At 35.2% G+C, this 576,716-nt stretch overlaps 16 protein-coding genes and 1 non-coding gene across 33 annotated transcripts in view; 7 read left to right on the top strand and 10 right to left on the bottom strand.

Annotated features, from left to right (window-relative positions):
* Positions 1-5,378, bottom strand: part of LOC106665191 (serine protease easter-like) — a 5,817-nt gene extending 439 nt beyond the window's left edge. The window contains exons 1-7 of the mRNA XM_014391448.2: positions 5,106-5,378; positions 907-1,066; positions 655-848; positions 490-598; positions 257-438; positions 86-187; positions 1-22 (exon numbers count right to left, since the gene is read on the bottom strand). The exon at positions 1-22 is cut by the window's left edge and continues 175 nt beyond it. Coding sequence (XP_014246934.1) covers positions 1-22; positions 86-187; positions 257-438; positions 490-598; positions 655-848; positions 907-1,066; positions 5,106-5,193 — 857 coding nt within the window. The 5' untranslated portion in view covers positions 5,194-5,378. The remainder of the gene's footprint in view (positions 23-85; positions 188-256; positions 439-489; positions 599-654; positions 849-906; positions 1,067-5,105) is intronic.
* A 4,016-nt stretch (positions 5,379-9,394) lies between these two features.
* Positions 9,395-36,797, top strand: LOC106665255. 3 transcript variants are annotated; one of them, XM_024226752.1, is made up of 5 exons: positions 9,395-9,904; positions 18,561-18,639; positions 18,721-19,398; positions 19,757-19,817; positions 32,049-36,797. In XM_024226752.1, the coding sequence occupies exons 1-5, from the start codon at positions 9,705-9,707 to the stop codon at positions 35,861-35,863; spliced, it is 4,833 nt and encodes a 1,610-aa protein (XP_024082520.1). In that variant the 5' UTR covers positions 9,395-9,704; the 3' UTR covers positions 35,864-36,797. The 3 variants fall into 3 exon arrangements, with proteins under 3 accessions (XP_024082520.1, XP_014247041.1, XP_024082521.1); XM_014391555.2 differs by lacking the exon at positions 32,049-36,797 and adding an exon at positions 20,161-22,734; XM_024226753.1 differs by lacking the exons at positions 18,561-18,639; positions 18,721-19,398.
* A 1,459-nt stretch (positions 36,798-38,256) lies between these two features.
* Positions 38,257-44,972, bottom strand: LOC106665298 (cilia- and flagella-associated protein 61-like). The gene is made up of 14 exons (XM_014391625.1): positions 44,788-44,972; positions 44,515-44,731; positions 44,207-44,457; positions 43,946-44,140; positions 41,141-41,281; positions 40,958-41,073; positions 40,750-40,898; positions 40,483-40,684; positions 40,255-40,424; positions 39,354-39,542; positions 39,184-39,294; positions 38,935-39,126; positions 38,680-38,748; positions 38,257-38,617 (listed from the first exon to the last, which is right to left on the bottom strand). Exons 1-14 carry the CDS (start codon positions 44,904-44,906, stop codon positions 38,327-38,329), a joined length of 2,412 nt encoding a protein of 803 aa, XP_014247111.1. The 5' UTR covers positions 44,907-44,972; the 3' UTR covers positions 38,257-38,326.
* On the bottom strand, positions 44,938-50,200 carry LOC106665153 (cilia- and flagella-associated protein 61-like). Its single transcript, XM_024226764.1, has 13 exons — positions 49,994-50,200; positions 49,875-49,931; positions 49,659-49,807; positions 46,603-46,737; positions 46,389-46,549; positions 46,180-46,309; positions 45,994-46,123; positions 45,754-45,938; positions 45,622-45,698; positions 45,439-45,567; positions 45,250-45,379; positions 45,081-45,192; positions 44,938-44,970 (listed from the first exon to the last, which is right to left on the bottom strand). Exons 1-13 carry the CDS (start codon positions 50,084-50,086, stop codon positions 44,938-44,940), a joined length of 1,521 nt encoding a protein of 506 aa, XP_024082532.1. The 5' UTR covers positions 50,087-50,200.
* A 2,739-nt stretch (positions 50,201-52,939) lies between these two features.
* LOC112126866 lies at positions 52,940-58,511 on the top strand. Of its 2 annotated transcripts, none has more exons than XM_024226759.1 (2): positions 52,940-53,159; positions 56,196-58,511. In XM_024226759.1, exons 1-2 carry the CDS (start codon positions 53,012-53,014, stop codon positions 56,672-56,674), a joined length of 627 nt encoding a protein of 208 aa, XP_024082527.1. In that variant the 5' UTR covers positions 52,940-53,011; the 3' UTR covers positions 56,675-58,511. The 2 variants fall into 2 exon arrangements, 1 of the variants encoding a protein (XP_024082527.1); XR_002910269.1 differs by having other exon boundaries at positions 53,069-53,272; positions 56,196-56,281.
* Positions 58,512-61,899: 3,388 nt separating this feature from the next.
* On the top strand, positions 61,900-69,423 carry LOC106665278. Its single transcript, XM_014391599.2, has 5 exons — positions 61,900-62,128; positions 64,085-64,182; positions 66,588-66,680; positions 66,742-66,865; positions 66,944-69,423. The coding sequence occupies exons 1-5, from the start codon at positions 62,035-62,037 to the stop codon at positions 68,491-68,493; spliced, it is 1,959 nt and encodes a 652-aa protein (XP_014247085.1). The 5' UTR covers positions 61,900-62,034; the 3' UTR covers positions 68,494-69,423.
* Positions 69,424-75,817: 6,394 nt separating this feature from the next.
* Positions 75,818-78,794, top strand: LOC106665211. The gene is made up of 2 exons (XM_014391472.1): positions 75,818-75,868; positions 78,490-78,794. Exons 1-2 carry the CDS (start codon positions 75,857-75,859, stop codon positions 78,754-78,756), a joined length of 279 nt encoding a protein of 92 aa, XP_014246958.1. The 5' UTR covers positions 75,818-75,856; the 3' UTR covers positions 78,757-78,794.
* A 29,967-nt stretch (positions 78,795-108,761) lies between these two features.
* LOC106665315 lies at positions 108,762-123,391 on the top strand. Its single transcript, XM_014391649.2, has 5 exons — positions 108,762-108,860; positions 108,936-109,081; positions 109,195-109,537; positions 122,625-122,887; positions 122,955-123,391. The coding sequence occupies exons 1-5, from the start codon at positions 108,849-108,851 to the stop codon at positions 123,298-123,300; spliced, it is 1,110 nt and encodes a 369-aa protein (XP_014247135.2). The 5' UTR covers positions 108,762-108,848; the 3' UTR covers positions 123,301-123,391.
* An 8,285-nt stretch (positions 123,392-131,676) lies between these two features.
* On the bottom strand, positions 131,677-314,588 carry LOC106665264. 3 transcript variants are annotated; one of them, XM_024226760.1, is made up of 12 exons: positions 314,430-314,588; positions 284,042-284,098; positions 255,552-255,598; positions 223,275-223,319; positions 200,556-200,586; positions 177,124-177,284; positions 155,968-156,163; positions 145,179-145,396; positions 139,602-139,797; positions 135,790-135,963; positions 135,558-135,721; positions 131,677-133,558 (listed from the first exon to the last, which is right to left on the bottom strand). In XM_024226760.1, the coding sequence occupies exons 6-12, from the start codon at positions 177,274-177,276 to the stop codon at positions 132,326-132,328; spliced, it is 2,334 nt and encodes a 777-aa protein (XP_024082528.1). In that variant the 5' UTR covers positions 177,277-177,284; positions 200,556-200,586; positions 223,275-223,319; positions 255,552-255,598; positions 284,042-284,098; positions 314,430-314,588; the 3' UTR covers positions 131,677-132,325. The 3 variants fall into 3 exon arrangements, with proteins under 3 accessions (XP_024082528.1, XP_024082530.1, XP_024082529.1); XM_024226762.1 differs by lacking the exon at positions 200,556-200,586; XM_024226761.1 differs by lacking the exon at positions 284,042-284,098.
* A 7,835-nt stretch (positions 314,589-322,423) lies between these two features.
* Positions 322,424-545,554, top strand: LOC106665220. 3 transcript variants are annotated; one of them, XM_024226756.1, is made up of 6 exons: positions 322,424-322,496; positions 427,858-427,925; positions 483,943-484,074; positions 544,776-545,073; positions 545,138-545,304; positions 545,375-545,554. In XM_024226756.1, the coding sequence occupies exons 4-6, from the start codon at positions 544,860-544,862 to the stop codon at positions 545,516-545,518; spliced, it is 525 nt and encodes a 174-aa protein (XP_024082524.1). In that variant the 5' UTR covers positions 322,424-322,496; positions 427,858-427,925; positions 483,943-484,074; positions 544,776-544,859; the 3' UTR covers positions 545,519-545,554. The 3 variants fall into 3 exon arrangements, with proteins under 3 accessions (XP_024082524.1, XP_024082525.1, XP_014246970.1); XM_024226757.1 differs by lacking the exons at positions 322,424-322,496; positions 427,858-427,925 and adding an exon at positions 433,273-433,454; XM_014391484.2 differs by lacking the exons at positions 322,424-322,496; positions 427,858-427,925; positions 483,943-484,074 and adding an exon at positions 544,116-544,709.
* LOC106665216 (DNA N6-methyl adenine demethylase) lies at positions 325,315-455,622 on the bottom strand. 4 transcript variants are annotated; one of them, XM_024226754.1, is made up of 20 exons: positions 455,428-455,622; positions 446,327-447,479; positions 353,169-353,243; positions 336,613-336,720; positions 336,088-336,150; positions 334,685-334,925; positions 334,394-334,596; positions 334,144-334,334; positions 333,269-334,076; positions 332,552-333,209; positions 332,313-332,487; positions 331,855-332,256; positions 331,600-331,786; positions 331,306-331,533; positions 331,078-331,232; positions 330,849-331,014; positions 330,571-330,688; positions 329,115-330,511; positions 328,319-328,447; positions 325,315-328,233 (listed from the first exon to the last, which is right to left on the bottom strand). In XM_024226754.1, exons 2-20 carry the CDS (start codon positions 447,431-447,433, stop codon positions 327,844-327,846), a joined length of 6,801 nt encoding a protein of 2,266 aa, XP_024082522.1. In that variant the 5' UTR covers positions 447,434-447,479; positions 455,428-455,622; the 3' UTR covers positions 325,315-327,843. The 4 variants fall into 4 exon arrangements, with proteins under 4 accessions (XP_024082522.1, XP_014246962.1, XP_014246961.1 ...); XM_014391476.2 differs by having other exon boundaries at positions 330,852-331,014; XM_014391475.2 differs by lacking the exon at positions 455,428-455,622 and adding an exon at positions 450,159-450,272.
* LOC106665217 (protein spaetzle 5) lies at positions 498,687-526,134 on the bottom strand. Its single transcript, XM_014391479.2, has 7 exons — positions 525,893-526,134; positions 510,128-510,333; positions 502,546-502,632; positions 502,016-502,118; positions 501,783-501,934; positions 501,550-501,726; positions 498,687-499,152 (listed from the first exon to the last, which is right to left on the bottom strand). Exons 1-7 carry the CDS (start codon positions 525,902-525,904, stop codon positions 498,978-498,980), a joined length of 912 nt encoding a protein of 303 aa, XP_014246965.1. The 5' UTR covers positions 525,905-526,134; the 3' UTR covers positions 498,687-498,977.
* Positions 521,162-521,234, bottom strand: Trnad-guc. Its single transcript has one exon. It is a non-coding gene; the product is annotated as a tRNA-Asp (tRNA).
* On the top strand, positions 531,284-539,502 carry LOC106665218. Of its 4 annotated transcripts, none has more exons than XM_014391481.2 (4): positions 531,284-531,375; positions 538,289-538,446; positions 538,521-538,803; positions 538,863-539,502. In XM_014391481.2, exons 1-4 carry the CDS (start codon positions 531,367-531,369, stop codon positions 539,082-539,084), a joined length of 672 nt encoding a protein of 223 aa, XP_014246967.1. In that variant the 5' UTR covers positions 531,284-531,366; the 3' UTR covers positions 539,085-539,502. The 4 variants fall into 4 exon arrangements, with proteins under 4 accessions (XP_014246967.1, XP_014246966.1, XP_014246969.1 ...); XM_014391480.2 differs by lacking the exon at positions 531,284-531,375 and adding an exon at positions 531,411-531,477; XM_014391483.2 differs by lacking the exon at positions 531,284-531,375 and adding an exon at positions 531,534-531,745.
* A 3,823-nt stretch (positions 545,555-549,377) lies between the features above and the next one.
* On the bottom strand, positions 549,378-558,581 carry LOC106665310 (blood vessel epicardial substance-like). 3 transcript variants are annotated; one of them, XM_024226758.1, is made up of 9 exons: positions 558,398-558,581; positions 558,235-558,319; positions 558,027-558,134; positions 556,072-556,328; positions 555,691-556,017; positions 555,472-555,580; positions 555,295-555,406; positions 551,537-551,761; positions 549,378-549,823 (listed from the first exon to the last, which is right to left on the bottom strand). In XM_024226758.1, the coding sequence occupies exons 4-9, from the start codon at positions 556,275-556,277 to the stop codon at positions 549,633-549,635; spliced, it is 1,170 nt and encodes a 389-aa protein (XP_024082526.1). In that variant the 5' UTR covers positions 556,278-556,328; positions 558,027-558,134; positions 558,235-558,319; positions 558,398-558,581; the 3' UTR covers positions 549,378-549,632. The 3 variants fall into 3 exon arrangements, with proteins under 3 accessions (XP_024082526.1, XP_014247127.1, XP_014247128.1); XM_014391641.2 differs by having other exon boundaries at positions 558,235-558,581; XM_014391642.2 differs by lacking the exon at positions 551,537-551,761 and having other exon boundaries at positions 558,235-558,581.
* Positions 558,582-558,759: 178 nt separating this feature from the next.
* On the bottom strand, positions 558,760-564,482 carry LOC106665189 (popeye domain-containing protein 3-like). Of its 2 annotated transcripts, none has more exons than XM_014391443.2 (8): positions 564,274-564,482; positions 564,013-564,122; positions 561,824-561,961; positions 561,570-561,751; positions 561,277-561,513; positions 560,813-560,965; positions 560,603-560,753; positions 558,760-558,981 (listed from the first exon to the last, which is right to left on the bottom strand). In XM_014391443.2, the coding sequence occupies exons 2-8, from the start codon at positions 564,119-564,121 to the stop codon at positions 558,797-558,799; spliced, it is 1,155 nt and encodes a 384-aa protein (XP_014246929.1). In that variant the 5' UTR covers position 564,122; positions 564,274-564,482; the 3' UTR covers positions 558,760-558,796. The 2 variants fall into 2 exon arrangements, with proteins under 2 accessions (XP_014246929.1, XP_014246930.1); XM_014391444.2 differs by lacking the exon at positions 558,760-558,981 and adding an exon at positions 560,472-560,531.
* A 111-nt stretch (positions 564,483-564,593) lies between these two features.
* LOC106665209 (cuticle protein CP14.6-like) lies at positions 564,594-574,199 on the bottom strand. Its single transcript, XM_014391469.2, has 3 exons — positions 574,131-574,199; positions 564,872-565,014; positions 564,594-564,816 (listed from the first exon to the last, which is right to left on the bottom strand). The coding sequence occupies exons 1-3, from the start codon at positions 574,137-574,139 to the stop codon at positions 564,648-564,650; spliced, it is 321 nt and encodes a 106-aa protein (XP_014246955.1). The 5' UTR covers positions 574,140-574,199; the 3' UTR covers positions 564,594-564,647.
* Positions 574,200-576,716: the final 2,517 nt, after the last annotated feature.

Genomic DNA, 576,716 nt, shown 5'->3' with positions numbered 1-576,716 from the left:
TGTTGCTGCTTTGTCCTTGTTTCTATTTAAAAGAAATAATTTTAATTTTTAATTTTTTTTTTATACACTCGAGGTCATTTCAAACCCTTTTGTCCAGCAAGCTTTCCCCATCCGACAAGTAAAGCTCTATGGCCAGCATAAATATAATTTGTTGATTTTGGATATAAACATATCGGCTGTACTCCTACTGAAAACATGGAATTAATATCATTTATAATCGTGTTAGTGGGTCAAAAAAATTTAAATTTATATTCACAAGAGTAATTCAGTGGTTGCTTCAAAACGAGCAGAGCTATGTTGTGGCGGAAAACTTTTGCATCATAGCCGGGATGAACGATGATATGATTAAGCGGGACATCGACTGATCGTGGTGCACAGAGTCCGTTATTACAATCAGGATCATGTTCAGAATCAAACTCGCCGACTTTAACAACTGCTCTGCAAAAAATATATATTTATACAACGAAATGTTAAAGATTTGACACTTACATTTTATGAGTTGAAGTTTTTGCAAGTGCACAGTGAGCAGCAGTCAATATGACATGTTTACTTATTATTGACCCACAGCATAGATAATCAATACGATTGGCTAACACATCTAGAATGCAATATATCGTAAATTTATTGTTGAAAAAAAAAAGTTTCCATCTTTACTTTTAAATCCAACTCGAACTGCCCAAGGCTGGGATCCGACTCCTTGGTACTTATAAGACCACCAATTATTAAATTGTGGCAGCCCACACTTCTCTTGATACAAATTTTTATCGGTATCTTTCTCGTTTGAACATGAATCAGGACAGCATACAAGAGGTTCTGCTCCTTTGTATCCACATGTTAAACCCCTCATCCTGCAAATTAAACCAAATATAATTATGAAGATTCAATGTAAATCTTCCTGGATCCTACTTGTTCATCTGAAGACATGATTGCCGAAGAAGTTGAGTCATTATAGTACATTCACTGAGTGGAACACAAGATGATCCGTAGGAGCAGAGCAGCTCTTGCTTTGAGGTCATATCAATCATCCGAGGTGTCTTGTCACCTTCTTCTTCAATAACAAGTGCACCTTTAATTTAAAAAAAACCTTTTCTTTTTCAAAATCTTTAAAAATAATGGAAATATTCAGTTATTTAGTTTGTTGATCTATTTAAAATTTAATATCTCACAGACATAATTAATATTTTAATTGTCATTCATTAACGATAAAAATTGGGATTTTACAATTATATTAACTCTGTAGAATTAATAAAGTTTCAGCTTATGATATCCTTATTATTAGTGACTAGTTAATTTACTTAAAATCCTACAGAGCACATGTTCACTAAGATAACAAAAAAAAAAAATCCTTGTCTTCAGTATACGGTACTTCACATGCTCTATGTTGGTTGAAATGTTAAGATCAGTAACTTAATATGACATAGAGTATGTAGAGTGGCGCAAGAACTTAATCTGCATAATGGCAGTGTTGAACATTGCAACACAGTTGATGAAAGTCAAGTTTCAGAATGGACAAGCATACAGGAGCATAAACATTACCTATGTTTACCTTTATCTCCAAATTCTATTTGCATGGATATGTTTTTGGTGTGATAGACAAATTGTTGCATAACCATTTTTGGGTCATCAATTTTGAATTATCAGGGAGTGCGTATGGATTGATTAGGTTAAGTTGGGTAGGGTTAGGTTAGGTTAGAAATGGTTAAGGTAATAGGTTAAGGTTTAGGGCAACTAAGTGATTTTGGAATTGTAAGTACGTCAGAATAGGGGAGGGAGGATTTGAATACTTATTTTAACAATGTCTTAGTTTTATTTACAGGTATTGAAGAAGATACTGCACAGCTCCTTTATTGCTTGAAATATGTTAGAAACGTTAGTGTAACATATTGCTTTAAGGCGCTTGAGCTTGTGTAATAGAATTTAAGTGGGTTTGAAAAGACAATAAAATCGATATCTTTAGAATTTAACTTATTGGCCATACAGAAGTATACATTAATAATTATTCAGAAATCATGAGATGCAGTCTGGTGTGATGTAGGTTTCAGAAAAACTTTTCTTTATCATGCCAACGTTTCGATCTTGGGCACTCTCAACACGACTCTCAAGAATGGCCCAATCACACAGAAGACAAACACTTTGAGCCCTGAAGATGATCTCAATAAAGATCGAAACGTTGGCACGATAAAGAAAATGTTTTTCTGAACCCTACATCACACCAGACCGCATCTCACAATTTCTGAATAATTATCGATTAACGGTCACTAATCACCACACATTTCTATACGTTAATAGTTTTATTAACAAAATTCTTTTTAAATAATAATTCTTCAAAATAAAATTATTATTGGTTTGAGCAAGCATTAAATAGAATTGAACTGTTTAAAAATGAATCCTATTTTTACTGCTAGGTTTAAAAAACAGGACTTTTTCTGAAATCAAACATCTTTGATATGCAAGATGAATTTATTAATATTGTAAATATTTGAAAAATAAGAATACATATTCAAAAGTAAGTAGGAATGGACGACATGTCAAATGCCAATCTTTTATATGAAAAATCTAAATTGTAAATAAAAATATGACAATATTCACATAATTACATGCTGATATTTGTACGAAAATACATCAATATTTTGTATAAGTGTCACAGAACATATTTTTATGATGAACAAATATTCACTTTATCAAATATATTGTTCATATGATTTTTTTTTATTTATCTAGCCTAACCTATCTCTGAACCTAATCCTACCTAGCCTAACCTGTTGATAAACCTAACTCTACTTAACCTAAACCATCCCTAACCCTGCCTAGCTTAACCCATTTGTAACTCTACCTAGCCTAACCCATCCATTACCACAACCCTACCTAACCTAACCCAATCTTAACCTTACCTAACCTAGCACATCCTAAACCATACCTAGCCTAACCCTGTCCCAAAAACCTAACTCTGCCTAATCTAATCCGTCCCTAACCAAACCTATTCTAACTTCTGAAATCCTAACCCTACCTAACCTAACTCACCAGTAATCCTAACCCTAACCAAGACTTCCATACAAACCCAACGTCCTTAGAATTGTGTGGTGTTTAGTGACCATTACTTAATGATTATTTGGAGATCATGAGATGCGGTCTGGTGTGATGTGGGTTTAGAAAAACATTTTCTTTATCGTGCCAACGTTTTGATCTTTAGTCCTTAAAAATGTTTTTTTTTTTTTTTTTTTTTTCAAAAAACACCAGAATCCTGGGGTTAAGATGCCCTCATAGTTAAAATACTCCCCAAATAGTTGCTGCACACTCCTTCAGAGCGATAACATGAAAAAAATTGTTTTTCAAAGATATTATGAATGAAAACAGATAGACGTTATGGATATGCAAGACGAATTATGAACCTTTTTTTATATTTATTTTAAAATAGTGATATGTATCGATTCTAATCAATAAAAATCATAAATATTTTGTAAAAGTAACATTGAGATTTAGTTAACATACGTTTGCTCAAACATCAATGCTTTATATGAAAACCAATATAGTTTTATAACTATAGTTATTGTGAACGATTTTGTGAATTTTCTATGTAAGTGATATTTGTAAAAACCCATGTTGGTTGTGATATATTATCGGATATATTATCTTTAATGAACTATGATATTTTGTGCGAAAATGTATCGATATTTATTCTGTATGATTTCAATGATATTTTGAATACATAACGGTAGATACTTTAAAATGAAAACATTTGTGTTAACATTAATATATTTTGCACAGGGAAAATATGATTTTAAATTAAACTATAATATGGATTATATAGTAAATAGATTTTTGTGAAATTGTTATTGATGTTAAAAACAAAATTTGGGTTCCAATTTAAATTATAGATACTGTTCTCTTTGCAACTTAATACAGGAAAGGCCATTCATTTCAAATTAACCTATACTTTTTCATGCTGAAATATCAAAAATAGATTAGTTTGGTAGTCTCCAGATTTATTTATGTATCAAGTCTCAAAATTGGGAGGAAGTGAGTATGTGGTTAATTATAAGAGGTGGTTGGGAAGAGGGAGAGAGAGAGAGAGAGAGTGAGAGAGAAAAAGAGAGAAAGAGAGCTTAATTCTGTAATTATTGGTTATCATTTAACTTCTTTTATATCGATAGAAGCATAATAAATCTCCGCGGAAGCTTCTTTTTTTTAAGAAATAAACTTAATATTATTATTTATTTGCTCTAAGTGGCAAGAGTGCACCGTCAGTTTTTGTTAATGACGCGATTCGACGTCCTTTTGTCCCAAAATTTGTCAAATATCGATACGATTGAAAACGAGGTAGACAAAACACCGGATGCAATGTAGAATAGAGGGAGAGAAAATGAGGATAAACGAGGCCGAAGGACGCTAAACGAGGGCATGACGAAAATATGTTTTTATGAAATTTGTTTTATTACAGAAAAACCATCCTCTGAACAAATTTGCAATGGCAAAGTTTCACAGTTGATCCTTAAATTGTTAATTTAAAGATTGACATTCTTTAGGCATGAATAAAGTATCATTTTTCATTTCATACTTTAAATTATTATTTAATGAACTTTTATTGAACTGAATTTTCGTTGTAGGGGGCCGCGGTCGTGGGTTCAATTCCCGCCGTCGCCTCTGGCCTTTTTTTCACGATACCCTTCCCCCCAAATCGAATACGCATAAAACTAAACAAGCAAAATTACTAAACAAGCATAGAACACACAAAAAAACAGACACACATAAACCACATTTGCAAGATAATTTAGTAAAAAAACTTTCAAAATATTGTTTTATTAATATAGTAAGTAAATTGATTAAACTGTATTAGATACGACTTGTAACATATTGATACATCAGAAACACATGAAATTTTAGAAAAAAATAAAATAAAATAGAACCTTGGCAATTTTTATCTTTTCAGAATGGCATAGGTAGAGTTAATGTTTCTTAAGTAACAATAAATTTGGCTGTATTGAAAAGTAATTATATTTATCCCTTCGAACCTTACGAAATAATTTTACGATAAGAAATCGCCGCAAAAAACATAGATGTTGCAGGACTTCTTTTTAAAAATGAACTTTAGAATTTTTTAAGCTCACCGTGTTTCGTCGTGTTTTGAAAGCAGACAACAACACGGGCAGTGAAGACGAACACGACCGTGAACAAAATTTTGCAGAACAGCAACATTCTGAATTGTCCGCATAAATCACGACTGATCGTAGGACACGCGAAAATGAAAGCTGCTGATAAACGATCTTTGAAAAAGAGGGGGATGACATTGGCAAAGCGTGGGTTTAACGTGTCCGATGTGTGGAAAAAATGAAAGGAAATTGGTCAAATTCTGAACTGTCTATAGTAAAATCACACGGAATGATGGATGAAAAAAATACATTCGATAATACATTGTCCAAATATGGATATCTCAGACTGACTAAAAGGCTTGAAAATCTTAAGAATCTTAGGTAAACAAAAAAAAAATGATACATCGTACAAAACTCCCAGTAGCTTCACAGTACAAAATGTTGGTTCAACAGTTCCATAGAGGGCGTCGGTGGCCGCATCGGCTTAGGTGTTGACACGGCGCTCATCACTGTAAGGTAAAGGTCCCGGGTTCGAATCCAGCGGCCCTGCATTCGAATCCGACATACTAACAAATGGGCTTTTTTTCAAAATCACCGGCACCCCGAGGGTTGGTATAACCTCTTCTGTTGCGAACCCCCGTAAAATAAAAATAAAAACAGTTCTATATTTATGGCTACTTTGGTATAACTAGGAGACAAACAATGGTTGGCGACTCCCTTCAAGACATGATATATAGTGTATAAATGTAAATATGCAAATAACCTTAAATTACGAGATGTATATTTTATTAATACAGGTAGTAATAAATTTAAAAAAAAACACCTTGGCATAAAAAGAAGAAGATAAAAGAAGAAAATACATTTTATTCTTGGACTTTGGGCCCTCTTGAATAAGAAAAAACTAAAAATTTGGCACAATTTTTGTCAAAGTGAATATATAAATAAAGATTTAAATGTAATAGCACAAAAATAAATGAAACGTACTTAATTAAATAAGAGTAAGAAAATGACCAGAAATTGAACTATCGAAATAACAGAAAATAAACCACCTTTGGTGTTGATAATTGACTTAAAATTTTTAATCTTTATTTATTTCCAACTTAAAATTTATATTAGGGTGTAAAAAATTAATTAATTAGAGGAATTATTTTAAATCGTCTAGTGTTCCCGATCGTATACATAAAATATTGCATTTCAAAAAGGGCAGATTTAATAAATAGTTACTTTATTTGAAATTAATTTTTCCATTGGTAACTAACTCTTTCACTTCATAAAATATATAGTTAAATTTACAATAATCTGATAATAGGCATATATTTAAGAGGTCTATTATATAATTTTTTTTAACGATTTAAGATTTTGCTTTATTAGTTTAACAGGGATATTTGTAAATAAACTAGTAATATCAAAAGACACTAAAATGCTGTTTTATCTATATTAAACTCTAAAGAATTATTATTAATTATTATACCGAATGTAGGTTTGAAATTGGTGTGGATTCTAATTGTTTTATCTATGTTTATTGCGAGTATGAATGGGGCATGGAGAAAAAAAATTCGATTTTTATGAGGCACAGAGGACATAAAAACGTGCCAATCGAGAGAAAACTCTACACAACGTTTTTCGGCCCAACGCAATACTTACTCCTCTTTCAAAGGGAAAAACTGAAAAAATAACATGAAATTTCAAAACTTCAATTTCAAAAAAGAACATATTTTTCATATACTTTCAAATTGTTTTTCTGTCAAAGTTTGCTATGTAAATGTCGTCACCGATATTATATTAAGGAAAGGGAGGGGCGTCGGTGGCCGCAACGATTTGGCGTTGACACGGCGGTCATCACTGTAAGGTAAAGGTCCCGGGTTCGAATCCAGCGGCCCTGCATTTAAAAAAACCCTAACCATCCCTAAACATTAACGAACATAAAAAATTAATCTCCAACTTAGAGGTTATTACAACGAGACATCCAATAAGAAAATTAGTGGCAGAGATCAGAAGGGCACCAGAAGGACATGTCTAATCACGAAAAAATCATGGTCTGTAATGTAATTTTTTTAGCATAAATCATATACGAAAAAAACCTCAGGTAGTAAGGACTGAGAAGAAGATTTTTTCTTTTGCGGAATCAATCCAGCGGTGCTAAAAATTTGCTGCTTTAAAAATTATAGAATAATTTGAAAACCATGGGTATATATTATTATTTATTTTATACAAAACGTAACATCGTGAACATATTGCGATAGGATAAAAAATTAATCAATTGTTTTTGTTTTTTTATTAACAGCTGGCGATAAATTAAATTAGATTCAGGCCATTTTTTCCTAGACCACTGAAAGTAATGAAATTAAAATAATGGTTTTTTAGTTAACTACCTAATTTGAATTTTTATTTAAGCAATTTAATTAATTATTTTCTTGCGTTACTTCACTACTACTTTTTAGTACTAATGGGAGCTTTACGGAAAAAGACGTGTGATGGCCATATTTATTAATAATAAACAGAATTTTAAGGACTTTATCTTTATACCTCCATTTCTCTGTTAATTTAAAAGAAATCTTGGCATATTTGTAGTAAAAATTAAGAAACGCCTATGGTTTCGTTTTATTATAAAAAATAATTTAATTTAATTTTTTATAAGAAAGAAATTAGGTTTAAAGTAACGTATTTGAGAAAAAAATCCTGATTAAAAATAGGATTTTTTCAAATTACGTTTTAAAATACAGCTTGGATTTGAGCCAAACCGAGCTTAAAAGTCGCAGGAAGAATCCAGGTTCAAATCGGTGCCAAAAATGTGAAAATCCAATAATGAGGAGCGTAGCTAGGAGGGAGTGAAGTTAAACGAATCGAGCTAGTTGTTGTACGGGAGAAAACGCAAAATTGGCAAAAATTTGATTGAATTTTTTACTTTTATCGCCTATAACTGCGACCTCCAGTCGATTTGGCCGAAACCCTGCCAAATTTCATTGCAATGCGATCAAAAAGGCGACCACTACAGCTAAATTTTTGAAAGAAATCTACTTAAAACTAAACATCAACTTACAGGTGTCTTGACATCAAATCGAGTGATAGAAGTATCGAACCGGGGAAAAACAACGCCAAAGCGTGACCAGTTAAAAAAAAATTATTTAATTTAGGGAAGGTTTAACTCTGATATGAGTAACATTTGATAATTTTATAATTCTGAAATATAAGCCTCTTCCCTTCATTAAGGATAAAATAAGACATATTACATAAAACACATAACATCTTCACTTGGCTCATGGAAGGGTAATTCCCCTTTTACACCCCCCTTGGATCCGCCACTGATTTGATTTCTTGCGAAACCGAGCAGTTCTGCGACTTGTAAGAAGTTTTGGACCAGTAGCAGGCCTTGCACTAATGAAAGTCTTCGCCTTTCAATGCGTAAACTGACCTTAACATTTCTAACTTGTTGAAATCGATGATTGATCTCAACAACGGTAGAATCTAGTACGGAATGCGTTCCAAACAATGAAACTCATTTCAACACATTCTTCCTCCATTTCTTGGGTAGATTTTGTCGGGTCAGCATCCTTATCCAGCAAAGCCTTTAACTGGTCGTTGCCATCAGCAGAAGAACGGCCACAACCTTCTTTACTCGTTAGGTCATCATCTCCATTACGGAATTTTTGAACCACAGGTGCACTGTGGATTCATTTATGGTTACTTGCACCCAAATCATTAATGTTTCGAGTGGTTTGCGCTGCACTTCACCCAAGTTTAAATTTATAAAAATAAATTTGCAGAAAATCGCTCTTAGACATCTTAGACATTTGTTTCGAGGCACTGAACAGACTGAATTAAATGTTTTTACTAAAAGGATTGTAAGAGAAAGAAAGCGAGATAAATAGGCTTTAAAATGATGTGTATCCCTTAGCATAATAGATAAGTTTTGTTTACACAATTGGTATTAAAAGTGAAGTGAAGAGGAAAACCTCCATTTATTTTGCATCAACCAAATATTGGTGTTTTATTTACCTCTGATCCTTTAAAACGAAACAAATATTGTTTAAAGAGAATCAATGGAGGATTGTCTAAGGGATAGTTAAAAATATTTAAGCTGGCCACTTTTCGCCACTCAGTGTAATTACTAATTTCAAAGAAAAACATTTTCTTTATTGAGATCATCTTCAGGGCTCAAAGTGTGTTTTCTTTCTGTGTAAATGTGTCATTGTTGTGTGTCGTGTTGAGAGTATTAACCAATTTGTTAGTTCAATTAGAATGGACTCCAAAAATGACGTAGGCAGCTGTTAGAGCACTGACGTTGATTTAACATGGCCAGTCTCCAGATATGTATAGAGATAATGATTTGTTAATCTGTGAGTTAGAAACTGATACGATTAGAATTTAAAAGACGAGTGTTTATTGTTTATTTATTCAGACAAAAAACAACAAGTAAATTGTTGCAAATACAAAAAATTAAAAACAAATGTTAACGTAAACGGGTTCAATAGAATTGGACGATTTTTACAATTAGTTTATTTAACCCGTGTGTCCAGTGGCCATTATGAAATGACTGGAATTAATTTAAAAGAAGACGATTTTGACTACGGTCGATCTTTTTTCCGACGTTAAATCGTAATCGGTGGAATCCAGGAGATGAACCGAAATTTCTACGACCCGGGTCCTCGCAAGTGGGCCGGTGAAGATCCCGGGCCCAACCGGACCGAGAAGCCTCTCATCCCGACGAAAAGCGAACTTCAGGAGTTTGTGGAGAATCTGAAAGGGCGCCAGGTCGAAGGTGAACGGAGCCGGCACAAGAACCACATGCGATGGGCAGAATCGTCACCGTCCCGAAGGTAACATTTACATAATAACAATTTTAACCGACTTTGGTAGAAAAAACTGCGAAAGTTCACAGTCTGTTGCCTTTTAGGACAACTAGGCAAAAACAAATCAGCGTTACATTAATCAATTATTGATTTGCTAAATGCAGTTCAGTACTATAGTCATAGTCTGATGGTATGGTCTGATGCAGACGTCTCAGAATTGCCTGGTACCTCAGTCAATCAAAAAACATTGGGCATGATCTTGCTCAATAAGCAATTCAAGTGTCTTCTATCACTAGTGTTGAACTGCTTTTTTGCTCGGTTAGGTAGTATCAGTTTCTGCCACTACAGTAGAACATGAAAATCTCATCTATGATGGTGTCCTATGACCTATGGTGTCCTTCAATGATGATACCATCATGTATAGTATAGCTTCCAACAAAGAGAATAGACTATCCAATATTCCACAGACACCTTTAGCATTTGACAAAATAATTGGCATCAAGCGACAATTGTGCAAAACATTAAATGTTCACAAAATATATATCGATTTAATTAGAAAACTTTGAACAATAAGTATATAATCACAAGTATGAAGTAACACCAGATAGAATGGCAAGCTGCTTCAACCACCTTAAGCCAGAGCATTGTCTTCTGTCGTTAGTGTTGAACCACTTTTCTTATCTGCTATGTTGCATTGGTTTCTGTAGATAGGGTAGAAGACAAACATTTCATGGCACAAGCCTATGTTAAAATCCTTAAAAACCTAATTGTTTTATTAGTATAAGACAGTCTTCTAGGACACATAAAACATCTATAAAAATAAATAAACATAATAGTGCCTTAATTGATCAAAACACAGTTGGACATGTCTGTCGTGCACAACACAATTAAGGTGTCTTCTGTTGCTAGTGTTGAACAATCGTTTTTGCTTTGTTTGATTGCATCAGTTTCTGTCGCTAGTGAAGAACATGAACATCCCATGGGACAAATTAAATTATCTAAAAGCCACAATTGACCTATGATGTTCTTCAATGGTGGTACCATCATCGTATAGCTTCCAACAAAGAGAATAGAACAAGAGAATCTTCAATGGTGATGGTGTAGTACACCATCCAATATTCCCTAGATACCTTTAAATATTACATTTTACAAAATAATTGGCGTCAAGCGACAGTTGTGGAAAAATATGTTCACAAAATATATATCGATATACTTAGAAAACTTTGAACAATTAGTATATAATCACAAGTATGAAGTGAGACCAGATAGAATGGCAAGCTGCTTCAACCACCTTAAGCCAGAGCATTGTCTTCTGTCGCTAGTGTTGAACCACTTTTCTTATCTATTATGTTGCATTGGTTTCTGTCGATAGTATAGAACACGAACATCTCATGGCACAAGCCTATGTTAAAGTCCTTAAAAACCTAATTGTTTTATCAGTATAAGACAGTCTTCTAGGACAAATAAAACATCTACAAAAAAATAAATAAACATAATAGTGCCTTAATTGATCAAAACACACATGGACATGTCTGTTATGCACAACACAATTAAGGTGTCTTCTGTTGCTAGTGTTGAACAATTGTTTTTACTTTGTTTGATTGCATCAGTTTCTGTCGCTAGTGAAGAACACCCATGAGACAAATTAAATTATCTAAAAGCCACAATTGACCTATGATGCTGTCCTATGACCTATGACGTTCTTCAATGGTGATACCATCATGTATAGTATAGCTTCCAACAAAGAGAATAGGGATATCTTCAGTGGTGATAGTGTAGTACATCATCCAATTTTCCACAGACACCTTTACATATTACATTTGACAAAATACTTGGCATCAAATGACAATTGTGCAAAACTCTATTGGTATATATAGAAAACTTTGTACAATTAGTATATTATCACAATTATGAAGTAACACCAGATAGGTCCTTTAACCAACTTAGGCTATGGCACTTTCTCAAATTCCTTAAAAACCTAATTGTGCTACCAGTAGAAGACATTCTTCTAAAACATGTATAAAAAACAACATATTAAACACAATAGTGCCTTATTCAATCAAAACACAGTTGGATATGACTGTCGTGCGCAATATGCGACTCAAGTGCCTTTTGTTTGAATCTCTTTTTTGATCTGTTAAGTTGTATTGATTTCTGTCGCTTGTGTAGAACATGAAAATCTTATGGGCAAATTAAATTATCTAAAAGTCGCAATTGACCTATGATGCTGACCTATGACTTACGATGTTCTTCAATGATGATACCATCATGTATAGTATAGCTTCCAACAAAGAGAATAGAACAAGAGAATCTTCAATGGTGATTGTGCAGTACACCATCCAATATTCCATAGACACCTTTACCTATTACATTTGACAAAATACTTGGCATCAAATGACAATTGTGCAAACCAAAAAACATATACATAGAAGACTTGGAATAATTAGTATATACAGTGGGACATGACTGTGATGCTCAATATGCGACTCAAGTGCCGTTTGTCACTAGTGTTGAATCTCTTTTCTTATCTGTTATGATCTATATGTTTCTGTCAATAGTGTAGATCTAGATACACTATATGTATATACATACATCTACACAGAAAACAAACACTTTGAGTGAGTACAAATACTTTGATTGAAACTAAAATTTTTAGCATTGTATAAACTCATTTTTTCACATCCTACATGTATTTATATAATTTGAACAATGTTTATAAATCCCAGGCCCTAAAAATGATCTTAATAAGGATAGAAATAGTAGATGATGAGGTTTGGTCTGCGAGTTGGCAAACTCATATTGAACCGGCACACGGGCACTACTGGGTCTGTCTTCACTCACGGGATTTTTTTTGTTTGAGTTATTCAAACAAAAAAAATCCCGCGACTGAAGACAGACCCATAGTGCCCGTGTGCCGGTTCAACATAAGGATAGAAATGTTGGCATGATAAAGAAAATGTTTTTCTAAACCTACATCACACAAAACTGCATCTCACGATCTCCAAATAATCTGTTGCTAGTGTTGAATCACCGTTTTAGCTTTGTTTGATTACATCAATTTTTGTCACTAGTGAAGAACATGAACATCCCATGGGACAAATTAAATTATCTAAAAACCACAATTGACCTTTGATCTATGATGTTCTTCAACGGTAATACCATCAATGTATAGTATACCTTCCAACAAACCCACAATTTAAATAATCTGCACATTTTCCCAAGTTTTTAAAGCCATAGTTGAAATAAAAGTATTTACAATTCTCGACATCCAAATGACCTATGAGAATAGGGGTATATTCAACGGTGATGTACACCATCCAACATTCCACAGACACATTTACCTATTACAAATTGTGCATTGATATTCAATTGTACAAAGTACAAAACATCAGCACAATAATACTTAACATAATTAGCATATTACATATAATTGAAGTAACTCGAGGTAGACTGGCAAGCCGCTTTCATCACTTTTACAGAAATACCTCAGGCTCTGACACTTTGTCAAAATCCTAAAAACCTAATTGTTCTATTAGTATAGGAGTCTTCTAGAACAAATGAAATATCTATGAAAATAAATAAATAAACATAATAGAACCATAATAAATAAAAACACGGTTGGAATGACTGTCGTACTCAACCTGCAACTTAAGTGTCTTCTGTTGCTAGTGTTGAACCGCCTTTTTGCTCTGTTAGGTCATCGGTTTCTGCTGCTAGTGTAGAATATTGTGAACTTCCTACGACACAAATTAAATTATATAAAAATCAAAATTAACCTAAGATGGTATGGAATTCTTCTTTGATGATACTGTCAATGTAGTGTACCATCTAACATTATTTAAATTATCTGCACATTTTCATAGGTTCCTAAAGCCACAGTTGGAATGAACTAGATAGGTCACAGTTACATCCATATTATCTAGGAGAATAGAGAAATATTCAATTGTGACAATGCAGTACACTATCCAACTTGGGGCTGAACAGCAAGCTGTTATTGTTATCATTTGACTTGATTGGGCACAACAAATAGGGATATACTGAAAATTTTAAATGATTAGTATATTGTACACAATGTTGAAGTAATTCAAGGAAGAAGAACAAAATACTTTAACCTCTTTCAGAGAAATGCCTTTGGCTCTGCCTGTCAGGTTCTGCCTTTTTATTTTGGCTCTTGTTTGACTTTCCTCGAGTTCTTCATTCATTGGTGATAATGTACCACACCAACATTACATAAATACCTTTTAAATCATTTATGCCAGGGATTCCCAAACTGTGGTCCCCAGCCCCCTGGGGGTATGCCTACCCTAACCTAGAGGGTCTGTGAGAACTTAAAAAAATTAATAATTACAAAGATAAAGTAGAATGAATAAATACAATTAAAAAACAATAACAATGAGTACTGAAAATGAATGTTTTTATTTTTAAATTCACTAATTTCGTGGTCCGCTTGACCAATTAATATATTACAATCAATTAAGGTTTTTTAGTTGAGATAAAAAAGTCAATGGCACGAGCGGGATTTGAACCCACGATCTTCGACTAGATACGCCGCTGCTCTACCACTTGAGCTATCGATCCACTCGGACACCAACTTCTCATCTCAACCCCACCTTTTGAATTTTCCCCCCTTTTTGCCATTTTTCAATTATTCGCTCATGCCATTGACTTTTTTATCTCAATAAAAAACCTCAATTAATTGTAATATATTGGTCAAGCGGACCACGAAACTAGTGAATTTAATGACTTAAAATGAAGTATACTTCACTAAAGCTCTTCGTGGCCATTTCATTTGTTGTTGAGAATCCAATCCGATTACACGACGTTTGAAAAATGGCAAAAAGGAGGGAAAATTCAAAAGGTGAGATGAGAAGTTGGTGTCCGAGTGGATCGAGGTCACGATAGCTCAAGTCGTTGAGCAGCGGTGTATCTAGCCAAAGATCGTGGGTTCAAATCGCGCTTGTGCCATTGTCTTTTTTATCTCAACTAAAAAACCTTAATTAATTGTTTTTTATTTTTATTTATTCACTCTATGTTTATTTTTGTACACCACAACAAAATAGGTAAGGTAAATGAGACCTATGGGACTTGATTGGATGGTCCATCAGTTTCCTGAAATTTCATTGTTGATACTGGAATCTTTCATTACCAGGAACTGCTGCTTCTGGAAAACCACAGAATTTTTGGAAAAAGCCATTGTTTCTCGATAATGTGATTGCTCAAACATCTCTCGTGAATGTACTACCTATTTGTGTCATTTTCATTGACCAGTTATTTACTCCAATATGGATCAGTTGCTGAAGTCAGGATTTTTGAGAAAGCATATATTTTCTCCATCACCTATACAGCCAGGAAAGCACTGAATTTGAACTCATGACAACCTTCTAATGAGGATTTTACTGACGACAAGCCAGATGAAGAACAGCCTTTAGATAAAGCACCAGATCCAGCATGCTCAAACTTTACATGTCTCTGAATAGGTGCAGATCAAATAGCCAGTGGAAGTGGGACATCTAAAAAGTGTTAGTATCACAACAGCTACTTAGATTTGTGATTTATAGAGGCTGATGAGGATAAAGCTCATTGCGTGATTTGCACGAAAGTCCTTCCAAACAGATCAATGGTTCCAGTTAAACTGCATCGCCATTTTGAGGGAGGGCCCACACTCAGAACTCTGGGAGAAATAGACTGATGTTTTCATGAGGAAGCTTCTCTTACCTTCATTAAAACTTATGCAAAAACTCATACCACCACTGAAACCCTCATAAAATCATGTGTAAATCTGTATCTTGCATGCATGACAAAAACTTATATGTTTGATGCCATTATCAAACAATCAAACTGTCAAAAGACATATATTTGATTTATCAAATCACGTGACAGAATCGCTGGTTTCTTTTCACTCAATTCATTTTTCCTCCAAACGTCGCAGAGTTGGCTTCAAGGAGGTTATCTGTTTGTTGGATGATTTTACAATTAATGAAATTCCATGGTCTAATTGCATTCATGTGTGAACAGTGCAAAAGCAACAGAAATGATGAATGATGGAGCGAGTGCGGTGTTCAATCCTTTTTAAAAAGATAGTTCTTACATTTAAGTTGTTTTGCAGAACTCCTTCAACCTGATGATGAGCTAAAAGCTTGAAATCCGGATTGTTGCAAAACAACTTACTGGGAGTAGGAACAATCTTTTTAAAAAGGTGCAAAAGCAATGTCTGACCAAATGATCAGATGATTAAAATAAAATCCATTATATTGTCTATTGACCAAATTACTTCTTTCAATTAATTAATCTTTTTATGTAAGGTTTTGGTTGAAATGAAAAAGCTTACATAAAAATATTAATTAAAATTAAATTTAAATCGAAGTGTCGCAGCAGCAGTCTTTGTGTTTTCCACAGACATAGCTATGAAACAAATGCAAGCCTCTTTTAAGAAAATTTTGGATGAGTCTATTCAAATTATTAATTGTATTAAGTCAGAGCCATTGAAGTCTTGACTTTTCACAATACTATGACGATTGATGATGATGGTATGGGAAGCTTTCATCATTCCCTGCTTCTCCATAAAGAAGTGAGGAGGTGGCTGGGAAAGCACTTGTTGATTGTTGGATGTTCTGAAATCTTATCTCTGTTATGGATAATAATGTCAAATTGGCCAACGTTTTCAATGATGATAAATGACAATGTATACTGTCCTTCATGAAAATTAATGAAGTTTTTGGATGCATTCATGTGTTCAAAACTTTCAAATACCGCGCCTTCAAAAGAAAAATCCAGTTTTGGGATGAATCTGTTGAGCATGAAAAGGTGGAGTGTTTTCCTGTTTTAAAGGATTTTCTAAAAGAAAACAAAGTAGAACTTGTGACTGTTGATTGATGGAATATGTGAACATGTTCAAAGTTTGGAGATGACCTTCAAAGGTATCCAATTCCTGAGAATAGGTCGTACTATTCTCAATTAAAAAGACGGGTTTTTATTTTTAATTTTCATTCATAAATTTTTGATGATTAAAATTGCAAGGGTTATGTTGGGATTCAAACCCAGAACCGCTAGCATGGCAAATACAAGTAGCACCCCCTAATCACTTCTCCTCCACAGTCCCTTAATTCTGAAAGTAACACCATGTACATAACATTTTTTTAACACATTGCATGCATGTTAAAAAAAACACCCTAGCCAAATAAATAAAATACTTTTTTTTTGGGGGAACAATTTTTTTTAAATTTAACTCTTTATTTTGAAAATAGTTTGTAAGGTTTGACCATATCCACTATTCAGTGGTGAATAAATTAAAAAAAATTAAATTACATAGGAAGTAATTTGTAGACTTGTTTTTTTAAACTTTCAGTACAAGAGAAAAGCATATCAAAACCAAAAAGAACAAGCAAAATCAGTAAATATAAATTAACCTACAAAGTCTTGTTGATCACCAGTATTTTCTTAAATGTAGAGAAACAATTTTCCTCTTTTATCATTTAATTATAAACAAAACATATTGTGAATTACTTGAACATATAATTAAACAAGAATAGAATTTATCTTGACTCATTGATAATTCCTAAGTTTATGATAATTATCATCAAACATATGCCAATTTTTCTGGCTTGTGACTTTTCATACTTAATTTTTATGTATAATACCACCATTTATAATACCACCATTAAACCAAGTCCGCTACCTTGGGCTTTACTTAGATAGTAGACTTACTTGGAACCCACATACACGATTAAAACGGCAAGAACTTAACAAAAGATATGGACTACTCAGACACCTTCTTGGACCAAAATCAAAACTAAGCATACATAACAAACTAACCACTTACAAAACACTAATCAGACCTATTTGGACCTACGGAGTCGAGCTGTGGGGCTCGGCCAAATCATCCAATATCCAACGAATTCAGTCTTTTCAATCTAAAGTTCTCCGACGTATCCTCAATGCTCCCTTCTACGTCACAAATCAAACGATCCATAATGATCTTAAAATCCCTTTCGTGAAAGATCTTATCCATACACGCTTCTTCACTTTTCACTCTAAACTTTCCCTCCATCCTAACTCACTAGCCCTAACTCTTTCCTCAAAATCTCACCCTTACAATCCTCCACGCCATTTAAAACGACGATGGCCTCATGACCTTCTATCTAACCCACCAAATTAACTTTTACTCCCCCCCCAATTTAAAAAAAAAATTTATGTACCTAAAACGCAAATAAAAATGTCCGGTAAATAAAATTTAAAGCATTTTCTGCACAAACAAATTTGCTAATATGTCATCAATGAATTGGTTGATATATCTTTTAATTTGATTAAAGAATTTGTCGTGAAACACACAAAAATCATGGTTGATATGATTTTGATCGTTTGTTGTGAGGAATTTTACATAAATAAGCTACAAAATGTTACATAAATATCATCTATTTATCTAAGTGCACAGTGAAAAACATATACATCTTTCAGTAAAATATTTTTAGAATTTTAATTCGTGTTTTTATGATATTTCAATATACCCTAGTTTACTATGTAAGCTATTGATTTTTAATGAGAATAGTACAACGTTCGACTTTGTTTAATGCGTTGAATAATTGTTTGTTTGGGGTGCTGACTATCTAAAGTGGATTAGTTTGTAAATCATATTTTATTATTTTACATGTAACAACTGTTTGACAATGTTAGTAATAAATTCTAGGGATGAAAGAAAAAGGCCTTCAGAAATGAATGATCAAGAACCAGCTGAGAAATATTCTAGATCCGTTAATCTGAATGAAGTATGTATTGTGGAATTCACTGTCATTATGTCTAATAGAAGGTTAAAAAAAACTTCTAATGAAACATTTTAAATGTTTCAGAAGATGGGTGCAAGTGAAATAAATTCAGCAATGCGTTATTCAAATATGAGGTATGACCCCGAACACATGAGGGAGAGGAATACTAGAATGGCCAACGCAGAAATGACAAGGAACGTCGATGCTTATTCAAGACAATCGATGGATGAAGGAAGACAAGTCATGGCGTTAGACTCACCTCAGAGAATGGCCACAAATATGCAGCAAATGTCTCAAACATTTCAGAGATCATTCGAACATTTGTCGAGTGCTCAGCAAAGGACGATGCCTCAATCGATGTCTTTGATGGGCGAGGCAGAATACCAATTTAGAGATAGAGCACCGATGGACTTGCCGCTTTTATCACAAAGGCAAACGCTGTACAGAAAAAAATCCGATGATAGACTTAGACTAGAACAGCACGATCTGGCTGTCATTACATCAGAAATTCAGAATAATATCGAAAGGCAATGGCCTGGTCCGACTGATGATAAGCCAAATAATTATTTTGTGAAAGAGAAATCACCTCCGGTGATTGACAGGAGCGAATGGAAGAAATGTACAAGAATTCCAACCCCCCCACCGCCTCCATCTCTTTCAGATTATAAGAAAAAAGAAGATAAATCTTCTTTTAAAGAGAAGCCTCCAAATGAAACAAGACAAAACAAAATAGAAGATAAAGAAAGTGACTTTATTTCTTCTGTAAGTATTAAAATTTACTTTATCCTTTTCCTCAATTGATAAAATACATTAGAATAGATCCGAAAGGTTCTATTCATGACACAAATAACAAACCATTACCATAGCATTTATATTTTTTGTAGTGCATAATTAAAATATGACAATTTTTATTATTTTGTTTATTATATATTATAATAAATATTTTGTTATGTAAATATACGATAGTTTGTCAAGAACCAGTTTGGTTAAAAGAATAAAAGATTTTTCCGTTATATAACTTTCCCCAATATTTTTATTTCCATTTTAAAACGATGTATTTGCTTGAAAATATGCCTTTTCTTTATTAAATAACTTTTAATTTTGAAAACATTTATTACAGCTATTACACAACAAAGATGTTAGTTTGAGCAGTCTTCTAGAAGCCGCAATGGAAAGTACAGGTAAGCTTCATATTGAATATTTTTAAATTAAATATTTTTCCCCGGCTTTTGGAACAATAAAATGTGTGATTGGAAGGCACAATGCTGACAAATATTTTTCATTTGTATCGCAACACATTTCACAGGTATAGGACAGATAAACTAAAATAAATTTTTTCATTATGAAAATGTTTTTGTTGGTGGTAGTTATATTTCTTATTCTAATGACATTTTGGATTTTTCTAAAATTTCTTCTCAGCTTTTTGGTTAGTACAACACAGGTTATTTACACAGTATATTAAGTGTGTATATGTATAATTAATCACTTGTCAGAATTGAAACTAAGTTTTCTTGATTATAACAGGTAGCAAAAGGCACACCGAAGATCCTGTGTTAAAAACAAAGATCGTGACCGAATGTGAAAGGAAAATATCTCAGCTTTATAAGCAGAGGTTGCATGGAGAGGGGGCTTTTATTCCAGACCCTATTCCCCAGAGTTGGAGCACGAGAAGCCAAATGCTCAATCACCACCCGTATTTAGAATTTGCATTTGAAACGGAGGAGAAAATCTGGTGTTGTTCGAGTGTCGAACTGCCCAAGCCAAAAGAACCTGTCGCTGTGGAAATGGATAAACGAATTGAAAGCCTAGGAAAATTAAGCAAAGAGATGATCGATTGGGATAAGTTTGGAAAGAGTTTATCCGAACTGGCAACTACTGAAGATAGGAGCAATGCACAGTTACAAAGCGATAACGTGACAATGAACCAGTCTAAAACTGAATATTGGGGAATATATCCAAAACACATTAACGAAACGTCGAATGCGAGAGTTCCTATCGAGTATCGGCCTTTTCCGAACAAACACGATGAAAATTCTAAGGAAAGCGATTCAAATTCACCAGATGATAGTCATAAAAGCAAAAAGGCGAAAAAGGACAAAAGACATAGAGACCGTAAATCAAAAAAGAAATCGAGTCGCAAAAAGAGCAAGGAGAGAAATCATTCAAAGTCGCATGATTCTCCTTTGAAAATGCCCCATTCTGCCATTACTCCTGTCCATCCTCAGATTGTAGCACCTGCTTCCCAAGGTAATTTAAATTACCCAGTTGTTAACATGCTATCAAATGTACCTCAAAATCTGTATCAAGGCGCTTACATTCCACAACCGAATCCTGAATATTTCAATCAAAATTGGAATCAGCCCTTGATGCCAAACCCAAATATGGGTTGGATGAACCCAAATTTTTCAAATCCAACATGGAACATCCAACCCAATTTGCCGAATCCTGTCATGCCACCTGTTAACTTAAATCAAAACTGTACCAATTTGATTCCTGTCTCAGCAAATGCAAAGCAGATTACACCAGATGCCAATTTTGGTAAAATTGTACAACCTACTAATACTGCTAATATCGAAATAAATTTAAACCAAACCCTTGCTCCTTTGCCCATTCAAAACCCAGTTACCAATATCCAAAATCCAAGCATTCCTGGTGTTTCACAACCTTTCATCAATCCTTTTACACAGTCGACTCCTTATCATGTTAATACGATCTCTGAAGATGAAAAACTGGAGGAGGAGTTGAAACCTCTGAGGAAAAAATTTTTCAAATATTTCACTCCCATTCAAGGAGCCACTGAAGAACTTAAAAAATTTCAACTGAACGAGAACACTTGCGCTAGTATAAAGTATAGAATAATGAGTGGAAATAATGCTTTAAGAAGTATGTACACTATAGTGAATGACATGCTTTGTAGGATTGAAAACGATGGAAAAAATTCCAAGTGCATTCAAGTGATTGTTCCAAAGACTTGTATTTACAAATGTTTAGTAGCAGCACACAATGCAAACCATAAGTTACGTTTGACGGAGCTTGAAAATATTGTAGAAAAGTGTTTTTTTGCCATAAGGGATGTTAGAAACGACATTAGCATTGTGTTGCGGAACTGTAAAGAGTGCAGGAGACCGAGGACAAGAAGTCATTCTAGTGAAAGAAGGAAAAACGAATTGCTCTCCCAAAGACCTGGTGCTCTTGTTTTGCCTAAAATAAAAGTCAATTTAAAATCAAGACAGTCAAAAGATAAAGAAGAAGATCTCGAATTAGAGAAAAGCGATATATCCGGTAAACATAAACAGTTGGATGAAAGAAAAAATAGTCATGAGCATGACGATCAGCAAGACGCCAATTTAAGTGATTCTAAGAAAAAAGAAACATCTGATAGGAGAAGATCTGGTGATAGTTTCTATATCTATCGCCAACAAGCTAAAAAACAGTTCAACCAAAAATTATATGATGACAATGAGGAAACAATTGACTTAACTGAAGTACAAATTGTCGAAGAGACAGAAAAACATAGTGATTCCTCGAAAGAAGTTCCCTCAGTGATTATCGAAGATGATAAAGATTCTGAAAAGAAAGCGGAAACAATTACTGAAGAGAAGACCAACTCTACAAATGAAGAAACCACAAATGATACGATCCAACCAGTAGAACAAGATGACGCAAGTGAAAAAAAGCCTTTAGATTTCAAAGCAAGAGTGAGGCACACACAAATGCTCAGTGATGAGCTGAAGGAGCTCATAAACAAATTGGAGAGCGGTGATCAAACAGTCAATCCTTGTTATCTGATCAAAGGGATGATGCTTTGCCAGAAGGTGAACATCAACGGCAATTCGGAAATTCGCATTGTCGCTGATATGGACCATATCAAGTCTTTCTGTTACATTGTACATACGATGGCTACTGTGCATGCTCCATATCAAAAATCGATTGCCATGTTCAAAAAACACTTCATTCCAATAGACGGAGTGGAAGAGATTCTCAGTAAAGTTGTAAATAGTTGTCAGAATTGTAGAGTAAATTGAATTACCTGTTCAAAAATATTTTATTGATGTATATTTTTTAATTATAGATAATTGAGAATTATAAATGACAAAAAATTGTATTAGTATTTTTCTGTTATTTTATTTTAATTTACCTTTTTCTTTTTTGTTGGATATCTGGATTTTTTTATATCAACGTAGATGTTTTTCTTTTACATTTCAATTAACAAAATTGATTAATTTTTTATAATGAAATGTTTTTCTTGTATTAATACATTTCTGTAAACCAAAAAATGAGAGTTATTTTGTTTCACCATAGATAGTTTTCTACTTTTTCAACTCTTTTAAGCACATAAAAGATAGACTTAAGTTGAACTGCGCGTTGACGTTATTCATTATAATTTTAATTTGCCATTGCAATTATAATCGGATTAACAAGAACATAAGTCCAACTACGACACAATCAAGAACTTGTTAAATCAATGGCATATTTTGCAGATTTCTACACAGGCAATGTCCAAAATGCAAAGAAAACAAACTAAGCTTGTCAAATAAGTTTGTAGCATTTTTTTCAATAATTTTATTTTTTCCTTCTTGTGTTTTCAAGCAGTATTATTTAGTGACCATAAAATTTTTCTTAAAAAAATTATAAGTATTTTTATTCAATTTCGTTCAAGATGTCGCATTTTTAGTGTTTTGTCAAGTTGAAATGGAGGAAAAAATAAGTGGATTTTTATCTTTTAACATGTTCAGTGCAACCTGATAATTGAATTTTTCCTCTCCTTCCTCCAAAAATTTTCCACTCCTAAAAACGATATGTACCATGACTTGCGTACAGTTCACCATCACTGAACGTGTTAATTAGGTTTTATTTTGGAAAAACCGCAGATCAAACTACTAGGAAAATTTGCGTTGAATCTTTTAGAAGAAAGCACCAAAGTAATTGGTTTGCTTTGTTCAAAAGCAGAAATTTTGAATTGGAGGACACAATGTGCATAGGTCATCCTTAACTCTTGATTATGGCCAAATTCAAGTTTTGTCTTGAATAACTCACGCTAAATGAAAAAAAAAAAAAAAGATAGAGATATTTAACATATTTCATACAAGTGTATCTGAAAGTAGCTGGATATGTTTCTCCAATCAACATACAATGCTGATTTAGAAGAATTATTGGGCCATGTTTCAATCTGCGATTCCTTCATATATTGGATGTAAACGGCCAATTTTTAAAAATATGGATAACTGAGAATGAAAATGGGTCCTTTACAGCAATGTTCAGGAAGGAAAATCCTGAGGAAAACACAACCCCAAAATCGAGATTATATCCAAAGAAAGTAACGTGCATGTGGTGAGATTGGAAATGGGTGCTTTTTATGAGCTTTTTTCGCCTAACCAAACCGTTAATTTTAGTGTATACTGCACAAGATTGGAGTGATTAAAATCAGCAATTGACCAAAGATGAACAGCATTGGCTAATCCCAAGGGGATGTTTTCCACCAGGTTAACCTGCCAGAAATTGTTAGATCTTGGCTATAAGCTACCCCATCCACCGTATTCGCTTGACATTGCATTTACAGATTTTCATTTATTCTGAGCTCTTCAATACTCTATTAATTAGAAAAAATTTACTTCCCTTGAAGATGGTAGAAAACTTATAGAGAAGGGAATTACAAAATTGGTGAACGATGGCAACAGGTAGTGGAACAAAATGGTTCTTATATTTTTTATTAAATTTATTTACAAGTACCTGAAATTTTCATTGGATTTACCTTAAAAAAAAAAAAAAAAAAACTATGGACTTACTTTACGTATCCAAACTTTATTAAACAGATACACTTTAAAAAAATAATAGTAGATATTGTGGAGGCCAGTGCGGGGTGACCTCTTCTGCCTATTCTTACCGTCTTCATAGCTGCTGACTAAGATGGCCAAATGCTGAAACAAATCAGACAAAGAAAACAATTGAGAATAAGCTGACCTCAGAGGATGATCAAGCTACAATGCGAAAAATATGCATGTGTTCATAAACTTTTTGGTCTCCCTACCTCACTGTTTTGTACTGTTAGACACGTTTTAGCTTTTCACCATCTTTAGTGGTGACTTTGTTAGAAGTCCCATCACTCATTGTCAGGGAGAGCATGTCGAATTGTATTACAAACCACATGTTAACAAAAAAAAAGTACATATTTTCAACTTCTATGAATTGTTCGTGACGGCGTATACAGACAACCCGGCGAGGTTAGGCACACCAAAATGATCGGTAATGACAAAATTACATATCGTAAATCAGGATGGTTCTTGCAAATTTTTTTTACACTTAAACACACAAGGTCTCAGAAATGAAGTGGTCACAGTTAAGCTGTTGATACTGCAACCCTCCATTGTAAAGTAAAAAGGTCCTGGGTTCAAATTCAGGGCCACCAGATACAATTTTTTTTCTAGACGACTATACATTCGGGTTACTGTTAAATTTAGTTGAAAGACCACATCCCACTAAACCGGCCAAATAAAATGAAACAGGCACTCCAAGAAGCGGAAATTTTCATCTGTGATGAAGTGTCGATGATTCCCTAAACTGTATAGGCCACTAGCGATAATACATTTAGAGATGTTTTTAACGATGATCGTGCATTTGCCAGGTGGTGACTTTCGATAGGTTTTAACAGGTGTAAAAAAAAGAACCATGAGGACAAATTTATGAAGCATGCTCAAAAAATAGTATTTATGGAAAAACGTTCAGCCATTCAAATTGTACAAGATTATGCATGCGGATGGAGTTCAGTCAAATTCTCAGATTGGTTGTTAGATAGATTATATAGCATTTTTCAATCAAATGAAACCTTTTTCCAAGCAAATAAAACCTTTTTTCAACCAAATGAAACTTTTTCAATCAAATGAAACCTTTTTCCAAGTAAATGAAACCTTTTTTCAAGCAAATGAAACCTTTTTTCAACCAAATGACACTATTTTTCCAAGCAAATGAAACCTTTTTTCAAGCAAATGAAACCTAAAACCTAATGATAATAATTATGTAGAGGAATAAATAAATGACATTATAGTACTAACAATAATTTTTATGATGATTGAATATTAATATTACAATAATTGAATCGTAAGGCTTAGGTACAAGAACGTTTCTTGTGAAGATCCGTATTCATCAAACTTTTCTACATCCACCCCGTCGAAATTTAATTAAGTAGGATAGAAAAGTGTTTTTGAGCTAGCAACAACTTTCTGTGATAGAAATTATAAATGATGGAGTGGGGTGGAGTTCAATCCTTTTCAAAAAGATGGTTCCTACTCACAGTAAGTTGTTTCACAACAGTCCGGATTTCGAGCTCTTTAGCTCATCATCAGGGTATCAGCGGGTTCACTTTTGCAATTCATGTCGAGAGATGCGTTTGTAGAAACCCTTCAACCTGATGATGAGCTAAAATACAAATTCTGATTAACAGAACCAGCTAGTAATTGCACAGCTGAACTCCTAGCAGTAGAAAAATCCCTACAGTTTTCCAACATTAAAAATAATCTTGTCAATCTGTTCTGATTCCTTATCATCTTTAATCCCAATTCAAAACTTTTTTCCCTAAATCCCAGCATTCAAAATGTGATCGTCACAAGAAACGTTCTTGTACCTAAGCCTTATGATTCAATTATTGTAACATTAATATTCAATCATCATAAAAATTATTGTTAGTACTATAATATCTTTTATTTATTACTCTACATAATTATTATCATTAGGTATTAGGTTTCATTTGCTTGAAAAAAGGTTTCATTTGATTGAAAAAAGGTTTCATTTGATTGAAAAAAAGTTTCATTTGATTGAAAAAAGTTTCATTTGGTTGAAAAAAAGTTTCATTTGACTGAAAAATGCTATAATGTAAAAACCTTGAAATGTTATGTGATAATTTAATTGAAGGGTTTTATCCATTAGATTTATCTGAGAAAGAAATAATTATTAATAGGAGCTAAATTAGCAGCTAGAAATAATGAGGTGAAAAAAACCAATCATCTTATTATGAACCATTACCAGGGAAAATTGTTAAATGCGTTTCCATAGATTATGCTGAGTCAATAGATAGTGACAAAGCTGGTAATGAAAGTGCACCAAGTGATATTTCCCATTGAATATTTACAATCAATGGCACATTTTCCTCTTGCCGAACTGCACTTAAAAACAGGATTAAGAAATGTATGCATAGGAGACAGTTTGTGTAACGGCTCATTTGATTGTAAGAAAAATTGATAGGATGATATAGTGAAATATTAACAGGAAATAAAAATGGAGATATTGAGCGAATCCCTCGAATATATTTAGACACACGAGAAGATACTGAATTTTGTTTTGAAATGGTTGCAATTTCCAGTCCGTCTAGTATTTGCTTATTGATCATAAATAAGTCACGAGGACAAAGTTTTGAGAAAATAGGTTTGATTATAAATTAAAAGAAAAAAAAACAGTATTTGCCCATGGACAATTACATGTCAAAGTGTACGTCAAAGAAGGACATTAAAATAGAATGCAAATTAAAAGAAAAATGTATATAAAATCTTGTTTTCGACAAAGAGTTGGAGTAGTTTACAAGTTATTTTTTCTAGCCAGCTGGTCAAAAATCGAGATGTGCTGATGTTTTTGAGCTTATTTATTTAGAGTTGCATTTTTTACTTATTTACAAAAATAAGCTAATATAAAACTAGCGTGTGGAACCCAACCCCTGGGATCTTTTTTGCGTGGCATTAGTGGGCAATTAAAAAAAGAAAAAAAAACTAGTTTTAAAAAATAGCCTTCAGTTAAAAATATTGTGAAGTATACTAAACCCGCATGACCTGTCAGTGTTGCGTAACTGTTGGTTTTGCGCGCCGTTTTTACAGTTTGTATTTTAAATTAAATTCGAAGTTTTTATGTTCTCTTTAAAGTTATAAATTGATTTTTAAACCTTCTGAAGTATTGGTAAATAAATAGAAAAATGAAGATAATTACAAAAAGCAATATAATACGGGGAAGTTTAACAAAATAGCCTGTAGTTGACAAAATTTTAAAGTAAACTAAGCCCACGTGATCTATCAGTTTTGTTTTAATGTTTTTTGCTTATATTACAATTCCAATAACTTTTTTAGCTAATTTTTTAAAATTAAAAGTTAATTTTTAAACCTTATGAACTATTGTTAAATCAATCTAAAAATGAAGATGATTTCATAAAGCATTTCAATACAGGCGGTGGCTTTCTTTGGATACCAAGTGCGATGGGTAATTTTTTCGCCTTAAATCTTAAATTAATATATTTGATACATGGAATATTTTATTTTTTTTACCACGTCTCAACTTTTTTAATTTTCCACAATTATATTTGTCCAAAAATAAGTTTGTTTAAATATTTTTCGTCTTATCCTTTAGTTCTAAAGGACAATTTTTTTGTGGTAAATGAAGCTACATTAAAGCATAGCTAGTTATGTGAAGTATACTAAACCCGCACGACCTACCAGTATTGCGAAAGTGTTGGTTTTACGCGCCGTTTGACAGTTTTTACTTTTAATGAATGTCATACATAATTAATATTCTTTTACATTACAAATCGAATAATTTTTTGGCTAACTTTAAAGTTATAAGTTAATTTTCAAACCTTCTGAACTATTTTTAAATCAATCTAAAAATGAAGATAATTTCAAAAGGCAATATAATACAAGGAAGTTTAACAAAATAGCCTGAAGTTGACAAAATTGTAAAGTTCACTAAGCCCGCGTGATCTATCAGTTGTTTTTTAATGTTTTTTAATGTTGTTTTAATGTTTTTTGTTTATATTACAATTCCAATAATTTTTTAGCTAATTATTTAAAATTAAAAGTTAATTTTTAAACCTTCTGAACTATTGTTAAATCAATCTAAACATGAAGATGATTTCAAAAAGCATTACAATACAGGGGGTGGCTTTCTTTGGATACCAAATGCCATGGGTAATTTTTTTGCCTTAAATCTTAAAATAATATAGTTGCTACATGGAATTTTTTTTTTTTACCACGTCTCAACTTTTTTAATTCTCCGCAATTATATTTGTTTAAAAATAAGTTTGCTTAAATATTTTTCGGCTTATCCTTCAAATTCTAAAGGACAATTTTTTGTGTTAAATGAAGGTACACTACAGCTGTAAACATGATGATTTGAAAAAGCATTACAATACAGGGATGGGGTGGCTTTCTTTGGATACCAAATGCGATGGGTAATTTTTTCGCCTTAAATCTTAAATTAATATATTTGCTACATGGAATATTTTATTTTTTTACGTCTCAATTTTTTTAATTCTCCACAATTATATTTGTCTAAAAATAAGTTTGCTTAAATATTTTTCGGCTTATTCTTCAATTCTAAAGGACAATTTTTTTGTGTTAAATGAAGCTACACTAAAGCATAGCTAGTTATGTGAAGTATACTAAACCCGCACGACCTACCAGTGTTGCGAAAGTGTTGGTTTTACGCGCCGTTTTTACAGTTTTTATTTTTAATGAATGCCATACATAATTAAATAATTTTTTAGCTAACTCTACAGTTATAAGTTAATTTTTAAATCAATCTAAAAATGAAGATGATTTCAAAAAGCATTTAGTATATGGATGGGGTGGTCTTTCTTTGGATACCAAATGCCATGAGTAATTTTTTCGCCTTAAATCTTAAATTAGTACATTTGATACATGGAATATTTTATTTTTTTACCACGTCTCAACTTTTTCAATTCTCCACAATTATGTTTATCCAAAAATAAGTTGTCTTAAATGTTTTTCGGCTCATCCTTCAATTCTAAAGGCCAAAATATTTTTTTCATGTTAAAATTAGTTTAGTAATTATTAGTATTATTTAAAATTGTTTAATGCCAAAAATTATAACATTCCAGTAATCCTTAGTTATCCGCTCTCTCTAAACCAGCAATTTTGTAAGTATGATCCAGTATATGCATACATACAGATAATATGTAAGTTATCATATTTATATGTCCATATAGTTTTAATAAAAAATTGGAAGGAAAGGGTATAGAACAATGAAATATTAAATTAATTGACAAGGTATTTTACAACATTGAACTAATAAAATATTTAAAAGTTGTGCAAACATAAAATAATTTAATAATAAATACAGATAGCTTGCAGGGATTGAAGCAAGGTCAGGATGTGATCCTCAGGGCTTTCTCTTGAAAAGAGGAGGACTCTTTTTTGCAAAACAAAAATGGTTTTGAAAGAAATTTTACGGTAATGTAAAGATTACAATAATAAATAAGTATTGTGGTAGTAAAATTGTGAAAAAAAGAGGAGTTTGATGCTTGTGATAGACGTCCTAGAAGATAGTTATGCAGCCGAAGAATACTGGAACAGCAACCTGCAAGATCCAAAGCATTTTTGTCCATTTGGAAGTAGCAGAGAAAAGCAGTTTTTAGTACCAACAGAGACCGAAATCCGCCGTGCTGTGCCATGCCATCTTGGTATTCCTCTTCAACCTTAGACCTTTACACTTTGGGCGTGCCATGAACAAATTGTTATAAGATATACACTAGTACAATATATAAAACTCAAGATAAAAAGGTGGGTGATACAATGCCTAGTGGAGATTTTAAGAAATTTAAAAATTTTTGATCAATGCATCTTTATTCAAAAATACCTTGAACATTTCCAATAAACATTTACTATTTTGCTTAGTATGACTATGATAGGAAAAGTTAAGCTAGGAAAAGGATAAAAATGGGAAAGGAACTAAGACAGGAAAAGTTTATAGATTTGCCGACATTTGACGAGCCAACATAAATAAATTATGATGTCGAGGAAATGGAAAATCAAAGCAATGAACTTTTTCAAAGTTATAAAATTGAAAAAGCCACACATGCATACACTACAACAGCTTCACCAATGAAAAGACTGTGTAAATTTGAGGAAAACTTCACCAAGGCACCACAGATTATCCTAGTGTTAAAACATTCATGATCCGTTTTTATAAACTTACAGTTAAATGACTTGACAACAGCCAATTAATTTTGCTAGTTCTTTTGTTTGGACCGATCCAGTCGAGTGTAAAAAAGATGTGGAAAAAAATTATTTAAATTCATTAGTAAGTACTCAAAGTAAGTTATCATCCAGTAAAAATAGCATATGAGTGGGGCCAACCTTGTTGTGGAAAAAATTGCTGTTATAATACTTTATAATTTATTTTTCCAAGTCAAATGGTTACATCACTTGAATGGGAGTTCTCTAATTGTAAGGGGTAGTTGAATTTGTGAAAATGATCTAAATTGACAAAATTTTGGTTAGATAATTAAGACTGTATGTATTATTTGTTATCAAATGTGTTGTGGTTGAAAAATAGCTCAAGTAGAAAACATGAATCTTCTTTGTCTTTGTTGCACTTGAATTGTATAACAAGCACTGAATTTTTAGTTGTAATATTTAATACGTAATACATAATATGTAATATTGTAATAATATTATAATAATGTATGTACATATGACTTCCCAATAAACTGTTTATAGTATTTTTGTTCTTTTTTATTTTTTTTTACTGGTTGACCTTTAAGTCCTTCTGAAGATTCTTTTATAATATTGTTACATTCCTTCATTATTTCAATGAATTTTAAGCTTCAAACACATATGTGAACAGATTTTAAATGTGAGCAAATTCAACGTTAATTTTTTGATTCAGCGTTGTTTAGAAATAATTAGTCAAACAGAAAAAAAAAAAAAATCTGGCAACGTCATGAATTCAAGGGCCACCAATATAATGTGATAAATTAATTTTCCATATATTAGAAGACAATTCAAATGGTATTCACTATTTGAAAGTTATTAAAAGTAGAACCAATTAAATGTTTAACAAATTGATTTCAAAGTATTTAAACACATTAGATCTATTGTTTTGTATCGAGTAACACAAAATAATTGCAGGAAATTTTTTACTTACTTGCTTTTCCATACTTTATTATCCAACTTTATTAAATAAATTACAATTAATTAAGGTTTTTAGTTGAGATAAAAAGTCTATGGCACGAGCGGTCACGAGGTCACGATAGCTAAAGTGGTAGAGCAGTGGCGTATCTAGCTGAAGTTCGTGGGTTCGAATCCCGCTCGTGCCATTAACTTTTTTATCTCAACCAAAAACCTTAATTAATTGTAATATATTAATTGGTCAAGCAGACCACGAAATTAGTGAATTATTAAATAAATTTAAAATTTTATAATTGATTGAACAAGCTAGTCATAAACCACCATCTTTACATTTTAGCTGGCTCTGTAATGTCCATTTAATTAACATTACTTGTTTCTTTCATAGTAGTCAATTTGATATTAATTTAAGGTTTTACAATTGAACTTGTAATTTATGTTTGCAAGTAACTGCATCGTTTCATTGAAAAGTTGTAACTCAAATGCCAATTTTTGTTTTATTAATTGTAACAGGTAGCAAAACGTACGTAAATGGACCTCAGCACAAACAGAAGGAGGTTGTCAGGCTTTGTGAACAACTCGTTTCAAGGATACGACGCCAGGGAACATCTGGAGAAGGGGCATTTCTTCCATTCCCAGTGGAAAAAATTTTCTACCGGAAAAATTGCTGGTTTCCTGCAGGCCACCCATCTCTGGAGTACACGACGGGCTTATCCAACAGTATAAAGGGAGCACGTGTCTGGCCTTCTGTTAGAATGTTTGAACCTCCAAATAATAAAAAAGCTTCAAAACTCCTTACCGAAGGAATTCAATTGAACAAAAATCTACCAGTTATGTTGACTAATGTTGAAAACAGGCCAATAACAGTATGTGAAGAAAAACTAATAGAGAGTGCCCAAAAAAAACTTCAGAACAAGAGTGTGCAGAATAAATTTCAGCCGGAGAGTACACAGAGCAAAGTTCAGGTTGAGAGCTCCGAGAAAGAAATGCAGCCAGAGAACGTGCAATGTACAATTCAACAAGAGAATACACAGAAAAATCTGCAACCAGGGAGCATGCAGAGTAAAGCTCAGCAAGACAGTGCACTGAGGAAAATTAAGCTAGATACTGTGCTGAGGGATATTCTGGCAAAGCTTGCCTTGCTCAAGGAATTACAGTCAGAAAACGAGCAGAGTCAGCAACAGCTAGAGAGCATGCAGAATAAATCTCAGCCAGAAAGCGCGCCAAACAACTGTCAGCCTGAGAGCATGCCTAGAGAATCTGAGCCAGAGACCTTACAGAAAAAAAGGCAAGATTTTCAGTCAGAGATACTGCAGACAAAAGAGCAGCCAGAGAGTATGCTGGGAGAATTTCGAACAGAAAGTGATCAGAGAAAATTTCAGTTTAAGAACTTAAAGGCAAATGATCAGACTGAGAGCTTGCTGAGGGAATTTGAGCCAGAGACTTCACACAAAAAAAGGAAATCAGAGCGTGTGCATCAAGATTTTCAGACAGAGAGATTGCAGACAAAAGAGCAACCAGAGAATGTGCTGAAAGAATTTCAAACAGAAATTGGGGGGAGAAAGTTTCAATTTAAGGACGATCAGTCTGAGAGTATGCAGAGAGAATTTGAGCCAGAGTCCTTCCACAAAAAAAGGCAATCAGAGCATGTGCATCAAGATTTTAAGTCAGAGAGATTGCAGAAAAAAGCGCAGCCAGAGAGTGTGCTGAAAGAATTTAAACCAGAAAGTGATCAGAGAAAATTTCAGTCTAAGAACTTAAAGACAAATGATCAGACTGAGAGCTTGCTGAGGGAATTTGAGCCAAAGACCTTCCACAAAAAAAAGAAATTGGAGCATGTGCATCAAGATTTTCAATCAGAGAGATTGCAGACAAAAGAGCAACCAAAGAATGTGCTGAAAGAATTTCAAACAGAAATTGGGGGGAGAAAGTTTCAATTTAAGGAAGATCAGTCTGAGAGTATGCAAAGGGAATTTCAGCCAGAGACCTTACACAAAAAAAGGAAATCAGAGCGTGTACATCAAGATTTTAAGTCAGAGAGATTGCAGAAAAAAGAGCAGCCAGAGAGTGTGCTGAGAGAATTTCAAACAGAAAGTGGGGGGAGAAAATTTCACTTTAAGAACGATCAGTCTGAGAGTATGCAGAGGGAATTTGAGCCAGAGACTTTACAGAAAAAAACGCAATCGGACCATGTGCAGCAAGATTTTCAGTCAGAGAACTTGCAGACAAAACAACTGCCAGAGAGAGTCAAGGGAGACATGCCACTTGAGAACAATTTTAAATCAGAAAGCTTACAGATAACTGATAAATCAAAGAGCGTGCAGAGGGAATCTCAGTCAGAGTGCACTCAGAAAGAAATCCAAACAGACCAAGTGCAGCAGAGGGAATTTCAGCCACAAAATATATGTATCAATGAGATAACACCTGATATTACTTATTACTCGCAATCAGTATATTTTTTTCCAACTAGTTTCTATCCAGGATATATGCCATGGCACTCAGGAGCTACAAATTTGCATCCACCAGACACAGTTGAATCTAATTCGTCCAATTCAAAACTTGTACCAACCTCTCAATCCATGCAAGAAATGTATTTTTGGCCTTATTATAATGTCAACAAAACAGAGTTTCCTCAATTTGAACATTTAGGGGAAGGAACAAGTGGTTTGTGCAATGATTTTTCATCAAAAGAAAAACATTTTTCTAAATTGCTATCTTCTCTCCAATGTACTACAAGGTTAATTATGCAAGCTCAAGGAAATGTCTATTCAAAAGAAATAATTGAAGACATGAATTCCAACAAGCCAGAATGCGTATACTTATTAATTAATGATATTCTCTGTTTAAAAGATGTTAGGGAAAAATTGCGTGCTGCTCTCCCCGAGTCAATTGAATGTTTAGACTTGTTACAAGCTCTCCATTCAGACAAACATGACTTGTCTCAATTCAAACTTTTCAATTTTCTGAAAAACAATTTCACACCAAGTGCGAAATACTGTAACTTTCTATTGGCCGATCGTTTATTTGAATCTTGTGAAGAGTGCCATCCGAAAAATAAACTAAATTCTGATGATATAGGAAATTCATTAGACACCGAGCCTTCAGAGAGTCAAAATTCTCAAGTAATTAATAGCAATAATGCTGAAGCAAATGATTGGGCTATATTTGCAAAAGACAGCGACAACAAATTTAGAACCTATAATGCTGTAAAAAATAGAACTAGAGAAAAAACTAGTCTACATGAAAGAAAAATTGCAAGTAATGAACAACCCAATCTGCTTTGTAGCACAGAAACATCAAGCAGTTCAAGAATAGAAAATAAGAAACATCATGATGAAAGTGGTTATAATTACGAGAATGATAGAGAACAGGAGAATAGGGACAAACATGATGCATATACGAGCCAATGGGATCCACTTAGAGAAAAAATAAACCGAGAAAAAAATTTACTGTATAAACGTAGGCCTTCTAATTCTACAAAAAAATTATCAACAGAAATTGATCTTAGCAAATACGACAAAAACAATAAAATGTTAAAACACATTAGCAAACCAAATTCTTCAGAAAGTAAACAAGAAGATCTTGAAACTTTAAACAAAGACAATTTTGATTCAATTCAGCAAGTTCCTAGAAAAAATGAAAAAGTATCGAATCATAAGGATAGAAAGGATTTTCCAGCCAGTACAAGTTGGGGTGAGCCATTAAAAACGGATTTTGGTAAAAGCTTTGATACAGTTCCAACTGAAAAATATGTTTCAAGAAAAGAAGGAGAAAATGATTTAAAAGTCAGGGACGAGAGAACAAAAAACCATCAAGTTAATGATAAACTTGTTACAAAAATTCAGTTTACAAACAAAAAAGCTGCTTCTGAGACCTCAAATGAGAGTAGGGCACAAGATGAAATTAAATTAAAAGATGCAACAAATTCTAAAGACAAGGATACTAAAGTGGCCACTGGAATTCATTCAAGTCGATACAAAGACCCTTCAGATTTTAAAAGCCGAATCAGAGCGGAGCAAATAAAAATTAAAGAATTGAACGATATTATTAAAAGGCTTGAGACAAATGATAAAACTGTCGATTCAAAATACCTATTGAAAGGGGCCATGCTTTGTGAAAAAAATACTGAAACCGCCGGTGAAGTTCGAATAGTTGTACGACAAGAGAGTATCGGAGAATTTTGTCATATAATTCATACGACAGGAGCTAGCCACATACCGTATGAACAATCTATTGCACTTTTCAAAAAGCATTTCACTTCATTTGATCGGGCAAAAGAAGTAATGAAGAAAGTTATACATAATTGTAGTGTGTGTTTTAAAAACTGAATTTTGTTTCTTCAGCATTAAGTAAATAATTTACATTTCTTGTGATTTCACATAGTAAGATATTAATTTATCTGTTCAATTTGTTTTAATTTAAAATTATTAGTTGAAATGCATACTAGACAAAAGTACAGTTACCTGAATTAATACGCTTGCAAGATTTACTCATTTGTTTTTCTATGTATAGTTACTTCTTGTGATCTCACAAAGTTTTATTTATTTGTATTCCATTTAAAATACTTTTTGTTTATACTAGTCAATTTACAATACATTTACTAAATTGTTTAAAATAGAGTTTTTATTTTGTGTGTTATGTATTATGCTTAATTTTGCTTGATAAAAGGCAGACAGTGCTGTACTACAAGCCAATTTTGGTTAGTTTCTACAAAACCATCACTTTTCAATTGCAGCATCCACAACATAAAATTATTCTTTGTATACCCACTTGTTCACATTGTCTGTCTTGTCTGTCAACAATTTTCAAGCGAAAATATTTTTTTTAAAGTTTTTATTACAATGTTTTTATAGACAATGTTTTAGAGACATTTATGACTTTTACAATTGTAACGGCTCTAGTCAAGATGTTCTATGAAAATAGAAGTGATATATTTTATGTATCGATTGAATCTTTAAAAAAATTGTGCGCTATGTTTATAAGTGTGTAATTTCTTATTATAGATCGAATCTCAAGAGTTCGATTTAATACTTGAAGAAAAATGAAAAAATGGTGTTCAAATATTCGAACTTGTTTACAAACATTTTGATCAAATTGTATAAATGTGTCTATCAAATAACATTAATTTGTGATCATCTAAGAACTTCAAATCAAAGAAACATTGATTTTCAACTAGTTTTAATGACACAGTAATTGAATCATGTAATATGTTATGTACACTCAAATTAATATTTATTTAATGTAATAAAAATTTATGCTTTATTTTGTACAATTATTTATTTGACTGAGACACACAGCAAGATAGAGAGAAAAGTGAAAGGAGTGAGAGTAAGTAGTTTATAAAAATAAGAGAAAAAAAGAGAATAGAGATACAGAAAAAAGGTATAAAATTGGGAAAGAGCGAATAGAAAAAGAAAGAGAGTGAGAGAAAAAAGTGAAAAGAGTAAGGGTAGGTAATTGATAAAAATACAAAAAGTAAAAAAAAGGAGAGAGTAGAGATATACAAAAAGAAAGGAAAAGTTAGTTACAAAATGATGAAGAGAGAGAGAGAAAAGTGAATGGGTGAGAGTAGATGATTGATAGAAAGCTATAAAGATAAAAAAGAACAAGAGAAAAAAGTGAAAAAAGTAAGGGTAGGTAATTGATAAAAATTCAGAAAGTGAAAAAAGGAGAGAGTAGAGATATAGAAAAAGAAAGGAAAAGTTAGTTACAAAATGATGAAGAGAAAGAGAGAGAGAGGGTGATAGAAAAGTGAGTGGGTGAGAGTAGGTGACTGATAGAAAGCTGTAAAAATAAAAAAGAACGAGAAAAAAGTGAATTAGAAAAAGAAATGGAAAGTGTGTATGTTTGTGTGCATGGGAGAGAGAAAGAGAGAGAGAGAGAGAGAGAGAGAGAGAGAGAGAGAGAGAGAGAAAGGAGTGGGAGTTGATGATTGACAAAAATACAGAAAGCAAAAAAAAAAAAAAAAGGAGTGTAGATAGAAAAAGAAAGGGAAACTGTAGAGAAAGATGAGAGATATATTGTTACGGCCAGTGCCATGGAAAGAAAGAAAAAAATTATAATAAAAAAAAATGTTAAGAAATGTTAATAAAATAAATTTAAGAAAAATTCTAAATTAAAATAAATGACGGGAGAGCTTTATTAGGGACTTACCACCTTCCTTCAGATGACGGCTGCAAGAAGCGTAGGGAGCTTGCCCAATTTCCCTGACCTCGCCGCAGAATATAAGATGATTTCAGGTGGAAGAGATCGATGTAGAAGTGCAGAGGGTTTTCAGAGATTTTGGATCTTTTTTAAATTAATAAAGGAGAGAAACATATGAGATTAAGGCGTAAGGACACTTTCTTTCGTAGGAGTAGAGTACGACTGGGGCTGTAAGGAGCGTGGGAGTTGGATTCTAATCCAAAACAAAGCATATTTCTAAAATAAGATGGCTGGCGTCAACACTATTATTATACTATTCTTTTCCAAACATTTTATAACTTTTATTGTTTAAAAAATGTTGCATCATTCACGGTTGATTAACCTGAAGTTGAATTAGTTTCCATTTTTTGTTTTAATCTATCAATAAAACAAAAATGAGCTTTCACTAATTATTTAGGGCAAAAATTATTTAAAAATCAAAACATATTGTTTTTTGGTCGATATTTGATAGTTAACAGATGAAAGTATCTCGAAAATTCAGTGTGTTAAAACAGTTCCTTACAAATAAAAAGTCCAATTTAATCCGAATTAACTGCGCATTTTATTATTTTATGAGTAAAACGAAAACTTCCTCGGGATTTTTATTCTCAGTTAATTTTTTCATAATACATTGTTTCATATTGCACATGGGCTGGTTCTGCGACTTCGATTCTCGGCTGTACGAATGGTTTAACGCCTCTGAGCACATTCTGGAAGTCGAAAATTATGTCGGATTGTGTCGATGCGAACAGAGCTTGGAGATAGCTGTCGGTCACAAACATCGGCAGCTGGTCAGAGTTATCCTCTAAAAACTTGAGAAAAATTGCCTTTATCCTTTCTTTAAGAATGGGCACATAGTTGAAAATGTCTTCTAGTAGCAGACCTGACTTTTCGGGAATCTAAAAAGCACCAGATTACAATAAGCACTCTTATTTGTACCAACAGGGGGAGAAAGTATCACCTTTTTCCATTTGTTCAACTTAACAGCATAAGCAACTAATTCAACAAATGTCCATTTGCTGTGAGGTAGCTAAAGGCAAAGAGGCAAAAGTTTAAAGATGATTGGAGAATATTGTAGTTTTTATCCTATCTGTAAGTCTTTTAATCGTAAAAGCAAAAATCTGCATATTTATCCAAATTAATATAATAATAATTAAAAAATGGAAATGGGGACAACATACATACAGATTAAATTGATTATATCAGTGTAGTTTACCTTTTTCAAGTATTGTTTGCTAATGTCATCTAGTAATTGTGGGAATCTGTCATGGTATAAGACATAGGCCCAAGGTTGCTTGAAGTATTCATAAAAATCTTGGATAAGTTGGCTGTAATATCTTGCCACAATGTTGTTTAACATCATATCATGCATGCCGTAAACGTTGATCAGATTACGAGCATCAATTGGCTGTAATAAAAAAAAACTCAATGCAAAATTGCTCGATTAAAAAATAAAAATACTCACAATGGAAGAAACGCAGACCATATCTCTGACACAATTAAAACTGTCCATAATAATTCTAAAATAACCGATTTGCTCGGGGTTTTCAATTTGACCTGTTAGCAATATTTTACTCTGCGGAAATTGTTAAAATTAGACGTGAGGATTTTATGAAAAGTGAAATTTACACTGACAAAGTTCTTTTGGGTGCTCAACAGAGTCTGTATCGGCATAAGAGGACCAGGACTCCTTACGAGCAGGCAATATCTCGTGCCAGGGAGCATGCAGTGTGTCACATTGGGCATCTTGAACCTGATCAGGCCCGATGGTGAAAGTCTTGCATATCCTGGCATTTTAATTATCTCTGGTACTCTTGAAGCAAGCTTAAAAAAATGAAATAAAATAAAATACAACAGTAGGGATATCAGTCAGGCTTCTTCAAAGAAATTATCGATTAAAAAAAAAAATGTATGCTGATTTCTGTGAAAGTGAGTATCTAGGGGTTTTATAACACTAAAATCTGACAATTAGGTCATGTTTTGAATGTTTTTCAATTGGAGATTCCGATATCAAATTCTAAAATAGGAAAAATTTTAAAGATAAAAAATCGATAAATAAATTCAAACAAAAATGTATATTTAGGGGTAAAATCATGACCTAGTTTACTTGAAAAATATTTGGGTTTTAGAAATATTTTGATTATTGTTAAACTTTGATAGCTTTTAGTATATTTTTATTGCAATCTACATAAAAAAAAGCCGTAAAATGATATATTCACATTGTTAATTCGAGAAAGTAGAAAGGTGAAATAAAAATATTAAAATATGGAAAATTTTGACTTAAAAAAAAAAATTATGGAACCAAGGCCTAATCATAAGAAGTGCCAGATAAGTGTCCAATGTTCACGAATCTAACAAATTATTTAAAAAAAAAAAAAAAAAAAAAAAAAACGACCCTCCAACCTGAGCGTCCTCTTGTTAGATTGTAATTCTTTATTTAAAATTCAATTTTTTTTTTTAATTAAGTAGTATTTTTATTTTATGCCTGAGTATCACAGTTTTCGGCATAGGAATTATAAATGATGGATTGCATTACCTCAGCACCAACTTCTGTTGAATTGTACCATTCATGATTGAAGCATGGAGCATAGTAAGATCTTGAATATTTTGTCATTGGCCCTGCAGCAAAAATGTACGGATCGTTTGTGTTGAAGTTCTCATCGATGACCAGTTTCCCATCATATACTAAGTGCGCTTTAATTAAAGCTGGAAAATAATTTAATGGTTATTGCAAAAATCAGTAGGGTAATTTTTAACCGGTTACCTAAAACTGTTTTTATATTGACTTGCTTGTCTGAAAAACTGAACATAACAAGGCACTCTAAACTGCTTATGTTGTTTTGTGATTCAAAATAGACTTTTTCTATTTTCCCTGTATCTTTGTTTAGGTCAAAAGAGGAGAAGGTGTACTTTTTATAAACGGTTATTCTAAGGATCTTTAATATCATGCTGATTTCTTTGTAGACCTAGGTAAATACAATTTTCAGTTTGAGCAGTCAGATTGAGGAAATAATCCATTTTTCATAGTTACTGTTGGATCGTTGAACTGGTCAATTGCATGTGGACGAAGAGACTTGGTTTCAACATACACAATCCTGTTTCCTGGGACGCCAAAGGTCAAAAGACCCTCAATACAGCTTAATGCTCCAATATGGCTTCCATATACAATAATTTTACCAACTAAAAATAAAAAATAAAAAATTTTATATTAAATTTTGTATTATATAATAAAAACTAACCAGGAGTGGGATCAAGCGATTTTATATATTCCAAAGATAAGAATGCATCATGAGGGGAGTTCAGTGTGAATAAATTTTCAGGATTTTCACGATCCAATGTTCTCAAAGTTAACTTCCTGGTTGAGAAAATATTTGCAAAATTACACATTTAAAAAAAATAATAATAAAAAAATAAAAAATTACATATCATAAGGTACAGTGCACCGCCTCTCGAAATCTTGAACTTTCTCTAGTTCTGGATTTCCAAATTGTGTGCCACAAAAAAGGAAGAGAAAATCGTACATCAAGAAATAATTATTGTCAATCACCAACTGCTTCATGTCTCTGGATAACAACAAAATAGAATTTGCATAATTTTAATTACAACTTGGGGGAAAAATGAGAGAGGATTAGAAAACATGCTTGATTGTCTTCGTGATGGAGGGAGAAACAGTGTTAACAAAAAACACCTAAATAAAATTAAGTATAAACAGTATTAAATTATATTTACAGTGTCATTATGTTTTTTTCTTTTTATATGAATGTGTTTGCTACAGATAGTGATAGTGTACAAACCTGGTCACCAAGGTGAGCCAGACCTTTAGCACCCCCTTACAATAAAAAAGGACAAAGAAAACACAACTAAGGATTAAGAACATTGGATAGCATGGCAGCAAGGTAGAAAACAAGAAAGGCAAGTCTGTAAATTTAAACCAATAAAAGGCTATTTTATTTTATACATTTTTTTTTGTATGTTTAAAAACAAATAAAATGCACAAAAAATAAATTGTGAACAAATCTTTTTTTTGTACGAAGAGTACTCAAAAGCTCTAATTAAAAATAACCTCTAAAAATAAAGCTCTAAGAACAAGAATATGGCTACTGTACAATTGTCATCCTATGGAAACACCACATAATCACCAGAATATTTGAAGGAGGGAAAAAATTTTCCAGGAAGGTGGGGTTCCATCGGTTCCCAGCAAGTTGGAAAGTTTTTGAATTCCAAATATCTGGAGAGGAACTATCCTTAGTCTGAACTAGTTGTTAAACTTTTTTACGTCACTTGAAGAAAATGGTGTACAAAACCCAAATTCCCAAATATTGAACTAAAATTAAGTATATCAATTGAATGCCAATTAATCACACCTGACCAAAATATAAAATAAAAGTTACAATTAATTAAGGTTTTTAGTTGATGAAAAAAAGTTAATGGCACGAGTGGGATTTGAACCCACGATCTTTGGCTAGATACACCGCTGCTCCACCACTTGAGCTATCGTGACCTCGATCCACTCGAACACTAACTTCCTATCTCAACCCCACCTGATGAGTTTTCCTTTTTTTCATCTCAACTAAAAACCTTAATTAATTGTAAAATATTAATTGGTCAAGCGGACCACGAAATTAGTGAATTTAATAAAATAAAAGGTAGGAATTTCAAGACCTAATTGACATTTGGCACATGCAGAATGGGCTGCAGTTTAAGTATCTTCAAAAAAAGTCAAAGGTAATAATTTTTCTTATTATTAAGTATATAATTAATTAATTATATGTTTTAAATTAACAAGATATTTTTTTAGGGGAAGAATTTAAGTTATTATTTTTCCTGTTTTTAATAAATATATTTTAATTTGATCAGTGTTGTCAGTTTTTAATCCCAAAACACTAAAATTTAAACACAGCAATGACAACAGCAAGAAAGTAATCGAATATCTGAAGCAAATAAATGCATATGGTCGCCTTTAATGTTTCTCCACACGTGGTTTCATTTTCCCTTCCTAAAGTGAGTGTATTTATTGGCGAGAATGTGTGTGTATGGGTGGGTAGTGGTCGGAATATCGAGTACACCACAGACCCACCAAACTAGGATAGATATCTCTTTGCGTGTTTTGGGTAGAATGAATGTATTTATTGTGGCAAAAGTGAGTGTGTATGGGTGGGTTGTGCAGGAGTATCGAGTACTTAACAGACCCACTGATTCAGTTAGTATTAGGCTATATCTTTTAGAGTGAATGGGCGGAGGCACTGTTGTAATATTAAATGCGCCAGTGGCTCCACATTTTTTTTATTTGTAAATATAGAATGATTGATTACTGTTTGAGTGAATGTATTTATTAGTGTGATAGTAGTGTATGCTTGGGTGAGTCTATGGTGGAATATCAAGTACCCCATAAACCCACCAACCTAGGTTAATATTTTAGATTAATTATAATTTTAATTGTACATAATGTATGGATGTATTTATTAGCATGAACGAGGGTGGGTCAGAGAATGAAATAGTTTCAGAGCCTTTTCACCTTGTGTAGGAGGGATAAAAATGTAGAAATAACATCCCAGAACACAACCAGAAAGATTGCCAGACTTCCTACAGAAAAGCTAACTTCAAAAAAATAAAATAAATAAATAAAATATATAAATAAATAAATTTTTAAAACATGAGGTGGAAGAAATGTGAGGCGCCGGCAATAACCCAGGCAGCTAACCAGCCGGAAAAAAAAAATTACTAAGTTTATATAGCACATATACAACAAATAAAAATCTAATTACATCTTGGTTTATTATTCTAAGTTCTTTGAAGTTTATAAGTATCAAATTAATTTTTTTAGTAATTCACTAATTTCGTGGTCCGCTTGACCAATTAATATTTTACAATCAATTAAGGTTTTTAGTCGAGATAAAAAAAGTCAATGGCACGAGTGGGATTCGAACCCACGATCTTCGGCTTGATACGCTGAAAAAATGCAAAAAGGAGGGAAAATTCAAAAGGTGTGGTTGAGATGGGAAGTTGGTGTCTGAGTGGATCAAGGTCACGATAGCTCAAGTGGTAGAGCAGCGGCTTATTTAGCCGAAGATCGTGGGTTCGAATCCCACTCGTGCCATTGACTTTTTTATCTCAACTAAAAACCTTAATTAATTGGTCAAGCGGACCATGAAATTAGTGAAATTGATATCTCGCTATCTCGGCTAAAAACCTTTTTTTAGTAATGTTAAAACAATTTGAAAGATTACCTGTCCACTGCAGTCACCGTCCCATCCACAATCCTTATCAAGTTTTCCAGGCCAAGCTTACTTATGTATTTCAAATTGTATTTCCCATTTTTAGGCATCATTGTTTCAATTATTTGTTGATATTTATACTTGCGAGGGAATCTATGCATTGTCACTAATGTTATATTCACAGCCGCTACATACGGTGTGTTTTGCCTTAAAAAGTTTTGATGATAATAACAAATTTATTGTTTTATAAAGTTACAAATGTTTTTTTTTTACTGAAATATAAGATTTTCAATAAAAGATAATCCAGTTTCACTTGCACCAACAACAACTATATGAGAATCGTTAAAACTCCTGTTCAGGCTAGAAAGTCTATAATTTGTATAATAAAGTGCAAAGGGCGGATAATCATTTGCCATTAAAAATGCAGGCTGGTTCTGCCGAAGGCTCGGACTGTATATCGGTACCAGCCTTGGCCGGACTGGCATCCAAAATTTGATACCGCTTAATGGTGTAAAATCTTCAAACTGTAAAAATTCAGGTTCAATACATTTTCTACCAGTTTTTGAACCAGGTTTACTCACCTTGGATGCGATGTGTGTGGGGTACACAGTGTGATAGAGAGAAGTGAAACCGCTCATATGCATGATCCCCCTTAAAAAAAATCGAGTGTACCTTTGGAAGAGTTTGCTGACCATGAAATGTTTAACATATCCATGGTTTGGAATGCAGTGCAATTTGAATTTCATGTATTTCTCCAAATCGAAATGAAATTTTAAATAGTCTGGATTTTTTTCTGGGCTGAAAGTAACGGTAAGATTTAATTTTGTCATTCGCCCATTACTCGATCGACTCACCAAACTATTGCAAATCCAATAATTATTCCGTACACGAGCAAAACGTAACATTTCAACTCATCTTGGTTTTCAATCAAAGCTCTTAAAATCTCTCTTTGGTACACTAAATTATTTACCATTGCTGTTACAATAGCTAATAAATCTTCATAGTCAGCTACTACGGCTGGTCTTACAGAATATCTCCTATATAATTAATTATTATTATTAATTTAATTAATTATATNCAATATTCTTAAATAAACACTATATGTATATATATATAAAAGATTATTAGCAACAAACAAAAATCCTACAAGCATGTGATGTGCAAAATCCGGTTTTTCTTGACCCCGCTTAATTGCGATCAATGCATAATCATACTTTTCCAAATCTTTAAATATATCTTGTAGCAAGTTCAAAGATTCCCTTTAAAAACAAAAACGAATTAATTTTAAAGCATAATTATTACTGAGTACCACTTACGATGGACTCATGTTTCCAGTCATAAGGAAATCAATAAGGAAAGCATTCACAGCGCCAAAGTAAAATTCAGACTTGGGAGGAGGTTGTGCGTTTTCCAAAGTGTTCAGAATAACAGAAGAGGGCATTGCCACTGAAAATCACATTTATAAATATCTCTGTTTAACGTTTTGTACGTATGGTTCATCGTACTGCACAAGTTTCTATAGCTGGTAAGCTCCATCATTGTATAGTCGTCAAACGGCACTTTCATTTCTGACCCTTCAGACTCCTCCTCGTCCAAATCAGCATCATGCATCAAAAGAGTCGACCAGACGATACCTACAATTGGATTTAAATTATTATATATTTTAAACGGATGTAAAAAAATCTAACCATCCATGACTGCTGCATCTTGAGAAGCAGTGACTTTCAGTTTTGCAGTCTGTTCATCCGATTCACTCCTCGCAGGGCTGGAAAAAAGACACGGATAAACTCATTCCTTTTAAAACCAATTTGCCCACATACACAGCTAATGAAAATTCGGATCCTGATTTAGTGTAGTATCTTTTTCCTGATTTCTTTTTCCAAATAGCATCGGCATTGGTCATCTTTTGAAACCCGCTGTAAGCACTCGTGTGAAACATTTTTTGTAGAACTTCTGTATTCACATTGGTGTTGACACAAGCGACAGCTAGAAGGCCAGCACCTTCCTAAAGGCACAATTAGTCATTATACCAGTTTTGAGTACTTCAATATGATATTAACCTTAGCAACATACATCCTCCTATCGGTATCAAAACCTATTATATCCTGTGCTAACTTTTTTCCATAAAATTTTATCAACTCGGGTTCTTCGTGTTCAATAGTTTCTACTATCCGATCATTATCTTCATTTCTAAATTTGAATAGTGTTTTATTAGAATGATTTATAATCAGTGTAGAATGTTTTACCTGGCTTGGCGAAATCTATGCATTGCCAGGCATGATCTTCTTGGCACCCAGTAGATAAATGAAGGCAGGGAGGTGTTGTCTAACGCATGAACCAAAGGTATGGTTTCAAAATAAATGTCCCAGTTAGGATCTAAAATGGTTTTGTCTTCATTGATTCTTTGCTAATAATTTTATCATTCAAGTAGTACGACAATTTGAAATTTACAAACCCAATTGGACATGTGGTAAAGTCATTAAAACCAGTTTTTTAATTCGGGGATGAAGATAAAATATCGAAGTGAAAAGACATCCAAATATTATATTTATGTACTTTTCCTTGTACAATATGAGGTGGACAAAGAGTGAATTCGACGTGTTGAATTTTGTTAATCTGAAAAATTCCAGGATAAAACGTCAATTGAACTTTTTTAGTATAGTCGTTACCTGAATTTTGTGAACATCCATTCCTCCCATTCTGTCTTGCTTATTGAGCTAAACTGAGGATAATCATTAACACAAATAGCTCCCAAGATTTCTTTCCGATAGTTCACTATGCAAAGGAAAAGGTAGGAATGCTCTCTGTGAAAGCAACAAATAGAAAAATCTGTACATTTAATGTGTGGTGATTAGTGACCGTTAATCGATATTTATTTAGAAATTGTGAGATGCGGTTTGGTGTAATATGGTCCAAAATGTAACTGTAATATGTAAACAATGTTTGTAAATTCCAGGTCCTGAAGATGATCTCTCAATAAAGATCGAAACGTTGGCACGATAAAGAAAATGTTTTTCTGAAAGCTACATCACACCAGACCGCATCTCACGATTTCTAAATAAATGTACATTAATAATTTGTATGTCTTCTTAAATATTGTCCCCTCATTACTTTATTTTTAACTAATTACAAACTTTTTTGCATATTATTCTGTTTGCCAAAAAATTACATGTTACAATAGATTTACTGGAATATAAACGATAAAATGAGAAATTTGAAATTTAAAAAAAATGTAAAATTAAACAAGGAAATATATGCATAAATAATATATTTCGATTTTCCCCATATTATAAACATGTACCTACATAGTATTCAACTTACAAATTAATTACTAATTTAAAATTAATTTTCTTACAGTATGTATTAGGATATTTAGTTGTGTTCTAATTCACATTAACAAAAAAAAAAAAAAAAAAAAAAAAAAAAAAAAAAAAAAAAAAAAAAAAAAAAAAGAGTGGGTAAAGAATCATCAATCTTTTAAAGAAATATATTTACTGCTTAAGTTTTTCAAGTTTCATTAAGAAGATTTAACTCCTGGTTTCCCATTTTCAATCAGTATACAGAAAAAGGCTTTTATATATTTTTTTTTCCTTGAACTAGTGTACATCTAGCCAGCGACATTCATTGCTTTCATTGCTTGATGCCACCGGTCCCCTGAGACCAGCCAGGAAGGACACCTGGGCTCTCCATTTGTAAAGGGGAAATTCTCAACATTAACAGACTGTTTCCGAGGAGGTGGATAAAAACCTTACATGGTAAAGCTACCATTGGAAAAGTCCAACACCATCACACAGTCCAGAGCATAACGTGCCCTGAGAGTGCAGAGATGTCCCCCAACGGTCCCTAGCCGAACCGTCCCCCCCCCAGCCTCCACCATGCCTCAAGGATGGTTATATATCTTAAATATCTATGTCGTTATCGGTGATGAATTTGTATATGGTATCTAGTTTCAATGCGGTTTGTGTAGTTTAGTATTATGTTTAATGAGTTGGGGAGAGGGATTTTATATTTCTTGAGCGCTTTACAAATATATTCTCTTCTGGTAGTCTTCAGCAGGCATCCCAGTATGATGTGGTTTGCGACTGCCGTTGAGGTATCATCGCATGAGCATTTGCTTGTTTGTACTAATTCCTATCTCATGCAGGTGCGATGGGAGTCTATTGTGGTTGAACCTCAGTCTACATATAGTGGTAAAGAATTTTCTATTTCTTTTGACGTTTGAAAACCACAGTTTAGACTGGATGTTTGGTTGGTAGGCAGAGTACCAGATGCCTTTGCTTTTGGATGATTGTTCATACTCGCTTTGCCATTTCTTGCGTACTAAGACTCTATTATGTGATACAATGTCCCAGGCTGAGATCTCTTTGATGTCGTTTCCTGATAGAGCAGCATCCTTTGCCAATGTATCAACCCGCTGGTTAAACCAGTTGCTGTTATGGCCTTTGACCCAAAGAAGATGAATAGCTATACCACTTCTGCAGGTTAACAAAATGGTTTTGATCTCTAGGATAATGGGATCTTCAGGAGCATCTGTTTTCTTCAAAGCTGTCAGAACATTTAGGCTGTCTGGACAAATTATGGTCTTGGCTGGTTTTGTTTGTTTAATGTATTTTATAGCTTCCCTTATGGCTATAGCTTCAGTGGAGAAGATCATGGGAGTTTAAACTGCCTGGAATAGTCATTATTTGTATTAAGTATTGCGGCCCCCACCCCATATTGGGATTTTGAGCCATCTGTATAAACTACCATAGCCAGCGGGCTTCTACCAGTCTCAAAACAGACCTTAATGAGTCGTGTTCACCTTTCAATTCCTGTAGGCACGTTATAACCTTAAGTGCAAAGAGTGGAATAAGCCAGTGGAGTTTTGTGTTTGACGAGCGGATGATTTTTCCCAGAGAGATGCTTTTCATTTTAATATGAGTTTCAAGTAGAGGGGGCGAGTTTCAAGGTGGTTTGTAGGGTTCACTAAGGGCTGTGACAGCCAAAGCATTCAGTCCCATAATATAAATTATGACAATTAATTAAGGTTTTTAGTTGAGATGAAAAAAAGTTAATGGCACAAGAGGGATTCGAACCCACGACCTTTGGCTAGATACGCCGAATTTTTCAAAAAATGGCAAAAGGAGGGAAAACTCATAAGGTGGGGTTGATATGGGGAGTTGTTGTCTGAGTGGATCGAGGTCACAATAGCTCAAGTGGTAGAGCAGCGGCGTATCTAGCCGAAGGTCGTGGGTTTGAATCCCTCTCGTGCCATTAACTTTTTTTTATCTCAACTAAAAACCTTAATTAATTGACATGTATTAATTGGTCAAGCGGACCACGAAAGTAGTGAATTAATATAAATTATTTTGCATAACACAAATACACAATCATATGAAAACTCTGTGAAAAAAAGTAAAATGTGTCATTTTCACCCATTATTTCTAAAAGTAAGGCAACAATAAATTTTATCTTTTGTTGTGTGTATGAGTCTTAATTATTTTTATGCACTATTGGATTTTTAAACATGTTATTCATGCTTACATTATTTAATATTAAAAATATTATGAAACAATTTTTGACACATTTTAATTTTACATCTGTGCAAAATGTTTCATATGATTTATTTTCACTTATAGATTTTTTAGCTGATCGCCAAATATTTTTAGATGTAAAAATTCAATGTTAAAAAATCCCAATATTTCGTACAGACAAAAGACTTAAAATAGCAAAATTAAATATGCACATCATTGCAGGTAAATCTATTGGTCCAAAGATCTCTTCTGTCGATTTGGTCATGAGCTTCTGAAGCTGGCACAGGTCATTATGCTCAACACGTCGCCATTGGTTCAGAAAGTTTTCCAAAACGTTTTCATCACGCCAATCAACTGCGGTCTGTAAGCATCGATCCAATTTTAAACATTTTTTTATACTTTTAATGAAAGTTTCATGTGCGTTTTACCTGTATCTCTGTCTGTGTCCCATTTTCAGCCATTGTTTTCTGCTCGACTGGCAAGACCTGTAAAAAGAGAAAATCGTACATCGAAAATCTGCGAAGTCGCGAGTGCGACAATTCTTTACCTTCACTTCCTTCGATCTGAATTGTTCGCACAGACATCGTTTCTCGCATATGCACCAACGTCCTTTGCACATCTCTTTCAGATTTTTTTTCATTTTGATAAATTAACAAAATTCGCTTGAAACTAAATTGACTACAGTGACAAAATTAACAACAGGTTAAGAAAACAACAAACACCAACACATGATTCATATACATATTTTTGTGCAAGTGGTATGTTAATTTTATATTATATTCAGATTTAAACATTTATTAATAATTATGTTTCTTGTTCTATAGGACACTCAGCAAGAGGAGAATGAAAAATTGTTGAAATCTTGATTTTTTTTAAACTTGATTAAGTGAATAAAATGCAAATAAAAGATAAAAATTCAAATATGGATGGAATGGGATTTTTCACCAATTATGGAAATATTTAATTGAAAAAGAAAAAGTAGCAAAACTATTCAATCTGTCTAAATGATGTGCACTTACATTTTCTGACAATAAAAATTATTTACCAAATTGTTCTAATTGTTTCTATTATTTTCTTAACATGTTCTATTGCACTAAAAATTATAGCCATTCTTAAAAAGATTGGTTTATTCTGACTAAATAATTGTTGTAAATAAACGTACATTTTTATTTATAATAAAAGTCTAAAGTGTCATAAAATTAAGAAGATACGGTGATACAGATCGTACAAGTAGACTGCGGATTTTTATGCACTACAAACTTGATTTATGCCATATAATATGCTGTTAAAGCATCCAAAATATTATAATTGATAACAAGTCTGATATTTTTTTTGACCATCTCCTTTTTTGACAAGAAGCAGAGTGTTTGTAAAATGTGACAATGAGTACAATTGAATCTTTCAGAAGATGGTAGCCCCTAGATTTAAAATCTGCTACTGCTCAGGCCCTGAGCAATAATCTGATTTGGGAGAGTAAGACAAAGCCTCATGGCCTATTATAGTTAAAATATTTGTGAATAGTAAAATGTAAATCTTATTATATAAATAGGTTTATAAGAGTGGGAATGTTTATTTATTCTATGCATATTATTGTAAAACTAATGATTGATCTAATTGGACCAGTTTTAATAAATAAAGTAAAACAAAAATTAAAAAGAAAAATCTGGGTTATTTTGGGTTGAAATGATTATTGTCGTGTCCGAGTAAATTGCTTTTCAAGAGGATTATTAACATACTTATTCAAAAATCGTGAGATACGGTCTGGTATGATGTAGGTTTCAGAAAAACATTTTCTTTATCGTGCCAACGTTTCAATCTTTATTGAGATCACCTTCAGGGCCTGGGATTTACAAACATTGTTTACATTTAGCAAATACATACAGGATGAGGAAAAAAGTGAATTTATACAATGCAAAAAATATTTTTTATATTCAATCAAAGTATTTCTACTCATTTTGATTGGATATAAAAAAATATATTTTTTCATTGTATAAAACAAAATAGTTGAGCTAATGACCATTATCAAATAATTACTTATCTATTTCTTTCCACTATTTGTGAGCTCACTTTCTTGGATTGAAAATTTATATCTAATTTTATTTTATGATTTTCACCCACAGCCATTCTCTTTACAAGGGGTTGTGCACATTATTTTGCTTAAAAATAATAAATTGTATTAATATTTTTTAATAAATATTGTCGAAATGAGCCTTATTTTAAATTGTGCATTCTGATGGACATCATTAATTATATACGTTTTTCTTTAAAAATTGACAGTTAAAAATCATTAAAATGAAACTAAATGACAAAAATACAGTTAGTTGCATTAGTGGGTTTTCCAGTTTCTAAATTTTTATGATTTTCCTTTTAGTAGAATGATAATCATGTTTTGCTTGATATAGCTAATTTTATTTTATGATTTTCAATAAATTTCAAAAGAATAAATTGTAGTAATATTTTTAGTAAATATTGTCCAGTTGAGCCTTTTTTTAATTGTGCATTCTGATGGACATCATGAATTACATACGTTTTTCTTTAAAAATTGACAGTTAAAAATCATTAAAATGAAATTAAATGACAAAAATACCGTTAGTTGCATTAGTGGGTTTTTCAGTTTCTAAATTGTTGTGATTTTTCTTTTAGTAGATGATAATCATGTTTTGCTTGATATAGCTAATTTTATTTTATGATTTTCACCCACAATCATTTTCATAGAAGGGGTTGTGCACATTGTTTTGCTTAAAAATAACAAACTGTATTGATATTTCTCCAGATAAGCCTTTTTTTAAATTGTGCATTAGAATGTAACAATGATTAATAATATATGTCTATCTTCAAAACCAACAGTTAAAAATCATTAAAATGAAACTAAATGACAAAAATAAATAAAAAATTCAAAGCTTTAGTAAATAAATATTGTACAAATGGGCTTTTTTTTTTATTGTGCATTCTGATGCTCAATGATTAATAATATATGTTTATCTCAAAAACTAGCAGTTAAAAATCATTAAAATGAAAATATAAAAATAAAATGAGTGGGTTTTTCGGTTTCTAAATTTTTGTGATTTTTGCTTCAGTGGAATAATGATCATGTTTTGCTTGATATAGATAATTTTATTTTATGATTTTCACCATAACCATTCTCTTTACAAGAGAATGGCTGTGGACATTATTTTGCTTAAAAATAAATACATTGTATTAATATTNTTTAGTAAATATTGTACAAATGAGCCTTTTTTTTAAATTGTGCATTCTTATGGACATCATTAATTAAATATGTTTTTTTTTTTAAATTGACAGTTAAAAATCATTAAAATGAAATTAAATGATAAAAAAAATTAGTTGCTTTAGCGGGTTTTCCAGTTTCTTAATTTTTGTGATTTTTCTTTTAGTAGAACGATAGTCGTGTTTTGCTAATTTTATTTTATAATTTTCACCCACAACCATTCTCTTTATAAGGGAATGGGCAAAATGATTTTTATTCCAACGCCGAGAGGGTGCACAGTTCGCCCGCTCGATACCCGAGTAACAAGGGTGGAAAAGGGGTGCAATTTTCCGGGGGGAAATGAAAGAGGACCTCGAGTACAACGTGCGCTTTGTCAAATCCGTCGAAAGGCAGAGATGCATTTACGATTTCACGCTCGCCGATTATTCGAACAAAGAGAAGCAAGAGGAGGCGTGGATGAACATCTCAAAGGAAATGGGCTCACCCGGTATGACGATCAATAAAATTCAGACCAAAACACTTCCCGACACCCTCTCCACAACCCACGGGCTATTTTAAACTTCATCCGCGGATCATTCGAAAAAGAAAGACGGACAAAAGGTATTTATAACTGTTATGAGTTGAAAAAGTGAGGCCAGTTTTACTTTTATGGTAGGTTTATTATTAATTTTCACACCCTCATAGTTCCATCAACTCACCCTTAAAACTACACTCTATAAATTTTCCTAGCATTATAAAATGTTAAAATTCTAATTCTTAGGAAAGTAAGGAATTTTAACGCCCAAAATGTCGAAAATCAACATTCTCCTGTCTTCATAGTATAACGAGTTTTTAATTTTAAATTAACTCTTAAAAGTTAAACGTGTATCCAATATTAAACTTGCAAACATAAAATATTATAATTATTATTTGAACTGCCGGAAATGCAAGGTTCTTCTTTTTCCCACCGACTTTTATTTCTTGAATGAAGCGTCCGACGAGAAATAAACAATCGTCGTTTATTTATCCTTTATTTCCTATTACATAAACTCTGGACGGTTTTTAGTTCATTATTGGACTATTGATTCTAAAGTTAAAACAGTTTTTTAATACGAAAATTTTACCCGAAACTACCGCCATAAAACTAATTCAAATATCGTTAAGCGTTGACTAAAGGAACCATTTGTAGAAGGAAAATAAAAGTTTAAATTTTAAAAAGACCGAGTTATTTAGATGTCAATACTACAACATAGCCACAGAATGAAAGAAAGTGAGAGAAAGAGAGAGAGAGAGAGAGAGAGAGAGAGAGAGAGAGTGAGAGAGACCTGTAGAGATATGCACAAAATAATTATGATTGGTTGACCTAAACCAGCGTGGAACTTTAATTTCTTAGCTTTTCACACTATCTGGTGCACCTTATGATTCTGGTCCCATAAGTGAGAAGGATGCCTTATTTTTCGGCTGTTTGGTCAGCCTTTTCATTTCCTTTTATACCCTCGTCCCAGAACCCACCTTAAGATAAACTTATTTTTCTTAGGGCCATCAGGCAGCTTAAGTTCTCCTAAGCTAGTTTGAAGCTAAAAATATTATCCAAAAGTAAATCCGTGCACTTTTCATTTTCTTTTATACCCTCATGTCCCAGAACCCACCTTAAGATAAACTTTTTCTAGGGCCTTTTTTTTCTAGGGCCTCATGTACTCCAAAGCTAGTTTGAAGCTAAAAGCATATGTATTATCTAAAAGTAAATCCGTGCACCTTTCATTTTCTTCTTTATTGTGTTCATTTTATTGTTATTTATCTTTATTATCTCAGCTTGGAAGATAGTTGGAATGCAGGGTGTATTTGGACCGTTTACGTATTCCTTATTCCTTCTTTGACCCATCAGTGTACCATACTAAAGCCCCTTCCTAAAAGTTGCTTTTTTCCAAAGAACTTCATTTTTGATGACCATTTGGAATGATCTGTCATAGTTGAATTTTCCTCTCATTTAAACACTAAAAGTTAGTCAATTAAATCTTATTTTTATTTATTCATTTTATGTGAGTATATTTTGGCTGGAAATAAATGTTTAGGGACATTTTCATTGCAGGAAATTCTGCACTAATCTAAACTGGGGGCCACAGTGGCCGAGTGGTTAAGGCGTCAGACTCTCGGCTAGTAGATCCCGTGGTCATGGGTTCGATCCCTACCGTTGCCTCTGGACTTTTTCTGACGCCTAAGGGTCCCTGTGGCCGCAATTGAAAGAAATTGACATGGCACTCATCAATGGAAGTAGTGAGATCAGATCTCAGCGACCCTGAATTTGGTCCCAACCCCCTTCAAAAATGAGTTTCTTTGATGTAAGAACACCGGCACACCGGGGGCTCAAATTCACACTTGTGTTGCAAGCCCCCAAAGTACAATAAGCTGTACAGCTGCAGTGCTCAGGAGGGAACTCCTGGTATAAAAGAGTATTTAAAGTACTTGCTCAGGTCAGGATAGTCAGTCAGGTATTGTTCTACTAAAAATTTTCTAACGGCTTTTCGTTTTATATGGTTTTATTTTCTAAGGTTCTCGATGATGCGATAGAATAGGGCGATTGTTAATGGTACACAGAAAAATGGGAGGTAAGGAATGGAGGAGGGAACTGGATCCAAACAGTTAAGCCCATTTCTACATGCAGTTTTCTGACTATCTATTAAAAAATAAAATGGGTATAAACCATATTAAATTGAAATCATTAATGCCAGACATTAAATGTTAACCTGATCATATGTCCAGCAGATTTAAAAAGAATGTTTACCAATGCAATAAAAAATGATTGGAAAATGTACTGGACCAGAAGAAATACATCAAATTTAAAAAATATATGTCTCTGGGCTGCAGAAAAAAAGGACTTACTTACCAGGTTGTGCATAAGTCATACCAAGGTTACACACTGATGGGGCTGTTAGGAGAAATTATCTCAGTAGATTCACTAATTTCGTGGTCCGCTTGACCAATTAATATATTACAATTAATTAAGGTTTTTAGTTGAGATAAAAAAGTCAATGGCACGAGCGGGANTGATGGATGCATGTTCTTGGGGGATAGCAGCAGGCACAGATTGCTGATCCGATGTCTCTGGTCCATAACTGTTTTTAACTTTGCTGTGTATAGATCTTTGTTCCTTTATGCTTAGGGTTATTTATTGGAATGAATGTATTTATTTGTGTCAATGGAAAATACTCAATCTCGGCATAACCCATGTCTTTTTCATAGATCATAATATGAAAAAAAAACAGTATTGTAAAATCGTCTGATTCCTCGTCCACGACACCCAATGACTAATTGGACATAGGCCCTCCTGTATGACAGGAATTATTTTGTCTTAATATAAAAAATATTATAAGTAATTAACAAATATATATTCTTCATAAATAAAATTATCATTATTAAATTTTGCGTTTATTTATTTGAATGAATCCATGGAATTGTACAGGGGTTTTCAGAATTACAATATTCATTAAAATAATTTTTTTCGATATATTGTTAATAATAATAATAGAAAACATTTTTTTCCCAGTTGGTGATTGCAAAGAGCGTTGGAGAAATTTAAGAGGGGGCTTGACAAGGCACTTGAAACTTGAATCTAAGAAAAATATCAGAAGAAGAAAACCTTACTATTTGACCGAGTATATGCAGTTTATTGTTCCGTTCACTAAGACACGCTCCCGAGCCGTTCTTCCACTAATACAAAACAACCTGGATCCAGACGACGTTTTTGTTAGTGACAAAGTCGAAGAAGAGGAAGAGGAGGAGGACGAAGGTTTGGAACTGATGCAGCCCCCGGCCATTGTACCAGCAGGGAAAAGATCCGGTTCACCTGATGGTGAGTCGTCTGAGTCTTTTTTCAAGTTCAAGAGGCCCAGGGAAGATTCTGACAGCGACCCGGATATGAATTTCTTCATCAGCCTCCTCCCTGATGTACGCTGCATGGATTCGTCGCAGAAGCGGCAGATGAAAATGGGCGTTCTCAAGCTGATAGATGACATCCTTACGTAGCCTTCAGCTCCTGTCGGCGACCTAAATGACTGGAACATCGCTGACACCAACTCCCTTGGTTCTGATATTCTTTGGTGATTTTTAAAATTTTAATATGACATTTATTAATCTTTTATTAGTCTTGGTGGTGACTTTTTCCTTTTTGTAAAAGGTAAATTCTTATATTTGACTCTTTTTTGTGTATATTCAGTAGTATATGTGAATTTGGACATTTCTGGCATAAATTGGAATTTAAAAAGTGTAGCCCCCTGTCGTTCTTTGTTTTCTCAAATATTGTTTTAGCAATTAAATATATATTAAAATAATAAATGTCAGTGCCTAGCACTTTAAAAAGTAAGCAACAATAAAAAATTGAATGAAAGCAAAAAACTTTGTTATAAGCGCTACAGATACCTGAAGTTCGGGTTTTTTGTCTTTTCATTTAAAACATTTCTACCTGATTTTTAAAGTCATGTAATTAGCAGGTATTTCAATGTTACCACCTGGTTAGAGTAGAGAAACATCAAAGACTTTCATCCTGAAATCAATGATGGACAAGAAATATATTATTTTGAATTATTTATAAAAACCCTTGAATTTGTTTATATATTTAAATGTGTATTCTTCTTTTTTAATATTAAAAACCGGATATATGTCGTTTTCATCTAGCCGCTGGGAATATAACATTTACCAATTGTTCCAAATTCAACAGCAATTTAAAATTATTCTTCAGCTTTTTAGAAAAATAAGTAAAGGGGTGTGGTCTTCAATATATACAAGACGTTTTTGAAGGATTTGTAATTTTATTGTGATAAAAAGCAGAAGAAAAAGCCAAATATTCTAATATCCCTATTTGTGCTAAATCTAAGGGGAAAAGGGTGCAGGGTTTTAGGTATGGTATTGATACGAAGTGATTTTATAAAGTAATCTTTTAAATTGTAAATAAATTGCTATATTTATTGTTTTTGTGTGTTATTTGTAAAATGTAAAAATATTTTATCTGTGTTATTAAAAGTATTTTCACATATTTGTTCATCTTCGAACGTTTTGGAACCAAAGAGAAAGCATTTAATTAAATGAATGAATTAAAAAGGACGATATTTTGTTGGACTTTATAACACCGTCCAGTACCAATGGATAGTATTGAATTTGATGATACGCGTTCTACTAAAAACTGTGATTGTTTGTGATTTATTAAGAGTGAAGAAGAAAAAATAGAATGAGAATACGTTTCATTTTTCATTTATTATATAAATTAATGAATTATTGAGGGAGAATAAAATAAAAATGCAGCAGGATTAATTGGTTTATAACTAAGCAGTATTAAGCATTAAATAAAAGCTCAGTTTTGATAGAAAGTTATTTATAAGCTAATTTACTTTGCTAATTAGACATTTAGCATGATTGATGATTTTTCAAAAACAACATTCTTACTTAAAACAAATTTATTTTATTTAGATCCTGCGCATAATTTTACAGAAATTCTGATTTAATTAATGTACATATATTTTATCATTTATCTTTCAAAATGTAAGTTGTAAATATTGTAAAGAAGTTGTTTAGGTTCTGTGTCAGCATTTAAAGAATACTTTTCATTTAGTATTACCAGAAATTGATGTTTTTCCTAATCACTTTTTACCAGATACTATAGAGTAAGTTTAAACGCTGGAATAGCCAACAAGTCAAAGCTAAATGTAATAAAAACAATGTAGTTAAATAATAATTATAATGTTAAAAGCATAATTTTATTTTATTTTACATTTTTAAAGTTAGACTATTCTAGTATTTGGGATTTACACATTGTGGCCTATAATATTTTATTTACTTATTATTTTGTGCAGAACTTAAATAATTTACATCGAATATTTTTTATAATGTACATAGTATGTTTTTTTTTATTTAATTTAATTTTTTTTTAAAAGATGAGTGTATCATAAGAATATTGTGTAAAATACTTATGATATATATTATCATACATCTGAGTATGGCATCTTAATTGGTATTGTTATTTTTGCATTAAATAAAATTTATTGTTGTTTAATAACTTCTAATTCCCTTTTTTTTTATCACTAATATCTAGTTCTTTACCTGAGTGGTTCCAGACTTTTTGAGTTTTTACGATGCCCAATCATATTATTTTTAATGTTTATTTTACAATGCTTTGAAAAAAAAAAAAAAAAAGTATGACCCCCCCCCAGCACAACACCGATGGGACAAAATTAACGCACCATCCTTAAATTTTAAGATGGCCCTCCCAGAACCTAAACCAGAGATTAGGGATTGTTTTCACCTGAAATTTTCTCTCCTGATTAAGGTGTGCCAATGTGGTTGACATTTGAGCCCCTGCTTTTGGGCCGAAGCCTGCGCAGGTGCCCCTTATGCAGAGAAGGTTGCTGAAAGTGTCTCACATAATCGAGACATATCATGTCCTGGCTCCATACAGAGAGTGTTCCTCGAATACAACAGTTGATTTCTGGGTCCCCTGTTCCACTTTTTAGAGGACAAGAGGGTATTTTACTGTATATAATTATATTCTATGTGTTTTGTTTGAATGTGTGTATTTATTAGTGTGAGTGGTGGGGTGAAATATAGCATCAACCCTATTTTAGGTTAGATTGTTAATACTGTGTGTAGGGTGATGGAGGAATACCCATTGCTCCACCAACTAATCAGAATGAGTGCAATGCATGAATGTATTTATTTGTGCGATTGACTTATTTAATTTGTATTAGGCTTGATTATGGCTTGCATGCGTTTGGGGCTGAAAGGAACAAGCTGTCAATAGCTCCTGTCGGTGCCTAACCTATTGGTAGGTGTGGCGATTAGTAACCGTTAGTCGATGATTATTCAGAAATCGTGAGATGCGGTCTGGTGAGATGTAGGTTCAAATGAAACTTTTTCAACCAAATAAAACTTTTTTCAATGAATTAAACCTTTTTTCAATCGAATGAAACTTTTTTCAATCGAATGAAACTTTTTTCAATCGAATGAAACTTTTTTCAATCGAATGAAACTTTTTTCAATCGAATGAAACTTTTTTTTCAATCAAATGAAACCATTTTTCAAGCAAATGAAACTTTTTTCAATCAAATGAAACCTTTTTTCAATCGAATGAAACTTTTTCAATCAAATGAAACCTTTTTTAATCAAATGAAAACATTTTCCAAGCAAATGATACCTAAAACCTAACGATAATAATTATGTAGAGGAATAAATAAATGACATTATAGTGCTAACAATAATTTTTATGATGATTCAATATTAATATTACAATAATTGAATTGTAAGGCTTAGTTACAAGAACGTTTCCTGTGAAGATTCATATTCATCAAACTTTTCTACATCCACCCCATCGAAGTTAAACTAAATGGGATAGAAAAGTGTTTTTGAGTGAGCAACAACTTTCTGTAATAGAAATTAGGAATGATTGAGTGGGTGTGGAGTTCAATCCTTTTTAAAAAGATGGTTCCTACTCACAGTAAGTTGTTTCGCAACCATCCGGATTTCGAGCCCTTTAGCTCATCATCAGGTTGAAGGGCGTTTTTGCGTTGGCGGGGTTATCAGCGGGTTCACTTTTGCAATTCATGTTGAGAGACATGTTTGTACAAACCCTTGGAAAATGGTTTCATTTGATTGAAAAAGTTTCATTTGATTGAAAAAAGTTTCATTTGCTTGAAAAATGGTTTGATTTGATTGAAAAAAAAAGTTTCATTCGAGTGAAAAAAGTTTCATTTGATTGAAAAAAGTTTCATTTTGTTGAAAAATTGTTTCATTTGATTGAAAAAAAGTCATGATTGCTCAAGTGGTAGAGCAGCGGCAAATCAAGCCGAAGATTGTGGGTTCGAATCCCGCTCGTGCTATTGACTTTTTATTTCAACTAAAAACTTTCATTTATTGTAATATATTAATTGGTCAAGCAGACCACGAAATTAGTGAATTTATTGAAAAAAAGGTTTCATTTGATTGAAAAAAGTTTCATTTGCTTGAAAAATGGTTTCATTTGATTGAAAAAAAGTCACGATAGCTAAAGTGGTAGAGCAGCGGCGTATCTAGCCGAAGATCGTGGGTCCGAATCCCGCTCATGCCATTGACTTTTTATCTCAACTAAAAACCTTAATTAATTGTAATATATTACTTGGTCAAGCGGACCACGAAATTAGTGAATTTATTGAAAAAAAGGTTTCATTTGATTGAAAAAAGTTTCAATTGTTTGAAAAAGTTTCATTCGATTAAAAAAAGTTTCATTCGATTGAAATAAAGTTTCGTTTGCTTGAAAATTGGTTTCATTTGATTGAGGAAAAAAAAGTTTCATTCGATTGAAAAAAGTTTCATTTGATTGAAAAAAGTTTCATTTGTTTGAAAGAGTTTCATTTGGTTAAAAAAATTTCATTCAATTGAAATAAAGTTTCGTTTGCTTGAAAAATGGTTTCATTCGATTGAAAAAGGTTTCATTTGATTGAAAAAGGTTTCATTTAATTGAAAAAAGTTTCATTTGCTTGAAAAAAAGTTTCATTTGATTGAAAAAAGTTTCATTTGATTGAAAAAAGTTTCATTCGATTGAAATAAAGTTTCGTTTGCATGAAAATTGGTTTCATTTGATTGAGAAAAAAAAGTTTCATTCGATTGAAAAAAGTTTCATTTGTTTGAAAACGTTTCATTTGATTAAAAAAAATTTCATTCAATTGAAATAATGTTTCGTTTGCTTGAAAAATGGTTTCATTCGATTGAAAAAGGTTTAATTTGATTGAAAAAAGTTTCATTTGCTTGAAAAAAGTTTCATTTGATTGAAAAAAGTTTCATTTGTTTGAAAAAGTTTCATTTGATTAAAAAAAATTTCATTCAATTGAAATAAAGTTTCGTTTGCTTGAAAAATGGTTTCATTCGATTGAAGAAGGTTTCATTTGATTGAAAAAAAGTTTCATTCGATTGAAAAGTTTCATTTGATTGAAAAAAGTTTCATTTGTTTGAAAAAGTTTCATTTGATTAAAAAAATTTTCATTCGATTGAAATAAAGTTTCGTTTGCTTGAAAAATGGTTTCATTCGATTGAAAAAAAGTTTCATTTGGTCGAAAAAAGTTTCATTTGCCTGAAAAATGCTACATATACCAAAATATTTGAGTTCCTTTACTAGTCCTAATTTTTCAACGTTCAAATGGATCAATTCAAATCAATGTGACTGTCGCCAGTTCTAGGTTCACCAGAATCTCGATTCTTTTGAATTCTGGCGGTTCCCAGTTCTCTTATAACCTTTGTTCTCGATCACTCTCCTTGACGTGTGGAATATACAGATGTTTTGTTTAGCAACACATTCTTGACTTACAAGTGTTTTTTTCCCTTTATAATCGGGAAACTGTTTTTTGTTTTCGTTTTTCCAGGCCAGGATGTACCAGATGCAATTCGAGCCTCGTCAACTTATGCAGGTTGAAAAAATACACCACGTTCCAAAGATGCTCCATCCACCGGTCATTCTGCCAGGTATGTGGGGCCTCCTTCCTGGCTATTTGACATCCCCTTCGTCGGTATATTTCGACAATCGACGACCCTTGAAAGTGCGATTAAAATAAATAGGGATTAACGAATAATCTCGGTCAAATCAAAGAGTATTTGTGATTGCGAAATAAATAAAAACAAACCCTGAGGTGACAAGGCCAGAACAAAAATAACAATCTTTATGTTCTAGAAGCAACTAGTATAAAAAAAGCTTTTCCTTTACAAACTAAACCTTTATGTATTTATATTAATAGAGAATTTTGTTATGGATACTCTCTGCGTTAAATCCTTCTTATCGTTTATAGTCCAACTATTCATATTTGACATGTTGGTCAGTTGTATCATGCAATTTCACCCCTTTCTTAGGTTTGTTTTACATTATTAATTATGATTATTCAGAAATCGTGAGATGCGGTCTGGTGTGATGTAGGTTTCAGAAAAACATTTTCTTTATCGTACCAACGTTTTGATCTTTATTGAGATCATCTTCAGGCCTGGGATTTACAAACATTGTTTACATTTAGCAAATACATGTAGGATGTGGAAAAAAGTGAATTTATACAATGCAAAATATATTTTTTATATTTCAAAATCCAACATATATAAACACAAAACAGCAATATCTCACTGGCACTCTCAACACGACACACAAGAATGGCGCAATTACACAGAAGACGAGCACTTTGAGTGAGTAGAAATACTTTGATTGAATATAAAAAATATAAATTCACTAATTTCGTGGTCCGCTTGACCAATTAATATATTATAATTAATTAAAGTTTTTAGTTGAGATAAAAAAGTTAATGGCACAAGCGGGATTCGAACCCACGATCTTCAGCTTGATACACCGCTGCTCTACCACTTGAGCTATCGTGACATTTGAAAAATGGCAAAAAGGAGGGAAAATTCAAAAGGTGGGGTTGAGATGGGAAGTTGGTGTCCGAGGGGATCGAGGTCAAGATAGCTCAAGTGGTAGAGCAGCGGCGTATCAAGCCGAAGATCGTGGGTTCGAATCCTGCTCGTGCCATTGACTTTTTGATCTCAACTAAAAACCTTAATTAATTATAATAAAAAATATATTTTGCATTGTATAAATTCTCTTTTTTCCACATCCTACATGTATTTGTTGAATTTAAACAATGTTTGTAAATCCCAGGATCTGATGATGATCTAAATAAAGATCAAAACGTTGGCACGATAAAGAAAATGTTTTTCTGAAATTCACTAGTTTTCGTGGTCCGCTTGACCAATTGATATTTTTAAATTAATTAAGGTTTTTAGTTGAGGTAAAAAAGTAAGTGTCACGAGCGGGATTTGAACCCACGACCTTTGGCCCATTTGTCATTCATTTGAAACTGAGACCTTTGCCTTACAGTGATCATCGTATCACTGCCTAAATCATTGCAGCCACCGATCCCCCTGGTTTTCCATCCCTAAAATCAATTATAAAAAGTGACTATCTAAAAGCCTTTGCATTTTTCTGTACTGTATCTGTTGAAGAAGTTCCCTTACTTCATAATTTTTGTCTACTTTTGAACAAAATTTCTTCAGTATATATTGTTTCATAATTATTCTTTTTATGTAAGGTCTTGGTTGAGTAGAAAAAATTAGTGTCAGGAGTGGGATTCGAAACCACGATGAACGGATTAATCTATATTATATGTACATTCAATGTAAATTATGTCTTAGAAACAGAAGAATATTTTATACATATAAAACTGATCTTATCTCTCTTACATATTTATATTATGAGTTTCTATAACAAAAACTACCCAACTTGGCATAACGAAGATCTTATTACAAGTTTTCTCATTTTCTAACAATTAAGAATGGAACAGTATTAAATAATAAAAACCAAATGTGTGTTTTGATCACAATCACTGCAATTTAGGTCTTGATATGATACCCGATTAACTGATTTCTTTTTTTTTTTAATTTTAGGAGTAAATGCTGGCGTACCTGTCGAAAACAAGCAGCCTCCCAAACAAAGGCGAAAAAAAACTAAGGGAAACAGAGAACAAGAAGTGGCTCTGCCAATGGTGTATATGTCTAATATATATTTTTGGTTAATATTTACAACCAATTGACAAAATTGTAGACACATTAAAAAAACACAATTTCAACAGTCAAAAATGATTTCTTTTGCCATTAGAATATTGTTCATGATATTAAAAGAAAATTAACTCTGGAAATGGCCCGATCTGATAATCTTATACAAAAGTACATCTCAATAAACAGTATTGTTTTGATTTAGCTGCGACAGAATTATAGACACATATTTTGTTTACAGTTATTTTAAAACTCCAAAGGTTTATTCAGTATTAACTGTACCGTGCCTTAGTAAAGTGATTACTGTGAGTTCATTTGGAGCAATTGAAAGTTATTTTAAAATGCCCAAAGGAAGAAGATTTTCTGATGAGGAGCGCCGGTTGATTCACTTTCTCAATGAAGATGGAATGAGCTGCTGAGATATTGCCCGACGCATAAAACGAAGTTTTTCATCGGTATCAAAGATAATACGACTAGGTAAAGACTACGGAAAAGGGCATAGCTCTGGAAGACCTCCTTTCTTGACCAGAAGAAACAAATCGCACATCCTGCACGTTGCTTCAAACGGCTTTTCGACTGCAAAAGCCATCGCAGAGAAGGCAGGTGTTGATGTTTCTGTTCGAACTGTTCAGAGATTCCTAAAAAAACTGAAAACTAGTCCAAAGAAAACTGAAACGCAAACCAGCTCTGAAACCCCACCACAAACTAGCCCGTGTCAAATTTTTTGAAAACCACATTTTGAAAAATGAAGATTATTGACGAAAAGTTATTTTTTCTAACAAAAAAAATTCAATTTGGACAGCCTGGACGGATATGCATACTACTTTCATGATCTAACTAGAGAAGAAAAAAAAAGTCTTTTGTTTTGGTGGTCAATCTGTTTTCTTTCAAAAAAAGTCAATTCGGAATATTACAAGAAATTACTGGATAAAGAAAAAACTAGTTTCAGCGGACTCCAATATTCCAGCAGGACAACGCACCCATACACAATGCAAAAATTGTTAAAGAATGGTTTTCACTGAACAGCATTGACAACTTGAATGGCCTGCACTCTTACCAGACTTGAATATTAAAATGTATAGGGAAAATTATCGAGGATGGATGGTATATCAAGACAACAGTACAACTCTGTCGACAAACTTAAAACAGCTGTCACCACTGCCTGGAATAATTTGCCTCTACATTTTATTCAAAATTTGTACAAAACCATTCCAGAAAGATTACTGGAAATAATAAAACTGAGTGGTAATGCCACAAAATATTATAAGCTGGTTTTAAATTGATTTTATCCCATGTGTCTATAACTTTGTCGCAGACAAAATCGTTTAATTTTAGTATTTTAATAATTTTTTCTCTTATTTACTGATAAATTAATATATTACAATTAATTAAGGTTTTTAGTTGAGATAAAAAAGTGAATGGCACAAGCGGGATTCGAACCCACGATCTTCGGCTTGATATGCCGCTGCTCTACAACTTGAGCTATCGTGACCTCGATCCACTCTGACACCAACTTCCCATCTCAACTGCACCTTTTGAATTTTCCCTCCTTTTTGCCATTTTTCAAATGTCGTGTAATCGGGTTGGATTCTCGACGACAAATGAAATTGCCACGGAGAGCATTAGTGAAGTATACTTAATTTTTAATCATTAAATTCACTAATTTCATGGTCCGCTTGACCAATTAAGATATTACAATTAATTAGGGTTTTTAGTTGAGATAAAAAAGTCAATGGCACGAGCGGGATTTGAACACACGAGTTCAAAAATTTTTGAAAAATGGCAAAAAGGGGGGAAAATTCAAACGGTGCTGCGGTTGTGATGGGAAGTTGGTGTCAGAGTGGATCGAGGTCACGATAGCTCAAGTGGTAGAGCAGCGGCGTATCAAGCTGAAGATCGTGGGTTCGAATCCTGCTCGTGCCATTCACTTTTTTATCTCAACTAAAAACCCTAATTAATTGTAATATATTAATTGGTCAAGCGGACCATGAAATTAGTGAATGAAAAATTAAAGTTTAATGAAAAAAAATATTTATTTCATGTGTTTTGAATAAATATTTATAGTACAAACCCATTACATTAAAAAATCATAACAATTAGGGGTGTATCTATAATTTTGTCACTCGGTTGTAGAAGTGTGATGTTATCAGATACAAAGTTTATTAAAATTGATCATCTGAAATAATGTAGTTGTAGATGTGTAATTGGGGAGGTCTATTAATAACAACAAAGTTCTTTCTTTCTTACCTAATTTTTTTTATAGTATTAAAAGGTTTAGTTGTTATTAGGAACAGAGAATAAGAAGTGGTTCTGTCAATGGTGTATATGTCTAATATATATTTTTGGTTAATATTTAGAAGTATAGAAGAAAATTAATACTTTTTTCATTGTTTAGATAACATTTCATAAGGAAAACTTTGATGATCAATCCGTTGAATTTTGCGAACAAGTCAAGATGGATGCAGTCAAATATGCAATGATAGATACTGTAATATAAAGTAATAATACAAATGTTTGTAAAAATTAGTAATTAAAATAGGAATTTTTAGGTATTGAACGATGTTGCCGCTGTATATAGGAAACTTTTGCCTGGTTTGGTGCCTCAATTGTATGGTTCTTCATATACTGGGATTGCATTCAAGAACAGTGACATTGATGTTCATTTACATTGTCGTAAGATTTAAAAAAAAAGTGTTTATTTAACAATAGCAAAGGACAGCATTCTGAGCTTCTTATTGTTAAATTTTCCAGATGGTGATGATATTCCAGACGATCTTTTTATAAAAACTAGTGGTGGTATATTGAGAAGGAGCCCCAAATTCAGGTATACGATTAAAGTCGCTAATGCAAAGGTGCCTGTCATGAAAACAATTCACCAATCCGGAATTGAATTAGACATCAGTGCCACGTCTCAGAATTCTGTACATAACAGCATTTTGATTAAACACATAATGGATTCAGATGTGAGAATTAAGCGTTTGACTATGTTGATTTCATACTGGGCCAAAAGGAATTTAATTTCGGGTAGGAATTTATTTACAAGCTATTCAATTGTTTTGTTGGTTATTTTCTATTTACAAAAAATTGAACCACCAATGTTACCACCTTTGAGACAGATTTTATACCGTCGAGAATCCATCGGTTGGCCGTATGCAGTGCGGAATGATGCTAAATTAGTACCTTACATAAACAAATCCACTTTAAGTGATCTTTACAAGGGATTTTTTTATTTTTATTACAACAAGGATTTCTCAAAAGTTGTAATATCTCTTTATGCTGGGACAGAAATATCTCTAGAAGATCTATCAAATTACCAGACGTTGTCAAGCGATTTCAATTCGTACAAAAGACAAATAGCACTAGGAAAATCTCCTTTTGTGTACACTCACTGCATTCACGTTCAAGATCCGATTGAACTCTATGTAAATACGACCAGGCGTGTTATTCCGAGTCTTTTGCGAAAATTTCAAGAAACGCTTAAAAGATTCGTTACGAATACGAGTTTGCTGCCGAACTCTCAATGGCTTCCCATAATGACAACCGAGAAACCAATAGAACTTCAAAAACCCATTAAAATGTATATCTCCTATCCGAAAGATGAAATAACTAAAGTCGGAAATTTTAACCAAGATTTCAATACAGCTTGTAAATTGCTCTTATTCAATGTAGAAGTGCTGAATCAGAATAAATTTCAAAAACTAGAAGACGGTAATAAACGCAGGCCAATGCTTGAGTACTCGCTAAGCACTGACAAATACCTATTTACAAAAGATTTCAGAGTCCTTTTCAACAATCTAACTAACGGCCTCATATCTTGCGAACAGTTCAAACATAAATTACAGGAATCAACCGCCAAAAACCAAATAGTTACCAAATTTAAGCTTCAAGCCATGGTGAATATTGATATGGAAAGTCTGAGCTCTTCAAAGAAAAAAGTATCAGCCGAAGGTGAAAATAACATAGGCGTAGCTGCCGAATTTGTAAATGGAAACCAATGTGAAGATGTGATCTTTGCAGAAATTGTTCATTGGACGAAACAGTACATCAATCCATTGATAAATATTGTAAGAAAAATTCGAAAGGGCGAGGTTATACCTAAAATTACAGAAGCCAAACCAAAATTAAATAAAGATAATACAAATAAAGATAATAAAGATAAAGATAATAAAGCTAAAGATAATAAAAATAAAGTGAATAAAAATAAAGTGAATAAAAATGAAGATAATAAAAATAAAGTGAAAAAAATTGAAGATAATAAAACTAAAGATAATAAAAATGAAGAAGAAATGGTTATTGATTAGCCCTCTCCTAAAAAGAGTAATCCTTTTCTTCTGTATATATGTTGATGAATATGATCTTGACTGAGCTTTTTTTCTTGTGCTTTTTGTACTTTCACAGAGCTTCTATTAATAAAAATAACTAAAATAACAAGTTTATTTTGTAAATAACAAAACATACTTTGATCTCACAGAAATTTTTAATACTAGATGACACATATTTATAATGTACAGGTTTTAATTTAATATTTCAAATGATATTTTTCAGGCATTATTAATACATTAGTTGAAGTAAATATTCTACCAATTAATTTATTAATTAATTTAAATATTCTATATTTTATAAATGGGTTATAATTAATTCTACTAGTTTTCGTGGTCCGCTTGACCAATTTTATCTTGACTAAAAACATTAATTAATTGAAAGTTATAATTAATGTTAATTCTTTTATCAGGCATGTAATCGTAACTAATATGCTCAAGCAAATCTTATATACTGTTATTTAATCGTAAATATTGAATTTGTATTATATGTTAATGAAACTGTACTTTCTTGTGTGATTTTGAAAAGTTACTTATTTGTTATAAGTATATGTATTATGAAAATGTATTTATTGTATATATAAATTTTTGTCCACTCCTTTTAGCATTTGTTTTCTTTTTGTTTGATTTTAAAGCCTATCATTAGAAAGTTAAGCATTTTCTAACATGCCTATGTTATAAATTGACACTTACTTTTTCATTTTTAATTTTAATTTTTGTCAATCATCTTGAATCATGATGACAATTTTTTATTGTCATCACACCTTGTTTTTATGTGTACGACAGCATCTTCGTAACCACATATCGAAATATTTCTGTAAATATGTTTTATGTTACTTTTATAATGGGTTTAAGATTACAGTTGTGTATAATGCCAATAAAAAGTATTGTATTCATTGTATTTAATTTAAACCGAATGTTCTTTCTTCTCCAATTTATTCTTGGATTCAATCACAATCAAGAAAATTCACTATTCTTTATCCAATCTTCATTTTAATAGTTGATAAAGATTTTCTGTTTAGTTTGTTATAACGTTTTATCATTTATATTCTAGAAGTGTCTTTGAGGAACAAACAAGTTCTTACAATCTAATATTCAAAAAAGATTTTATAATTTATTAATTAATTTAATGTGACAATATATTGCAAAAAGTGATGTTTTATATAAAAACAAATTATTGACCCAGTCCCATTTTTTGTGTTATTTTAGTGTCTAATGGCAAAGTTTGCACTAAAGTTCTAATGGCATAAAACAAAATGGCAAAGTTTGCACCGATGAGGATGTTTTTTCTTTTTAACCTGAACTTGGCTAGTTTTGGATTGACAGATTGAAATAATTGGAAAATGTTGGCCTTGATCAAGGTTGAATTCATAATTCTCGTACTCAACAGCGACCCATTCGGGTTTTTTTAACATTAAAATGCTATTTAAAAAAAATATCTTCAATATCTCTTAGAAACTGGATGGATCAAATTTTCGCTCAACCTTAAGAAAATGGCAGAGTAGAAAATATCCATGGCTTTTTTGAAAACTCAAATTTATTGTTGACTTTTGTTATAAGACATATCAAAGCTCGCTAGATTCGAAAAAAAACAACAACAAAAGATGCTAAAATACCGGCAGATTGTAATAAAAGCAACTTGGTCAACAAAAGTGGTCTAATCAAATTACACAATAAAACATGGACATGGTTTTGGGCTAGTTTTTTTGTGACAGTTTTCATGCTGCTGGGTAATTGTGTAAGGATAGGTTAAAATTTTGGCTTAGGTTAGATTAAATTTTGGTTCAGTTAGAGACAGGTTAGCTTAAAATATGGGTTTATGTTAAGGACGGGTTAGGATAAACCTTTGTTTAGGAAGGCTGGAGACAGGTTGAATAAAAGTTTGGGTTAGGGAGGGATTGCATTAAAGCTGTGGTTAGGAAGTTTTGGGTAGGATGAATAAAAGTTTTGGTTAGGGAGGGATTAGATTAAAGCTGTGGTTAGGAAGTTTTGGGTAGGATGAATAAAAGTTTCGGTTAGGTTAAGTTTTGGTTCGGTTAGATACTGGTTAGCTTAAAATTTAGGTTTGAGTTAGGTGTAGTAAAATTTAGGTTAGTGTACATATCCACGATTAAACGGTTTTCTGTGAAGAAAATGTCCTAGTGCGTTTCCTTAATATTTTTTTTATTTTCTTGTCCATCTTTTCTCTTTTTATAGTTGAAAATTTGGTTTTGTTAGGCGCTATTATTTGTCATTAAAAAAATAAATAAAATTCATGATTTTGCGACGTTTCGGCTAGCCTGGGCCTTTGAAGACTTTAAATATGATTATATAAATACATATATTAAAAATCTTTTATGAGTAGAACCATCATTTTGAATTGATTTGATGTACTCACTCCATCATTCCCAATTTTTATTAGCGAAGCAATAATTCTCATCTTTACAGTTAAAGTTCCTGCCCTTTTATTCCTTATCCTATGAGACGGATAGGAAGAGGCAACTACAAATTGAATTACAAAAAGGGGCAATTACAAATTAAAACAATCGTTTTAACCTTATTTTCATACATTTGGGAATGTGAATACAAATGATTACATCTAGATTGGCATGGAGTCTACATCCCCCAGGTCACAGGGCTAACATGCCTGTATCCTCCTTCTGTCCGACGCGAACCATCCCTCAACAACATCCAGGTCCCAAGGAGCCAACTCGTCCCCACATGCAAGGTGGCTTAGATATCCACTTTACACTCTGTGAAAAATCTGAACATGATACGCCGACAAACTGCCTGAAGCCACAATTGTGTTAAAACTAAATGGTTTTACTATCTCTAATGTGGTGTTGTTAGGTATGGAAAAAGTATTTGACTCCATGTAGCATGATGGCATGATTCACACTTATAAAATATAAATTTCCAAATTATACTGTGAAAATTATTCACGCTTACCTAAAAAATAGAACCTCTGAATCCATCAACATCTCTGTGCCAGACCTTTCAACGTTTTGGATGGTATATCAAACACAAAATATTTAAACATTTAATAAATACCCAACACAACCATCTGTGATAAGCACTCTAATGTGATTAACATTCCTACTCCATTATAAAATATTAAACTATATACTGTGATTGTGATAAATACAAATCTAATTATTTAATTAATATTATATTTTTAGTTTATTATTATTTTATTAATGATTTATATAAGCTCAAATCTGCACACGCATATACCTACATACACATGTGTACAGAGTGGAGATTATCATTTCTCACAGTTCACTGGCAATTCCAACTTTTGTCATTTACAAAAATTTTCTGCCAGGTCTCGAGGATCACTGGTGTTCGGGTCCGAACAGCTGCCTAGGTCGGGCTCCAGAGGCTATCAACAGCTAGGTCATTTCAGCCATAAATGCAGTTAGTTCCTAAATTCATTCACGCTCTCACTCTCCCTTAAAAATTCATTTTTTCTTATTCACATGCCATTAACTCAGTTGGGGTACTCGATATTGTTCTTTACACATATTGTACCACTAATCTAATTGAGGGTCGATGGGGTGCTCGATATTCCACTAAAGAAATTCTTACATCAAACATTCACGCTAATAAATGCATTCCCTCTCAATACATGCTAGAGGCACAAAACTATAGAATTATATACAATACTAGATGTAAGAATTTATTTGCCCTTGATCTACCAACGAGGTAGCAAATTTAGTTTGTTTTATAAATTTTAAATTTAGCAGTTTTTGAAAGATTTAGTGTTTGTTCTTTAATCAAAAATTAAATTGAAAGTTTTACAACGGCGCCTTCTCAAAGGGAATTTTACACTCTTTTCAATGCTTTTTTTTGCATTCCCCAAAAACGAATAGTTCAAGAGCTACGAGAAGACCTGACGAAATTTATTGTACGAGTAGTGAATCATATTGTACAACAATATTTTTTTATCTCAACCAAAACCTTAATTAATTGAAAAGAATTTATTTGGTCAAGCGGACCACGAAACCTAATAAAATGTAATAACCAAAATGAAGTATACTTCACTAAAGCACTCCGTGGCCATTTCATTTGTCTCCAAGAATCAAAAATATTACACGACATTTGCAAAATGGCAAAAAGGAGGGAAAATTCAAAAGGTGGGGTTGAGATGGGAAGTTAGTGTACGAATAGCTCAAGTGGTAGAGTAGCGGCGTATCTAGCCGGAGATCATGGGTTCGAATCCCGCTCGTGACACTGACTTTTTTATGTCAACCAAAACCGTAATTAATTGAAAAGAATTTATTTGGTCAAGCGGGCCACGAAACCTAATAAAAAAAATCCCGCATAACCTTGAAATACATGCCAACAAAGACTGAAAACCATATTTAAAAAGTAAATTATTTAAAATAGTTTATATTCTCGGCTCCTAGGACCATTTGGCAAGAATGATCCCACATACGTAGATCGTCACCTTGTTAGAAAAAAAAACGAAAAAAAAAAACAAACATCGACATGAAAAACATTCGTTCTTTCTCCATCGAAGTAGCAAAGAGATGTTTAAAAACAAGCACCAAGCATGCACAAGTGTGGCAAGTTCACTAATATCTTCATCATACCGTTTTTTAATCTGGATTTAATAAATCAATATAAACTGCTGAAAAATGAATAGAGATATATGTAATTTATTCTTATTGTAATAATTTTAATTAAATTAACCGATATTTATGTTTAATTAAGAATTATAAACATGAAGATTACTCGTTTTGTAAACGAACACCTTTTCTCCATTTTAATCCAGATGTATTCTCTTTAACCATGGAAAGACACCATATTGAACCAGACGTTCGCAATATTATTGTGAGAATAAGTCATTGAGGTCACCAGCAGGTGGATATCCAGAGCAGTTGGCGTTTCTCAGAGCGTGGTCTCCCGGGCTTTAGCGTGGTCTTCCAAAAGACTGGAAGTGCCTGTAGGATGCCTGGTAGTTGATCTCAGCGCACTACAACGCCGAGGGAGGACAGAAATATTGCATTGCTGCAAGACGGAACCGTGCCCGCCAGATCCTAAATGACGTACAAGATGTTTTGGCAAAGCTTTTATCAAAACAAAGGATTCGTAATAATTTGTGGGATGTTGGCCGTTGAGACGACCTGCAACTCTGGAGAATATGGTGCAGCGAACGCCTAGAAGAGAACAATTGGTTACTGATGAGTCGCGTTTCTGTCTGTATAGTGAGAGCAGGCGCCGAAGTGTCTTCCGAGAACGGAAGATGCATACAATGCCTCAGTTCTTGTTACTTTCAGTGCAGTTTGGAAGAGGCGGTGTAACTGTCTGGGCTGGGATTTACTCTCGAGGATGAACTGGGCTCTGTATTGTTGAAGGTAATCTACCGCAGTCCGTTGTGTCCAAGAAATTATCGAGGAATGCATCCCTCAAACCAGGTCTCTCATTGACAGCGATTTTTCGATTTCTGGATGACAATGCCATGCCTCATAGAGGCAGAGTTGTTCATCAATGTTTAGAAAAAGCACCTTCCCCTTCTCGCAATGTCTTCCGACCTGAATACCATTGAGTACATGTGGGATGCATTGCAGAAAAGGATTTTCGATCCGTAGCTAGTGACCTGCAACAACTGAGTGCAGCGTTGCAACATCTATGGAGTGAAATTCCTTACGAAATTAGTGACAACCATAATTAACAGTGTGCCTGACAGGTGCACTGAGGTTTTAGCTAACAGAAGACATTATACAGGGTATTAATTGTTTAAAAAAATTGTGTACAATAAACAAAATTATGTAATTAAAATCTTTTATTTTGGTATTTTTCCAAATACCTTAATTCAATTTCCCTTCATTAAAAAAACATATGTAATACATTTTAATGCAATTTATAATAAAAATAAAATAAAAATGCTAGGGGAAAAATTGGCAATATCCCTATTCATATTTGAGCAGATTAATAAAAGAAGTTTAAGACAAAATCATATATTTTATAAAACAATGTTGTTAAACGAATGAAAAAATAATACATAATGTGTGGTGTTTAGTGACCGTTAGTTAACGATTATTCGGAGATCGTGAGATGCGGTCTGGTGTGACATTGGCTTTAGAAAAAGATTTTCTTTATCGTGCCAACGTTTCGATCTTTATTGAGATCATCTTCAGTGAATTTATACAATGCAATAACACCCTAGACCACGACTAGAGTTACCTCAAGATTAAGCAATTAAAAGGCGTTACAGGAAAATCGTTGATATCGACCATCCAACCTTATTTATAAAATGTTTTGTCAAGCAAGTCAAAAAAAGAGTGTTCCATTCATATAACAAATCATTTTTAAAATGAAATTGAACTTAAATTGTACTTGGGATGGTTTCATTAGTCTGTCATTTGGTCATTGCACCATCGTTACTGGTGAGTTTAGGTGTTATTTGTTATAAATTAAATACAATAATTGATCTGAAGATGGCGGGAAGCTGACAATCGTAAACCAGTGAGCACAGAAGGGAGCTGTTGGGTGATCACTGTTGAGCAGTTCAACTTGTTAAACGACAAATACCACCAACTAAGAAGACCATCATAACTTATAAAAAGGACAGTCGCAATAAAAAATGCACATACAACCAGTGAAGAAAGGCGTGATAATGTGAAACAAGTACATTTCATGACACACAGCAGCAGAACAGCGTTATTTTTCAATTCAATTATTTTCTTACAATCTTCATTGGCTAGTATAAAATTTTATTCGTTGAAAAGCTACTAGTGAATGTAAAACCAGCGTGAATGGACATACACTGTAATGTGATCAATGTTGATCAGTTCAACTATCATAATAATATTCGGAGATCGTGAGATGCGCTCTGGTGTGACGAGGTTTTAGAAAAACATTTTCTTTATTGTGCCAACGTTTCGATCTTTATTGAGATCATCTTCAGGGCATGGGATTTATAAACATTGTTTAATTACGAATACACTTTGAATGTGAAAAAAGAAAATGGCACGATAAAGAAAATGTTTTTCTAAAACCTACGTCACACCGGACCGCATCTCACGATCTCCGAATAATCACAATAATAAATATTAAATGTATGTAATTAATAAATATTATCAAAATGTATTAAATTTTTCTCAACTGAGTATTGTTAGCTGATTGCAAGCCGGACGTTTTTTTTTTCACGTAGACCAAGCCCTCTTTTGGGCTTATGAAAAAGACACGTTTTCGTCCAATTGTGAATTAAGAAAAGGGTGTGGTGAACCTTTTTTACAACGGTACAAGGAAGTTCGCGAAGGTCGTTATTACGAGTGGGGGCTGTCAGCTATATATATATGCCTACTATTTACCTATTTAATCCAGGACCTTCAATCCGAAGTTAATCCAACTTACCAAAATGAAATTTTTCGTAAGTATATTTTTTTTATTGTAATAAATTTTTTTATTCAATCACATTGAATACATTTTTACTATAAATATATGAAAATATTTTTCTTGTGCAATGTGCTTGGAAAACAGTTTGTCTTGAATTATTTTTGGTCGTTCGAAATTGTCGCAATTCTTGATTTTTTCCCCTAAACAAATATGATAATTTTGTCCTTTTGTAGAACTAAAATAATTCTAACATGTTAATAAATACATATGATCGATAATTTAAAAGGATTAAACGAAATTTATTAAACATGCATTTTAGGTCTGTACAATTAAATGCATGAAGGTTCAAAAATAAAATTCTCTTAGCGATTCTGCAATTTCCGACTTCATCTACAAAATCATATAAATTAATCGACTTTTTTTGTAAACATTATTTTGAAAATTGATTTCTTCCATAAAAGTATACTTATTTTAGGTTACCGGAGAAACAGTTGATAAACAAAATTAATATTCTTTCATTAAATATATATTATTTTTTTTTTTACGAGGGTTCGCAACAGCAGAAATCATATAAGCCCCTTGGGTGCCGGTGTTTTTGAAAAAAGTCCATTTGTAAGTATGTCGGGTTCGAATGCAGGGCCGCTGGATTCGAACCCGGGACCTTTACCTTACAGTGATGAGCGCCGTGTTAACGCCTAAACCGCTGCGGCCACCGACGCCCTCCAAAACATATACTTTTTATATAACTTGTTAATATTCTATAATTGCCTGTCTGAAAGTTTAAAGGAATAACCTAAGGATGGACATCGAACCTAAAATGTACTAAAACTATATCAAACATTAACAAGCAGAGGTCCTACCCAAGAAGAACATAAATGAAAACTAAAATACAATTTTTTCCACGATATGTTTAAAATAAATATGTGTATTGTTTTGATGTTATTTGTTGAAATTTTGGCTACCGTGTAGGCGTATTTACTTAGATCAAAATATGACTTTTCGATACGGTGAGCATTTTTGGCTCTATTAAATTAATTATATTACATTTTATTTTTGGCAACGTACTCTTTCAGAAACAAAGAAGCATCACGACCTCATAAAAAGGACTGGACTTCACAGAATTCACACATACAAATTGAAAATTGCGAAATAGCAAAACTCGTCAGGATAGCCCAGAGAGAACAAGATCAAAATGATCAGAAACAAACCAAATTTCAAAAATAAAATACATGGACTTTTTAAATCAAATTATGGAAATTCCAGAAGAAGCTTCCTATTCTTGTTTATTACCCCCCCCCCATAAAGTAAATGCGCCTTTTTAAACATATACATTTTTTTCACAGTGATAACAAAATATCCGGTTTTTAATTAAAATATCGATAGTTTATGATCGACAGCTGAAGAATCTTTTTGTAATAGATAACTTTTGTAATTTGTGATGTACTGATAATATATTTTCTTTACGTAGGCTTAGAGTATACTGTATGGAGACCAAATACATATAGGGTTTTTATTTAACATATCAATATATTGAATATATCGAATATCGATACCCATCTATGGAGGAATTTACTTGTCGTTATTTATTACCCGTAAGAAATACAGCTTTTTTTCTTTATCCACTATACTTTTATTGTTATTGTATAAAAGTCCGTTTTTATAGGTTAATATGTATAAAACGAAAAAATGGCGTTTTTCGTTAATATATCGATATTTTGTATGTGTGGAATATCGATACTCATCCATGAAAAAAGAAACACTTTGTTTCTTTCTGTAACACAATTCATTTTTGTTTGTAACAAAATTTGTTTTTAATGAAAGTTAAACTAGCCAGAAATATACATACTGAAAACAAATATCAAAGTTTTTAGTTAAAATATCGATATGAAATATCGATAAAAATACACAAAGGAACCTACTTCATTGTTTCTTTCTCTAACACACTTTCTTTGTTGTAACAAAGTCTTTTTTATTTAGTAGTTAATAAATAGTTCGAGAAGAATAAACGTTATAATTTTAAGGAAATAGTGTGATATATTTTTTTATCTGCCCAATAAAATAAAATAGAAGATAAAAAAATAATTAGGCGCTTTCAAAGTTTTTAGTTAAAATATCGATATAATACACAAAGTAACCTACGTCATTGTTTCTTTCTCTAACACACTTTCTTTGTTGTAACAAAATCTTTTTTTATTTAGTAATACATAGTTCGAGAAGAATAAAAGTTATAATTTTAATGAAATAGTTTGAAATATTTTTTTATCTGCCCAATAAAATAAATAGAAGATAAAAAATAATTAGGCGCTTTCAAAGTTTTTAGTTAACATATCGATATGAAATATCGATAATAATACACAAAGGAACCTACGTCATTGTTTCTTTCTCTAACACACTTTCTTTGTTGTAACAAAGTCTTTTTTTATTTTGTACTTAATACATAGTTCGAGAAGAATAAAAGTTATAATTTTGAGGAAATAGTTTGAAATATTTTTTTATTTGCCCAATAAAATAAAATAGAAGATAAAAAAATAATTAGGCTCTTTGAAAAAGATTGTCGGAAATCTTGTAAACGTAATCATGTATATTTTTTGTTAAATGTTCCGCATTTTGTCTTGCTTGTAAAACCTGTTCTGACGATAATTTATTTTTATATAGGCCGTTCTCCTCGCCGTTGTAGGCGCTGCTTCAGCTGGACTCGCTCCGGTCCTCCTTCCCAAAGTCAACGTCGCCCCGACCCAGGTCAACGTTGTCAGACAGCCCGTCACCGTGACGCAGCCAGAGCTCGTCTACAGGAACGTTCCCGTGCCAGTTAAGGCCGTTGCATACACCAACCCCGTCGTTTCCACCCCAGTAGTCGCCGCCCCCGTAGTCGCTGCTTACGCCGCTCCCTACGCCCACGCTCCTTTGACCACCTTTTGGTGATTTTTTCAATCCTAAATAAATACAATTTAAAAAACGGTTCTCTTTTGTTTCTTTTATTATTAATATTAATTAACGCTACAAAGATCAACTATCCTTCAAACCTATTCAGTCTCCCCTTGCAATGCAGGAGAATCGAACGAAACAGCTAGTTGCTGTCTACTCACCAAATTAGTGTACTGGCTGATAAGGTACCGATTCCCAGCATACCTCGTCAAACTAGTGCACTCATACCTTAGCAATCGGTTTTTCCGAGTCACCCTCAACGAAGCGATTTCTCCCCCTTTTAGCATAGCAGCAGGCGTGCCACAGGGATCAATCTTGGGACCATATCTACAATACAATTAAATTCTGTCAAGCAACACTGTTCGCAGATGATATAGCGCTTCAATCTTCCTCCTAGAGACAATGCGGCATTACGAACAGGCTGAACAACAAAATAAAAAAAATAAGTCGCTTCTGTCTAAGGTGGAAGCTACAGATTAACGTTCCAAAATGTGAGGCGATCCTATTCACAAAGAGGCGCCCCTCAATAAGATCAACAGTTAACATTAATGGAACTCTCATCTCATGGTCAGAAAAGGTAAGCTACCTATGCTTAATTTTAGATAGAAAATATCACTTTGACCCTAATATAAAAAATAGGATCGCAAAAGCCAAACTAGCCATCAGAATTCCCACAATTGGCTAATGAATCAGGGTTGTCAATGCAGTAATAATCGCCTTATTTATAAGGCGGTTTTCGAACCCATGCTGCATTACGCATGTCCTGTATGGAGTTTTACATGCAAAACATATCTGCTAAAAATAAAAAGGATGCAGAACAAATTCTTAAGCCTAGTCACATCATCTCGCAGACGAACCAGAATAGACCAACTCCACAACGAATCTGACATATCTTGGATTTACGACGCGGTGAATGCGCAAGTGGCGTCATTCCTTAGGGAGACTCTAAACACAAAAGAGGGAAAGGAAGAAAATAGTCACCGATCATTTCGGTCTGCCTATCTTAGCTGGGTTTGCCTATCAGACGCGCTTCGGCATTTCGCCATCTTCAGTGTGTCTCCTCAGACAAAGCGACCCCGCAAGCCTTGGATATTAAAAATATACACTGGGCCACCAACCTAGCTCGCAGTGAGGTTGATTACTTAAACAAGAAACTCTCTAGGCTGTATAGTTAATTTTTTTCTAGATTGGCCTGGTCTGCGAGATGATTAACTGAAATTTGGTCGTTACCGATAATTGTGGATTTTCTATCCTCGCTGGGTGGTCTGACAGTTTGAGTTGACTGAACCCAAACTCTAACACTGAAGATGGTGGAATGCCGAACCAAGATAGCAAAAGGACATATTTTAAAATTAAAAACATATTAGTTCATACTAATCCAGCATAAACCCTAAACGGATTTAGAAATAGCTTCATTGCTTTTATGAATATAGTCTGAAAAACATTAAATTTATTTAACGACTGTAAATTACAGGTCTATATTTACATACGTGCTAATTTAAATACAAACCAAATTGGAAAAGGGTCCTTGTAACTAAACAATCTGAAATGGGTAAACCAGGATGGTAAATTTGCATCGGCTTGCCAGGAGAAGAAGTGGACATTGAAAGTAAAAGCGGCCTCGGAATGTGTCGTGAGAGAAGCCTGACCTAAGATCTTCCTCTTCCACTTAAACCGACAGCCTAATTGACTTATATAGCCGTTTCTGAAAAGATTTCCAGTTGATTTCTTGTTTGATTAGTTATTACTAGCAAATATGTGTGCAGGTGGAATGAGGAAGACATACACCATGTAGACCTTTTAACCTATTTATTTAAAACTATCTTAATGGCCTCGTTATAAGATCGTAGTTTTAAATACAACGGTTTCATATTATATTTAAAATACTTACGATTTTTGCAAGAAAACCATGAAGTGAATCCACTATTTACTCCAGTAACATAGGATATGTCCCGATGTCTCTGCTGTTTCATGAAAGAATTGGCGAGTTTCTGTTTAAGTTATTCCCATTTTAAAAGGTGGTAAATAAATGAGCAATGACCAGAATAAAGACCTATTATTTTCTTTAATTTTTGCTTTCTATGGGTAGATTTTAAAAATTATGGTTGAGATGTTGAGAAACGTGTGGTGGTTAGTGACCGTTAATCGATAATTATTCAGAAATCGTGAGATGCGGTCTGGTGTGATGCAGGTTTCAGAAAAACATTTTCTTTATCGTGTCAACGTTTCGATCTTTATTGAGATCATCTTCAGGACTCAAAGTGTTTGTCTTCTGTGTAATTGTGCCATTCTTGCTGTGCTGAATGATTATGTTGAGAAACATTGTTTTGAATTTTTCACGTGGTTAAATCATCTCATGTACGGTAATTTCTTTCTACGCCCAATTGTTCAGTACCCCTTCTAAAATCCCTTTGGACGTTCCAAGTTGCAGTTCTGGTCAAAAAGGTGTGAGACTGCTCCCGTTTTTCTAGTCTGTCAGCCTAACCGTTCCCTCAATAGCCTCATGCGCTGGCACTAAATCATAGTACCTAGAGGTAGCTTTTAGTTGAAGCTTGATCGTTCGGTCTTGACTGTTCAGCGTGAACCGTCAGTGGAACAAATGGATTGACTTCCATAACTGATGTTTAAAAGTAAAATGAATTGAAAGGGAACCGAACTCATTCAAAGACGCCAAACCTTCAGTGATTTGGATTACGAATGAATGAATAATATGGTTTATTGTACAATAAATAATTTTTTTTAAAAGATATATTTTTCAAAGCATGAATGATAATGGCAGAGGCGTCTGTCGAGTTGCCGCTAAATTACTAAATCAGTTTATATATTTAATTAATTTTTTTACACTTTTTTTATTATTGAAATTTGCAAACATATATCTTCTATATTCCAAAGCTCGTGCGAGAAATTTTATTGTATAAACCCAAACAATTCCGCCATTGTATATTTACTACCTCGATTGTATCTAATTGTGCTTTCCTATGTATATCTTCCTGAACTCGCCTAGCACTGGACATTTAACCAAAAAGTGCACAGTGTCCTCTGGAACACTGAGATTGCACATTGAGCAAGTAAAATTCAAATCGCTCCTCCAAGGCTGGCAGTTCAGTTGCAAGAGTTCTCCCTTCGCTTTAAACCGTAATGACTTGTTATAAATATTAATATTTTTGTTTATATATTGGTTATCTTGGTCTAAGCCTAAACTTGCATATAATCTATGGTAAACATTATCCCTAGCAATTAATTAAGGTTTTGGTTGAGATAGAAAAGTGAGGGTCACAAGCGGGATTCGAACCCACGGCCTTCGGCTAAATAGATTACACGGCATTTGAAAAATGGCAAAAAGGAGGGAAAATTCGAAAGGTGGGTTGAGATGGGAAGTTGGTGTCCGAGTGGATTGAGGTCACGATAGCTCAAGTGGTAGAGCAGCGGCGTATTTAGCCGAAGGTCGTGGGTTCGAATTCCGCTTGTGACACTGACTTTTTTAACTCAACCAAAACCTTAATTAATTGTAATATATTAATTGGTCAAGCGGACCACGAAACCTAATAAAAATTCATCCCTAGCCCTAGTCACTATATCATTCCTTAGTTTCGACTCTAGATTGTTTAGCAAACTGCCTTCCTATTTCCGAAAGATATTTAAACCATGATATTTGTTTTGTTATTATCTCATTGGCTAGGAAATGTGATAATCTACTTGGGGGGGGGGGATTTGCACATCTTGCTAATGTGCTGTAAATGCAGGTTCATTGTATGAATATAAAGCGGAGTGATTTAAGTTTCAATATAAATCAACACAGTAAATCTCAATCTCAATAAACAAATAACACAATCTGGAGTGTTAGCTGGAAGGTAAAACAAATTTTTGATAAAATAATTCTGAATCATATCAAATATCTCCTGACTTGGCTGAATTGGTGATCCAATTATTATATTGGTCTGGCAAATCGAACAGCGAGAACAGGAAGGCCAAGGTAATTGGAAATAACAAATCTACCGGTTCATCATCCCATAGACCTACCTCACATCTCACAATAATTGCTGAGTACAAGAGTCAGAATCACGAGCGGGATTCGAACCCTTCGACTAGATACGCCGCTGCTCTACCACACTGAGCTATCGTGACCTAGATCCACTCGGACACTAACTTCCCATCTCAACCTCACCTCTCGAATTTTCCCTCCTTTTTTTGCCATTTTTTAAAAGTCATGTAATCTATTCGATTCTCGGCGACAAATGAAATGGCCACGGAGAGCTTTCGTGAAGATTTTTCAAGAAATAGTGATAGTTCAAGTGATTGAAATTACGATAGCTCAAGTGGTAGAGCAGCGGCGTATCTAGCCGAAGGTCGTGGGTTCGAATCTCGCTCGTATCACTGACTCTTTTATCTCAACTAAAAACCTTAATTCATTGCAAGATATTAATTTGGGCAAGTTGTCCAAGAGGGTAAAAAGTCACCCAGTGAAGCCAGAGAATTTGCAGGGATTAAGAATGGCGCTGTATTCTATGGAATATTTCACAGCACTACTCATTTTAACTTATAAAATTCACTAGTTTTCGTGGTCCGCTTGACCAATTAATATATTTCAATTAATTAAAATTTTTAGTAGAGATAAACAAAGTCAGTGTCACGAGCGGGTTTCGAACCCACGATCTTCGGCTAGATACGCCGCTGCTCTACCACTTGAGCTATCGTGACTTCGATCCACTCGGATACTAACTTCCCATCTCAACCCCACCTCTCGAATTTTCCCACCTTTTTTTTTGCCATTTTTTAAAAGTCATAAAATCTATTCGATTCTGGGCGACAAATGAAATGGCCACGGAGAGCTTTCGTGAAGATATACTTCAGTAATTATTAAATCCATTACAGTTCGTGGTCCGATCGAAGTCACGATAGCTCAAGTGGTCGAGCGATGTATTTAGCCGAAGGTCGTGTGTTCGAATTCCACCCGTGACGCTGACTTTTTTTTCTCAAACAATGCCTTTCATAAATATTAATTAATTGAAAAACCTTAATTGGTCAATCGTACCACGAACTGTAATGGGTCGAGTACAAGAATTTATATTCTTCAAGAAATCATACTTGCCATACAATCCGTTAAAAAAACAATAATGTCAAATCTATCATAGATGAATTTAATATCAGTATAACAATTCCACTTCTTTTGAGGTCTGTTTAGACAAATTTTAGGTGAATCTTCCAGTACTTAACGATCATTCGCTTTTGGCTGATCAGGGTGGGTCGTCAGGGGGATTTGTCCTGGGACTTGTCAGTTCCGTAACTTATGTTCAAAAGTAAAATAAATTGAAAGTGAATTGAACCCATATACAGATGCCTGGTTCCTATTCTCATGAAAAAAGCTTGTTTTTCTTTCCTGCTGATTAAATTTGTACTGCTGTGTAGATTTCCTTTAGTTCCTTAGGTTTAAAGAACAATTCTGAGGTTAGTTGGTCATTTCTAATAATTTCGGTCTGTTAATCATTTTGTGCCAGACGTAAACCGCGAGGACTTTGTAAACTACCAGCCAAATAATCGGTAGTTCAATAAATTAATATAATTTCCTAGTTTAGAAGAAGGTTTGTATACTTTAAACAAAATTTATCATGTGCACACCCCATTTTGGCATCTTTTCCTTCTTTAAATGTCATACTCGAAGGCCTGAAAATCTTATCCGAAAGTGGTCACGATGTCCCCGAGGAATTTCGAATTTGAACGAGCAATTGGTGCTTTTACCTCTTACGCAACTCGCCTTCGATACGGGTGCTTATCATCACGATGGTCAACATACGAATCCCGTCGACCTTTGTGTTTCCGGTGATCCGGTCCGCCGACGGAAACAACAAAAATTTCAAGTTTGGGCCCGTAGCTCATAAGAGAAGCCACCCCGTCACTTTCTCCGCTCCTGACCTTTCAAGGGTGGGTTCGGCTCGTTTCGCCGACTGTTTGTCATATGTGATCGCGTTACTGTCAGTCTGGCAATGCCGCTAAAATCGGCTGGTCAAGAAATTAACGACGCTTTGCAAACATAGGAGTAATTAGCTTTTTATTTTATGCTCTGATTATGGTTTACGAAAACTTCATTATTTATTTATTTATTATAACTCCAACAGAAAGAATCTACAAGAGGAGTAGTCAAAAAAGGGCACATAATCACAAAAAGAACAAATGAACAATTAAGCAATAACAAAAACACAAGGCTTAATGATTCAAGGCAAGTAAATATTTTAATTTAACTTTAAATGAATTCAATTCAGTTTCTTCTCATTTCATTCTCATTATCCTCGGTAGGGGTGAATCTAGTCCATATTCTGTTTTGTAGTGTGGAACAAAGAACAAATTATGGTTCCTAAGTGGTCGCTGAGGCACTCATGGCGATAAATGTAAGTTTAGGATATCAATGGCCCCATTCCACAATTTCCAACCCCAAATGAGATCGGCAAAAAAACGGCGGGAGCTAAGCGACTCAAGACCAAGCCAGTTCAGTCTTTCCGAGTAATTCAGATGTGCAAGACCAAATCTGAGGGCCTTTATCCTGGTTGCTTTCTTTTGTACTTTTTCCAAGTCGCTAATCTCACGAACGTAGTAAGGGGACGACACGACACTTGCATATTCCAGATGGCAACGAACGAGGGATTGATATAATATTTTAACTGCCAAGATGTTTTTAAAATTTCTAGAAAACCTAGAAATAAAGCCAATATTGCGTAGAACCTTATCTCGAATCTGTTTGATATGGTCACTGAAATCACCCTTTCTGCTGAAAACGACACCGAGGTCGGAGATAGTGTCAACCTCTTCCAATCTCTGCCCATCAACGAAATAGTCAAAACAATCAAAGTCACGAGGTCGGATATTTTTAGAAAATTTAATTACCTTGCATTTGTTAATATTCAAAGGAAGACGATTCTGCTCACACCAATTATTGAAGCAGTCCAGTTCCCTCTGTAAACCAACAAAGTTGTGAGTAGAAGACACTGAATTAAAAATTTTTAAATCATCCACCACAATGTATGGTGATTATTGACCGTTAATCGATATTTATTTAGGAATCGTGAGATGCGGTCTGGTGTGATGTAGGTTCCAGAAAAACATTTTCTTTATCGTGCCAACGTTTCGATCTTTATTGAGATCATCTTCAGGGCTCAAAGTGTTTGTCTTCTGTGCAATTGTGCCATTCTTGCGTGTCGTGTCGAGAGTGCAGCCCTGAAGATGATCTCAATAAAGATCGAAACGTTGACACGATAAAGAAAATGTTTTTCTGAAACCTACATCACACCAGACCGCATCTCATCTCACGATTCCTAAATAAAGAACTTACAATCCTTGAATATACTACAGACATCATTGATATAAACAAGAAATAATATGGGCCCGGAGTGAGAACCCTGAGGTACGCCAGAAAATGTAGAAATCCTATCCGATACAGAGTTATTAATGAGAACAGAAAAAGAGCGACCAGATATAAACGATTCGACGAAGGATAACAAAGGATCACCAACTCCAAGAAGAATATATGTCAACTTTATCGAAGACCTTAGATAAATCTGTATAAACAGCGTGAACACTACTCCCATTCTCATGGGAATTAACAATAAAATCATAATAATGAAATAAATTTGTACTGGTGGATCTACCCCTTAAGAAACCATGCTGATTGATGTTAACATATGATCGAAAAGCCATGCTAAGGGCCTCAGCAAAAATGGATCTAACATCTTGGCGAAAACAGAAGATTTGCAAACCAATTAACAATCAAGTGGGAATTATCTTTCTTATAAATAGGAATCCACGTAAGAATATTTCCATTGAACTGGAAAGATGCCTTCCCTAATACATCTTTGAAAAAGCATTTGTAAGTTTTATAGCGGAAGTTAGCTCAAAGTTCCGTTCAAAGTGGGGTATTTTCTGTCGAAACATGAAGATCACAATATCAAAGAGATTTGAGTGTAAACGTTATCCCATACAACCGTTGAAAATTTCATTTAAATGGATGTGGCTCACTGAAAAGTTCGTACCAGTGGTTCCTCATCAACTCATTGAAAGAAATTTGACACAACACCTTATGGTTATATTTTCGGCCATTATAAAACTTTTGAAAATTTAACAGTTTTGGAACCTTTCCAAAATATCGAAATCTTTGGAAAAATGTCAAAAATCCAATCAAAACCACTTGTGAGGAATATAAATATGAACAAAATGGAAATAAAGTTATATTATTGAAAACTCATTTATAATTTTAAATTTTATTAGAGTTTACCAATAGTGGTGTTGATCCATTTTCATCATAATTGTTCTTATCCAAGTCTTCATGTCCCCCGAAGAAAATCAAAATTAACGTTAATTACGCAGAAAACAAACACTTGGAATGAGTAGAAATATTAAAAAAAATTTATTTGCATTGTATAAATTCACTTTTTTCCACATCCTACATGTATTTTTTAAATATAAACAATATTTGTAAATCCCAGGCCCTGAAGATGATCTCAATAAAGTTCGAAACTTCGCCACGATAAAGAAAATGTTTTTCTGAAACCTACATCACACCAGACCTCATCTCACGATTTCTGAATAATCATCAAAATCAACGTTTTTTCCTTATATTTTAATTTATTTTTATTGAAAACCAACGCAGTCCGGAAATACATATTATACATACAATTCTACCCACTTGTTTGAAACCAAGGGAGTAAAATAAACTAGTACCTCAGGGAAAAGTTCAACAGTTACATCTTCAGACTTTATGGCTCTCTACAGATCTGGTCTGTAAGAAATGAGGAAGCTTTTAAAGTTTTACTGCTTAAAAAAAAATCCACGAAAGCGGGCAAGAAATAAAGTTCAATTCAAAGAAGAATTAACGGAACTAAATTACTTCAGATTCACAATTAAAATGGTAAACATACGTTTTGTATGTTTAATAGAAAAACAAAAAGTTAAATTAATTTTAAATACTTAGCTAATAAACATATTTGTTGCATAACTATAAAAGCAGGTAAGGGACGCAATAATGCTTTTTTCTCAATAGTTTTTGAGATATTAAACATTTTAGTTATTTTAATTTTAGTTTTTTTTTGCCGTTGCCCTTCTTTCTTTCTTTTTTTTATAGGTTTTTACGGTTATTTAATTAATTTATTCATATTATTCATTAATAAAGGTTTTTAGTTGAGATAAAAAAGTCAGTGTCACGAGCGGGATTCGAACCCACGACCTTCGGCTAGATACGCCGCTGCTCTACCACTTGAGTTATCGTGACTTCGATCCACTCGGACACCAACTTCACATCTCAACCCCACCTTTGAATTTTTTTTAAATTTTTATTTTTTTATCTCAATTAAAAACCTTAGTTAATTGTAATATATTAATTGGTCAAGCGGACCACGAAAACTAGTGAATTTAATAAGTTAAAATGAAATACACTTCACTAAAGCTTTCCATTTCATTTGTCGCCGAGAATCAAACAGATTACACGTCATTTGAAAAATTGCAAAAAAGAGGGAAAATTCAAAAGGTGGTGTTGAGATGGGAAGTTAGTGATAGCTCAAGTGGTAGAGTAGCGGCGTATCTAGCAGAAGGTCGTGGGTAAGATATTAATTGGTCAAGCAGACCACGAAAACTAGTGAATGGAATTTTTCATTAAGTTATTTCATTGATTTTTGTAAATCTTCCAGAAAATAGCTTAAAAATAACATTTTTGTTGTTTAGTCAGAATACATAGAATCCCACTCAGACCCAACACTGAAGCTGGCGAGAAGGCGAGACGCGTCTGACGAACCAAACCGTGAGGATATGATTACTAAAGAATACGTCCATCACCCAGAAATACCCAAGAGGCAATTAAGAGGCAATAACAAAAATTAAGAAGTTTAAAACATCATTAATTATTCAGAAATCGTGAGATGCGGTCTGGTGTGATGTACGTTTCAGAAAAATATTTTCTTTATCGTGCCAACGTTTCTACCTTTATTGAGATCATCTTCAGGGGATTTACAAACATTGTTTAAATTTAACAAAAACATGTAGGATGTGGAAAAAAGTGAATTTATACAATACAAAATATATTTTTTATATTCAATCAAAATATTTCTACTCACTCAAAGTGTTTGTTTTTTGTGTAATTGTGCCAGTCTAGCGTGTCGTGTTCAGAGTGCTAGTGCTCAGTCGACACGCAATAATGGCATAATTACACAGACAACAAACACTTTGAGTGAGTAGAAATACTTTGTTTGAATTTATTTGCATTGTATAAATTCACTTTTTTCCACATCCTACATGTTTTTGTTAAATTTAAACAATGTTTGTATATCCCAGGCCCTGACGATGATCTCAATAAAGATCGAAACGTTGGCACGATAAAGAAAATGTTTTTCTGAAACCTACATCACACCAGACCGCATATCACGATTTCTGAATAATCATCGACTAACGGTCACTAATCACCACACATCATCATTAATCCATTACAGTTCGTGGTCCTATTGACCAATTAATATCTTTCAATTAATTAAGGTTTTTAGTTGAGATAAAAAAGTCAGTGTCATGAGCGGGATTCGAACCCACGACCTTCGACTAAATACGCCGCTACTCTTCAACTTGAGCTATCGTGACTTCGATCCGATCGGACACTTCCCATTTTTTACCATTTATCAAATGTTGTGTAATATATTTGATTCTCGGCGAAAAATGAAATGGCCACGGAGTGCTTTAGTGAAGTATACTTCATTTTGCTTATTAAATCCATTACAGTTGGTGGTCCGATTGACCAATTAACATTTTTCAATTAATTAATATTTATGAAAGGTATTGGAGGGTATCCTGCTCGTGACACTGACTTTTTAACTCGACCAATACTTTTCATTGAAAACTCATCATTAATGTTGCATGCTTTAACAGAGCAAATATGTGGCATGCTGTATTTTAAAATCTTTTTGTTAAAGTTTTGAACTTTAAAGCCTAATGAACTATTATTAATTTCGTCAACTAGATACGGTTGTGAGATGAGTTCCTCTTGCATCACTGTTGGCCCATATACGAAAAATTAAATAATTGTTGGAGAAATGTCATTCTTTTTCTTCTGGTCCATTTGGGCGATCTCTGCCTCTGTTTTAATACAAAGTGTTATGTAATACAATTTCTATGAGGTTTGCCGGTGACCTTTTCGAGAGAGGAAGTGTAGCACATATCGCGACTGCCCTCTGGTGAAAGCATTCACCTCCGTAACCCAAAACGCGATAAACAATATGAAATCAGTTATGAATAGTTCGACGTCTGTCATTTTCTATAGGAAGGAAACTTTAGTCGTGCAGTTTCAAAACTGCCGCTGAGAATATTGAAAAACACAAAAACATGACTTCAAATTTGTTAAGACCGGTTGGCATCCTAAGATTAGAAACGATGATCTTCTACAAATGTCAAAGAAAACACAACAAAGACCTTTTTTTTAAAACAAAAATGAAGATTGTTGAATTGATCGTATCAATCTTGTTTGATCTATCAGAGACGTTACGGCATATACTCAACTTTTCTCAACTGTGTGGTACATGGCAAACCAGCGAGTGTAAGCGCACCAGGTTGATCCGAAACTACTGAAACGTAGACAAAACATCTCACAATAAGACTAGCGAATTTGCGCACTTAACAAACGAATAAACAAAGAACATACGAACAACAAAAGGACACATCAGTAACATTAATTAATATAACCACATATGCACAATTGACATACGAAGAAAAGAGCACATTTGCAAAAACAAAACGACACGCCAGAAACATCGATTAAGATAGCAACATAAACACAGTTAAAAACACATATAAACAAAGGGCATTTAGAATAGCAAAACGACACATTTGGAACATAGGTGATAACAATAAAAGCTCAATGGCAAATGAAGAAAACGTGAACATACGAAAGACCAAAACGACATGTGAGAAAGGTAGGTGCTCGTGACAACCATAACCTTAATAAAACTTCCTATAATCTAAGTCGTTTCTAATCACAAACTTAACCTGACCTAACTTAACCCTACCGAAAGACATATCGGCAGTATTAATTAAAGTACCAACATAGACACAATTGACAAATATAGAAACAGAGGACATACGTTAATATAAAGCAGCATATTAGAAACAGATTAAGATAATAGGCACAGTTAAAACTCAAATAACTATGGGGCATTTAGAAAAGAAATCGATACATCAGGAACATATGTACATAAGAATAAAGCACAATTGACAAACAATGAAAAAAGTGGACATATGAAAACAAAAATCCACACTTGAGAAACAGATTTAGATAACAGCAAAAACCTTAACCTGGCATATTCTAATCTTTCTTGTCCCTAACCACAACCCTAGCCTAACCTAGACTAACCCTATTTAAGAACATAACATACGAAAAAACAAAATCGAAACAGCAGAAATACAGATTAAGTTAACATGTCCTTGATAAAATTTTCAAGAAATGGGATAACTGGTAATGTGGAGTCTTTTGAGCATACATTTCTGTGAGAAATGAGAAACTTAATTCGGTACTTCGTTCAATGATGGGTCTGACCTGGGTACAGATAACAAACATATGCACAATTGACAAACACACAAACCGAGGGCGTAGTAGAAAATAAAAGGACACATCAGAAATAGGGAATAATATAAAAACACGGGCAAAATTAAAAACCGAAACAAACAGAAGACAAAGAAAAGAATAAAATCAAACATCACAAACCCAGGTTATGATAATAAGGGAAATAGGCACAATATCCTAACCATACCTAGGTTCAAAAAAGAAAACAAAGCTCAGAAACTGTTTAAGATAAAAACATAACCCTTTAATCCACCAAAGGCACTGACAAAACATTTAACAAACATGCACTCTTTTAAAATTTCACAGGCATAATCAATGTGACCTAGTTTTCAAAAAGATAACACTTTCACCAATGAAGATGGTGATGTGATGAAACGTATCGGACAGACCATACTTGCAAAAATTGGTACATGAAAGTACAGCAGAGTGTTTCATGGTATTGGAACTTAGGCCAGTACTTTTAGTATACCAAACCAGGAACGTGGTCGATTCTTCCGATAAAAGGCAACAGCCGGAAGTCGGTTTGCGTAATCAAGCTCGATCCACTACATTTGTTATGAAGTTCGATAAGTTGTAAGGCGAAGCCGGTCGGGTTTATATGGCATTGTTAGCGCGGAAGAGGCCGAGCACAGTTCACCGATGGAACCGGTTTTCCGCTGCTCCACTGACACATTACCGGCAAAACGTCCGGGTAACTGCATCGTTATTAAATAACTTTAGCGACTGTGTTAATTTGCAGGCTCGGTTGCATAATTGGCAATTTAAACAGATATTCGTGGATATTCTTTTAAAAATGAACTGTCCAGCGGATTAGACACACTTCATTTAACTTTTCCCAGGTTCGTTATATCATTGTGTCAAGGAGACAGTTGTTTAAGACTTTTTTATATTTGTATGGATGTAATAAAAGCCAATTAAAAGCTCAGGCAAAAGTAAAAAAGATAACATAAAATTAGAAGTTACCAAAGTTGATTGAATGTATAAAGAAAAGAGTAAAGAATTAAGAAAAACAAAAATAACACACGTGAAAAATTAAAAAAAAGTTGATGTGTAAAAACAACAGAAACGATGCCAAAACAAAGGCCAAGGCTAAAGAATGAAGTTGAATATAAAAATAAAACAGATAGCACAAATGAAAATTTAAAGGCTAAAAGGAACACATAAAAAAATTAATGAGAAAATCGAAAATAAATAAAAATACATCGTAATAATAAAATTAAGCATGTGTAAGGCAAAAACAAAGGTCGAGGCAAATGTCGAAACGGTATGAAATGTAAAATATGAACAAAAGAAGCAAAGAGGTTCAATGTAAAAGTAAAATCGAAAATAAAACAAGATGCAATAACGTTAAGTAAAGCCAAGAATGATTATGAACGGAATAACAAAACTAATAGCACAAAAAAAGAAAACAAATGTTTTAAAGAGAATCGTAAAGAAAGATGAAATTATGAATGCAAAAATCGTATAGACAGAAAAACGTCACAAAATAAATGGTAAAGGCAAACAAGAAACAAACCAGCAAAATCACATGAGAAATGCAAAATAACAAAAGGAACAAAACAATACAAAAGCTAAAAGTAAAACAGAACGAATATTATAAAAAAAGGAAAATGTACAGAAGAATGCATAAGTGGAAGAAACAAAAAAAATTGAATGTAAAATCAACTTAAAAGTATAACGCGAGAAAGGAAGAAAAAATAAGTCAAGGAAACATCAAAAATAAAAGAAATAAAAAGGTCATAATAATAAGTAATAATAATAATGTAATATGTTTAAGGCAAAAGGGAAGGTCAAGCCGATATCAAATGTAAAATATGAACACAAGAAAGAAAAACAAAAATAAAGAAAGAGGTGCAAAAGTAATAAATAAAGGCAAGAATGAAAAACCAAACAAATAGCGAAAAAAGGGAAAAATTAAAATAAAGGATAAAAGAAGGTAAAGGTGTGAAATTAAAAATCATATCGAAAGAAAAACGCAAAATAGTAGGGAAATGCAAATAATACAAGAATCAAAGCAATACCAAAGCTAAAAGTAAAACACAAATAATACAAAAATAAAGAAGAAAGTAAAAAAGGTAAAGGAGATGAAAATATAAGTAAAGGGAAAAGCAAAATTAAGGAAATGACAACGTTTATAATAACGATTAAACAATAACAATAATAATAATAATAATAAATAAGTACAAAAACAAATTCTGTAAAGCGAATTAAAGAAAACGTACAATTTTAATACAAAGATTAATAATAAATACAATAATTAAAGAAAAAAGTAAGAAGATAAATAAATGAAATTGTGAAGGTAGCAATGAAAAATGGGGACAAATAAGCGTGACAAAAATGAAAAATTAACGGCAAATCAATAACAATAAAGTAATGTGGTACAAAACGATAAAAATGTAAAATGAAAAGAATGCTCAAAGAAGTGGGAAAAACTGGAATCAAAACAGAAGGAAGAGCAGAAGAAAAGGTAAAGAGGAAAGGAGAGCAAACTTATTAGTCTAAGATAGAAACATAAAAACGAAAATAGAATTAATTTTGGTAATAAAAGTAAACGTTGAAAAATTAAAAGGAAAAGCCAAACAACCAACACGAACGCAAACAAAGATTAAAGGCTGAAGATCTAATAAATATCAAAATAAATAATATAAAAATAAATCTAACAGTGAAGGCAGAAAAGCTAAAGTTAAGAAAAGATAAAGACAAAGATTAATAAAATCAAAATGAAATTAAAACATAGGACAAGGTAACATTGGAATTTTACACATCGGTCAACTTTTTCCGTTTATTTCGACCAAGGACTGAACTTTGCTTATTCTTTTCTATTCGTTTCAACAAGTATTGATTTTCCGCATATTGTTGACGACTGTCTTTGGCAACGTTAAGACTGAATCGGTCTTCAAGGAAATTGGAAACCGACTGTAAAAACTTAAACATGTCTATTTGTAGACATATTTAAGATTATTTTGTCCTGATGGTGACCTTAAAAAAGGTCACCTCAAATTGCTTGTTTCTTCATACCTTGATAGAGAGAGTTTATTTATCTCGATTGTTATTATGACTAATTTTGCCTTTATGTTCAATTTTTTAGATTATTAGTGTTTTTTTTAAATTAAAATATTTTTTTTTATTAATTAACGTTTTGGGTTAGATAAAAAAGTTAGTGTCACAAGCGGGATTTGAACCCACGACCTTCGGCTAGATACGCCGCTGCTCTACCACTTGAGTTATAGTGACTACGATTCACTCGGACACTAACTTCCCATCTCAACCCCACCTTTTAAATTTGAAAAATGGCAAAAAGGAGGGAAAATTCAAATTCTCTAGCCGAAGGTCGTGGGCTCGAATCCCGCTCGTGACACTGACTTGTTTATCTCAACTAAAAACCTTAATTAATTGAAAGAATTTAATTGGTCAAGCGGACCACGAAAACCAGTTAATTTATTTTGAATGTTCATTGCCCTTCAAGAGAGATTAATTTGTGTACTAGTTTAAAATACTTCTAAATTTCTTGAATTGTTCAGTGTTATGGAGTACTTTTCGTGCATACTCTGACAGTTATTTTCGATTGTTAGGTAAGAATGAAACGTACGGGAGCTAGGTAATTCCATTATTCAGCATTTTAGAATAATACCAGCCCACTACAGTTTCGCAGGGTCCGTGCATAATTAAAACGTTCCTTCTTGGTTTGTGTTGTAGCCACCGCCCGGAGTTCAACGAAAAGGTCAAGAGAAAACGTTCCTTTTTCGGCCCCAGCGACTTTCCTGGAAGAATTTCCGGTCGCTCCTGAAGACCCTTGTCCACATTGTGTAACAACGAGGGAAGATCAAGTGGATTGGCAACATTTTTAGTTTAATGGGCAAGAACTGACCGGCCCCCTCGGGCGATCCTCTGTTTAATAACAATAAATAACCGTTCTAGAAAACTTTCTTCCGTGACCAATTGAATTCGACGCACATACGACCAAAAGAAAATTGAAATTTTAATAACTGACCGATTAGAAGGTATAACAGATTAATAATTAAAATGATAAAGTGATTGGACATACTTTTAAGTCGGGGTAAAGAATCCAGTATATCCCATTTCTGTAATGAAATTCAAGACTTTTTGAGGAGATTTTGTGTTTGAGGTCTGATGTCATATTGTTTAAGTCTTCTTGATAATAGGAATTATATTTTAATATAGAAAATTAGTCATTTTAAAGTTCCTAAAAAATGGGTTAAATCTAAGTATCTAAGTGCGATCGATCGCGCGTTAATAGGCGCTTGCAGCGTACATGTTGTGACGCTTGAACTCACGTTTTTGGTCGAAGAAGTAGTTTGTTTATGGTATCTCTACCGTCGTTATAAATTAAGAAGACAAAGACAAAGGCAGTATTGGATTCATCCTATTTTGAGAGATAAATTCACCCACAGTATGTTCGCAACCCTCTATCCAAAGTTGCGTGAATATGAGCCAAAATTCCTCAATTACAATTAATCAAGGTTTTTAGTTGAGATAAAAAAATCAATGGCACGAGCGGGTTTCGAACCCACGATCTTCGGCTGGATACGCCGCTGCTCTACCACTTGAGCTATCGTGACCTCGATCCACTCGGACATCAACTTCCCATCTCAACCGCACCTTTTGAATTTTCCCTCCTTTTTGCCATTTTTCAAATGCCGTGTAATCGGATTGGATTCTCGACGACAAATGTTTTCAAAATGTGTTCAAAATTTCATTTGGCATCATGCTCCGATGCGGCACTGCTGGACGGTGAAACAACCTCTGAACTACTCACATGTGAACTATACTACATGATCCCGGAAACAATCTTCACAACTTCCTATAAAGTCTCAACGGACTATAAAGTAGACGAAGAACACAGGAGAGCATCAGATACAATGATATGCTACACAGATGGCTCCAAAACAAACGAAGGAACCGGATCAGGCGTTTTCTGTACAAGCCCAAAACATGAGCAATCAAACTCATTAGGGAAGTACACTTCGGTCTTTCAAGCGGAAATCATTGCTTGTGCCCTGGAAAATCTTAAAAGAGGTTACACTGACAAAAAAATCCTCATAAGATCAGATAGCCAAGCAGCCATTAAAGCATTAGCATGTAAAAGAATCACATCAAAACTAGTCAGTGAATGCATCCAAAATCTCCAAAACCTGGGGAAACACAACCTGATGATATCTTGGGTGCCAGGGCACAGGGGAATTCTGGGTAACGAGAAAGCAGACAGACTGGCCAGAGGAGGATCTGCAAGAACATACATAGGCCCCGAACCTAAACAAATATAGAATCCTCCATCGCAAAATGGATCCAAGCAAAACAAAAAGAGAAGTGGATAAACTCTAGCGGTGCTAGACATAGTTAACTTATGATGAAACAACCCTCACCGAGATTGGCAAAAACACTGCTGCAATTGGAGAGGGCCAAACTCAGAGGAGTGGTAGGACTACTAACCGGTCACTGGTATCTGAGAAAACATCTACACAACATGTGTATATACAACGATGATCCCATTTGCAGATTATGTAATGAGGAGGAGGAAACACCCACTCATATCATGTTCGAATGCGAAGCAACAGCCCAATGGAGGTTTATCCTAACGTACGGAAAAGACTTAGGGAATCAAATTGCAGCAGCAACAGTCAATGACCTGATACTTCTAAGAAGAACGATTGAGTCTCTTGACTGAACTAAGGAACTAGGAAGGTACAATAAGCCAGAAGGCAACAGTGTCTGGGGAATAAAAACCCGCTTCCTAGGATCCTTTTCCACCATACCATACCATACTCGCAAGTGAAAAACGTGTAGGTTCATGATGAGCTGGCATCACCAGTGATGGTTGTAACTGGTATGCTGGAGTGCCATGTATATATATATATATATATATATATAATGCAGGGTGGGCGACCAAGACCCGAGGGGTTAAATGCCTGGGTAGGCTCGTACCCCATCCCTAAAAGGTCCGGGACTTGGTCGGCTCACGTGTCCTGCATACACCTCTTGGACTTGTTCACAAACCCCAAGATTTTGGACCATATTATTTCGGGGAGTGATTTGGTGATGTCCTCTCCTTCAAAGATTTCAAATATAGACCTAGCATACCTATCACACTCTGCGAGGTAGTGCCTTGCCGTTTCTTCTTTTATTTCGCAGAAGCGGCAAAAGGGATCTGGTAGGATACCCATTACGAAGAGGTGTCTTCTCAGTGGGCAGTGGCCCGTCAGAATACCTATCAGCTTCCCTTCCTTGAGATAGAGAATAGCCATATCGATTCTGCTGGTTTGATCGCCTTAACAAACTCTTTCGATTGCCTGTGTCCGGGGGATAAATTCCACTCCCTAAGGAATTGTTTCATGTCCCAGTTATTGATATTCTCTTTCGCTGTGCTCATAGAGTGAGGTAATACCAGTTGTGGCCCGGCAAACGCAGTATTAGAACCTTCTTTGGCTAGGCCTTCCGCCTTTTCATTGCCATGGTGTCCTTTATGTGCTGGTATCCAAATAAGGGTCACCTTATTCTCAAACCTGAAAGAGATCCTATTGATAAGATCTATAGTTTCCTCCACCAGTCGTGTGGTGCCATGTAAACTGAATTCGGCCGATTATTTGCTGAACGAAGGGAAATTACCGAATGGTATGAATGTAATCAACCTAAAATCCTACCACCTAAATACTTGAATATATGTATAACCAATTACTCAACGAATAAACTACATAATATATAAGATATTTTTTGTTGTTATTTGCTTACAAATTGTATAAATAATATACTAATATATAATTGAATTTAGTACTTACCCATCATTTTTTCTTTTCTGTCGGGTCATCTGCATTTCCGAACAACAAGCTCCTCCCAAGAAGACCTCTTCACGCTTCTATTTTTGAAATCGAAACACTCTACATTCCATATAGCCGGTCTTTTTTCTATTTCGTCGATCAGGAGGTCGATATCAAAAATATCCTTTTCCGCCATCGCTTGGAAATGGCGCGTTCAACTGAACAGTTGTACTAGGATGTAGGTACCTCGAGATGTTGGTCAATCGCGCGTTAGTTGGGAAACTTCGAATCGCGCGTTGGAGCGCCTGTTGAGCAAAAGCGCGCGTTACTATGTGTCCGCTTCTGTTACCTCCTTGGTATTTCGCTAACGCGCGTTAGCCCGATCGCGCGATTCAACGCCTTGTGTCTACTAGGCCTAAGAACGAAGAAAATAAAAAAGAAAAACATCTAAATAAAAAGGAAAGAGGAAAACGTGAGAAAATATTTCTTCCGCTCATCTGTCGAATTAAAAAAATCTGCGTCTCCCGCCTATTATTTATTTATGGAAAATATCCAAAACGTAAATAAATAAAAAAACGAACACGAAAATTACACAACTGGGCAAATACTGAATACATCGCCATTATGTAATTTGCGTGGGGTTCCGGCATGTTCCGGTGTATTTATATGCTAATAAATTTCATTGTTTTCTATAGAAAAAATCTTTCTTCATGGGCGTTTCCAGTGGCAGTTCGGCCGGCCTGGATGCGGGGAAAATGGCAGACGAGGGAAAAGTTGGCATTTGGAAGAACTGGTCCGATTAAGAATGCCGTTTGGCAAAATAAACAAACACCTGTTGGGATTGTACATTATAAAGTCATAAAGTTCAAGTTGATAACTACAGGACTTTCCTCTTTCTTTCTAACAGCCTAAGACATCAGCGGAATATAGTGTGGATGGGTCATCTTGATGACAGGTATTTCCGTTTTAAACAGGAAGAAACCGATTAAAAACTCGTCCGAGCTGGAGTGCCAAGGCAGTACATTAGGGCCTATGCTCTTCATTTTCACTAAAGATACAGTGGTTGAAGAAATTCATGAAATTCATCATCAAAAATCTGTAAACTTATATCCAGAATCTATAAATCTAAGGCAAATTGAAGAATAAACTTAAATGAAAATGGAAAAATGTACTTGTGGACTTAACTCACCAGAACATTAAAAAACCGGACCAACGTTTTTGAAATCCAATGAGGGTAATACGTCGGTACGATATTAAATGTGTGCTAAACATCAAATTCCGGAAAATGTTCAAGTGGGCAAACTTTCCATTTTCTACTGAAAATAAGCTTTTCCTTAGATAGATCCTCAAGCCCGTTTGGAATTTTGCAATCTAACTTTGTGGCTGTTCTACCAAGATCAACCTTCAAATAACACAACCGATTTAGAATAATGCATTGCGATAGATAGATAGATAGATGTAATAATTCAGGGTATGGTATACTGCGCCCTTTAAGAGCTATTGTATCCCCTGTGCTCTGCTTAAAGCACATCGGTGAGTCCTATTTCATCAAGAAACTTGATTAATAGGCCCGGTTTCAGTGGTTGTAGTTCTTTTATGGTCACATTGTACATCCCAAAACACTTCCTCCTGCGGGCTAGTGTAGCTCCGCAGTTTGTTAGTAAGTGTGTTGGTGTCTCTTCTGCTTCTTTGCAGAATCTACATGTGCCATCTTGGATTATTCCAATTTTCTTTAAATGTCCATTTAATCTACAGTGTCCTGTCAGGAATCCTGTTAGGATTCGCAGTCTGTTCCTGCTTCCTTTGACACATTCTGTGATTTCTTTCTTGCCAAAGTTGGTTAGAAAATTCTTGGATTGTCTGTGTCCAATAAGTGAGTTCCAAAGTTCGCTCATTCTCTTTTTATCCTTCTGTCTGAGGTATTCGTTGATAGTGTGTGTTCCTATTCCACAGAAGGGTTCAGGTCCTATTAGCGGTGTGGCAGCCCCTTTTCTTGCCAGGGTGTCCGCTTCCTCATTACCTTCTACTCCCATGTGTCCTGGGACCCAGCAGAGGCTGACTTTATTCTGCGAGCCTAATGTATTTAATTTAGTTTTGCAGTTCAGCACCATCTTTGAACTAATGGTATTTGAGCTTAGTGCTTTGATGGCTGCTTGGCTATCTGACATGATAGCTATATTCTTGTTTTTGTATCCTTTATTTAGGTTGAATTGGATACATCTTTCAATTGCATGAATTTCTGCTTGGAAGATACTGGTGTGCTTTCCCATGGGTTCTGAGTATTTGGTTCCGGGTCCGAACACTCCTGCCCCCGTACCTTCCTGTGTTTTAGATCCATCTGTGTACCAAAGGATGGTGCCATTTTTGAGGGAGTTATTTCCCTCTTTTTCCCATTCCTTTTTGGTGCCCAGATGTATTCGGAATTTATGGTTAAATTCAAACCTCCTGTTCATGTCGTCTCTTGGAGCCATGAGTGAAGGATGGTTTTTCCACAGTTTGTTTCTGTCTCTCCATTTCAGTTTTATTCCTGTTGGAGGTTTCTCTCTAGTGATGTTAATTATAGTTTTCTGTGCTGTCCTTTCTATCATGTGGTATAGGGGGATTAGTCCCAATATCTTTTCCATGCTAATTGTAGGACATGTTCTCATTGCTCCCGTTATGCAGATGCATGCAAGTCTCTGTATTTTTGAGAGTTCTTTCCTTTTGGTTGTTTGTTCCGCTTTATCAGCCCATGCTATAGCTCCGTATGTAAGTAGAGGTCTTACTATCATGGTGTACATCCATAACAGGGTTTCTGGTCTACATCCCCAGTCTGCACACCATCAGAGCTCGTGTCGCCTTTGTAATGATAGAGCTGATATGTTTCTTAAACGTTAGTGTTTTATCTAGTGTGATGCCCAGATATATGCATTGCGATGCACAGTCAATGCACCCTGCGTCAGAACTGAAGACCTCGACCTTGGCCTTAAAAAGGAAACGGTAGAGAAAGCTACTTTGAAGCCGCGATGGCCCATCTTCAAAGGCCGAAATGTAGGACAATTCACCAGTAGACGTCGAACACCTAACAGGACGATGATTTATTGCTGGTGTTCTACATATATATTTTTTAAATGAAATATTATTTATTTGATATTGATAAGGATCAATTGTAATATTAATAAAGTCCCCACATTTGAGGATTAGGAAAGAAAGATTATATCAACTGGTCATCATAGAAATATACACTGGCATGCAAAAAATTCCACCCACCTGTAATATTGCTTGATTTGTATATATTTGTATATATTAATCAATGTTTCACGTTTTTTAACGTTTAATAATTGAGTCTGATATATTGAGTCTAATAATTTTAATAATTGAGTCTGTCTAAAAAATTAAAAAATAAAATAATTAAAAAAAAAAGACCGACAGATAAAATTTATTTTAATTTTGTTTTAGGGTTTTAATTATCATTTCAATATCGCGTATTTCCTCGGCCTACTTTCTACCAGTCTGGAAATGTGGAGGTTGGAATTTGCTGGAGGTTAGACCATTCCTCACGAAGAGTTTTTTCAAGATCGTGGAGTGTATCAGGAAGTGATGGGCGTGCTGTTATTCGTCTTTTGAGGTTATCCCATAAATGTTCGATGGGGTTTCTGGAGAACGGGCTTGCCAGGCTAAGACCCTGATGTTATGCTGTTGAAGGTACGTTTGTACTATGCGACATGTGGACATGGCATTATTGTGCATTAGAATAGGATTGTCGGTGATTTCATCGAGGATAGGCAACGCATGATGTTCCAAAATTTCAACCACATAGCGAGTGGCCGCCAAGACCTTGCACGAACAATAACCAACTCTGTGCGACCCTCCATTGAAATCCTGCCTCACCATCACTGAGCTACGTTGAAAAAGTTGGCTCTGGGAAAAATTACAGACTTCGTACCTTTCATTTCGCCTTCACACTCTTTCACGCCCATTTGGAGATCGTGGAGCAAATCTACGCTCATCTGTAAAATGTACAGCAGATCAATCGTCCAAAGACCAATGGCTGCGTTCTCGAGGAAATGCGAGCCGTGCAACTCTGTTTATGGTCAGTTCAGGTCCTCTTACGGGTCGAAAAGCCATCAGTCCATACTGATTTAATCTTCTTCGAGCAGTATGTTCAGAAATTTGGACACCTCGAACTTCCTGGAGCTGATAATCGCTTGAACAACAAAAAGTTGCCGGTATCGCAAAATTCTCAAAGTCAAAAAACGGTTATCCTGTGGGATGTTAACCAGAGCGTTCAGAACCAGCCCTTCTATGGTAGAACCCAGTTGCTAGAAGATGTCTAATGACGTCACTCAGAGTTTCGTAGGGAACTCCGATGACAATAGCCTCATACCTGATGTAACATCCATCATCAATAAGTGACACACCTTTTGCACAACATCCTCAGTACTAAGTGGCATTTTTAAGTTTAAAAATTGAAATTAAGAATACAAAGATAAAAACTAAACAGTTTATCGCTTCAGAATTCAAATGAGACTGAATAAACATTTAAGTTTCTTAAAAACTTTATCCTTGTTTTAGATTAAGGATTATGTCTAGTTACCTCTAATTGATATTCCCAAATTAAAACATAGAATAATAAAACAAATATTTATTGATAACTACAACGAGACAAATTAAGGGTAGAATTTTCTTTTATGAGAAAATGAAAAAATCAATTGGGCGCAATTTTTTGCCTGTCAGTTTATTTTGTGTACCTTACGCCAACTGAGTGGTTTTGTAATTGAGGCTGGATTAAGTTTTCAATAGAATTTTCAAAAAAATTTGGGAACAAGTTGAATTTATCCTTCTCTTTTTCCCTCCTTCCCTCCCCGTCAGAGAGAGAGAGAGAGAGAGAGAGAGAGAGAGAGAGAGAGAGAGAGAGTAAGAGAGAAAGAAAGACAGAGAGTGAGAGAGAGAGAGAGTGAGTGAGAGAGTAAGAGAGAAAGAAAGACAGAGAGAGAGAGAGAGAGTGAGAGAGTAAGAGAGAAAGAGAGAGAGAGAAGAGAGAAAGAAAGACAGAGAGTGAGAGAGAGAGAGAGTGAGTGAGAGAGTAAGAGAGAAAGAAAGACAGAGAGAGAGAGAGAGAGTGAGAGAGTAAGAGAGAAAGAGAGAGAGAGAAAGAGAAAGAGAGAGAGAGTAAGAGAGAAAGAGAGAGAGTAAGAGAGAAAGAGGGAGAGAGAGAGGGGGAGAGACAGAGGAGAGAGAGAGAGAGAGAGAGAGAGAGAGAGAGAGAGAGAGAGAGAGAGAGAGATTCGCACATATATCGATTATTTTCTATTAAATTTTTTCAAACTTACAACTCCTTCGGTAATAATTCAACCACTTTCTCTAAATACTTCAGGACAAATTTATGAGAAACCAAAAAACTTCTGTGTTCAGTGTGCTGGTCTCAGCACGTTGTACGTGCTCGAAATGGTGAAGGAAACCAAACCAGTCAGAATTCGCTGAACGAAACACGCTACATAAAATGTCGAAAAACAAAGAATAAACCGTGAACGAGACCTTAGACCTAACAGGTGTCTGACAGATTTAAATTTCAATTGGGCGGTTGACCTATGCAAACTGGTCCTATGCTATTCCTTGTGCGCGTCCGACTGGGTGAAAGTGGTCATCGAATGACCTCTCGCTCATCTTCCGCCTCTCTAAGTTGTCATCATAGTCCATTGAGACCAGATAATCAACACATGACAGAATTTCACCGGTCTTCCGAATCTTAATCCTTTCTGGAACTATATCCGAAATAAACGAGTTTTGTAAATATCAGAGAAGAAATCTAAACATATTCAAGAGTATGAAATCTCCATTATATTTCTAGTTACATCATCATATTTAACATTTATTCATGTATAAAAAATTGATCATAGAATTAAATCCCTTTTTTAACTGTTGAGTAACTGAGAGTACAACTAAGTTATCAGAGCGAATGGAGTGGGTTCAAACCCAGCCCCGAGGAATATCGAGTACTCTGGGGGAGTGAATGTGACCAGACTTCTATGTTTGTGGCGATAAATATGTTATGCATTGTATGTTGTATATCTATTCTTAAATTGACAACCTGAAGTACTAACAAGAGGCCAGCTTTTTAAAATAACGACGTAATATACAAGTAAAAGCAGATGCTTTTATGATACCAGATCGAGATGCTCAAATGGCTGCAGTTCAATACAAAATACGCGAGAAAGGCAGGAAAGAGAAGGAATACACGCGTAGGGCAGGCGAAATGTAGTATTTTAAGATATCTCGTTGATACTACTAGTTATACATTTGAATAATTCTGTGTTAGTAAATTTTAGCAGTGAACAGTATAGTTACCTCCTCCAAGTTCATACACTGATTTGCCATCCTTCCATGTTCGTCCTGTGCAGTGACCCAATCAATAGGCCATCCGCAAATGCGAAGACCTGGTATTCCTGAACATGGATCTGTTAAAAAAATCTCTATATGTGACTATGACTATTTAGTCGATAAAATGTTGATTTTAGCGTTAGTAGTTTTTAGAACTCATGTGTTGTCTACGCACAACAATTTAGTATTTTAATAACTGATATAATCTTCATTACGTTTATATTAAAATTTTCAATTATTAAACTTCATTCCTATTTCTTGTATATTTATCGAAAACATCAAAATAAATCGACAAATTCCGTCCTTTATGAGGCCTGTAAACAACATTAATTATGCGGTGCGACCTACCTTCCGATATCTCAAAAATAACAGCGACCATAAAGATCGACTTATGACATATTTAAAATCAATAAACGCTTTCAGCCGCATATAACCCCCACATGTGGTTTATCCACCATTGTATTGTACGAACGTATTTATTAGCGTGAGTGGTTTAGCATGCATGGGTGCGGCTGTGACTGAATATCGAGTAACTTACACGCTCACCGATTTAGTGATAATATTGTACATTTGTAGTATGATTGGGGGAAGGGTCGACAGGGTTGTTGTAATAGTAACGAGATGCTGCGTCCTTTCTAGTATGATCGTATTTATTAGCGTGAGAGGTTATGTGTGAATGGACGTGGCTGTCGAGGAATATCGAGCACTCCACAGGCCCGTCAAAAAAACCTTAGGATTAGTTTTATGGATGATTGGAATTTGTAAATACCGTTTGAATGTATTTATTCGCGAGAATGGAAGGAGGTCGGCAGGATTAGAACCATCATACCGACCTCCACTTTAGTTGTAATATTACGAAACTCGGTTTATTAGTATAAATGTGCATTATGAATGTGTGTGTATGTAAATGGTCAAATACTTCAATTTACCACATGTGGAGGGATACAAAGAGAAATGCGACAAAAACCGTAAGGTCCGATGAGTAGCAAAAAAACACTAATTATGCTGCTCCCTTAGGCAAAGTCAGTTTCTTTATTATAATCATTGGAGAATTTATCAAGAATTTTAAATTAATTAATTATTCGGATATCGAGAGATGCGGTCTGGTGTGATGTAGGTGTCAGAAAAACATTTTCTTTGTCGTGCCAACGTTTCGATCTTTATTGAGATCATCTTCAGGGCCTGGGATTTACAAACATTGTTTACATATAACAATTACATTTTGGATGTGGAAAAGTGACACCTTTTTCTGACACCTACATCACACCAGACCGCATCTCACGATATCCGAATAATTATCGATTAACGGTCACTAATCTCTACATATTTTGCATTGTATAAATTCACTTTTCCACATCCAAAATGTAATTGTTAATGTAAACAATGTTTGTAAATCCCAGGCCCTGAAGATGATCTCAATAAAGATCGAAACGTTGGCACGATAAAGAAAATGTTTTTCTGACACCTACATCACACCAGACCGCATCTCATGATATCCGAATAATTATCGATTAACGGTCACTAATCTCTACATATTTCAATTAATTTAATTAAAACATACAAACATAATAATAAATTCACTAGTTTCGTGGTCCGCTTGACCAATTAATATATTACAATTAATTAAGGTTTTCAGTTGAGATAAAAAAATGGCAAAAAGGAGAGAGAATTCAAAAGGTGTGGTTGAGATGGGAAGTTGATGTCCGAGTGGATCGAGGTCACGATAGGTCAAGTGGTAGAGCAGCGGCGTATCAAGCCAAAGATCGTCGGTTCGAATCCCGCTCGTGCCATTGACTTTTTTATCTCAACTGAAAACCTTAATTAATTGTATTAACTGAAAATTTTGCGTAGATATGAACAATTTTCACATGCGATTTACATTGAGTAGGATTGAACGAATTTAGACAGATCTTCATGATTATGTTTTATGAAAAACTTATTATTTTTAAATCATAAAAATTCAAAGTTTCTTACTTTTTTTTATAGTTCTTATTTATTTAGTGTTAAGGGGAGAGATAAAAAGAGTAAGAGAAATACGTAAAGAGAGTAGAGAGGTGGGCAGTAACAAAGGGAGAGGTTTCATATATACATATAGAGCCCAATGATCAATAATGACAGATTTAAATTTAACTAGTTCAAAGAGTTTTTTTATTTAATACCTATCAAAACTAATTTTATAATCAATTCATCTAACATTCTCACGGTTTGGAGAGCAACGGTTTCTTTTTGGACCTCTTCAGACTAAGTGTCAAGTAGAAAGCTTCCCCGGTATTTGTTTTGTTACTACTTTACACCCCATTAGGGCTGCTTTTGTTCTCTTCGCGGTAATTATGTTTCGGCTTGATAACATATTACATAATCCATACTTGCCGTTCGCCAATAAATTATCCTTATTAAAAAGGTGAGAGTGATGTATCGATTTTGATTGTCTAAGGTACCCGTCTAATAATCAATTTTCAACAATGGCTCTCTTAAAGTAAATAAAAAAATTCTATGTGATAAAATTGTTATCAAATAACAAACTAGACCGAATGATATATTACTATTGTTTTATTTAACTGATTAAGGTTTTTGGTTGAGATAAAAAAATCAATGTTACAGCGGGATTCGAACCCACGACTTTCGGTTAGTAGCCGCTGCTCTACACCTGAGCTATAGTAACTTCGATCCACTCAGACAATAACTTCCCATCTCAACCCCACCTTTTGAATTTTCCCTCCTTTTTGCTATATTTCAAATGTCGTGTAATCTATTTGATTCTCGGTGACAATCGAAATGGCCACGGAGAGCTTTAGAGAAGATATACTTCATTCTAATTTATTCAATTCACTAGTTTTCGTAGTCCGCTTGACCAATTAATCTCTTTCAATTAATTAAGGTTTTTAGTTGAGATAAAGTCAATGTCACGAGCGGAATTCGAACCCACGACCTTCGGCTTGATACGCCGCTTCTCTACACCGGCTCCACTCGGACAAATGAATTGTATCTTCACTAAAGTTCTCCGTGGCCCTTTCAACTGTCGCCGAGAATCAAGTAGATTACACGACATTTGAAAAATGGCCAAAAGGAGGGAAAATTCAAAAGGTTGGGTTGAGATGAGAAGTTAGTGTCCGAGTGGATCGAGGTCACGATAGCTCAAGTGGTAGAGCAGCGGCGTATCAAGCCGAAGATCGTGGGTTCGAATCCTGCTCGTGCCATTGACTTTTTATCTCAACTAAAAACCTTAATTAATTATCTTGTATAACCTTGAAATACATGCACAACAAAGATTGAAAAACATATTTAAAAACTAAATTATTTAAAATAGTTTATTTTCTCGGCTCCTAGGACCATTTGGCAAGAATGATCCCACATACGTAGATCCTGTCCTTGTTAGAAAAAAAGAAAAATAAAATACATCGACATGAAAAACATTCGTTCTTTTCCCATCGAAGTGGCAAAGAGATGTTTAAAAACAAGCACCAAGCACGCACAAGTGTGGCAAGTTCACTAATATCGTCATCATACCGTTTTTTAATCTGGATTTAATAAATCAATATAAACTGCTGAAAAATGAATAGAGATATGTGTCATTTATTCCTATTTTAGTAATAATTAACCGATATTTATGTTTAATTAAGAATTAGAATAAAGAATAAAAAATTCTTAATTTAATTAAGAAATTAAGAATAGAAAGATAAAAAATAAACATTTCATTGCTTCAGAATTCAAATGAGACTGAATAAACATTTTAAATTTCTTAAAAACTAAACATTGAAAAATCTTTATCCTTGATTTAGATTAAGGATTAAGTTTAGTTACCTCTAATTGATATTCCCAAATTAAAACAGAATAATAAAACAAATATTTATTGATTCTCGTTAAGTGGATTAAGTTTTCAATAGTATTTTCAAAAAAATTTGGGAACAAGTTGAATTTATCCTTCTCTTTTTCCCTCCTTCCCTCCCCGTCAGAGAGAGAGAGAGAGAGAGAGAGAGAGAGAGAGAGAGAGAGAGAGAGAAAGACAGACAGACAGACAGACAGAGGCAGAGTGTGAGTGATAGAAAGTAAAAGAGGGAGAGAGAAAGAAAGGAGTGAAACAAACGAGGAGCAAAACAGAGAGGGTGTTCGTTTATTATGATTATTTTTCTAGTGCTTGTGCCCACTTTTTTACGAATGAATAATAGTAATAATCTCAAACACATTTAACCCAAATTGTATTTCTTCTGTTTTGGAATGGAACAAGAAATGTGCGTGTTTTGCCCCTGTGCCGTGTTTACAAACTGAGGGGATGCCCCGATCTTGCATAACCAGTCGTGTGTGAAAGTGGTGGCGAACTATATAAATCCGCCGCGGCCTTCTCCAGCATCAGAACAAGCCTTCCAAAGCCGAAGAGCAAGATGAAAACCATTGTAAGCGAAGCAATGTCTCATCTTGGTGGATAAACTAGAAATACAACAATCTTAAGCGGTTTTTTTTTCTTACAGCTTCTCACCCTCGCTCTCGCATCATGCGCATTCGGCGACTTTCAAGAAGGCAAGGTCCAGGAAAAAAGGCACGTGGATCCACATGGAGGATACGGTGAAGGGGACGAAGGCGGATATGTCTCAGGAGGATTAAACGTAGTGCCAGCGTGAGTATTGAGTCGCAACCAATTAAAATAATAAGTTTTATTAGCTTTATTAGTCAAAAAAATAATAATTCATTTTCTCATGGGTTTATTTAATGATTATTTGTACGTTTTAGACCTCAACTTGTTGCCCAGCACGTCGAAGTGGAGAGAGTAGTACCTGTCGTCCACTACCACCAGGTACCATTCAGCGTACCTCATCCAGTCGCCGTACCCGTACACGTACCGGTCCACGTACCCCAGCCTTTGCCCGTTCACGTTCCGGTCCCCGTGCCCGTCTACAAGACCGTCGAGGTCCCCGTCGAAAAGCCAGTCCCGTACCCGGTTGAGAAGCCGGTCCCTGTCCACGTTTACAAAAAGGTCCCTGTACCATTCCCCAAGCCGTACCCGGTACCCGTTCCAGTCTACAAGACCAAACACGTCTACCACGAAGTCTTCCACGGCAAGAGCCACGGATGGTGATCATAATTAAATTATTTATAAACAATTTCTAGTTCAATCCTGTACCTCAAAGCCTGTAAATATTTTTTTATACTTTTTTATACGAAATAAATACTTTTTTTAAGAAAATAAATATGTTTTAGTTTTTGCAAAACCTTCACTCCAACACCTTTACAATTAAGCTTACAATACTTTACTATAAATATCTATAATTGTGAAAGATTGATTGTTGAATTAAAAAATGCCCAAAAAGTAAAAAAGCGTATATACTGCATACCTTGTAAAGCAGCCATCATAGTTCATCAACTAAGTTCAAACATCATTAGCTCAAATATGATGCTGAATTACTAAACCAAGCAAATTATGTAGGCAAAATAAAATTACTGTCTGCTGGATCCCATGACATGCACGGTTAGAGGGAAACGAGATAGTGGACGCCCATGCAACGAAGAAATGCATTAAAGAAAGCAGGAAAAAGCTTCGAATCTTAACAGGACACTGCAAACTAAATTGGTCTTTGTACTTGAAGGAAATAGAAAAGAATCAGAAATACTTCATCAAGAAACTGCTCTGCCTGCCAATTAGCACCCGAGACTACATCTTATATATTGAATGCTCGGTCACACAACTCTACAGTGACACTTTGAGCCTGCATTTGAAATATATAAGGAAAGTACTGAATCACACACCTGACAGACTGACGCAGTTTTTGGCCGACGTACTAATAAATAAAGGCATATTATGGCACAAGCAGCTGTCAGAGTTAGGTAGGCTGTGCGGTGTAGGAGTAAGTAGGGAAGAACTGAAGTCCTCTAATACCACGGACCTGATAAAAAATGGGAGGAGAGCAAAAGGAAAGACCTGGTAACCCGTGCGAGAAACAGCTTACATGACAACTTGTACGCAAGACTGGATTTTAACTTAGGGCGAAACTACATGGATTGCTCTAATATGACAGCCTGTGAGGTGTCTCGGTCTTGTGGGCGAGGGGTGAATTGCTTCAGCTGAACTGCTAACCGTGGAGACAGGACCGCGCCATCATTTACTCCTTATGTAACCTCAACGTCCCAGAGGACACTCTCCCCTTCATAGCAGTGTGCCCCGTTCTGAGAGAGTTCCGCCAAAGGTACTTTGGGAAACTGAAGCTGGATGTAGAAGAAGTCATTGCGATCCTTAACGGAAGGGATAACTGGAGGAAGCTTGTGGTCCTCACTCACGCCCTGCGGTACCGAAAATACCTTGACCACTTAAATTTTTAAAATCAAAGGTCGTTCTAAAGATACAAAAATAGGGATTCATTCAAGATTCAAAAATTCATAAAGCAACTCGACAAACGGCAAAGGCCATTGTCAATTTAGCTTTTTTTTGGAAATGTAAAGCTAATGTAAATACTTTGTGTAAATAAAGCCTTTATTAATTCATTCAAATTAGTCTTTGAAGAAGATCGGTATAATTTGACACAAGAATTCTGCAAGGAAGCGTATGGGACATAAACACACCTACTAACAAACAGTTAACCCACTAAAACAAATTGCTACATTTGTCAGCAGGAAGAAATGTTTTAAGATATATAACGCAACCGTAGAAGACATTGTACCACAGAAACCTATTAATTACATTGAACTAAGACACCGGCGTGCTATAGATATAGAACTAGGTACAATAGCTCTCAAAAACCGCATTACATATGCCTCAACAGTTATTCAGATATCGAGAGATGCGATCGGGTGTGATGTAGGTTTCAGAAAAACATTTTCTTTATCATGCCAACGTTTCGATCTTTTATTGAGATCATCTTCAGGGCTCAAAGTGTTTGTCTTCTGTGTAATTGTGCCATCCTTGCGTGTCGTGTGAGAGTGCCTTGAAGATGATCTCAATAAAAGATCGAAACGTTGGCACGATAAAGAAAATGTTTTTCTGAAACCTACATCACACCAGACCGCATCTCACGATATCTGAATAACTATCGATTAACGGTCACTAATCTCTACACATATACCTCAACCTTTCATTTTAACTGTTGAAGAATCATGTACATTGGAGTATCGATTTGAAAGAAATTATTTTTGAGAAAGTTTTTTTGTTCAAACAGTTAAAGCTACCTAGAACAAGTCGATATGTTGATGAAAATTAGAATGGCCCATATCGATAAACAGATTGTAAAAACAAAGACTTGCTTAAAAGGGTAGAGAAAAGGAGAATCGAACGATAAATGGGTGTTGATTCGTTCTGGACCAAAACCGCTTCTACCACACATCAAAAATATTTTTAATAAGGTTTTTTATTAAACAATCGAACATTGTGATCATCGGATTTTGTTTTTGAGAATTGTTTTTAAAATATATTTGTTTTGATTAACGCATATTAAAACGGGGTAATAAGTAAGTTATGGCAAAATAACAATAAAATATAAGCAAAAGTTTTAAAGAGTGGAGACAGACTAATACTTTGATTGTACGATTTTTTCTAAGTCACTCCCACTGTCATTATAACTAGTTAGAAGATCTCTAGGTCATAGACTCTTCAGTCTGTAGGCTTGGATGGATGGATGAAAGTTTTTCAAGAAATATACTGATAGGAAGATTTTCGTTGAATTTACGGTAACGGGATAGGATTACTTCTTGGTCAAAGGTAAAATTTAAATTTTTGAGTCAAGTTTGATTAAAGTTTTGTCGGGCGATGATAAGTTGGATCTTTTGTCAAGTAGTGAAAAGAATTTGTGTCGTTATATTAGTTTTTTTTAATATTAATTAGTTTATATTAGTTTTAAGCGTGGATTTAACATCAGTCATTTGTCATCTTATGTCCTTAGGTATCGCACTTCGTCCGCAGTAGGAAGAGGGAAGGTTACTGAAGTATAATGGAGGACTCATTTTGATACGAAGGGTAAAGGAACAGGTGTTATTGAAGGTTTCGAGAGAAATCCACAAAATTCGAGTGAGTTGAGGATCGCTCTATCGTCTACCGTCTAAGGTCAAGGAGATAGGAAGGCGTGCATAAGATATAATTGTATATAAGTAATATAAAAAATAATAAACAAGTCTTACAGAGAAAGAGAAAAAGAGAAACCACCACCAACCACATACCGACACCAAACTATATAGAAGTCTACTGCGATGGTAAAGGGTACAACTTTACCACCGGACGTTGAATGGCACCACTACTGAGTTTCACTCGAGTCACCCTTATGACCCCGTCCTATCCGGGAAAAACCTCCATGATCCGTCCTAATGGCCAACTCAATGGGGGAGTCGATCCGGCCCGGAGGACCCAAATGTCTGATCAAGTGGACTGTGGATGGATGTTTAATGGATTTAAAATTAAACTAAAATAAAATAAATTATAAAATTAACAAAACACTCACCTCCGGTGACGATAGTCCAGCTACCTCAACTGAGGTAAAGGGGGATGCAAAGAGGATAATAGTCGGAAAAGACAGGAAAAGTCGGGACGGGGACTTCACCACGTAGATGTCTCAGGAACTTCACCAATCGGAACGATGACGACGATAAATTCATAAAATTAAGACAATAAACAAAATAAAATAAACTTCAAACTGGATCACGACTTGTATAAAATTACAAATTGCCAAAGACGACGACACAACGAATAATAATCTATATAATTATATAATATATTATATAATATAATATATTATATTATATTATTACTATATTATCTATATAATTATAATCTATATATAGTACTCACAGATTCGTTCACAGCTGAATGTACATTGGGTTATATCATTATTTACTTTACAAAACAATTGTAGGACATCAAATAAACGTAGTAATTTTATTTATCTTAACACAAAAAACACCCAAAAAATTAAATTGTTCCTTTATCATGATTATTAAAATAATAGAAAAGAAATTACCGTGTTCGAACGATAATATGATTGTGTCATAGAAAGTCCTTTAATATTTTGTATGTCCTCCTTTGGCTTTCAAAACTGCATCCGTCCTTCTGGGCATACTTCTCACGAGATTTCTGTACTGTTCTGGATCAATTAGGTCCTATTCGACGTGTGTTTTTTCCCAAGTTGATCGAAGTTTGAAGCGTCTTGCACAATCGGCTGAAGATATTTTTAGTGTTCCCCACAAGTGCTCAATTGGATTAAGGTTAGGTGACTGTGGGGGCCATTCCATGACATTAAAACCACGATCAGCAAGCCACTCTTTGGTCAGCAATGGTTTCCTCACTTCCCGTCGCTCTTAATCCGGCCTCAGCAAACATCACCGTTTGTTACAGCACTGACATCCATATTATCATTATCATGCGGCCTACTCTGAATTTGGACAGCGTTATCAACCTGTCCTGATCGAACGGAGCGCGTAGATACAACGCCTTTTGGCCTCGGAAAATTTTGTTTTATGACCACTCCTCTTCTTTTTAAAACAACTGTCGTAAATCCCGGAAGATCTTTCAGGTTTTATTATTACCCCAATAATAACAATTTATATTTTGTTGAAATTTCACCATAAGGAAGTCCTACTTGTAGAGATTTTATTATTTTATCTTTCAAAAATGTTGAAAATGGCTTCATACTGTAATTAAACGGAATAGATCATAACCATTAAGGAAAGGAAATATTTTCAATATGTAAGAAAAATAACTAAATTGATGATACCTGATAACAAATTTGAGACGAATTATTGAATGGTTTTTGCGAAATTTGCAATGAAGTAACCCGAGTTACAAAACTGTTCACATGAAGACTCGTAATATACTGGCTCAATTCAAAGGTATAAACATAAATAAAGATTATTATATATATATATATATATATATATATAAAGAGGGAGAAGAAGAAGAAAGAGTCGGAGAGTCGAGAGTGGGGAGAAAGTAGTAAAAGAAATGAAGGAAAAGACAGAGGGAAAGGGAGAGGGAGAGAAAGTGAGATAGTAAGTTAAAGTGGGGTGGAGAAAGAAAAGAGTGTAAAAAATAGAGAATGAGTGTGTGCGAGAAAGAGGGAGAGAGATAGATTAATAATAGATAAAATGAGAAAAAAGTGAGACTGAGAGTATAATAAATAATGTTGAGATAATACATATGGGAGAGAAACAGAGGGAGGGAGAGAGCGAGAGAGAAAGTGAGGGGGTTGAGAAAGAAAAGAGAGTAAAATAAATAGAAATGAGTGTGTGCGAGAAAAAGGGAGGGAGATACATAGAGTGAGAAAGAATGTGAGAGTGTAATAAATAACATAGTTAATAATAGAGAGGGGGGAGGAGAGGAAAGAGAGTAAGAACTAGCATGTGTAAGCGAGATACAATATCTTAAGGTGTTTTAGGTGTTTAATACAACATGGAATCATACCTCGGTCAAAGGGCGAGACAGAGCGGACCAGCATACGGTCGTCCCACCATCCCGAAAGTCGCATCAGTCATGCACTTCCTGCTTGATTAATCTAATTCGTTCTGACAGTAGGTCTGGATCCACGCCTTGGCCCGTTCATATTATTGGAGTAAAAGCTCTTTCGAAATCCTCCCGTATTTCAATTCTGACATAAGCCTTTGAAAGCTAGATGAAAAATGGTTTATACTTAACTGAATGTTAAAAATAAATAAGAAAGCTAAATTGGCCCAGTTGGTATAGTTATAATTTTTAAGAAGACATTTAGTTTAGGTTGTTTATATATGTATATTAACAGTTTTGTTGATTATCATAATTGATTTGGGTCGGCTGTGTTTATAAATAACTTGCGTTATACTGGCAATCCCAAATTTTGTTTTTGTTTCTCCACCCAGAAAAAAGCCTTTGTTATTTCCTGGAGGTCGACCGGCCAAACGAGAACAAAGCCTAACACCCTACAATCTCCCGGCTAACATGAAAAGTGTAACAGGTGTTACGTTAAACAAGGATTTAGTTAAAATGACCCGCAGAAATGTAAACCGTGTACAGCTCCTTCCGCATTTCCCCTCCCGGTCGAGTTTCATAATTGAAGCCGTGAATCAAGTCTCCTCCTTTTTTTTCTCTCCATCTCTCTTCTCCGCCCTATGACCTAAAATGAAACTCTGCGTCAAAATTGGGCGGAAATTATCGGCATTCCCATCAGGGTGACCGACATCCTCATGTAACTTACATTAGTTGCATAACCGACAGGTCTTTCATCCGATATTTTTATTTTTATTTTGAATCAGCAAGTGATTTCTGACGTTGTGTCTGCTATAGAAAAATTTAATTGTAACCTATTGTGTCCTTATAAAATCATTGTTATTTCCCTATGGTCGTCACATTAAAAATTCTTTTTGCTATTCTCAAACTGATTTTTTTTAACGTATAACATTATGTGCATGTAAACTCAGGAAAGAACACACAAAAAAAAATCAAAATTATTATTTCCTTCCTCTTCCTCTCCAGCCTTCAATATGTGGTTTTTATGTACCACACTGGATTTTTACTCATAACACTTTAGATATATCGATTATTAACAAAAAATTGAACAGGCAAGAAACAGAACAAAATAAATTTATATTTAGGTGTAATAAGATTAAGTTCAGGCCACCAGTTAAAGTAAAGTAATGTAATTCTTGTCATGCAGTAGGGCTTAAAGTTCAACTACTAGTTTTCAGTGTCGCGGACAAAGGGTCAAACCACTTTACAATACATTTTTCGAACTATTATCAATTCAAAAGCCATGAGTGGGATTCGAACCCAGAACCTCTAGGGTGGCAAGTACGAGTCAAACAAACCTCACGGCCACTGTGGTCCCCCACTCTACGTTTACACGTTTTCTTATCTACTCTCGTTTGCTTAATTTTTTTATACTATAAATAATTACAATACACAAATAGAACATTTTTTAATTCATGGAGATTATGCGGAGAATAGGAAGACGAACGGAACGGTGGTAATAAAAGACAAATTGATAGAAAGGATCTCGGCCTATGGTGAATGGAAAAAATCGCGGTTTTCTTATGATGAATACCTCAATCCAATTTTTGGGCGAGTTTTGCAATGGTTCAAGAGACCATCGTAGTTATATGATGCATCGTGTTATGCGATTTGATTGATGTTAGTGGATAATGCTTTCACTGATTTTACAATCACCACGGCGGCGTTTTATAGAAAATGAAATGCAAAACCACAAAAATCACGAAGCGAAAAAAAAGATCTTAACAAGTAATGCCTAAGCAAACTGGGATTAATATGTTTAAATCGTGCTATATTTGTCATGTGTGGTTCGCCTGATCAAATCAAAGATGGTTAATGTTATAGCAATATTTTACCCAAAGTTACAATAATTTACCTTTACCCTTTAATATCTTTTAAGTTTTCTGTTATCCCTTATTATTCTTTAGTCTTTAATAGGTACTTTCACGAGCGAATCGGAACATTATTCTCCCACCTATGCAGAAGGGGTGTTCCGCAAGGCACCATTCTCGGGCAAATTCGGTGTACACTTCATTCCTTTTCATTTCCGACATGTAATCACATAGGCAGATGATGCTGCCATCATTCCAGCAAACCCATATCAGAAACCTCCACGACCATCCCTTCTGTTTGGAAGAATGTTCAAAAAATGAAGGAGATTTTTACGAAACCAAATCTCAGCAAATAAACTACCCTCCTCGTCGTATCACCTCTCTTTCAATTTACTACAATTCTGTTCCTTGCCCAGCAACCACTGAAGTTTGCTCTTTGGCATTTTACATCGATAAAAGACTTGGAACCATCTCACTCGTTTCAGAAGAATAAGTTGAAACTCACATTGCAAAATAAACGTCTCATACATATCATCACTGCAACTGATCTGGACGAACGAAATGGAACTGTGGGGTGCAACCAAAGAATCCAGTCACTGAAGTCCAAAATCCTTTAAACCATTGCCTGCTCTCTACTTCATAAGTATCTAACCTTACTATCCACACGTTCAAACCCTGTTAGTCCTCGAAATTGGATGATATGTACACCTCTAAAATCCTAGTTCCTATCCCGAACCCTTTATGTCAAACCTGTAAGACACCTAAAGCGTCAATGGACTGACGATTTCCTCCCTAGTGAGGAAGTGAATAGTACTGATAGGAGAGATTAATGGTTTACTTCTCCACTCGAATAATGTTATAACATAAAATTAATAAAGACTACAAAGCTGTGGCGCTGTTGTAATATAATAATGAAATAATAACAATAAAACACATTTCCTTTTAAAAATAATATAATAAATAGCGATAAACTAGAAGAAACACTATAATGGCGGGGTTGAGATGAGAAGTTAGTGTCCGAGTGGATCGAAGTCACGATAGCTCAAGTGGTAGAGCAGCAGCGTATCTAGCCGAAGATCGTGGGTTCGCATCCCGCTCGTGACACTAATTTTTTTTCTTAAATAAAAACTTTAATTAATTGAAAGATATTAATTGGTCAAGCGGACCACGAAAACTTGTGAGTTTATCAGTGAGTTAGTCCTTNTTTTAATCCTTTCTGTTCATATATAAAACCAAAAAGTCTAAAAAGCCTGTTTCACCAACTTCCACGACAATAGTAGGGCGAGTAGTTAGTTTGTCTCGTATTTGCCACGTTATTTTGGGTTCAAATCTCAGCAGACTCCATGGCTTTTTAATTTATAATAGTGCGAAAAAATTTGTTGTAAAGTGGTTTCACCCTTGGTCCAAGACACCTAACGGTTAGTTGAACGTTAAGCCATTCAATTTAGCATGAAATTAAAAAAAAACTTAATACATTAAATACATGTATGTAATTAAACCGAACATATCTACTCTAACATACTACGCTTCGACTCCCATGACATCCACCAGACCATTTTTTCACCTCTCTCTGTCTCTGGTCGCCTAAAGACTTCAAATTATTTTCCAACCAGCTCAACCAACTAAATCGTGGTCTACCTAGTGGTTTTCTCCCTCCAGGGTGTCTATACATTGTATGTTGTGAACCTCATGTCTAATCCATCCAGGTATATGTCCCAGCCACCGCAACTTGTCTTACTCTCTTATACTCTTGTCCAACATTATAAAAGGCCACAATATCCGACTCCCCAAACAATATGCACTCTCTCCCTCTCCCTTTCTCTCACTCTCTCTCTCTCTCTCTCTCTCTCATACATATTTGTATATAGAAAGAGAGAGAAAGGGAGAGGGAGAGAGAGAGAGAGAGAGAGAGAGAGAGAGAGAGGGAGAGAGAGAGAAAGTGTGTGTGTGTCTGTCCTCTTATTATGTTAGTCTGTCGGCCTAGAACGTAAATTATTTTATGCGTGCTGATATTAAAAGTTTTAAAACAAATGTAAAAACTTTATAGAAAGTTTGAACAACATGAATCACGATTATTATTGAATGAATGCGTTCTCCATCTCAATTACTGTTATCGATGAATTTGTTGCACAAGCTACTGTTTACTAATTATATTTAATCCATTATAGTTCGTGGTCCGATTGAACTTTTTTCAATTTATTAATATTTATGAAAGGTATTGGTTGAGATAAAAAGTCAGTGTCACGAGCGGGATTCGAACCCACGACCTTCGGCTCAATACGCCGCTGTTCTACCACTTGAGCTATCGTGACCTCGATCCACTCGGACACCAACTCATCTCAATCTCACCTCATTTTTGCCATTTTTCAAATGTCGTGTAATCTGTTTGATTCTCGGCGACAAATGAAATGGCCACGGAGAGCTTTAGTGTAGTATACTTCATTTTGCTTATTACATTTTATTAGGTTTCGTGGTCCGTTTGACCAAATAAATTCTTTTCAATTAATTAAGGTTTTGGTTGAAATAAAAAAGTCGATGTCACGAGGGGGATTCGAACCCACCATTCGTGAAGATATACTTCAGTTTAATTATTAAATCCATTGCAGTTCGTGGTCCGATTGAACAATTAACTTTTTTCAATTAATTAGTATTTAATTTTAAAGAAAAAATTAAATTACATATTTGCTGGCTTTGTTACATGCCTTCAGTTTCGCCGTTTTCAGTGGTAGGTATGTTCATGTTGGATTCTAACACCAATATAATCCTAACCAAGTTTGGTAAACGAAGGGGTACCTTTCTCTAAAATATTTGTCTAAAAATCTTACTTTATTTCACCTATCGTAGTTGTTTTGACAGGCGAGTTCGGCATTTTGCCATTTTCAACAGTGGTTAGGGTTGTAAGTAGGGTGAGGCATCACCGAACACAACGAAATTCACAGAAAGCAAAAACCAGAACTATGGTTTACCAAACCAGAATCGCATCTGACACCCGAGGATAGGTAGACCAAAAAGATCAGTTACGACAAAATTACAGGTACATCGCCGCAGACCGCACAGAGTGAAGAAAGAGAGAGACCGTGTAGGTAAGAGGGTGAGTGATTGAGTGAGAGAATGGTTTTTATTTATTCACTCAAAGTTAGGTCTCTTGGATCTTTCTTATACTTAACTAAATTCACTAGTTTTCCTGGTCCGCTTGACCAATTAATATCTTTTAATTAATTAACGTTTTTAGTTGAGATAAAAAATATTGAAAAAAGGCAAAAAGGAGGGAAAATTCAAAAGGTGGGGTGACACTCAAGTGATAGAGCAGCGGCGGATCTAGCCGAAGATCGTGGGTTCGAATCCAGCTCACGACACAGATTTATACTTAACATGATACATTATATATTTATTATGATTTTGACTCCTTTGGTCTAAACAATGTATTTTACAATTATAATTTATAATAAAAATATAATATTATATTTAATACAATATTATAGCAATATAATATAATATTTTGTGTTTTGTTTTTGTTAACAATTTGCGATAAAATTTTTTCTTTTTGTCGTTTTATAAATTTGTAGGATATATCAATATAATATCAATCGTATCAATAAATAAATAAATAAAACCAAACAAATAAATGGTAGGCTGGTAGGTGTTAATTATAAAGGTTAATCTATATCTATATAAATTACAATACATGTCAGTTATATATTGGGTTGTCCGGAAAATAATGCAGGATTTTGGTATTAAACAAAAAAAAGAAACTAGTTACTTTAAAGCAATGTTCTTTAATCAAAATAATTTCCCATACTCTCAATACATTTCTCCCAACGTGTTGGTAACTTATTAATTNCAGATTTTATTTGCCGTTTTCACTTTGTTTTTTAAAGCAGTACCTTTGGTGTGAATTATTTACTTTTGGAATTCGAAACTTTAGTACATTTGAAGTTGCCACTTAGTTTATTTTTGCGTTTATTTTTGATGATTTAGAAATTATACAAAATATTCAATTTTTTTTAGACAAAAAGGAATAGTCTGATGAGTCTCACTTGATCAATCTTTTGACATAACTTTAGGTCACACGTATTATTTTTAAAAAAAATTTATATCTCAGGTTTCTGATATTTTTACCATGCTATATACATAGAAAAAGTCGATCTTGGTTGTAATGATGATATTTCGAGGAAATATCATTTCATTCCCATAATGATTGGCCACAAATATTATTTCATTTTTTTATATCTCAGGTTTCTGATATTTTTAACATGCTATATACACAGAAAAACGTCGATCTTGGTTGTAATAATGATATTTTGAGGAAATATCATTTCATTCCCATAATGTTTGGTAACAAATATTATTTCATTTTTTATATCTCAGGTTTCTGATATTTTTAGCATGCTATATACACAGAAAAACGTCGATCTTGGTTGTAAAAATGATATTTCGAGGAAATATTATTTCATTCCCATAATGTTTGGTCACAAATATTATTTCATTTTTTTTATACTTAAGTTTCTGATATTTTTAGATTCGTAATGCTAATGCTACGGTTAACAAAAAAATTCGATATTGGTTGTGATGATAATTTTTGGATGTCTGAGTTGTTTTAATTTATATTTTGATGTGTGTGTAGATTTTTATAAACACACGTCTTTTACCTTTGTAGAAACATTTTTAAAATATTTATTTAATTAAAAATTTCATTACTGACATTGATAATTTTCGAATTTATTTGTCCATGTTTCCCTTGATTTTACCTATCTTTGATGGAATGGACATGAACCATTGTTGATATTTTGCTTCCGAACTAACGAAAGTAGGGAAGATTTGGATTCATGCAGGAAGTAGAAAAAAAATGTTGTCCTCCAAAATCAAAATTTCCACTCGCATTTTGCGTTTCAGACCTTTCTGAACAAATTTGGTTCCATGTCTGTCTGTCTGTGGGCTGTTCTTTGTGGGACAACCACGAAATAATGAGACCAATTTTTATCAAATTTTCAGACGTTCCTTTCTAGATGGTCCTCCGAATTTTATTCCAAATACACAAAATGTGAAGAAGCTACACTAAATTGATATTTTTATTGTGAGAAAATCATTCGGTGAAAATTTAAAAAAAAACCTCATTTAATATAACGAACTGGATCTTGCTCAATTCCGTCACTTTTTAATCAATTGCATATGGAATTTTGCCGAACTTAATTGAAACTAAATTATTTTAAAGCTATTATGCGATTAACTTTCTATATTGGCCTATTAAGCAGGCCAAGTTGTAAAATTGCTTTCTATTCGGTCAAAATCATTCAATAAAGCACTTATGATTTAACCAGATTATTACATAAAGCAATGTTAGACTTTTATGTTTGAAGTGTACGAGGTACCGAATATGATGGAGCGGCTTTTGGCGTCTCCGGTATAAAAGGAGTTCCGTTCAGAATTTTTGCCGTCGTGGATTTCGGATTTTCCATACTGACCGAAAGGATTTCCTGGGTTATGTAATATGTCAGAACATAAGCAGTTTAGCCGCTCAGACCGGTTGCCCTGCAGACACCGACCTTTATTTATTCCCTCTGGAATACGCCGGTTTTGTTAAAAGGCCGATTTGTTTCAGAATGATTAGTCGATGTGAGAGAGTTCAATGGTATGTTTTTGGGACCGCTGGTTTTTCTAAAAAGTACCAGGGTATATATTTTTAACATAAAAAATATATATATAATGATTTGCAGATGGTTTGTTTTAAACTATTATCATTAACATACAACAGACCTTCAAAGTGAAAAATTCGAAAATAGAAGGAACTATGTTTTTAGTCATGTATGACACGTTTCAACACACGTTATTAACAAATGAGACTTTCAAAAAAAAATTTATTTTTGTTTATTGATCTAAGTTTTTAATATGTTTTATAGTTGTATACCTTCTTGTTGGTGGCCTTTGTCGCTGCTGAAGAAAAGACGGATCTTGTAGAAGAGCAGAAAGTCGAAGACGACAAAGCACACGACAAGAGGAGTCTCGTGGGTGAAGTTGGATATGGTGGGTATGGTGTACACGGAGGGTACGAAGGATACGGAGGACATTACGGGGGTTATGGATATGGCCATGGCGGTTATGGATATGGACACGGCGTTGGACTAGTAGGAGTTGGCCTCGGCCTTGGAGGCTACGGTGGAGGGTAAGTGTAAATAAGTAATTTTAAATCGTTTCAAATGGCATTAAATGATAATTATTTGTCATTTCAGAGTCCTTTCCCAGCACGTCGAAGTCGAGAAGCACGTGCCCGTCGTCAAGTACCACGGCGTACCGGTCAGCGTACCTCACCCCGTACCTGTACCCGTCCACGTTCCGGTCCATGTACCTCACCCTGTGGCCGTCAAAGTTCCAGTCCCCGTCCCGGTTTACAAAACGGTGACCGTCCCTGTCGAGAAGCCGGTACCTTACCCGGTCGAGAAGCCTTACCCAGTCACCGTGTATAAAAAGGTGCCGTACCCAGTACCAAAACCGTACCCAGTTCCTTTCCCAGTCTACAAGACTAAGCATTACTACCGTGAGGTCCACCCAAAACACTACCACCACGGTGGCTGGTGATCAATTAATTTGTTTTATATTCAAGTAGACTGTATATATTATATTTAAACTTTTTTTATATTTTTGTAATAAAACTGTTTTCAATCTATCATATTTTCTTCTTTTTGATTTCAAATTCACCACAATTCTTCCCTTGGTGTGATGGCATAATATTTAAAGTTATGTTTAGGATCTTAGTACCTTACTGAAAATCTACCTTTACTAAGGTTAAAATTGTGACTTGTGTCAATTGTTAAAAAATCACTACTTCTTATAGCGCGTATGTTTTCACTTGTTTATAATAATTATTTTTCTTATACTTATTAATTAATACACAGGTTCAATTCACTAGTTTTAGTAGTCTACTTACCAATTAATATCTTTCAATTTATTAAGGTTTTAGTTGAGAAAAAAAAGTTAGTGTCAAGAGAGGGAATCGAACCCACGACCTTCGGCTAGATACCCCGCTACTTAGCTTCGATCTACTCGGACACCAACTTCCCATCTCAATCCCACTTTTGAATTTTTAATTGTTATCATTTTTGAAATAATTTAATAATATTAAGGTATGATTCTTTAAAAAAAAATAAAATCCTTTTTAAAAAGATAGTTCCTACTCACAGTAAGTTGAGTTACTGCACTGTTATGCAACGTCCGGATTTCGAGCCCTTTAGCTCATCATCAGGTTGAAGGAATTCTACAACCACGTCTCTCGACATGAATTGCAAAACTTTACTTTACTTTACTTTAGTGGGTAGGAACTATATTTTTAAAAAGGATAGGGAGGATAGTTTTGAAATGCGTGAAGCCACGTGCATCCAACGATTAAATAAAAAAAAACTTTCATTGCAACGTTTCACATTCACATTTTTCGCTTTCAATTGCTTCATTAGAACGGGTGGTTTTGGTAGCTCAAACAGCCTCCGGGACCGAATATTTTTTTTTATAAATCGTGTTTTATGAAAATGAAAAATATAAATAATTCTTTAAATTCACTAATTTCGTGGTCCGATTGACCAATTAATATATTACAATTAATTAAGGTTTTTAGTTGAGATAAAAAAAGTCGATGGCACGAGCGGGATTCGAACCCACGACCTTCGGCTAGATACCCCGCTACTCTAGCTTCGATCTACTCGGACACCAACTTCCCATCTCAATCCCACGTTTGAATTTTTTTTATCGAAGTCACAAAAGATCAAGTGCTAGGCTAGCGGCATATCTAGCCGAAGGTCGTGGGTTCGAATCCCGCTCGTGACACTGACTTTTTTTATCTCAATTAAAACCTCAATACACAGGGTTGTCTCAAACATTCTGGCAAGCCTTTGTGATCTTATAGTAATTGACTTGGTGCTCATGAGTCAAATGACCAAAAATATGTTTTCTCTTCGTACTTTATTATAAAATAGCACGAAGTAAAAATTGTAAAAAAAAATTCATTTTCTTTACAATGAACTCTTTAATGAAAATAAAATGTTAAAACTTAAACAGTGGTTTTTGGATTACGAGAGAGAATTCTGTGTAGGAAACTGCTAAATTGAAGTAATTTTATATTTGTACAAGTTTGTCTTGGATTTGGGGAACACCTTATAGGATGAAGGTAATAAATTTCCTACTTTTTTCTTATCCTATGACAAAACATCAAAGAAAACTTAACTGAAAGATGAAATAAATCAAACGACTATTCGACAAATGGGTTAAAACCTTTTTTAAGTTAATAGGCAAACTCACATAGCAGTACGGTATTGCGGTTTAGCAACTCAGAGTAATTTCGAAATTCCCGACCATCCCGACCTGATACACCAGGATGTGTGTATGTCGTCGGATTTAACTCATTTGCTTCCTCCAGAGGTCAGAACCGGTCGGGCACTATGGAAGCTCAACCTAGGTGGTTGGACGGATAAGACTGAGGTCTGACCCTCCTGGACCGGTGGGCAGATTGAGCTTATATAAATCAGAAAAAAATGTGTAGTGATCAATATACTTCTTTAAAGTTTTAATATTATCGTGTGTTTGGCGAAACTTGATTTTGCCCCCCCCTTTTTTATATTTATACGTGGACGACATTTTGACAGCCCTTCCAATAGATAAAATTGATGAGGTACTGAAAATACTTAACAGTTACCATGAAAGACTGAACTTCACCTGTGAGGTGGAGGAAAACGGTTGTATAGCGTTTTTGGATGTGAAAGTAACACATCAGGTTAATGGAAATCTGAGTACGAGTTGGTACTCAAAACCCATGGGATCGAACCGGTTAATACAGTATATGTCCTTCCATTCTTGGTCAACTAAATTTAACGTGCTGATTGGATTACTAAAAAGGGTTTTCAATTTGTCGTCGAAAGGTGTTACTAAGAAAGACAAAACACTGGTTCGGGAAATTTAAAAAAAGAATGGGTACACGAGAAAAATGGTAAATAAATTTATAAACAATAACAATCTATGGAAGATAAACCCAAACGAAAACTCGGAAATGCTAGAAGATGAAAATGATTCTGAAATTTCCTATGTCACTTTCCCTTACATCGAATCCCTTACATCAGAACAGTTGAGAAGTTGTCTGAAAAGGAAGTTACCTCTAGTTAAGTTGGCCTTCCGAAACAGTAATGCGGTTAAAAAATACTATTCACCGCTAAAAGATAAAATTGAGAAAGGACTACAATCAGGCCTGGTATACAAAATTTAATGCACAAACTGCAAGAAAGTATATTATGGTGAAACCAAACAATACCTAAAGAATAGAATTTATCAACATAAATACACAGTCCAAACTAGTAAAAACAATGAAACTGCCTTGGCACAACATGCAGTTGTTGAAGGTCATACATTTTTAGTTGATGATGCTAATATTGTTACAAAGGAACGAAATAGTAAAAAACGAAAGTTCCTGGAGGCCCTTTACATAAAAAAAGATAAACTGTCTGTTAATTACCGCCAACACTGTGATATGATAAGTGATTGCTATTTTAATTTGTTAAACAATATATAAAAATAATCTAGTCAATTTTAAACTCTGGAGGAAACTTAAAATCTGTGATAGTTCTGATAATAATTGTTAAAATATTGTTAATAAAATAAATAAAATTTATTGTTTAAAAATAGATTTTTAAGAAAAATGCAATTTTAACTGTTGACTGGTTTTTTTAATGTTGATTCGTTGGTCTGTGATAAGATGTTGATAAGAACGTCACATGAGAGGTTGTGATAAGGGTCTATTCAGGTTCAAAAAATTAAAACGTTTTTTCGTAGTCTGAATAAGTACCACACTGGCTCTTTTTTAAAATAAACTGTTATAAAATATTAATGACTGACGACCACTTTTTTAACCATTGTAAGTAGTGAAGAAACAGTGATAACCATGTTGATCTAAAAATGTAAAAAATGTTTGTTCTGTGTACAGGCGTTAACTCACCTGAGGAAGGATTAAAATAAATCCGAAGCGTGTGGATAAAAACTGGTTGTGATTTTTTTGAGATGACCCACCTTCAAGAAGGAAAAATCATAAGGTTTTAATATTCCTTTTGTCAACTCTTATATACGTACAAGGTACATGTAAGTATGTCAAAAAAAGCCCATTTATAAGTATGTCGGGTTGGAATGCAGGGCCGCTGGATTCGAACCCGGGTCCTTTACCTTACAGTGATGAGCGCCGTGTCAACGCCTAAACCGTAGCGGCCACCGACCCCCCCCTCACGATTTATTTCCCTGCATTATTATTAATAATATATTGTTATCATACGTAAATCATACTAAAGTTATTATTTTTACTGATATTTACATTAATTTTATTTTTACTTATGTTTATGTTCAATGTAATATTTTTGTAGTATATATTTTTGAATCATCATAAGTTGGTGATGAACAGGAATTAATAACAAAAATCTAGAATTCATTAATATTATTCAGTTTCCGTTTTTCTCAATTGTAAGCCTATTTTAACAATTTGTAAAACCGTAAAACTCAATAAATGTTTGGCTTAGTTTCACTTGTAATAATTTCAATTTTGTTACGATTAGGTCAGTAAGATCTTTCCCACGTTCTCTCTCTTTTTTTGGGGGACTGGTGACAGTCACATCTGCCATATGCCACTTGTCTTATCAGATTTCTTTTCTCAATTTCCGTAATGCTGCAGTTTCGTACAACCTGATAACAGATGTGCCTACCGTCTCTCTTGCCTGTAGACCTAGGTCGACCCTCTCCCGGCCTTCTTGTGTGAAGCCCTGTTTCTAACAACCCTTCCTGTTCTGATTTACCCTCAGTCTCCTCTGTCTTCGTGCTTGCTGTATCCTTCCTCTAATAATGTTCAATGCTTGACTGAAACCGTTTAAGAATAAGAATACAGTAAAAATCGTTTAAATGAACACCGGTTGTAAAAACATATCGATTATAAAAACGAAATTTCTAGTTCCCGGCCAGCTTTAATGCGACTTAATGTATAAAATATCTGGTTATAAGAACACCGTTAGTAAGAACATATCACTTTTAGTGACCTAAAGTTATTGTTTTTCTGAGAAAACAAACCTTTTGTAAGAACTTCATGAGAAAATAACAGCACACAGCAGAAAATAAACACTTCAAAACTGGGCCCATTGAAAACAGTTTGATTCAAGGCTATGAAGACGTAGACTTGAGGTCTTGCTACCCATGGAATCATCACAAATGAAGAAATCGTTGCATGGGTCAAAGCAGAAGAAAATGATTTAGAAGAAGACAATGCCATAACAGATGATTCAGGCGATTTTTCGTGCCCCATTTTGAAGGAAATGTTCTCAGCTATAAATATAGTAAATAAATTTTTAACATGTAATGACAATTTTGCAGAGGAATCTATGAATCTATGAAAATGACAGTGATAGAACTTGTCACCATTACAGAAAATGCCTTTCACATTCATAAAAAAAATAAACAAACCAATATTACAGACTATTTTTCAGTTTTACAGTAAATACAATTTTTGTGATTAATCTTTTTGTTTTTATCTTAAAACCTAAACAATGATAAACAGGGCTTGAAATTCGCAAACGCTTTTTATTTCCAAACTTGTTACTAAACGGAATTGCTAATTTCAACCCCTTAAAAGTAGTTACAGAGGAATGGCTGAAAGAGCCTTCAACTTTCAAAAAATTGATCAATAATTAAACATAAAAAAATTGATTACCGGATATAGCAACTATCGGGCTTAAGAACCAAGTTCAGGCATGTTCTTATGAACGATTTTTACTGTAATATCAAATGAAATGAACGAAGGGAAAAGATTAAACGAAAGAAGTCTTTAGGGGTAGCAGAATGGAAGGGTGTAACAAAGCATTATTTACCGTTTATTTTGATTACGATATTTTCTAATTCCCTGTAACTAATGAATACCATGAAAGATAATGGATTGATTTTTAAAGTAAATAAATTGAGTGGTGCGTTAAATTTGACCATCAGAGTATTCGGCTATTTCAACCGTGAATTTAAAAATGATAATTGAGGTTTGACAAGTTCTTTCATATCTGTCATGTTTCATCTTATAATAAAAATCACAGATAAGTTAATTTGGATAGAAAAGTATAATTTCAAACATAATTCATTTAAGGCTAAGTTGAGTGAACAATATCAACATCCCTATCATATTTATTAGGGTGGATGAAACAATGAACACCTTGCCACCCTCACAGCCATAGGTCAGGTTTATGTGGATTTTAAATTAGTATAGAGTGAGTCCTCGTTGGAAAGGACACTTGACTGAGTTCCACCATCCTTATATTTGTTAATTAATTGTCTCAGTGCATTTTTTTCATTACACTTTATTGGTTTTGAGGCCATGCACCACACCCCCTGAAGAAGGGAGAATTATATTATTTTTTTTTTAACTAACGTTGTTCTAAAACGCATTCATTGTGCCATCGAGAAACAACTATTTGCCCAATCGATTCTTCAGGGAATGGATCGGCAAATAATATTTAATTCTGAGAAAATAAAATAAAATTGCCATTTTCCTGAAAAAAGTCTCATTGGTCAAGACAACTTTTTATACCCAACTTGTATAACGTATATTATTTATTTTACAACTTGTACGTAGACATTTCTAACACAGTTTTCATAGTTAAGGAAAAAGGGCAGGGCATTTATTCGTCTTAATCACAAGATTATTCGGAAATCGTGAGATGCGGTCTGGTGTGATGTAGGTTTGAAAAAAACATTTTCTTTATCGTGCCAACGTTTCGATCTTTATTGAGATCATCTTCAGGGACTGGGATTTACCAAGATTGTTTAAATTTAACAAGAGATGTGGAAAAAAGCGAATTTATACAATGCAAAAAATATTTTTTGTATTCAATCAAAGTATTTCTACTCACTCAAAATGTTTGTTTTCTGCGAAATTGTGCCATTCTTGCGTGTCGTGTTGAGAGTGCCAGTGAGATATTAACATCGGTCTTACATCCCAATATCTGGATAAGAGAGTAAAGCAACATATCTATGATTGCAAAATACTACACCACTCGCTACCCACCATTTTGAACAAAGACAATTTCGACTTGAACAATCCAAAAATATTACTCACAGAACAAAACAAAAATAAACGTAAATTTTTAGAAATAGTTTACATCAACAGAGATGAACAGCATCAATTACAGAACAGGCACGTGTAAAATCAGTCGCAGCTACGCCAATATTATTAATCAAATTCAATATAGATAACATACATATATCATCACATCACACAAAACACATATTATAACATATAAAACAATCATCACATTCCACACATCAAACATTTTTATATAGTTTTTTACAATCATAGATATGTTGCTTTACGCTCTTACGCTTTACTTTGATTGAATATAAATATATTTTTTGCATTGTATAAATTCACTTTTTTCCACATCCTACATCTATTTGTTAAATTTAAACAATGTTTGTAAATCCCAGTCCCTGAAGATGATCTCAATAAAGATCGAAACGTTAGCAAGATAAAGAAAATGTTTTTCTCAAACCTACATCACACCTGACCGCATCTCACGATTTCCGAATAATCATCGACTAACGGTCACTATTCACCACACACTTAATCACAAAGTTCATTACGTATAAGTAGATAATTAATTCTTGAGAGTATAGCACTAATGGCTGCCCTATGGAGGGCGGTCCTATCCGGGATGCCGTACAGAGTAGGTTTCTGGGTTCTTTGCGCGCTTTGAACCCCTAGATAACACGTTAAGTTATCTAAATGATTTTTATCCATATCCCTCTGATACGTCCATTGTAGGAAAGAGATACATACCACTAGAAATCAAGCGCATGGTATCTACCTATATCGGGTGTCCATTTTAGATGGCCCGGCTGAATTTCTCTTGAACCAATGGCGCAATCAATTTTTTTGCAGAAAAATTATACAGGGTACCTCAGGCCATGTTCAACCTCAAAATTTCAAATACGACCATATAATTCCAGATAGATTATTTTAAAGGATTTTTATGATGAAAACAATGGTGATTATCGGATTATCTCAGGAGAATTTTGTGCAGCGCCTAAAAGAGAACACGAATTGGAATTCTGTTATGCTGACTGGTCAGTCGCGTTTCCGTCTGTACAGTGATAGCAGGCGCCGAAGAGTCAATGCCTTAGTTCGTGCTCCCTTCAGTGCAGTTTGGAGGAGGCGGTGGTCTGGTCTGGGATTTACACTGGAGGACGAACTGGACTCCATATTGCCGAAGGCAACCTCACCGCAGTCCGTTATGTCCAAGACATTATCGGGGAATGCATCCTTCAAACCAGGGATCTCATTGGTAGGAAGTTTCGTTGACAATACCAGACCTCATAGTTGTTCATCAATGTTTAGAAAACCTGGGAATTTCCCATCTGCCTCATCCCCTATCGCCTCCAGACCTCAATCCTTTGTATCCATTGGGCACATATAGGATGCATTGGAGAGAAGGTTTTTCTATCCCCATCCGCAGCCAGTTGACCTGCAACAACTGAGTCTAGCGTTACAACATCTATGGAGTGAAATTCCATATAAAATTAGTAATAAACCTTATTAACAGTATGCCTGGCAGGTGCACAGAGGTTTTAGCTAACAGAGCACATACAACAGTATCGATTGTTTAAAAAAATTATTGTGTCCAATAAACAAAATTATGGAATTAAAACCTTTTATTTCGTTATTTTTCATAATCCCTTATATAAATTTTCCTTCTGTAAAATACATAATAATTTCTAATATATTTTAATGCGATTTATAATAAAAATAAAATAAAAATTGCCAGGGAATGTAAATACTACAAAATTTGCAATCCCTATTCATTTTTGAGCAGTTTACATTTATGTTTTATGGAGGTGTTTTAATTTGGGCCATCAATACAGTATAAATGTGCAGAGGATGCAGGATACACCTAAATAAAAATTACATTTGTTTTTAAAATTTTATTGCTGAGAAGAACAATAATAAAATCATGTCGTAAGTCACATTTTATCTATTTGTGAAAAAGAAACTTCATACTACTCTAAGTATAAAGGAGAAACTTTTAAATCCAGCATAAATGTGCCAACAAAATTGCTGACCGAACAATAAATGTGTTATAATGGTTAACGATACCTTAAAAGAAATAAGAAACTGAATTTGGCACAACATTCATTGGTATTCAAAAAGATGGATAACACATATTTTTGAATCAAGACCTTATTGGCCACTATATTTACATTTTATTATAAAATAATATATAAGGACCTATTTAATATATTTAAAACTATGATGAAACTGCGAAAGACAAACCTTTTCTTGATTAGATTTTGATTACGTTTAACATAAATACTATTGTCTACAAACTAAAAAAGAAAAAAATAAGCTATGTGTATGTTGATTAGTTTCACATCTCATATTTTCTCACTGGGATTAGTTTATTTTCCTAGTATTTACTGTAAAGCATAAATGCTAGGAAATCACTATACACAACGAAAGGTCGGTCTTTATATAATTAAATATAAAAAGCTCTTGTTTGAAATGAAATTAAAAAAAAAAATAAAATAGTGATTTAGTAAATTTTAGTGTACAGCAATTTTAAACGACTCCTAAATCTGTGCGAATGCCGACGTCGTTGCTGTGCTTCTCAGCAGCCATATTCACTTCGACCAAAGTGTCGATTGAATTGATGCTAACTCCTTTTAAAATCTTTTGGGCGGCGATTGACGTAAAATGTAAGGACAGATCACTCAACGAGGGAAAAGGGCAAAGATCGTTTTCACTCTGTTTGTTCAAGCCGTCTGACTTTTCGTGGGTCGGGTGCATTTTGTTGGACGAGTTGAGACAGTAGTTTTTATCGTCTTTTTTATACGATAAGTCGTTCTGAGTCGCCTTGAATATGTTCTTGTAGCTCAACACTTTGTCGAGGATTTTGTCATTGCTCAAAGAGGGCTGGAGAGGACTCATGGAGTAGGAAGCGTGTTTGATGTTGTTCAGAGGGCCGTTGTCGTCGAAGCTGTCGGCGACATCGATTAAGCTGCCGGCTTTTAGGGACAATGCCGAAGGGTCGAAGACGTTTTTCTTCTGGCACATGTTGATGTTGTTTTTGTTCTCCGACACTAGACACTTTTCTTCTAACTGGATGGTTTCGGTGGAAGGGAATTTCATTTTCAAATTGTTTTCCGCGTGGCCGAGGACTTTGGTCTTGTTGACCGAGTCCTTCGGGCTTTCTCTGTTCTGGTACAGTGAGGTGGGACGTCTCGATCTTTTGTAATCGCTTTTCGATCTTTCTTTTTCTTCTTTTTGCACCTTTTCCGCCGTCGAAGATTTTCTGGACTTTTCAAAAGTTATGACGGATCTCATCGGTGAGTTGTGCTGTTGGACGTAAATCTTGGTGGAATTGGGCCCGTTGATGGTGGTCGTGAGCATGGCAGAAGGGTCGTTGATGGATGCTGTCATGTGGGTGTCGACTTTCGTATCGGAAATGACGCCACCGGCCGGATTCGAGGAGAGCTCGACTTTGATCGAGTTCTTGGGCATATGGCGGGGCGAGGTTTTCGGCGAGCTCTGGCTCCCGGTCTGGGATTTGGCTTTTGACTTCAGGGAACGGGGAAGGGAGTTGTAGCCGGACGAGGCGGACGACATCGCCTTCGGCGTGGTATTGCTGCATAGAACCGTTTTGGAAGAGGACGGAGTCGAAGGTGATGACGGCCTCGACGGTGACATGGACGGAGCCCGGCTGCGCCTCCTCGGCAGCCGCGATGTACTCAGCGACCTCCGTCTCGATCGGATCGTCCCGTACTCCGACGCCCAATCTGTATCACTCTTGGCCTGAAATGACAATTTTAAAAATTAAAAGTATATATTGGGCCACAGCCCTTCTAACACCACATCATAAGAAAGCTAGTCGATAACCTACAGGATCCATAAGGTGGGAAAGTTAGTAAACTTTAAATTCTAATCTTCCTAAATTTTAAGGATGTACAGCTCAGCTTTAAGTGAAGGTCAAGTACATATAAAGTCCCTTGAACTTCCTTTGCTTTAAACACAAATAAGGTATGGTAAGTATTTTTTATGCTTACTTATATTCATTAGTCATAAAAAGGTATATAACTTATTAAGCTTTCAGTTCCTGTAAGTATGTGGAACTAAGAAACAATGTTTCTTAATGTTTTAATTACAAATAATCATCACTCAATCTGACGCTAAGTATAGGAAGATTTTAGAAAAATATTAAGCTTAGGTAAATACTTGGAAATAAGGAAAGTAAGTACAACAGACCATAAGGTTTAAGTAGAATGATGATGTGCTACCCGATAGAAAAAGTAAGGAAATGGGTTTTAATATAGGTCAAGTATGTATAAATGAAGTAAGTAAATAAATAAGTTCTTTAAGTCTAGAATGCTTTATGGTGTAAAATAAATAAATCGGTAGCTTGACTAACTTTCATATTTGTACTAGACTTTAAGTACAAATAAGCAAACTAAATAACTCAGTAAGCCTTTTTTTAAATTTATTGAAGAAACTTTATTTGTACAATGTTACATTATAATCACACAGTAGATACTACATAATATTATACCAAAAAAAATCACATGTGGTGAGGTAAGACACCCAAGAAAGCCTAAGTTAAAGCCAAGAACGTATCGGTATGTTATGTAGGTAAGTTCTCTAACCCTCCTCAGGGTTCTTTAGCTCATAAAAAAGGTATGTAACTTATCAAGCTTTCAGTTCTAGTAAGTAAGTAGAAGTAACGAACAAAGTACAAATAAGTATGTTAAGAAAGCTCCAGTTAATACTAAGCTTTACATTCAGGTAAATGGTTAGAAGTAAGGTAAGTAAGAAATTCACTAATTTCGTGGTCCGCTTGACCAATTAATATGTTACAATTAATTCAGGTTTTTAGTTGAGATAAAAAAGTCAATGGCACGAGCGGGATTCGAACCCACGATCTTCGGCTTGATACGCCGCTGCTCTACCACTTGAGCTATCGTGNGGTCAAGTGGTAGAGCAGCGGCGTATCAAGCCGAAGATCGTGGGTTCGAATCCCGCTCGTGCCATTGACTTTTTTATCTCAACTAAAAACCTTAATTAATTGTAAGTAAGAAATTTAAACTAAGTGCTAAATATATAGAACTAAGTATGTTCCTTCAGCTTATTGAGCTTTATGCAGTAAAGAATTAAGTTACTAAACGTAAAATACTTAAACATAAAATATACATTCTAGTAAAGCTTCAGTTTAAGTCAATACATGTATGCAAGAAAACCAAATTATTTCCTTAAAATTGAAGTACTAAGTAAGATAAGTAGGTTGGTATGTTTTCCAGTGAAGCTCAAGCGAAATGCATATAAGTATGTTACGAAGTAAGTAACCAATTAAGTTTCTAAACCACTACGCTTTAAGTACAAACAATAAATGTTTTAATTTTATTTTTCGCGTAGGTATAAACTTGTCAGTGAGTTATGTGATTTTATCTGTAGGTATTGTACATATTAATAAGGTAGTAGCATTTAAGTTAGCAAGCTGTAAGTTCTTGCCAGGTACGACAATTAATACATGTAGTGATTACAACTTTATGAGCAGCAGCAAGCCCATTTGTATGTCGGATTCGAACCCGGGACCTTTCCAGTGATGAGCGCCGTTGCGGCCACCGACACCCACTCTAAGCTATATAGCTATAAGCTTTAAATACAGTTACTATCGTGGTTAATGGAATTTGATTTATATTAAATCATAGTCATAACTCATCGTCATCGAAGCTATTTGGTAGGTAATGCATGCAGGTAGAAAGACATGGAAATTATTCGAAATTTTTGAAGCGGTTTATACCATTGATTGAGTTTGAGTTCCGACAGATTGGAGATGTGCAACAGATGAGTTGAACCATTCAGGCGGGGGGAAACCGTCCGAGATTGAGGGGCTGGTCGACGTCGCCGCTGGAGGAGGAAGCCGTCTCGGCCACCTGAAGATCTTCCAAAGTAGGGAACACTTTTCTATAAAATGTACAAATGAAGTTAAAAACCTCGTTTCGATTTATTTTGAAATACGAAAAAACACTTGCTTGTTGATGTGTCAGTGTTATTATTCTGCAGCAGTCTGACGGAGCCGGCTCGGTGTAGTGTCGAGAGCTTTCTCGAACTGCCAAGAAGTCTCATGGAATGCCTTCTTTCCAGTTTTCTCGTCCCTGAACATTTCGTAGGCGATCTCGGGTACAACACTTTGTCGTTTTTATTTCCTGCAATGGATTATTGGGTTAGATATAACGTATTAATCTAAAATAACAATAATCTGAAGAAAAACTATTTGGCGTAAACTACACCATTCAAGTAGACGCCTTGGGCGAACGAAAACATTTACAATACCACCAACTTAACATGGATACATTTGGACAATAAAAATATTAATGTTTTGAGGAGCATAGTGCCCGAGTATTTAGGGTTTCGACTCGTATTTGCCACACTAGCGGTTCTGGGTTCGAAACTCGGCTAGCCCATAGTTTTTTAATAAAAAAATAGTATGAAAAAAGTATTCTGAACTGGTTTGGCCTTTAAGCCCTCCCATATGACCGGACTGACTATAAAAAAACTTGCACGGCCGGCTTGAAAAAAAAAAACGCGAATTTTTTCGCTCTTTAAAAGCTTACATAATTTAAATTTAAACTTACTTAAACTTATATTGAGAATAACGTGCGAATGCTGAGACACATCGGAGAAACATAGAACATAAAAGGCAGATACAAGAAACGCATCAGACCATTTGAAGACAGAAGGCGGAAAATTGAATTACACGACTCACCAAATAGAAAACAATCACAAACCTTTGACAATACAAAAAAGCATGAAACTACACAACGTACAAAAAGGGGAAAATGAACATACTCGAAAATTTAGAAATACAGAAACAGTTAACACTAAAAAAACTAATAAATACACAAATTAACAGTAGCGGGGGCGTCGGTGGCCGCAAGGTTTAGTCTTTGACACGGCGCTCATCACTGTAAGGTAAAGTCCCGGGTTCGAATCCAGCGGCCCTGCATTCGAACCCGACATACTTACAAATGGGCTTTTTTTCAAAAACACCGGTACCCTGAGGGTTTATATGACCTCTGCTATTGCGAACCCAACAAAACAAATTACCCCCAAAACAGTACACAAATTACAAAGAAAAAAAAGAACCTATAATCAAAAAGACCGAATGGAACAAGAAAAAACCGACAAACGAACACCAACAGAAACCCCCTACCATCCATGACTTCAAAACCGAAACTTGAATCCACATAAATCACCCAGACTCAACACTGAAGATGGCGAAATGCTGAAGTCAAAATCAGCGAGGATAGAGCTAGAGATAGGAAAAACGAGACTTTTTAAGGATCAGATCAAAACTGCTCAATTAGTGAAATTAAACAGGTCTTTTTCGTGGGTCGTTGCTCACCGCTAGCACTCCCCTAATTTATATTAACCATAATTCCATGGGTAAACATTGGCGGGAGGTAATATATATATATATATATATATTCTCTGCTTGTTTATTTCTTTTTCGCATATTTTGTTTTAAACTGCAGCCATTCAAGCCTCTCGATCTGGTTACTGACTCTCTTCTTTGAAACTTTTACTACGTCGATATCATAAAATACTAGCCTAGTATCTAAGGTTGTCAAATACAGAATAGAAACAAACCTAACAATACATACATATATACATCATCACAAACATAGATGTCTTGTCAAATTCATTCCCCCAGAGTACACGATATTCCTCGGAGAGGTGTTGAACCCATAGCAGTCTCCCTAATAACTTACTTTTACTTTCCAGTCGTCATACATTCACCCCGGAGTACTCGATATTCCTTGGGGCGGGGTTATAAGCAATCCCTTCCTTTCACGCTAATAAATTACATTCATTACAATAAATTAACACAAACACAACACTCGATAGAAACATAGAGGTCTGGTCACATTCACTCCCCCAGAGTACTCGATATTCCTTAGGCGGAGTCATAAGCAACCCCTTCCAATAACTTACTTTTACTCTCCAGACGATACACACTCACTCCATAGTGTTCGATATTCCTCGGGGCGAGGTTAAAACAGCCGATTCCTTTCACGCTAATAAATTACGTCCATTGCAATAAATTAACATAAAGTCAACACAAATACAATAAAAACCCAAATAAACACTATTTACATTAAAAAATCCCTATAGCCCTGAGGTACCACAACAGACTGCCATGCTCCAAGACTGTCTGATGATATTCCAAAATATTTATTATTTATGTATTATTGTCTATATACGACAAGCCTTCTGCGATTGAAATGTGCCGACCTTTACGAGCGGAGCCCCTATCTCTAGATAAACAAACCGAGATGATATCCAATCATAGGTTCATGAGCAGACCCGAGGAGGAAATCTCACAATTATTTGACGTTTTCGCCAGTAGTTAGTCTGTGCGTCTCCCTACGTGTTCTTTCATACGTTCTAATGGCTTCCAAAACAACATTTGTTAAAACTTTCCCAAATTGTTTATACATTACCAGTTTATATTATACCAGAGAATAAATTTCTATAAAGAAAACAAATTAATTTAATCAGTTGATAGCTTAATTAATATCGAGAAATGAAATAAAAGGTAAATCAACACTTCAGAAATTTATACAATTTGCAAACGGTTTTTATACAGCAGGGCCACTTTTTTTTGCAAAAAATTCTACTTGTGTTAAATTATTGTGTATGAATACTAAATTATTCCGCCATATTTTTTATGGGAGGATAAACCTTTAATTTAGTCGTTTTGTAATCATCCTGATCCGATCTGTCACTCATAACGGCACTTCGCCATCTTCAGTAGAGTGTGCGTTATTTTGTCGTTTCAGAGTGTTGAACAATGAAATATACAAAAATAATTTACAATGTACAGCAGATAAAAACACTCAAAATCTACAAAATGCTCGTAAAAAGGGAGAAAAACATGGACATACAACTGAAAGTTTAGAATTAGCGAGGCTAGGCGGTCCAATATGAACCAAAACTAACAAACGTATCGTCAATTTGTGATAACATGTCAAAGACAAAATTTTGAAATGGCTATTCTGACAAGTGATAAATTGAAAACAAATAACTTTTGTAATTGTTGTTCATTTCCAACGAAGGACCAAACAATTTGCTAACATGTGTAATTGTTGGCGTGCCAGGAAGAAATTGAAGGATTTTTCCTATTGTTGGATAGAAAGGAAGAAAACTATGTTTTGTATTAAAATAAAGTGATTTCTTTTTTAATTGGGCAAAGCAGGATTGAACTAACTTGATATTAAGGAAACTCCTTGCAACAACATGACTCACGCTTATGATTATAAGTTCAAGTATTGTAAAAGGCGAACCAGAAATGCTTTCGATACAAGTGGTCGTTTTTGTTTTTCCTCTGTTCTCTTGGGAATTGCGAGTGTAGTGTTTAGGTGTCTGCCATTCCGGCTTGATCCCGTTTTCCATGCAATATCACGATTTGCCAGTGATAACTGGTTACAATTTACGCCAACTCACGATCCCGGGTCTTATAATTTTTTTTTAAACTGTAAAAGTCGACTCGGCGGTCTGACAAAACGGAGACGGGAAATTGCATTGGGCAATGAAAGAATTTGGAAAGGAAATGTAAAACTTCACCTCATAACGTTAAAATACTTAATTTTATCTTGCCTAATTCGAATTAACTTTCTCCGATGAAAAACGACACAAGGCCGTCTATAAATCGGTCCCGTCAGTAGCACGTGACACGAACGAAAAAGACTTTCTAAGGTAAAATTAATAAAAATCGCAGGTTCACGGTATGAAATGACCCGTTCAGCATGGTAATAATTTGTTTTATTTAAAGTTCAGTTACCGCCGCATATGACGTCGGCGAGGTTCGTCTGTATCGACTGGTGGGTCTTGCAGCCTTCTCGGATCGTCACGATCTCTCCGTGGATCTTGGTGACCACTTCTGACTGCGACAGCAGCATTGACTTTCCCTTCCCTGCTTCGCCGAGTCTCACGCTGTCCGGGGTGGCTACGAAGTACCCTTGGGACGTCTGGTAAACCTGAAATTCAAAACCGTACAGTTAATATATCACAATGTATTCGAAATGAGGCGGCCCATGGCAATAAGTAATAATCTATAAAAATCCAAAAAAAATGACAGTTTACTTAGTGTTTTCAAAACTGATTAATATACTTTCATCTTATTTATGGACGTGTCTGTAAGAAAAGTGTGATATCAATTGCACCTAAAGCAAACAACTCTCAGCGTACAGGCTAAAGACAAATGGCCTTTTTTTCATGTCGGCTGAAAGAAATCGGGAAGAAAAGTAAGTACTGTACGAAAAGTAAATCGTCGGAGATTTACATTTTAGCGGCTTAATAAGGAATAACAACGTATGCCTGCGCATATGGTCAGAAGAAAGTATCTGTCTGTTTGATCAATTACTTATATTACACCTTGAATCATGGCTAGTGGTTATTTGCTACGAGTTTGCTGGCGTAAGATAATTTAAACGACTTTATTTTTTTTAAATGGGCCTGACAAAACCTACGAGGCAAAAGATAAATTTAAAAGTCTCTACTATGATATCTAAAACTCTCAATAATCGAATTTTTAAAATTATTGAGCAATGGGAAGAGTTTTACCCACATCTGGTGCTCCCAAATTGAAAATGCGTTTGTTTGCGATAAACTGACTGTAATATATATATATATATTACACTATATATGTATAGTGATTGGTGGCCGTTAGTCGATGATTATTCGGAGATAATAAGAGACCGCATGGTGTGACCTTAGGTTTTAGAAAAACATTTTCTTTATCGTGCCAACGTTTCGATCTTTATTGAGATCATCTTCAGGGTCCGATATATTNAAAAAATCATTTAAATTAAAATGATTATTCGGAAATCGTGAGATGCGGTCTGGTTTGATGTAGGTTTCAGAAAAATATTTTCTTTATCGTGCCAACGTTTCGATCTTTATTGAGATCACTCACTTTTTGAGTGAGTAGAAATACTTCGATTGAATATAAAAAAATATTTTTTGCATTGTATAAATTCACTTTTTTCCACATCCTACATGCATTTGTTAAATATAAACAATGTTTGTAAATCCCAGGCCCTGAAAATGATGTCAATAAAGACCGAAACGTTGGCACGATAAAGAAAATGTTTTTCTGAAACCTACGTCACACCAGACCGCATCTCGCGATTTCCGAATAATCATCGGTCACTAATCACCACACATTTAAATAAAAATGGTTGCTTTTTTTGTAGGTACGGTAGTTTTTAAAAAAACCAGAGGTGCACAATAGTATTAATTGTACACGGCTGAGAACTTAATGGGTAAATATATTATCATGGAAACGAAAAGCAACAACGTGACTATGGAAAAACGTGATTTCGATGATTTTTCTACTCGATCATTCTTAAAAGATTCCTTCCTAAATAAGTGATATTATGTGACGTTTATTTAAATATAATAATTGTTCAGAAATCGTGAGATGCGGTCTGGTGTGACGTATGTTTCAGAATAACATTTTCTTTATCGTGCCAACGTTTCTATCCAACATATATAAACACAAAACATCAATATCTCACTGGCATCTCAACACGACACGCAAGAATGGCGCNTCATTGATAGTCCTTATCTCCTCTTTCAACTACAGCTACATGTCCCTTCGCACTCTCTTAAAACCTATAAATTATTTTATATTGAATTCCAAAGCTCTAACTATATATATATATATTACATTGTACTAGATATTATTAATCTTTTTATGTAAGCTGTAATGAAAAAGCTTGTGTCAAGGGATCACCATCCCATCATCAGCTTTTTCGTATCAATCACATGTGGGTAAAACTCTTCCCATTGCTCAATAATTTTAATATATATATTTAAGGTTTTATAAATTATATATATATAAACATATATACAAATATATATAAACACGAAATAATATAAATTATTTAGTAAGAAATATATTATGCATCATCGAGCAGAAATTATAAAATGTAATCGAAAATGGTGTCTCTTTGTTTTATCTGTGCCGATTTTTAAATGTTTGACATTTTTAATAAAAACTAAATAAATATTGGTGAATCTGCAAGGAAAATGTAGGCTACTATTCGAAAAACAAAAGTTACATTTTTAAATTGTTAAAGAATAATTGTACTGTAATTATTATTGCAATGTTTGAAAAAAATCATTTAAATTAAAATGATTATTCGGAAATCGTGAGATGCGGTCTGGTTTGATGTAGGTTTCAGAAAAATATTTTCTTTATCGTGCCAACGTTTCTATCCAACATATATAAACACAAAACATCAATATCTCACTGGCATCTCAACACGACACGCAAGAATGGCGCAATTACATAGAAGACAAACACTTTGAATGAGTAGAAATACTTTGATTGAATATAAAAAATATATTTTGCATTTTATAAGTTCACTTTTTTCCACATCCTACATGTATTAGTTAAATTTAAACAATGTTTGTAAATCCCAGGCCCTGAAAATGATCTCAATAAAGATAGAAACGTTGGCACGATAAAGAAAATGTTTTTCTGAAACCTACGTCACACTAGACCGCATCTCACGATTTCCGAATAATCATCGGTCACTAATCACCACATATTTAAATATAATATAGATATAGAAATAGATTCAATATATCAATTTACAATAGATATATAAAGTAGAAGGAGGGAATTTAATTTAGAAATTGGTGAATTTAATTTGTAAAAAGGTGACTTTGATTTTCAAACGAGTGAATTTGCTTTTCAAATTGGTGAATTTGATATGTAATTTGCCAAAGCCAAAAATATATTGATATAAACAAACCTCGGCTTCTTTTATTCAAGAGAATGGCACGGTAAGAATAAAGCACGATGGACGTTTCACCGGAAAAATTTTAATGGAATTAACGCGAGGTATTTTTTGAATAAGTCTCATTAGGGAATAGGTTGACGTGATCGAGAGTAAAAACGCTTTCGTTCTCATTATCCTTAAATAAACCCAAATCACTTTTCAAAGTTTCTTAATCCCCCACATTTTCGTTCCAGAGTGTAACTTTCACGTAAGTTTAATAAAATAATTCAGCGGGTTTTAACAGTTTCGTTCAATTCCTTCTTGTAAGAGAACCATTTAATAAAGTATGGATTTCCCAGCATGAAAAGAAGAGAAACAGTGGGAATGTGCAACAATTGACACCTATTAATACAAAAGTAATATACCTTTTCCCACAATTGCCAGAGTCTTTCGTTCCGTATTACATTCAGACTCCACCTTTCTCTTTATAATAAGCATAGTTGCTTTAGTGTTTGTCTCCACTGTTGTTTTCAATCTTCCTATCTGATTTCGTTCAATTCTTTAAAAACCGCGACATCAATGGAGTAAGACTAGATAATAGTATTTACATTAATTCTCTATGTTTTGTCCATCTTTATAAAGCTTTTGTACAACCCATATTAGAATACGCTACACCTGTTTGGAACCCATTCTATCTAAATTATCAAAAAATTCTTCAATCTGTGCAAAACAAATTTTTTAAAACTTTCCTACAAACTCAATCTTCCTTCNATATATTATTTGTATTTTTACATAAATTATTTATATTTTTTGTTATTGTAAAATGTCTTTTTTTATAGTGGATTTCGATCCGTAAATAAATAAATAAATTATATATTTACTTTTTGCCGACGATATCGTACTATTCGCCGATTCGGCTACTGTAGCGCAACGTAACCTGGATATTCTAGCTGAGTATTGCACCCTTAATGGTCTTGTGGTTAATGTAACGAAAACAAAACTTATGGTATTTAGAAACTCTCCCAAATGTAAAAGATCGGAAAAGCTACGCCTTGAGTGCGTAGATTATGTTAACACAGTTACATATCGAGGTGTACCATTTAGTTGTGTTGGGAAGTTCAGCTCAGCAGTGAAAAATTCATTTAACAAAGGCTTGAGAGCACTTGGGAAGTGTAGAGACGTCTTAATAAAGGGTAGATCGCGTTCATTAGAAACGAAAAAGAGACTGTTTGATTCTATTGTTGCTGCCTCATCCTTGTACTCGCGGAATTGTGGTCCCTCGGCCATTTTAACGAAATGGACAAAATTACAAGTATTTTAAGCAACTTTACCATTTGCCAAGAAATACTCCTAGTCAGTATGTAAGGATTGAACTTGAACTTGACCCCATTACTGTGCAGTTGCTAAAAAGAATTTTAAATTTGTGGATAAAATTATTGAACAGGGAAAATGGTTCGCTTTTGAGAAGTTCCTTTCATGATGTCTTCCGTAAGGCCAATTCATCATGTGATTTAGAAGTAAATGATAGGGACTGGTTCTATCAATTGCAGAAGTTATTTATTGGTTTAGGTTGTAACAAGATGTCCCTTTGTGACCCTGAATGTCTAAAACGCGAAAAAGAAAGTATTTTGTCGAAGTGGAAAAATAATCTCTACTCAATAGACATAGAAAAGGTGCTAAACTCAAAATTTAACCCTTTTTATAGAAAAATCAGCTCCCTGTATAAATTTTAAAATTATTTACAACTAACTTTGTCATTAAATAAGGAAAGATTACTTATACAGCTAAGGCTGTCTAGTGCTAAGGAAATCAATTTTTTTGTAAATGGGCTCAAATATGTAATTGACACACAATCAATGTGCTCTTCGTGTAAATTATGTGAAGAGGAGAACTTGGAACGTATATTTTTACACTGTCCAATTTACCAACCTCAAAGATCCTTTTATTTAAAGAAGTACGTAGATACACGTGTAAATAGTAACAAGTTAGACAAATTTGAGTTCTTGCTAAAATTTGAAGCAAAACAACCAGGCAATTGATGTGTTCCATTTTGTTTGCACTTAAATTGAGAGCTTTTGTTGTCAATGAATGATGTTTTATTGTTGCGTCATGTAATTACTGATTTTAAGTTAAGCGCCGTGTAACTGATGATGTAATTTGATTAGTTCTTACATGCTATTATTACTATTAAATTCACTAATTTCGTGGTCCGCTTGACCAATTAATATATTACAATTTACTAAGGTTTTTAGTTGAGATACAAAAGTCAATAGCACGAGCGGGATTCGAACCCACGATCTTCGGCTAGATACGNAGTGTCGTCAATTTAAGGTGGAACATATCTTTAATGATGTATATATCTTTATTTTGCCATTTGGCTCCCCATGTAATAGCTATTGCTGAAATAGAGTATTAATATATCTATCTAATTGCTTCAGTGTTTATGAAATGAATTATGTTCGATGGTATCAACCCAGTACCATTAAATCTGAATAAACCTAACCTCTAAACTCAATAGATCAATCTACAAATAAAAATATCTAACGTGACATTAAACAAGACTTGTGAGTGATGATTCTGGGTATGACTTTGAGATAGAAAGTAATAACAATGAAAATGAATAGAACCTTATTGTTGGCCATTAAATCCGCCAGTGTGTCGTAGAGCAGGTGACTCGAAGGTTGTTCCATGCCGGGGAAACTGGAAGAAATGGCGGATTTGATCGTGTCGAGTACGGCGTTCTGCCCGGAGGCTCCGAGCTGCAAGATGACCCAGCAGACTGCATCTGCCAAGGGCGTGAAGCCGGCCTGTCTGACTTTCGACACCGTGCAGTCCTCGACGTCGCCTGGAAAAAGTCCAAAGATTAGCGTGAAAGTGTGGGCCATTTCGGTTTATCGTTCCATCGGTGGATAATAACAACGTAAAAAGCGAAATCCGAACGTTTAGCCTAAACGCTAATAATCCCCCTCCCCCAGCCTAGTAGAACGGAGATCCTTTTGTAATATGAGCTTGCAATAATTTTTATACCGATCTCAATCCCAAGAGAAAACATAATTAAAACATTTCCGACAAAATGGTCTCGTATTTTCTTGTATGATTTTACAGTTTAGACCGATAATGGGCAAAATAAGAACTTCTCACAGTCAAACGTTGCGAAAATGGGTTACCTGTGAAAACAAAACCATTGTCGAATAACAGCCACATATATTTTCTTGTTTTATGTAAACAAAACAAATCATAAAATGATAAACGATAAAATTTTAACCTGTTAATTTTTTTTAAAATAAATTAATTCCTTTTGCTGCTTTGAGAAATTGCGATCATGCACAATCCACCGTTTTGATGAAGCCTATTATTTTACCTAACAAATTTAACATTAAGAATTTTGCTATTTTAAATTGACTTTAGTTGTCACTTTTACTGTATTTTTTTACAGTGTAAAGTTGTTATTATTAAACTATTACCGCTAGGGCTTAACGCAGCTCTGGCTCCATAAATACGTTTTTCTCCCAATTTTCACTATTTTATGATTATTATATTATATCAGCCGATTTGGTTTTCCTTTTAACCTAGATTAATAAAATACTATGCAGGAACATATTAAATGGGATTAGACATTTTTGATAAAATTTACCAAAATACGCTTTCCGTTAAGTAGGAATAAGACAAAATATTTTTGAACAAAAAACAGATCAGATTCGGTTTAAGCACACTTTAAAGCTCTTAAAAATGAATTTTTATAGCAATAAAAATTATCAATGTTTGGGCTGGATCAGCCAGGATGTTTTCTTCCAATATTTAGTTTCAACCTGAAAATTTATAACACCATTGATTTTAATTGATATAAAAAAACAACAATGAACGCTATTACAACCATTGGATAATGGATTGTCTCTACTTCGAGGTAATTAAATGTGATTATGAATGAGACAAATAAGGATGAAGTCAACAAAAACTCCTCGGGCTGAAATGACCAAGCTGTTGAATCCCCCCTAAAAAGAAAACTCTCTAAGTCTGATTTATTTGGGAAGTCTATGTTTAGTTTATTGGGTTCTAAAGCTCTTTAAAGTCCAGTAGATCGATGGAATAGTTTCAAAGTTATCCATTTTTGTGATTTGGGTCTTCTGAAGTTAAGCATTGTGTTAAACCTCTGACAATACCCTTGGGAGGAGGGGGGCGTCGGTGGTCGCAAGGTTTAGTCTTTGACACGGCGCTCATCACTGTAAGGTAAAGGACATACTTACAAATGGGATTTTTTTCAAAAACACCGGCACCCTGAGGGTTTATATGACCTCTGCTATTGCGAACCCAACAAAACAAATTACCCCAAAAACAGTACACAAATTACAAATAAAAAAAAGAACCTATAATCAAAAAGACCGAATGGAACAAGAAAAAACCGACAAACGAACACCAACAGAAACCCCCTACCATCCATCGAATCCGACATTCTTACAAATGGGCTTTTTTTCAAAAACACCGGCACCCTGAGGGTTTATATGACCTCTGCTGTTGCGAACCCTCGTAAAAAAAAAAAAAAAAATACCCTTGGGGTCATTCTCATGATGGAGAAGTTATTTTGAGTTTTCTCATTATTTCAAAGAACGTTATACATTGATAGCCCATAGGATTTTTCACGGTTCGAATTAAATTGCTGTGTAAGCTCATACACACTGATTGACAAATTTAACACACAACTAAATCTATTTAGATTAAAATTAAATCAATTATCTTTCTACATTACTTACAGGTAATTAGAATCTATCGTAATCAAAATAAACAGTAAATAATGCTTTGTTGAGCCCTTCCATTCTGCTATTCCTAAAGACTTCTTCCAGTCAATCTTTCTCCTTCGTTCATTTCATTTGATATTATTCTTATTCGTAAACCTTTCTCCAGGCTCCAGTCAGGCATGTGAGTGAGTATAAGATGGTCAAAGTCATACCATTATTAAAGGAAGAATATAGCCAGCGGGAAGTCGCCAGGAGACTGAGTGTTAATCACTCTACCGTAGGAAGAACTTCAGAGAGAACATGGCTTCACACTAGAAGGCCAGGACAGGGTTGATCTAGGTCTACAGACGATATATATGCAAGGTGGGCGACCAAGACCCGAGGGGTTAAATGCCTGGGTAGACTCTTACCCCATCAGTAAATCCCTAAAAGGACTCGGCTGACGTGTCCTGCATAAATCCCTTGGACCTGTTCACAAACCCCAAGATTTTGGACCATTTAATCTCGGGGAGTGATTTGATGATGTCCTCTCCTTCAAAGATTTCAAATTTAGACCTAGAATATCTATCACACTCTGCGAGGTAGTGCCTTCCCGTTTCTTCTTTTATTTCGCAAAAACGGCAAAAGGGATCTGGTAGAATATCCATTACGGAGAGGTGTCTCCTCAGTGGGCAGTGGCCCGTCAGGATGCCTATCAGCCTCCTAATTCCCTTTCTGAGGAGGTGTTATTACCAAGAGGGGAGGAGATGCTGATTCCTAATTTTGGTATGTAGATTCCTGCACCACTCCCTCTACCTTTGATAAGTGAACCATCTGTGTAGCAGTCTATGTTACGATGGTCACCATCCAAACTGTAATCACAAGGGGTTACTAGCTGAAAGTACTTTTTCCCCGAAGGGGTTTTAATCTTTTTATCACTAACGCTTAATAATTGGCCGTTAACCTTACTCAATAGTTTTGAGATTTTCGAGTGACCTACGTTAATGCACTCATAATTCTAGCTGCCCTCGCCAATAGAGAGAGAGACGATTCATCAGTCTCATAAGGCTCTATGAAAATAACCTCAGGGCCCGGTACTCGACTCGCGGACCTCTTCTTACCACACTTGTGAATTTGACACTGGAAGATTGGGGACGAGTCCTTTTTACAGATGAGGTGGAGTAGGCGTCAAATCTTCAGATGAACGTCATTTCATATAGAGGTGATGAGGACAAAGGTAGGCCATGCTGTGTTTCATCAGGTGGCAATTGATGTTCTAGGGTGGCATTTCCTTGGACGCCCCAAACCGAATTGTTGATGTCCGAGAAAGATCTCTAACTTCATACAAGACATAATCTTTGCTTTGCCCCAGAATTTGTTCGTCAGTACATTTTCGGTAAGTGTTGACTTTTTGGATATAAAGGGGTTGTTGACATTAATCTTTTCGACAGGAACTTACCCGTAATTTTGTATTTCCAGTTCTTCGATAAGAAATTCCCGATCGAATTCGTTTGTTGGTTGTGCTTTTTGATTTTCCTTTGGATATCCGGAGTGAGTGAGGTGAGAAGTTACCTGGCCCAGCCAGTTTGTGCTAAATCTTAGGGACTCCTAGCCTTTTATCCTGCGTACTTTATCCCATATTTATTTTATTGGGTTTGATTGTTCAGGCTCTTATTGCATTTTTTCTTTTTGTCGAGTAGTCTGCAGTAGGCTATTGCGTTTTTTAAAGAAAGGTTGATTCCATCTTAAAATAAGTGATATACTAGCTCGTTGAAAGGTTCGATTTTTTTTGCCAAATCAAAATTTACTACGAATTTGTTTTTACCATTTATAAACATGTAAAAATTATCTGTTGTATAACAAATGACATACTTTACAAAATTTTAGTAAATATAATATTATTGTGACTGTTTTCTGATTATTTACATGTCTGTCTTATCTGAAAAAATAATAGCTTTTAAATTTATTTTGCTGGTTATTACGAGCTTACTTTGGCACTATTAATAGAACAAAACATTAAAATCTGATTATCCTACTACTGACGAATACCTATTCTTCTTGCGTTTCACAATTTTTGGTATCCAAAAGTACACGTTCTAGAATAAGAAAAATAACGGATTTAAAATTCCATTCTGGGACACGGTAGCGAGTTTCATGGTCCCCTGTTCCGCTTTTCAGGGAAATTTGGAATTTTTTAAATATGTGTTTTGTGTTTCTGTGCTTTGTATGAGTGAGTGTATTTATTAGAGTGAATGGGGAGGGGCTGATGGTGAAATAGCATCCCGATCGCCCAATTGGATTAGTTTGTGATTGTATGCAGGTTGATGGAGGAATATTGTATACCCCATCTACTAAATAGACTGAATGTAATGTATATAGGTGTGAATGTATTTATTTGGGTGAGTGCGTATTGTGTTTCGCATGCGCTCGGGGCTGAAATAAACAAGCTTTCGGATGCCCCTAAAAAAAAACTTGTTTATTGGACTACTTATATTTTCACAACCAATTGTCACTCCCCGATGTGCGTCAGGGGAGTTCACCATTGCGTTACGCCACTGGGTCGCTAGTTTTCCTCTTAAGCCAGATAGACGATCGCTTCCCAATTAACCACGTTAGTCTCCAGGGGCTATCGACTGCTGGGTCTTTTACAAACGCGTGCAAAATATAATCTAGTCTAAATCTAACTATCATGTATAATACAATCATACGAACCTATTCACACCTATGTACATTGCACACTTTTTAAAAAAATGGTTGGTCGTTGTAGTACTCCATCGACCTATATACAGTAGTAATAAGCAAATAAAAATTACATTCAGAATCGATGGGGGAATATTTATAAAAGTACTACATCAAACCTAATTGTAATATTTATTAACTAAACACACACACACACACACACACACACACACACACACACACACACACACACACTGATGGAAGGAGCGATGGTGATGCTGTATTTCACTATCAGCCCCTCACCACTCATTCTAACAAATAGACGCACTCAGACAAAACACAGAAACACAAAACACTTTAAAAAAATCCATATACAATAAAAAAAAACACCCACGTTCCCTAAAATGCAGAACAGGACACCCAGAAACTCGCTACTGTGGCCAAGAAACATTCTTAAATCCGGTGGCATGCCTACACGCTTGTCTATATTTGATCTGTTGAGTTGAACTTTTCATGAGTTCACTCTTTTTGTTCCTCCTCGTCCGTCTGGCCTTAACGTTTTCGTCGGTCAGGCGCCATCTCCAGTGGTTGGTCTGTGCGCTTTCTCTAGTATATATATCCATTTTATACGCTCTAATCGTTGATTAAACCAAAACTAAACCTAAATATTTCAAAAATAATCAACAAGCAAATAGAGCGTCGTTAGTTCTTAAATACACATTCACGTCTTTACAACTAACATCTTTACTTATGAGAACGATATATTATTATTAATAATGCGGGCAAATAAATCAAGGGGGGGGGGCGTCCGTGGCCGCAACGGTTTAGGCGTTAACACGGCGCTCATCACTGTAAGGTAAAGGTCCCGGGTTCGAATCCAGTGGCCCTGCATTCCAACCCGACATACTTATAAATGGGCTTTTTTTTCAAAAACACCAGCTCCCTGGAGGTTTATATAACCTCTGCTGCTGCGAAACCTCTTAAAAGAAATAAATAAAAATAAATCGTACACTTTTAGAATATATTATTGTTATCATAAATTAGATTGAATCTTTTCCTTTTGTCTTACAACTTATCTTTATCCAGTTCTTTTCAAATGTCGTTTATTCAGGACAGATTTTCTCTTATATCTGAAGGTTAATGTTTATCTCATATAAAAATAATAATCTTCTTATTCCAATTAAACAATAGTGTTTTAAGTACAAGTCTTTACTTCTTTATAAAATGAAAGTGTTTTTCTTTTTGCAACAATCTTAATTAGTCTTTAATAAATTTTTCCCTCGGCAAGAAACCTCTGTTGAGTAAGAAGAGTGTATTCTAAAGAAATAGGAGAGTGTGGGACTTTCCGTTTAAGGATCTGTTAAAGTAAATTGGTAAGGTTCACAGGACAAGGAGTAATAAGAGGGCGGAGGGAATCTGAAAACGAATCGAAACTAACCGTTCCCTTCTTAATTAACCGACACTAATTTCTCTCTAACATTTATTGCATTTGGTCTGTACCAATTAGCTTGGGTTCTCAGGCTGGAAAGAAATGTTAGGTTTTTTGGTGGGTTTTATCCTTTATAAACAAGAACTTTTAAAACTTCTAATCAATTCAAAGTTTTTATTAAATTGACAGATTTTATTTTTTGTGGTTGAGTTTTCTATCGTTCTGGTCCGCCTGGTCTCGCCATCTTCAGTTATCACAGAACGTCAGGATGGTCGGAAATTAACAAACTACAGACCAGCCATTTGTTCACCATTATAATCTTGATAAGAATAGTATTTTTTTCTAAATCTCATTTCACCACCTGTCACTACTTTATCGATCATTCGTAGCGTTTTGAAAGTAAATCACGAATGGTCTGGTAGCTTAACAAGTTCGGTGCCTTGTAACGACATCCCATACATTCGATAATTTGAAACTACCTTCTACAAAAACCTGGATTTCAATTCTCCAGTTGTAAACGTACGAGCACTGACCAACGATTGAAAGTGTAAATCTTATTAATAATTCAGTATTTTTCGTGGTCCGCTTGACCAATTAATAACATTCAATTAATTAAGGTTTTAAGTTGAGATAAAAAAAGTCATTGTCACGAGCGGGATTCGAACCCACGACCACTTGAGCTATCGTGACTTCGATCCCCTCGGGCACTAACTTCCCACCTTTTGAATTTTCCCTCCTTTTTGCCATTTTTCATTCTTTTTCTCTGTGGCCATTTTAATTGTCGCCGAGAATCCAATCCGATTACACGACATTTGAAAAATGGCAAAAAGGAGGGAAAATTCAAAAGGTGGGGTTGAGATGGGAAGTTAGAGCCCGAGGGGATCGAAGTGACGATAGCTCAAGTGGTAGAATAGCAGCGTATAAAGCCGAAGGTCGTGGGTTCGAATCCCGCTGGTGACACTGACTTTTTTATCTCAACTTAAAATCTTAATTAATTGAATCTTATTAATAATTCAACTTCTGGGCTTATCTTTTAGATCGGATTTTTGCTGTTTGGCCAAGTTTTGTTGATTAAATTTGGAATCGCCCTCAGGGCTGTGTTTGATGAGGTTAACTCGCTTTCTTTTCACAGTTAAAAGCTCACGCATTGGCCGGATGCGTTCCAGGGAGATAAAACGCAAGGTTTATAGCTGCCAGGCCCGTTTTACAGACACGGTTAAGATAGCGTGCCGTAGGGTCTAGTTTTTATTATTGACATACTTTTGATAAACCGGCCGATTCAGATAAGACCAAGTTATTGAAATATCATAACTGACAAAAAACATGCAAAAGTAACTTATAATTTATAATTATATTCAGCAAATAAAACATACAAAACAACGAATACAGGTGGACCAGGATGGACGGAAATGACCCGTTTCGAGGCCCATCATCAGACTCCAACGAGAAATCAGTATTATTAATTAACAAATGCAATCTAGACTAATATTTATGAATATCTAACTAAATTTGCTTTCACTTAGTCGTGTTCATTAATAAAAACACTGCGGTTTTGAGCCAAGTTGTTGAAACAAAATTGTTAGATCCTTAATTTCGGTGTACTTGGAAGTATTTGCCTAAGGTACTTAATGATGCAAAGCCTTCTTTTGGAAAACAAAACGTATGAAACTTTATTCCTTTAAGGCTAATTTGTTTGACTTAAATTAAAATGACTCTTTATGACATCTATGGGGTCCGCCTAGTCTCGCTGCGAGGTCTTTCAGACTCATCCTTACTAGTTAATCTGCCTAGTCTGAAATGCCAAGGAATATGAAAAAGACACAACTGATAGAAAAACAAACAAATCCACACTGAAGATGGCGTATGACAGGCCAAAAGAACGAGTATGGATGATGATATGATTGAAAACGAACAGACTAACGATGTAAGTTAGCAAGAGTATCATACTTCCTTATCAAATAATCAATTTTGAACTGTAACAACGTTGTACGGATATATCGAAGAGTAAACTGTGTTCCGTAGAATTACAATTGTCTTAAGATACTTGATTTTAAAAGGCGAGTGCTTTTCAGATTGCGCGTCACTGTACATAAGCATGACTTGTTGATTGTCACGGAGGTTCCAACCTACAACGGGAACAGTTCGGCTTTTTGAAACTCGTTAAAAACAACTTGGAGTCCGGTGAAGGGAAGGGTTGAGTCGTCGCATCGGGTCGCACGGCATAATGAGTTAGATGATGAATGCGATTGCTCAAGCCGGACTGCGGACAATGCGGACCTCTTCCTGGCCGATTTGTTTGCATTAAATTCAAAAAGGAATGTTTGCAAAGTAATCGTGGGACGGGAAGCACTAGAAAGCAAGCAAATACGCCTCACTTACATTTGACTAGAAATGGTTTTGAGTGAAAGCTCACCTTGCCTGGTAACAACATTCATAATTGTATAACACTAAATGTTTTCCTCGATTTAGCAGTTTAACAAAATTAGGAACAAACAATTTAAATCCACTACGATGATTGCTATTTAAATTGTGAGATTTCCTATTGGAGACTTCGTAGAGACGAAATTTTAGTTTGGTCATATCTTCTCTGTTTTGGTCTGTCAGATGGGTTTCGCCATTTCTCCATCGTGGGTTTTTAAGCATAATAGAGATAATACGAAAGCCCGCTGAAGATGGCGCAAAGCCTTCGCAACCCTACACGCGAGTAAGCGACCTAGTTCCAGTTCATTTAGAATTACTTAAATCGAGATATTTATTACTTGTTGAGGTTTGAGGGTGTTGGAGCTGTAGTTTGTACTACGTATATTGAATTACAAGTTCAGGGATAAGGTCTAAAAAGCCGATAAGACTCTCGACAAAAAGCTGACAGATCAAAGCAACTATATAGACAGACAGATCACAAGAAACCCCTAGTTGGCTCGTTTTTTAAATAAATATTTTCAGTGGCTGGTCTGTGTATTATTTCGTCAGTTGTGCCCAACAATAATACATTTTTCATTGAGGGTAAGTTGCTTAGGACCTGGATTGTTTGTTTTGGTTCATCTTGGTCCGCTTGGTCTCGCTCCTGTTTTTGTCTATGTATTCTGAAGGGGCAAAGAAGTGTAATAAATACAAGACTGACCAGGAAACACCCAAAATGATTACTGATGATGAAAAATGCGACTCGCAGACCAAAACAGCGAGGAAAGAAAGACAGGGATCACCTGTAGTTTAGTCCTATCATCCTGGGACGCCTAGTCTCGCCTATGTTTTGCCTTTGGTCTGAAGGAGTAAAAACTGCAAGACTAATAAGAAAACACACATATCCACCGTTGATGATGACGAAATGGCGAAACGACTTTACATATCAAACTAACGCAGATAGAAATACCAGAATCACAGGAAACATTCAGTTTGACTTTTTTATTGTTAATATTTTCAATGGTAAGACTGTTATTTCTTCAGTCGTGTCCTAACACTAACCAACTTGGTTTCCTTGCTTGAATAGTGTTCACTTGAGAAGTCATTGTTGAAGTTAGAGAGATGATGGACATGTAATTGAGTTATTTCCATTCATCCTAGCATAGTCTCCCTTTTATATTGAATTGTATATTCTGAAAAAGCAAGGTCAAGACTGTGGTATAAAGAAAGGACACAAATGACATTACACGCTAAATTGCCACTGATGATGGCAAAACGTATCTGGCAGACCAAAACAGCGATGATAGAAAGGATCAAAGGAAACCTTTGTCGTCAAATTTTCAGCAGGTAGTCTATGTAATATTTTATTAGACGTGTTGTACCACTAAGAAAAAAAGTGTAAAACAGACAAAACGGGCAAAACCATGACACGTCTGGCAGACCAATAATGAGCGTCATAGTTTACACAAATCAGAATCATAGGGTCCTTTAATTTGTCACTTATATATTTTTAGCAGTTCTTTGTGTCATATTTCTTAAGCGGTTTCCTAAGCATTTGAGATGGGTAAAAACCTAAGGATGGTATGGCGAAGTGTAGCTATATATTCGAAACAAGCGAGAATAGACGGTCCACACAATAACTACATACATAAATGTATGTTTTTATTTCTACCAATATCCTATTTCTGAAATTGATTTATATTATACAAACAACAAAAGAAACATTTGACATGCAGGTTGGGCCCATGTTGCTTAATTCTTTATACAGAATGTTGTTTCCATTTATATGTATAAACTAATTTCTGTAGTTATTATAGAGTTTTTCAAACTTGCATCTAAAATCTGTCGTGCGTTTTCAGTTTAATTAATTAAGAAGTTTTAGCTTGGTCATTTCTTATCATTCAGGTCAGCTTATGTTTGTTGGTTGAAGAAGCCAATGCAAACTGGGGGGGGGGGACTAAATGGGACTAACACACGGGATAGCATTGATCAGTTGATGAAAAATGTTTATAGGCCGAGAAAAATACAAGCGAAACTAGGCGGACCAGGATTATCAGAAACCTACAGGTTGATTACATCGTAGACCTAAAAAGCCTCATAATGAAGAGGTCGTTAATAAGTTGAAAAAGGAGAAATGAATGAAAGGAGGATTTCCTGATTTCCTTATAGCAAGGGTCGGTGAGGTCTAAGACTTACCTAAGGACGTGATGATGTAATTGGGCGGAGGTTTGAGGACGTTCCTCGACCAAGCGGACCTGATGAGGTGTAGCGAGGGCGGGTTGCCGGTCAGAAGGAGGATCCCAGGACAGACGTAGCCCCTGAACTCGAGGCCGCGGACCGCCGCGACCAGGCTGCCATCCCAGAAACACTTGAGGTTAGCCTCGAGGAATCCCTGAAAACAAGCATGTGATTAGAACGCTCCTTTCCCGGGCAGGGTCGAAATACGTTATTTTATAAAATATCGAAGGCCGAAGGAATGAATAATGAGAGCTCGGTTGCAAAAAGCATGAAATCTCCGTTACGAAACATTTCACTTTTATGGTAGCGCTGTTTTCTGCCTTTCCTAGACGGATATAACCTTTTCGGTTCATCACGATTCTTTCGCAGTGTGTAAGACAAGGGTATAGAAATATTCGGACAGTTTTGAGAAAATCGAACATGTTTGCGGACTACACACATACATGAAAGTCTAAGTTCCCGACTTTTACATTTGTGAACTTACTTTTGTACTTTTGTGAACAGCACAATTCGCGTAAACAGTTGCTTTTGATTTCACGTAGAGATCATTATTTTTAGACAAATAGGTAAAATATTATACAATTAATATTTTCAAATCAGTGCGATTTTTTTCAAACCTGGGATATTCTGGTTTCAATGGATCGGGTTGTACATAAACAATTAAATAACGCATGTATAAAAAAGCTTATTTCCATTTTACTTCAAATATCTGGCATGTTGGTTTACAAGTTAATTTTCAAAAGTAAATAATTAAAGACAAGAAAATTCTTATTTGACTTAGATTTTTCGTTAATCGATACTCCAATCAAGGTTAAGAACAGCCCTGTTTTGATTTATCACTGTATCGACAAAGTCTGCCATCGTTGATTGGCTGTGTCAATGTCACGTAGTATTTAAATTTCAGACCATGAGACAAGTCGTTGGCCTTGTATTTTTATGAGCAATAATTAAAAAGGCTCGCCTATATAATTTTATATAGGTTCTATTAAACCGCACCAGCTAGCATGTATCGATTTAAAATAATTTCAAACGTTCCTTAAGATTGCGTTCAATAATCCCGCAGACAAGCACACATTTTCAATTTAGTATTAAAATTACAAACTCAAATTAGTTATATTATATATTACTTAAATGCCATGTTAAGCATTGTTATTCAGCGGATTAATCGGCATTGCCCCGATATAATTCATCATGACCCTACTTTCTCATGGCATAGACGGAATGGATTAAATTTAACGCGTTATTTTGTTAATAAGATTAACGAGGAATTTAAGTGTACCACCTATCGATATTTTCATTTTTATGTGCTTACGATTTCAGGAAGGTTATTCATAGGCTTTCGCATACGTTTTGTGAGGGTTTCTTCCTGATAATAATAAAGATTAAGTGATTTTATTATTTTATATATACCACAAGTAAAACTCGCAATTTGCACTCGTTTATTTTCTTGCTTCTAACCCAACCTAACAAAACCATCCATAGCACAACTTAACCTAACCCTACCCTAACGACTCATAACCTAACGCAAGTACATCCTACACACCTATTGCTAACTCTATATTATCTAATCTCAATCCAACCCACCCTAATCATTTCCAACATAATCTAGCCTAAACCTAACCCTACCTTGATAGCCCATGTGCACTCCCCGTTTATGTGAAAATGGACAAGCAAAAAAAAAGTGTATCCAGCCCAAAACATTTTGAATTTTAAAATTGCCTGCGGTTAATCTATTTAAAAGTGCCTTGTTAGGAAAAATGTTTGCTGAAATTGTTTTACTGCTTTCTCAATCTAACTTAATGTATTAATCCTCATTCAGAAACTGGTCAAGTGTTAACCAGTAAAAATAAAAGAACTGTGTTACTCATAAAAGTAGGAGTGAAGGGTTCTCAGTTGAGTTCTCTCAGGTTATGAACTAAAAAAAGGACGGACTTGCCCGGCGTGTAAATATCATTACATTGATAGCCTATTTTGTACAGGATCTGAAACTTGGCACTTTTTTCATGGTTAGGTTTTTCTTGAGATATCATACTTTTTGTTCGCTTCAGCACGTGGACCTCGTCTTGTTTGTTTTTTTCGAGGCTCAGAAGTGATTATCATATCGTAGATTTTCTCTTATTATGTCGTTTGGTCCTGTGTTGAGAAGCTAAGAGATTGGCCCCATGGGTGTTGACATACGGTTTGTTCTTAGTAAATAGAAAGAACTTACTAAGATGTAAGTAGTTGTAGTAATTAATTGAATGTTTTTTTAATTAATCAGCTGGTACAGAATATAAGCGTGTCTAATATATATTATTTATATTGTACAATTAATTAAGGTTTTTAGTTGAGATACAAAAGTCAATGGCACGAGCGGGATTCGAACCCACGATCTTCGGCTAGATACGCCGCTGCTCTACCACTTGAGCTATCGTGGCCTCCATCCACTCGGACACTAACTTCCCATCTCAACCCCACCTTTTGAATTTTCCCTCCATTTTGCCAATTGTAATATATTATTGGTCAAGCGGACCACGAAATTAGCGAATTTAAAGAATTATTTATATTTTTCATTTTCGTACAAGACGATTTATAAAAAAAAATATTCGGTCCCGGAGGCTGTTTGAGCTACCAAAACCACCCGTTCTAATGAAGCAATTGAAAGCGCAAAAATGTGAATGTGAAACGTTGCAATGAAAGTTTTTGTTTATTTAATCGTTGCATGCGCGTGGCTTCAAGCATTTCAAAACTATCCTCCCTATCCTTTTCAAAAAGATAGTTCCTACTCACTAAAGTAAAGTAAAGTAAAGTTTTGCAATTCATGTCGAGAGACGTGGTTGTAGAAGTCCTTCAACCTGATGATGAGCTAAAGGGCTCGAAATCAGGACGTTGCATAACAACTTACTCTGAGTAGGAACTATCTTTTTAAAAAGGATTTTACTTTTTTAAGAATGATACCTTAATATTATTAAATTATTTCAAAAATAATAACAATTAAACTAATTAATTTAATTATTTGGACGTTTAATATTATTTATTATTTATGTGACTTTTGAAATTCATGTCGAGAGACGTGGTTGTAGAAGTCGTTCAACCTGATGATGAGCTAAAAGCTCGAAATCCGTATCGTTGCAAAACAACTTACTGTGAGTAGGAACTATCTTTTTAAAAAGAATTTTATTTTTTTAAAGAATGATACCCTAATATTATTAAATTATTACAAAAATAATAACAATTAAAATAATTAATTTTATTATTTGGACGTTTAATATTATTTATACATTATTTATTATTTATGTCACTTTTGAAATTCATGTCGAAAGACGTGGTTGTAGAAGTCCATCACCTGATGATGAGCTAAAAGCTCGAAATCCGGATCGTTGCAAAACAACTTACTGTGAGTAGGAACTATCTTTTTAAAAAGGATTGAACACCACACTCACTCCATCAGTTATCATTTCTACTCCCTTCCTTAAAGCGGCACAAGTTTTTAGGAACTTTTTCGTTCGGGAAGATTTTTCCCTTTACTTACAATATAAGCCCTACTAAATTACTTTTTTACTTTCTACTAAATTTCAAGGCTCTACTTATACTGAAACTGCGTTATACGACAATTTTTGAAGGTAAGACTAAACCATCTAAAGTGGCACTAATTTTGCGAAAATTATAATTTTCAGATTCTCACCCTTACTTATAATATAAGATTTAAATTTTGGTGATGGGACTAACCCCTCCTCCTATAAGCGACATTAATTTTGGGAAAACGGCAATATTCACATTCTAACCTTTTTTAAAATATAAGACCTACCTTTGTAACAAATTTCACGGTTCTTCCTATAAGAGAAATGCCTTTTAATTTTGATGGTGCGACTACACTCGCACTATCTAAAGCGTCACTAATTTTAAGAAAATTGCAATTTTCAGATTTTTTCCTTTACTTATTTTATAAACCCTACCCTTTTAACGAATTTCACGTTTCTAGCTATAATTTTGATTATCAGTGAGTCAGCCAGTAAAAAAGCGCAAATTTTGAAACTCTCCCCTTTCAAAACGGCTTAATATTGAGTGCTCACATTTTTACACTGTCCTAAGCGACTTATTGACTTTAAGTTTCAAATTTCAAAAGCCCATCTTAAGAGGAATACTCATGGCGGCATGCTGGAACTTGGCCAGCGCATTGCAGAGCGCTCAGATTTTTGTTTCGTCGTGGAAAATATGAAGAAATTCATCCGAACATGTGAATAGACTAGATTTTCGAAAACTCAATTAATTATACATAATTTTTTCGAAACGAAAAATTTGTGACACAGGCGGGATTCGAAGCCACGACTTTCGGCTCAATACGCCGCTGCTCTACCACTTGAGCTATCGTGACTTCGATCGCCCATGCCATAAACTTCTCATTTCGAATCCCCGATTTTATTCCAATTGTAAGCAAATCACGGCTTCGTATAGAAACACTTTTTATTAACCATAGTACTCATTAGTGGGACTGTGTACGATTCATAGGTATGATTCTAGATTAACTAGATTTGTTAATTTCGATGAATGCAGTTCTTGCCTAAACTGTAAGAATGGAAGAAAGTGATTGGAATTAGGTTTGAGGAATGCGTTTAGGTTTGAGAACATTTAGGCCGTTTTGCGTTTATAGAGTCAATAATATAACATACACAGTCCCTTGTTTATTTTAGTGATTTGTAGGATCACGAACAAGCCGCACGAAGGGTTTCACTCTCAACCGAATAAAACACATCGATCTGCAACCGGGCTAATTTATGCCCCAGATTACACCTCATCTTCGTCTTCCGATGTCGTTTATCCACGTCGATCCCCTCGCCGGTTAAAACTTTCAAATTCACGCCGGGTAAAAGCGAAGGCGGTAAGAGTAGGTCAAACCGGCTTACCGTCTACTTACGGCAATCGGCCATATGTTGATTTAAAACTTGTTAAAATATGCAATTCGAGGGTTAAAACAAACGGGGCCTAATTGAGAGGGGTCAACACTCTCGTGAACTGTTTTCCTCCGATCGGTTTTACAAAGAGGTGTCTCAGTCCCGACGGGGCATTCACTCGCAAAGCTTTCCATAGAGGTGCATACCATTATCATTCATTCATTCCTAATAAAGCAGTTCTCAGAAGCACGCGCTTGGTGCAATTGTTAAGAATCGATAAAATTACATTCGGTTCTTTACGCCAAAACCGAACCTGTTAAATAAAATTAAAGAAACATTTTCAAAGTTTCTTTAAACATCTTCCCCTCTCTCAAACTTTACTTTAAACGGAAGCAACTCGTAAATTATTAAAATTGATGAGGAAAGGATCCTTGATCAACAAAATGTATTAGTTGCCTTGAAATTAGCTGTAGGATCAAATCGGTCAAGAAATCGGGTAGTTGCCACGAAGCGATTCTTAAATTATTTTTTCCTCTATTTCGCCTTTCTAATCTCTTGAGCAGAAACCTTCTCTTTAACATGTAATAATTATATATTAACTGCGGGTTTTTTCTTCTTGGCAGAACATACGAAGGATGTTTTCGGCCACTACCAATAATTCCATATCCTATTGTGTCGGCAATGTACAGTTAACAGGTCTAAAATAAGCCTACTTTTTTTCAGCTTTGAAGCAGCAGATCTGTTGTATTTTTTCAATCCTTTTTCCTGTGGTTTTATTCCATCAGTATGAGTCCATTTGACCACTGTTAAAAATAATAGACGTTCATGAGGTTCTAGCTGTATGAACAAATGAAGTACTCGTGTACTTGCCAGGGAGTAGGTAAGTCGAAAGTTCAGAATTGGGCATCTACACGACATGAGGATGTCTACCGGCGTAATTTTCTAGAACTGGTAGTGATTCCTAAGTCATCTTTCCTGTATTGGGCTTTATTTGCTGTTAAAAGAAACCTTCTCTTTAACGTATAGTATTTATCCAAAGTGGTTTGTTCCTGTTGTTGACAGAACTCAGAAGGCTATCATCTTCCGCAAATTCCAGTAATTCTACATGCCTATTGTATCAGCAGTGTACAGTTAACAGATCTATTATAATCCTACTATTTTGTCAGCTTTGAAACACTAGGTCTGTTGTAGATTTTCAATCCTCTTTCCTGTGGTATTAGTCCATCAATTCGAGTCCATCTGACCAGTGTTAAAAATAATACACGTCCATGAGGTTCTACAACAAGCTGAATGAACAAATGAAGAGTACTTGCCAGGGAGTAGGTAGGTCGAAAGATATTCGGAATTGGGCATCTTCACGACAAGAGGATGTCTACCGGTGTAATTTTCTTTAACTTTGGTAGTGATTCCTAAGTCATCTTTCCAGTATTGGGCTTTATTTACTATTAGTAGAAACCTTCTCTTTAACATATAGTATTTATCCAAAGTGGTTTGTTCCTGTTGTTGACAGAACTCACAAGGCTATCATCATCCGCCAATCCTAATAATTCTATATGCCTAACAGATCTATTATAATCCTACTGTTTTGTCAGCTTTGAAACACTAGGTCTGTTGTAGATTTTCAAACCTCTGTCCTGTGGTGTTAATCCATCAGTTATGATTCTATTTGACGAGAGTTAAAAAAGAATAGATGTCGATGAGGTTTCTACAACAAGCTGTATGAACAAATGAAGTTACGAGTACGTACCAGGGAGTGTGGTATACCAAAAGACACTATTTGTGTTAGCCACTTGGGGACGGCTAAGTAAATGTTTTTAAATTGATAATATTTAACAAATCTCTGGTTTGCTCTCCAAGTCAAACTCACCGTTTTTATTTACTAGCTTTTTAGTTAAGTTTTTTTTATATGCTTTATACATTCTTTTAATTTTCATATTGTGTTTTATTAGACTGGCAACAACCTCCGGCAGACGATTTTAATCCATGCTTGTATAACTTATGCATTTATTTTTTCTATTAGAATTTTTTTTTTGTAACTAAAAGTATCTATCTATTTACCAAAAATTGTTACGTTTAAATTCACTAATTTTCGTGGTCCGCTTGATCAATTAATATATTTCAATTAATTAAGGTTTTTAGTTGAGATAAAAAAGTCAGTGTCAGAAGCGGGATTCGAACCCACGACCTTCGGTGTCTGTTCCTAGATACGCCGCTGCTCTACCACTTGAGCTATCGTGACTTCGATCCACTCGGACCTCTACTTCCCATCTCAACCTATTAATCAAATTAATTGAAAGATTGTTACGTTTGCTGAAAAGTGGGGTTACTGGCAGAAATCTGATAATATGGACAATAGCCATAACGATATCTAGATCGAACGGCTATCCAGTTGCTTCAAGATCACTAAAGAATTTTATGGTTATTCTATGAACAGTAAATTTTATTGCGATGAAAACTAGAGTAGGTTATGTTTGTTGGGAGAGGTTGAACAGGCTTTTGCACTGCGCCCATAAGGTAGGATAGGCTTCTCAATTTCTCATTTAGCTTTGCTATTTTCTAGACCCATTCTTGAGTAGAACATAAAGAGGCTATCTTCCGCAAATCCAAAACATTTCTGTATTTCTATTCACTTGGTATTGCCCAGTTTACCAGTTCAAAGGACTGCATTTATCTTCAGATTTTTCCGCATTGCTGCGGTAGGTCTGACGAAAACTTTCATGCCTAGGTTCTTCCACCAAACCTAATACCTCCATATGTCTATTGAGTCAACAATGTCCGTTAAAAGACTTAAGAATCTAAAGTTTATCCGGCTTTGCTGCACCAATCATGCTGTAGAATTCCATACCTCTTTCCTGGGGTGTCGTTCCATCAGGTCATCTTTAACTTAATCCATTTGGCAAACTGTGTTAGAAAGAATGTACGCGAAATGGTCCAAATCCAACTAGCTTTGGTGAACAGTAAAGTTTTGTTCGAGTAAGATACTCGTCTGTTTCTTGTAGGACGAAAAGAAATTTATATTAGAGGGACCGAACTCCTACCACACCCACCAAAAGTCCAGACCTTTCTCCCTGAGGTAATTATTTGTTCTGATCCACGGCCCACTTTGGCCGAGAAAAAAATTGGTCAATTTTGCAGGAATCGAAATTTCAGTGATGTCTTCCGACAGCCATTCCAAGGAAAGATAGCGGCGTGGGTAGTAACTGGCGGATACATGTCTAATAACAGTAACAAGGAGATATATTTGAATATTTGTTTTATATTAAATAATGAATTTTTTAAAAAGGTCATCTTGTGAATATCACTCTCAAATCTAATAATTTCTACGGCTGGTGACTTGTGCAATAAAATTTGCCAATTTAACTTTTTACCCATATATATTCAGTAGTCATAATTGACCTATAAATTATTTAAATTAATTATACTTTTTATGTAAGGTCTTGGTCGAGCTAAATATATATAATTAATTTTTTTATATTAAACATTCCATGGTTTTTAAAACACTTACATAACAGGTAAACCGAAAGCGGAATAAAAATTAATTTTGAATGTAGTTGGAATGACCTAAACAAGAAAAATGAAGTACAACAGTCGCTAGGAGTTAGAAATTGTTACATGTAAAGTTGAAAAAGTAATTAAACCTATGACCATTGTAAATTTAAAAATAACGTTGCTAAAATCTTTCACTGCTTTGAAGGTAGTCGATCACTTTCTACTTTTAGTACAAAACTAGTACTTCTATTTAAAATTGCGATCGACTATTTTCAAGGAGGGCACCTCCTTTTAACAGACGATGAACTGGATGAGAATTCAGGATAAATTTATGCAAAAGGTAGGTATTGAGTTATAAGGTCTTCTGGTTTATAAGATCATCACCAAATATGGTGAAATGCTGAAAAGCAGCGGACCAGTTTGTTCAGAAAGATTCAATTACTGGCAGATAATAATCATAAGAACTCAATAATGGTCAATGAATTTTATAAGAAACATGGTCGATTTTACAAATTAATCTACAAATGAATTCCTTTTAACCTTAATGCAACCTTTTTAAAACAATATTTTAGACATACTTTATAGCATATCTCGGGGCAAGACCACGCTCACCTGGGCACGACTTGAAATGACGTCGCCTCTGATGTCATTGCCGGGAAAAGATCATTTGTACCGTTCTCAATCCGCGAGTCGTGTTACAAAAATCCTTTTACTTTCGCATAAGCGGAGGCAGAATTTATGAAGCAATCTGCATAACGGCGGGCCTGGAAGACGGCCGTGTCGGTTAAGCTGTGGACTCGGCCACGAAATTAACCGACAAAGCAAGCTTATCTTTGGTAAATTTACGATTTTCCATTTGGAGATGCATGGAATCGCGCCCACAGCTTCCGTAACGCGCGAATTTCTTTTCCGGATGTTTTCGAAATTACGCGCGCAATATTTCAACTGGCGTTATATCAGTGATTCATATACATGCAGTATGATTTCAAGATAAAGTCATCACTCTTGGAGCAAAATTAAATTCCAAACCGATACATTCTTAAGTGCAGTCCGGGCAATATATGTTAATCAAATCTCAATTTACATAAGGTAAATTTGAAATAAGAAATAAAAAGTGTTCGTCCTTTCATCTTTGTAACTGTAAAGGAAAGAGTTGTAATATTTCGAATTATAACGCTTGCATTGTCATATTAAATGACATAATCATCAGGGATATGGTAATCGAACACCGTCAAGAAAGGAGCCGAGGTATTATCTTTCGGCGAACAGGCGGTTTTCAATCAGAAAGAGTTGAAAAAAGTTTCCAGTTTGAAACGATGTGAAAATATTGTTGTACTACATTATTAACTAAATGACCCAGAATGTCGAATTGTCCAACTAACCAATGATTTTGATAACAAAGGTACTATTCTCTTAGTCTACGAAGCAGCAGAGCTCTATCACGCCCGTATGTCCACATCTCTCTCTCTCTCTCTCTCTCTCTATCTATCTTTCTGACGCTCATACTCTCACTCCCTCCCTCTCGGTTTCATCTTTCACTCCTCCTCTCACTCACTTTCTCTCTCTCTCTCNCACTCTCTCTCTCTCTCTCTCTCTCTCTCTCTCTCTCTCTCTCTTTCTCTCGCTTTTACTCTCAATCACCCTATATATGAATCGAATTACTTTTTATCTTTTCTGTCTCAATCCTCCTCACTCTCTCACTCTTACTCTCATTCTCTCTTACTCTCACTCACTCTGCCTGACTGTCTGTCTCTCTCTCTTTCTCTTTCATCTTTCTACTTATTTTCTCTCTCTTTTTCTCTCGCTCTTACTCTCAGTCATTCTTTCTCTCTCTTTTTCTCACTCACCCTATTTATATATCAAACGAACTCATCTTTTTTCTTATACTCTCTGTCTCTCACTCTTTATCGCTCACTATTTCTCTCCCTCCTTTTCTTTCTTTTCACTCTTTTTTAAACACACGGTTTTTTCCTTTCCTTCATCAATTTCTTCATCTGTGAACAACTAATTAAAAAAACAATTGCACCACTAAAAAGGATATTAAATGGAGTACGTTTCTGATATTTGCTTGACTATATGTTTAGAAATAGTCGTTTCGAATCATCTAGTAGTTTTTCAACTTTGAATTACAACTTTTTTTTCAAATTATTGCTCTATCGATAGATTGAAAAATTCCAAGTTCTCCGTGGTTGCAAACCTTTATTCAATTTAGTAAATTACAGGGACGTTTCGGGCTCCTGGCCCATCATCAGCCGTGGAGTTGGTAATATATAAAATAAGATGAGTTCTTACTACTAAAACGCCTATTTCCCGAATGTTTACAAGTTTAGTATTGGTCACACCGTATTGGAAATTTAACGTAGCCTTCAATGGTACCAACGGATTTGTCCAAAACCTTTTAGTTTTGGACTTATCGTCGTTTATTTGAATCCAAGTCGTGAAATCTTAAAAAATCAGGAAAATTGGAATAACTCCGAAACTGTGGACATTCGGACCATAGTTACTTAGGACTGTTTGGTTCCATTATGAATGTCGAATCTACTGGCAAAGTTTGTAACACGAGTAGTCGAACACCTTGTATTTTATTTCTGTTTATCTCAGCTTCTAACTTTCCTTTTTCTATCCCCTTTGGTTCTGATCGAAGCGTGCTGTCTTTCACTGTTTTATATCCTATATAAAATTGAATTTTTGCCATTGATCATTGTGTAAAAAAAATTATTTAAATTTTAGAAAACGACGGAGTCTGATAGGTTAAAATGCAGAAATGCGGCCCGGAGGACTATGAAATCTTTTTGTTTTAATGTATTTAATTTGACAGGGCGTGAGATCTGTAACAATAAAAGTATCTGTGAAATGTTTTTGGACTAATAAAAGCGCAGTGTACAAAGTTTAAAAAACAATTGATGTCATTGTTTCTGGTCAGCCGTGCAGGAATGCATTATCGCGGTATTTGACCCAAAAATTGCACAATCGTGAGTGTGGTATTTCCAAGGAAATGGAAAACCGACAATTGTCCCGAAGGGGAAATTCGTATGGAAATTTCCCTTTGGTAGAGATCCGATTGTCTTCGCGGACTCTTGAGTCATTTCTTCAGAAGTGCCGAAACGAGCCCGAAGCGGTTCTCAAATCCCAGTGGTACAAGACTCAATTGAACACCTCGGCAGAAAAAAAGTTTTTCTACTTTCACCGATTTCGTACGGCGGGTTAGTAATTAAAATAAGCAGAATGCCCGCCTAGGTAGTCATAAAAAAAAGAAGTCTGCTTTTTAAATCTCGTGATTGTGCCATTTCCATAAAATGAGAAAATTTGCATAATTGACAGGTTTCGTTTTTAAAGAGTAGTGACTAAAAAATTTGGAAAGGTCGCTGAAAGCTGTCAGCACATATCCGCGGATCTGCCCACCCAGAACGATCACTGTTATAATTACAATGCTCTGCAACTTGACCTAATAAGTAACTCTTAGTAAGTAAAGCTGAAAGCTGATTCACGCACTCAAAGATCTTCGTTTATCCTCTAAAATCCCTTTCTTGCAAAGCTTTCTCATAGAAATTATGAATGATGTATTCAATCCTCTTTAGTAGTAGTTTCTACTCACAGTAAGTTGTTTTACAACGATCCGGATTTCGAGCCCTTAGCTCATCAGGTTGAAGGATTTCTACAACCACGTCTCTCGACATGAATTGTGATATTACATATATAGGACAAAGCGGTAGAGAAATAAAAATGAGAGTAAAAGAACACTTGCCGAAATCGAACAAATTTTCGGAATTTAAGGACCACCTAAAAGAAACAAACCATAATTTCAATTCAAATTTAAATACAGTGTTACATAGTTTCAACAAAGGGAGAGAACTAGATTGGTTTGAGAAATTTGAAATTAAAACATGTAAAATTGAACATGGAGATAAATGCATAAATAATATAATAGATTTTGATCTACCTCCCATTTTAAATATGTACATAAATAACATTAAACGTCCAAATAATTAAATTAATTATTTTAATTGTTATTATTTTTATAATAATTTAATAATATTAAGGTATTCTAATTTTTTATCTTTTATCTTTAATCACTAATTTATAATTAATTTCCTTCAATATTTACTATTATAATATTTACTTGTGTTTTCCCGCCTTTCGCACGTTCAAATTGAGCGCCATTAAAAAACCAGCTGTTCATTGGTTCGTTGGCGGGTGTATCAGCGGGTCCACTTTTGCAATTCATGTCGAGAGACGTGGTTGTAGAAATCCTTCAAGCTGATGATGAGCTAAAAGCTCGAAATCCGGATCGTTGCAAAACAACTTACTGTGAGTAGGAACTATCTTTTTAAAGAGGATTGAATCTTTCTCATTTTTGAATCACATCCTTGTTAAAAACAGAGCTTTGTACATTTATTATAATTAATTAAGGTTTTTAGTTGAGATAAAAAAGTCAATGGCACGAGCGGGAATCGAACCCACGATCTTCGGCTTGATACGCCGCTGCTCTACCACTTGAGCTATCGTGACCTCGATCCACTCGGACACCAACTTCCCATCTCAACCGCACCTTTTTGAATTTTCCCTCCTTTTTGTACATTTAGTGAGGTTAAATACGTTGAAATTGTCATTCCCAAGAAATTAACCTACAGCACTTCATAACCAAAAGTAAAATTTCATTAATGACCAGCAGAAACCTAAGTAATTGTTGAGGACTAAAATAAAAATAGCGTACTCGCTGGACACGGCAGTAATAAGACAGATCTCCTATTGCTCACTAATCTGGGAGACTAAAGTCGATGAAAAATTTATTAGGTTTCGTAGTCCGCTTGACCAAATAAATTCTTTTCAATTAATTAATCTTTAATTAAGGTTTTGGTTGAGGTCAAATTGGTTAATGAAAAAGACAAAAAGGCTAACTAAACATTAAATGGCTGACAACAATATCTGCAATGGCCCTGAAAACAATAATAGTTGTTGAGGAGTAAACATTTCGGGCACACAATAAAAATGACTAAAATCAGACAATTCTTAGAAATGGGGACTCTCACAATCCCGGAAACACTCTTTACAGCATCCTATAATGTCTCAACAGACTACAAAGTAGATGAAGAAATCAGGAGAAAATCAGTCTCAATACTGAAGTGTACAGATGTCTCAACAACCAATGAAGGAACCGAATCCGGCATTTTACAAGCCAAAAAAAGTGAGAAATCAAACACATCAGGGAAGCACACTTCGCTGTTTCAAGCTGAAATACATGCCATCATCGGTGTGCCTTAGAAAATCTTAAAAGGATTTACATTGACAAAAATCCCAAAAGATCGGTCAAACACCTATTAAATCATTAATATGCAAAAAAATCAAAGTAAAAACCTGGTCATCTTGGGTACAAGGACCAAAAAAATGAGGAGTAATAAATAAGCAGGCAAACTGACGAGTTCTTCGCGGAGGAATCTCGCCATCTTCTGTAATGGATTTGTGTGCTGTTTGCATATCCGAGTAACTTTTGCATGTCGGCGAAAGGCGAAAAGGGTGTTCTTGAATTGTGCAGTACATACGAAAAAACGCAACAATGTGATGATATCTTATGTGCCATGACACAAAGGAATTTTGGATCACGAAAAAGCTAGCAAAAACTAGCAAGAGGAGGATCTACAAGACCATACGTACGCCCTGATTTTATTCTTGGGATGACAAAAACAAACATAGAATCCTCATCTTAGAATGGATCAAAACAGGCAAAATTACAAAAAAGAACCCTCACTGTCATACTTATTGCAACAGCCATAGGGAGCTAAATACAGAGGAGTGATAGGAATACATACTGGTCATTGATATTTGAGAAAACATCTACATAACGTTGATATATTCAATGATGATCCTATTTGTAGGTTGCAATAAGGAAGAAAGAACAGCCGCCCATGTGATCTTCGATCGTGGAGCAACTGTGCAATGGAGACATAACCTGGGTTGTAAAGAATTCTAAGAGAAAGGATTTGTAGCACAGTCAGTCAATAACCTTATAATACTAAAAAGAAGGATTAGGTCAATTGAACGAACTAAGAAGCCAGATCAGAAAACCAAGCAGCTTTAAAAGCATTATTTCGTAAGAAGATTACATCTAAAATAGACGGTATATGCATCCAAATCTGGGAATATATAACAACCTGACAATATGTGCCAGGACTTTCAGGAATTTCGAGTAGTGAACACTCAGACATACTGGCCGGAGGGGATCTTCAGATTATGACCACACCACCTTCCTCTGTCTCAGAATGGTTAGGGATGGCTAGGGCTAGCTCGATTGGAGGCTTTTACCGTAGGAGGTGGTTTTTACATAACGTCGGTATATTCAATGATGACCCTATTTGTAGGGGGTGGTTAGTAATTCCACTTTAAACAAAACCGCGGCCGGAGCGGATCCGGTAGTTTCTAGGCTATAGAAGCCCCAATACTCTAGGATATAGAGTGGCCTTCTCTATCTAGGGAGTGCGCGGGAGACCAGGCTGATGTGTTTCGGCTTAGGTAGCCCTATGCGCGCGGCATACGGTCTGATGCTTAATGCAGACCCGACCACTCGGAATGGGCAAGCGGGGAACCAGGTTGTCTTGGGCCTTCGGGGCTGAGCTGCCTCTACACCAATGCTGCGGCAGTAACACCATTCTGTCGAATGTGAAGGTGCGCCAGCTCTCTTATTGAGAATCAACACGTCCGATAAGGCCGAATAGGCAAGGTGCGGACGTTAAAGATCCTCATTGTCCTCTTTTGGACGACCGAGAATACGGGAAAGCATGTCTCAGAATGGGTTAACTAAAAGGAATAATGGACTAATATACCCATCTAGAGGTGTGAAGCACAATGAACTTATGTTTTCAGAACCTTTGCAAAACTGGAAAACACATTGATTCAGTTACGGTAATACTCATAGGAGTGTGTTATACCGGACCCGGGTACATAAAGAAAACACTACATGGGTATATTCAATGAGCTAATTTATAAGTTAAGCAATGAGGAGGAAGAAACAGCTACCCATATTACGTTCGAAAGCGAAGCATTTACTCAATGGAAACAACACTTAGACATCAAGAAGATCAGGGAAAAAGAATTAAAGAATTAATGACAGTCAATGTACTAATACTTCCTAAATGAAGGATCGAGTCAATTAAACTGAACTAAGGAACTAGGAAAAGTACAATAAACCAAAAGGCTACCGGGGCAATATCAAAACCCCGCTTACCAGTAAAACTCTCATTACCATCATCATCTAACATTTTAAACAGATTTGTGGGAACAGATTAAGTAAGTTTGTTGTTGAAAATCAGTCAACATATTTTCGTTCTTTCATCCTAGAAACTCGGTTAATAGACAAAGTTTGGAACAGAAGCAATTAACGTGAAATTGACCAAATAATAATATACAGCAGGTTAGAATGATAAATAAAATAACTTTCGGATGTTGAAAATCGTAGGAAACCAAAATTCAAACTTAATATTTGACAGTAATACGCATTGTGTTACAGGGATTTTCTATTTTAAAAAATCATATAATAATTGGCTCAAATTAATAAGTCAAAATTAAAATCCCTGCTTAATCATAGCATAAAGAATTTTAGAAATAAGAAATTAAATAAGTAAATTTTACGTAATGAATTGAAAAGTTTTTAAAACTTCTACATCGAACGTGTTAGTAAATTTGATTTGCAACTATGAACTGGCGGCACTCTTCAGAAATGATTACTTGAACCTTTCCTTAATCCAACGACATAGCTAACTTCCTAAGCCACTTTTTTGACCTCATTCCACCTAGGTCACTATCTTTATCGAATATGCTTTGAGATATCTTTCATCTTTCTCACGTCAGTGGTCCTTTACTGATCAATCAAGCGTGATAGATTTCATATATTCAATTTATCATTTGCCAGAATCCTCCCGAACGCAGTTGTATTGACTGATTTTTCTGATAATGATTGGTTTTTAGCGGATTGGTGGTCAATATCACAAACTGTAATTAATTTCTTATGTGTCTTGATCTGATGTCAAAACATTTTCCAACAAACAGCTGGAATCGAATTTCCTTTTTTGTTTCGGTTTAACCCGACTGAATTTAAAGAGGTTGTGAGCAATTATGAAATTGGAATCATTTACTAATTATATTTAACGTTAATTATAAGAGTTTATTAGGTTTCGTGGTCCGCTTGACCAAATAAATTCTTTTCAAATAATTAAGGTTTTGGTTGAGATAAAAAAGTCAATGTCACAAGCGGGATTCGAACCCACGACCTTAATTAATTGCTAGATACGCCGCTGCTCTACCACTTGAGCTTTTTTTTACTTCGATCTACTCAGGCACTAACTTCCCATCTCAACCCCACGTTTTGAATTTTCCTCCTTTTTGCCATTTTTCAAATGTCGTGTAATCTATTTGATTCTCGGCGACAAATTAAATGGCCACGTCGAGCTTTAGTGAAGTATACTTCATTTTGCTTATTGCATTTTATTAGGTTTCGTGGTCCGCTTTACCAAATAAATTCTTTTCAAGATTTATCTTTTCAAGACACTAGCTCAAGTGCCGAAGGTCGTGGGTTCGAATCCCGCTTGTGACACTGACTTTTTTATCTCAACCAAAACCTTAATTAATGGAAAAGTTAATTATAAGCCCAAATATATATTTAGTACTCAAAATTGACCGTATTAATTTGTTTAATTAATTATGCTTTCGTAACTATAGCTCAAGTGGTTAGAGCAGCGGCGTATTGAGCCGAAGGTCTTGGGTTCGAATCCCGCTCGTGACACCTAGCATTTTAATGTCAACCGTGGTCATATACAAAAAGGATAATTAATTAAATTAATTATAAAGCAACAAGCTGTAAACCTTTGTAACCTCTTTTCTATGTAATATCTATAAGTGTGAAGCGCCATTTTCATTTATTATTAAGTAAATGAGCAACAAGATAATTAAGAAATTATGGGTTCACAAATGAAAAACAAAATATCTGAAATGGCTGAAAGAATATTTCTGCCTTATTATATATTATATTTTCTATTCAATTCACGGGGTTCTTAGTAAACAAATAAAAATTGACAATGGTTTAGTTATGCACATTTTATGTAAATCCACCTGGCCTTGAGCCACAAAACAGCATCCTTTAAGGTGACAGATATAGAAAATATTAAAATTGTCCTTGGATTAAACAAGTTCCGACGATTGACAGTTTCCAACAGCCGGATGCTCACCATTATCACAAATAGAAACAAGCCGGATGTAAAAAAAAATTGAAAAAAATTCATAGTCATGTGCGTAGTTGCAAATCCAAACTAATTTTGAAGATTAGCGGGTTGTCAATGCTGCAAGAAAAATCCGAGGAAAAACTTCGAGATTTACAAGAATTCTCAGTAAAATCTTTGGATTTCACCTGGAGTAAATATTTAAGATTTCCTCGGCTTCAGAGGAGGGAAAATGATAAATAATCATTACAATTAATTAGGGTTTTTAGTTGAGATAAGAAAGTCAGTGTCACGAGCGGGATTCGAACCAACGATCTCTTCGGCTTGATACGCCGCTCCTATACCACTTGAGCTATTGTGACCTCGCCCCACTCGGACACTAACTCCCCATTTCAACCCCATCTTTTTCAATTTTCCCTTCTTTTTGCCATTTTTCAAATCGGTTGAGATGGGAAGTTACTGTTCGAGTGGATCGAAGTCACGACAGCTCAAGAGGTAGAGCAGCGGCGTATCTAGCCCAAGATCGCGGGTTCGAATCCCGCTCGTGACACTGACTTTTTTCTCTCAACTAAAAACCTTAATTATTTAAAGATATTAATTGGTCAAGCGGACCACGAAAACTAGTGAATTTAAAAATCACTACATTACATAAAAACCGAATGTACAATGAAGCAAAAAATAGGTAATTTGTCTCAGATCATTCGACATATATTAGTGGAATTTTTCTAACAAATTTTACAGTTAAATTTGCTCCCTTACTGAGAACCATGACCTATTTCCAACACTTGATTTGTCAATTTTCTACATTATTTTGTCTGTGCGGAAAGTAGGGTTTATGAAAAATGTCTTTCGGAAAAAAGTGGGTGTTACATGAACTTGATCAGGCACCTTGAAATTTGAGGTTTTGTCATCAGTCATTATCACCCATGAAACTGATATACATCAAAACTAGAATGTTATTTTTATATTTATTCAAAATACATAATTTTCTTCAAAGGATGCAAAAGAACAGTTACAAACAAGGTAAAATTGTCTTGATTTTGCGACTTTAATGTTAAATTTAGCTATTAAAAATTGCACATTTAACCCCCCCCCCGTTTAAATGATCGTAAATTACCGTTTATGAAAATGAACGTACATTTAAAATTTGTTGTTTGAGAGTTGGAAATTCAATCGTTTGCCCCTAGATAAAATATCGAGTTTCAATTTTTGTTTTATGAAAGCTATTTTATTGGGATGCCTGGGTTGGGCAGACAATCAGAGCACGTCGTGAACGTCGTTGTCCCAATGCAATTCTAGCCATTGAAGCAAATAATTGTCTACGCTGCAAAATCCCTGTGATTTATTTCGTACAGTATCTTCTTTTTGCAGTGAGAAGTAACAAGCATGATGGACAGATTTTCTCGTATTCGACTGGTTGGAAAATTATTCTATATAAATGTGTGGTGATTAGTGACCGTTAGTCGATGTTTATTCAGAAATCGTGAGATGCGGTCCGGTGTGATGTAGGTTTCAGAAAAACATTTTCTTTATCGTGCCAACGTTTCGATCTTTATTGAGATCATCTTCAGAGCTCAAAGTGCCCACACACGCACTATCAACACGACACGCAAGAATGGCATACTTACGCAGAAAACAAACACTTTGAGCCCTGAAGATGATCTCAATAAAGATCGAAACCGTTGGCACGATAAAGGAAATGTTTTTCTGAAACCCTCATCATACCTGACCGCATCTCACGATTTCTGAATAATCATTCTATGTAAAATTATACAGGATGCTTGCAAATCTATAATGCTAGATGTAATTAGTAAAGAAGAAATTTAAAATTGACCAAGTTTTTTATTGAAAATCAGTGATCATATCAAGTGTCCTGAGTATTTATTGAACGTTCTGGCAAGAGTAAAATGTACTTTTACTACTAGTAAAACAAGGCAAGACGTCTCCGCTCGTGATTTACAGCCGTAAGGGCTGCGGACGTGAGTCGGACTGTCACCTTGTCCGTGAAAGTCGACGAAAATCATAGGTAAATATCGTTTGACTACGATGGTGATGTCTTGAATACGGTGAGAACGGACGCCGAATAAAAGGGGCCAAAAAGAAAGGCCAAGAAATCTTAACATGCGTTTTTCAACAAGGGACCATAACTTTCCACGTTTAAGTTTAGATAGTTTGAACGTTACAGCTTGGTGGCTCATTTATAAAAAAAGCGATTGAATTTGCTTTACAGCGATGATCCTCGTTTATTGCAGGGATTGTGCAACGACGAAAGCATTTACGTACAAATCGGTGTTTCTTAATCTATCAAAAATAAAACCAACGTTTGTTGTTTATGTATTAAGCTTTTACAATCTTGATAGAGGCAGATTGCATAACCCTCACTAATTAACATGTACTAGCATGAGGGTACCACGACTTCAGCTATTTATAGACTTTAGAACTCTCGTGAAAAATATTTACATTTCTTAAACGTGCACGTTTTTTATTATAAAGAGATCATATATAAAGATTATTTTTTAGGCAAAAACAGAACCATTCTGTTAGAAATGTCTTTATATTTTGGTTCATTATTAAGAAAATAAAGATTAGTGGTTTGATAAATTTAGGAAGCGAAAGGGAAATCGGCCCGGAGGACCAAAAATTAAGGGAGAGAGTAGATGACACGTTTCTTCGACCAGCAAACCCCATTACGCGTCTGTAAACTTTTGCCTGATCCAAACAATATTAAACTCCAAGTATTGCTTGAAAATTAGCAAATGAAAATAGTGTTCTATAAAAAAAAGTTTCGTGAAATTGTGTTGTTTAGTGTAAGGTAGAAATAAAAAATAAAAGACGGTACCTCTAAATTTATTTGTGCTTAAACAGAATGTTATGATAAATTTATCAAGCAAAATAGTAAAAAACGAGGATCCGGCCCGGAGGACCAAAATTTAATAGAAAAGTAAATGGTACCTTTCTATTCTTCAACAGTACTGTCTTAAGTTAACTATATTTTTTAATCTAGTTCAAGTTGTGGATATACGCAAATTATTTCATTGATTTTTTTTTAAGCTGGCAATAGACGGGCCTGATGAATTTTATTTCCTTTTGATTTGTATGTGATGTATGATCGACAGTGCGCAAATCGAGTGGATCGAGGTCACGATAGCTCAAGCGCTAGAGCAGCAGCGTATCTAGCCGAAGATCATGGGTTCGAATCCCGCTCGTGACACTGACTATTTTATCTCAACTAAAAACCTTAATTAATTGAAAGTGTGCAAATATTTAACCTACACCTTTATCTTCGCGCTTAGCAAAATTATCCTTGTTTTTGTACCATATTTTAGGACGATGAAATGAGCATGTACGTAAAGTGTTGTAGGCAATAACAAATGGAGAAAGAGAACATGAAGCAAACGAAAAGTAAACGAGATCCGGCCCGGAGGACCAGAAATATCAGGAAGTAAGGAAAATAGCGGGCTTGTTTATACTAGGAAACCTCCATTCCCATCTCTAAAATCTGGAAAGATACAAATGTAATAAAACTTTTTTCGTGTTCGATTTCGTACCTGGAAAAGGAGGTAGCCGCTGTCGTACATCCAGTACTGTGTGTTCGTGTTAGGTGGGCCGGTGTTCGGAGGGGCGACCCGCTGGAGCTGGAGAGCCAGGCAGTCCTGCAACAAGCTCAGACATTGAGCTTTTCTGCTCACGTGACCGCTCATTACGGCATCTGGAAACAAAAAACAAAATTCTTAGCACATTAAACATTGTAAAGATAAGCAGGTAATGATATATCACAAAGATTAGCATAGTAATCACCGGGAAGTTCGGCGGCATAGACATGTAAGTGCAGTTACATATAAAATCAAACCTGTTTTAACGAGTGTTCCTTTTTTTAATATGACACTTATTGGAGGAAAAAACAGCCAAAACAAAAACAGCGATTTTACATGATTTATTCATCAGGCTTATAATAATTTTCTGAGCACGGGGTTTGGAGATATCCAAATTATCAAGTAAAAGACGATAATTTGCATTGACAAAACCTGTTTGTATTGAAAATTGCAATTCTAATCCTTAGCAAGAACATTTGTTATTAATTTATTCATAATTTATCGTGCTGAGCACCACACACATTACACAATATTATGTCAACGAAGTCACCTGATAAAAAGTCGATAGATTTGATGAATCAGCGAAAATCATGTCTTAAAATTTACATTAAAAGGAAAGCGTCAAATACGTAAGACATCTTCGTGTAATAGACATTCCGACAAGTCGACAAATTGGACAAATGGAACATCTGTTCAAACCACTCCCTGTGCAATTCAGAATATGTCCCTGGTTCGAACAATATGCGTGTTTGGCTGCGGTCCATTACTCAAATGAAAAGAATACCAACGCTGCGGAACAGACGCCTAACACTAATTACCAACTGGTATTTAAGAAACTCCACTCTTGGAATATCAACTGTAGCAGACTTATGCAACTTATGCAGTATCGTGTTTACGACCATGATCTCCCTATTCTCACTGTTTCGCCCTGTCAGACGCATTTCGGTATTTACGTTTTTACAGATTCCAGGGATTTCTTCAATTTGCTAGGATAGAATGCTCAAGGGCATGAAGATATTAGGATGAAGAAACAAATTCAATTGTTATCTGCCAAGCATAGACTTTCAGATCATCATCATAATAATTAAGTTTTTAATAGATAGTTTTAAATTGTAACTTAATTATGTCAATTTGTAGCCATCTTTAAAATAGATTACATTAAAATAGGTCGAAAGCTTGGCAGATAATATTGAACATATTTTTTTAATGCAGATCATATTGAGATCCAGGATTATTGTAGTAAAATAGAAGTCGATACCATATTTTGCACGTAAATGTTCTGACTGGTTTTCCAGAAATTCTGACTGACTGGGTAATTTTTTCCAGGAAATCTTTGTGTTTTTTACGAATGAAACCGATTATTATTTAATTTTCAGAAGTTATCATGCAAAAGGAGCTTTTTTATATTGGATTCTTGGGTTTTTTCATGCAAAGTAGCAGATATTACTAATTTCTAGGAAATTCTGACTGATTGGGTGACCTTTTTCCGGGGGGATTTTTGTGTTTTTTAGGACACAACATAAGATTCTTGGGTTTTTCTTTCAATATGGCAGATGCTTATTAATTTCTAGGAAATTCTGACTGTTTGGCTGACCTTTTTCTGAGGGGATTTTTGTTTTCTTTAAGACACACACAGGGTTCTTGGGTTTTTCTTGCAATATGACAGATACTTATTAATTTTTGGGAGATACTGACAGTTAGTGTGACTTTTTTCTTGGAAATAAACCAAATATCAATTAATTATCAGAAGGTATGATTCTGTATTTTCCTTGTAATATATTATGTAATTTCTGTACTATTACTAATTAATACTACTACTGGTACAAATTAATTTCTGAGAAATTCTGACCATTAGAAACTTTTTATAGGAAATCGGCCATTTAATCGCAATAGTACAAGGGCTTAATAAGTGCAAAGAGGGTAAATTGCATATGGGATAATGAATGGATTAAATGTAAAGCCAACCGTCAAAAATGAAAGCTCGACTTAAGGCCTCGGTGGCAATCTGTCACGCCTGACGCAATATTGAAAATGCCAAGAGTGACTATCAGTCGAAATTATCAAGACATGGTTTAACAGTTAATTTCCTGTCTGAACAGGCTAAATTCGACCATGCGTACGATTCGCCCTTACGATGTATCTCGAATTAATGTTCTAATTAAAACTAAGAAAAAGGTCGTAGCAGGATATTTGTTCCATTTGAATGAAGTTAACTTATTGATGCATCTTGCATGCTCTATTTATACTTTTACTTCGTGTAAAAAGGTAGTTTTGAAGTTGGATTTATCGCAAAATCGATAGGATAGAGTATTAGCAATCGATTTAAAGGTCTCAGGCGATCTGATAAGCCGAAATAAGAGCGAATCGACCGTTGGGAAATTTTGTGTCGAAATGCTCAGAGCGATGAAAGTGAGGAGGTGGTCGCATCGGGCGCGAGCGTTCCTGCGAAGCACATCCGAGTCCGGGGGTCACAGGTTATGCGAGTTTGCAGACCTTTCCTCTTACGTCAAAGTTCAGGCGGGCCCGTTGTTTTTCCAGGAGGCAATGGCCCAGTCGTGTATCACGTCCTTGATAACCGCTCCGCTCTGTTAAAAACAACGGCAAATGGCAAAAAGTCTCTTGGCAAATATTGTTTCTCAAAATACTTGCACACAGTTCCCTTTGACCCGGGCTCCTCTTGAATGCCCCGAGCGTGAATGTTATTCCACTCTGTTTGCACAGGTTAAACACCGGCGGATTGTGAAACAACGAACTACTTACAACTTGAGATTACAATTACTGTGCACTTCATGGGATATCATAAATGACGAAATACACTGAAAATCGTGAGGCGCTCAAACCCGTCTGACAGACCGCAAGCTACAATACAAGTTCTAATACATAGTTGAGATCTGGGTGTTGTATGTTTCAAACAATTTATTGGATTTGTTTGGTTGGTTTGTTTGTTTACAAACAGATGATAGTATCACTGTTCGAGCCACTTTTGCTCATATCATGACCTCACGTAAAAATATGTTTTGCTGTAACTCTAACCACCTCCAACCATCTGTGCTAGAATGTTCTTATTGAGCATTGGCATAAGAAATATCTATTTTTTTAAACTTGTTTTTCTCTCTCTCTCTTTTCTTATTCTCTGTTAACTGTACCTCTTATGCAAATAAATTCCTCAATTTCAACAAGAAATTAAAGAGAAAACAGTTGTATCATAATAGCATTGTTGCTTTGTGTCCGTTTGAATAACTACCCCAATTTAAAATAATTCCGAAATGATGTTTACTATGTAGAAGAAAAACTTTCAGAACTATTCAAAGAAGTTAGAAATTCGATTATATACAGGAAATAGTTGCTACTTAACATTAAATCTGTAGGCATGGATATGGTTGTATACGATGCAAGTGTTCGGAATTTGTATAATTTTCGTCTTTTTCACGCGTGATCGGACTCGTTCCACCCTAGCGACACTCAGGCGTTTGGGAAATGTTTTACTATACGTCTGAAGTACTATTTTGTGAAGAATGGAGGGTAAATTCTATCATGACTTTCTGTACCAGGGAAGAAGATCAGCTTCTTGTCCGGAAGCGGTCGTCATATCTCTCGATCGTCTGGCACCATGAGACCTGCGTCCGTCCGATTTTCGAAGGTCGTATGAGCAATCGGCTCGCCAGAACGAATGACAATTCCCGGCCAAACGCCATAAAAAGACCGCACAAAATCCCGTCTCCCTATTGATATTTGTTCCGAATTGGCGTACTTCCGTGCATTGTAAAGCCCGCTGATTAAGGAGGTTCAGGATGTGGATATTTGCGATTCACCTTGCGCGACAAGTGATTCACCGTCGCGCCGTGTAAAAAGAAAAGAAAACGAAACCTGTCATTATGGATAATTCCATAGCTGGTACTGTGGAGATTGTTTTTTTTTTCAATCTTCTGCCCAACCACCCGGACAAATCATCATTTAGTTTTTACCCGTGAGCTTGCGACATTTGACTTCGTCGTGTCGAAGGTGGAATCGATGGAGTTTTAAACGCTTCTCATCCGAATCAGGGAATTATGATAAATAACGCCCCTTCCTTTTATCCCCTTGCATACCAAAGCACTTTAACAGGCTATTTAAAATATAATGAGCCGTGTTTCGAGGATGCACGTGTGGAGAGACTAAAGGTGGGTGGTAATTTTAGATTTTCGCCCTCTTCTAGGGTCGAGTAGATCCGGGCTTCCGCCCTTCGTTCCAGCTGCCGAAAGCACATTCCGCTTTCTTTTACGACCCGATATTTTCGTGGGGGTTAATCCGATCGCCCGGTTGTAATTTGAGAGACCGTTAACGATTTTCTGCTGGCAGGGCGCCTGAAACATTGCACGCTCGTTGCACGATTAGCGATTGAACTGCTACGATGGAACGTTTTGTTCTTCACGGGTCGACGCTTCTATTAGTTAAGACAAATAAATCCCAAATTGTTCAAATTGACTATTTTTCGAAAAGACCGGTTCCTTACGATACTCTTAAGGTTACATTTTTCAACAGGACATTCGAACCCCCAAGTGACAATGCATCTTTTCTTTTAACATTTCTATCATTCTAAAATGAAAATAAAACGAGGCAACAATTTCTAAGCGTTATAATAGGTACCAGCGGCTACAAAAAATAAAATTAAGCTTAATTGATCACTTTCACGTTAGTGATTATTCGACAAATGAAAGGGACGGCTGTCGATTCCGACGTAGATCTCTCCTCTTTTTTCTAGATAGGTATTGCTAAGTACCTGAACCTTGGATTGTGAGATTTCTTCTTGAGGTGGTAATTTGTTGGTTTAAGATCATTTTGATCTGTATGGTTTCGCTGTTTTCGTCTGTCAGGTTCGTTCAGGCATTTAGCCATCTTCAATCGGTCTTTTCGTTTTCTTCGTGCGCGTAGAAGTTTTTATTGCTTTCCTACCCAACCAACGGCAAAACTCAAAATTTAATTTACTTCTACATACTAGCAAGCGTTGTATAAAAAAAAGAAAGAAAAAAAGTAGCATTCTGCTGTTACATTCTGCTAAGCCTAAATAACACTATCAGTTATTCTTTTTCGTTGATTTCATTTGATATTATTCTTATTCTTAAACCTTTTCCAGGAGAGAGGAAATATACACCCAGCGCAAAGTCGGAGGAGACTGAGGATAAATCACTGTACAATAGGAAGGGTTCTTCGGCGCTTCAGGGGAACTGGGCTTCACACTAGAAGGCCAGGATATGGTAAACCTAGCTTCATGGACAAGAGAAACGATAGATTCATCCATCATCAGCTCTGCGAAAGCGCAGCATTACGGGAAATGAGAGAAGAATTCTGAAAGACAAGTCCGAATTGTTTCGATTCCCTCCAGGACTGAAAGAAGGCTCAATGAAAGTTACCTTCCAGGGGTGGAACAAACAACAAAGGTAACACTCCCTTTGGGGGTGGCCCGGGTCGTTTGGCGTTGTCACCAATTAATTGACATTGACTGAATGTCTGTAGGGCAAAGTAAAAAAAAAAAAAAATAGTTACCTTCTTACACAGCACAGAAAATGGCCAGGCTTCAAATCGCAAGGGAACTTGTGACTTGGATATTGGAAGATTGCGGGCGGATAAGATGTAAGTTAGCCTCAAATCTTTATATGGGTGTAATTTCAATACAAGGGTGGCATGGTGGGCCAACTGATGTTCTGGGGTGGCATTTCTTTGACCGCGCCTACCGAATTGGTTTTTTGTGCGGGGAAGATACCTTCACGGAAGCACTTATAAGACATGGAAGAACATGTCCATCGCCCCAAGATAATGCCAGACCACATAGAGCAAGTATAAACCTGTGAATAAGGTTTAAACTGAGTGCTTCGTGTGGCTAGTTCAAAGTCAAGATTTGAAGCTAGCGAAGAGTACGACGCTGAAACACCCTAGAAAAATTTATTAATCCATTTAATGGGGACCGGAAAAATAATAATATTATTTTATATAATGTAATTAGGTAATAAACATTTTCTTTTTAAATGTCTTACTTGTACAACCAAACCGATTTTTGTCCCGCAAAATAAGAATAAACCTAAATACATTAACATTTAAGGGTGGCTTGTTAATTTGATTCATCAGTGTCTCTGTAGCATATGTTTGTCTGTTAACAGGTCTGATGCCAGGTCAATCTTATCTCTATGATTTTTATTGAGGTCTGCTGCGGGTTGGTGAATCTGTAGTTTGATTATTTCGCATCTTTGTCCGTCTAACCTCCCTTCTGCGGGCTGTCAGATTTAATCTTCAATGTTAACAGAGTTCATACGATAACCCGTAAGTCCGTCCTTTTGATTCTGGCCTAATGGCTTTCCACTTAAAAGCCATCATTTTATATCATATATGACAACAGATCGCACAAACCTCCCACAGAGGATGGCAAAAACGCCGGAACCTACGCAGTGAGGATGAAAACTGTTGGATGAAAAACTCTTGTTGCTACGATAAGCATCCAAGGGATACCGGTAAAACAAATCATTATATTTTACTCATCGAAAGTTTTAACTAAAAGGATTTTTTAATCAAGAGTGATATCAGTAATCTTATAATCTTAAAACCATGGCAGTTAGTTCGGATTAACTATTATTTTAACGTCCCTAATTCAATCGATGGTCATCAGTCATTTGGTAAATTGTTTTAGGCAGCAAACAGCGCTAAATTCATGTCTTAAGGTATTGTTTTATATCGCCGGCATGAAAAACAAGTATTTCGTCATAAACGTATTGCAAAATTTTTAAATAAAATCCAACGCCAAAACTTATTTTTGTTATACGTACTGTTACTTCAAACATTCTCTAAAAGATTTTTTTTAAATAAATTAATTAAGGTTTTTAGTCGAGATAAAAAAGTCAGTGTCATGAGCGGGATTTGAACCCACGATCTTCGGCTAGATGCGCCGCTGCTCGACCACTTGAGCTAGAGTCTTGAAAAGAATTTATTTGGTCAAGCGGACCACGAAACCTAATAAAATATAATTACATGACAGTCAATGTACTAATACTTCCTAAATGAAGGATCGAGTCAATTAAATATAATTACATGACAGTCAATGTACTAATACTTCCTAAATGAAGGATCGAGTCAATTAAACTGAACTAAGGAACTAGGAAAAGTACAATAAACCAAAAGGCTACCGGGGCAATATCAAAACCCCACCAGTAAAACTCTCATCATTACCATCATCATCTACCAATTTAAACAGATTTGTGGGAACAGATTAAGTAAGTTTGTTGTTGAAAATCAGTCAACATATTTTCGTTCTTTCATCCTAGAAACTCGGTTAATAGACAAAGTTTGGAACAGAAGCAATTAACGTGAAATTTACGAAATAATAATATACAGCAGGTTAGAACGATAAATAAAATAACTTTCGTACGTTGAAAATCGTAGGAAACCAAAATTCAAACTAAATATTTGACAGTAATAAGCCATTGTGTTACATGGATTTTCTATTAAAAAAATCATATAATAATAGGCTCAAATTAATAAGTCAACATTAATGTCCCTGCTTAATCATAGCATAAAGAATTTTAGAAATAAGAAATTAAATAAGTAAATTTTACGTAATGGATTGAAAAGTTTTTGAAACTTCTACGTCTAAATATCGAACGTGTTAGTAAATTTGATTTGCAACTATGAACTGGCGGCACTCTTCAGAAGTGATTACTTGAACTTTTCCTTAATCTAACGACATACCTAACTTCCTAAGTCACTTTTTTGACCTCATTCCACCTAGGTAACTATCTTTATCGAATATGCTTTGAGATATTTTTCATCTTTCTCACGTCAGTGGTCCTTTACTGATCAATCAAATGTGATAGATTTCATATATTCAATTAATCATTTGCCAGAATCCTCCCGAACGTAGTTGTATCGACTGATTTTTCTGATAATGATTTGCTTTTAGAGGATTGGTAGTTAATATCACAACCTGTAATTAATTTCTTATGTGTCTTGATCTGATTTCAAAACGTTTTCCAACAAGCAGCTGGAATCGAATTTACTTTTTTGTTTCGGTTTAACCCGATTGAGTTTAAAGCGGTTGTGAGCAATTATGAAATTGGAATCATTTACTAATTATATTTAACGTTAATTATACGATTTTATTAAAAAAGTCAGTGTCACAAGCGGGATTCGAACCCACGATCTTCGGCTAGATGCGCCGCTGCTCTCCCACTTGAGCTATCGGGACCTCGATACACTCGGACACTAACTTCCCATCTCAACCCCACCTTTTGAATTTTCCTTCCTTTTTGCCATTTTTCAAAATTCAATAGCTCAAGTGGTAGAGCAGCGGCGTATCTAGCCGAAGATCGTGGGTTCGAATCCCGCTCATGACACTGACTTTTTTAACTCGACTAAAAACCTTAATTAATTGAAAGATATTAATTGGTCAAGCGGACCACGAAACTAATGAATTTGTTTAAATGTTGTACTTTGAAATAAATCAGATTATTTTTGTGAATCCACACTGATACCTTTTTTACAATCAGAATGATTTTTTTAAAGTTAGTTTTATTGCATCAATCTTTAATGTTTTCTCAAACACGCTTGCTAGATTTTTCTTAATAAAAACATCTTTTAAGCGTTTTTTTAAATTCTTCATCCTTTCACTTTTTATTAAGAAGAGGCCAAAGAAATATTAACTCGTGCTTGAACTAGATAAGCTGATAATAAGGACAAATAAGCTGTAGTGCCCACTTTTGAATGCCAGGCGTGTTCGAGTCTTCAATCTATAAACGACGCTGCCTCATAATCGTTCTAAGTGCTGTTTGAACATTGTAAGAAAAAACTGTGATAATGCGGTTTGGGCGAACCCTATCTTCAAGTCAACTGATAATCAAGCCTCATTGGGCTTGTTGTAATAATAATAAAAAAATAAAATTATCTCCGGGAGGGATAAAGTGGGACATGGGCAACTAGTTTCTTTAGACAAATAAAAAATAACTAGCTTGTTTTATACCTTATTCTAAAAAAATAGAAAACTATTGTGATGCACTTACAACCAACAAAAACACAAAAGGATGGTGAAATAAAATCGATTTCATCAGAGAATCTTCAGACCAGGCTCGCTAGCCACACGCCGTGGGAACAAGGCTTAAGGACTGACAACATAAAGGCTTGAAAGATAAAACTTACAGATGACTTGAACAGCTACGAAGACATCTAGGGCCAAAGATTGGTCAAGCCACTTATCTAACCTGAACATGCCTTGCGTCATTACTATGAAAAGTAATTTTTACTTACAGATTCAGGACCGAGGTGTTCTGTCATGTAATATGACATCTATTCTTCTAATCAAAAGGATTCAGACAAACTATCCAAAATGACCTGAACTTCGAAGACTTCTAGGGCCAAAACATGTTATGAATTTGTACCAAACTTTACTTCAAATAGTTTGGATATATAGAGTGGGACTGTGAAGCAATCCAGTGCATCCAATCTTTGTAATCAAAAGTCCTCAAATTTGTTCAAGCTTCTTCACTAGGACACTAACCTCACTATCCACAATGTACTTAACTGACAAATGTACAAATGGAATCCCCCGCATACCTAAGCCATATATCCTCACTGACCTTAACACTACTTCCATCAATATTAATCTTTCTGGGTGCAATCCTCGATTAAGACGACGTGGCGGATTCTCGGAATGGGAACTCGAATTGTCGGGTTTGATGCATCTAGAAGTTGATGTGAAACTTTTGGATTCGGGATTGGTTCCATTAAGTATGCCCAAAGTGGTCGCATAAGGTGTGTTTAGTGTTGTCGGTCAACACGAATTTCGATCCTAGAGTCTTTGAAATTGTCCAAGTCTTCTGTTCTTCCTACAAATTATTAAACGTCGTCCACAATGTGCTTAACTGACAAATGTGCAAATGGAATTCCCCGCACATGACTTGAAAGAGAAGAACATAACATAAGACTTGGGCTGAACTACGGAGATTTGGTGGAGTTCTATCAGGCCATCATACGTCCAGATCGTCTCAACCTAAAGTCCTTAGGTAAATACTTCACTAAAACTCGAATGGCTTACTAATACTCACCTAAGCCTTATAGCCCCACTGACCTTAACATTACTTCCATCAATATTAATCTACCCGTAGTCCTTGCCGATCCATTCCAACCATTTAGCCGTTTTGGAACATGCCCGAAGCATCTATTCGCTTTTACACCCTTAAACGACGATGACCTCGAGATCTCCTCGTACCGTTTTCTGGGTTTAATACTACCATATCTGTTCTCGTGACAGAATGAAAATAACAATGCAAACACATTTTTAATATGTATTAATGAAAAATGATATAATACATATTGAATAAATATATAAATGAATTTATAAAAAGAAGAGATTTTATCTTTGTGTGAGTACATTGATTCACGGACAGTAATCAAAATTGCGCGTCCCTAGCTCGAAAACCTGGTTCACTTCAGATGGTATCTCCGGGATAATTAGTTTACACGGAGATTTAAGTGCTACCGAGCCCTTCATTCACTCTGGGCCATTAACTTGAAGCGCTAATTGCTTTTGGGGCAAAACTCTCCGCGCCGGCCGGTCCTTTGTCTACAAACTCGTTAAGCCCTTTCCTAAGTCAGCCACTGTTTTCTTAACGGCAGATTCGTGTATCGGCGAGCACGCTTCTGTTCCAACCGTTTTTCCATCTCGAGATCACGCGGAAGGGAAAGTCGATAATTATGAGGATATAATTTGCATGATTCGCTAGGCGTCGGATGCCCCTATGATCAAATCGACCACCCTGAACGTTTTACTGTTAAAAAACAGCGTTGAGTAACAACTAAATAATTAGAATAACAAAATGGATATCAACTTAATTACTTTCAAATTAAAAAATTATACTGGAAGGAAATATCCGCATGTATATCGTTGACGGGTAAAAGCGGATCGCTGCCACAATAACCAATTAGCCATTTTTGAAAATTTACAAAAAAATAATACTCAATCTATTGATAAATTGATTTTGAAGTTAAAATAATGTGCATCCTAACAATCAATAATCGTCATTAATCTGGTAATTTTAGGTTAAATCCGTCTGTACTAAAGTTCTCACAGCATTGATCTAAGTCTGTCACACGGCAAAAATGGTCAATGAAAGATAATAAAAATTTATTTTATTTGTACCCTATAACATATTAGTACATATCTTAAAAGGGTTTTTCACACGGTCACATTTCATGAGAAACCAGCCAATGCTGGGAGGTAGGTGCAATCCTCGATTAAGGCGACATGGCGGGTTCTCGGAATGGGAACAGTCGGGTTTGGTGCATCGAAAGGTTGATGTGAAACTTTTGGAATCGAGGTTAGTTCCACTACGTATGCCCAAACCCAACCACTCGGAATGGACAAGCGGGGAGCGAGGTTGTCTTGGCCCTTCGGGGCTGAGCTGTCTCTACAATCCTGCGGCGGTAACACTATTCCGTCGTATGCAGAGTTGCGTCAGCTCTCATCTTGTGAATCAAAACGTCCGATAAGGCCGAATAGGTTACGTGCGAATGTTAACGATGCTCTAGTCTTGTGACGACGAGTATGCGAGAACGTAAGTATGCCCAAAGTAGTCGCAGTAAAGCTTGTATAAGGTGTGTTTAGTGTTGACGGTCACTAAGAATTTCGATCCTGAAGTCTTTGTAGTTGTAGTCTTTTGTTTTTCGTACAAAATATTAAACGTCGTAAGTTGGCTGAAATGTAAAATACATCCTTTCCTACATCCCGGATGAGGGGGTCTGACGTGGATCGTCGATTGGTTGGTGTGCTCCAACTGGCAAGGAAGATCCTCAGAGGATGTGACTTTCCCATAGGTGTATCTATTGTAAACGGTTTTTATCCACATCCTCGAAAAGGGGTTCCGTACCGTCAAGTAAATAACGTAATGAATGGTAACTGGGAGCCTACAGGTTTCCAATGGTCTGTGGTGGCCAGCCCTTCCGAGATGCAGTCAACGAGTGACAGTAAGCTCCACCGTAGCAAAAAAATCTTGTGCGGGAATTCCACGTCATTCAGCAGTCTCGGTATAGTCCTCAGTATTTCACTTGCATGGAAATCGGTATCTTTTTATTGAAGGAGGAAAATAAATTTGTTTTAAGTTTTGTTGCTGATAAGATATGCGAATTTAGATATCTCAGCTATTGATACTTGCTGGTACAATTTTTTCTTAAAGCCTCTAACGAAATATTGTGAAGTTATTTATTTAATAAATTATACATATTTCATATGATAAATCTATTATCTTTGAGATTTGTTTTATGTAATAATAGGGATGGAAAAAGTTTGATCAGCCCCAATGGTTATTCCATCGTTAATGTGGAAAAAAGAAAGGGATCCGACAAAGCCAGTATGGATTATATTAATATTATTATATTCTGATATTAAGTGAAGATTACTGTGAAAATCAATGAAAAGTTGGCAAATCTTACAAATTATTCTCGACGGCCGTAACAATACAATTTCTGATATAAAGTTGAAGAAATCCCAACTGACTAAGCAAAAAACAATACACACATGTTATATTTGGTTAATTGAATTAATTTTCATTAAACGTGAAAGTTCAATTGCGTGAATTAGCCTAAGTGAAGGTTTTGTGCTGCTAGCTACTGTTTTCCTTGAGACTTGTTCTCTGTTTTTAATTGAAATGTGGATTGTAAAAAAAGAAGAAAAATTTGGAAAGTATTTTTGACCTTAAATTGCATACTAATTATCATCGAGTAACCTGCGAAAAGGAAAGTCTATGTTCAAAATTTCAGTTATTTCATTACCTAAAAATGTAAAAAACCTCCGAATGAAATTATGTCGAGGAGTTAATTATTTAATTGGGTTTCATCGATCCTTTAAGTAATGACTTACCATCACTTTCACAAAGCGGGACAAATTTGTTGGCCTAACAAGTTCTTACGGCTAACAAGAGGTCGGGGAAAAACGTGATCCATTGTGTGAAGCGGATATCAAATATTGGATCGGCATTCTTCAATTTCGTCCTTTTTCAGGAAGGATAGACTTTACGAAACAGCCGGAAAATGGTAAACTCGGCGGACAGAAAGAAGACTCATAATACGTTCCCAACCGGATGATCCACGTTCACTCCATATTATTTAAAATCGTGATTCGAAACTTGTCAAGGCGAAATGTTTTCTCCCCGATCACGACATGGACTGAAGAAGAGCACAGAAGAAATCGAAATCTCGGCTCTTTGATAAGTATGCTTAGTGTCGTGAAAGTTTTTGTTTTGTCGGTGTCCCAGACACCCCAATCTCCTTCGCTTCGGGAAACCCGGCGCTCACCTCCTTCGGATAATTAAAGAATCTCCTGGACACTATTTGCTAGCGCCGTCCCACTTATTTTACCTTCATATTGTCCCGTTATCCGAGATACGACTTATGGACCTACTTTTCGGCCCGTTGGCCTACGTTATTGACTATACCATCAGTCGTCTATATCATCGATATCAGTCATCTTGTTAATGTAAACTTCAAACAAGAATATATAGTCGTTGTTGATGTAAGCTAGTTGTCCATGAATTGAATTCGTGACTAATAAATTTTAACAAAATTTCCATGCCTATTTGTTTTTTACTACGTTATCGAATATATATATATATATTTTACAATTTTATAGTGTTTTATACTAATTAATAAATATTTAATTAAATAAAAATAGATGAGGCCATTCAAAATGAAAACACTCAGATTTTTCAGCTTTCATGGAATTTATTCTTTTCACCAGGAAATTAAAACTTTAATTAATAATTTAAAAGGTTGACAAATATGGACGTGTAATAATATATTACCATTATCGAAGCTTCACCGACACGCATCATACCATGACCAATTCTTATTCTACTGCTACTATTCTTAGGTCCTACAGCCCTTGAAGGCCCCTGAGCTCCTCCCATTCTTATTTACACGTTTTTTAAATTGAAGAAGAGTTGGAAGTTTTGATTCTGCTAGGTAATTATTACAATGTACAATTTAAGTTTCTGTGATTTCCCGTGGAGGTCTGCGGCAGGATAACCAGTTTCACTTCTCCGGGGAAACATGGTTGATCTGATGATATTTTGATAGGGTGTACGGGTCTTAAAACAATTACTATAATTATAAGAGATTTATTATTTTTCATTAATAACAAACTAACGTACGAACCCACCACTGATGATGGCTCAAAACATATGGAGTGGTACTGCGTGGTTATGCAGCGTATACAATTCTAATCTTATGCCCTCAGATTGGCTCAAGCTCCGCACTGTGCTCACAATTACCTCCACAACATACCTTTTGTCATCGACTTTATGCGGACTGGCAACAAGTGGATGTGGGTATATAATCCAAGAACACTGATGATGGAGCAATGTCAAAAATTTAGGGTCTACTGCTTTCCAATAAATTGAGTGTACAAATGAAATGATGATCCACTAGGATGTTGAGTTGACGTCTTCCAACTAATTATTATGATCGTGTGTGGTGTTTAGTGACCGTTAGTCAATGATTATTCGAACATCGTGAGATTAGGTCTGGTGTGACGTAGGTTTTTAGACAAACATTTTCTTTATCGTGCCAACGTTTCGATCTTTATTGAGATCATCTTCAGGGCCTAGGATTTATAAATATTATTTAAATTAAACAAATACATGTAGGATGTTAAAAAAATGAATTTATACTTTGCTAGAAATTTTAGACTCAATCAACGTATTTACTCTATTCAAAGTGTTTGTTTTCCGTGTAGATGTGGTATTCTTGTGTGTCGTGTTGAGTTTGGCAGTGTGATATTGCTGTTTTATTATTTTTCTAATATAAAATTTCTAGCATTGTACAAATTCATTTTTTCACCTCCTACATGTATTTGTAAAATGTAAACAATGTTTAAAAATCCCAGGCCCTGAAGATGATCTGAATAAAGATCGAAACGTTGGCACGATGAAGAAAATGCTTTTCTAAAAACCTACGTCACACCAGACCGCATCTCACGATCTCCGAATAATTATTATGACATTTGAACTGATCAACATTGATCGCATTACAGTGTATGTCCATTCTCGCTGGTTTTACGTTCACTAATAGCTTTTCAATGAATAATATGTTATACCAGCCAATCAAGATCGTAAGAAAATAATTGTATTGAAAAATAACGCTGTTCTGCTGTTGGGTGTCATGAAATGTGCTTGTTTCACGCCTATCTTCACTGGTTGTGTGTGCATGTTTTATTGCGACTGTCTTTTTTATAAGTTATGATGGTCTTCTTAGTTGGTGGTATTTGTTCGTTTAACAAGTCGGACTGCTCAACCCTCCATTCTGTTCTCACATGTTAGGGATGGTTAGGGCTTCATATCAATTATTTTATTTATTTTATAACAACTATCACATAAACACACCACTAACGATGGTGCAATGATGAAATGACTTTCAGACTAATGAAACCATCCCAAGTACAATTAAAGTTCAATTTCTTTTTAAAAATGGTTTGTTATATGAATGGAACACTACTTTTTTGACTTGGTTGACAAGACATTTTATAAATAAGAGAATGTGTTGAATGGTCGATATCAACGATTTTCCTGTAACGTCGTTTAATTGCTTAATCTTGAGGTAATTCTAGTTGCGGTCTCGGGTGTTGAACCCATAAATTCGTTCGCTCATCTTCACCGGTCTGTGCGCTTCCTCGTAATGATGTTCTTTTAATCAAATCTAATGGATTCTTAGACCAACGTCTGATGATTTAAGATAAATATAGGGTACTTTATTGTGCTTCATCATTCAATTATGACAAAATAAAACAAAAGAACACTTGGGAAGATGTGAAATACTAACGATGATCGGAAACGACAAAACTAGAATTCAATTCTAATCATTCCTGTAAAACTGTTGTATGACTGAAACTATATATTTCGGTAGATTTGTTTGTAAGGAAGTAGGGGGTAGATGACCGCGTGACTCAGGTGTTTCTTTGGGAGATGTGCGAGGTGATAACCAGCAGTTTGGTCGTTTCCCATCATCTTGGTCGGTCCATCATTGCTGTTTTGCTTTGACAGGCACATTTTCCGGTAGTAAAATATTCACGTTTTATTGGTTCTGATGGCTAATTAAGAATAATTCTTTTAAACTTCACTCATCATCAAAAAAACACATGACAAATGGCCGGAAGCCAGTATGATGACAATTATTAGAAATTGTTGGTTAATCTGTTTAGAAATAGACGATTGTAATTTTCGAGTGGTTGATGCCTGCGGGGTGATGAATGGGTGGTCGTTTCCGTTCATCCTGGTCCACCTGTCCTCGCTTGTTTAGACTTATTTCGGCATTTCTTAAAAGATTACTGTATAATTTAACTTTTTTTAATTGGCATGCAATTTATTTCAGTCCATTGACTCCTAAGTTGATTATAGGTCGCATAAATTTTATTGGCAGTTTATTGAGGTAGGTTTCCGCCGAATCAGAACATGCGAATGTGGAAGCGAATGCGGCCCGCGTCGCGTGATATGCGGCTAACCCTCTCGTTTGTTCTGCACCCGATAATGAACGTGTGGGAGTCGGCATCACGGCAAAAAAAGCCCCAGGGACCGAAAGTGAAATTCGGATATCATCCTGCGGCTAATTATCAGGCAGTCTAGGATAGTCTAATCGTAGCAACTTTTACCACCTTTTACGGGCCCGCAAACCTCCCAGTTACCAAAAATATCCCTATAAATAGACTTATCCGACAATCTGAAAACGAAAGTTTTACATCTATTAAAGAAACGTGATCCTACAACGGAGAGTCTGAATAACATAGTGCAGGGCTATGAGCCTGTAATAGGTTTGGCTATCGCTAATAATCTTTTCGGAAACTCCACAATTTTTGGCCTATGTTTTAGGATTTCTTCCCCGTCTTTCTTTTCCCGCCTAGTGAAAAGAGTAAACCCGGAAGTTTTCGATATTTTTTACTATCCCCGTTTACCTTTCACGGCAAATAAACGATACTGTGAAAATCACCAACGATTCAAATCGACAATGTCAAATTTCGTTTTAAGCCTCATCACAATAACTATTAAATAATAAAAATACATACTAATAATACAATATAAAAAATACCCTCGGGAATAGTGAAGAGAATATAAAAATAAGAGAAGAAAAAACACATTATCCTCGGTACTGTTCATTGAAAAAGAAAGTAAATAAAAATAAAAATAAATTAAAACAATGTAACAATTTGCCTTCATGGTATTGTAATTAAATTACTCTACTATAATAAATTGTCTCAGTGTTAGTGCTGAACTTACAAACAACAAATTATTAACTTCTTCCAATGTTTTAGGGAATAATAAATCAAAGAAGCATCTCTGGGAGGTAGATACGAAAAACATGTTTTTCTAATAGTGTAAACAGGTGAAATTAAAAGGAAATGCTGTAATGATTGAATTTCCTTTCGATTACAAATTGGGCATTAAGAATGGATGATTTATTTTTTATTCTTTATGTAGATTTTTTAATCTGGCTGATTAATCCCAACTTATTATTGCTTGTTTGCAAATACAGTGTGTTCGCTTTGACGCAGATTGATAATCCTTCTGACATAGGGATTATAATTCGAATTGAGAGCTGAATGAATATCCAGTGACCGAAAATATTTGCATATTTTCTGAATAGAGGTTTATAAACTGCAATTTGCCGACACGAACTATTATTTGAAATAATCTCCTCGCTAATAGAAGAAGCGGATTAACAGAAACTGTCTAATTCTAAGGTACCGTTCTATTATTACTTTCTGCAGTCAGCTTTTGAAGGCAGATTTTCTCTAATCTGTTTTCGGGCACTGATACTTGCAGCCAAAATTTCTAGCTCTTTTAAATAAGGTTGATTTAATATTCATCAAGTTTGATTCTAATCTGTGAAAATAATTTGGAGTAGACTATGGCCAACTAAAACGAATAGATTTTTGTTAAATTTAATGGATATTGCTTAGAATTATCTAAATAGAGCAATGCTCAAATTTCATCCCCGTATGTACGTAAGACTGACATTATTATTGCATAAAATAATCTTAATTTAGTGACCCGAGAATCGGACTTAAAAGCGACTAGGATTCTTCGAGCATAGATAGATAGAGATACCAAATTTGCTTTTGAGATAAACTGATCACAAGCAAGGCGGAATTTCTCAGAGACGGCAATGAGGGCTCCTAGATAAATATAAGATTTTACATATTAAATTCACTAGTTTTCGTGGTCCGCTTGACCAATAATATCTTTCAAGTAATTAAGGTTTTTAGTGAGATAAAAAAAGTCAGTGTCACGAGCGGGATTCGAACCCACGACCTTCGGCTAGATACGCCACTGCTCTACCATTTGAGCTATCGTGACTTCGATCCACTCGGACACTAACTTCCCATCTCAACCCCACTGAGAATTGTTTGAATTTTCAGAATTGTTATATCTTTTGAGACCTGCCTCGAAATGAGCTAGTTGGTTCACTAATCGAATTTCGCCTCGCCTGTTTCTAGTCAGACTAGTTTTAGAAATTTTCGTCATTTCTGACCATAATGGTACGAAAACCATAGCTGTTTTTTCTGCCATACTATTTCGTCAGTTTGCATAGTCAATGGTTGGGAGTGTTAATTTTATCGTAAATGATGTTGAATGTAGTTGAAATAATATATCTTAAAATTTTCAGGACCCTCAGAACCTATAAAAAGGATATAAGCGGGTAAACGTAGAAAAGTATGACATGTAAAGCAGCAAGGACCAGGATGATGTAAAATACCAAACGGGTTATTTGCTTTATTTATTGATTTTATATTATGGCCTTGCTCCTTCAGTCTGTATAGATAACCACTGAAAATGACAAAATACCAAATTCGTCTTTTAGGACAAACAAGCTGAACTAGGCACAGGATATTCGGAAACGTCCAAAACCGCGGTTTCTCTAGTTCTCACGAAAAACCAAGGTCTATTCCTGATAAAATCCTCTTACATAGTCATCGAATTTGCCACTTCCGGCTTCAAATTCCAAACCCTGCCACTGAAAATCGAAAAAAACTCTTGGAGCCCTAGAAATTAAGTAGTGTCCCAATGGAATCTTACGGACGTCATCGATTTCCAGTCGAGAAGGCCGACGAGTCCGCGGTTTTACCGTAAAAGGATTCAATCTGTTGACGCCTCAAATTCAAAGTCCGATAAATGGGACATATGGCGTGTGAAACGTGATGAGGATGATGACAGGAGCTGGTGATTAACAATCATCTCAAAAAATTGTTTGATTACGTACAATGTTTTCACGCGAACTAGGTGTTGAACGAAATAGGACATCCTGTCAGAGTGTTACATAAGAAAGATCCAGGCGTTCGTTCTGTAATGGTAGTACAAAGCCATGCTTCACGCCACCGATTTTTTTGTTTTTATAATTTAGCGATCCTTGAGGTTCCTAACCAGAAAATCATTGCTTCTACAAAGCAGTGGAACCCAATCTAGGCCAAATCGTCTAGGCCGCCAAGTCTCCGCTTCCTCTTGGCATACAGGCAAGTACCTGACTCATCTCTAGAATTTCAAAGAGAGTATTGGCCGTTGAAGAGGATTTTGTTTTTACACAACTCTTGCCTACTTACAGATAGGATTTTCTTGTATGAATTAGTTATAAAAATTTTCGATTGTTTTAGACCTGCCTTCAAGACATCTTCTAATACAAATTTCGCCATACTTCCACGATTGGTTTGATGGTCTAGTAAGATGGGCGTGACTGCTGAACATTGTTTAACAGTTATGTAATCTAGCGGGATTGGAAAATATCCTAGGCCAGTTCGGAGATAAATGTAAATGTAAAGCCCTTAACACTGCCAGTCATCATGGGGTTTCATGAATTTGTTGTTGTTTCAATCTTTTTGCTAAACCGAATCACTGAGTTTATTCAATTACCCTTTTTAACATCAAATTAATCCTTTCTTTAAAATTAATTAAGGTTTTTAGTTGAGATAAAACAGTCAATGAAACGAGCGGGATTCGAACCCACGATCTTCGGCTTGATACGCCGCTGCTCTACCACTTGAGCTATCGTGACCTCGATCCACTCGGACACCAACTTCCCATCTCACTTTTTGAATTTTCCCTCCTTTTTGCCTTTCTTTAAAGCATTAGAAAACAATTCTAGAGCCAGAAAATCGCCTGTGTAAGTTCTGCCAAGCAGCAAAAAACATATGAATATATAAATCTTTTACGTCAAGTTGACCATTTTAATTTCAAATTAACCTTTTTTAATCTAAAATTAAATCTTCTTAACTTTAAATGAACCCATTTTAACTTCAACTTAACCCTTTTGTAATTTCAAATCAACCCTTTCTTTAAAACATTAAAACAACTCTACAGGCAGAAGATCGCCTGTGTAGGTTCTGCCTTATAGAAAAAGAAACAGAAGTACATATAGCTCTTTTTCGTCGAATTAACCCTTTTAATTTAAAATTAACGTTTTTAAGTTCAAATAAACTCCGTTAAATTCAAATTAACCTTTTGTAATTTTAGATTAAACCATTTCAATTTTTAATCAACGCTTTTTTGAAAAAAATCTAGAGGCAGAAAATAACCAGTGTAGGTCAAGCAGAAAAGAATACAGAGGTACATACAGCTTTTTTTCCGTCAAATTAACCCTTTTATCTTCAAGTTGATAAATAATATATTGTCGAAACTCCATCAACATAGGTCAAATTTATCCTTTTTAACTTTAAATTAAACCATTTTAATTTGAAATTAACCCCATCTTTAAAACATTAAAAAAACTTACGAAGAATCATTTGTTTTTATGTTTAATTTTAAACTTTTAATTGTAATTGTAATTAGTTTTCATATGATATTTAGATTAAAACCAATAATTTTAAAAAAATCTTTAATTTTAAAATAAGAATATTTTATTTTTATACCTTACATTTTATAAGCTTTAATTTTAATGATAATGTTGCATGTTGAGAGTGCCTTGTGGCGTGTAATTGTGGCACTCTCAAAACGACACACAAGGATGGCACAATTACACAGAAGACAAACACTTTGAGCCCTGAAAATGATCTCAATAAAAGATCGAAACGTTGGCACGATAAAGAAAATGTTTTTCTGAAACCTACATCACTCCCGACCGCATCTCACGATATCTGAATAACTATCGATTAACGGTCACTAATCTCTACACAATTTTAATAATATTGGGTTATAAAATAATTATTTCATATTTTAAAATCTAGATGTAATAAAAGAATCATTTGTTTTTCTATTTAATTTTAAACTTTTAACTGTAATTATAATTAATTTTCAGTGGTATTTTATGTAAGAATCCATTTCATATTTTATTAAAAATTCTCAATTTAAAAGAAGAATTTTTTATTTCTATACTCTGTTATACGATGTTTCTATCGAGTGTTGTGTTTGTGTTAATTTATCGGAATGAATGTAATTTATCAGCGTGAAAGGAAGGGGTTGCTTATAACCCCGCCCGATGAATATCGAGTACTCCGCGGTGAGTGTATGACGTCTGGAGAATAAAAGTAATTTATTAGCGTGAAAGGAAGGGGTTGCTTATAACCCCGCCCGATGAATATCGAGTACTTTGGGTTGAGTATATAACGTCTGGAGAGTAAAAGTAATTTATTAGCGTGAAAGGAAGGGGTTGTTTATAACCCCGCCCCGAGGAATATCGAGTACTCTGGGGGAATGAATGTGACCAGACATCTATGTTTGTGGTGATGTATATATATGTATTGTATGTTTTGTTTTTATTCTGTATTTGACAACCTGAGGTACAAACGAGAGACTAGCATTCTAGAATATCAACGTAGTATATATCTGAAATCAGAGAGTCAGTAACCAGATCGAGATGCTCAAATGGCTGCAGTTTAAAACAAAATATGCGCGAAAGAAAAAATGGAAAACACGCAGAGGGCCGACGATGACCTCAGCTGTTTGTTGGCCCATAAACTTCCCACTTATATATATATATTTCTATACTTAATTTTGAGTAACTTTTTATTTTAATTTTAATTAAGTTTATATGGTTTTCTAAAAGCCCAATTATTTTACATGAAAAAATTGTCAAGTAATTTCACTTTATATGCTAATATTTCAAACCATCTCCTTTCGTGATACTTAAAAAAAGGGATAATTTGAAGTTAAAAAAGCTTAATTTCAAGTTAAAAAAGTTTAATTTGAAATTAATAAAGGATAACATAAAGATTAAAAAATTAATTTGATATAAAAAAGCTATATGTATTACTGTGATGGACTAATAAGGAAAAGGTTTCCACTCACAAGAAAAGAAGTGCTCAATTCAGCAAATAACGGAGGAGCCACTAGCTTAGCTAATAAAATGTTGAAGTTAGGGAGCTATAACCCATACAAATAGGAGCGCAATAGCCCTATTTAATCGACTCAGCACATAAGGCTTTTTACCGACTTGAAATAAATCTATTTACGTACATTTAGGTTTAAACTTAAATATAGGTTTGACAGTATTTGTTTTTCAGCATTGCTACTATTGACGCAAATTGAGGAAAGCTCTAACCTTTCCATCCCCTTATAAGCGTTAAGCTTTGTCGTTCATAACTTTCACGGCGTTTATACAATGAAAAGGTGCGACATACTTCGAGGATGTGTGACAAATTGATAAATCTTCCTTTACGTGTTACACGCATTTGGCTTAAAGCCTTTTCACAATTTGTCTTTCTTTTTCCTCCTCCTATTATATTTAAAATTATCGCACCGATGATATATAATAGGTTTAATTCAATACTTTTCTTTTTTCAAGATATACACAGCGACGTACGAATTGCTGACTTAAAGACAGCCATTGTCATCGTGTTGATCTTGCTGAGCCGTTGAATTTGACTAATGCTCCATACTCGAAGCTTCAAGGCTGAGTTTAAACAATAACTCTAATTATTTCTGTCTGCTAAATGCATTTAAAAACGAGACAGAAAAGCTGTACACCGACCTTCAAACTTAGACGCCTTGAAGATGTAATTTTTCACGAGCATTTCATTCTCGCTAATGGCACGAGGAAGGTCAGACGGCGTTCCTCAGTTGATAATTTCGAATCATGTATTTAACCTTCGTCTTTTTTCGTACCGGCTCTGAGTAATATTCAAATTTGCGTCGGGAGGTAAAGTGATCTGCCGCTGAAAACTGTCACCTTCATCGGCGGAATTAGTCAAATAGCGAACCCCTTTGAAATCTAAGCCATTCCACAACGTTTAAGATAATTAAGCAATTTTCTTCGGTAAAATTGTCGGAACCACAGCCAATTCGTCGAAGGTGATGGGTGCATTAATCACAACTTGAGACAGACTTTTAAAATAAACGTAAACTATACAAAGTAACTAGGAACATCAGGGGTTTATTGTTGAAGTTTTACTTATTTTTACTTACTGGGATTTGAGGGTTGTTGGTAGAGCCGGATCTGCAATGAGATAAGAAATTGTTTAATTGGCAGAAAATTAAAAATTATAGTAATATTTTTGATTTATATACATTAGATTTATTGTTTGAAACAACTTCAAAAATTGAAACACTTTCTATTTCATAAGATGGTTTTTGGCAACTATTTCATACTTAAAATAGATAATTGCAATTTATGGGACAGCGATGGTCGCTGGGCTAGGGCGTCCGACTGAAATACAAATTTGCCCGCTAACGGTTCTAGGTTCGAATCCAGCCATATTCTTTGTAATTTTATTTCAGATTAATTAAAAATAATGTAAAGTGGTACTAACGACTTGTCCGCAATACCTAACGACAACATTCTGTGAATCAAGTGGTACCACGAGGTTAGGAAGATATAGTTGGAGCTCCATGTTCTAATGTGGAGGAGGTTATTATTATATTCATTTGATGATATCGTGAGGTTGTGGTTGTAAATTAGAAGTTTCAAGAGAATAAAATGTCCTAGTCGGAGCTTTATTTTCTTTTGTTGAGAAAGGAAAGCATCGGATATATTTGGATATATCGTAAGATTATGGCAATATGATGTGAATGAAGAGTCATCAGAGGGATGAGAAGACATGGTCGGAACTCAATGTTTTAATGAGGAGAAGATTACGTATGAAATCTACTTGGAGGTAGATTATGACAATATGCTGTGAATCAGGAGGACAGAACAACAAAGTACGAGCTCACTTTTCTAATGGCGAGGAGATTACGATTATCAGATGTCAATTATCGTGAGGTTAGGGCAATATGCTCTGAATCAGGAGGTATCAGGAGGAAAAGAAGGCAGTCGATACTGACTTTTATTAGAAGGTTGCTTACGCATATGATACATTAGGAGGTATCGTTGGCAATGTGTTTTGAATGAAGAGCTATCATAAAAACAGGAAGACAAAGTAGGAGCCACATTTTTTAATATTTAGGTCATTACATGTATTTAGATATATCGTTAGCAAAATGCTTTTTATCAAGAAGTACCAGAAAAATAGGAAGGCACTATAGGTCTCATCCTTCTACACACGCACAGTAGATACCAGTTCAGTATTACAAGGTATCAGGAGCTTGAAAGAAAAGATAGATCTCTTTAAACCTGTGTTATGGTTCATATGTAGTTGATATTCGGGTTAAGACACAAATCAATCTGGAGCTATATTTTCTTATGTTGAGGAGGTTACGCATNAAAATTTTTAAATACACTGGAATAACTTGAACTTTAGAAATTTCGTTAGCAAAATTTTTTTTATCAAGAAGTATCAGGAGAACAGCAAGGAACTATAGGTTCTAAAGAGCAAACATCAATTTCTTTTGCAGAGTAGGTTACGTACCTATTAATTTATACGTAGCGTAACTGTGAGGTCATGAGAAATAATTGTAAAAACTAATTAAAATATAAAACAAAACTTCTTTTCTTGTAGGAGTTTAGTTGGTAATTTCGTAATTAAGATATATTTAACTACTCATAAAATTTGGGTAAATAAAATTGTTTTGGGTCTATTTCAGACATCGGAATTGAGGCTTTTGCCCATTTGTCCTAACAGACAACTGATTTTTGTATAATGTTAGGTTTAAACTAAGACAGGGGTAAAGTCTTTAACTGGTACTCCCATAAAATGTCCCCATAGTAAATAGGTATGAAATTCAAATAACTTTATTTTATGTATGTATGTAGAATATGAATCAATATCAATCTTGTCAATCAGAAAGGTTGAAATAAATTGTCTGATTTTTCACATCAAACTGAATCGAACGCCGTGATATCAAAAGTAAAAGAAACTCCTTGGACGAAGAGTTGGTAAACTCCCTGCTTTCACTAATAAATATATTAATTGTCTTTAGACAATTTTCTATTGTCTTTAATCTTATCATATTGTACGCTTTCTCTGGATTTTCACCCAGTCGCTCAAATCGGCGATTGTGTCGAAGTAGTAATAAATAATACACGACCAAAAGTACAGTTTTTTTAAGAATATTTGGAAAAACGAGCGTTGAATTCAATAAGAATGCACTGTTCGCAATGTGCGAATGCGTAAGACCAATTTTGTTTGCTTAAAAACCCCATTTCCTCACGACCTTAACGACTGGTCGGCTTCTTTCTCTTGAAACAGGTTTTAGGCATTACTTACTGTACTATTAATAGACCGTAAGGTCTTGAGGAGAGCCTTTTAATCTCGTAGCCTCAAGGACCTATGTTAACTTTCGTTATAATTAGAAGCTTTACTGGTTTATGTTTTACGCACCACCGATTATGTCCTTTTGTACCGGGCATTAGAAAGTCACTCATAAAATAATTTGGGATGATGGGGCTCGTCGTAGAAAAAAGAAATGAGTTGAGATTGAAGGTCCGTGGGCTCTTGGAATGCATTTATTTAATGAAACGAACTGGTCGAGCGCACTTGCTAACTTTTAAATACATTTGAATATTTTATACTGTGAATGCATAGAAATCTGTCCGATCAGTCTAAAGCGAGGAATTTATCGGACCGAGCCAAAATAATACAGAAAAACAAATCGGTGTCCTGAGAGCCGTTTAAGGAAAAATAAAGAGGGAAAGAGAGAAATTACAGCTACCGGTTTATCCTGAATTCGGATGCTCTCACACATCGGCAGTCGTGTGAATCTGCAGCAGTGAAACTCGAAAAGTTCCAGGGACAGGGAATCGGCGGGCACCTTTTAGAGAGTTTCCCCATGTATGGATGAGTTCCGTGCCGGCCGGGAAAGTGATGTCTTTGTGCGGACATGTCGTGCCTCTTCGAACCCACCCACGCCCGCTGGTGCCGAGACATTCATAAAGATGAGAGGCCGATGGCACCCCGCCCTTAGAAAGTACGAAAGGGCGATTAGAGTCGAAAAAATCACGCGACCTGCCGAATCTCATACTTGCATCCATCGGCTTTTTCACACGGTCCGAGAAAGTACCGGGGCACAAGGTGGGACTTGGCCGGAGGCCCCGTTCTTCACATTGACTTCACGCATGATTACTATATTTTCTTGCATATTATATTATACCTCCAATGTCAATGAATGGGAGGTTTTCAAAACATCATTTTTATCAAGGTTTGTGAAAGTCTGAATATTTGATGTAGGCATGATTGTATCGGCAAACAGATGCAAAAGATCCTTCTTAACAGACAAAAATTTTACAGAATTTTTCCAAACTTTGTTCATTGTTTAAAAATTGCTATTTCCAGGCTTATTTATATACTACAAGTCAAATTTTTGACAAAATTAAAAAAAAATCTGGAACTAGAGAGCAAAGAGATCACGCAGTGGTGACCTTTCAAGTAGTCATTTCAGTCTCACTGCAAAACAGGTCAGGAAGTAAGCGCTGAGAATTTTGGGTATAATGTGAAATTAGCCGAAGTCTATAGGATTAGAGGGATTGTGCGAAATTCTGTAGCGGATGACATGTATTTCACCAATTATGGATTGTTGATTGGCTAGGTAGAAAGAAGTGTCTATTATTTATCGAAGGATTGTGGACTGGGAAATATGGATATGATCGTGGTTAGAATATTATTTGGAGTTATCGTTAGGTTATAGTATTATGTAGAGATTCAAAAATTGCAGTACGATATAATAACAAAATAGGAGCTCGGTTTTCCAAAATTAAAGAGGTTAAGCATCACGTGTATTTGGAGGAAAAGTCATATTATGGATATGTAATCATGTTATCAGGAAGATAGAAGATTTTTTCGAGGTTCGTGTACTTTATTGGTGGATCCGTCGTCAAAAGTTGAATAATGAAGCCTTTTGTTCCAATTGTCTATCTAAAATAATAACTAAAGACGTCTTTGATATTCAACCTTTGCTAGGAAGATCACAATTTTCTAATGTTGAGGAGGTTGTGAAGAAGAGGTATTAGAGGGAATTGTAAGGTTATAGCAATATGCTATGAATCTCGGTGTATAACTTGAGGTATCGAGAGGTAATGAAAAAAAGTATTTTGCTGGATGTTTGTAAAGTTTTGTAATATTGAGGAGGTTGTGAAGAAGAGGTATTAGAAGGTATTGTAAGGTTATAGCAATATGCTATGAATCTCGGTGTATATCTTGACGTATCGAGAGGTAATGAAAAAAAGTATTTTGCTGAATGTTTGTAAAGTTTTGTAATGTTGAGGAGGTTGTGAAGAAGAGATATTAGAAGGTATTGTAAGGTTATAGCAATATGCTATGAATCTCGGTGTATAACTTGAGGTATCGAGAGGTTATGAAAAAAAGTATTGTTGCTGGATGTTTGTAAAGTTTTGTAATGTTGAGGAGGTTATATTTATGTTACATTACGTTGTATTTAGAAATATTCGGTGTTGGGTCCCCTTTTCTAATGTTGAGGATGTTACTAAGCATATGTACTAAGAAGTACCGTGAGGTTATGTCGTCGATATGTTGTCAAGAGGTAGCGGGAGGGTAGGAAGACAAAGTACGGGCTCAATTTTCAAATGTTCAGAAGGTGTGTGTCTGATGCATTCCGAGATATGAGGTAATACAGCTCTGTTGGACTCCTTAATCCTATTGTCTAATTGGGGTTTAGTCATACTTATAATAAGTTTCTAGTAGTTTTTGTGGGTTCCAGGTGTATTTCTTGACGCTATGCAGCGCAATATAGTGGCGTTCTCGGTTACGAAGGAATATGTGATTTTTGTGATCGCATAATTCTACATCGGAGGGTAAAGAATATACCTTATAATTTTCCTAGAAAATAAATATTTTTATTTTGGAAAAGCGTCATACGTGTTGTTCACTGACTTGTCAGTCGAGTTTGTTCTGTAATGTTCAAAGTTTCATTTTAATTTAATGGATATTCGGCTTACGATTATACTTTGATGGCGATTTTAAAGCTGAAGCCGTGGAAAATCTGATGAGCCGTATCGGAACTATTGTAAAGTGAAAACGAACAACGTCCAGTGTCATTTTAGCCGTGTAATTAGCTTTCTCTCTAAATTGCGAAGAACAAGAAGATTATAATTTATTGGCTGGAACGCACTATCATCGCGTTCTTAATGTGATGGATGTATGGACGGATTTCGCCGCCGCTCGATGAAAATTGTCCAAACCTTTGCGAAGGTCTCGTCTTTTCTTTCCAGCTCCTTTTGGCCACCGTAAAACCGTGTCTCCCACGTAAAGTTGTGGTTCGAATGAGCCGGCAAACAGAAAAGTGCAAATACTATTCTAATTGAATTGTGGAAAAGGCGACAATGAAAGCGGCGACGTCGAATTATTTTGCACGTTTTCTTCCGAAATTCGCTTTCTAAGCTAGTGAGCGTAACCACCTATCTTTGGGGCAGGACAAACGCGGAAGGATCCCGTTTTGAGGAAAGCCCCTCCTGCGGTGGAGAGAAAATTGGCCGGCGGTCGGACTTCGCGATTCCACTCTGAAGTCTAATAAGCTCGGTAGCCGAGAATTGCCTTCGGCCCCCATAACATGCCGACTTCGTAACGAGTGTAAATCTAATTTACGAGGCCAACAGTTATGGTAACAATTGCAAAATCGACGCACTGTTGGAAGAATCGTGGCGAAACAGGTCTGACCGTTGTTTTCTGCAATCTCTCGAATAAAAACCTAGGCAAAAAATAAAAGCTGTTTCAACCGTTGCATCCTTAGAAATAGAAAAGCTTGCGATGCAAATATGATGCGCTCGAACGACGGAAATTCGCTGAAAGGATACTTCGACTTAATGAATCACTACGCTTTGCTCTTTATCCTGTATGGGCTTAACAACCCCCTAGCTGAAACCGAAAACTAATTTTCTTCCTAGACTGTCGCCTTGGAAATGATAAAAGATTAAACATACTCGATTTTACCGTGGAGAGATTTATAATCCAAGTTCAATTGATTCTCGATTAGACCAGTTCTAGCGAAGGATCGGCCCCGAGAAACGGGCTAGAAATTTTCTGCCTTAATTACTACCTCCAATGAATGTAAGTGAAATTTTTCAGAATTACAATCACGAACAAAATGCCGCCCTTTCTCTCTCATCGTGAGTCCCTTTTTTAATAAAAATAATTTAGATTAAAGCTGAGATTTTAAACCCGATTGATTTTCCCGTTGAGAGAGCCCACAAAGGAAGTATGTATTTATGATAATTTATTCCAGGACAACGATTAACGCGTCCATCGCGTATAAACTTGATGAAAACGATTTGCATACACTTAAAAGAAACATTCTCGAAATGCTTGTACAATTAATGGCAATTATTAATAAGATAATAGTAGATAAAATGTCCTTCAGTGTACCGCAGCCAAACTTTCTAAAGGCTTAAGAAACGAAGAATAAAATAATTTACTTATTTTTATTTTGTGATTCTTATTTAAATTCCTAACTATTAGGATAAACATTATACATACGTATTAAAAATAAAATATAATGAAATTCTCTTCCATTTATTAAAAAAAAAGACCAGCGATGCTTTCTTATATTTCGACCTCAACAGCTTTATGATTTTTCCTTCTCGAAGGTGGGATAATAGGCCATCTCAAAAACACAACAACCACTTTTCTTTCAATCCACAACGTTTCGGATTTATTTTAATCCTTCTTCAGGTGAGTTAACGCAGTGGTTAAAACAGTGGTCGTCAGTCATTAATATTTTGTAACAGTTTATTTTAAAAAAGAGCCAGTGTGGTACATATTTAAGTCTTTCAGACTCCGAAAAAACGTTTGTTCGGAGTAGGAAAGACTTAAATATGTACCACAATGGCTCTTTTTTAAAATAAACTGTTACAAAATATTAATGGTATGGTATGGCGAAAAAGGATACTAGGAAGCGGGGTTTGCACTCCCCAGGCACTTCAGCCTTCTGGCTTATTGTACCTTCCTAGTTCCTTAGTTCAGTGCAATAGACTCAATCCTTCTGCTTAGAAGCATCAGGTCATTGACTGTCGCTGCTGCAATTTGATTCCCTCAGTTTTTTCCGTACGTTAGGTTAAACCTCCATTGAGCTGTTGCTTCGCATTCGAAGATGATAGGAGTGGCTGTTTCCTCCTCCTCATTGCATAATCTGCAAATGGGATCATTGCCGTATATACCGATGTTGTGTAGATGTTTTCTCAGATGCCAGTGACCGGTTAGTAGTCCTACCACTCCTCTGAGTTTGGCCCTCTCCAATTGCAGCAGTGCTTTTGCCAGTATTGGTGAGGGTTGTTTCACCGTAAGTTTACTATGTCTAGCACCGCTAGAGTTTATCCTCTTCTCCTTTTGTTTTGTTTGGATCCATTCTGCGATGGAGGATTCTATATTTGTTCTTGTTATCCCAAGAATAGGTTCGGGGCCTATGTATGGTCTTGCAGATCCTTCTCTGGCCAGTCTGTCTGCTTAAATAAAAATATTAATGACTGACGACCACTGTTTTAACCACTGCGTTAACTCATCTTGAGGAATGATTAAAATAAATCCGAAACGTTGTGGATTGAAAGAAAAACTGGTCGTTTTTTGTGAGATGACCTATTATCCCACTTTCGAGAAGGAAAAATCATAAGTTACAAAGACCAGCGTTTTGTTTAGCAAGTCCCACGTTTTTCTTTTGCAGCAAAATGTTAGGTAAATTAAATAGGCTGAATTTAATAACAAATTTTAAAATTTTCTTTCTGGGTTCTACGAGATGAAACATCACTAGTTTGATCTTGTTTTGACCATCCTCAGAGGTGTTTTTTTGCGTTACTTCGGCATAAATTATGTACAATGAATTAAACAACTACTTTATTAACTACAATCAATAGAGTTCGAAAACACTTACAACCCAGGAAAAGAAAATACAAGCTGGAAGAAGCATAGGCCAACTATTGAAGACATTTTTTAAAAAAAGTCAGACGGAATAAATAATCTAAACAAAAATAAGCTAAAAAATGATGGTAAACGACCAAAGTACAAATTAAATTAATTCTAATTTTTTTATAAGTTGTCTGACTCAAACCCAAGGATATTTACGTAATAATCCAGTGACCGTAATCACCAGCTCAACTAAGCGCCTATGTAACTGCCCAGTGTTCAAGTAAATTAAATTTGATTCATAACATTAAACAGATTTTTTTTTAAATGGATCCTATATGAATTATAAAATGCACATAGCTTTTTTTGTACGTGAATAAAGACCACTGCGTACTGTGGTGATAAACCAATCTCTTACATAAGCTATATTGACTTTCGATATAAGGACTGATTTATTTGACTAACCTATAAAAAAAAGGTTACGTTTAATCAAACTAGCATAGCAATTATAATTGGAGAATGTTGCAATTTATCGACGATTAATGTAATATAGCACTTTGGAGATATTTCTATGATTCCGTTCTGATAGTTTCCAATTAGTTTTTTTCCAGTGGATAAAGAAATCTTTCCAAACTTGCGTAAAAATAAAGTATTGGATCGTTTCATTAAATGAAAATGGCGTAAACACGCTACAAATGTACTTACTAATTACTAAAGAAGGCAAAATGGCCAACGGGATGATAGGAAACCATCAAACTACCACTCCAGCGGAAACATTTTTTAAGGAAATTTTAAATTTTATAAAAATTATTGTGAAATCTTTTAAATGGGATAGACCCGTATATAAAATTTAAATCGGATTCGTATTTGAAATTTAGGACTTTATAACTTGAAAAAAAGGATCTTAAGTGAGGTCACAACAGAAACGACAATTGTTTAAGTTTTTTCCGAGCTTTCGACGATTATATCGTCATCATCAGGGCCTATTTATTTTAGGAAAATATCACAGTTAGAACATGTTATATCATTTAAAAGAACAAAATTTCAAAAAACAAGTATGTATCTTGCTTTAACTCGATAGTGTTAAAATATACCTGGAGAGCAAGAAACTGCATTTATAAGATTGATTAAAATTAGGTGAAGCTCAGTATCTAAACAATGAACAGTATGGAGTTAATTAAAAAACAATAAAACAATATAATATAAAAATTTTAAAAAAATATTTAAAACCACAACGTGGTCCTATAGGTTACCTCGGGTACACATAACTATAAGTACACGTCCCTTTTTCTTAAACTAAATAATAAAATTACTTTTTTCCTCAAGTACATTACAATATCAAAGTTAAGATTAGTTAAGCTTTTTTATAAAAAGGTAACCTGTAGGACCACGCTATGGTTTTAAATATTTTTTTTTTAATTTTTTTTAGGTTACCTTTTTATAAAAAAGCTTAACTAATCTTAACTTTGATATTGTAATATACCTGAGGAAAAAAGTAATTTTATTATTTAGTTTAAGAAAAAGAGACGTGTACTTATAGTTATGGGTAACCGAGGTAACCTGTAGGACCACGTTACGGTTTTAAATATATTTTTTAAAATTTTATATTATATTATTTTATTGTTTTTAATTAACTCTATACTGTTCATTATTATACTGAGCTTTACCTCATTTTAATTAATCTTATTATAAATGCAGTTTCTTGCTTTCCAGATATATTTCACACATCGAGTTAAAGTAAGATAAATAATTGTTTTTTTTGTCATTTTGTTCTTTTAAATTATATATTATGTTCTAACTGCAATATTTCCCTAAAATAAATAGGCTCTGATGATGACGATATAATCGTCGAAAGCTCGGCAAAAACTTAAACAATTGTCGTTTCTGTTGTGACCTCACTGAATATCCATTTGTTCAAATTGTTCAACAAGCAGGTCGATACATGATCTCACCTTTAATTTAGGATTTTATATTTATAACACCAAAGCTCCTGAATTTTATTTTTAAAATATATTATTTTTAACAATATTGCCTTTATTACAGTAAAAAATGTAGCTTCCTTTTTTTAATGTTACACAGCATATTTCTAGCATAGAAAAATTATTTATTTATTTTATTATGAACCCTTTTTTCCCCTTTTGCAATTAAATTTTCATTTATTGTCCTAGTTCTGTTAATGGCTATTCTGAAGACTTTCGTCTGTTTTATGAAGTACCGATTTTTTCTTAAAGGTGTGGTATCGAGGTCTACATTGCTCAAGAATACTTTCCTAGGTACCATGACCAACTATTTTTAGCTACAGCAGTGCAGTTGCATAGAATAAGTTCTGTTCCCTCTGCCTCCTCCCGAAATAATTTATATTGGTCATTATTTATGAGTCAAATATTGTTTGTTGGTATTTTACTGGAGCATATCTTGTAAATAAATTAGAAGGATTCCCTGTAGTATTGTCTGGCATATGTTCCCAGAATTTGTTGTGATCTTTAGTAACTCAACATTCCAGTTCTTTTTCTGTGTCTATAATTTATGCCTCAAAATGTATTTGGTCCTACGTGTCGTTCTTAATTTTGGCTAAGAGGTTTACCGCCTCGTTGCTAGAAACTCCCTCCTGACCTGGAACTCGGATTAGTGTCAAACTATTTGTACATTCCATTTTTTTAGGATATTTACGCAAGTCCAGACTAGATTTGAGTTGATTTCGAAAGCTTGGAGGACTTACTTTTTTAGACGCACATTTGTTCATCAAAATAGTGAGACAGCAGGATCAGTATATTTTATCCCTTACGCATTTATTATTTATTTCCTCCTGTTTGGAGCAAATATTTTGGCTTTTATTGTCGAGATTTACATAACCAAATGAATGTGACTGATGTTCAAAAATGGCTTTTCTTTCCCTTCGATGACACAGAAAAACCCTGAGATCAGAAAAAGTTCTGATCTGCACGTTTTATAAAATTAGATTAAAAAATAGTTCTCTTAAGGGTTTTGACGAAATTTTATCCTTTTCTTGCAGTATCTCGAAAATGACTCAACAAAGATTGAAAAATATTAAATGTGACTTTAAAAAAAAAATACAAAAATTTTTCAATTGCCTTAAAGTATGTCTGGGAGAAAGAGAGAAAGTATTGTTAAAGGTAATGATTTGTAGAATTTACGCCGAGAAGGGTCAACCAGAGAGATGGAAATGACGAGTAAACCGACAAACCCTCCGAGCCCGAAGAAAGTGATCAGATAAGCAAGACAACTGGTGTTTGGTTAGAAGAACGTCAAATTCGAAACGGGTAAATTACAGAGGGGGACGGATAATGAAAAGGGGCTCGAAATCGTCGGACGGAAGCCGTGGTATATCTCTATATAGGGATCACGATTGGAAATATTTAACGAACGTTTCCGTAGAGGCGATCGGGTCCTGGGATTCACGTTTTTGACGAGTTTTCGATGACAAATTTTCTAACTTGAAACGAAAGAAGAAAAAAAACAGTTTATCTTGCCGAAGATCCTATTTCGCTTCCACGGCATTCCTCCGGAACGGCCACGTCTTTTTCTGTGCTGATGTGCCAAGTATAGTAATCAATTTAATGTCTAATTTATACCAGACAAATCACGCTCATCAGTATTTGTAATGTTTACAGGCTTTGTTGATAATACATGCCAAAGAAACGTGCTTTAATAACATTTCGATAATCAATTTCTAGCGAAGCGATTTCTATGATAAAAAAGTAGCAAAAACATCTGTTGACATGTTCATCAGAGGCAGGCAATTGATTAGTAATACTAGTTGAAACTGATTAGTTTAGGCATTCAAGTTTATAAAATCAGTTAATATATAATTTTAATAGGTATTCTCCCATGGACATTAATTATAAATTGTACTACAGTAGAGATCGAGAGGGTTCCGCAGGCGGTTGCTGAATGTGACTGGTTTGGTCGTCGGGGTTGACAACGGTAAATTCGTTTTAAATTAAAAACAAAACACCTCTGAATATGCACATAAGTCTATTTGTTGTACTTTTCATTGGACAACACATTATTAAGTAATAGTACTGCCTAATTATTCAGAAATCGTGAGATGCAGTCTGGTGTGATGTAGGTTTCAGAAAAACATTTTCTTTATCGTGCCAACGTTTCGATCTTTATTGAGATCATCTTCAGGGCTCAAAATGTTTGTCTTCTGTGTAATTGTGCCATTCTTGCGTGTCGTGTTGAGACAATTACACAGAAGACAAGCAGTTTGAGCCCTGAAGATGATCTCAATAAAGATCGAAACGTTGGCACGATAAAGAAAATGTTTTTCTGAAACCTACATCACACCAGACCGCATTTCACGATTTCTGAATAATTATCGATTAACGGTCACTAATCACCACACAAATATTATTGCCATTAAAATTGACATGATCGTAGGAAAAAGTTCACATGAACTTGTGCAATCGAAAATTCTGTTATAAAATTGTAATTCATTTTCAACGAAATATAAAATCACTCCAGGAAATAAGTTTATTTGTCGTATTTATCATTAGAGAGCATATTATTAAAAATAATATTATTAACATTAAATAATGAAGTGATGGTAAGAAAAATTGTATTAAGAATAAAAAATTCTTTAAGACCAAAGGGACAAAAATACCCCTGAGGTTTATTTGTCATATTTTTTATTAGGAAACTTTTAAAAATAATATTACTAACATTAAATAATGAAGTTACCATAAGAAAAACTGTTCATAAGCAATAAATTCTGTAATAAAATTTTTAATTTGTTTATCAAAGGATAAAATCACCCCTGAGGGAGTGACTAAGTCTATTTATTGTGCTTTTCATTATAGAACACGCTGTATAATAAAAGTGTTGTCTATTAGAATTAAATAGTGAAGTTACAGTAAGAAAAATTGTGATCACCAATTGGTAAGTGGAATGTGTAAATAGGACGTTTTGTATTATCATTCGAGTCCACGTGATTTTATACAATTGCCTTTGTCTATTGTAATATATTGGTGTGATTATAACACAATGTAACAAAACAAAATGTAGAAAAACGTGTCCATACGAGAAGGTTGTACAATCGCAAAACCTTTTAGTATTTTTTTTTATAATTTGTAAAGTCATCGCAGAAGTGTGTATAGGAAATAAATGCTGTATATATATAAATGCTGATTGTGTGAAAACCAGAATTCCATAATAAAAACTGCTAATTTGTTTAGGCAATTGAAAAAAATTATCATGTAGGGTGGAAATAATAAAATTTGGCTATAAGACTATTTTTTATTTTTGTACGATTTAATAGATAATACGTAAAATTAAACGATTTTGATTATGTACTTTTCTCCGTGTAAACAGTTTAAGTAGTTTCGTAGTCCGCATGACCAAATAAATTCTTTTCACGATGAACAAGATCATCGACCTGCTGGATACAAGAAGTCTTTTCAGAGGATCTTCGGAAGAGGTCAAACCACCATTATTGACCTCTTCCGAAGATCCTCTGAAAAGAAATTCTTTTCAATTAATTAAGGTTTTGGTTGAGATGAAAAGTCAGTGTCACGAGCGGGATTCGAACCCACGACCTTCGGCTAAATACGCCGCTGCTCTACCACTTGAGGTGTCGTGTCTTCGATCCACTCGGACACTAACTTCCATCTCAACCCCACCTTTTGAATTTTCCCTCCTTTTTGCCATTGTTCAAACGTCGTGTAATCTACTTGATTCTCGGCAACAATTGAAATGGCCTCGGAGAGCTTTAGTGAAGTATATTTCATTTCGCTTATTACATTTATTAGGTTTCGTGGTCCGCTTGACAAATTTTTTCAATTAATTAAGGTTTTGATTGAGATAAAGCTCTCCGTGGCCATTTCATTTGTCGCCAGAATCAAAAAGATTACACGACATTTGAAAAATGGCAAACAGGAGGGAAAATTCAAAAGGTGGGGTAGAGATGGGAAGTTAGTGTCCGAGTGGATCGAGGTCACGATAGCTCTAGCGGTAGAGCAGCGGCTTATTTAGCCGAAGGTCGTGGGTTCGAATCCCGCTTATGACACTGACTTTTTTTATCTCAACCAAAACCGTTGCTTATATCGTTGATCATTTGATTAACAATTAAATTATTAAGTAATAATTATTAAATATTAATTATTAAGTATTTATTTATAAGTATTAATTATTAAGTTAAAATTATTTCTTAGACTATTTTTCTGTTGTCTTTCCGAGATATTTGAGAGATATTTGAAATACTTTTTTTTTTGCACTTGGCAAAAATCTGGTCGCGTGTTAGTGCAATGGCAATTTTGAATTTATGATAAACGCTTGCTTGTTTCTTTTGTAAAACGAGTGTCACTGTAATCACGTCTCGTTCCTTAGATCTATGCTATTTTTTTTTTTTTTTTCTATGGAAAATTTACATATCGGAGCATGTTATCGCGTGTTGCTATTTCATTAGAAAATCTTTTTTTTTCCTAACTAGGCTTAACAAAATAAAACGTTCCTTTAATGAGTGGTCGTCGAGTAGGAAACGGGCGGAAAACCGGAGGTGAATAAACCGGCTTAAATTATACAGGGTTCGTCTGATACCGATGGCACATCAATTGGCGATTAATCACGCCTGTTTGACAAGGGGCGTTAAGCGAAATACCATTAGCGGATTGCAGTCCCGCCGGGCTAAATAAAAGGAAACGAGGGTGGAGGACAATAACTGTACATTACCTACGTCCCATTGACAAGCGATATATTTTCAGCGGTCATTCCATTCATTTCAAAGCACGAAACCACAAATTACGACAACTAGGTGAACTTTCTCATCTATTTCTTTTTGCGACAGACATTCTGTGCTTAACTTTTAAATAATGCTAAACTAGAAGTACGTATTTATTTAAAAAACGGAATATCATCAATTCAAATATGCTAAAATACTGATGAAAAAGAATTGTAACTTTAAGAAAGAAAAATAAATGTAAGAAGACTTGAAATAACTGAAAAATTGGTGCATCAACGACCAAAAAGGATTTTATTTTAACAATATTCTCATTTTCAATAGTACGTTGCTTAATTTCGATCAGAAGTGTTCTAACCAAATATAGTAAACTACAGTACTTTTGTAAGGCGAGATTTCTTTTTGAGGTCTGCGGGGAACTGGCTGCTTTTGTCTGACACGTTTCGTAATTTCGACATGTTAAGTGGTTGGTGTGTGCTTTCCCTCGTTTTATTAACAAACAACAATAACATTAAACAATACGCTCTGTACATCATTGAATATTATTTATGACGAAACAAATAATAAGCAGGTACCGTCGAAGATGTCGAAAGGCCCAAGCAGACCAAAACAGCGAGGAAAGGCGGACCAGGGTGATCGAAAACGACCAAACTACAGGTTCGTAACCCAGCCGATTTCAAGAAGAAATCTCACAATTATGGTAGTTTTGTAATTTGGCAGTCTCCGAGGGCAGTGATCGTCCTCGTCAGTCCATCCTGCTTTCTGACGCGTTTCGAATTTTTTACAACTTTTATTTTTACATTGATCTCTTACAAATTAAATTAGAATTGTTGTGTACTTCGTTGTATATTTTATAATGAGGAAAAAAGTAGTAAATAATACTAAAAAGTAGTATGTTTTATGATTAAAATTATTTATAGGAATTGGTTAATTAGGCTGATTAGAAACATGCGATTGTGAATTTCTCGTATGCATTAATTTTTTTTTATATCCAAGCAGAATAATATTGTTGTTGTACAATTATGCTTTTTTTTTAATTTGGTCGTTTATGATCACTTTGTTCTGATTATTATCGTTCTTCTTCCCTCTCAGAGGAGGGTCTGTGTTATTTTCCGTGATTCTGACCTTTTTTACGAGTTCTAATTGCTTTAAACCACTGAAGATTACAATTTAATTATTGTGTACTTTATTGCGAGAAAGCGGATACGAAAAAACTATAAATATTTATGGTGAAATGTGTACAGAAAAGTAAAAGTCAAAGGTTCAAAAAAACCTTGAAAGGTCGAAGAAAGGAATCTACCACCTGGCTGGACAGTCTTTTGGTCCGTACAGCTTTGTAAGGAAAAGCTTGAAAAGCAAAGGAGGGAAAATTCAAAAAGGTGGGGGTTGACATGGGAAGTTAGTGTCCGAGTGGATCAAAGTCACTATAGTTCAAGTGGTAGAGCAGCGGCGTATCTAGCCGAAGATCGTGGGTTCGAATCACGCTTGTGACACCGACTTTTTTATTTCAACTAAAAGCCTTAATTAATTGAAAGAACTTAGTAGAAATGTTTTTGGTCAAATCGGTCAGAAGTTTAAACCGGTATGGTACGAGCATAGACGATTCTTTGCTCGAATATTGACTGTATTTGGGGTACGTACAATATCGGCGTAGAATATTTTCATTGTTAGACTGCATCGTTTTATTCAATAATAAGGCTGATTGTACCTAATCAAAATATTATAAATAAAATCCAAAAGAAAGAAACTAAATCGCCTCATTTATTTGACCTCTTATTTCTATACCACTATAAATTTTTCGTACTTTGAACGGTCAACTCCTAACATCATATAAATTATGCCAATTGGTTTACAAAACGTTTAAATGAAAGCAAACAAAAAATAAATTAAAAATTAGAAAGAGAAATTTACGGTAAATCTGAAACAGAATGACACACATACAAGTAGACGTACGTATTTGGAAAAGTACGTAAAATTTAACAAATAAATATTATTATGATATTATAAGTCGTAGAATGAAATTCAGATTATTGACTTATTTGGGAAAAAAAATCTTCCCCTTCCAATAAGTGATTTTGATGGTGTAGTTTAAACCGATGCTTAGGGGGGGCTCAGTGGCCGCAACGTTTTAGGCGTTGACACGGCGCTCATCACTGTAAGGTAAAGGTCCCGGGTTCGAATCCAGCGGTCCTGCATTCGAACCCGACATATTTACAAATGGGCTTTTTTTCAAAAACACCGGCACCCCGAAGGTTGATATAACCTCTGCCGTTGCGAACCCTCGTAAAAAAAAATTTAAAAAACGATGCTGGTGCGGGTTTACATCATTCACTACTACAAATTATGAGTTAAGAGACGTGAGCCATTCGGTTTTAGATTTGGAGTAAATTTCTCGTTAGGAAGCTTTTTTGAAAAACATTTTGGCTGTGTAAATCCCATTTATTCATTATAAAACCTCTTTAGAACAAAATTTAAAAAAAATCAAAAATACAGATTTATTTATTTTTCTTTTTTATTTAAAAGTTTGCAACTCAATAATAAATCCGTTTAGAAAACGAAAAAAAAAATTGGTTTAGTGTAGAAATGAGAGGGCGAATATATGGATTTTGGTAACACGGTGGCGGATGAACGTACTACACATTACATTTAGCCTAAAAAAAAAAAAAAATATAAGAATGTTTAATCATATTCAAAATACTGTAGAATTAGGAAAAATCTGTGGTTTTTGAAATGATCGAGGTGCGTAGAAACATTTTCTACTAAGTAGATGTACTTTTCCAGGCAAGATTGTCAGAAATTTTTCCTAGTCACTATTTCCAGATCAATGATGAGATTTGCTAACCTAATTACAGTCATTATTTAATAAAAAATGGAATTGCAACAACGTAAAAAATAACGCTGATCGTTGTTAAACAATGGACCTTTCACTTATCGAAACGAGATCGTTACATTACGAATGGAAATAGGCGGATATCGTCGTCCATTCCTAGGTTGGATAACGGCCGATCGGCGTGTGGGTCCATTGTAAGAGCTGGGGAAATGTTTCTTAACGGGCGAATCGAAGGAAAGGTCGGAGTTCTCACGGAGTCCTTGATTCTAAGCGGAACAGGTGAAGTCCCCCGGGATTTACATAACCTGATAAAAAGCCAAGGACTCGTTTCTGTCGCCGAAGCGACTGGGAGTCTCGCCGTTTGTTGTTTTACAAAATATCCGCTTACAAATACGTGCAGTAGACAGAAGAAACTGACTGGACTTAGAAGCTTCTTACTCCCTTATTTCGGAATTTTTCTCTTTATTTTTTATTTTATTTTATATTTTGGCCGAAGTTAGATATTTTAAGTCATTAAATGTAAACTGTCAACATACAGTACAAAGAAATCTTTTCTCAAGTTTACTTAGCTGATATTTATAACATATTGGTTCACAGGTCAATAGTAAGGCATAAGATATTCCTTGGCGCAGTAATCTGTTAGATTGAAGTTCAATCAAAACAAGCTATCAAAAAAAAAAAAAATTGTAATGATTAGCCAATTTACGCAACACAGGGACAATGACAGCAACCCTATCAACACGCCTTAGACATACTGTTAGAACCAACTCCATTGGAAAAATATATATACAAGGAAAAGGTTTGGAAAGCTTATATAGATTCCAAAAACAAATGAAGAGGATGGGGACTAAACATTTGGGAAATATAATAATAAAAAATTAAAAATACAAAACAATATTTTGGCATATCTTCCGACCTGTGCGTAGTCTTGGGGCACGGCGGCGGGCACAAATCGCCGTCTAGTCCTCAGTGCTATACGGATTTTAAAATGTATGTAGTGTTTTTGTGAGCTTGGGTTGTGTCTGTGTTAATTTATTGAAATGAATTTATTAGCAAGGAACGGGGTATATAACCCCGCCCCGAGGAATATCGAATACTTCGGGGTGAGTGTGTGATTTTAGAGAGTAAAAGTAAGTTATTAGCAAGAATGGAGTGGGTTCAACCCCTCCCCGAGGAATATCGAATACTCTGGAGGAGTGAATGTGACCAGACTATGTTTGTGATAATGAACATTTATATGCGTGTGTTGTATGTTTTGTTTCTATTCTGTATTTGACAACCTGAAGCTCAAACGAGAGGCACTTTCAGATATCGAATTAGTACACAGATAAAAGAAAAGAGTAAGGAACCAGACCAACACGCTCAAATGGTTGCAGTTTAAAACAAAATACTCATGAAAGACCAGAAAAAGGGAAGAAGAAAAACACGCAGAGGGCCAGCGATGACCTCAGCTGTCTGTCGGCTCAAAAAAACCCCACTTTATATACACAAAACAAAATCCACACTATACAAAAATGAAAAAAATTGGCTGTATTATTTTATTATTATTATTTATCAACATTGTTTGCAACATAACGAAAAGAAGAAATCGTGAAAATGGGCCAAAACCAATGAAGGAGCCGAGCCAAGTTTGGAAATGAATGGTGGAGTGAGTGCGGTATTCAATCCTTTTAAAAAGATAGTTCCTACTCACAGTAAGTTGTTTTCCAACGATAAGGATTTCGAGCTTTTAGCTCATCGTCAGGTATGAGAATTCTACAACCACGTCTCTCGACATGAACTACAAAAGGCCAAGTTTATTCTGAGTAAGCTCAAAGTATGAGTATTTAAACTAATTAGGGAAAAATTGAAGGATAAAGTAGTCGGGCTCTTAACGATATACCCACCGCGACCAGTATTGGCCTATTGTGCATCTCCATTACTATCTAAAACTTCCCAATTTTCCTCAATTTTAAGGCTTTTGACCCAAACCTTTATCAAGGAATACCATGTGTATCCTTGAGATCGGCCTTTTATTCTTTCAGGAGTAAGAATCTCAGCCTGCATAACCATTCACACCAACAGATGCAATGTTTTTCTGTTTCTTCTTCTTTCTGGCAATATCTACAGAGGCTTGTTTCCCCACATCTGCCTTCGGAGTCTGTAGTCAAGTCAAACTATTGTTCTAGTCCTAACACGTCCTCGTTTTAATAGTTATGCCGTTATTTTAGATAAAAACCGTTGATGAAGTTTTTCGCATGTCTCTTTCACCACCGAGGACTTATTCTTCATCCATTGCCTGATGTATCTACGGGTTTGATATATTAGGTGAAAACACCAAAATCTTTTATGTTGAAATATCAGCTTTCAATGCTTTTACCATACAAAATCTTACAAGATACACTGACAAATCATTACCAACAAATTATCCTGGAACCTACACATCATAACCTAAAGTAAAATATCTCTAATGGCTAGCAGAAGAACTGTTGGTAAATCTTGGGGACTAAAGCTGAAAATGGCTTGTTCGGCAGTAACAAGACGTAAGGTATAGCTCATTAATCTAGTAGGCTAAAGCTCAAACAAAAACAGGCTGATCAAAGATTAAACAGTGTGCAAATACGAGAAAATCCATGCATGTTGACAACATCCCCATCAGCTGCCTGAAATGAACTATTGGACTTCCAAAATATAACAAGGAAAAGCTCTTACAGACACCAATAATTTGAATGAGGCATGTTGAGCGACAATATAAATAAAATCAGATACCCATTCCTGGAGGAACCAGGCCAGATAAATGCTGTGAAAACCGAAAATATGAGCAAACAAACTCTTGAGGAAAGTACTCTTCGGCCTTTTAGAAAAACTGACAATGCTTGTGTCACAAGAAACCTTAGATGAACAAACAAATCCTCATGAGATCAAAAAGTCACGCAGCTCTAAAACCATTAGCACGTAAGAAGGTCACATCCAAAATAGTCGGTGAATGCATCCAACAACTGGGAAACCTGGCAATATCTTTAGTGCCAAGACGCAAAAGTATTTAGGGTAATGAACAAAGAGCATGCTGACTAGAAAAGGATCTTCAGGACTAACTAGAGATCCAGACCGTCCCCGACCTCCGAATGGGCCCAGAAAAAAATGGCTGAATTATAGAGGTACTAGACATAATAAACTCATAGTTGAAAAGCCCTCGCCAAAACTGGTATAAACATTGCTACAATTAGGGTAATACTCATGGGAGTGAGTTATACCGGTTACTGGGAAAATGCATGAGTATATTCATCGACCCCATTTTTCGATTATGCAATGAGGAGGAAGAAACTGACATCCATATTATCTTCGAATACAAAGCAACCAATCAATGGAACCATAACCTAGGGCACCAAGTTGACCCGGGAAAAAGAATTGAAGGAATAAAAGTCAATGACCCTCTACTTCTTAAAAAGATTGAACTGAACTAAGCAACTAGGAAACTAAAATAAGCTAAAAGGCTACAATGCTTGAATACCAAAGCCCGCTTCCTTGTATACTAATCATCATCATAGCATCAGTTTAAAGATACTTGCTTCATAACTCTAATTAAAAAAATTAAAATAAAAGTATAAAGGAAAATTGAATAGCCTGCTATACTTTTGGAATCGCCAGAACACAACACAGCATTAGGCAAAAATCACATGTTATTATTGATTTTATAATATTATATTTTATATCAGTTCCCTTGATTTCTTTGAAATAAGGAAGATGAGAAGGAATTATTATTACAATGACTGATTTGTAACAGTAATTTTTCAGTATCAATTACGTTATTTCTGTCTTCTTCCCATCGTTATGGATGTTTCCTTAGTTTCTTGTTTCCTTAGTTTTTCTGTTTACTTATATAAAAATAATACTTTATAATACTCCCACGATTATCATCTTCTGTTGCGCAATGATTAGAACTCTGTCTACTAATGATTTTTCAATATATCTAGTTTTCTAGTCGTGTTTTCACACCAGCCACTTTCGATAAACAGGAGGCTACTGTAAAAAATGACGGTAACGCCGTCACTCATGGAGAAAGATCTACGGTGATTGCCGAAACCGTTTGACCAGGAAGCAGAAGGAAATCAAAGGGCACTCCTTTCGCCATATCCAGATCCTTGTCTCGAGGATTCCGTCTGTGAATACATGAATGGTTGAGCAGGGCGTGATTGCACAAAGTGGAGGGATGGAGTGTTAAAGAGCGTAAACTTCGTGATGAGACGGAGCGTGCCTCGACTTTCTTCTCGACTAGTTGGCCCTTTTTAACCAATTAGTACAATTGTCCGTATAATTTGAGGTAGGAAGTAAATTGTCTTTTCCACAATAGGCATTTAATTTTTCAGACGCGTTTCGGTCTAATATAGACAGACCATCTTCAGTGACCATATAACAAAATGGTCATATGCAGGTAAGGAAATTTGAGGTTAGGACATAATAAATTATATAACAAAATGTTATAATAATCATTTTGGTAAAGTATTTATTATTAGCTTACATCAAATTTAATTATCTAATTGCCTGCATATAATTAGTATATAATTTGTACCACTTTTGTTATTTAGCCACTGAAGATGGTCTATGTTAGACCGAAACGCGTCTGACAAAATAAATGCCTGTTGTGGAAAAGAAAATTTACTCCCAAACCATCAACATATTATGAAGTTCCATAAAATCAAGATGGACATAATCAAAAAATTAATTATCTATATAAAAGATTTGCAACATCTGAAACGAAAAGAGCATCCGTGGGACAGTTTGTGTGAAGATGAGGAAGTCATTAGGATATCTTTCAGATGCTTTCTTGTTTCGGAGAAATGGTTTTCCGGATAATTAATTTCCTCCTTATATAATTAATACCTTCTATAATTAAAATAATTAGCGTTGCCTTTATATGTGAAACCTTTTAGGCTCTCATGTCATCATCAACACCTATTCGGATAAAGATCAACTTGATATTTTCTATAATAGGAATAGGTCTCGTTCAATTATATTGTCTTAAAAAATCTTGTTAAATGGTAACAAATGTAACATAAACTAAAAATAATAAAAACACACATGATAATGAGATTTAATGCTTACGACCCGTAAAACTCTTAACCATGAAAATTACCGGTGTATCATTTTGATCTACAAGAAAAATTATGCTCCTTCACACTTGTAGTCGTGTAATACCGTATTACAATTTTTATGTTCTCTTCGCCTAATTTACAAAACACAAGTTGAGCCATAAAAAGATAATAACGATTTTTTTGCTTTTATTAAACTTGTGGTTACAGCAGGTGTATTGATATTGAAAGAGAAATGTACGATTATCGTGAAGATCAAGAAATACCGAATAATTTTCAAAGGTTTGTCTTCTTTTACTTGTACGTCATACAGAACTGAGGAAGTAATTTAGGTTTGAAAAATTCAATTAATGATAATATCCATACCTTTTATCCGACTTGCTGCTTCTCATCTGTCCTTTTCTTCAATCCCTAAAATAAAATAAAAAATATGTTATTTAAAAATGTTAAATATCATGAGTAATATTACTAAAATGTTTTTTGTAGTTTTGTACAGTTTTTTAAATTGTTTTATTTGTATCGTTTACTACATATTGCAAATACATGTTAGAAATGGGATCAGAAAACATATTTTCACACGGTCACGGCACTAATTCCGCCAATGCTCCCTGTTTTGACTATATTATTGTCAGCTCAAAACCGCGCAACCAGCGACAACGCAAGGTAAAAGAAATGCAAGGATAAGAGACTAATTCTCAAACCTATAATCTATATGATCAAAAAATCAGTAAAATACAAGTTTTCTTTAAAATGAAGTTTGTTGTTCAGATATCTTCTATGCTTTTGTATCTCAAGAACGTTTCATCATTTCGCGATATTCTTACGTTAGGTCTTGCGTTTCACTGAGAGTGATTTTTATTAAACAAACACACCACTAAAGACGAGGAAATATGCAAACAACTCTGACAGATCTGAATAGCAGAGATAGGCGGAGCAGGATGATCGGCACGACTCAAGTTCATGATTTATCAGTCCGTAGAGCTCCACGAGAAATTTCACGATTTATTATATATATTAAATAAATTACTTATTAAAATGGGTATAAAAAGTTGATTTGCTTGCCCTGTTTTTTTATTCGAATAAAACTACGTTGATATTTTCAATTCTTGCGGCCTCAGATTTAATATTTTCCCGCTTTATCTAAGATGTAAGAGATATTTGAATTTTGTTAAAGGTGGTGAAAGAGAAGGAGGGAAAAAACCGGAGCAAGTTCCGACCGCAACCTTAAGTACACTAGAAAGTTGTAAAACTTGTAACGTAAGAATTATCCCAGAATGTAATTGTTTGCTACGGCTCACCCTAATAGATTTGTTAACACGAAATATCGTACCTCGAAAGTGCCGAAACATCAGGGGAAATTCGAACTGGAGGGGCATAGAACAAGAAGCGGCGAGGATGGTCGTTTTAAGATTCCCAGATCCCTACATTCCGCCTTATCCGCGGATCACTTTGGCTTTCGAAAATCCTTAAAAGGCGTTCCTTGAAACCCATTCACCTAGGAAGAACGAGATGCGAGACAATGGCAGAAGAGCAATTAGCCGGTGATCGATGGAGAGCCGACATATTCGCGTTTACATCACTGTTCACACCTTCAGATTAACAGTGCAGATTTGGGAAAACTTTCACAAGGTTTTTTTTCTTAATTCTCTCTTCAGTTTGTCTCAATTAAGCAGTTTAACCTCTGTCTGTTTCTTTGGTAACTTTCAAGTGTACTGGCGATAAGAGTCAAGGCAAAACTTTCTTAGTAACAATGATCTTTTGAATAAGTTGACCCAAGATAACATCAACCGTGAAAAACTTTTAAAACAAAACACTGATCTTTCCCGATGATAATATCTTTTTTGAGCCAAGGAGATGAAAAATTATATTGGATAATCGAATTTTTATTTCCAGAGATTTCCCTTGGAATTTTCACTTTAAGTTTAGAAAGGGGACACAAGAAATTAGAACAAGGGAAAATAATTCAATATTAACCACCAGGAATGAAAGAGTTAAATCATAGGAAACAAAAACAGTAGAACAGTCTTGTTTTGTTTGAATTATCAACAAAAGCACCTTTATATAGATGGTTTTAAATTTAAATAACAAATCTTGGACGGAAGGGAAGCCTCCTTTTCTCTGAGAAATTATTTCAGTGCTTTAAGAAAGAAAAAATTTCGGCAATTTATGAAAAAGTGCTAGTAAGCACGAATTGATATAACTGCAAGGTTATCGCCAAGATAACTCGTCTTAAATTACATCTGGGTTAAACTTGTAATTACTAGAATTTTTTAAACTAATTTTCGAACTTAAAAAGGATAATAAAGCAATATATTTGTTTCATAAAACAACTTAATTAATGTGCTTAGTATTCAGGAAGATAACATATAGGTTTTGAAATATTTTTGAGAGTGGTTGTTGTAAATATGCTTAATTTATTGTTTATAATGCCAAACAAGTAAAATCGTAGACCACTATTTAAACACTATATGTGTGTTTGTGTTGTGTTTATGTTGATCTATTGAAATGAATATAATTTATTAGCGTGAAAGGAATGGGTTGATAAACCACACCCCGAGGAGTATAGAGTATACTCTTGGATGAGAGAGTGACGTTTGGAGTGTAAAAGTAAGTTATTAGCGCGAATGGAGTGGTTTGAACCCCGCCTTGAGGAATATCGAGTTCTCTGGGGGGGGGAGGCGAATGTGACCAGACTTCTATGTTTGTGGTAATGAATTGTGTGTTTTCTATTGTATGTTTTGTTTCTATTCTGTATTTGCCAACCTGAGGCACAAACAAGAGCTAGCACTTTCAGACATCGAAGTAGTATACAGATAAAAGAAGAGAGTCAGTAACCAGACCAACACGCTCAAATGGCTGCAGTTTAAACCAAAGCATGAAAACCAGAAAAAGAAGGAAAACACACAGATAGCCAACGATGACCTCAACCGTTTGTCGGCCCCTAAACAAAATAAGTACAGTTTCGTGTTTTCCTTCCTAATAATCTTCAGGTTCTTCTTTTCTTTTCCTTCGATGAACTCTTTCATTGTAAGCAAACAATATATTGGGAGGAAATTAGTAAATCAATCATAGAGGATAAAGGAAGAAATTGTTGGATGTCGTTTGAGGATATTGAATTTATCCTAATGAAACTCCCTCTTTTGTGAGTTTCATCTACAATCTGAAGCTACAATATTCCTTTCATTTGTATTCTTCTTTAAACTTTTCAATGAAAACTTAACCTTAATAAAAGTCTGTAACGTGCTCGTTTTTTTACAAGCTAAACAAAATAAGCAGTTTTGTGTTTTATTTTGTAATCTAATTTGTTTCTACCTTTCTTTGTCGACGAACTCTTTTATTATAAACAAACGATAAGTGGTGAGTACATCAAACCTTAACCTAAATTAATAAAAAAAAGTTGGCGAAATAGCACACTGGCGGATGGTTAGCATGCACCAAACTATCTTTTAGTGTTGAGTAACTATTGTTAGCATTGAGCAGCAACCAATTTCCAAATAGCACATTTGTGCTAGAAAACACACTTAACACAGTCTGGGTCACCCTAGTGGCTAGTAGTCCTTATTGGACTACCTTTTTTCTCGCATGTTAAAGTCACTTGTATATTTCACTTTACTTTCAATTGATTCTTTTCAGTCTAGTCGTAACTCGAAATATTCAGACAAAATTGGATGGAAAAAATCATAGAATTTTTCGTTGTTTTTGAGGCTCAGTTTGGTGCCGTCGAGAAATTGAACTGTATTTTTATTTTGCTTATGGGTCAGGTATCGGCTAAATTTTCTTTAAGATTAACAAAAAAATTTTTTCGAAATTTTGTCCAAAATATCACAAACTGCTCTATTTCTTTGAGGGAAAATGGGTAGGCAAGAGTTGTTCTCCTGTTGGTCGTATCGGGTTTGCAAATAATATTGCCAAATTAAAATAGCACTAAATCGCCAAAAATGGTTTGATAGTTGTAGGAAAACAAAAATAAAAGTTTGAAATACAGCTCATTCTATATGCTTATCAAAGAACGTGCTGTATTTTTAATTATCAAGGAAGTCGAAGCACATGGGTCGTTGCTCCGTCCTGTTTTTGTCCTTCGAGGCGGAAGCACCAGTTGAAACTAACAAAACGATAGTTTTAAATTTTTATTGTATATTAATTAAGACGTTAGAAAGTTAACCAAACGACGGTGCAAATTAATCCCCGTTCATTCGGGCAAGACGAAGGTTTCAGGTGGAAAAAGGCTCCGCCCTGTTCGTGAATCTAATTCCTACTTTATATAAGTCATACCATATTTATTTGAAATAAAGTCGTGTCTGGCGGAATAAGTCGATCGTGACACAAAAGGAGATATTTGCATGGGAGGAGAGGTCATTTCTCTACAATCAGAGCGGTTGTTCCTCTTAGAAAGTACAATGGTACGATATCCACCTTAAATATTCATGGGGCCATTACGGTAGAAACGTTATAGACTTTTCACTCGGATGATTGTTTCGAATCGGGATGGGATTTGGGCGGATCGGTTCCTTTTCGGACTTTTAAGCCCGGTCCTGCGGTGAACGGTTATAACAAAAATACGGCTTCGACCTTGATAATAATCCCAGATAACATGTCCTGAGAAAGTTAAAGGTTATATGAGACGTCCGTATCATTTCTCTCTCTAGTCCCTTTCATCAATTTTACTTTACAAATAGCGATCCAGGCGAATAGAATTGTGAATTCATCCCGACATCATCCACGAAAAAATGCTCATCTGTCATCAACTAATAAAGTTTGTTTCATTTGTTAAGTTTTCACTGTAACTAGAGATACACTTTCGCTCGTGGCATACGTAAGGCGTAGAATCGTTACCTTAACGGAAATTTCTCGAAAGAGCGAAATAAGCGAAAAGACAACCGAAAGGGAAAACGTACAAGGTGTTCAAAAATGGCATAAGAAATCAAGATTTATGAGATGGCACTAATAGTACTTGTTCTCAGGGCTTGGTAACGAACGAAAAGGAAATATCATGTTGAAAAGTGAGACAGCCCCAGGGAGACACGAATTTCAGATACTGTTAACGATCGGATCATTTCGGCCGGTTTTCAAAAGGCCGTAAAGAAATATAACGACATTAATGTCTATTAATTAGACTAGATAGTTGGATCACTGATAAATCATTTACGTGGGCCCGATCTGGAGACATCTCTGGTATCTTGGCAATCAACATGTGCACTTCCTCGCTTGATGCTGTCACGCTGGAGAAATCTATGAACGACTTCCTAATTAGCAGTTATCATTATTCAGTGTTTCATCTGTGGGGAGGACAATTCATTCTGCCTGGGGCCCTAAAACTTCAGCTTTCTACCCTTTCTTCCTTCACGGACACGACTGCCGATAAATTCAAGGAACGAGATTTTTAGTCCATTTTGTTCACGACCTGTTTCAAATCATTTTAAGATGGCCTGCACAAATCTTTAAATCATTAAATCCTTATTGGGGAGGTTATTTAAACTGATTTACAATTTGACAACCATGATTTTTGGTTATAAATTATAAGTTCACTCGTTTCGTGGTCCGCTTGACCAATTAATATATTTCAATTAATTAAGTTTTTTAGTTGAGATAAAAAGTCAGTGAAAATAAAAAAATAAAATTGAAAAATGGCAAAAAGGAGGGAAAATTCAAAAGGTTGGGGTTGAGATGGGAAGATAGTGTCCGAGTGGATCGAAGTCAGGATAGCTCAAGTGGTAGAGCAGCGGCGTATCTAGCCGAAGGTCGTGGGTTCGAATCCCGCTCGTGACACTGACTTTTTTATCTCAACTAAAAACCTTAATTAATAAATTATAAGGTTATGAATCATCGCGACTGGATAAATATAATGTCCAACTGCAAATAAACAATCAAAAGGCTCGGTTTGTCTAAATGGAAAACAATGCCGATCCATCCACAATTAGTTACACTATTGAAAGCAATTTGCTCCGCAATTACATTTATTGGTTTTTGTCTTTAACGCCCATCAAACAAAAGAAAACTGAAGGGAAATAATTCAAAATAAATAATACATGAAAAGCTATAAAAATGGCATACCCGGTATAATTTCCAACAGAGTTTATGGGCTAAAATTTCCATTCGCAATATTTTTTTTTTTAATTAAAACAATATTGACTCATCAATGATGTAGGTGATTGATTGGAATTAAAATGTAGCGGTCATAACAGAAGAAACGATAAAAGGCTGAAACCGTTTAGAGAGATGGCTTGTCAAAGTCTGCGGGCCAATGAATGCGTCGTTTCCGATAATGCTTAGTCTCGCTGTGTCAGACTTTAATATATTTCCATGTCCAATTGTAGGTTTATATCGCACGATACTCATGTACTTCAATGTTTGATAACCATATTAAATTTGAACATAAAATACTTTTGTTTAGAAGAAATTATAAGAGCTAACATAAGTTAGGTTTTTAGTGAAAGTCAACATGATAACGGGCATTTCGGCCTTTTTTGGATAATGGTCCGCCTAATTTCACTAGTTTATTTATCAGACGCATTTCAGCATCTCACCATGTCCAATTGTGTTCTTACAAATATCTCATGATTTTCGTAAGTGTTTGAGTTCATATATGCATGTTGAACCAACATATCGAACCATATTGAATTTCGCCAGAATTTCAGCTTCCCACAATGTAAAATATCTTTGTTTAACAGAAGAAATTATAAAGGGTAGAAATAAGTTACATGAAATTTCTAATGGAAGTCGATAGGATGGCGTGTAGTTTAGGCTTTTCGATCATCCTGGTCCGCCTAGTTTCGCTGGTTTTATCGGTTAAACGCGTTCCCGTATTTCGCCATATGCAATGGTATGTTTATAATAGCTCAATATAATTATTCATGTTTAATTATTTCCACCCCACCACTGAAGAAGGAGAAACGTCGGAAAACTAGCAGACAAAATCAGCGAGATTAGGCGGACCTGATTATTATACTTCTGGTGAAAGTCGAAGTTCAGCTTCACACAATAAAAAATAATTTTTGCATTCATAGAATAAACCATAAAGGATGAAATACGTTATTATATTAAATGAGCTGAGTATGTAAATAATTCCGAACAATAATTAAAGATTGAATATTTAAAAACCCACAGATGGAATACCGGGATGCATATGACCGACAAAAAGCTAGACCAGACCGACATCATTATCCTAAGACAACTTCGTGCGAAAGTCGAAGGTGGCTTTAGACAACAAATACTTTTATTATTATTGAAAGAAACATTGAAGTACCGAAACAGTTCAACGGGTTTTCCTGTGAAGGTCTGCGGTGTGATGAACTTATCGGTTGATCATTTTCGAATCCTGGTGGTTCGCTCAATCTGTATGCTATCTCCAAAGGTAGGCTTGTAAATATCAAACAATAACAATGAATGAGTGAATATTTACAAAGCAACCACGAAGGTGGTGGAATGGAGAAACCAGTCTGAACAGACAAAACCAGCGAAACTAGACGGACCTGAATATCCAAACTGTCTTTATGATAATTTTTAAGCTAAAACTAATCTAATCGAAAAATTCGCGTAGATATACTCTCTGCTCCGTAACCCGGCAAGCAAAAACTAGAAATTCTGTCTGCATTTCTAAAACAACACCAATAATTAAAAACCGTCATCGCGTGTAAATTAAGAAATTAATAATTGATTGGAAACAAAATATTTTTTTATTAAACAAAAAAGAAAAGAAAAAAGTCTGCAACAGTTTAGTGAGATTTCTTGATGTCTGCAAGGGACTTGTAGTTTACCGTGATCGATCCTGGTTTTGCTTCGGACATGACTAAACTACATTTCATATTAGACCAACCACTGATGATATCGAATACTCGAACTCAATAGTTATCTTATGATCTTCATTGGTTCATTCACAGAGCGTCCTGGTCCGCTTACCCTCGCCATTTACGTAGGCTTATCAGACGCATTTCGTCATTTCTCTATCTACTGTGTTAAATTTCTACCTTGGAATGTCGGTGGTAAAAATCAAAATGATTAAAAAGAACACTATCGCAGTCTCTTATCCATATATTTAAAGAATGGACAAACTGTTGTGTCTGGAGATCATATTTTCTGAATAGTAAAGGGAAATTTTCATAAATAAACTTTCCTTAAAAAAGAAGCCTACAATCTAGAGTACAAATTGTTTTTGTTTTTTCGGCAGATTTTGTACTAACAGTATTAATACTAATTTCCCCCTTTTTATTAATACTAATGTGCCCACTGAGAAGACACCTCTCCGGAATGTGTATTCTACCAGATCCTTTTTGCCGTTTTTGCGAAATAAAATAAGAAACGGCAAGGCACTACCTCGCAGAGTGTGATAGGTATGCTAGTTCTAGATTTGAAATGTTTGAAGGAGCGGACATCACCAAATCACTCCCCGAGATAAAATGGTCCAAAATCTTGGGGTTTGAGAACAAGTCCAAGAGATTTATACAGGACACGTGAGCCGACCAAGTCCCGGACCTTTCAGGGATGGGGTACCAGTCTACCCAGGCATTTAATCTGTCGGGTCTTGGTCGCCCACCGTGCATGATGTATATATTGGGTTGTCCGGAAAATAATGCAGGATTTTGGTATTAAACAAAAAACAAGAAACTAGTTACTTTAAAGCAATGTTCTTTAATCAAAATAATTTCCCATACTCTCAATACATTTCTCCTAACGTGTTGGTAACTTATTAATTCCGTCTGAGTAGAATTCAGAATTTTTAGAATTGATAAAGTCAATAAATGCATTTTCCAGTTCCGTTTGATTTTTGAATATTATGTGTTGTAAGTAGTGGTCCAGGTGTCTAAAAAAATGGTAGTCAGTAGGCGAGAGGTCCGGAGAGTAGGGTGGGTGAGGCAAAGTTTCATAGCCAAGCTCCAATAATTTTTGTGACGTTACACGTGACACATGTGGTCGAGCGTTGTCATGCAACAAAATGGGCCCTTTCCGATTGACCAAAGAGGGCTTCATTACTGCCAATTTCTGATGCATGGTATTAATTTGGTTACAGTATGATTCAGCATTGATGGTTTCGCCAGGATTTAAGAAGCTGTAGTGTATTAAACCAAATGAAGCCCACCATACCGTAACCATTACCTTTTTTTGATGAGTTGGGGGCTTTGGAAAATGTATTGGAGCTTCTCCTTTGTCGAGCCACTGTCCAGAACGTCTAGTGTTATCGTAGAGAATCCACTTTTCGTCACATGTAACAATTCTGGCCAGAAATGGGTCATTTTTGTTTCGACAAAGAAGTGATGCACAAACATCAAAGCGCTGATTTTTTTGGCGATCGTTTAATGAGTGTGGAACCCAATTTTCGAGTTTTTTCACTTTTCCAATCGCCTTGAGGTGGTCAGCGACGGTCGTTTTACTGACTTTGAGTTGCTCTGCAAGTTCTCGAACAGTTGTTTTGGGGTTTTCTTCCACCACTGATCGCAGAACATCATCATTAAGAGAGGAAGGCCTTCCACGACCTTCTTCATCTTCAAGGCTGAAATCTCCCTCCCGAAATTTTTTAAACCACCTTTGCACAGTGCACTCATTAACACAACCCTCGCCCCAGACTTGGTTAATGTTTCTAGCCGTTTGGGCTCCGCTTCGGCCGAGTTTAAACTCGTAAAAGAAAATCGTACGAAATTCTCGCTTTGACATTATAAGGATGACTGAATTATTTCCAAGTAGCGGAATGCTACAGAGGTAAACAAACAATATCATTTGGAAGAGGATTAATAAGTGTTGACATTCATACAAATGAGTAATCCTGTAAACGTAAACAGAATATTTTATATAGATTTTTTTTAATGAAAACTTAAAATCCTGCATTATTTTCCGGACAACCCGATATATAATACTAATTTCCCATCAAACACAATTTGTTCATTCACAGAGCATAGTGATCCACCTAATCTTGCCATGTACATAGGCCTGTCAGATGCATTTCGCATTTTGCTCTCTTCAGTGCTGAGTCAGTTATCGAGATATTTACACAATGGACTTTTGTGCCTGGAGATCGTATTTTCTGAATAAGACGAATGAACTTTCACTCAATTTCACATAAACAAAAACTTTCCTTAAAAAAAGAAACCTTAAAATCAAGTGTAATACCTGAGACTGTACAATATCAATAATGTACACAGTATATTCACAGATCACCCTGGTGTGGTTTGTTGTCAAACATTATGTACTTTGAAGTAAATTAATTAACTTGTAACCTTCAATGGTTAAAAGCAAATACAACTCGCATAAGGGGCACATACACAGAGAGACGCTTAGGCCAATCATTGAACTTGGTGAAATGCCAAAAAAAGACTGACAAACCAAAACAATAGATGATTACAAACCGGGTGGATGTAAAATGAAGTACGCAATATGATGGTTAAAATCAAATAAAACTTTCATAAAAGACGCACACAGACAGGGAGACACATATACCAACTACCGACCAAAATGCCAGTTTACGCGCGTGAATCCTTTTTTAGAAGTTCCGTTAAACGAGTTCCTCAGAAAACGCCGAGACTATACGGACGGAGTTGATCAGGATCGATCAAAGCGCGTCGAACCGTATTGTTTACATAAACTAGGCCTGTGCAAGCGAGGAGAAGCAGTTGGACTCTCCCGGCCGGCTTCTATTCATTTGAAAGTAGCATTAAAGCTAGCAGCGCGCCGGCCATTTCTTCGGAAACAATCTACTTTTTGTCGAAAGCGTGGACAGGTTTGATTATACGTTTTAAGCCGGCTGCCCCCTGGCTACACGATATACCCTCAATCCTTTTTGTCCTATTTTTCAACCCCTGGTAGTACTTGTAATCACGATTCTTGAAGACTAACCGTGCATTACTACCGTGGTAACTTTTTTTTTTTTGCTGCACCGACAAAAAATGAATGGAAAAAAGAAACCTCGGACAACGTCAGGTAATCATAACGTTTTTAACGGGATATGCATCGAAATTCCTTTTCGGCTTCAATAATCAATACATTTCACGACTCAAATTATTTCGAAAGAGAAGAGATTTATATTTTTAAAGAATAAAATTTTTTCCCAAATTAGTAGGCCTCATAAATATTTTCTTCCATCAAGAAATCAACGGGAGTGACTTTCAAAGTATATGACCCGACCAACCCTGTTATCAAGTTTATACGTTTAGAAGAGCGTGTTAGGAACTATGTGGATATGCCAAGGCTCAGTTGTGGTTTACGATGTACCAACTTTTCAAAGTCACGCAATTTCAGCGATTTGGAAACCTTTTATCTTAAGGATTTAATATTTCTCAGAAACCCGACGTCCATCCAAAGAATGTGACCAACCTAGTTAACAAACAGTGTGTTATATTAACCAATAGAGTTTTAATGTTATATCACCAATAGAAACATGTTTACAAGAAAAAATAGGTGAATGAATTATAAAACCATTCTAGTAAAACTCAATTTTCGGTTTTAAAATATTATATAGATCCAAGCAGAATTTAATTCCCTCCTCTGGCCCCACGGAGGGCCTTAAATCTTCTAGGCATCGAAAAAATAAGCGATCGGATTTCGCCTTGTGAAACAAAATCCCATTGTGATTCCTTTGATTGTTGCAAGTGGCGGATGATGTCTAACCCGTCTCTTTTTCATGTCGCATAAGTGAGCTATAGGATTCACGTCAGGTGAATGTACTGAATTCATTGTCCTAATCCCTACATCCTCCAAGCAATGTGTAACAACTCGAAATACATACTGTCGAGAATTATCAAGCATTAACACGAAATTGTCGAGGGTCACCCTTGGGATAAATGCAGCGATGGGACCACTGCTTCAAGAATAATCTCCTCAATATACATTAGTACAGGCATATTTTATGTAATCAGGTTGCTATTGATTCCACCACATACCATAACTGACTGCCTTTGAAAAGGCTGTAACTCACGCATGGTATATGAAGTAAAGCGTTCTCCATGACTTCTCGCCACAAGGTCCCGGTCATCTGATTGTCAAAAACCAAACCGGCTCGCGTGTGAAGGGAACAGCCACCATTGTTCGAGTTTCCTGATGCTGATTTGATAATGTTCGCATTTCTACTCGATGTTTCTCCAGTAGTGGAAAAACTGAAGTCTTCTAGGGGCTAGGCTATTCTCTGGAAGCCTTCCCATGAATGTTTTAGAGCTGAACCTTACATTACGGATCGTTTGGAGTTGACTACCGGTAAAAGCAGTAAAATGATCGTCTCTAGTTGTCGTACACCGCGGTCGACCATATTACGTTCTATTCGACTTTCGGCGGCCCTAAACCGCTACCGACGGATGCGTGGATGGTAGAGCGCGGTACACCCAAGACTTTGGCTATGTAATGGACGCTATCCGTCGTTGGCCAAAGCATATCCCCTGGTGAGATAAACCAATTAACTCAATCGACACACTGTTTCTGGTAAATATAAAAATTTGACTGATTTTCCTTCTTTGTAATCAAAATACTTAACATGGTTTATTAACCCTATATAAAGGTAAAGAACTTTTAATCTTTCGCCCGTTCGCACACGGATCGATTAGTTTGCAACTCTAACTTCAAATCGGTTGCACAGGCAACTGTTGATGACCTTGCCCGTGTAGGCGAAGGGGGTTCACACACAACTGAAAGAGATCAACTTGAAAACACTATCCAACTAACTGGTTGCGTGCGATGGTTCTTCCGGTCACGAAACCGCTTCAGATGCATGGTTGCACCGTTTCACATCCAATTTGCGCGTATTGTCTTAGAGTGATCATGAATGATCAAAAAATAAACATAACATATGTGGGAGAGGTGAAGAAACACGAAGAACGATACAATTACAACCTTGGTGCTATTCCAGAAAAGACAATACAGCAAATTCCAGTATTGCTTGGACACACCACTCACCCTCCGGGATAGTCTTCGTCCACTCGAGCTAAGAAAGCCCTGACGATGAAGAATAAATTCAAAGCCACAAAAACAAGACTGGCAACATTGACAGGAAAGAGGGCTGTATAATGTCCCACCTTAGCCAGATAGCTGAATTGGAATAATTAAGTGGTTCTCAAATTAAATTATTCAGACACAGAATTATCAATGTTATCGATGAGATATCACATCACAGCCTTGTGTTCATCGTAGTCACACTGCTGTCATCAAAGTCGGGTTCTTCTCATATCTCTGGCTTTACATCTCGCCTTTCAAGTACCTCTGGAAATAGTTATGTTTCACAGTCAATGTACCTTCACCACCAACATCGATCCTACTATCACGGGGAAAGGAGTTTTATACCGACTTTACGCAGGCTTTCAATACCAACGATTATGAGGGACAAGAATTTTAGGTTATCCATTTACAAAACGGTGTTTTTTTCTGGCATTTGTTATGCATTTAAATTAGAATTTTATTTAGTATCTCTCTTTCTTGAATACTTTTCAATTATTTACATTGGAATTTTTTAATTTTTGTTTTGAATCCAAACAATAATTACATAATAAATAAAACTTCCCGCATTATCGACTTCTTCTGCAGTCACACATTCCCTCATATTTGTGTCCTTCTTCTTTTAGGAAGGATCAACCATCGTCGCTAATTCAAGGTAAGAATATTTGTCCATTCTGTAGAGTGCTATAAACTTGTTGTCTGTTTAATTCAATTAGTCTGCTGCTACGAACAGCCTGGGGTTCATGTATCCCCCTTCGTACGGATGGCTCCAATGTACACTTCGTAATGCTTTTTGTAGTCTGCAGTAGTAATAATAGGCAATTACGTCTTCTTCGTCTGCACTACTTGATGTATTAGCCAAAATTCATTTCGACTCCGACCAAAAAGGCTGATCTAGAATCAGCCGCACTCGTATGTGGTCAAAGGTTTTATTTTGGTTGCAAACTGGCTGTGCGTGTGACTGGCGTTGCAAACCACTCGACCTGTAGAAATGGCCAAATGCCTAGCAATTGTGGAGAATAATTAAATTCGAGTGTACGGTTTTTTAAGTTAATTTAACCATCTTGAATAGTGAAAAATTCCACATCAAACAAATGCTCGAGAAAAATGATAATTTATAAACTAGATTTGGTGTACTCATCCAAAAACCTGGAATTCTTGACATCAAAAGAGAATTAACATATTTTCTATATGTCAATTTTTAAGTAAGTGCTCAATGTTATTATTTTTAAGGATTTTAAATCAGATAAGTTATTCAGCTATACTGTCTGAGGTTTTTATTGAAAACATTAGACTTTTATATAAATATTTAAGCGAAGGACAAACCCTGTAGTGCCATTAATAATGATGGTGCTAATTAATTAAAAGTAAACGTTAAATGAGAAAAAGTCAGTATGAAGTTGTCTTAAATCTAGTTCGTTACACAAAAGTTCCATTTAAGTAAAATCTCATGAAAAATAAATGCCTGATACTGAACGTTTATCGTTAAAATCTGCATAAATTCTGACAACAATCGCCTTCCCTTGTCAGACGCCTGGAAAAAAGAAAGAACACAAAGAAACAAAAAAGGTGAAGGACTTTCATATAATCACGTGCATGTGGTTACTTTCTTTCAACCAAATACACCTACTTATCCCTCAAGTAAAAGAACCAGTCGTGCTTTATGTCTTGCATAGTTGCGCGGGTGAACCTCTGTTAAACGTCTTGTTCTCTTTCATTATCTCTTTTCCCCCTCTGCCCTAATTATCCGCTTTTGGTAAAGGGCGGTTTCTTTTTGGTGATCGCACGTTTTTTTTTCTAAGGTGCCATCCATGGGAAAGTGAGAAAAACGTGTCTTGGTCAATGTTATTGGCTTCTCAATCGAATGGTTTTGTCTGTTTTGATGAATAGGTTCCTTTGAAAATAAAAAAAAATAAAAAAAAATAAAAAAAAATAAAAAAATAAAATAAAGACACGAATTTTTTTAAAATTTCATTTTAGTCCCAGAGCAAAGTTATATAGAATACTTTATGGGAATAAATAATTTACGTTTTACAGCAATATCTAATCGCCATATTATTGCGGCTTTGATAATATGCTAATTTTTTTTAACAAGAACTAAACGCGATACCTATTATTTAAAGGAACAATGGATACAACAAATCAGCAATTTTGTTATTTTATCTTGATATTCAAGGCCTGATCACTAGCTCATTCTATTCTTATAATTGCACGATCCAGTTGACTTTCTAATATGCGAGATCGACGGATATCACTATTGATAGGGACTGAGCCGGCTAAGGTTACTTAAATGGACTGCCATTAGTGATGAACGTGTGATTTTTTAAGAATAGTACACAGTAAATAAAAACTACATGGCAGCATAGAGGAGAATATCAACTCTCTATGACGTTGACCCACTTCACACAAGTCACTTAAGCTCTCCTTTTTAATATCGAGTGACTTTCGTCCCTGTTGAATGACCATTGTGTCGAAACCCTTGTGTCGAGTGTCGGAGGGGAAAAAATGTAAAGACAGTCCGAGTTGTGCTCAATTAAGTCGAACCGCCTGTGGACAGCAGCTTTCACGATAGTCTTGAGCGACTATAGTTTTTCGAGACGCCAAAGCCGTCCTTCTGCGTAACGACGTCATCGTTGAGAATCGTGAAACGTTCAGTTTCGTCTGTGTAACAACGGTGAAAGCAATCACATACGCGATCTCCTTATCTGCGGTTTCTGGAACACGAAGACCATCAAAAGCCTTTTCCTCGTTTTTGAAAATATTACGTACAGTTGTTTTCTCCCTTAAAAACTGTTATTACCCCGTTTGAAAATAAATATTTCGGCCTTTAAGCCCTTTTATTTAAAAAATGAAACGCAATCTTGATAAAATTCAGACCGAGAGAAATTTTAGAAAAATAATGCTAGCTTATGAACATTCCTATAGTTTGACTGGTTCCGATCATTTTGGTCCACCTTGTCTCAAAGTTTGGGAAAGACAAACGTTTCACCACGACAACTTCAGTGGGTTTGTGTGTGAAGTTAGCCGCAAGCGCAATCATATTATAATCTTCAGTACATATTTAATGGGTCATAAAACAACATAACACGATAGACCAACAACTAAATGCTTTTGAAAGACTAAAACAGGAATTAGGATGGTCGGAAACGACCAAGCTACAGGTAAACTGAACAAACTGCAGTTTTCCAATACATACACCCTGTTTTTGGGTTCTAAATCTTCTTAAACAAGCCACTAAAGAATTCGAAATGTCAAATATCTAGTGTTACATACAGAAAACGTATAAACAGACCACCCATCAAATAATAGTGTCTTCGTTTGGGTCTTTTTTTTTAAGTTTTTAATTTTAAGTTTTAATGGCTTTTTAAACCATTCCTAAAGATCGCAAAATACCGATATATAATAGTTATCATAAAATGTTCAGTTGTTCCAAAAGACATCCTTACATCATACTGGGAGAAGTACCAGCAACTGATAAAGATTCCAATTTCTCTTTCTGAAAGACATTTCTAGTTTGGGCCTTCCTAGACCACTACAAAATGTCAAAGAGCCATTGTTTATTTTATAAACTTAAGTGGTGGGTCTCAAAAGCTATTAGAACTTTCAAAAAATAATATACGCAAGATATCCCTATGTGTTTTTTTAGGTTATTTAGAGTTTAGATTACCTACAGAAGATTAAAATATAGCCATTGTGGCATTGGCATTCAGACAAAGTACTAAAGGTAACTTAGTACAGAAGCACAATGATTATATTACAAACTTGGAATTTTTCTAAGAAGTCATTAGAAGACATATAAATAGGACATTCACACGAGGAGACGCAAAGACCAACTGCTGGCCAAAATGATCATTTTCTCGTTCGTACCTCGTTTTTTAAGTTCTTATAGCTACTTAAACGAACCACTGAAGATGGTGAAATGGCCAAGTATAATCAATATCGCATAATGTTTAAAAACCACGAGTTTCTTTAAAATAGAACGCAGACACGAAGATACGCACAAAACCACCACGATACATGAGTCAGCGAAGTTCTATGAGACAGCCGGTTTTAACAAGACCAACATTTACAATCAATTCATTGCCGCATATAAGGATATACACGTTTTTTAGCCTTTGCCAATGAAATATGCCAACATTAAAATAACCTTGTTTAAGTTCAATCAGTTGAATTTTTACGGCCGCTCGATGTCAAGATCAGGTTTTAGCGCCGTTATCTAGCCTCGGCATTTATGGAATTCAGAACAAACATATAAAAATCTATTCAGCATTGCAATCAGAAAAAATCTGGCGAATATAAATTTGTAATTTTAAACTAACAACAAAGGTTTATACTTTTTAACATAACTGAGAGGGGAAAAAAGTGGCCACCCTTAATGTTTTCAGTTAGACCTTAGACAATATTGATTATCTTTCTACAATACTTGGTCCGTTTTAAAGGATGAGGTAAATAAAACACAGATAAAATCACCCACTTTTCTTTAAAATTCAATTTTGTTAATAAATCTTTTAATAGTCAATCTCTTCTCTGCTAGGTTTTCTGTAAAACTTCTTTCTAACTTTCCCTGGTTTGATTGCTTTAAGTTGTACCATTTTTAAGTTTAAAAACGGTTTTAAGTGAAACAGATTTGTCTAGAGTCATAGCATTGTTGAAAGATGGGAGAGATCAAGCGTATGTGGCCATGTGGCCAGGGTGCTTAACGTTCCCAGAACAACTGTTCAGAGGGTCGATCTCCCATCGATACAAGATACTTGTAATAAATAATAATAATGCAATAAATAATAATTAATACTTGTAGTAACAAAAGCAATTAACTACCAAGTGCCAAGACAAAAATGAACCGAGAAGAATAATGGCCGGCAGACAATGGGAATCGTGTTTTTTGCCGAATAAGGACGGTCTCAGAGGCCTCACGGAAAGGTAATGAGCTGGACAAAAGACGGTCCCATGTCTGTCAGGATCTGGTCCGCGAGACCGTTATGCTATTCCGTCCTCTATGAAAACTTGTGCCAAAAAATCGTAGAGGGGCGGAGGTTTTGAGGGTCCGCGTCTGAAACTCTATGCCGAACTTGAATTCCGCAAGAGGCAATTTGAATGTAAACTGTCCGGGCAGATCTAATGGGCGGAAAGTCGGCTGTGACTTTCGCCCGAAGGCGATCTCCGAGAATTTCATTGTGAAATGCAACTTCATACTTCGACGAAGCCGCCAGGCCCTGGGGGGGGGGAGCAAAGAGCTAGTTCATTTTTGGGACTACTGATGACTCAGCTCTGCCTCTCAGCGATGATACGGTTCTCTCTCTCTCTCACTCTCTCTTTCTTTCTCTCTCTCTCTCTCTTTCTCTCTCTCGTTCTCTCTCCCTCTCTCTCTCTTTCTCTCTCTCGAAACTCAAATTGCATCACTGAGTTTACCAGGCGAAGAGGGACGTGATATCGTCAGTTATTTCGTCCCAGCATGAAGACATGCCAGTGATGACATCTTGGCTGTCATTAAACAGCAGTCACGCTTTGTGTATTTATTTTCGTGTAGAATTTCAAAATGTAAACCTGACTAAAGTAAATACAATCCACCACTCAGAATACGAAAGGAGTAAATTCTCCTCGTCTTCTGCTGTAATAAGGCATTACAAATTAAATCTAAACTTGGACTAATTCTTCATTTAAGCAATATAAATATTACGAATGTCTTGGGTTCGAATCTGGCTCGCCACACTAATTTTTTCAATTCAACAATGATATTAAATGTTTTTCTAAAACCTACGTCACACCAGACCGCACCTCACGATCTCCAAATAATCATTGGCTAAACAAAACAGTCTAAATTGACAACAGACAAAACACAACACAAAGATATTAAATAAAAAGTATAATTAATTAAAATAATTAATACGGTCAATTATGATTACTAACATATATGGATTAATATAATAAAACATAAAACTAAAAAGATACTAAAAAATAACTAAAGTACTCAATTTAAATGGATAAAACTGAATTTTAGAACCTACAAGGTGAAATTAAAATACTAAATACATTCTGAATTAACATAAATAAATAAATTTACCTATAATTTGTGGGTTTTTAAAATACTTTTCCAGGTGGTTAATCACTTTTTACATTAAATTTTTGTATCGATTCGGGAATTTACATCTATTATCAGCATCTTATTTTTTATTTAAATTTTTGGAATAAATATAGTTTCTTTGAAATGATATATGATAGTATACATATAGTATTTTATAATTTTTGGAGTTCATTTTGTTTTGTTTATGTTCTATCCAATTTATTTAATGCCGCAATTGACGCATGTGTAAATAAATAAATAAATAAAAATAATAATAGCAGTAAAAATATAAAAAAAGTGAGTAACAATGCCGAAGAACTTAGAACAACATTGAAAGTATAATATATCCTGGTAGTCTTTGAACTGAAATACTTCCGGAAAACGAAACCAGTCTGACTGTTTTGGTGTCATGTTGTATTTTAAATATCTATCTTTTTGAAAATATATCTAAACTTGGTAGGTCTCATATGAGAAAAAGTAATACTCAATTACCTATTACGACAGTAAAAATAGTAATAATAGTAGTACACCATCTATTTTACATCCTCTGGACAAATTATGGGGGTACAATTTACACTTTTTTTCCATAATCCTTCGATTTCGAGAAAAGTGGGTGCCGCTGAAATAAAGAAATTCTGCATAGTTTGAGTCAAACAATATTTTTCAACTTGCTAGTGTATATATGTTTTGTTTTGGTTTTTCAATATTTTCTTTGTATGTATTTTATGTGGATAATTATAGTTCCGCACATCCAGATTATTACAGCCTAGATCATCAAAATAATATGTACTTTATAAATCCAATCATCCTATCCTTTAGGGAGTTAAGAATTTCTATAGAATAGCTGAAGCTTTCCAATGTAGTTTTTCATTATAAATGTAGTCTAATTTGAACGACAAAAAAGAATTACATTACGTAAATTTATTTCGACACCTTTTTTAAGCATTAACGTTAAGTATAATCGCAATGTTCGTGTTGATCGGCAATATAACAACTTTTTTTATATACTTTCTCAGTTTACTATCTCTCAACAAATCACTGTGAAAGTAAGTATACGCTAAATAATATCTTGCGACTCATTCTTTGTCAGAAAAAGAATACCATATGTTGTGAAATCTAAAATATCTTCTAGAGACCTCGTGGAATGCCTGGGTCGCTTGTCGGGGGGAAAAAGTGCCCAGCATGGTAGAATTGCCAGATCTTATATCAGTTTCATGACTTCACAACTCCTTTTAGTTTTTCTGGTCCGACCTTTTATTTCGTATCGATTTACAAAATTTCTTAACTCTCTGCTCCTCATAGGTGAAAGTTTTAATAGGAGTAGTTTAAATAACTTGGTCTGTCGATGGTGCTTCACTTTTTTTTTTGTTCTCGCCATCCACTTTTCTGCAATAAAGACGTTGAAGTGAAGGGTTGATTAACCTTAAGCGTCAAACTCGTCGGTCGAGAATCCGTTTGACCGAGAAACTTCTGGTCTCAAAGGTTCCTGTGAGTGTGTTTATTTAGGGCGAACAGATGAGCTCCTTCTTTGAGCCTTCCGGGTCCGGAAGAATAAAAAAAAAGGAACTGATAAGACCCATCACTCAAAGAGATTTTATTCTTTCGATATGAGGCACCCAGGACTGCTTGATCCACTCGAAGAAAACCGGTCCATGCGTGAAATTAAACCAGTTTGGAAAGAATTTGTCACATTCGTGCAATAGCCACTTAGTATGTTATACAGGTGACATTTTCTTTATTTTGTTAAAATCTACTTTGAAAACGACTCTAACTGAAAAGAACCAAAGTTCAAAACTACTTAATTGCAGGGCTTTTACCGGATCGGGAAATTTAATAAGACAATCGTGTTCCCGAGTACTTTTTAATAGTTGCAGCCGATGAAAACATCACGATTTAAAAACGAAAATTAAAAAAAAAACTATTAACTTAATTATTCAAAAATCGTGAGATGCGTTCTGGTGTGATGTAGGTTTCAGAAAAACATTTTCATTATCGTGCCAAAGTTTCGATCTTTATTGAGATCATCTTTAGGGCCTGGGATTTACAAACATTGTTTAAATTTAATAAATACATGTAGGATGTGGAAAAAAGTGAATTTATACAATGCAAAATATTTTTTTTAATATTCAATCAAAGTATTTCTACACACTCAAATAGAAAAATTTTGATTGAATATTAAAAAAAAATATATTTTGCATTGTACAAATTCACTTTTTTCCACTTCCTACATGTATTTATTAAATGTAAACAATGTTTGTAAATCCCAGGCCCTAAAGATGATCTCAATAAAGATCGAAACGTTGGCACGATAAAGAAAATGCTTTTCTGAAACCTACATCACACCAGACTGCATCTCACGATTTCTGAATAATTATCGACTAACGGTCACTAATCACCACACAGTATTAACTTAGTTTTAGGTGTGTTATCCCGTATTTTATTCTAATGTATGTATATTTAGAAAAAAGTTCAAAACTTCTTTTCAAGTCGATTATCCGCTCCGCCATATTTGGACGAGTATTAATATTAATTATTTTCGTGATTGTCTCTATGTTAATAATAAATACATGCCAGGTGGCTATTTAATCGTTAAACGATATTTCATTTAAAAAAAGTTGAAAGTTTCGCACAGTTAAATCCGTTTATAATTGTGAAATGCTTATCTGAAAGGAAACACCTAAAAATAAATGTTTGGAAAGAAGGACGATTGTGAAAGTCAGTGAATGAATAGTGACGTATATTATATCAACAGAAAATTGTAACGATGTTTCAATCGAAAATAAATTTTCATGGATTGTTATGCATGGATTGTTTTAAGAAGGGAGATTTTATAGTGCGTGTGCTTGAGCCGGAGCCGTCATTTCTGTAACAGTTTTTCCAGTGAATATATAGTGAATATCTGGAAGGTGTGGTGAGCAGTAAGGGTCGAAGTTGGAGGTTTGAACGGCAATACCAGTAGTTATATACTAACTAAAGTAAATAAAGAGGCTACCATGAGCGACATCCGCAACTACCTGGCACTAAGGAGAGTGTGAGGAGACGACCCATATTTAAAGTACCTATCGGCCAGGTAGTACCTAACGTTGAGGTAGTGCGTAGAGGGTTCTGTAACAGTTTTTCAAGAGAATGTAGATATCTGGAAGGTCTGGTGAGCAGTAAGGATCGAAGTTAGAGGTTAGAAAGGCAATGTCTGTAGTTATATACTAACTACAGTAAATAAAGATGCTACCATGAGCGACGTCCGCAACTACCTGCACTAAGGAGAGTGTGAGGAGACGACCCCCTAATTTAAAGTACCTATCAGCCAGGTAGTACCTAACGTTGAGGAAGTGCGTAGAGGGTTAAAATGCCCTTGGGTTTTTTGAGCAAAGCCAGATGTCAGACTCGACCGAGGAAGGCCGCCAAAGAGCAAATTGATACAAGATCAACTTATGCAACCTTTAAAGATCTAAAATATGTATATGTATATATATATATATATAACAAAAATAAAAGTTTTGGAGATGGATCATACAGTGGTACTTTTTCTGATGTTCAGTGCTGAACTTAAAAATTCATAATACCTCTGGATTTGGTTCAAATTCAACATTCCTACGGGCATTAGAAAGCTGATTATCTACTTTCAGGTTATGTCCATAAGGCTTCACTTTTATGTGCTTATAAATGAGAAAAATAAGGATGAAATCAACAAACACTATTAATTTTATATTAATTTCTAATTTATTTACGGGTCTGTGAAACTAGTTTTAAACTTTAAAAAATCTTGTAGTTTATTTGGTTCTAAATCCATTCAAATATTTCCATAGATCTGTTAAGTCGTATCAAATTTATCATGTTTGTGATTTTCGATAACATCAACGAAAAGTGAACAGTAGGGATCACGTTAATAAATTATTTTTTGATATGTACTTTTTTGTTGCTAATATGCTCCTAAAACCAAACCTTGTAATATACTGGGCTGAAAAATGGTTTTACAAAGTTAGAGAATATTTTTTTTTTAACTCTGGCCGTTCCTCAGGTTTTATTGCAGCCGGAAGGAAAAGGTACGAGTTGATTGAGTTCTAAGAGTTTGCACATTGCATGTGAATATGTGCCATTGGCTATTGTCTCATTGGGACACAAAATTGCTTCTACTTTGCTCAAATTGTTACCTCGTTCGACCTAGCCTTGATACCGTTTTGCAGGTTTACAAAATTTCAAAATGTCTTCAGCGCTTTTAGCACACATAGCAGGATTTTGCGACATTGCAGCCAGAACAAAAGAATTATTTCTATTATTTCTGTTTTCATGAAGCAACTTGGGAATATAACCGTTTGTCAACTTGCCGCAATAGCGTTTTTAACATTTTAAAGGTAAATGAAACAAAGGAAAATTGAAAATATGATTGGTTTGTAAAATGACTGGAATAAACTGCTGTTTTCATTTTTTGTGTGCAACGGCTTTCGATTTGCTAAACCAAAGAATTAATGAACTAATTTGAAATTCAATTTTTAGCTTTATTTTACCAGTCTGAACTGTAAAACATCTATAAAATCGACCTATAAAGGATTCAATTGCAGAATACGCCCCAGAATGGGCTTTTATACAGTTTTTAGAACTGCCCGTACAAAAGAAATTATAATTTCATTTTAGAAATCGTAACACAAAGGAAGACATGTTGAAGAAGAGGAGAGCCGGCTCGGTGGTTTTGTAATGAATTAGAACTGGTACCCGGCCAATTTTCCATTCAAGTCTACGGACCTTGTCCCTCATTGTTTTAGTCGTTCTTCCTTCCTCATTTCTCCTCCTACGAACTTGAAAAATTCCGGTCCTTATCCCTTTTACGGTCAACGTTCTACGGAACGGGGTGTAACGCTGACATGCGAAGGATCAATTGGTTTACGGCGACCTCAACGTGACTCACTCCACGTATTTGACTTATAAATTTCCAGCCTTTAAAGGTCGAATGCTTTCATGTGGAACGCGTTTGAATAGCCCAGCGCCAAATCCCTTTGCGAAACACGGCTATTGTTAAATTGCGGGATAAATAGCCGATTAAAATAAAGAACTTATTTTTGCAGTTGTGTTCTAACTAATATAGAATGCGTGTACAAGAATGCTACTAAAGAGAAACATTTAAACAGTTTTGTTTAAATTTTTTTACGGAACTCATTTATAAAAATCGAAAAAGAAAAAAGTAAACCCGATATTGGCTAGACACTCTCACTGCGCAATCTATGGCGAAAAAGAAGAAATTGAATTTATATAAAATTAAGGAATTCGGTTCTTTCTCATAATCGTTGGTGGGTTTTGCGTTTCCCAGTTTGAAAAGGGAGAATTTAAACTTAGTAAACGGCGTTTGTACTACCGCGTTGTAATTCGATGCTGAAGGGGAAAATGATTTCAAAGTGATGCAATGCGATAAGATCAAACACTCGATCGGCATGCGATTTGAAACTGATACAGTATACAGGTCCAGGAAGCCTTTTATACAATTGCAAACTCCCAAAAAAAGGAGCACTTGCCACCAGGAGCAAGTGAAAAAAACCATATTTGGTGGTAAATCTCTCTAGGACAAAACTAAATAAAAGACTTAACAAATAAAGCTCTAAAGAGTATGTAAACCCTTTGATAATAACTGTATAGCTTATTATATAAGAAACTGATTTTAAATATAACTTTTTGTTTATCTCTTTACAATCTGGAATTATGGAGAGAATTAAAAAAATATATACTAAATGTATATATTATAAACTGGCATACAATTCCGACATATAACCCCAAAAAAGAAAGAAAAAAGAATTAGGACCAAAGTGTGTTAATTAAAGTGTACCGCCCTTTATTTCAAATACTTTGCATTTACGGACCTGTGGGATTATTTAGCGCGTCCAGTCCTTCGACGAAAAAGTTGTTTTCATTTTCATTTTCTTTAATTTAAAAACACGGGAGTGAAATTCTCCAGCTGTCGATAGAAAAGGTTCGGACGGAACCTAGCAGGTACCTTAGTAATCTAAGTTATCATACTATTCTGGGGCATGGTTGAGGGTTGAGGTGCTGCATTGCTGGATACCGAAAAGAATATTGGCGAGGACTACGCACTCGTTCACCTCAGGTATTTTTTTTAATTTTAGTTTATTTAATTATTTTCATTATTGGTTTCGCGATCACAACAACGCGCGCCTACAGCATAACCATTCTTTTCCTCGACGACTTGCTTCAACTTAACCCTACTGCGGAAATCACTACACTTTACCAACGAGAGAAACCTCCATATCGCATTAGATTCTTATCTAACTGCCAACGTTAGCTATATTCTCACGGATTCACAGTACTTGGCCACAGTCTAAATGCTTTAGGTGAGGCGAGTTTGTAAATTCACTTTTTGTAAATGATGGTTCTACTCACATATTAATCGTGTCAATGTGATGACCGGTTGAAAAGAACAAATAAAATATTTGCAACCGTATAAGAGGTACCAGACGGAATGTTAAAATCGAAACCACTTATCAGATGATTACGAGCGATGAATTAGGGTCGATCAGGAAAATCCACATCCGAGTCCTTTTCATTCCGAGTAGGCGTGTGAAACTGATTTAGATACCTCGAGCTACGTTTCAAACGTGAGATAGCCGAAAGTACGTTGGATCGATTCGATTCGTGTTAAAATGTTAAACAGTCGCCCTGAAAGCTTATTCGAGGTGACTGAACTTTGTTTTATTAATTGAGCTTTCATCCGGAGATATCCGTTGAATACGATCCCGAAAGAAAGGTGTTGAAAAACGTAACGTGATCTCGTAATCCGACGTATCCGTATGGCTGGAAGAACAACCAGTTCTTCGGTCAGTCTTTACGTGGCACGCCGGTATTTGTTTTTTTCCGTTGCGAATGCAAACATTCAACTATTTATTCGACGTAAACGACCTCGATTCAAATTTATACAATTATCACATTTTTCTTTACTGAGAAATTTTTTGAAATTGTTCAACAACTCAATTGTATCTGCAAGCTTTTAGAATCGGTTCATGCCGTTTTTGAAAATATACTCAAATATAAGAAATGAGCTGTTTTTTTAAAAGTCGTATTATAAGTCCATAAAAAAATCAGTAAATGGTGAGTTTAGTAAGATATAGAAAGATATCTTAGATAAAGAAAACAAAAAAGTCCATTCCTAAAAATTGTAATTAAAACAACTTTCTTATTGCAATTATTATTGATTGTTACGGCTTCAGTTGCGTTGCGCTTTTTTTTAGCAAGTTGTAGTTCCTAAAAACAACATCGTTAACAAGATAACGGTATTATTGTTCTGATGAAGTGGTGAGAAGTAATTTAACTGATTTTGTTCAGTTTTCTTTCGCAAGTCCTACTGTTTGTTTTGTATGTCTTATAGATTGCAGCATGACTGTTATTTAAATATAATGTGTGGTGATTAGTGACCGTTAGTCGATAATTATTCAGAAATCGTGAGATGCGGTCTGGTGTGATGTAGGTTTCAGAAAAACATTTTCTTTATCGTACCAACGTTTCGATCTTTATTGAGATCATCTTCAGGGCCTCGGATTTACAAACATTGTTTACATTTAACAAATACATGTAGGAAGTGGAAAAAAGTGAATTTGTACAATGCAAAATATATTTTTTGCCCTGAAGATGATCTCAATAAAGATCGAAACGTTGGCACGATAAAGAAAATGTTTTTCTTAAACCTACATCACACCAGACCGCAACTCACGATTTCGGAATAATTTAAATATAATTGTTATTAACCATGAAAATCATCCTTTAAGATAATTAATTAAGGTTTTTGGTTGAGATAAAAAAAGTTAGTGAAACATGCGGGATTCGAACCCACGACCTTCGGCTAAATACGCCGCTGCTCTACCGCTTGAGCTATCGTGCCTTCGATCCCTTCAGACACTAACTTCTCATCTCAACCCCACCTTTTGAATTTTCCCTCCTTTTTGCCATTTTTCAAATGTCGTGTAATCTATTTGATTATCGGCGAAAAATGAAATGGTCACGGAGAGCTTTAGTAAAGTATACTTCATTTTGCTTATTAGGAAATAATATTAAATTATGAAATATTAATATTATCTTAAACATTTATTAGGTTTCGTGGTCCGCTTGACCAAATAAATTCTTTTCAATTAAGGTTTTTGGTTCGAATCCCGCTTGTGACACTGACTTTTTACCTCAACCAAAAAACTTAATTAATTGATAAGAATTTATTTCGTCAAGCGGACCACGAAACTTAATAAATGTTTAAGATAATATTAATATTTCATATAGTTGTTACAATGAGTTCACATATTTATGAAAGAGACGATACTACATCCATTTCCTCTGGTAGTGACGTTGGTAAGTAAGAGAAATAAAAATTTTCGCGGAAATATTGGAGTTTTTTATTTTAGAAATAAGACCCATAACTGTTAGAAAAAAGACAAATTTTTAAATCGGACGAGGAAAGCAATTTAATTCATTATTAATTCAAGATTGTTACAAACTAAGAAGAGGATTAGAATCTTGGAATTAACTGATTCAGACTGATGAAGACGACGTTACTAATTTTCGATCACATTATTAAAATAACCATCAGCAAATTAGGAAAATCAAAACAAATAATGGCAAAAACTGGAAATATTATTCCGGCAAAGAAATTTGATATGGTGAATATACTGCCTTTATATACCATGTATTTACCACGAATACCTCATTATGCTAACTATAAAGGAGAAACAAGTTTAAAATAATTTTCTTTATGTTTAGTTATCTTAACGAATTAATTTACCTTTACGCATGTTTACTCATATAGCCTTTTTATATAACTGAAATTAACTAAAAAATCCATTTCAGTGAAGCTAACGTCCTTACAATTATGTACTTAAATTTCCTCTTGTTTTTATTTCTTATAATATGTGATTTTCGAAAATGGTATAAGTTCATTTGGAGTAAAAATTCTTTTTTTTAAATAATTTTAATAATTATTATTACGTAATAAACTTTAAAAGGTTATAGAGAGTTAAAAAAACTCTCGAATTGATTAATGGTTGCTAATATTTTTAAATTAACATAAATGCAACTCTGAAATATCTCGATACATGAAAAATGGATTTATACCACTTTCAAATATAATAGCTCAAATTATTTTTTTAGAAAAATTGATATCATCTTTTAAAAATGCGAGGTACAAATAATTTTTGTTTGTTTTAACGGAGGTTCGCAACCTAAGGTTATCAACCCTCACGGTCGTTGAAAAAACCTCATTTGTAAGTATTTAACCTTTGCGGCCACCAACGCCCCTATAACTAATTGAAAAGTACAAATTCAAGAAATAAATAACAGGTATTTCATTTTTACATTTTAAGAGATCATTAAAAAACACTCATACACATACCTGGACAATATTTTTAGGGTTTCTACTAGAAAATACGGCAAATGTAAATTAAAAACAGCGGGGTTTCAACTTTCTACATATTTGGAAGAAAATAGGTCGAATTGTACAATACTGGCTAAGTGCAGAATGTATATAGAAGCAGACAAATGTCTACTAGGGATACGAGAAAGTCTGCGGGTAGGAGGCGAGTTAACGCTACGGGGGTACAAATTTCCTCAAAAATTTATAGACGTTAAGAAATACCAAGAAGAGTTACAGTATATAAAAAATTCTAAAAAATATATTCAGAATTCGCCAACACGGGAAACTTTCTCCGCCGACTTTTATATTTCAAGTATAAAAGTTTTGTTAACATATAAAAGATATTCAGTTAAATAAAACATCCGAAGCACTATGACAAAGATCATGATGTAGCATGTTTTTGTAATCTTGGCCTGAATTCACAAGGTCATCTGACTATTACGAATCCTTTTTAAGGAAAACCTTCGAAGTGACAGAAGAGAAATGTTTCTTCGAAAAACTGCCACCATAATTTTTGAAACTTTATTTAATAATTTACGAGGTTAATAATATGAATATCTATTTACAATATTGAAACCAACGGTTGACTCTTACATTCAAGTACGACTATGTTAATTTTCTTCTCTGTGTTAAAGTCGAAACGTTTCATGACGTGAGTGTGAAAATTAAAAGCGCGACGACACTATCACGGGAGTTGGTCTGCTAACCTTTGTACCAGAGTGCTATTTAGAAAAAATATTTTGAAGGTTACGAGATAAGAAACGAAAGATAACTAAATTATTTGCCTTATTTGGTCATGCCTTTTTGGTCATCATTGGAATTTTTTTAAAAATCGATCAATCATTCGTAATCACGAACAAGAATTCTCAAAATAACGGTTATTTTGTTTAGTGTGTTAAAATTGATAAGTTTTGAACGAAAGTGTACGTTTTCAATACTAGCACGCATTTATTACAGTATTCAATAAATACTTTTAAGGTAGACTTACACTGAAATGTGTAAAAAAAATCTAAATGAAAAAAAAAACAGTTTAGATTCAGCAAATAGGCATTAAAAAAGATTTCATCAGAATAAAATTTAATACAATCTAACAACTTTCAAGAAGCAATCATTGAATAGATAATTTTGGATTTTCAGTTTTGGGCTACTACTACTAATATAACAGATTGAAAAATCAACCAATCTTTCCTAATCGCAAAAAGAAAAACTGTACTTTTTGGGTTTTGTGTGTTAAAATTAACAGGGTTTGTGACGAAAATGTACATTTACGAAAATAGCACGATACTATTTAGTTTAAGGTGATAATTCCACTGAAACTACCTACTTTTGCAATTCATTTCGGTAGACGTGGTTGTAGAACTCATTCAAACTGATGATGAGCTAAAAGCTCGAAATCCGGCCGTAGATAAACAACTTACTGTGAGTAGGAACTAAACTTTAAAAGGGTTCCACTGAAATGTTCACCAAAGTATCGAAATGAAAGCAACAATTGAAATGTTAGAAAAGAATCCTAAAAAAGGTAATTAAAGAATATAAAACTGAATATCATCAAACGAATTCAAACAAGGTTTTTTTAAACAGATAATCGTGCAATTTTGGGTTTTTAGTTATATTTGACATCTTTACAATTTAAAAAAATCAATCAATCTTTCTTAATCGCAACAAGAAGTCACAAAACTACTTTTTGTGTTTTATGTTAAAATTGTCAGTATATGTGACAAGAACGTACATTTTCGAAAGTAGCTTGGTTCTATTTATTTAATACTTTCAAGGTGACATCTCCACTGAAATGTTCACAAAAATATCTAAATGAAAGGAATAATTAAATGTTAGGAAAGAAATCTGAAAAAAGGTAATTAAAGAAGGATAAAATTGAATATCATCAAACGTCTTCCAACAAGATACTTTTAAACAGATAATCTAGCAATTTCGAGTTATCTTTGACAATTTTACAATGTAAATAAATCAATCAATCGTTCTTAATTCAAACAAGACATTAAAAACTGTGTTTTAAAAGTGAGAGGTTTGACGCGGAAGTGTACATTTTCGGAAGTATTACTCGAAATTTAGTAAATAAGTTTAACGTTTGGTTTCCATTGAAACAAAACATCTAAAAGAACAGAACAATTTAGATTCATAAAATAATCATTAAAAAGGTGGTTACATCAAGATAATATTCATTATCATCAAACGATTTTCAACAATGCCCTATCAAACAAAAAAAGTTGTGTTTTTGTCTATCTTTGGAATTTAATAAAATATTATTAATAAAAAAATCGTTCTTAATCAGGAACAAAAAGCCATAAAACTCAGCTTTTTTGTTTAGTGATTTGACGAAAGAATACATTTTCGGAAGTAATACTCGGCCCTAGCTCTTTAGCATTAGCAACTCAGGTCACTATTTAGTAAATAACTTCAAGGTTAGGCTTCCATTGAAATGTTAACAAAATGTCTAAAAAGAACATTTTAGGTTCAGAAAATAAGGACAAAACAGATGATTACATCAGGATAAACTCAAATACCATCCAACAACTTCCAACAAAAAATCGATCAATCATTCTTAATAAATTATAAGACGTCACAAAACTGTGCTAATTATGTTTTGTGTGAAAAGTGAGAGTTTTTGTGACGGAGGTGTACATTTGTGGAAGTATTACTCGACACTAGCACCTACTCGGGGCACGATTTAGTAAGTAACTTTAAGGTTACGCTTTCATTAAAATGTTAACACCACATCTAAAAAAGATTAATTTAGGTTTGAGGTTACATCAGGATAAAAATCATTATCTCCAAACGTTTTCCCACAATGCACTATCAAACAGACAAGGAAGAGAATTTGGGGTTTTCGTTATCTGTTAAATTTAAAAAAAATATCAATCGTTCTAAATCGCGAACAAGTCATAAAACTGTTTTTTTAATGCTAAAATTGATAGATTTTTGACAAAGAGTACATTTTCAGAAGTAATACTCCATAGTACTAGCAACTCAGGACACTATTTATTAAATAAATTCAAGGTTCCATTGAATTGTTAACAAAATGTCTAAAAAAAAGAAAAATCTAGATTAAGAAAATAAGCATAAAACAGAGCGTTACATCAGGATGATTAAGTACCACCAACAACCAACTTTTAGACAGCTAATCTGGCAATTCTGCTTTTTATTTAACTTTGAAATTGAAACAACATCGATCTCTTGTTCTCAATGAGTAACAAGAAGTTATAAAACTGTGATAAATCTTTTTAGTGTTTTAAAATTAAGAGGTCTTGCGACGGAATCGCACATTTTCTAAACTTACAACTAGCACGGTCTATTCAATAAATAATTGTAATGTTAGACTGGTGTTGAAATGATCACAAAAAATCTGAAAGAAAGGTAGTAAATTCCAGTATCATCCAACAAGGCAAACAAGGCACTTTTAAGCACATAACCTAGCAATTCTGTATTTTTGTTTTACTTTGTAATTGAAAAAAATAAAAAATAACGATCAATCGTTCTTACGAAAAACGTACGAGGCAGTCGAAAACCTAGAAATAACTTTTCTGTAGCATATTTTGTAGATGGAAATATTTCGAGTGGTCGTTCACTTATTTTTGTCCCTAATGACACAATACCATATTTATATTGTGCATATAATATTTTTTTATTCAATTATAAGCAGTAAGTATATAACGGATATACTTGTTTAAACAAGTGGGACAAATTAATTAACAAGTTTAACGAAAATGTCTTACGGTTAGGTTTAAAGTTTCTAATCGATTTTAACGACTTAACGATTGTTCAAGCATAAATTTCATTTGTTGGAAAAGAACCACGTTTAACGTTCGTCATGTCGTAAAAGTGATTTTCTCTTTAAGAAGGGGAAAGTTGTCATCTGGCCATCATCTGGCGAAAAAAATTCGATGCAATTTCAAAACTGTTATTGAATGGATTAGCAGACATGACGTGTCGATTCATGAAGAACACCCGAGAGATTTGTTTTGAGCTCGAAACCTCCCGTGCCATATGGTCGTCCTACTAAACATATATCATACTTTTACATTCTGACATTTGAAAGGCAATAAGTCCTTTTTTTGAGTGTGTCCCTTTTAATATTCAGATGCGAGAAATCGGGGAAAGATGTATTCTTGGGTATTCTAATTCCCGGTGAGTTATTTTCGAAATAGACGCCGAATCTGTTTATAAATAGCGGAATGAAAGCTAACGGAATTCTTATGTTTAAAACACGAACATTATAAGGAAGGTTGATTTTCATAAATAGTAATAAAGAATTTTAAAATAAAACCTTTACCTTATCCTTGCGCTGCTTCTCGCCCCATCACCGCTCGTCTCAACAATCTGAAACAATAAAAGAAATTTATATTTTTAAGCAGCCTAAGTGTTTTTGGTCATACTTGATACACTTTACAATAGAATTCTTTAAATATTGGTTAAGAGTTTTCTTAATTTTTTCAATTAATTAAATTTTTTAGTTGAGATAAAAAAAGTCAATGTCACGAGCGGGATTCGAACCTCGGCTAGATAAGCCTCTTCTCTACTTCCTGAGCTATCGTGACTTCGATCTATTCGGACACTAACTTCCCATCTCAACCCCACCTTTTGAATTTTCCCTCCTTTTTGCCATTTTTCTTCTTAGTATTCTTAATATTATCATGAAGAACTGGGGAATCTGTTTTTTAATTATTCAAATAATTAAAAATCAGGAGTACCCCATTGCTTTCTTTTCGGTCCCTTATTATTTCTGATTTTTATTGTTGCTGAAGTTACTGGAGTATTCTGCATAATTAAACTGTTTATTATTTTGACGATAAAGTGGGTTGCCATGTAATTGGCTGAAAATGAAGGCCCAATAATACATCAAACCCCCTTTTTAATTGACTTTGATTGATGCATAAATAATAGTCTTAAACTTGTAATAATTGCTTTACTTTCTATATCCAAAAAGAAATTTATTTCGTTCTATATTTGTAATAAATTGTATTTTTTAATTGTAACTTTGACTCGTGTCCCAATTTTGCAAACATGTAACATATTACTAATGAGTAATGAGTGAAATAAATTGTTTGAATTTCTAATGTTCAAGTTGCTATAAACAGATTTTTCATATTTTTACAGTATATTCCGCTCCATGATCATGGAGGTGGTACCCAAAAAAATTCTGTGCCAAAACTTGAATAAATGTCAGATAGTTCGACTAAAAAGTTGATCTCAAGTTTGAAGCAGTTTTGTCTTCATGTCGAGACTTCGGATCACGTCATGACTTTTCAAATTGAAACATAACCAGAAACAACTCAATTTGTATTGTATAAAATCATTAAAAACAAAAATGAGCCTCAAGTGGACCTGTAGTTTGATGCTAAAGTTGTTAAAATATTATCATGCATTAATGTCTCTTGTAGTTTTATCTGTTAAAATATATAAAAATACAAATTTGAGAGAAAATTGCACGTTTTACATTTGCAAAACTAAAACGATCATCTACCTTAAGCCTCGGATTACCAGATAAAGTGGTAGTTTAAGCACAAAAGTTAAGGATTACTGAAATCCCTATTAAAAAATGCATATTAGAGAGAAAATCCTTATATTGTCTAAGAAATGGGAATTGCTGTATTTAGCAAAATTAAAATGTTTGCCATCGATTACCAGGCAATAATATGCGTAAACTTTGGCACATGGTTTTAGACATTTATGCTTTATACATTTAAGACGCCGCAGCATAATAATGACGCTGATTATGAACGAATATACGAGAGAAAATGCTAGTTATATCATTTGAAAAAACCTAAATTGCTGGAATTCGTCGAGTCAAACAATAAAAGTGGAATCGTGATAACTTGCCTTATAAATTAATAAAACTTTTTGACTCACGAATAATCTGGATCACGGTATGGTTTTGATGAAAAACAAATTCAATTGTCATTGCCAATCTTTCGACTTATTTTGGTCTTTGTCAGATCAAAACCATCTTAAATTTATCTACAAATTGACGTAATGTATTTTTTAATAGCAAATTTCAAATTTCTTAGAAGCACGACTAAGTCCCAACATTGCCAAGGATTGTAACATTAATGAACTTAAGATATTAGAACTCAAGAATCTATCTAAAGCATGGACGAAGGACGAATGACCGACAGTTTTAAGATTTACACTGAACTGAAACAAGGTTTTCTTCCGTCACCGATATTGTTCTCAACATCCCTGAATAACTTGCACGACTTTCTAGAAGGAGCGATTTACATCGAAGATTTTTGTGTTTGCCAATGACATTTTTATATTAGACCCTGTAAAAAATTATAAATAGTCTACAAGTTTGCTAAGAAAAAAAATGAGCGTTTGACGTGAAAGCAATAGAAGTAGCAGAATATAAGCATGTATGGTTGATACTGACTCAAAATACACGACATTTTTAGGAAAATGCTATTATGTACTTCTCCATTTAGAATTTGCTGTGTTTGGAACATAATATTCCAGCCTACTGCTAGATCAACACTAAGAAATAAAAGTAAAGTAATTCCTGTGATACAAGAGAGCTTAACATAACTCGTTGGGTGTCGTGGACCAAGGTTCAAACTGCTTTACAATAATTTCTCCATATTATTCACAATTAAAAGTCCAAGGGCAATGCCGGGATTAGAACTTACGACCACTAGACAATACGAGGGACGCCCTAACCATTCGGCCAACATAGCGGGATTCGAACCCACGACCTTCGGCTAGATACGCCGCTGCTCTACCACTTGAGCTATCGTGACTTCGATCCACTCGGACACTAACTTCCCATCTCAACCCCAACTTTTGAATTTTCCCTCCTTTTTGCAATTTCTCGATGGCTCAAGTGGTAGAGCAGCGGCGTATCTAGCCCAAGGTCGTGGGTTCGAATCCCGCTCGTGATACTGACTTCTTTATCTAAACTAAAAACCTAAATTAATTGAAAAATATTAATTGGTCAAGCGAACCACGAAAACTAGTGAATTTACTCAGAGAGTTGCAGCGATGACCATTCGTAGAACGAATTTTCATTATGCGATAGCTGTAGTCTGCACTTTATTAGTATCATATTAGAGGTTTACCGCAGTTAAAGTATAGCTTAATATGGACCAAAGAAAGACATAGCACTTTACAATCTGTCAGAAATTGGCACGTTTCGCTTTATTGCCAAATTGTCCAATATTAAAAGATTATCGCAGATAAGGTTTAAGAATCCAAAATTAAATTAGAACGAATTTTTGGAAAATAATCGCAGAAATTATTTCAGTACAGGATGAGGACAATGAAATTCAAAAAGTATTTGGTAAATGTATTAAATCATTACTATTTATTATATGGATTTATTTTGGTTTACGAAAATAGATTCATGCATATGTATTATGTAATGAAATAACTAGATAAGCGTAGACGTTCTCATGGCAAAACAGTTAAACAAGAAAATAAAATCCGTCAACAGGTCTCGATTATCTTTTAGTTATTCATCCAAACAGTAATTATTTAAACAATAATTTATATTAATTAAACTGATAATTCGTTTCTATCTAGTTATTGAGAAAAATTATCGTTACGTTTTACAATGCAACGATAATCATCTATTATGAGTTACTGAGTCACTTCCAAAACCTCACCACTGACAAGTCGAAAAATAATTATGTGCAAAACTAAAATGAAATAAAATTTCCTTACTAAGACAAGGCTTCCTGAACTTCCCGTTGAGTTTATTTTTGATGGGATTCCAGCCCAGAAGGAAAAGGGGATTGTGCCTGGTTTTATCTCTATTTTGCATAACTGGTTCTCGGTCAGCTCGAGCTATGACTTCCTCGGATAAAAATCCATTTACGGAGCCGAACCACCGCACCGACCGTGCAAGATGCGTTAAAACGATCCGTGAAAAAGACTTTTTATGAAGAGTAATTTTCTTGTTGATCGTACGATTCGCTTTGAAAAGGGCCACCGCATTGACAGTAAGTGATTTGCCATGATCATTAATATTAAATAAATGTTAATTGTTTTAATATTTATTTAATATTAAAAAATTTAGTATTTCACAGCTTCCCAACAGGGAAGTATTGTGATTATTGGCCCTAATTGACACAATTTCATTAAAAGCAATCATTTTTATTCCTGCATTATATAAATTTTTCATGTACACTTAATGTCCTTGAGCTATGAACGTCCCGAGGAGCTTGAGAAAATTTTAAGATTCGTCATAACTGTTCTGTTTGTCTAATGATTCACAGATCTACTTTCTGCGCTTGGTTAGGATAAATACATTGTTTACTTTCCCTCTGAGGCCCTATTTCACTAAGTTGGTTTAAACTCAGTTCAGTACTGAACCATTCAACTCACCAAATTTTTTTTTTTTCAATTTGTCTTGAACCGAGTTCAAATGATGATCCTAGTTCAACTTTGAATGGCCGTTGAGCGTAGGTTAAACGAAGATGAATGAAATCCTTTTCATAATAATAATAAAACCTGTATGTTATTAAACCAATGTCAACTATGAATAAGTTGCTATAACCGTACAAAGAGGTTACAATCAATACTATGAATTTATGGTTGAATTAGGATCAGTTGAACGTGCCCTATGCTCCCGTTTCTGAACTTGGTTCAAATTTTGAACGACATAAGGCTGCCTTTTCTTAGGTACAAGGTAAATGTTTTGTCAAACGGTTCAAAGAAGAGATTATTCTGTATAGTAGCTACAGAAATAATAAACCATGAACCATAACAAATCTAACAATAATATGCAATCGGAAGAAAGGGCGAAGAAATGGAAAAAAAGCTGTGAATTTATTGTGAGATTTTTTCTTGGGGTGTGGGGGGAGATGAACATGTAACTTCGTCGTTTCTGATCATTTTGACCACCCTCGCACTTTTGTCAGAAGAATGTCAGACGAATTTAGGCTTGGCAATGTTGGCCCATGGACATCGAAGCACTGATTGACGACTTCTGATTACTGAATTATATAAGCTCGAATCTAACATAAATGTACTTATGCACACACTGGTACAAAGTTGAACACCGGCAATTACAGTTTTTGTACCTTACAATGAGTCCCAAAATCACCCACCCCAGGTGCTGGCATTCCGGGATCAGACCTTGGTCTCATCCGGCCAGCCACTAGGGGTGGCCCCGGGTGCCATCAACAGCTAGGTCATTTGAGCCCACGACGCAATCCGTTCTTACATCACGCTAAAAATTCATTCACCCTCAACAGAAGCTAGGGTCACAAACTATCATTACTACATACAATAAAACAACCATGTTTCTTCCAAGAATCTATAGGGGACTGACCCAGATAATCGCTGCCATACTCAGGTATAATTTTCGGATGGTATTCCTACGCGCTCTCTATACGGAGCCAAGGAATTATAAGTTACAATTAGGTGGAACACATTGTGCTATCTTTCTCTGCATGCCGGACTGCGCGGGCTTTGGTCCAAAAGTGATAACCTCCCATGGCCTATTCTTAATCGAGTGAGGATGAAACTTCTACAAGTCAGGTCCTGACTATGCAACTCACTAAGGATTTTCCTTTCTTTATTATTACATTATAATTCATACTGTGATATTGTATGTGTTATGTACATATTACCATAAGTGATGAATGAACGATATATTATATATTAACAAGATCGAAAAATAATAATTGTTTAATAATAATAACCTGTAATCAAATTTGGTAGCTGGCTGTAAAATAAAAATTATTATAACAACCGATCTATAGTTTTATGATCACTTTCTCTTATCTAGCAATACAGACACGAACGCATAAAACTAGCATTAAAATATTAAAGTGAATAATTTAAAAGCTGTTAAGATTTAAATTTAACGTAATTTTAGCAGTTATTAAAGGTCATAAAGTTTTTACAGTAATTATATTTACATTATGACTATCTCCATTTTACTACTTCTTAAGATGATCGTGGTTGCTTCATTTGTGTTTGTCAACCGATGCGTTTCGTCATTGTAAACATAGACGGTCTTAAGAATTGTAATTAATTCCACGGTAAAAGCATCCTCTTGAGCCGAACCAATCTTCGCAGTTGATTTACTGTCAATTAAAATTCATACTTAATTATAATGTTTAATTTGAACGAGTCACTTTCATCTCTTTTCTGATGGAAGAAATTATTCGAATAACCAAAACAGTTACAACTTTTAAAATGATAAAAGAAAATAGGAAATGCACTTTCTTCTGTGAGGTTTTATGGTTTGTGCTACGCAGAATGTGCACTTGCACCTAGATGTCCCATTGCAGGTTTTACAAACCGGTGTTGAGATTTCTATTTCCGTTCTACTTCGTACAATTTGAATTAACTTTTTCGCAACACGGCACAGATTTAATTAAGTTTCATATTCCTACAGATTTTTCTTCGTCTTCTAATGAACTTGAATCCCCTTAGCGTTAGGTATGATGAAGAGCAACCGTCAATTACCGTTCAAACCGGGTTTGTCCACGCCAGCAACAGTGAAAAGTTGTTAGAATGAAGATGATGGTTTCTTTATGATTTCGCCCAAATTGAATGAAAATTAGATCAGGGTAATCAGCGAGCAGACTGATGTTCGTTTACAACTAATATAAATCAAAAGAACCAATTATCAACACAGAGAAATTCAGCCTGACATACCAGACTATATAATAATTAATTTAAATAAACATATGGTGAATGTATGACTGTTTTGCTCTTTTTACCTCGCCTGGAAAAGATGTTACACCTCGTTCTTTTACAAACTTCCATTTCCGGACAATGACCCACTTCCATCGAAGAGAAAATATCGTCAAAAATGAATTTCTTATGGTGAAACATCTGGATTTTAATTGTTCTATATAATATGGACGATTTGGGCGGTAAATTTATTATACTAATATTTCTGGATTGTTTTTGGAAGGTACACATACTCATGACTACTTCGGAATTTAGGTAATATTCATTTCCTTTCGGATTGCAATTCAAAAACACCCAACAAACATTCACAAACTTGCTGCATTTCTTTTTCTATAATTTTTATACTATCCAACATGGGACCAATTGACTCAAAAATGATATGATCTTGGACTTCAACTGCCTAATCCAAATCAACATACCAGTTAAAAGGCTAAAATATTTAATTTGTAATATCAGAGTTTAGTATTTGTTAAAAGATCTTAAGGTTACTGAAAAAAAGGCTGAAACTAAATAGCTAGATGTAGTAAGGCTGATGGACACAGACATAAGTCATACTTGTCACATCAAACAAATCTAAAAGTAAAACATCAAAGTAATTTTTGTCATAGAGAGTATAACAGAAAATCAAAATGTTCTCATTAAAATCCCATGGGCTTTTCCGGGATTCGACCCCAGAGCCTCCGGTGTGGCTCGAGTTCAATGCCGTAACTCGGACATCGCGGTTATGCCTCTCAAAAAATATCCCGTTACTATTTTTATCAACCAAATATTGTGTTAGTAATTTAATTATACTTTTTATCTAAGGTCTTGGTTGAGATGAAAAAAGTTACTGTCACGAGCGGGATTCGAACCCAGAACCGTCGGCTAAATACGTAGCTGCACTAACCCATTGAGCTATCGGGACATCAAGATAGCTCAAGAGTTAGAACAGTGGCGTATTGAGCCGAAGTTCATGGGTTCGAATCCCGCTCGTGATACTAGCTTTTTCATCTCAACTAAGAAGTTACTGGGTTTGAATCCAGCATTCGAACCCGAAATTCTTAAAATAGACTTTTTTTCAAAAACACAGATACCCCAGGGTTTATATGACCTCTGCTTTTGCGAACCCTCGGAATTAAAACCGTCGGAAATGTATTTGAAACAGAAAAACCTTTATTTAAGTGATTTTCTTCACTAGCTCTACTTTTTACACACCGTCAAATTTTATCTACAAGATGGACTAAAAAAATTTAAGATTTATCTCTAAACAAATTCTAAATTCTAAAATTAATTGATAAATATTTTAATCAAATTATTATCCAAGAGTAATTGTCATTTTAGTTTCGATTGAATTAAAACTAATTTTATAAACAGGGAAAATTTTGCTTATTTATATCTACTAAAACAATTTAGTTAAATTGTGTCATTTGCTATTGTGGACTTGGGGGGGGGGTGAATCTTTAATTTGGTTTTCACGATCATGTTCATCGTGAAACGATCATGTATCTGATCACATTCGCTGATTTGATCTGTCAGATGTGTTTCGTTAATTTTGCCTTATTAGATTAGAGAAAATATAAACAAATAAATTCACATTTATCCCTAGAAATATCGCAAAGCTTTGAAAAGGTTGTGAAAACAATATCCTCAACACAATAGTTTAAACTTATATATAACCTCTTATATTTTGGAAAAATTGTTCCCAGTTAGATAACAAGACTCTTATTTGTACCAAATCAAGGCTGGATTACTATGGGGTTTTTTCGATGTAAATAGACCTGCTGAGTAGATTGAAAAAGTAATTAAGCTCGTAAATCACGTAGTTTTCGAGAAAAACGGAAAAACCGAAAATAATTGTATTGTTTTTTCGATGCAAATAGACCTGCTGAGTCGATTGGAAAAGGAATTAAGCTCGTAAATAACGTAGTTTTCGAGAAAAACGGAAAAAACCACAAAATGTCGAAAACAATTTATCGTCTATTTCTAGGTAAATCGACCAGCTGAGTAGATTGGATAAGGAATTAAGCTCATAAACCACGTAGTTTTCGAGAAAAAGGTAAAAAGCCGAAAAAATCACAAAAAATTATCGTCTTTTTCTATGTAAATCGACCCGCGGAGTAGACTGTAAAAGGAATTAAGCTCGTAAATCACGTAATTTTCTAGAAAAATGGAAAAAACCGAAAAAAATTGAAAAAATATTTATCGTCTTTTTTATATAAATCGACCATCTGAGTAGATTGGAAAAGGAATTAAGCTCGTAAATCACGTAGTTTTCGAGAAAAACGGAAAAAACCGAAAAACATATTTATCGTATTTTTCTATGTAAATCGACCAGCTGAGTAGATTGGAAAAGGAATTAAGCTCGTAAACCACATAGTTTTCGAGAAAAACGGAAAAAATGTAGCATCCTAGGCCTCGTATTAATCTTTATATAATTTACTTACCACAGATGGAAAGCAGCCCTCTCAATGGAAAAATGCATCGTCACACCTAACTACAAATGGCAATCAACAGCATCCATGATTGAGGAGGTACATGAAGATCAACATAAAAGGCCCGAAATCCGACCATGTTAACCTCACAAATAGAAAATCAGCAGATAAACCAACCTTTTTTAGCGGTAAAGTAGTATTATCCAAGAATTCAATTTAAAAAATAGACATGAAACCTTCTGGGCTGTGCTAAAAGAATAATCCTATCATACTATAAAAATTTGAAAATAAAGTTCTACTAAATATATTCTCCTTTGTATGAACGCAATAGTGACATACACAGAGACCTGAACATCCTCCAGCCTACGCCTGTAAAGTCACTTGAAAATCGAGACCGGCAGCCGGCTACATAGTCAGCAAAAACTGCTGAATAGGGCCATGTTGTTTGAGTTAGTTCTTTAAAATTTACGAGGTTGCCTTAGCTGTTAAACTATGATACTAACGAGTGGACATTTATTATTACTTTATTTATTAGCCATAGTACAATTAATAAATAATTTATGGTCAATGACAAACATGTTGCCAGTTTCAATAAATAAAGGGAACTAGCAGTAAATAACGTTGGTCGGATCGTCAAAGAAAGTCATGTACAGGATGAAACTATGGACCTGTGGTTGTGTGAAACGGAAGGAACAGATCGTGCTAACCCTTTGAGGATAGGCCATACCCGATTGACATACCCAGCGCAGATAGTTAAGATCGTTCAGTTTGTCCCACTTAGTCGAGAAGTGGATTTGACTCCATACTGGGAGCGAGTAGCCATGGAACCCGAAAGAAAGAGAGGTCCTTGGGTATGAGAGTTGGTTGTAGGGTCCCCTGTTCCCATTTTTAAGAGAAATCGCCGTGTTTCCCTATCTTTAGTGTGTAAATATTGTAATTATTGTGTAGTTGTACAGTTTGTATTATGAATATGGGAATGCGTTTATGTGAAAGAGTAAGAGAGGGACCATAGCGGAATATCGACAACCCCACCGCCCTCATAGTGCATTGAGGGCTATATGACTCCAGTCGATAGCCCCTTTACAAACGAAAAAAAAATGTATTGGAAAATAATTTTAGGTTGGTGGTCTGGTCATTTCTCCAGTGTACCAACATATGTATAATTTTTATAGGTTCTAAATGTTTTTAACTGAAGACTAAGTAATACTTATTGTGTATTCCTTTGTATATAATTTATGACGAAATATGGCGGAAGACTAACTGCAGATGATAGCGAAAAGCCGACAGCACTGGAGACCAAAATTATCGCAAACGACTAAACTACAGGTTCATTTCGCCGCAGACCACACAAGGAAATCTCACAATTCAACGTAGTTATTCAGCCGGAAACATATCTAGAGCAGCCTGGTCTTGTCCTATTCTAACCCTCCATACGTAATTACTTACCCGATCCGTCTCGCCTGTTTTTCAGACCCAGTCGGGCTAGGAATTAAAAAGCAATAAAATGAAGATTCAAAACGAAATTGAAGCCCTCCGGCCTTGAGTGAGAGTGAATAATGAAGAGGGTGTCACGGTGAATTAAGGGCGGTAATTAGATGTTTATTAGCCCGGTCGGATACGCCGCAGGGCCGAAACGTTTCCCACATTCCACTGTGGAAACGGGGTCACATTCTCGTCAGCAGAATGCGTCTCGATGGATTGAAATCCATCGTGGGATATGAAACCGGCGTACGGAACGTTTCATAAACGGTGCTTTTGTTTCCGTTACGCCTTTGGCAAATCGGCCTGAGTTGGCTAATTGTTTCGCGTGCTAGCATCTAAAACTGAACAGTTTTTGAGACCTGAACAACAAACTTCTCCTTTTTTTTACATAACACAGGAATAAAAAATCCTGTCAACAAGTGAGTTTCTAAAGTGTGATTTTTTATTCTGAATATTTTGCATTTTAACTACCCACTTAATTCCCTTCTGGGAGCCGAGGCATAGTAGCCGTGAAGTACCTCGTATGAGATGACTTACTATTATACTACTTATTATCTTATCATTATATTTTAAAAAAAATTGTTGTAAAATTATACCGTTATCACAAAATATCATATCATGAAGTGCGTCTTCATAGCATTGTATAAGGGTTGAAACTTGCATCCTTATTACATTCACTTGAATAGTAACAAAATTGAATGCAAATTTATTTTCAATAGTTAATCGAATAATTTATTCTTTCATAGTTCACACATAAAAATGTAAGAAAAACGTTTTCTTTATCGTGCCAACGTTTCGATCTTTATTTAGATCATCTTCAGGGCCTGGGATTTATAAACATTGTTTAAATTATACAAGTACATGGAAGATGTGAAATTGAATTTATACACGGATATAAATGTATAAATGATATAAATAATGATGATGGTATAATTTAAACAGTGTTTTTGAATCCCAACCCCTGAAGATGGCCTCAATAAAGATCGAAACATAACACGATAAAGAAAATGTTATTCTAAACCTACATCACACCAGACCGCAACTTTCGATTACTAAATAATCAATAATTAATCGCTACACATGTATAATCATTATTGTACTGGGTGATGAATCTGAAGTTTGGTCATATCTTATTAATCAGCGAGAAATTGAAACACGACGAATACAGAGAGGACAGGAAGACCAAAATTTTAGGAAACGACCAAGCTATGAATTACATTATATGACAAATCTAGTTTTTGACAAATAAAAGATATCAGTTACATGTTATCAGTTAAATGAACAATGCTTTTTGAACAGTAGTGATTTAACATAGAATAGATTAAAAGCGTATTCATGCAAATTATGCTGGTTGTCGTATTACACCAAATCTAATGATAATTTCTTTAATTATTGATAAAAAGTTAAATATGTTTCATTTTTCTATCTACGTACAAGTTGGAAAAAATGAAACAACGCTCATGAAATTAAAGTGTACAATGTGTGGTAGGTTATTTATTGTAGTTTTAATATTATTTTATTAGATAGTTGGGGAAGCCAATAATCGGTACGCAAATCAGTATGAAAAATGAAGCAATGAGAGCAGCTCAATGAGATCAATAAATATTTTATATTTATGGATATATTCAGACTGCCGCCATAAAAATCTTATTCTTCACGTGGCTTTTTATGCCCTTTAGAATTGGGGTTTTATATTATAATTATCATTATAATATTAGCACATGATCTGCTCCAAATATCGGATATGTAAAGCAGAGTCTTCTTGAAGATCCCCTGAAGGTTTTTCCTAAACATCAGAGTTCATCTAAATATTGACTTATTTAGACGACGTTATTGACGAGTGTAAATACTCAGTTGTTAGTCCCACACGTTATTGTACGTTTGCTAATGGCGTTAACCTTGGTCCAAGGATATTACAGAAATACTAATTTCTGCTAAAAAGAAACGAAATATTGTTATTTACATTTTCAGGCCGGTTGGCCCCTTAAGTCTTCGTCTGGCTTGGTAAAAGTTGCTGCAACTACAAACTTTCATATTCATAAAATAATCCTCGTTAATATTTCTCCAAGGACCGATTACGTAGTTATTTGTTGATTCGTTTAACAAGTAAAAGTGTAAAATATGTCAACTCTTTCAAATTTATGATTCTATTGATGTGAAAACGACTATTTCTTGTATATTATATTATTACATAAATTGTTATAACAGTGATGTATAAATTATTGATTTTTAATACGTATGAACGATGTTATGTAAAGTCAACAGAAAACCTCTTCAACTATAAATTTATTCGTGAGGAAACGAAACTGTCCCTTTAGAAAGAGGCGGCGATTAAGTCGCCCATTCGATTCAGAGCCCCTTCACTGAAGTGATTCAAGTCGAAAGTCGGAGCCATAAACCAAAATTAACATACAACATTAAAAAATGAAAGAGTCGTTTCGAGTCAAATTTATGCCATGCAGTCCCAGCACATTGAAGTTTGTCCCAGTCTCCATTAAAAATACGAGATGTTTTAATCAAACCATAAACATCGAGAGATTAAGCGAATTTCCGCATTGACATTTCACTTCAGAAAGCAGACAAATATTACCGGAAAGATTTCTTGTCGAAAAAACCACCACTAAAAACAGCAGAACTAGGTGTGTCCTAATCGGTAGTGAATTTCTGCTTACATGATGCAAGAGAAGTGAAATTGTTGTGTAGAAACGTTCCATGCGATGACCCTTCAACGAGAACCGCATGGAAAATTGCTGATAAATTTTTCAATCAAAGGAACAATAATTTTCCGGGATATGTAGAAGTGTAAAACGATTGATGCAAAACGGCAGAATCCGAATTAAGAAATTGGCCTTAAATAAAATTCAACATTCTAAAAAGTGTGTGGTGTTTAGTGACCGTTAGTCAATGATTATTCGGAGATCGTGAGATGCGGTCTGGTGTGACGTACGTTTTAAAAAAAATTTTCTTTATCGTCCAAACGTTTCGATCTTTATTGAGATCATCTCCAGGGCTTAAAGTGTTTGTTTTCTACGTAGTGGGCACTCTCAACGACACACAAGAATGACACAACTACGCAGAAAACAAACAATTTGAACCCCGAAGATGACCTCAATAAAGATCGAAACGTTGGCAGAATAAAAATTTTTTTTTAAAGTTATATTAGTGAATTTAATAGAATAAATAACAAGTAATCAAGCTAAGAACTTTTACGAAGAGAAGTGAGTGGATGATGAAACTGATGATGAACCCAATGACATCCTTACGGCCTCCTGGCCGTCGGTCAAAAGCTTCAGCGTCTAAACGTTTTCTTTTCATATCTTTCACGGCACAAAATAGGAACATTTTTGACCGGATTGCGGACAAAAAAATGGATCCTGAACAGTACAACCAGGGGGTCGTACCATTGGCTGGCCACATCTGACTTTCACCTTTTCTTAGCAATGAACTCATATGCACAATCGGGAGTTCGATAATCGCCAACAACAAGAAAACGAGCTGAGTTTATTTTTAAGTCCCGGGACCCAAAATTTTATAACAAGACATAACTGGGCTAACTAGTAACTCGTTGAGAGAAGGATGCCGACGGAGACTATTTCTCCGAATACCGTATTTCTAAACGAATTTTAATTGTGACAATTATTAAACTATTTCAACCGGAACGAACTTTTCTTGAGTCTTGGTATAAAACGTGGTTATTTATCATTCATTATACAGGGTGTCCCGTAAAGTGACGTCAATAGTTAAGGTTATCCTGTCAAATTGGGCTAAAGGACTCCCTGTTGTCAAAAAACTGATACCCAATTTTATTCGAGGTATTTCATTTTTTAGATATTTCATACTTCAACCTTTACTATCTTTATTCTATAAAGTTCCGCATATATAAAAAAAATTAATTTTACTATAAATATGATTACACCAATACAAAGACCATCAAAAACTCTATGAAAATTATTGTTAAATTGTAAACTTATCTTTAAAAAAATGCAAAATCAATTTAGAAGATAAACTTTTACGACTTTCGAAAATTCTTGTCTAAAGTTTAAGAAAGATTCTCTTGGTTCTGTGAAGATTGAAAGATATGGTGCTTTACAGAAATGTTGTTCCGCTAATGGCTAAACATATATACCTAATTTCTCAATTTTCAGTAATCACCAATGGAAAATTAACGTTTAATTACGAAAATTTTGATTTTTCGGCTACAAACTTTCAAAAAATCAAGAGATTTTGAAACTTCTATTGAAATATACGAAGTAAAACAAAGTAAACAAAGACGCTTTTGTTCAAAATTGAAAATAAAAAAATAAAGAGGACGGGACCACATTTTTTCCACAAAACTTGAAACGTTTTGAAATGTATCCTTCTTAATGACGTACATATAATAGAATATGAATATATAAATAAAATTACTTCCGACTTAATTAAGCCATATTAAGATTAAAGAATTCGATTTCACCATCGTCTAACATGTAAAATAAATCAAGTTTTAAAACGCAAAGAAGAATCATAAAAATAGATTACGGAATTCTAATTAAAATTATATTGACTAAGACTCTCAACAGAAAGGTGAAGTTAACAACTGAAGAGCAATTAATTGCATCGAGGCCGTGGAAGACTTCTCGCTCCGCCCACGTCGGGCCGACAGCATTTGTGAAACCTCGCCGTCTATCGACATATGTATTTGTCATGAGGAGGCATGAAACCAGCACGACCGGTGTATTGGTACATTGGCATACAGGACTCGGCATCGGCTTCTCGACTTGAGCTCATATCCGGTCGACCTCCGATGGAGGCCCACTGGCCAACCCTTTCCAACGGCACGTTCGACAGGTTGACTTTTTGAAGGAAAAATTCTCTACGGATTTCGATCTCGCCATCCTTTCACTCTCTTATTCCAATCCCTTCGAAATATTTACATAAAAACATCTTCCTATCAAGGTTGGAATTTTAAAAAACAACAAATCGATATTGCAAGTGATGGTAATCATTTTACATTACTATCACTTTTTAAAACGTTTTGCTGTCTCGAAGTAATCAAATGGTCAAATCGATAAAAAAATAAAAGACCTATTTGATGAAAGTGTCATATATGAAGAGGAAATAAAAGATAATCACGACGACATTTTAGATGGGTCAAAAACTATTAGTTTGAAATGTGTAACCAGGTAGGTTGTCTTTTTCGAACAAAAATCCTTAACAATTTCAACCCACCCTCTGTGGAAATAAAAATATAAGAACCTCGACATGTTAAAGTTGGGTCAAAAGTGGAACCTAGTGTTAATTTGACTTTTCAAATGACTTATAATTTTTTAACTTTTTGAAAAAAAATTCCATGCCCATGTCCAAATCATATTGCCAATACAGTGAACATATTTTTATTGGAAAGTTGAAAGAGATTTACAAAAACTTACTTTATTATGCAACATGGGCACAGTTAAAAGGTGTATGATGGTAATAATTTCACAATAAAGTCACTTTTAAAACGTTTTGCTGTATCAAAAGTTATAAAACAGTCAAATAGATAAAAAGAAAAGGCCAGTTCGAAGAAATTTGTATATGAGAGGAATTAAAGACGTAAATATGAAGTTAAGTCAAAAGATAAGGCACAAAGCAATAGCGTTAGAGACGAGCGAAAGTTTCGTGTAGAGGTTTTGAATGCGGAATCTGATCAATTAGTTGACAAAAGAAATGTTGAGTTCGTTGTGTGTGTGTGTGTGTGTGTGTGTGATATTAGTGATATAATAAGGAGCTTTAACATGACTTGAGGACTTATGATTGAAGAGATTGAATGGGCTGGATACTGTGCGGCTTGATGGACACGTCTTGTGTAGAGTTAGTTGAGGTTTGACGGTCCAAACAGTTTTCGGCCGTACAAGTATTCGTAGCTAAGTTTTTTTAAAGTTGTTTTTTCTACTATTCTTCGATAAGCTCAAGGTGTTCTTGGATGTTAGAAATTGCTTGCATATGATCCGGTTTGGAAGAACACTGCAGAGTCATCCGTGGCGGTAATGATGGTGTTGGGATAAATTGGAATAACTGGTATACATGATAGGGCCAAGAAGGTTCCACTATCAGACCAATACAAGCTGATGTCCCATAGGGGAACCTTCTTGATAATTTTGATATGAAAATTATCATGTTCCAATTGATAGAGCATACTGTTATTTATAAGTTTACTTATTACCTATATATCGTTAACAGTAATATATAAATTTGTTTGTGTTTTTTTAATTTGATATGAAGATTACAAGTTTATCCGTCTATTTTGGATTCAACTGAAATATGTTGGCGTCTTTATCTTTTATTTACATATCGTTCAATTTCTTCAAAATGACATTTGGTTTTCCCAAGATTACAAACATTGTATAAATTTGATAGTAAACCAATGAATTAGTTTATAATTGAACTGGTATTATATATATAATTTTANTAAATTTTATATTAAATTATAAAATGTGATTGAAGTGAAAATTATTACCATCTGACAACTTTTATCTGTAGCAGACACACTTATATAATCAATCAATTATTTTGTGTATATATATAATAATTTATAAAACTATGTGGAAGGGATTGAATTATAATTTTAATATGTAAATTGTTGTTATGTGACTGTTAGCTAATTTTTGGACATTCTGGTCGCTCTTTTGGGTTTCATCAGATGGGTTTCGGCTTCACACCATCTTCAGTGCGGGTTTGTTTCAATGCTTTTGTTATAATATGTAGTAATTATTACCATATGATGGAGAAAGGAGTGTGGGATTGAATTTGATCAAGATTTTTCTTCTTTTCTTCAAAAAACAAATTCATCAAGTTGCAATATTAGAAGGGGGGCTGCTGTACCCCTAACAGGTTCTGAGGCATAAGGATTCCCACTCTCAATGATAACTTTCATTAGATAAAAGACAAAATGAGCCTGAGGAAACAGTGAAATTCACTCACTGGACACAAACAAACTAAGAACCATTTTCTCTGTTTTTAGAATTTTGCACAAATCATTATGACATGTTCCATTGATTATGGGCCTAAACAACAATTACAGGTATCAGTCTCTGACCTGTTTATTTTTCTCGAGTATTGTTTGCTTAGATCTAAGTCTAATATGGTCTTACATAGGTTTTTGCTGAATTGTTGATTTTTAAACTAACTAATTTACAATGTTGGCTGCAATTTTTTGAATGCAAATATCTTGATTGCCTTTGTGGATTTGATTCCTTTTAATATATGTTATTAATTCTGTATAATAAAGCAGAAACTTTAAATCCTTTCCTGTACTTAATAAACTACAAGAAACTTTAAATCCTTTTCTGATGAAGCTGTCCAACACAGTTAAAATATGGTAATAACTTAATGGTAATAACTTTACACTACAGTAACTTCTGAAAGGTTTTGCTGCCTCGAAAGTTATCTAACAGTCAAACAACAACCGAAAAAAGGCCAGTTTGAAGACGTCGTATATGAAAGGCAATAAAAACAAATACGTCATTTTGGAGTTGAGTCAAAGCTTATAACTGCTACAAATCTTAAGTTTGCAACCTGCTAATTTGGCAGAAAACAAACCCATAACAAAAAACCCACAGATTTCCTATTTTACACTTTTTTCACTGTATGATTATAAATAAGGATTGAATATTGGAATAAACTGCAACACTCAATAAATATGTTAGAAAACAAACACATAATCTTAACATTTGAAACCAACTTTTCTTCTTATTCCTTAAACAAATAACAAATATTTTAAATGCAATTATCATATTTTATTATCTGGTTGAAAGATTTTTTCAGTCCTGATTCGTAAGTCAAGGAAGTAAAACGTTTTAATAAATTCGATGAGCTGTCAATGAACAGCCGGAAAAAATTTCAAGTTGTTTAAACAAGATAAGCAAAGAAAACATGAAGACACCGCTTCTTTTCATTCTAGATTATCTTATCACAATAAACTTGCTGACGATTTGCCTATCTCGCATAACGGGAAGGCGCTCTCGCCCTAAACTGACTAGAAACATACCAAGGGGCATGTTGACAACTGCCGTCTGTATTATGGTGCAATTTCCCCATAGTTACTTTCGTGTTATGCTATTAAGATAACAGTTTGTTAAGAAATAAAGCAGAGGAGTAATATTGAACATCGCAAAAAAATATTTTTTAGTCTCTTCCACCAACTGTAAAGAACAATAAGTATGTTTTATTGATTAAATGGGAAGGGATTCGTTTTATATGAAGGTCATAGGTGAATCCGTTAACTTTAAAGCTCTTGTTTCACAGTTATGAACTTGCGAAGGAGCATCTGATCTGCCCGCTGACCCCTAATCCGGGATCACCTTTTTAGATTAACAGCAGTGTCGGGGGAAAATTAAGAAATTACTTCCCGAGTGGACTGGAAAGGAGAGAAAATCCTCCAGGATAAATGCTTTGTACCACAGCTGACCTTTGACGGGTTTACAAATTACGCCCTTTTTCCCTCTCTTCAACGTCAGGTTATGACAGTTTTGACCTTATGCTCTAAAGTCGTCGATGAAATAGCAAAATAGCAAGACGTCCAATGAACTTTGTACAACCGCATTATGAATTTTAATAACAGAAAAAGCTTCATTTCAAATAACAATCGATAACAACAAACAATTGTCATTATAAAAAAATACACAGGCAAATTAACCTGTACGAAAATGCAAAACCACATTCCCCAACATGATTGCAACGACTGAAAGCCCTTTCAGGATGTCTTTTACTAACTGCACGCCACCAGGAAGTTAAAAGGCGAAATTACAGGGGCGAACCATTGCGAAACATTGTCAACGCACCGTGGTACTTTTTCAACGACCTCCTCAACCGCGACTTATACATCAATGGACTGAGGTAAGTCGGCTTTATCATGCCATCACACCAATACAACTCCCTTTTTTCCCATACGAATATAAAAACGTGCAAGACCGACAGTGAAACCACTATAAAATACACAGTGTTTTGACAACGAATTCAATAAAGTTGATTGTAGTCGAATGTATTCGTTTTGAAATTATTGATACCAACGAAACTAACACAATAATAGTTAAGCTAATGTAAGGTTTTTTCCCAATGTAAAACAAACATTTCACTACTAGAAAGAAGAAAGGTCTATAATTTGGCGTTTCCGGTCTACTCATCCTTGCTGCTTTGGTCTGTGTGACCTGTTCGATTTTTACGCGGTTGTTCTATAGGTATTATGTATGTGTGGTTTTTTTATTGGTTCTATTGTTTCATTATAATGCTAATTGTTACGTTTAACTGTAAATAGTTTAAAGATCAGTTGTTGGCCTAAGAAACGATGAGCCTTAAAACAAGGGTACACACTTAGATTCCTCCATTTAACTGTCTCCAGCAGTTATTCTGTGCGTTTCTGTCGTCTAAGTCCTTTTTATAGGTTTTTATTCGGTTCTTTATAACAGTGCAATTCCTATAACAAACCAAACATGTAAACCTGTGAAAAACTTATTCACATGGTAAAAACATAGACCATACCACCAACCATTCCCCAAAAACATTTATCTTAAAAAAATTTTCTTCGATTGGTTTAAGACACTTGTTGAACATAAAGAAAAGGTGTGTAAATATGGGTTACGTTCCGACAAATCACTGACTTCGGGGACTGTGTTTTTTACCTACTTATGTCTTTGTGTAAGTTCGTGTCTACTTCATGTTAAAACTAAATGTAACAGTGCAATGACTGAACAAAACATATACCTTGAGGACCTACAAAATTGACATTTACATTGAAAACGCTCTGACTGTACCACTAACCTCTTACAAACCCTTCATTGATCGTCAAAGAAGCCTATTGAACATAATAAAAACAATGAACAAATTCCGGCATCTTCTGAGGTTGATCTGTGCGTTTTCCTACTTATGTCTTTTCTATAAGTTCAAGTGATTTCATGTGTTCTGCGTTTGTTCTATGTTTATAATTGCGGAATATCTTTATATATATATATATATATATATATATATATATATATATATACATATTTAACCTAACATACATTTAGGTAAACATATAAAAAGAGTTATACATATAAACGGGAAAACTCACAGATCAAACAATTTACCTAAAGAGAAATGCCTAAGAATAATATTTATGTGATAATTTTAATTTAAGAGAATTTACAACAAAAAATTCTATATTTCAGCATTGACGATTTTAAATGGTTGTTCTGTGCGTTTTACCGTGTCGAAGACCAATTATGAAGGTTCACGTCTATTTCTTGTAATACTTGACCTAATTTGCTTCTTTAAAACAGTGGAATAATTGTAACAATTCTTATACAATGAGAATCTCTCAAAAGAATATTCACACAGGAAAAGGAACAACCTAACCAAAAATTCCTAGAAACAATATTTATATTACAAATGCTTTATTGTTTTGTTTAAGAAGCCTTTAACTATAACAACGGGATATACATACGGGCCATATTCCGGGATATCACTGTCTAAACTAGTTAGTTCCCCACTTTTATGTCTATTTTATAGGTTCAGGCCTATTTTACTTAAAAAATTAATCATCAAAATGAGAGCGAGAGAGAGAGAGTAATTTATAAATTATTTATAGAAAAACTGACACGAACACAGGAAAGCACACAGATCAAACCACCTACCTAATGAGAAATTCTTGAAGAAAATAATTATCTTAAAATTGTCATTGGTCAGTCTAAGGGCAATTACCACCATAACATCGCTATATTCCGGCAAATAAACATCATCAGTGGCCGATCTGTGCGTTTTCCCATCTCCAAGTGGTTTAATACAAAAACTTGGTTGCTTATACCAGTTCAATACTTATAACAAACCGCATACGATAAAAAAATGTAAACAGGAGAGTTACACGGGAAAACGCACAGATCAAACCACCAAGCCAGAAATTACCAAAAATAATATTTATCTTAAAAATCCGTCATCGATTTGTTATGAAGCCTGTTGAATATAAAAAAAGAGATGTACATATGGGCTACAATCTGGCAATTCATAATTTTCAGTGGTTGTTCTGTGTGTTTACTCGTGCACATGTCCTATTTATATGTTTATGCCATGTACGGTGTAATGTAATGCATCCCTATAAAAATATGAAATCGACAAGACGTAGTTAAACGTTTATGGGGTACAATTAGACGTGTAGGATCAAGCAGATAAAAAATAGTAAACATATTTACTTGAAATGTTTTAACTGTTAGATGTCCAATTTCTTATGAATTTTAGCTAATACAATATTCTTTAAATGTTAGGATCAAAATGTATTATGTAATTTATATATTATGATACATGTACTGATCAACAATACAACTATTTTATGTCAGTTCTCTAGTAAATCGACAAATTATCGAGATTTAATAAAACGCTTTTTCAAGATATGTTTCTATTATCAGAAAGAGGGCAGAAAAAAAGGAAGTGTGCTAGAAAAAGCGTGCAATGCGAGAAAACAGAAGTCCTCACCCTGCTTTCAGACGCTGATGACCCAGTGCTACCTCCGCAACCCACTTATTCTCTCTCTCTCCTTTCTATTGTTTGACGTCCTAGACCTTGGCTACCTCGATCCTCCTCATTAACATCCCAATGGTGTTAACAATAGAATTAATTCGGCATGCAAAGTGTAAACAACGGTTTGAACGTACAATGGCAAAGATCGGCAGTGAACAGTTGGTAAATATTAATCGATCGAATCTTTATTATGTTATTTATCTGAGAGCTCAAATACCATCGTTTCGTCCGGTTTCGGATGCAGGGGCCTTCAAATATTTTACCTTTTCGGGACAAAAAAAAAATTTAAATGCACAACCAATATTTCAAAAAGAGAAAAGAAAGTGCTTATAATTACGGTATTTCACCGGCTTCTTCCGGATAAACACGACCGTAACACCGAGGAAGAAAACGAAAGTGGACAAATTACGAAAAGTTCCATTTGTCTATTTACTAAACCGAGGGAAAAACAGTGCCAAGGACGAGAGAGTTGTGCGGGATCCCCAATGATCCCAACTATGACTAAATAATTATGCAATCAGCGATTATTTAAATAAAATTATAAATAAAATACATTCTCGATTAATAAAAGTTTAAAAAGTATAAAAATCTTTTTTTACCAGTGTGAACATTAATAAATAAATTACTGTCTATTTTGAGTTTTATTGTAGCCAAATCAAGCAATATCATTCATGTGTGAATAGGTAGTTTTGAAACATGTAAACGTATAAAGCTAATAAAAGGTACAAGTGTAATATACAGGTGTTATTACTTACTAGTAATCAGTTATTATTAAAAGAAGTAAATGAAGTAGTAAAGTAAATGAAACCATAAACTTGGAACGGTTATTGTAAATAAAGTTATTTAATTTTTGGCTTGTTTTTGCAAATAAGTTACAAAATTGTGTTTTATTCTACTTTCTTCGTTGTCCTTTTTTCTACAGTTAAAAAAAGTTCTTTTTTAGACCGTGTTGTTGAAGGTGATTTGTAATGAAAAATTAGTTTTTCGACATTGTGCCCTGTCAAGAAATTTTTATTCTTTATGTTATATAAATTTAAAAAATTTTACCTATTGTTTCCAAAAACAAAACAAAACAACATAAAAGCATCGTGTTATTGTGGCATTGTATTCTACAGCTAAACGAAAATCATGTTTTGGCTTAAAAACAATGATGAAATTTCTTTTGCAGTTTCTGATTAACGAGTTTTTTCCGATATCTAACGTTTTCAGATCCCATTTTCAAATGGTTTTCGCAATTTTTCACAAAATCAAATTGTTTAGATTTTTTTTAGGTTGAGTGGTTTTTGAGTAAACGGTGGGGAACACTTGTATGTTAAAACCCTGATTACCTTATGTTTTAGACACGATTTGTTAACGAGTTGTGATGAATCCGTAAATGAAAATGTAAATTAGAGTTTGAAAAACAATTTTTTTTGTCAAAAACTATAATTATTGCATTGTTTGATAGTAGGCCTTATACTAAGAAAAATAGTGTTTAAATTATTTCCCAGGTTGAGTAGTTTTCAGGAAACGTGGTAGGACACTAGTTAGCCCCCAGTATTTCTAGAATTTTTAACAACAATTTCAAATTGTTTTCGTCACATTTCATACAATTGATTGACTTGATGAAAATGTAGGTTACCATTTGTATTTTCTTAACCTGTAATTGTAGCAATGTTTGAAAGTAGAGCTTATTAAAAATTATTAAGAAACGAAGGTGACCTTAGTAAGTTAAAACCCTGTACACTTTATGTTTTTATGAACCGATTTTCAAATGGTTTTTTGCAATTTTCCAAAAAATCGAATTGACTTGATGAATCCCCAGATGAAAATTAAGTTGCAACTTGAAAAAACTTTTTTTACCGTTTATTTATTAAATCGGGTGAAATTCGAAAATCGAATTAACTTAATGTTTACGCCCAAATAAATTGTTTTAAAAATGAAACATTTATTTGACTAATTTTATAACTGTTTAACACGCGTTGAAATAAAAATATAGAAAAAAAATTCGAGTTAAATAATTCTAATATTAAACAAATACATCTTTCATTCTTAAACCGATTTATTCGGACGAAACACGTCATGAATTCTCAAATAAAAATGAAAGTTTTCATTTGAAAATCATAATTGAAAAATCAAAGGTCATTTGAGAGTAGACCTTATGCTAACAAAATACGGTTTAATTTTTTTACTAAAACAAGGGAGCTCCCATAAGATGGCATCTTATATATAGATTTCAATTTTAATTAAATTTAGGCTTTAAATACTTAATTCATAATTAAATGGTTTGTCTTTTCAAAATTCTAATTGTTTGAACCGCTTTTATGTTAAGAAAGATAACATGTAAAGTTTTGAAGGAAAAAACATTTTAAAAGGAATAAAAAGTATAAGGAACATTTTGAAATGTTAATCGTATTAATAAATTATGCTCCAGCCCAATAATTCACGTTTGTCCGCTTTTATTTGACATAGCCAATGCAGTTACAATGCATAACACTAAGGTATATTCATTTAAAATAATTCGTTAATCAATTGACAAAAAAAAGGATTTAGGTAGAAAGTTTATCTGAACCACAAAAACCTGTGTGTTTAAAATAGGTGACGTGAAAAAGAAAAGTGAAGTTAAAATTATCCGATACCAATTTTAATTCATCCAAATTGATGGAATTTCGGCCAATAATTTATATAAATTACAGTAATTAAATAACGATGATATATCAAAAGGATGGCGCAAAACAGCGGGATCTCGTGGATCTCCGATTCCCGGTTCGTAAGAATTAGGACTACCAGTCGGTCGAGAACGAAAGCGGTCCAGTCGTAAGTGGGCCATGTTAGAAAAAATTTTCTAAACAGTAAAGAGAAAAAAATAGCACACACTTTACAAAATGTGATTTTGCGTTGGCAAAAGCCGTCGTCAAGTTGCGCAAGTGAGAACTTATTGAAATCCGCAGAACCTGCGGTTTGCTAACCGTGTCCTTCTTTCCTGATTGCTTCCATGTTCACGTAGGTTTAAAGAAAGTAAATGTCATTTGTTTGCCGAAACGACATCTCAAATATACAACGAACATTTTTTTCACACAAATCGCTCAATTTTTTTCTTTTTTCTAAGCGAACAGAAAAATCTATGATAAAATATTAGTCAATCAAAATCAATTCATATTGCACGAATCGTACGATAAGGATAATAAAGACGGTCCGTTCGTGTTTTATTTAATTGTTCGTTGTTGTTATTTTTTTTTATATAAAACCCAGTGAGAAGCGTCGCCACTGAAGCGTGCATCGAGGTGGATGAAGCCGATCGCGAAAAACATTGCTGAGAAAATGTAGCTTTGTTAACCATTTGGGCAACAATCGTCCTTGCCACTTCTCCTCCTGCCGCATTTTATAATTGTTGTGCAACCATAAGATTCCCCACCGTAACCGGCGAAATTAAAACAAGTAAAAGATAATAACACGACATGGTAGTATAAAATAAATTGAAAAATTCCGAAGAAGTGTGCATATGCAAAATTTTATTTCCAATGGCCTTTATTTATAATTTTACGGGGAGTTAAAATGCAAATAGCTAGGAGAACATTTTCTCACATATTGTTCTTACAAATATTACCAATCGAACAAACAATATCGCGTCGAATATTTCGCGTCTGTAAATCAAGAATATTCAAGTTGTGTCCAGCAATGATTGTGTGTTTGTGCGTGAGAAAGAGAGAGAGAGAGAGAGAGAGAGAGAGAGAGAGAGAGAGAGACAGAGACATAGAATGAGTGAGTGAGAGAATGTTAGAATCTATTCGTTAGAATATAAAATAGGACTCAGAAGGAGACGCACAGACCATAGACCAAAATAACAGCTTCAAGTACAGTCAAGCGTTTGAAAATGGTGAAATGTCGAAACACGTCATCTAATCGTCTTTTAGTATTAGTAGCCTAATAAGCCATTAAAATCCATGAAATACGGAGAGACATTTAGAGCAACCGCCAAAAGTATCAGTTTTCAGAATAGTCTACTGCTAAAGACAGCGAAATAGCAAAACACAATAGTTATTCTATTCCCTGCTTGGTATTAAGAATCAATTAGTACTTATACAAAGGACGCACACGGAGAGACGCACAGGCCGACCACTACTTGAAATGTCAGTTTCATGTGTGTCTAAATCCTGTGGGGTTTTTTTAGGTTAAGCAACCACTGAAGGTGGTGAAGAGGGTATACGTAATCGTCGTCATAGAAGTCATTAGAGCCCATAAAATGGGCATAAAAACGGACAGAAGCATAGATCAAGCCTAAAAATATCATTTTTCAGTAGAGTCCACTACTGAAAACGCAATAGCAAAACACAATAGTTATCTTATAATATTCAAGTGGTTGGTGTAAGAATCAATTAGTCCTTACACAAAGGACATACACACGGGGGATGCACATGCCAACCACTGGTTGAAATGTCAGTTTCCTGTGTGTCTAAATTCTTTGGGGTTTTTGTTTTTAGGTTTTGATTACTCTTAAGAAACCATTGAATATGGTAAAGTGGGGGAAATATTAGTCGTCGAAGAAGACACCTAAACTCTATAAAAAAAGACATAAACAGGGAGAGACGAGCAGAGAAAACACTGCCAAAAATGCCATTTTACAGTACAGTCTGGAGTATAGTAAAGAAGGTGGTGAAACGGTTGCAACAGAAGCAATGTTGTACGTACCCAAATGAAATCGGGTAGTCGTCCCTTACTAATACTTATTTTGAAAAAAAAAACACTGGATAATCCAACAGGGAACAGCTCCAGCACACAAGGTGAAATCAACCCAGGCCTGTTAAGTATGCACTTCTTGAATTTATCATCTGGAAAGGTGCAGAAGAGTGCCTCCTGCCAACACAGATTTCAATCCTTTGGACTACAAATTGTAGTCAGGTTGGAGGAGTAAAATACCCAACAATCGAATGTTTGAAAAGAGAACTGAAAAAAGAGTCGAACAATATATACTAGAAACTGTCCGTGTTGCAGTGGACGAGTGAGTGGCTCAACCATTTTGAATCCTATGTTGGAGTTATAAAGAGTTCATTTATACAAATGAGTTTTTCCAGAATTAAATAACTATTTACATTAATAACTTAAGCATTACATGTTTAATTTTAATGTTTTAAGAAACTATTAAACTTTAATTTTATTCGAATCCTGCTGGTGACACTGCCTTTTTTATCTCGACCAATAACTTTCATAAATATTAATTAATTGAAAAATATTGATTGGTCAATCGGAGTACGAATTGTAATGACTTTAATTTTATGTTGTGATGACTTCTTAGTATAACCTCTGATGATGGAGAAACGCAATGGTCGTCTAAGAAGCCATTAGAAGAGCAATTAGGACATACAAATGATGACAACATGGAAATACTCACAGAAGGTGAAATGTCGAAACGCGTCAGACAACAGAGAGGATAGTCGGACAAGGATGAACAGAAATGACAAAACTACTGGTTCACAATCTCGACCTCAAGAATGATTTGCAATTTAAAATCTAATTGTTAAAATTCAACTTTTTAAAACAAACAGAGAATCCCCTGGTCAGGAAAGAAAAACAAATGTTTCCTGTATGATCAAAACCGGCCGTTTTACCTTTTGGAACTCATTAAATATGGATATATGTAAAAAGTCATGCGGAGATAAAAAGAGGAAATCCTTGAGAAGGCATTTGGCAAGGTGTGAGTCGATCTCCCGTATGCACAGTGTGATTTATCAGAGGAAAGTATTTTTTGTCGCAACCATCTCGCCGGGATCGTTCCTTGTGCAATCCGACCCGCTCTGGATCACATTAGCACGACCGGACGGACGTTCTGGCACTTTAAATGGGCTCATCGTGACTCTTCATTATTCATGTTCTTTTTCCTGTGGAAGGCTAGGAAAAGTAGGAATCCTTGGAGTTTCTCTGAGAAAATTGATTGTTTATCAGCCGAGCACAAAGAATCAGGAAAACGTTTATAAAATGACGTGCGAAAAAAAAAATCACTCAAGGAAAATGGTTTCTGATCGGGAACTGTTATCGCGTTCAAATTAGGATGTTTTTCATTACTCGGGACATATAAATTAAACACACTACCCGCGTTATTTTCGACTTAATTGGATAATGTGCAGCTCACCTTGACAGTACGAAGGTCGAAAACAATTATTATTATATGCCGTGATAACTATCACTAAAAACATCTAAAACACATAAGTTTCGTGTAAACTTATATTTAAAAATAAGTCTGAAACAAGCATGGAAGTATAATAAAGTCAAAAATGCGTGTATGCATCTATTTCCGTGCGATTTGCCTAATATCGATTCGCGTACATTAATATTTAAATAATACGTCCTAATCAATATTTATGAAGAGTAATTTTAGTGTGATTTAACGTCAAAACACGCAATAATTTCGAGAAAAAAATGATAGAAAGGTTTATGCAGATATCATTCGTTTGACAATGGCTATACAAAGCATACTGGCAGATGTCATGATATCTAAATTTCATACTGATTAAAATTTAAATTAGATTTGAGAACAGCACACGAAAAATGTAATTAAACAAGTTTTGTTGTCCCTCTTTCAAAGAAATACTATACTCATAGATTTGGTCTGTCAGAATATCTTCATCGGTTGCCCTCTGCCTTTTCCCGTGTAAACACATATATATTTTTACGTTTAAGCTTTTATTAAAAATAAATGGGACGACTCGGTAAATTAGTACACAAATTATAGATTAAAGAATGTACTCACAATGGGATGCTTCTAGGTCGAAAGATATACGTGTCCGAGCGTTCTTGCCAATGGGACCTATCAACAAAGATAAAAAATTATTTAAAGGATTTTTTTTCGTGTTATTATAAATTTACAACTGTATCGGGTTGTCCGGAAAATAATGCAGGATTTTAAGTTTTCATTAAAAAAAATCTATATAAAATATTCTGTTTACGTTTACAGGATTACTCATTTGTATGAATGTCAACACTTATTAATCCTCTTCCAAATGATATTGTTTGTTTACCTCTGTAGCATTCCGCTACTTGGAAATAATTCAGTCATCCTTATAATGTCAAAGCGAGAATTTCGTACGATTTTCTTTTACGAGTTTAAACTCGGCCGAAGCGGAGCCCAAACGGCTAGAAACATTAACCAAGTCTGGGGCGAGGGTTGTGTTAATGAGTGCACTGTGCAAAGGTGGTTTAAAAAATTTCGGGAGGGAGATTTCAGCCTTGAAGATGAAGAAGGTCGTGGAAGGCCTTCCTCTCTTAATGATGATGTTCTGCGATCAGTGGTGGAAGAAAACCCCAAAACAACTGTTCGAGAACTTGCAGAGCAACTCAAAGTCAGTAAAACGACCGTCGCTGACCACCTCAAGGCGATTGGAAAAGTGAAAAAACTCGAAAATTGGGTTCCACACTCATTAAACGATCGCCAAAAAAATCAGCGCTTTGATGTTTGTGCATCACTTCTTTGTCGAAACAAAAATGACCCATTTCTGGCCAGAATTGTTACATGTGACGAAAAGTGGATTCTCTACGATAACACTAGACGTTCTGGACAGTGGCTCGACAAAGGAGAAGCTCCAATACATTTTCCAAAGCCCCCAACTCATCAAAAAAAGGTAATGGTTACGGTATGGTGGGCTTCATTTGGTTTAATACACTACAGCTTCTTAAATCCTGGCGAAACCATCAATGCTGAATCATACTGTAACCAAATTAATACCATGCATCAGAAATTGGCAGTAATGAAGCCCTCTTTGGTCAATCGGAAAGGGCCCATTTTGTTGCATGACAACGCTCGACCACATGTGTCACGTGTAACGTCACAAAAATTATTGGAGCTTGGCTATGAAACTTTGCCTCACCCACCCTACTCTCCGGACCTCTCGCCTACTGACTACCATTTTTTTAGACACCTGGACCACTACTTACAACACATAATATTCAAAAATCAAACGGAACTGGAAAATGCATTTATTGACTTTATCAATTCTAAAAATTCTGAATTCTACTCAGACGGAATTAATAAGAATTATTTTGATTAAAGAACATTGCTTTAAAGTAACTAGTTTCTTTTTTTTTGTTTAATACCAAAATCCTGCATTATTTTCCGGACAACCCAATAAATTAACTACAATAAGCAAATATAATGACAATGGAGAAATAATTGGCGTAATCTTGAGCAGACAAGTCGCTCAGTAGTGCGAAAATAATCTTTTTTTTAAATATATATATATGGTTTTTTTGGCCTTCGTTATAAATGTATTTCAAAGTTATTTAACGGGATTATTCATACAATTTCGCTGGCTACGTACCTATAAAACAGAACGTAACTCCAAACGAACTTGTCTCGTCATTGTATAATATTGATACTGGAGTCCCACAAGGCTCAGTTATAGGGCCAAACTTGTTCGTCATATTTATAAATGCATACCCTAGACTTGACTGTGAAATTGCTATGAATGCTGACGATATAGTATTATATTGTTTATCATAGAGTAGTATTACTAACAAACCGAGAGGTAACCTCCTCAGGATCGTTCAGTTTTGTCTTAGACAGAAACTTAGACTAACTACTACAAAACCGAGGCAATATTGTTCACAAAACGATTTCCTAAACATTAAAACTAGAAGAATTGGTAACTCAAATGTAACCTGCAATAATAGTGTCTATTACTTTGGTTTAAAACTCGATAATAAATTTAACTTTGCTATCAACGCATGCAAAAATATGTAAAAGGGAACTGTGCCATCACGCTCTATTTCCTTTTTTTGTCGAGAATCAGCGATGAACTTCAAAAATAAGTTAATTATTTATAAAACAACAGTTACACCCATACTGTTATACGCTTCTGAAGTGGAGTTATACAAGTAAGGCCAACATACAATGCATCCAAATAATTCAAAATAAATTTTTAAACATTAATAACATCATCTAAAATGAGCACATTTGAGAGTACAAACTAGTCAGTAAACATACGGAAGAGCAAGCTCTCCAAAAATTGGAAACACAGACGAATCAAACACATTTTAATATAATATATTTATATATTTAGTCATTGAAACAATTATCTGTTTATTAAATTATTTATTTACTTATTAAATTATTTATATATCTATTAAAATAAATGTGTATTTAGCTTAAAAATTGTAATAAAGTAAACAATATTTTTTTCTAAATAAATTTTTCCCCACTTTTTATTTATTTATTTTGGCTAAATTAGTAATTCTTGCAAACATATTTTAATTTCTATGCCACTCGGAAGTAGCTATTGCCTCAGCCATTTTTACTTTTTTACTTTTTTCCAATTTATGTATCACATTACATACTAAATAAACTTTAACTAACTAACTCAAATTATTTATATCAGATTTATTATACAAGGTAAGAAAATTGTATGCAAGATTGTATTAAATGAGTTTAAATATATAAAACATTTAAAAAACAAAACAAAAGTAAACCAAAAAAGTTTGGATTCGTTTTAAGCACCTTTAAAAATGTTGAATATGAATGTTTTAGAGATGGGGAGGGTCAGGCATTTTATCCTTCCAATTTCCGGTGTACTAGCAATTTATAATACCTTTGGATTCTATCCAAATTCCTATTTATACTTTCAGGTTATGCCAACAAAGTTTAGCTTTTATGTGGTTATAAATGAACAGAATAGTGACGAAGTTAACAAAAACTATTCAAACATTTAATTGATTTATCAAGATCTCACATATTTACGAAAGTGACCTTCACGCCATTATTTTTGGTTTTAACTCTACCTGTACAATTTCAAATGGATCGGTAGAGTCATTTCAGTCTGCAGAGTCCTCTCATTGCGAAACAGCTCGACAGAAACAGCGGGGATAGGCGAACCAAAATGATCACACACGACAAAGTTACAGCTTCACCACTAAGTAGAGCTCAAGAAAAAAAAAATTGTAGCCAGACGAAATTCATAACCTTGCTATTTTTTAACAGACAAGAATAGCAATTTAATAACGATGCAAAGATCTAAAGTTCATGACCCGCTTATAATTACAGGTGTTTTTAATCAATCATGGTTTTACCTTGAACTGTTGTTGTTCATTGTGAATTCAAAAAAACATTTTTGCCATTTGGCCTGAGTGATTAATTCATTTTTTTGTTTGCCTTTGCGAGAATTTTGATAGAGTTTAATTATATTTATGCAGCTTGCAACCAATTAATGTATTGGGTTGTCCGGAAAATAATGCAGGATTTTAAGTTTTCATTCAAAAAAATCTATATAAAATATTCTGTTTACGTTTACAGGATTACTCATTTGTATGAATGTCAACACTTATTAATCCTCTTCCAAATGATATTGTTTGTTTACCTCTGTAGCATTCCGCTACTTGGAAATAATTCAGTCATCCTTATATTGTCAAAGCGAGAATTTCGTACGATTTTCTTTTACGAGTTTAAACTCGGCCGAAGCGGAGCCCAAACGGCTAGAAACATTAACCAAGTCTGGGGCGAGGGTTGTGTTAATGAGTGCACTGTGCAAAGGTGGTTTAAAAAATTTCGGGAGGGAGATTTCAGCCTTGAAGATGAAGAAGGTCGTGGAAGGCCTTCCTCTCTTAATGATGATGTTCTGCGATCAGTGGTGGAAGAAAACCCCAAAACAACTGTTCGAGAACTTGCAGAGCAACTCAAAGTCAGTAAAACGACCGTCGCTGACCACCTCAAGGCGATTGGAAAAGTGAAAAAACTCGAAAATTGGGTTCCACACTCATTAAACGATCGCCAAAAAAATCAGCGCTTTGATGTTTGTGCATCACTTCTTTGTCGAAACAAAAATGACCCATTTCTGGCCAGAATTGTTACATGTGACGAAAAGTGGATTCTCTACGATAACACTAGACGTTCTGGACAGTGGCTCGACAAAGGAGAAGCTCCAATACATTTTCCAAAGCCCCCAACTCATCAAAAAAAGGTAATGGTTACGGTATGGTGGGCTTCATTTGGTTTAATACACTACAGCTTCTTAAATCCTGGCGAAACCATCAATGCTGAATCATACTGTAACCAAATTAATACCATGCATCAGAAATTGGCAGTAATGAAGCCCTCTTTGGTCAATCGGAAAGGGCCCATTTTGTTGCATGACAACGCTCGACCACATGTGTCACGTGTAACGTCACAAAAATTATTGGAGCTTGGCTATGAAACTTTGCCTCACCCACCCTACTCTCCGGACCTCTCGCCTACTGACTACCATTTTTTTAGACACCTGGACCACTACTTACAACACATAATATTCAAAAATCAAACGGAACTGGAAAATGCATTTATTGACTTTATCAATTCTAAAAATTCTGAATTCTACTCAGACGGAATAAATAAGTTACCAACACGTTGGGAGAAATGTATTGAGAGTATGGGAAATTATTTTGATTAAAGAACATTGCTTTAAAGTAACTAGTTTCTTTTTTTTTGTTTAATACCAAAATCCTGCATTATTTTCCGGACAACCCAATATATTTTTCGCTTATGCAACGAAGAGGTTCATGGTTAAACGGCACTTTCTTCGCTTTTCCTTCCCGCAAGCTTGTCAAGGAAACTTTCATTGATATATTTTTTATAGCGTTTTAATTTAATATAAATTTTTATTTTATCCGATCAGTTAAACCATTAGGGTCAGTATAAAAATAACGATTCATAAACAAAACAAAATAAGCTTTTAAGGCTAATTTTAAGTTATTATTTTTACGATAAGATTATCTTTGCTGCAATAAATGTTATCAAAAATTATTTCATAAATTACTCATCTGTTATCACTTTAGTCACTCTTATCTTTCAATCAAGCCAAGGAGCGCTAATTTGTGATTGCCAATGGAAAACACCGAGCTGCGTATTTTCGTTTCTTCAAAACGCGTGTAAGAAGAAATTCCGTTTTTATTATTTTCCCCAGGGAGGAGGAGTTCTATTTTTCTTGCCAATAATGTTGATGTAAAATAGTGTAAAAATGTGAGATAAACCCCGATGGAACCAACCCAAAATAATGCCGTCTTCTTCCTATGCGTACCTTTTAAATATAAGAAAATTAAAATTTTTTAAGGCTTTGCATAATCGAAAATAAACATTTTGCAGTCGACGGTGATATTGACAAGGGGAGTCTACTGACGGGGGAATTTAATGGATTTTTTGGGGGGTTTCAGAAGGTCAAAAAACATGACAAGTTGGTAAGCGTTCTCGCGAACGCCCTAAAAGTAAATTAAAAAATATTATAGCTAATCTTTTAAACAAATGTTTCTACCTCTATTGTGCATGTATTGCATGATTTTTATTTTTTGATCTACCTAAGCATTTATATGCAGGAGTTTTAGGTGCTTAAGGAATAATAACTTCGTTTCTTTCTACAAAAAATTGAACAAGCTTTGCTTCGTCGCTCAGGCACGAAATATATATTTCAATAGTTTTACATGTCAAGAAAAAAATTTCGCCTTCGAGGGCCTCCGATTTTTAACGAAAATCACTAAAATGACGATAACTTTAAAACAACTCTACCAACTTGAATTGTTTAGAATTTTATAAAATAAGAGTGATAGCGTGAATGCCATCTCCATAAATAAATCAGAATGTCAGAAATAAAATAAAACATTTGAGGAGTTTTGTTGATTAAATCTTTATTTACTTCACTTAAAATCACATAAGAGTAAAACCCTGTTGATCTACCCTAAATAGAGATAATCAACATTTTAATAGTTGTAATAATCTATCAGGTTTCGTGGTCAGATTGACCAAAAAAATTCTTTTCAATTAATTAAGGCTTTGGTTGAGATAAAAAGTCAGTGTCACGAGCGGGATTCGAACCCACGACCTTCGGCTAAATTCGCCGCTACCACTTGAGCTACCGTGACTCCGATCCACTCGGACACTAACTCTCAATCTCAACCCTACCTTTTGAATGTTTCCTCCTTTTTGCCATTTTTCAAATGTCGTGTTATCTATTTGATTATCGGCGACAAATGAAATGGCCACGGAAAGCTTTAGTGAAAAATACTTCATTTTGCTTATTACATCTATTAGGTTTCGAGGTCCGATTGACCAATTAACTTTTTTCAATTAATTAATCTTTATGAAAGGTATTGGCTGAGATAAAAAAGTCAGTATCACGAGCGGGATTCGAACCCACGACCTTTGACTAAATACGCCGCTGCTTTACCACTTGAGCTATCGTGACCGCGATCCACACGAACACTAACATCCCATCTCAACCCTACCTTTTGAATTTATGGTTGTTATGAACTTTTAAGTGAAACACTGGGCATCGATAAAAGGGCACATGATTCATCTAGCCCAAAAATTACATTTATTTTCATTTGCTTTAAAAATCGTATTTAGTTTTTAAAGAGTTCATAAAATGAATTCAAACTTTCTTCAAAAACAAACTTTTTGGCCTCATTTAATACAATTCTTTTTATTATTTTCTTATTATAGGTAACAATAACAGACTGCATTCACATCAAAGGCAGAAAACAACATTTGAAAAAAAATCAATGCTACTAGGTCATTGGCAAGAACGCAAGAACAAGTGTCTATGTTTCGACCTAGGATCGCCAAGAAAGTTTCATTAAAATCGCTGATTGCACCTCGAGTAGCGTCCCTACAATTCTCTAAGCTCGAGAAGATCAGAGTTATAGTGGAGAGGATGAAGTTAAGTTTCAAAAAACAGCAATATTTAATGGATTTAATGATTATACTGGAGTGATTTGTGACTCAAGTGCATTGCAATCGTTGACATTTCGTAATAATTGAAACTAAATAATTATATTTTTGACAAAAAGTTACTTAACATTATTTGTAAACCCCGCGGTGATACACGACCCTTCTTCCGCGCACGTACTTTCTTTTGTAATTCAATTTGTAAAATGTTTGACGTAATATTGTAAAGACCTGGCGAGGTACATCGTGAACAAACGCCTAATCAGTCCCCAGCTTGATCTTCCTGATTTTCTTTTTCAAAAGGTTTCATCGGAAATGTCGCGGGCTGAGGCTCACGTACGGATGAATCGTTAGATCCGCAGGGATTGCTTTAGCTTAGGAAGGAAGTTTCTAGATTAATCGACCAGATAAAATCCATCAGAGTAAATCAGCGTATAAACTCGTAGTTGCTTAAAGTAAGTTGTACTCTAGCTAAGTAAACAAGCTTTTCAAAGATAATGTCTTTGAGGTTAAAAATGTAACCATACTAAACCGGCACAAGATCTCCACTCGCGGGTTTTTGAGTTATTCAAATGCGTTTCGACATTGCGCCATCTTCAGTGAGGAACAGTGAGGGAAAAACCCGCGAGTGGAGCAGATCCAGTAAGTGACTCGAGTTCTCCGACTCGCAGGCCAAAAACCCATCACCAACATTCAAATTGTAATGTACATCTTAGTAATTGAAAGCATTTTGTAGGCGTAATATTTTCGATATTGCCTTGGATAAACTACCCAATATTAATAATTTGATGTCAGTTTATTTTAATATATGTTAATGACTAAATTGCAAGGTAGAGAGTAAAATATAACTTAAGGAGCGTGTGAAACTACCTGGGTCAAGTACTACATCACTTTCGGCCGTTTCAGACGGCGCAACTGCTCCTTGTTGCTTAAATGGGTCCACGCCCCGTTATCGTGATATTACTACAAAAGTGAAAATCCTATTAATAAAAGCTGGATTATTTATTTAGCGATTTAAAGCTTAGACGTTCCTTAAAAATTCTTAAAACAGTATTACAATGAGATACTATAGAAAAGAAATAAACGATTTCCGTTAGTAATCTTAATCCTTTGATCACGTAATCCGGTATGAATAGTAATACTAGTACTGTAAAAATGTTTTGTAATTATTTGTAGAAGAGTTTTGTTTAATTATAGAAAGCTGATAGTACATTGCAGAATTGTTAGAAGCGTTAAGACATTGGAGGCTTCTAGGACTCATGAATGAATCAAACTTTACATACCAAGAGTTTATGGATGAAAATAATTGATGACCAATCCCAATCTCGAAAAAGATCTTTTGCGTTATGCGGGCTAATAAATAATTTTTTTTTTACAAATGGTGCCGAGGTGATGAACATTTAGTTTGGTCGGTTCTGATCATCCTGGTCCGTTTAGTCTCGCCATTGTCGGGGGGGGGGCTTCAAACAGATGCAAGGGAGGAACAAAAACCAACCACACGCAAAAATATGTGGGCAGAAGCATCCTAACTACAAATAGTACTCAATGCAAACTTCCTATCTTTCCTGCGTGTTTTTCATGAAGAAAGCTTCGAACACTGCGTACTGCGTGCTGATAATACACGTTACAGAAAAAAAAGCTAATTATTTTGCTTAGATGTGTTTGGAGATGAGTCTGTAGGTTGGTCGTTTCTGATTAACTTGGTCCGCTTAGTCTCACCATTCTCAATGGGGGTTCTTCACGCAGAAACAAAGGAGGTTTTAAAAGCAACCACGCGAATTATTTAGATTGAAACAACCAAATCAGTAATAGTATTCAAGTCTTCTATCTTTCCTGTGTGTTCTGCGTGTGAAAAGACTTGCCTAAACAAGCACTTTGCGCATTGCGTGTTGATAATACGCGTTGCAGAAAAACAAAAATGCTAATTATTTTGCTTAGGTATGTTTGGAGATGAACCTGCAGTTTAGCCGTTTCCGATCATCTTGATCCGCCTAGTCTCGCGCACTTCCGTGGTGAGACTCAGGCAGAAACAAAGGAGGTTCAATAAGACCACATGGAAAATTATTTGGATTGGAGACAACTAAACTATAAATAGTATTCACTTTGAATCTTGCAGTTTTCTGCGTCCTTCGTATGGAAAAAAATCTCTAAACTTCGAAGCACTTTGCGTACTGCATACTTAATGATCAAGTAATATCCTTCATATTACTAGTTTGTCTAGATTTGAGAGGTGATAAGCCTGTAATTTGGTCATATAGGATTATCCTGGTCCACCTAGTCTCACTATTTGCTGTTGTGGATCTTCATCCCAGGAAGGGAGTGAGATCAAAAGCTAAATATGAAAATGCTCATTGTTTTCGGTGTTTGTTCTTTTTCAAAAGTTCTAATGGTTGAATAAAAATTAAAAAATGGCTTACATATAACTAACGAAACCTGTCTCACAGCACAACCAATAAGGACAAACAAGTCCAGGCTGGCCCAAATAAGATTTTAGGTTTAATTAATCAAATAGATATGGAAACTGGTAGAATGTATTACATATGAGCGGAAGGATGAAAGTAGGGAAGAGAAATCCTGCCGGTTGTCTCCGAAGAGGCACAGTGATAGGATGCAGCTGCCCGTTCACCTACAGCTGCTTTCAGTTGGATCGAGTTACTTCGCCGTGTTTTTTTGTTAAACACATTTGTCTATTTCAGCCAAATCGTCGATACGAGGAACTCGATTCTTACCGACTTCCCATAAACCGGTATACTCGTTTTAACAACCTGGACCGCCTTGAATACACCGTAAAAGTCACGAAATACCGTAAATTTAAGCGATTCCCATGGCAAAATTGATTTTTAAACAAAGAAATATTGGCCTTAAAGGTGGAATTTTATTTTGGGGGCTCTAACCTTTAAAATGATATATTATTAATTCAATACAATCATGTGTCAATTTTTGTTCTCAGATGGACGGAGTTGTGACTTTTTTTGTGTGTCACCAATCACGGATACGGATTTTCACTCTAGCCTATTTTTTAATTTGTCTAATCTGAGATGAAACATTTGCTTTCCAATAACTCTATAAGGAAAAATATTCTCGTTAACCTTCTTTCGAGATATTGGAGTTGATAAAAACTAAGCATAACATATATATATATATATATATAAAATTTAATATTAATTTCTTTAATGAACGAGCAAGTGATCAGGTATTACTTACGACAGCTTTTACCTATTTCTCAAATGGTTAAAAAGTATTAATTAATTATTATAAAACACATTTCTTTGTATAACTTACGCTCAACGAATTTCCTTTGATAGTTTTGTTTAGATTTAAGGTATCAAATTAAGTAAACCTGTTCCTACAAATGAAGTTCGTAAAATTGAATCAGACAGCTTGTCCAAAATGGAAATCAATCGAAAAGCATAATTATTGATAATTTTACCGTGAAAGTTTTGATTGAACGTCGCAAAAGAAATCTTGTTGGTTGATTTTGTGCTTCAACAATTACGTATGATAATCTCATTCAATGTGGCTCATTTGTCACCTTGAATTCAGAGCTAATTGCCGAGTGCATTCAAGGATGCAGGTGGAATACGATGACAATTAAAAAAATAACAAAAATTTAATCAAATTAACGAATAACTTCGCAATAAATTCATTGATTGTAAGACTGATAAAATCTTTATACATCTCAATAACTGTTGCATTTTCAGAAGGGGTTTTTAAAATTTGACAAAAGGATTTCCAAGTGATCACAAAAGGGTTGCTGTAAGCGGCACTTCTTCCAACAATATTGGGTCCGGTTGACCTCGAGGTGCATTCCATTAGGGCGGTTCTCCCTACCACGTCGCGACCGGCTTCTGAGCGGACCCTCACCATTATTAAAAATAACCCAAAGGAAGCACCTCCAGTTTTATTTTATTAGCATCTGGGGATTTTATAAGACAATGTTATTTACAGCTACGCGGAAAAACTCCAATTTAGATAACTTCCTAGTTTTGGACCCCACATACTAAAAAAAGTTTTAAATTGACTGATTTCTAAAAGTAATAAAAATACATTTAAAAAATTAAAAATGGTCCGCCTATTCTCGCTGTTTTGGTCAGTCAGATGGGTTACGCCATTTCTTCTATGGGTATATTTTGCTTCTATTAAAAAAAAGAAAAAAGAAAATACAATATTCAATTTTGTCTTGATGAAGTTGATTTGTAAATCTACTAGTAAATTTATACGATCAAATGGATTTCGCCATCTTCAGTGGAAGATCTGTTTGTTCTTCTGTCAATTGAATCCTTCCAAGGTTCCTATAACGTCCACCTTGTGTAACAAACCTGTAGTACAGTCATTTTCAAATATCCTCGTCTTCTGGACTCGCTATTTGCCAAATTGTGAGCGTTTTGTTGACGTCTGTGACTCAAACCCGTTAATTAAATCAGCGAGGGTACGCGTTTGGGTAGAATTACAATATAGCATTTAAATTCGAATGAGATCTTACGAAGCAATGGCAGTATGTTTATTTTGAAAAGAAGAGAATGCCTGGAGTATGTTCACTTGTAAATTTTATGATTTTTGCTAAGTCAAGCAACGTGATTATGACAAAAAGAGAAAATATCCAATGAATAATGCCTCACATGCCGACAAATTAGTCAAGGAAAGTTCGATGAGGGCATCCATCGGCTGTGAAATTTACGGCATACCAAATTGCCAAAAACGTAGTTTCTTCAGAAAATGGATCGAGAATAAGTCCTCAGTTCAATGCGACTGTATTTCAGAGAGTGACGTGCGAAAAATTTCATCAAAGGACCATCGAAGGAACTAACGGTTTACTACTAAACCTTGGACGTATTAGGAGTAGAATAATAGTTGGACTACTCACTAGACACGGCGGACTCAGAGTCATATCGACCCGGCGCACCAGAAACAAGCCTGTTCAAATATCGTCAGGAAAAAGAAGAAACATCGGAACATGCCATCTTTTAGTGTGAAGGCCTATGCAAGCTTAGATTCCTACTCAGGGACGAGGAAAAGTAGATGTATCCAAATGTAAGAGAATGAGAAATCCAAGTTGGAGGAAAGCTTCCATTTAATTATAAGTAATAAATCAGAATAAAAATGAACAAAAACTTTATAATCAGACTCATCTCATTTTAAAAGTATTATATTAAAAAAGGCTCTTCGGTGTGCAGAAATACCTGGGGGTGTCAACCCTGAAGAAATCCTAGGTTGTATTTACACCAAAATAGAGACGAATATTGTGCATTATCGAGGACAAGAAGGACACATAACACGTATGTGTATGAATCAGGGTAGACAAGAAAGAGGTCGGGGAGAATAAACAGCGAAACTTGTTCTCTGTTGGTGCTGCTCTGGCTATGCGGACGCAGATTCTGGGAGAGGAAAACCTAACCCTGAAGGATAAGCACAGGATCTCTTGACAGAGTTTTGAGATCTGATAAAAAGGGTAACGCTTGCCCGAGAACTCTAAATAATAATGTAAACTACACAATAGTTCATATTGGTCGCGATGCGTAAGGTTGTTATTAGATTATCCTCTCTCCATTCAACCAAAATCTTATTGTTAGTCCATCTATCGTATGAATAAAATACTTGGACTACCCAGTCACCACTAAATGAGAACAAGTATCAAAGAAAAAACTTTTAACGTTATTACCCACATCAATAAATTAAATCACATTATTTAATGACAAAACTCAATGATTATAACTAGGCATAGACTGCAGGCGATGGGAAATCACACAACTTCAAGCCATATATTGGTTGTTTCCGATCATTTTGGTCGGCCAATTCCCGCCATCTTCACTAGTGGGTCTTCAACCAGCAGGAGCGGATCAAGAAACAAACTCACCACTAAAGACGTCAAAACGCAGACCATGACGATCAGAGAGGACCGATTATGAAATATTTGTAGACATTGGCAAAGATCAGTATAGGTAAAAGGACAACCTTTTACCAGATCGATTTTTAATCATACTGATCATACTATTAATTTTCAAACGTGGCTGATCCTCACTGAATATGGCACAATGTCGAAACGCGTTTGAATAACTCAAAAACCCGTGGGTGGATACAGACCTAGTAAATGATTCTGCGCTGGTTATTTATGTACGTGTTCAGCGCCTTGCAGACTAACACCACAACCAATTTATTGTTTATAGTAAACAAACCAAAATGATTTCCCTTAGAATGAACATTCTATCTAAACTGACAGTATTTTCTGATGAGATTGTCTCAAGATATCTTAAGGTCTGAATTGGAGTTGATGGTGTGTGGAAAGAACTGTAGAAATTTTAAATGGCCGGCATAAAACCAAGAAATGATAGATCTGCTTTTCAAATTGTCTATTTGACCGTAACCGAGGCAGAGAAACCGAAATAAAACTAATTGGCCCTTTTCTCGTAGATCAACCGAGACTAATAATTAACAATAAATTCCATAATCAGGCACGCCAATTATACGATGAGAAATAGTCGGTCGTCGACCTAAGACCGCTTACGATTATAGGAGCTTTCAATAAAATGCAAATTTTCGCGCCTTGCTAAAGAACGTAATCACATTTTCAAAAAATCCGTTAGCTAGCAGACGTGGGCGAAGAGTGACCGCTACACAATCAGAGCAATTTTAGAGCATCCGAGTCCCCGAGGACACTTCTGAACTTGTAACCCAATTCTCCGATATCAGCGAGGATCTTGGTGTATATTCGATACACAAAAATATTTTAAAACATGGTACATCGACTGAGGTAAGCGCACACGATGAAACTTATGTACTTAGGTCCAAGGCCCTTAGAGCATTTATGGTCCCGGACTGAAAGATAGCCCACCATAGTATATTGTCTATACATTACAATTGTGCGCGTTCATTAATTTTTTTATACCACAAATTACTTGTTTTACATAAATTTTAATTGAATCTTTTTACTTAAATTTCCGTAAAATTGTAATCCCTGGAAATAATAGTAAATATTGATTTTGAGGTGGGACAAAAAGATAGCAAGCATGTTGTTTGTAAACAAAAATATTACCTAAATCCAATTGTGTACTAAGTTATGAACCTCAGTTGATTGCTACTGTCGTTTGGAATGTTTCGTGTCATTTAGTTGTTATATTGTTAACTGCTCTCTGAACGCGCAAAAATATAAGGAATAAAAGTTATACACTATCGATTTCGGAAGTATCGAGAAATACATATGACCGAGTAGGATTTCTACCTATTTATCCTATCCAGCAGGCTACAGAATGTACAAAGTAGGCCATGTGTCTTAGCCAGTAGGGAAAATGAGCAATTTTGAGGATAGTTTCAAATTTCTGTATGGCAGCTTGGTAAACCGTTCCAAAAGCTGGAGTGTCAATCAACATTTTAAAAAAAACATATAAATGGCACCAAGCATAATCCAGAGAACGGAATGGAAGGGACACCACCGATAAATAAACTTCGCAAGGAACGCTATAAACAGTTTGTCCGTGACCATATATACAGGAAAGAGGGATAGAGAAAAATCTTATTTTCAGATTAAAATAATAATAATAATAATAATAATAAATTCAATGACCCTGATGGTTGAGCATATTGTTTCTACGATTAACTGAAACAGCAAAAGGTATTTTCCAAAAGGCAAATCGGTGACGGAAGTGTTAAGGGTTACAATAAGAAAACAGAAATTATTTATCTTTCTAGTAGAATAAACAGCACGCAATATCTAGAATTAATAGAAAATCAATAAACAAAGTAATCAGAGACAATACCAAGTGAAAAATTTGTATTCCAGCAGGACAATGCTCCTGTCGAGCAAAAATGTTAAAAGCCTTGTATCAAAAAGAAAAAAAAATCAAGTTTTAGAATGACCAATTAGGTCTCCAGATTTTGAATTGAAAATTTCTGGGGACATCTTGTCAGGGCTGTTTGTAAGGGAGTTTCACAACACAGAAGAGTTAAAACGCATGCAAATCCAAGACGAACGGGAAAAGGGATATTTTTCAGTATGTAGCCTCGACATCCTTCCAAATCAACGTTCGCTAGGGTAATTATTTTTTATTACTATCCTAATCACTAGAACTCTCTAAAGTTATCCTAATTTTGAAATCTGGTAAGTCCTCATCCGATCGAAACAGTTACAGACCTATTACCCTACTGAGCTCTGTTAGCAAGATATTTGAACGAGCAATGATCACCCTCATAGCTGTCTTCTGTATGAAAACAGCTTCATTATACCGGAGCAGTTTGGTTTCATGCCAGGACTATCTGCCACTGCCCAATTAGCCAGGATAGTTTTGATAGATAACCAAAAGGCCTCTGACACTGTTTGGCTGGTGCTATATTGCTATATTGCTGCCCTCCCCACATAATGAAAATAGTCCACTCCTATCTCTTATCCAGACCAGTCCGAATTTCTTTTCGATTATCCCTTTGCTGGTGTTCCAAAAGGATCTATGCTGTAACAAAATACCTCGACTTAAGAATTTAAAAATGGCTCTTTACGCTGAACATATCGCTCATTACTCTTTTTCTTTGAAGATAGATACAATATTGAACAGGTCAGTCAACGCAATAACCTACATAGGAGGTTTCTGCAACCGTTCGAAAATTAAAATTAATACAAATAAAACGGAGCAATAGTTTTCAGTAAGCATAGACCGTTGCTGTACAAAAGATTAAAATTTATATTCACTAATTTCGTGGTCCGCTTGACCAATTAAATCATTACAATTAATTAAGGTTTTTAGTTGAGGTGAAAAAAAGTTAATGGCACGAGCGGGATTCGAACCCACGATCTTCGGCTAGATACGCCGCTGCTCTACCACTTGAGCTATCGTGACCTCGATCCACTCGGACAACAACTTCCCAACGTAGCGGCGTATCTAGCCGAAGATCGTGGGTTCGAATCCCCTCGTGCCATTAACTTTTTTTCATCTCAACTAAAAACCTTAATTAATTAAAATTTATGCTGTAACTGTGTCGGGGTCTGAGTCGATCAAATGTATTGCTGTGATATTACACCGTAAATTCACTTTTATACCCCGTGATAAAGTGAACGAGGGCAAAGCGGCTATCCGCGTAATTTTCCCTCTGTTCTAATACCACTACAGTCTGCGGCCTGCCAACAAGTTGGGGGCTCCTGTACGCGTGCCTCAGGACATGCAGGACCATTGAAATTAGGCCAGGATGCAGGGTGTGCATAATAAGTTTATGATGCTTGCGCAGACTCGCTCCGATATTCACACGAACTGAACAATGCGACAAATGATGGTGATGCTGGTATACATTAGAGATATCAGCAATAAATTTTTTAAGCAATGCGAAAGAAAAATAATGTCATGTAATTAACAATAATTTAGTTAATAAGTGTTAATAGAAGGAAACTCCACTCTTAAATGTTATTTAAATTTTAATAAAAACATTCTTTTTGTCCGGACTCAAAATGAATATATACTACTATTTCCAGGGTACTTACCAAGATACGTTTAAAATGTAACAAAAAGTTATTTATGAATAAAACATTAATGAAAACAAAATAAAATTTAACTTGCACAAATTAATTGGGTGGGCTCTTGCGATTCCCGGACCTTACATTATTGTGGAAATATTTATTTTATGCTTGGCCTGTAAATTAGCTTGTTGTGCAGGCATTTTCGGCCGGTTTTCGCTAGAAAGTGATGAAAATCCCGACTGCCCTTGATCGTCGTCCGTCTAATCACGACTTTCGCCCAGGCTCATCGTGATTAAGCCGTTTCGTCATATCGATTGTTCACCGATACTGCAGAACGACATGAACACGAAGGAATTTAAATGTTAAATCATTAACGCGAGTTTTCTTTTTTTATTCTATTCTCTCTGTCTGGAATCATGTTAAAGGTCAACAGGTCAATTAAGTTTAACTAGAGACTTAAAGATTCTGCAATTTCTTCATGGTAAGGGCGTCCACAAAGGCACACACAGAGAGCCAATAGACCAATTACCTATTTAACAACGTTCACACCTCGTCTTCGCTTTCTCTCGCGCACGCCACCGCGACTCCACAATTTAAGCCTTCTTCATCAGTGAGAGAAATTTGCGATGTTAACACGAGGTCGATCAGAAAGGCCTTCCGGCTATTTTGACACATCTCACTTTAACATAGTTGACCGGCTGCATAATTAAATTGGCAGTTTCACCTCGACTTACAGCGTAATCGTGTAATTGAATTTCAAAAACTGCACGCTTCCATGGTTAAATCTCAATAAAAAAGCTACGACTCGGGGTGTTACTCGATAATCCTCTAAATCTATCCTACCGGAAATACTGATTATGATAAAAGCTTTTTCCTTCGTTCAAATTATGCTTTATCGCCTAGACCTGGAAGCTTTGTTGGATCTGGAATATCCCTTCGAACTATAATTATTTAATACTCTTTTCTCAAAAGTATCATTTAACTGTAAATCAAAGGCTTCTTCCTTGTTTATATTCATCATAGTTTTCAAGCAATCCTTAATATTGGGCGGTGAAAGTGTAATTTAAGAATTGTTTCCGTGCTACATGAGATAGAAACACCTCGTCCTCCTCCGTTCAGATGCATATAAATACGATGCTGTGTAGCTGTTGGCTTGTTGTTGGAGCCTGGTTCATTCTCGCTATTGTACGATAGAAGAATATTTGTCAACTATTTTGATGAAGGACAAAGCTGTTTGACACCTCCAGGAATTCAACACCGTTGAAGTTCACCTGACCTTTTATGACACATTCCTGTAATTCCCCCATTTTTATTTGAATTTGAAATCGTTTACAATTAGAAGGATATGGAAGCTTTGCTGTGCGAACCTTATTGTCGTTTAGTGGTGACGGGGGTGACGGCTAAGAAAGTATTTTCTCTGTACTGCTGTGGGGGCGAAAATGAGATGGCCTCTTCGACCTTGTTCCAATATTAGTCTATTGCACAATCTCCATTAGTATCTAAATTTGTTCGTTAAACTGGCTTTATACCATATCTCAAAGGTTTGTTAAGACACCTTCATGCCTTGCCTTGGCTATTATTCTCCCAGAAGTAGAAATCTCAGCTTGCATAGGTCTTCGCACTCACAAGGGATATGTTCCGCTGTTTCCTCTCCTTCCTGACAATCCGAGTCTATACATATGCCTGCGTGTTCCGCAGTGTCCAGTCCGCAGTCTTACTATGGTTCTCGCCCTATTACATCCTATATTTAGTACTCTGCGATGGTCCTATGATGAACATTTGCTCATGTCTCTCTCCTGGGTTGTATTGTCACTAACCCAAATACTTGATTCTAACCAATTATCAAATCATCTACGTTTTTTCAATGCTACAAAAGGGTTCAGGGCCGATAGGTGCCCTGATCGAATTTTCTTTGACCAATTTATCAGCTTCCACTTTGGCTCTCTGTCCTGGAACCCAAACGAGGGTTAAATTATTGTTGCTCCTAATGCGATACCAAATGGCTCTGAACTTTTCTACCAATGCACCTACTTTAGTGATGGCGATGATGGCTATCTTGGTATCACCGAGCCTTAGTCGGCATTAACTGGCAGTGGATCCCTTTCTCACAGTCTGCTCTATCGGATATCTTAATTTGAGGGGATTATTTTAAAGATAGTGTGATAAGTATGCACCATTTTTATTTTAGCGAGTTCTTTTTGATTGGTATCATTATCTTGATCTAATTCCTGATAATGTCGATGTTTGATAGCCGCGTGTTCTCCACGCCATTAGATCAGTTGTTATCTCATCTCTTTGGTTGATCCCCCCCCCATGAAAGAGGTCTTAGCACTGTAGAAGACAAAAACGCCCATTCGTTGGATTAAAAACCTAAATGGTTTGATAAAATTAAATAAAGAAAGTTTCGAAAAAAGTATGGAAAGTAGAAGAATGGCAGGCGGTATACAAACAAACTGCGTTCAGCAAGTCCTCTCAGAACTAAAAGTTCAGAAAAGAAGCCGTCGTTACATCATGTTTCCCCGGACATTGCATCTTTCCGGTCTTCTGACATTTCCTCGTGAAAAAACATGTCAAGCCTCTGGTCAAGATGGAAGAACAAAGAGTGAGAAGAGGTGCACCGGGGGAATTTGACTACAATTAAGATAAAAAACTTACGAGACCAAAGGCAATTTTTTCTTATCAGTTCTTGTTCTTAAATTTAAGGTTTCACGTGTAATTTTCCTTATGGCTAGCTTAATTTTTGTAAGCATTTTTGTATATTGTAATTAAACAGAATAGGAAATTTCCCTGTGCATTCTGTGTTAAAGATCTGATAAAAATGAAGTTAAACCTAGTATTTAATTAGTCATTTCTAATATCCCGACCAGTTCAACCGATTCGAGTTCTGGGCCCCTTTTCATTTGTATCTTTCTGCTTCATAAAGCACATTACTGTAAACACTCCTGATCGCCAGATATGCGATAACTAAACATTGGGACGATTCCTACACATTTGCCCAATTCCTATACAAGTTTTTTTTAACCATTGGAGGAGTAAATTTGAATTTTTCATTTGGAATAGACCAAAGGCCATTACAAACCATTCCAAAAAACATAAATAAACAAAACTCTGTTAAATCTATTATCCACTAATAATCTAGATCTCAGCATAATGTGGATAAAAAAATCATCACAAAAAAGGCAATAACAGGCAGATAACAGATTTTTTTTTATCCAGACCATACCTAAATCGAGATTATTCGTGAGCAAAACAGTGGTGAATCTAACACTTTGAACTGAATCTATTATAAAGAAACCAATACCAACCAACATCCTAAGGTGGGAGCGAATAGGAGAATAGGCACGTTTACCGTTTTTCTTAGTTGGATTCTCCAGCTCGGTTCAGTAGGCAGACCACACAACCGGTAAAACCCCGCAGAATCTTAATTGAAGATGTACACGTTAGTGATAAAAAAAATGAATTGCGAGTGAGCCAGATAGAATTCTCAGCGAACCGTTACAATCCATAAAGTTATCATGAATCCCAACAATTACTTAGATAAGCATCAAGTGTATATTTTGTAATCAAACAATTTGCATGTAGCACCTTTTGTACAAGTAAGCTATACATTAATTTTTTGCGTTGAGTAAAACCAAAATAAAAATAAAATTATTAAATATTTTAGATTGAAAGACGTTTCCTGGTTAATATTTAAGTTAATTAAGTCATAGTAAGTAAGTCCTTAGGTCTTTCTCCGTCAAATTAACAATTTTTAACTTCAAATTAACCTTTTTTTAAATTTCATATTAACCATTTTTTAACTTTAAAATAATCCTTTCTAATTTTAAATAAACCCTTTTTCACTTCAAATTAACCCTTTTTAGTTTCAAATTAATCCTCTCTTTAAAACAATAAAAATTTAAAAACCATTTGAAAATTGTTTAAAATTAAAAATAATAAACAAGGAAATAGAAAAAAAAGTATTCTTCTATTATTAATTCGATATTTTGTAATATAAATAAGAACAAATCCAATTAATAAAATTTTTTTAACAAAAGTGAAACACAGGGTGAGTTCACCTTCTGTTACCCCATTTTTTTTTTAACATTCATCGTCAAAACCTTTCCAAAAGGTACGATGAATATCTTGCCATTTAAAATAGGTAAGGTTTATGTTATTATTTTTTATATTATTATATTATTATTCTATTTATATATTATATTTATGGTTTATATTATTATTCGCATCCCGCTATTCTGGAAAGTTAAATATAAACTTTTTGGCTCATGAGAAATTACACAAAAATATAAATTTACGTGTCTCAGGGTTTTCCCCCCAAAAAAGTGGTACATAAGTTAAACAACCCGTATAATAATAAAATAGTACAAAAGTATTTGTGAGTAAATATTTGTAAAATTGGAATTTTTGATTTAAAATGTGTAATTATATGTTTTCCTCTTTGTTATTAGAATTTTGAATTCTTAGTAGAATTCTTCTAAGAAACAAATAAAAAATAAAATAAAATAGACGATCGGCAATATAAAATTCTACTAACAAAGAGGAAAAATATAATTACACATTTTAAATTAAAAAATCAAATTTTACAAATATTTACTTATAATCACCATTGTTTGTTGAGTTAGTATGATAATTTTAAAATGTATTTAAAGACTTTTTTCTGTGTGTAATACTGATCTGTCCAATAAAATAAAAAATAAATGAAATATTGACAAGTCCTTTATTTAATTTTCTTTTCTTTAATATTTTGATATTATGTATTTAGAATTTAAACAAAAATGGCTCGAACGGTCGTACGTTGATAGCAATGTTACGACATGCCATAGGAATAAGCCATCCGATGATGCAACTTTTCTAAGGGGATCTTAAATTGTAGTTTTTTATTGATTTAATTTCCCTCAGACGGTTTTAAACCATGAGCAACGTCTTTCTTGCTCTGTAATATATACTGCCGTTCTGTAAACTTTGTATATATATTAAACAATAAAGACATATAGTAGTATAGTAGTATTGATTTAATTTAAATATTCTTCAAATTTTATAACTTTAAATGAAAGGGAAGTTATTTATATTAGACATTGTAAATATATTCAGCAATGACCTTTTATACCGTCACGCAATAAACACAGATGTGGAAAATCGGTATGGATTTTCGTTCCGCGTAACGGCCCTGATCTCGGTGCATTATAGGCAGTTTTGTTGCTTAAGTGACGTCAATATGTGGCAGTTGACAAAAAAACACTTACTTCGAGAGTTTGAATGTAAAAAGAATCGGGGATAAATTAAGTCTGAAGAATGGGATAACAGTAACTCAGGGACCGGTCTGGACCTGCGGTTATTCTTAAGAAACGTGAGAGGTCGTTTTTCCTCTGCCGAAAGAAATCTGCAGCTAAAAGAGGGCTGTCGGTAGATCAGCTAATCATGTCGCGTTCTATTAAAATGATATTTGGCAAATTCACATAAACTTTATATCAATAATTACCGGCGGCGTTGTTTACCGAGGTTAGGTTGAGGAGCGAAACCGGAGTCGTAAGGTCTTTGACCTTAAAGAGATAGTACACTTTCCAACGCGCGCTATCCGCGTATTTACTTAAAACGGCGAGGATTTGGATACGTATGTTGACTGTTCGGCCGTGGGAAGGGACACGAGCCAGGATCACGTTCGTCCCTACATAGGGAGAAAACGGCCTTTGAATATATTACGCCTTCCATTTTCAACTCCCCCGCTGACCCGGTAGTATAATTAGTGCCGTGAATACCATATTATACGGCCTGAGAAATCATGGTCTTTAAAAGATTACAGACTCCGGGTTAATAGTACACTATGAAACAGTCCCACCTCCGTACAGTTTCAACAGGGCCGGCAGTGGCAGAAGCTTGAAACTTTAGTCTTTTACACGTCTTCTACTGGCGCAAAACTATTTTTAACCAACCAAGCACAAAATAATAAAGAATAAACATGCAAGTGAGCACTTATCGTGTACTGTAATTTATATAGTGTATCGTGTTCTATGTTTAACTGTGTAAATTCAAACATGAGCTACACACTCTCGTTCGATTCTGCCTATTCTATACATTTGTACAAAAACCAGTACAAGCCTAACCATATTTATTACTTATTGTATATTTATAAATGATTAAGCATCAGATTTATCATTGAAATGCCACAATGGGATCTTTAAGATCTATTTAATCCCCCTGCTCCTTTACAAAATATGCCTCCTACGACTGGGTTTTCATAAACTGATCACCAAATTGTTTTCTCGTTCCCTGTTTAGAATCAACCGTTTTGATTAATGCCGATCTTTCCCAAGACGATTGAGTCTGCAGCGCCCCGTCGAGAAACCCGTTAATTTCTGATACTTCTCCATCTTCCTCAGATGAATTCTGTAATTTCTCTCCTTTCAAATCCACCAAATAGGATCTTGGTGTCTTTGTTCCCAGATTCCCGGCGATAGATTGGTACGTTCTATCATTTACCTTATCCTTTATTCTAAAAGATTCTCTTATAGAACAAATTTCCTTTTCCAGTAGATGGGTACTGTGCCCCTACTTATCTTGCTATTGCTTCCGGTTCTTCCTATCCCTTGACTTCTGCATGTACTTGTGTTGACCTCTGTATGTCCAACGTACTTAATTCCGTGTAGCAATTCAGAATCATGGAGCTGAAGTCGCAGCTTGATGGATTTGTACACCTCCGGATGTTGTGAAATTTGAAATTTAAAGTTGCACTTCCATAACTACTGCATCTGTACATATAAAATCCAACCTAATCGAAGCCATATATGTTATAAATAATTAATCTTGGGACAATTGATTGGTTGATTAAAAGTTCACTTTCTTGATAATGAGTTTTCTAAGAGCTACTGTACTTCCTGCTTTGTGTTTATGGCACACCAATGAGTTGTCGTTTTCTTACGTGACCCAATTCCAACGGTTATGTTGTATTTCCCAAAATATGTCCTCCTACGACGGACTTTTAACAGATTTTCCGCAAATGGGCGTTTCCTTTACCTCTGAAGAATCTACACCGTGTTGATTGACTCTCTTCTTTCCCAGATTCCATTGAGACATACTGTACTTAAAATACTCCGGCGAGTAACGGTTCATCCTGGAATTTGATTACTTGACCGGTTGTGATTTGATCTCTTCCAAGGTTGTGTTGAATAAGTATAGACAACAGCTGTCAGCAGGACCCAAACCCCAACTTCCTCTGCTTTTCTAAGAATCTACACCGTGTTGATCTTTCCCCGATTCCCATTGAATTGTTCCTTACTTAAAAGTGAGTTCTGGTTCATGCTGGAATTTGATTATTTGAAGGATTGTGATGGCAGCAATTCTTTCACCCCTGTACTGTTGTGCAGAAAAGTATAGCACCACAGATTGACAGCGGAAACAAACACCCATTGCCTTTGCCTCCTAACTTAAAGTACTCCGATGAGCCCTGTTTAATCCTGGAATTGGACTACTTGACCGATTTGATGGTTGCAGTTCTTCTGGGGACAAATATGGTAGCAGGCCCCAAACACTAGTTCCCTCTGCCTGGTCTAATTAGAACTTATTTGGCTATTTTATGACTTTATTGTATGTACTCTCTGCTCAGAACTGAAAATATTGAACTGCCTTAAATTGAAAGACTTTGGTATAAAAGCCTATGGGATCTAAATACTTAATTTATGAACTAATACTTCTGTCTTGGTAGATTGTCAGCCTACAGATTGTTCTTCCTTGAACGGATTGTGTTTCCTCCTTAGCAACTGATAAAGAACGCAAAAGTTAAAGTAGTAATTATTGAAAAAAAAACCATAATGTTCTAAACAAAAACAAAAATCTTTTCCGATGTTAAAGTCCACCTCAAACGAAATCAGTTGTTTTTTACGTTTTAAAAGTTAGTTTGTGTGTGTGTGTGTGTGTGTGTGTGTGTGTGTGTGTGTGTGTGTGTGTGTGTGTGTGTGTGTGTGTGTGTGTGTGTGTGTGTGTGTAAAATGCAGTCGGTCCACCCTTTCCCCCATCAAACGATAAAAACTGCTACAGTTAGCTCCCGAGGTCTACGTAAGGCAAGACTACTTTCCTTACAAGTCCCTCTCTCTTCTCCTGGCCGAACAATTGTCCAACGGAGGGACATTAGGGCCTTCGCCGACGGTCCGAAAGTGGAAATTCAAAGGATAAAACCCGCTTTTGAACGTTTTATGCAAATTATTTGATTACTTAGAAAGTGAGGCGGACGGAAGTGAGATGAAGCAATATGATTTTTTTCTAAATTTATACAAAAAAGTTTATCATGCGATTCTGAATTTCATTTAAAAGTGGATTTATTTTATAAATTAAACGCCAGTTTAAATAACCTAACAGTTATTAATAATTAATTAATAACATACATAGCATTAATACCTACCGACCAATAGCTCAACCGTAAAATAATTTGCATGAACCATTAAAAATTTATTTATTTAAAGAAAGAACAATATGTCAGATTTGTTCGCACTTAAATAAATAAAGGTATATTTAAAAATTGAACCAAATGACAATAGATATGACAATTTAAAAATCTGTTTAAGAAATAAAGGACACTTTTATTACATTGTTATGTTTATAAAAGGTGTGGTCTATCACAAATAAAGGGAAAAGGGAATTTTACAATAAAATGAAACTTAATATTAGGTGTTTCTCGTTCAGGAAATGGCCCCAAAAAGCGATTTTATCGCCCTATGAAAAAAAAGAAGATGTTTGAATAAGTAATTAACCAAATTTAAGAAGGTAAATTTTGCATTTCTCGAATTAAAACAACCCATAACAAACGAGCATAATTCTTGACTATTCCAAGTTAACCTTGGGATTCTAGAATAAAAGGCGGATATTTGCCCTCAACTTGAGTTTCTTCTCCCATAGGATGTGGTTAAGGCATTACGGTCTCCTACTTATTTTGTTTCATTACCTCTTCATATCTTAGAGAAATTCGGGTCACTGCTTATTCTGAGAACTCTCCTGCGATTGTTGCATAGTATTTTTTCCTCTTTTTTCCACCTCTAATAAAAAAACAAACAAACAAAATGACGATGAAATAACGCACCATCTATTTTCCTCAAAGTCCTTAAGACGAACAAGAACTCACGTTAGACAGAGTACATTAGGAGTATTCAGGCAAACTGTGCTAATTGTCGAGAATTGTTTTAAATTTGCTATTCCGGAACTAAGGGTAAGTTGACATGAATCGACAACCGGGCAAAATGATCAGTGGTATGTATGTACGAAGAGCAAAACACCGTGCATCACTGTAAAACAACCAAACAATAAGAAGACCAAGATGACCCTTTATGAGTGCGATATTGTGTCAATACCACGATCAAGACAAACATAAGGAAAGATTAAAAGTGAAAATTTTATACTAAAGCACAGAATTGTGACAAATAAAGTTAACAGCCCTTAATTTCTTAGCCTGAAAATGAGTTAAAACACCTTAATTTTTATATTTTTCGGAGCATGGTAGTTTACGACTTACGGTCTGCTAGTTGTTTGTTCTGTCTTTTGATGTTTTGTTGCACCTTACAACCCTAAACGTCGGCCTCTTTATGACCTAGCGCGCTACCAATATTGGTCTATTATGCATCTCCATTGTTGTCTAGCGCTTAAAGCTTTTACCAGATCCCTAAGCTTTCGTAAAGACTCCCGTATCCTTCAGGCCTTGGCATTTCCGCTCCACGAGAAGGAATCTCAGCGTGCCTAGACTCTACATCAACAGAGGGCATATTCATATGTTTCTTCTTCCTAACAATATCTGAACAGGCTGACGCTCCGAGCCCACATGACTACTGTGTCTGCGGTGTCTCGTCAGGCTCGTCGACCTTCAGAGATTATCTTGGCAAAATTTAGCAGATGAACGTACTAGGTGAATTGAGGTTTCTTTAATGTTTAAACATCTCTTACGCAAATACTTTTAGTTTATTCAACGGATACAATGAAATTTTACATCATCAATCGGGACGACTCCTAAGAAAAAAAATCAAACAGAATGTCATTTTTTTACGGTTACGTTATCGAGTGAAAGTTAATTCCCAGGGAAAGAAAAATTTCCAATTCTTAAAGAAGAAGGAAATAACAATCAGACGATGGTAATTAAAGTCTCTTTGAATAGTACAGATATGTTCGATTGTCGTCGCGGGAAAGACTGACATGCGAAAAATTCACGATCTCGACTACCGTCGTGAAACTTTGGAGGATCCACGTTTCGAGCCTATTTGGGTTGTAAGATCGAAATCGGTTTAAGCCCCGTTTACAATTGCTATGCGTGACTCGCCGGCCGAGCACGGAAGTCATGACTGTTTTCCTTAAATTAGAATTACATTTGAACAGCTATTTAAAAGACGGGCAGACGATCGGAAGGCGTTTGATGTTTTTAAGCAGCAGCATCCGTTACAAAACCGTGTCGGATTGTGTTTCCAACAGCAAGACAGTTAATTGGGCTCTTTTTTCCTAAATATATTTTGTGCCAGAATATTCACTCCTCATCTAGTTACCAAGAGGAAAAGACAAACGTTTTTATTTAACAAACACAAAAAGGGAAAACAAACTAATCACACGATAAATTATTCACGTATTCGACCAACCGACTCAACTTAGACTTTACGATTAGTACATGCGTTTTTTATAACACAATTAGTAGATTTTAAACTTCGATAAAATAGCATTGTGTGATTAATTATTAGTATTTTAAAATGAAGATAGTAATCAGCCATTTGCGCTGTCAAATCTATAATCAACAATCGAAGAATCTTAAGTAACACTCTTTACGGTACCGATGACGATCCAAGAAATGATTGTGGGATTTTGTAAATTATAACAATCTATCAGTTTCGGAAATTGCGTCATTCTCAGTTAGTCTACTTCAAAGGGTTTTGTTTTTATAGCCATTAACCTATAGAACTTAAACAAACTCAACACTACGGGCGAAATGGCGAGATCAGGAGGAACTTTTTTTTCCAGTCACAAAGGTTATAAGGAGTATTATTATTACTATTAATCCAAGAAGCGAGTGAAATGACCAAGTACGTCTGACAGGCCTAATGGCGAGACTGGATGGATAATCATCATGTGTACGACCCAACTAGGTTTGAGACTATTAGTTAATACTGTGTTAATAAAAAATGACGGGCGGAAAAATGATTTGTATGCTAGATTAGAAGTCTTTTTTAAGGAAAGTTTTTGTTTTTATGAAAATTTCCCTTCGTTATTAAGAAAATACGATCTCCAGGTCCAACAGTTCCTCCTTTGTTTAAATATCTGTAAGTGAGTTCAATACTGTTGTCTTTGCTATCACTACCACTTTGCTATTAACCAGAGACAATCCAGGATATTTAATTCAGCACTGAAGAAAGTGAAATGAGGAAATGCGTCTGATAGGCCTAATGGTGAGACTGGACGGACGGACCAGGATGATCTCTGCGCGACAAAACAGCAAAAAAAAATTTTTTTTAAGAAAAATTCTACAACAGACTATTTTTACTGATTTAAGAAACTAATTTCCTTTTTTTAATCTTTGTGTGATCGAAGAATTTTAACTAATAAAATTTATAGGGTGTTGGTTACGGAAAAAATCATTAAAATCCAAGAAATTATTGTACATTTTGATTGAAACAATGAAGATCTTAGACCTGTCCTCCCTGTTCGTGTGTTTTAGCTCAAAATTGCAAGTTTAGGTGGGCCAGGGTATCTATGACCGACCAAACTACAATAATGTTGTTTCTTAATAGGATTTGTTGAATTGATGTTAGCGAATGAAGTCTATAAATTGAACAGAGAATTTTCATCCTTTATGAGGAAGTCCACCAATTAAGATGGTTAAAGCCATAGCGCGTCTGACATACAAAAGCCGTGAGGACATGTGGACCGATATGATCGGAAACGTCGACATTACTGTGCAGACATCTCATCTCATTGTTTTCGTTTTTTCGACATTTCACCACGTCTAGTGGTTGGTCAGTGCTTTCTCCCTTGTGTAGTCCTTTTGTATTTGCTTGTCCTTTGGTATTGTTATATTTGCTTTTAACCATTGAAGATTATAAGTTAATTAATGTTTACTATGGGTATAGCATTTTTGACGAAATAAAACACCAGATCAGTAAGCAATCAAAACGTGTTTGTGTGGATACTAGTATTAACATTGTGTTGGTACAATGCGTTGTCAGGCAGTAAAACGATTTTTACGCTAGGTTAATAGGCTTGTTTCTTAAAGGAAAGTTTTTGTTTTTATGAAAATTTCCCTTTCTTATTCAAAAATTACAATCACCAGGCACAATAGTTCGTCCATGTTATAATATCTCGATAAGTTATAAATTTCCGAATATATAATGAATCTATGATCAAAGAACTATTTAAATATTTAAAAGGTCTTGGTTAAACAGAGATCACTGGACAATCAAAGAAATTATTAGGGATTTTTTAAAATTTCTGTTTGGGGCGCCGATCTTCGCCGTTTTGGCGTTTCAACACAAAACAAGGCAAAACAATTTAAATCTTCGGTATCAAATATAAGCATAAGCGAACATTTTTCAAACGTAGAACCTAATCTATGATCAAAGAAACTTGACTAAAACTATGGACACTTGGCGACATTTGTGTCATTACGAGTATTGACATTAAGATCCGCCTTTCTTGGCTGTTTTGGTATCTCAGGAACGCATTTTCGCTGTTTACTTTGCGCCTTCACTATGTTTTTTTTAAATGATTTTAACCGACCATTAAAACCTAAAGAAACCTTACACCGAAGAGAGTGAAATGACCAAAGGGTTGGCAGAAAAACAGTGACACTAGGCTGACCAGGATGATTTGTGAACTACCGAACTGCAACACAATTGTTTTTTAATATATGAAAAATCAAAGATGTTTATTAGATTATCGATTTTATGGTGTTATATTATTTTAAATTGCTGTTAATAAGAGAAGCTTGTTTTCCACTGTTTAGACATTGATTAATCATCATAATTGACTAAGTTCCTAATTATTAAATAATAATCAACCTTTACTAGCATTAGGTTGGGGGGGGGTCTTTATTTAACCATGAACAATCCGACTAAGGATTATAGATTTTTTATTGGAATTAAGGGGTGGTTCGCGTATTCTTGCTGCTTTGGTGGGTCAGGTATTTATGCATTTCACCATTTTCAGTTAAACTCCAACAAGCCATTTATACTGAGTTTTGTTTTCTTTGGTCCGAAAGTAGTATTAATAGTGTTAGTGTTATGGTGTTAGTGCAAAATAATATTAGGAGAAAAATCTATTTGTACGTTTATCGTAGATTTTTCCCTTAAGAAATGATTTGTTTTAAATTTACTTCTTCAGAAATCGTTCGGTCACTAATCACCACACATTTAAATGTAATAAAGTTTGTCCTATTTCAAATAAAATAAGAGCATAATTTACCAACAGCCCTCCCAGTTAAACCTTTTTAAGAATGTTAATTAATGCCAAAGAGCATAAGGGCTGCCCAACGGCCTTTTTTCCTGCCCAGCCGTGACATATCGTAGTTAATTGGGCATACTAATAGTTTATAATTTCTCGAAGAAACGAGGCCCAAGGATGGCAGTGATATGTGTTCTTTACCTCCTCCCGTGTTATTAGTGAGACCCTGGGGCAGGTAAAGAGGCCACATATGTATGCCTGTTTCTACCGCATCATCTTCAATAATTACCGATTGGTCCGGTGCACCTTCGGTCCTGAGGCGTTGCAGTCTCCATTGGCCGGTGGACCGTACTTAAACTTGATCGTGATCATTAAGAAGTAACAGATCTCAAAGCCCGATTCATTTCTTTGGAAAACTTGATTTTAATTAGAACTAAACATTTTTCCCCTTTAAATATGATATTTTTACACTATTACATTTGTTACAATGAAAAATATTACAACTGTTTGAAATAATCTCTAATTTTAGACCAAGCACAATGTCAAATGTTGAAACGAATTAATGAATTAAACAAACAAACAAATCAGAAATTATACAACAATCACGTGACGTTTGCTAAATTGGCCCATTCTTACCTGCCGTCAAAAGTTGAATTCCAGTTGGGTGGACAAAACACGACACACACGCTTTTTTTGTAGGGAATTTTTTTTCAATTTGATTCCGAAAAAATGTCAAAAATTGAAACGAGCGGGAGACGCGTATACGAAGAAGGCGAGGAGCGGACTGAAGTCTGAAAGTGATTCGGTTGCCGCTTATCCGTGAGGGGATGGCCAGCGCGCTCTGTCTCCTTTTCAGCAGTTTCGACCATCAGCAGCACGAGGGTTCAAAACGGAACAAATAGATAGTTAATTACACAAGTTTATTTTTAATTATTTTTTCCCTGCATTGACCAAGACACTTCTTTTAAAGCCTACAAACAGTCCTTCTAGAAATGATAAATGGTGAGGTGAGTTAGTTTCTACTCACAGATAGTTGTTTTCACGATCCTAATTTCAAGCTTATAGCTCATCATCAGGTTGAAGGAATTTACAACCACGTCTCTCGACATGAATTGTAACAGTGAAACAGCCGATCCACCACCAACGCGACGTTCCAATGGGAAGCTGGATTTTTAATGCTGCTCAATTTTTAACGTGCGAAAAGCGAGAATTATAACAGAAATAGAATAAAATTATAACAGAATTATATTAATAAATACTGTAAAAAAATTAATATAAATTAGTAACTAATGTGTTTTTTATTAATTAATAAAATTAAAATGTCAGATTAATAATACATTAATAATAATTGTATACATAATAATACATCTTGTTTTGTTGTAAATTAATGATAAAATTAATACAAATTAAATTAATTTGATTATATTACACGACTAATATTATTTACGGGATATTTGAAATAGGAGCTAAATCAAACTCTATTATATTATTAATGCATGTATCTCTATGTTCAATGCTACATTTTTTAATTTCAAATTTCTCAATCAAATCTAGTTCCTTCCCTTTGATGAAACTATTTAACACTGTTAACACGGTTCACTTTGAAACTATGTAACACTGTTGTATTTATATTGAAATTGAACATTATGTTTTGTTTCTTTTAGATGGTCCTTAAAATGTGAAAATTTGTTCGATTTAGGTGAGTGTTTTTGACTCTCGTTTTAATTTTTCTACCGCAATCATTACAATTACATTGGTAAACCCCGCTTTTTGACAAGTTGTCTACCTTATCTTTACGTTTTGATAGGATGTTTCTAAGTAAAAACACGTACCTCTGAAAGTTAATCTAAAACTTTCTTGTTTAAGAATTTCACCTACATTTTCGGATAATCCACCAATGTATCGTAAACAAACGAAACCTAATGATTCATTTTTGATGGGGTAGCTGAGTCCTATTGTTGCTTCTTTTAAAGTTTATTTTTTTATTATTCTAACAAGCAACCGTTTATCGTTTAAACTCGTTATTAGATAGTAGGCATTTATTTAAGAGGTCTATAATATTATTTTTTACAAATTCGTTAATAGAACGCTCCGTAAGTTTTTGTTTTATAAGTTTTGTACATTCAACATAAATGAAAACAACTTAAAAACTTAAACATGATTATATTTTTATGTTAACATACCAAATGTAGGTTTGGAATTGGTGTGAGTTTTAATTATTTTATCAATTGTAGACACCTAACAACTAGGTTTATGTGCCATTTTATGTTACTAATTTATTCACAAATATCGCTATTAAACAATGTACAAAACGGCTAAAACAAAAACTTACGGAGAATTCTATTAATGAGCTAATAGACCTCTTAAATATATGCCTACTATCTAATTGCTGTTAATTCAATAATAAATTTTATGAAAAGAATGGGTTACTACTGGGGGTCTCCATTATTTTTGCCGAAATATTCATGGATAATTTTGAAAAAATTCTTTTCAAATCAAACAACAAATTAATTGAATCTGTTCGTTTTTTAACACGATATTTTATGTATATGGCCAGGAACACTAGAGGATCTAAAAGAATTCTACCAACTAATTAATTCTTTACACTATAATATAAATTGAACACTGTTAATTAATAAAGATGGTTGTTTAAACTTTTTAGACTTAAAATTATCCATATTAAACAATCTAATCGAAATAGACGTATATATAAAATCCACAACTACAGGCACCGTGATACCAGCGGATTCTTCTCACCCAAGTGCCCAAAAATCTGCTGGTTTCATTTGGCTCTTAGACCGTATGTTAAAACTCCCTTTGCTAATTATAAAAAAGAATTACAAACTATTAAAACCTAAGTTAGAAACAATGAATATCAAGAAATGTTTGTTGATAGATTACTAGTTAAAAGAATATAAAAATTAACTTTAAAAGAAGTAACCCTAGGACTCAGCCATCCCACCAAGAATGAATCATTAGGTTTCCTTTGTTTCCCATACATTGGTAAACTATCAGAAAATGTAGGTGAAATTCTAAAACAAGAAGGTTTTAGATTAGCTTTTAAAGGTACGTGTTTACTTACAAACATCCTATCAAAACGTAAAGATAAGGTAAACAACTTGTCAAAAAGCGGGGTTTACCAACGTAATTGTAATGATTGCGATATTAAATATACAAGACAAAGCGAAATAAAAACGAGAGCAAAAGAACACTTGCCTAAATCGAACAAATTTTCGGAATTTAAGGACCATCTAAAAGAAACAAAACATAATTTCAATTCAGATTTAAATACAACAGTGCTACACAGTTTCAATAAAGGGAGGGAACTAGAATGGCCTAAGAAATTTGAAATTTAAAAAATTTAAAATCGAAGATGGAGATAATAGAAATAGAGAATAGAATAGAGAATAATATAACAGATTTTGATTTACCTCCTATTTTAAATATGTACCTAAATATTATTAGTCGTATTATTTAGTTATTATTATCGTTATTAATCAAATTAATTTAATTTTTATTATTATTTAATTTTATCATTAATTTACTAATATTAATGTATTATTTTTATTTGTATTACGTAATTAATAAAAACACAAATAATCACTAATGTATACTTTTTTTTCAGTATTTACTAATATAATATTTAGTTGTGTTCCCATTGGAGCGTCGCATTAGCGGTTGTAAATTGCTTCAACCTGATAATGAGATATAAGCTTGAAATCGTCGAAAACAACTAACTGTGAGTAGGAACTATCTTTTTATAAAGAGTGAACAACATACTCATTTATCATTTCTATCAGAGATAATTAGCTCTTCCATTGTAATTTCCAAATTTGAATTGATTAATCAATTTCCTTATGAGGGTTGACGGGTAGTGATTTTGTCTAAGCATATTAAATATCCTCTTCACATTTGTCGGCAAGAAAAAAAAATACAACATTGTTCTTCACTTTTGATTTTATCTGGATCCATCTCTTCTTTATTCTGGAGTAATTTTAATAACGAAACTTAACTCTTAACAATATGAAATATTCTATGGTAATACTGAACGAAAGAACTATCATAACATATTAATCTATTCACTCTTGCTTCCCTCCACGAAAAAAAAAATCCATTCCTAAAAGACGCTCAAGATTTATCTTTACTTGACCAACAAAAGTAGAAGGTGACTTGATCCCTTTTTGTTTACACGTTTCAATAAAAATTGACCAAATGTTATTTACAAACAATTGAATATTTTTTCTTTTTCGTAGTTCCAACCGTCTTAATTTTGTTTTCCTAACCACCAATAATAAGTCCGATAATTTTCCTTTATTATTCTACAGAAGGCCACGCATTTTCTCTCGGATATTTATTTATTACTCATTAAGTTGCGTCAACATCGAGCCGGGATGTTCATAAATTTATAAACGTCGACAACTTTTGTGACAATGACGCCACATAGCCACAGTAATCCGAAGCAAAGTCTTAATTTTGAAATTATAAATCCGGCAATTCCAAAGGCAGTAAGCTTACAGTAAAAATTCTGATAATTTTGGCAACACAATTTAAGTTATTTGAGGCCCATTTTTTAAAACTATGTTACAAACAATAAATAATACAAAACAACAAGCGTAGTATAAAAGTTAAACAGGAAAAAGTCAAATGAGATGGTCACCATTTCAAGTCATGGTTCAGTTCGAAAAAAAAAGATGACTCATGAACGGAAGTCTTAACATGAACAACAAAAGTTTGACTGGAACAAAGTTGAACCAATCACGTTTGTTACCAAACCAAACGTTAGTAGACCAACTGAAGTCGAATTGTGAGTATGCAAGTTAAGCGTGCTTAATTAAAAACCTTTGATTTTCAGATAGTTCCAGGTTTGTGAGCGCTATGCAACCTCTCCTATTTTCTAAATAAATCCAGTATCCCAAGAAAATATACGAAGTCCTATGATTTATGCCATACAGGGTGGTTTTCTATGAGATATCAAACAATTGAATAGACTATAAATAGACTAGAGTCAAAAATGAGTTTATTAACTCACTCCGCCGAGAAGATACCATTTTTAACAAATTCACGGGGAATAGCAGACTTATCACACGAACAATTATTCATTACCTATGCATTTTTCATCAAAGTTGAAGACGTTTTTAAGATCTTGAGGATTCAAAAATTTAAACACTAATTTTTGAGTTGTTTTTTTTCTCAAAAATTCACTATACTGTAACAAACCTTCCTAGAGATTGACGCATTTCCCAAAAACTGCTCTATTTAATAAGCTTTGGAATGGTATGCTTGGTAGGATCGGTACACTTTTTTATAGGAGTATGGCACATCAACCACTCCGCTCCTCAAACAAAAAGTAACATGGGCAATTCGTGGCGACAGAATTTTAGGACCTGTAGACCAACGCCAATTGAACCTTCTAAACCAAAATATTAATCCTTGTAGTCAGTGCCAAGCAGATCGCCAAGAAATGGAACAAATTGTCCCCTCCATCATACCACTATAAAGTTCACAGTTAATCAATCTCCGGGTATTTAAGTGTTCATAATTAATCCATATAAGTATTTAGTAACTCACAATTGACCTATAAATTTTTTAATTAATTATGTTTTTAGTTTTCAGTGTTATAAATATCAATCACTTTATCACTCACAAACACTCTGGACAAGGTATGGTCCTGAAGAAGAAAGCAAATTCAGTTGTTCAGTATTAGAAATGGGGACTGACTGTATGATCCCAGAAACATTCTTTACAACATCCTATAAAGCCTTAGGGACTATAAAGGAGAGAAAGAACTTAAGAGAGCATCAGCATCTCTTGTCTTTCAAGCAGAAATACATGCTATCAATGCTTGTGCCCTCAAAAATCTTAAAAGAGGTTACAATGGCAAAAAACCCTCATAAGATCTGATAGCCAGCCAAGCAACTGTTAGCATGTAAAAAAAATAGGCAGTGAATGCGTCCAAAATCTCCAAAACCTGGGGAAACACAATAGCCTGATGACATCTTGGGTGCCAGGGCACAGAGGAATTTTGGGTAACGAAAAAGCAGACACATGGCCAGAGGAGGATCTGCAAGACTATACATAGGCCCCGAACCTATACTTAGGATAACAAAATCAAATATAGAATCCTCCATCGCAGAATGGATCCAAATAAAACAAAAGGAGAAGTGGATACTGTTGAAATTGGAGAGGGCCAGACTCAGAGTAGTGATAGGACTACAAACCGGTCACTGGCATCTGAGAAAACATCTACACAACATGGGCATGATCCCATCTGCAGATTATGCAATGAGGAGGAGGAAACAGCGACGCATATCATCTTCGAATGTGAAGCAACGGCTCAATGGAGATTTAACCTAACATACAGGAAAAACCAAGGGCATGAAATTGTAGCAGCAACAGTCAATGGCCTTATACTTCTGAGAAGAAGGATTGAGTTGATTGCACTGAACTATGGAACTAGGAAGGTACAATAAACCAGAAAGCTGCACGGCCTGGGGAGGACAAACCCCGCATTCTAGTATCCTCATTACCATTATTATTACCTGCTATTTGAAGTGTTTGTAATTTAATCCATATAAGTATTTAGTAGTCATAAATTACGAACACTGTGGTTCAAGGTATGGTCTTGAGGGAGAAAGCAAATTCAGTTGTACTGCTAAGTTTTCGACGTATTGTAAGATCATCATCAGGGCAATACAATCCTAAATATGTCTAAAGATCGACACGTTAAAGTTTTTTACAGGTCATTTCCAACATTGCCAAGAACTGTGACAACTATTTAAGATGTTTTGCGCTGATGATGACCTTAAAATAAGTCGAAACTTGGCCACTGAATTTGCTTTCTTCTTCAAGACCTTGATCCAGTCTTCGTGAGTATACTTTTAGTGTAAGGTCTTGGTTCAGAATAAAAAGCAAGTGTCACAAGCGGAATACGAACCCACGACCTTCGGCTCAATACACCGCTGTTCTAAACACTTGAGCTACGTGACGTCGATACCAACTCATCTCAACCTACAACCCTTCTTATTTTTCCCTCTTTTTGCCATATTGAGATAGCTTCAATACGTCAACCTGTAGACATATTTAAGCTTGTTTTGACCTGATAATGACCATAAAGTCGAAAGCTTAGCAGTAATAACTAAATTTGCTTTTCACTTCAAGACCGCATTTACGTAGATCTTAAATTTGACAGAACTCTTAACTGATGCACTTAAAATTTGTCGTCTTAGTGCATTCAGTTTCTGAACATGATAACAGAAACCGGGGTTTTGATATTCCCTAAGCACTGTACTTTTTATTTTTCCTAATTACTTAGTTCTGTCCAATAGACTCGATCCTTGTTTTCAGAAATTAGGTCATTGAATATTATACTTCAATGTTTTTTCTCGGGTCTTCTTTGTACCCGAGGTTTGTCTTCATTGAGCATTTACTTTGCATTCGAAGATAATATGGGTGGCAATTTCTTTCTTCTCACAAATTTTCTTGAGGATTTTGTCTCAGGAGCTAATGACTCTATCCATCCCTTGAGTTATATCCCTCTGAACATATAAAAACGGTATGTTTTACCGGTGATGGGGTGCGGACCAAGTCTTCCCAGGTTATATGAAAGTCCCGTGAGATCTAGAATCGATTATGGATGTACGTGTACACCTCTGCCAATTATAATATAACAATAACAGACCCAGTGCGTAATACAGATTTAAACACTTAAGTTTGAAACTTTCCGCTTGAGCCCTATCGACCAGCCATTGTTCTAAAGCTACGATACCCTTCTCAATTTGTCGCTTATTTCTGACGATGAATACGCAATGGTACATGGTACATTTCTCACTATTTGTAAAAAAAAATGGTTGTACTCACAAATTTCTTGTTTTCGATGTCCGGATTTCCAGTATTAAAAAGCTCATCAGGTTGATGATGTTACAAGCACGTCTCACGACACGAACTGTAAGAGTGAACCCGTCGATCCACCGCCAACTAGATGTTCCAAAGAATTTTTATTGCCGCCCAATAATTAGCAGTACATGTTGAACCTCTCATTAACACCTGCTAATTATTAATTATTAAAAAATATATATAAAAAAAGAATTACAAACAATTAAAACCTTAGGTAAAAACAATATATATCAAGAAACATTCATTGATAAGTTGCTAGTAAAAACATAAAAAATAAACTTTACCAGAAGCAACAATCGGACTCAGCCATCCCATTAAAAATGAATCAATAGTTTTTTCGTTGTTTGCCATATATTGGTGAACTATCAGAAAAAAGGATGTACAATTCTTAAACGTAATGTTTTAGAGTCGCTTTTGTACGCCGTTCACTTACAAACATCCGATCACAACCTAATGACAAGGTTGACAACTTGTCAAAAAGCAGGGTTTACCAACTTAATTATAATGATTGCGATATTAAATATAAAGAACAAAGCGGCAGAGAAATTAAAACGGGAGTTAAAAAAACTTGCCTAGATCGAACAAATTTTCTGCATTTAAGTACTATCTAAATAAAACCAAACGCAATTTCAATTTAAATTTAAATACAACAATGTAACACAGTTTCAACAAAGGGAGGGAATTCTCACTGGAAGGCGTTGGCGGCGGATCGGCGGGTTCACTCTTACAGTTCGTGTCGAAAGACGTGCTCGTAACTTCTTCAAGCCGATGAAGTGTTTTAATGCTCGAAATCCAGCAAACAACAAATTCGTGAGTAGAACGATCTTTTATTAAACGTAATCTACAAACCCACCACACCGTCATCATTTCTGTATATTTCTGATGTTAAAAGATACTCGCGAAGATTCTTCCCGTTCTTGTTACTTAGATTGACTTAACCTTGATGGATGCTAAGAAGCGGGGTTTGTGCTCCGCAGGCAGCCTTCTGGCTTAATGTACCTACTGTACCTTATTTAAAAGAAGGACCCTTGACAATTACATCTTGGTTAGCTATGTATTTCCTAAAGTTTCCAAAGACATATACATGTTCTATTAGCAAAAAGATACTCACTGAGGATGATTTCCTGCATTTTCTGATCAAGCCTTCCAGTGGTTCAGGTTAACCCCTTCGTGATCAAACATCTCCCTTTTCTTTTTACATTACTAAGACACAATACATTGCAGGGCCTAATACTCTACCAATATCGGTATGTGCAGACTCCTCGGAAACCTTAACAGCAATAAAACGAAATTTTTCAGATCACCCATGACTTCTCATATTCACTTAAGACTCAAAACTGAAGGTCAAGTTCTAACTGTCCTACGGATCCCTGGACATTTGCGGCAATACATGTAAATGTAGAACCAGACATAACTTATACGCTAGTGTGATATAACTTCTAACTTGGTAAAAGTTACTTGTAGTTCATTTATTAATAGAAAAAGAAAATTATTTAGCTAGTTATCTGTTCATTATTAATTACTATTTACAATTTTTCTTTCAACAATCTTTGCCTGAAAAAGAATATGTCAAAAGTACGGTTTCATTGTACACCTCAATAAATGTGTGGAAAAGAGTGGCACCATAGTCCGTTGTTAATGGAGGTCTCTTCATCCTCTTTGCAGAATCTGCACAAAGTGACAAAGCAGAACATATAAAGATTTATTTTATGATAAGATTGAGTCCTTTGATAAAAATAAAACAAAATTATATAATATTTTATCGCATTTCCTCCTGTGGTCTGCGGGATGATAAACATATAGTTGATAGTTACCATATAGTTGATCAGACACATTTCGGCATTTCACTATCTTAGTTTCTGGGTGATTTCTATGGAGAGAACTTTCTGACAGGCATCAGCGAGGGTGGGCAGACCAAGATGATCAATCATCAACCCATATAATATAATTTTAAGAATTAAAAAAATACCAGTTCAGTTAGTTCCTTGACAGTTGTAAAGTTAATAGGTCTGGCAACAGATAGTAGAACAAATTAGTTCATATATTGCTTTTTTTAAATTTTTTAACTTTAACAGCCTTAAACAGACACTCAATAGGGTTGATATAACTTATTAGATGGATTCTATGTAGTATGTCATATTTTCATCATATTTTTGGATAAAGGGGAATGAGAAAATAATTCCAGGGGTGATTTGTAGAAATGACAAAACGCTTGACTCAGGTGACTGAAATTGTTGTATTCTGTGTGTTTGTATTATTTACAATAGGAAAAAAATAAGGCAATGATTTCTATTTATTTTTAAAGTTTAATACCAGACAGGGTAGTTTCTGTCATAATTATTATATTTTTCTACCATAATTTCTCTCAAAGGGGATCAAATCTATTAATCCCAACACTCAATTCCCCATCCTCCTCCCAGACCATCAGTTTGGTTTCCAACCCAAAAACTTCACTACCCAGCAAGTGTTTTGTGTTGGGGACAAAGAATATTGTGTAGGAGCCTTTCTTGATGTGTTGCAAGCATTTGACTGCATGAGCATGAAGGTCTCGTGTACAAACTAAGGCACATCCTACCGAATAGCCTCTACCTAATCCTTCATTCCTACCTAACCGAACGATTCTTCAGAGTCTACTAAGGATCAGCTTACTCTGTCTATTGTCCTCGGGGAGTGGGAGTACCTAAGGCAGGGTACTTGGACCAATCCTTTACCTTCTCTACAGCACAGATATCCCAACTTCACCCTCCACCAACCATTGCTGATGACACAGTTGTGCTATCCTCTCATCCCGATCTCACAATTGCTTCAGAGGACCTCCAGGCACATGTCCTGAAAGTAAATGAATGCAGCACACACATATTAGTGCTACAAAGCTTAAAGAAAGCAAAAGCATCCTTATATCATTCACACTTCAAAGAAAAACCCCTCACAATATTCCTCAATAATACTCCCATTCCAAAAATAGACTGCGTCCATGCCCTTGGGGTCTATCTATATTCATGACTAACCTGGAACCGACACACACATTGCTAAAACGACAGGAATTAAACAAACATTGCGGAATACTCTACAGATTACTATCACACCAATCTAACGTTTCTTTAAAAAACATTCTGAGAATCTACAAGGCAATATTAAAAATCAATCTGGACAGACTAGAATTGTGGGACACCACCAAGCCTCCCAACAACCAAACAATACAGTCCTTCCAATCCAAAGTCCTCAGAATCATAGTCAATGCTCCTTACATGTTTCCAACAAACACTCTTCACAATGACCTCAAAATCCCTTTTGGGCAAAAAATAATTCCCAAAACATTTTCCACTTTCAACACTAAATTCTCCTCTTACTCTAATTGAGTTGCCCAGTTCTTATCCAATAGAATCCACCCCTTCTAATCCCAACAGACGTCTGAAGAGGAGATGGCCTCGCTGCTTACTGAATTTGTACTAGTCCTTGCATATAGCTGGGAGGGAACAATGGTTATCTCCCCTCACGACATGATCCATGTCATTTGTAAATTTAACTCATTACATGTTGTAAATAACATTAAAGATTGTATTAATTAATATATTTAATTTAAAAAAATCAGTCATTGAGAAGGGTTTAAAACATAAAAAACGCATAATTCTCCTTTTTGTAATTATTTATTTAACGTGGAGATATCCTGCACGCATCATGCGAATTAAGTAAATAGAAATAATCCTAAAGTCAATAATAAATAAGAGAAATTTTAGGGAAAAACAAATGTTGTTCACAAATTCAAATGGTAGTATATTCACATTTAAAACAATTGACAATATGGGACTAATTTTTTTTCTATCATCTCCTCATGTCACAATGTTTGCACTACTAAACTATACTAATTAAAACTACTAAATTAATATGAGAAAATTAAAACAACCAGAAGTTCATTTCCATGTAAAAACAAAAAACAATTAAATAAAATTTAAAAAAGCCCAGAATTTTTCCAATTGAATTAAATTAAATACGATTCCGGAAGACATGTGTACAAAATAATACTCGAGTTTAAAACACAGTAATGTTGTACTTTTCCAAAGTATTAATTGGCATATTATAAAAATCACATTGTAATTGCATCTAACTGAGCCAAGTAGTTTATAGTAGTTTATCCCTGATTGTTTCCCGACCGCTTCACAATAACAAACTGTTATTTTTGGCTTCAAGAGGAGTCAATATAAACTTTTCCATTTTTGTCTCATTAACTCTATCTTCCACTAAATTCAATATTCAAAAATATATTTTACGTTCTAATGATTACTACTTCTTAACTCTGATTTATATTTCAATGTCTTTGTAATTTGTTTTTGTTAGAGTCAAACAATTTTTTTTTTAAATAAAAGAAAAAATAGACTGAAATAAACAAAATTGTTACTTTTCTGCAACAACTTCAACTGCTTTGTACTTGATTGGAGAAGCTCGCCCAATTTAAAAGCTTTATAACATATTTGTAAAAATTACAATTTTCACAATAATCACATGACAGACATCTCACAGTAACATTCACAAATACATATACATTATATTGCTTCTTTTTCAGCTTTATACAATTTCAAAAAATATCCTTTTAATCTATCTTTCCACAAGGCAAGCTTAGTTTTTAAAATATTTTGTTACTTTTGTATAAAAGATATTGTTATATGTGATGTATCATTTCTAACTAGGTAACAATTTTTTATTTTTATCTTCTTTCTATTGGCATGAAAATACTCTATAGATTTTACAATACTATTTCTACAACAGGTTGAGGTGTATTGTACATTGGACTCTTATTGATAATAACTGTTCTGATATGAACATTAGAATTCTTTTTTTTAGTTTTTAATGTTTGAATGAATTGAATAATAATTATTGTCCCTAATAATGATAAATGTTTTTAAAGAAATTCAATCGTGTATACATCCATGGCAGTGTATTTAGACCTCTAATGTTCACATCATTTCTTTCTAAACTTGTAATATATAATTTGATTTCAAAGATTTATAATAATCCTTTGATTAATAATAACATCATACAAACTTCTTTTTTTTGGAGGAGAATGAGCAAAAACCTAAATAAAAATCCCCCATTTTAAAAACAGACAGAAATAGAAATTTCTTTTTCTCCTTATTACAAAACTTAATAATAACTTATACAACTTATATCCTAGTCAGTACAGGGGGGTTTTGTATTTTTCCTCAATTTTAATTTTGTAGTGATAATTCAATCCACTATCTTGTTTACTAATATTGATAAATATGATAACTTATACAAAACTAATTTCAACATGATATTCTAAAAATCGCACCAATATATATATATTTATATATTTATTATGATATTTACAAAATTTACTGATGGGCTGTTTGAATGTTCACTGTATACCCTAATCAGAGTGTTGTCATGACTAGTGTTAGATTAAATTGTGGAAAGTATATATTATGCCCATTACAAAAGGACTCGTGGTGTTACACAGTCTAAGAGAGGGAGGTTTAATATAAAAATACCAGTATTTACAAGAGAATTTACAGTAATTAAGAGAAGTATAAAATTAACAAAGATTGTTCGCAGCCTGATATATAAATATATGTATAATTTATTGGAATGTGTTTCTCACATCCAAAACGAAAACAAACAAATTTGGCATTTCCTTATCATCTAATAGTCCATTAACTACTAAGTCGCATTCATTCCACATTCATACAATAATAAATAATAACAGCCACACTGAACACACGAGAAATAAAAATGACTATATGTTACATGTTTAGAAATTGGTTTTTTTTTTCGGGACACGATGTGGTTGGTTTTTCATGAAGGCAATACATGTTTTGGCAAGTTTCAAACTGCTCTGAGATCACTTTTCCCATTGATGGTTCAGTTAGCAAGCAGTTATTGGAAACAATGATTTGTTATCGGTTCTAAAGTCAAGACTAGCTCATTCTGTGATATGTAATACTGCAAATAGATGAACTGAACACAAAATTAACCATTCGACCGAAAACTGCACATACTTCCATTCAAACACTTTTGTGCATAAGGTGTACACAATCGCATTTTTGCTCTTCGCTCTGTCTCATTCTCATTAACATATCCCAAAAATTAACATTAGATGATTACACTCGATTCACAGCAAATCGATAGACATTCAAACCGGCTAACTTCGAGTTTCGACCATAAGTTCTTTAGCAGCATCTTTTACAGTGCACGGGTGGGTGGAAAATAGCGTCGTCCAGGTTGTCGTAGGATACGTGGGTGAAGATGCATGAACCAGTGGTGAGTTCGCTTCATTCTGAGGCGTCGGTGGTGTCGAAGTGGTTCTTGATCCATTCCCAAGTTTCCTCAATCTCATTTTCTCTTCCCATTCAGAGTAGCCGTGATTAGGCCGATTGAGATGTCTGTGTTGATAAAAGACAAGGCTGATTCTTGTCGGATTTTCTCGGTCAGGATTCTGAATAGCCGTCGTTGCATGTATTTCATGTTTTGCACATTCAAACAGTACTGACCCATGAGACAGTGCGATTGCGACCCCTCCCATCTGAGAATCCTGTAAAACGACAATTGCAATATTATCAATAATATAATTAAAATCATTATATTTTTATATTAGAAAACAAAACAAAAACAATTACCCTAAAACACTCTTCATTTCGAATGTAATGAGAGACTTGCCCAATCGGTTCCTTATCTATTTCATCCGAGGGTAGGTACGGATTTGGCCCGTAGTTGTTCCGCACTGGGAACACGGCATTCCCCACCCTCTACAAAGAAAAAAAAAGATTAATACCTTATTAAAACACAATTAACATAATGACAATAAAAAACAAATTATTTTGTAAATGGGAAGTTGACAATAGTCCAATGGCAGGTAACTTTTTGATGTGATGTAGGTTTCAGAAAAACATTTCCTTTATCGTGCCAACGTTTTGACTTTATTGAAATCATCTTCAGGGCCTGGGATTTACAAACGTTGTTTAAATTTAACAAATACATGTAGGATGTGGAAAAAGTGTATTTATACAATGCAAAAAAATATTTTTTATATTCAATCAAAATTTCTACTCACTCAAAGTGTTTGTTTTCTGCGCAATATAAAAAATATTTTTTTGCATTGTATAAATTCATTTTACCCACATCCTACAAGTATTTGTTAAATTTAAACAACGTTTGTAAATCCCAGGCCCTGATGATGATCTCAATAAAGATCAAAACGTTGGCACGATAAAGAAAATGTTTTTCTGAAACCTACATCACACCAGACTGCATCTCACGATCTCCGAATAATCATCGACTAATGGTCACTAATCACTACACATTTCTAATTAACTTTAAATTTGATTAAATTTTAACTTTATTTAAATCTATAAAATAATTTTGATAATTCTGAGCATTTGCCCAAAGATTTAGATAAAATTTAAGTTGGGTTACCTCCATTTCCAGCATTGAAGATAGTCCAGAATTCTGCCCTATATCTTGTTGATGTTGAAATTCTTGCTTTATGCTTGGAATATGCATTGCTGGCCATGAAGCTGAGGGTGAATCGTTCGAAGTATCTTCTGGCAATTTTTGATAGGTTGAAAACTTGGTGTTGGGAAAATTATCCCAAGAGATAGTTCTGCAGGGGTGAATTGTATTAGGGTCAGGGTATGTTTTGAATGGTACGCTTTTCACTTGTAAATCATTATTAAGATTCTGATTAAGTCCGACACTGTTGTTTGGATTAAACATGTTGGAGTTACAAGATGATGGTTCCCAATGGAAATCATTGGTTTCTTGTTTGATTTGAGGTAGAAACTGGTTTTGGGGTTGGTAGTAATGCATTTCAGAGCTTTCCTCACGATTTGGCAGAATGAGCTGCCTTGAGGGTGAAAACATTTTAAAATTGATTTTATCGTTTGACTGCTTGACTTCTGACATGAAATCTGTTTGCTTTTGTTCGCCAGAAGAACATCCGTCAACGGATTGTGTTGATCTTGGCCTTGTTATGCTTTCAGCATCGGTGACCGGACTGACGGGTGCAGATCTTGATTGTGGACCAAAATTTTGCATCAACTGTTGTGATCTGTTATGTTGATATTCTTGATGTAAAGTGTACATACCGACTGGCGAATGTAAGGGTGCTTTTGGACTGTTAAAATCAAGCCTTCTTTGAACCATATTAGTACTATAAGGTGGTTGCTCTCTTGGAAAGCTGTTGTATTGGAAGTTATCGCCAAATGGCTGGTTTTCTTGGCTATTCTGGTAATTATAGTGATGTCCTTGGTAATAACCAGGTGAATATTGAATTTTGGGAGATGTGCTTGGGGAATATTGATCACTGGCAGTGGGAGACTGACTTCCATTCATTCGCTGGTCTTGAGGAGACCGCATGGGTGATGATGAACCCTCCCTCCTTTCCTGAGGTGGCCTAGGCTTTAGAAATGTCGAATCAACAGGCTGAGCAGTAGAGGGGTTTGACGAACGAGATGGTGGTCTTCCTCTAGGTCTTCTGAATATGCCATTGGGAGAAGCAGATGGACTTCTGAAATGTTTTTGATCTGAAGTAAAAGGAATTCTAGTTCCTGGTAACGCTTGATTTTGCCCATTAAATGGAGATGTGGTAGTACTATAATAGTTTCCATAATTTATGTGTGGTGCATATCCACTATAATTGCTGTAATGGGGAGTTTGTTGAATATATTGCGTTGTGCTTTGCCCTTGTAAAGATTCACTGTTCATCCAATGGGAACATTGTTGGTTTTGAGTAGTACTGTCAGGATCACTCTTAATATCTCTATCACAGAAAAGTTGGTTATTGTATTGATTCCCATCTTGGCAAATTTGTTCTAAAAGCAAATAAATAATGGCATTATTGGAATAATTAAAAATGGAATCTGAGACAAACCTTTTTTAGAGGTGTTTAACCCAGTTGGTGATAATGGAACATTTGGAGAATTTTGATGTCTGAGATAAGACCACCCTGGAGTAGTCTGCACTGGGCTGTCAGTCACAGTTGAAGTAATCTATGAAAAAAAAAATTATGCAAGGTTAATAGAGTTTTAATTAAGCATCTTCATTTATTTAAAGCTTCATTAGATTTTAATTCTTAAAAATGTTAAATGATATAGAAATTGCATACATTTATATTATCCTAAATCATTACATTCTGAAAATTTTTACGACTACCTGGGAACTCTGGAGAAGTTGGTGTGGTGATAAATTTGGAGGTGTTTGACAGGCTTGGTTTATTTGATTGTTGATGAGCTGTTCTTCTTCCACTTTTCGTTTTTTACCTTGGCGCCTACAAGTTGAAGCTGGTACTGCTCGAACTCTAACTTCACAAGGAAACCTGAACAACAAATAATAAAAATAATTGTTTTTATAAGCTAAAACATGCACAAATTGGACTTACGCAGCTAAACATTCAAGTGCACCGGACTTTGTTTTTTGTAATTGTCCTTCTTTACTTCCGAATTCATCAGTTTCGTCCATGATGTAGAAAGGCAGAACGTGCAACTGCTCATCCTTCGGCTTACTCAATTCTCGATGTTTTGTCAAAGTCACAACCTATTAGTAACAAACAGAAGTAGTACATTTGATACTGGCACTGATTTGAAATATACAAAGTTTTAGTACTAACCACTGTACACCCATTACTCATGTTGTGCGAGTCTCTATGAGAATGAGCGCAAAAGTCGACACAGGCAGTTACCCCAGAAAATGGACGTCCTGGTTTCAAACCTAGGCGACAATCTGAAGCTTCTTCTTCAAACGCTACTTGATTTTGATAAGACTCTGGGGCTATAGTTTTATATAGTGGAGCCAAATTGGTCGCTAAACCTTGAAGTTTATCTTCAACCTCTTCTTCCTATAAAAAAATTAACATTGATTATCAGAAAACAATAATTTAAAATTTGTCTCCAAATATACCTACCTCAGCGATATTGGATAGTCTGAATTTCCTCACTACTTTGCTACGGGCGAATTTGCATCCATTGTAGTACATAGACCAGGAACAGCCGAATGAGAATGACTCACCACAAGTTCTTATACTAAGACCTTGGCAGGCACAAGTTCGAGGATCGTTTGTAGCACAACGGCGACTAGTTTTCACACCAAATCTAAATATAGAAGAGTATTAATGATCCAAGCTCATTGCTAAATAATTGTTTGAATAATATCTTATTACTTGCTAAGTTTATATGTTAAGAGGCTGTAGATATCATCGGCGTCCTTACGCCCCACTCCTTCCCAGACTACAATCGCGACCACAACCCATGAAAGAGGGCATTTGTGTCCTGTTCGATATTTCACGACGAATAACAACTTCTCGTCTGCATTTTCCCTACGAATGATCCATTTTGCAAGAGGGCACCCTGCAGTCGTTTTTCCTTCTTTCCCAGTGTATATGATCTTTTCAATTCTTATTGCTTTTCCTTGAAAACCTGTTCGTTTTTCTGCATCAACTCTAAGCTCTTCAAGAGTAGAGGCTGTCCCCAATTGTGTATAAATAATTCCCGGTTCTGGTGCACATTCGTTTGTCGGATTACAATCACACTCAGGTATTGGAGCTTTTATATTTTTTCTCAGTCTAAAAACAGTACAGCCATGTAGGATTTTACTCAACATGTAATAAAGAAACATTACCTTTCGATGTATTCGTAATATTGTTGATTTGTCATATTCTCAGGCTTTTTGCTCATATCTATTGATTCCATTTTTTTCTTGATTTCCAATTCTTCTTCAAGCATTTCATCCTGTGTCTGATACCCTTGGCAGAAGCCTTCTTCCAAATGTTCTGGGCTTGGTTTTCCTGTACCACCTGATGATGAATATGAGCATCAGAGAAAAGTTAAACATTGAATATTAATGTACAACTATTTTACCTTGCCTACAACACCAAGCTCCATTTGTAGAGGAAATATCTGCTGGTCCCCCACTACCATGATAAGCGTAATTAACAGGTACTTTTTTAAGAATTCCATCTTTCATGTCAAGCTCTTCTACCAATTCATTCCGTCGAGGGTCAGTACCAAAAGGGATTCTATCAAATGAAGGTTTTCCTTGATAAGTGGTGATAAATTCGGTTTGTGGGCCCCAAGGTTCCGATTTCTGATACCAATAAGCCTGTTTTACACTGATGTTGGATGAAACGTTCAAGTTAGATTCTGTAGTACACTCCATTCTGTTTGATGGCTTTACTGGGCTGGCTATAGGATGTTTATGAAAGCCATTTTGGGAGAAATATTCACTGTTCAAGTTATAATTGTTGTTGTCATAAGAGAGGTATAAATTGTGGGATAATGGTTGATTGTTTTTTATGTGTTTCAAGTCGGGATATCCCAATGAATCGACAAACCTGTTGCTAAACAGTTTTGTTTTGCCAGGATTGCTGTAGATGGGACTTGTGTCCCTGGTGCCACCACCCTCAGAAACTGATTTCTGAGGATGGTGGCCTTGCACTAAAAAATTCCCGCTTGAAACACTCTGCAAGTTTTTTTGGTCCTGATAGTTGGTAGCATTTCCCTCCGATTTCTTTACTCCCTGAAAAGAAGCGAAAAAAATTAATAACAATACAGTGATTACAATCTTTGTCAAAGTACCTGTTGTTTGTTTAGAATCATTGTTTTTATTCTGTTGTTGAGCTCAATTCTTTCGGAGTATTGATTATTTTGCTTATCAGTGGGCCACATTTTTGATTGTGTAGAACTGTCGTGAGGTTGGTCATTTGGCCAAGGCTCAGGAGGATTTTGTGTTTGAGGTGGGACGTTCGGTTCATTGGACCACATTTCGTGTTGACGAGGGTAAGACTTTGGTTGGTGTATCACTTGTTGGTGTTGCTGCCCATTGTTCTGAAGCTGCAAACCGTTATTTTGTTGATTGTGCCCACTGTTTTGCTGGGCATTCGATGCCATAAGCGATTGATGATTCATGCCAATATGCTGTTGACTGGCATTGTGCTGTTGCTCTTGATGAGAGGCATTGTTCCAAAGTTCTTGTTTTTGTTGTTGTTGGTTCTGTGGGGATTCTAAATTGTTTCGGGGGCTGTTTGGCCAATTTGACGTATTTACTTGATTTTGTTGAACAGTTTGTGTCGCGGAATTGACATTAGGCCACCTCTCATTCTGAGAGCTATTAGTCTGCTTCTGCTGCTCGTCTGTCCACATTTTTTGGTGGTTCTGAATGTCTGCCGTGCTATTAGACCATTGCTGATTTTCTCTTTGTACCCATGTACCTTGATGATGGCTTGATTGTTCCGTACTGTTCGGCCATATATCTTGTTTGTGAACTTGCTGCTGGTCTCCATCATTCTTTTGCTCACCATTCTCTTGAGTGTTACTACTGCCCCACACATCTTGCTTGTTCTCCCCTAAGTTTCCACAGTTCGTGGTATTTTCTTGCCCTGGATACCTAACAGACAGTAAATGAGTAATTGAAAAAAAAATGCATTAAATATCTAAAGATTTTAAATACTTACCCACTAGAGTTGTGTGAACTCTGTGCTGATTGGGGAGGCATTTGAAGTGGGTATCCAGGCATCGCGTTTCCCTGGTTGTTTGGTGTGGTTGGAGTTGGTGGATTAGTGTATTTCCCATCACTATTTTCAAGCTGAGCTGAACCACATCGGCTGGTAGGTGTGGTCGAGGTCGGAGGAGCCATGACTTGGTCCTGTTTTAACAAATTAATTAATGTTCAAAAAATAAAATAAAAACTGTCGCATTACTTACTTGATTTGAATGAGGATATGATCCATTTATATATTCAGTCGGTCTTGGAGATTGTTCTACATACTCCATATTTCCATTTAAGGTAGGTGTCGCCCTTGAGTTTCCATTATGTAAACTATGAGGTGATGGTTGGGGTTGTTGAGGGGGTCCACTATTATATACAGTACCATTGGTTTGCATAAAAGAATTCTGCTGGTAAGCTACTGTTAAACATAAAACAATGCATCGTTACTATTAACTATCACATACATTTATTTTTATTGCACAATTATGAGAATCTTAGAAACTCACCTGGAGTAGGTTGGGGGTAACCAGTGACAGCGTATTGAGGGTAGCCCCTCAATTCTTCAATTTGGGGTGGTGGTATCTGTTGAATAAACTGTCCTTGTGGTGTCCAAGCACCATTGGGATCTGTGGAACCAGGCTGCCAAACAGAATTACCACTAAATCTGTGTTCCCGAATTGGTGTGGCAAAGTTGCCATCCATTCCTGGCTGAACTGGCCCGCTGTATAAAGGCATTGGAGATCCAGCCTAAAAAAATAGTGTAGAGTTATGTACACTATGTAGAACTGGTTATGCAAAGTTTCTTTGAGAATACTTTAATGATCTAAAGCTTGCGATAAAAGTTTTTGTGGTTTATCATTTTAAACGCTATGTATTATAAATGTAAAAATTAATTTAATTTACTCTTCTACTCATTATTTTAATAAAATATGATTAAAATGTACTATAAAACAAAAAATTAAATTCACACGACCTTCTTTTAATTTTACCACTAGAAAGATAGTAAATATTTTCTTCTGCTGATTCAATTGTTTGAGTGAGGACACACCTTCACACTGAAAACTCATCATTATTTTTCACTGAGAAGGTCTCAGGGCCACTTTCGCTTTAATTGTCTTAATGGGTATGTGGTAGTGCTGGAATTTATAGTTGTTGTAATAGGAAATTATTATGCACGATAAGTGATTGATTTTCTTTACAGCGGGTTTTGATTGGATCGTGTACAGAAAATTATGGACTGAATAGATTAGAGATATTTGATTACCTTGGTTGAGACCATCCTTCACAACCATACACCCAGAGAGGTCTTATGGTTGTCTCATAAATTGAAAGTTTGTTTTTAAGTTTTGATTGTGAGGCAAATAGTCCTTTTAGTATTTATAACATTGGTTTGCTCCTCCTTTTCAGTGTTGTATATGGATTCCAAATCTGCCACTTTTATTTTCTATTTTATAAACCATGCCAACAAATTCATTCGGTTGTTGTATGTGTTGAGGGTTTATGATTGGGTTCAAATTAAGTGTAAAAGTCTGTATTCTTAGCAAAGGTATGTGTTGACAGTTAACATGTGTAGTGCATATTGAAAAAAGAAATAGGCCAAGAATGCTTCCTTGAAACCCTGCCCTAATACGTACATACATGAAAATTCAATTACATGACGGTTAGACGTATTTTTTTAAATTTCTTTCTCTCAATCTCTTAATTTTTCTCTTAATTTCTTTGTCTGTTTTATTTGAATAAAATAAACTTATCAGCTCACGTGGTTACCCGTGGTTTTGTTTTTTTACGATTTTTCGAAACTTTGGTTCATGTTTGATTTGATGTTTTCATTTTCTTTTTTAAAACAAATTTCGAAGTAAACTTTATTTTTCATTATTTATTTATTCCACCCTCCCTCGAGTGTACTTACAATAGGAGGAAGGCCAGGCTGTGTTACTTGCGGCTCTGCCTTGCTATCACCTCTTACAGCAGCCTAAAATTGACAATATATTAAAACACAAGTTTAAAGAAAGGATTTTTGGTTCTTTCAACTTGATTAAAGCCCACAGAATTAATTAAAACAAAGCGGATAACGTTATTTTATCTCAAGGAAGTTATTCAAAGGGTACAGATGAATTATTGCGTGTTTTAAACAGGATTCGAATCATCTAGGGACAACGAATATTTTGAATTCTTAAATATGTTGTTTCTATGAATATTTTCATAATTAATGCATAATTAGCATTTCTTTATTGGAATTATATACAGTTCGCAACGTCAAAACAATCGAGTATACATAATATCGTTAGGCTTCTAGGGCATCAACATCACCCCCTCTTTCCTGTTTTTAGTCAGTAGAGTGGGAGGAAAGATCAATACTATATGTAAGATTAGAAGAAAAAGACATTTCATCAATGGATTTTTCCCACTGTGGTAAATAGAAACGTCGACTTACTGAATGATCCGGTATACTGCTCATCATGTTGCTGTCAACAGCACCATTAAGTTGTAGATTCGGACTGGGAAGAGGGCTCCTTGGCGCTTGATGTACTTTCCGATAACTCTAGAAAATGAAAAAAAAAAAGTTAGCTTAAAGGAAAAAAAGGACTGAAAACAAGTTTGACCTACAGAATGGAGTAGAGCTAGAAATATAAAGGGATTAAAATTAGACTTGGAACCGGCCCTTGGATTCCTGTTTCTCTTCTAAATTTTAAAAACGCACTGTTTACGGTAACAATTGACAAATAGATCGACTAGTTATAAACATTTACAATTTTATAGGTAAAGAAGAAATGAATGTGAAAATACGACAAAATGTCGACCCCGACGTTATCTAATCAACCAAAATTATGCTCATTGCGTGAGATTGTAAGTCAATAAATAGCACATGTATAAAGCCTTACGTACTTTTGCCTTTAAACTTGTACTTTTAAAAATCTACATTCCAAAAAACGCACTGTTTGAATTAAAAACAATAAAGACACAATTAAAGATCAGGGATGATTTGACATCTTAGCATTTATTCAAAATAGACAATAGGCCATAATTAAATTTAGGTATGACGGAAGCTACATTTTAAATAAATCAGTTTGTCTACCCGTGTACCATAACACTTTTACAATTACTTTGCTTGTTGTACCAAAAAAAGTATTGTTTTTAATAACTTATCTACGATTTTTACTTTTTCCTGGAAATGACTGATCAAACCTATCTATATGAAAATTATAGCATCTGTTTAAATTTGGGAGCAAATTTACCTCTAATAAACAATAGGGGTTTTTTCTCGTTGAAGACCATTTATTAATAAATAAAGCGCGATATATAAAGAAATAATAATTTAAGCGGTTGTAACAGACGTTAAACTCTCTGAGATGAAAAGTTCAACTAAACGCTCTGGGTATTTCCTTTTCTCCGTCCATTCTAAAAATACCAAGAGTTACACCACTCACTCTGGTAATAAATCTGAGTGCGAATGTGCTTTTGTAAGGTATTAATAAATAGTGAGGCAAACCTTCAAGGCTAAGTTTTCTTTCTTAAAACTACTCTTCCAGTACGTTTGTGTACACGTATGATTATAAATATAAAAATTTAACGTTCTGAATCCAAAACGGCGTCTATTTTTGCTTTCTTGGGCAATCCCTACATCCAAGGGTAAGCACGAGTAGTAAATCCTTTATCTGATAAGGCGAGTAGATAGCTCTTTCAATTGTGACCTACATAATGATAACATTTCAGTTAAAAATCTTTAAATAAAACTGCGAATTTATTTATTTCCACAGAGTTTTATGTACGTGCTATTATTTGTCATTAGGACTAGATGTCAGGTAGTCGCCGTTGAAGAAAAAAAATGACCCAGCGTGACATTCAAAATTTCCACTCACCCTTGGTTTGGAGGGAAAGGCGTGGCGTGAAGGCAATAACTATTAATATTTTCCACCTGTCCAAGTTTTGTTCTAACCGAATAGAAACACGGACAGCAGAGATCATTTAACAGTTACACTGTCAAATGTTTAAATCAGCCCGGTTAAACGAAAAAAAAGCAATATATCTTCCAGTGTCTATTTAAAACTGGCCGTGTAATTTGAATTCGTTAATCGACGACCCACTGAAGGTAAAGATATACGAGAAATCAATATCCATTTCAGATTTGTATATATTCAGTGAGAGAATAAATTGACACAAGCAATGAACGCCATGCTATTTTTCATGCAGATCTTATTTTGAGTGATATTTGTCATCATCTTGCCTTTCTAACTCAACGATAAAAAGGACATACACATGGAGAGTGGTAGCTAAACCAACGACAGCTCAAAATGTATTTTCGATGTGAGTGGATCCTTTAATTGGTTCAACCAACTTTTTAGATCAACCATTGGAAAAGACAAGAGTTCAAAACGAAATAACTATTATCTTACAAAACTGCATTGAATGGTCCAAAAAGCCATTAAACCTGATAGAAAAGATAAATAGAGAGGAGAGGCAGCAAATAACCACCGAGCAATATGCCTCTCAATTTCTCTTTTTGCTTTCTGACCAAAATGCCACTCCTTTTGTTTAGTGCTTCTTTTAAGTTCTAGGTTAAAAGGTGATGATGGAAAAATGTCGAAATGTAATAGTTATCATATAATCAACAATTGGAGGTCTTACAAACCATTAGAACTGATAAAAAGGACATACAAGAAGAGACCCACCGACCAACCACCAAAATGCCGGCTTCTCGATGGGTTTTGTTTCTTTCTACGTTCAGGACAAAAAGGCACACTTATTTTTTACAGTGGTTGGCCTAAGAAGTCATTACAACACTTCGAAAGAGCATAGACACGGAGAAATGCACCGTCCAACCATTGACCATTGAGCTTCTTGTACCAACTACTGATTGTAGCAAAATAACCACGCACAGAAGTTATGGTCATAAGTGAATGGCTTTTTAAGCCATAGTCTTATAAAAAAGAGACATGAGGAGAGTCGCAGACCATAGACGTAATTGACAGTTTCTTGCTGAGAATACTTTTAGTTTCCTACATCTTCAAGCACTCACTGAAGATGTCGAAAGGCTGAAGCAAATAGTTATGTTACAATTAATTAAATGTATGTAGGTGGTATAAAAAGCCGTTAGTCTATTAAAAAAGGCTCATATAGGGAAGATACAAAGACCAATACTACGAATTACCGAATAAGTATAGAAAATTGACAAAACGCAATTGTTAAATGGTCTACAAAAGTCATAACAATTTATACATAGGAGAAGTACAAACCCCACTACTGAAGATGGTGAAATGCCGAAAAGCTCGGACGGTTCATCACCCCGCAGACCCGAAAAAGATATTTAAACTATTCAGACGTCAGAGGTATAGAAAGCGTTGAAAATTTTCATCTTTCCTAAAAATATGACGCCAGCTTCATTTTTCATCCTCAAACAGAAGGCCTATTGTCTGATTTATTCTCCCGGAAACCTCTACCTTGTCAGAGATCCTTTCCGCTTTAATAATTTGTTTGTGAATCAGGTACCCGAAGAGCGTGGATCCCCCGGGGCTCGGATCTTACCTGACCTTCCTCAAGGCCTTGTTTCCCTCTCGATCGCCTTTTATACTGTGGGGGAGAACAAAGAGGTAGCGCGGGGATGCCTTGCCGCAAGAACCCGGTCTGGCAAGAGACGGCAGATCCACACGGTCCGGGTTTTTTTTCTTTTCTGTCGGCCCAAATTAGTATTTGTCTTAGAGGAGGTCAGAGTATTTATTTTGGCACTAGTAATAACATATCGCCGTGGGAATCTCTATTTACGTGAAATATTGCATTGTCATCCTTTACAACGATCAACCATTTTTATTAAACCTACTGTCTTTAATCATACAAATTACCATTCTTTACAAATAATTATTAACCATAAACAATTAAAATAGAGTTATAAAAAGTACAGTGCAACGAACTGTAATATAGCAAGAAAATCTAAAAATTTATGATCAATTAAAACGAAGAATAATTGGGAAGATTTATGCCAGATAGTGACGAGGCAATATGATAAATTCGGCAATTTTTAAACTAGCTTGTGATAAAAAATAACTAAACAATGGATCTGCATAACTGCTTTTTAAGTTAAAACAAAAATTAGGTTAGAAAATTAATACAAACTGTAAACAAAGAGTAAAATCGCCTCAATAAGACGATAACCGACTATGAATAGATGATAACCCACCCAATGCCATGATACAAAAAAAAGCCCAAGATTAATAAATTTATAAAATTGAGATTTTAAGAATTTTTGAAAGAAATTATATATAAGAAGTTATATAAGCTTATAAAATAACGTCATTCATACTTGTTGCACTCACGAGAGCTAACGTGTTTGCTCTTCACCCCTCCGGCTTGCCTTTTCATCAACGGTTTGCATTCGATGTACGAATTTCCATAAATATACTTTACTTTTTTGAATAGGAATAAGTTAAGATAACAGATAACGTTTGTTGTCTTTAAAAAACAAAAAACAAATAAATAATAAAAAACTGTTTGGAGTGGTCATTGAATTTGTACATTAGTAGAAACATTGTTAAAAAACTTATCTGCATTCTAGTATGAGGAAAATGCATCAACTTGTATATTAATTGTAAAATAGCGATGGTTTTGCTTTTTTTGTACGATATCGGGATGATTTCATTTTTAAAAGCAGTTGTAGCATGAAAAATTGATTTTCCGTTCGAATCCACGTCCTGTGCTATAGCCGTCCTTGAGCATTTATGAATGCTCTTTACCTAGCGTGGATGTGTACGCACACAATGTGTACCTATTGCGTACTTATATTAAATTAACGTGAATTTTTAAAAAATTATTGTAAATAATCAATAAAATTATAGTAGTATTATAAATTTACATGTAAACAAGTATTATATCATCAAATTTTTAAGTAAACATACATTTTATTTTTGTACAGTGAGGGGGCTTTGAGGCTCATTTGACTAATCGATACGTTGAAACCTGGATAATACCGTGTATTTGTTTTTCTTTGAATGTTAAAACTGTGTTTAGGGCATTGTTGATCGTTCGATAATGTTATACAGAGGCTGATAGGACTAATCTTAATGTTTTTCTAATGATCTCCCTAAAGGTTCCAATTTCGACCGATAAACATGTTCGAGAGGATTATTACAAAAACATGTTTGACAGGTTGTGTGCACAATGAAGAGAATTTCGATAAAAATACAGAAACCTTGTGACTACTCTGCGGGTTTCACAAGTAGTGTCTTGCTGTTGATAGCTTAGCAATGGAATCGACTCAGTTTGTCGTGTTATTTTCAAAGCGTACGAAAACTGGATTAATTGAAGAAGGAGGGGAGTGTAATAGAAGCTAAACGCCTGATAAGTGGGAATAGAGGTCACTGACATTCGTAGAGACACAAAAGAACTCTCCGTGGATGATATCGTGAGCTAGGAGGTCTAAAAATAGTCAACTGAATAAAACTCGTCACTGCAAAAATACCGCGACCTCGGTGGTATAATCGTCCCGTTGTTGATAAATAGCGAAAGGGGTCTCGTTTGGCACTGGTATAAACAACGAAAGCGAAGGCGGAGGTGAAAGTGGCGGTCTCGCCCACGGGACGTGCGTCCGACCCGCGGGTGTCGACGTTTCGCCCTCGGACGGAAATAGAATACAATTTCTAGTATATAATTAAAAAGAGTTAAACAAAAGGCTCAAACCTATTGGATCAAGTCGTTCGTCTTTGGCTTTAAGATGAGATCATTGTTATCGGAGGAGTCGAGATCGGTTGAGCGAAGGGCGGACACGTCCAAACTGAACACTCATGAACACATAATTGACAAAACTCGGCGGTTTAACTTTGTTAAAGCTAAACGTGTGAGGAGACTCGCATTTTGGGTCCGTGACGGCTCGCTCGAGATGAACCGCGGCTGTGGGGCTGGCGGAGGTCTGCCGAGGTCCGCGGCCCCCACTACGGCACGAGGCCCCCCGCGCCCAACTCTGGATACTAGCCTGTACAAAAACATCATTCACGACCGCCTTCTTGTTTTGCGGGTCGGACTACCTTCTACCCCTTGAAAACAACCCGCCCATCTACACGACATACATTTATTACATAATTGACGATTAATTAATCATTAGTGGGGAAATAAAGTCCAACGGTTGTGTTTTTATACGACAGCTTTGAGAAACGGCACTAGGTTTGTTCACCTTGTGACAATAGATAACATTATCAATAGATAACGAATGTTTTCGAGTCGTAATGTAAAGAAAACTAAGCAACGGATAATTTTCTCAATCGGATCAAAAAATGTTTCATCTATTTCGAGAGTCGCTGTTAAATAACCAGGCCGGTATTTTATGTAACTTTGTTAGCATAAAACAATCAGGGATAAGGTCAATCAGAAAGAAATCACTTCTTCATCTAGCTTAAGAAAAATAAATCCACTTCGATAAAACTGTAAAACCATAAGTGATAATGTAAACAGTTAACAATTATCACTAACATACTTAATCAGGCATCGATATCGTAATTTTATATTCAAAAAGGTGAGGCAGGCCAACTAAAAAGAAATCACTCAGTTTCTTCGTCGTGCGTTGAAGGTCTATATCTATTTCATCGGTACTTTCAATCCACCATTTAAAAAGTTAACGATATACTTAGTTATCATTTAACAGCATCGATATTGTAATTTTATATGCAAAAACGATCGGGGTTGAGGCCAATTGGAAAGAAAACCTCTTCCAACTTCGAGCTTTCAATGAATATGTCCACTTCATCAGAACTTTCAAACTGTCATTAATAATTCCAAAAGGTAACATTTTATATCTTCGATGTGCTTAGCTAATAACCTTCGATATTGTAATTTAATATTAACAAACGATCAGGGATAAGGCCAGCTGGAAAGAAAATACTCAATTCCTTAGTCGAGCTTTCAAGGACTACATCCACTTCATAAAAACTATGAGATATGTCATAACTTAAAAAGTTCACAGCTATCTCTGATATGCTTAGATATCAGCTTTTGATATTGAAATTCTATATTTAAAAACCTAGACCAATTGAAAATAAATAAACCGTTCCTTCATCGAGTTTTTGAGGAATATATTCACATCATCAATACTGAAATTATAATTAATAATTAAAAAGGTGAACAATTATCTCCAATAGTTATTTAACCGACTTCGATATTGAATTCCACATTAAAAGCTATCTGGGATATGTCCAATCAGAAAGAAAATAGTTTGTTCATCAATCATTCTAGGAAAATATCCATTTCATCGGGACGTTCAATCCATAATTAATAATTTAAAAAGTTAGCAATCGTCTCCGATATACTTAGTTATCATTTATCAGCCTCCGATTTTGTTATTTGATCAGGGATTATAGAAATATCAAGGGAAAAAATATCAAGCTCAGTTCCTTTTTCTAGCTTTTGAGGAATATATCCACTTTATCAGGATATTGAAACTTATAATTTAAAATATTAGTAAAATATGAACATCTGAAATTTTGCAACCTATAGTTTCAAGTATGAAATATTGAAATCATACGATCAGGGCATTCTAAAACAATAAATTAATTAAATTTAAAAACTACCAATATTCTAATTATTATCGTAAATATTTTATATAGTTATACAGCAACAGCACATAATCATGTGTATTTGCATTGTAAAAAATACATGAAATTTGAGAACGAATTTTCCAACTTTTCCACATTTTCAGTCATCAATTTTTCGTCATCCCCTGTTTTAATAGGTTACACAAACACGGAAGAATCTAGAAATTGGTTTACTTATAACTACAATAGTTGAAACATGATTGACCCACTTTTTTCAAACGGTTTCTCTTTCTTCTACAACACATGCACTGGAAAAAAATTTGTATTGAATAAAAAAATGACAACTTTTCATTGGATTCGGTATTACAATTCAAACTGGACTAAATTATAAACTTTCATACCAAAATCTTTGTCAATTTTATAACAAATATTTAACGGTACCAGCCGAATATTATTTGTGAAGGAAATCGATATGTGCTAATTTTAAGAAGCAAAAAAACATTGTTTAATTTAACCGCTCCTTATGTAGTTTGAACATAGAAAACAGTCGTTTTTCAGGAATAAACGGAGCGATGGAAACAATTTCTGTTTTGATGGCTTTTGGACCAATTTAATGCTAAATCCTATTTCTATCCTCCCCTACTTTATTTCAAAGTGTATACGAACATGGGAAAATTGAGTAATAGTGCGATTTTCAAAGGATTCGATTTGAAGTTGGTAAATGTTATTTTATCAATCGTGTAGTTTTAAAAGTTGGACCAAATCAACGAAGCATTGATAATTTTCATCCATTTTGGCCCCGCCTGTTTAATAACCAGTTTGATATTTTATATAAGTGTGTTTCTTAGTGACCTGTTGTTTTATATTTTGTTGAAGATCGTGAGGAGCGGTCAAAAATGAGGTAGTTTAGAAAAACACCTTTTTCATTTTTTTGCCTTCTTACGGTTCTTGTGGTATATTGGTTTTGTGTGAAAGTGTTGTGAGTGGCTTGATGTCCATGTTTGTAGGAGATATGTTCGTAAAAACTCTTGGGGCAGGAAAAAGAAGTTTTCATTAAAGTTTTGAAGGTTTTCAGGCTATTTTAGAACGTCAATTTTTACCATCCTCTCCTTCGTTTCAATCGCTACCACAAACCCGAAAAATCGGTTGATTTAACTGTAAAAAGGTAATATTAATTGACTCACTTATTATTAACCCGACAAGAATGTGACAAGAATGGTTTAAAACTTTACCGATGCAAATACTGAAAACAACTTAAAATAAATTGCCGTACGTAAACAAATATTTGGTCTGACAACTTTCACGAAATTTGGTGTTACAATTCCAAACTGGATTAAATTATAAGTACCAAGCCAACTTTTTCTCAATTTTAAATCATAGTGTCTAACAGTACTATCCGTGTTCATCATAGATGAGGGAGAACATAAACAATAAAATTGATAGGAGAACATGGGATGAAAATGTAGTGATTGTGCATGAACAAAAATTAGAAACGAATACTATAAAATAGCAGATTATTTATTGTTTCAATAAGCAAAAACATTTAAATATTGGTATACCAAAGGCTCATCAAATAAACAACTATATATTTTAACATTAAAGAATCTGTAAAAACTTCATTGAAAAAATAGGAAAATGGTGTTCAGGTCGGTTAAAGCACACGTAACGATAATAGGAAATGAACTTGCAAGGAAATTGAGAATATAAGAAAATCTAAGTTTCATTGTTCAACGCTTCAAACCCTTTACAACGAAAACAATTTCCATTAAATATCGAGTGCCACAAAAATTACGACTTGACCCAAGTAATTGACCCAAAGTCCTGAGTGGCCAAGGAAATGTAAGGGCCGCTGTACCAGTTTAACAACTTGCAACTTAGAGTAATTTATACGAAGAACTAACTTGGAACCCATGTGTTATTTTTCTATCCATAATTTGAATTAAGAAGGATAATTTTAATGGTATCCATATTTCTAAAACGTGAAATATAGTCTACTGCTACTTGTAAGACTGATCTGAAAGATCACTTAAGTACTTCTCAAAAAAATTATTAATTAAGTTAGTTAAGCCACCAAACATGTTATTTAGCATTCTGTTATTGTTTATTATATTATTATTAGTTACATATTCAATTACTTATATATTAGTATTTTTTGTTGTTGAATTTATATTAAATTGATTAAACTGATTGATAGCAATGTTCACAGAATGTACTAAAGTTAATTATTATTTAAGTCACATATAGAACAAAATAAACAAATAAAAGAAGAGTCAAATCCCGGTATTATTTTGCGTACGTACTAGAATCTATAAAGCAAAAATCTTTTTTGATTATTTATCTGTTCCTTATGTCGTTAGAAAATAGAAAACGGTCCTTGGTTTTGATTTTTGTTACAAAAGGCTCTGTTTAAATTTAATCTTCTTAAAACTTTATTTATTTGTTTAGGTAACAGTAATATCTTAAATGTCGTTCAAAACTCAAAAAATCCACCTGAACAACGAACATGTTATCGTCATATCAGTACTAAAAGGTTTAATGAACGGTTTTTAACAATCAGGAGATGTCGAGAGAGAGAGAGAGAGAGAGAGAGAGAGAGAGAGAGAGAGAGAGAGAGAGTGAGGGAGTGGGCGAGGGAAAGAGAGACCAAAAAAAAGAGAAAGAGTGAGAGCGATAGAGATGGAGAGAGAGAAAGAGAGAGAGAGAGAGAGAGAGAGAGAGAGAGAGAGAGCACACTAACCTAAAAGATTAATAACAACCTTAAATGTTTATTAATAACATGTAAATGACACAAGTAGATAAAAGTGAATTTAACAAGTAGATAACACACACACACACACACACACACACACACACAGACAACACCACACACACATGCGCGCGGTTGTACCCCGAATAAATCATTGTTGACTTTCGCAGTTCATATAAAAAAATACGTTATTGACTTCGTAAGCATTTATTTTAAACTGTTCCATGAGTCATATTGTAACCTATATTTATATCTAATGAATATGCTATTACGTTAAAATAACATACAGGAATATGTCGTTAACTATTGTTAAAAGGCGAGGTGGTAAAAAAAAATGTTTGTTTGAGTTTGTAAATCACATTTCAACTGCTTTACAGTTGTTTCAAACAAGAATCTACTGTGGTCTGCCCCAGTTATTTTAGAAACGATATCGCATTTGTTTGTGTTAAGATAATAAACGGTTTCGATTATTAGAAGAAAAAATCGTGTTCTACGAATTTTTAAAATAATAAATAACTTGATAGTTTATGTTTTTGTTTAGGTTGTTTGTTTTCTTGTTAATATGGTTTTGACGAAATATAAAATAAAATTAACGCGAAATACTTAAATAATTTAATTTGTAATTTCGTTATTTTTTTAAATAATAATCCGCAAAATGTGTTGTAAAAATGTCAAGATGAAGTGTGCATTTTATTTTTTTATGTTTTCGATTTCCCGTCAATAATATCTCAATAGACAAATTGATAATGCTATTGAAACTAGGCCGTTTCAAGAAGGTTTACAGTTTTATTTCAGATGGAAATGTTTTCGTCAAATCTAGGTCGTTCTAATCGAATTCATGTTGCCGTTTGCGTGCCACACGCGCTCCAACTCGGACCGAATCAATAATATCAACAATCGAACTCTAGTAATTGTAATAAATAATTTTACCAGTCTAACGCGAAATGTAATTCCACCTAAAAATAAGTAAAGAAGTAACTATGACAAAATTTTTTTTTTTTCAACCTGGGACACGATAACGTAGAGAATATTTGATTCACAACTGTAAAAACAAATACACTCGCGATTACAGATTGCACAAGTGCTATTACGAAATGAAGACCTTTGTAAATTTACTTTGCTTTTACTACAGCGAGTAAATTATTTTTCCTTATTGAATCTATTTATAAACTTTTTAATTAAATGAAAATTAATTTTACTCTTGCAAGAAGATAGCTAATTATTGTTGTAACAACTCTCAATGTAACAACAAGAAAAATATACCAAGGGAAGGCATGGTGTGAGTCAACATACAAAAAGAATCAATCTGCGGGCCAGCAAATTCGAGCTATTAAGGTCATAATAACATAATTATTTTGTAACTCCCTTAATTTTTGTAGCAAGAAACAAAGTTGATATTAGTTTTCTCCGTCCAGAAAAGCCTGATTATAATTTTTTGGTGGAATAAATATTTGTCAAACCTTTACATAAGGTATTTGTTGAGATCTTGTCTACTTTACTGAAATCATTTTTGTTACATTTTATATATCTGAACTCACTAAGTCCCATCCAGCCGTATTACTGTCCTACCATACGTACAAACGAAATAGACTAGTATATAAATAACTTTAAAATGCATGAAAATAAAGGCAAAAAACCGCACATTATAAAAAATCTGAACAGTTAATTAACTATAAAGCACAAAGCAATAAGTAAACCCACTTCGCTCAGAGCATCCATGGATGGAGTCGGCAGTACTCCTCGTTTTCATAATAACCCATTTCCATGGCTTGCAAATGAAAAAATAAATACACAAGCATTATTTATTCTTTTTCACAATTTAGGATTTATTTCTTAATTTCACTTTCGGATCATTTTCATAAAGTGTTATCGTACGATTCCAGAGATTTCAAAACATATCTGGGGTATTCAGAACAGCCCTTGCCTCCCTGGACTGCGCTCCTAACCGTTCTATTTTTATTTAGTTCCTGTGGTTGACCTCTTGTAGGCCGTTTTACTCATACTTCGTTACATATAACTAAGATTTTTTGTTTAAAATTAATGAAAATAATAAAATAACTGATATTTGTGTGGTGATTAGTGACCGTTAATCGATAATTATTCAGAAATCGTGAGATGCGGTCTGGTGTGATGTAGGTTTCAGAAAAACATTTTCTTTATCGTGCCAACGTTTCGATCTTTATTGAGATCATCTTCAGGGCTCAAAGTGTTTGTCTTCTGAGTAATTGTGCCAGTCTTACGTGTCGTGTTGAGAGTGCACTCTGAATAAATAACTGATATTGTAAAGGGAGAAAGATTTGTTGTAAATGATTCCACATGAAATACATTCACGAGTTAGAACAAAATAAGTACAACAAGAGTGGGCATGGACGCCGTAACATATTCCAGAAAGCTTTGGCCATTATATTTAAAAGTTACAATTACAATTTATAATTTTCAATAATTGGGTTATTAGCCTGAGCCTGTATTGTCAATTCTCCATCTAGCACTGTGTAGAAAAAAAAAACTTGGAAGAAAAACAATTTTGTTTGAAATGAGAAATAGTTAATGGATAAACTTTCTCTCACAACACACACATTCACTCACTCACTCACTCTCTCTCTCTCTCTCTCTCTCTCTCTCTCTCTCTATTTATCTATCTATCTCTTATATTCTCACTCAATTCACTCTCTCTCGCTCTTTCGTTCTTGCGCTTCCTCTTTTCTTCTCTCCCCCTCTTTCGTTCTTGCGCTTCCTCTTTTCTTCTCTCTCGCTCTTTCGTTCTTGCGCTTCCTCTTTTCTTCTCTCTCTCTCTACCCCTCACTCTCTCTCCTCTCCTTCCCTCTCTCTCTCTCTCTCTCTCTCTCTCTCTCTCTCTCTCTCTCTCTCTCTCTCTCTTTTTCTCCCCCTCCCTCACTCGTTTTAAAAAGAACAATTATCACTAAGTTATCGATCTACCTATATAAAAACATTCCTTTCAAACAATTATAGCAAATAAATACAATCAATGAAATAATTTTACTTTGACACACTCCCATCCCTAGCTCTCTGTGTTGCTTTTGCTATAAAAATTTATAGGTAAAATGTATGATATTATAATTTGTATTGAAATTAAAACTCCGAGTATATAATAATGCCACATCTAGGACAGAAAGCTAGTCTACACAGCGCTTTTTAAATCCCAGGAGTCGTAATTTTTTTCACAATCCCAACTCTTTCCGTGCGTGCGAAGCTTCTCATATTCCTAATTATGGAACGTTATTCAGGAACTAAGAACCAAGGCTATCCGCTTGTAAAAGCAGGACGAATAGTACAAAACCTTGGCAACACGTAGCCCTGGCTTCTAGTGTGTAATAAATATTGTAAACTATTTTCTATCATTCACCACAGGGGGACGTCGATGGGAAAGGAGGCGGAGTGAATTGTTAACGAATTATTCACTTTGGAATGATTTTACCAGTTTCTAAGGCCCTTGATAATTTAAAATAATCCGAGATAAAAACGCTATCAAAATGTGATACAGCCATATTGATTTCTTATCTTTTGGGACAAATTACATACTATTATTTTTTTAATAGAAAAATTCGTTTCAATTTAAATTAAATATTACCCGAACCCATATTTAAAACAAAATTAAAACCTTTCAATGTTAATTAAGAAAATACATGAAAATTAATAATAAATGTGTACGTTTTGTACAAGCGATGTTCTATAATTTTGAAAAAATATTACCCTGGCCTTGTTAGCCTTCTTTTCATAAGCTTTTTCTTTTAAAGAGAAATACTAATATATTTATAACTGACTTATGGAAGCTAGCTCGATATTTTAATTTTTTAAAATTAATTTTGAAGTTCAGAATTTACCCTTTTAACAATAGGTAAAATGAACCAGAACATATTACAAAGTTGACAATACATTTTTTTACTTCCATACATTAAACGCTCTCTCTCTCTCTCGCTCTCGCTCCCGCTCTCTTTCTCTCTCTCTCGCACGCTCCCTCGCTCTCTTTCATGCATTATCTCTCTACTTATCTTACTTCTCTATTTATATCTCTATCTACCTCTTTCCAATTCTTTCTCTTTCTCCATTTAACTCTTTATCTTTATCGATCTCTAATTATGTGATCATTCTCTCTGTTTACCTCTTTTTCTCTATCCATCTATCTCCATCTTCATTCTTTTCTTGTCTTGCTCTCTCTCTCTCTCTCTCTCTCTCTCTCTCTCTCTCTCTCTCTCTCTCTCTCTCTCTCTCTCTTTTCTCTTCTTATCTTATTTGGTCTCCATCTCGATTTACCTCAAATTATGTATTTCCTCCTTCTTCCACTCTCTCTCTTTCTTTTGTTCTTTTTCTTTTTCATTCTCTACCTATGTTTCTTAGTTATGTATCTCTCCCACTCTTTCTATCTTTCCTTTTCTGCTGTTAGTTTTCTTCTCTCTCACTGGCTCTAGTCCTATTATTTCCCTGTGTGTGTTCATTACTGTTTGGCCCGTACACAAATTAGTACATAGCAGTTCAAATGATCATTTATTGCTATTATTTTATAACTATTTCCTAAGCGTTTGTTCCTTAAGGATTAAAGGTTTTAGTAATAATGGAAAAAAAGTTTTCAGATAAATTCAAAAACCTAAAACTTGTGTTGAACCAGTAATGTTAAAGGCCATTGCTATTCAAACAGCCCGTCAATTAGAATTTAGTGTTTCTCTCTTCCTCAAGGTTTTCTCCAGAGCGAATCCAGCAAAACGCTAACAATTTTGTATTGTAATAAAAAAAAAAATTAAGTGAATTTTTTTTTTTTAAGTTATCTGTCAAAGAGCGACCTTCGCTTCAACTATTTTAGAATAGTTATCTAATTGTTTATGATTGATCGAACAAAAACTAACGGTTCGAACGCTCCGCGAACCTTTGAAAGTTAGTTATAAAAACTCAAAATCTATGGTTAAAAACTGTTGAAATTCTACTTCAACCGCCAGAATTAATCCAAAGAAGAAAGTATGAAATTTTAAGTTATCGATTGTCAACCAGATGACCCACTTTCGTCTCTACGGTATAGTTTAAAAACGTTTTGACGTCCTGCTGTTATACAATAATAATCATTCGTCCGATATACATACGTAAACGGCTCTGTGGAAGTAAATAACCAACACGCTATTTGTTTTTCCTTTTTGGTTAATAACATGTTTAAGAAATGTGGATAGCCAGTCTATTTTAAGCTTTTATAAATAATATAGTTTCACTATAATATACCAGATACAATAAAACTAGTACTGCCAATCCAGATAATAAGCAATATATAAATAACAATCAAGTTTGCACTCAAGATGGTCCGAACATGAAGGATTTATACGGTTTTATTTTTTTTTAAATTATTTGTTATTTTATTTTTTGTATGGGTTGAAATTTTTGAACATTTATTTCCGTAATCAATAGTCTATCTTCTACGGCTGGAAAATTACTGGCCTCGTAGTTTTCACGTGAACGTCGTGTTAGAATTGAAACATTTGTAATTTTTTATTGTGGAAAATTCTTCAATGAGGAATTTTATAGCATTCTTGTCTTTTTTAAACTAAAACATCACAAATGAACTAAATTGTTACAATATGCAAGAATACGTCAAGGAAATGAGTATTCAATAATGATTATTTTAAATAATAATATTAGTTTTGTCGACATGAACAGAACGGGCTTAGTTTCCCCATTTGAAAAGTTATGTGAGCGGAAGCGCGCATACTCGGCTTCAGTTAAAGTAAAAACCAATCAATAGCTCTCATGCAAATCTTGCATGCTAATCACTTTTCCCGGAGAAGACATTCTTCTAAAAATGAAGAATGTATAATCGTTGTTTTGACGCGATATAAATGGCAGGATCACTGTTTTTCGTTCGTGTGATATTTTTTCAACCCATCCTTGGCAAATGTTTGAATTTTAGAAAAAAATAGATGGAAAAATAGTGAATATCGAACATAAAATGTACGTTTTTGAAGTCCTCAAGAAACTCGAGACATGGTAGTGTTTCACTAAGCACTTTTTATATTTCTTCATTTTATGAAAAAATAATACCTCATGATTGAAAATTCCTTCAAAATCAAATTAAAATTAAAAAAGGCACAATTTCTTTATAATAGAAACATCAAAAATATGAAATTTGTATACCAAAATTACAACGCATCAAAGATATTGCTGGTCAATTCCATAACTGATCGAAGTGTTGCTGATGAGTTCTAGCGGTGGTTGGTGGGAACTAGAATACACGCTAATCCCCAGAGATGTCAGGACAGTCAAAGCTGATCAGACTTAAACTGAGACTTAATGCTTTGCTGGAGAATAGAGAATCTCACACTTATCCTGAACTCTCATGCATAAAACCCTAATAACGCTTTTAATTATACCAAACAAAAAAACATCTATCTCTCGCTTAGCAGTAAGAATTGAGGACAGACATAAACCTGTTTAAAATCACTCTGCCAAGAAAATGCAGACTTCATACTGTAGGCTTAGGAGATTTCAGAGATTTTAAGTTTGTAATGTTTCGATGAAATTGATAAAATTTCTAAAGCAAATTCATTTTACAAGGTCAAGTACAAGTGAGACCAATCCACAATAGATCTGATAAGGTAATAGTGGTCAGTGATTGTTTAAAATCATAGATCACTGGGTTTTATTTTATTTTTAATTTTTATTATTATTTTTTTGTGCGAAGCCAACTTCGATATTGATTGATTGAAGTATGATAGATATAGAAAAAAATTAACTTACCCCGCCACCTCTTCCTTTCCCCCTTCCTCTTCCTCTTTCGCCGCGAGGGTAATCATGGTTCAGGTACAGTAAATGCTGAAAAAGAAGAGAAAAAAATTGAATTTTTTCATTCGGTAGATTGGGTAAAAAGGGGCAATTTGAAGAGAAAGATCGATGTGAAAATGTGCTAGGACGATATGAATGGGCGGTATCTGGGAACATCCACCCTTAAAGGGCCCACGCCGCCCTCGTATCATTTAAAGCCCTAACCGCAACCTGTTCACTCCGTTTAACCGGAACTACCGCCTCTTAGGCAATTCAACGTAAGTCTCACATCCTTGTCTGTGGTCAGTTTCTTTGCAGTCAACATGCCTAATAATTTAAAACGGTTGCATCGATTATAATTTAATTAACTGTAAATATAAAGCGGGCTTCTAACAAGTTAGCATTGTGAAATTTGCTTTGGATTTCGTGGTATGCCTGTTTTCATTGTTTTTAGACTGACAGGGTTATTTAACATCTTTCATTGTTGTGTACTTTTTTTTAATAAGTTATGAGGTAGTAAAGAACAGATAGGTAGAGAAGGTTATTAAGAAACACTTTTACCGTATAAACCCATGAAAATTGGTAGTGCGATTAATTCTTAGCCATTGCTGTAGGACAGATTGAAGGGTCCTCTCTAATATATTTTTTTTAGATTTGCATTATTTATTTCCTTGTAGGCGGATTTGCTTGCCTTTCCATTATCCTGGGGTTAAGTCCTTCTTGAAGTCCTGAAGGACGCGATCCGACTCGAGGACATCCTTCAACCTATGTCCATTTCGGTCTTTTTTTTAAGAAGTACATTGTCCACTGAAATTTCTGATGTCAACCCTTGTTTTATTACTGCTTGCATTTATAATGATATACTATACCCCCTTTTATTTCTTTTGTTTGGAAATAATTTGAAAAAGTAGGTCTTTTACTTTATTTTTACGTTCAATCTAAATCTGAAGTCAATTTTTTTTCAACGTGCGGTACGTCCCCAGGGCTCAGCAACTTTTTTTTTAATGGGAAGGTAACATTTTGAATACTTAAATTCTACGATTTTTATAGAGATTTTACTTAGGGCACTTTTCTTGTGGAGTTTGTCGTTTAAGAGTTATTAAGGTTTGAAATAAAAGAAAAGAAAAAAGTTCAAATTTGATTAATCTCAATCGTCATTCATTTACATCCAATCTTTAGCAACTTTAAGTTAATTATTAATTACTAAATCACTTCCTAGTAACTTTATTATGTTAATCCAAATAAATTAAATTTTCAAAACGGACACCACCGATCTATGGAATTCATTTCGCACTTCACGGAAAAGTGGAAGTTGTAGAAGCACACCAGATACTTAGATGGAGTAAATAGTTTAGATAGGTAGTGCATCTTTCGCCCCTACTTCTACACGAGTCAGTCGTTTTATCGTAAATTTCTCTTTATGATGGTATTTTTAATGCAAAAAATTGATTTTGTAAATCCTATTTAGTCGCTTTATGCTACCCCGGTGAAAGATGAATGTCAAAAAGGATGGGGTTTTTTTTTTCTAATAAAAAATTACATCTTTTGGGTTTGTTTTTATTTAACAATTTTTAATTCATTTAGCGTTAATTTACTAATTTTATGGATCGTAAATCCGATTACAGAAAGAAAACTTATAGTAGTTTAGAAATGAGAGGTCAAATAAATTTTGATCCATTTTGGTGTCCCAGTAAATAATGAATTGCACAGGGTACATTCATCCCTAATCACTTAGTATAGTCTCAACTCGTCCCACCTTGTAGCAAGAATTGAGTGAGATCCGGTGAAGGTGATGAAACACGTTTTATAGACGAAAAGCGAGGACAGACGGACCAGGCCCGCAATTATATATTTAAAACTTAACGTTTTCAAGGTTCCAAGTGGGAAATATTTTAGCTAAATTTGTCTTTTAATGTGCTTTGATGAGGAGTCTGTAGAAATGTGTAAGCCTGACGAATAGATATTAATGTTATTAGTAATACGGCTGATCTAAGATAATTGAGAAATGCGATTATTAAGTTTTTATTGCTCGTATTTAGGTGTGAACCATTCGGCATCCATAGTTCTACATATACATAACATAATTTAGAAAGTTTAGGGGCCGACAAAATCTGAGGTCATCGCTGGCACTCTTCGTATTTCTCTTTCTTTAGCTGACTTTTCGCGGTATTTTTCATAATGCAGCCATTTGAGCGTCTCTATCTGTTACTTACTCTCGGTTTTTTAAAGAAATTAAGTCGATATCCTAAAATACTAGCAGGTTTCCAACTACAGTATAGACACAAAACGTACAATACATATAAATATATATTCAAATACAGTAAGTCTGGTCACATTCACACTCACAGAATACTCGATATTCCTCGGGGCGGGATTAAACAACCTTTCTCTTTCACGCTAATAAATTACATTCATTCCAATTGACATAGAAGTATGGTCACGTTCACACCCCCAGTGTACTCGATATTCCTCGAGGAGATAGTTCTACAATTGTTTGAAATGTTTCAAAGTAAATAAAATAGGAGGCTTATGTAGAACATGAGATAATTTAAGAAAGTAAGCCTGTTATTAGTTGTAGAAACTGAGTAAATATTACAGTTGCAATAATAAACCAGAAGATACCACGACATTTTTGGTTGTAATCTATTAATCTTCTTGTGATAGTGAATTTTTTCTTTTCTTATATATTCAGCAGTAACTTTATTACTGAAAAAATTGAGAAAAAGTAAATTTGTGGTGAGCAATTTTCATATGAATCAATATAAAAATCGTAGAAGGGGTAAAAAGAAATTCAAGAAGAAAATATATGAGATGATGGTACAAGGCGCGGAATCGGGGTAATACCGTCAAGGGTTGAACGTCAGTTGAAGAGATGGCGTTGATGGCGTGGTCCGCCTCGTGTCGCTCCGTGTGGAACTCGCCCCAACTAGGTCAGGGGTCAAGTTCAGAGGGGTGACCATGAACTCAACCGGCATCCTTCCCCTCTTGGAAAAGGGCCGATGGAAAAGGGAAAGGACGAACGAGGAGGCCGGGGCACTAGAGATGCAACCCTTCTCTTCAAGTATTATTGACCCGCCTTACTCCGCAAATATCCACCCCCTCTCGTCGTTCAACCCCTGGAGGCGTAGTCTTTAGCTAATTTTTTTTACACCCCTTGTCTTTCGGACCTTCTCGCTTTGCCTATTGTCGCGATAATATGTATATAAGGGCAATAAAATTGGCGGGGGTGATTCGGAAGGATTAATGAATTTACCATGTTGGCAATACATCCCAATCGGAATGAAAAATTGGACAGATTAGTCAATTCCTACCATGAGACGTTGTGCTATATTTTTGACTTTATTTTTGTAATCTTTGTTATTATTGTGAAAAACTGAGATGCTGTCACAACTTTTTCATCCCTTTTCCTAGCGAGAAAAGGCAGAAGATCGAAAATTAAAGAATATTAATAGGGTTAAATAATGAAAATCATTGAAGTACACACGGGGTGATTAAGGCCATCAGTCTAATATTGTTAAAAATTTTGAATCTTTGGTCTAAGTTATAATAAACATCTCTTTGTACTAAATGTATCATATTGTACATGGTTTTCAACCTGACAAATCAAGTACCTACTTAAAATCTTCTGCTGTTTGAAAATTTTATGCTAAATGCTTTCATTCACAACACAAGTTGATGTCATTAGTAAGCCATTTGTTCTAACTTTTAAAATCAGGTTTCATTCTTATCTGCATGGTCGGGAACATCAAGTAAAAATTAACATTGCTTCTCGAATTTGATAAACGTAAAATCTGGAGGACCAGAGGGTTCTCATTTAGACACCCCTTATTCTTTTTCATCTTTATTAATGATGTTACTGAAGTTAATTTTGATCTTTGCTGATGATGTTGCATTGTACCCTGTTGTCACTGATAAAAAAGCAACATCAAGTAAAAACAAAACAATGCTTTGTCTAAATTTATAAATTTAAAATCTGGAGTATTACAGGTTTGTCATTTAGTCCCTTATTATTTTTCATATTTATTAATAATGTAATTGACGTTGATTTTGCTCTTCCCTGATTGTGTCAAATTGTACCGTGCTAACTCTAATAACAAGGCAACACCAAGTAAAAATTAACAATTGTTTGTATAAATTTATAAACTTAAAATCTGGAGTACCACAGGGTTCTCATTTATGTTCCTTATTATTTCTCATAATTATTAATGATGTTCCTTAAGTTCCCCCTCAAAATGAGTAGAATAAATAGTTAGGTTCTGATATTCGCAACTCTAAACATTTCAAACACATATTTGGAATTAAAAATATATTCTGTTCCATAATTTGCAGTAGTTTAGAATAGGCTAATCTCGTCTGGTCTTCCTATAAAAAACATCTGTTTTTAGCTTATCTAGATTATGGTTTATCGTATGACTGCAGTTAAGTTTTTTTTAACAAATACATAAATCGATTTTGATTCAATATTTCATGATTACTGATCATCTCCGTGTTCGTCTGTTCTCGTTGCTCGTGGCCGGGCATTTTCCGTCATCACGCCATAGTCAGTGGATGATTGTCGTGCTTTTAATGGTTCATGTTATGCCGATGCCTTCCTCATCCGAACTCCTTTCCTTGCCTTTCTTGGTTTACCCAATCACGCTTTGTGGCGTCGATTTTTTAATCGAAAGTGAAACACAAGCGTAAATGTGAGATCTCTTGGGGTCCGCGTGGTGATGGACCTGTTTGGTCGTTTCCGATCGCCTGTTATCGCGTTTCGATATGTTGCCATCTTCACTGGTCGATTTGTGTGTTATTTCATAAAACCACCATAGAAGATGGAAAAAAGCCAAAATGAGACAAGCAGACAGATAAGCGTTGCAGGCCAAAATAATCTGAAACGACCAAAATGCAGGTCGGAAACGTCTATACATATAAATGAAGAATAATATTAATCGACAATCAAATGTACACTCGACATTATCAGGCACTTCTGGACTTACAGACTTGATCACTGTGATAGTATCAAGTACCAATAGATCTTTGTTTGGTCTCTAACGTAAAACGAACATTTCAACCCTTTCGATTTAATACCAATGTTTCTTATCTTCTCGACTCCCTTTTGTAAGTTAGGGTAAGGTAAAAGGTTGTTTTAATATAACAAATACACCACAGAAGGACCTACAAACAACCCGAAATGACATTCGTAGACGATTAAACTATAAATACCATTCAACTTGACTCTTGCATCTTTGCTGAATTCGTCTGTCTGAAGTATTTTTTAATTTCGACATGTTAAGCGGTTAGTATGTTGTGTTCTTTGCGCATATGCCCTGTTTATAAGTTCGAATGGTTGTTAACCATTATGCACTTCAACGTGTAACATGTAAATCGATTGTAAGACCTGAACCCACTACTGATGATGGCGGGAAAATCTGACGAAAAAAGGCCGAAAAAACGTGTTTAGAGTTTTAGTAGTTTGAAGACTTATTAAAAAAAGGTTATTTTCAACAAGGATATCGAACAATTTAAATATACGAGAGAGATTATACTTTTATTGACCTGTCAATATTAAAGATAGTTAGGAAAGGTTTTCTGGTGTGAAATTCGGCAGGAACAATTTTCATTTGAGGTTTGATTTGAAGATTAATGTCAAATCTATCACGAGTGGTCGAACACGTGATAAATAGTGTTTTAACGGTTCTCAGACGTTGATGGCTCGGGTTCACCACTTCCTAGGAAGCCAATGCTTAAACATCTTCATTGTTGTTCTCGTCCATATTTTATAGTAGCGATGTGGAATATCGATAAAACAAACCGCCCCGCGTGTATACTTTTCTGCGCCATTACCTCCAGTTCTCGTTCGTTAGGTATGTAGGCGGGAGGAGCGATTGTTAAGAACGGATTCTTTTTCTTTGTCGATCGAGTAAACCGACTTTCTTTTCCTGGATTTTGTGAAAAGTAGGTGCAAGTTACAACTCACGAAGAGTACAGATTTTAGAGTCTTTATAATGTAATCAAAGGTATGTCGTCTCCAGGAGTTTCCCAATTTGAAGCTTAATGCAATTTCATTGGAAGTCGGGGGTCCTAGAAACATTTTTTATTCATTTATTCCTCTTTCCCTCCGTGGCTCCTTTCCTCGGCAAGTGGCACTTTGAGCGGCTTTTGAAGTGGGAGTTTACCGTAGATAAAAGAACTCTTTGCTTCGTTAAGGGACTTATTCGGCTTTATTTAATTTTTCGCCCTCTCCCTTTTAACCCGTGCCCACTTCGGCAATCGTCCTTCCTCCCTGGATACAGGGAACGTATATTTCACGGCTACGACTCGGACGTATTTCACCCGACTTTTACTTTCCGACGTTTTAATTAAAAAATGCCGGCTCAGTAGAAAAATATACGCCACCCCCTGCCCGACCACTCGACCCTCCACTACCTCCACACACCATTCAGCATCACGTAGTATAAGCTTGATTTATGTGAACCACGAGGGATTTTATATTTAAAACAATTACCATTCAAAAAAAAAGAAGAAAAGGGACTCCTTTTCGCATACAGTGATAAACGAGATTTCTTTCAAATTTATACCCCCATGTAAAAGTGAAAAAATTTAATGCCACTTCAAAAGATTTCACTTTTTTAGTTATAAATCGATCTAATTATAGTTTTTGACTGAGAGCAATTAAAAAAAAGAATGTTCGGTATTATTTAAAAGTATTACAATTCGCCAAAACCTTCATCTTAGACGAACTGAATCTGTCAAAAGGCCGAAATGATCTGAAATAAGCGAATTCTAACCATAGATTCTGTCAGATATTTTTTCTCTTTGCTCTTCTTGTTCGATTGATCTGAATTTTCCGGCATTTATTTTTTCAAACCATCGCCAATATATTACATATTTCATAAAGGTGTCGATTATACTTACTATATATTTAAAAAATATCATTCTTTAATGGATCATTATGAAAACCTTTTGTGTACGTTTATCTGAAGCTAAAACTTACCATTTGTTCACAAGTATTTTTTTAAAATGATTTTTCATTTAAACTATCACAAATCATAAAAACATGCTGATTATTCAGAGATTTTCAGTGGGGAATGTGGAAGGTGTTGGGTCCAGTCAAACACAATTCTGTATTTTCGTTGGTGTCATAATGGCAAACTATGCTGTCCAAATTTCTCATTCATTATTTTCAAATGACGGGATGTTTTCAGTCATGCAAACCAGATCCGATATAAAATCATAAATAAATTATAGTTGGATTAACACCATGAGTAATTGTTTTGGTCGTTTCCATCATCCTGGTCCGCCAAATGATGTTTGGTTGTTGATTTAGTCTGTCAGACAACTTTTCACTATTTTCGACGGTTAATGTGTTTTTCTTCTAATAAGTTCTGATCCTTCTTTTCCAAGCAAATTAGCGAAATTAGACAGACCAGGATAATCAGAAACGACCATTTTTTTTTAAATTAAGGAGGGTGTATTCTGATCATTCTGGTCTGTCTATCATTGCTTTTCGTGAGCTTCCTTGTTTGTCTCTTTTATAGCTTCTAGTGACTTCTTTATGACAGGAAAACCCTGCCAAAATAATTAATTAAACTATAGTTTCATCATCTACAGACCGCAACAAACAATCTGAAATTATTGTTTTCAGTTTTATGAAACATCGTGATACAAGCGATCAATTAAATTTATTTTAACGAGTATAGTAAACAGAAAAACGATTCAAATGCAATCTTCGCTTTAAAAAGGTTAACAAAGAAAATTTAATCTTGCCTAATCTTCGGTCTGCTAGACGAGTTTCATCATTTCTTGATTGATCTGTGCGTTTCTGTGTGTCTAAATTATTTTCATAATTCTTAATGATTTCTGTTATACAAAACCAGCAAGAATAGACATACCAGGATGATAGGAAACGCACAAACTACAGTTGTTATATTCTATGATTATTTAGATATCGTGAGATGCGGTCTGGTGTGATGTAGGTTTCGAAAAACATTTTCTTTTGTCGTACCAACGTTCCGATCGTTAATGAATCATGGCCTGGGATTTATAAACATGGATTAAATTATACAAACACATATAAGATGTGAAAATGAATTTATACAATGATGTGCACATTATAGAAATTTTAGGTTTAATCAATGGATTTGTATTCACTCAAAGTGTGTGTTTTCTGTGTAGGTGTTTCACGGTTGTATGCCGTGTTGAGAGTATTCATGAGATATTAAAGTTTTTTTTTGTTTATATACGTTTGATTTTGAAGTAATAGGGAAGGAAGTAGGAATAGAAATTCATTTTTCTATGAGTCGGCTTCTTTAAGGTGAAAGGGACCGACAATCGAAAGAAAAGGTAATGGTTTGTCGTTCGGGCCTAGTTAGCCTTTCAGGAATATTATAGACGGGATTATTACTTAAAGGAGAGATAAATTGTTTGGGATTTAGTCTATATATAATTTTTTGATGTATGGAGCGTAATGATTGTTTTATATGTTGTATTTATATGTTCTGTGTGTTATTGATATTGAATTTTGTTTATGATATTAGCGTAGCTGCGGCTGAGTTTACATATGCCTGTTCTGTAATTGATGCTGTGTTTATCTCTGTTGATGTAAACCATTTCTAAAAAGTTACGTTTATGTTTGTTTTGTTCAGTGTTTATTATTTTTGGATTATTGAAATCGAAATTGTGTCGGTGTTCACTAAATACTACATACACGTTATATCTATCTTTGCTTCGATGTTTTTTTATTTAAGAAAGGTGTTTTATGATCATTTAGGTCTGTCTATCCGTGCTTATTGTGCGTTTCCCTGACCATTTGTCCTTTTTATAGCTTCCAGTGGCTTCTTTTTGATAGGAAAACCCAGCAGGATTAGGAAAACTGACTAATTCCAGATTCATAACGTGCATTACTCAATAAACAAATCTCCAATATCAATTCAGTTTAATAAATATCACACAACGTGATTCAACTTCTATCTTCCCTTACTCGTGTTTCAATCTTACACTTTAGTTAAAAAAGGACATTTTGACTTCTAACAGAAAGCTCAATACTGTCCAAAGACTTTCAGCGGATATAAACAGAGTAATTATTCTGCGTGATTATCCTAAATTCGTGAGGGGGGAAAGTTGAAATGATTAAAGAGAGAGCGAGGGAGTTGTGCAGGGAGGAAAATAAAGCTGGACTGGAATTGATGACCAGTGCTGGCGAGCAATGAACATTGTACAAGTGTTTAAATACAAGAATGAACGCGATATGGTAGTCGTGCAGGGGTTGATTGGCGAGTTGTTTCTGCCGAAACGGGGGTTGTTTTTGAGTTTGACGTCGGGTTCCATTGTCTGCCAAGAACAGTCCCCAACCTCGGAAATGAGTTTCGCCAACAACAACTATATAATTACTAGCTATTAGAAAAACATGGACCCCCCCTTTGAAATAATCAATACTTAACTTTTTTGCTAGTCCCCGACATGTTTTCCAAACGAGTAGTAGAGTTGGAGTTTATGCCCCTCTGAGGGCCAAATCCTACCCATTTCCCGCACGTACGCGCTTTACAACTTATATTTTATTGCATTCAAAATCTCGAAACTCCTGCGCTTTATTCCCAGTTGCTCTTCCAATTTACGAGAACTTTTTCCAACCTTACTTTTCCTTTTACTTCTCGCGCGGCATCGCTCTCTCTCCCTCTTGAAATATTATTATCGAAGTTGTGATTGCGAACCTGGCCAACGTCGTTCTAGTTTAAGAGGATTCTTCGTCCCGTTTTTTATATTTTATTTTTAGGACGAACCCTGGATTGGAAAAAGATCTCATGTGTTATATAACTATTCCTTTCAAATAGCAATAAAAAAAGTAGAATACTATTTAAAAAAACATATATATAACGAAGACAATTGTTTAAAACATTTATAATAATAAAAAGTCATATTGACTGGCATTTATCGCTGATAACTCGCAACGCAATAACCCGAGGATGCGCGGTCGCCTTTAGAATTGAATGCAGTAGCTCCACCCCGGTGGTTAAGCGGTTTACGGTTTTGGATCTGGTGTTAAACTGCCGTTCGTTTCAACTTCAACAGATCTAATTGCCGTTTTACAGTTTGATAACATTCTCCAATTTATACAGTACGACGTATTTTAAATACGACGAAAAAAATTGAGGATTTATTTTTGTGGACATAAGAGTAATCCTCGTTAGCCGATAACATTTAAAATCACCACGGATAAAAGAAAAACAAAAGACATTTGCGTTTTGTTGTTTTTATATCCGATCCTTATCCTCTCTTTTTGAATATGTGAAGTGTCGAATATTTCAATCATTCTTTCAGCGTTTTGATTAATCGCCTTCCCCTCCCCGTCCGAAAAACAAAATAATAGACACGTGTTGAAAATTTTCCGAGCATTTGTTTCGTTTGTGAAAAATACGTTTTGCAGTCGCCGGTTCAATAGGATGCGGACTCTTGTTTACCGTTTGTTTCACATTCAGGGCGATAAATCCCCATCCGTCCCGTATCGGATCACAATGAGATCTCTCTATGTTTTTTTTACCTTTTCTGTTATTTACTAATCCAATGCCCGGCCTCCGCCTCCTTCGACCTTGATATATGCTAAACGAGAGGATTTCATATATGAATTGGCGCGCATGTTTGTCTAAAATATTGAGGATTAGATCGGGACTCGAAAAACGGCAAATTGATTAGAAGTGCGTGTTACAAACACGAGATTAAATTCTAATTTAATTCATATTCCTAACATTTTTTTCATTTATTCGACTCAACTGTGGCGAGTTTCACGTCATAACAAAAAACACAATTTGTGAGATTTCTTCATGCAGTCTAAGGGTTGAAGAAAAATTAATTGCTCTCCATGTAACAGTGTGACATAAAAGAAGACACGGGAAATCGCGCAGTCCGCCACCAAAGTAACCAGAAAATTGTCTGACATGTCAAACCGTCGAGAATTTTTGCGTCTAGTGTTTACGTCCTTTTTTATAGGTTCCAGTTGCTTCTCAGACTATCTACTGAAGATTATAAGTAACTTAATATTTTTATGTAAGGTTTTGGTTGAAATGAAAAAGTTAGAGACACTAGCGGGATTCGAACCCACGACCTTCGTAACCTTGCCGCTGCTCGTAATGGCAAAAAGAGGGAAAATTCGAAAGGTTGTAGGTTAAGATGGGGAGTAGGTGTCCGAGTGGATCGAAGTGACGATAGCTGAAGTGGTTAGAGCAATGTCGTATTTAGCCGAAGGTCATGGGTTCGAATCCCGCTCGTGACATTAACTTTTTCATTTCAACCAAAACCTTACATAAAAAGATTAAGTAATTGAAAGAAGTAATTTGGTCAGTAGACCACTAAATATAATAGATTATAAGAAACATCGCACTTAATTGTGTACCAGTGATCGACTAATAGCACACATAATATAACTAAATGACCAAATCTGCGAGGACAATCAGGCCAGAACGAAAGAAACAAACGAACTACAAAAAAACCATTAACATTGCCCATTTCCTTGTGTTTTTTGATTGCAAAAGTTTAAGTTCAATTACTCCAAAATCACAAACAATGAGAAATCGAGTCTGTGGCTTCCACGCTCCTGTTCCTTTTCGCGATATAGCTAGTCTCTTTAAAATACAAAGTTGTCAGGAAAAATCATGACAAAATGGCCACACTCCAAGGAATTGCTTACTCATATGGAAATATAAACTGGGAAACATATTGCTGTTAAAACAGGCTAAAACTCAGAGTGATAGGACTGTAAAGAAAACAAAAGAGAAAACAGCCGAAAGTCGTGGGTTCGAATCCCGCCTGTGACACAAATTTTTCATTTAAAAAAAATTGTGTACAATTAATTGAGAATTTTTATATTTAATGGAAGCTGATAAAATTTAGTATTAAAAGAGAAAACACCTATATAACATAGGTGTATTCAATTATGACCCCCCCCCGTTTATAGGTTATTAATTAGGGGAAGAAACTGCCAAAGAGAATAGGAACGCACTTCGTTGTGTATCAGTGATCAGATAAAATATAGTGAAATCTCTCCACTGAAACACCAAATTAGGAAGGATAGTCAGACTACCCACTTTGTTGTGCGTTTGTGATGGTTAAGCGTCTTAATTCAATGACTTAATAGTGACTAAGTCTGTTGAGAAGTCAGTTGTAATGTTGAGACGTTGATGTCGGCCGATATCGATCAGATGACTATGTTTACACCTAGACAGCACCATCTCAACTATTCTCCGAGACCCCCGGTCTTGCATTTACATACATCATATCCTGAATATCGCAGAGTTTCATGGATGGCTTTGTTTCCTTTTCGGCGACCCCTTCTTCCATAAATACGCAACGGGTTTTCCTTCTTGTGACACATTTCCCAGAAGTATTGTACAAATGTAGATTATCTCTTCCCCTTGATGTATAAGAGAGAGAAAAAAACTTTTATGGGGATTAACATAATATAGTGCTCATTATAACGGATAACCATGTTTTCTGACAATGTTATGTGACAACTTGCTCAGCTTTTATAAACTTTTTATTAAAATGCAGATTCACTACTGTTCGCTCATACAATAAGCCGAGTAGGAAAGTTTAAAAAAAAGTTTTTATTTCGCGTTTCTTCGCGGGGATAAAACGCATGGAAGTTTTTTTATTTTGAATTTTACGAGCCTGTCGGATAACAGTTCGTATTGATCTGTTGGAAGAAGATTTCATAAACCGTAGACGAATATTCACCGCCAGGCACCGGGCCATGAACTGCAGTCGTCTGAAGGAAAAAAATGGGCCGAGTAAAGATTTGTCAATGTCCTTTTATGAATTATTGATGTCGAAAGAGATCCGCATGTTTCTGACCTTGAAGTTTAAAAAAACAACTAAATTTCATTCAGCAATGTGAAGGCGATTTTCCGGCTGGAGAAATGACCGTAGGAGGAAAAGTGACATTGAGTACATCCCATTCGGAAGGATGAAGTTTAATTGTCTTTCTTGAACTTTTATACAGGGAAATTTTGGATTTGAACCCCAGCGGTCTCGTTGAAGGGCTTCCTAACTGCGTTTCACCCTCTCGACGAACAATTGGATGCATTTCTCGTGTCAGGTACAATAGGTTATTTTAATTAGGTCGTGTAGTGCGCTAGACAGATGGCAGATGTTGAACTTCTCATACTACCTGGGAACCCTCTTCTTGCCAAACTACCTTCTATTGTCAAGAACAAATACACTTTGCTCCCAGACTTACAAGTCAGGGCTGGCCAAAAATCATTATCGGGTGAAAAACGCATACTGTTACACATCTGCCCGGGGGCTTATTAACCTATCAGTTAATTAAAGACAAAAGGTTGATGTTTTACCCAAATGCTTTCTTTCATTGATGCTCTAGTCTCTTTGAAATACCATCTATAAACATGGTTTGATATGGCTATGTTTTTGAAATGTCATTTCTATTACGGGATTACAGTTGCAAGGACGAAATTGGATTCCGTTTCTCCGTGTTTTCGAAAACGCTAGAATATATCTTTTTGTACCAGTAGATCGGGTTTTCTTCTTTAAAGGAAAAGTGTAGTAAAGTGACACACTACAACAAAAATAATACAAGAAGATTTATTTATTAAAAAAAAGGCATATCCTCGAATTTGCTGAACTCCACTAACTTCTTCCAAGTTTGATAAAAAGATATTGTTGATAAGTTCAGCTTGGACTAGCATAAATTCGAACTAAGGTGCAAAATACATTTTCCTAGCCACTTGTTAGTCTCATTAGTAAAGTTATATGTTGGGAAAAATACAAAAGAAATGAAATTAGAAAAACTATCATCAAGTATTGGTCTTTATCATTCGTAATTACGTGAAACGACTTGTTACCCTCAGCAAAGAAGTTTATGTTACGAGGGAGATGTTCAACAATATCATAAATGAAGATGATAAATAATAAGCGACCTAAATGGGGATTCAAGATTTTCCTTCGAAAAATTAAGATAAAATTGTAAACTTTTGCTGGAAGCCTTCAACGAAAATAAATATTAAACTACGACAATATAGGTTGATGTCCTAAATCGTATAATTTAAGAAAAACTGATTAGGACTGACACAATCAAATTATTTACTAATGTCTCTATAATTGCATCAACTTGACTACTGTGGGAAAAGCTTTTAGAAACTGCAGGCTTGAAATAGTTGATTTGTTAGGTTGAAAGGTACACTGTTAGATACTATAAATTGGGATATGGAACCTGAACTGATGGTATGGAATTGTACGCTACCTTACATAAACTGCCGAATTTTATTGGAGGCTTGATTAAACTAAGTTTCCATTTGGTTTGTGAGACGCCGAAAATAAATCGCACTTGACAGGCTAAAGCAACAACTGTAGGGAAACCAAAATGATAGGTAATGACCAAGCTACAGGTTCATCACGTCGCAGATCTCAACAAGATAAAACAAAAAGGAATAAATATATAAATCTCTTTCTTATGAAGAACAGTTGGAACTTTGTCTTGAGGATGGTTAGGTATGGTTAAAGCAGATGTGATGGAGATCCATTGATATCACCATTTACGAAGATGCATTTTCTTCACGGTATCGTCGACTTTACTTACAGCAGATTTATTTATTAAGAGAGCCAATGATTTCACATACCAGAAATTTGTAGCTCCTTGCTATGATAGACTGATGGCTTATTTATTTTATCGAATTTTATCAGAAGTCTGCTCTTTCTTAATAAATCAAAGATCCGTTGATATTAACTGGCTATGATGTGCGGATAGATGCGTTTGCGTACAAGGATTTGCTACGTTTCTCAATAGCATTATCCGTCGTACAATAGACAATTAATACGCATAATGCACCAGGGCGAATATCTGTTGATTTATGGCCAATTAGACCGGACTACTGTCACGTCGTTTGACACTTCCTCTTGCGTAAATCGACTGAGATAGTTTCGTGATTTTTGCAACATTTTCCACCAAGCCCATGTCTTCCGCTGCAGTCAGGTAAAGCCAAACAAAAGTATCTCCCTTGAATGCTCAACATACAAAACGCTTTTCACTCTGAAAAGGGCCAGGTAATGTTATCGTGACTCAGTTTAAGAATTCACTTTCTACAAGGGAGGAAAAATAAGGATTTTCTCGGCAGAATTCCTCACCGTGCTCTTTTAATGCTCAACGTTCTACTGAGCTGCATCCAACTTAAACAAACATCTGAAGTAGGGCCAGTTAGAATAACAGACAGTTCTACATAAAAAAATCTAGTTCTCTGCAGAACAACCTTCATTGCTCTTCACGTTCCTCAAGTCAGTACCTGTAGGACCTAACAGAAATCGCTTTTTGGCCATATACTAGACAGCAAATTTCGAAATTGGAAAAACCGTTTATGATCAAATTGGAGGTCTACTCAACTGTTACTCAATGAACATCGGATATTGTACAGAATATAATCGAAATAATATGAAGTCACGGCACAGTATTTTGTCGAGATGTGCAAATTGAGAGATAACAAATTATTTAAATGTGCTCATTCCACCAGAGTTAAAATACCGTGTAGATTCTTCGTTTGCCATTATTTTTGGTCTGTAAGTTTCCCATTAGTGAGTCCTTTTTTTAAGTACTACTCTTACCAACTACTGAATTCACAAAGTAAAGTTCTGCCATCATTATATACGATTTGTGAAACACACCGACCCCCACTACTGAAGATGGCGAAAAAAGGTTAAACGGTTCTGACAGAGAAAATAGGCTGATGGTGAAACGTCACAACTAAAAAATATATAACTCATTAACTCTTGGTTACAATTTATGGATGATAATAACATCTTGGCAGTTTCCGATCATTTTTGGGTAAATAGCGCGAATTGTCGGACCAAAATTAGATCTGCAGGTTCATCACCCTGTAGGCTTCTAGAAGAAATATAAAAATTATTTACAATTTTTGGTCTACTTTACCTGTTTCGGTTCGTCGAGCGAAGTTATAAAAGGACACGATTAACAATATTACACACAGGCCAACCACTAACTTTGATTAAATAGCAAATCATATCTGAAAGGCCAAAATAGCGCGAATTGACGGACCAAAATTAGATCTTCATCAGGCCTATCACCCTGCAGACTTTGAAGTAATGGCAAATCATGTCTAGCCCGAATAGGCGAACGATTTAGTATCCAAAACAGTACTACAAAGCAGTACTTTTTATTGAACTAAAGAACCGAAATATGTACTAATTATCCTTTTAACATTAAACAACCGGTACAAATGAAAGACATCTCGGATTCAATGGGTAACGAAATGTTATTCTCTTCCGGTGATCGGGCAGCAGATGTGTCCGATTCGGTGAAATGGTTGAACGATGACTTCGATCTGTCAAGGGGGGGAAACTGTTTACCTACGTTGCATCAAACCGAAAAACCGATCTGAGATCCGCTCCAGATACAGCTGCTGTTATGTTCAACGCTGTAGAACTATAGAAAAAATCTATTCTGCTGTCATCTATTGTGAATATAGTAAATTACCAATGCAGAATATCAAAATCTTTGACTTACATTAGCTTGGACATACACGCGAGTATAAACAAGTATTACAAATTGTCTCCAATGTTGGATGAAATTAAATACTACATTAACATGGAGTGAAAACTGTGGAGTTTTTTCCTGAAATATTTCTTCCATGTTAAACTGATAACAGGTTGAAGACAAGAGATACCTAGGTTTTGATTTAAATAGGGGAAATGATATTTAATAAATAGAAATTTATGTGTTCCAAAGTAAAAAAATTCAAATCGTATTTACCCGAGTAAAAATGAAAAATAGAACGATTTATATGGATTTTACATCATACTTCTCTAGCACTTTAGACCGGAAACTGAGACCTTTTTCCAGAACAGAAATCATCTAAAACTTTGTTATTAGTTTATAACTTTTTTAATTTCTCCAACTTTAGTCTTATGTTCTTTCATTATAATTCAGTGGCCTTATTACAACTTTTATAACGCGAGAGGGGGTGCCAGGGTTAAAAAAAGTTGGTTCTTCGTCAAGGGAGAAAAATGATATGATCGCCACTGTTTTACTCAACTCTTGTCCATTCTATCTCATTTTTTTAATGTGACTCCCATGTTGAAGGAAATAGAAATTCGCAAGAACGAATGGCAAAAATTTATAAAATTACTTTCATGGTTGGTGTCCCTGTAGATAGAAAAACGTTTGCTTGCCGATGAAAAATAACCGAAACATTTACCTGTAACACTTTCTTACACATGTTAACCCTAGATTATCCTTTGTCACGTCGACAAGAAACAAATTAATTAGCTAAATTCGTCGCGTAAATAATTTGTCACTTCCTTTAAATATACAGGACGCCACGTTCACATATTTTGAAAGAGAGAAAATACTTTATTCTGGGAACAGTCCCCTAATAATAACAATAATGACACAATTTTTTATAAATCTGACACTTGAATTACTGAAAGTTTGACATTATCATATAATGAAATAAATTGACATAACCCATATAGGTAATACAAAATATAACAAATAGAAATAATAGTACCAATAATAAGAATTTAAGGAAAATATTTTAATAATAAAGAATACTGTCTTGTGTGAAAATAATCACAAACTGTAAAGTTGAAAAAAAGGAAGGAAACGACGTTTTTATCTAGTAAAAGAACCTAATAATGTTGGGGTCTATTTTTGCTCTGTTTTGAGGGAGATGAGGTGTTTTTGTTGAGGAATTTAAAATAGGTAAGAGAGGCGACTTTTAGGATTGGCAAATGAAGAGAATTCCATAGATTTGTGGAACTAGGAAGGATCGTTCAAATGTGGAGGTTTTATGACAAGGAATGTATAGGTCATTGTTAGATGAGCAGGTATCAAGAGAATGGTTATAAGATTCGAATTTAAATAGCTGAAAAATATAGTGAGGTCGACGAGAATGGATTGGTAAAGGAAGTTGCCCAGGAAATATTTCCTACGAAAGGAGAGATAAACCCAAGATAGATTTGAAAACAGGTGTGAGACTCTGGACTTTCTGGGGTGCCGAAAAAATCGGAAATAACAGTTCATGCTTTCAAGACGCTTTTCTTGTTCTTCCGAATGCCCACCTGTGGAAAGAGGGGAAAGATGATGTAGGAGACAAGGAGTTTAAGAGTAGTGAAAGGTAGGAATCAGGACCGGCGGAATTGAATAACGGATGCAATACAACGTTGGGGATTGGGTGTGTGTGGTTTCCAGGAAAGGCTTGGTCGAAAGTAACCCCGAGGTTTTTAACAGTAGGGCAGAAGGTAAATAGGCTGGTTGTTGATGGTGAAAGGAGGGATGTGGGGAGAGAATTGAGGAGGTGACTTGATACTATATCAATAGCATATAGCCAGATTAGGTCAAGCCCAGCGGTTGCGGAAGATGTATTTTCAAGGAAACGTTTATCATAGGAGTCCGGTATATAGTTTGCTTTAAAATCTCCAGTTATAATTATTTTGGGATATAGTGAGTTGAGTTTGTAGAAATTCAAGATGACCGGAAAAAGGAACTGGGGGGTCGGCAAATAACAGCAGAAAGATATGATTTGCAAGACACTTCAGCAAAGAGGTGATATATTTGATAAATATTCCCAAAATATGAGCCCACACAAAATTTACGAAAATTAAAAATTCTTGTTTCAAAATTTGGCATCATGGTCTTCATCGTGGATTGCTAAGCATAGGAGGTCCTACCAGATATCTATCACAATTTTTTGATGCATCGAAAAAAGCAAACTTCAAATCAATCAGAATGAAGCCGTATCAGCCTTAGAGCTGGAGTCTCAACGTCTTACTTGTCCGTTTCTGTCTTACCTAATTAATGCGAATGTCTACCCTATAGTTGACATAGCTTACAGACGAAGTACCTGCACTATCCGAGGTATCAAGTAGAGAGAAAAACATTATTCGAGTTGGGTGCACTCGTTCACACCAAATTTACAAACTGTACAGTTCCTTGGAGTACATCCCACAGGACCTGAACACGGTATCTAAACCACATTACATTTTGATTTCTTGTAGTCTGCTGGGTTACGATTCTGGTTCTCCATCGCTGTTTTCTAGGCGCGTTTCGACATTTATCCAACATGTATGTCTGTGCGTCTAGAAAACGATAATGCGTAAAAACCTACTGATCACGCATATAATATCGTGCCAAGATACTTTCAGCTGAAGTATATGAATGTTCAAAACAAATAAGGCTGATTAGTTGAGCTCCATGATACTTTAGGACCGTAGTGCATCGACTGCATCGGGTCTTATGTGCTATGTTCATCAGTTATTAAATTGCTGAACTGTGAATATCTCACGGCGATTAGGTGTATAAATATTTTGAATCTAATAAAAATAACGCAAAACACAAAGATTCTTTGTAATTTGTCCAGTCGACCTATGAAAATTTCTTTTCTACCATCCTACCTTATGGATCGATAGTTGCACTGTTGTGAATATTTTCGTCATGTTTTTATATTTAAAACGAAAGGTTCATGGATATTTTATTGACCCAGTATATGAATGAAAATATTTTAGTCAGTTTAATAAATGACCGGTTTACTATATAAAAAAAATCATAAGCGATAAGATGTCAAATCTTTCAGCACGGCAGCGACTATTTAGGTCCCCTGTTCCGATTCTTGGAGGAAACGAGGTTGTTCTATTGTATATAGTAATAATAGTTGTATATACCTCGCTTATGTTGAAAGTAATTGAAAATATTGGAGTTAATGTATTTACTAGCGTGAATGTATGATGTGAGAGGATCGACGGCGGAAAATCGAGAACCTCATCGACTCTCAGTTGGTTAGTTTTATAATATGTCTAACGGGTGATGGAGGAATATCGCGTACTCCACCACCCTAATGGAATGAATGGTATGTAAATAGGACTGAATTTATTTAAAAATAAACGTGAGTACAAATGGGTTTGGAACTGCATGCGTTGGCTGCTGAATTGGCTTATCTGTTGACACCCCGTCCCCGAAGACCAACCAGGTTGGCTGGATGGTCTGAGGTCTGCCCATAGGTGTCAACACCAGGGGTGGTTGATTCTCAGGTCTGCCGGCAGTTTACTGTAAATAGAAAAAGTTGGAATTGCCGATGTACTACGAGAAGCGAATAGGCTCAACTCGGCACATGTTTGTATGCATTTACGAATGATTTGAGCCTATATAAATGCAAATCCAAAATCCGAGATGACAAAACATGAAATCAATATGGTAATAATTCAAAGAAGACATTCTCTATTGGAAATTTAATATTTTTTATATGTTGTACTGGTATTGCTTTATTTACTGTTAACTTATACTTGAAAGAATGCGGAAAGGGGATGGCGCATGCCGGTCCTCGGAAAATTAGTGCTGCGTAAGTGCGTTGCTGAGTTTTACTCTGCATTCCTGGACGGTCCCTTATTAAATTCCGTGGATATCTCGTCTTTCGCTCACCTGTAGTTCAGAACGTGATATTCCGCCGGCGTGCAAAGGAAGCAGCGCAGTCGGGATTTGGAATAAATGGGGGATGCAGCTGCCAACAGCTGGCCCACATTAGACAACCCTCCGGCCGCCATTGTGTTCGTACGTACGGCCTTAGGAGAAAAACATGTGTATATCCACATATATTTTTTTCTGCTAGATGCTATCGATCGAACTTTGTACTATCGGCAGTTTTAACAATATCGGTACATCGTCAAACCCGTTTACGACAGGTAGCGGCGACTTTACTACATCCGGCTTTACGACTTTATCCCGGACAAGAGGAAAGGGCTTGGAAAATCGATAACGCCTCTTGGCCGAGGATAACTCTCGCTTTCTGTGTATAAAGATGATTTACTCCTTGAACAAAAAGTTTCCGACTCGGCCGTATTGATTTCGGGCCAGGACTCTTCGCATCCCCGAACTCCAAGGCCGTAGGCATTTTTAAACACCATGTTTTTAAATATAAGGGAAACCCTTTAAAGGGTGTGCAAAAATCAATAGTGCAGCCACTGCGTAAATATTGAGTTAAGGAGGGGAATTCAGAACAAAGCATTGTAGGAGGGGGGGTGCTTTGATCGCAATTTACTTGACAAAAGCAACTAATTGAAATCGTCTTATAACAAATTTTCATACTATTGTTTTCTCACAAAATGTTCGGAATGTATTAGCATCGAATTTTAACGACTGGCTCTATTATTAATTTTTTTTAAACTACATTTGAATGAATTCTCTTAAACAAAGTGAACTACGTACTGCACAACTTTACAACTTGGAAATCAAATGGCCACTGAAAAATAATAATATAGAGGTTCGGCTAAAATATCAATCGTACGAGTACTATCTCGTCCCTCGACTTCCTCAGCGTAATATCTTCCAGGAAATACTTTAAGATAAGACCCTATCCAGTTTTTGAAGGTGAAAGAACAATGGAAGGACAATTTCAAAAGCGAGATCGGCAAAAAGTCACGAAGACAACTTCGCAGCGGGAACATTTATTTTTAAGCCGTCACATTCTCCGGTATCGGGTTTGGGGCAAGGTGGCGTGCACATTTAGACATGTCTGGCGAGTATATTTAGACGTTAAGGAGACTGGAGGTGAAGTGAGAAAAAATCCTGTGGATAAAAAAAACAGCGGTGCACGCAGGACCCACGTCCGCTAAAGTCTCGGGTAATAAAGTCTGGAAACTATTAAATATGTCAGTTGCCACTGCTCTACAATTTGCGAAATGGCAACAGAATTGAAATGCAGGAACCGATTTTTCCTGGAATAAATGGGACCCCGTTGATAAGTCAATTTTGAAACGATTTCACCTGGAAAAGCCACTAGGCGTGCCAGGACCAAATGTGATTTTTTCCCACAGAAAAATTCTATCAATTAGCGTAGAAGGGAGAAGCCGTTCCAGCAGGCTTCGGCCATCTGGAGGCAGAAAAAATGGAACAAATTTAGTGACCATGGAAAGGAAACATTTGGTAATTGTTAGCATTAACGAAATCAGGAATCAAAGCATTCAAAAAAGTATTTCGTTATGACTTTAGCGATATGGCTGGCAATATACACATATTACGTTATGTCATGGCTCTCGACAAAATGAAACTTGTAGTTTGGTCGTTTCTACCTATGAATATGGTCCGCCTATCCGCGACTGCAAACTTGCGAAGATAAGCAGGTCAAAATTATTCGAAATTAAATTCACTAATTTCGTGATCCGCTTGACCAAAACCTTAATTAATTGTAATTATTCGAAATGAACAAACGACATTAAGTTTGGGGAAACTGCATTTTTGCCGGTGGTTGGCCTGAGTCTTTCTATTCTTTTTATAGGCGCCAAGGGTTAGACCATCCACAGAAGATGGTGGTTTGCCAGATTGAGTGATTGGTTTAGTCTTTAGACCGTAAAAATCAAATAGTCAGAGGTTACTAAGTTATTTTATTTGCTAACGAATGAACTCGATGAACCACAGCAAACCAGACTTAGTATGTACTATTATAATGCTGACAGTATTCCACACATAAACACATATAAAAGATGGACAAAATAGCCCGAAATACCTTCACAAACGAAATGGCAAATAGATTCTGACAGTCTAAATAGCAAGACTGGGCAGACCAGATGACCAAAATGATCTAACATTATAACCCTCAGACGGTTTTAAACCATGAGGTACGTCTTTCTTGCTCTGTAATATATACTGCCGATTTGTAAACTTTGTATATAAATCTTAAAGAATAAAGACATATATAGTAGTAGTAGTAGTAGTAGTAATGATCTAACATCTCGCAGACCTGAACAAAATGACATTTTCTTATGTAGGAACTTTTAGTTATTGTTTAATGTCTTGCTGATTTTTCCACCACGCAAATCACCACATCATTACAGTGTGAAATAATCATAATTACGAATGTTTAATGTATCACATCATTTTGTCTAAGAGGACAAAAAAATGACGAACTCATGGTAGTGCACAACGAAATCAAACATTTGTTAATCAATGTTCTTTATGACAGTTTTTAATATCCATATTGTGCGTAGTGATAAAAAAAAGTGTATTACAATATCAATTTAAATGTGGAATTATAATTATGCGTGTTTGTGTTTAGGAAAATCTAGCTTTGAAATAACCGGAGGGAGTTTAAATCGGTTTGTGGAAAGTGAAAGGGTGACTGCGGTTGCCCCCGGTTAAATATAAACGCAATGGCTAGGTCACTGTCGCTGTTTACACTCTGTCTATCTTTCACTCGGAATTAACTGGACGACACTATCCAAACCAAACCCCACCGCTGTGTGCACATAGAAAAACAAACCCCGGACACGACGAAGACGATAGGCGTCAGCCTATTTTTTTTCTCGGCTTCCTCAGGGACGTCCACATGTTTGAGGACAAGTAGGTAAGACAGTTTTTTTAAGCATCTGAGGATTTGGCTTCCAAAGCCGTCCTATAACGGCCAATTACGGGTGATTTATCGAGTTAATAAAAGTTGTCCTGCGTTTTACTTGTTCTGAATTTACGGTCCTGTTCAGCTAATTTTAAATCTGATTACCGCAGAAAAACAGCTGTCTAGACGTTTTCAAAGTGCACATTTTTTCTCATTGGCTATTTCTAGGAATATCATTTACTGTTGATTAAGGGCTCGGAGAAATTTAAATTTAAAAATATGTTTAAACGGTTGCACTTTGTCCAAAGCATTTCCACACCTACGCTTTGAAAATTGATCGCATTAAACATCTTTATACTGATGGCATCCTCGTCTGTTCGTTCTCGCATGTTTTTTTCACAAATATTTTCAACCATTGACAGAGTTCGGTCTGCGCGTTTTTCTGTCATTCGAGCCCTTCCTTGTGATACGATCAAGCTGAGGTTCATCATCACAATCTCATCAAAGTATCTTATAACATTGGTCCGCATAGCTTCGCTGATTTTATATGCCAAAGATATTTTTGAATTTTTTCATCGTCAGCGGTTTGTCAGAGAAATCTAAAAAGGTCATACACTCGAGAAACTATCAATTTGGCCAGTCTGTACGTCTCTTCCTCACGAGCATGTCATTTTAAAGGATATAACGTTTTCTTCCAATTCCCCTTGTATTACAAGATATTTATGGTACACGACTGACGGTTGTACTTGATAGCATAGCACAGGGAGGTTAGGTGTACATGAGGGGAGGTGTACGGTAAGACCGAACATTAGACGCAGAATTTAAGCGTCAATCAGCAAGGATTGAAAAACCAAAATCATGGATGCTGATACGTCTTGACAAGGTAGAAATAAACGAGGTATTAACAATAGCTTGCTTCATTAAACAAAACTTTAAAGTTTTAAGTTAATAGTGTCCTTTTATAAGTTCGCTAAATCGGACTTATCAAAAGATCGAGACTTAACAGAGCAAAAATTTATATAACAACCTAACAAACAAACATAACCAAGACTAAGTATAAATGGCCTAACAATTAGAGTTGATGAAAACTTTGTATGACTGATTAGTTTAAACGTATTAACCAAATTTAAAATGATTATTATAATGGGATAGATTGGTCGTTTCGGATAATTTTTGGTCTGCCTATCGTTGTTGTTTTCGTCTGTCCGAATTTTCAACTTACAAAAGGACACGATTGACAAAATAACTCGCAAACGCAAGATTGCAAAAAGAAGAAATAATTGTATAATCTTACGTACTTATTTTGTCAATCGTGTCCTTTTTTAAGTTCGAAAATTCGGATAGACGATTAAATTGTTACAAAGCTAAAAAGCACGTTGTTTCAGTGATGTATGATTCATTGAAAAGATGTGCATAGACTATAATAATAAGGGCAAAAATATCGATGGTTTCATTTAAACGGATTTTGTTTTTTCAAAACATTCATCAAAAAGTAGGTAAAAGAAAACGTGTTGAGACATTTCCGGTTTAGTGAAAGAAAGTGGGCGAATGTTGATCATTAATTGACGATGTTACGAGACCGGGGAGGGCAAAGGATCAGTGGCAAGGTTGTGGGGTAAGGTTAAGGAGAGTGAGGGTTAAGGGAATGGAGGAGTAACGGGAAGAGTAAAGATAGGACTGGGGTAATTCATCAGGGGAAGCCCTTTCCCTTTCCCTCTCGCTCACGCTCGCTCATTCTCCCTCGTGCCGTTTCGCTCTTTCCTTGGGGGTAGCGCCCTTGACCTACCCCAACGACCGTTGTTATTGTCTCAATACGTTGACCCGCTCACACCCACACGGAAATAGAACGGGCCCGTTCTATGCCCGTGGGGGTGTTGCTCACTGTCAAGGTCTCTCAACCCCATTTACACATAGATACCGCAGGTATTTCTATTCCCTTTATGTTCACTTTTAACGGATTCCCGTCTTTCCATACTAATTCGACATGCAGGAGATACAATTTCATTATTTACACATCTGTTGATTCTTTTCACCTTGTTGTTTTTTATCGTTTTGCGTATTTTACTAAAACCTTGCAAGCCGATCATTTTCAGCTTTGATTACGGCTTTTTGATCAGTGTTTATAAATAAAGAAAGCCCGATTGAGTAGAGACAAATCTGGCAGCAAAAGAAGAGCGATTAAAAAAAAAACAAAAAACAATCCACTAAACACCAAATAAGAAAATCATGGCAAAATCAGATCCTCAAAGAGGACAAAAGAGAAACCCTTTTAAATTCTTTATCGAAAAAATAAAAATGTTAAATAAATTGTAAAATAAAATTACAGATTTCTTCAGGTCTTGATAGATTCCCGTATACCGTAATTATCCTTCTACCTGCAAGTTTTAATGGCGAATAAATTACAAGTTTAAATAATATCATTTTGAAATTTCTTCTTGATATCTGTGTAGTGATCAATGTTTTACAATGATTTTTGATAAGCAGTCGTTAGTGGTTGGCCTGTTTGTTGTTTGTCAATAGTTTTCTTTAAAAGGTTCAATCGATCAGGACAGTGAGTATGGGCAAAAAAAATGTACGAAATAGATGAAATATTTGACCGCATCGTATAGACCTGACCATGCACCTTCAGGAAATTGAACAATGGACCTCTAGATGGCAATTAGCAGTCAAGTATTATGGGCTATGATTAAAAATGAACCTCTAGATGGCAATTAGCAGTCAAGTATTGTGGGCTACGATTAAAAATGATTTGTTGGAATGTTAATACGTTGGAAAATAGAAATAATCTCAATGTTAACCATCGAAACTTTTTTCCGCGCTAAATAATTAATAATTTCAATAATTGAAAAATGTAAGGGAAAATGCCCTTTTTGCAATGTATAGCAATACAACGACATAAAAACGAGACTTAAAGAACTTTTTATTTCAATAAAATTAGTCGTACCGGCTGAAAATTGAGCAGCCGGCATCAAGATGGCAATTAACCGTCAAGTATTATGGACTATGATTAGTACGTTGGATATAAGAAATTATCTCAATCTTAACGGATCGAAACCTTTTTTCTTCACTCTAAAAAATAAATATTTTCAATCATTGTGAAATGTAAGGTGAAAATGCCCTTTTTGCGATGTATAGCACACAAGGACATCTAATATTTTCTGGAACGATGTCCGGCTTTAGTTTGGAAGGATTTTTTCTTAAGTTCGCCATCTTCAGTGTTAATTCGAACCACTTATTCAAGAAGAAATCTTAGAACTTTAAAGCAGACTAAGCTAAAGATTTCAAACTGGTACAGTATCATTTAAACATCAAATGGTGGAAAGAAAGGACAGAAAAGGCAAGGGGAGAGAAACATCTGGAAACTCAACGTTTGGCTATTAGTTCACGTTATTCTTTTCCTTCTTGGGGTCTCTCGTGGCGAAAGACTCCATGGAATTAATCCTAGTTTATTTTCAAACCACACAATGTTCACGACCCGGGTTCCTGCCTCTTCGATACTGAGTCGGCATGTTTGTGTTTAACTTTTCCGATTGTGAGGTAGTAATTAAATGAGCAATGGCCAGTATAAAGTCCTCTTATTTTCCTAGTGGAAGAGAGGTAGATTTTTGTTTTCATGTTTGAAATGTTGAGGAACTTCTTTGTAAGTATTGCATCTGGTGAATTCGCCCTCTCTCTCAGTGTGTTCATTTCTTTCTTCATCTTCTGTTCCGCGTTTAGCATAGTTTGGAGCGAGCCAATTCACGATATACAAAATAGCCAAAAAAATTGTTCGTTATCATCATAAGTCATAAAAACGTTGAATTCAGAAAATACAACCAAAACGGTTTAAGAACCAGAGACAACGAGTTGTTGAAAGTTAAAACGACTGAATAAATAGGTGATATCTTGTATTAGGTCTCGGGATTTATAATTGCTGAAAACATTTATTACGAGCTTTCATCCGGGTATGTTACGCGTTTTCGTTATTGAATGTGTCATAGTTAATATATTTTATCGTTTTCGTATCCTTGCAAGAGATAATTGAATTTATCTTCTATTTCTGGTAAAGTTAACTTAGCATAATCTATCATTTTGATCGCTTGTATCTAGATCATTTCTGCTGATTCTGTAGGGCCTCTTTCACCATATTTAGACCTTGGTAGTATGTTTACCCCAATGAATTGCTGGAGAAGTTAGTAAGTCGTTACTATTTGTAACAACTAAAAAACAATTGTTCGCAACATCTCATCCGTTGATGACATTCACAGCACAGATTTCACTGGGATGTGTTATTACGGACTTATGATTCTAGTATTGTGGATACATTCCACAGTTAGGCAATTGAATGGAAATGGTTTAATTTCTGCCCACATTGCAATAAGGTGGTGATGAAATTTGACAACTCGACGACCCTAGTCAGGACGTTTGACCCCGTTCGTCCCAACCTCCCAGACAGGTGCAAGAACGTGAACTATTTCTATGAAGGAAAGAGCGAGCTCCGGCTGTGGGAGTGTCCGAGTCCGTACTGACCGCCGAGTCCAACAAGTGTGGGTCGGGGGCGGGCGCGGGTGTGGGTGCGGGTGCGAGGAGAGCGCTCCATCTAGCTTTAAAGGTAGTGGCCCTCCCGGAATGTAGGTCACACGCCCTCCAAACAAAGGGTTGCGTGCTGGCATTGACCCCCTAATAGCGTGTCCCGGACATTAGCACCCTATTTCGGGACGGCCTGTCTAGACTCTTTCAACACCTGTACAACCCGCCCCTGCCTTTCCTCTTTTGCCCCGGTCCACCCACGCAAATATTTTATCAACCCTCCACCCTTAAAGGACCTGCGAACAACTTCCGCCTTTCGATAAAACGAGGAAAACAGAAGATTACTATAAATCAGCATCGATAAAACTAGCTATGTTGCAGTTTCAAACCTGCTCGATTATAATTTATTTATTTCCCAATGGCATAATTCGAAATTCATTCATTTTTAATGTGCCTGACATGCCTCAAAACAGCAGAAAATCTCGTATAATTGAATTTTAACCTACTATGACAATCTTCCTCGCGCCATATAATTTGTTTCTTCATTTCTAATTGTTTTATCAAGAATTCAATAGTAACCAACTATCACGTAGTAAGTAAATCAAAGCATAACCTAAAACGTGGTAAACGAAATAGCACGACAGACCCCAGACCGTGGAAGTGTATCCGAAAAAGTATACTTTTGTCACAAAAATACTCGACTCGTTTAAATATTTTAAGTTAAGAATAGACTGAAACCAATTCTGTTAAACCTAGCGGAGTATATCTGTTATCCAACACGAAATTTTGGTTGTTACTGATGAACCTGGTCCGCCTATCCTCGCTGGTACGTCAGATACATCAGCATTCTTCAGTAGAAACTTAACTTTTTTCTATAAAAAACGACTCGTAGGGTCACACCTTCTGCACTGACAAGCCAATAATAGTAATGTAGATTCAACTCTAAACATTGAACATCTATAACAACAAACAAAACCAGAAAAAAACAATATTTTCTTCTTTTTTTTAAAATCAAATTCTGACAAAAGATTGTTCATCTATTTTTTGCTTATTTTTTAACCACACGCGCCAAATCGATTTTAAATTTGACAGACAGTTCGTTCAAACTCTGGGCTTTTTAGATAACCAAATACAGCAGAAATTGGGTTTATCGACTGTATTACAATTGTTCTTATGATTTTCTTCTTTTTTGCTAATTTATGTTAGTCCAAATGATGCTATTTGTTTATAGGAAAGTTTTATTTACAATCAACGATCATTTTTCAATAATGCGATTCGATTAGAACCTGCAATTTGGTCGTTACCTATCATTTTGGTTTGCCTATCCTTGCTCTGTTGGCTTGTCGGACGCGTTGCTGCATTTCGCCATCTTCAATGTCCGTTTCCAGGCCAACCCAGATAGGATAGGAAGACAAGGATGGTAACAACGAATTACACTTTCATCACTACGCAGACCCCATAGATAAATCTCATAAATTGTCATTTTTTTCATTTAATTTATAATTTACTAAACGGTTGAAACCATTTTGAATCTAAATACAAAGTAACATGAAACAAATTTTCTTTTTGTTAAATTTTATCTTCATCTCGAACTAATTACGATGTAATTACTGATGTCTTACAAACAGAACGACGGGATTTGCTCGGTTATTTTTAAATTTGAAAACAATTCTTCAGAGACAATCAGAGAAAACGTTATCTACTCGTTAATATATTAATTAATATTTATTAATACTTAGGAACTAATCGACATAATTATTAACTATTCCAACTTCATCTGTAAATGTAATGTTTTTCGTCAGCATATCTGTCACCATAAACTTCCAATAATAAATAATAAAATAAGATGTGCCAACAATATTATTCCTACTGTTATATAAAAATTCATACTTCAAGTGTACTTTTTCAAAAATGAACTGATCTGAACCGATCATGTAGATTAAAAAATTACGAGATACGTCAAAGAAATGGGGAGAAGGAATGTTTCTTCACCAAATAACTGGGTAAAACTACCAATCATTCTCTTAAAATATTGCGTCATAATTTATTATTTTTTATATCTTTTTATATTCCTAAATAATCTGATTCTTAAAAACAGTGTGACCTTAGGTTAATATTGCGAAACGTTTAAAAAGCTACGCAATTGATAAAAGCGATGACAATCCTTTCTCTGAACCGATTTAAAAAAAGAAAAATAATATAAAATAAAACCTCACTTTGTATTGACGAATTAAACCATCCGTTTATGAAGGGATATACTTCGACGCATTTAATTAAACGAAAAGTGTTGGGCCGAACGGCGTACCCGCCAGTGAAACCGGTTGGCATTGTTCGAACGGGATGAATAGAAACCTGAAGTTAAGAGTCGTTGCTTCATACGTCCACATCTTAAGAAAATAAGGGCTGGGTTTTATGGATGATAAACAATTTTATTCATATGTGAGAAAAAAGGCCAGTTTCGCAAGCCGGTCGCCGTTCGAAAATAAAAAGCTGTTATTCAGGATGTCAGTATAAGACAGGAATAAACCGCCTCGGGCGATTTCAAGTCGGCTCAAATTGACAACAACATCTCGGGATGGTTGTGGTCAAAGAATTTATCATAAATTCACAACCGACCGTTGATGCGGCAGATACCTAAACGAAAACAAAAGGAAGGTGGAAGATGCAACATGCAATACATATCAGCAGAGCGGGACTAAGCCCCCTGCTTGAATCGAAGCAGTGCCATTGTTAACTAAAATATTTTAAAACGATTATATACGGTTTATTTATAACGCTAACCTGTTAAAAAGAAAAAAAAAGTCTGTAACAAAAATCAAGTATTATCGTACTTAATAAGTCCGCAAATCTTTCTTGAATATTAGTACATAAAATAGCAAAACACCAGAATGATGATTTTATGATGATAACGTCGTGCCAAACATGTACGATGGTAGTGGAAATGGTAGTAAAAACCATGCAAAAAGGGATAGCATTGTTTTTTTGTAATTGGCTTTTGCTACTCCAGGAACGAAACGTGTATTGAGGTCTCAGTGTAGGGTGAGATTTGATACATTAAAAAAAGAGATAAAATTTTTTGAGATTGTTCAGTTATCGACCAACTTTTATTTTAATCTGGTTTGGGATGTTATTGGGAATGTGGTCCTTTGGAATGCTTGGTTGACCCCAAATGTCCATTACCATCAACCATTACCCCTTCGGTTTGAGGATCATGGCGTATATCAACCTTTTGAAGTTAAGTGTTAATTTTGATCGCCTCGGAAGTAGTGGTGATAATACTTTCCGTATAAGTAGTCTTACATATAATGTGGGAGGTTTACGGGTCGACAAGCAAACAGGTGAGGCCATCGCCGGCCCTCTTGGTGTTTTCCTTCTTTGACTGGTCACGCGTATTTTGTTTTAAACTGCAACCATATGATAGCCTCCATTTGTATCTCAGGTTGTCAAATAGAAAATAGAGACTAGACAAACCCCTACCCACATACCATCGAACACACTCCATTCTTGTTAATAAATTATTTTTACTCTCCAGACGTCATACACTCGCCCTAGAGTACTCGATATTCCTTTTAGTCTTGTCTGCCGATTCCAAGTCATTTGTCCAGGTGAAGTACCAAGAATCGTGTGCGACATGTGGTAGTGAAATTCAGTTAAAGTAAATTGTCTAATCTTTCTAAGTGTGAGGTTTATTTTATTTTTCCGCGATTAAGGCCATAAGTCGAGGAGAGAATTAATAATTTACAATTTCAGAAGAAATGTATAGGGGTATTCATATTCACGATTTTTGTGTTAACCCTGTTAACTCTGTTAGGTCGTGTTAGATCGAGAAAAATGATGACGTAGGCTTGTAAGATCGGTTAGTTAACATTGCTCGATCTAACAGGCCAGAACCAATGTTAGACGTTAGTCTTTATGTAAGGTATTGGTTGAGATAAAAGATTAATTAATTGGAAAAACGTTATTCGGTCAATCGCATCACGAATCTAATGAAGTTAGATGTTAGTTTGAAAATTTAGTCACATCCGTTAGAGGGTAGGTAACCAACATGGCAACCATGAATTTAACAGATGTTTTTTGTTTACACGTATTTTTATTCTTAAATACGCATTAATTAAATCAGACCAATACATTTCTTTTGTTGATTTTTGACCATATACTCTCATTCATAAAAGATACATCCCCTATCCTATAAAGTTAGACGTTGGGATGCAAGTTAGGTATGCCGGCACGAATTGAAGCGTGTCATTTGTTAGTACTTTTCGAGTGCTTAACGCAACATTTTGAATGAAGGAGATGATTAATTTTCCGTTATGCTAACTTCTGGCATCTTACAATTTAACACAAAACAAAACCAAAACAACAACTTCACGGACTGTTATAGTTTTGTTTTTGGTTCTGCCTATCGCCACGCTCAGCATTGCAGAAAAATTAACATATAACATGCTAAGAAAAGAAGGGGCAAGCACGATCTTACTGGACATTTCTCTATTCAAGTTAACACGAGATGAACTCATAAAATACTACGATAAGATAATTAAAAATAAACGTTGTTACTTGTAGAGAACAACTTAACTAAAGAAACATTAATTAATATAAATGTTATATTCACTAGTTTTCGTGGTCCGCTTGACCAATTAATATCTTTCAATTAATTAAGGCTTTTAGTTGAGATATAAAAAAAATTGAAAAATGGCAAAAAGTAGAGAAAATTCAAAAAGTGGGGTTGAGATGGGAGGTTAGTGTCTGAGCCGAAGGTCGTGGGTTCGAATCCCGCTCATGACACTGTCATTTTTATCTCAACTAAAAACCTTAATTAATTGATAAACATTATAATTAAAAAATACAACATCACGACCAATTAACAATGTGACTTGTCAAAATGAAAAAGACTCAAAATAGATCAAGTATTACCTGGTGAGGATTAAATTGTGGTACTTTCTTGAACATAGAAAACAGAGAAAAGAATAATGTTTTGTTTTTAAGTTGATAGAATTATACAATTGGAAGTCCTAAGGCGATAGGGCATTTCTTTAACTATAATAATTATAATTATTCATATTGTTATGTGATAATTTACTCGTTTATTTAAACAATGTTAACCAAGAATGTGACTAAAGCAATAAATAATACGAGGATTATAATTTTGGTAAAAATAATAACACGGTGTAAATTTCTGTTTGGTTGTCAAAATGTTAATATTACAAAAGCTCTTACTTAAACAGTACCTTCAAATTATTCTAAAAGCACGGCTAATTAGCTAGCGAATATTTTTTGAGCCTTTTAGAACCTATAAATAACATCGTTATTATTGTTGACGGTGCTTTTCCGTTTATAGTCACGCACATGTGCTCCCTATCCGTTATGTTTTCGACTTGATTAATGCTCAACCCCCCCTCCCCGCTTAAAAATAAACTGATAACATTGCATCATTATTAACATTTTTTAACCTTCTAATCACTGTTTACGTGTGTTAATTTAAATAGAAGAATAATCGTGAGCCTTGTCGAGGGAATAATAAAAATCCGTGCCGGCGAGATTGAGTCTTTAGGTTTGTTGACGCATAACAACGCCATTTGGTTGAAAACTTCTCTTAAATAGCCCAACAAGACAATTACCTTTCTATTAAATGAGGTAAGAACGGATTCGTTAATAAATTGGAATTATTTTGATTGTCCAGACGGAAGACGGTTTGCCCGAAACAGGAAACGGGATACGGTAATTTAGGGAAGTTATTCGACTCAATTGAGAATTTAAGAGACCGTTTTAATCTGGTCTCAACTGGGTTATTGTTTAACAGGCGGCCAATTGTGGACTGTCCCACGGGACCGGCAAGTCGACAAATCTGTTTTACGCCGCCATCAAGTAGTTGACTTCTTTTTTGTCATTGGATTTTTGCCGGCGGAAAACGGAGCCTCGGTGTTTTTAACGTTTTGACCGGTGGACGACCGGAATTTTGAACGGCGAGACTGTCTCACCGCTTGAATGACATTTCAATGAAATCGTGCAAAACCGTTTCGCATCGGCGTAACAAAATCGTACGTTACCCTGATGCCTTTCTTCAATAGCCGCCCATGACGAAATTATCGAATACGACGGTAATCGAAAAGTACATCCCTAACTTCGGGCTCGTTCGTCACACATTCACACTTCAAATATAAAATTCATACAGACATTCTCGGTATAGTTGCGACTTTTATCTATTTGCATTTATCTACTTTACCCATCTTTTTGGAGACAACTAAAACGCAAACAAAATATTACCGTATCGGCAATACTTCACCTACAGTGAACTATTAATTGTCGACCATAAACATCGAGGTCAAAAATGTTATATACATCATTCGTTATAAGTCCTATTGTATACTTTGAAAACCTATGGCTGACGTGCTTCTCTCGCCAAGCACCTTCAAGTAAGGACCAGTGATGTCTGAGAACGTATGCCAAAACGGTATCTCGTACGGCATGAGATATGAGTAGTACTTTTTCGTTGACTCACCTATAGATTAATTTTCTGAGCTTTTACTTTTGATATTTCCGTATTATTTTCATGGCGATGGCAGTACTACGACTTACTTTTAGTATTACTTAGTGATGATATCTCTGGATCGATGAACCAGTGGTCTGGTAATCTGTGTTTATCCTGGTCTGCCTATCATCGAAAATAGTATGTCAGACGAGTTTCACCATTTGCCCATTTCTACAGGTTGGTCTGCGTATTTACCCCCTTATTCTTTTCACATGTAATGAAGGCTGATGACAGATTACGAACCGACGTAGATAGGCGGAAGAGAATGACCAGATACAACTTAACTAATTGTGGTACTCACGACTATTCTCGATTTCGCTACAACAGAAATGTGCATATGCTGGCATCTTCTATACTTTTACAACATACAAGGGATAGGTAATTGCCCAGAGGTCATAAGTAGTAGGAGTGAGTGTTCCTCGTGTCCATGTACTTTTAATAGGTTCTAATGTCTCCTGACAGACCAAACCAGGAAAGGATATGCGTAGCAGTATGACTGGAAATGATCACTTTACAATTCATTACCTTCTACTAACAGTTATGGTGTTTTTAGGAAAGGTTAAGGTTAAAAGAAGTGCCAATTCATTCTATTGTGCAATCAACATTATTATCTTGAGCTTCAGTTTGAATACATCAGGCCTTGGTTTTTCTTCTCCCAGGAGTAGGAATCAGCCCGCATAGACCTTCTTACCAACAGAGGACATGTTCCGCTGTTTCTTCTTCTTCCTGAAACTACCTACACACGTTTGTTTCTGTAGTTCTCAGTCGTTATGCTTCCGGAATCTGCAGTGTCCAGTCAGCAGTCCTACTATCATCCTAAACGCTAGGTTTAGTGGTTTTGGCGTCATTTTCTGCGATGATCTCTCAGTGAACTTTTTCGCATGCCAAACAACATGAAAAACAACCAATTTGAACCAAAGGCTTTTATGCTTGTTGTTTTTCCATAAAAATGAAGTTCGCAATAGAAAGTGATAATCACAGATCGTCGTGTTGAAACCAAGCGAATGTATAAAAACTGTCTTGGCAAATAATATTTCTAACATTGCAGTGATTTAGAAACGGTGCGGGAATTCGAGGTGAAAAATTGAAAGGGTCTTAAATGAAGCGGTAACCCCGCCACGTCCGCCACCCTCGACACCTACATTTATTAACTGGCAGAGACTCTGGCAAGTGGTTCGTTCAGATAGCCTTTCAGGAAAAGTAATCCTCCTGCCCGGCCAGGACGGTGATTCAGAAGATAGAAAATACACGTATTTCCCTCAATTTCTCTCGCACTGGGAAGAAAATCACCGTAAATTGCCTAATGTCGTGCCCTGCCGTAAAGTTTGAAAAGCGTCCATGCCAGATGCTCACGAGGGTGAATCAGGTACGCTTTTATCGATCTCGAAGGCATTAAATAGAATTTCCAAACGACACATCTGCCACTGTATTTTATTTGGCAGAAGGTCCCATTGTGTACGTGTGAATAGTTTCGCCAGCCGATCATTACCTGATACGTATGATACCTGTCATTAAAATTTCCACGGGGCGAACAATCGGAAACGAAGGGGTTCCAGCTTTCTACAACGGATCCCCTTAAGCGGGTTACAAACACAGTTACCCAATTTACAGGTTTTATATTTCGTAGAAAGCTATCAATGATAATGGCACAATAAATCATTGTTATCGGATAACTGACATCCGACGGTGGTAAGGAACTTGCGGAAAATCAGTGCAAACGGAGACCGTACATCCGCGAAGGGAATACAATATCAAACACGGAATATTCTTATAACAAAGATCAATTGTTTTTAATTTTTTTCCAATTTTATATCAAGAAAAAAAAAAGATTCACAAGCAGAGGGTGTAATAAGCTTTCCTACTACTTTTAAAGGAATTCATTAGATAAAATAATTGTAACGTTGAAATGAATAAAAGCCTGCAGTTATCTGTGGTTATTTAAAAATACATATTTTTTCTTGTTAGGGAATGTTCATTAAGGTTATGACATAACAAATGTTTATTGTCTTCAATGTATTAATAGACGGTGCACGGCTTTACATAATCGTCGTGCTGTAAAAATAGGCGGGGAGTTTTGGATTTCGTTGTGTTTCACATCGCTATCGCCTGATTACCCGAGCGTAGAATTGTTGGATCGATCACAGTTTAGAAACAGTATCATTAGATTCCTTCCTGGTACGGAGATCGATGAGAATACTCATTTTTTCTCTGTATTAATTCATCTATACGTAAAATGTGCGTAATTTCTCGGTAGGCGGTTAAGGATGGACGTGATAGTGCGGGCATCCTCCGGATAACGACTTAGGTGGCCTTTTCAAATAGGTTAAAGACCTTTCGTTAAAAATGTAATAAGGCAAGATCCCATAACGGGCGGGTTATAAATTTCGTGACGACCTTCAAAAAAAGTCGGGGAATCGTAAAAATAAAATGTTCTCGGATGTTCTCTTTCTGTACAGCGTTTAGGAATGAAAAGGGGCTTTCGTTCGGAACGGCCGATCAATGGAGGACAAAAGAAATCCCGGACTCGTCTTTAGGAAAGTGAAAATAATTGTGCAGCGACTAGGGGAACAAAATTTTTTCGACGCCCCGCAGAGTTCACCGAGAAAGCCGCGGAATACATGAATACTAATACAAATCTTGATGTAATCTGCCCGATTCGATTTTTCCCCGTTCTGTTATATTTTATCGAGTCGCGGTGGAAGCGAGGATTTCGTAAGAAGCGTCCGCAAATCGCTCATCCCCGAAGTCTTAGAAGGGAGGAAGTGGTGATCCGAAGGGACTTTCGGTTGATTTGAGCCGGAGTATTACCTTACGTTCTGGCCTGTTTTAAACACGTGTAAACACACATGTCCCACCCCTGTCCCGACCAGTACGGTATTTCAAACAAATGTATCGAATCTGTGCCATCTCCTGGCTTTCAGTAATCCCAGCCCATCCGGTTATGCGGGGCGATAAAATCATTCAGCTGCCGTTAATATTCTATTCTAAATTCAAATTCCTTTGTTTGACAAGGGCGGTTTTAAGAACCGGTATCTTTTCCAACAGCAAAACGACAAACTACACGGATCGTGTGACCGAGCGTGAAACTGCGTCAAAACTCAATGCAAACTATTTATTATCGGATGAATAGTCTTATTTCAAAATACAAATAGACTGTCCACAGTCTTGATGTTTATTTATTTACTAAAAATAAAATACTGACAGGCGCGCTGCGGCTTAATCCTATTTTCAGTGGGATTCTCTTTTTTTATACTCGATAAACGACTTCCAAACAGCGAGAACGGACGACCCAAAGTTAAAAATGTTGATCAAACCATTGACAACTATTTTTTCTTTTTACTTCATGTTTGTGCTGATCGACTTAGCAGAATAATAGCACAGTTTTACAGCAGTCGATCGAATCGTGGATTTGCGCAGCTTTGCTCAATATACGCGACTCCATATTCTCATCGTGTCGATTTTGTCCATCACGAGTCGTTTTTTTACTTCCGCTTAGTCCCGCTTGTTTTTGTTGTTGATTCGTGACGGCTTCAGGCGACCGCCTTACATTTTTTGAAGAACGTGTTCGTCCACGGACGTATAATACATAATTTACGTTTCTCTTTATAAGTAAAGATTTCAATATGTTGCACACATGGTTAAAGATACATAAGATCAGGGGAGAAAAGTAATGAGGAAAAAGAAAGAACCGTATTAGGGGTAATATTTGTAACGAATAATTAATTTGAGTTCTTCTCATTTATCTGAGCAATTAAAAACTCCTTATTCTGCTTTCCCTTCGTCTTTTAAACATCAACGTGCCAAAAGATCAACCCGATTCACACTAACTCTTAATATTGTGACATTTCGTCTCTGCGTCTGCGGAGAGATGAACGAGTTTTTCCCGTTTCCGATCGTTTTGGTCTGCTTACCCACCCTGTTTTGTCCTGTCCAACGTGATTCGGTTTCTCAATATCTTCAGTTCTTGCCTAGTTATAGTACAATAGTTTTCAGCCAGCTTTATTGGTTTGGATTTATTTAAGTTCAAATCTGCACATGCAAATACATACATCACAATGTACAGAATTAAGCCTATCGCTTTCTTTTCAATGTTAGAAGTATCGACCACTTTTTCACCCACGAACACTCTTGATCAAGATGTGGTCTTGAAGAAAAAAGCAAATTCCGCTGTTACGGTGCCACGCTTTTGACATGTTGTAAGGTCATCATCAGGGCAAAGCAATCTTAAATTTGTCGACAGATTGACACATTTAAGTTTTTTTTTACAGGCGATCTCATAATTACTTGAAGACCGCCTCAGTCCTAACATTGCCAAAGGCTACCAATCAACTGCCAATCTGTAGACATATTTAAGATTGTTTTGCCCTGATGATGACCTTAAAATAGGTCGTAAGTTTGGTAGTACCAACCGTTCAACAACCAGGTCAATTCAGCTCTCATTCATTCTTAAATACATTCTCTCCTATTTACATACCATTCACTCAATTAGGGTACTGCAGTACTCGATATTCCTCCATCACCCTCTACACATATAACTAATTAGGTTAATTCGAAAGGGGAAAATATGAAGTACTAAATATTTCGCCTTGTATCCTCTCACACTACATTCACACTAATAAATACATTTACTCTCAACACACGATAGGGACACAAAACTATCGTTACTATATACAATAAAATAACGCTCACGCGTGATTCTTATATCGGGTAGCAATCCTACCTTCTATATAAAGCCCAGGGGTTGCACTCTTCGATTACGTAGGTCACATCAACCAACCTTTCTCTACATGCCGGACAGTTAGCTGAATTCAATAAAATAGGATAAGCAGAACAAAATGATCGGACTCGTAACCTACATAACTTCAAAAAGTAAAATACTTTATTTTCGAAGAAATGATTTTTATATATGGATATTAAAACTTTTATGTGAACACAAGGGTGCTTTTTTTTAGATATAAAACATGATTAGTATTATTTATATTCGTTATCCAAAGAAATGTTTCCTTTAATATTTCTGTGTTTTTAACATTGCGGGCTATTCGATCTTTCACCAATAGAAGTTATTATTTTTTCAGTGCAGTATTTTATGTGACATAAATGAAAATATCCCAAATGTTTGTCGCTGCTCAATGTACTTGGTTGATTTTTTTCTGTAGTATAGGTCAGTATAAAAATGCAAAATCGAGAAAATTAAAACAGGAAACTCCTAGAACATGATGATCAATTTCAGTTCAGTGAGTTTTTATTCCCTCCCGATGTTTTAAAAAAAGTTTCAATTAACAGAAACACAAATATCCAAATGGGAACTATTTGATTAAAGATGAAAGCGAAAGTCGCCCCTTCCCCGCCGGTCGGATCTTCGATCCTGCGTAAAAGGGAAGTTTAAATTGGATATGGATGAAAGTGGAAAATGAAAACGGTTCTCCGGCGTAAAGACAAAGTGTATGCACAGTCTTCGGAGCTGAGCTATTGATTTCCACGCTGGCGATCCTTGAACTTATGAAGGCCATTTATCAATTTTACTGGCTTATCTCCGGATTACCTAACCGACCGAAAGTAATAACCCGCGCCCCTTTGCATTTCCCCCCTCGGTAATAAGAAGACAAATATTTAAAGCAATCTTTCAGAATCTGTTGACGCGTTTGGCGAAGGTCCGGAAACGAGGCCGCCGGTGGTCTAGAAACAGGTTTGGGAGAAATGCTTTTTGCCGCGATTTCGGCTCGCCGAGATCTAGATTCATTTTGAAAAGTCCACCTTGCCCAAAAGTCCAAAAGAGTTTTCGATTTGAAAAGAAGAACCGCGGGCCCATAAGGATCGGCCTACAACGAGATCTCTTCCGGTAGCCCGTCTCTGATTTGCATCTCTGAGCCTGATGGTGTTTACGGTGCGTTTTACCTGTCCACCCTTTTCTTTCTATCAGGGTCGTTCTATATCTCTCTCAAAGCAGATATAATACGAAGACCAGGTGCCCCTCTCTCTATTCACATCTCCAGTAATACGAGACTGCTCCATCGGGCTTTTTGTCGTTTTCTTTTTATTCAAAGTTCAAGGACTGTCATCGCCTCGCTCCGCCGATGGATCACCCCGTCTCACGATTATCCCAAACAACAAACTTCGATTGATTTCGATTATTTTAAATCTTCGATAGGGCTGATTATATCTACTGTGGTTTTAAAATAGTAGTTCACAGATAGGAAGAAAAAATTACAAATAAGTATAGAGATCGTTTTTTTTTAATTGTGATAATCAGTATAGATAATAGCGATATAATTTTTTTTCTCTCTTACATAATGTAAGAAAAATATTGGCGAATATTTTCAAAAAAGAACTTTTCAAGAATATTAAATTTGAACGGGCGAGAAGTAAAAGGAGTTGGTGTGTTCAAAACGTCTTGGCATCACTCACATCGACAACCAAACGGTTCGAAAGGTGCCGGGAAAGCGAGGCTAGACGGACAAAAAATGACAGATGATAATAAGAAATCTAGCACGAAATCGTCCACTCGGTCAACAAACCCCACTCTATTCGAAAGATGAGAAATATTTCCCATATAGAAATTATCTTAACGTAGTTTATCGTAACTAGTTATCTTTGAGAAAGCGCTAGGATAAACAATACCATTGGTTGGGACAAAAACGAATAACTTATTACCTTCGTAACTTCGTTATTGTTCTATGCTATTATTTTCATAGTTTATTATTACATTCTAAAACAATGTTTTTACGTGTGTGTTGATTAGTGACCGTTAGTCCATAATTATTCGGAAATCTTTAGATGCGGTCTGGTGTGATGTAGGTTTCAGAAAAGCATTATTTTTATCGTGCCAACGTTTTGATCTTTATTGAGATCATCTCCAGGGCCTGGGATTTACAAACATTGTTTAAATTTAACAAATACATGTAGGATGTGAAAAAAGTGAATTTATACAATGCAAAAAAATATTTTTTATATTCAATCAAAGTATTTGTACTCACTCAAAATGTTTCTACGCAGAAAACAAACACTTTGAGTGAGTAGAAATACATTGATTGAATATAAAAAATACTTTTTGCATTGTATAAATTCACTTTTTTCCACATCCTACATGTATTTTTTAAATTTAAACAATGTTTGTAAATCTCAGGCCCTGAAGATGATCTCAATTAAAGATCGAAACGTTGGCGCGATAAAGAAAATGTTTTTCTGAAACCTACATCACACCAGACCGCATCTCACGATTTCCGAATAATAAATGTTTTTACTGTACTGGCCAAGAATAAAATATAAGCCTTTGTAAAATGGCGAAGGAGAACTCCCTAACAATAAGAGAATGAAATTCCTATCAAATGACTAAATCCTTTAATGACTACTTTTAAAATCAGGAAGAGATACAAATCGAAACAAAACACTGGCACAAATTGTTAGGAGTAGTAGAATAAATAAAAAAAGGATACAAATATTTACTTTAGTACTTTTCACATGTTGTTATTGTTGTTGTTGTTATATAAACAACAAGAATTTTTCCATGAGGTTCAGTCTTTCCGACTGTTGGTACGCCACCACCGAAATTTACTACGTGTTCGCTTTCATTTTCATGACAATGGCTACTCTGTCCAGATGCCTTGCAACAGAAGAACAAATTGGATCCAAACGGTGCGAAACTCGATACGTCACTTATTTCACTTCCTGGCTGAAATGCAGGTATGAGTCTGATGTCGAGGTCATCTCACCTTCGTGTAACCTCGACCCGTAAATCCCTTTTTCTTCTCTTGTCACAATTTATTCGATTTCTGCAGTATTTGGACGATTTAAAGTTTTAGGTATCGACCATTTTTCCACCGAAGAACAATCTGGATCTCGGCATGGTCCGGATGATGAAACAAATTCAATTGTTATCTGCCAAGCTTTCGACCTACTTTAAGGTCATAATCAGGACAAACAATCTTCAAGATGTCTACAGATTTATATAATTGAGTTTTTAATAGATGGTTTAAAATTTCTTTGAAGACCAAATCAGTCACAACATTGTCAAAAACTAACTTCTATTGGGTAGAGTGGCCTAGAAAGAAATTTGATACAATCTATTAAAAACTTAATTATATCAATTTGTCAATCTTGAAGATTGTGTTTCCCCTGATGACTTTATAATAGGTCGAAGCTTGGCAGATAACAATTGAATTTGTTTTTTTGTTCTACCATGCCTATATCCGGATTATTCGTATTTAGACGATATTATATCGTTACACCTTTATGTCACACTTTTCTTCTAGATGTTACTCAGTCCCTCTTGCTGTGTATTTTTAGAAGAATCAAGAAGGAAAGAAAGGGAGTGTTATGTTGCGTAAAGATTAGAATGATGAGTAGAATTTCGGTTCCAGTCACGTTAAAGCAGATGCCGTATTGATCGGTGCTACCCTCCAAATGAAAAATAAATAAATTCAATGACTGATAACCCATGTTATTAATCCAGTCAGGGCTTGAACGTCGAGCAAAAATTTAACGGCTTGAGTTTAAACGCTTTGCCCGTTCGGTTCACCATTTTCAGTAATTGAGACGTTCGTCAGTTCTATTATAAAAAAAGAATCGGTATCAGTTAGAAGAATTAGACTTGACATTGAAATCTCAAGGGGTCATCGCTAGATATTTGTTAACGAATTGAACTCTTTCAATTTGTTGAATGAGTTTCAAATATTATATTTCTTTAACAAGATTTTTTTAGATTGGTTTATTCACCAATGATCATGGTGATTCGCATCAAAGCCGGATTTGAGTTCAGACAATGATAAAATATACTAGGAGAATAGGCAGACTGGTGTGACCAGAGGTAACCAAACTAAAGAAAAAAGTGTAACATAAAAACTCAAAACTTAAATAAACTTAACCAAGTTTCGCGAGAACTCGAAGGGAAAAAAGGTCCTATAACTTGGACATTTTCGATCGACCTGACCCGTCAATCAACGCTGTAATTGTTATTGTTGATTTTATGTTCATAGAAGGTTTGCATATATGTCAATTTTCGTCCTTTTTGCATATCATGTTGAAATTTCAAGCTTATCGGTTGAGGGTTCACTAAGGAGTCACTTCGGCTCTCATGATTGTTGCTGTTGGTATGCTGTGTCTGGAGTTGATTTTCAGTTTTTGTAGAACATAAGTCAAGGAATATTAGTGAAAGTTAAGTTTTTATACTAAGGGGTTCAGGAATGTTAGCGTTTCTACTAATGCTAGAAAGCGAGGGGTTGCCTTGATACCCGAAATTATATTTCCATTGAGTGGTTGCTTCACATTCGATGGATGGCAGTTTCTTCCTCTTTTTGATCTTGATCATACCCACGTTGTGGAGGTGTTTTCTCAAACGCCAGTGACCCGGCATATCGTCCTATCACTCTCCTGAGTTTTACCCTCTGTAAAATGTATTTTACAGTTTTGAAGATGGTTCTTTAATTAAGTGTTTACTGTGCCTGCCACCTCGAAAGTTCGTCAGTTATTTTTTTTTTTTTTTGTGGGCCCATTGGATGGAAGAAACTTTCAAAGAATTTTTATCTCAAGTATATGTTCTATGCCTTTATTTGACTGTTATTGTTGTATTTTTTCTCGAGGTCTTCTTAATATCCTTATGTCTTCATTAAGTGGATGCTTCACATTGGAACATAATATGGATAGCAGTTTCTCCTTGTCATTGCATAACTTACAAATGGGGACGTCACGAAATAGATCCATGTTATTTAGGTGTTTTCTCAGTAGCCATTTACCCGATATATATTCCTATCTCTCTCCCCTGAGCTTTGCCCTCTCTAACTAGTAAAGTTTTTGTCAGTTTTAGTGATGGTTCCTTAATCATGTGTTTACTAGTACTCTGGAAATTGTGTATATCACGTTTTGATTTTTGTGGACCCATTCTGAGATGAAAGTCTACGTTCGTCCTTGTTATCCGAAGTATAGGTTCTGGGCCTGTAATTGGTCCTGGAGATTACCTTTTGGCAAGTTAACCCGCTTGTTCATTATCGAGAACTCTGATATCGCGTTACGTTTATATTGAACTTTTACAAAGTTCAAACTTTTTTTTAGGACAGTCAATCGTCAATCTGAGTTGCACCTGAGCTGTGAGTTAAGCATGATGAAACTATGAGACTTCAAAGTGAGGAAGAAAGCTCAGTTTAGAAAATTAATAAAACCAATTAAATCTTCCAATAGAAAAATTGTTTTTATTTATTTAAGAGACTCTATCGCCCAAGATTTCTCATCTGCCTAACATAAAAGAGGTTAACAAAAAAACACCCATTATCAAGACAGTATACAAGGGGGTAAAAAACCCAAAGCGGAGTTTTGTAGCAAATCAGCTTTGATACGGGCATAAATCACCCTGACGGACGGCAGTTTATGCGCGTAAGCCGCGTTCCTCCTATCTCGCATCTTTTGAATGCCGGCCGGGCTCCGGAAGTCGAGATTCTTTCAAAACCGTCCTCGCCCGATCCCGGATCGGAAGCCGGCAAAATAAAAGCCGAGGGCCGAAACCGAAAATCGATAGCCGGCAGAAGGAGCCGTGGATCTGGGAAAGGGCGTCGGACGGTACATCGCGGCCTACGACTAATCGAGATAACTGCTCCCAACTCTGGCTGGTTCGACCCTTTCAAAACGGCAGACAGCTTTAATCGGAAAGGCCGATCGTACTATCTGTCGAGATGCAGATTGGAAACTGCTACTGTCGGTTTGGGACGACTTCTGCAGGAAACGGCAACTTTGATGACACGACACGAGCCGTTTTACAGTACGATTACAGGCGTTACAGCTTTCAATTGCACGTTTCATTTACTAACTTTGCTACAAACCATTTGATCTATTGTTCTGAGGAGTAATCTGTTTCGTTATCCAAAAAATAGCACAATATTCCAACATAATATTTAATCAAAATACAAGAATGATGTAGACTGTTGTTTGTTAATTGAAAAGTACTGTTTCGTTCGTTTCTGCGGGATAAATCTTTCGCCTGAGTTGTAAAAGGCGTAAACAGAAAAAACAATCCATGCATTTTGCAAGCTCGGCTGCAAAGACGGTAAAAGTAAATACGTTTTAGGAAAAGAGCCGATAAGATCCATCGAAGAGAAGAGGCGTCGATTTGAGAGCCTAGGGTGGTCGGAAGTCGGTGGATAGGGTCGGGGATTGGTAAAAAAAAATCCCCGTTTAAAATACATAAAGGGTTGGCCTTTTCTCGCAGTTTGATAACTCACGGTAATTTCCAGTTTGGAGATTGAGTCATCTGTTTTCTTTCATGCGTTTTGTCGTTAGTTCCTGCCGGGATCAGGCTCGGCGGTCCGGGTTGTACGCGCACGAATATTTACAGATGGAAATTTAATACAACTTTAAATTTCTTCGATACATCCAATATTTGAAATATAAAATTCTGGTTTATGTTCAAGTACGTCATATCCGAGGGGGCTACGGTTTTATAGGGGATGATAACCATCAAATTACGTAATTTTTTAAAAGTTTACTTGTGCTTTGATTTATTTAGATACCACGTTTACGTGAATCTGTGTACCATTCCATCACTCTTGATTTTTTTTAAGCTAGCTTCTTTTTGGGCCAACCACCCGTTATCGAGTCGACAGTCCTTAATTTCGTACTATACAGTTACTACCCTTCACTGCTCACAATATTGAAACATTGATCACTATTGTATTTGAAAATAAACCTTTGTTGATATTGAAAGAGATGTTCTGAAATTCTCAAAAAACCAAGTTTCAAAAAATTTAGATTGCTTGAACCATCTCGAAACAACACCCGGTCTACTCCTTAATTGTCTCTTACAGCCAATAATTAGTTAACATGTTACATCAATTATAAACTTAATAAAAGTTTGCCAAGAAATAGCCGACTTCTGTCATCACTGGGAGTCCCATCCCCGCTGGGAGGTAGAAAAAAATTCAGAATGATCCCACATTGTAAATACTTATGTTCTGATGAAGAGTTATGACCTGTTTATGTTTGTTTCTTTTTCTTTCTTTGTTCTTCCCAATGTAGTTAATATATAGGCTAATAGTTATAATAAGTGAATAATATACTTATCTGTTAATCTATAGTGGTTAAAAACAATTAGAACAGGGCATACATATTACAAGAATGATCTTACTGAAAATCTTGTTTCTTGTATGACATGTGTTATAATTAAATTTTCTTACCGAGTTACATTTCAATTTTCATAGAATTTATCACAGCCCACCCGCTCGTGCCGTACTCATTAAACTCCTCTTAAACAGCTCTTAGAAACTGTTACATCTAAAAGATAAACCGGGTGTTACATGTCGTATTACGCGAGTTAGAAAACAATTTAACGTGTAAGCACAACAGCAGCCGATATTGAAAGAAGAGCACACTTGTAACTTTTTTCTGCGAGGAACAGCAACTTCCTGAACGACTGCTGTGTGATAAGGGGTCCAAGCTTATCTAACACTGAAGCAGGATCGTTTTGCTGAATTTCTCGAGTACGTCTGGACCCGGGGTCACCGGACGGGAAAGTCTTTCCTATAATTTGCTCATTATAAAACAAAGAATTTGGAAGTTTACCTTTCTATTGTAAACTTTTCTGATGATGACTTGAAACAAAGTCAATAAAATATAAAAATGTTGATAAATAGTTTCTAAATCTGAACTAATGTTTATTTACTGTTTGCCAATTTCGTCGATGTTCTGAGTTTTACACGATTGTCAAAAGACTATCTGGTTCCTGAAAATCAACCATTTAAAATATTGTATTTTGAGTTTTATATTCTAAGTCGTACTGAGGTTTCTGATCAGTTCTGTTAAGTCTCACTGGTTGGAGGACAAAAGAAGAAAAACAATCAGTGAAAATAGTCAGTCGAGGATGATCTGAGATTAAACTACAGGTCCATTAAAAGTTACAAGACACTCAGAAGTTAAGTCAAACAAACGACTAAATGGGATATTATTCCGGAGTCGAGTTTTAGTTGTGTTGTTTATTAATTGGCTATGAACGAAGCGATTCCAAAATTAAACTCTCAATGTCGAAAGTAATTACTGTCCATTAATTATCTCTCATATTTTACGCATGAGTCGTGGTCCGATCCGGAGTGGTGATGGGAACCGTTTCAGCGAACTACCCTCCGATTTCACACGTCGTCCTCTGAAAAACTATAGCTCGGATTAAGAAGAAGAGAACGAATCGAAGGTCCGTGTGAAATCGCACGCGATGAACTACACGTCAGTCCGATATAGAAAAGATCGCGATGAAGGGAAAAAAACTTATTCATGCCTCAGCTGTTGCGAGTAATCCCTTTTGTTGTCGGAGAGCTAGCGGTACCGCCTCGCGCTGAAAAACCCGGCCAGTTCAACGTCTTTCCCAGACTCCAGATGTCCCGATTCATTGATTCGGGTTATCTCGGTCTCGTGCGCCACGATAAATCGTCTAGGCCGTTTTGTGAGAAAACCTCCGGGTTCTGCAGTTTGACGGCGGTGTCAGAGGGCACGTGGGCCAAGATGGCGTGTAATGTGGCCTATGGGCCAGCTGCCTCCAGCCACCTGGCATTCTCAGCTGATCCATTGTTAACGGTCTTCTACGGGCCCGCTTCCCAGACTCCCGCCCTCCAAGATTAATGGTCAAGCTTTATTCCAGATCACAATTAACTCGTCAGCGGAAAATTGCCCTTAGCAGGAACGCACGCCAGCCAAGAAACATTGAAAGGGCTAATTACCGGTCGAACGTTACCAATTAATGTCACATTGTTGTAGGACAAGAGATTGAAAACTAGATTAAAATACAAAGTCCTATATAAATTTTCTTCGACTAGTTGTTTCACATTTGATCTACCGTCTGATCTAAACTAATCCAATGGCACACCAACACCCTCATTGAAAGTGCACGGAAAGCATTACCGTCGATCAGAAGTAGGGGTACATGGTACAATTACAAACAACGAAATATTTAATAGCCGATATATGTACATTTGGGAGTACCCACTAATATAATGATGTAAATGTTTGTTCTTCCTTACCTTATGATTTGATTTTTTTTTTTTTTTTTTTTTGTAACGATATGATAAACAAAAATAAAAAACAAAAATAAAGCTTTTAAAGACTCTGGTTGTACCAACAAAGGTTTCTGTAGCTCCCTGAGTTTTTATCACCCCGCGATTTATTTTTATCACTTATCGTACAAATATCGCATACACCGTTGTACAACTCGATTTTTAGTGATTTTCTATTTTGAAACGGAATCCAAATTGGTCGCATGCGTCGTGAAAATTACACGTTGGTCAAACACATTAATCAAAACACAGATAATAAAGATTTATTAAATCCCATAGAAATAGACTTTTATAAAATTTTATATTTCGTACAGATTTCACGTTGGTGATGAGTAAAAATCTGTAGAATAGTTCTGTAATTCTCACGTATAGGAATAATTTACCAACGTTTTAGTTTTTGACGTTTATTACATTTATAACATAACTAACAACATAGCGAATCTAGTAGTAATAGAACTTTACTGATCGATATTTTTAAAGATTAAATAATAACTCTATTATATTCCTTTAATTTCAGTATATGTCTTCTGTATGTAACATGTAACTGTTACTGGGTTAATGTAATTCGTATCTATTTTAAAACATGTAATAAACTTCAAACTAATTTACTGAATAAGAATTAGCAATGAAGTATGTGCGACTATCATGAAAGGGAGAGAGAAAAATACCTTTAGCTTTTTGGATTTATTTTATTTTTTTAAGTTACATAATTAAACGCCCAGTCTTGTCTATACGGGGTGTCCCAGTTCCTTCTAACGAAACTCAAGGAATCGATTCTACTCTTCGTTTGGAGCAAAAAATGCTCAGGAGAAAATTTTCGGAAAGTTCTCTATTTTGAAGATATTCGTCAATTTAGGTTTTTTCAACTTTTCACTACCTTACCACATAAAAACGCTTACAACTTCCAAAATGTTGAGACTACAACAAATCCAATTACACCATTTGAAAGAACGCTAAATTTGCTGTAAGATACTTCTTTGCAATAATCTGAATGACATAAAATGTTAGCCAATATCAGTTGGAACATGTCAAAATTACAAAATTTAAAATTTTGGTCATGATTGCACGTTCTACTGAGGTTACAAAAAAATACCTACAACTTGTCAAATTTTACAAAAACTTCTTCATCTAATATGCTTTACGTTGATATATCCAGGTTTTTAAATAACGTTCTAGTAGAGTTGAAAAATAACAATTGAATGTTCGAAAACGTGAGCTAAGGTAAATTTGAGGGGGGGGGGTAGAAATTCAGAAAGTCAGTTATGCATTCGAGAAGAGGGAAAACACTTTGAGCATTTCCTCTGAAAAGTTCCTCCTTTGTTGTTAGGTGCTTGCTACAAGAAGAACCATTGCATTTTATTGTATGAAGCTTTCTGGTATGGTTTTTGTGAGATTACAGATGTGTCATTTTTATTTTACAAAGCGAGTTCTAATTGGTTTATTCTCCCCCCCCCTTCAAATTTACCTTAGCTCACGTTTTCGAACATTCAATTGTTATTTTTCAACTCTACTAGAACGTTATTTAAAAACCTGGATATATCAACGTAAAGCATATTAGATGAAGAAGTTTTTGTAAAATTTGACAAGTTGTAGGTATTTTTTTGTTACCTCATTAGAACGTGCAATCATGACCAAAATTTTAAATTTTGTAATTTTGACATGTTCCAACGGATATTGGCTAACATTTTATGTTATTCAGATTATTGCAAAGAAGTATCTTGCAGCAAATTTAGCGTTCTTTCAAATGGTGTAATTGGATTTGTTCTAGTCTCAACATTTTGGAAGTTGTAAGCGTTTTTATGTGGTAAGGTAGTGAAAAGTTGAAAAAACCTAAATTGAGTAATCTTCAAATTAGAGAATTTTTCGAAAATTTTCTCCTGGGCTTTTTTTGCTCCAAACGAAGAGTAGAATCGATTCCCTGAGTTTTGTCAGAAAGAACTGGGACACCCTGTATAGACAAGACTGGGCGTTTAATTATATAACTTAAAAAAAAAAAATCCAAAAAGCTAAAGGTATTTTTCTCTCTACCTTTTCATGATAGTCGCATATACTTTATTGCTTATTCTTATTCAGTAAATTAGTTTGAAGTTTATTACATGATTTAAAATAGATATGAATTCAAGGAATATAACAGAGTGATTATTTAATCTTTAAAAATATCGATCAGTAAAGTTCTATTACTACTAGATTAGCTATGCTGTAAATGTAATAAACGTCAAAAACTAAAAAAACGTTGGTAAATTACTCCTATACGTGAGAATTACAGAACGGGGCGATTTTTACTCATTACCAACGTGAAATCTGTACGAAATATAAAATTTTATAAAAGTCTATTTTTATGGGATTTAATAAATCCTTATTATCTGTGTGAACGATTTTGAACCGGTTAGAACGACAGGAACTTGTGAATGATCTAAATCCGGCTTTTTCCTCTCCTCTTCGATCACTCCAAAGTCAAGGTTATATGTTACTTTTTTTAATGTGATTTCATCAAGCATGTTTATCTCGTCTAAATAAAAAAAATTAAGCCCAATTTATTTTTATTTTGGCCTGCACCATTGTCGGCTTCCAAACTCACGTGAACACCACTTTGATAGTGAACATTTTGGAAGGTGCTACCTCATTTTCTCCACTTTTACTATTTGTCGAATAATGTGACTAACAAGAAAACTGCTTTGTATATTTTTTTGTTGAGGGAAGAAAAATCTCTATACATGGAAAAGTCATATTCCTGGCATTTTTCCATGTTAGGGACGTAAAACTGTAGCTTAACGTTTTCTGTTTTTTCTTCTACTTACTGAGCGAGGATTGGTCCATTGTCGCATTTTATTAAATGTGGTGGTGAATTTTAACGGAAAAAAACAGATACTTAGCACGCATTGGCACATTTTACTGATGGTACATAGCCCACTTTGGTTGAGAGGCGAACTAAGATATGGTTGTTTGCCTTTTTCACAAAACATGGCATCATACATGATCTTACGAGCATTTTTTCTCAGTGTAACCTCTTTTAAGATTTTCTTTTATTTTTGGTCATTGCATCTAGGTATGCTTACATGAGTTTCCCTTGCTTTTTGAAGCAAAGTTCGAAGACAGTTTGCTGTGAAATCTATGTTTTTAAATGTATAACTGCAAATTTAGACATGACGTTAATATCGGGTATTTAATATTCATCATTCTGAACATCATTCCGTTCGCTTTGGGAAGATTCTTCATATTCGGTGCATATATCATTCATCATATATTATATCATTCACCAAACTATCATATGGATAGTCATACTAGCAACCATTTTACACGTAGTTTTAAAATACTTAGAGATGATATGATGATTTATAATAGGAAATCGGGGTTTTGTTCTCCAAGCACTTCTGGCTTATTGTATTAATTCTGGTTTGTTAATACAATGCATCGAGTAGATTCTTCTCCAAGGAGATCATTGTATGTGTGACTGTAGTTGCTACAATTCCTTTCCCTGGGTTTTATTTGCCTTTTAGCCTCTAAAATGTAGCAATAAGCTTACTAGTTTTGGTAATACAATGCATGGTAGCATACAACATTGGTGATGGTTCTGTTAACATAAGCTTACTACTAATCTAGAGTTTAAACACTTCTCCTTTTGCTTATTTTGGATCCATCATGAGTTGGAGCTTTCTTTGTGTTTGTCATCCCAAGTATAGGTTCAGGGCCTATCCGTGGTCTTGCAGATCTTCCTCTTGCCATTTTGTCTACCTTTTCGTTATCCAAAATTCCTCTGTGTCCCGGTACCCCAAATTTCATCAGGTTGTTTTTCCCCAGGTTTTGGGTATTATGGAGGCATTCACTGACCAATTTTGTTTCGATTTTATTTACATACTAATGCTTTAATAGCTGCATGGCTAACCGATCGTACGAGCATTTTTTTCTCAGTGTAACCTCTTTTAAGATTTTCTAAGACATAATTGATGTCATGTATTTCAGCTTGAAAGACCGAGGTGTACATCCCACATTATAAAGCATTGCAAAACTGATTCAATTTGTTAGGGCTGTACGAGCTTTGAGCTTTTGTATAATTCAAAAATTTATTTTTAAGCGGTGCAGCTTATCATGAAATCATCTGTCGATAATAATGCCTCTAAAGGTGATCCGAACTCAGAAAATATTTTTCTGTGAGAGCATGCCAGGCGTTTTATCTAATAATTGGCACGAAGCCTGAGGACCACAGTCAAAATGCGTTGTCATCCCAGATTGTCAGATCGCCTTTAAAAACATACTTAGACATACTTAACCTGTAAACCTGTAAATCGACAATATCTTCATAAACGATTAGTAGTAAATTTATTGACTTATTTTCGGTATTTATAGGAAATAGCTGATGCTAAATGTATCCTGATAAAGTCGCATAAAAATTCAAAACTCAGTTTCTTGTTAGTAAATTAATGTGTTTACAATTTAATCTTAGCTATTATAGAAGATATATTCTTTGATAGTAGTGATAGGTAATTAAAAACTAGACAAAATAACATTTCATTCGCATTTCACAAGTTTGACAAGGGGCTGTACTTGTGTAAAGAATTTTCGATTGAAGGAACAATTATCGATTTTAAATGCACAACCGTTTGAACTTCAAATGCCGAGAGATATCTTGGAATTAACAATTTTTGAAACTAGTTTAAAAACCTTACTATTAGCTAATGAATAGTAAGATAACTGTCCGCTCAGATTATATTAGATTATCTTAATTTTTTAAAGTCTATTGTTTTGAACCAAAATTTAAATAAAAATGGTTAATCTTTTATTCTGTTGTTTGAACAAAGGGTCAAAGAACCAATCGGATTTTATACTTAAAATTCAAACCCGAGACAAAACAATTGGCATATTTTCATCCCAATTCCAAATCCTGGCAAGAGGCTGTACCTGTTTGTATTTCCATTTTGGTATGATTTCTGATCATTGATCCTTTTATTTTGGACTAAACAAGCAGACAATCGATTTCAAATATTTTTTGTGTATTCTTTCGAGCGTAATAAAAAATAACGAAATTTCAATATTTCCTTCCTATTTTCTATTCAATATAGTTAATTAGTGATTAACTAATGAAAAGAGAGACAGTTTGATAACAACATGGAAAACATTTAAAGTTGTCATATAAGTTAAACATAACTGTTATAAATAATATTATTAAATTCTGTTTTTATTTAAGCAAAAGGTTTTGCTTTAAAGAATAAAAGAATTTTTGCTGATTATTTTTTTTGCTCCTGATCGAAGGAGCAATCATCGATTTTAAGCTGATAAATATTATAAAAAAACTGTCTACTGTGAATATATTAATTCAACATAATTTTTTTCAATTCTTTCGGATTGAACCAAAATTGAAATAAAAGTTATCTTTTATTCTGTTGTTTAAACAAAACGCCAAGGAATGAATCGGATGTTATACTTATTTTCATCCCAATTTCAAATCCTCATCGGGGGCCTGTTTGTATTTCCATTTTGGTATGATTTGTGATCAATTGATCCTTTTAATTTGGACTAAATAAGCAGACAATAGATTTTAAATATTTCTTGTTCTTCTTTCGAGCCTAATAATTAATAAAGTAATGCCCAATATTTCATAATTAACTAATTAAAATGAGACATTTTAACTCTCTTTTATATGATATATGAGTAAACTCTCTTATATGATTACACTCGATATTATTTTTTATAATACATTTTAGTGATTAAGTTGTTTACAAGCGATTTAGCAAAAATTTCGTGGGTTCAATAATGGAAAGACAGAGTCGGCATTCGGCAACCTTGATCGGCTGCTGGTCCAGGAAAGGCAATCTGGAATTCCGCGGCCTCCTTCTTTTTATACACACATAATAAAACGGGCATAAATATCCTGGGCAGAGAGTGGATTAGGTGGATGGACAACGGGCGAATCCCATTTTCTTCTCCGACCTTTTCTTACCCCCTAGTTAGCGTTTTCCTCCATTTGGTACCTTCGTCCTTGAAAAGAAAACCATTTTAAGGAATAAACACACGTTATCTCGACCCCAATTGCTTGATCTTTTGATCTAAAATTAGGAAATTCGAAGTGGCGCTCGGACGAGAGTAAACCGATGGTACATTTTTATTTGTAAACAGGTGTCAATCATGTATCTTCATTTTTTGTGAAAAATTTAAGATTTTTTTATCCGGTGAATCATAGGCGAATATCGCCGGATTTGAGGCTCACGACCCAACCTTTTGATTCTCTCTCATCCCTCCTGCCTGCAAAATTTTATTTTCTATTCATTTTCTACAAAAACAAATCAGAAAAAAATAGAACAACCGTTGTTTTCCAAATGGCTAAGAAAAAAATACATATTAAAACAAAAGAAGATTTATTTTTTGGTTTAACGTTCTGCCAAACATTAAAATAAAATTTAATGATATAACTATACCGATTTTCTTCTGATATCCAATTCTCTTTTCTTTCGCCAGACATGTTTCAAAACAAGAGAAATTTTAGTAATTAAATATATCAATAAAAATTTAAAAACAACTGATGTTGGATTTGTCTATTTTGTAATAAGGTATTAAAATCTTGCAGTATAACGTTTTTGTCTACGATAATTTAACATATTATCAAACTAGCAACAAACCAATTGTTGAAGACAGCAATGTTTAGGTGTCAAAACGCCGCCCTCTCACCTGAAACAGAAGATTGAACAGATTAATTAAAAATACGCTTTTAAGAAACTAAAAAACACTAAAAAAATTATATCAATCTATCATTTGGCAGGACGCGAACTTTTTCCTTTTATCTACTCTGCATGAAGAGTGGTGATAAATGGGATTAAATAATGGCATGACACATGGGAATTTTTTAGAACGCCAATGTTATAAACATTTTGGCATTGTGTTAGTCACTTTTATTGTGATATTACGAGACGTAAGGCTTTGGTAAGCGTATGCACTTCATTTTAACGGCAGTGAGTAAAACGACAAATCTGAAATGAATACCAATTGGTTTAGGATTGGCTGATATTGAAAATTCATAAAATAATCTTAAGATCTTACTTCAGAAGGCTTTAGAGGAGACATAGATGGGTCACAGAATTTAATAAACTCAAAGTTCAAGATGGACGCATTTAACTCGGAAAAAAAGATAAAAACATGCCCATTCTTTTTGGTATCAAGATTTTGCAGACATTCCAGATAATAGGTGTCAGGATGTTCGCTACGGGAGTGATTTTCATCGCTTTTGTAACGCACAGAAACTGTGCCGGGTTATTTGTAGAGTCAGTGGTCCGCTTCGAGACTTTTAAAACCACAATAGGGGTAAACGAAGGAGGGGCAGTAAAAAAGGGGAAAAAAGGAATGGGGCGCAACTCTTTTACCAGATAATCAGCGGCGGCGACGATCTCTGCGAAGGGAATTTAATTTTTTTTAGTTCTGCGTGGCTGACACTAATTTTAATGGTTTGTTCAAAACATCGATATCAAATTTTCAAATGTCTCTTCCGAGATTGCTCAGAAAGCCTGAAAGAAGAAAAAAGAATAAAAGTGGGAAGTTTTGAATAGTTCTGAGGGGTGATGAACCTACAATTTGATCGTGTCCGATTAAATCGTCCGCCTAGCTTCGCTTATTTCGTCTGACAAACGCATTTCACCATATTTTTTATAGGTTTCTATATTGGCTTCTATTGCTGCGTCCAGTGTTAAAAAACATATGGATATATATAAAAATTTGGATTAAATATGGCTTGTGGCCATTCTGCTCAAGTTGGCCCGGTTGAATTTAGCCTATTTTTTCACAGATTTTATTTTCTTCTTGTTAATAAGTAAAACGTAAATTGTTATCTCCGTTTTCGACTGCCAGACAGACTTCGTCTTCTTACCATATTTCGTGGAGGGTTTGTCGGTGTCCTGGCGTTTGCGTTCTTTTTTTATCATATTCAGTAGATGGTTCCCCGGTGTTTGTTCCTTACACCAAACACTGAAGATGGCGAGATACCGAATTGCATCTGCCAGTCCAAAAGTGATCAAAAGAACAACTACAGGTTCATCACCCTACAAGACCCCAGGAGGAAATTTAAGAAAGTTAAAATTAACAAACGAACTTTTTTAACTATTGTAAATCGCAATCAAATTTCATTGAAACAAACGATTTACGCTTGTCTTTTTTTCCTTTTTTTATATTTATGTAATTATTCCAAGTTGTTCTTTACTTATGCAGTTTGATTTAGGAAGTAAGAAAAGGTCCTTGGAAGGCGCTAACGAACCGTGATTTAACGTACAAAAAACTGGTGTGGGAAAGCGCACTCTTTTCTGTCGCATTAACGAAAATGGCATTCAAATATTTACACAACAATTAAAATATTTTTTGCCAGTCGGGGCGAGTATGTAAATGCGGCAAGTTTTACTTTTACGCCTCCCCTCTTGTACTAGTTTTTACTCTTTGCAGACGCCGACGTTGAATGGGCCGGTTCCCAGGGAGAGATACGACAGGCCTGTTTTTGTGCGTATGCAAGATAATCCGTTATTTACTATGTGAGAAAGAGCCGGATTGGAAATTGATTTTACCAGGCCACGTGGGCCCGGTACCGGTGAAGCTACTTGGCCGATTTTAAATCCCCTGTAATCAAGGTACCGGACATGCATTTGGTCGCATTTCACGACTTTAATGCGTATGGATGCGTATGGACTAAGGTCTGTGTGAATTAAAAAAAAAAAAAAAATTTTCGACATAAGTCAGCCCGGCTTAAAACTTAGTTTATAACCCGCGCTTCCAGTTGAACTGGTATGGAAAAGTTATCAGTTTTTGTTCCGCTCCGGTATTCCTCTAATATGAAGCGCTTTACTTCACAATAATCTGACTTCCTATGTTAAAAACGACGTTCCAACCAACCTCATTAATCAGGCTCAAATTCTGTTTAAAACCTACATATTTGCAAACATTGAGCTTAATTTTTTATATGTATTGGACCTTTCGATAAAAATAAATAAATAAATAAATTTAAAAAAATAAAAAACCGCCGGAAATACGATATTTTCAACTTCACATTTGAGAGTTGGATGGAAAACAAGTACTCAACAATTTTAAATTCCTGTTGAAATAAACATACCGCGATCGTTTATAACAGATTAGCGCGTTCGAGACCGGTTTGTGCGAGCTGGTCTTACAATTCCGAGGAAACGTCTCAAATGGTTGAACTCTACACCATATGGGTACCACATTGTACGATCAGGTATAAACCCAGATCTTTCTCAAGCCCCAGTAACACACATCGAAAACAGGGCGAAAATAAAATGCCCCGGCGGTATTTCCAAATAGGACAAAAGGGTCGAAGTGCTGACTCGTTAAGGTGTGAAATGACAAAAGAAATATATAAATCCCCCCGGTTTAATAAATTTACCATTTTTGAGAGGGACAGGAAGAAAGAAACTATTTTTCTATAAACGAGTCCCGGTTGCAATACTGTCTAAGTACTTGACACCCGAGTAAGGTGCCTTAACAACGGGGTGCAAAAGGGGTTGTAAACCCTGCCGGGAGCAACCCTCTTTAGAGAGAGCGTCTACTTCATACAACCCCCTCGTCCCACCGACTTACCTGTTCCTTTACAACCACTTAAGTCCTAATTCATTACACTGATTTTACACCACGGCCGAATAATAGCGATTTAACCCCATCGATTCGTTAAAAACAGGTAAACAATACAATGTGCAGAAAATAAGTCGCCTCTAGTATAAATTATTTGAAAGATAGGATCCCATACCATCCGATGTTTTTGTGGTACCACACTTAAATTTTTGATGGTATCCTCAAGGTCAGCGAGGGATTAAAAAATTCCACACTTTCTTTCTCTGCAAAACTCTCCTTTATCCCCCGCTTTTTTTGTCTCCTTTAATATGCTACTATTTCCATAAACTATCAATCCATTCCGGTCCTGGCACTGCACAGGCATTCAGCAGTCAAAATTATTGCATTTTAACAATACTTAGTTTATTAAGAAAACGAATACATCATGCCTCCCACAAGTTTCGAGCTCAAACTAACAACTCAGAAGGGTACTCAAGTAGCTCGACCTATTAACAAAAACTGCACCGATTGCTGTGCTCTTTTTAGTAAATTAACACAATCGTCGCAAAGCCCCACTCTCTATGGGATAGTTATGACTATTTGACTGCCTTCTTACAAAGGGCGATCACCTAGAAATGACGTGTGACATCTGCCTTATCATTTTTTGCTCCTTTCGACAGGTTTCTGGCTCGGCGCGGTCTGCCTTCAGACATGCACTGTGATTGTGGTAAAAATTATCTAGACGCATCCCGGCACCTAAAGGTAAAACACCTCAAAGTCAATTAGGAATTGTTTCCTGATTGTCTTTCAAAATATGAGGTCCAGAGGCATTTCAAGAGAATGCTGAAAAGAAACCCTTCGAGCCTTTTAATTTAAAACCCAAAACAAAATTTACACTAACGGTTTGCTAACTGAATGAAACACCTTCCACAACCCTTTCTCTCAAATTTTAAATATTTTCTAATCTTTACAGTCAATTAAACTTATTCAACAGGATCCACTTTCGGGCCTAGGAAAAATGGCGACTAATGGTCTTTTTATTAATTTCTCCCCTCTTTCGAGATTTTCCAGTTGACTCATCCACAACCAATCATTTTGTCGGGTTTCTTCCTAATTTGAAAATTTGAAAATTTTAATTGGGATGGAGCAGGAGACGAGGAGTTTGGTGTTTTTGATCATCCCGCATGGGCATGTTTTTCGAACCTGTTCAAAAGACAGGCATGTGGAAACATACGGACACACCATTGAACATGACAAAATAAAACGCGTCCGACAGCTCAAAAATGCGAGACTAGGAAAACCGGAATTATTGGAAACAACCAAATACAAATTATTTGGATGTTTAGGAATCCGACAAGAAGCTTTAAGGGTTTGATTAATGTTAATTTATAAATAATAGCAAATTTTACTTAGAGGTTGATTTATTCGTCTATAAGGTAGCTTAGCAAGCGTGTTTTGTTTATTTTACAGTATTTACAAAAGAGAACATTTTCTTTGACGGCTGTATTTATGAAATGGAAGAAAAGGCCAATTGTTTGTTTTCCTCCTGGGTCCACTAGGACAAAACGGGCCGTTAAAGTATGTCATTGTAACATTTATCAAGTGAGAAAACATCCCAATCTGCCACGATTAGCAAGCGGTAAACGTCAACCGGTCGGGGAAGGATCGAAGGAAATGCCTCGGGGGATCTCTTAGAAAGAGAAAGAAAGAAATGGCCTGAGACACCGGGGACCAAGGACGAACGAGCGCCTTTTAACCTTCTTCGTTCCGCGTCCTTGGGCCTTTTTCGCCATCTCAGATGGTTTTTATGGTCGCATAAAATCCCTTGCGAATGTTAAACGATTTTTAATACTTTCTACATTCTACAAGCAAAGAGGCTTCGCGGTCAAATTTTCCAACATTATTGGCCTTGAATTTTTCATCTCCTTTTCACTCGTAGTTCTATCGGATAATAAAACATAAATTAAAAACATAACAATTATTGAAATTCCATTATAACAACTAGTTTGTATTGATTTTCACGAAAGAGTGAAATAGTCCTAAGGGTGCGTTGTACAAAGTTGGTTTAAACTCAGTTCCTGAACCGTGTGCAAAAAATTTCCGTTTTTCAAATTGTCCTGAACCGCGTTCAAACGATGATCCTGGTTCAAATCTAAACGGCCGTCGAGCGTGGGTTAAACGGAGATCAGAGCTGAACATCTATTTCATAATAATATAGCCAGCACGTTATTAAAGGCGTGTTCTCATGATTCAACTTCGAAGTTCTTTTTACATGTTTCAATAAAAATGTATTAATTTTTGATTTGAAAGCCAATGTTCTTTCTAATATAATGTTCCAATTATCTTAATTTTGTGGTTCTAATAGGGACAGTAAGTCCAGCAGTCTGAATTTTTTGTGCTAGAACTTAACTTAGTTTATCTCGCATATCGTGTTATACTCATATCAAGTCGTGTATCATATAAACTTCGATTCCAATTGAGGCTTATTTTGGTTTTGTTTAGCTGTTTTACAAGCGAAAACATAAAAAACTAATTGAACTAAATCTGAACAACAAAACTTAAATTATAAGAACGTTAACAGAAACCTATTCATTAGGCCGAGAGGTTCATAAAATCATAAATTTTGTGGCAGAGACCTTAATTTTCCAATAATGGATCCGGTAATTTTCATTTCTTTGACAATAGAACTAAAACATTTTCCATCGTCCGTCTGTATTTCTTATATGTATAAGTAGTTGATTCTATAGGAAAGGAACTAATGCTTATGATAAAATTCTATAGGTTTTAGCATAATTTCTCATTACAGTTATGATAAATATGAACAACTTTTGTGTCAAAAACGCTGTATGGCAGTGCCTGGTAAACGTCTTAATTTTGTAGTAATAAATCGGGCAATTCAAAAGTTAAATAATACCTGTGATAAAATTCTAATAATTTCAGCATAAACTTCGATTCCAATTGAGGTTTATTTTGGGTTTGGTTAGCTATTTTACAAGCGAAAACATAAAAACTGATTGAACTAAATCTGAACAACAAAACTTAAATTATAAGGACGTTAACAGAACCTATTTTATCGCTAACGCGTAATAATTGGCCCTTTAACCTTACTCAATAGTTGTAGGATTTTCGAGTGACTTATGTTATTGCACTTATGATTCCAACTGCCTTCACTAATTAATCTGTAGCAGCTGATTAGTGCTCTGACCTTAGCCTCAATGTGTAGAGGTGTGGTATTGGTTATGATTTCAAGTGATTGGGTGGGTGTAGTTGAAAATGCTCTTGTCATCATCAAACAGCCTAGTCTTTGAAATGACCTTAATTTGTTAATATTCCCTTTATTTTCTAGACCTTTCCACTATACTAAAGCTACGAATATCTAGATAGAATATAGAATGCAGTGTATAACCATTTGACTACCCATGGTTTGAGACCCCATGTTTTACTGACAATTCTCCTACACTGTACCATAGATATTGTGCCTTTCCCGTACATATTATTAATATGACCTTTCCAATCAAGTTTCCTGTCAAGTGGCACACCAAGGAACGAACCAAGTCCCGGACCTCTTAGGGATGGGGTACGAGTCTACCCAGGCATTTAACCCCTCGAATCTTTGTCGCCCACCCTGCATAATATATATAACAGAAACCTATTCGTTATTAAACGAATTTCATTTGGATAATAGATGGATACAAGGGTAAATGTATGAATTTTCACAAATAAATGTAGATGAACAGACGACGAAGATTTTCTTGAAACGGTAGGTGTACAAAGGAAAGGTTTTTATAACCAACCAGGCCATTTTCAGGAATGAGACAATGATGGACTCTAATAGATTCAGAATGTCAATAAAAATTTTCTCCGACATCGTGGAAAGAAAAATTACGGAAAAAGTAAAAACATATAAATACTGAATAAAAGTCTACGGAAAGTGGTACAACAACCAATGTAAACAATGAATGAACACTAGCACTAGCTATAACCATAGAACGAGATTACAATCAATTCTGTCAACTAGTGGTTGAACTAGGATCAGTTGAACGATGGTCCCTTACAGATGTTGTCTTCCTTCTCTGAAATTATCGACGTTCCAGTGGATGGTGCAACGGGCCCTAAGTGACTTGAAAAGCCGAGCTTCACTTGGACTTGACCCAAACCAATGGACAAATCACGGAATACAAAATAAATAAATAAAATCGAGTTAAATTAGGGTTGCATTTTTTTATTAGAAAATTATGCGAGGAAAATATTTGCAGCGAGGTCGTTAACGAATTTAGTCTTTTTAGTCCTGTTTTTCTATCTTTCAGACGCATTTCGGCTTTTGGCGATATTCAATGGTTGGTCTGAGCGTTTCTCCCACATATATACATATCTTTGTTTTTAATTGTTGAATAGAGACACTTGAATTATTGTAAACATTTTGTATGCTAACGAGGAACCAGGGTTGTATTTATAATTATTACCCATTTTACCTTTTAAGAAAAAGAAGACGAAAATTACGAATTTTCCTTTGATCGGATGATCAACCTGAGCTAAAATCTACCAAAATGACCGCGTATCACAATTTTGGTCGTCAGGTAGATATATTTTCATAAAATTGGAATAGAAATTTTTTTTTGCCTGACAAAACGCCGATCGATGAAAAAAAATTTTGGATGAACATAAAAACGGGAGATTTTATAAAATCCGATCAGACTGAATTTAAAAACGTTCCAAATGAAATCAGATCGCAATTCCCGGGTTTACAGACAGCCTGTTGGTCAGCCAGCTTCAAAGTCTATTCAAAATAAATTTCTTTATAAACTGATCGTATCTTTGATTGGTTTCCGACAGTTGAGCCTGTTACGTTGATATGAACTTGGTTTATCGTCAATTTTGTTTTTAGAAGATAAGGTTTTTGTTTAATTAAAGAAAAAATAATACGTTAAAAGTAAATTAATTAAGGGTTGTTTTAATTGATATTTGAATGTTGTTTATTTCCTTTGTGTACAAAACGGTACTGGGGATCGCGAGCTGCGATTCCGGCCTTAAAGGGTTGGATTAAAGGGAGGAAAAGGGAGAAAGGTGGAGAGTAGAGTTGAAGAACCATGTTTCAAATAGAGATGGCAACTACCCCCTGAGAAATGTTTTCTAGACGGACTGTAGAGGAATGGACCAGGCAAACAGAAACCTTCCCATTGATCCGTGAGGAGGGAGGGCAAGGGAGTGAGGGAAATGCCAACCAATAGCACTGTCACTCTGGTTCTGATCTCCAACCCTGATACCTTCCCTTCTCACAGAGACCTCCCTGAGAAATCAATAAAAGAAAATTCTCTCCGGCGGTGGGGGGAATCTCTGCTAATCCTCGTATTCACAGCCTCCTAATAGCCCTTCCTCTCCCAACCTATGGCTTACATCTTTCGCCGACGGCACAAAATTGGCACCCCTTCTCGTTAAACCGGCTCCAAATCGGCCTTATACCGATATTTCGCCCCCACACGACTTAAGCCCGCGTCTTTTCAGATTCGAAAAAAATCCACCTCAGGACTGTGGTTGAGGTGTACGCTCCCTTACTCGGGAAACCACAATCGACAGTGGGACCTCAGCCGGTTTGTTTACTTTGTTCGATCGTGGTTTACTCCTCGGGATTAATCTCGGTTTGATCCGAGAAAAACCCCTTATCGTCTTTATTACTACAATTCTCAATTTATATAACGTTGAAGATGGGTAGATTTGTTGGTGAAATAGCTACAGAGTCTTTTGCCCCTCGTCTAACCAGAAAGGACTATTGTGCTCTTCCACCTTCAAGCTTTTTATTAGCCTCCTTATCTTGAGAGCACCTTAGAAATATCAAATTGAGACTTTCTTTACCCTGTATTGAAATCTTCCTATTAATTTTTTACACGAATACACAATACTACGGACATTGTCTCCCACTTATTGAAAGAAACCATACGCTATGTCTGCCACCCTCAATATTTACGCATATCGAATCGATAGCTCCCAATATAGATTTTTTATCGACCTTTAATTTTTTAAAAATTAATATAATACGCAACAAGGATTGCTTGAAAAGTTAATTAATGAACGGACAATTTGTTGGTGACGGGTAGCGTGAGGGTCGTTTCTTTGGCGAAGGTCTGTTTTTCGAAGCCCGAGGGGCTTTTTTACCCCGTTCATTTTATTTTTTTTTTAAGGCTTGAGCTTTCGTTAAGGATATTGCGTTTAACAATTAACTCTTTCATCTTCGCTTATACCAGTGGCAGATACTTTATTACACCATTACGACATAACTTATCGACTGGCTATTGAAGAATTTAGCAACTTATTAAACGTAAAATCCCCTTATTTTAACCTAACAAAGCAATAATGAAGGGACTTGGCTTTACAATCTACAAGGTTGCTTCAGCGACTCTTGTCTCTAATAACTGAAGCAGGAAATAAAAGGACAACAGGCCTGTTGCACTGAACAATTAAAGTCGCAAAAATATTGTGCTTTGTATTTAGAAAGATTTTGTTTCAATAGTATTATTAGTAGTATTTTAATGTCACATCAGTTTTTAAAGTAGTTAAAACTGCCAAAAAATGAATAGGGATATTTGTAATTTATTCTTATTTTATTAATTTTAATTAAATTAACCTATATATTTTTTCTAGTTGGATTAAACAAAATAGACAATACAAACCAAAAACAAACAAATGTTAAGCCTCATTTTTAATAACGGGTAGATTATTTAACATGAAGATTACTCATTTTGTAAACGAACACCTTTTTTCGTCTTTTCTCCATTTTAATCCAGTTGTATTCTCTTTAACCATGGAAAGACACCATCTTGAACTAGAAGTTCGCAAATTATTGTGAGAATGAGTCATCGAGGTTACCGACAATTGGATATCGCAGGGGAAGTTGGCGTTTCTCTGAATGTTGTCTCCCGGGCTTTGAACCGATTCAGAGAGACTGGAAGTACCAATAGGAGGCCTGATATCTCCGCGCATTATGATGTTAAGGGAGGACAGAAACATTGTCGTTGCTGCTAGGCGGAACCCTTTCCGTAGTGCCCGCTAGAATCTAAATGAAGTACAAGATGTTTTGGCAATACGATTCGTAATCGTTTGTGGAAAGTTAGCCTCACATCGTTTCCCCCTTGGAGGCGACCTGAAGCAACAGCCCCGCCACCAGCAACTCAGGATAATATGGTGCAGCGAGCGCCTAGAAGAGAACACCAATTGACGCCAAGGAGAACAAGGAATGCGTACAGTGCCCCAGTTCGTGCTACCTTAGTACAGTTCTGAGGAAGAGGTGCAATGGTCTGAGCTGGGATTTACACACATGATGTTTTAGCCAGGGCTTTATCAACATAAAAAATTCGTAATCGTTTGTGGGAAGTTGACCTCACATCGTATGCCCCTTTGAGACGACATGCAGATGATATTGCCAGCCACGGTAACTTAGGATAATATGGTGCAGCGAGCGCCTAGAAGAGAACACCAATTGGCGCCAAGAGCACAATGCCCCAGTTCGTGCTCCCTCAGTACAATTTCGAGGAGGACGTGCAATGGTCTGAGATGGGATTTACACTGGAGGACGAACTAGACTCCAAATTGTTGAAGGCAACCTCACCGGAATACATCCCTCAAACCAGGGATCTCATTGGCAGGGATTTTCGATGACAATGCCAGACCTCATAGAGGCAGAGTTGTTCATCAATGTTTAGAAAACACATCTGCCCCTTCCCCCCATTCTCTCCAAACCTCAATCCCATTGAACATATGTGGGATGCGTTGAAGTGAAGGCTTTTCGATCATCATCAGCAGCCTGTTGACCTGCAACAACTGAGTGCAGTAATGCAACATCTACGGAGTGAAATTCCTTATGAAATTAGTGACAACTTTATTAACATATGACTAACAGGTGCACAGAGGTTTTAGCTAACAGAGGAATACACGGTAATAATTGTTTAAAAAAACTTATTGTGTCCAACAAAGGAAATTATGCAATTAAAACCTTTTATTTGGTTATTTTTCAAAATCCGTTAATTAAATTTTCCTTCAGTAGAAAGTATAATAACTTCTAATAAATTTTAATGCAGTTTATCATAAAAATAAAATAAAATGGCAAGGTAATGTAAATGCTACAAAATTGGCAATATCCCTATTCAGTTTTGAGCAGTTTACATCAATTTAGATGTAAGGAGTACAAGATAAATCATTCAGTGTGTTAGTAAAGCGTTTCCTTAATAGAAAAATGATTTCCTGTTTGTACTACGTGTAAACGGCAATAAACAAGGATTTAAACATAAGTGCAAACATGAAAAACAGCCCAGAATGTCCCAAATTACCTCGGTTATGCGGTAAAAATAAAAAATGAATAAGGGAAAAGCTCGTCCATTGAGTAAAACGCGGGAATGAAACCGCACTCTGGGACGTTTAAAAGTTGATGGGCTTAGGAGCAGGAGCGGTTCAAAAGGCTCCCAGGATGGCCATCACGGAAAAGTCTGAATCATGCAGCAAACAATCTTATCCAGGCTGTCGCCCAATTTAATTCCAGCTCCAACTCTAAAAAAGTAAACAATTTTAACGGCCGACGAAACGGATCGACGAGTTTCCGGCCGCTTTAACTTGGGAATAATTAGCCCATCCGTTGATGACTGGTAGACAATGAACGCGGAATGAGTCGAGAGCCCGATCCGACGGCAACAGATGTTTCGGCTGCGATGGACCGAAATAAACCAGCCCCATCTGTTCGGCGACCTTTTCGTCGTTTGCACGCTGAAAAAATAAAGGAAAACGCCTCGGGGAGGTGAGGTGTGATGATGTTGAAGATTTCCGGGGTCGCCCTTTAAATTTGAGAGCTATCGCACCCCACGTTACTCATAATAAACCGTGGAATTTGATTACTTGACCCGGGTGCAACCCCAAAACACAATCATATGGAAGAACATCGGAAGAAGTCTGTCAATCATGTGCCTCAGTTTCCTTTCCATTTTGGCTGAATTTTCAGACAACGTGTTGCTTCATTCCGATCTTTTTCAGGCCCATTGAGCCTTCAGCACACACCACCTACCAAAAAACCGCTTAAACTTCTAACACGATTTTGTATCATACGTAAGGATCTGTCTTCGGTTTCTACAACTTATAATTTCTTATGAATACTTACTTCCAACAGTCTAATGAACAAATACGTTAGACGCATGGAAACGAGATAGAACTATTTTCTCGTCATTAACTGTCTAAATGAAAGTGTGTCTAATAAAGCGTTCGATGGGCGAAAAACTAGCAACAGTCATGCCCAGGAAGCATTTGCCCTGTTGGCAATTTAAGATATAATTGCTTGTTCGCCTGCTTAACTGGGTCGCCAGGAACATTGATTAGAAATCAACTTTTTTAACCATTCTTACCGAACGAAAATCGCAGATTTATTTTAATTCGGTTTTAAGGAGTAAAAACGTGATTAACTGAACTTATGGAGAGAAATATTGCTTTGAGAGAAATAAGCGCAAAAAGACACTATGTTCCAATCCAACATTTCTTCTGTTCATTGCTTGTTTTCAGATATAATTTTTTTCAAAACCCGGTGTCAGCATTTGTAAATATATGTACTATTCTAAAGTACTTGGGCATGGCTCTTGTAGCAAACCCCTGGTGTAAACCCCACGTCAAGAAAAAATAAGAAAAAACGTGGAAAGCTTAGCATTAAATTAAAGATACCGCTTATGGTGTCGAAAACCCGAAAGTCGCATGACAGACTGATAGGCCAACCAAAAATGTCCGTAATTAGCCAAGCTACTGATTTATTTATATGTAGTGGGGAGGGGGGTTAACTATCTCCTGGCAACGGTATATACAGGGTGGTGCATTTTTCGACGCACCATAGGAAAAACAGTGCTCCACCTACTTAAGTAGTCTCTGGTGCAATTTTCTGAATTTTCTAATTAAAACGAATTTATTTATTGATAATCGCTGGCAAACAGTTCAATAGGTCATCACTCAGGAGAAAATTGCACGGGTAACAATATTTCGGTGAAATATGGTCGTTCATCATTTTGGTCAGTCTATCCTCGCTGGATTGGCTGCCAGTATCGGCATTTCGCCATCTTCAGTGTGTTCCCATGATCGCTGTTATAGATTATCAGCCCTATCAGATGTAGAAATCTCACAATATGGCGGTGGTTTTAAGTTTTCTCAGGCAGAAAGATTTAAGCCAGATTTGCCTGGAAGGCACTTCTCAGTAGCTAACAGCTTCGATTCTGGTAGAAATGTGAAATTAGTTCGTTGAGGAAGCGAGATCGAGTGCTTCTTTTTGTGCGGACATATCAAGTCTGAACAAAATTGCTGTACGTTATACAAACATGTTGCGATATCATGTTAGTACAACTGAGAAATTATATTTAGCTAGTTGGTCGAGAACCATGATGTTCCATGGCATAAATAATTATTTATTCTGTTCATTTCGTGGCCAATCCTGAACAACCCCAATAAGTTATTTCTCAATCTGAGTCTCCATACAACGGACGATTTGATATGCACTATGTTAGATAAAAGTGGCTTGGTAGTCCTTTTAAGAAGGGGGTGCATTATTTTTCCTGGAGGCATAGTAGCCATTCGGTGATTTTGAGACATCAAATGAGATTATAAAATGAAAATAAATTATTTTCAAAAAAATTGTGTAACGACGACAGGATTAAGTAATCTTCAAAATTGAAATCGCTGTGGTTTGCTTTGTAAGTTCTTAGCTAATCAAACAAAAGGTAAAATAGTGGGGTAACTCGAAGCGTGCCGTCAATTGACACGAAAGGGCCCGTACCATTCAATTAGAATTTTTCCCAGCGGTCACGAACCCCCATTTCATAATTAGGAATAATCGTTGGATAATTACCGTCTGTGGGGGCGGCTATTTGTCGGGAGGATCCCGGTTTAGGAAGTGTCGTCCCGGGGGTGGGTGAGGCCGAGGGCGGAGGGTGAGTCCCCGTATAGTTCGGGTAGGTCCTGGAAAAGCCACTGACACACACCCTCACTAGATGCTTCCCACCTCGCCGACCTTCCCACAATCAAACACTAGTGGATTTACACGAGGGGGGAGGGACAAAGTGGAAAAACGTGACTCTCCAGCCAGGTGTAATTTCTTCCGTTGGGAAATTTTCATTTGGCCCATTTTTTTTAACTTTCTCGGACGTTTTCAAATGGAAACGAACATGAGATTACGATTACAAAATGTCTTTCTGCCCATTTTAAAAGTATCAGAACAGCCAATTATAGAGTTGAAGATTAATAAAAACAAATGAAATAATTCAACCTAACTCATTTTGGATGCAATTAACATCAAGGCAATGGCTCATTTGGATGTTAGGTTTACTAAATTCTTAAACGGAAAATATTATTAAAAAATATACTTTACAAATGCTGCGAGGACTTCTTTTAAACTCTATCTAACTACTATTTACAATATTTCACCTTTCATTCCTATCGCATATTGCTGATGTTAGCTAAACTTACACAGGACAGCAGCGCGTCCGATCGCTTAGCTATCTAGAAACATCTTTTTAATTTTTTTTAAATAGATAATAATTTTAAATATATTTGCAAGTAGGAAGACAGAAGGAATTGCAGTAAAAAAAATAATTATGGAGATGAAAAGTTCTATTTTGAAATTTTTACATAAATTCATCAAATGAGGATCAAAGGAGGAGGGATTTGACTTTTAACAAGCCATTACTAAACGGACTCATTTGGCGGGCGGAATAATCTCGTGCCGCGTTAAAAAATCCTCAGAATTACGGGATAATAGCAATTTTATTTTGCGGAATGACGAGAACGAGTGGAACGGGAGAGAAAAAAAGGCTCCCTTGAACCCGTCCAGGGAGAAGTAATTATTTTTGGAAACATCGGCTAACAACTCATTTTCTTCGTTATTCCTCCGAGAAGAAGTTTAATTACTTCATAATCTTTCAAAGCATTAAATATAAATGTTTGATACATTGCGTAATTGCCGCGAAAGTTATTTGTCGTTTCTGTCTTTGATCATAATAATTAATGGCTTAGGACTCACATTATAATAATGGCCCGTATGAAAGAAAATAACCAAAACATAATTACTCGTTGACAAAACCCAAAAAGCCACCCGGCCAGGCCATTCGAGGAAATATTTAGGGTAAACCAAAATAAACGTACCAATTAATCAGTAATCACAACTCTTTTTTTTGTTGATTCATAATACAGAATAATAACTTTCGAACGTTCCAAACGTAAAGTTCGAAAGTTATCTCCGGTTTAAAAGCAATCATACCAACAGTTTTAAAACTCAACTTTACATTCTAAATAGTAGATTAATATCAAAATCCAAGTCTAATCTTCCTGACAAATAATCCAAAGATTATCCGTTTTGAACACACAACTAAAGAGTAAGCAATTCGCCCGGAATGCGCTTTCTTCAGAGTAAAGCAAATGTCATCAAAAGTGAGTAAGTCGGAGTAAAAATAAAACCACTCGATATCGAAAAGGGTTCCTATTATTGAATCCAACAGGTGTCCTTTTCGCAAGAAGCGGTTGAAAATAATGGAGTAGTTTATTTTGGTCAAAATCCTTTTCGTCGGACAGAAATAAAGGCTAAAATGAAACAAATATACTCCCTTAGCCGTAGCAAACGAATTAATTGCCTATCGTTCAGCGCGAAAAATATGCCTGCTGAGGCTCGATAGGGTCAGCTACGTGACGGGGTTCCTCGCCAAACCGGGTCATCCTTTAGGGAGATGACACTGGGACGGTACCCCCAACCCCGGTGGCTGGATGGATAAGACCGAGGTCTGTCCCCGAACTGGCCAACACCAGGGGGTGGGTGATTCTGCCGGCAATTTATCATAAATTGCAAAAGCTGGAATTGCCGATGGACTGGGATAAGTGATACAACTCTGCAAAAGTACGTTCGTACATGTAAGGATTTAAGCCTAACAAATCCAAATCAATCAAGCGAATTACAATTAATTGTAAAAGATACTTCGTTTCACTCAGAATCATGACTATTTTAAGAAATTTGTGCCGTAAATGTGTAAAAAAAATGCAGTCAGGTAACTTTTACCTCAAAAAGATCTACCTGTCCTGTCACCCTGAACAATATCACTATTGTGAGATTTCTTCTGGAGGTTTGCGGGGTGGTGAACCAATAGTTCGGTCGTTTCCGATCATTTTGGCCCGTTTATCAACGCTTGGGATGTTAGACGCATTTCGGTTTTGAGTCATCTTCAGAAATAGGACTGTTCGTTCTTAGCCGAATTAAGTGGATTTTTTATAAATTTGTTTCGTTATTACATAAACCCACCATTAGAGTTGACAAAAAGGCGAAAATCTGAAAGCCTAAGCAGGCCAAAATAATCGGAATAAGCTCTACATTGAAAAGATTTACTTTTACAGAGAATAATAGAAGAACGAAGTTTATTGTCGATAGAATGTAAACTTAGTACCATTTGCAAGGTCATTTATCAGATCCATCTGACTTAGAGATTTGAACTCTGGGGTACTGAAAATCATCTAACCTAAAACAAATCCAAATATTTTAACCCAAACAATTTTTTTCGCATCATGGTCAATGATGCTTACTATGCCAATAATTTAATTCTGTAAAAAGTCCTTTAATATTGCTTTTATAAAAGATCTCGTTCAATCCACCCCCAGTCTGGTCTACCTTTCTCCAACCACAAAATCCACCAAACTGTCCGAGAAGGCTGAAACAAAACTGGTCCTAAATTTTAGCGGTAGGATATTTTTTATAATTTTCCGAAAGATTGGTATCCCTGGAAGGAGTAAAACGGGTGATTTTACTTCGCTATCACGCATACTCCACTTCGCTAATAATGAACTTAATTAAACATCGACAATTGGTGTGTTTCGCCGTCACAAAAATAAATCGGAAAATTTAGAAGGAAGCTCGGATGTTTGTTTACCTTTCGCTGTAAGGACAATAGAAGCTTTTTCTAAAGTGGATGCTGCATCATTTGAACGTCACATTTTTGCCAGAAAATGCACATAGGGGATGCAGGATAGGGAAAGCGATGAGGAGTTTGCCGTTGCCGTTTTCTTTATGACCGCAGGTAGTGTACGTGTACGGCACCAGAGAAAAAGAGCTGTAGGAAGAAGAAATCGCCTATCGAGTGGATTGCGTATTAAAGTATATTTTTATTTGAAATATAAGGCGTTTCAATGATCTTTATATATAGTATAGAAGGATGATAAATCAACTAAAATAAAGTGGAATGGTGAATAATATAAGATAAGTGAAAAGGAATGTTTTAATTTGTTTGGCAACTCATCACACAGCCAATGATTTAATGACTATTAAAAAAATGTGTACACTCTCTGTCCGCTGTTTTAATTGTAAGTGAGAAATTGCTGGAGTGGACGAACGGGTTTTGCGGGATGGAACGTTTAAGAGAAGTGTAATCCACCAGCTATGCAAAACAAGGTTCCAAGAATCAAGTTCGCCAATTAATGTCAGATAAACGTAACTTCGACTCGGCCGGTGAGCGTCCAAGCACAGGAAAGTGCGGACCTTTGTCGGGACTATAAAGCGTTTCACTTCACCGGTATATTTAAAAGGGACAAACGTGGAAATAATACGACCTCTCACGTTTTTCCTCCACCCCGGAGGAAATTTATCGGCGGAATTTCGTGGGCAATTTCCCGATTCCATCGGACAAAAGCGGGGGCGGAATAACAAAACAAATTAGCGTAGTTAGGCGCCTCGAGAGCAGGAAGTTTATTATTTACAACCGTTCACCGACGGGGCCCGGCCTCGTAAACCCAAACTGTATTATCTCGTTTTCCAACAAAATGTTTAATTAGTGAAAAGACCAGGGGGTTTTACATGCAAATTTTTTGCCAAGTCATGAAACCGAATGTCGGAACTTTTTCTCCGCGCCCGTAAATCCATTTCACCCCTGCGATGCCACCGACAAAACAAGTTTTACGCGTGTGAAAAAATTGTACATCTGCTTTCGCCAACGGTCTTGTGCAACGACTATTGTATCGATCAGCCGATTTAATCTCATCCCCCGAGTCTCATCCTATTCAATACAATTATTTGCTATTATTCAAACTAGCCAAAGCCGAACGAAAAATAACAAAAACATAAAATCTGCCCTTTTACGAACAATAAAAACGAGTAAAAACCTGCATACTCAACACAAATTTAAAACCGAAAATAACAATAAAACGTGATTAATATTACGAAATGGTCAAGCCAAGAAAGTAAATAAATATAGTTAAAAATTTCAATTAATTATTATTTTTAACTGAGAGCTTTTGGCTGAGATGAAAAAGCTAGTGTCACGAGCGAGATTCGAACCAACAAGTATGGATTAATATTGTTAAAAGTTATAATTTTAATTAAAGAATAAATCACACTAGATAAACTAGCAGATGTCAGGTGTTTTCACGCATACTAATTTGCTAACTGTGTTAAGTGGAAAAGGTTTATGACTGGAAACTAGCACGGCCAGGGTTCTGTTAACTATTGTCCCAATGTGCGATTTCAGTAATTATTTTAAGTATAAGTTGTGTTGATAATTTATAATGAAAGCGTTGAGAAAAAAAATCAAAACGGCAGAGACAAACACGTCAGGTTGAAAAAGAAATGATCAAAAGTATAGTCAAAGCAGGATAAAATTACATGAAACTATTTCATCCAATTTTAAAAGAATTTAGCAACTGCTGTTTTACTTATTTTTGGCAAAAAACTCAATGATCGTTATTAATCTTGAACAAAAACACACCAACCTTACTAGAAAGCATGTGACACATTTAACACAATACTACGGTAGCTTACTTAAATAATTGTATGAGCTTCAGTCTACCTTCTTGTTGGGCTTACTGTTTTAAATAAAGGATGTTCAGCATTGGTAATCCTAATCTGTTGTGTTTACATTATTTTATATATTAATTACGTCGTTTCCTTGTAGTAGCATGTCTATTGAAACTAATTCAACCTTAATAAAAACTGGCCAAGAAACGGTAGCCTCATTCAGTAGTGAGAATATTCATAAATGTCCAAGTATGAACAACGAGAATGAAAAAGGGGAAAGTCCACTTACAGTATAAAATAAATAATGAAATAAACTCCCTTGGATGTAGAAGGCTTGGCAAAACAATTCCCTACAAAAGGATGAAACAGAACGACCGTAACAATTAGGCTTAATTAAGTTTACCAATTATTCCGTACATTTTCGTAATTATCAACGTGCCGAATCGAGGGACGGACATTTCAAGCATTTGCGAACAAGAAGTTCACTTTAAGCACGTATTAGGCTTGGAAAAATATTCCAGACTTGGAAAAACATTTTAACCTACAAAAATTAACCATAAAAAAGTTCTAAGTGGGTTTTAATCCGAGCCAATAAATGAAAATTAACATTATTGGGTAAATTAATTGTATGCTACACTTTTACGAGTACGACCTAAATTTAACAAATTGGCAATCGTCTATTGGACATTGCCTTCCCTAATCCATGTTGTCCACAACCCTCAACACTAGCTCAACATATACAAGGAAATTTTGGCATTGGGAAATTTCTAACTTATAAAAGTATGTTATATCAGCGAATAAATCGTGTTATTCCTAATTGTATCGAGAGAAATTAGGGAAAAAAACATTTAAAACTGTTTTCGCTGTTTTTCTGTCAGGAGGTATTTTGCCGTCTTCATTGGAAATATAACTCCAATAATATAAATATCCACTCCACAGTCCTCAAGAAAAAAAATCTCACGATTTTAAAATCCTTAATATTTTCTTCTGTTTTTAGGGTACCCTGGAATTCTGAAGCATGCTGCAGATCGTGTAAATGTCAACATTGTGGATGGTAACAAACAGGTAAATCATTTATATTTAAACATCTTAGTTCGTTGTATACACGATATAAAAATTGCTAAGGAAGGTTTATGGTGATTTACTTTATGTGAATAATTGTGGAAAAGGTACAAAGACTGAAAGAATAGTGGATATCTCGGTTTGGGTCTAAAAATCCCCCAGGGTTCAAATCGGCAATATGGATTGCGTATTGAAGTCTATTTGTATTTGAAATCTCACGTGTTTCGGCATAGGGAGGGGAAAGGGGATAGTGAGAGTGAAAAAGAGAGAGGATTGCGTAAGCAGACGCAGGAGATCGATATGAGAGGGTGAGGGGTGACTCATCAGCAACCCCCCATTCGCCCTGTGCGTGCTGTAGGACTGGTTAACCTTTCTGTAACACCCTCTCCAACGGAACTCTGCCATTTCCTCGTAGGAGAAGACGCTTCTGAGCGACAATGGAAGCTCGGCGGGATGCATGCAAATTTAACTCGTAACAAATGACATTAGACAAAATATACTATCACAGCACACACTACTGTTGTTTAGGTTTAACGAGGGGGGCGGTTCTTCAGCACAGGTGAAGAACGCATAAATCACACGATAATCCAACCATAGATACCTCAATTCGTTAACAACATGTAAACGGGAGTTTTTTAAAAGTAAGAAAGTATCATAATCCCAATCATTTTAACGTCAGGTCCCAGTTGATACATTTCATCAGTAGTTAGTAAATCTTATAAGTTTGAAATTTTTACTGTCTTTATTACGGCAGCATTGAAGCATTATTACCACTGCCCACACTGTTATTTGTTAATTCAGTATCGCAGATTTTGAAGAGGAGAAATTCAGCTGTCTTAGGAGTTCATAGCTTTCCTTTTGGATTAAAATTGTAAACAAATTTACCAGTTTTCGTGGTCCGCTTGACCAATTAGTATCATTCAATTAAGGTTTTCCTAAACACTCATTTTTCCAATAAGAAAAAATAAAAAATCTGAATTAGCATTTCTGCAATTCTTCATATAAAAAAAACAAAACAAAGAACTTTCGTTTCTCATTTCGACGACACGGTAGGCTAGCAAAAGACCTTTGGCTTTGTTTACAATGTTTCAATTAAGGTTTTTAGTTGAGATAAAAAAAGTCAGTGTCACGAGCGGGATTCGAACCCACGATCTTCGGCTAGATACGCTGCTCTACCACTTGAGCTATCGTGACTTCGATCCACTCGGACACTAACTTCCCATCTCAACCGCACCTTTTGAATTTTCCCTCCTTTTTGCCATTTTTCGAATCCCGCTCGTGTCACGGACTTTTTTATCTCAACTAAAAACCTTAATTAATTGAAAAATATTAATTGGTCAAGCGGACCACGAAAACTAGTGAATTTAATAAGTTAAAATGAAGTATACCTTCACTAAAGCTCTCCGTGGCCATTTCATTTGTCGCCGAGAATTAATTACACGACATTTGAAAAAGATCGAAGTGACGATAGCTCAAGTGGTAGAGCAGCGGCGTATCTAGCCGAAGATCGTGGGTTCGAATCCCGCTCGTGACACTGACTTTTTTTATCTCAACTAAAAACCTTAATTGAAAGATTGTAAACAAAGCAAAGGTCTTTTGCCAGCCTACCGTGTCGTAAAGATGAGAAACGAAAGTTCGTTGTTTTTTATGTTAAGAAGTGCTAATTCAGATTTTTTATAGTTTTCCTATGGGAAAATGAGTGTTAGCGTGTAACCATGTTCGTTAATCCGTTGTTAACATGTTAATCACAAAGAATTACAGTATAAGTCGAGTTGATCTTTCGGGATGGATCGACACTTCGCCCGGAGCGGTTCACTAATCGGGTAAAACGTTAATATCCCGTAGTTAATAGGTTTGCGTTTCCACGCTCTGGCTCGAACGGCTATTCTGCAAAAATGGTGAAAATCGAAATTGAGTTTTATATACGAAATGATAGTCAGCATAACAAAACATTTGCCAAAAATGCTAGTTTCTACTTTTACATTTTATTTATTTTTTTAATCTTAGCACATATTACAAGAACTTCGAAGGCTCTTTTCTGAAGGAGTCGTGTTGTGTGTTCACAGTTTGAGGTCGCCATCGGAATACGTTATACACTTAAATCCTTCTAAGTTGGGATTTGAAAGTTTGCCCACATCTCGCTTTCCCGCTTGCTTGGAGCGAAACTTTATCTACCTCATACAACTCTTTCCCAGAACTAAGAATGAATTTTACCAAGTGTCGGCCCCCCGGCAGGGCTCAGATAGAGTTTGACGGACATTGGTTATCTCTCGCAGGCACGATAACGGCCTAAACAATGAAATGCCAACAAACTTGGCCGGACTACGCCAACGCGCCTCTTTATCGCTTTTCAAAAAAAAAAAAAAAAAAAAAAATGGATAGATGGAGAGATTTACCGTTCATTACGATAAAAAATAGGCGAGATGAAAATATTAAAAAACGAAAATTTCAACTCCTCCCACCAAAAAAAAAAAAAAAAAAAAATGGGGAAGCCGTGATATATTATTTCCTCAAAACAAGAAAAAACTGTCCAGAAATGCTCCATTTCCAGAAGACCTTTACGCAATTATTATCCTAAGAGTTGAAAGTTCTTCTCTAGATTAAATAAAAAGTTCAATGTAAAAAAACATAAAATTTTGACATTTTCCAGCCAGTAGCATACATAAATTAAGTGACCTTATCAAATTGCCAAATGAGTTCATCTTATGACTAACTAGCTACATTAAAATCATGTAATTAATGTTAAAGCGTACATAAACTAGAATCAATAGAGATGCGGCCAAACCGGGGCAATCGAGCGATAATTGAAAGCAAGTCTGAAATTAATTCCAAAATCCTTTCATTCGGCCGTATAAAAGTTTTTATAGGGAGCACTCCCGAAATTTTAACAATTTGCACATTCAAACTTGAGATTTAAACCGACTAAATCATCGATTTTGAAATTATGGGTATTTCAATTTTTACTAGTCTCATCCAGCTTTCGCACTTCTGTGGTAGTTGCAAATTATTTACAAAATATATATTTACAAACAAATATTTTATATATGTATATTTAAGAGATCTATTTTATTAAGAGAATGTATTCGACGATTTATAAAAGTTTAAGACATGGTTTAAACATACATTTGGCACAAAATAAATAAATAAATGTGTAGAGGTTAGTGATCGTTAATCGATAGTTATTCAGATATCGTGAGATGCGGTCGGGTGTGATGTAGGTTTCAGAAAAACATTTTCTTTATCGTGCCAACGTTTCGATCTTTTATTGAGATCATCTTCAGGGCATGGGATTTACAAACAATGTTTACATTTAACAAATACATTTAGGATGTGGAAAAGTGAATTTATACAATGCAAAATATATTTTATATTTGAACAAAGTATTTCTACTCACTCAGTGTTTGTCTTCTGTGCAATTGTGCCATCCTTGCGTGTCGTGTTGAGAGTGCCAGTGAGATTTTGCTGTTTTATGTTTATATATGTTTGGTTTTGAAGGGGTGGGGAAGGAAGTCGGTATATAAAAGACAATTTTGTGTAAGGCGTCGGCGTGCCACTTTGAGTGAGTAGAAATACTTTGAATGAATATAAAAAATATATTTTGCATTGTATAAATTCACTTTTCCACATCCTAAATGTATTTGTTAAATGTAAACATTGTTTGTAAATCCCAGGCCCTGAAGATGATCTCAATAAAAGATCGAAACGTTGGTACGATAAAGAAAATGTTTTTCTGAAACCTACATCACACCCGACCGCATTTCACGATATCTGAATAACTAAATAAATAAACAGGAGTTTTCGATTACTATATCTCTATCGATAGGTTGAAAAATTCCAAGATCTCCGTGGTTGAAAACTTTTATTCAATTTATTAAATTACAGGGACGTTTCGCGCTCCTGGCCAATCATCAGAAACTAAACTTAGAAAAATCTCATGGTATAATTCACATTCTGAAGGCACACCCATCAGTATTTTCTAATTTTTCAAATAAAAGTATTTATAAAAAATTGGAAATTACTGATGTGTGTGCCATCAGATTGTGAATTATACCATGAGATTTCTCTATGTTTAGTTTCTGATGATGGGCCAGGAGCGCGAAACGTCCATGTAATTTACTAAATTGAATAAAATTTTCAACCACGGAGATCTTGGAATTGTTCAACCTATCAATAGAGAAGATATGAACCGTGGAGTTGTTAATATATAAAATAAGATGATTACTGTGTCAATGAATTACAACAGTTTTCTCTGTTGCAATAATTAATATTGGTAAAAGAACGAAATTAAGCTTTTGGGGACAAGAGAAATGGTATAATTAACTAACTCTGATAATGACTTCTGCTATTTTATTTCAGACCAATCAAGGCTGCTTTCTTATGCCTCAAATCTCAATCAAAAACCGTACACTTTTACAATTTTAGTTTGTATTATACGAATACACAATGTTCCGACTCACAATTTGACAATAGCAAGCGCCATTTGGCCAAAACGTCGACAGTCCTTTAAAATCATTCGAAGATCTGTTAGTTTTAACTTTTACAGATCAAAACTTTAAGGAGGTCAAAGTTTTAGTAATAGCCAATAATCCTTTTGCCAAGGCCGGAGAAGGAAATAAGGACGGCAGCTGTAAGAGTCATGTGTTCTATAGGTAGTTAGAGTATAAAAAAAATTTTTCCAATTAACACTATTACGATTCGCATAGAAGATGCCGGGCAGAATTGAATAAGAACTACAAAAATCAACATCTTCCAAATAAATTGTTAATAGGCAGACTTTAAGTTGTCGAAACGATAGTTTTTCCTTTAAATTTTGAATGAACATCTGTACATATAAAATAAGACTTTTTTTTTGTATATTTTGTGTTTATCATTTTTGTCTTAATTTGTTTCTTTATTAAATTTAATAAAAACAATAGAATATGAATAAAGGAAGGAAACCTGTATTTTCTTCTATTACGAAATTCGAATGATTTTCTTTTAGAACATTCCCATTGTCAACAAATCGAAAAGGACTTAACTGTCTAAATATATAATGGAATGAATTTGTAAAGATAAAGATTTTATATTTAATTGAAACAACTATGTAGGACTACATTGTCAAGATCTGTAAATGGTTTCCTTGCCCAATTTTAACCGTGCGACAAAGGAAAAGGAATAATTTTACCCCTTTAAACTCGAGTGAACAGTTTCTTGTCACACGATTTTCTAATTCGTTGATATTATTATAAAGAAAACGGCCTTTGATCAAATTTGGGATTTTCGTTTGATCACCAGCAGTTAAAATAACACATCCTTAAGGCTTAAGATAATTATATAAATTTAAAATATATCTAAAACGATTGACGTGAAAAGATGCATTTTCGTGGCCAAGTCCCTGGGCCAAGGTTGATTGTAGTGGGCGTGTTTGTGTGAGCGAGTCGGGAGTTTGTGTGTATTTCTAGGGCCAGATGTGCATCGCCCAAACACCCGGTCCCGACGTCGCCGGAAGTCGAGGCGCATTTGTTCAGGAAGTACCGCCGGCGGCCTGGGCCCGTACGTATTCGCTTTGTTTTTCATGCCACTTTTCCGACTAGGCATGCTTCAAGACCACGACCAAACAGAACTTGATCTCGGATTTAGACAGATGTTTAATGCTGTCCATATAGTGGATGAATGTACAAAGTAAAGTTGCACCAATGATGAATTTTTTTTTACTTATTCATGGCACCCTTGCAAGGAGGTGAACCTTCCGTTTCTCATCATTCTGCTTGCCTAAGTTCGTTGATATGTCAGGCATAAATCGGTACTTTACCACCAAAACAAAAAGACCTTGCAGACCTGGTGAGAAACGAGCAACCTGTTGGTTTTGTTAGAAAATCAAGTAATATATATTAAAAATGTAGTCTTAAAAAGTAAACAAAGTATTAAACAGCATACAGTTAAAACAAAGCTTTTGCTATAACTGTCATGATTTTCGTTAGGCCTGCCTTAAGTTACTTAGTTTAATATGACGTTGATACACTCAATTTCGCTACTTACTCCCAGAAAAAAAACTTCTGCAGGCTACTTATCTTGAATTATTGTTGAACACTAGTGTATGCTTAGTTAAATAATCCTATTTCTAAACAATTTTTTTCGGATCATTTTAAGCCCAATTTTGAGGAATTTATTTATGTTTAAATTTAAGCTGTAAGTTCTAATATCGAAAGGACAATATAATACAGATACGAAGTAACAATGGATCTCCAATATTATTAGTGATCATTTTCAATTGTAATTACCTAATAAAAAACTGCCAGGGAAGAAGCCAGATAGAGAGAATGATCTATATGATCACAATTTTTTTATAGGTAGATTTTATTTCATGCTAGCTCACTATCACCTTTTTTAAATTTAAATGTGTTACTATACATGATCGTATACTACACATGATTAATTAAACAATTCCGTGTCACGAGCGGGATTCGAACCCACGACCTTCGGCTAGATACGCCCGCTGCTCTACCACAACTTCCCATCTCAACACCACCCTTTGAATTTTCCCTCCTTTTTACCATTTTTCAACTAAACTTAACTAAAAACCTTAATTGGTCAAGCGGACCATGAAAACTAGTGAACTAGCACTAATGTCAGCCCAGCATCGGTAGAACACGTGTTTTGAGGAGCCAGCCATTGCTGGCACTCAATATGTAATGATTGTCAGGGAGGTCCCGAAGTTGAACGGACGTGGCGGCTTGTCATGTGGGAATGAGTGGAGAGGGCTGGAGCAGTATGGTTAGGTTGGTTCGAAAAGTTGGTTTGGAATTTGGGCCAGATCAGTTCGTTGACAAAAAAAATGTTGATGTCTTTGTAAATAGTGAGGTTAGTGATAAAATAAGGTGCTTTGACAATTTGTCTAAGGACTTCCGATTGGAAGACTGGATGCGCTGGAATCAACTATGTCGCTCAGCATAAAACTGTCGACAATACAGATCCAAAACAGCACACAAAATCACAATAGGTATTTAATTTATTTGAAACTATATATTAACCTTTTAAATTATTACTTAAAGTGTCAAAACCATGAGAAAATAAAATTTATAATTGACCTCACCCCTCTTCACTTGTTAATACATACAAAAGTATAAACTTTATCTGCTAAGAACTAGCCTGGCGTGCTGGAAATCCACTAGCTAGTTTGCACCAAATATCCACAATTTCAATTTTAAAAAAATTCTGCTCTGGTTTGGGGGTGTACTGAATTTGTGTCAGGTTGATGCAGTATGGCGAAGCAGAAAGGGATCGTTCTCACGTCTGATCCAAGATCAGCCCCAGACGTTATTTCAGTACCGAGTTTTACTTGTTGGTTTAACGAACGTAAACCCGTAAAAGAGATGAACCTAATAATAAGACAAGGTTTTTTCAGTAGAGAACATGATCGGAATTTAATTTAGAAAGAGAAAGCGACTGATTTTGTGCAATTGTGAGGATATAAAAAACAAAAAAAAACAATCAATTTAACACTATTGTCTAGTTGGTCCATTATACAAATACCGACGAAAGTTGAAAAATTCACAAAAACAAATTTCAAAAAGAAAATCCAAGAGACAAAATTTACAATCGTAAGCATGAATGCAAAGTTACATCTGACATGTCAATCAAGATTTTCATGTATTGGAAAATAATTAGTTGATCAATTCTCCTCCTATTGATTGCATTGACTTTTAGCCGTATTTGATACAGGATTCAACAAATATAAATTTCTTTTTGAAAGAAAAAAACTCATCAGTGTTAAAATATCCCTCCACCTCCGATCGTTCTGTTCCAAAGAGTGTAAAGAGAGGGGAACCGTTTTCCTTTCGCTGTTTAACTTGAAAGGGATGATAAAAGCGGACTAATGATGATGGTGACCTTTTTCATAAATTTTTAAACAGTATGCTTGAGACGATTAAAAAGAGAGAGCCTTTTCTACAAGTAAATGAGAAATGTTGTGCTCAAAATCCTCCATTTAGAATATACATTCTCATTTACTCTTTACTTTTTATTCTCATTCGGTTTTTAGTTCCAACTCGTTTAAAGTTTTCTTTACGATAACTGAAACTACCGTTAATAATGAATATCTGATAATTTAAAATTTTAAGCCAATGTACGATTTTACGCGAGCATTTAAATGATGCTGTATTCCTTGTTGTCTACTTATAATATTCCCCTAATTCGTCGTGGAATTTGACCATATTTTAATTGTTATTGTTCGACGGTTAGGTTGCGGAGAAGCACATTAGTCCGTGAGCAGGTGTTGGGGTTTCATCTATTTCATTGTAAAATCTATCCACTACTATACTGTAATGCCGAATGTGTCTGCAATGTCCGTCTTGAAACTTTAGATTTTTCCATTCACTAGTTTTCGAGGTCCGCTTGACCAATTATTATCATTCAATTAATTAAGGTTTTTAGTTGAGATAAAAAAGTCAGTACCACGAGCGGGATTCGAACCCACGATCTTCGGCTTGATACGCCGCTACTCTACCACTTGAGGTTTAGTCACGATAGGTCAAGTGGTAGAGTAGCGTCGTATCAAGCCGAAGGTCGTGGGTTCGAATCCCGCTCGTGATACTGACTTTTTATCTCAACTAAAAATCTTTAGATTTTTTTTTGTTCTCTGGTTTCTCTCTTGAATACTGAAATTGTCTTTGCTTTCAAAACTCTCAAGAAAATTTCTCGATGGTTTGTTACCAGTGAGTGATTCCAGTTTTTCTTACTCTCACACCCTTCTAAGATGCCAAATTTTTTCCGCCTACTTTTATGCGTTAGTTTCTATTTTATCTAAGTTCCAAGTTTGTTAAAGCGTTTGCAATACGAACCAGTGATAAAAATAGAAAGTAATAACAGTTCATACAAATTTCAAAACAATTTAAGACGAGCTTTATCATATAAGCAGTTTTTTTTCTTTTTTTCTCCACAAGGTAAGAGAATACGGCCGGCGTTAAGACGTCACTTGGAAATGCACATTGTACAGAATAATCTGTGCGGTGTAGTCATAACGGTAGATATCTTTTCTCTGAAATCGAGGACGTCGAAAAGTGTTAATTTTGTAAACAACCCGTTGTGTCACAAGACGGTAAACGACAGCTTGCAGTTGACGAATTCCTTGAAAACGCTCACTGCTATCTTGCTTGGTGCTCGTCAAGGGAAAGATTTTATATTAAGTTATAAAAAACTTTTATATTGTGAAATAAGGAAAGCCCCGGAATGAACATGATCTTTCCAGGAGGAAAAATTTTTACTATTTGTAAATCGGCTTCTGATATAAGGGGTTTATTAGAGGAGGCCGCAATTTCCTCGGCGGAATTGAGCGCCCGGCCATTGGGGTTAAGCACATAATGTGCTCTTATTATCGTCGGAAAGCATCTGGGCTGTGGGAGCAAAGAGAATTGGGAACGGAGGCCCGGCCGAGATAGCCCATACCTTTACCTGCTTATTTACCAATTATTATACATAAATCCATATGTAATTTCCTGGAGTGAGTTTGATTTATATCCGGCGTTGTCCGGTGGCGTGATGCCCGGCCGGAACACGCTTCGAGATCTGCAGGGCTAAATTTCAATATGGCTGGACGCCACAAATTCTATAAAAATTGTATAACCATAAACCTCACAACCCCGTACAATATTATTCATTTACTAGTAAGTACATAAACTAAGGGACTCTTCTTCCCCTTTCTTCTTGTACATAAACATTTGTAAAATTTGATACTTTTCCTTATTTACTGATATGTTATCCGGATTCAGCCATCGGCGAGGTTGAGCGAGGCCTTCGATTTTTTCAAAATACAATTTTAACAATTCCTTGTTTGTACATATTTGAGTGTGTGATGTATAAGTTTAAATTAAGAGTGAAACAGCTAAAGATGTATAAAGGAGAATTGTGACAAATGATTATTCAGAAATCATGAGATGCGGTCTGGTGAGATATAACTTTCAACATTTTCTTTAACGTGCCAACGTTTCGATCTTTATTGAGATCATGTTCAGGGCCTGGGATTTACAAACATTGTTTAAATTTACAAATACATGTAGGATGTGGAAAAAAGGAAATTTATACAATGCAAAAAAATATATTTTTTATATTAAATCCAAGTATTTCTACCCACACGAAGTGTTTGTTTTCTGCGTAATTGTGCCATTCTTGCGTGTCGTTTTGAGAGTGCCAGTGAGATATTGATGTTTTATGTTTATATACGTTGGATTTTGAAGGGGTGCGGAAGGAAGTCGGTATATATAAGTATCCTTATACAAAAATGTCTTTTTATATCTCACTGGCACTCTCAATACGACACGCAAGAATGACACTATTACGCAGAAAACAAACACATCCTACATGTATTTGTTAAATGTAAAACAAAACGTTGGCACGATAAAGAAACTGTTTTTCTGAAATCTACATCACACCAGACCGCATCTCACGATGATTTCCGAATAATCATCTACAAACGGTCATCAATCACCACACATTGTGACAAATTATTACCTGAGAGATTAAACTTCAAAAGTTGTGACAAGACCATAAAATAAATAAAATACCAATCCATAAATAAAACATAATACCAGATCAAATTTCAAAAATGCCAGAAAAGAGTTTTCAGGGCAGAATCAAATTGTACCCGTTAACCTTAGCATTCTATTCTTTTGAAAAATTTTTAACCGGTAATGCTAGAAAGATACAGATTAAATTATAAGAAAGGATGTAACAATGACATGTATTTATTTGACGAATGTTAACAAGTTGTATTGGTTTAGCAAAATAATATTTCCTGATTCTTGATTCTTAAAGAATTTAACTGCTATTCTAAAACATGTTAATCGTTTTTCAGAATAACCCTTTGAGAATGTGAAAAAATCGTTTATTGTCACGTGGATCTAAGATATTCGTAGATTAACAGCCTATGATTGTTTTGAGCTTGGTCTTTTCTGATCAGTCGCTGTTGGACTGATCGATACTGATCACTACACTGGGTCTTGCTGGTTTGGAGGAACTACGTTCAGTAATAACCAAAACCAGTAAAAATAAACAAGTAAAATTATCAATGAGGATCAATACCTACAACATGAGTTCACACAATCGCAGATCAAACAATACCTCAATATTCCTGACACAATTTTCACCAATGGACAAAAGGGACTTAACTGAGGAAACCGACCTTAATACAATCCAATTTATTTATTTTATCTTTTGCGCTTTCATGGCATTTTCCCGTTCGATTTAAGCCTAGTAAACAAGACTGTTTTTGGAAGCTTGTTATTTCAAGTTGATTGTTGATAGCTTTTTCACAAAACTCTTTTCTTTTTTTCTCACAAAACTTTTTTTGTTATTGTATATCACGTAGTTTTAAAAGTAGTTTTGTAAGAAGATAATTTTTTTAATTGGTGACCGCATTACACACGTTTGTCACCTCTGACTTCCTCTGAGTATTATTACGGGCCCTGGGGGCGCGTAGGGAGGCTCGTGCGGTTTGGGTCGCCCACGGTAACTATTACGGTTCCACCCCTCGACACCATTGTTTACCGGGGGTCGTAGTGAGTAAAACCGACCTGTTTGGGACTACACTTCAATCCCGAGTGTTTGAAGGGGATTTCCTTTATTAAGTGATTCCCGACCCTTGAACCAATTAGGAGGACTAAATGATCTAATGAGCGGATGATCAGGTGGATCGTGCGTTATCGGGCTGATTTTCTCCGGGCGGGCGGACTTCGTTCGCCTCCTGAGGAAACCGTTTCGTCGAACGTCGACTAAACGGTCGAGTTGACCGTGGCCAATCTCGCACTTTCCCCCATCGGAGGATCGATAATCCGATTTCGGATTCAAGCCTCCCCCCCTGGAAAGCGTGGAGGGGGATGAAACCGACACAGCATCGCACACGCAGAGGCCGGGCGTGGATCGTAAATCGGTTTAGCCGCCGGGTTTTTTTTGCCTTTTCCTACCCGGCATCATCGGGAGTTAAGTTGCAAAAATTATAAATAGATAAGTCGCTATACAGAAGAGAAAAAAAGTGGAATCTGAGCTTCGGGAGAAAACATTGTGACGACTCCTTTTAGCCCAAGGATGACTTTAAATAGACCGAAACGCGGCAGGAAATCGAGTTTCAAACCTGTAATGTCGAAATGGGGTGATTTACCGTCGTAAACGACCTTCGGCCCGTGCAAGGACTTTAAAATTCCTCTTGGATGTTTATTTATATCGACGATTTGCCGTTTATATCATAAAAAAAGCTATATTAACACATAAAAAAACAAGTAGATGTAGATGTCGCAATAAATTGAAAAATAAATAGAACGGGAGTTTAAAAATTAAACAAACTAATCATTTATAAAGACATGTTGCTACGAAAACTTGACGATAAAGATATGACGAACCGGAGACGAATAAAAGTTTCGAGTCAGTTTTTAATATTACTCAGAAGATTTTGTAATAGGTACGCAAAAAAATTCTGCACTTAATTTTATTTGTAATTGTTTACACTGTGAGTATACTTTAACTTTGAAACAGTTAATAGTTCAAAAATGAGAAAAATTAAAAAAAGAATTTTTTAATGGTGGACAAAATAAAAAAATCAAGTGGGCTGAATTTTATGCCTGTCATTGTATATATATTATCGATAAAATATGTCGTGCAATCATAAAAAATTTTACTCTTAATATTTTAAACTGTTTTTCTCTTTGAGTATACTGTAATTATTTACACTGTGTAACAGTTAAAATACGATAAAAATCAAAATTAGAATTTTTTTATGGTTGATAAAAAACCCAAGTGGGCGGAATTTCGAGCTGAAAATATATAAAATCCCTACTTGAGGGGGTTTTGTTTTATTGTTTGTTAATATATTTTATGTTGTGTACAATGAGATATTTGTATAAGTGTATACTTAATGGCTAGAAAAAATAAGTGTGATAAATTGAGTAGTAATTGTTGAAAAGTAGACTCGGAAAAATCCAAAGATTAATCGAACAAAATGATTGAAAATTTGGTTATCAATTTAAAAAAAAATATATATATACATACTAAACTAAAAAACATGTAGTCTGACAGACACATACTGGCTATTTACTATGTACTTTGCAAAGTGCATGCTACTAACGTTTTGATTTAAAAAAAAAAGTCATCGAGCTATTTTTATTAAGATAATTTAGACCAAAAATAACGTTCCTAACCCCGCAAAACTTTAGAATATTTCACGATATCTTTCAAATCAGTCCCGCGGTGATTTGACCGTACATAAATACGATAATTTGAATATAAACGATGATTAAAAACAATAAAAGCCTAAGTGATAGTGAAATCAAAACGTTAGACAAAAGAAATAGGATAGATTAGTAATGATGGAGGGTTATTTGTATAGATAAATAGGCGGATATGACCAATGAATGGAAATAGGGCTGAGAGGCAGTAAGTTAATTCAAGTGCACGCTCTCCGCGAGTCGGCCTCCTCGGCAAGAAGAAAGTGAAAGTGTTAATAAAAGGAAAATCGAGGGAAAGTGTGTAAGAAGAGGTGAAGGGCCTTTGGCCGGGGGCCAGGGGTGCGGATAGCCCTGCTGGGAGGTGGCCAACAACCCTCTAACCAACCCTCCACCCCCTGACGAACGATTAATCCGACATTTTCACCGGGGGCGGCTTTCACCTCCGCTCGCCCTCTCGAGCACGGCGACTTTTCATTTCGACCGTGAATTATCCCTCGGGATTTTTCGCCGATCCCCGAGGCCGAATATATTACCGATCGTCGTCGGCGCCGCCCCCGGAGGCGGATAATAAAACCGGGGCGGTTTCAATATGGGGCCCGACCGGAGGATGGGAAGAGGGATCTCGTCGGTTCAAGAATTCCGATTAAATTTCTAATGCCCCTAATTCCTTGAGAATCGATAAAAATATAAATGTTGACGTTGAAAAGCTCGAGACAATTCTAAGTTGCCGACAGAATAAAAAACGAAGGACTAAATATTTTCTGTATCCCTGAACATCCCGCTGAAACGTTCTCTCCTTGCTTTCAGTACGATATTTATACCCAATTTTCAAAACGTGAAGAAATTGAAAAATGTCATACGAAAAAACCAACGACATTATGCCGACAGGACAAAAAATTCCCCAAAATATCAGTTCAACCGAACAAACATCGCAAGATTTTGATTGGTATTCCTTTTTAAACCAATTTGGTTAAACAAAGAATTTTTCAGATCATTCATTTGATCATCAAAAATTTTAGTTTGGTCGTTTCCGATCATCAGGTCTGCTTGCCTCTATCCTTGCTATTTCTGTCTATCAGACGCAATCATGCATCTCGCCATCTTCATTGGTTTGATTATTTGTTATTTTACCTAGTCCTTTTTATCTTTCATACATCAGTGAACGGTGAAAGGGGTGTCTTTGAAAAATATATACGGCTGCACGGGGAAAAACATAGACCAACCACCGAAAAAGGCGAAAACCCGAAATCTGGCGGAATTAACAGCGAGACTAGGAAGACCAAAATTACGGCTCACAGTAAATGTTCTAAAATAAATTATATATCTTGATATTTCAATGCACCGGAATAGCTGTAAATTTGTAAGAACATTTTTGCCCTGTAGGTTTCAGAAAATCATTTTCTTTATCGTGCCAACGTTTCGATCTTTATTGAGATCATCTTCAGGGCCTAATATTTTTTATATTCAATCAATATGGCAGAAATACTTTAATTGAATATAAAAAATATCTTTTTTCATTGTATAAATTCACTTTTTCCACATCCTACATGTATTTGTTAAATTTAAACAATGTTTATAAATCCCAGGCTCTGAAGATGATCTCAATAAAGGTCGAAACTTTGGCACGATAAAGAAAATGTTTTTCTGAAACCTACATCACACCAGACCGCATCTCACGATTTCCGAATTACCAGTGACAATTATTCAAAATGTGATTGGACTTTAATAAAGTAAAATCTGACCTAGCAATTTCGTCCCACTACGAAATATCAGTTTTTTTAAAAACATAAATTAAATAATATTTCAGTGTTTATTATCCAAAGTATCAAGAATAATCAATAATCATTGAGTATGTTAAGTAATTAAAATTTAATTTTATTGGTTGAGAGCTGGATCTTTTTGGTCATTTTTAACGTTTTGTCCTGGGATGTTTGACATCAGAATTAAACAACACAATTAACAGAATTAGATCACAATTTAATTAATGGGTAAAATTAATTACTCATAATTAATACATACAGATCAACCAAAATGCAATATTATCCCGTTCTGTGCTAAAGGTTAAAGTTGAACTCTGTTTTTCAGGCTAAGTTAATAAAAAATTGATGACCTATGTAGGTAAAACAAAATCTAAGTGTAATGAAATATCATCAACCTAGAAATTTTCTAGTGTGTGGTTTTTCCAGGACAGGATTTATTGTGCAGCTTTGATCGTATCGGAAGTTTCTTTACAATTAAGGAAAACCGTAATAGTCCCCATCGCGACACAAGATCGAAAAGTATCTGTGCGACTCTGAACTGAAAAAGGATCGCCTGGATAATTTATGGGCTCGTTTAATTGAAAGTTCCTCCGTATAAGATGGCATTGCGGCCTCGCCGAGACAGGCCGTGATATACTTGTTAAATCTTAAACTGCTCACAGTTTATCCAGTTAAGATCTATTAAAAAAGTAGAAGCCTCCAAATTTTCGACCCGTCCTCTCCATACCAATATCGTGCCTCGGGCACGTGACAAACGGGGAAAATTTTAAGCAAAGAACTTCTTTTTTTTCGTTTGAAAGCGAGCTAAACTGCTATGAAGGTACGGGGTGGCTATGACTCACGCACTGGGAGTATTGATCAGCAGAAGACAAGCTTTTCATCCCTTCTATTTAGTTACAGACTCCCGCTACCCAAACAACTTTTGACCGGCCAGTTTTCGCGGGAGAGAAAAAATTTGTTTCACGATATCGGACCGACCGTTCAACAGCTCCGGAAGTCCAGTAGTCGTTCTACACAGGAAGCAGATAATGAAGTGACACGTCGTAAAGGAAAAATTAACGATTCACCAACGGGATGTGGGATATGTCCATTAAGTTAAAATGCGTAAAATTTCGTCTTTACTCTTTCAAAATAAAGTATTTAAAAGACGCCTTACAGAACATTTAAAAAAGTGATCGTTTTATCATTACTGATCACTGCTTATTTAAGATTTTGCAGGTCAGATAAGACTGGACATATAGAAGATTCAAGCCTCCTCGGATGAACGCATGAAGCTGATATGCTTGGGATAAAAAAAACCGCGAGAGCAGGCGCAATCAAAGACAATTTTCTAGAGCTTATACGTCAATAGACCACCCAAGTAATCGTACGATTTTTCTCAGTAATAACATCGCGTTATTTATTCAAAAATTATACGATTAGTACTTTGCCCAAAATTCTACGAAAAGTGACCGGGGAATCATAAAATTTATGAAAATTTTCATACTTACCCGTCCTTATTTACTTCATTTTCGATGGGTAAAAGAAACAATGAAATCGTTACAATCTTGTTGTTTTAAGATTGCAATCAAGTTTGCTATTCTCCATTTATTACCGTCTCATTACGTTTATAAAAAGCCATGTCTATTTATAATTTATATACAAACGCGTATAAATGTAGGGCGTTAATGATTCAGTCGGAACTCGGCCATGGTTTGAATATTTGTTGAGATTAAAAGAAAAATGCAAACCAGACAAACTTTGTATAGAAATATTAGTCATCGACTTGAAGAATCCCAGGTTCGATTGGAAATTGGCAAAAAAAATTTCTCCCTATGGGAATATTATCGGTGGTAGTGTTAACGTAGAATTACCTCCCGTGAATTCGCATTTTCCCTGTTTTAGGACCCCATTTTCCGTTAGATTAAGCATAGAACGTTGGTTTCCGCTATGTTCAAGCACTTGGTTGGCAGAAGGGGCTTAGAATATTCTGTATTTGAAAGATCGATAGCACACGTGTGTCAAGCGGCCGTCGAAGTCAGCAATTGCTAAATTTTTACCCGCACAAAAAGTTGAAAAGTTTAATTTTTAATGAATATAATGCATTTAGTATTGGTTTAAAAGAACTATACAATACAATTGAAATATTTCTTTTATAGCGGATGTCAAAATTATGTTGAGAAACCATTTAGCCGTTATGTAGGCAACGTTAAACTTATGTTTGGCTTCTGTTTTTAAATTTATAAAACGACTTTAAAATTTGTTAAAGACAAATAATGGTTCCAGGGCACAATCGCAACACCAGTTCTCTTTTTCCGTAAATATATATTTTTTTAACTAATTCACCTTATAATAAAACGTAAAGTTGAACAATTTACCTACGTAGCCGTATTTTCAGTTTATTGAAAACTAATTTTCTGAAGTCGTCGAAAGATAGGAAGAAAAACTTTTCCCAAAGTTTCATACAGTTATAAAAGTTGTTTGATTAAATTTCCGAATGGTTATTTACGGGCCGAAATCGAAAAGGCTGCTTTCAATATTGGGAATGTGCCAAGCTATTTTTGTTTCATTATGAACGGAGAAATTTACGGTAGAGGGAAATTTAATCAGGAACTTCGACGGTTGCCGCGGAAAAAAGCGAAATGGCGCGGATGCCCGCGTTTTTGCACGGCTATCACGCCGGCCCGTTCGTCGCCGTAAACAACAATCGGACGCGTCAGAAGCCAAGAATAAATATATTAGGTTGCTAAGGGTTAAATTAAATTTCATGATAATTTAATAAATCTTCTAGGCGGGGGCGAACGGAGGGAGTGTGTGATTCATGGAGGACCTCCCCTGGGTAACATTACTGCCTCCTTGTAACATGAATGAAATATCAAAGCTTGTCCACTCTTCCTAACAAACATTATTTATACAAAACATTTATACATAAAATAAAGGGCATGCGAGTAGAAAATCAATACTGTCCAACGGACAAATTGGCCGATACCACAGTCAGAAAAAGGACGAAATGACCAATTTTTGACAATGACCAAACCAAGATTTTTTTTATTTTGCCGCGCCCAAAAAACCGTACATATTTTAATTCTAAACAAAATAATTGAACTTCTAGAAAATTTCTGTCATAAATATACATAATTATGTACGGCCCTTGGTATAACAAATAAAAAATTAAAAATGAAGTGACTACTAACATTAATAAAAAATCTATTTTGTAAAAGCCAAAGAAAGAACCAAAAGCCAATCTTTACTATCTATCGGGGAGGGGGATATTTATACACACGTGGCCGAGTAAATTGAATAATTTAGATTTTGTTACGACTGGATCGAGTTCAGTGAGCGTGGACGTTTACAAGCACATAAAACAAGCTGGTGTGTTCGTGACTGAAATCGATATAAAAAGAGAAAAGAAAAAAGATTGATCACGACTAATACTTTCAACTGGGCATGGAGGTAAATAAAGCAAGGGTTTTACCTTTTTCTCCGTGAGTTTCTCGCATCTCCTCATTTTGCAGATTTGATGGCTCTTGTCGTTCCGACACGGCGCGCAATCACCACAATTGTCTTTTCTCTGGCACCCGATGCACTCACCACACCGTTTACGCTTCTTTTTAACCGGTTTGTCCGACAATTCGTGTATGTCGTCTTCCGACTGCATGTTCGGATTCTGATGGCAGGCGAGCGGGCTTTTGAAACCCGCCGTGCTGGAGATGGCCGCGACCTGTCCGGAGCTCTCTACACTCGAACTACCGACACCGTCACTTTCGTTCGAACTCTCGAGACTGGAAGCACGGATTTTCCTCCTTTCTTTCTTCCTCGAGTCTAGGTACCCTCTCGGAGAGTTGGCGTCCTCCATTTTTAGTTCGTGGTGGTCGTAACCGCCTTGCAGCTGGGTCACGATCAGAGGTTCAGTCTTGACAACGGTCAGCAGAGTAGTCTGCTGCTGGGGTTGGTAGGCGCCTAACTGGTGGTACTGCTGATGAGGGGCCCCTTGAAAGAGGTGGATGTGTCTCTCGTCGAGGAGCTGCTGTTGTATGCTGGGTATCTCCCTCGCTTGGACGGGGGCCGGGACGAGAGGATAACCTCTGGGAGGCACCGTCGAAAGAGTGTGAAAACTGGGAAGACCGGAAGAAGAGCTGTTTGGAGACGGCGGAGCGGGAGTCAGCGTCGTCAGCACCGTCTCCCCGTTCTGCTCCTGCGGAAAGGCCGTAAACTGCGACTGGAAGGACGGGAGTTTGTTGGCGAGAGGCGAGCCGGGAAACTCATGGTCCTTGCTCTCCCACGGCCTGTATTGGGGTTGGGGGATCAGCATGGGGAAACCATCGCCTCGATCCAAGAGTCTTCCGCTCAACCCTTCTCCGTAGTAATCCCACGACGATATGTCCAACAGCCTGCTCGTCTGCAGCGCCTCGCCGTCTGTGTTGGTCATCCTGCCCCCGGCTTCCATCTCGCTCCCGCCGAACGAGGAGAACGGCGGCAGCCCGGATTTGGAATCTTCTGGGACTGTGGACGAAGGGGCTGGCTGCTGGACGAAACCGCCGCCGTAGCCCCCGCCCACGTCCCCTCCTCCGCCTTCGCTCATCAACCGACTCTTTTTCTCTCCATCATTCGACCTCCGCTACTCCTATCTGCGAACAGAAAAAAAAGAAAAAGATCAGTCTCGATGAAAAGTCGTCGTACCCTCCGCCGGGCCGGGCTTTATTTGAACAGTCACAGCTGAAAAGGATGTTACAGGTAGAGCACACAACCAGCCTCGCAGCCGCTACACACTGTAACGCTCATATAGAACAAACCAACACGTCCGTTTTAGAAAAATAGCACGCTCTTAGTTGCTGCTGTAATTGCCGACAAATTCTTTTAATATATTTATACACTACGTGCACAGTGAGATGCTTTCATTTTCACGAACTGTTACCCTTTTTTATATCCGTATTAAAAACGATCAAACGTATGGCATCTTGAACTGCTGAAACCTTTCAAGTGAAGCGAGGCATCATCTAGAAAAGAATGGTTTAGATTTTGCGAAAAGGGGTAGCACCATCTTTTGAAAGAACTATTCATTTCTTTATTTACCGCGAAAGGGGCTGGGAAGTTAAGAATATTACCAAACCAAAACAGTTCTGACTGAATTAAAAGTTTGATTATTTAAAGAAAAAATTGAAAATATGCACCTTCCATATTTGGAACGTCACAACAACTAGCTAATCAGTAAAAATTAGACCTTCGGTGTAAGTATTTATCTGTTTATACTCTGGGGGACTCCATAGCGTAAAACGAATCTAAAAAGTGCACCACCGTCGTCCTGGATACCGGCTTAACAGTATTCAGGGAAGGGGGTTTGAAACAAATAATTAAATTTCGAGTCGAAATATCGACCAACAAGTAAATGATGCTTCACCATGCGTCCGTGATCGCAATGCCAAGTCGGAATTATACTTTTTCCCCCTGCGAGGCCAAAAACGCAGTAAATTTGGATAAAAATCCGACGCAAAGAAATATTTATTATACGAATAGGGAAGCGATTCGGCAATGATGCGTTGATATGTATTAATTGCTTCTTTAACACCAAATTTAATAAAGCCCCCGGGCAAAAGAGGCTGTATCGGATTTCAGACGGTTTTACCTTGCCAGGGCAATCTAAACGTTCGAGGCAATCGCCGATTTAAGCTGATCCCTGAAAAGCCCCGACCTGATCTGAGGAAACATCTCGAAATAAAAAAACCAAGAAGCACGTAAAAAATTGATAGCTTACGGACCTTATTTTTGAGTTAGTTTTTATTTATTTTTCACCTGACGTTCTGAGCGTAGAAATTATAAAATGTAAAGCAAAACTTAAAGGAGTGCAACAAAGTTTCCCGTAAACTTGTTAGTATGTACCAAGGCAGAATTTCTCGCAACTTAAAATTACAGAATCTGTCAAAGTTAAACAGTCTATTCTTAGGTTTAAATGGGATTAAAGGAACTTTAAACAAATTATAATCTTGAGATGGCGTTTTGTCAAACAATCCGATTTGGATGCAATCTCAAACGGATAAAATTAGAGATACTTCTCTATTAAGCCCTTACGTCCTCCTATAGGCTTTGACCTTTACATCGGACAATTTAACAACGTGAGGGAGCGAAAATCGTTAAGCGGGGTTAAAGAGAATTTTCGTAATATGTAATAAACAAATTATTTATCAAATATTTACGATTTCCTGAAAAATAATTTGTTTCGTGTTTATCTTCTTTTCATACACACGAAATGTTGAATTTTTGAATTAAAAAACAAACACTTGGAAGAGATGACTGCTAATTTGCATAAGCTGACTTATTTATATAACTACAAATATAATGCCCATAGCAAGCAGATATTCATCTTAAAAACACTCATTTGGACTTAGTTGTTATTGACATCCTGAAAACTCACGCATAAATCGTTCGTCAATTTGTTCTAAATGTTAATTTAAGGCATGACATCGCGCTCATTTTTACATTAATTTCTTTCTAACAACTATCGATGTTCCTTTGCGTCGAGGGTGGACATCAGCGTCTCTACTGCGCGCATGAAACCAACCATCGATGAACCTATCAAAACTTTTTTTTAAATTATGCAATTTATATTCCTTCTCATTAAAACTTTTCGAAAACATAATTAAACGTAAATAATAATTTTTCGTTATGTCCAAGGATATTTTTGTATGACTTCGTGATATTGCCAAGGTGTGTTTCTACTGTTTAATTTGTAGAATGGAGAAACTTTCTGAAGATTCATTAAATAGATGTATTCTTATTATATATTAAATATGTAATAAATGCAGTTACATTTTTGCCGTGAAACTATTTGAAAAATTTTGAATTTTCCCTCCCGTGCCAATGACTTTTTAATCTCAACTAAAAACCTTAATTAATTATAATATATTAATTGGTCAAGCGGACCACGAAATTAGTGAATTTATTTGAAAATTTTTCATTAACTACGAAAGTACATATATTTATTTCGAAAATCATCATCGTTTTGTAGTGTATGATTGAATTTTAACAGAAACGAAATACGTTGACGGATTTTATTATACAAAGTAACTTGCAATGTGATTGATTATCTAGTGAGGATTGTTTACATAAATTTTTATATTAGAAGTAATTAAACATTACAAATTGATCGGAGATAGTATAGGATAAAAGGGTTGTTTTGACAAGAAAAAGGGAAACAAGCGATTTGTGGTGCGAGGGCGGGGAAAACCGAAGCGTGGTGATCGTGAAAGAAACGATAGCGAAAGTGACCCCCGCGTACCTCAGACCACAGTAAATGAACAAATGGGGCTTACTTGTGCGGGAATGGTGAAAATGATGTGCGGAGTCATGAATCTGGAAAAATGTATTTCGAAGGAGATGGAAAGAAAACAGTCTGGCACACGTCGGGGCACTAAGGAGAATGTAAAGGGGTTTGGTTTGAGTATGGTGTAGGACTGAGCCGTAGAGGGAGGACGACCATTGAGTTCGAGGGGATCGACCAGTGCGCAACCCCTCCGACGGAGAACAACCCCTTTCACTTTCCTACGCTACCCCCGTACGATAAGATAACCTACCCCACATTCACCTCAAATATTAACACCCACACTCACACATTCGCCGACACGCCATCTCACTCCGCTCACGAGGTAAACACAGACACTTCCCCCGACAAACCGCCAGACTAATTAACGCCGGTTAAGATGTATTTATACGCCACGACACGTTTCTACGCACAATTTTTAATACAGTTCCTTCCTTCCAAACCGTCGCCCGCCTAATTTTACAACCCTTAATTCCTTCATTTCCATAAATTACACATCTAACAACTCACAACTGAACTGATGAAGTTGTCTAAATAATTGAAAGTAGAGGATTAATTAATTAAACTTAATAACTCACAGTACGACTCCCGACTGGGTTTTAACCATAGAGTGTAAATTTGCGGTTTTATGTTTCAGCATTGTTTGTTTGTTCATTGAACACACGATCGCTTTTAATTTAATCTCATTGATGTTTTTCAAAGCTTAATTTTACTGTTGTTTTTTTTATTACAATTCCTATATAAATCAAATCGTTAAATTTAACCAGAATGCTTGGTATTCCTATAACATATATTCTTGTTCGAAGAATCTAGTGAGAATCTTCGAATTAGCAACGGGCTTTTTATACAAAATTATTGTAATTTTCTAAATTCTCATACCTTTCAAAACCACATAAGCAATTGCTCCTGACATATTTAAAATTTTGGTTAATTTTTTTTAAAGTTCCTTGCAGTTTAGGTTTGTCAGAAAAATTTCGCCATTTCACCGTTTTCACTGGTGGTTTTTTTTACTTTTTCTCCTTGTTTGTACTTTTTATAGATCTTATACAGATATAAAAACCAGTCCTAAATTACATATTTACGTTTTGAAATATGAAATACTAACGGATAAAAATATGCCGGGTCTGTAAGTACAAATTCGCGTCAGAAAATGGTGAGATAGCGAAAGGCGGCCGACCAACAGCGAAGATAGGCGGACCAGAATGATCCGAAATGTACACTATGTTTAATTTTGTTACACACAGCCAAACAGCGCAGAGCAAAATCTCACAAATTAATTTTATGAACTGACTTTTTACGCACTATTAATCTTAAATATTATTGGTTTAAAACACAATTACAATAGAATTTTCATCTTGATCGAATGTCTTTGGACGGTTTTCGGTCCAGGAAATTTGAAAAAGAAAAAACTCCTGCATTTTCCGAAGATTTTGAACGACCCAACACCCACCGGTTTATCAGTCAGCAAATATTGAACAATGATCTATCCGTCCCAATCAGAACCGGGCAAAAAAAAGAAGGAAAATGGGAAAAAAGGTCTTCATTTGAAGAGAAAAGTCGTGTACCGTTCGATCCGAAAGTTTTCCCTTATTAATTTAAAAGGAAATATTCTAAATTTAACGGAAAAGGTTTGGTCCAATTCCATTCCGCGATATGTTTATTTACGCTGAGCGATCGTTTCGAAAAAAAAGAGAAAAATCCCACGTCAAACCTAACAGGAAAAATTAGAATTGTAGCTTAGAATCTGTCTGTTGAGCATTTTTCAAAGTAAATTGTAACGGAAACTATTTTCAAAATGTAACCTCGTAAATAGATCAATCTAAAAAAAAAGTGACGTGTCCATGATAGTCCTTAAATTTTATTTTTAAGGATTTATTTTTGAGTGAGGTACTTTTAAAATAAATTAATTTTAAATACTTTAGCATAAAAAATCGAAAATAATAAGGTTAGCAGACAGTTCACAAATCAACAATCAATAGAACAAAAACCTGTACTATAGTTTTTATTATGTAACATGGATTTTTTAAAACTTTTTTATATTTACAATTTGTGTTTTTTACCTTTCTGTTTTTTATTAATTTTTTGTTTTATTTTTACAATACATGTTTTGGACGCTTTGGGAATTCACACAAATCATCGGCATCTAGATTTGTCCTATTACTTTAATTTTATTTATTTATTTTTTAAATTTTCAATATATATATATATATATATCATTTTTTAAAGATTTATGACCGTTTTGCATCGACAAGCCGCATGGCCAAGAATGGAAGAAAAGTTCAGCTTCTTTCTTCTTAAAAAAATTTAATAAAAAAAAAGAATATCAATGTAGATGCTTATGATCCAGAACTAGTGAACTGTAAAAGTCGCTGTGGTACTCAGCGTATAACCGCACGTGCCCAACAAAATATTTGTTAAGTTAGCAAACTTCACAATCACACTTAAATGAAAATTAAGCACAGAAGGCGTCGGTGAAATCTTAAATAATAAGAGATATTTGAACATATTCCGGATGACTCGTTGGATATGTGTATATACTTTTTACTTTTAGGGCCCGTTGCACCAACTTCGTTTAACCTTGGTTCAGTACTGAACGGAGTTCAACACAAATATCGGCGTTTTTATTTCTTGTTTGTCATGCTTTACCGTCCGTGGAATCCCGCTGTGTCTTCTCGATCCCACCTGGCATAATTGGCGCGGAAACGCTTCCGAAGAAGATCAACAGCCAAAACGGGCAGCTACGTTGAATCTAGTCGAATATCGTGAATGTACGCGCAACAAAAAGTAAAAAGTTGGGAAATAGTACTCGTACCTCGCCGGTATGAAAAATTTGGAGGGCAAAAATAGTACGGAATTTACAAAACAAACCAACAGTTTCTTCATTAATTATTGGTGAATAATTCACTCACTTTTCGCTGTCCGCAATATACCAAAAACCAACCATATAGTATATAAAACGTTTTCTTCATTATTTTTACTTAAATAATTATCTCATTTTTTACTGCATGATTTTGTACAAAAAATGTCTGTTTCTTTATAAATTTTTTCAATTAATTTCCTCCTTTCCTATAGTACATACCCAATAACAACGCTTTTTTTCGTTCATTTGTGTAAATAATTTCCTCGCTTTTCATTATACGAACTATACCAAAAAAAAGTTTCATCATTAATTTTGAAAAATATTTTTTTTATGCCTGGGAAAATATTCTATCCAGGAAAGAAAGACTCACAATGAAAGGACATCGTGCTAGTAATGCAAAATGGTCATATATCTATTTAAAAAAAACTGTATATAATGATGAATGATGAAATGAAAAACCTATTTTTTTATATAAGATGTTCATAGATGCTGATGATGGGTGCACACTACATTCAAAAATTAATTATTTTCTCACGTCTACCTTAATAAAGTAATAATTTAAAAGTAAATAATTTCATCTAATTTCGCTGTACTGTTTGTACAAAAAAACCGTTACTTCATTAATTTTGCAAATATTTCTTCACTTTTCACTGTACACTACATGTCAAACACCAGCAGTTTCTTCATTGATTTTTGTAAATAATTACTTCACTTTTCGTTGTACACAACATACACAAAAAATTCTTACATCTCCCTTATCCTACCCCTGTGTACACTACAAAAAAAGGTTTTTCATACATTTTTGTAAAAAATTTCATCGCCTTTCGCTGTACTCTATGCGCAAAAAGCCAACTTACTTCATTATTTTTCTAAATAACAACGGTTTTTCCTTCATTTTTGTAAATAGTTTCCTCACTTTTCATTACCCGTAATGTACAAAAAAAAAACCACCCATTTCTTCGCTAATTTTTGTAAATAATGTGTGGTGATTAGTGAACGTTAATCGATATTTATTTATAAATCGTGAGATGCGGTCTAGGGTGATGTAGGTTTCAGAACATTTTTGCTGAAATGCAGACAACACAAGGCCCTGAAGATGATCTCAATAAAGATCGAAACGTTGGCACGATAAAGAAAATGTTTTTCTGAAACCTACATCACACCAGACCGCATCTCACGATTTCTAAATAAATATTTGTAAATAATTTCCTCACTTTTCGCTGTACACAGCATACACAAAAAATTCTTACATATCCTCTATCGTCTCCTTTGCGTATCCCTGTATACACTACAAAAACGGTTTTTCATACATTTTTGTAAATATCTCTTCACCTTTCGCTGTATACAACATATACTCAAAACTTCTTACGTATCCCTGCTGAATACACTATAACAACGTTTTTCATTCATTTTTGTAAATAGTTTCCTCACTTTTCATTGCCCGTAATGTACAAAAAACACCCGTTTCTTCATTAATTTTTGTAAATAATTTTTTTTCACTTTTTCTGTAATCTGTACAAAAAAAAAGTTTCTTCTTTATTTTGTAAATAATTTCTTCACGCACACTATACGGTATTTAAAAAAAAATGTTTCTATTTTATTTTAAGACGTATGTAATTTCTTTACATTTCCCTTTATAGTATATACAAAAAAAAAATTGTTTTGCTCAAATATTCTTTTCACGTTTCTTTCTATAGATTCCTTCAACATAATATAATAAATTATCGAATTCTATCGATTTTATTTCGTCACGGGCATTATGGGATGTACATAGAGAAAATGGTATCTTCGTTAAATTGTGAAAATATTCTATTTACGCGTCAGACTATTTTTTCTTAAGCCATAGATTAGTATATACATATAAGGAGTTTTTTTGTTATTGCGGGAGAGATTTGATTTTACACCGTATCGATCTTTTTGTCATAAATCCTTCGATATTTATTGAATATATTTATTACTAAAGTTTAGTATATAACTTAGTTAAATTATCTATTATTTATTTACAATATTTATTGTAGTATTCGTTATTTTCGAGAGAAAGTGTTGTCTATCTGGAGAAGGCATAGAAATTTCAGTTTTATTTGGAAGAAGGAAGAAGTATTTTTAGGTGTTATATTAAATTTTTAAAGGTTGAATAAAATAGCATATATTGAAATTTGAGAGTGTGGATGTATTTGTAAAAATTTGTTGTAAAACGGTTCGCACCGGTGTCGGGGATTACGCAATGTTTGGGGGTTGGAGAAACGTGGGCCGGCGGCGGGCGCGTACGTGAGTAAAACGGGGGTTGTAAACAAACGGTCTCGCTTTATCGCCGGCATCCGCGGCTCGGCCGTCTCACAGCGAAGGGCAATTTTTCACTTTTTAAGAGGATTAAAATTCAAATAAAATAAATACAACTCACCTCGGGAGTAAACCGTAATAATCCAATGGGGCGGAAATATTTAAAAAGTAGAAAAATCCCAGAGGCACAAGGGCGAATGGGTGAAGCACAACCGCACAAATATTAAAAATTATTCAAAATAAAACGGTTTGGCCGGAATCACTGTGAAGAGCGGCTTCTCTGAGAGCGTTATCCTTTACCGGCAACCAAACGACATCTGAGCCTTTTTTTGTTTGGATTTTTCGCTAGCCGTTTCCTAGTTGTTCTCGAGGCCGGTTAGAGATCGCTGGCGGGCCGTCGGACGCCGTGGAGGGATGGAGCCAGCGGAGCGGGGAGGACAGATGCCGGGGAAAAGGGAGTTCGGTGGGATGGCGTACGCCCCACGCCCGACCTACACCGGTCCAAGCCACCATCGCACCCTCCAAGGCTCAAAACCAACCCCCTTTACAATTTATTAATCAATTTTCAAATTTCTTATTCTCGACATCGGCGAGGGCGGCACTTTTTCTCTATACATCCGCATCTCTTCGCTATTCCTCCACCGTGCACGCAGCGCATTGAGCCCGAAAGGGAAGAAGCGGACATTATTCGTATATTAATTTACAAATACACTCTGATAGCTTATTTTATAAAATATTGGGTTGTTTCACATGAAATGTCCGATTTTGTAGTTTCAGAAATTCACAGAGGATATAGCGGTTTTCTTATTATTTTTCGGTTATTAGTTTTTAATAATAATAATGCTTTATTGAATAAGAAAAAATGACAATTGTGATTTCAAAAATTAAGGACATGGATCTTGGATCCGTCTGCCAGAGGTCGTTGATTAAACAATCAGAAACGAAAAATGCACAATAAAATAAGATACTAATTATAGCCTAGGCAATAAATTCAAAGAAAAGAGAAATAATAAAATGAATAGAAAAACGGATTATTCAATACAAATCAAAATTATTATTAGGAGATCGTGAGAAGCGGTCAGGTGTGAAGTAGGTTTTAGACAAANAGCTGCGTATCAAGACGAAGGTCGTGGGTTCGAATCCCGCTCGTGACACTGACTTTTTTATCTCAACTTAAAACCTTAATTAATTGAATTATTCTAAACCTTGCGTAATAATTTTTTAACTCGGTCTAAGTTCTATTCTAAAGATAAAACGCCCAAAGTAGATGTGTAGTTTAATGCTGAAACGTTTTCAAAAAATAAAATAGATCAACGGACGTCCGTTGCAAATATCTTGTCCAGATTGGGGACGCACGTGGTTGCCGGAAGTCCAGGTTCCTCGCTGGTATGCTTAACATGCATTCAGATCAGATTAATTCGGCCTGGTTAACTGAAAATTATGCATTTAGTTTCCAGAGTTCTGTAAATTACAAAATTTTATACGAAAATTTACTAGAAATTGCAATGTCTTCAATTGTATGTGGGCATAAAAAGGCTATAAAGAGACCTCATACAATTTAAAAGGGCACATTGGGAATTTATTGCAATTTTTTTTTCATAGTGATTTTTTCTGAGGAAACTTGAAATTATTTAAAGTTTGTGCGCTCATTTGGCAAAAGGTAATAAGATTAATTATTCAAATATCGTGAGATGCGGTCTGGTGTGATGTAGGTTTCAGAAAAACATTTTCTTTATCGTGCCAACGTTTCGATCTTTATTGAGATCATCTTCACTCTGGGCACTCTCAACATGACACGCAAGAATGGCACACTTACACAGAACACAAACACTGAGCCCTGAAGATGATTTCAATAAAGATCGAAACGTTGGCACGACAAAGAAAATGTTTTTCTGAAACCTACATCACAGCAGACCGCATCTCACGATTTTTGAATAAATATCGATTAACGGTCACTAACCACCACACACGTTAATAAGATTAATTGAAAAAATTGGGCCTAACCTTTGCAATTAAAATTTTTAAAGATTAAACATTTACGGATTATTTAAGTTTTAATATTAATATAGTTAACGATCCGCAGAATTTTTTTTTATACTGTCAAATGTTTTAAACTTAGATAAGAACAGTAATCAAATTGTGTTTAGTTTCATGACCAGCACTGATGAGCTGGTGCGTTCTTTTTTTGTTCCTTTTTGTCCAAATCGTATTTTTAAAACAACCTCATTTCTCCGTTTTCTTTAGACGTCCTGCTTTCAAAGTTAATCCATTATTTTGAATCTGGGGCATTTCATCGTGTCTTTGCTTCATACGGACGACAACCCCTGTCACAGGCCGGAGGCCGAACCAGGTAGAAGTCCTATTCAATTCGTCCTTTTAAAAGGACGTGGGTTAACAGCCAGGGCAAATTATGCTCCCGTTTATGAAACGCAGATCGGAAAAGTTCCCACAGTTCGGCCCGTAAAATTGGTTTTATTCGAAACCCGTTTGACAATTACAACCGTTAAATGGTATTTAACTTAGAAAGTCGATAATAAAGTACAGTAGATGCTGTTAGCTAGCATTCTTCTGACGTGGTGCTTGAAGGATTCACGATGGTTGGCTTTCTTGAAATAAAATGGAAAACTGCTCAAATGGCAATATAATCAATAAAACATCCGCAGACGTCCTGAAATTTAGCTCTAATCGACCACAACTAAGTTAAGTTTTTAAATTTTACAATATGTTAGTTTTTACATCATACAAACTGTGTCAAATGAGGCAAAGAACCTGAAATTGCTCAAATGAAAAAAATCAGTCCAATATGTCAGAAAATGTCCATAAATTAAATAAAATTACATATGACATGGTGATACTTACTTCTGATTGATCATACTGAGCACAAAAACAGTTTTTGAAACGTTAAAACATCTCTCTCTCTCTCTCTCTCTCTCTCTAATTTGGGAATTTTTTTTATATTCTATTTTTACTTTTTTTAAATTAGAATTGTTATATCGTGAGATTTTGGGTTGATTTAGGAACAACATCCATACTGAATACGGTTTATTGGTCATTCTTGTGCCCTGGCGCTTTAAACGTTTCAAGATTGTTTAATTTCTTAAAATAAAATGAAAAACGGCTCAAAATTAAAATGAGAAAGTGAAAAATCAAGCCGAATTCGTGGGCAAATTGTTAATAAAATTTATAAAAAATACCTCAGACTTAGCTCTATTCGAGCATTTCTGAGTCCACAGACATTTAAAAAATTTAAAAATGTGGCTATTCCTTTTTACACCATAAGTGTGGCAAAGATTCGCTTTTCACTGTTTTAAGACTAGAATTCGTATTATTTTGAGAAATTTTCTTGTGAAGTCAGCAGACAAATGCACACTAGATACAGATGATTCTTGTGACCTGGATCGTAAAAAGTTCAAAATTTAACTTTCTTAAAAGAAAATGAAAAATCAAATATAAAACTTTTCTGCTTATTGTAAGAAGTGTTCATCCCTTACTCCATCCCTTTCTGAATTGACAAATAAAATATGATAATCCCAACTTACTTTTCATGATTTCATTAAAAAAATTCAATTATTGATCTAACACTGTGAAAAAAAAATCTTTTTCTTGCACGTAAATCAATATATTTACATGTTCTAGAAAAACCTGCTGAAAAACTAAATCTACAGTGCGAACAATATTTATTTTTATAAAAGTTTCAGATATCAAGGGTGAAGGAATATTCATTTACGACTGATTTTTGACCTTTTTCTCTTCTTGGCTTTGAATTATTTTGCATGCAATTTCCGTTTTCCGGTAAGCATTATTTGTAAATAGAGATTACTTGCTCCAATCCAATTCCACCAAATTTCAAATCCAATCCAAAAAATCCAATTCTCGGTCCTGTGCAGAGAGTGATGCAAGTAGACTGCAACAGACCGTTCCCAACCCTTTGTTTCAAGGGGAGTTTCCAGGCACAAAATAATGGCATAGCGTTGAGAACTTAACACACTTTAAGGTCCAAGCATTCGTGTTTCTTGGTGCGCATTTGGAAGATAGGACGAAGGAAGTGTATAGCATGCGAGGATGCTAAGACACCAGTCCCTCGACATGCGTTATGGGAGTTGGCTTGCGAGCTGGTCGCGGACGGCGGGCGCTGCATCTGAGGCATACAGGAGTTAGGTTACCAGATCCTTCTGCATAGACGGGGAGGGTGCATAACCATCTGAACTTCGGGTCAGCGAAAAATCGTCCCAGGTCCAATTCAGATTTCATGACTTTATTACTAACACTATGAACAATTAGCAAAGTCGTCATGTAATCGAGGATAGGGCATTTAGAGGCTGCATTTGGCTATTTTCGTACGTTCCCTTTCTTCAATGGTTTGCCTGTGCGTTTACTCGTTTCTATGCCATTTTACAGGTTCTTTTAACTTATTTTTATACAGCTTTGTACTGACATAAACATTGTCAAGCGCTGCTTAGACATATAGAATATTGTATAACTTGGAGTCGTTGAACTGAATATCATGATATACTGAGGATTTTTTCTAGGATACCTACACCAGTTTTCTTTTTCCTTGTTGTTTTAAATATTGACTCAAAGAAGGGATATCCCGATTTTCGTTTTGTCTCCAACGGAATTTGATTGATTGATCGTTCACCGGCAATTTCCTTCGAGTGTTTGCCTGTTGGTAAAAAAAGATTAATCACAATCTGCTCTAGTGTTTGCAGGGGGGTGGCGTTTTCCCTAGCCGGCCCCCGGTAGGTGTCCCGCCTCGCGTGCCTGCCGGGGCAATCCGCGTTCAACAAGTGATTTCACCATTTCATATTCGACGGGGAAACGTTTCATTACGTCGTTAATGTCGGAAATATTGACAGACTTTGTGTATCGGCTCGTCCCCCTTATTTTCTCCAGGGGGTTAAATCGAAAATCCAACAATCAACCGATTCATCAGTTCACCTCGGACAAAAACTGTGGCCACAAATCTTGAGCCAATCGTACAAATTATGCCAACTGAACGATGAAGAGCAAGAAATAAACTATAAAAACTAAAACATCTTAGGCAAACTGCAGAGATTTAATGCATAGGGCGATTCTTCCGGTTCGGTTGTCATCGCTGATATCCTCCCACTGATAGATTCAGTTTTTTTCGGATAGAAAATCTGATTACAAAAATCCTGTATATGATAGCACGACAACAATTATAGGCAAAATGCTGAAACTTGTGTGAAAGATAAATACTGCGAAGATAGACAGACCAAGAGGATCGCCAACGACCAAATTTTACATTTAAAACCTTGCCATCAAAATTCTTGATGTTTTAGGAGCAGGTAACCCAATGAGCAAAGGAAACTATCCAAATAACCAAATCTGTCCTTCTAACTCTTTGTTACCATCAAAATATTCCATTGACACGCTTTTTTACCCATTTTCTATTCTACAGGTCGAATTCATATGACGAAGCAAGAAATTTTGAACCCTTTTCAGCAATTTCAAATATTTAGAGTGGTATTGATCACGTGATGGATATTTCTAATAAAAGTGCGTGATCTTGAAGTGTTTGCCAAATTAAAAAAAAAATCATCATAAAAGCTTTTTCACTCATCTAATGTTTAAATATGTTTAGACCTTTTTCCATTTTTGGCATATTATTCAGTGCTGAGTTCTTTCTGTTTTGTTACAGTATAGACAATGATTATTCGGAAATCGTGAGATGCGGTCTGGTGTGATGTAGATTTCAGAAAAACATTTTCTTTATCGTGCCAATGTTTCGATCTTTATCGAGATTATCTTCAGGGCTCAAAGTGTTTGTTTTCTGCGTAATTGTGCCATTATTGTCTGTCGTGTTGAGAGTGCCGAACAACACGCAAGAATGGCACAATTACGCAGAAAACAAACACTTTGAGCCCTGAAGATGATCTCAATAAAGATCGAAACTTTGGCACAATAAAGAAACCTACATCACACCAGACCGCATCTCAAGATTTCCGAATAATCATCGACTAACGGTCACTAATCACCACACAGTATAGACAATCTCTTCAAACTCCGGTTTTAGATGGTACGATAATAAAAGCTACTTGAATCACATCAATGTTATTGGCGTGCCTTGTCAAAATTGATGATCTTTGGGATGTATGCCAGCCATCAAAGAGATGGCATTTTTTTAAAGGAAACTATGTAAATAACTAAATCAATACATATATCTTGGGATTTAGTTAACATCAATATTGTCCATTAATATTATTTTCTTTTTATATAATGCTTAAATGTGTGATGATGAGTGACCGTTAGTCAATGATTATTCGGAAATCGTGAGATGCGGTCTGGTGTGATGTAGGTTTCAGAAAAACATTTTCTTTATTGTGCCAACGTTTCGATCTGTATTGAGATCATCTTCAGGGCTCAAAGTGTTTGTTTTCCGTGTAGATGATCTCAATAAAGATCGCAACGTTTACACGCTAAAGAAAATGTTTAAAAGTAAGTTGTAGCGTCGTGTCAATTCGAAGTGACAACCATGGTTACCATTAACTTTCACTAACTTGAAATATTCATCCTTATATTTAATGATCTTATCATAAAGATCTGAGCCTTAATGAAATTGCAATGTTTTTTCCACTCGGAAACATGGCCGTCGATTTGGAGCCAAACGATTTCCATAAAATCTTCCCGTCTGTAAATGCACATCGAGTCAAGGACTATGCCCAAAATGGACAGTTGCGTCGGCAGTTACTTCAATTTTAGTCGGGCTTAGCTCTCAGAACGGCTGATTAAAAGCCTGATTAAAACAGCTTAAGTTTGGCCCTGAAAAGAGTTGATTTGAATTTGATTTGGACATGTCAGTCGAAATGAATGTAGTACGGAATTTCAGTTCTCTCGAGAAAAACAGGGAGAGATGGAAGAGATCTTATAATAAAAATTTCTGTAACTTCTTAATTTGTAATACGTTGTTAGCAATTTTTTTTTAAATCGATTGGTCTTAAATAGCTGTTTAATACTAAAAAAAATAGATACAGCTCTCGGGAAGAAAATTTCACAATTTTAATCCGAACAAGAAACATGAAGTTCCTGGTTGAAATAAGTACCAACAACAATTTTTTTGCAAATTTGCAATTGTGCTTATTTTGTAGAAAAAACGTTCTTCTTTCCAACGATGAGTAATATTACATAGTTTCTTAAAGTTTAAATTAGAAAATAGTGAGACAAGTGAAAAATGATATTAAAACGTTGCGTTTTATCCTATCTTTTTCTCATTCTACACCATTAAAATAGTATAGCACACATTCAGCTTATATTTATATATTATGTTATCCCAAAATTTGTGATAAATCGTTTTTGGAAGGCCCTCATTGTTAATGGTAGAGTCCCTCCTTCCAGCAAATATAGCTTATTTAATTATGTGCTGTGTTGCCCAGTTTTGGGGGTTTCAACGACATGAGTTGGTGGAAAAATTTCAACGTTTCTTTATCCAGAAGTTGTTTGGGCTTCCTTTCATAACACCAAATTACATGGTTTGTATTGAGACTTCAACCTCTCGGGTTCATGTGTTCACCTTCGGACTCCATACTGCAACAAGACTTTTAATCTGCCTGCTCACCGCCTTTCTCGTTCTCTCGCCTTTGAGGATATCATGAAAAAAAAACATTCTGGTTCAAGCACTGGGTCAATTTGGCAGAAAAGTACTCATGCCCTTTTGATTCTAACTTCCAGGATCGAGATAAATGGTGTGCCCAGTTGATGGGCATACATCAAAGGACGGATGAATGTTACCGGGAAGAGTGTGTGCGGTCTGCTCGACAGTCTAACCGTTTTCTTTTATATAAAGATCTGCAGTACCCCCCTAACCTGCTGTCCCTTAATTCAAGAACTACAGATCTTTTGCTCACGGAGATGAGCTGGTTTTTTTTAAATTAAGAGGCGAGTTGCTTTATCTCGACTACACTCCGTGGCGAGAAAGACAGTTATCCCTCTGTGCTCTTTGTAACCTCAGAGAAAGGGAGGATATGATCCATTTCTTGGGTGTATATCCCATCCTCTCGGAATTTAAATATCCCCATACAGGTCACTGCAGGCTCTGCAGAACCAGTAAGAAAGAACGCTAAATTTTCTGTAAGATACTTCTTTGCAATAATCTGAATGACATAAAATGTTAGCCAATATCAGTTGGAACATGTCAAAATTACAAAATTTAAAATTTTGGTCATGATTGCACGTTCTACTGAGGTTACAAAAAATATGTACAACTTGTCAAATTTTACAAAAACTTCTTCATCTAATATGCTTTACGTTGATATATCCAGGTTTTTAAATAACGTTCTAGTAGAGTTGAAAAATAACAATTGAATGTTCGAAAACGTGAGCTAAGGTAAATTTGAAGGGGGGGGGGAGTAGAAATAAATCTATTAGAACTCGCTTTGTAAAATAAAAATGACACATCTGTAATCTCACAAAAACCATACCAGAAAGCTTCATACAATGAAATGCAATGGTTCTTCTTGTAGCAAGCACCTATCAACAAAGGAGGAACTTTTCAGAGGAAATGCTCAAAGTATTTTCCCTCTTCTCGGATGCATAACTGACTTTCTGAATTTCTACGTTCTTTAAAACCTGGATATATCAACGTAAAGCATATTAGATGAAGTTTTTGTAAAATGTGACAAGTTGTAGGTATTTTTTGTAACCTCAGTAGAACGTGCAATCATGACCCAAATTTTCAATTTTGTACTTTTGATATGTTCCAACTGATATTGGCTAACATTTTATGTCATTCAGATTATTGCAAAGAAGTATCTTACAGAAAATTTAGCGTTCTTTCAAATGGTGTAATTGGATTTGTTGTAGTCTCAACATTTTGGAAGTTGTAAGCGTTTTTATGTGGTTAGGTAGTGAAAAGTTGAAAAAACCTAAATTGACGAATATCTTCAAAATAGAGAACTTTCCGAAAATTTTCTCCTGAGCATTTTTGCTCCAAACGAAGAGTAGAATCGATTCCCTGAGTTTCGTCAGAAGGAACTGGGACACCCTGTATATACAGGGTGGCGATTCAGCCACACTTCCAGATCTTAGAGGATATTTGAACGGTGAGTAAAAAAGGTCCTGTGAACCTGTGTCCGCAAACCCTTCAGTACCGAACTACAGGCAAAAAACCATGAAAAACCACGTTTTTTTACCTTATTCGTGAAATTGTTAGTAAATCGTTAGCCTGACCGTAAAACAGCTCTAAACAACATCTGTAGAGGATTAATTTCTGCGTCGAATGGGATTAAATCCAGCCTGATCAGCCGAAAATTTCATTTTTGGCGATTTTTGGAAGTTAGGAGGTGAAGGGGTACACAAAATTTACCATTTCTGATATTTTTATTGAAAATTCACAACTTGAACTGTTTTATAATGGGTACCCCCTACTGAATGAAATAATGTACGAAAAATCTGAACGGTTTACCCATCAGAAAACAGTAACATTCGATTTGGGTAAAAAGCAGTAAAATAGTCAAAATTCGAATGTTCCATGAATCGGATTGGGGTTGGTCTAGTGTGACGGAAAATTCGATCACCAACAAACGAGGTTTGTAACAGAGAATTTTTTTGATAGGGTGTTCAAGTTGAGAATTTTAGATAAAAAATATCAGAAATGGTGAATTTTGTGTACTCCTTCACTTCCTAACTTCGAAAAATCGCCAAAAATGAAATTTTCGGCCAATCAGGCTGGATTTAATCCCATTCGACGCAGAAATTAATACTCTACAGGTGTTGTTTCGAGCTGTTTTACGTTAGGCTAACAATTTCACGAAAAAACGTGGGTTTTCATGGTTTTTTGCCTGTAGTTCGGAACTGAAGGGTTTGCGGACACAGGTTCATAGGACCTTTTTTTACTCAGCGTTCAATTTCTTATAAGATTTGGAAGTGTGGCTGAATCGATTGGGGCCACGCTGTATATATATTTTTTTATGGCTGTAGCTTCAACCTCCGGCAAACGGTTTTTAACCATGCCGTTATTTTACGTTATGGTATATATGTTGTTTCGTTTTGTAAACATTTTGTATTAATAAAGTATTATTATATTATAATAAAAATTTCTTACTTCTGATAGGATTTTGATTTAATGCAAAATTTAAACAAATAACTGAATTTTTTTTTTTTATGATTGTGAAAGATTGGGAAATGTATGTTAGAATGGTTAAACCGAAAAGTCATGATGTAGCATACTTGTTCGAGCTTAGCTACGTTTGCTCTTGTGTTACATTTTAATTTCCTTTGGAGGAATCTCCAGTGAAAGTTGCTTTCATGCAGAAAAACTGATGTTTTCCTATTCTGAAAAATTGCCAGAATTACATTTAATTCATGTTACTCATCAAAATTAGCTTTTGGCTGTATCCTCCTCCCCATTACATAATCTGCAGATGGGATCATCGCTGTATATACCCATGTTGTGTAGATGTTTTCTCAAATTCCAGTGACCGGTTCGTAGTCCTACCACTCCTGAGTTTGGCCCTCTCCAATTGCAGCAGTGCTTTTGCCAGTCTCTGTGAGGGTTGTTTCATCATAGGTTTACTATGTCTAGCACCGCTAGAGTTTACCCACTTCTCCTTTTGTTTTGCTTGGATCCATTCTGCGATGGAAGATTCTATATTTGTTCTTGTTATCCCAAGAATAGGTTCAGGGCCTATGTATGGTCTTGCAGACCCTCCTCTGGCCAGTCTGTCTGCTTTCTTGGCATCCAAGATATCATCAGGTTGTTGTGTTTCCCCAGGTTTTGGAGATTTTGGATGCATTCACTGACTAATTTTGATGTGATTCTTTTACATGCTAATGCTATAATGGCTGCTTGGCTATCTGATCTTATGAGGATTTTTTTGTGTAACCTTTTAAGATTTGCCAGGGCACAAGCTTTGACTGAAACGATGGAATAATCCATATATTTTCAATCCTTTATTTCAACCTCAACCCATTTTTTTGGTCGTTTCTTTTTCTATTTTATTATGGTATTTTTCAGATAACCAAATAGTAAAAACAATTTTATAGCCAAAGAAATTTTTTGAAAGTGTAAATTTTTGTTTCTGTTTATAATTAACAATAGTGATAACAAATAATAAACATCTTTATTGAAAAAATATGTATATATATAAAATTTATATAAACAAACAGGAAAACCCATGACAGATGAGATAAACGAGATATTTGCAACGTCGATTTGTTTTTGTGACTGGACTTTTTTATTTAGTTCAAAATAAAAACGGACGAAATATTTTTACGCCGATTATTCACGCTTAAGAACCTTTTCTTACTTGTATCTAATGATTAATTATTAATTTAAGAATATGAAAAACTGGAAAGACGTAAATCAATCCTTTTGAATTTCTTTTAAATAGTCAATTTCTGTCTAGTTTTTTTTCTGTTTTACGTCTGTATAAATTCAGAAAAATGTTTTCTCAAAATTTCATTTGAGTGTGCATGCAATAAGACAGGATATCGAGTTTGTGATTTCTCTTTGACCAAGGTTGATCTTTCTGAAGGCCTTATTTAAAAATTTATAACTTTTTATATCAAGGCTTGAATGGTTAACCATAAAAATCGATCAATTAATCATAAAAATAAAAATGTAGGGATAATTAGGGAAACTTGAACGAGCTTCGTTTTTATCTTAAATTTAAGATGAGCTGGTTCTTTATAACTTTATCTTTTGAAGAATTTTCGAATAAAAGTTGCTTCAATGCAACGGAACTACAAAGTTAAAGAAAACGCAGGATTGTCGGTTTTATGTACAATCCTTTAGCCAAAGTTGGTAGCACGTTTAACAGCTAAATAAGTTTAAGTTCATTTTTCTTTGGATAAAATCTCACAATGTTCATTTTGTACGATTTCTTCTTGTGGTCTGCAGGGTGATAAACTTATTGTTTGATAGTTACCTGTCATCTTAGTCTGACTATCCACGCTGATTTTTGTTGGTTCGCGTTTCGGCATTTGGCCATATTCAGTGGCATATTTGGTTGATTTTTATGGACCTGCTAAGTGTGCAGAAACTGGCCTGGTTTGGTTTTCTTATTCGTAGCACAACTCGCTACCCCGAGGTAACAAAACACAGGCCATGCCTTTCCAGAGAGCTTATTGAAAAATTTATCATTTTCATCCATCAATTGAATAAATCTTGTGAGAGATCGTAACATTGATATTCATTTTATAAATCTACCAATTATTTGCACTTTAGAACTCGCCTGGGATCTTTACACAATAGGATAAAAGGTTTGGTTGGATATTACCATTAAAGGATTAGATTTTTTTACGATCTGATTAGCCAGAAAATACATGATGTCGGCAGCTAATATTTCTTTGATTAAAGTCTTAAAGTCCTAAATTTAAGATGAGGTACTTTTCAACTTCGTGCAGGACGTACGATTGTATTTTTTTACATAATATTCGATTTCAAAATGATACTTGTTTCGCTTCGTAGTTTATGATTATTAAGACATTCAGCCGAAAAACTTTGCACTTGATCTGGAGACTTGCAGAAAGAAGAAGTGGCGAAAAAGCCGTTGCCTGAATCTGCCGTCCGACGAAAGCTGAATTCGTGTCGAAATCGATTTTTTCCCCACGACAACTTTACCCCCCTGTTAAATGAGGATACACCGGCCGGAATATTTTTTGCGCCCACTGTACACGACGCTGCGACTGTACTTTGTGCGTAAATGCGTAGTGCATGAATCACACAGTTACGTGCGTAGATGGGCCGTGGGTAGGGCGACGAGGGGGTTCGTACGCTCGCAAATCCTCCAATGAGCGGTTCCGGAGCTTCTACCCCTCTGTGCCGCGGTGGTGTAACATTTATAAACAGGTTCCATGTTTGATGCACGGAAGCGTCCGGATAGACCGACCTTCGACGTCGTTTGTGAAAAGAAACGGCCAAAATTGAAAATTTCTCTTTTACACCGGGTTTCCTTTTCTAGCGAAATTTAAGTCTTAAAAAATCACAATAACCACCAAAACGCCTATCTTTTAACTTCAAATCAATCCGAAACCGCAAAGGAGAAAAACCAAGGCGAGCAGGATTGCTTCGACTCTTGGAGTTTCACGAAAACATATTCTCAAACAACAGTATTTCAGAATGTCGTTCCATGGCTAAAACTTAAGATGAGCTTCAGACGAATGGGGAGTCTTCAAAAACTAATGACCAAGACAAAATCTTACCAATTTATATGCACACACAAAAACCAATTTACTTTTGGCATAAAAGGTCCTACGCTTGTACTAAAAAAATGTATATATTAAATTTTAAAATTTTGCATTAAATAAAAAAGGTCTATCAAAAGTAAGAAATCAAAGTTAAATATATTTTTTAATAATCGGCTTATATAAACAAAAATGTAAATTTACTTTAGAATGAACTCTGTATAAATTGGTTTGACAAAATGAAAATATTAAGATATTGCACAAATGTGTGGTGATTAGTAACCCTTAGTCGATAATTATTCAAAAATCGTGAGATGCGGTCTGATGTGATGTAGGTTTCAGAAAAACATTTTCTTTATCGTGCCAACGTTTCGATCTTTATTGAGATCATCTTCAGGGCTCAAAGTGTTTGTTTTCTGCGTAATTGTGCCATTCTTGCGTGTTGTTCGGCATTCTCAACACGACAGACAAGAATGGCACAATTACGCAGAAAACAAACACTTTGAGCCCTGAAGATGATCTCAATAAAGATCGAAACGTTGGCACGATAAAGAAAATGTTTTTCTGAAACCTACATCACATCAGACCGCATCTCACGATTTCTGAATAATTATATTGCACTAAGAATAACCAAGCTAAACTGATCTAGCATTGTTCTTTGTTTTGTATTTTCTGCATAGAAAAATGGAATTTTGAGAAAGCAATTTGCGTCCGGCTCTTGCAACAGTAAAAGACTGAAAAAGTTAACGTTGAAGTAAAGGATTGGAAAAGTATTGCGTTGATCTGGAAGTCTTCTGGATATTCGTAAAATTAATTATTAATATTAGATATTTATTAGTACTGGATCCAAATTGACAACTCAACTGTCGAGTTAACTAAAATTGCCAATTTTGGTAAATTGAAAATAGTAACAATTTATACGAAAAATGACAATCTTATGACTTATTTATCAATGTATCAATGTCTTATTTATAAAACAGAAAAAGATTAGACAAAGAGTGATTTTAGGTTGAAAATTATTATTCCGAAATCGTGAGAGGCGCTCTGGTGTGATGTAGGTTTCAGAAAAACATTATCGTGCCAACGTTTCGATCTTTATTGAGATCATCTTCAGGGCCTGGGATTTACAAACATTGTTTAAATTTAACAAATACAAGTAGGATGTGGAAAAAAGTGAATTTATACAATGAAAATTTTTTTTTTAATATTCAATCAATGTGTTTCTACTCACTCGAAGTGTTCGTTTTCTGCGTAAGTGTGCCATTCTTGCGTGTCGTGTTGAGAGTGCCAGTGAGCTAATCACCACACACTTTAAGTTGAAGGAAAGGGTAGGGAAATTATGCCTGAAAATTTCTTTGACCTGCGAGTCTCCTTAATATTTTTAAATTAATAGTTAATATTAGATATTTATAAAAGGTTTGATAATATGTTTATCTGTTTGCTTTTCCTCCTTAGAATCAAATTGTCATTAAACTGTTGAACGAGTTAACAACACTGGCAGGTTTGACAAATCGAAAATGTAAGATTTTTTCCGAAAAATAACCACTCCAAACTTATTTAACATTATTTTATTATATTTTTGCATATTTGTCTGAAACTTTGAGAAAGTAATCTCAACATGTATAGTTTCATAATACAGAAAAAAACTAGACAAAATGTGATTTTACGTTCAAGGAAAAGATAGGAAAAATGTGCTTACGAATACCGTCGATCTGGAATTTTTATGGATATTATTAAATTAATTACCAATTTGAGATATTTATTAGAAAAGATTTTTTATAATTATCTGTTTCATTTTGCTTCTAAGAGCCAAGTTGTCAATTAAACTGTTGTACGAGTTAACAACGCTGCCACGTTTGACAAAGTGGATATAATATAAATATATTTATAAACATAATAATATAATCTAAAGTTTTATAACATAAACTGCTCAAAACTGAATAGGGATGTTGCCAATTTTGTAGTATTTACTCTTCCTAACATTTTTATTTCATTTTTATTATAAATTACATTCACATTTATTAGAAATTATGTTTTTACTGAAGGAAAATTTAATTAAGGGATTTTGAAAAATAACAAAATGAAAGGTTTATTTCCATAATTTTGTTTATTGGACACAACAATTTTTTTAACAATTAATACCGTGTATAATGTCCTCTGTTAGATAAAACCTCTGTGCACCTGTTAGTCATATGTTAATAAAGTTGTCACTAATTTCATAAGGAATTTCACTCCGTAGATGTTGCATCACTGCACTCAGTTGTTGCAGGTCAACTGGCTGCGGATGGTGATCGAAAAGCCTCCTCTCCAACGCATCCTATATGTGCTCAATGGATACAATGGTCTGGAGACAATAGGGGAAGGGGCAGATGGGAAATTCCCAGGTTTTCTAAACAATGGTGAACAACTCTGCCTCTATGAGTATGGCATTGTCATCCAGAAATCGAAAATCCCTGCCAATGAGATCCCAGGTTTGAGGGATGTATTCCTGAAAATTTCTTTGACACAACGTACTACGGTGAGGTTGCCTTCAACTAGAGTTGGAGTCTGGTTCGTCCGACAGTGTAAATCCCAGCTCAGACCATCCTCCTCTAAACTGTACTGAGGAAGCAACGAACTGGGGCATTGTACATATCCCTTGTTCTCAGTAGCCTCTTCGTGTTCTCTTATAGACGCTCGCTGCACCATAATCTCCTGAGTTGCAGGTGGCGGGCTTTTGCTGCAGGTCGCCTCAAAGGGGGGAAACGATGTGAGGCTAACTTTCCACAAACGATTCGTAAAAAAGACACCTGAGAACACACCTTAGGTCATTAATTAAAATTTAATTTTTTAAATTTGTTAGTATAAGTATTTATAAATTTCCTGTGCTTAAAATCCTATTAAGATTGATATTAATTAAACAATAATGAGCCATAAATTATATCCAAAGAGTAAAAAAGTAATGGACAACACTGGTGTTAATGAGATTCCAAGGATCTTGTATTGATTAATAATTTACATATTTTGCTAACTGGTATACATCAACTTCTCAAATATCCTCTAATTTTGACTATACACACCGATAAAATTGGTACAACTGAAGATATTTATTGTACCATCAAATGCTGGATATTTATATCAAATATAACTTTGCATAGAACTTTGCAGGGCAGGGTATATAATCATGAGATTCATGAGCAATCTGAACAATCCAAACTGCAGAAAATTATTGGACAATATTAAAACGATATGATTTCCTTTACTTCGTAGCTTTTGAAAACATGTTTTACTTGCCAAAGTACCAGCTCGTACTAATTTTTAACTCATACGGAATTCAAATAAATATCCTGTCATTACTTTTGGGGTGAACATCTAATATTATGGCAAAAATGCAAAATATTTTACCTGGTATATTTTATATGCAAATAAATTCTTATAATATATTATTTTAAAGAAAAAGGATAAAAAATGGCATAAGAAAAAAGTTTCTTCTTGCAAAGAAACTAAAATAGTTGTATTTTAATTTAAATTAAACAGTTAGGTTAAAGTTTCTTTGGACTTAGTAAAACTCGTAAAAATTCTAAACTTCTGCTCACCATTTTGCGAATATAGATTTAACATTCCGGTTATTCTATCAGGATTTTGCCCTTAAAATAGTCATACTAAAACAAAGACTTCTCCGCAGTGCAGGCTTAGCATCTCAGCAGAACAAAATTCCAGATCAATCAATTTAATTGTGTGTTCGTATAATTAAAGGCTAGAATAACACTTGAAATAGCGAATATTATGAAATATGCGAATATGATTATTCTTCGATGTTAATTATAAGACGTGTAAAAAAATAGTTAACAAGCCAGACACTTTTCTTCCCTTTAATTATGAATTGGACGTGTTTTTTTCTTTTGAACGGCGGTTCTGGGAGTTGGTCTTAAGAATCCTATTCGCCCTCATTTTTTCAAGGGGCTCAGTTTCAAAGGGTTGGAGTTGAATTTCAAAGTTTTCTAGGAATCCTTGATATAATTATGTAAAAAAGGTCATTTATATTATCAACAAAAAACAATCTGAATCCCCTCCCTCGAAACATTCTTTCTAAACTAAATTTAAAACAATTAGGTCATTTTCTAGGCATGTTTGAATAATACAATTTTTAATAATTAAAAAATTACTTAGGCATGTAAACGTAACAAATGTTGAGACTTAAGTTCATAGGGTAATGAATTTATAAACTTGTTATTAGAGCTCGTTTGGTTTGTTGTTCTACTTGTTTTCTTGTTCTGCGTGTTTTTATAGAACACATTTTTAACAGTTTTCAGTTAACTGTTTTGAAAAGTGTCTTGAAATGAATTGCACTCAAAAGGTAATTTGGTCTGTTGGAAGCTATTAGTACGACCGATCATTAAAGATTGAGAAATGTTGAAATACGCCCGACAGAAACCATTTGGTTTTATTCCAGCTTTATGCTTTGGTAATTTACTTTTAATTTAGAAACAAGGAACACCTTATAAAATTGTAATGATTGTGACCAAAATTTATTTTAATAAATTCTCTCGTCAGGCTGCTTGTAACATATTTTGGTTTTTCATTGTTGTTAACATTAATTACCCGATAAGCATACAATATGCCGCATCGACATATTCTAAAATTAAAATTTACAATTGCATGTGAAAATTGGCCACCATGGATTTTTTTTATATACTTAAAGAAAGTTAGGTTTGTCGTCGGCCTGCAGAAGTACTTTCGTACTGCGGAAAAGTAATTGGCTTGTAACTGTAAAAGGCATAATTTTGATAAAACTGTTTGAGAGAAGCATTATCAATAATGTGTGGTGATTAGTGACCGTCAGTCGATAATTATTCAGAAATCGTGAGATGCGGTCTGGTGTGATGTAGGTTTCAGAAAAACATTTTCTTTATCNAGAAATCGTGAGATGCGGTCTGATGTGATGTAGGTTTCAGAAAAACATTTTCTTTATCGTGCCAACGTTTCGATCTTTATTGAGATCATCTTCAGGGCTCAGTGTTTGTCATCTGTGTAATTGTGCCATTCTTCCGTGTCGTGTTGAGAGTGCCCACAAGATGAAGACAAACACTTTGAGCCCTGAAGATGATCTCAATAAAGATTGAAACGTTTGCATGATAAAGAAAATGTTTTTCTGAAACCTACATCACATCAGACCGCATCTCACGATTTCTGAATAATGTCAATAATTTTAAACTCTTATAAACATAATTAATATGGGAAACGTCTCAGACTTTGGTTTTCTTGAAAAAATACTTCTAATAGACTGCACAAATGGCCGAAAATACATTATTATTGTAGTTTTTAAATATTAAGTTCACAAACATTGTAACATCTAGTCGTTTTTCCGTTTACAAATTTAAAATCCAGATTAAGCAAAGAGTTTCAGGAAAAAGGAAAGTATTTCAAAGTTGCTTTCTCTTTGGCTAATATGGAAAATCATAAGACCAATAACAGTTGCCAATTTGTCGCAAGTATCCGAAATCGGCAATTTTTTCTATATAAAAAAAAAACATTTTAGATAAGTAATATACATAAGACTGGTGGGTTTTTCCAATTGAAATTCGATGTCTGCTTGGCATCCAACCGGTCGTAAAGTTTTTAACTCATCGTTAATTTTTCTCTCAAATTAGAAAACGTTGACTTTCATTTAAATCCCTATTAATAAATTGTAGCTGATTGGATCAAATTTGCAAAAGAAATTAGATGGTTTTAATATTGATTAGTCAAAAACTTCGAATAAAGGACAATTGGCTCATTTATCCCCTAACTTGTCTTTAACTTTGATCAATTATAGAAAGTTCTTTTTTCCTCTGTGCCTGTCGTTAGGCCCCGTTTGTCAAGTTTTACTTATTTAATGAAGGCGTAGGGTTTGCTATTGGTGGTAATGTATCCGATGGGACAGGTCTAGCCTGTGACCAATAGGGCTATAGGGCATGTTAAAGGTCAATTGAAGGCCAAAGTAGACCTTACTCGAATTAACTAATATTACTGCCAAAATAAATCCCCAAGCCGTATTTGATCTTTTTTGTGTGTTAATAACGAAACACGGCAATTACTTGTAATTGAAATGACGTCCTAATTAACTTTTTACAAAGTTTTTCTTTTGACGTCCAATTATCTCCCGCCTGCGGTGCTTTCAGCGTTTTAATTTTATATATTTTCACTTTTTTTATATGTACATTTCCATATAAATTTCACCTGCACATTGTATTTTAATTAGCCTGGTTTTGGCCATTTGTAAAATTGGCTTTTGGACGTCGGTCGTTGCTTTTTCCTGACAGTGAGGATTCAGCATCTTCCTCGACTACTTATTCAATTTATGGACTTTTTCATTTCAACATTGAGATTTTTATTTCACCCCAAGCTGCACATAAGTGCACAAAAATATTATTGGAACGATTTAGTTTTAATTAGCAAAACATAGGTTCTTATCGACTATCACATGATAAAATTTATTGTTCAATATTATATTTATATGTGGTGATTAGTGACCTTTAGTCGATGATTATAAGGAAATCGTAAGATGCGATCTGGCGTGATGTAGGTGTCAGAAAAACATTTTCTTTATCGTGCCAACGTTTCGATCTTTATTGAGATCATCTTCAGTTCTTCGTTCTTCTCGTGTAGAAATGTGTGGTGATTAGTTATTCAGGGCCTGGAATTTATAAACATTGTTTAAATTTTACAAATACATGTCGGATGTGAAAAAATGAATTTATACAGTGCTAGAAAATTTTAAATAAAAAAAATGAATTTATACAATGCTAGACAATTTTAGATTCAATCAAAGTATTTGTACTCACTCAAAGTGTTTGTTTTCCATGTATATGTGTCATTCACACATGATTTTTTTTTTTTTTTTTATAACCTTATTAGTTCTAGAGAAGTTCAGCTGGGCAGAGGGACCCCCTGTTTAGCAGGATAACCTGAATCCTTTCCTAGTAACCTACAATGTCGGAGTTTATCAAAGAAGGTACGGGAAGAAGGAGGTTCTTCCAGTCATGCCAAATAGTCCAAGAAGCAGACTGACGTGGAAATCCCACACAAGATCTAAGAGATAATTCTGTTTTTTGTTTGTGTGTGTCTGTGTCTGTCTCTGTGTCTACCCAGTGGAGAGACACAAACAAACGGAATTATTCCTCGACACCACACCATGATAAATCGGAAAAAAGATCTAAGAGACCACGACTTAACATTTGGACAACTACCAACATCGTCAAAACTCAAGTAAAGCTATAAAAGACAGTACTGCGGACATAACAAATGAAACTGTAAGACTCTCCAATATCTAGCGCATACAATCATTGCAATCAAAAGTCCCTCAGACTAAATGACAAAATTTCTACGGTGTCAACAACGCCTGACGGGGCGTCGGTGTCCGCAACAGTTTATGCGTTGACACGGCGCTCATCACTGTAAGGTGAAGGTCCCGGGTTCGAATCCAGCTGCCCTGCATTCGAACCCGACTTACAAATGGGCTTTTTTTGTTCAAAAACCACCGGCACCCCGAGGATTGATACAACCTCTGCTGTTGCGAAACCTCGTTAAAAAAATAACAACAACGCCTGACACTACTGCCCAAGCCTTACCTACATTTTTCCATCTAAAGAACCCGCCACGACGTCTTCAACGAGAGGTCCTCGAGACCTCCTCTCTACTTAAACCCTCGTATCGAGTACCAGCATTGGCTGGTTTTTCCTAACTTGTGTCCTCCAAGGCAATATAGTATCGTGAGAAAAATACACATGTACGCACATATTTCTTATATGTATTTTGATATATACTGGCTATAAAAATTCTAAAATAATGTAGTAATTTACTTAATGAAACATCTTTAAATCCGCCAATGTAATGCTTTGCAGAAAATATAGGAGCATATGAAAAATTCATTTTATAGTATATTTTAGTCATATCAAGGTAGCCCACACGTAAGTGGGCTACCTTCCGTATTTCATAGTTTATTTAGGTACTTACGACATTTCTATTATGCCTTCATTTGACAAAAGTTTATTGCAAATAAAACTTAGACTTTTTTTGTGTCCGTCGCTGAAATAAAAATAAGAGAAATTAATATCAGCAGTTTTTGAATGTTGAACAGCGTTTGCTCTTGTGAACAAGTCGGAGATTTTATTTACAAACCGTCTTCGTAAGAAGGGAAAATTCAATCTTCCTTCCTATGTCTTCCAATAGAAATTGAGCAGATGTCACCCGGTTCCGTTCTCATTCAACCGTAAACAAGTTACATCTGCTATTTCTAGCACCTTAGATCCTTTTCATTACGGCTTACGGGGCCGTCTCCCTGATTTCGTCCCAGGCTCGGAAATAATTTAAAAAACATCCCCTGCTTCAACTCGAAAAATAATTAACCGTTATATCCGTTAATTTTTTTCTTATTGAATAAGGCAGAAAAAGATTTACTGGCTTGTTAAAAGATTACTCTCGCATTTAAAGTACTTTCGTATAGAAATTTGAACTTTGCTTGTTTTGGTCGCCTTTTTCGAATTACTTTGAGCAACGTTGGAAAATATCAAGAATAGGCCGTAGTAAGAAATTGTTGTCGAACTTGGAGAGAAGTTATCGGGGGGATCTTTGTCAGAAACTGAAGTCTCCTCAACCGACCCCTTTGACATTTAAATAACCTTTCGACTCGACTTCTTCTATTCATTCTTTCCTAGCGAGATTCGTTATAAGTTGAAATAATTAAATTTTCTCACCCTTTTCAAAGAGGGCCGATGAGATTGAGACCGATGTGCAAATTAAAATGCGAAATTAATTATTCCTTTTCAAAAAGGATGCCGTTTATGGAAGGCATAGAAATTAAATATGCAATAAATTTATTTTTAAACCTGAAAAAACCAATGAAATGTTTATTTTTAAACAAACACTATAGGATTGTAACCCAGAAGGATTTAATAAACTAAATATAAGTATAACTATTATTAATATAATAAATTAAAACTAACTAATTAGCATTTCATATCAAAATTGTATTCACATGTAGTTTTCATATTTTTACATTATAAAATATCATTTTTAATAATCTTTAAATTAATTAAGGTTTGAGATAAAAAAGTCAACATCACAAGTGGAATTCGAACCCACGACCTTTGGCTAAAAACGCCGCTGCTCTACCACTTGAGCTATCGTGACTTCGATCCGCTCAGGCCCCAACTTGTCCAATTTTCAATTTTTTGAAAAATGACAATAAGAAGATAAAATTCGAAAGGTTCGGTCAAGATGGGAAGTTAGTATCCGAGTGGATCGAAGTCACGATAGCTCAAGTGGTAGAGCAGCGGTAATCTAGCCGAACGTCGTGGGTTCGAATCTCGCTCGTGACACTGACTTTTTTATCTCAGGCAACCATTTTTACACAAATCTTAAGTTTTGTAACATTTTTCTTTTCATATCACACCTCAAGCATTTTCCCATTCGGAGTGTAGTGCTGTTAAAAATCCATGCAAAATAATACTCCATACTAATAATACTAACAATAAATACTAATAATAAATATTACTCCATCCATACAAAACGAAAAGGGTTAACAATTTTGTTGATTAGTCCATCAAGTTTCCCCTTTACACGTTAAACATAACATGTCCACAAATGCGCTCAAAGGATGTATAAGTGATTAAGTCAAACACTGATTTAAAAATATCATCATTATTAAGGGGGCGTCGGTGGCCGCAACGGTTTAGGCGTTGACACGGCGCTCATCACTATAAGGTAAAGGTCCCGGGTTCGAATCCAGCGGCCCTCCATTCGAGCCCGACATACTTACAAATGGGCTTTTTTTTCAAAAACATCTGCACCCTGAGGGTTGATGTAACCTCTGCTGTTGCGAACCCTCGTAAAAAAAAAAAAATGAAGTGGTAATTTCTGCAGAAATATTTTCCTTCTCTCTCTCTCTCTCTCACTCTGTCTCTCTCGCTCTCTCTCTCTGTCTCTCTCACTCTCTCTCTGTCTCTCTCACTCTCTCTCTGTCTCTCTCACTCTCTCTCTGTCTCTTTCTCTCTCTGTCTGTCTCTCTCTTGCTCTCTCTCTCTCTCTCACTCTCACTCTCACTCTCTCTCTCTCTCTCTTTCTGTCTCTGTCTCTATCTTGCTCTCTCTCTCTCTCTCTGTCTCTGTCTCTCTCTTGCTCTCTCTCTCTCTCTCTCTCTCTCTCTCTCTCTCTCCCTCTCACTCATTCACTCTGTCTCTCTCTATCTATCTCTCTTTGCGCGTTTTTTAAAATAAAACTATACCCTTTCATTCATGTTATCTATCTACCCATCTATTTATACCACTCTTTCCCTCTCGCACCCTCTCGCTCTATCTACCATTTTCTCTTTCTATCTATCTATCTACTTCTATCACTCTTTCTCTCACTCTGAACCTATCTCTCTTTTTTCTTTCTCACCATCTCTTCTTCTTTGTCTTTTCTCACTCTCTCTCTTTCGTTTTTCTTTCTCTCCCTTTCTTTTTTCCCTCTCTCACTCTCTTTCTTTCTTTCTCCCTCAATATACTATGTCCAGTTTGCATGTTGTTGCAATTTGTTGAGTTCTTCATTTCCATGTATCTCTTGTGTGCTATCCACCCGAACACCACTTCCCAATTTTCATGATGAAGTTCTTGTATAGTTTCTAGAATGACGCAAGCGGTAGTTGTTAACTAAATGAGTATTTACAGTGTCTAAATAGAAATGTTTTTGCCCGTATTTAACAAAACCGAATCTCTGTTATGTTCTACCTTCCATTTCGGCTTAATTGTAATGAACAAGTGAATGCTATTTTCTACTGTACGTTGTATTTTTCTTTTTTGCCTCTTTATGTCATCGCCGTATAAATGCTGTGTATATTTTTCTCCTTGATCTATGATGAGATGTTCCAATGGGAAACAACACCTTAAATTGGCCGGATCACTGCTGGATGATTGTGGATTGCCTTGGAGACTGCACTATTCTCATTAATTTGCAAATCAATTGGAGTTTCACATGTCAGAATGCAAACAGCATTAAACTATATCCTCCGCTATTACTTCTCTTGGGAGAATCATTCATAGTACGATTCTCAATCTTGCCACATTACTATCTCCCTACTGGTGTCGCATAGGTCTTCTTTATTTCTAAAGTCAATTTATTAACTTGAAAATTGAAGGCTGTTTCTTTAGAGCTAAACGTGTTGTGTGCAATACCAATCATAAATTATAATAAAAAATTAAACAGTTCTATGATCCAGGAGTTTGACGTTGAAAAGAACAATTGATTTTAAGGACATTTGCGGATATTCGCGTTTTCCATAACAATTAAGTCTAATGGAATAAAATTATCGAGTAAAAAGGTACGTTTGTGATGAAGCCCGTTTTTCGCCTTTTCCTTTTTCCTACCGGACACCTAGGATGAGCCGGATGAAGGAAACCCGGTTAAAGCCCGAAAGCGAAAAGGCTTTGGAGTCCAATTACAGCCAAATATCACATGATCTTTATACAATCGCTCGGTCGACTATGGTGCAAATCCTTTTAAAGATAAAGGTTTTACTGTATAATGGACTTTTTTTAATCTATAATTTGTAACACATCCGCCAAAACGTCCAAAAAGAATATATAAACTTTTTTAAAAGTGATTCTAACTTTTAATTGAAAAACATTTCAATTACCGCTTTAATTGCACGATCCTATTCTACCTGAAGCACACATTCACACAAAAAAGAAACATAATAAATTACCAATCACAAAAACCAACTTTATAATCATCTGGAGATCGTGAGGTGCGGTCTGGTGTGACGTAGGTTTTAGAAAAACAATTTCTTTATCGTGCCAACGTTTCGATCTTTATTGTGATCATCCTCAGGGCTCAAAGTGTTTGTTTTCCGTGTAGATGTGTCATTTTTGTGTGACGTGTTGAGAGGACTTCAGACATGACTCCCACGACACACAAGAATGACAAATCTAAACTCAAAACAAACACTTTGATCCCTGAAGATGACCTCAATAAAGATCGAAACGTTGGCACGATAAAGAAAATGTTTTTCTAAAACCTACGTCACACCAGTCTGCATCTCACGATCTCCAAATAATCAATTTAAACAATGTTTATAAATTCCAGGCTCTGAAGATGATCTCAATCGAGATCGAAACGTTGGCCCGATAAAGAAAATGTTTTTCTGAAACCTACGTCACACCAGACCTCACCTCACGATCTCCAAATAATCATTTATGGTCATCTTCAGTAGTTGGTTTCCCTTCTTTATGTCTTTGTCATTAATTTTAATGGAACATACATTATATGTTTTTGTTTACTGATCTTTCGACCAATACAAGTATATAATATAAGATAGGATGATTTACATGGAATAATTTCATAGAATATGTTGTCAATATTGAAGTTTTGTGACATGTTTTTTGTACATCCTGTTATAATATCCATTATGTATGGACTCGGATTTGAAAAGTAATTCCATGATTTAACATTGTAAAAGTGTCATATTCTTTGGCCTAAGGCCGAGCCCGGCGGTGTGCTACTGGTGTGTGCAGAAGGCCTTTTTTGCTATTTCCAAGCAGCCCAGACTACAGCTGTTCAACAGGCTATGCTTATTACATAACGGACCACCTTTCCTTACCTCTCCGGCCCCTTTTATCCGATTCCCATTCTTGTTCGGCCCCGGGTCCCGGGGACAATGAAAAGACAAATAATCTCTCTGAAGAGATTTATCTTGAAATTTGCGACTCCTGGTGATCAAGGATTTTTTTCATCCCTGTCATCGCTCACCCTTTGGGCTTTCACGTTCAATGGGGTTGAAAGTAGCAGCGGGTCAACGATTGATGATGTCAATTCCTTAAGATTTTGACCAAGGTGTGAAAACGTCAGTAATTTTAAAAAACCTGTCCCCAGTTTTCCACACACTCAAACCAAAGACAGTCGAATTTGTCCAATAGTTCGATTTTTATGGTTATACCTCGGTCGTTTCCGAACTTTTGGTCGGCTTTCCTCGATGTTTTTGATCTCCTAGTTACATTTCGGTCTTTCCTCATACTCACTTAGCACGGTTCTAAATTTGTAACTTCATTCAAGACCATAAACCTGAACCTCTTCAACATTAATTGATATTAATTAATATTTATGAAAGGTATTGGTTGAGATAAAAAAGTCAGTGTCATGAGCGGGATTCGAACCCACGATCTTCGGCTAGATACGCCGCTGCTCTACCACTTGAGCTACCGTGACTTCGATCCTCTCGGACGCCAACTTCCCATCTCAACCACACCTTTTGAATTTTCCCTCTTTTTTGCCATTTTTCAAATGTCGTGTAATCAATTTGATTCTCGGTGACAAATGAAATGGCCACGGAGAGCTTTAGGGAAGTATACTTCATTTTAAACTTATTAAATTCACTAGTTTCGTGGTCCGCTTGACCAATTAATATCTTACAATTAATTAAGGTTTTCAGTTGAGATAAAAGTCAATGGCACGAGCGGGAGGTCACGAGACCTCAAGTGGAGAGCAGCGGCGTATCAAGCCGAAGATCGTGTGTTCGAATCCCGCTCGTGCCATTGACTTTTAATCTCAACTGAAAATTTTAATTAATTGTAAGATATTAATTGGTCAAGCGAACCACGAAACTAGTGAATTTAATAAGTTTTTTAAAAAGTTGAAACAGATACGACAGACCAAACAAAAAATATTTAGAAAATCGGTGGCGTTCATGCTATTTGCCTATAGTTTTAATTACTCGTCATTTCGCTCTCTTCAGTGGTTTCACCAAAATTACAGCAAACTGACGAGGATAAGCACACCAGGATGATCAAAACCGACATCGTGCCCATCACTCCTCATTTTGTATGTCATATATGTTTCCTTATTCATCATCTTCTGTGGCTTTTTTTTTGTTTGGTGTAATTAATATATACAAACCTTTTTTAACAAAATAATTATTACATGGTTAATTTTATGTACAACACTTATTTTCCCTTGTTATATTTTTGTTTTTGCACTGCACAAGAATTTATACAGTTTATTGTATGTTGTTTTGGTGTATGAGGAAAACAGAATTTCGTAGTTTATATCTTCTCCTAAGATGCTACTTCTTTCTACTTTGTGTCTTTTGCATCTCATAATGATGTGCTGAAGTTCTTCCACGGAACCACACACTTGGCATTGAGGTGATTCCTTTTTTCCTATCTTTTTGAGATAGTTGCCACATAGCCCATGATTCGTCAGCATACTATTTATGGTCGTGGTCTGCGCCCTGTCGTAGTGATCTCCACGGTACCAACGCTCTCGTCCTACTAAGGGGAAAATTCTCTTCGGTGACTTTAGTTTGCCCATATTTATATCTTCAATATCGGTTCGNACAAACCAGTGAAGATAGCAAGACGTCGAAACACTTCTGACAGACCGAACCTACGAGGATAGGCTGACGAAATGATTGGAATAGGTTCATCACGCGGCAGATCGCACTATTTATAAATGAAACCTGCTAAGTTCGCAAACAATACGGGAGAGTTTAAAGTAGCCGTTTAAAGTAGACCCAATATGAAAACAATGACAAACACATCAAATGTGAATTTTTGGAACAGGCAGAACCTCCTATTTGGAAGTTTAACCTGACGAAACAGATTGAAATATTTTTATGGAGTGTATCGGAAGTGGTAAATATAGACGGAAAACTGTTTAAGTCCCTCCTCACGCTTGCATGTGGTGGCTTCATTAGAGACTTCAATGAACTAAGACGCACAGATACACAATTCTTGGTTGATGGTCGGCCAGGTCCGACTAGCAATTTTATTTATACGTTAACTTACTTGTTTGAGAATTGGTTTGAATTGGATTTGAAAGAGCAAAAAAGGCGAAGTTAAATAACGCGGTACAGGTGAGGGGACTTTGGTATACTAAGCGGTTGAAGATTTCTCTAGCATGTCTCTACAAAAACCTGTATTTGGCCGGGTTAAGCAATGATGAATGTTACATTACTTCGCCCACCTTAAGAAAAAACAATTCCTCTCAACTTTAAATGATTTTTGCGTTGTTTGTAATTTAAATAAAAATATTTTAATTCTTTATTTATTAATTTAAAAAAATCTACCAAGATTGAACCGAACCGAGATTTCACCTGTCCAGAAAATATATTAAAAGCAAATGCAAAGCTTATCCAAGTTTGCTTTTAATTTGACGAGATATACCATACTGGGGTTAAATTAAATCAATCTTTTTATTGTTCATTAAAAAATTTTCTCTAATTAATAAAATTAAAACAATAATACGAAGAGGGTATTTTTTTCTCTGTCTATTTATAATATCAAGGTTTATCTAATAAGATTGGCATAGATTATAATTATTTTATACTGAAAGCAGTAGGAGTTTAATTGTAATCTAATTTTTAATTTTAAAAATAAATTAATTTTTCATTTATTAATTTATTTTACAACTGCACGCCAAAATTCAACATACGAAAGTTATGTTATTTACAGTGATATACTTGTAAACATGCACATATAACATATTGTATACACATTTTCAGATCTGGCGTGATTGATTTGAACCGCCACCATCCAGTGAAAGTGGCCGTAATTGGCCGTTGTGGCCTGAAGTCAGCAGCACTACCAGGAGTTGCCGAAGTCACAAAATCAGATGTTCGCAAGCCACTACGCAAGTAAGTTATTAGTTTGGTCGTTTCAGGTCATCCCAGTATGACTATCGTCACAGCATCGACTGTTTGTTTACAAGTTCGAATTAATTTCGGTTTTAACAAGTTGTTTCTAACGTTAACCATGTTTTTAAATTAAAAAATCCGTTAATCATTGGGAAAAATGATGAGAGACTATCCAGCGAAAGTTATTAATAAATTATGGAGTTTAGTCGTTTCCGATCATCTTGGTCTACACCCCCTCGTTAGGCAATCATCTAAAAAAAATTCTGTCTCTTTTTTATATTATTAAAGATCACTGTATTTGGTCTAACAAATGCTTTCACCATTTTCAGTTGTTTATTCTCTGCGTTTCCGCGTTTCATTGGCTTTTCTTTAGTTTTGAAACTTCCGTCTAAATATGTAGGGATAATCGGACTATTTTGTCTATAATCGCTGCCTTGGACTGTCGCTGTTTCCCCGTCTTCAGTTATTCTATGATCGAACGACTCTGACCGACTAAATAGAGTAAATAATCAAATCCGATCATCTTGACTATCAATCATCACTGCCTTGGATCTTCAGTTATTAGACGATCGAATGACTTCCGACCGGCTAGATAGGCAAGGATAAGCAGACCAGTTGATCGGAAAAGACGAGAAAAAAAAGAGAAAAGAAAACGCAAAACAAGAGGTTCATTACCCCGCAGACTTTCATAAAAAATCTCGTAATTATAATTAAACTGAATATACGTAATAAAAACTTATCTGTTCGATACACCAAGGCTAATTTTTTCATTATAAAAAACTATAAATTGATAAAGGATTATCGTTATTTTTGCCCGTCTTTTAAGAAATGTCGGTTTGTCAAAATACAGTTTGTTTGAAAAGGGAAAAGGTACAAGCGGAAAATTTTGTCATTCTATTTTAAGCATAGGGAGAAAGAGGGGTTGGAATTGGTTTCGTATGGCTTTCTGTCGGTTGGCTGCGATTACGACGGCTGCTACCTGTTGAGCCCCGTCTAGATTATTCATAGGAAAGGTCAAAGGGTTCTTTCGCGGGGGGTGGGCGGATAACCCTTCAGATATTCTTCCGCAGAAGGGGGTGTTTTTGTACAAGTTGGCACTTTGATCCCGATTGAGACGATCCGTCCTAGGGGGATAAAAAAACAACAACGCCGAAATACGACACCCTCCCGACTGGCGTTTCGGCAAAAGTCGCATCGGGGAAGGAATAAATAAAATTTAAACGTCCAGACGACATTTACTCCTCGCGCGGAAATGTTAATCTTTAAAAGGGACATCAAAGAAGAAATGCTCGACGACAAACCAGAGTGGATATTTTAAAAAGGGACCTCGGACAGGAATAGAAACGGTTTCTGCACGAAAATCCTGGAGGCGACACGACCTTGACGTTTGGTGTTCACACCACAAAACTCGTGAAATTAGATGAGCCATTTACCTAAACACCTTCATTAATTTTGATCTTTTCAACTTCAAAGACAAATTGTTTAAACCCCAATAAAAAATGTTATATATACACTGACAGGCAAAAAATTCCACACACTTGTAATATAACTTGATTTGTATATAACTATATTAATATTTTTAACGTTTAATAATTGAGTCTTTTTCTAAAAAAAGTAAATTGCTTAGGATAATGAAAAAATAAATAAATAACAATTTAAAAAAACGGACAGATAAAATTTGTTTTAATGTTGTTTTAGATTTTTCATTATCACGTATTTCTTCCTCTTGCCTTAAATTGCATCTCGAAGACGCCTCGGCATACTTTCTGCCAGTCTGGAAATGTCTCTTTGCTGGAGGTTAGCCCATTCTCCACGAAGAGTCCTTTCAAGATCGTGAAGTGTATTAGGAATTGATGGATGTGCTCTTATTCGTCTTTTGAGGTTATCCCATAAATGTCCGATGGGCTTTCAAGTCTGGAGAACGGGCTGGCCACGCCAAGACCATGATGTTATGCTGTTGAAGGTACGTTTGTACTATGCGAGCGACGTGCGGCCGGGCATTATTGTGCATTAGAATAGGATTGTCGTTGATTTGATCGAGGATTGGCAACGCATGATGTTCCAAAATTTCATCCACCACATAGCGAGTGGCCGTCAAAGACCCCCCAAGAACAACAACCAACTCTGTGCGACTCTCCATTGAAATTCCCGCCCACACCATCACTGAGCTACGTTGATGAGGTCGCTCTGGGAAACAATACAGGCTTCGTACCTTTAATTTTGCCTTCCCCACACGCCCGTCTGAAGATCGTAGAGCAATCTACACTCTTTTGTAAAAAGTACAGCAGATCAATCGTCCAGCGATTAATGGCTGTGTTCTCGAGCAAATGCGAGCCGTGCAAGTCTGTGTTCTGGTCGATTCTGGTCCTCTTATGGGGCGGAAAGCCATCAATCCATACTGATTTAATCTTCTTCGAGCAGTGTGTTCAGAAATTTGGACACCTCGAACTTCCTGGAGCTGATGAATCGCTTGAACAACAATAAGGTGCCGGTTCCACAAAATTCTCGAAGTCAAAAACTGTGATCCTGGGGTTCTGTTACCCTTGGGCGTCCAGATCCGAGCCTTCCATGGTATGACCCAGTTTCTCGCTAACGGCGTCTCGCAGAGTTTCGTAGGGAACTCTGATCACAATAGCCGCATACCTGATGGAACGTCCATCATCAATAAGTGCCACATCGCGTGCAACATCCTCAGCACTAAGTGACATTTTTAAGTATAAAATTTGAAATTAAGAAAACATAGATGAAAACTACACAGATTATTGCTTCAGAATTCAAATGAGACTGAATAATCATTTTAAATACCGTAAAAAGTAAACATTGCAAAATCCTTTATCCTTGTTTTGGATTAAGGATTAAGTGTGCTTACCTGTAATTGATATTCCCAATTTAAAACATCATAAACAATTATTTATTGGTAAAAACAAATTAAGTGCAGAATTTTCTTTTATCGGGAAAATGAAAAAAAATCAATTGGGTGGAATTGTTTTTTCTATACTATATAATCAACGCGGGTGCGTTTAAATCTGACACTTAAAGACAAAAAAAGAACGGACACTTGTATTTATTTATTTTACATAAAAACTGGGTATAAAGATTAATAGTTGACTTAAAACGTAAACACAACATTAATAACTTGTCGTTTACCTTTAGAGAGTGTTAACAATCCTTTTATACTTTATAGATTATAATTAATAAAATCTATTCAATTTCATCCTTTCCAGAGTCAACTTGTCGAGTGAATTAATTGGTGTTTTAAATTGTTGAAATAATTTTTTTTTTTAATTAGCAGTACATTTTTTTTTAAAGTAACATACATCATATAACAAACATAACATATAATCAATAGGTAACATGTAACAATGAGAAACGAATTATGTACAAAATTAAAAACAAGAGTGGAGAAAATGCCCATTGTTAGTACTATAATAATACTAAACTGTTGTCTGTTTAATTAATACTAGTTTCATTATCACTTTCACTATCATCATCGTAACTCCCTAGGATATCTCTCGGTCATCGTCTCTTCAGTCGACGAGGAGGGTTCGAGGGAATTCGTCGGGATGCAAGATGTGCTGATTTACGGCGGTTGGGAGGGTTTTGTGAAATTTTCTGTAAAGGTAACGGATTTCATGTTGAACGAAAGGATTATTTAAGTCTGTACGTGTAGTTAGGTTCGATACTAGTATTTTTCGTACGATAACGGATTTGTAAGTATGAATGCGGCTGAAGTTGGAATGTTTGGCTGGACCTTACTTATCCAGTCCGTAAGTCCACATCGGCTTTAACTACGGTGTTGCAAAGCATTAATTAAGGTTTTTAGTTGAGATTAAAAAACAATTGAAAAATGACAAAAAGGAGGGAAAATTCAATTAATTCAAGGTTACTACTAACCAAAGTTAGTGTCCGAGTGGATCGAGGTCACGATAGCTCAAGTGGTAGAGCAGCGGCGTATCTACCCGAAGATCATGGGTTCGAATCCCGCTCGTGACACTGACTTTTTTATCTCAACTAAAAACCTTAATTAATTGAAATTAAATTTTATTCTGAGAGTTAAATTTTATTATTTCCGTTTTACACGAGGACTATACTATTGTGAGGCATTGTATTTAAAAAGATAAAACAACAAAATACTGCTTTTTTTTGCATATTTTAACAAACATTCTGTAAGAAAAGTTAGTCAGAAAATGGCCATACTTGGATTTTACCTCATTGTCGTGATTTTGCGCTATAAAACCCTTAAATACCGACTTTCGCGGAAATCGGTGTAAATTAATTTTTTGACTGATAATTTCGAAGATCTTATACGACCTCTTATAGAAATCTTTAATATATTTTTATGGTACATACATCGTTAAAAAGCTATATTCCTCTTCTTTCAAATTGTCTGTTTGACGTTAAAATCCTTGCAGTTGTTTTTTAATTATAGCCGTTTCAATCAGATATTCCGATAACGCCATTTTGGAAAAACTGGAATATTTTTAGGAGTCAACAAAATCGATTCAAAATTCAAACCAAAATTTATATTTATGAGTCTCTAGAGGTGCTAAAACGAAATGTCATATTAGTTTTTAATAAAATATGTAATATGACGTAGTTTACTTGAGAAAAAAAATTGTATTTTAGACATTTTTTGGTTAATGATAAACTTGGATAACTTTTATTATATTTTAATAACAATCTACATTAAAAAAATTCACACAGTTGATTTGACAAATATTAAAAAAACGTTAAATTTCAACATTCAAAATTTTGTTTTTGGCGAAACCAGGGCCTATTCAGAAGAAATGGCGGCTATCGATATTTTGGAGTGTAGAATCACCAAAAAAAGTTTGGCCCAAATCCGTGACACATGCCTGATCGTCCCCTTGTAAGTCTCCAGAATTAAGTACTCATCTATACAGAAAGGGTCTCATCTTATTCAAATGACAGGATACTGATCAATGTATACATTCTTAAAAGCCTTGAAGTAAGCGTTTAAAGTTAAAGGTTATTGTATAAAATTGGTTTAGTATGATAATGATCTTTAAGAAATTTCTTTATTCTAAGAAATACTTTTTTTTCGATTATTTTCGAGGGTGTGTGGTGAGAGAGATCAATGATAAATAGTAAAGGGGGATGATCTTTGTCAGGTATTTTAATAATGATTATTTGAACGTTTAGTTTTTCTTTCTAACCATTGGGAAGGTGTACAAACATATATAATATATTGTATAAAATATAAATATTGTTATTCAGAAATCGTGAGATGCGGTGTAATGTAGGTTTCAGAAAAAGATTTTCTTTATCGTGCCAACGTTTCGATGTTTATTGAGATCATCTTCAGGGCCTGGGATTTCTAAACATTGTTTACGTTTAACAAATACATGTAGGATGTGGAAAAAAGTGAATTTGTACAATGCAAAAAAAATATTTCTTATATTCAATCAAAATGAGTAGAAATACTTGGATTGAATATTAAAAAAAATATTTTTTTTCCATTGTATAAATTCACTTTTTTCCACATTAATACGGTAACTAAGGGAGTTTATTTTTCTGCATGAACCAACCAATTGCATTATTACATGCACTTAACAAATCAGTTCAGTCCAATTCAGTGGGCATGAATCTACTTTAAAATTAGTTGGTAATTATTCGAAAATTGTAAGATGCGGTCTGATATGACGTAGGTTTCAGAAAATATTTTCTTTACCGTGCCTACATTTCGATCTTTATTGAGATCATCTTCAGGGCCTGGGATTTAGAAATATAGTTTAAATTAACAAATACATGTAGTATGTGGAAAAAAGTGAATTTAAACAATGGAAAAAAAATTATTTTTTTATATTCAATCAAAGTATTTCTACTCATTTTGATTGAATATAAAAAATATTTTTTGCATTGTATAAATTCATCTTTTTCCACATCCTACATGTATTTGTTAATTTAAACTATATTTCTAAATCCCAGGCCCTGAAGATGATCTCAATAAAGATCGAAACGTTGGCACGGTAAAGAAAATGTTTTTCTGAAACCAACGTCACACCAGACCGCATCTTTTCTGTTGTATGATTTCTGATTTCTGTATAATCATCGACCAACGGTCACTAATCACCATACATATAAGTATTGCGGTTTACGATCAGGGTATAAAATAGGAAAGCTAGGTTGCTAATTATTTTTAAGCTAATTTTCATCTGGATTTGTATCGGAAGGAAAACACCGATACCGTCAACAATTGCAACTGCAGCTTTCAATTACTTCGTTTTGCCCCTGCAGGGCTGTTAAGGGCTTCACAAACGGGGCAATTTGCATTGGAGGAAATCGTTTCCATTTCCCCCCGCAGTACTGATTACCCCTTTGCTAATTTATTAATGAAAACTCCAATGGGAATTAATGAAGGACTCGGATGCGAATTGGACATTGAAGAATTACGAAATGAAAACGCAATCCTCGTAACCCTCTTCAGGTCCGTCGTCGTTGCTGATTTCCACTTTAAGCCGAGGACCCGACGCAAATCCAAACTTAGATTTTCCAAAATTTACACTTTGCATTACCCCCGAGCGAGCCATCTGCCCGGTACCCTCTGCGATCCCCCTGTCCAGATTTGCGTCGTATCGAGTACAGTCGAAGACAAAAGAACCGGACACTCATTTTTATTCAAACTACGTGTATACTGAGGTTATATTAATTACGACATACTTATTTTAATATAAACCAAATTAACCGAGAACAAAAATTCATAAGTTTTTATAAAAATTATTTAATTATTATGGATAGGAAGAAAATTTGTCAAAACACCGGAATACCGTTTATTGATAGAATGAATTTAACCAACAATTTATTTCATGGTTCTGCTCATAAATTTACACCATGTTCGTCGAGTAGCGTCAGAACAGGACACTCATATTTTTTAATAATGCATTAAGAACAACAGGGGCGTTGCGTTTGTGACACACGATGTGGACTGTACGTGGCATGCGGTTGACGTCGTATTATATGTGCACACAGTGCCAAAACGTGGCAAGGCGTCGGGCAGCATCGGGTAGCGTCGCATGGCGTAGCATCGGGTAAGTGCGTTCTCGGCTTTAAGCAGTCATTGTGCCATACATTGTTGAAACCTGCGGTAATTGTTTTGACAAACCGCCAAATGTGCAGTAGTTTCATGACAGATATTTTTTTCTTGCAAATTCTTTGCTTACTTGTTAACAAAATTTTGCCACCAGGGAAAAATGTTGAATCTGTGAAAAACTTCAAGCAGGGATTAGTCATGCCTCCTTGCGGCATATTTTCCCGTGAGTCACACTTTCCATCTTGTTTGCTCGCGAAATGGCAAAGTTAAAACTGAACTTTTTAAACTTGTAAACGGGTATAAAACAAACGTAGCTGATTTCGTGTCGACGCTGTTACACATGCATGTTGAAAAGAGAACGAACGATTAACTCGAGTTCTGCCCGATGGAAAACGCATAAATTAATTTTAAAGTCCAAGGGAATAACAATCGTGCGAAATCAAGAGTTTTAAGGATCACAGTAAAGCACAATTGTGCATAAATTGTGAGATTTCTTCTTGGCGACTTGAGATGAAACTGTTGGTTGTTTCCGATCATTTTCGTCTGCGTTTTCTCTTTTTTTGGCTTGTCTGACTCGTTTCGGCATTAGCCATCATATGGTTGGTCTGAGGCCATATAACCTATGAAAAAGTGACACATCAGACGATGAACTAATCCATAAATGAAGATGGCTAGCGACCGGACCAATGAATGACCAAACAGACTGGAAATAACAAAGTTATAAATATCAGTACAGGCCAAATTTTTAGCAGTCTTAAGAAAATGCCATCGTCAAATACTATAATCTATATTTGGCAGATACCAATTATACTGGGAGACTTATCAACAAACCCAGACCACATTACCCAAGGAGACCAAAATGATCGGCAACAAGTTTTTCACCTGACAGCACTCATGAATATATCCTACAACCACAGGTCATACCAAGGTGGTCATAATTACCGGTGTGGGGATATTTCATGGAGTGAATATGCTTCTGCAGAACTCCTACACAGAGACAACACTGTAGTTCCAACTTACCTCAACCACATTTGCAGTATGCTCCAGAGCGTAAATCAATACATGAGAACAAGAGTTCTCAAAAAATATTTATATATTCATCGCTACCTACCTCAAATCATGTCTTTGTTCGCATAGATGTCACGAAAATAAAAGGATTGATGAGTACTGCACTATCGAAAATCTTGGGCAAGGAAAGCAGTAGTCTCAATAGATAGATAGAAGCTTGCGTTTATGTTGAGAGCAACTGGTAACCGTCTTCAGTTCATCATCAATCGCCACGACAAGAAGCAATCACATTGCTACCATATGCGTAGCGTCCCGTCGCGCGGTTTCTCTTCCCTCCTCGCTTAGAGCTACTAAAGGGGAAGTTGAGGATGGGAGCTTCTATCGACGATACATACTGTAAAGTTGATCTCTCATACAATGCAAAACAAAACCCGAATGAACCTTAGCTGGAATTACTTTGTATGTTGGTCAACATATATCCTCCAATGGGATCTTCAGTGGTTTGGTCCGTACGTTTCCTAGAGTAGTATCTTTTTGTGGCTTGGAGATAACCATACTATAGGTTCATCTGATAATAAACGCACAACCACTACCATCTCATTTTCAACAGTTGTTGGTATGTCAAACGCGTTTTGCTATTTCGCCATTTTCCAGGGATGAAGTTTTTCATTTGTTCATTATGGTATACAATATTCATCTTGTAATCTTCAGCGGTTAAAAGCAAGCAGAGCATGAGACTGTGCATGGCATGATAAGCGTATGACAGTTCTTCAACCGTTGAACATAATACTTTTGAACGAAGCATAACTCTAAAACTGAAATGTGTAAGTCCACCATCAAAAATTGATCACCAGTGAACTTAGATCTTACTGTTCAACATATTTAGCAATGACCTTTCCCATTTCGTCGGTCGTAAAGTTTGCTAGTAAGTTCTTCAGTTTGCTAACTATACCTGTATGTAATGATCCCGATTTGATTATTGACAGGGGAGGAAATCAAGGTGATTCACCACCTCTAATTTGTTCAAGTGTTTTAACTATATTTTCAGCCCTTGGCCATTCTTCCTGAGACCCTGTTGTGTCTCTAAATGGCAATGGTGTGTGTGCAGATGGCAAATTCATTCTTGGTTTTGATGATGACAGTAAGCCTGCGGACTTCGACCCAAGGTTTCTTTCTAACCGCTACATAAATTTTACTGAAATTAACCAATGTTTTAATGGTGAAGTATTAACAATTCTACTCTCCGTAGCTCGTCTGTTTGATCCTTAATGTTTACGCTTCGGCTTTTTGTCGACTTCAGTCGCTTCTTTAAATTGTAAAATTCATCTGGAACTTGAAGAACGAATTCTTTTTATTTATATTTAAAGTGCGTTTGCATTGAAATATTGGTATTTTTGCTGGCCAAAACCGTCACTAAAGATGGCGAAAAGCCGAAACATCATGTATAGGCAGACTAAACTGATCGACGAAACTACAGGTCCACCCTAAAACCCTCTAGAAGAAACATCACACCCTACCTGAACTTAACAGATTCCAACCTGGATTAAGGAGTTAGCAGCTAGATATTATTTGATCGTTTTTATCTTTTCAATAATTTGGCTAGTCAAAAGTGCAACTGTTATCTTCAGTGGTGGATTTGTGTTGTTAGTTAAATAGCGATGCCAGGTGGATTAGGATGATCGGAAGTGATCAAATTACATCTACATCTCCCCGCATCCTTCTATCCTTGGTGGTATATCTTATGATGAATTTCTTACTGGCCTCTGGAGGAGATATTTTATTTCTGCATAATTTTTTTTTAAAATTAATTCTTAACGGGCCGTCGATTGATTGGTTTAAAAGCCACGCTGCAGTTCCACGTGCAATCTCGGCGGTGTTCCCCTTTTAGAAAAAAAGCTGGAAAAGCCCGAGGTAAAGTCGTGACCTTGAAAGGAGGACGAGCAGTCTGCGAGTTCACCTTTAGGGCATTAACTAAGCCGTAGAGGAGAGAGTGGAAGGGCCCTTCCAGCCGCTGGGACCTTTGTTCTCCCGTCCCCAGCCTCCGACGGATTGATGTAGGATGACACCTTTGTTCCCCTAGTCCTTTCCCCTGCCGTTCCTTCCTCCGGCTAACCTACTTTGTATTGGGCCGACCTATCTTAATTTATGGAAACTTATCTGCGCCCCCCTTTAACGGTGTTCTGAGAGTTTTTATTTTCAAAGAGGCGATTGCCTATTATTTTATAACGCCTGTCGCTGCCAGAGACGTCTTCTTGTTTTCGGCTTTTAGAAATACAATTTAAAAAATGTTAAATGTTATTCCAAATTGTTATTCAGAAATCGTGAGATACGGTCTGGTGTGATGTAGGTTTCAGAAAAACATTTCCTTTATCGTGCCAACGTTTCGATCTTTATTGAGATCATCTTCAGGGCTCAAAGTGTTTGTTTCCTGCGTAATAGTGCTAATTGTTGAGAGTGCCCTCAAGATCAAGGGACTCTGAACACGACACGCAAGAATGGAACAATTACGCAGAAAACAAACACTTTGAGCACTGAAGATGATCTCAATAAAGATCGAAACGTTGGCACGATAAAGGAAACCTACATCACACCAGGCCGCGTCTCACGATTTCTGATTAATCATCGACTAACGGTCACTAATCACCACACATTCGATATTGTTTGAAATGCATTTAGTTTGAACTGATGAAAGATCATCTTGGTCCGCCTATCCTCGCTGGTCTCTTACACATATTTCAGCAAAAGCATATCTTCTGGGTTATTTCTTCTCCTACCTTATATTCTAAAATTAATCTGGAAACTGATATGCGATGTATATTTTGTTGTGTTTATGTCCTGCTAAAATATTGATACATTTACTCCAATTATTTATATTTGTATATTTTGCTCTAGTGATCATTAATCATAATAATTTAAAAAGCAACTTTACACATCCTCAAGTTTATAAAACGTGGTTTATAAAAAAAAACCTATTCCCATTTTACTAAATTTTTTGTTCTTTTCTGGGTGAAGAACTTGTGGTTTGGCCATTTCCAACAATTCTAAATGTTTTAAAATTCATCTACAAAATAGTATGGCAAGTATTTTTGAAATTTTAAATTTTCATTAAAAACAGGCTTAATAATCAAATTCATTGATATATTGGGATTTGCCAGTGTGCTTTAGGTACATAATAAATCTTTTTAAAATATTTAAAATAGCGCAGTTTGCCAAATTAATTTTTACATCTGTATCTACATCTATATTAAAAGGACTATGAATGTATTTCATATAAATATGTATGAACATACATTTTTATCTCATAAACTCACCCTGTTTATGGGGTGAGGGGCTCTCTCCCAGTTCCTTCCAACTTCTATTAAATTTTTTTACTGGTTGTTTTGTTTCGACACTACTCCCTTCCATTACTGATTATGTTTGCGACTTTCTCAAAATATGTGATCGGCTGGGCATCTTTATAGATAAGCCTGGTAAGATAAGATTACATCAACTTCTTTGGCTTTCATTCTAATTTTATATAGTTCATTTCAAAACATGTTTTTAAATTAATCTGTAGATAAGAAGTTTTTTTCTAACTAGACTGTATCCTTTTTTTTTCTTTTTTTGGCATTTTTATACTTACAATTTATTTATTTCTCTAACATGACATGAGAGTTATTTAATTCTTGTAGTGTCTAAAACCTCTAAAGAGTCAATTTTTTTTAAATAGGTTTTGCAGTTTTTCAACACGTTTATATTTTAATTCATTTGGTTTGCTGCTGGTTATAAAAACAAATGCTTTGTTAAACTTTTTTCTCTCAGGTACTTTTCATCTTATCTTTACCATGCTTTTTCACTCAAATTCAAGAAGTCAATACTTGCTGATGTAGAATTTTTGAACCCTTTGCGAAATAATTCTTCAAAAATCATCAGTGCGTTCAATTTAATTTATGATCTAGAAGTGTGAATATGGCCTTGTTTTAGTAAGAATATATCTATACATTGTTAATGTGCAAGCATTATCACAAAAAAATTTATGAAATCCAAAACTTAGATTTTGAGGTTAAGATTTAATTCAGAGCGTCGGTGGCCAAAACAGTTGAGGCGTTGACATGGCGCCTATTACTGTAAGATAATGATCCGAGGTTCAAAAGTGACCCTGCATGGAATCTGAGGTACTTACAAATGGGCTTTTTTTTTAACAAAGCAGCACTCTGAGGGTTTTCACATAACTTTGAGGGGGAAAAATTAAATTAAATTGTCATCTTTGGCATATTTTCACATTCTTTGTGTGACGCTTTCAAATAAAAATGCTTTCAGTTACTAACATTACAGTACTTAATATAGAATTGAACTTAAACTGCAATATAGTCTTTTAAAATAAATGCTTCATGATTTTTTTTTTTTTTTTTCGATTGATAGATGTTATACATTATGGTAATAAAGGAACTTCTTGAAACCTGGAAAAAAAACTAAACATTAGGATGCCCACTTTTTTAATCTTATCTCATAATCCATCCCGAACAAAAACTTTTCTCATCGGTGCACTGAATTTGATTGAATGTTTGTAAGATAAGATTAAAAGCTGAACTTTTGAGCTGCAGTAATGACTTGTATATTAAGGCTCTACTGACAGATACAGTGTGATATGCTTGGTCTAAGGTGGGAAGAAACATGAAATTCAGTATGAATAAGATGATAAAACATGGTTGCCTTCTCAGTTGCTTCTCTTCTCATTATTTTTGAGTGATATTAAAGATTGGCCTAGAACCAACCTATTCTGACCTTTTTTCCACCTTGACCTGTATAGGTATTTTGTTGAATGCTTATGATTAAGACCATACCATGGAATGTGGTTTTTTTTTACCATAAAACTATTCCCTTTCCTCAGTGCCTGTTGCAGTGCTTCACTATTGGTGTGGAATTGGCCATATCAATGTGGCTGATCCAGGCTAGTGCCTCATATTCCCAAATGTGACATGTTGTCTTGACTCAAGTTGGCATGTTTTGCATTTTCTTTAAGTGGTAGATCACAGGGCAGTCGCTGGTTTTTCTTCTTTAGTAGTGGATTCCAGGAACTTAAGGAGTTCCCCTTGAGGAGGGCAGGTCTACACAGCTTATTGTGCTCCTTTCTGACTCCATTTTTGGGGACTCGCTTCTTCTTCAAAGAGACTGATTTTTGAAAGGGGTCAGGACAAAATTCAGGTTTGCTGAGATTGGATCTCGCCCCAGTCCTTCCATTGATCGGTGCCATGTCAATTTTCATTGTGATCACCCTTAAGCACCAGAAAAAAGTCTGGAGGTGACATTGGGAATCAAACCCAAGACTGCGGGATCTACTATATGAGAATCTGAATCCATAACCACTCTGCTTCCGCAGTACCCAGTACCCGTCAATTAGACCTATTTCTTCAAATCTTAATTTCTTAGCTTGACTCATGCCTGGGAGCATTGTTTGATATTATGTAAAGAGTAAATACAATTCCACCAGAGATCATCCCTATAAATGGTTGTCATATTTGGTGATATTTTCTGTTTTGTGTAACCTCAAAAAAAAAAAAAAAAAAAAAAAAAAAAAATCTGGTATCATAAAAGAGTAATCAGGTTATATCAGGTTATAGTATTTTTAAATTTAGTATATATTGAGGAGAATGTATTTGGTTTTTGACAGCACTTTCATAAAAGCTGTGCAATTCTTGGTCAACCAGCTCTTGATGTAGTGTGATTTTTGTTCAACACCACACTAGAAACATTTTTAATTTATAAAAGCATAATTTAATTTTTTTGGTTAGGCTTTTTGTTAAATTACCGTTTAAAAAGTAGTATTTAACATACATTTGGCAGTTGTTACTGAAGTTACCTACAAACAAAACGAATAGATGAAAATGTTTAAACTATTTATTTAAATAAAACATGAACAATAGCAAATGTAGTGGGATAAAGTGATTGTTTTGTGTAAAACTTATTTTTTCAATTATGAACTCAGGGTTTTTGAGTGATAACATAAGGACTAGAGCGTATCCCCTTGCAACGTGAACCAATACGTTTTAGTTCTACAGACGCTGAAATCAAAGCTCATGTAATTCTAAGCTCTATTAAATTCAACACGAAGAGCACTTCTCTATGTGCATAATCGCAATATTACCCACACATATAGAGATTAATAGTGTATATTTTGTTAATATTGTATTTTTCCCTTATCACTTTAAGCTTGTTTTGTATAATAATTAGAAATCAGAAAACAAATGATTTTTAACATAACTTAAGGGAGACATTAATCAAATTTGTTTTATTAAAGAAAAACAAACATTTTTAAATACATATATTTATTTTGTCAACACATCTGTTTATTATGGACAATTAGTTGCAATATATGTATATAAGATAATAATTATAATCTTAAAAATTATTACAATGACTGTAACCCTTTGGTCGTATAATAATTAAATCAGAAAATGGATCACAGCCCTTAACGAGATTTAGTGCTTACATTTACATATGCGAATGGTAATGTACAATGGATGATTCTGTCATAATATTACCTATGATTTAACCAATTATGGCACATTGCGCATTTTGTGACTGTCACATAAGAGGCCATCGTCTGGTTTCATATTGATAGCAAACAATAAGTAAAAGAGCTATTGTCAAAGTCTAATAGTCTAAAAAAACTACAAATGTAAAATGTACAAAAATAAAAGAAAAATAAATCACAGGGAATGATAAGTTATTTGTCTGACCCCATTGTCAGATTCAAGCGACAAACAATTAGTGTAATAACTATTGTTTGTGTAATACAGCATGGTAATAGAAATAAAAAAGTACCATTCTGGCTCATTGGACGTTTGTTTGTACAGGGTTCAATTTAACTCCCGCTTGGGCTTATTTGGCAAAGACAGCAGTGCGGCAGCCAAAACAAGTCCGTATAAAGACTATTACCATTATCGTCCAATGCTATCAACCTTTTCTGCACGTAATGCTGTTGACATTTGGATGTGTAGCCATTTGGAAGGGAGCATATTCCATTGCACTTAGTGGACCTAAAAACATTATTAAAAAATTATTTGAAATTGCTTAAGTGAACAGTTGGCCTGAATATATATAAAAATATGAATCATGAAAATCATATGCTTTTAAAGTTCATTATAGTCTGATAATCAAATAAACAAGAAGGTACTGCCTACTCTCTCTCTCATTTCTTAGTGAATGTTGGTTTTTATAATATTTTGTAGATAAAAATCGTAAAATATTTTCTTTTTAACAATGATATATACAAGTTTTTTGTGTGACCATTTCTGCACTCTTGATTTCATGTTATGAGGATTGCATATGTGTTATGGTTAGGGGCATGTTAAGGGTTACAGACACGGACATGTTAAACTTAACATAGAGTTGGGCATGTTAGATTAGGTTGAGGTTATAGTCAGGGATATGTTAAGTTAGTTTTAAATAGGGTTAGGGTTGTGCTCGAATAGGGTTAGAGCTACAGGTAGGGTTGTGTTAGGTTAGGTACGATTTAACATTCTGACTTATTGTTATAGGATAGGACTATTTAGGCACTCCAAGACTTAGAAGGCTTAGTGTTTTTTATATAAGATTTGTCTTTTAAAAGCTGCCTGACTGTCCAAAAATATGTCAATCCATACACCTTCCGTTTTCTTCTTTATCAATTATTCAGCACAGAGTTGAATCGCTGCATGGAACTCAGCTTGGAAGATAGTAGGAACCAGTCCTAGGGGTTTAGCTAATGTGTAATTTTGCCCCTTTACTCATTTATGAGGGTGCAGGTTAAAGGTTCTTCTATGATTTTGAGGGGTGTTAGGGGCGTGTTAGGTTAGGTTATAGTTACAGTCAGGTAGTGTTAAACTAGTTTAAATAGGGATGTGTTAGAATTGGGGTTAGAGCTACAGCTAGGTAGTGTTAGGTTAGGTTCGGTAAGTTAGAGATTAATTATTAGGGTTAGTTTTATCTAGATTCAAATTATATGAATCTTAAAATTTCGTTTATGTCAATAAAAAGTATCAATTTGGTAGCTTTTGCTCAAAAGTAATGTGCAGGTTAACGGTTATTCTTTGATTTTGAGGGGTGTTAGGGGCGTGTTAGGTTAGGTTATGGTTACAGTCAGGTAGTGTTAAGCTAGTTTAAATAGGGATGTGTTAGAATTGGGGTTAGAGCTACAACTAGGGTAGTGTTAGGTTAGGTACAATTAGATACGAGTTAACATTCTGAGTTACTGTTAGGGTTATGTAGGATAGGACTATTTAGGCACTCCAAGACTTAGAAGGCTTAGTGTTTATATAAGATTTGTCTTTTAAAAGCTGCCTGATTGTCCAAGGGGTTTAGTTAATGTGTAATTTTGCCCCTTTACCCATTTATGAGGGTGCAGTTTAAAGGTTCTTTTTTTTTATTTTGAGGGGTGTTAGGGGCGTGTTAGGTTAGGTTATGGTTACAGTCAGGTAGTGTTAAGCAGTTTAAATAGGGATATGTTAGAATTGGGGTTAGAGTTACAACTAGGGTAGTGTTAGGCTAGGTTTGGTAAGTAGAGATGAATAATTAGGGTTAGTTTTATCTAGATTCAAATTATATGAATCTTAAAATTTCTTTTGTGTCAATAAAAAGTATCAATTTGATAGATAATGCTCAAGAGTAATGTTGGTGGAATTGCAAAATATTCCTTTATTTCTTTGTTTTTGTAAAATTAAAAAAATAAATAAATTTTTTTTTTTTTTTTAGATTTACTGAGCTGTAATGGCAATGTATTAATATTAAACTTAACTGGCCGAGAGTCGGGAGTAGGCTAGTTTTTTTTAACATATTAAAGTTACACCCTCTGGTCAACTGAGGATAAAATTTGTAGGGAAAGGGTACAGGCCTCTCACCATATACCATCTATAAGAGATTTAACCATCTCAATACTGATTTAAAAATTGAGGATAGTACAAGTCTTTTGGATATACATTAGATTATAAAGTTAAAAGAATTGCTGAACCATCGTCATAAGCCCTACGACCCTCTCCATCAGCAAAACTGTATGCTTGGACATGTACCACTTGGACGCTGAGTGTTCTACACTGGTTCCTTACTGCTTATCAATGGGCTTAAATGAATTAAAGAATGCTGATAATTAATTTTCTAGTACCAGATGTATCAGCATTTCACTATCATCAATGGTGTAAGAACCCATTAGAACTTATATACATAGCAAGCAAGAATCAGTCATGACCAAACTAAAATTTCCTTCTCTAATCAATTTCTCCATATTCTAAGTATTGAAATATTGATAGTTAATCTCAATGTTTTATAAATGTAAGGAGGAGAAAATAAAATGTGCTGTAAAAAATAAAATATAAGTATGAAGAGATGAATGTAGTTAATATACACAGTGGTACGGTTATTTAACATAATGTTTCAGGGAATAAAAATGTAAAAAAACATACGCGCATGTTTCACTTCCAACGAGTTGGGTAAACCTCCTATCTTGGTCCAAGTTCACGACATATTTCCAGTTGCCCTGGTTGTTAATCGCAGCTTTCGGCATGATGAAGTGAGTTTTTGTTGGGCAGAGGGTTAACGTCTCCTTGGCCTGCCTGGTCTGCCGATTCTGTTTCATAAACCTGCAACATTGGTCATATCGTAAGATGAGGACGGTTCTGCATTTTTGAATCTGTACCTCTTCCACCAGCTGCCCGAATCGTAGTGAGTGACCGGTGGGACTAAGTCAGGCCTGATGATGGCCGAGTAGATGAACCCGGGGTCGTTGCTGGTTATATGTACATTCGGGATTTCGAGTCGGTACCTCCTGTCTGGATATCCATGAGTCGTCTAAAAATAAAATAAAATAGATTAATTAATTTAAAAAGATTAACATTTCATTCTTTCATGATTCAACATTTGTCGACATACAGCATTGAAGATGATATATTGATGAGAAGGTGGCAATGTCCGCTCAGATGGTCCTGGATAAGGATATTCTTTCTCTTTGTTTGGTGGTAGGCCATAAGTGTCTCTGTAACAGCAAGATTATTTCTCAATGAATAATCTATCCAAATAGAATAATAGAATTTAATAAATAAATAAAACAATGAAGAAGCAGAGTTTTTCTTTTATATACGGACTTTCATTGCTAATGTAAAGTAACTTACCAATGTTATTTCACTTTTAAGTGAATCGTAGTTTTATAATAATTTATTTTGATTGTTTTTTTAAAGTAGAAGATGAAAATATTTCAAGCTGCCGCCACTTACTGAGATCCACTATGGACCAGCTTGTTATAAAAGAGTGTTGAGGGGGATTTATTGACTCACAGAAATCTCAATATTTTGCATGAAAAGCGTTATATTTTCTCTTTTGTCATTTTTATAAAAAAAAAATATATATAATAAACATAATAAATAAATTGATGCGGTTAAAGTGATCATGGAGTATAGTAATACCTTGGTGGGGCACCCTCTACCATTTCATTGGCGAGCAATGTGTTATAGTTGTACTGCCAGCCTGAGACCAACGTTGTTATCAGCTGTCTGAAATCAAAAGTTTATAAATTAATAAATAATTACACCAATAATTCATCTATGTTAATGGAAAATTTCAGTCTTGTAAAATCAATGTGGAAATTTAAATTGTCTCAGATTTAGCCAAAAGGTAAAATATATTTTTTAACTTTCGCATTTGTCACTATGATTAGATTCATGTATACAGAAGAAGCAGTATAATTGTTCCTTCATTTAATGTGTGCTAGTTGCCATTGGACCATTGTTGACATTAAAATTTAACTGATTTTATAGGAACTACTGAAAATATAGTCGATAAATAAGGATTTGTTTAAATAAAATCTTCTCAAATGCTTTAGATAATGATAGAACAGTAGTAATAGGGAGGTAGTCACAAGTTGGGTTCAGGTTTCTTTGGATAAAGCAACTGTTTTAGGGCTTCCTTCCAGGCTGAAGGAAAACAGGATGAGAGAGAAGTTTAAAATGCGCTTTTTAAAACAGAAGGAAGGAAAAAAAATGAGTAATAAGAATAAGATCGAGCATTAGATTTAATGGAAAGTATGGCTAAAACATTTCCATGAGTAATATTTGAAAAATGAAAGAAAAATTTTCGGCGGTATGGACGAGAAGGAAATGGAGTTTTAGTTTGAAGAGAAGAGGTTATGGAAGAAAAGAATGTTTTATTCATTATCATCAAGGTACGAATGAGAACAGTTCACTAGTTTTTGTGATCCGCTTGACCAATTAATAGCTTTCAATTAATTAAGGTTTTTAGTTGAGATAAAAAAAGTCAGTGAAAAAAATGGCAAAAAGGAGGGAAATTCAAAAGGTGGGGTTGAGATGGGAAGTTAGTGTCCGAGTGGATCGAGGTCACGATAGCCGAAGATCGTGAGTTCGAATCCCGCTCGTGACACTATTTTATCTCAACTAAAAACCTTAATTAATTGAATAGAACAATCTTGTTTCTTTTTAAGACCAAGTTTTCTAATGTTCCATAGTGACTTAGGTGGTAGGTTATGTTGAGCAGTATGAAGTCATTTTCAGTGATTTACGGACTAGATTTCTCCTTTATTTCTTGTAATTTTAAACCTAGATAGGTCCAATCCTGGTAGATTTCCGTTTCTTATAGGCTGAATTACGAGATTTAAAAGCAAGTTCGTGTTTCCCTCCGGAAATTCCTCACAATCACGCCCATGGATACAATGCGGTGTAATGTGAACTTTGAATTAATTAGAGAAAGTCTGCGACGATTTAAAAATACTAACGCCGGCCAAAAGGGCGAGAACGTTCAGAGCGATTGTAAACAGATGAGATGGGCTCGTGCATGGGCGCTTCTCCGCTGGAACAATGGCATGGCTAATAATAATAATAATAATCATGAGATGGGCTCGTGCATGGGCGCTTCTCCGCTGGAACAATGGCATGGCCGACTTTCAAAACCGTTTACGCCGTTGTTCGTCGTCAACGCGACAACCCGAGAACAAGAACAAACCCAAAACAACAAACGAACGATTTATTTCGATAGGCGAAGATTTAAGTTGAGAATGTGATGATTTCTGATCATCTTGGTCCATCATCGCTGTTTTTCACCATCTTCAGCAGTTGGTGTAATGCCACCGTAAAATATATCAAAACTTGCTTGATTTATTCTTTATATTAGCTCTAAACTCTAAAAATTAGATGGAGCGGATGGACCCTTTTTTCTGGGTCATTACTATTTCCGGTTAGCTGCGTTTCGGCTTACATCCCGTGGCCCAGTTACGATTATTTAACGTGTTCATTAATTACGAATATCATCCATGCAACTGCACAGACGCCTTCACCCGATAGATAATGATAGTGTACATTTCATTACCTTAAAGGTCACAGTACGGTCTAAAGGAAGGATAAGGTAAGCTTCTTGAGTTTCTACAGTAGATCCAGGTGCCCTCAGAAATGTATCCATTACAGCCAGGCTCAATTTGATCTCAATGATATAACTTGATTTCAGAATGTAAAACTGGGATTAAAACCGAAAAAGGCCTAAAAATGCTATGCAGGGAGTCCTTTTTAGATGGCCCGGCTGAATTTCTCTTGCACCAATGTCGCTATATAAAAAAAAAACGTGTTTTAGTCTAGTTTCAAATGTTTACGTTTTTTGGAGAAAAATTATACAGGGTACCTCAGGCCCAGTTCAAATTCAAAATTTTAAATACGACCCTATGCATACGTACGCGTCATTTTATGTTTTACGCTGAAAACAATGGTGCAATCAGATTTTAAATTGGTCAAAAATGAAAAGTTATGGCAAAAAGTTTGACAAAAAAAAGATTATTTGATTTGCTATTTATTAGTCAGTTTTCATGTTCGAGAACTGCTGCCTCGCGGAAAGAAGCGAAGATTTGCTCTTTTTAACCACTTTTCACCGGTGCTCAGAGCGATAGAGTCAGGGGAGATGGATTGACAAGCATTTTCTATCTTTTGCCGCAGTTCTTCAACTGAGGTTGTTGGGTTTTGATTGGTGTAGACACTGTCTTTAAACGGCCCCATAGAAAAAAGTCAAGTTGAGTTTAATCGGGTGACCAAGGAAGCCAACTTATCGGGTCATGGGGTTCTATCCGTCCAGGAGAAAGAGAGGTTTCAAATAACGTCTCACCTGCAAAGAATTGTCTGCAAGACATCCATCAAGCTGGAGAATCATTTTTCGTCATTGTTGCAGAGGAACATCATCTAATAGCATTGGTAAAAGCTCCCTCACAAAACTGAAAAAACTGCTAAACGTTACCTGCTAATCACCACTGGAAATATTTACAAAATACAAGCTAGAAAAAGCTCTTCAGAGAATTCAGACTCCTAAACAAATGAATTGTATTAATTACCAAACATTTTGGGCATACAACAATAATAAAATAAAATCGGACACCCATTCCTAGAGATGGGGACTGACTCATCGATGTGTTCTTTATAACATACAATAAAGTTCAATAGATTACAAACTGAAAGAAAAAATCAGGAGGAAATCAGGTACAATAATATGGTTCAGATAGTTTCAAAACCAGTGAAAGAAACTGACCAGGTATTTTCTGTACAAGCACAAAATATGAGCAATCCAACTCGTTAGGGTCATCTCAATGTTAGATAGCCAAGAACCTGCTAGAGCATTAGCATGTAAAAAGAATACATCTAAAACAGTGAGTGAATGCATCCAAAATCTTCAAGCCCTGGGTAAGTGAAACAACCTGATGATATCTTTGGAGCCAGGAGGCAAAAGAATCTTCGTTAATGAAAAAGCAGACAAACTTGTAAAAGAAGGGTCTGCAAGATCATACATAGGCCCTGAACCATGGTTTTACACCGCTAAACGATAAAAACTCACACATATTGGTTCAAATTCGGGCTTTTACCCAGAAGGGTGTCACTCCCGATGTGGTGACCCTAGTATCAGTACATCAGAGAGTTGACCCACCTCGTTTTGTGGCTGGGTCGTTAGTATCCCCCTTAAGCCAGATCCCCAGGAGATCGTCGTTTCCCTACCGACAGGTTAGGCGCCGTCGGGGGCAAACAGCTTGGTCATTTCAGCCCCAGACCCATGCAAACTATAATCTAGCCGCTAATCTACTAATTAAATTAGTTAAGTCAGTCGCACAAATAAATACTTTCATACATATAAACACCTTCATGCATTGCAGTCATTCTGATTAGTCGGTGAAGTCTGAATATTTATTCTTCCATACTACACACATACTAATAATCTAACCTAAATTAGGGTTGATATGGTTTATAAATATTCCTCCATCGAACCCTAAACACACAGATGCAGGTGGGGCGATGGCTTCGTTATATTTCACCATCACCCTCACCACTCACTCTCCTAAATACATCGTCTTCAAAGCGGAACAGGGGACCAGAAACTGCTGTGCTAGAGAAACGCTCTTAAATCCGGCTGCATGCCTACTCGCTCTCTATATGGAGCCAAAGCATGACACGCCTCTATTATGTGAGACACATCGAGCAACCTTTCTTTGCATAATGGGCCCCTGCGCGGGTTTGGCCCAAAAGCAGGTGTCCGTGTGTCAACCGAGTATGGCCAATCCTCAATCAGGTGAGGACGATCCCTCGTCTCCGGCTCTGGTCCTCTTAGGGCTAGTAAAATACGAATGTCCGGGTTTTTCAAATTTTATTTATTAATAAATGTTCTTGCTCTAGTCGGTATGAGGTGACGATTCTTAGCATAAATGTCCACAAAAATATAGTAATTCTCAATTAAGGCCACATTTTTTGTAATTTACCATCAAAGGGATATAATAAAAATTATTTTAATTTCTTTTGTAAATTTTGACGGCAATGAGTCTTCATATTCTTCTACAATTCAGTTCAAGTTAAATTTACAGTGCATCAGAATAGATTAGATAATAAATTAACGGCGTTTGGTTGAAGTTTAACACGTAAATATATTATAATTATAATACAATTTGATAATTTGGAGGAAAGAACAGGTTTTTTATGACAGTTACTGATTAATTGTATTTTGACAAAGAATGTTTTAATTTGGAAAGTTCAACGGCTCTAGATAAATGGAGGTGGCGTTTTAAACTTATGTTTTATGGATGTTTGTTCGATGTATGTTTTGTGAGTCAAAAAGGAACGAAGTATGTGTGACGGTTGGTTTAATCGCGATCATCAGGGATGTTTATAAACAATTGTTTCATGTTTCACCGTTGAATTGTAATGTTTAGTAGTAGCATCAAAGAAATGACAGCTGCCGGCAGCATCTGCCCAGGAAGTTCCACGGCCTTTCATCTGCACGGTCTTTCATCAGTGTCACACTCAAATGGCTCGTTTGCTGTTTTAAATCCTGTCATAAATCTCGATCGCGTGTTATATCCTTAACGAAATCCGTATTCTTTGTCGTACGACAGAGAAAACTTTAACGTTCCGAAATACAATGGCTTTAATTAGTGGGAATAATTTTTCGGCACTTTATGAACCGGCATGTAAATTCGTCCCATTTTAATTTCAAACACGAATGGAAGGACTTTCCGTTTCTATTGAATTTTAGGTTTAAAGGACGTTCCTTCTCTCTTTTTTTTCACTTTTGCAATCCTGCGGCCGGCTTTTTGTTTTTGGATAGGGCTCTCAAAATATATATTGCTCCTGTAGGCCTTCCAAAGAAACATTCTTTAAAATTATGCGCGCACTATTTAACTAAACGTGTTTAACGATCAGTGTCAGAGGGTTTATGCTTCTCGCCATCTTCAGAGCTGGCCTGTGCGATATTTGATTAAGCACTACATACTACACTTCACAAATTAATGTTTAAATCTGGGTGGTTTTGTCCCATCGTTTTATGTTGCGTAGTGTTTCAAGGTGATGCTTGGTACTGGTCTGCCAGTGGATACATGTTGAACCGAAATGGGTTACTGATTAGGTACGCCAACACTCGTAGTTTTTTGAAATTTCTCAAATGCGTTTCTGCTTTGACAAATACACATTCAGTGAGGAACACCTGTTACCAGACTTGGACGTGGGACTAACTTCAAACACCCGCGAGTATAGTAACCACTAACTATACCTATGTAACCCTGTGCAGGTTCAAGGTGTTTCGAATGAAGTAAACGATATGTCATATGAATATACCGATGTTGCAGTGTATTAATGAAGTCCTTCGTGATATGTTTAAACATTTATATGTCAAATATGTCCATTTTTCATGAAAAACAACCCATGGTTCTGGAATGTGCGTTTTTCCCCAGGCTAAACACTTTCCTCTGTGTCGCTTTGCGCACTTCTCTTGGTGTGAGAATTAACTGACTGCGAGCCGCATCACGTGCACATGCAGATGTCTTTAGTTTCTCCTAACTGAGTCGGCATGTTTATGTCTCTGCTTTGACCGTCTTAAGGTGGTAATCAAGATGGCAGTGGAAGTGGGAGAGGGGGATAGAGACAGACGCCTTCCCCTTCCTTTTTGAGATATTTTTGCCCGTATACCTGGTGCTCCAGTGTTCGAGGTTTTCTTTCTCAAGCCTTTTTTTCAGCTCCATCTTTAGAGCACCCTGCATCAATCTAGTTGTTGATCCAGCTTCGAGACTGAGAGAACTGCCCCACATTTGGTTAAATGGTCAGCCTGTTCTTTACTTCAGTATCTTCATGTCCAGTTCAGGATAAACTGTTCTTTCTCCTAGGGCACTTAGGCACGCCCAGCTTGTTTGAGCTAAGAACATATGCGTTAATTGATTGTCCAAAAATATGTAGTGAACCCTTCAGTTTCAACCAAACCATCAACTCATGTGCGCTGAGTTTGAGAGTATGGATCAAAGTATTTCTACTCACTCAAAGTGTTTTCTGCATATTGAACTTGATTGAATATAAAATATATTTTTTTTGCATTGTAAAAATTCACTTTTTTCCACATCCTACATGCATTTGTTAAATTTAAACAATGTGTGTAAATCCCAGGCCCTGAAGATGATCTCAATAAAGATCGAAACGTTCGCACGATAAAGAAAATGTTTTTCTGAAACCTACATTACACCAGACAGCATCTCACGATTTCTAAATAATTATCCACTAACGGTCACTAATCACCACACATGTATTGGTTAAGTTGTACGACTTTTTACGTATGTATGTAGCTTTTTTTTCTCGTTGAACACTAGTTTATTCATAGATTTTATGTTGTGGCCAGTGTTGTGTGCTATGTGGTATGCTTTTTATTGTTAGTATTTCTCAATAATAGCCTGTTCTAATTCTACTTTGCCTATCATATGCTTTTGAACGCTGCATTTTGTATCTTTGTAGTTTGGGCCAATTTTATGATAATGCCTGGTGGTTTTCTGTACATGTCGAACTGAATTTTATTGTCAGTTTTTATGTTGTAATTACTTAAAGAATGTTTACGTGATGTGTTCGGTTTCAACAATAAATGTTGCATGTTTTTAGAAGATCGGGTGTGTCAGTACGTTTTCAATATTTTTGCTCTCTTGATGTTTATCAAGGTCAGTACGTCATGTTTATGATTATGTGTGGGGTATTGTATTTTTCCAGAATCTCGGGGAAGTACTTTTTCCGGAACTTAGAATAACCCATACGAGTAAGGGCATGCTCGCGTAACTGTCCTGGTAGAGGATGGTCGCTATATTTTCACAAAACGGATTGCCGTATGACCATTAAGCAAATAAATGTGCTATCCGGTTCTCCTAGGTCAACTGTTTCGTTTATTGAAGAAAAATCATGACTAGAGGCCAAGATCTAATCTACATAGAAACATTAGTATGAATTTATGATGTAAAAAGTTCCATACGGTATATTAAGTACACCTTCGCATCTTACTTTAAGTTATTGAGTACTTGTAAAACGCGACCTACTATTGGCATCCAGCACAGGCTAAAATGGTCTGGAAGGAAGCTGAAAAATTGATTCCGAAACCTTAGAGGCTGCAATGACGACAGACTACGTACAGCACATGCCTTAATGCTAGTTTAAACTTATCCAAATTGACTAAATCTGAGACGTGACACAGTTTGACTCTTACTAGACAAGTACTCACTGTGGATATTCGTCGACGTCGACGCAATAGGTTTTGCCACTTTTGGCGCAAGGCGGTGTCATGCCAGGTGGTGCTGGAACATAGTTCGGCTGACGCGGCGGGAAATATGGTTTAAATGCCGGTTGCTGTTGACAGCCGTACTGCGAGCATGGAGGTGATCCTTCCAGACCGGCGATCAGGACAAAGACCCAGCAGAGATGCAGAAGCTGAAACAATAAAAATTCCATTCAGAAAAATGTTATTGACAGAATGATCAATAACATTTAAATCTCTTAACTACTCAAACAAACATTCAAATTTCCTTCAATATGTAACACTAAGAAGCTAAAATGTACAGACTAGATTGATACTGATGCTTTCCTGGAATGTACGAAGTGAATAAAGTGGCAAGGAAAAACTGTGGTGTGTTGTCTACTACTATCAAGCACCTTGGGCTTTATCATGATGGAATAATTAATCAAGTTCTGTATTGAAAACGTAGTTAAAAAATACTGCTTTTGACTCCACGTTCATCATCATTGAAAATCATGCCGATGAAAATCCTCTACCTCTTTACATAGGTATGTATCCGAAAGATTTGATGCTGAACATAAGAAATTATGTTGATAACTAAAACCCAGTCACCCTCTCACTCTTCCTAAATGCATACATTATGTCTTATCTACATACTATTCACTCAAGTAGGGTGATGGAATATTCCGCCATTACCATTTACATAAACTATAAACTATGCCCATCGCCCTCTCACCCTACAGACCTTCACGCTTATAAATGTATTCTCAAGAAACACGCAACACGGAATACATTTATCACCAAACTTTTTATATATTCAATAATATGATTATCATTATTACTACAGAAATCCCTTGGTTTCCTCGAAAAATCAGAATAGGGGACTCCAAGCACGAGCACAATTCTTATGTCGAATGGCCTTTGTACTCGCTCTCTACATAGAATGAAAGAGTGATAATCTACAATTAAGTGGGTCATATTAATCAACCTTTCTCTGTCGGACTCATACGCGTACTTTGGCCCAAAAATAATTGTCAGCGTGTCAACCGTGTAAGGTCACTATCTGAGTCAGACTAGGATGAACCTTCTGCTGTTTTCTCTCTCGGGGACACCTATTGATTGTTGTCTCAGATGACCTCCACCAAGGAAGTTATAGCCCACTTAATGTGAAACTACGACGACGACGGGTGGTACAATGTAGTTAAGGCTCGGGGCCCAAGAAAGGTGTACCTCGTGTCCTCATCCACGTCCCTTTCTCAATCCAAGCTCCTTCATTCTTCCCTGCGGCCTCTCTCAACCTGTGGTTACAAGGGGGTTGTCCGGGCGCAAAATAATTACGTGACATGATAATGCGTCAGACGTGGGTTAGGGTACCTGTCTGCTTAAACGGTGGAGGGTGCATAACCATCTGTACTACGGGGTAACAGAAATGTTCCAAGGTTCAGCCCCTGCCCTAGGGAATGATCTCGTAGTTGGCTGTGTCGACACCCCTGGCGGGTACCTGGAGAAGAGGCTGTAACCTTCGGACGAAACTTGCGTATGACCATCGTTATTCACCCGGCCTCACGGGATATAGCGTTGAGGACGGTCAAACTACGCTTACGGGAGTCCCGCGAATGCGTGAGTAGTGGCGGATGGAAATGGGTAGTGAATCGGTTGCTCCTATTCGAGTGCGCTATGCGCGCAGGTGTACATAATGTGCTCGATTGGCGGCTTTTACCGTAGGAAGTCTCCTCTAGGTGGTGGTTAGCAATTCCACTTTAAACGAAACCGCTGCCGGAGCGGATCAGGAAGTATCTACGCTGGGGAAGCCTCAGTACTCTGGGAGCTAGAGTGGCCTTCTCTATCTAGGGAGTGCGCGGGAGGCCAGGCTGATTTCAGTCTAGGTAGCCCATTGCGCACGGCCTACGGTTCGATGCTTAATGCGGACCCGACCACTCGGAATGGGCAAGCAGGGAGCGAGTTGTCTTGGGCCTTCGGGGCTGAGCTGCCTCTACACCAATGCTGCGGCGGTAACCCACTTCTGTCGTATGCGGAGGTGCGTTAGATATCTTGAGAATCTAAACGTCCGATAAGGCCGGAAGGCTAGGTGCAGACGTTAAAGATTCTCATTATCCTTTTAAGGACGGCCGAGTATACGCGAAAGCAATGTCTCGGATGACCCAATCCACTGACGGTGCCAACTTTTACCTTATTCTGCACGTTTACCATTATTGGGTCGAATTGCAATAAGGTCTAGAGGCATGTTCGTCCAGGTACCCAGGCAACTGCTACCGTTTTTTCGAGACGGGAAGATCCACTGAGAATCTCTTCTTTTGAGCCTGCAACACATTCAGGGAGTCAGCGGCCATGGGGGTGAATGCACAACTCCAAGGGCGTGCCAGATCGCATAGTTCTCGGCCGTGGCTAAATATTTTATTATTATTGTTACTATTTAAAAATATATTTATTTTTTATAGAATGCTTAAAAGTGTTGTGAAAATTATCGTTTATTCATTGTTAATTTGGCATAAATTCTGGCTAATGGAATGGAATTCATATTATAATAAATAAACATTAGTTTGTAAGGGGGTAAAAAGGGAATATTTTTTGAAATATTAAAACAGTATAAACAAATCACAGATTCGAACGTTTCTTCCGGTAAGTCAGATTGTACTTTCTATTAGTTGGTTGGTTTCGTTGGTAATAAATTATTCGCCATCAGTGTGGCTATTTAAGGGAGGGATAATTTGAAAACGTTTCCATTAGGTAATACGCTGTCATTTTATTTGGAAAAAAGTTAGCATTTCTACTCCGAAGGGTTCCCCCTTCGATCGATGAGGATTACATAATAATTTATAAATTGTTAATTTTCCCCTTGGAAATGAGCTAAAAAGGATTTTAAAAAAAGAGTCTCGACCTGTCGAAGATCCCAGAAGAAGGAACAACGGGTTTTATCATAGAAAGGCAATCAGTTTAATTATCTTCCCCCTGATCGTGAAATAGAACAAATAAATTCAGGAAAATCGATTGAAAAACGTGCTATTCGAAAAATCAGCTTAAGCATTAAAAACAGTGTTCATTGTGAAAATCACGGTCGGTTTTACTAAAAATACCAGAAACGCTTGTTGTTTATTGGCGAGTAGCTTTCTCATTTTCTCTCTAACAAAACGATCTGTAAAGGCAATACGATTCTGTAAATTTCTTTATGGTGTTTTCTTCCGTCAAATCTCCATCTATAAATTTGAAATAGAACGCTTTCTAATAATTTGACAAATTGTCTTTACGATCAGTTCTCAATGTTCAAAGCTATAGAAAAGTGTAAAAAATATGTATTAAAGAAGGCGTTCAACGACTCTGCATCTTCTTCTTTTCTTTTTTTGGACATTTACAACTGCAAAATAAACCGGAACAAGTAAATACAATGACTATGGTAAAATCCTCCTTTCACTTCTCACTCATTATTACTTAGGATAGATAAGAAAGTGAGGCCACTTGGCTCGGCGTTAAGGACTATAAGGAAGTGAGACTGAGTAGCTGGGCAACTTGGGGCGTTTGCGAGCAGTGAGTGAGAGGAATTCGGTGAGATCACGATGAAGAGGAAGAGTGGACAAAGAAAAAAACCGTTTCTCAATACAACGTAGGGGGGACAATACTTAAACTGTCTTTTCAAAATGATTCTTTAGTTTTTTCACTTAAATTTTATTACAAAAATTTACAGAAAAAATATAATAAGAAACATTTAACAAAACGTTTAAGTACTTAATAATGTCCATTTATAGATAATGGTATTAGAAACTATTACAATAAAACCTCTTGTTCGTACGCTCATAGTGTCACTACTTTTGTCCCCTTACGGGAGAGGTTCGATACGAACATATTTTTTAAAATGATAATTAATTGTCTATATTATGTGTAACAATTATTCGGGGCGTCGGTGGCCGCAACGGTTTAGGCGTTGACACGGCGCTCATCACTGCAAGGTAAAGGTCCCGGGTTCGAATCCAGCGGCCCTGCATTCGAACCCGACATACAAATGGGCTTTTTTTTAAAACACAGGCACCCCGCGGGTTGATATAACCTCTGCTGTTGCGAACCCTCGTAAAAAAAAGATCTTCATGCAAGGTGTAGATTTTTTGAAAATTTTTCTTCCTAGCGTTTTCTTAAGCTTTAATTTATCAGCTAATATTCTTGCACTGCCCAAACTTTTCGTAATAATGAAACATCTCTTTTTTTATGCCAATCGTTGAAAGGCCGGAACCATGTTAATATTAAAAAATTTGAACTTAACTGAATCATGAAATGAAACTAACTTCGGAAAGAAAACAAGATTGTATGACTGGGAGGAGATGTTAACAAATTCACGGAAACATTTGAACTCAATAGAACAATAAGTGTAAAAATAAATTAATATTTATGAATGGTATTAGTCGAGATAAAAAACTCAGTGTCACGAGCGGGATTCGAACCCCGCTTTTTTATCTCCGTATTTTTATCTCGACCAATACCTTTCATAAACATCAATTAATTGAAAGTTGTTATTTAGAAAATTAATGACTTCATAACAATAATATTTTTCGAAATGTAAAAAGCTTTTTGAAGATATATATAATTTCGAGCTGTTACATTTAAAATCTGTATCATTCCTAACCCGAATTTCCAGAAATTTGTCACAAGATCTAACATTTTATTTGTATATTAAAAATACATTATTTTTATGTATTTTTTGTATATTCAAAAGTCTCTTAATTACTCAAAAATATGACTCTTTCAGTCCAACAACATCCTACATATTTAATGAATTAATTTTTGTAAAATAAATTAAAGGTAGGTTCACCCGCTGAGCATAATAACATAAACAATGGTAAATATTTATTGAGTCCAATACTATAAAGTTTTTAATTAAAAATTTGGCCGGAACAAATCATTTTTGTGTAGGTCATATACGATGTGGTCTTCGAATTTTCGTAGGTCTGTGCGTTATCGCGTCCTGACCAACCCAGAGGGCTCAAATGATCCGTAACCACCGAATTATAAGTTTTAAAATTTATTAAAATTTTATTGCAAATCATTATTGACATATTAATATATAGAGGGGCGTCGGTGGCCGCAACGGTTTAGGCGTTGACACGACGTTCATCACTGCAAGGTGAAGGTCCCGGGTTCGAATCCGGCGGCCCTGCATTCGAACCCGACATGCTTACAAATATGTACTTTTACAGGAGTCCCTTATTGGAGGTTTCACTGAAGATGCTTTTTGTAAGACGGTTTTAGTTAGTGATAATATTAAAAAATCCTATCTTAAGATTATCAAATGCTAATTTTAACAATTGGGTAAACAATAATAACATTCTTATCCGAAACTATTTTCAGTTTGAAAATTTATCAATTTTAATAATGTAGTAAACATTTTGAGTTTATTAGCTATATTTAGTGAAAAGTAATCAACCAAATTCAAATTTAATTCCTCAATTCCTTAAGATTTTTCACAAGCGTTTCAGGAAGCTAGGTAACGAGTTAATAATGCTAGGTTAAAAAGCTATCCTAGACGGATAGGATGTGATCATTGATCAAATAAATCTGAACTTAAACTGTTCAAGGTTAGATAAACTAATCACACAACAAAAGTACAAAAGACAGTTTTAAATTATCTCGCGATTTGTTTCCCGTTGTTCCGCGTAGATGTGAATCTCTAACATTTATGCCTTTTATTACTGTGCGATCAAATTTATGTAGGACGTGGATGGGCGCGGCGTTTATCAGAAAGCCGAAGGGCCCGACATCTTTGACCCGGTGCGCCTCGTCTCGCTTTGTCGTTTTTCGCCGGCGGAAGTGAATTGCACAACTATTACCTATTGATTAACAATGACACATTTTCCCCCCTCGACATTTCGGTAATTTCATACACAGGAAATGCTGACAGGTTTTTCTTTTGTCGGAAACAACCCAAAAAAATAATTAGCCTAAGATTCAGTATTAAATAATGTGCAACAATAAATTTTAAAGCTAACAAAAAAATAAAAACGTTGGTGGTGAATGAATAAAGCTGCATAAATTATTAAATGTCAAATTTAGCAATAATAAAAATATTGTAGTACTTGTTTTGTACTGTGAAATTTGATATAATTTTTTAAATGTTATATATATAGCCTGATAGACTATAAAATATAAAAAAGTCAGTGTCACGTATTTAGCCGAAGGTCTTGGGTTCGAATCCCGCTCGTGACACTGACTTTTTTATCTCAACCAATACCTTCCATAAATATTAATTAATTAAAAAATGTTAATTTGTCAATCGGACCACGAACAGCAATGGATTTAGTTTACAATATTATAAAACTTAAAAAAAAATGTTTTAAAATATTTTAACTATTTTTTTTTAAATATTTATTATTTTCATTTCATTCATTATATTTATTTAGGGCTATAATTTGTTACATCTGACTGGTTATCATTTTTTATCTAGGTTCAACAAAGCTTGTTTTCCAGACATTTGGAATATAGCCCAAACTTAAAGATTCATTGAATATAACATATAGCAGTAATATAACATTAACTACACAATAGTTATATCATATCTAGGGGTAGAAGTAGGTTTATTTTTTTTTTAACATATCAGTTTCATTTATTTTTACGTGGTGTGAATTAACTTAAACTGACATTCATTTTGGTTATTATTGGCTATATTATGCATTATTAATATGGTTTTCGTGGTAAACAGATTAGCATTGCCAAACGGCTCGTCAACAGTTTAGACGCTTAAAAACATTGTACTAGGATGTCATTATTTATGCTGCCTATTTTTTATAGTAAATTTCAGGAAATAAATAACATAATTAAAAATAATATGTTCAATAAGTGCTATATATTCTTATAACAAACTCTACTCATGAATTTACACTAAGACCTTAATTGTGAAAACTTAAATAGTCTTCAAAATCGTTGGTTTGTTTATAAACAGAACGAGCGATTCCTGTACGAATAATCAGGGTTTTTAATTCTTTACAAAATCTCACAGGAGGATTACTGTGATAAAACGTCTCTAAAAGGAACAAATGTTTCTACAGCCCATAGTAAGTTGTTATAAAAAAATTTCAAAAAAATTCAATTGCATCTGAAAAAGACATGTTAAGTATAGGCCAATGAATGGTCTTTTATTGCCAATGCAATTTTGTTGTGCAAGGAATATTTATTGATTTAAGGAGGATGAAATTGAACATTTTTGCCCTGATTTTTGTCCTTAAGTTTGTACTTTGAACGTATTAGATCATTTTTTGTATAACAAAGGCAAGATTCTAGTAATTGTTCGTTTAAAATGAAACAATGAAGGGAAGACTAAAGCATACAGTGAACATTATTATTGACATATATGTTAAAACGTATTTCATGAAATGTATCGACATCATAAATTATTGTAAAACGATTATTCGGAAATCTTGAGATGCGGTCTGGTGTGATGAAGGTTTTAGAAAAACATTTTCTTTATCGTGCCAACGTTTCGATCTTTATTGAGATCATCTTCAGGGCCTGGGATTTACAAACATTGTTTACATTTAACAAATACGTGTAGGATGTGGAAAAAAGTGAATTTATACAATGCAAAAAAAAAATTTTTTTATATTCAATCAAAGTATTTCTACTCACTTTGATTGAATATATAAAAAAATATTTTTTGCATTGCATAAATTCACTTTTTTCCACATCCTACATGCATTTGTTAAATTTAAACAATGTTTGAAAATCCCAGGCCCTGAAGATGATCTCAATAAAGATCGAAACGTTGGCCCGATAAAGAAAATGTTTTTCTAAAACCTACATCACATCAGACCGCATCTCACGATTTCCGAATAAGAGTAAAAGTAGCAATTTGTTATATCGTAATTCCGAAGCGAAAGTAACGTAATTTTTATAATAATCTCAAAAATATAATCGTACAAAATCAAATTCACCTGCATAGATACATATTGGCTTTAAAGAAAAACAAGCTCACGTATTCATCAAGTCTATCTATTGATATACCATGGTATTCTCTGAGACGCAAAAACAGACCTACCAAAAGTCGAAGTCCAAATGTATAACCTACTAAGGGAAGACAAGCAGACCAAAATTTTTCGGTACCGACTAAATTACAGGTTCATTTCCCCACATACTACATACAGAAATTTAACTATTTTAAAACATAAATGACGAATTTTCAAGTAAAGCATTTTAATTAAAAACTTTATAGTGTTGGGTGCAATAAATATTTAGCATTGATTACGTTATTATGTACCCCGTGTGAATCTATCTTTAATTTATTTTACAAAAAATAATTAATTAAACGTATAAGATGTTAAGCTGAACGCGGCATTTTTTTTGAGTAATTAAAAGAATTTTGAATATACAAAAAATACCTATTTTTAATATGCAAATAAAATGTTAGGTCTTGTGACAAATGTCTGGAAATTGGGGTTAGGAATGATACTTAAAGATTTGAAATGTACCAGCACGATAAATTATACATTTTTGAAAAGTTTTTTTACATTTCGAAAATATTCTTAAAATGGAAACACGACCAATAAGGAAAATGTGTGTAGCCTCAGGTAAGATGCTCTTTGTTTAGGGTACGCCTCCGTCTACGGGACAGCTACAGATTCATTTTGTATGTATTTAACGGCACAACTTAATAAAAGGCATAACTGTTAGAGATTTACATCTACGCGGAACATAGGGAAACAAATCACGGCATAACATAAAACCATCGTTATAATTAGTTTTTGTAGTATGATCAGTTTATCTAACCTTAATCAGTTGATGTTCAGGAATGATTTATTTCATCAATTAAAACCAACTATCCATCTGGAATAACTTTTTAACCTACCATTATCGTTGCCTAGATTCCTGAAACTCTTGTGAAAAATCTTAATTTGGTTGATTACTTGCCACTAAATGTAGCTAAAAAACTCAAAATTTTTACTAAATTTTTAAAAATGATCAATTTTGAAATAGAAAATAATTTCGGACAGGAATATTATTATTATTAACCCATTTGATAAAACTAGGATTTGATAATCTTAGGATAGGATTTTTTTTTTTAATTTAGTTACTAACTAAAACCGTCTTACAAAAATATCTTTCAATTAATTACGGTTTTTAGTTGAGATAAAAAAGTCAGTGTCACGAGCGGGATTCGAACCCACGACCTTAGGCTAAATACGCCGCTACTCTACCAATTGAGCTATTGTGACTTCGATCCACTCGGACACTAACTTCCCACCTCAACTGCACCTATCCCGATAACCCCCAATTTGAACACACAAGAATTCGTACTATGAAAAAAAAAAAAAGTAATAATTTATTTAATCAATTAAAACCAACTATCCATCTGGAATAACTTTTTTACCTAGCATTATCGTTGCCTAGGTTCCTGGCTCGCTTGTGGTGGGAAGTTAGTGTCCGAGTGGATCACAAGTCAAGTCACAATAGCTCAATTGGTAGAGTAGCGGCGTATTTAGCCTAAGGTCGTGGGTTCGAATCCCGCTCATGACATTGACTTTTTTATCTCAACTAAAACCCGTAATTAATTGAAAGATATTTTTGTAAGACGGTTTTTGTTAGTAACTAAATTTTTTTTAAAAATCCTACCCTAAGATTATCAAATCCTAGTTTTATCATATGGGTTAATAATAACAATATTCCTGTCGGAAACTATTTTCTATTTCAAAATTTATCATTTTTAAAATTTTAGTAAAAATTTTGAGTTTATTAGCTACATTTAGTAGAAAGTAATCAATCAAAAAAAAAAAAAAAAAAAAAAAAAAAAAAAAAAAAAAAAAAAAAAACCTTTTTGCCGTTTTTCGAATCCCGCTCGTGACATTGACTTTTTATCTCAACTAAAAACCGTAATTAATTGAAACATATTAATTGGTCAAGCGGACCACGAAAAGTAGTGAATTTACAAAAATATGCTCGTTAACGATAAAGGACTCCTTGAATTTCCCCTTCGAGGGGGAACACCTCCGTTTACAGGACAGTTACAGATTTGCAATAAAAATTTAATCTTTTAACATTTATAATTTCGGTCGTTACGGATCATTTGGGCTCGTCTAAACCCGCTGGGTTGTTCTCTGAGACGCGATATCTCACAAACCTACGAGAAGTCGAAGTCCAAATCGTGACTTACCAAGAGAAGACAAGCTGACCAAAATGATTAATAACGACCAAATTACAAGTCCGTCACCCACAGACTACATAGAGAAATTTAACAATATTATTTTTTTAATATTACTAAAATTAATTAATTAAATATATAGGAGTTAAGCTGAGAGCGTCATATTTTTGAGTAAGTAAGTGAAATTTTTAATTTACGAAAAATACGTAGCTTTAATATATCTCTGAAAAGCTTTTTGCATTTCGCAAAATATCCCTAAAAATGGAAACAGGACCAATAGGGAAAAGGTTTTTCAGTGAAAGCCACTCTTTATTTAGGGTACGCCTCCGCCTACAGGACAGATACAGATTATTTATTTTATTTATTTTTTTATTGTGTATTTAACACCTCAGTTAGTCAACTTCAAAATACACCTAAGCAGGGAACAGGCCAGATTATTTTTTCCATTTTCCTTAGGTAGCATAAACGATCGTTGAGTGTTAAAACGATTTTATAGTTTTACTTATTATTTATTTATTATTTTTACAATGCAATTAATTATAATTATTCATCCTTTGAATTCAAGTGTTTCGGTGAATTTGCTAACTTCTCCTCCCACTCATGCAACCTTTTCTTCCCGATGCTAATTTCATTCCATGATTACCGTGTAACAACATTAGCTGATCAATTAAAGCTTAACAAAACGCTAGGAAGAAATTTTTTTAAAAATCTATACCTTGTGTGAAGGACTATAGATGTGCATAATAATGATAACAGTTAAAAATTTCTTCTTAGCGAACCTCCCCCGTAATGGGAGAAAATAGTGACGCTAGACTTTACAAGAAAGAGGTTTTGTTGTAATGCTTTTATTATCTTTCAATTAATTAAGGTTTTTAGTTGAGATAAAAAGTCACTGCCACGAGCGGGATTCGAACCCACGACCTTCGGCGAGACACGCCGCTGCTCTACCACTTGAGCTATCGTGACTTCGATCCACTCGGACACCAACTTCCCATCTCAACCCCACCTTTCGAATTTTCCCTCCTTTTTTACATCTCAGGTGGTAGAGTAGCGGCGTATCTAGCCGAAGGTCGTGGGTTCGAATCCCGCTCGGGACATTGACTTTTTATCTCAACTTAAAACCTTAATTAATTGAAAGAATTGAAAGATATTAATCGGCCAAGCGGACCACGAAAATTAGTGAATTGAATAAATTTTTATTATCTTTTTTCTGTAAACTTTTATAACAAAATTTTAAGTGAAAAAAGTAAAGATTCATTTTGAAAAGACAAAATTTAAATATGTTATTTTGCGCCTTTCTTCCATCCCTTGAGCGATGTGATACACATCAAAATCAAAACTTAGAAAAGAAAGTTGCGACTTTTTTCTTTATCAGACAAAAGCTCGTTTTGAAACAAACAGACATTAACATAACAAGGAGGAACTGCGGTAATCCTCTCTAGCTGACTCTGAAAACCGATTATGTAAACAGCGATGAAGAGAGAATATATTCGATTTCAGGTCAGATCCACCCGAAAGAAGGGAGCTTTCTATCACGTCCGATTATCGAGGGGTTGTTGGCAAAACTTCAGTTAACATTCGTTTTCGTTTTCAATTTAAAACTATTTTTTTCTTTAAAGGATCATTACAGATCTTCCGTATCAAATGTGTATTAATTATGATTTTGACAAAAACTTTGTTTATGTAAAACTGTATATTGTCTATTACGAAAAATTTTGACCGTGGTTGCTCTACTCTTAGTTTTGATTGTTAGTTGTCTTTTACATGCTGTACAAATCAACATCGATTGAAAAATTTAAGAACAAATAAGGCATTAATATCGAGAAAACTTCAGAAACGCTTTCTTTTCATACAAAACATAGTTTGGGATTGTTTGATAGTGTCGTTATTTTATTTTCCAAAATTGAATTTATATAAACATTTTATCCTAAACAATCATTTGTAAAAGTGTTTTGAATTTAATATTCGTCATGAAAATCAGATTTAAACTACGGTTTCCACGCAGAACTAATCGCAGAAAATTGTTTTGTTAATTTTATAGGACACGCTTCAATGAATTTATGCGAAGCGTGGCACAGTTTTATCGTAATTGTTTATATACCGGCTAAATGAATATTTTATTCTTTGTTACTGCGAATATATGTCATTGGGGGTGTCGGTGGCCGCAACGGTTTAGGCGTTGACATGGCGCTCATCACTGAACGGTGAAGGTCCCGGGTTCGAATCCAGCGGCCCTGCATTCGAACCCGACATACTTACAAATGGGCTTTAAAAAAAAAAAAAAAAAAAAAAACACCGACACCCTGAGGGTTTATATGACCTTTACTGTTGCAAACTCTCTTTAAATAAATAAAAAATAAACAAAATCATAGATGAAAACAGGGTCAAATAATGTCCTGGGAACACGACCAACAAATTTGTGTGAAGCACAGTATAGTGCTCGTCGGTTAGTATGAATGTACAATAATTAACAAACTAAAATCAATCCTCATAGTTTAACAATAAGGTAAAATAACAACCAGGGTCCAAAAGAAACAACATATTTGTGCGAAGCACAGTAAGTGTTCACTTGTTATTATAGATATAAAAGTAATTAATTTAAAAAAACAGAAACTGTGTGTTTTCCATGTTGTCAATGGATTTGAAGAAAGCCCAGCACTGTTGTTTAATATTAATGTATAAATAGTTAAAAAAGAAAAATTATCGAGACATTGTTTAAAAAAGGGGGGGAATCCTGAGATCACGACCGATGAATTTGTGCTCAGCACTGTATAGGGCTCGTTGGCTACTCTGAATATATAAATAGTTCACGAAAGAAAAATAATCTAGCTGCAGTTGAAAAATAAAGTAAAACAGTATACTACATGACTACAAATACTATACAAGGTGGGCCCCAATCGATTCAGCCACACTTACAGGTCTTATAGGAAATTGAACGCTGAGTAGAAAAGGTCCTATGAACCTGTGCCCCCAAACTCTCCAGTTCCGAGCTACAGGCAAAAAACCAGAAAAACCACGTTTTTAACCTTATTCGTGAAATTGTTAGTACACCGTTTGACTGACCATAAAACAGCTCGAAACAACATCTGTAGAGGATTAATTTCTGCGTCGATTGAGATTAAAACCAGCCTGATCGACCGAAAATTTTATTGTGGGCGATTTTTCGAAGTTAAGAGGTGAAGGGGTACACAAAATTCACCATTTTTGACATTTTTTATCGAAAATTCACAACTTGAACACCCTATCAAAAAATTCTCCATTACAAACCTCGTTTGTTGGTGATCGCATTCTCCGTCACATTAGACCAACCCCAGTCCGATTCATGAAACATTCGAATTTTGGCTAATTTACTGCTTTTCACCCAAATGTTACTGTTTTCTGATGGATAAGCCGTTCAGATTTTTCGTATATTATTTCATTCAGTAGGGGGTACCCATGGGTTTCGTCAGAAGGAACTGGGACACCCTGTATATACGATTCAGCCACACTTCCAGATCTTATAGGAAATAGAACGGTGAGTAAAAAAGGTCCTATGAACCTGTATCCGCAAACCCTTCAGTTCCGAACTACAGATAAAAACCATGAAAAACCACATTTTTTGACCTTATTCGTGAAATTGGTAGTAAATCGTTAGTAAAGCAGCTCGAACAACATCTGTAGAGGATTAATTTCTGCGTCGAATGGGATTAAATCCAGCCTGATCGGCCGAAAATTTCATTTTTGGCGATTTTTCGAAGTTAGGAGGTGAAGGGGTACACAAAATTCGCCATTTCTGTCATTTTTAATCGAAAATTCACAACTTGAACTCCCTATCAAAAAATTAGACCAACCCCAGTCTGATTCATGAAACATTCAAATTTTGGCTAATTTTCTGCTTTTCACGCAAATCTGTTTTCTGATGGGTACCCCCTACTGAATGAAATAATGTACGAAAAACCTGAACCGCTTAGTTAACAATTTTAGAAAGTGTACGCATCTTTTAATGAACATTACATTTTATTTATTGTAAAAAACCATTACTTCGCTTGAGCGAAAAATAGCGACAATTTTCTGCATTGCCTACAAGTGAGCGGAGTTTGGAGTTTTGTAACGGAGAATTTTTTGATAGGGTGTTCAAGTTGTGAATTTTCGATAAAAATGGCAAAATGGTAATTTTGTGTACCCCTTCACCAACTAACTTCGAAAAATCGACAACAATGAAATTTTCGACCGATCAGGCTGGTTTTAATATCATTCGACGCAGAAATTAATCCTCTACAGATGTTGTTTCGAGCTGTTTTACGGTCAGGCTAACGGTTTACTAACAATTTCACGAATAAGGTCAAAAAAACGTGGTTTTTCATGGTTTTTTGCCTGTAGCTCGGAACTGAAGGGTTTGCAGACACAGGTTCATAGGACGGACCTTTTTTTACTCAGGGTTCAATTTCCTATAAGATCTGGAAGTGTGGCTGAATCGATTGGGGCCACCTTGTATATGAGTCTATCGATTTGGGCAAAGCCAAAGTATTGGCTTGTTGGTTATTATAAATATAGAATTTTTTTTTTAAATTGCACAGGATTTGAATGAAAGTATGTTCAACTATGCTACTGATAGTATGGGGTCTCGTTAAGGTCCTGTCTTTGGTTTGAACAGCTTTCTGACTCAAAGTTATACTTTGGCATTTTTAGAAAATACAGACCGCCAAAAAATTCTTCAAATTTAATGAAATTTTACAACAGTTCATTCACACATGTCCTGTCTCTGTTGAAACGTCTCAGATGAGAGTTTCGGATGATTTAATTGGCGGAAAACGAAAGTTACCACCTACTTCCGAGAAGATAATTCGCTTGTAGCCATCCCAAAGCACTTCCTGGCCCCAGCCGAATCATTTTTCACCCTGATGCATTCTAATGTGTGAAATAAAAATAACAAACGAGCTTTCTCATGCGTAAAGTCAATAATTGAGGTTTTAAAGAACTGTAATTTAAAAAAAAAATAGTCCCAAATATATCGATAATCTAAGGCCTGCTAAAGTTGATCTATTCTAGTAAAATTGCCATCACAAATGAAACGTAGATTTTTGTTTTATATATAATTTTATATAGTCATTTTTAACGTTTAAAACGGAAAATGCATATTATGGTAGAGGAATTATCACATGGAAAAAATCGCAGGTCAAAGTCCGCCGGCTCATCCTATCCTGACGAGCATCAAATCATTTCAAAAATTCTTCTTCTTTCTAATAGTAAATTCTAATTTATCAAAGAAATAAAATTAAGCGAAAGCGTTTGATCAGACAGACTTGTTAAAATGATTGTTTTTGAATCGGCCATCGTGTAAAAACTTGATGTACAATTTCAACGATTAAAATAATTGTCGAAGCTTGCACCGACAGGTTTTCTGCAGAGGACACAAAATGAGATTTCTTTTAAGAATACATACTCAATAAATTATATACTTGGATAATAAATTTATGTCGATATACAATATAAACACATGATTTCAATATAATTGCAAAAAAAGTCCTATAACATTTGTACATTGGAAAAAAATTCTTGTATAAGAGTTATGTGTGTGGTAGTTTTTGATAATTGTTAATTTAAAAAAAAAGAAGAAAATTAGCAAAAGACGAAATCTGACTGACCTGCGTGGGCATGATGTGGACAGGAGAGTGTTGAGCGTGCCTGGACAAGAGGAATACTAACTTTCACTGTAAAACTTGAGGCATTACTATAATCCCGTGTCAGAGAGGGGCGATTCAGTTTCCCCTTCCTATCACCTTGATCGCATTTTCCGCAATTAACAAGCGATTAGGGGTGAGATTCGTGTTATTGGGAGAAGATCGGCGTGGGGCGTCGAGGGATGATGACGGACGGCCGAAGGGTAGCAAACAGAAGAAAGAATTGGAGCAAGAGTGTTCACCCTAGTCCAGTCAATTCGTTAAAATTGTAAAAAGCTAAAAAGATTCATTGGAAATATGTCCGCGTGGAAATGTAAAAAAATAACATTATTTTATTTAATTAGAAATTTTTTGAATTTATACAATTTATTATTGAGTTTCATCATTACCTATTACCTCTGAGCTCTTAACACGACTGCATTTTCACCTTCATCTTTCCGATGACTTTTTACAGATTAAATCTTACGGCCATTGGATTTTGCTAGTGATGAGTGTTTCTAAGCTTTTAATGAAAAAAAAGTTGTTTTATAAAAAAGCAAAATTAATCGCAACAATAGAATCAGTTTGCAGTTTAGTTATTGCTTATTATTCTGAGATGGTCTAGGTTTTTTCTCGAATCTTTCTGCATTTCTAATTGTCATAATGTCGACAAAGCGAAATTAAGTGGACCCAAATAGATAGGAGTTGACTTATAAATGATAATGTCAGAACTTTCCACGTATTATTTTATATTTATTGTGTCTTCTGCTTGTAACGATTTTTCTAACCTTTGCTAGTATAAATGTTGTTTTATGAAAGAATGAAAGCAAAAGTTTGATTTTATTTAGAATAATTTATATTCGATTTGAGAAAAGTTTGATTGGATCCGGAAAGACTTCCATTTGGTTTGAAAAACGTTTGATTTTGGAAAAGTTTGATTTGATTTGGTGAAATTTTGGTCTGGTTTGGGTAGTTTGATTCGAATTGGAAAAAATACAATTTGAATTGAAAAAAAAAATGGGTGGAAAAGTTCGTTTGACTAGGGAAGTTTTGTGTTCTTTACGAAAGGTTGAATTTAGTTTGAAAACAATTGGGTTTGATTTGGGAAAAAATTATCTTCGTTTGAAACTAAGCAAATTTCGAAATTAAAGCAAACTAAAGCGAAAACAATTTAATTTTATTTGGCAAAATTTCGGTTTGGTTTGAGAGACGTTTGATTTGGGTTGAGCAAAGTTGAATTGATTGGGGAAACTTCAGTTTAGGTTTTTTTCAAGTTTGATAAGAGTTGGAAAAAATTCAGCCTGGAAAAAGTTTGGTTTTAGATTTAAACGTTTTATCTGATTTAAGAAAAGTGGTGTTAGAAAAAATGTTGATTTGCCTTAGAAAAAGTTAGTATTATTTGGGAAAATTTCAATTTTGCTTGAAAAAAATTATTTGAGTTTGGAAACATTTGATTAGCTTTGGTTTTATTTTGGTTTGGAAAAAGTTTAGTTTTATTTGGCAAAAGCTCAATTTAGTTTTTAAAAGTTTGATTTCTTCTTTAAGCAAAAATTGGATTTGTTTGTAACAGAGCTTAATTTCGTATTTAAAGAATATGTTTGATTTCGTTTCTAAAAAGTTTGTTGGAAAAAAATTAGTAAATCAAACCAAATGGAATGTTTGCTAATCCAAATCATACTTTCCCCATATAAAAAAAGTTCTATTTGGAAAATTTTGACTTGATTTACCAAGTTCAATTCACTTTTTAAAGGCTTAGATTATTTTCAAGTTGGCATATTTGTGGCTTTTATTGTACGTAAAAGGTACTTTATACCTTATCAAAATTGGAAGCAATATGATAATCTGACCATCTTTCATTTATTTCTTTAATTTATTTTTAAATTTAAATTTCAGTGAAAATTTTAAGGAATTTATACAAAGCCAAAATGAGAAATATCTTCAAGTTAGATTAATTTTTATTGTTCAATAATCATGATCTGACAAATGTAAATGCCGAAAGAATCTGGCTGCATGTTTTGAGCTTTGGTTGGTTGCTCGAATTATTTTGTACTTTGTCATTTTGATCATAGCAATATTTTAGTTTTTAACATGGCCTGGTTATTGTGCTAGTGATAAGTGATTGTGAATACTGAATTATACGTTTAAAATTAAAAAAAAATATTTTTGCCATTTTTCAAGACTTCTTACTATCTACTAATTAATTATAATTATTCACGTCACATTTGTCTGTTCTCAGTATTCTCGCGTACTAAGTTGCTTTGGGCTCCGATTCCTTTGATTACTGTAATAACATAATAATATAGAAAAAAAATTGAGAAACCATTTCCGTTTTGCTGACAATGAGAAATTATACAGTAAACCTCGCCCACCAAAAGAAAATAACATAACCCTGTAAAATAACTTTCTGAGTAATGGATTATCAATAAAACAAATAATAATTACCCAACTGACGTTTTAAAATAAAACTGATGTCAAAAGACTGGAAAATAGTGATTAATAGTCGTGTGAAATTTTCAGATCCATGAAAGAAAATATTTAAGTGTCGTTTTATCTGTTCCCATTTGAGTATCTGTGATTTTGTCATTTATTTGTTTCAGCTTTGTTATTTAGACGATCGGTGTACTTATTAAATCCATTGATTTCTTTATTACCGTAAAACAAAGACACGATATTTCCGCTTTTAATAGTCAACTCCATGACAAAATTATTCTGTTATAAAATCCAATAGGAAAAACAGTGCGAGAGAAAGGATCAAAGGCCGCCTACTGTTGAACCCGAAAGGATTTCGTGTTTTTCATTTAAGAAGTGTTGAAAAAACGAAAAATTTCAGTTTCTTCTATGTAAATGCAGTCTTCCAAAACGCAGTTGCGTATTAAAAGTTTGTTTTGAGCGTATTTGTTTCGAGTTGCGTCATTTTTCATCTGGGACGTAATCATCATTAGATTCCATTGATTCAGTACGTGCTCGTTGTCCTTTTTCATATTCAAGGACCCAAAATTAGCTCTAAACTGATCGATTAAACCAGTCTAAAATATGTTTTTGGTCATTGAATTGTTAATCCGCTTGGCCCATTTCTTTTCGCAAGGATAAAACCAGTGACCTATTTAAAAAGAGGGTGTCAGCTTAGAGTCGGCGTATCGACTTTTTTCAATTAATTAAGGTTTTCAGTTGAGATAAAAAAGTCAGTGTCACGAGCGGGATTCGAACCCACGTCCTTCGGCTAGATACGCCGCTGCTCTACCACTTGAGCTATCGTGACTTCGATCCACTCGGACACTAACTTCCCATCTCAACCCCACTTTTTCAAATGTCAAATCAAATAGATTACACGACATTTGGAAAATGGCAAAAAGGAAGGCATATTCAAAAAGTGGGGTTGAGATGGGAAGTTAGTGGCCAAGTGGATCGAAGTCACGATAGCTCAAGTGGTAGAGCAGCGGTGTATTTAGCGGAATGTCGTGGGTTCGAATCCCGCTTGTGACACTGACTTTTTTAATCTCAACCGAAACTTTAATTAATTGAAAAGACTTAATAGAAATGTTGAATAGGTGACCGTTATGATTCAAACTCTTTTGTAGGTGTGGAAATCAAAAGCAAAGAAAAATTCCCTTTTTAAGTAAGCAGACGTTTTGTCAAATTTATTGACATCCTCAAGGCGGGTGCTAATTGAGATTTTCATTCAAGTTGACAAGATTTGAAGATTGAAATACGTTTAGCCATAATCTGCTGTATTTCTTATGCACAGAAACGTAATCACACATGGGTACAGTTTCAATCAAGGGCCGGCGGGCTGGAGATAATAAAAATTATATTCTGTTTTTTTTAAACTAGTTTTTAACTTACTAACTTCAATAATATCTACCGAGAATCTTCAACGATGCTTCATCATGTTTAAAATAAATCACACCTTCAATGTTCTGTTGGATTTCGAATTTGGTATTTTTTTGTTGAAGTTTCCCCCGAATATCTTTTAATTATTTATTGCCCGAAACGTCGGTGAGCCGGGATTGATTTACGCGGCGTTTATTGTTAAATTACGTAAAGGTTTCTTTCCCCGTGAAATAGCATTATGCGAGTGTTCCTCTCTCACTTTCATTAACCCCAAGAGTTTGTGAAGACGTCGGCTGTCATTTTAACGAGCCTTTCACCGCCGGCGGAGGATTCCCGGGTTCGTCACAGATGAGGTGCTGGGGAAATGACTTCAAGCCTCACATCCGCGATATCGAAAATCAATCGATTCCCTTCAAATGTACTGTCGAATTTTCTAAAGAAACGCTGTTTTTCAAATGCGCAGTTCGTCGCTCCGTCTCGCTATGATTACAGGAATGAAAATAGACCAATTATAGATTTCCAAATACTCCGGGAAAACCTCTACTCTAGATATATTTATTATTTTGTTTTCCACCTAGGACGTTTTATTGCACTGGAAAATATCAGGAAGTAACCCGAGGGCAGTTACTGTAATTGAAAAACAATCTAATTTCTATTCGGCATTTCTTAATTCGTTGTTTATAGTTAAACATCGGGCTAATTATGTTCGAAAAATGGAAATAATTGGTGCTGAATTTAACTGACATCGAGGCGTGAGTCGAATGGGAATACATCTTCGTCGGCTCATAGTACCTTTTATATATTTTTTTTCCAAATTAGCACTATTTTCTAAATAAAATTGCATTTATTCTACTTTTTACCAAATCAAATAAATATTTGTCGAACCAAATTAAACTTTTTCCATTAGAAATCAAATCCTTCCCAAATGGAAGTTCAACTTTTTCCAAATCAAATTAGTTTTTTTTCTAAACCAGACAATATTTCGAAACCAAACATAATTCTCTTTAATTGCTTCATTTTCATTGATTCAACATTTTCAGCTGAGATTTCTACTAGTTGAGGCCGGAGCAGGATACAATTTTCGTTTATTCACACAATTGGAATTTTTTAACTTTACCTTAGGCAAAATTTTGTTATAAATCTGCGTTCAAAAAAGAAGAATTTTGGTGTTTTCTTCATCCAGTGTCCATTTACCTGCTCCTCATTCAGATAATTTCACTGGTTGAATTTCACTTCACACACATTTAATATAAGAAATTGTTTATATAATTAATTTAACAAGGAAAATTATTTTATTCAACTTAAATAAGTTAAATTTGGTTTGAAAACAAAAAGTCTGATTTGATTCGGGAAATTTATTATTCGGCTCGAAAAAGTTAAATTTGGTTGGAAAAACGTATAATTTGATTCTGGAAAATTTTGATTCGGTTTGAAACAGTTTGATCTGATACGGGATGTTTTTGATTTGGTTGGAAAAAATTAGATTTGTTATGAAAAAAGTTCCATATGATTAGAGTAAAACTGATTTGGTTGGAAAAATGTTAGATTTGATGTCGAAAAATTTCAATATGATTCGAGTAAAAATTTGATTCATTTGGAGAAGTTAGATTCGGTTTGAAAAATTCGATATGATTCGTGTAAGTTTGATTCGTTTGATAAAAGTTAGATTTGATTTTAAACAATCTCGATATGATTCAGAAAATATTCTATTTGGTTTGAAAAAGTTCGACATGATTCAGGTAAAAGTTTGAATCGGATCAAAAATTTCGTTTGGTTGGAAAAAAGTTCGACATGATTCGGATAAAGGTTAAATTCGTTTGATAAAAGTTAGATTTGATTTCAAAAAACTACGATATGATTCAGGAAATATTCTATTTGGTTTGAAAAAAGTTGGATCTGATTCAGGTAAAAGATTGAATCGGATCAAAAATTTCGTGTGGTTGGAAAAAAGTTCTACATGATTGGGGAAACGTTCGATTTGGTTGGAAAAAAGTTCGACATATTCAGGTAAAAGTTTGAATCAGATCAAAAATTTCGTTTGGTTGGAAAAAGTTCGACATGATTCGAATAAAGGTTAGATTCGTTTGATAAAAGTTAGATTTGGTTTCAAAAAAACTACGATATGATTCAGGAAACATTCTATTTGGTTTGAAAAAAGTTGGATATGATTCGTGTAAAAGTTTGATAAATGTTAGATTTAATTTTAAAAAAACTGATATGATTCAGGAAATATTCTATTTGGTTTGAAAAAGTTCGACATGATTCAGGTAAAAGTTTGAATCGGAACAAAAATTTCGTTTGGCTGGAAAAAATTTCTACATGATTCGGGTGATTCGTTTAATAAAAGTTAGATTTGATTTTAAAAAACTTTGATATGATTCAGGAAATATTCTATTTGGTTTGAAAAAGTTCGACATGATTCAAGTAAAAGTTTGAATCGGAACAAAAATTTCATTTGGCTGGAAAAAATTTCTACATGATTCGAGTGATTCGTTTAATAAAAGTTAGATTTGATTTTAAAAAAAGTTCGATATGATTGGGGAATCGTTCGATTTGGTTGAAAACAGATTTAGATTGAAAAAGTTCGATATGATTCGGGTAAAAGTTTGATTCAGTTTGAAAAAGTTATGTTATTTTATTAGTTTTGATTTGATTCAGAATAAAGTTTAATTAGATTTGAAAAAGTGTAACGTGGTTTGGCGAAACTTCAATTCCTTTAACAAAGTTAGATTTAATTTGTACTTTGTAGTTTAATTACGTTTCGGAAAACATTGATTTGGTTTAAAAAAGATGGATTTAAAAAGTGATTTGATTTCGAAAAAATCGATTTAATTCGGAAACAGGTATGATTCAGTTTTGAAATTGTTTGATATTATTTGAGAAAAAAGTGATTTAGTTCGAAAAACTGCTTAGGGATATAAATTTGTATCGGAAAAGGTTTGATTGATTCGGAAAAAAGTTTTATTCAGTTGAAAAAGTTCAGATTTGGTTTGAAAAAAGCATGATTTGATTTGGAAAAAGTTAGTTTTATTTGAAAAAGTTATGTTTATTATATTGTAAAAAAAAGTTTTATTTTATTTGAAAAAAAGTTATAATTGCCACGGAAAAAGTTGATTGGGTTAGGAAAACGTTCGATTCAACATGAAAAAAGTTAGATTTGATTTGGATGGGAAACAGCCCAATCTCTTAAATTGGCTCGATTGTGATAATAAAATTGTCGTACAATCTGAAAATTAAAAAATAAGTTAGAGAAAAATATGAATTTTGAAACTTCTTACTATACGAAAACATTTAATTTTTACGTATAAAGAACATTTTGTAAAATGTGTGGTGTTTAGTGACCGTTAATTAACGATTATTTGGAGATGGTTACACCAGACCGCATCTCACGGTCTCCAAAAAATCAATTTTATAAAATTACGCTATACAAATACGTGATTTTGCAATATTTGTAATTTAAATATTTATTTTTTCCATTAATTCTGTACTGTTCTGTATTAACCTAAACTTCTTCGGAAATAAACTCTATTCGACAGTATACTTTTGTAAAGGAAATTGTGGAACCGATTAAAAATTCTTTTGCAGAAGGCAGTTACTCATAAACGAAGAAATGGTAAATTTCCACATTGAAATGTCGTCTAGAAAACTTTCCTTGTATTGATCGAAGGTTGTTGTAAAAAACGGGATGAAAGAAGAACAACCAAAATGTAAACAAATGTGTTTAAATCTGATCGAGGGGATGTAGATAATTTAAGAGACCAACAAGGCAAACGGTCCAATTCAAATTTGGCTTTAGGTTGAATCATGAGACTCGGCGAAACCGAAGAGTTTAAGGATAAGCGTTAAAATATAAAAATTGGAAATTAACTCAGTTACTTCAATGCTTCTTTTATACAAACAATTAAAAGAAACATTGAAACGGATGTTATTTCATATGATTGTTTTTATTCATCGGCATGATATGTTTATTCCTTGAACTTCAAAATGCTCTGACTTAACCCATTTTTTCTGAAATACATTTCTTACTTTTTCTTACCTGGTAACTAATAGTAAAGCCAATGACAACAGTCCATACACTTCAATTTGGAACGTTAAGAAATTGATTTTACATCCATAGAGTTTGTCCGACTGTGCATCCTTTAGGAAGTACTAGTCAATATTTTCTCTTTTATATCCTCATTAGCATTTATGATTTCTCAGGTTTAACTTACCAGTTTTGGTTTTAAATATCTAATGGCTTGTTTACTTAAAAGGATGGTCAATAAATTCTCTCTTATGAGGAAGTTACTAATAAAATTTTGTTTAACGATAGTAAACTTTTAATTGGCAGGCTTCTGAAAGTTGTTAAAAATATTAGACATGTACCCGACCGTTTTCGTTACCAACGGACTCCAGGAATGATGAATCATAGTGCCCGTCAGATCATAGATGAAGAAGTATAAGATGTTTTGGCAAGGCCTTTATTAACACAAACGATTCTAGATCGTTTGTGGGAAGTCGTCCTCACATCGTCTGTCCCTTTGAGATGACCTGCAGCAACAGCCCTCCACAGCCGGAGAATATGGTGCATTGCTTTCCCGTATACTCGGTCGTCCTTAAAAGGACAATGAGGATCTTTAATGTCCGCACCTGGCACATAGGGCTTATCGGACGTTTTGATTCTCAAGATAGTTGACGCACCTCCGCATACGACAGAAGTGCCGCTGCAGCGTTGGTGTAGAGGTAGCACAGCCCCAGGGGCCAAAACAACCTCGCTCTCCGCTTGTCCACTCCGAATGGTCGAGTCCGCATTAAGCAGCGAACCGTATGCTGCGCGCAAAGGGCTGCCTAGGTCGATATCAGCCTGGCCTCCCGCGCACTCCCTAGATAGAGAAGGCCACTCTATCTCCCAGAGTATTGAGGCTTCCCCAGAGTAGAAACTTCCGGATCCGCTCCGGTCGCGGATTCGTTTAAAGTGGAATTGCTAACACCCCCTAGAGGAGACTGCCTACGGTAAAAGCCGCCAATGGAGCACATTACGTACACCTGCGTGCACAGCGCACTCGATTAGGAGCAACCGATTCACTACCCAATTCCATCCGCCATTACTCACGCATTCGCGGGACTCCGTTAGCGTAGTCTGAGCGTCCTCAACGCTATACGCCTCGATTTTTCGATCCTTCGTATCCCGTGAGGCCGGGTGAATAACGATGGTCATACGCAAGTTTCGTGCGAAGGTCACAGCCTCTTCTCCAGGTACCCGCCAGAGGTGTCGCCACGGCCAACTACGAGCCCATTCCCTAGGGCAGGAGCTGAACCGTGGAACATTTCTGTTACCCCGTAGTACAGATGGTTATGCACCCTCCCCCGTTTATGCAGACAGGACCTGGTACCCTAACCCACGTCTGATAAAGCACCCGCCGCCGAGGCCGACACGAGTTCAGCTTGTGCTTTAGAGAGGTTGCCACGTCCTCAGGGCTACACCATTATTTTGCGCCCGGACACCTCCCCTTGTAAGCAAGGGTTGGGGGAGGTCGCAGGGAAGAATGAAGGGACGTGGATGAGGACACGTGGTTTCTTGGGCCCCGAGCCTTATCCACATTGTACCACTCGTCGTAGTTGTAGTTCCACATTACGTGGGCTATAACTCCCTGGGTGGATAACGTTGCCTGCCCCAGTGGCGCAATTGGTTAGTGCACAGTACTTATAGAATATGGTGCAGTGAGCGCCTAGAAGAGAACAACGATTGGAATGCTGTTATGTTTACTGATGTCGCCTATTTGTATGACAGTGATAGCAGCCGCCGAAGAGTCAACCGAGAACAGGGGTGTGCCCCAGTTCGTGCTCCCTTCATTGTAGTGTTGAAGAGGGGGTGCAATGGTGGGATTTACACTGGAGGACGAACTGGGCTCCATATTTTTTAAGGTCAACCTCACCGCAGTCCGTCATGTACAAGAAATTATCGAGGAATTCATCCCTCAAACCAGGGATTTTTAGAAAGCCTGGGAATTTCCCATCTGCCCTTTCCCCATTGTCTCCAGACCAAATCCAATTGAGAGCACGTGGGAAATGCGTTGCAGACTGCTTTTCGATCACCATCCGAAGTCAGTTGACCTGCAACAACTGAGTCAGCGTTGCAACTTCTTTGGAATGAAATTCCTTAAGAAATTTGAAACCTTATTAACAGTATGACTAACACGTGCACAGAGGTTTTAACTGACAGATGACATTATACACTGTATTAATTGTTTAAAAAAATGATTGGGGGCGTCGGTGGCCGCAAGGTTTAGTCTTTGACACGGCGCTCATCACTGTAAGGTAAAGGTCCCGGGTTCGAATCCAGCGGCCCTGCATTCGAACCCGACATACTTACAAATGGGCTTTTTTTTCAAAAACACCGGCACCCTGAGGGTTTATATGACCTCTGCTGTTGCGAACTCTCGTAAAACAATTTAAAAAAAAAAAGAGTCCAATAAACAAAATTATGGAATTAAAATCTTTTATTTTTTAAAACCCTTTAACTCAATACTGTATTTCAGTAAAAAAACACTTTCTAATAAATTTAATGCAATTTATAATAAAATTAAAATAAAAATGCTATGGAAAGAAAATATTACAAAATTGGCAATTTTTCAATTCATTTTTGAGCAGTTCATGTAAAACGACACAAATTCCTCCAAAATACATATCGGAAATACATATTACGATTATTGAGTATCGATACTTCTGATTTCTGACAGCTAGTACCGGTGCCCGGTGGTAATACCTTGTTATCTTTAACCTTTGTCTCTGTTATATTTTTTTGTATTCAAACTTGTCACTTCAGTTTTTTTTTTAAAGAAGATAAATTTCACTTTCTAAAGCTTAAATCAAGTCATGGATGAAGTCTCGCCTTTTTTGCTTAAAAATTTCCCAATCGGTTCGCTTTATTTCAAATCAGACTGGATCGTTTGAGCGAGTTGATGAACATTAACAAGGAAGTATTTTTTGGTATGGAATAAGAGGTGAGATCTGTTCGTTTAAAGTGATTAAATGTTCTTTCTTCATTACTTTCGGTTTAATTGTCTCCTTAGAATGTCTCTTAGAATTATTATGTGAAATAGTCTTGTCAGACCTGTTCTTTTACAATATTGCTGAGACTTTATGTGATGTGATGCTGATGATGATGATAATGATAATAGGAATAGGAATAGGGGTTTGTTCACCCCAGGCACGCAGCCTTCTGGCTTATTGTATCTTTTTTTCCCTCGTACTAGTACCCCTAATAAAAGAGAATTTATTTACCACATGCTCTGTATAACATATTACAAGTGTTTTACAATCATTATGATTCACTTCAAATTATCTATATTTGTTTAATGGTCATAACTATTCCAATTATCGTGCAATTGTTTAGTCACTCATGCTCAGTGTCATGTACCATTTACATAGTAGTAGAAGTTAAAAAGAAACCAGGTTTTGACCTTACCACCGTAAACAACCTCTGAAATCTTCCCCAAAAAAGCGATAATTTTCCTTACTACCATTTACAACTCAGTGTTTAAACCTACCTACTTCCCAGTCCAATGGAAATTGTCAGTAATAAAACCCATTTCCAACTTTCCCTTCATAATATGCTGCCACTACTTGGCAAAATCCTTGAAAAACTGTTCCTAAAAACACCTACATCCCATATTTGAAAGGTCCAATGTCATTCCATCCCATCGATTTGTGTTCTGGTGAAATCACTACCATTCGACAGTGCCACAGGGTGATAAGACATTACATCCTCCTCTGAACGAAGGAATACAACTCAGGTGCTTTCTTAGCTGTTAGACAAGCCTAGTGTGTCTAATGTATCACCTGGCTTACTCTGGAAACTCAAGGGCATCCTTCCATTCATTACTCCATCCTAAAATCCTATTTGCTCTAGATGTACTTTCAAGTACAAATCGGAACATCATTCTCCCTCATCCACTATACCGAAGCGAGTGTTCCACAACGCAGCATCCTTGGTCCATTCTCTTTTCAGTATATATTGCAGATATTCCTATCAATCCTGAAACAGTATTTCTCTCATATACAATTCATACCGTAGCAAACCCCATACCCAGTAGTGGCATTCAGAAACCTCCAGGACCATCTATACATGAAACTGAATCCCAGCAAGTAACAGTAAAGCCTTCCTATTGAGTACAACTATGTTCCTCTCCCAGCTCTGTTGTCTGACTTGGAATCCTCATACTTGACAAAAGACTACTTGACAACAAAAAGAAACTCTCACTACACAACAAACCCCTCATTACTTCAATCAATGTGGATGCACAGAATCAAACCTGTGGGGTTCAACCAAGTGTTCCAATGTACAAAGAATCCAGTCCCAAATCCTTTGAACCATTGCACGAGCACCCTACTTTGTCTTAGAAAGGGCAAAAAGTTGATACAGACGCCTGTACCAAAGCCTTTCATCAGTTCTCAAAAATCCTCTAAAATAATAATAATAAAATATCTTGCAATAACCTGAGGCATGAATGAACATAGGTCGTAAAGTTGCAAAATCTTATGACTAAACAAAAAATTAAATTGTTGAAGATGAGGGTGAGTTTGCCGAGGACAATTCTTGTGATAAGTGTGACGATTCTGGTATTGGTACTGTATTTTGTAGTCAGGAAGCTTGAGAAGGCTAACTACACCCAGACTTGCAATCATTCTGAAAAGTTTCACCAAGGCTTGCACAACTTGGCCGGCAGGTTGGTTTTTACCTTCGCACTTTTTGAAATTTGTAATAAAAGTGTGTAATGTAATAAAAAAAGACTTTGTTTAGGGCACACTCTGTACTTTTGAGTGTTGGCCTGACGCATTTCTTATGCTATGGTTCGCTGTGGGGACAGCTAAGGCTTTCCAAATCCCTCCCTTGGGAAGCAGACGTCGAGTTCTGTCTTCTCAACGAAGAGATAATAACCAAAGATGAAGTCTACTTTGCAAGGACATTTAGAAACAAAGAGATGCAGATCGATTACGACTCGACGGAGGGTGTCTACTCTGTTACGGATTCAAAACTCCCTGGGGCTAAGGTTCAGTTAATTGTTTTTGAAAAAGATCCTATGGTATGTTATTTTCCAAAGGGGCTTTTTCCAACCCGTTTCATTTAACTGAATTGTTTCAGATCAACATGTTGAGACGTGTTGGCTGGAAGAGAAGAGTCCTACCTCCTGACTGTGAATCATTGCGCTCTTTAAACTGCTTTCCTCCTAGATTGGCTGAACCGCCTCTTCCTAAAAAAGAATTCGGAGGGTACATAATGCCAGTGCCTAGGGAAGGCATAGAAATTCAAAAATACCATTACCCGACCAACTGGTGGAAAGAAATTTTACCCAAAAATTGTTAAACTTTAATGATTGGGTTTTATTTAACAATCTTTCAAGTACAAACATTAATTATTTTACAGCAACAAGATGCAGAATCATGAGTGAAAGGACATTTTTGCATTTGTTTCAGCTCAAATCGTTTTAGCCTTTGTTCAATATGTAGAATTTTTTCACAAATCTCTTGAATTAAAAAAACAAAAAATACATTGTGTGCATTTAACATGTTCTAAGCAAAGTTCCTTGGCTTTTTTCTAGTCGTTTTTAAATGGTTTTGTTTGTACCTGATTGCTGAAAATATTTAGTCATGTTATGTTATGTATAGCTTTATGTATGCTTTAATGTATAGCAAATACGTGCCTGATTGTATGTGTTGGAATTTTATACAATCCTACTTTTGTATTATTATATTAACTGTGTACAATTAAATTATGTTTTAAATAAATGTGTAAGTATCAAAATACCAGAAAATCTATCTAACATTAATTTCAGGCCAACACTAAATATATTTACAAACTTGTCACTTTACAGTCGTGCGATTTTTAGATCATCGATATCAGACTTTCTGTTACATTTTGAATTCCAATGTTTTCTTCTTGGAATATTTTGCATATCGTGTTTATTTGTCGCAGCTTGTGACCATAATTTTGTTTTAAATTGTACTTTTTGGGTTGGATCGAAGGCCTGTAAAAGTCGGTTGAAGTTATTGCTGAAATTATTTTATTCACTTCATAACCAAAATTTTTGTTGTCTGTAGCGCATTTGTTAATAGTGCATTTGCCGTCTGTGAACAAATTGCTTTGGCTCAATACTTCGATGGAGGACTTAGAAAAGAAAGCTTTGGACAATAACTGAGGCATTTCTTTATTGTTATAAATTATCTCTAATTTCACATGTCTTTTATTTTTCTTAGAATTTTGATGCTGCACTCTGTTTATTTTGACTTGTAAAATACAGTCATTATTTAAGCGATTTGCAAAATCTGCAATGAAAAGTTTCATGTCGGTCCTGACTTTACCGGCTAGTTTTTTGCAGGATTTGTTCTTTAAAAGCAACTCGTGTATTCTTTGAATGACAAACATAGCATTTATGTATGTTATTCGATCAAATGAAATTCTATCTTCCGTGTTACTTAGACATTCTATGTCGGGCCGTTTTTTCTTTAGTTTAGCTACGAGATTTTTTATTGCATTTAATATGATCCTTTGGTCTTTATAATAGTCATCAGGTTCATGTGTTATTTCCAATAATGGGCTTACACTGGTGATCTGTAAATTTTTCATAAGTGAGTCACAAATTTTAGCAGTTTTATCACCCAGTGTTTTAGGCCTTGGCAAACTCAATTTTGAGGGCTCGTACAAACTTACATTATCTTCCATTTTGTCAGATGGGATATGAGATTTATGACAATTGTAAAAAAAAGATACACCGCTTCACCAAAATGACGTGTAAATTTACTGTCTTGTGTACAAAAACTATTTGTTGTTGTTTACATTATATAAATACAATATTTTTCAAATACATGTGTTTAATATTATAGTTTTTATAAAATCCTGCTCATTATTTTTCCCTTTTTTTACATCTAAACATAGATTATATAAATACAGAGACATTTTTCAGTCATCTAGGAGAGTTCATAGGAAGAGAATGATGAAATATGCATTTATTAATGGATTCCTACCTTTTTTTCACAAAACTAAACTTTACTTGGTACTTCTTCATGCATGTATTTATCTTAATGTGAGAATTGCCTTACAGAAGTGGCTTTATCATATAGTTTCTACTTTATAGTACTTTACATTCACAAAGGATATCTGCCGATGTCTCTGGTTTCTGTACAGTGTCGGCATATTTCTGCCTCTGCTCTCCTCATCTTCTTTAGACCGTAATTAAGAGGGCAGTGAAGTGGGAGAGAGGAGTCTCTTTGCCTTCCTTTTTGAGAGATTATAAATCTCTTAGCTTCCCTCATACCTGGTGAGTTTGTCCAGTGCTTGGGTTTTTCTTTCTCATGCCATTTTTCCAGTTCACCTGTCCGTTGTGCCTAGTTGTGGTTCTGGTCCCATGGGTGAGATTCTTTAGCTGGGTCAACTGTTCAATTCATTCGAGCCTACCTTAAGATAACCTTGTTGTGTTCTCCTAGAGTCATTAGACAAGTTAAGCACTCTCAGACTAGCGTACGCATTTAGTTCCTGTAAAGCTGCCTGGCGATATGAAAGCATGTAAATCCATGCCCCTTTTATTCTTTACAAACTCCTGTACATAGGATTGCATGGACCTCAGCTTGAAAGATGAGCCAGTCCAAGGGCTAGGTGTAATTCGGCCTCTTTACCACACATCAAACCCCTTTTTACCAATGTTTCCCATATAGCCCTGATCCTGAAACTTGGGGTTGCCTTTCTTCCAAAGATCCATGACCACTTGGAAGGGATCTGGTAGAATACCCATTACGGAGAGGTGTCTTCTCAGTGGGCAGTGGCCCGTCAGAATACCTATCAGCCTCCTAATTCCCTTCCTTGAGATAGAGAATAGCCATTTTGATTCTGCTGGTTTGATCACCTTAACAAACTCTTTCGATTACCTGTATCCAGGGGATAGATTCCACGCCTTAAGAAATTGTTTCATGAGCCAGTTATTTATACTCTCTTTCGCTGTGCTCATACAGGGTAATACCCGTTGTGGCCTGACAAACGCAGTATTAGAACCTTCTTTGGCCAGGCCATCCGCCTTTACATTGCCATGGTGTCCTTTATGTGCTGGTATCCAAATAAAGGTTACCTTGTTCTCAAACCTGGAAGAGATCCTATTGATAAGATCTACAGTTTCCTCCACCAAATCTTTTTGTAATGACCGCCTGAAAAACGGAGGTGTTATTCCCAAGAGGGGAGGAGATGTTGATTCCTAATTTAAACACTTAATAATTGGCCGTTAACCTTACTTAATAGTTGTAAGATTTTCGAGAGACCCATGTTATTGCACTTATGATTCCAGCTGCCTTCGCTAATTAATCTGTAGCAGCTGATTAGTGCTCCTTGTGCATCCTTAGCCTCAATGTGTAGAGGTGTGGTATTGGTTATGATTTCAAATGCTAGGGTGAGTGTAGTTGAAAATGCTCCTGTCATCATCAAACAGCCTAGTCTTTGAAAGAGTGCCACCCTTAGTGCTTTACATGACCTTTACGTCTGACTATTGTGGTGTATTAATGGATAGGGATGAGATCATGTGGAATGGAATTTAAGGTTAGGGTTTACCTAGTCCTGCCATAAGTTCTGTTACAAGAAAAAGGGCCATTAGGGAATAGAGAAACTTGATAATTTGAAAAAGAAATTTATTTTAAAAAATCCAATATTTTTTAAGATTGAAATAAAATAATATTACTCGAAATGACCACCTTTTGCCTTCACACAAACTTTTAGTCTTGGGGCCAATCATCTATGGCAGTACACAACACATCTTGAGGAAATTTCTCAACTGCTTTTAGCAGAGCAGACTTGAGGCTCTGAATTGGCGTGTTTCCTGTGGCAAGCCATAAGCTCAAGATAGGACCACACCTTGTAGTCCAGAGGATTCAAATCCCCACTTGGTGTGGTGGGGAGTTTGCTATGATGGCACCACAAAACTCCATTTTTGTGAGCAAGGAGTCAAAACAAGGGCGAAAAATTACCAAGAAGACATCCTTGAGAAAGTAGTAAAGCCCTTAAGTACTATTCTTTTTTCCAGAACTCATTGGGTCTTCCATTAGGACTCAGCTCCTATGCACAAGGCCTAAACAACTCAGCAGTGGCTGGAGGAGAATGTTCCGGAATTCAATAAGGCTTTAGATTGGCCCTCGGGAAGCCCAGATTTGAATCCTCTGGACAACAAGGTGTGGTCCCATCTTGAGCTTACGGCTTGCCACAGCAAACACGCCAATTTAGAGAGCCTCAAGTTCGCTCTGCTAAAAGCAGTTGAGAAATTTCCTCAAGACGTGTTGCGTACTGCCATAGATGATTGGCCCCGAAGACTAAAAGCTTGTGTGAAGGCAAAAGGTGGTTATTTCGAGTAATATTATTTTATTTCAATCTTAAAAAATATTGGATTTTTTAAAATAAATTTCTTTTTCAAATGATCAAGTTTCTCTATTCCCTAATGGCCCTTTTTCTTGTAACAGAACTTATGGCAGGACTATGTAGGTTAGGGATTTGACAAGTCAGGACATGGATGATGTTTAGGGCTGGTTCCTGACATAGAAGAGGCATTTAATATTGTATGACGGAAGGACTGAATACAATATTGGTTGGAGTTCTTTTAGGCCCCAAAGAATTTACTCCCCCCCTCTAACAAGAGGAGGCCCTTCTGTCCCATACAGAATCCTCCCAGGAAGTCAGTCTTTAGTCATAAGAAACAATAAATGCGACTGAAGTTTTAAAACAGTAAGCATCAAAATTCGATCATCTCAGACCTGATGGTCTATTTTTTAGAAATGTCACCACCTGCAAACACCCAAATCCCTTGAAGTTAAAGGGCTGTTCTAATAGCCCTTATTCACTTATTTTGTCTTATTTTATATATTACCAACTCTACGGTTCATATCTGATCTGTTGATAGGTTGAAAAAATCCAAGATCTCTGTGGTTGAAAACTTTTATTCAATTTAGTAAATTACATGGACGTTCGGGCTCCTGGCCATAATCAGCAACTGGTCTATGCCAATGATACATATATATTATTTTTCCACCCCCTTTATTTGTTGAGGGGAATGTCGTCAAAATTGTCTTAAAACTTCAGTTCCCCTTCTCCGGGTGGGTCCCACCTTCACAAGATTGTCGAATTGCATTGGCCATGGTGGCAAAAACCAAAAACCACAACCAATGCAGTTGGACAAGCGTGTGAAGGTGGGGCCCACTCAGAGAAGGACGGATAGCAACTGAAGTTTTAAAACAGTTTTGACGTCATTCCCCTCAACAAATAAAGGGGGTGGAAAAATAATATGTATGTACCATTGGCATAGTCCAGTTGCTGATGATGGCCAGGAGCCCGAAACGTACATGTAATTTACTAAATTGAATAAAAGTTTTCAACCCCAGAGATCTTGGAATTTTTCAACCTATCAATAGACGCTTATTTTTTTTCCAAAAATTTAGGACGGCTCATACATATATGCACCATACAGCCTATTTCCAAACAATACGGGCATCTCTCAGATTTTACTTGTTTTATTTTGTACAGGTATTAGTTACAAAGGGTTCGTTTTGCTCATAATGTACAAACTTTTTTAGAAAAAGCTCTGGAAATGGAACTTTTGTGTAACCAGCATATCACGATCTCTGACTCAGTTGTTTTTCAATATTTCCATAGTAATATTTAAAGATAATTAAATGAAAGGTTCTTCATTAGATAAAAACAATTCTAATGTTGAAAAGAATGTGAAAAGAGGCAGACATGCCCTATTAACTAAAAAGCTATTCCATCATTATTATTGTCCGTTTATATCATTTACATTTCTGTCTGTCACTTTTTTTCTTTTTTTTTAATTGGATAATTATACAAGTTCCAACTGAATTAAGACCATCTTGATTGTCAGACTCTGATTAACGTTACTTTCGCTGTCTGGCTATTTTATTTTATTGTGTCATTTGAATCCGTACAATGTACAAGCTGACATTTCTCAAGGTAACAGTTTTTTTTTCAAATTTGAATTTTAGAATAAAAGGTTGTTATAATTTCGATTATTTCCAGTTAATTGCTGTTTTACAAGTGAAATTTGTGTTTCCTACCATTTACCCAAACCACAACTACAACAGTTTCTCAGGCCTTAAGCGAATGATGAGGGCGAATTTTGACACCATAAAAAATGAGCTGATGCAGAAACGTCAGCAAGAGTTGGTACAGTTCACAAAAGAAGCGAATGATTTTCCGCCCGTTGAAGTTATAAGCCATGAAAACATCGTTGGTACGATACCATCAAACTTTATTACAAAAATTAATTATACATCCCACTTAAGGGCTCCAGTTTTAAATAATGACATCGCAGAAAGTAAGCATAATGATATACTTAATGTATTGTTATTTTATTTATTTATTTATTTTTTTTTTTAAAGGTCAACTGCATATTGTCAGAGTTGCTCCAGATCCTAAAATAAAGGATGATATGAATGTGGCAAGTACTACAAATACAAATTTTTATAATAGACCATCCGATAAATATCCACCAACACAGTATACCGCAGGCTTCTTAAAACCTGAAGTTCAGCCTGTGAAAGTTCATGTAAGTTTATTCGAATTCTCTTTTACGTTTCATATTAATTTTTTTAAGTTTTAAATGTGAATTCCTGAAGGTTTTTCGAGGGCCAAATATAAAATACACAACATATAATAAACACAAGAAACAAGAGAAATACTACTCACATTGGGGCTACTTTGTATTTCAGCCAGCTGACAACGACCATTCTAAAAATGGAGCGAACAATTATTTTTCATAAAACTTACCAATATTCAATTTGTTTTAAAAGCATTCATTCTGTATAAATTAAATTAATTATAATTTATGTTAATTATGATTTTAGTTTGGTTTATTTTGTCCTGGTCTGCCAATCCACAGTTTCTCCTATCAGAGTTTCAGCGTTTTTCATCTTCCGGTTTGAGTGTGTTTTTCCTTTGTGCCATTTTTAAAATTCCTAATTACTTCTGTCATACTATAATGCAGGTTAAATTTTAGATCTGGTTTGAAAATTTCAGGCTTATGGAATTTCTCACACTGAGAACATAAGAAGCGAGGTGAATGTGAATATTTTATGTCTCATCGAAGGTCTTTATATCGAAAATTTGACACAAAGTTGAAAGAAAAATTAGACAAATAGTTTAAAAATTGATTTTTATCCATAACACACACGAGAAATTTAGATTCTAATTGATTTCTTACCTCAAGAATATGAGCAGCGAGGTGAATTTTTCCCTTTTATATCTGATTGAAGGTCTTTATATCCGAAATTTGACACAAATTATTCAGAAATCGTGAGATGCGGTCTGTGTGATGTAGGTTTCAGAAAAACATTTTCTTTATCGTGCCAACGTTTCGATCTTTATTGAGATCATCTTCAGGGCCTGGGATTTACACACAAGAATGGCACAATTACACAGAAAACAAACACTTTGAGTGAGTAAAAATACTTCGATTGAATATAAAAAATATATTTTGCATTGTATAAATTCACTTTTCCACATCCTAAATGTATTTGTTAAATGTAAACAATGTTTGTAAATCCCAGGCCCTGGATAAATCAGGGGGAGAGAGACACACCTTGGTGCCTGAGCGACTCCGAGGTTGGGCTCTAGTTGGGTGCCATTGACTTCTTTGGTCATTTCGGCACCCTTATGTTTCCTAAAGCTAGTCATTCTCACACTTACACAGTAAATACATACATACTCCTATATACAAATCCAATCACACATGCATATCCTCCGTCTAGAATCCGGGTCGGAGGGTACTTGATATTTCGCCCCGACCCGGCTTAGCGGAGCAGTGGTGGAGCCTTGAAATAATATACTGCACCGCCGCCCAGCATACTCCTATTCTAACATTAACGAAAACTGAACTTTAACCTATGAAATAAATGCCCTGAAATAAATAAATCCCAATATCTCTTAAAAACCTAAAAAGTTTTTCTTTAAATTCGCTGCCATGCTCGAGCATTCTCCTATAATCTCACGGTATTCCATTTCGGTCCCTATACGGGGCCAAGCTGTGACAACAACACAGCGACACCTTGAGTCTGTCATCTTGGCATGCTGGGCACCTCGATCGACTTGTGCCAACCAACAGGTACCCATGAGTCGCACGTGTATGACCAATCCGCAGGCGGGTCAGGACAATGCTTTTCCCTTCGAGATATCCCCTCCGGGCTCCATCGTCGGCCCAACAACGCTTCCACTTGTTTAATATCAAATTTTTCATTATTCTCTTAGCGTCGTCAGGCCGAATCAGGGCGGTCTCAACATCATCACTGTGAAGAACAAGAGTACCCGCTTTCGCAGCCAGGTCCGCCCTCTTGTTCCTCGAAAGCACTTGAGAATTTAAAATTCCAACCAATTTCACAACAAGCAAAATTCAACTTCAAATTACAAATAATGTCTTCAAGTATTTGTTGGCAAGATTGTCCTTATTGAAAAGTTATAATTCAATTGAACTAAAAATAAAGTTTGTTATCACTTTATTTGTGTAAAATATAAACATACATAAAACTCTACTAAATTATACATAACTTTAAACCATCAAGACACATAATAAACTTATTAGATAATATATATCATTTACAATAATAACTTCTAGTATTAATATCTATATATACATAGGTATATATGTAAACACAATTAATTTTGTACACAAAATTTTAAAACAACTCATAATTGTTCTAATAAAACGGTCATTTTGATCTTTGGCGATTAATAAGAATAATTATCTTTTTAAAGTGTTTCGTTCTTTTATTATTTTTTTTTATTTGTTTACTGTTTGAGAACTAATGAAGTGTTCATCACCTACGTTGATCTACATAGTAAAGGTATAAAGATAGTTTTGCCAGCTAATTTTTTGGATTGTAAATTTTTTAGAAGGCCGATGATTAAATCTGATTGAAATCACAGATGAAAAGTGGAAGTGTTTCCAACATATTACTTTACGATCAAAAACTTACAAAATTTTAGAACTTACAATTCAAGATTTTTTTTTCAAGCGTTCAATTTATAGTTAAAAGGGCTAACTGTCGGGGAAAATCTGCTGTCTACCTGCAAACGTAATTGAATACACAGATGACAAATCAAAATTAAATAATAAAAGGGTAACTAAGTGCTAAAACCACCATTTGGGGGGGGGAATAAGTAATTTAGTGAAGTTAAAGGGAATTTATCATATCCAGTCTTTAGATTATTTAAGGCATTATTTTGCAGTGATAGTTATCGTTCATTTGTCCTAATCAGCTTTCGTTGTTACTCATATCAAATATGCTTTAAAAAACTTTAACAGCTTTAAATTTTTTTTGCTTAATCTGGTACTAACAGGATTATAAAAAAGTATTTCAACATTACTTTTTATTTCTATAAATATTCTTTCATTCATGTTTCTATCATGCACACTTTCAACAATTTCAAATTTTTCATAAATGCCTTCTTAATCAATTAATTTTTTGTTTTTGCTTAACTATAGAAAGCCCTTAATACAATCAGCAATTTTATAATTTTTAGCATTTTACATTTATTTGTTTATTTTTAAAGGGGAAATTTTTAAATTTCCTTACATACGTACATTTAATTCTAAAAGAATGAGCATATTTTTGGAACCGCATCTTCATTATAGTATCAAAATATATAAATTTCATATTTGTGAGAAGAATACATTTTTTATAACCCTGTTGCAAATAAATAAATTAATTATTAGGAACTGATTAACTAAGGTTCATTAGTTTCTGTTTGAAAATAAAAATGAACTCACGTTTCAAAAAATTTACGATTAAATAAAAAGCTTTACTGCTTAAAACTATTTGCTTAGAAATGTAATATTAGTTAACCTACAATCGCCCATAAATCTTATCTATTAATATTTATATTTAAAGAAATTTCAGGTATAGTTACAATTCTAAACGATAAATTGAGAACGATAGGTAAAAGTTGACTGATTTTCATAAAATTATCCTTTGATCGATAGAAATTGTATGGTTGAAAACAGCACAAAGAATAGTACACACATTAAAAAAAATGTTATTTACAATTTGTCATTATTGATTAATTATCCTAAAGGTGATTACCTAAAGATGCTCAATTTGTCACTTAGAACATTAAAAAAATCAATTCAGAGCTTTAGGATTTTACAGTCTTATAATATATACATTTAATGAAATATAGAAACTTTATGTTAAATAACACGAGGTTGCAAAAACACTAAAATTATTTTTTTCATTGATGTTACAACATTGAAGCAATTCTAGGTCTTTCATTGGAACGAGGGCATAAAAAGTAAAATTGTTAATAAAAAACAAAAGTGTAATATCATTTTATGAGAACGTTATTGTACAGTTGAGCTCAATACTTTGTATGACACTCGTTCCTTCTTGTACAATAATCTTAAAGTTTGTTTTATAAAAACACAAGATATAATTTTTTTTCTTTTGTTCAATTTAACACCAAGGCACTCTATCTAACCATCTTATAAACCACTACAATAACACCAACACATTGACTTTACTTCATAAAGAAGTTCTCACAAACTTGAAGGTTCGTGTTTATATTAATAAAAAAATGTTTGTGACAAAAAGCATGTATTTTGTCGAGTAAAAAATATAACACATTGGATAAATTCCAAAGATTTCATCACATATTTATTCTCCTGAAAATTCTTTAATAGTGGAAGACAAAAATAAATGGTACGTGCAAAATTGTCAAATGTGCATCCATTTGATAGGCGATTTTTCTTTTTCAACTGAAACCATTTGCTCAAGACAGATTGTTTTTTTTGTTTAAAGTTACCTAGTTAGCAAATTTCTCAGGGAAGGAAGCTCATGTTACAGGTAGAAGAAGAGGTTGCGTCTCATCGGGGTCGAACAATTGTCAAACGTTGCTCTCTTCAAATTTCACTTCCCTAGGCCTTTTTATGCTACTTCTTTTCAGTGTTGGTGGGGCGACTGGCATCAGATTTATCGGTGGAGGTATCGCCGATGGAAACGGCGAAGACTCTAAGAACTGATTTGCCACAACTGGTTGCCACCATTCGTGCTGGGTTAAATTTAGTGGTGATTCATCTAAAAATGAAATTTCCAAATAATGAAGCTCTGACCACTTGTAAATCTAAGTTTGCATTGGAACTATTTTATACGTAATATATATACAATTATTACACACTCAATTTATATGAGTTCTGGTCAAATTAAGCTTATTTACACTAAATTCACTATTTTTCGTGGTCTGCTTGACCAATTAATATCATTCAATTAATTAAGGTTTTAAGTTGAGATAAAAAAGTCAGTGTCACGAGCGGGATCCGAACCCACGACCTTCGGCTTGATATGCCGTTACTCTACCACTTGAGCTATTGTGACTTCAATCCCCTTGGGCATCTCAACCCCACCTTTTGAAAAAAAGGAGGGAAAATTCAAAAGGTGGGGTTGAGATGGGAAGTTAGTGTCCGAGTGGATCGATGTTGAGATAGCTCAAGTGGTAAAGTAGCGGCGTATCAAGCCGAAGGTCGTGGGTTCGGATCCCGCTCGTGACACTGACTTTTTTATCTCAACTTAAAATCTTATTTACACTCTTCACTGCAGATAAAATGAGGAAACTTGTACCAGTTCCAGTTTTTTTTGCATAAAAGTTAAAAAAAAAATTAAATGTCTGTAAAAATGTAAAAACTTGTAATTTATTTATTTATTTTATTTGCAATTTTCATAAAATCATTACGACAGATTTAAAAATATAATGTATGAGTTGATTAACCATTTATAAAAGATTATTATGAAAAGATCCTTTTAAAAATTCTTCCCTAAAAAAGATGATTGTCACATGGAAAAAGAATTACCATTTCACCTGCATGGCAATTAAAGAGTTAAACGCACTCGCACATTTTCTCAGCTTGTGTAAAAACATCAATATTCATGGATACCTTCTCTCTCTCTCTCTCTCTCTCTCTCTCTCTCTCTCTCTCTCTCTCTCACACACACACACACACACACACGCGCGCGCGTGCGCGCGCGCACATACACTTTCACGCACATTTTAAAAATAAATTTTATTAAATTTAGAATACTACACACTTGTTGACTAGATATAAATAAAAAATAAAAAAATTATAACAGATCATTTATCAAAAAGTACAAAATTTAATTAAAACATCTTAATTTTTGAATTTGACATTCCTTGTTGTTTAAATATGAAATGAAAACACACATTACCAATATTGACCAGATGTTAAAAATCAATCATAGATACTTACTTAACTTTTAAAATGATTTTACAATTTTTCAAGCAGAAAATATTTCACGGGTGCAAAAGAAAACAATTAAACTTGTATAAACAGAAAAGAAAAAATTCATCATTAGAATACAGTTTTCCCATGCATTCTAAAATAATCTCTTATTACTTCTAACAAACCATAATGAATCATATCATGTTTTAAGTGTGTGTGTTTGATGTGATGTGAATGTCAAATACAGAAATAAAAGGCTATAAAACAAGTTTAAAATTTGTGACAAGTGAAATTTGTTCCAGAATAGTTATTAGTCTAAAAAAATCATAATGATTGCGTTTAAGCTACTTCACAGTCTAATATAAAACTAGATCTAAACGACTAAACAAAGTATAATAATAAAAACAAAAAAAAACATTGTGTTGCTTATTTCTATATGTTGAAATATTTTAAACTTGTTTTAGAAGAAAATTTACTTTTATTCTCTTAGCCAATTTTTATTTTCCAGATGACATTTAAAACAAATTAATATTAAATTCATTTTGTTCAAACTTACTGTCTGAGAAAATTAAAGAATCCGATTTATCGCCTGCTTGCTTACGCCATGCAAGTGATTTGACATGACCTTTGGTGCTAGTGTTAACAGCATCAGCAGACAATGAACGAGACATGACTCTTCTGAAATGTTCGCAACCGGTAGGAGTCATGTCTTTTCCACCAAGTGCGCCACTTAACCCAACAGCTTCATTGAGCCAATACAGTTTCTGAGTAATATCTTTACCTATCGCGGAATAATATATTAATTATTATTTAAAGTGCAATTAGGTTTGGATTTGCTTTAATAGTCTCTTAATTAAAAAAAGAAGCATTTCCCAAAAGGAATAGAACATAAAAGGTGTGGACAGTTATTTTGCAATATGGGTCCTTCACAAAGTGTTTTTTTTTCCAATTCAAAAACAATATAGTGTGAGCTTGTGCATGTGTCAGTTTTAAAACAAGTCAAGATAAGCCGACACTTTCAAAATGTAAAAAATAAAATTATTATAGAAATGCAAAAGCATCTAGTTATGCATGCAAAGCCACAATAGCACAATATTTATATGATTTTTGATTTTTTTTAAATTTTGTTAAAGCATTCTACTTTATTTGCAAATGGCATTATCTGTTCATTTTGGAAACATTAAGCATTACAAGTGTTGAGTTTTCAAATTATTTTGTTCTATTTTGAAGAATGAAACTAATTTTCTTTCAATTAAGGTTTTTATAGTTGAGATAAAGACAGTGTCACGAGCGGGATTCGAACCCACGACCTTCGGCTAAATATGCCGCTACTCTACCACTGGAGCTATCGTGACTTCGATCCCTCCGGGCACTAACTTCCCATCTCAACCCCACCTTTTGAAAAAAAAAAGGAGGGAAAATTCAAAAGGTGGGGTTGAGATGGGAAGTTAGTGTTCGAGTGGATCGAAGTTACGATAGCTCAGGTGGTAGAGTAGCGGCGTATCAAGCTGAAGGTCGTGGGTTCAAATCCCGCTCGTGACACTAACCTCCCATCTCAACCCCACCAATGAATCTAATTTTCTTTGTTATAGCTGTCTTTCTCAAATTTACATAAATAAGTTATGCAATTTATCCTATCTACTTGTGCTTTTTATCTTTATAACTAACAATTCTAAAGAGTCGCACTTTTCATTTGTCCTCCTGCGCATGTGTTGTTTTTATAAATTTTAAACTTGAGAGTAGCAATATGTGAGACCTTGAGCTACATTACGGAGCACATGTCTGGAAGATTAGCCTAACTGTCTTATTGTGAGAAGAAACTGTGACTCGTATGACTCCCAGAATGTCAAAATCAGACCACTACTGATGGACAAGGAAAATAAAGGAATATTGTTTATAAAATTTGTGCAAAGGCAGCAACAAAGTGGATGTGTTAACTAAGGAAGCAGTAAGTAGCAGAGTTCCATTCAAAGTGACATTATAGCTTTTGCAAAATGTTATGGAAGAATGAAATGTCCTGCAGAGAGAAAGAAACAAGGTATGCATCTATACAGCCTAAACCATTGTTCATGAGAATGAATGGCTCTAAGAAACTGTTCTTCTCATAGATATGACTCCAATTAAATCACAATAGTCTCCCTTATCACCTATAGGTACCCTAACCTAACAGGTGTCACTGTCTCCCTGGTATGTGAATGTGACCAAGTTTCCACTGTCTTTCTTGCTTGCCCCTTTTATTACCATGGTAGAAAGAATCTTAACCAGGCACTAATTCGGGGTGATACACCCCTCCCCACTAGATTAATTATCTGCAAGAACAAATGACAACCAGCCATGTCAGTCGCCTCAGTTGGTTGGGCCAGGTGGTGGTAGGTTGGGTATCAGGGGCTCTGGGAATATTTGGTATGGACTTTTTCATAGTGCCTTGACCTCATAAAAAATTGTTTTTATCCATGTCCCTGGACATTTGTTAAAATAGAGCAATGGTGATACCATAATCAAATGGAGTGCCTGGCTGCCACCCTGGGGTCGCTTTATCAGGTGAGCACTTTTTCTTCTTAAACTTTAAATTTTACTTACTATTCTTTTATTTTTATCATTTATCAGTAAGTCAATATTTTGATAAATTTCAAACCATTAAAGTGGTTGTTGTTATTGGATGGTGTTAACAGTATGATGGGAAATCTGCCTTAACAATAATGGAAAAAAATTTCAGAAGAAAAATAACAGTTTCTAGATGTCTTTTTGGAGTATACTACGGCTTAGTATTTTAGTGTGCTAGATTAGTTTGCCATTCAACACAGGTTGATTTCTTACATGATTTGAAATTTGTCTGTGTCATCGTCTATGACACTTTTAATGGCAGTCATATAGAAAACCCTTGTCAAACATACATGGGTCTGTAAAAAAATTATTTTAAAAACTAGGAACAACTACAATAATGGAACTAGGGTCTATTGCTGAAACTAAAATCCTTCATTTCTAGTACATACTTAAATTCGTCCCTATCTAACCTCTACTAAACCTCTACCTCTTCGATCTTAGGTGCCCCTCAAGGGAGCATTCTAGGTCCGTTACTTTTCAGAAACATGTCAGATTTTCCTCAATACTTGCATTTACCTTTGTTGACGATACGGCAATCCTATCTGCAAACCTGCGGCCAGTTCTAGCGGTTTGATCTCTCTGAGACCACCTCCTAACCTAAAAGCGATAGTTCTGTAATGTGTGTCCTTTTCTCTCAAAGCAAACTATCCATCCCATTTACGTGAATCAAATTGCACTGTCAAATACTTGGGACTGTACATAGGCATACAATGGAATCCACATACACAACTTAAAAGGGCAGAATTGAAATACATATACACGACAACTAAATAATTGCTAAGATCGAGTGCTGTTCAAGATTTACAATACATCAAAAAGATATTCAGCACTTCCTGCTCCAATATGGACTTATAGACTGGAACTACATGGAGCGACTAAAAAAATTAGGCCTTAACTGGATCCTTTCCCTCCATTCAAAAATCCTTTCTTCGTTAGTTACAATACTCTCCACTCAGACTTTGAACCTCAAATTCCAACTCCATTATCCAGGATCTTTCCTTACTCTCCCTACCAATCCTTATTAAGGTAGAGGTGTCATTGACAGTGACCGACTGTGCATATAAAGCCATCTAACGAGTTCATGACATTACATGATCATTGATGAGCGGCTAACATTCATGCTTAATAGGTTAGTTATATTTTTTCATTTAACCTATCTGCTTATTGCATAAATTAGTGAATAAATTGAGCAATGCAATTCCATTCCTGGAGGCACAAATGAAAAAGATACAACTCGTCAAAATTCTAAGGCAATATTTTAAACGACCGATGCATTTTACATTCAAAACAAATAAATTATATTATAATTGAATGACACAATAGATTAATTAACTAATGTATTGGTTGATCAAATAAAGCAAGCAATCTTCAAGACAGCAATTCTTTTAAAATTTATGTGACTGCATGAAAAATTATGTTATGGATCAATTAATAGCCTGCGAAACTGTACACATTTCTAGTCTGATGCTATAAAAAGAGCGTAGGATTTTTTTTGTGTGTGTGGAAATTATTTGATAATTATATTTTAGTTGTATATTGGTTTTCTGCTCATGTTTCCTATTTTTTAGTCCAGAAATGGAAAGAACAGTAATGACTAATGAGCAATGTTTTTTTTTTTTTTTTTTCTAGCGTATCTATTTAATTTAAAGCTTCTATGTATTTTCACTAGTGATTAAAATAAATATAAATATATGTGAGTGCTACTGATACCTATCAAATTAGATAAAATTATTTTTAATGTTGGCCTGTGCCGCAGTACTCTGGCTAGTTTCAGTTTAGGCCAGCAGAGATATAAACTCTCCTCTTCAGCAGTTATTGTCACCTGATGGTGAAAAAATAATTATTTATTAATTTTTTAAAATGAATATATCAATTATGAATATTTACCTGAAACAGTTCATCACTGGTAACATGCCCAGCTTCCCACTCCGGTGAGTCTATGAACTGATATGATGATATGTAATGAAGATGTATACTGTCGCATGTAACTTTCAACCTGAATCAGAATTTATTTCAAGAATGTGTAGCAGTTATATAATAAATTGTAAAATTTAAAATATTCAATCAAATACTACTTTAAATACTTGCTTAAATAATAGAACTCACTTTCCCTTTAAAAGTATGGACAGTCTGTCGTCTGCATTTGTAACTTCTTCAACTGCATATGCATCACCCGGATCGAGCATGAGTACACTCGCCTCTTTTGTAAGCTCTTTGAAGTGTTTCCTGGACACTTTGAGAGGGCTGAACATTCTGGTGTAAAGTTCCGTCAGCTCGGGCGAGAGGGAGGGCGGTATGAGCCGCACGAACAAGGCCACTGTGTGCAAAAGGTTGAGAAAACCAAGCACAGTCGCCCAGATCACGATGTCACCTGAGCATACGTGTACACCAGACCATACGGCCTGAACGAAAAATCCAGCACTTAACAACGCCCTAGAAAACAAATATACTGTACGTCTTTTGGCAGGACAGAGCGACTGCACCTACCTTAGAATGATTATCCCTTGTTTGTAGCTTCTTGGCACTAGGAAAGCAGCAGCAAAGAAAAGGTTTGACAACTGGAAGAGGTTATGTTGAGCGGGCTCCCATTCACCACAGATCTGTTGCGGAAGGAATGTATCGGATTCATAGGTCGAGTTTGTCTCCAAGAACAAATCCGTACAGTTATCCAGTGATAAACTACAATTCTCCATGGTGCGTTCGCACTCTGTTTCTCCCACCCATAGCCCTTACAAGTAACTATCCTGAAATTACATGCAAATCTTAATTCATAGGTCAAGAATTATTTATTGTATGATTTTTTCTAGTTTCAATTGTATTTATTTAAAAAGGGGTTTTTCTTGCAGTTTTGAAGAAGCTGTTAATTCAAAATGTTTAGGCACTTGATATTTTATCTTTAATTATTAAAATAGAAATTCATTTGATTATAATATTATATGAACTTTTACATAAATAACTTTAATTTTGGAAAAAGATTTCAATATTTGCACAATATTTAGATGATTATAATATTATAAGTACTAAGGAGGGAAAATTCAAAAGGTGGGGGTGAGATGGGAAGTTAGTGTCCGAGTGGATCGAGGTAACGATAGCTCAAGTGGTAGAGCAGCGGCATATCTAGCTGAAGATCGTGGGTTCGAATCTTGCTCATGTCATTGACTTTTTCATCGCAACTAAAAATCTAAAAATAAATACTTTTACCTAAATAACTTTAATTTGTGAAAAATATTTCAATATTTGCAAAATATTGAAATGATTCTAGGTAGGCACAAAATTTATTTAAAGTTTGAAATATATTGAACATTTATCGTTTAATCTTTTTTTAATTTGTTATTTAAAGTTAATGTTTAAATAATATTTTATAAAGTAAGTTTTTAAGTAATTTTTTTTTGGGGTGGGTAACAATTCTTGAGTGTTTATATTCACCGTTTAAAATCCGATTTAAAAAAATACCATTTTTTTAATCTAGTTGAAATAACATTTTACATTAAAAAAACAATGTGAATGAAATGTTATCTTTAAGGATTAACATAGAAATTCATTTGATTATAATATTATAAGTACTAAGAAGGGAAAATTCAAAAGGAAGTTAGTGTCCGAGTGGATCGAGGTCACGAGAGCTCAAGTGGTAGAACAGCGGCGTATCAAGCCGAAGATTGTGGGTTCGAATCTTGCTCATGCCATTGACTTTTTCATCTCAACTAAAAATCTTAATTAATTGTACTATAAGTACTTTTACCTAAATAACTTTAATTTGTGAAAAATATTTCAATATTTGCACAATATTGAAATGATTCTAGGTAAGTACAAAATTTATTTAATGTTTGAAATATATTAAACATTTATTGTCTAATCTTTTTTTAATTTTTTATTGAAGGTTAATTATTCAGAAATCGTGAGATGCGGTCTGGTGTGATGTAGATTTCAGAAAAATATTTTCTTTATCGTGCCAATGTTTCGATCTTTATTGAGATCATCTTCAGGGCCTGGGATTTACAATGATGATCTTAATAAAGATCGAAACGTTGGCACAATAAAGAAAATGTTTTTCTGAAACCTACATCACACCAGACCACATCTCACGATTTCTGAATACCGTTATCGATTAACGGTCACTAATCACCACACATTTAAGGTTAATGTTTAAATTATATTTTAAAAAATAAGGTCTTAAGTAATGTTTTGTGCTGGTAACAATTTTTTGAGTGTTTATCTTCACCGTTTATAAAAACCAGTTTTATAAGAACCAATTTTATATTTTTTTCCCAGCTAAGATATATTTAATATTAATAAAACAATTTTTGTCTATACTAGCATTGTTTTAGATAAATTAAGACATACTGAAGATACTTTAACAGCTTCTTCAGAGCATTAATCAGCATTATCGTTCAACTTGATGTTTGGACAAGTATTATTTCTATGAATAACATAATAAAACTTACCTCATATCCAGTTATAAAACATTTTATTTGCCAATATTACAAACAATGTTATAATATGTCCATTTTTGGTGTATTCACTTCACCCCTTATAATCATTCAAAACGACATCTGAAATGTGAAATAGCTTGAGTTCACTATATAAGAACACAGTTTAACTCTTTAAATCCACACAATCTTCAAATTTAATTTGATTAAATTTCCTATTAACCTGATGTTTGTATGTATGGAAACCTTCAAATCACAACTGAACTAATCCGGTCTGTTTCTGAGCAAACCATTGCTTTATTATTCGACTAAAATTAAAATCACATTTAAAAATGCAAATTCACTTTGTTTGGTGCATGTAGACCAAGTAGAATGAGACAATACACCTTGAGTTGAATAATAACATAGGTCGGCTTAGACATGTAACTTGCCCCTCCCAAGTGTACAAAAATCAATATCTGCTTACGATCACCAGAATTTATTGCCTCTACAAGAAATACCTCTTTCACGAGAGATATACTGATTTACTGGTTAATTTATTTGTTTTATACATTCATTTCATTTTTTCCATACCCTGAATGCATGTTGGATGTATAATAATTCAAAAAAACTCACTTCATCAGTAAATTTTAAGTGAGTTTTGGTAAGAGAGGGATGAAAAAATTATACAAAAAACCAAAATTTTAATTTAAAATTTATTTAAAAAATCATTATAAAGATATATTATAAAGATAATAATGTTATATACAATTTATAGACATGTTTAATATGTAAAAAGCATTGCTTTAAGAATCCACAATTTCACAACTGTGATATTTAGAAGATGTTTCAAGCCATGATTCAACTTCAGCCGATGAGCCCAGTTCTTCAGCAGATGGCATCTCCTTCAGCGGGACCAACTCAACCACTCTACCATTAGGAACAACGGGAAGAACCTTATCTTTAAACAATTGCTCCCGGCTACTGTAGACTGCAAACAAAAACAAAAACATTAACTTACCCCACATAAATGCAAGAAAAAATATATATGTATTTTTTTCAATAAATAATTAATTTGTAGACTGTCTATTCAAAATACATATTACAAATATGTGTGTATGAGGCTTTTTTTGTTATGGTCACAACATAGACACTACGTCCAGCACTGCACCCAGAGGATACTGGCTAAGAGAAACCAGCTAATGCTGGCATTCAGTTTGAGAGAATGAGGTGTGAGATTTGTTTGTTTCTTGAACATTGTTTAGGTTAGGATGGATTGAGGACTTGGTGGAAACCTTTGGAAGAGGGATGAAATCAGTTTTGTTGATAAAAAGAATGTTGAGGTTGTTGTGGATAGTGAGGTTAGTGACATAGTAGGATATTGATGGCTTGGCTAAACCCGACTCTTCCACTTTAAATACGATCACAGTAACATCTTGTATAAGGTTAGTTTAGTGCCAGGATGGATTTGGCCTTAGAAATCTTCATAGTTGTCCAATCTTCTGTTGAGTTGTTCTTTTAAGTCTTGTGTGGAGTTCCGCATTAGTTTGCTGCCTAGGTATAGCTTAAGTATCTAACTGGAAATTGGTATCTATTTGTTGTCTGTTGATTATTGTTTTTTCAATGTACACTGGGAACATTTTTCCTCTTCCGGTCTTGTCCTTCACTTTTCAGCTTTTGCTAAACTAAAGTTGGAGATTGCTTGGATTGGATTCGGTTTAGAAGAGACGGAATCTGTAGGGAAGTCAGCAGCATAAACGGTATGTAGGATTTCACCGACAATGCTTCCTTCTTGAATGCCAGTCTGATATTTGAGTATTCATGGCCACACTTCACTCTGAAGAAGCCTTCAGTTAAACAGGACCAAATAAATATATAAAGGAATCCATCAAAAGCCTGAGCTGTATCTAGGAACTCACCCGAGCAATACTCCAACCAATTTTCTTGAAGCGAATGGTATCAAGACTTGGATATGAAATGACGGGGTTGGAAGCCAAATTGTTGAGTAAGAATGTTTGTATGTGAATCTAAGATGGACATTAAAAAAAAAATAAAATAAAAAAATAAAAGTATGAAATTATTAAATGCCAGTGCAGTTTTTATACTGGACATGCCTTATAATTTATAAATTGAAAAAGTGCTTGGGTTGCTTAAGTTATAACTGTTTAGTTTTAATGGTGCACTTAAATTTTATAATTTAGTGTGTGTATTTCATTTTTTCATAGAATTTCTCTAAATTAATTGAGCATATGTGTGATTTCCATTGCAAGAAGCCAAGTCTTAATAAGTTTGCTAAAATACTCAGCATCGTGCAACAAAATTTTACCTTGTACTGACCTTCAATTTCTGAACATTTATATCCTCGAAATCAATTTTAATTTTAAAACAAATTGGTCTAAAAAGTTTTATACTAAACATTTTTTTTTCATCCTTTTTTAAACATCAAATCTGAGAGTCCTGAGTCGCCGAGGGATTTTTTTCTCGTATGGATTGCACTTTATTTGAGCCCATTTTTTTCAACCTTGATTTCAATGGCATTAACTATTCATAAAGTTTGGGAAATCCATTAGACTAACTTAACACGTTTACAATATTCCAAATTTTTAAATTACCCGATTCAGGCGAATTCGGCTGTGAGCCCGACAATACCGATGTATGCTTTTTTAAAGCTTTCAATGTTGGGCTTTTGTGATCAGTGCTTGTTAGCGATGATGTGATACTCGGAAGCCTTATATCAAGGTGGTACCCTTTTTCTGTAACAATCTGTAAATATATGAGTTGTCAATGACTGGATGTTTTTTCAGAATATTCAATAACTTCACCTTGTTATTCATTGCGTACAGCTTTGTCGTTATATCTCTTGCTATTAAAGTTGACATCACAGTTGCCAAGTATGTCTCCTTGACGAATAAATATTCTAACGAGGTTCTCTGCCAGTAAAGGTACCTGCATGAAGTAGCTGCTACAATTGAAACCTAAGAAATATTTTAATATATTATATATTGTCTAATTATGTATTTTTTAAAATTAATTAGGTGAGGTTGTTTATTTTTATTAAAGTAATATTGTGGTGTGATAAAGTTGTTTCGCAATAGGCCGTTGTGTTGAATTGATTTTGCTGAATTTCCATATCAGTGGAGAGTTGCGTTTGGTAAATTAGGTGTGCATGACAGGAAGTTTGCATGCAAGTCTACATTCCGTGCTAATGTGTCTTCCGACGAGTTGATGTTAATTTTATTTCTTATCATGATGTTGTCCTTGTTAAAAATAGTATTTGTTTTGTCACCTTAAATTTATCGTCCATATTTGCTCTGCTCTCGAACTCGGGCGAGTCTAAAAATTCGCACGCAAGTATCGGATGCAGAAAGTGGCTATCACATAGAACGTTTAATTTCCCGGATAGGAGCAGGCCCAGTCTATCAGTCCTTGTTAAGTTTTGTAATGCGTAAGCCTCGCCAGCGTGCAGAGACATAATTTGAGCCATGTCGTTGCTTATCAGCTTTTTGAATTGGATCCTTGAAACCTAGAGACAATTCTTATGTTAAATAACTTCAAAAATCTTTCGGCCGCTGACTCTACCTTAAATGGCACAAACAACGTGTGATATGCTTCTTCCAACTCGGGGTCAAATTTCACTGGCCTTAATTGGTACAAAAGAAAGACTAATTGGCATATGTTTATAAAAGTGTAACACAGACTCCAGAAAAATATGTCAGGAGCGCATACAATAACCCAAGCCCAGGTGGAGAATATAAAAAACCCTAAGACAAATATTTCTGTTAAAATTTCATTAAACTTAATAATATTACATGCTTGTCTTTTTTTAGAATCACCTAATACTAATACTGCATGCATAAAAATGATTCCCTTTTTAGTTGAAGGAGTAAGGTATGAGATGAAAAAACATGCGTTCGCCAGCTGGAATATAAGGTGTTGTGGATTCCTCCATGTGTCACACCAACCTAAACTACCTGTAATGATTCAATCAAATTTATTAATTCACTTGTACTATTTTATAAAACCAAAATAAATGCAATAATATTTATGTGTTAATATAGGATTGTATATCTTTTCCATAAAGCATCTTTGGGTATAATGCAATTGTTTACGCTGTTCAGTATGGTTATTAACTCTACTGTCTAATTAAATTTATTTATTTATTTTGTGTGTAGCATTTGCTTAATTGTTAAAGGACATTTACTCTTAAATATTTAAAAAAATAATTTATTTGAAGTCTTGTGTTTTTGTACGTGTTTTTTATTATTGCTACTTTCAACACTCAGGGTGCTGGTATTTTTGAAAAAAACAAAAACATTTGTAAGTATGTCGGGTTCAAATGCAGGCCGTTGGATTTGAACGTGGAACTTTTACTTTACAGTGATGAGTGCCGTGTCAATGCCAAAACTGTTGCGGCCACCAACGCTCCTGTTTTTTTATTATTCATATTATAGGGATGGTTAGGAACAACATATATTGTTTTATTATATAAAATGTACTTTGAATCGATCACAATGTTATATATCCAACCAAAATTTTTTTAAATTTTATTATTATTATAGTAAATGGCAATCCTTTGAAGTTTCAAAGCATACTAATTGATTCTGTCAGAAGTATCACCAAATATAGTTATATAAAATAAATACATAGATTATATTTAGTGTTATTGTGGTTGTAAAATTTTTTGAGTTTCATTTCTCATTAAAGCAAGTTCAAAAACAGAGCTGTAACAAAAATAAAACAAAAAACTTGGCTTTCTAGTTATCGTTCATCCTACCAGCCTCACTCTCCCTTTATATATATAAGTGGGAAGTTTATGGGCTGACAAACAGCTGAGGTTGTCGCCGGCCCTCTGCGTGTTTTCCTTCTTTTTCTTTTCTTTCGCGCATATTTTGTTTTACACTGCAGCCATTTGAGCGTCTCGATCTGGTTAGTGACTCTCTGATTTCAGATATATACTACATTGATATTCTAGAATGCTAGTCTCTCATTTGTACCTTAGGTTGTCAAATACAGAATAGAAACAAAACATACAATACATATCGAATATAGAGTACTCTGGGGGAGGTTATAAGCAACCCCTTCCTTTCACGCTAATAAATTACTTTTACTCTTCAGACATCATACACTCACCCCAGAGTACTTCACATTCCTCATGGCGGGGTTATAAGCAACCCCTTCCTTTCACACTAATAAATTACTTTTACTCTCCAGACGTCATACACTCACCTCAGAGTACTTGATATTCCTCGTGGCGGGTTGAACCCTCTCCACTCTCGCTAATAAATTACTTTTACTCNTATCTATCTATCTATCTATCTATCTTTATCTATCTATCTATCTCTTCCTCCCCATCTCTAGCTATTTTTATCTCTCTCTCACCCTCTTTCTCTCTCTCTTTCTCTCTCTCTATCTATCTATCTATCTTTATCTATCTATCTATCTCTCCCTCCCCATCTCTAGCTATTTTTATCTCTCTCTCACACACTCTCTCTCTCTCTCTCTCTCTCTATCTATCTATCTATCTATCTATCTATCTTTATCTATCTATCTATCTCTTCCTCCCCATCTCTAGCTATTTTTATCTCTCTCTCACCCTCTTGCTCTCTCTATCTATCTATATTTATCTATGTATCTATCTCTCCCTCCCCATCTCTAGCTATTTTTATCTCTCTCTCTCACCCTTTTTCTCTCTCTCTCTCTTTCCCCATTTCTATCTACGTATATCTTTATATCTATCTCCCTATCTAGCTTTCTATCTATCAATCTATCTCTCACTTTCTCACCCTCTTTTTCTCTCTCTCTCTCTCTCTCTCTCTCTCCCTCCCTCCCTTATGCTCTTCTTAATTATGTTTATATGGCAATTTTGTTAGCACTAGTGATCGTACTTAAAATCTTGAAATTTAGGTAAAATGAACTTAATATATCAAAGTGCTGACACTTATCTAACAGACCAAATTGGTGAGACTATGCAGAGTAGGATGAATTGATTAAACTCCCTATTTATATTTGAAAATGTACTCACCTATTCCTAAATATGTGGTATAATTGAAAGGCCCTTCTTCCCATGTAATATTAAAAATTGGGAGGATCTGCAAGATTGTTGCCCCCCTATCATGGAGACCCTCTCCCATCCTAGAATTAAGCCTGATTATTATATACATATGATACGTGATATGATACAGAAACAATTTTGTACAAATGTACGCTGTGATGTTAGGCCTTATGACTGGACACTGTTTGCGTTATACGCCATTCTCGATCAGGATCCATAAATTCAACTCACCTGTGTCACATTTATTTACTATCTTAAAGTGTTAATTATTGTCAGCAGGTCTGCAGTAGTAGTTATGGGACGGGGAAACATCAACAGAAACCAGGGAAACTTCACATTGCCCTTCTTCACATGTTATTGATCAAAGGACCCACCCTTGAATCCCAGCTTTCTACCAACAGATAGCAGGTGAATATACTCTGCTACATCTAAACTATTTTACTTGTGACTTAAAAAAGAAAAACTGGCACAAAAATATGTTTTAAAAATAATAGCGTTTAATTAGAGATTGTTCAAAATTGATAGGTTTTAAAAAATAATAAGATTCGCACAATGATATTTATTTTTATATATCTCAATATAGCTGAATCTCTAGACAGGTGGTTTTAAACCAGCTGAAATCCATTTTCATCAGCGATATATTTGAGCTGAACTGGAATGCCTTCTGGAGTGAGAAATGCAAAAGACCCTTGTTTCACCAAAACTTGGTTACCGGCTCCAACTGACTTCAGCAAGCCTTGTTCATTAACGACAGTTCCGTCTGCTGTGCGGTAACTGAAATTATTAAATTTATCACAAATTTTATTTATTTCTTTTCAACATGCCTTACCTGAGAGCAAATTGGCCGGCATCGTCCCTCACTTCCGTTCTTGATATCAACTGAGAAGGTTGGACATTCACAACGAATAATTGTGGATATGCTTGTTCAAATTGTGCAGTTGCAGACACAGTCAAAAGTGCGATAGCAATTATCTACAAAAAATTGTAATTTAAAACATCTGGCATATAGTACGACAACTTTGATAAACATAACTCAAAATACATAATATGATTTGTTGGAAAAATTATCAGTTAGTTCAGGTCAACCGATGTTGACAAGAGTTCTTCATGGCTAAAGTGCTTAAAAAAATTAGTGAGACAACAGGAAATTAAAAATTTATAAAAATATGTTTTATATATGCATTTAAAAACTGGCTAATAAAACCACTTGACATATTCATGGCATTCTATGCTTAAAAAATTAGTGAGACAACAGGAAATTACAATTTATAAAAATATGTTTTATATATGCATTTCAAAACTGGCTAATAAAACCACTTGACATATTAATGGCTAAAGTGCTTAAAAATGAGACAACAGGAAATTAAAATTTATAAAAACATGTTTTATATATGCATTTCAAAACTGGCTAATAAAACCACTTGACATATTCATGGCATTCTATGCTTAAAAAATGAGACAACAGGAAATTACAATTTATAAAAATATGTTTTATATGTGCATTTAAAAACTGGCTAATAAAACCACTTTACATATTCATGGCCATAATGCTTAAAAAAATTACTGAGACAACAGGGAATTAAAATGTATAAAAATATTTTTATATATGCATTTTAAAATGGGCTGATAAAACCACTTCATGGCTAAAGTGCTTAAAAAATGAGAAACAAGAAATTAAAAACAAAAACAATATGTTTTATATATGCATTTAAAAACTGGCTAATAAAACCACTTGACATATTCATGGCCACAATGCTTAAAAAATTAGTGAGACAACAGGGAATTAAAATTTATAAAAATATGTTTTATATATGCATTTAAAAACTGGATAATAAAACCACTTAAAATATCCATGGCTTCAATGCTTAAAAAATGAGACAACAGGAAAATACAATTTATAAAAATATGTTTTATATATGCATTTCAAAACTGGCTAATAAAACCACTTGACATATTTATGGCTTCAATGCTTAAAAAAATTACTGAGATAATAGGGAATTAAAATCTATAAAAATATGTTTTATATATGCATTTAAAAACTGGATAATCAAACCACTTGAAATATCCATGACTTCAATGCTTAAAAAAATTACTGAGACAATAGGGAATTAAAATGTAAAAAAATATGTTTTATATATGCATTTAAAAACTGGCTAATAAAACCACTTCATGGCTAAAGTGCTTAAAAAAATGGGACAACAGGAAATTAAAATAAAAAAAAAGTTTTATATATGCATTTTCCTAGCTTTAGGAATGTTTCAAACAATATTTTGAAAGTTGAGAATCAAGTACTCAGGTGTATCTTGTCTTGATAAACTAGCAATCCGTAAGGGTTTTTTACATATAATCTTGTTAAAAAAAATATTATCTTTCAAAGTGAAACCGAAATTGGATGGCAATTGGAAAAAGTCGAGTTGGATAAGATAATCTTTTCTCCCGAAAATTTATATTTTTCGTTAAATAGTAGATTTATCCCGTTTTTTCCCGAAAGTTGTTGAACTTGTAATCCTGCAACTAGTAAAACCTGACCGTCGATTATATTTTTTACTTTTCGGTCGACTTTTCTGCAAAACTGTTCAATTTTTTGAAACAATTCTGTTTTAATTTAGTAGATCAACAACAGGCAGACAGTTGTACGGAGCTAGATGTTTAAAATACATCCAGGAGCTGAGAAATAAATGTATAAGCACAAAAAGAACAAAACTTTAGGCTGCTGCCTCAGTTAATAAGTTTAATTATTATAATAATAACGGATCATTATTTTTCAAATTCCCTAACTACAGATCCGTAGTTTACTAATGAAAGGCCGTAACAAACTCTAGAATTGGAGAAAATTGTATTGAAAAATTGAAAATTTTTTGGCCTCTATTTGACAACAAAATGAGTTTGAAAAATTGCTAAAATGTTAGAGTTTGGTGCTTAAACAGAACGCACAGACTTTTCCGAAAAAGAAGTTAGTTTTAAAATTAAAATCATTGTACATAAGAGGGGATATATAAAAAGAACCGATGGTAAGACATCTCTTTTTATTTGAAAAAGAATTTTAATTTGCCTTCCCTTCGTATAGCTTTTTACAATAGTAAAAATTCCATTTCCTTTAACAACTCTTTCTTTTTTTATCCTGAAACTACTATTATATGCGTGTGTGTGATACGAAGGTGGTTTAACTAAGTAATAACGTAGGCCCGCCGCGATCTGCACGCATACGTGACCCGGGTTCTGTACTTCTGTTAACCGGATCCTCGCCGACAAGGCGAAAACGGAAGAAGAGAATAACGCATCCCTAGATTAGATAAATCGCAACTGTTTTTACGATGGTTCGCAACGGCAGAGGTCATTTCAACCCTTGGGTGCCGGAGTTAAAGCCAATTTGTAAGTATGTCGGGTTCGAATGCAGGGCTGCAATTTTAACAAGATTTGACCGAGTTGGTACCTTTCAAGTTTATTAGAAAAATTTCATGCGACAACGGAGCGTATTGAAACAATACCGGATTAATATTTTATTATTTACGAAGAGAATGCAAGGTTTTATGCTTTTAGTGACGGAGTTTTGTGGCCCTGAAAAGGGACGGTGTTGTTTCGTAGCATCGAGACGATGGATCGTTAGTGGTACAGTTGGTGGTGGTCTGTTACCGAGTAAACCGTTGGCTGAGGTCCGGGGGCCGTGAGTCGATTGACTCCACAGTCCACAGTGGCCGAAGGGACTCGCGCCGAAGGGCAGCAGTTGGCATTTATAGTCTGTCTAATCAGGCTATTGCTGCGAGTACCCTTGCTGTCGTCGACGATGTTCCATTAGTGATTTGTGAGAGTTCGTCGGGTTGACGAGTCTGCTGTTGTTGATTAGTGATGAGTGAGACCTCGTCGTGTCGACGAGTGTGGTGTCGTTGACCTTTAGTGTTGGATGAGACCTCGTCAGGATGACGAGTCCGATTTCAGTGGGGCAGTGCGCCTGCTTATATTTGGAAGGGCTCTACTCAGATTGGCTGCAGAGTGGAGGGCGAGAACATTCCATAAGTGGTAGTGGCATCTGGCGGTAACGTGGTAACTACAGTTGGCCACTACAATGCCTTACAACGGTAAGACATAAAGACGGGAAAACGCACAGACCCACCGCTGAAGATGGCAGAATACCTAAATGCATCTGACAGATCATTAGGGTGAGGATGGGCAGACCAAAAATTTTTAACTTGGTCAGAAGGCAACATAATTGTCAATTTTGGTCTGCCTCACTCTTATGATCTGCCGCAGCACGTTTAGGTTTTCAGTTATCTCCAGTGATGAGTGTGAATACACATGCTGATTTTATGTGTCGGAAGTCGTTACCTCCTATAAAAAATACATAAAGGCGGGAAATCGCACAGAACCACCACTGAAGCAACGTGCTCGTTTCAATTCTGTTTATACTCGCTGGTTCGCCCTGTCTATAGCAATTATAACCTTTAAAAAGATAAAATATTTTATTGGTGTAGGCTAGATAACCTACAGACCACCTTCTGAGGATGGTGAAAAGGCTAACAGAAAAGGCTAACTTAAGAACGGGGTTAAACAGTCCAAAATGACCTCAACAATATAAGCGGTCCAGCCATCCTAGTACTTTCTTTATCCTTTACTTATTCTCGGCGATTTGGTCTGGTCAGAAGCTATTAGCATCTAAGAATGCACATTAAGGCTGCTCGTCCATTGGAACCGAATTACGACGGCCGTTCAACAGCCGAACTATTTGACCAAACGCAATATAGCCGAACACCGTCGTCTACTGTAGCCGATTTTCGTCAGTTCACGACACAGCCCAAATGGATGTAGAAGATTTGTTGCTGCTTGAAAATTCTTAGATGACATACAAATGGAATGAAAGAAATAAACAAAAATATTGGAAGTTCCATTTCTAAAGCTATCCTTGACCACAGCTTACGCTGGACATCTCTCCGATGATAGAGTGGATCACGCATGTCCTAAGAGCCCGCTCCTCAACCGCACTTATCAATTTTTCGCAATCCATCGAAATGAAAACGAAACGAAAAGGTAAGCAAAAAGCAAAGAAAGGCGTTAAACAATGGTGAGCGTTTGATGTCACGTAGTTGACAGTTGAAGTAGAAGTAACCATTCGGCCGAATAGGACTGGAAAATCCAACTTTATTTGGATCGGAAAGTGCTTCGGCTGTACACGGCCCAACACGACCGAACGAATTTGTTCTAATGGACGCGTGCTCATTCGTTTCTTCGCTTTTGGATCATCCGGCCCTATTCGGCCGTGCAACGGCCGAGCAAGTTCGGCCGAAAACGGCTCCAGTGGACGGCCTACCTAAGACGGTAAACGCACCCAACCTGAAGATGGTGAAAAGCTTATCGCCTGACAGACCACCAGCGTGAGGATAGGCAGTACAAAATGACCGGAAACGACCAAACTAAAAAAATATAAAAATTCAAGCCATTCTAGTTTACCCATCCTTGCAGATTTGATCTGTCTGAAGTCATTAGCATCTAAAAAGGGACTTACACATGTAAATTTCACAGATCGATATATAACGAAATGGCGACATGAGTCTAAAAGATCAAACCATATTTTTAATGATAGTTCAACTTATATTTCGTTAACTTTATTAATAATATAACAAAAATTGATACATCTCAGAAGGTACAGCGAGGATAGAGGACCAGGGTGATCGGAAACGACTAAAATATCAATTTTAGCACTTAATAATTTATTATTTGAAATATCAACCTCCCTCTTTTTAATTGTTTAAAGAAGATACAATATAACCACTAATGATGGTGAAATGCTGAAATACATCTAAATCACCAAATCAGCGAGGATAGACAGACGAGGATTACCGATAACGATCGAACTAAAATTTCAACGACTGCAATTTCTACTGAGCTAAATTTACCAATGTATTCAACCACTTAATAAAAATTACACATTGTGATATTTCTTCTTGTACTGTGATGGGTTAGGAATCAGAAGATATGCAAGCCCTAAACGGAGGGGGTTCCAATGAGTTCTTGCTTTAACCAAATTTACTTCCTACTCTACAAAGAAAACTTATAGACGACTTGACCAATTAATATCTTTCAATTAATTAAGGTTTTTAGTTGAGATAAAAAAGTCAGTGTCATGAGCGGGATTCGAACCCACGACCTTCGGCTAGATACGCCGCTGCTCTACCACTTGAGCTATCGTGACCTCGATCCACTCGGACACCAACTTCCCATCTCAACCCCACCTTTTGAATTGAAGATCGTGGGTTCGAATCCCGCTCGTCCCATTGACTTTTTTATCTCAACTAAAAACCTTAATTAACTGTGTTGAATATTTGAAATATGGCTTTATTTCATTATCAGGAAATAGTACTTTAGTATATCAAATGATTCAATGAAACCTTCCAAGCTTAAGGAACATTTAATAAAAATCCATAGGGACAAAAAATGTAAGGATTTAACATTTCTTCAAATAGTCAAAGAAAAATATTTGAAAACACCGTCTTGCAACAACTCATAAGGAAAACATCTAAGCGAGATGATGATGGACTGCGTGCTTCTAATAACATTTCTTTATTAATTGCAAAGCTCGGAAAACCGTACACTATTGGTGAAGTCTAGAAATTGGTGTTCGTTGGGATTTGCGGTTGCTATTCACAAACATTGAGCCGGACATAAATACACTCAAAACATCTCATCACATTCATCAAGTCATTAATTTTTTTAAAATTTCGTTTTAAACAAAACTTATAATTTCAATAAATACTTCTTCAACAAATTTTTTTTAAAAATTTGTAATAAAAAAAAAAAAAAAAAAAAACAACAATTTGTTGAAGAAGTATTTATTGAAATTAAAAAAAAATTAATCACTTAATGAATTCATGAATGATGAGATTTTTTTTAATTTGTAATTTTTAAACGTATCCTGCGTCATAGCGTTGTCTCAACTCCTCTCAGGAATGATGATGGAACTTGGATCGTTTCCGATAAAGAAAAGTCCAAAACATTTGCGAAACATCTCTCCGAGGTATTCAAACCTCATAACATAATGAATACTGAACACGATAAATTTATATCAGATTCACTTGTAATACCTATGCCCCTAGATCTGCCACCTAAATCAATAACTCCAAAACAAGTGTCACAAGAAATACGACAGCTTCCTACAAAAAAATCACCTGGTCATGATTTGATAACAGCTGAAGTTCTTCAAGAACTTCCCAAAAAAGCAGTCGTCTTTTTGACTTCTTTATTTAACGCAATTTTGAGGACTACACACTTCCCCATACAATGGAAACTTTCTTACATTAAAATGATCCCAAAGCCCCATAAAAATTTAAGCTCCCCATCGTCTTATCGTCCTATTTAGTTTGTTACCCGTTCCTTTTAAATTATTCGAAAAATTAATTTACAAAAGAATTATCTCTATTGCTACTTCGAACAACATCTTTCGAACAACAATTTGGCTTTCGAACCCATCATTCCACCACTCATCAACTTCACAGAGTGACTGATTTCATTACTTCGTGTCTCCAGCAGAAACTGTACGCGACTGGAGTGCAGATGTTTCTCAGGCCTTCGACAAAGAATGGCATGAGGGATTATTATACAAATTAAAATTATTTTTACCCCAGGCCTATTATCTGATTATACAATCATACCTTAAAGAGAGATTTTTCGCAGTAAACCAGGATACGGAGACTTCTGGGATGGAAGAAGTGCTTGCAGGTGTGCCACAAGGGTCAATACTCGCTCCGCTGTTGTACACAATTTTTACTCCTGATATGCCCACAAATGAGAATGCACTCACCGCCACATACGCAGATGACACCATATTAACAAGCCATCTCTCTTCTACACAAGCTTCACTCATGTTACAGATCAACAATTGAAAAATGGAGCAACCTTTGGAAAATAAAGTTTAATCCCTCAAAGTCACAACATATCACCTTTACACTCCATCGTGAGACTTGTACATATACTTATGCACTGAACCTGTTCCTCAATCCGACATAGTTAACTATTTAGGACTATTAGATAGAAGACTAACATGGAATCCACACACACGATTAAAAAAACAGACACTGAACAAACGATTTAAAATTCTTTATTACCTACTCTACCGACAATCAAAATTACCATTAAAATCAAAACTTTCGACATAACGATTTAAAATGCTTTATTGCCTATTGAACCACCAATCAAAATTACCATTAAAATCAAAACTTTCGACATACACATACCTACTCAAACCTATTTGGATGTACGGGTGCCAAGTGTATGAATCGGCGAAGTGTTCCAATATTCAAAGATTACAAAGTTTTCAATCCAAAATTTGATGACTAATTGTTTCTGCCCCTTTTTATGTAAGCAATAAACACAAAAAAGTTCACAGAGATCTTCAAATCCCAACAGTTTTGTCATCCATCAAAACATATTACAGTTTTGATAGTAAATTACAAAATCACACCAACACACAAATACGATTACTCCATTCCCCACAATTACCAAGTAAACGTCTGAAAAGAATATGGATAAGAGACTTCTTAAATGATTAATATCATTTCGTTAATCCAGAGCGGCTGCCAATAGGTAGCTTTCTCTATAACGCCCATAATGCCAAACATATACAGTCAACCCTCCTATAACGCGGTACTCTCAGAACGCGGAGCTGAAATTGCGACGCCCTCCCATAACGCGGTACTCTTACAGCGCGGTTTCCGTTTAACAGAATCCCATGTCCCTTCCACACAGCCTATGAATGACTCTAGTAACTAAATATTGTAAGAGGTTTTAATGTAAGTTTTATTTTCCACGCAAAAGCACAGCCGAGATACATAAACAATATGTTTATATAAACATGCTAGCTTATCTCATAGCCGTGTGTTTCAGTCATCTCAGAGATCTTTCACAGTACATATGTTTTGTTGGTGACCAAGTCTTTCTAATCTCGATTTACAAGATGTGAAAAAAGGGCTAAATTTGGCTAAAGAATTACAACTTCATTTCATTCAAACTGATCGTTCAACGGTGCGCAGTGCAAAGTTTAAAAGAGAGTTAAGAAATTGCTTAGCTCCCTATAGAGAGCTCCCTATAAGTGGAGTTAGAAAAAAAAGCTACGATCGAAAACCAATGTGAAGAAGAACCAAGTGAGGAAGACATTTTGCCCATTAAAAGAAGACGAGTTAGGCGACTCATATCTGACAGCAAGGATGAGTGTTGAAAAATAAATAATTTTACAAAAGTCTTTCTTGTTTTTGTTGGAAAACAGTCTTTTAGTTTAGTTTTTGTTTCATTTTTTTTTTATCAATCCTTATATGAACTCTTCAATTCAATAAAAATAATTCATAATTTATCTTGTCTTTTGTATTTATTGGTCTCCATATAACGCGGTACGAATGATGTGATTTGTACTAATTCCGAGTTTCTTATAGCGCGGTTTCCATATAACGCGGTACGCACTCACCGTGTTATAGGAGGGCTGACTGTAATCTGAAATCCAATCTGCTGGTTGTATATAATACACGTACAGTTGTAGACACAAATAAATGAAGTAAAAAAAAAAATTGTAATTTTTATACTATGGATTTGTGTAGCTTTTTCACTTGGTGGTCCAGGGGCAAGGTTTGACTATAAAAAGGGGTCCATGGGTCAAAATAGTTTGGGAACCACTGGTCTACATGGTTGTGTTGTCTGAAAGAGCGGTGGGTTCGTCCGAGTCCAGTAGAAAATCTATTCTTCAAACTCAACAACGTCTCAAAACCACTAGTGAAGATGGTGAATTATTATACAGACATTTATTGTTATATTGTATTATTTATTGTTGGATTATCTTTCTAATCCGGATCGCTTTATGAATTTCATCGAATCGATCTGGCGTATTGTACGTGTCGTACAATAATTGTTTGCCGAGTCTAGTCGAGCGGTGGGTGGTTGGATTAATCAACACTCCATTGTCAAACCGTGCCTTTTAAATAAGAAATTGACAATGGGAATTTTGCCGCTAACTCGCCCTGTAATTTCGTTAAGTTTAGCCTTGAGAGGTCGACTATTGTCATTGTCAGAGCTGAGAATAATTACAAATTACTTTTAACCCTTGAAAGACTTACCGTGTTCATTTTGTTTGAATTGAAGACGAGGAGTCGTCAGACGAGGTGACTAATGACCTCCCGTTTTTCCATTCGCCTCGTTTTATGCGAAAAGCGTTAAGAGAGGATTCGTGGCTTTCCCCACTTTTCAATCCTTCGTCCTTCTCCGAGGACTCACCGGCGTCTGGCGAATATTATGATTTTCATATTTAAAAAATAGCGGGTTTTGTGGTGTTTAAGGCGGAAAGTATGCGTTTTGCAAACAGAGCGCTTGTTCCAAAATGCAGAAATGCCGGAAATAATAAGGAAGACGACGATCGGTATCTGGAGTCGGATCACGTATCGCCAGGGGAGTGCGTCGGTTTATCCTTTCACGGTTTACCAATTATGGTGGATATGACCAAGATTTGTCCTTTGAGCCGAACACGTCTGACGCTTGACAACGATTTCTAGTTAGGCTTACAATTTTTCACGTATTATTAAACGCCTTTTACCCACGAATTCTCAATTATATGCTGAATTGTTTCAACATGAAAAAACTGTGAAAATCATAGTAGAAGTATTCAGATTTTTGAAAAAAANATCTCACAATTTCTGAATAATTATCGATTAACGGTCACTAACCAACACACATATATTATAAAAATTTGGTAAGAAAAAACGTGAAATTTTATACTGAGGCCTGTGCGATTTTTTGGATTTTTTTTCACTTTACGTTATGAGTAATAGCCAGAGTTGTCGTATAGTAAACATGAATTAGGCGTCTTTTCTACTTTCTTTTAAACAATTTTTGTACTTTCTGATAAATATGGTATATTTTTTAATATGAGGATTGCCTGTAATTAAATTGGAGTTCCGGAAGATCCATTATTCCATTAAACAAATCTTCTCATGGACATTCCATCTGCTCTGGGGGATGAATGTGAACAGATATTTGTTGTTTGTATCAGGTGTTGTGTTTATGCCAATTTATAGAAAATAATATAATTTATTAGAATGAAAGAAAGGGGTTGTTTACCTCCGTTCCGAGGAATATCGAGTGTACTGGGGTGAGATCTGGAGATCTGTGTGGCGTCTGGAGAATAAAAGTGACTTATTAGCGAGAATGGAGTTGGTTCAATCACCCCCTGAGGGAATGTTGAGTCCTCTGGGGGAGTGAATGTAATCTGACTTATAAGTTTGTATACGAATGTATTCAATGCCTTTTATCTATTCTGTATTTGATATCCTGAGGTTTTGACTGACATTTTAGGACATCGACACAGAATACATATAAAGCAGAGAGTCAGTAACAGATCGCAGTTTAAAACAAAATAAGCACACCCTGTATATTTTTCTCTTCCACGAGCTTCCAGGGAAGCTCTCTCTAAGGGTGGAGGAGTTATATACAAGTGTAACTATTTTGTTAAACAAATAAGGTGATGACAATGCTAGGATGCAGGTGTAGGATACTAGGATGCTGGGATGCGCGGATTCAGCTGTCCGTGACAGGTCATCCATCGAACATCGACCCTTTCGTTGTGCCCCTGTTAGAGAGATACCAGGAACTGGAGTGTCTCGGTTGTCTAGGTTTATGTATGGTAAAATCGGGAGAGAGATTGATCGGTTTTATCCATGAGCACGTAAACAATCACGTTTTTCCCCAAAAAATCTTAAATAACTCGAAAACACTTGAGAAATCGGGCAAAGCGGAAGGTGAGCAACTGAAAGCATATCAAACTTTCCAATCTATTGCTATAGACGCCTCTCCAGGACGATTTCCCGGCACCACAGCTCAATTTGAAGTGTTCGTAAAAAGTGCAAAAATTGACATGTTCCTGAATTTTTGAATTTACGGATGTTTATCGTAAAATTTTCTATAAAATGAGACCTAGCGCAGGTCTGTGACTTAAAAGAATGGGAATATGTGTATTTCAGGGGGCGTCGGCGGCCCCAACGGTTGAGGCTCATCACTGTAAAGTAAAGGTCCCAGGTTCGAATCCAGCGGCCCTTCAATACAATCAAATCCGACATACTTATAAATGGTTTTTTTTTTTCAAAAATACCGGCACCCTGAGGGTTTATATGACCTCTGCTGTTGCGAGATGAAAACAAAAATGTGTGTATTTCCAAATTTGGCTATTTTTTCGTGCAAAAACCAGGTGGTCGGTTTATTTTATGGGCAATGTGTAATGATTTGATGATGGTATGTTCAAATTTCATACATATTTTGTTAATAAAAGTTAAAACACGTTTATTTTTATACTTAAACTTTGCATTGCTATAAAAGAACTAAATAGGAATTAAAATTTTATAATAATTGTGTTATAATAGAAAATATCAATGATGAGCTGGGTTATCGATCTGCTGGACACCTGAAGTTTTTTAGGAGGATCTACGGAAGTGGTCAACACAGAGAAAAACTTCCTTTCGGTTTTCGGCGAGCTTTCGACAGGTTTTTTATTTTATTTATTTATTTTTGAATATGAAAGTATAAAAAAATTGTCGAAAGCTCGGCGAAAACCGAAAGGAAGTTTTTCTCTGTGTTGACCTCTTCCGTAGATCCTCCTAAAAAACTTCAGAAAATATCAATGTTTGGGAAAGAGTCTGCTGAAAATTTGTTAAAGA

This window comes from Cimex lectularius, unplaced genomic scaffold, assembly GCF_000648675.2.
Source record: "Cimex lectularius strain Harlan isolate CLEC.00 unplaced genomic scaffold, Clec_2.1 scaffold140, whole genome shotgun sequence".
Lineage (NCBI taxonomy): Eukaryota > Metazoa > Arthropoda > Insecta > Hemiptera > Cimicidae > Cimex > Cimex lectularius.
The sequence above is the reverse complement of the archived record's forward strand: the minus strand, read 5'-3'. Positions and strand labels throughout refer to the sequence as shown.

Excerpts from the sequence above, each read along its gene's own strand:
- LOC106665255 (XM_024226752.1), top strand. The coding sequence starts at position 9,705 with ATGAACCGAAATTTCTACGACCCGGGTCCTCGCAAGTGGGCCGGTGAA. Across the intron at positions 9,905-18,560 it reads GAATCGTCACCGTCCCGAAG|GGATGAAAGAAAAAGGCCTT; the intron begins GTAACATTTACA and ends AATAAATTCTAG. Across the intron at positions 19,399-19,756 it reads AAAGTGACTTTATTTCTTCT|CTATTACACAACAAAGATGT; the intron begins GTAAGTATTAAA and ends CATTTATTACAG.
- LOC106665298 (XM_014391625.1), bottom strand. The coding sequence starts at position 44,906 with ATGGTAAATAATTTAGTGTACCAAAGAGAGATTTTAAGAGCTTTGATT. Across the intron at positions 44,141-44,206 it reads ATTGAAAATCTTATATTTCA|GCAAAACACACCGTATGTAG; the intron begins GTAAAAAAAAAA and ends AAACTTTTTAAG. Across the intron at positions 41,074-41,140 it reads TGCACTGTACCTTATGATAT|GAAGTTAACTTTGAGAACAT; the intron begins GTAATTTTTTAT and ends TTTCTCAACCAG.
- LOC106665153 (XM_024226764.1), bottom strand. The coding sequence starts at position 50,086 with ATGAAAAAAAATCTGAAAGAGATGTGCAAAGGACGTTGGTGCATATGC. Across the intron at positions 45,193-45,249 it reads ACTGGAAACATGAGTCCATC|GGAATCTTTGAACTTGCTAC; the intron begins GTAAGTGGTACT and ends TTGTTTTTAAAG. Across the intron at positions 44,971-45,080 it reads ATTTTGCACATCACATGCTT|GAGATATTCTGTAAGACCAG; the intron begins GTAGGATTTTTG and ends TTAATTATATAG.
- LOC112126866 (XM_024226759.1), top strand. The coding sequence starts at position 53,012 with ATGAAAGAGGACCTCGAGTACAACGTGCGCTTTGTCAAATCCGTCGAA. Across the intron at positions 53,160-56,195 it reads AAAGGAAATGGGCTCACCCG|TTGGTGATTGCAAAGAGCGT; the intron begins GTATGACGATCA and ends TTTTTTTCCCAG.
- LOC106665278 (XM_014391599.2), top strand. The coding sequence starts at position 62,035 with ATGTACCAGATGCAATTCGAGCCTCGTCAACTTATGCAGGTTGAAAAA. Across the intron at positions 62,129-64,084 it reads TCCACCGGTCATTCTGCCAG|GAGTAAATGCTGGCGTACCT; the intron begins GTATGTGGGGCC and ends TTTTAATTTTAG. Across the intron at positions 64,183-66,587 it reads AAGAAGTGGCTCTGCCAATG|ATAACATTTCATAAGGAAAA; the intron begins GTGTATATGTCT and ends TTCATTGTTTAG.
- LOC106665315 (XM_014391649.2), top strand. Across the intron at positions 109,082-109,194 it reads GGATTAAACGTAGTGCCAGC|ACCTCAACTTGTTGCCCAGC; the intron begins GTGAGTATTGAG and ends TGTACGTTTTAG. Across the intron at positions 122,888-122,954 it reads CTTGGAGGCTACGGTGGAGG|AGTCCTTTCCCAGCACGTCG; the intron begins GTAAGTGTAAAT and ends TTGTCATTTCAG.
- LOC106665264 (XM_024226760.1), bottom strand. The coding sequence starts at position 177,276 with ATGAGCGGTCACGTGAGCAGAAAAGCTCAATGTCTGAGCTTGTTGCAG. Across the intron at positions 145,397-155,967 it reads TTACATCATCACGTCCTTAG|GCGACGTCGAGGACTGCACG; the intron begins GTAAGTCTTAGA and ends GACTTTTTCCAG. Across the intron at positions 133,559-135,557 it reads GAACTCAAACTCAATCAATG|GCCAAGAGTGATACAGATTG; the intron begins GTATAAACCGCT and ends TTGTCATTTCAG.
- LOC106665216 (XM_024226754.1), bottom strand. The coding sequence starts at position 447,433 with ATGAGCGAAGGCGGAGGAGGGGACGTGGGCGGGGGCTACGGCGGCGGT. Across the intron at positions 331,787-331,854 it reads TTAACATATAAACTTAGCAA|ATTTGGTGTGAAAACTAGTC; the intron begins GTAATAAGATAT and ends TTCTATATTTAG. Across the intron at positions 328,234-328,318 it reads GAAATGAAGAGTGTTTTAGG|GATTCTCAGATGGGAGGGGT; the intron begins GTAATTGTTTTT and ends GTCGTTTTACAG.
- LOC106665217 (XM_014391479.2), bottom strand. Across the intron at positions 502,119-502,545 it reads GTAGAGGGTGCCCCACCAAG|AGACACTTATGGCCTACCAC; the intron begins GTATTACTATAC and ends TTGCTGTTACAG. Across the intron at positions 499,153-501,549 it reads GTTGGAAGTGAAACATGCGC|GTCCACTAAGTGCAATGGAA; the intron begins GTATGTTTTTTT and ends TAATGTTTTTAG.
- LOC106665218 (XM_014391481.2), top strand. Across the intron at positions 538,447-538,520 it reads TTGCACAACTTGGCCGGCAG|GGCACACTCTGTACTTTTGA; the intron begins GTTGGTTTTTAC and ends GACTTTGTTTAG. Across the intron at positions 538,804-538,862 it reads TTTTTGAAAAAGATCCTATG|ATCAACATGTTGAGACGTGT; the intron begins GTATGTTATTTT and ends GAATTGTTTCAG.
- LOC106665220 (XM_014391484.2), top strand. The coding sequence starts at position 544,686 with ATGTACAAGCTGACATTTCTCAAG. Across the intron at positions 544,710-544,775 it reads ACAAGCTGACATTTCTCAAG|TTAATTGCTGTTTTACAAGT; the intron begins GTAACAGTTTTT and ends GATTATTTCCAG. Across the intron at positions 545,305-545,374 it reads TTCAGCCTGTGAAAGTTCAT|GTTTTTCGAGGGCCAAATAT; the intron begins GTAAGTTTATTC and ends GAATTCCTGAAG.
- LOC106665310 (XM_014391641.2), bottom strand. The coding sequence starts at position 556,277 with ATGGAGAATTGTAGTTTATCACTGGATAACTGTACGGATTTGTTCTTG. Across the intron at positions 555,407-555,471 it reads CCAGTGATGAACTGTTTCAG|GTGACAATAACTGCTGAAGA; the intron begins GTAAATATTCAT and ends TTTCACCATCAG. Across the intron at positions 549,824-551,536 it reads TTCTTTAATTTTCTCAGACA|ATGAATCACCACTAAATTTA; the intron begins GTAAGTTTGAAC and ends TTTCATTTTTAG.
- LOC106665189 (XM_014391443.2), bottom strand. The coding sequence starts at position 564,121 with ATGGGAGAGGGTCTCCATGATAGGGGGGCAACAATCTTGCAGATCCTC. Across the intron at positions 561,962-564,012 it reads TACCACATATTTAGGAATAG|GTAGTTTAGGTTGGTGTGAC; the intron begins GTGAGTACATTT and ends GAATCATTACAG. Across the intron at positions 560,754-560,812 it reads TGTACGCAATGAATAACAAG|ATTGTTACAGAAAAAGGGTA; the intron begins GTGAAGTTATTG and ends ATATATTTACAG.
- LOC106665209 (XM_014391469.2), bottom strand. Across the intron at positions 564,817-564,871 it reads GCCGGCCAATTTGCTCTCAG|TTACCGCACAGCAGACGGAA; the intron begins GTAAGGCATGTT and ends TAATAATTTCAG.